Source organism: Thermobia domestica, chromosome 7 (assembly GCF_964235325.1).
Source record: "Thermobia domestica chromosome 7, izTheDome1.hap1.1, whole genome shotgun sequence".
NCBI classification, from domain to species: Eukaryota; Metazoa; Arthropoda; class Insecta; order Zygentoma; family Lepismatidae; genus Thermobia; species Thermobia domestica.
In genome coordinates this window covers 25,071,123-25,647,838 of record NC_137460.1, presented here as the reverse complement: position 1 = coordinate 25,647,838, position 576,716 = coordinate 25,071,123, and the positions used below count along the sequence as shown (strand labels likewise).

At 36.8% G+C, this 576,716-nt stretch overlaps 2 protein-coding genes across 2 annotated transcripts; both read right to left on the bottom strand.

Moving 5' to 3' along the window:
• Positions 1–188,002: 188,002 nt before the first annotated feature.
• On the bottom strand, positions 188,003–567,621 carry LOC145689926 (ATP-dependent DNA helicase DDX31). The gene is made up of 13 exons (XM_081764280.1): positions 567,452–567,621; positions 510,123–510,431; positions 508,831–508,980; positions 506,460–506,576; positions 497,035–497,255; positions 493,048–493,300; positions 490,272–490,463; positions 482,821–482,880; positions 460,845–461,035; positions 444,626–444,698; positions 431,277–431,379; positions 380,570–380,735; positions 188,003–188,210 (listed from the first exon to the last, which is right to left on the bottom strand). The coding sequence occupies exons 1-13, from the start codon at positions 567,521–567,523 to the stop codon at positions 188,069–188,071; spliced, it is 2,049 nt and encodes a 682-aa protein (XP_081620406.1). The 5' UTR covers positions 567,524–567,621; the 3' UTR covers positions 188,003–188,068.
• On the bottom strand, positions 533,467–545,077 carry LOC145689925 (uncharacterized). Its single transcript, XM_081764279.1, has 3 exons — positions 544,552–545,077; positions 534,382–541,014; positions 533,467–533,708 (listed from the first exon to the last, which is right to left on the bottom strand). The coding sequence occupies exon 2, from the start codon at positions 540,736–540,738 to the stop codon at positions 536,023–536,025; it is 4,716 nt and encodes a 1,571-aa protein (XP_081620405.1). The 5' UTR covers positions 540,739–541,014; positions 544,552–545,077; the 3' UTR covers positions 533,467–533,708; positions 534,382–536,022.
• Positions 567,622–576,716: the final 9,095 nt, after the last annotated feature.

Here is a 576,716-nt window from a genome sequence, read left to right as displayed (position 1 = left end):
CTTCAGTTTAACAAGGAATCCGAATTACTTGAGCTTCCACTGGAAATTAAACGCCCTGAGGTTTATAATATATATATATATATATATATATATATATATATATATATATATATATATATATATATATATATATATATTAATACGTTTAAAACATTAGTGTGCGTGATACTGGGTTGTTGTATTACGAGTACTGGTAGGTCCTCAGATTTGGCTTCATGAGACAATTATGGATGTACCTGAATTAGGAAAAAGCGATCATCAAAAGATGTTCAAACTACTCATATAACTAAAAATGCACCTGGTCGGACATAGTCCTTCATAACCTGTTACTAGGGCTGCGCAATATTTCAATATACTGCAATGATAACGTTTATGTATATTTAGTTATAAGGCAACCAGGACAACAGTCCGGTACCTTAAGATAACAAAGTTTAAGGCCAGACTTGTTCAAACTTGTTTTCTTTATGCTGTTAAAGATACAATAAATGAGGAAGCCATAAGTGATTGAAGTGTATTTTTAATTTCTGTGAAATGAAAGGTAAGTACTAAGGAAATACAAAGTCTAAAAGGAATAGAAATAGTTTAATTTATTGAAATAATTATCGTGGTAAGTTTTGGTGGATATTAAAGTAGTTTTAAACGAACTAGGACCGCAATTTTTAAATTTAATTATATATGTGTGTTACAATATCAACCAATTTGATATTTTTAGATAATTTTATATTTGATATTTTCCAGATACATTGGTATTCAATATCCAAATTAGAATATTGCACAGTCCTGTCTGTTATAAAAGCAACCAAATACATTACAAGGAAGCGCGAGAGGTTTAAAAGGAGTCACATACGACCAGTAGGTCACCAGGTATGCATTAGTGGACTACGTAACTTCTTTAGACTAGGTGCAAGGAACTGTACGCGCTTGTGAGTGTAAAATATCTTCGACATGAGTGGACTCTTGTTTCATAAGTGCATTCTGTACTCTGTCACCTCCACACATAGATCTCATTTGTCAACAAACCAATAAAACTGAAAAAAAAAAAAGAAGAAACGACTCTTGAGTGTTTTATCGAAATACAGCCGACACGTTAAATGTTTCTTGCAGTTATCTATAAAAGAAGAAATATAAAAAACCCGGAACATAAAATCGCTTTGCCTTCGATAATCGAACAGTGCATGCTTTTGTGATAAAACAGCTCGTTAGGTTAAAAGGTTCAGTAATTTGGTAGATCTCGTCGTACCTTTTTTAACAGGAAAACAGGAAAGACAAGAGCAAATGGAGGGAGGAGACTTCTTAAAAGTGTTTGTCGCTATCGTTTGCTTAAGAGCAAGACCTGGCAACAGTTGATGAATGTCTTGTGGTTTAGCAACGATTGTCCATTTCCAGATTCTTCGGTACTGTTTGCATTTATCGACTTCCCTTCTATTTTTCTTTAAAAAAAATTATCAAGTCTATCTATCTCCTCTTAACCACATTCCATTTTGCGTGAGACTCTTCTTTTCTTCTTTTTCTTACACTTTCGTTGCACCGTTGTCACCTAAAAGTGAAGCTGCTACCTGCACGGCATTCCATCATTCTCAGAGATAGTGCAGTGCTTGTATAGCAAAGTTTAGCTATTAAGTTGGCGTTGCGTAGCCATTAGGTAGACATGGAAGAGATGTTGCAGGACAGCACAGTGACTGTACATGGAAAAAGAAAACGTTTTTTTTTAAAGGTCTCTTGACAACCTGCGATAGAATTTACTGGACAAAGGCAAATAAAACAAGATTGAACTTCTTACAAAGAAGTGTAAATTCAGAAACTTCCTGAAAGCACACAATTTCGCTTTTAATTGACAATAGATTTCTTACAAAATCGTTAACCGTTTCAACTAAGGTTGTTAGATTGAATCTTTGTTCGTAGTTTGAGGTAAATTTAGTACAAAGGGATTTTTTTCGATAAAACGGGAAAACTCCAGGGAAATTTTCGCGTTGACTGACTGATCAATATAAATGCTTAAATTTTCATTTTTCTTTCAGAAATAAACTTATAAAACAGCAATTAGTTATGTGTATGTGTGTGTGTGAAAAAATGAAATTTTTGAGTCCTACGTCCCACGGTTATGCCGATTAGACTAAAGGAGACGGTGATGATGAGAGATGAATGAAATGGTGGAATGAAGAAAGTGGGAGGAAACGGGAGAACCCCGAGAAAACCCACGCACACGGTGTTTGTCCACCACAAAGTTCACTTGGGGGAAACAGGGTTTGAACCCGAGACCCCAAGTACCAGAGGTGAACGCTCTACCACTGAGCCATCGCGGCCCCGTGTGTGTGAGTGTATCTGTTCAAAGTAGCATAATTTGCACCCATTGTTGATTACGTGTATTTTTTGTTTAAAAAAGTGAAGAAAAAGGAAAAAAGAAGAAATAAAAAGCAAACAAATAAAACAAATCTAGTTAGCAGTTCTTTTAATATAGCTAAATTAATCTTTCATATAACTTCTGTCATAGGAATTGAACACTTAACAAACTAGGAAAAAATAATTAGAAAAGGGAAAATTTTGTGTCAGTCGAGGGAAATTTTTTTAAGGAAACGTACGAACACTCGATTGAACTGGAAGCTAGTCCAGAGACCAGTATATTTGTGTAATTGGGAACACAAATTTGAAACTGAATATTTCTGCAAGTTATCACCACCGTTGGTTCTAACACTAGTAACTACTAGCTCTACCATTTCTACTAACCAAACATACACTGAACCAATTAAATGAAAATTATACAAAACAGTGGTTATATGTAGATGCTTACCTCATTATTAATATATTTTGGAGTGCCGACTTACAATAGAGATCCATATATTTATGAAATTCATAGACATTTGTAACAATATTTTAAAACACCACTGTGTAAATATGTTATGATCTTACCTGTGGGATGCGTATATACGTAGAAATATGTTGAAACATGGATTCCTCCATAAGGTAGCTATTAAGCACGGTTTATAAAGGGAAGTGAGCTGAAGTTCAGTATCTGAAGAAGTGTGCTAACTCATGGTGCGCAACTATAGAAGTGTTCGAGAGTTAAGGAATCTACATATCTGTGAAACTTATGTAAGCAATGTATTATGTTATTTTAGAACATCATAGAAGCAATCAAAATATATCGGGAGTCACCTCTAACATCCATTATTAACGTACAAATACATAATCCAACGCGTAAGATAAAAATACTTATCTTAGATGTTGAATTTGGCTCTATGTATTTGTACGGTATCAGTATTATGGATATTATAGGTAAGATCCCGATATATTTTCATTGTTTTCACATTTTTTAAATGCCAGATATAGTGTTTTTGCGCTATCCTCGTTTATGTGCATACTCACCGACACTGACGCGCCTCCTCCCTATGGACGCACTCCAAGCTACCGCGCCCGCAGGCCCTCTTGCTGCACTTTTATTCTGGTTCGGTTAGATAGCATTCCTTCTTTTTAGTGGAGGCCTAGCACAAATTAGTGTTTTTCCAATAGTTTTTATGGTATATATACACTTAAGCCCTCTTAAAGTGAATCTATTCCGAGGAATGCAAGTTCATACACCAAAAATTATTGTTTAAAGTATAAACTGTCAATTTAGTAAGTATGCAATGAATTTATGTATGTATTCTTATTGTAAAGCTGCACCAATTTTGGAGCTCCTCACTGTGTTAAGAACAGCCGTATTTACCAGAACCGTTTCGTTCAAATCTGAGCATCATTTTCGAGATCTAAACACATTTTCGAGATTATGGACATCATGTTATATGTGGACTAGTGTTCATATGTTTAGTCCATAATTTAGTCCACTGACATTCTATGTCTATTATTGACTTTTTATTAGACTAAACATTCATTACACTGGTACTGGTATAGTGAGTACATGGGCGGCGATTAGGGGGGCAAAGGGGGGCAGTTGCCCCCCACTTTTTTGAAATGGCCCATTAATAGATATATAGTTTCATTTGGAAATATAAAGTTTTTGTATAGGTTAATGGTTTATAGAACAAAAATGGTGCCATAAAATATTTGCGACGTGAGTACTTATTGGTTGTCTTCCAATGATTAAGAAAGCTACAGGAATTGCATTTTAATTGCCACGAAAAATATCCCAAAATTTAACCTATTGGAGTGTCACAACTCGACCGTACTTTGATTTCTTCTTTGAAGGGTTCGATATGCTAGTCAGCCGCTTTGGAACTAATTGACAATATTTCGAAAAAAAAAAATTGACTAGTTATTCTTTAATTGCACAAAAATCGACAGTTCCTAAAATGTCTTTTCTTTCTAATAGTAAGGAATATTTTGATTTGATTTTTTAAAGTTTAACATCCCGTTCAGCAGCGAGGCTAGATATGAGACGTGGACCCATTGATTAAAGTAGAATCCGAACCACATGAGCTCCCGCCGGGAATCGAACCCAGTTCTCCCGTCAAAGAAGTGTACGCTAACCGCTTAGCCACGAAGGAGCTCAGTAAGAAATATTAATTAAAAAGAGAGTAATAAGAAACAACTTCTACCTTTTCCATTGTTTTGCAGTGTAATATACGAGTTCAGGGTGTACATATACAATTTTTTATATACAATTAAATTTCATGGAATTTGACATAATTTTAGGTTTTAGGATTATTTTGTATAACTGGAATGTGGAGTGATAATAAGTATTGTTGAGTCTTTATGTATTCCAAGGAAGTGACAGCTGTACCTAATTGCAACGAACATGTTTCGGGAAGCTGCTAAAATGGTTTGGGTACAAAACCTCGCGGCCAGAACCTCGCGGACCAAAACCTCGCCTAGCCAAAATCTCGCCTCCCAAAACCTCGCGGCCCAAAATCTCGTCGGGCCGAAACCTCGCCTGGCCAAAACCTCGCGGGACAAAATCTCGCCTGGCCAAAACCTCGCCGCCCAAAACGTCGCGGGCCAAAATCTCGCGAGGCCAAAACCTCGCCTGGCCAAAACCTCGCCACCCAAAACCTCGCGGGCCAAAATCTCGCCGGGCCAAAACCTCGTCTTCCAAAACCTCGCGCCCCAAAATATCGCCATACCCAAAATCTCGCCTGACCAAAATGTAAATGTTCCAAGAGATGATAAGGATGACGGTATAAAAGACGCTGTTTCAGAAGAAGTGTCACGGGTATTTGACCAAGTCTCGCGATACCATATGAAAATTCTATTTCTGTATTCAATGTGAAGGTAGGGCGACAGGATGTTTTTAAACTGGTTATAGGGAAAGAAAGTCTGCTTAAGGAAAGTAATGACAACTAACGGGGTTAGTTTCGTGAACTTTGGAACATCCAAAAACTTAAAATTTTCACAAAAATCTAATAATATTTATGAAAGTATGAAATAATATATGAGTTTTTACGACGTCCCTTGATTATGTCCTGTAGGTTAAAGGAGACGTAGATGACCAGGATGAAGGAAATGATTGAATAAAGAAAGTGGGAGGAAACGGGAATAACCCGAGAAAGCCCACGCACACAATGTTTTGTATCTTCTTCTTCTTCTTCTTCTTCTTCTTCTTCTTCTTCTTCTTATTATTATTATTATTATTATTATTATTATTATTATTATTATTATTATTATTATTATTATTATTATTATTTGTAATGTGGAATTGCATAAAGAAATTCATTGGGTAAATTTTAAAGAAAAGTTTCATTCGCGGCGAGGTTTTGGCCACACGATGTTTTGGATGGCGAGGTTTTGGCAACGCGAGGTTTCGGCCCGGCGAGATTTTTTCCCGCGAGGTTTTGGGTGGCGAGGTTTTGGCCACGCGAGGTTTTGGCCCGGCGAGATTTTGTCCCGCGAGGTTTTGGGCGGCGAGGTTTTGGGCGGCGAGGTTTTGGCCACGCGAGGTGTTGGCCCGGCGAGATTTTGGCCCGCGAGGTTTAGGCCGGCGAGATTTTGGGCGGTGATGTTTCGGCCGCGAGATTTTGTCCGTATCCCTGCTAAAATAGTTCTTCAAATGTCATGGCATATGCTTGTAGTACTTTGTATTTACTGTCTTTCTAAGAGTAATAACACGTATAATAGTATGCGTGGAATTAAAAATATAAGTTGTTCATTAATTCCCATTTCAATATAACTTTTGTAAAACAAGCCTCATTATTCATTAGTATGATTATTTGATTAATATTATCCTTTCCATTTCTGTTATTAAATAGCCCCTAATCTGATCACACAATTCTCCAGACAGAATTTTAAGATGTTCGTAAGCAAGGAATTAAATCTCTTCTTACACCTTCGTTGTTTAAGAAAACAAGGGGCTAGTATCTACTTGAGTTGCTCTTGTCAATTTAATTAATAAAATACGAAACACATATACGGTATTTTAACTGAAAAAGACAGTATCCTAATAGATATACAACCTTTCGTCAAAGTGTTAGAAGCAACCAGGAAAACTAACATTGATATACAAATATTCAGATTATGTCTTGCCCCCCCCCCCCCCACGTTTAATGTCCAACCGCCACCACTGAGTGAGTATATAGGCCCAATCGATTATTTTAAAGAATTTTGTTCTGCTTTCTCCGAAAATGCTCTCCAAACTCTACAATTACCATTACGTTTCTATCAAATGTTGATATTATACATTTCAAAAAACTCATTATAGTGTTCGTTTCTATTTAAACTGATTTTAAGTTTCATCTCCACGCATTTCCACCTCCTTTCTTTCTTAACCTCAATTGAGCTTTAATATTCAGAAACAGACTGAGGTCCCAGTCACCTATAGGACTGACTTTTGTTACAAATAATTGTTTGTAATATAGTTACTTTGATGCAAAGCAAAAGTTTTTTCCTTATATATATATATATAGGGCCTATATATATAAGGGTTCAAAAAATGCATGGGGAATGCTCTCATATACATTCAATCTATCTATAAACTAAGCAAATAAGAGGTTTGCTTTTAGTAAGAGTCATTCCTCACTAGCCTGTTGTTAAACTTTCCGCTATATCCGTCAATTGGTTTCCTTCTCATAGTGGATTAAAGAAACAAACTTGTGTTTACCGGTATTTAGACAAATGGAAAGAAATGAGTTTTCCTGTGGTTGTTAAACACTTCTGTTAACAGGTTTAAGAGGTTTAACACTGAAAGAGATCAAAGCCGAGTTGGATGAAGTTCACGGCATATCTACTCCAGTGTTGGGGCTGTATACAATTGGGTAAATGAGTTTAAACGTGGCCGTGCATCCACAAATGATGAACATCGTTCGGGACGTCTACTGGAAGTGATTTCCTCCGTAATGATCGACAAAATCCACGATGTAATTTTAATGATAGACGAATCGAAGTACGTGAAATAGTTGAGGCCACAGGCATATCACAAGGTACAGTGTTTTCAATTTTGCACGAATAACTGCGCTTGAAAAACATTTCCAGAAGAAAGGTGCCGCGTTTCCTCTCACTGGGGGATAAACGCAATCGTGTGATCGATTCGAAGGCTGGTTTTTCACTTTTTTTTTTTTTTTTTTTTTTTTTTTTTGTCCCAATCTCGACGAATTTGCGTCGATACATAACAGCGAATGAGATATGGATACAGTATTACACTTCAAAAACAAAGGAACGCTCGAAACAATGTTTTTTTTTTTTTTAAGCGATTCAGCTCCGAAGAAAGAGAAGACAGTGAAATCGGCCGACAAGGTGATGGCCATAATTTTTTGGGATACACGCAGAATCATCCACATCGATTACTTAGAAAAAGGGACAAACGATAAATGAGAGAAGAAATCAAGAAAAAAATGGTCCTCATTTGGCAAAGAAGAAAATTATCTTCTATCTCTTCCACCATTGATGGCGAAAATTATGGAATTAGAACGCGAATTATTACAACATCCACCGTATTCACCAGTTTTGTCCCCCAGTGACTTTTTTTTTTTTTAATTCCAAACTTGAAAACACGGCTCGTCGGAAAATGATTCACGTCGAACAAGGAAGTCATTGCTGAAATAGATGCCTAATTTGAAGACCTTCCGAAATCCTATTGTTTGGACAGAAAAAATTGGAGAAACGCTGGGAAAAATGTGTCGCGTTAAAAGGAGATTAAAATGAAAACAAGAAACTACCCAAAACGATTTGTTTCTTATCTTTGTCTTAAGACTCTCGTCTTTAAATGAAATCATTTCTTAGTCTAAAAGAATAAATATCTGTAGCATAGCGTTCTTCAGACGTGGGACGTATATAATATGGTTAAGAACCTGAAGGGCTCCAATTACCCAGAATAGATAGAGTTGTCGCTAATGGCGATACGGTTTCTGGCGTGGGAATATGTAGAAGGCTAAGGAAGATATTCAGGCGGCAACAGAGACAAAACATCCTCTCTACAGCCACGCCGCAGGATCGAATGCGCGAACGGATATTATTGGAATCGAGATGCCGAGAGGTATTCAAAAGGAAGAAATAAAATTTTAAAAAAAGCAAAGAAATCAAGATGAGAAGGTGGGAAATGACTGCAGGGATCTGTCTCAATTGCTTGGGAACTGTTAGTTCTTTTCCCGTTCGAATGATAAGGCTTCCAACAGCAGACACAGACATTTTCATTTTGTCAGTATTATTGGCTTTCATTTGAGTTCATTATTATTGTGGTGTTTGCTTTGGTGTTGATTTATATTTATTCATCACATTATTATTATTATTATTATTATTATTATTATTATTATTATTATTATTATTATTATTATTATTATTATTATTATTATTATTAATTAGATTAGCTTTTATTGATCGACTTTCGTTTCCCTCTCTTTCAAAATTATATATGTTAGAGATGGAAGATCCGCAAGCTATCCAACCCGTGACCTATTAGACTTGCTGACCTGGGCAGGAACCCTGAACTGGGGGGACCAAGAGATAGCAAATATAATTCTCTTCCCTTCCTCTCTCTCTCTTTCTCTCTTTTCTCTTCTCATTAAATTGATAATTTTCTTTTTATTCCTTGTGTGTCTTCATGTGTCAAAATATTACGCTGAAAGATAACTACAAGGTTTATCAGAGTAAAAGTCATGAAAATCAAGAGAATGAAAGAAAACTAAGTAGATGATGAAGAATCGTCAAAATTTAATCGAGTGAACATGTAAAAACTAGTAGTGTAGAATATGAGAGATACTGCTGAAATAAAACAGTGTTGTGTTAAAGCGTTACGTATAATCTGTATTCTTTGTCAGTTTGGGAAAACGAATAAACTTGAAGTTACATTTGAATCGCTGATTTAAGAAACATCATAAGTCAGCCATATGCCGAAAATGAGTTTATATACAGCTTTCATTCTTGAAGGATAGCTACACCGTTGGATTGTGAAATGTCAGAAGTCATGCTAAGAGTTCGTTCAGTATTGAGCTGCAACAAGTGCTCCTGAGTTGAGAAACGTCACAAATAATTGGGAATTGACTTACGGCATTATTGACATTATTGACTTATGACGTTTCTCAAATCAGCGATTCATTTGATGCAGTCAGGACATGATACCTTGATTAAGAAACATCACACCGGGATTCAAACACGTAAATATTGGACCTCAAGTGGTGGACGTTGCTAATCCACTACGAAATTCTCCATACAGCTGATGTTTCGAACCCATAAATATTCGAGCTCGATTAGAGAATGTTATTAATCTAATATAAATTCTATAGTAATGCTATAGATATGATATTTTTAGAACACGTGAATATTGGACCTCGAGTAGTGGAGATCATGAATCCATTATAAAATGCTTTGCTTTAGCTTTAAAATTCGAGTCAAATGTTGAGAACTGAATTGGATTCCATTCATTATCGTAATTTTGAACCATTCTTTTAATACTAACTAACTAACTCTATGGCCTATGGAACTCGGAGGTTCAATGCCGCGTTCACAAAAGCTCTCCACTGACTTCTGTCCTTAGCCAACTGGATCTAGTTTCTACTTTGTATTCCTATCTCTGTGAGATCCATCTTAATATTGTCCTCCCATCTGCACCTAGGTCTTCCTAATGGTCGTTTTCCGATTGGTCTTCCAGTCAAGACTTTGAAAGCATTTCTACTTTCTTCCATCCTAGCTACATGACCTGCCCATCTGAACCTCCTAGACTTGATGACCCTAACAATGTTATTCTTTTAATACTGTACAGCGGAAGTGTCAAAATAGATCAAGCACGAACCTAAAAATTTTTGTTGGGAAGGGTCCAAAGTTTTTTTATTTATTTATTTAAAGTTTCATGAGGTCCATGTCATTACCAAGTATTTGTTTTTCAACCCCAACCTGTTTAATTATTTATTTTTTAATATTGTAGAATCACTCCACAGTATTAGGGGGGTCCAATACTACGAGAGAGCTCCTTCGTGGCTAAGCGGTTAGCGTACGCGCCTTTGGCATGGGAGACCCGGGTTCAATTCCCGGCGGGAGCTCATGTGGTTCGGATTCCACGTTTATCAGTAGGTCCACGTCTCATATAGCCTCACTGTTGAACGGGACGTAAAACTCAAAGTCAACTCAACTCAACTCAACTCCAATACTACGAGGTATCACGTCATAGTATAGAAGCGGTATTTTTCTGTACCCGCAAAGAAGATAAGTAATTGTTAGGTGTTGCTACCTATATATATTTTCAGAAAAAAATGTGTGAGCTAAATTGTCTTTATAAGAAAAGAAAGATTAGAAGCAGAGCCGTAACTTGCAGGGGGCAACTGCCCCTACAGGAAAGATTCCCGCCGTTCGAGGGGGGCCCATTTTAAGACAAAACTTTATTACTCCATATACGTACGATACGAACTTGGAATTATAAATGAAGCATCAAATAGATTCACTGTATTACATAAACAAAGCAGCACACAAAAGGTAAATAAAACAAAAATGAGTCGTGGGCTCATTTCACTAAAAAAAAAGTTTACTATTAGAAGTCCTAGAAATAATATTTATTCGTATGGCTTTGAGATTTTTTGTCAATATTGTCCCCTTAATTTACCATGTATGGAACGGGCTCAGGGGCATGCGGGAGGACCCACAGGCTCTGGGGGACCAACAAAGAGTAAGAGAAAGATGGAAAGAAGGGACTTATTTTCGAGTTTTGAGGGAGGGCCCAAAACAACTTTTTCTATTGAGCCTCGGTGGTTCAGTGATAGAGCGTTTATTTCTGGATCGTGGGGTCTCAAGTTCGATCCCCACCTCGAAAGTAAGTTAGTGGTGGACAACATGATGTCCATATGTTTTCACGGGGTACACCCGTTCCCTCCCACTTTCTCATTCCACTAACTTTTCCATAATCATTCATTTACTTTAGTAATCGTCTCCCTTAGCCTAAAGGGCATTAATCGTTGGACGAAATATTTTATTTGATTTGTACAAATGTCTGTCGTTTACGAAGTTTTGAAGGAATCCAGATCCGGTGGCCTCTGAGTGGGTGACCCCCTGGAATCATACATCCAAAACAACCGATATTAATGAGCAATCCATAGTTTTTGGGGTCGCTGAAGTGAATAGTGACGCTCTAAACTCTGTTTAAATCCAAGTTCAGCCACCATCGGCATGGAGGTGGGAAGAGGTTTAAAAAAAAAATTGTCGAAAATGATTGAGATTAGTGCCGAAATCAAAGTCTTCCGGGTCGAAAAAGCGGTTGACTTTTAAACCATAGTTAACACTCATCTCAGGCTGGGTTTTTAAATCATATCAATTTGATTAGAGGGAGTATTCAAAAGGGAGAGAAGAATGTTTTCATATTTATATTTTATATAAACCTATTCTTTCCGTGCGAAGAACGGGCATTTCACCAACCGTACTTTGAAAATGTGAAAAAACTGAAGCCATTCGAAATAAATAGTTCTTTCTTGCTTAACTATTCCATGTTATTTCGCGTCGCCGCTGCAAATATTTTAATCACGTTCAACCCTAGCCATAGGAGCTAAATACACTGTTCTGATTGGCTGGAGTTATCCGTTTCTCGCCACGTAGCATATACATAGCACAAATCAAACTCCAGCTGATGTTGGTCCTCATGGCGGAGCGCGCTAGCGTACGAACTAGAAAGAAAAATCTCTTTTGGTGTGGGTTCAAACCAGGCCCAAGAATTTTTTTTTTTTAATTTTAATAACACTTTGATCATTAAAATAAGACAAAATAATAATCATTTGGCCTTGTATGTAATATACAGAATGTCCAATATACAATGCAACATGGAGTTTGGGATACTAGAACTTTTGAACCTGAAGTGATACACGAATAATGGTAATACCAAAATTAAGCATTGTTCATGCATATATTTTTAAACTAGAAAGCAACGCCAGATGTAACCGAAGGTGCAAATCAATTTTTATTTTATTTTTTATTTATTTATTTATTTTATTTTTTTTTTTTTTTTTTTTTTTTTTTGCAAAACATGTAAATTGACCCATAACTCATACGTATGGATGTTATGTCGTTAATTTTCAGTTTGTTTAGTTGGAATAGCTTGGAAAGTATGAAGCAGAAAAAAGAATTTTCCATTTCCACCGATAACTAATCGGATGAGGCCTCTGTAAGGGGAAACTAGGGAATTCGTAATTTTTATAAATTAACACTTTGAATTGACAACCCTGCAGATGTTTCAGTGAATCAAAAGGTGTGTTAAGGATCTGTCTACATTATGCAATTCCTGAAAACGATGAAAAACAAACTTTGTAATTATCGTGATAAAATTTTTACTTACATGCACCCGACAACACTGCTATTCATTTCTATGGGGCTATTTAGAGCAAGAGGTATACAAGAACAATTCTCAAACTATTCAAGACCTGGAAACGAACATTCGCAGTGCCATTGAGAACAGTAACACTTCTAATCTTTGTAAAGTTGCTGCTAACCTGTTGAAACGTGTGAACCAGTGTTTGAATCAAAACAGGAGACACTCCTTCCAGCATCCGCTGTAGAGCTGGTAACTCATTTCTCATAGTAGCAATGTTGGCGGGTGCATGTAAGTAAACGTTTTATTATGATAATTTCAAAGTTTGTTTTTCATTGTTTTCAGAAATTCCATAATGTAGACAGATCCTTAACACACCTTTTGATGCACTGAAACATCAGCAAAGTTGCCAATCCAGAGTGTTAATTTATGAAAACTATGATTTCCCTAGTTTACCCTTACAGAGGACCCATCCGATTAGTTATCGGTGGAAATGAAACATTCTATTTTCTGGTTCATAGTTTCCAAGCTACTCCAACTAAACAAACTGAAAATTAACGACAGAACATCCATACGTATCAGTTATGAGTCAATTTACATGTTTTGCAAAAAAATTGATTTACACCTTCGGTTACATCTGGCAACACTGTGTGGTTCCTAGTGTACTTCAATCGTTGCTTCCTAGTTTAAAAATATATGCATGAACAAGGCTTCATTTTGGTATAACCATTATTCGTGTATCACTTCAGGTTCAAAAGTTCTAGTATCCCAAACTCCGGGTTGCATTGTATATTGGGCGGTAATTTCGTCACCGGAAACTTCGTCACCGGAAAGTTCGTCACGGTAATTTCGTCACCGGTAATTTCGTCACCAAAATATTGCCATATAGGTAATTTCGTCACCGAAAATTTTGTCACGATAATTTCATCACGGGTTTCTTTTAGAGCATAATACAAGTACAAAGAATGAACTCGAAAAAGTTTTTGAAGTTGTTTTTTTTAATCTTCAACTGAAGCAAAACTATGCAGCATAATCAAAATAGATTATTATTATTAAATAGAGAGTAACATATTTTAGATATCGTATTTGAGACAAGAGATAAAAGTTTCCAGTAATTCTATCACAGAAATATTATCATATAGGAAATTTTGTAACGGTTATTTTTTCACCTTTCTTGAACTAAATAGAGGCAAACAAATGATCAAAACAGTTTACGTTATCTTAATCAAACTTGGAAAACAATTCAGTTCGTGTTGAACTCTACAAAATTGAAGTTTCGGGTACTCGACGCAGGAGCAAGCACCAGTAGAAGAAAATAATGCCAGCTTCAGCAAATGTTGAAAGCACAGGCAACATGGGAACTAATGGGTTTATATATCACTATTTACAAATATTAAGTTTCGCCAATATCAAAATTTTAGAACAGAAAATAGCAAACAAATATAGGAAGATATGTCAATCCGTTCATTTTCCCGCAAACTGGACGAAAATTTGCATCGTACTTGTACCATTCTCTGAGCCCAAACTCTTGGACCTTCCTCCACGTTAACTATCATGTGAAACGAGTGATCGTTTTTAGGAGCTATTGAAAGAAGAATACTATATTTCAACTCTGAGTAAACATTGACAAATTGTTATTGCATATATGTGGAGAAAACAAATTTATTTAAAGGAAGAAAAACGTAAGAATATGTCTGGGAGTTTCCTTTAAATACCTTATGGAGCTATTGAGAAGTGAAACGTGGATGGTGGACTGAAACTTTCCAATGGCTCCTAAAAAAAAAAGCCCTATATGTTACGGTATTTGAGCAGTACGGTACGCCCTAATGCAGAGTTAGACACAAAATTCATATGAAGAACTGTTTCGTGCGGTGATATATCAATGTAGTGAATTTAGTGAATATGCGGACCCTGTAACTGTGGTTATGGATTTCGAGATAGCGGAAATGCAGGCTGTAAAAGCAACTTTTGAAAACAACTCGTGTCCACCATCCATGTTTCATTTCTCAATAGTTGAAATATTTCACTCAGAGTTGAAATATAATATTCTTCTTTCAATAGTTCCTTGAGTAAACATTGGCAAATTGTTATTGGATATATATGTAAAGAAAACACATTTATATAAAGGAAGAAAAACGTATATATTTCTGGAAGTTTAATTTAAATATAGCCTTATGGAGCTATTGAGAAGTGGAACATAGATGACTAGCAGCGTTCACCCCGCTTCGCTGCGGTCACCCCGGAACGCAATAAACTTTGTTACTTAGATAATTTTTACTTTTTCGCTTTCAAGTGATATGATAAAAACCATAGAAGATTGCAGTAAATCTTAACATTATATCGCCTGTCATTTATGTTAACCCGCCCCGCTTCGCTGCGGTCATCCCGGTGCTGGCATATTGTAAAAGTGTCTGTAAAAATAAGCAAATCAATTAAAAAATTTTAAACAGAAGATTCAAGCTATTTTCCGCTGTATATCGCCTGTCATTTATGTTAACCCGCCGAGTGACACGGTCATGCGGGTTGCATATAAATACGTTTATTTTTACCTATGATGAACTAATAACAAAGGATTTGTACGTTATGGACACCTGAATGGTCAATTATCTCAAGACACTGGTAATTAAAAATTAAAGTGATATGATAAAAACCATCTAGGGTCCAAATCCTAATAACCCCCCAAAAATGAAAGAAATTGGTTCAGCCGTATTAGCGTGATGAGCGGACAAAAAATTGTACGTTCTCTTTTATATATATAGATGGAAGGGAACTTTTCAATGGCTCCTAAAAAAAAAAAAAAAAAAACGTATATATTATTTGAGGTGAGACTTCCTTTACTAGGTGTACGCCCTAATACAGAGCAAGACATAAAATTCATATAAAGAACTGTTTCGTGAGGTGGTACATCAGTGAAGTGAATTTAGTGAATATCCGGACCCTGTAACTGTGATTATTGGATTTCGAGATAGCGGAAATGCAGGCTGTAAAAGCAACTTTTGGAAATTCAACTCGTGTACACCGTTGCTTTTTTTCACCTGACTCAGTCAACATGAAGGAAGGTCGAAAAGCTTGGGTTCACAGAACGGTAGAAGAGCAATGAAAATTTTCGTCTATTTTGCGAGAAAATGAACTGATTGGCATTTCTTCCCATAGCACATGTGCATCGATTAATACAAGAGTCTTTGGAGGAAGAGAGGGAACTTCTGGACTGTTCTTATAGTACTTACGTGTCCGGCACATATCGCCGTGTTAAAGCTCGATCTGGAAATATTCGTTTACACAATGTGCCCCTCTATATCCTCCAGACACCTGGAATGTTCACTAAGCCACCCTGAACAACAATCCTACAGTGTAGGACAAATAATATTTGTGAATCGTGGAACCAGAAGTTTCATCAACTGGTAGGAATATCCCACCCAACTATTTGGAGGTTTATTCGTGGAATTCAACAAGATGAAGCAACGGTTTCAACTATGCTTCATCAAGATGCTGTGGGCCAACCACAAAAAAAAAAAAAAAAAAAAAAAAAAAAAAAGTTTCAGACTTTGCAGAAACGGCTCCAGTCTTTGTGTTTAGCGTACAATGCTGGAACTAAAAGTTTGACAGATTTTTTGCTTGGTGTTTCATTTAATGTGATGCACAGTAGAAAATGAACATGTAAAATGCTTATGGTATTATAACGACTTACATTTTGTTTACTATTTTCTGTTTGGAAATTTTGATATTGGCAAAACATAAAATGTGTAAATAGTAATATACAAACTCATTAGGGGCCATTTTGCCTGTGCTTTTAACATTTACTGAAGCTGGCATTATGATCTTCTACTGGTGTTTGTTCTTGCGTCGAGTATCCGAAACTTCGATTTTGCAGAGTACAATACCAACTGAATTGCTTTCCAAGTTTGATTAAGATCAGGTAAGCTTTTTGGTCACTTAGTTTGTCTCTACTTAGTTTAAGAAATATGAAAAGATAACCGTGACAAACTTTCCATGCTAATTAATATTTCTGTGATAGAATTATTGAAAATTTTCTCTCTTATCTCAGACATAATATTTAAAATAATATGTAACTATTGTAACTATTTATTTAATAATCTATGCAATTTCAAAAACTTTTTCGAGTTTATTCATTGTGTCATGTTCTATAAGACACTGGGCATTTTCGGTTACAAAATTACCGGTGGCGAAATTACTACGTCAAAATTTTCGGTGACGAAATTACCTACATGCTAATATTTTGGTGACGAAATTACCGTGACGAAAATTCCGGTGGCGAAATTTCCGGTGACGAAATTACCTAAGTTCGTATAATACATAAAAATTTATTTACTTAGGTTATGAAGCAGCTGAGCAAGCGTCAGCGAGCGAAGGGGGTTAGAAGTCCCGCAGGGCTTGTTTTGTTTCACCTCGACCCCATGATAATACCACGTAACATTACGTCACACCGGGTGGTATAGCTTCGATGTAATATAAACTCACCCGCTTTCTTGTGACCAACTTAAAATAGTTGTCTAGGGTAGTGCGTGAAAAAAATCGTAGCTGCTGATCTTTTTAAATCTAAATTGAGGTTTTATATCTTTAGATGCAGAGCTACGTCCAAGTCATCTATATCACTGAGTTTTGTTATAAATAATTGTTTTCTGATACAGTAATTTTAATGTAAAAATTGGTGAAAATGATTAGTGATTTGTATGGAAGATGTGCCTCGTCCCATATTGTCCTTATCTAAATTAATACTTGTAGAAATAAATAAATAAATAAAACTTGAAACTAATCTTGCCTTGCCAGGTCATAAATGAAGTATTCTTAAATCACTACATCATCTGCAAGTTTTATTGGCACTTTGTAACATTTCTTAGCCTGCCACCCAAGTTGATTCCGATCAAACTACATACAGTTTTATATAGATTATATAAGTTACATTAAAGTTTTAATCGCTCCTGACGGAATTAAAGTATGTAAATAGATGTGCCTTTGTGCTGTTACTTATTTAAAAAAAAAAAGGAACAAAAAATAAGGAAATCATTAGCTTTTAGTCCTTCATTTTAAAAGGAAAAAACTTGATTTTAAATCAAAACACAATCAAACTAAATAGCAGGAACTAACGAAACAATTTGCCTACGGAAAATCTTTTTTTTCTCTCTCTCTCTCTTTCTCTAAACTCCGGTCGAGTCGAGTGACATGATGATTGTGACATCCAATCACCAGAGGGCGATAATTGGTGATGTTCGTTCGAAATACTTCCATTAGAGCGCTTTTACAAAAAGCATGTCGACTCCTGCCACTGATGTGAGAGGAGGGGGCATTCAGCACTTAATGGAAAGGGTATATATATGTGATAGGTGAAGGGGAGAAGCATCAATAGGTAGGTGTGTGTGTATATACATATATATATATATGTATGCATATATATATGTGTGTGTGATAAAATTCACACACTAGTCACGATTTTGGGTAATTTAATCTGAACCTTTTGCTGATGGTGATTACAACACAACACAAAACTCGATGGAAAGTTGAACACATACACACACACACACACAACTTAACATATATGCTACGCACAGAGTAACCAAACAGGTCACTCGTCGCGACGATGAGCTTGGATGGATTGAAACAAACACACATATGCAAGCACATTCATGCAGGGACAACTTTTTTTTATTGTTATTATTATTTTTATTGTTATTTTTTTATATTTATTTAACAGACAATTTTGAGCTGACGAGAGAGGGAGCAGTGATTCGGATTTATCACAAACGCTTTTGAAAAGTGACAAAACTAGTCCTTTCGCGTACAAAGGCAGTGTTTCCATACCTGAAATAGTTCTTTGGTTAACAACCGAATCATAATATAACAGATTGACAATTCGCCGCTTTTTTTATATACCGCTTTCAGATTTCAAGTAAATTTGGGGTAGTAAATCGTTATAATGATGATATAATAATAATAATAATAATAATAATAATAATAATAATAATAATAATAATAATAATAATAATAATAATAATAATAATTCCTATTATTATTATTATTATTATTATTATTATTATTATTATTATTATTATTATTATTATTATTATTATTATTATTATTATTATAGGCTGCGGCCCTCTACTTTACTAGTAAAGACAGTTATGGCCCTCAGGCTCATTATAATTGGACACCACTGATCTATACTCTTTCTCAAATAAAAAAAAAAAACAATCTAGTTCCATCTTTTTTTAAAAAAAAAAATATAGATGGAAGTATTTTACAACTACTTATTGGTTTTTCGGATGCAGAATAATACCTGTTCAATACTACATAGACGTGTGGCTTGTAGCATTGGACCTCACCCCCCCCCCACTTGGATCCCTCCCAACAACAATTTCTTCGTGTAATGACCATAGACATGTAAAGAATAGATCGGCAGTATGGACAAAATAACTAAACCGAAAATTTTGTAGTTCAACTTAAGATTGAATAATTTTAAGGAGACGTCATGCTCTGAGTAAGTAAAGTAGTCAATCATGCAGTGGCAGTTCTAGTTCTGGACAAGAGTAACTAGGCTCCCCAGTTTTCTGAGTGACAAAAACAATTTAAGCTATTATTTATACAGGTTGTTTCAAAACAACACCGACAACGTTTGGGAGGTGATTCCTCACACCAAGATAAGACAAAAAGTATAGACCAACTTGGGTGCACAAATGCTTCCTTTCGGACTTATAGGCTGTCGAAAACATGAAAAAATGAACTTTAAAGGTTCATAGCTCCAAAACTATGGGACCTACCGTAGTCGGGTCAAGACTTCACTTAGGAACTAATATGTACCCTACTCAAAAATAAATGTTTCAAAAATCTTAAGGTACTCACGCAACAGCTTTTAAAGATGGACTTCGGCATTTAATTTGAAGTACTCACCAACTAGATCTATAAAAACTGTTGTGGAAGTATCGCAGGATTCTGAAACTTGGATATTTCGATAGGGCACATACTACTTCCTAAGTGAAGTCTTCACTCGACTAGGGTAGGTCCCATAGCTTTGAAGCTATGGGCTTTTAAAGTTCACTTTTTCATGTTTTCGGCAGCCTATAACTCCGAAAGGAACCATTTGTGCACCCACATTGGTCTATACTTTTTGTCTTATCTTGGTGTCAGGAATCACCTCCCAAACGTTGTCGGTGTTGTTTTGAAGCACCCTGTATATTTTTTTAAAGTTTATTGCAAAGTATGTATCATAATCTGGGCTCTGGGTGACTCCCCCAGAGTTTTACCTTCTAGATCCACCTCTACAATCATCATCACGTGTACAAGAAATATTTACGGGTAATGAAATCCAATTCTTTTCATATATTAGCATATTCTTTTTGTACAGTTATATCCATGCACTTGAAAGCATCTTAGTGAAAAAGAACTCAGCAATACCACCTTTCTGACATTCAAAATAATTGGATACATTAAAAAAATGTATTCTTTATCTCAAATATGCAGAAATTAATTTGAACGTAAAACAATAGGAACAATGCAAATTTAGGAAATTTGTCACAAAGGCATGTACTACTAGGGGAAAACGAAATCTTTAATTTTAACGTCACACGATTATGCTCTTTAGGCCAAAGGAGATGAACTTTTTTAAGGCAAGTGAATAATTGTGAAAGAATTGATGGAATTAGAATTATGAGAATATGGGAAAACCCCGAGAAAATCCACCGTTATAGTGTTACTCACAACAAGCTCACGTGGCTGGGATCAAACCAGGGAACCGTTGCACCAGAGGTGAGCGCTCTACCACTGAGCCACTGCTCTGGAACAGGGCTGTAACTTATGGGGGGAGGAGGGCAACTGCCCCCAGGTAAACTCTCCGCCTTTCCATACAGGCCCATTTTAAGACCAAATTTTCTTACTCCATATACGATACGAACATGAAATAAATGAAGCATCAAATAGGTTCATCATATTACATAAACAAAGCAGCACACAAAAGGTAAATAAAACAAAAATGAGTCATGGGTCCATTTCAGTAAAAAGTGTCTACTATTAGGGGCCCTAGAAATATTATTTATTCGTATGGCTTTGAGATTTGTCGATATTGTCCCCTTAATTAATTTGTCATGTATGGAACGGGCCCAGAGGCGTAACTAACAGCCCCGCAGACCTTACCGTGCGGAAGGGCCCTCAAGCTCCGGGGGCCCATAAAGAGTAAGAGAAAGATGGAAAGAGGAGACCCAACAATTAAAAAACAACTTTTTAGGGGCCCAAATACGCGTATTAATGCTTATCCCCCCAGAAAAAAATTAAGTTACGGAGCTGTTCTGGAATGTATTCCAGTACACAAATGCAAGAAAATATTTTGGGAGGGTGAATTGCAAACCAAAGGCAATTCTCCTTAGAGTTCGCCGGTGGCAGTGGAAGTAATAACATCGTTTTCGTGTTGTTGTGCTGAAAAGAAGAGGGATAACTGGAAATTTTACACTTTACACTATATATACATTTACACAACTCTCTACAAATACACATATACACATCATACTTTTTTTATTTTCATAATTTCTTACTTTCCCCCAATTTTTCTACCCTGATCATTTGAGCAACTAGTCCTCTTTCACCGCTTGAACTCTCTTCCCGATTATGATGCTTGCACATCCCTAATATTAACAATTTCATTCTATCTTGATTTTGAACTTATTTATACTCAATTCTGACTCAATTACATTATAATTCTATATTATGTGAATTACGTAAATTCATAATTCAAACAATTCGACCTTACGGCTGGTCACCAAATGCAAATGACAGTTAACGACATCCATATTTTTTTTCAAATATATAATTTAATTTTCAAATTATATAATTCAATTTTCATACGTTTTATAGCACACAGGAATATCATGTCTGGTGCACCAAATTAACACCGATAACGGTGATGAAGACAAGACAATTCTCCTTCGTCGCTTTTTATTCTTGTAGATTACACTAGATTGTACTATATCTGTAATACTATTTAATTTCTGTTTCATAATTAATCTATTAAAGAATAATTATTTGTGTTTATTAAATTACTTTTCAAAATATATGTATCGTTGTGCCATATTATTAATATGTAATAGCAATAGTAACTAACTCATGAAGGTTATTTTGTGTACATTCGTAGGATCTTCCCAAGCGAGTGAATTAGATAAAAAGAAATGTATTCCTCATATCTTGAACTTCCTATAAGAAATATAGGAAATAACGAAAGTAAAGAAGCTAGTATTGGAGTCATTTCCTAGAGTTTGCAACACTGTGCCAGATTATGGTTTTACCATGTGCGTAAAAAAAGCAGCTGAAGTGTGATACAATTCAAGTCGAAAGAATGTGGATAAGTTCATACACGTGTATCTTTAATACACTACCACTTCTGGAAATTTTCTTAGAGCTTTGTTGACAAGGTGTGGTCCACACCATGATATCTAAGTCTTCTTCTTCTTCTTCTTCGTTTCATCTGACAAGAAAACACAATAACAAAAAAAAGCAAACACTGTAATAGTGTGTAGGAAAGTGTTTAAAAAGCTTTTAAGACTTCACATTGATATAATTGTATTATTATTTGCTACTATTTATATCAATAATCTACCTTCTCAGTGGGAGTTCATGATTCGGATATTCCCGTTCCATGTCAAGATTACATGGAATCGCGGCACAAGTCCTAAACGGCACTAGTCATAAATGGCATAAGACCTAAACGGCACAAGACCTAAAAATCACTTCGCGGCACAAGCCCTAAACTGCATTAGACCTAAACGGCACTAGACCTAAAAATCTCTTGTGGCGCTACCATCGCGTCCGTTCCAAGAATACTATCAAACTGTTAGTCAAAGTTTTAGATATATTGTTTCATATTACAGAACCAGATTCTAGCTTCGTTCTTACAAGTAATTTGTATAAGCAGAGGCGTAAATAAGGGCCCCGCAGACCCCGCATTGCGGAGGCCCCAAATCGTGAAGTGGGACGTAGAGAAGGGCCTTACTCCACGTTGTCTGCGGGAGGGCCATCAAGCCTTTAGTTACGCCACTATGTATAAGTACATATAATATCGTTCTGAAATCTATCTATATATATAAAAGAGAACGCACAAATCCTTTGTTACCTCATCACGCTAATACGGCTGAACCAATTTCTTTTATTTTTGGGGGGTTATTAGGATTTGGACCCTAGATGGTTTTTATCATATCACTTTAATTTTTAATTACCAGTGTCTTGAGATAATTGACCATTCAAGTGTCCATAACGTACAAATCCTTTGTTAGCTCATCATAGCTAAATCTAACCGTATTTATATGCAACCCACATGACCGTGTCACTCGGCGGGTTAACATAAATGACAGGCGATATAATGTTAACATTCTTCTATGGTTTTTATCATATCACTTGAAAGCGAAAAAGTAAAAATTATCTAAGTAACAAAGTTTATTGCGTTCCAGGGTGACCGCAGCGAAGCGGGGTGAACGCTGCTAGTAATAAATAAATAAAATCTATTGTATATTGAATTTTCATTTTTTTTTCAGTGGAAGGTTTATATGCCAAGCTTCATTTTACTAGTTTCAGAGATTTGCGATATACACTGCTCTTTTTAAAAAAATCTTATCTCACTCTTTTTACGATACGTATTTCCAAAAATTCTTTCTTATATCCTGCTTTCGTAAGAAAATGATTTTTTAAAATTAAAATTTAACGATTTTACTTGTAATAGTATGCCCAGAAAATCACTTACCTTATTCTTTTATATAAAAGTACAGAAGATAAACACAGTCAAACAAATGAAATGAACTTCATGAAACATTTCCGATTTCTTATGACTAACTCATTCGTACATTTTCCACAAGGTGTGGTTTTAAATTCACATACTGTCAAGACCTAGGTGTCAAAAAGGTGAAAACCTGAAAATATAATAATAATAATAATAATAATAATAATAATAATAATAATAATAATAATAATAATAATAATAATAATAATAATAATAATATATCTACTTATGTACGTGTGTAATATGTGGATTGAAGCTTTCGTAGGCTAATCTGGAAATAAACTTTTGATTTGCTTTTAATATGTAAAAAGCCTGATCCCCTAGAAAAGTTTGCAGGATACACCCCTAAATGACTAGCGGTATGTATTGGTTTCTGCAAACGTATTGTGTTGCATATAACATGAGTAATTTAGCGTTATTTGTTCATTTTTCTTGCTTATACATATAAACTCTATCAAAGCATATTGTGAAATATATATAAGTGTATTGCATAATAAATATTCTTTGTTCAATTTTAAATTTATTGCGTTCTTAATATATGCAGTCGGTATTTAATGTTTTTAATGGGGTTTTGTCCTACTTAGTAAACTTTGGTGAGCTTTTGTCCTACCTGTGGAAAGTTAGAATGGGCTTTTTCCTACTCTTAATAAAATACACTCCACAGAGTATACAGTATATTGCAATTCTGAATGCGTGTTTAGTTTCAGAAAAGTCTGGTAAAATATGCTTTTTAAACATTTTTATTTCTCTTTTTAGAAATTTGTCGTGGGATTCTGGTGTATCTATTTGAAAGAAACGAATTTCTTAATCAATTATATAAATGAAATAAGTTATATAATGTAATTCATGTATAGCTGCAGAACAGATAATTATAATTTTAGTAGTACAAACATAGCTGTTACCATTGGAATTAGCTACGTTCGTAACATTACTGCCAACTAGTTACTGCATTGTCACAATTTCGTGTGGTGGTAGCGAATTTCAGTTCTAAGGCTAGTTAATGAAAAAGACACAAGACCTAAACAGCATAAGACCTAAATGGCACAAGACCTAAAAATCACTTCGCGACACTAGTCCTAAATGGCACAAGACCTAAAATTTAGGTCTAGTACCTATAATTTTAGGTCTTATGCCGTTTACGTCTTGTGCCGTTTAGGACTTAAGAATGTAACCCGGTTCCACGCTCACTCTCTGAACAGAGCGCTCAACCCTGTTCAACCAAAACTTACTCAGTAATCTAGAGATTCGATAGAAAATATTTTGAAAGCGATATTCAGAATACACTTGCTTTAAGAAATATAACAATTTCTAGAATATTTAGAATTGCAATTATTATTAGACTTCCAGCTGACAGCCTAATACCGAGCATTACTCTTCGTTTCGTTATTTATATACGGGTATTTCACTCACATTTCGACTTTGTTCAAGTGTAGGGATCCAGAAGTTGTCTATTAATGTAAGATAGTGTTCGTAAGATGGGTAGATTCCAGTTCTCTCGTACGCTAAGTATTTGATGAATTTAGGTTGGACTTCTTTTTTCAAGTTGGTGTCGGTATTGCTGTTGCCAGATCATACCAGCATAACTTCTCCAGTTTTGATCAGACATAGGGGTAATACATTCTTGTTAGTGTAACAGTAATATTGTTAAATTCTTTTCCAGTTCTAATTATGAACCCTAACATCTTAAGAGATTCGTTAACTATGTTCTCGACATGGTTATTAAATGTCAGTTTCGTATTAAATGTAACTCCAAGATCTTTGACTGAATTTAATCTATTTAATAAGATCTCTAGTTCATTGAAAAACTAAACTCTATTTGATCTTTTCGATAAAACGATAAAATGCTACATTTATTTATGTTTACATTAAGTTTATTAAGAGAACACCAGTTAGCAATATTTTCTAAGACATATTGTAAATTGAGACAATCAACAAGTTCAACTGAATGGATCTGATATCGACACCAAATTTTCGTGTCTTCACACTTAAATCTCGTGTTGACAACTCTGACCTGTTGTATTGTAGAAAAGCAAGGACAAATGTATTATTGAAGTCAATCATTCTGAAGAATATGCTCTTCTTATAACAGAATATGCAGCGAACACAAAAAAAAATTGAGATATGTAATATAAGCTACAATATGTTTAAGAAGACGATTGTAGATTTATTTTGTAATACACTTACATTGTAATTGTGCTTATCCTGTTGCGTTGTTGTTCACAAACAAATATGATATATTGCATAAACCTTATCCTCACCGTCCGAAGAAAGGGTATTTCTGCTAGTATTTTGTAAATAAATATTTTAATAGTGACCTTACAAAATATGAATTTACAAAGTAATTTATTTTGAAAAATCAAGCAACCATGCTTGAGAATGAGTTTATTTCGATTTTTTCGAAAGCCCCTTTTATATAAGCTATTCGTATATATCCATAAATAAATATTTCAGTAATAAATGCAGCAGGACTTGTGTAGATTTTTATTTACGAAATTGGTGCAAGAGAATCTAGTGCAGTGGTACGTATCTCCTATTTTTCATTGATATCATATAGTATATATTCCCGACGAAACGAGACAGAATTGTTCATGCTGAGTAAGACAGTGTCTTTCCAATACTTTTCTTGTAAGGACGTATCTTCGCCCTTACTGGTTTGCTGTAAATAAGGTAAAAAAAAATTAAATATATTTTATACATATTTATATGTTTAATTAGTAAGACTATATATTTATAATCTATTAGGTCTGGCCAGACACACACACACATATATATATATATATATATATATATATATATATATATATATATATATATATATATATATATATACATATATAATTGTAGAGGATAACTTGTGTATAGAATTGTGTTCATAGTTTGTGCTTAATTTTTTTTTTTTCCTAACGTACTTTTTTCCTTTAGCTTTTAAATATTTGGTGGCTGCAAATTTTAGAATGGAATTACTAGAATCTCGGAGGGTTTGCCTACCCAAGCTGTTCTTTTTCTTTAGCGAAAATATAAACCTAATAAAAAAAAAAAGAGAAAGTAACGCGTCCACCGACCATATAAAAGAAGACCCTCAGTCGTAATTTTTTAGAAGATGGTCAGGAGGGCTAAGTGATGTCCTTTTGAAATTCTGTCTTCTGGTAGGGAACTATCTAAGTGATGATAGTTGCAGAGAGAAGTAATTTTCTCTGGGCCTAAGTGATGGCCGTAGAATATGTTGAAATAAATTCATGTAGGGAACTATCTAAGTGATGATAGTTGCAGAGAGAAGTAATTTTCTCTGGGCCTAAGTGATGGCCGTAGAATATGTTGAAATAAATTCATGTAGGGAAGGCCTGAGTGATGGTCTATACAGAAGCGTTGATTTAACTGAGTTCTGAGATTCAAATGGCTAATATATTGAAGTATTAGATATTTTTTTTATTTAGGCCAGAGGAGACCAAAGTGATGGTGTTCTCTTTAAGGAAGTTAACCTTCTATGTTCACAAGTGGGTGTCATAGATGAAAGGTTAATCTATTTTTTTTACTGATGGAAAGTTGTAGTCAGGCTTTCTTGATAGAAGTAGGACATCGGTCGAAGCTTGTTCGAAGTGACGGACAGCGGGTTTCCGAGTAGAGTAAATTTGGAAATCTGTGAGCATCGATTAAGATATTTTCTAATCAAAAAGATACAAAGGTTAATAATTAGAAGGCTGAGAGAACTTCGATGACAGAATTTTGATTATTTGTACATATGTATATTTGCACTTTTATTCTAAAAATAAATTAATATCAATTCTACAAGTGTTATATATTATATATATATGTCTCAGAGCAAAAACCTACCACCTTAGTTTGATAGATAAAAAATAGATTTCAGCTAAAACTTTCGGTTGTAGGAGAAGAAGAGGATTAAGACAATTTATTTTATTATTAAAGGTAAGATAAGAGCAATGCTTTATGAGAGAAGCATTATACTTAATTATGTAGTGGCCTGTTACATGCTATGCATTTGAGGTTATGGAGAAGAACAGGTAAAACCATAAACATAAATGGGGGCTCGTAGCCGGAATTGAACAGCAGACATAGAATTGTATAGATATTTGAAAAGCTCTTATCGTAACCTTTATGCTACTGAGATCTGGTAGGTTTAAAAGAGGAAAGATGGAAAATTCAATAAGTTTAGACAAACTCAAGAGTGCTTTGGGTTTAGCACCGGAAACTGAAACTAGCGTTGACAGTCTATTAGAAGAAATAAGAAAATTTAAAACTAGAAATCATGAAAGTAGAAGTGAAGAACAGTGTAATTGCGGGAAAGTAGAAAATCTTATAGATATTAAGTTATCTACTCCGACATTTTCTGGTACAAAAAATGAATGCCCGTTTGAGTTTTTGGATGCGGTAGATGAATTTGTAAAACAGAAAAAAATAAGTGAAAAGGACGTTCTGGATCAGGTTCTTCCGAAAATATTGTTAGAGGAAACGGGACGCTGGTACAAATTCCGTAGACCTTTCGATAACTACGCGAGTTTTAAACACAGTTTTCTGCAGGAACATTTTTCTTTTGAGTACAATCAGGAAATAGAGACACAGATTGTTAAGAAAATACAAAATCCCGATGAATCTTTGGCAAAATTCATCAGAGATATGGCAACACTGTTCTCACGCCTAAGAAATCCGCCGACAGAGAAAGAGCAAATAACTAAGATAATATCCAAATCGCATCCCAAATTCAGACAATTTCTTCATGGAAAGGAATTTGAGTCTTTGAAGAAATTAGAGATGGAATCTTTACAGATTCAGTCTTATTTATTAGGAGAGTACAATTATTTGCAGCAGGCTAAAACAGTGAATATCACGGCTTCTCATTCAGTGGCGGCAATTACAGAGAGAGAGGAAACAGACTCTTTGAATACGTCCCAAGTTGCTGTCTCAGCGTTGGATCCGGCAAAATTTAATAGAAACAAAAAAGAGCACGTTCAAAATAATAGCGTACGGGAAGAGAAAAAGAGAATTCAATGTTACTTTTGCCGTAAATTTAATCACAAAAGTTTTGAATGCTCTGAAAAGAAAAAGCAGGAAAGATCGAAAAGCACAGTTTCAGCTTCTGTGTTGGACGGGAAGAATCCTGTTAAGAAAGAAATCCAATCCTATTTGTATGGTTATTTCTATCGGGCTAAGAAATTTTTATATCTGGACAGTGGTAGTTTTATCTCATTAGTTAGCAAGTCTGTTGCTAACCAATGGAGGAGGAGAGGGGCTACTTTTGAGAAAACAGAGCTAGAAATTTCTCTTGCGAGCGGCCACACGAAGAGTATAGGCATCATAACACCTTCTTTCTGCGTGAAAAAGGGTAGATTTAGACATAGCTTCTACGTTCTTCAGGACATAAATATTCCGATCATATGTGGGGCAGATCTGATAAAGAAAATGGGGATTTCATTACATTTGAGAGAGGGTGGTTGGAGGTTCCAAAATGAGCATAAGATCACTCCGTTTGCCCAACCCAATGAAGCTGACGACCTCGACAATACAAACACTTGTAGGTCAACAACTAGAAATAGAAGAATGAAGGCAAGCAACGCCAAGGGGTCTGTTTTCCCCAGTAACCTCACCCGGGAAGAAGAAAAGGAGAGGTCATTCACACAAGGCTATACAAAAAAGGTCCGAGGATCAGGTCGGAAGAGCACCAAAAACAAAGTGGCAACTATTGCAAAAAACGGGGACACGAACCGTCTTCCAAGAAGACGGTAGTTCGTAAACAATTGAGGGAACCTCTGGTTAGATGTCGTATTCTTGGGTTCGAAGAAGTTATGTACCTAGACGTTGGGAGCAGTATTTCTTGTATTAGCCCTCAGATAGCTGAAAAGTGGAAGAAGAGAGGGGGAAAGATAAAAAAGAAATTGAAGTCGGCTTGGGACTGTGCTAATTTAACGCAAAGTAAGAAACATGAAGCCTCAAAGAAATTTTACAACAAGGGTCGAAAACAACATCATTTCAAAACAGGACAAAAGGCCTGGGTCAAGGCAGTGCGTCTGTCTTGTGCACCTAAAAACATTTCTGCCGCGATGTTACCAAAATATTTAGGTCCCTATTTATTGGAGAAACAGTTAGCCATGAACACATTTTTAGCCAAAAACATATTTACAGGCAAGATCATAAAAGTTAATACCGACCAAATGAAACCGTTTTGGAAACCACCGTCTTTCAGCGAACATCTTCCGGAGCAGAGAGAAGATTTTATTATGAGAACGCCGGAAATGAAGGGGAGGGGGAAGAAAGACCCAAAAATAAAACTTCCTTTTTCGGAGAGGAAAAAATAGCCGATGAGGAAGGTTATATACATATAATTCCTATTGTACGAACTTGACAAACAAAATAAGAAAAAATTAGAGAAGCTTTAGTTTTGTATTAGACAATCTAGTGTGAAGACCTATAGTACACTCTTAGAGATGAACTCAATTTTCAAAAAACCACTTCCGAAGCAGAGATCGGTCTATGCTTCTTGTAGACCTAGAGAAGACAACCCGTACGAACTAGCCTTGCTTCTGCACGTCGATAATGAAAAGGCAGAAAGGGGTAGGAAAAGGAAATTTAACCAAATTTCTGAACGAAAAGGCTACGATCCAAAGAACTGCACCCTTGCAGAGCTGAGATTAATTAAAAAAGAAGAAATCATGGAGGTACATTCCATGCCAGGAACATCCTCCAAGAGTCAACCGTGGGTTGATGATGATGACCAGGATGTGCTGTCTATATTCGCAGATGACATCAATTTTGATGGACTTCCACCGACTCCCGGGAAATTCTTAGAGGAGGAAAGACCCTCGGAAGACAAGTAAAGTGCTGCGAGAAAACTCCACTTCTAATCCAGAACTTAGTTTCAGTGTTTAGTGAAAACTGTGGTGTTTTTTTTTCTTTTTCTTTTTCTTTAAAAAAAAAAACAGTTCGAGACTTTTAGACTAGGCTAAAATAAGCCTTAAAGTTGAAATTAATATCTTGTGTGTGTTTTGTGATATTAAAAAAAATTAAAAAATGGGTATAGTGAAAAAATCTTAAGAAAGACAGTTAGAGACAGTGGACTTTCAAAGAATAAGTGATATATTCATTTTTTTTTTTTTTTTGTTTGTCCGGGGCTATGTAAGGACGTATCTTCGCCCTTACTGGTTTGCTGTAAATAAGGTAAAAAAAAATTAAATATATTTTATACATATTTATATGTTTAATTAGTAAGACTATATATTTATAATCTATTAGGTCTGGCCAGACACACACACATATATATATATATATATATATATATATATATATATATATATATATATATATATATATATATATATATATATATATATATATATACATATATAATTGTAGAGGATAACTTGTGTATAGAATTGTGTTCATAGTTTGTGCTTAATTTTTTTTTTTTTCCTAACGTACTTTTTTCCTTTAGCTTTTAAATATTTGGTGGCTGCAAATTTTAGAATGGAATTACTAGAATCTCGGAGGGTTTGCCTACCCAAGCTGTTCTTTTTCTTTAGCGAAAATATAAACCTAATAAAAAAAAAAAGAGAAAGTAACGCGTCCACCGACCATATAAAAGAAGACCCTCAGTCGTAATTTTTTAGAAGATGGTCAGGAGGGCTAAGTGATGTCCTTTTGAAATTCTGTCTTCTGGTAGGGAACTATCTAAGTGATGATAGTTGCAGAGAGAAGTAATTTTCTCTGGGCCTAAGTGATGGCCGTAGAATATGTTGAAATAAATTCATGTAGGGAACTATCTAAGTGATGATAGTTGCAGAGAGAAGTAATTTTCTCTGGGCCTAAGTGATGGCCGTAGAATATGTTGAAATAAATTCATGTAGGGAAGGCCTGAGTGATGGTCTATACAGAAGCGTTGATTTAACTGAGTTCTGAGATTCAAATGGCTAATATATTGAAGTATTAGATATTTTTTTTATTTAGGCCAGAGGAGACCAAAGTGATGGTGTTCTCTTTAAGGAAGTTAACCTTCTATGTTCACAAGTGGGTGTCATAGATGAAAGGTTAATCTATTTTTTTTACTGATGGAAAGTTGTAGTCAGGCTTTCTTGATAGAAGTAGGACATCGGTCGAAGCTTGTTCGAAGTGACGGACAGCGGGTTTCCGAGTAGAGTAAATTTGGAAATCTGTGAGCATCGATTAAGATATTTTCTAATCAAAAAGATACAAAGGTTAATAATTAGAAGGCTGAGAGAACTTCGATGACAGAATTTTGATTATTTGTACATATGTATATTTGCACTTTTATTCTAAAAATAAATTAATATCAATTCTACAAGTGTTATATATTATATATATATGTCTCAGAGCAAAAACCTACCACCTTAGTTTGATAGATAAAAAATAGATTTCAGCTAAAACTTTCGGTTGTAGGAGAAGAAGAGGATTAAGACAATTTATTTTATTATTAAAGGTAAGATAAGAGTAATGCTTTATGAGAGAAGCATTATACTTAATTATGTAGTGGCCTGTTACATGCTATGCATTTGAGGTTATGGAGAAGAACAGGTAAAACCACTAACATTCTAGACGAGACAACACTTTCCTATCTTTACGAGACGACGAGGTCATCTCGAAAACTCGTCTCGTGGTCAACACACATACCATAAAAAAAAGTTCGGCTCCGTGTTTAAAGTGTTGTTCCAATTCTGTCCGACTTAATATTGGATTTTAGGCTGGGAGGAAACCTGTAAGTATGGAAACTTCCGCTTTATCCCCGTTCTGATAGTAATCATAATTTAATAAATAATGTAGATAAATCTACAAAAACAAACTATGTTCATTACGTAATAATTTCCATTACGATGTAAATCTTCCAGCATCATCTTTTGCTTTTAATGCTACCAACAAATATAGTTAATTACAGCATCCGCGTGCATCGAACTCAGTATATCAAGAATGCTTTGTATGATTTTGGCAGCAGTGCCGCAGCAAAAGGAAAAACCATTCATAAATATTCAAATAGAGCACTAAATACTTAATCACGTCTAAAAGTATTAAATAGACCTGCATACTTAACGTTTCGTAAGTTGAAATGTTGCGGTTATAAAGGTAGGAAAAGGATACGGTTTAAAAATTAATCATTCCACCGTTTGTAGCCCTTGTATACATAAATTACTGCAAAACTATTTTGCACACATCACACCTTCAGTAACGATAATTACTAAGAAAAAGACCCGTTCATCAAAATTCAAAATGAGACCAACAGGGGGATGATTCATACTGTATAATTGCTTATAATTGTAGAATAAGACGACATCTACATATATATGTATATAGATATACACAAAGCATAGAAAAGGATCTGAGAAGATTTTCATGCAAACAATACCCTGTTTAATTCGTTCAGAACCAAGGTTTGCAACTTACTAGTTTTGTCACTCAGTTTGGTTGCTTTTGATTAATTTTAAGTGATATTTTCTCAATTAATAGCCTATTGAAAACGAAAGTGGTAGTCAATTTCTACCGCTTCCGGTTTTAGTTCAGAGATTACAGATAAGATGGAATCTATCTTGGGATGGTGAGTTAATTGCAGAAAGTCGCTTCTCACTGTCTATTACATTGAGAAAAATACATTATTTGGACAGCAGTATATTGTACAAATATACGGAATCCATAGACTCTATGTTTACTATGGAAATCTCTATTAAAGTTCTGCACGGGCTGGGGCCAAGCCCGCAGGCCTAAGCCTGACCCGGCCCGAAGGGCGGTTTCGGTCCTATAAAGCATATATCAGTTCGGGCCAGGGCCGGACTCGGACTGTAAATTTTTAAATATACCTATACAACCATATTTCCCGGGCCTTTTCGGGTCTAACTTTGTAAATATATTGTACAATGATATATCTATATTGAACTATTCTTTCTGCAGAACTTTAAAGCACAACTGCAAAATTAAACCCCTAATTGCTGTAAATAAAAATATAATTTTGCGTTAATTATTAAGTTTCTGTAATTCGGGCTCATTTGATTATCACACGAGCTCGGTTCGGGCTCGGATCTAAATGCTATAACGTATTTCGGAGTCGAGTCGAGCCTCACATTGTAAATTCACAGGTCGGAACGGGTCCGAGCTAAAAATTCCGGGCCGTGCAGACCTCTAATCTCTATGGAGCATATATTATCGATATCCTACATACGCACTGCCTTTTTTCTACTTAGATGTTATATCATGCTGCTGCAGGTTGTCTGACATCTAATACAGTCTTCCAAATATTACATATGTATACGTATGTTACATAGTCAACTATATATTATATACGTCCCCCTATATGTGGGGGTCCTTACTGCCTTCATAAATTTCTTTGTTTAATACGGAAAGTACGTATAGATGGAATACTTATACGGAAAGTACGTATAGATGGAACACTTATACGGAAAGTACGTATAGATGGAACACTTATACGGAAAGTACGTATAGATGGAACGCTTATATGGAAAGTACATATAGATGGAACACTTATACGGAAAGTACGTATAGATGGAACACTTATACGGAAAGTACGTATAGATGGAACACTTATACGGAAAGTACGTATAGATGGAACACTTATACGGAAAGTACGTATAGATGGAACACTTATACGTAAAGAGTTATAAGACATCCGTTTTCAATTATGTGTTTGCTGCATAAAGTTACATATAGTCGTACGTTAAGTCCACAAATTACAGGATTTACGCATGTAACCTACACTTTTACGTATGCCACATACGTATTTTTCCCTCTGTGCACCGTCTATTTATAATGATCAACGTTAAAACCCGAGTTGATTTCGGGGCCCGCGGTGGCTCAGTGGTAGAGCGTTCACCTCTGGTGCATAGGGTCCCGGGTTCAAACCCTGCTTCCGCCAATGAACTTTGTAGTGGACAAACACCATGTGCGTGGGTTTCCTCGAGATTCTCCCGTTTCCTCCCACTTTCTTCATTCCACCATTTAATTCATTTATCATAATCATTGTCTCCTTTAGCCTAACCGGCATAACGTGGGACGTTAAACTCAAAGATTTCATTTAATGTTTTCCGAGATGATTTCTATCTCTTCCAGTTGAAGGATTACCTGTATCTCGATTCCTCAATTTTGACACTGTACACCCTGGCCAAAATTTTGATGGTGATTCATCAAGTACCGGTAGATCTTAAGGTTTTGTCTCTCCAGGATTGACACATGGACAGAACAGAGTAAATATGAAAGAAGTTTTAGCTAATCCAAAAACCTCTTAAAAATTGAGGGTAAAAACTAGTACGGTCGAATGATAAGAAATATGTGCATATGGAAATACATATCAGTGTGGTCCCGATATCAGACAATTACAAACAAAGATTAAATAATTTCGCGTCAATTAAATTACAGCGAAAAAGAAGAATAGAAAGTTGGTCAAAGCGTGACAAGTGGTCTGTTAGGAAATGCCAGAGCCAAAAATTTGTACGAATTTATAATAACTTATAGAAAACTCTCTCGCCCATTTTCTAAGAAATAAGTCATCTTCGTTAACAGCTGAACTCGTGCTCCACAACAAATTCAAACGTGTCTTTCTTCGTTGAGTAAATGTGTATATAGAATACAGTAAGCCTATTGTGCTTCATTCAGTGTTGTAGGCTCAACCGTATTTTTTTTTCAGTTTTGTGTTCTCTTCAATCAATATCTTCTTCTTTCTCACCTCAACCATAGGTTAGTGGGCAACATGGGAATTTTAAAACTTTTCTCTCCCTTGGGAGAGCTGTTTTATACTTTGATAAGGTCTCCTTTTCGTAACTACATCTAGATATTATATCCTTGGTCTTCCTCGTCCTGGTTTTTCTTCTGCCGTTCCCTCTATCAACACGGTGATCCAATCGGAGTGCCGAATAAAATGGCCAACCATGCTGTTTCTTCTTTTTCCTATTATCTTCATAATCTGTCGTCCTTCAGTAGCTTCCTTTAGTACGTCTTCATTTTTTTCCTTTCTTCCCCATGATATGCGCAGCATTCTGCGGCAACACCACATTTCAAATGCTTTCAGCTTGGATATTTAAACTTTTTATAATGTCCACGTCTCTGATTCGTAAAGCACCACGATCTGTACCAGTCTTATTCGATTAATATATACACCGTAAATAAGTGTATTATTTGTACAATAGTCTAGTGTGCTTTATTCAAATACAACATTTCATTTAACTGAATGTCACTGAAGCAACTTCTGGTCGAGCTTCTGATTTTGATAAGTTAAATTTATTGAACTATACTACTTTAAATCTTTTCCAACCATTATAGAGACATGGTACTATACAATTTACGAGTATGAAATGGTGATTTTCATTTTAACCAAATTTTCTTGTTATGCGATCTGGGCCCGGTCTCATGGTGATCTGTTACCAGTGAGTCTAATGTACCAGAATAGGTTGCCTGATGTCCCTTAAACTTATATATGTGTTGAACGATTTCATCAGGACATCGCAACAAAAGAAAACCGTTAGAGGAAAATGAAATCGTTCAACATTCATTTCGTTGAGATGTTGGGTGATTACTGCTGGATTGCCTAAAGAGATGCTTCGCAGACGGACAATACCTACTCCCGAGACTGCTTTGGGCTACGGAGACACTGATCCTGTCTAAGGTCGCTTTGGGCGAGGACACCACCCTATCAACCGAGGTAATGTAGTACACGCAGCGGAGCCCTCTTTATCCATACTGAAAACACTTAATTTAAAGTAATTAGAATCTTAGATAAAATTTTTAATTGAGACTTTGTACAATCATTATAAACAACATTTTGTAGTAGAAGATAAAGGGCTAAAATCAAATATACTTTATTAACTCTACATACAAGATGTTATAATATAATAAATTATAACTTTAATATGCCCATGGTACACCTACATTAACACACGTGTCATTTACAGTGAGTTATTGCGTCGCTTTTCCAAAAAAAAAAAAAAAAAAAAAAAAAGTAGTAGAATAGAATAGACCCTAGATATATTATAAAAATATATCCCATGTTATAATGTATCTCTCAATCCATACGAGCTGTACCCATACCTGCTTCCTCTTGAGTCAATCTCCTATTAGTATTAACTATGAGACGAGATGACAAATAACGTTTCTCGTCTCGTCTCATAAATTTTGTACAAGTCTCGTCTCGTCTCGTCTCGAATCTCGGAAAAGCTTTTCTCATCTCTCGTTTTGTAAATGTATGTGTACAAAATTTGTAACATGGTTTTCTCTTTCATCTAGAACCTAACCAGAATCACTCCGCGTCACGAAAGGATCACGAAGTGGTGTGATATAATATTTCTGTACCTGAGAGCATGAAGTGCATAAGTCACAAATCCTTGTTTTTTTTTGTTTTTTTTTTTCAGAAAACAGCAAAAACACTTACTTAAGCACTAAATACACATTGGACATACCACATTATATACTTGGTTAATTATGTCATCAACCCGTATAGATCGAAATAAAGCCAACCATTCTTTGCAGACCTCCTAAAGATATACAAAACTGGTTTTTAACTCATTTTTCGCTAAAATTGGACTTAGGCACTTCATGCTCTCAGGTACAGATTTAATGGAAAATCAAAGTTTCACAATCTCGGAGCTTTCCGATGACTTTCCACAAATTTCCAGATCTGTGTTATACGAGTAATGACACAGAGGTTTGGCTACAGGAAGTACTGTGGCCCAAGGCACAGGCAGGAGATTTTAATGCTGATGAAATTTCTAAGCTAGTGCAGAGACATGATAAATGCTTGAATGTTTATGGAAAATATGTTGAAATGTAGAGCAAAGAAGTAGTTTTCAGATGCATATAATAAATTCTTCTGGTATACTTGGGTGTTCGTTTTTGAACCAATCGGAGATTACTTTTCGAATGACCCTCGTATAAGCCTTCCTAGTTAGATTTCCAACGCCTCCAATTTAGTGAGAACTTTTCTAGACGAATTAGCAACACTGTAACTTAAGTTTTCTTTTCGCTATTTTTCTCTTTACGGATAGTAGAAAGGAAAAAACAAGAAAAAAAGGGAGAAGGCATACAACTATAATGAAAGATGATAGCCATAATTTATTTTGTAGAATATTTGCATACCATTTTTAGCACTTTGGTAAATAAGTAGATAATTTTACTTGGTAATTTGAGGGATATAGCGGCAACCCTGCTTTATGTATACGTATCTTTTTTTCCCCTCCGTTTTCTTTCATGTTCAAGTAGTGTGCGCACCTTCTTTCTATAGAAGATGGAAGTGATTGATATTATCACTATAATATGAAAGCAAATTTATTTGCGTTATAAATGCAAGTAGCAAATATTACCCTAAGAATAATTAAGATAATTAGAGGCTACGTAACTCTTATAAACCTGTAATTAGGACAGAAACAAATTTCATGTAAAAAAAAACTGACAGACAAGCTGAAAAAAGTTTTAAAAAACTTAAATGCACAATGAATTTTCCGTTATATATGTTCATATCATAGGCTAATGTGGTGATTATTTATTCCTTGGTTCTTTTTTCTTTCTTTTCTCCCGTTTTCTGCATGGAATCGTTTTTGGTTCACCCCTCCTCCAACGCCACTGAATGTGTATAGCTACTACCCAAATAGAAGGAAAAAAATCTATGAATATTCAATTTTCAGGACCATATAGTACCAAGCTTCTTAAAGCCTATATCGTGTAATAAGAAGAGAATATATATAATTCTCGGAAGTAATGTTTATCTAAATGTATGCATTGTAAGAAAAGCAAAGGAGGTCAATTTGAAATTAACCACCATTAATTGCACTCGACTTGTGATGTGGAGGGTGCAATTATATGTCACTTACAATATTTTATGGCTCATGTATCCCATACACCATGATACAAATAGCAATGAGACCGTGATGGCTCAGTGGTAGAGCGTTCACTTGAGGTGTATGGGATCCCTGGTTCGACCCCAGCTCGCGCCATGTGAACTTTGTGATGGACAAACACCGTGTGCGTGGGTTTCCTCGGGGTTCTCCCACTTTCTTCATTCCACTATTTCATTCATTTCTCATCATTACCGTTTCCTTCAGCCTAGCTGGCATACCGCGGGGCATATAACTCAAATATGTCATTGAATTTTTTTTTTCATTTCATCATCACTGTCTCCCTTAGTCTTGGCGCAGAAGAGTGGGAAGTTAATCTCGAAATTAAAGTGAAATAAAATCTATAAGTGTTACGTCCCATGGTTATGCCGGTTAGGCTAAAGGAGATGGTGATGATGAGAAATGAATGAAATGGTGGAATGAAGAAAGTGCGGGGAAACGGGAAAATCCCGAGAAAACTAATGCACACGGTGTTTGTCCACCACAAAGATCACTTGGTGAGAGGTGGGATCGGACCAAGTACTCTATGCACTAGCACTGACCCACCGCGGACCCGAAGTTAATCTTGAATAATAATAATAATAATAATAATAATAATAATAATAATAATAATAATAATAATAATAATAATAATAATAATAATAATAACTAAAAGAGAGATACAAATGCTAGTTGCGTTTCGTTTCATTTATAAATCATCATCATCATAGATATTCTTCCCTTATTGGCAGGTCACTTGCCGCAGCTGAGAAGCTTCCATGTTCCAAGGTCCTCCGCTAACCTCTTCGTCTTCGCGTATGATCTTTCTGTGTTTATATCATTAATTAGCTGTAGTCTCCTTCTCTCCCTCCCTCTCTTTCCTGCCACCATACCCTCTAGGACGTCCTTCATGATACAATTTCTTCTTAGGCAATGTCCTAACCAGTTTCTCTTCCTCTTCTCGATAATATATAGAAATGTTCTTTTCTCTGTCACCATTTCTAACATCCTATCATTCGTTTTCTGCTCCACCCAACTAATTTACAAAAAAAAAGTTATAAATTCATAAATTGATTGTACAAACCCAATGAAGAGCATTTATCAACGTTTAAAAGATACGCAAGCCATTAAACAATGCACTCCAATAATAAAATATAGTTTAAGAAGTTGTTATACGACACTCTTAATGGACCTCTTGTGACGCGGAAAGATTCTAATAAATTCTAGACGATTTTGTTTTTAATCAGGACGTAAATTTTGTACATACATTTATAAAATGAGACGAGAAAAAGTCGAGATGGATCGATCTTTTCGATAATTGAGACATGGCGAGATGAGAAAACTTTATTTATTTATTTATTTATTTGTCTCGCCTCGTTTCGTGTGTAACGCTAATAACACACACGTCCACACACAAAAAAATAATAAAAAAATAAAAATAAATAAATAAATAAATAAATAAATAAAAGGTATGTGCACCTGACCTCAGGTTATAGATTGTAGTTATTTTGTTAAACAGAATCCAAATTTCGAAACCCCAGGACGATCTACTGTGTCAATTTTTTTGTTACGGGCGAAAAACTTGAGCAGTTTTGGAAAGGGAGGATACACGTAACACAGCTATATATATAAAAAGAAAGTTATGTATAGCGGACCTCAGAGAATGGATTTATTTTGTTACACAGAATCCAAATTTTGAAACCCTAGGACGATTGATAATGTCAATTTTGCTTTATGAGCAAGAAACGTGTGTCTCCCCAAGGGCGCCCATCAGGAGGGGCAAGGTGGGGCGCTTGCCCCTCTAGAGGAAATTCTACTTCGGAATATCGAAAACCGAATAGAATTTTTAGAATAGTTACAGCAAAATTTGAAACTATATTTGAAATGTCGCTTCTTCTTGTCCCCCCCCCTTGGAAACCACAACATGGGCGCCCTTGTGTCTCCCTATCCAAAATTGATCAAGTTTTTCACCCATAACAACAACAAAAAAATTGACACAGTAAATCGTCCTGCAGTTTCGAAATTTGGTTTCTGCCTAACAGAATACATCGAATACATATGCCGGAGACCGGTGCACAGAACTTTTGTGTGCGGCTCTGTAATAGATATTTTTAGTTCCGAGGGGAATCACTCCATTGACACTCCTGAAACCGTCACTAACACTCACCGTATCAAGTACAAACTAATTTCCTAGGAAGAAACGCATCATAAACTTTTCACAGCGAAGATCTCTCTCTCTCTCTTGCTGAGTCACCTCAATTTATCTCTAACACTTCAGAAAAAAAATGAAATGAAATCTTTAAGTTTAACGTCCTACGGTTAGGCTAAAGGAGACAGGGATAATAAGAAATGAAGAAACGGGAGAATTCCGAGAAAACCCACGAGCACGGTGTTTGTCCAGCACAAAGTCCACACGGCGCGAGTTGGTATCGAACCAGGGACCCCAAGCACCGGCGTTCTACCACTGAACCACAGCGCCCCCCTTCTAAGACTACAGAGTAAATGATGGATTTTCTCCGTAAGATCGTGAGATACTTTCATCTAATTCACGTTAGATTCTAATTACTGCAACATGGAACATGATGGGACTTCCTTCCAGCCGAAAACTCCAGAGAAGGAAGTTGGTTGTTCACAGAGAGAAAAATCTATCATTGTATTATTTTTTGCGAATATATATATTTACTATTTTTTCGTGTTAAAAAGTACTTTTCCCTGAACAGATGCCAATGTTAAGATGTCATTTTCCCATGTTTTTCTTGTGTGCTATCAGCCATAGTACCTGTTGTCATTCCCCTGTTGTGACAATCACTTCAACAACTATTGACAACCCATTCTAACAAGTCTTACTTCCTCCGTCTCCAACAAGGGCCAAAACATTTTCTTCACATTAACGGTCGATTTCAGTTGACAATCATTTTCCGGGATTTAATTGTGTTTTCCTATCTATAATTACGAAAACAATTGAACCCTATATCATAAGACATAATTACTATATAAAAGTCACAACGTACAAAGATTATATTTCCTGTACACAATCACAGCATAATTCGTGATTAATTAAGAGAGATGTTATAACAGTTTGCTTGCTGCAAAGGTTAAAAAGAAAATATTGCAATATCTCAAAAAGTGTATAATCAAACATTTATTTTCTTTAATTAAATATTAATCCCTTAAAGCTTAATTCAAACATAATGTAATATTTCTAATACTTAAACGAATATAACATTTCTGAAATGAAACGAAAGCTTTACTTTAACGTCACATGGTTATGCCATTTAGGCTAAAGAATATATCATCATCATCATCATCATCATCATCATCATAGGTATTCTGCCATTATTGGCAGGTCACTTGCCGCAGCTTGAGAAGCTTCAATGCTCCACGGTCTTCCAATAACTTCTTTGTCTTCATGTATGATTTTTCTGTTTTGATATCGTCCATTAATTGTCTCCTTCGCCCCTCCCTTTTTTTCCTGCCACCATACCGTCTAGAACGTCCCTCATGATACAGTTTCTTTTTAGCCAATGCCCCAAACACTTTCTCTTCCTCTTCTTACTAATATCTAAAAATTGTTATTTTCTCCCCCACCATTTCTAACACCCTCTTATTCGTTTTCTGCTCAACCAAGTTAATTCTTTCCATTCTTCACCATAACCACCAGTTGTGTTTCATCGTTTTTGCGTTGACTAATAAAGGCGAATAATTCTGGCGGAATTGATGGAATGAGAATGTAGAAGGAAACGCGTGAACTCAGAGAAAATCTATGGAAAGGATATTGCACGGCACAACTTTACGTGTCCTGGAACCAAACCAAGGATCTATGGCAAAAGACTTGAGTGTTCATAATTAAGCAAGATATTTTCGTTTAATAAATTAAAATCTGAAATTTTTCAAAGTACTTAACATGAATTTACTTACACCTGAAACAGTAGTGTCATTTCAAGGTTTACTTAGGGGGAAGAGGAAGGCTCTCCAATTCAAGTACATCTTCATGTTTATCATTAACATATTATTGACTAAAATGTATACGTTGTCCCCAGTTGAAGGCTCAAATAGTGCTAAAGCTTTAAAGAAAATATTGCAATTTCTACAACACGTATAGTCAAACATGATTTTCTTAATACTTAATTTGGAAATTATTTTCGTAATACTTAATTTAGAGAGTATTTTCTTAATACTTAATTTAGAGATTTTCTTAATACTTAATTTGGAGATTATTTTCTTAATACTTTATTTAGAGATTATTTTCTTAATACTTAATTTAGAGATTATTTTCTTAATGCTTAATAATGCTTAATTATGCTTATGCTTAATGCTTATTAATGCTTAATTAATTTATATATCATTATCTTAATACTTAATTTATATTTTATTTTCTTAATATTTGAATTAGAGATTATTTTCTTAAAGCTTAATTTAAACACAATGTATTTTTTTTTATTATTTCATCAAATGAAAGTTTTCAGAAGATTTGTTAAATAGCACTATTTTAAATTGTTTCATCAAACTAAATTTCAATAAGTTTTCTACAATACTGGATTACTTAAAAAAAAAAAAAAAACTTGCTTAAAGACTTGACAACAACATACTTAGCTTTTCAGAATTATAAGCAAACATTTTATATCTTCCAATAACTAATGAAACAATAACATTTGAGTGTTTAATATACTAAACAATTTTACAATACCATCTCATTGAAGTCCACTCGAGTGGAATATCTTGGAGAGGGCATGGGTGTGAGAGTAAGAATATGGAAAATGCAGTTGGAATGAAGAAAATAAGCAAGACTTTATAAAAAAATAGGATGTGAACATAAAATAAGAACAATGTTATGAGGAAAGAAAATATCAATAGCCGAAGAAATGAACATAATTTAGTAATAATTCGAAAATTTAGGTTCAGAAGTATTAAGAAAATACAAAGCGAAGGTTGACTGAGGTAAAGATAGGTCTGAGTGGTTGGATGCTAAAGAAAGTTATAATGATGATATAAGTAATCTCTTATAATGCAATATAATGAAAGTGGAATGTCATGAGGAGGCACGATGGCTTAGTCGTAGAACACGTGCGAGGAGATCTAGGTTCGATTCCAGACCCTAGGGATTTGTGATGGATAAAGACAACACCGTGTTCGTGGGTTTTCTCGGAGTTTTCCCTCCCATTCCGTTCTCATTCCTCAATTATTTTCATTATTCACTCTCATTAAACATTCGTCTCCTTTAACTTACAACCGATAAAGCTAACCGCATATTGACCAGAGGATAAGACAACCAGGCTGAAGCAGTGGAAAGAGGGAGGCCTGAGTGCGTTGATCATATGTCTCAATCAAATGTTGGAGAAGCCCTTGTCTAGCACATATGTAGCACGAGGTTTCGTTCCATTGTTCACAGTTTCCTGCCTGTACTGCGGCTCGCCTCGGCTGACCTGCCCTCTGTCAATACGCGGATAGCTTAAACTAGTACATAGTCCGCTTAAACGCGGAACATAAAACTGTAAGATAAGCATTCTATAGTAAGAGAAATGTGTGGAATTTGATTACTGTGTAGATAACTGAAGAGGTAGGCAACCTTGGAAAAAACAGAAGAAATCACAGACAGAGAAGAGATGAGTATAATTGGCGATATTAATGTTGTGAGGAAAGGACAGAGCGGTAATGTAGTAAATGGTTTGAGAAAGAAATGAAAGAGGAATAGGACTGGCAGTGGCGGATCTAGAAGATAAAAACTGGGGTTAGGCAGCCAGAACCCAGACTATGACATCTATGTCATGAGTTTACTATAAACTTCCAAAAATATATAAATAATTCCTTAAATTATTTTTGTAATTCAAAAAAAGTGGAGGCCTAGGCCACCCAGATCAGGGCTAGTTCCGCCACTGGAGAACTGGTCAATATTTCGAAGACAGAATTCAAATGAAAATATCTATTTCAAACAGAGAAGAGAGACATGGAAAATCCTCAACAGACAGCCATGACTTGAAAATAGTAAATGGTAGATTTACTCATAGTAACAGAAATAAGTATAACTTAAGTTTGTACATAAGGAAACACAGTATATTTTACGTTTATTTTTATACCTGTTTAACTTCCTAGGTACTAATTACATACGATGTACATTTTTATACCTTTAAAATAGTATATACGCATCTTTACTGTAAAGCTGTGTGAATTGTTATATACAGAGAAGAGAAACGATTTAATAACAATGCAAGTAAAACATTTTGTTACGTAACAAGAGAAGCAAAACAAGGTGTTTCATACGTTAAAGAAAAAAGTCGTCTTCACACAATAAAGCAATCCTTTATAATAGGAGTGGAAATCACCAATTTGCACAATAGTCCGTGAGAAAGTATGACAAAATAAAGTAAAAAGTTAAGACAACAACGAACTTCTTTTATAGTCCAAGGCCGCTAAATTACCACAGACACTATAGTTTTGTTATTTGCTTAGTTTCATATATACATACACACACACACACGACAATTACTATAGGTATATACATATATATTACGTCATTCTAACACCCTTTTTCACCTTTGAATACCTGTTGAGAAGAATTAAGGGTTTTCGCTAGTCTTCCCACAACTTTTATGACTTTTAGTAAATAATTTTACAAGTGAATAAAGAATATTGAACATTCAGAAAGAAGAACAGATCATTTTAGTAAGTAACTAGATAAGAGAATAAAGAATATCACAATTAGAAAGTAAGATAGATAACTTTAGTAAACAACTTAAGAGAATAAAGAATGTTTAGAAAATAAGTCAAATAACTTTAACTTTAGAAAAGAATAAAAATATCAAACAGTAGAAAGAAGATTAAGTAATTTTAGTAAATAAGTTTATAAGAGAATAGAGAATATCGAACAATTTGAAAGTCAGATTACTTTAGTAAATAACTTTGTAACAAAATAAAGAATGTCGAACGTTTAAAAAAGCCAGATAATTTAAGTAAATATCATTATAAAACAAAAATGATTCCAGCATTTTTGAAAGAAGGCAGATCACTTTATAAATAATTATGTAAGAGGGTAAAGGATATTAAACATTTAGAAATAAGATCAAATAATTTTAGCAAATAAGTTTGTAGGAGAATAGATAATATTGAATATCTAGAAAGAAGGTCATATAATTTTAGTAAACATGTTAATAAGAGAATAAAAAATATCGAACATTTAGAAAGAAGGTCATATAATTTTAGTAAACATGTTAATAAGAGAATAAAAAATATCGAACATTTAGAAAGAAGGTCAGATAATTTTAGTAAACATGTTAATAAGAGAATAAAAAATATCGAACATTTAGAAAGAAGGTCAGATAATTTTAGTAAACATGTTAATAAGAGAATAAAAAATATCGAACATTTAGAAAGAAGGTCAGATAATTTTAGTAAACATGTTAATAAGAGAATAAAAAATATCGAACATTTAGAAAGAAGGTCAGATAATTTTAGTAAACATGTTAATAAGAGAATAAAAAATATCGAACATTTAGAAAGAAGGTCAGATAATTTTAGTAAACATGTTAATAAGAGAATAAAAAATATCGAACATTTAGAAATAAGGTCAGATAATTTTAGTAAATAAGTTTATAAGAAGATACAGAATATCGAACGAATATGGAGAATACAGAATTTAGAAAGTAAAACAGATAATTTTAGTAAACAACTTTACAAGAGAATAAGGAATATTACAAACCAAGTCAAATAGCTTTGGTAAACAATTTCATAAGAGAACAAAGAACATCGAACATTTATAAAGTAAGACAGATAATTTTTAGTAGATAATTTTAGAAGTGAATAAAGAATATCAAACGTTTATAAAGAAAGGTAGTTAATTTTCCATCCAGATTCCATAATATCTTGCTAAAAAGAAAAAAAAAAGATGAATGCTGAAACTCATACCTTGAGCACGCCACTGTTCCAAGTAATAATAATAATAATAATAATAATATTAATAATAATAATAATAATAATAATAATAATAATAATAATAATAATAATAATAATAATAATAATACTTAGAAATCATACCTTCCTATCATACTATTACAATTATAAGAATTATGACTTGTTAAACGTCTTAAGTGTGTTGTCGGAGCTGCACAGCCTTTGGGGGAACGGACAGAATGGCAGGAGGACAAAATGGCAGGGGACATAATGGCAGGAAATAATGGCAGGAGGACAAAATGGCAGAGGACGAAATGGCAGGCGGACAAAATGGCAGGCGGACGAAATGGCAGAGGACGAAATGACAGGAGGACAGAATGGCAGGAAGTTAATTTGAATTGTCTGGTTTTAAACTATTTTGTTTCTTACTTGGTAAATGAAGATTTCAACATAAATTTTCGATTTATTCATTATGTTCCAAAATTCGAACTGCTAATATTTCAATTCTAATTGACAGTCATCTACAAACACCTTACTATTGCAAGCTTTCTATTCATACCAGCAGTGTCTTAATGAAAGAAATTAGTTTTAATCGTTTTCTTTTTATATATATTATTTAAGATATTTTCGGGTATTACTAGAAGGATGCAGCTTTTATCTTTATTTCTCACTGTGATCTGTATTAAAAATTATGTTTGTAATCATAAAAAAAAACTAGTGGAAAAAAGTGAAATAGATTTGAGGACAATAAAAGTGTATTTGTTTAAATAGTTAACTTCTCGTTCTCTCTCTCTCTCTCTCCCTCTCTCTGTTTTTCTCACTCTCGCATTGGTTCAAGCAGGCCAATCAAAAAGTAAGCAACAAAAATAAATTTCCTCAAATACAATTTTAATTGCCTCCAAGTCCCTTTCACTTTCCTTCCGACTAACTTCTTTGTTTACAAAATAAATATTCATCTTCACGGAAAATGGGAAATTTGGAAAATAAATACGGCAACTTGTTTCTGATTGGCTAAAAGGGAGACAAATTAAAATTAATCATTTCAGAAGAAAATAGGGAAAGGATTTTTGGTTTCCCCTCAGTTTGGTAACGGTTAGTTTGTCTTGTCTTGTCTTGTCTTCTTTCACCAACTATCGGTGTTTTAAATATAAGCATCAGCATTATTTGCCTAGTATGCTAAAAATGTATGAAAATTGAAATGTTTTTCTTGAAATTGTAACTATTTTTGCAAATGGCGTAAGCCGCCATTTGCATTTTTTCTGGTCGACTTCAAAGTCGTTTTTCCTGTTATATATAGTATTAAAATGTTTTTAAGTATAAAATGTTCGTCAGTTACGTTATGATATATATAGAGGCAATAAGTCAAATCCAGGTAGTAATTGTATAGTCTTAGTTAGGTGTATAATGTCATAATCGGGAAGGAGTTCCAACGGGAAGAAGAGGGCCAGTTACCCAGTTGTTCGGGGTGAAAATATTGGAAAAAGTGAAATATAGATGAAATGATTGTGTGTAAAATGTTTGAAAGTGTGTATAGATGTTTTCGTGTTTAGATGTAATGAGTGTAAATGATATATAATGAATATTTTTCACTTTGACCACTTCCTCTTCGGCAGCTCACTTTCTGCGATGTTCACTCTATCACTATCACCGCGGAACTCTCAACGGTTAGTTTGGGTAACTGTTATGGAGATATTAGCGTCTAACAAAGGAGGTGAAAAGATTTTTTTATTTCGGATATTCGTACAAAAGACAATTAGTATTGAAGAATAGTATACGATGCAGGTGTGCTGATAGAGGCAAGTATAAGTGTCAAGCTGTATTAATAACATATTTGGATAAGACTTATCCAAATTCTGCTTGTGAACACTCGCATCATTATTTTCTGGTGACTGACTCTAGTATTTTTAAGTCTATTAAATATGCATAGGGACAAATTCAAGGGAAGCTCGGGGCAAAAATCATCGGAGGAAACAAATTGTAGAGTACTCACGAGAAACACTAGAACTTTCGGTAGACACAGGATCTCCCGTTTTCAAAATATAGGGTATGATTAATTGTATATATGACATATGATTAATTGTATATATGTCATATGCAGGGGTGTAGCCAGCAGGTTTTATGTAGGAGGGGCCGTCGTTCTTCAGGGGGGGCAGCTACAAAGCCAAAAGAAATCATGTTGCAGCTAGTGTTTTTGAGGCCTGAAAAAAAGGAAAATTTCGGTTTCCTTGGGGAAACTAAAAAACACTGGTTTCTAGCTTCTTCTTCTTCTTCTTCTTCTTCTTCTTCTTCTTCTTATTATTATTATTATTATTATTATTATTATTATTATTATTATTATTATTATTATTATTATTATTATTTGCTTTTTCTCCTTAAATGATATTCCAGGTAGTTTTTATTATGTTTAAACAATAATTACTGTCCCGGACCAAACATACCTTTGTGCATAACTATTTTAATTTAAGCCCTTGTACACAGGCCCTCAATCTAAATAAAGCTGATTTTCTTTAAAATTTCACTTATTTTCTTTAAAACTTCCTGAAAAATATATTTATTTATTATTCGTGACTAAAAGAAGAAACATACTTATTTTATTAACATCTATGTCTCATTTCCTGTTCTAGGGGCCGTCCACATATTACGTAACGCTATTTTTGACCAATTTTTACCCTCCTCCCTCCTGCTTGTCACATTTCGTAACGCAAGGCCGAACTCCTCCCCTTTGTTACGTAACATTTTTTTTATTTTTGTTTTTTTCATTATTTTGATTATTTTAGGGGTTATTACAATAAAAAACTATTTTTAATGGTAGAATTTTTATTACAAAATCCTTATATTATTGTGAATATATTTGTAGCGTTTTTCGCCAACAAATCAAAGTATTAGAAAATGGTAGACTCGTAATAATATTTTATCCCCATAAGGTTGTTTAATTAACCAATCCTAATTCTTCAATACTACTGTCGTTTCCCCAAAGAGATCGTGCCTATCATTTTAGGTCACTGGTGATTGGCAAGGAGAAAGTACTGCGGAAGATACAGTTAAAACAGGATTTAAAGCAATAACATCGACCTCTTCTTCCGAGATCCATGATGCTTCGTGCATTTGGGGTTCGCCAGTGTCAACGATGCAAAGTTCTGTTCCTCCTCGACCATAGATTCGAAGTGGCTGAACACGTGAAGGAGCAGGACATCTCGTTTGTGAACAAGCTTTCGAGCATCTTTTTTGGACTTCGGACTTCAGTTTACCACTTTACAAATTCTTTTTTTCCTAAATCAGTTCGAGAATGCGAATAAACTCGATTTCTTCAGAAATATTCAAATCCAAAAATAATAATAAAAAAGTAGTACGACATTAATATATAACGAATAAGGTTTTCAATATCCTTAGGTCTGCAAATCGTGCATCGTTCCGTCGCGGAAAATATTACTTCACGAAAAAATCTTTCTTCTATTTCACATGCGAAACTTCTTCGAAGAAAAGAGTGGGTAATGATTCGAATCAGAAGTTTTAAATAATATTCTCAGAAATAGCGATACAAGTGGGAACGCGAAGGAATTTTAAAGCGGTGGTTACAATCACTAACAACTAACTCCAGAAAAGCGTGTGGTGTGAATGCAACGCTGCGATAGCCACAAAACGGAGTTTTATTGTATTGTAATACACACCGGGTTCTTCACCAGTCATGCTGTTGTCTAGTGCGTCTTTGAATCCCTTCTGTATGATTCAATTTATATAGGCTATAGTTCGCAACTTTTCAAAATAATGGAAATATTTATCTATCTATATATCTATATATATACACGGTGAACGGTAACTACGTGGACGAACTTGGACAGGTGATAGTACAGCTAAACAGAAGGAAAGAGGTCCTAGTGAACATGGGGGAAATTCTGTTCTGAGTGGTGAAAGCGTGGTAACATGAACTTCAGAGGCCAACAGCTTAGAAACAACACATCGTAGAGAGTGTGGTTAAAAACGTCACTTAGAAAGTCGTACCTATTCTATTGAAAAATGCATATTTGGAAACGCAGCTACGTGTGCGCGCGCACGGGATTAACTACGTGTGGCACTTCTTTCTTTTACAGCATGTCCGGGAAACCCTCCGTTCCTTTGGGGAATCACGTGCGCATGCATAGCTATTAGTACCATTGTTTTATGGTAGTATTTATAGTACCTTGTTGAAACGTTTGTCTTCAAAGTGTCAAATATGATTAGCAGTAAATTGTTTAATCTGCTGCAAAAATAAATAAATAAACCATACTGTTGGTATAAGGAGGAGATACCATACTATTTTGCGATTTGTATGGTAAAATAGTATTTTTCCATACTATTTTACTGTAAATTATTAATTATATAAACTTTGTTATTTTTAAGTGACTGAAGAGAGGTAATCTTACAATGATGTTTTAAAAGCTGGTCATTTGGGAGCGCATGCCCCGATACCCTCCTCCCCGTGGCTACACCGCTGGTCATATGCAATTTGATAAGGTAATAGCATGAACACAAGAAAAAGCATTTATCAACGTTTAAAGATACGCAAGTCATTACACAATTTACTTCAATAATAAATATGATTTTTAATGTTGTTATATCAATATTTCGTGGACTCGTTGTAACCTGGAAGAATTCTGATAAATTCTACATGAATCTAAGACGGAAATCAGGACACATTTTGTACATAAATTTACAAAACTAGACGAGAAAATTTTGATTTGAGACAGGATATTTACAAACATTTACGGCACGAGATGAGAAAACCTGAATTCTCAACTCGTCTTGAGGGCAACGCTATAAGCAAGCAAGTTAGAAATCAAATATGCACGATCATGGTTCTTTTAAGCTGCACTAAGCTGTAAATATACCCAATATCGCATTGGGGGTGAACGGGGAGCGATTAAAGTGGAATGACTGATAATTTAAGGTTCCTCATAACTCCAGTGAAATTCAGGAAAAAATCTCTGAATTACGAAAAAAAGAAAACATACAAAATACATTTTCAGGGTAACTCTTGCAGCCATTACGTTATTATAAGATTAATGCTACTTCTGAAACTGATTTGATTGAAGTGTGTATTTGGATAACGGAACCACTTTCATAAGTTTTTGAAAGTATCAAGTTTGAGAAGAACGAAATTTCTCTTCCACTGTTGTTATCTCATTGCTCATAGATACCAGTGATGAAATAATTGGTCGAAAATCACACGGCCGCTTCTTACATCAATTCATGAAGAAAATTAGTTCCAATATTAGGTACGTAAGTTCAGTATTAACAAAAAACAAAAAAAAAAAAGCAGCCTTTTGCAACCATGCGTAGCACATTTTAATACTTACACTTGAAATAAAAATATGACTGGATAAAGACGATTGCCTTTGTCTTTGAATTTCATATGTGAATAACAATATAGGGCTTTTCAGATAGAGGAGGGGGAGGAGCAGGTTTTATTAAACAAGATCGTACATCTGATATGTTTTAACTATACGAAACTTGTACCTGCAGGATAAACTCAGTCTTCTGAAGTCAAACAACAAATACCATTAAGATGTTCAAGAGAATAACGTATCAGCATTATTACATACTACAGGCACAAAGATACCACTAGGCTCCCAAGTTTCAAAATTATATTCTGTGTGAAAGCAGTTAGTAGATTTAATTCTTTGTCACATGATAGCGAGACCCTGAGAGAAATTCAGAGGGAGTCCACGGGAAAATTCTTTCGTCATAAATAAACGTTGTACAACTTAGAATTATTATAAAACCAAGATATCAATTGGAAGATGGTTACAAAGAAATAAATTTAAGAAAAAAGTTAAGACATGGATAACTGATATTTACCCTCTTTTATGCTCTTGATTCAATTTAGCTGTATTTATATGCTTTTGACATTTGTGGTAGAAATGAATAAATAGAGAACCGTTACCTACTAACAAATACAATAGGTAAAACCTAAAAATGCGAGCCCTAGGAGTTATAACTTTTGCCAAATTAACTTCCTACCATTCTGTCCTTCTGCCATTTCGTCCGCTACCATTTTGTCCTCCTGCCTTTATTTCCTGCCATTATGTCCCCTGCCATTTTGTCCTCCTGCCATTCTGTCCTAAATTCCAGCCTTTGGCAACAGTGCCATCACTACAACATGTGCTCTGTCGAACTATCAGAAGCCAGCTTTTGTTAACTGTGCTAGAAATGAGTGAACATATTTACATCAAAACAGACCGACGGATTGTTATCCAAAACCACCTTTCCAGCATGTAGCCATCAAACATGAAGAACCGTTAAAATATGAAATTCGAGTTTTCTTTTTTCCTTTTTATGTTCTTTCTTTCTTTTCTTTTTCTTTATTTTATTTTTACAATAGCCTCACTTTCTTCTCTTCTAGCATCACTCGAAAGTGAAAAAAAGTGCATATTAGATTATAGCAAATACGGTATTCTCTATCTACTTATTTTTTTTTTAATTTGTGGTACGAACATTGAAATAACGTGTAATTTGAGACCCTGTATGTACAAGATGTGATCAAAAAGTACAGTGAATATACTGTAGTTGCACAGTGCCATCTATCGATGTAGTGTCCATTTCAACTATTAAGCCTGGTAGCCTAAACCTTTGGTACGGTCAGTGTCGAGTTTGAACGTGTTATGACATGTTAGTTGGCTTCCAGAGCAGAAGAATGAGGACATGTTAAAAGTGTCTGTCACGCGTCAACATTAAGTTTTGCTCTAAGCAAAAAAAAAAAAAAAAAAAAAAAAAGCCAAAGAAGCTCACAAAATGTCAAAATCAGTGTATGGCGATGTAGCGGTGGCATTGAAAACTGTTTACAAGTGGTATGAATGTTTCAAAATAGGCAAAGAGTCGGTTCAAAATGAGCAATGATCCAGAAGGTCCGTCGACGTCAAGCACGGATGAAAACGTGTAAAAAGTGGTACAAATGATTTGTTCAAACAGGCAAATGACTATTCGAGAGCTTTCCAAAATGTTAAACATCTCGTATGGGTCCGTGAAAAGCATTTTAACCGCCGATTAAATGGGCAAATGGCTTCCTTCTTCACCACGAAAACGTGCCGTGGCACCCTTTGCTTTTGATTCGCGAGTGTTTTGCCGAAGAAATATTCCTGTCTGTCTGTCCACATTCGCTGTGCTCTTCAGATACAGCACCATGCAATTTTTGTCTCTTCCCCCCAAAATTAAAACCATGCTTAAAGGAAAACGTTTTTGATGACACCATTCCTGGCATTGAGAGGGCTACGACAGAACAGCTGAACGCCCTTCCAAAAGAAGTCTTCCAGAAATGCTTCCAGTCATGCATTCAAAGTTGGGATAAGTCCATTGCTAGCCAAGGACAGTAATTTGGAGGAGATAAAATCAAATTCCATGTAAGTTTATTACTTTGTTTCTAATAAAATTCCATATAAGCTTATTACTTTGTTTCTATTTATAATAAAATTCCATATAAGCTTATTACTCTGTTTCTATTAAAATTCCATATAAGCTTATTACTTTGTTTCCAATAAAATTCCATGTAAGCTTATTACCTTGTTTCTATTAAAATTCCATATAAGCTTATTACTTTGTTTCTAATAAAATTCCATATAAGCTTATTACCTTGTTTCTAATAAAATTCCATATAAGCTTATTACTTTGTTTCTAATAAAATTCCATGTAAGCTTATTACTTTGTTTCTAATAAAATTCCATGTAAGTTTATTACTTTGTTTCTAATAAAATTGTTCACAGTATGTTTTTGACCATACCTCGTATATGTAAATTTCTTTTCGATTCAGGATTAATTATTACAACTAAAATTTCGCAAGAAAATGTGCTGTATGCTATACTTTTTTTTCCTACACTCTCACATCAATTTATTTATTTTAATTGTAGACGCATTTTGTTTATTTTTTAAAAAGGAATTAAAACATTTATTTCCATTCCGGTTAATATAGTATATCTTTTGTTCTCACGTTATTAACCAGTATAATTATCCAGCGGAGAACAAAGATCATAATTTCCCGTTGTAAACTGCTATGGATGTTTCTATTATCAAAGACTCATGGGAATTCTTCCTGTAAATTAGGTGAGGAAAAGTGATTTTTTCCCCTTTAATACACACACACTCACATAAAGACTGCACGAATTAATAATAAAGATAGCTCTTTATGATCTAATTATGAAAAAATATATATACTTGCAACATCTTAACCATGTTACGTAATAAAGTTAACAAATATTTTCACTCACTTTTCTTTACTCACTTACTAACGGGTATTTTGTTCATGATACATTTGCTTTGGTAATTCAAAGTAGAATTAAAACAATCTCTGAGCAAATCACAACATATTACTAAAATTCAAAGTAGAATTAAAACAATCTCTGAGCAAACGACAACATATTACTAAAATTCAAAGTAGAATTAAAACAATCTCTGAGCAAACCACCACATATTACTAAAATAATTCATGTATGACAGTTTCAACTTCAATATGTCCTGGTTTCATTATGTAGATCAAGCTAAGGGGTAAGAATAGTTAGTGAAACTGTTAAACACGGTGAATTATTTGACCAAAAACGTAGTTCTTTGCTCAGAGATTGGTTTAATTGCACTTTACGGTACCTTGGTAGCTTGTTGCATTTCCAAACTATGCTATGCAAAAAAGAAAAAAAAAGGGAGGGCTGTATCGATCCGTCCGTTCGTCTATCGACAGGTATCAGCAGAGATAGTAAGAGACAGACAACTTGTTATAGCCTATATATACAAGGTATGTTCAAAAAGAAACGAAACTTTTGCTATATCGTCTTCTGTATTTCTCCTTGTACACTATTTTAAGTACAATGTCCCCTCTCAAAGTTATCTCTTCTACTGGCAATACACTGTTCCCAACGTTTCTTCTATTTTTGGAAAACCTTCTGGAATGGTGCGCAAATCTCTTGACGCATTGTTCTGAATCTCTTCTATGATTTTGAAACAATGTCCTTTCAAACATTCTTTTATATCAGCTTTTTTTTTTTTTTTTTTTTGTTAAACAGATCAGTGAGTAAGTACAAAAACAATTAACAAAACTCCTCCACTTCATGGATTCCAATAGCATCAATCTAATTTGATAGCTTTAACGTAATTATTAGGAAATGTCATCACTAGGTATGCAAATGATTTAATTTTTACAGTGGAGTTTGGAAATCTAAAAATTGAAAAGATCTTTCTTTCAGGTTAAGTCCCAGGTTTATGCCTGTTAGGCTAAGGAAAACGGGTAATTAAGTCAAATGGATGATGACGGAAGAATTAGTGGGATTGGAATGCGGGAGGAAATAGTAGTACCTCGAGCAAACCTACGGGCGCGATGTTGTCCATTAAAAACTTGCTTGGCCGGGGATTGAACCAGGTTCTCAGTGCATCAAAGGTAAAGCGCTCTATCACTGAGCCACCGTGCCCTCCCCCCGCCCCAAAACCTGCGTATAATGAACAAGGTAAGTGCAGGGTACTCGTTTAGAAAAACGTGACTGTGTTTCGTAAGTGTATAAAACGAATTTAATTGCATCTATTAACTACCTTTGACCCATACAGCGCTGCAGTGATGGAACAGGTCAGGAAGTTCGTAACTCGTGACCCGGAAGCAGTGGCGCAGCAGCTGCCCCCGCAACCCCCGCAGTGCGGGGGGACAAGGTTTCGGGGGTCCCGAAGTCTTGCGATGAATAAAGATTTAAAGAAGTAGAACTTCAACGTTACTTCTATCGGCTTTACAACTAGGGCCCCTTCTCTATACTTTGCGGAGGGGGGGCCGGCGCAAAAGTGTGCTACGCCACTGTCCGGAAGACGACCCAGAATCAGTCAGAAACATATATGTTTTTCTTATCAAAGTTTAATCAAGTAAACCTGTAAAACTTGTCGTTTAAAATAAAATCCCGCTGATCCCAAACAATGTTAAGTCTTCTTGTATATCAATGTTCAAACACCATGTATTTGAACATTTCAGTATGGGAAACGAATAAACATGAAATTATATTTTAAATATTCAAGGTATGGTATCTTAGATAAGAAATGCCACACTACGAGACAAACAAATAGGGATGCGCACGAGGCGAGTCGAGACAGGATTTTCCTGACAAAATTCGAGTCGAGACACGGCTCTTCCAATAGAAAAATATATATTTTTCGAGTCGAGACATCACTTTTACAGCACATTTTCGAGACGAGACAGCCACAAATCTTGTCTCGTACACATTCCTACAAACAAATGAAAGTTCGTACTGGAGTAGTGAACATTAACCAACTTCAAATTCTGCAGGAATGCTGTAGAGATGATGTTTAGGCTGCTTTTGTGTCGCTGGGTCTGTTTGGGTCACCAGATCTGTCTAAGTATCTGGATCTGCCCGAATCACCAGATGTGTCTGTCTGGGTCACCGTGTCTATCCGCATCACTAGGTATGTCGAAGTCTCCGTAACTCGTCATACATTTGTACTTTTCTTAATAAAATTATACTTGTTAAGCAGAGATATACTTAACATAGACTAAAGATTTGACCTTACTCGTCATCTATACTATTTCTTTTCCAATAAAAACAATCTAATTTTATCATTTTTCGTGAGAATATAGGTGTCAGTACTTAAAAATTATTTATCGTTTTTTTTTTTTCGGCTGTGGAATAACACCCGTTCGATACTACATAAAAATAGTGTTTTGTATTATTGAACCCTCCCGAAATCTAGGACCCCTCCCAACAAAAATTTCTGGGTACGCGCCTGGTCCTCGATGTTTCTGTGTACATATCGCTGTTCTAAAAGGTTAATGGAAATAGTATAAAATAAGATAGAAAGACTGATGATTTAAAAAAAAAAAAAAGTGGCTAACTCTGTCCTTTGGTATACGTGGTCCCGAGGTCGATTTTCGGTAGAAAAAAAAAAAACACATTATTACTTTATTCTAAAGGGAATAATTGTGGGACATTTAAAAAAAAATTTAAAAAATCGTTTTATGTCACACTAATATACGACAGTATATTTAATTCTCCAGCAGGTGTTTTCCAATTCCTGTTATAATTTGTCCACTTTTTTTAAAAAACTTTCTTTTTATGATTTGGTTGATAGATATTCATCAACCTAAAAGAGAAACAAAAAGTACAACAGAAAAAGTGAATTTGTGAAGTATCATTGAAACAAAAACTCTCCGTCACCGGTCGCTTCTTTCCTGTAGAAAGTAGTGATCTGGTCTTTTCATTAAATTATATATATGTGTCTTCCTTCTGTGTATAATTATTATATATAGAGAAAGACTGAATAAAACTCACATTTTCCATGAGTGTGTACGAATCGCTGATTTGCCTCCTCCCTTATTTCCGCTTTCTTTCTCCCTCCATCTTCGGAACTTTCAAGAGATCACCACGAACAATAGAGGGCAGAAGGAAAAAGCAGGAGAAAGAGATTAAAAAAAAAAAAATTGCTGGGTAACCCTGAATTGATATTTCTATTGTCTGTTTTAGTTCTCTAATTGTTATCTTTTGGAAAGCAAAGGTACAAAAAATGAAGTTGCATTGTCAACTAATTACTGTTCTTAAGCAGAGAGGTCGCCCAAGAATACCTTCTGGAGTGGAGTAGTATAACTGCGGTAAAGCTGAAGAAAAGAGAATGTCTGCAGAGTACAGGCCAAAAAATGATGTAGGAAAAACTAAAGAAATTTCTACAACTTTAATAGTGTTTAGCGCCTAAAACAAAAATGTTCAAAGGTGAGACAAACAGGGTGGTCCAAAAGTTGGTATACAAAAAATGAAATGAAATATTTGAATTTAACGTCCCATGATTATGACCTTTAAGTTAAGGGAGACCGATGATTAAGGCAAGTGAATGGTGATCGAAGAATTGGTGGAATGAGAAAGTGAGAGGAAACGGAAGTACCACGAGAAAACCCATGGACACGATGTTGTCTATCACAAACTTACTTTCCCGGGGATTGAACAAGGGACCCCAGGTACCAGAGGCAAGCACTCTACCATTTTTTAAAATACTGATTTACCGAACGTTCCACTTTGGGCACATTTTTGTCCAAACCACTCGTTGAAGGGCGTGCGGATGGCTTCATGTCTTCAATGGTCTCCCTCCGTTCTTGAACTCACTGAACCAGTGGGAAACTTGAGCCCTTGACAGGGCGTCGTCTTTGTAACTCTCCTTGACAAAGATAAACGTCTAGGAAATGGGTTTGCCTAAGTGAAAGCAAAATTTAATGCGAACGCTGCATTTGTTACGATTTCAGTTCATGCTCAAGATAGAAAATCAGACGTGAATTGGGCATTGCTGTTGTGAAACAAGCCCTATTCCCGAATCCCTCGAAGTGAACCAGACGGTGCAGTCTTTAAAAACACACACACACACACATCCGTCAAAAAAAAACTAAAAATAGTGTATGACGTTCCTTGAAAGACGACCTTGGAATTCAACTTTACCATATCCATGTCTTCCAAGCTTTAACACTGGCACACAAACATGTTAAAGTGGAATTTTGTGAGATTTCAGTGTAACTGCAGAACATGCAGGAAGATATTTTGAGTGTAATAGCATGCAGCGATGAAGAATGTTTCACGCAGGTGGTTTGTCGACTGACGTAACACAATTTTGGGGAACATTGAAAATCCTCGATTTATTTGGGACTCCCCAAAGATGATTGTTTGTTATGTTGTAGCTGCTGCTGGAGTAATTGGGTCCTACTTTTTTTTATATACCCCAACAGTGACGTCAGATGTGTACTTAATGATGTTGCAGCAGTACGCCATTGATGAACTATCACTACAAATATGACTTGCAAGATATTCTAACAGGATGGCACACCACCGCATAGAGATCCAACAAAAGGACAATCAGTGTGCCAATCAAAAAACTGTTTACAGGGGGACAAACTGCACATCCGAAAAGTTAACATGGAAATTTCAAAATATTCTTCAACTATGATCATTCAATAAATTCTGGAAATATGCTTATTTTAGGATTACGTACCCCTCAGAAACATCTTCACGTACTCTCAGCGGTACACGTACCCCCGGTTGAATAACACTGACCTAAAGGATCGGATATGGAAATTGATATCATCAATACCTCGCAATATAGTGTATAGACTTGAAACCCAACTTCTAATATCTAGTTGACTTCTAATATCTTCTAATGTGTTGACTGTCATTCTAGTTGACTTCTAATATTCTAATATCTAATATCCAACTTCTAATATCTAGTTGACTGTCATTTAAATTCTTTATTAGATTTGATGAATGGTAAATTTCCATCATTTGAATAGTAACATGGAGACTCGGTGGCTCAGTGGTAGCGCTTACCTTGGATGCATGGAGTCCCTAGTTCGCTTCCCGGCCAGGTAGGTTTGTGGTGGACAACAACTTGTCCGTGGTTTTTTTTTTCGGGATACTCCCGTTTTCTCCCACTTTCTCATTCCACTAATTCTTCTATCGTCATTCACTTGCCTTAATCATCCGTCTCCCTTAGCCTAACAGTCATAATCATGGGACGTTAAACTGATTTTTTAAAAAAAAAAAAATTGAAGTAGTAATAATTTTGACTTACTCTGTATATCCATCTATTATCTTGTTGAGAAGAGAATAATTTCCATACCTGTTTTCGTAATCAATTTTCTTTTTCTTATGATTTTTTTTTTTTTTTTTATAATGCTACATTATTTTTCTCGTGGTAGTTTCATTTTCCAGTGATTTTTTTTTTCATCGTCGTTCCTCCGTTGACTCGCTTTCGAGGTCAGAGGTTAAACATTAAACCAGAAAGAAAGAAAGCAGCGGTCAAATCGTCACCACATCCGGTGATTATGGAAGTCTTTTATTCTTTCTTCGCAACTCTTGTCTCCGTAGCAAATTCTTGTTGTTTCATGTGAAATATCGCTCTGTGACAAAGCGTTTACCACAGTTCCATTCAACTAAACTCTGCAGACAGAACTCGCTTCTGCAGAGTATTCACAGAATCATAATAATTGTCGTTGTAATGATAGTAATAATAATAACGAGTAAAAAGGGAGATTTCAAGGAAAGAATGGGGGAAGAAAAATGGAGGGTAAATTAGGCTTGCGTAATTTTCAGCTTGAGTGACTCCATATCCTTATCGAGTAGTTTGCCATTATGTTCTTTTGTGAATAAGTTGAAAAGACAGACTTGTGCCAACGAGGAATTAGATTTAGACGACTTTTTGAACCAAAAAGAAGTAAAGGTTCAGAGAGAACTGACAGTTTCTGGAGTGAGATCTTTAAGTGTTGATCATGAGGCTCATTCGGTAGCGGTATGCGTCAACACAACATAAGTCTGCGTTTTAGTTTGCGATAACAGGCATAGCAATTATAATTGATTTTTACTTGTTTTGCGTTAGAGTTAGTCTTCTCAAATTTTGGAAATGGTGGTACGGATAGGGATGGTACCCACACTAAGCTGTAGATCCATGTCTCATATAGCCTTAATGCTTAAACGGGATGCTGAACTATAATCCAAGCAGGGCCGCGGCGGCTCAGTGGTAGAACGTTCACTTCTGGTGCATGGGATCTTTGGTTCGATCCCAGCTCACGTCAAGTGAACTTTATTATGGACAAGCACAGTATACGTGGGTTTTCTCGGGGTTCTTACGTTTCCTCCCACTTTATTCTACCATTTCATTCATTTCTCCTAATCACCGTCGCCTTTAGCGTACCTGCATAATCGTGGGGACATAAACGTAAAGCTTTCATTTCATTTCCTTCGGTAATTGAATCTTAGAACCATTTTTACACTAAGGGCTGTGTAGTAACTATTCACTCACACGGGGACGTGTGACTTCTATAAATCAGTTGACTAACAACTAAAACATGTCGCTGCTACCCTTCGATCCTTGTGCACTAAGTAAAGAAAGAGAAAAAGCGATGTATAATATCTCAATTTGATAAATGGGTGTTGAAAGAAATATTAAGGTGTGTTTTTCCGAATCGAATAAACACTTTAGAATAATCAAATAGGCTGTAAATCAAAACTCAACAAGTTCTACTGTCTTGTTCTCCCATCTACTCCTTCTACGCCGTCACAAGATTTTGAAAATGAAATAAAAATATAAAAAGGACCGAAAAAGGACGTATATACATTTCTTTGCACTCCGTTGGTTAAGGAAGGAAACTTGTTCTACGCTGACCCTTACAAAGATCGTTCATAACTCTTGTCAAACGGTTTGTGGATCGAGAGTGGGTGCGTGGGGATGAGGGGGAGACATTTATAATCATGGACGTCATCGGAATCTTCTTGACTGTATTAGGCGAGCCGTTAAACTTAGGAATTTCCAAAAGGTTATTCATATGGTTCACCAGTTCTCGTTTGTGCATGACCAAAGTTCTGATTTTCCCTTCAATAACCTTTTTTTTTTTTTTTTTTTTTTTTTAATGTTGATTTTTTCGGTGTTTCTCCTACGTGGTCCTATCGACCTAAACCAATATATTGATCTGACTGTGTTTGAGATCAATACGTTCTACCAGATATATCCGAATTCACGAGCTTGTCTTTTGGGTTCAAGTGAGTGGAAGCTCAATAACTGAACGCGAGCTCGTGTGTGAATGAGTCCTTTAAATAGATAGCGAGCTCCCGTGAAGTTAGGAGCTCGAGCGAGTAGGAGTGCCACTAAGAATAGTATACGCGAGTTTCTCAAAGAGTAGAGAGCCTGTGCTCCAGAGAGTGCGAGCCTGAGATAGTTTGAGCCTGATGGAAATTAGTTGGTGCGAACTTCATTGAGGAATAGTGAGAAGAGATGGCGTGAGCCAATGAAAACTTAACTCATGGCCCACTGACCCACACCTACCGTAACCCACGACTCTCCGTGGCCCACTCTGATCCACGACCCACCACGAGCAATCACCCACCCCGTGACCCGCTCTAACCCACAGCTCACCATGAATCATTCTGACCTACCATAACCCACTGATCCATCATTCACTAAAATCCATCATCAACAACTCTGACCCATGATGCAAGCCCTCCTCTCCACTGACTAAAGAGTTTACACTTGTAATAAAAGAAGGCTGTGAGATTATCACTGAATCAGATTTCAAATTACTGTGGTCAATTGCTCAAGCACAGCTCTGTTACAATACCGGTATATCTGATCTTTACATATAAAATAGTAAAGTGTTTGTCATTGACCATATTACGATGAATGTCAATGTAATTATCATATATAATTATTACCTTGTTGAATTATAGATACTTTTCAGTGGAAAATAGGACGAAATTTGAAAGTCTCAAATCAAAGTGAAGTAGGCCAACGTAAAGGAAAAAAAGCAGTGTAAAACTCGACTGTGTCTCGAAAGCCAACTAGTAAGTCCTATTGCTATTATTATAATTACAAATATCAATATCCAAAAGTGCCTGAAGTTGTTTTTATAACTCATCTCAGATAAGTAAATAGAAATAAATGAAAAAGGAAGAAAAATTGAGGCCTTGAAAGTAAAACGTAGACAAATTCAATAGTGTTTAGAAGATGCTGTCTACAATGTACTGAACAGAGTGGGTAGGTGGGTCAGAGTTGGTCACGTCCGGTTAACCTACGACCTACTGACCCACTCCAACTCTGATAGTGAGCTTGATCTCCTAGTGAATACAAGCCAAAAGAGATTAGTGTGAGGGCGAGATTAAACAGCGACCAAGTAGTGTTACCCAGAAGATGGAGCGAGACGAGAAGTAAGGTTTTGTCGAATCGTCTCGTCTTGTAAACTTTACATATAAAACTACGTGAACTGCATAAATTAAAGGGGTACTTCCGATTGACATGGAAAGTTGAAATTTTGCATGATCAAGTAAGGATAGGAGATTTATGGGATCGTGTCCGGAGTAATATCGGCCACGCCTCAAGAAAAACCGCAAATATTCGCCAGTGTACCTTACAATTGCAATGAGGTTTTGGATTTTTGAAGCGAAATTGCAGAATACAAATTAAGTGTTAGTGAGCATACAAATTAAGTGTTAGCGGTAACACCCAAAAATCCCATGTTGAATACTACAGCCGATTTCTTCCGACAAACAGCGGAGAGATTTCTTGGTCGACCTAAGGAATCAATAAATGACCTTTCCCACAAAAACTGCCTATAGGGTCCGATGCTTCTCTTTCTTACTCAAAAGCGATCCTGTTTCTTCCAATTTATTCACTAGCGACCATATGTATATTATGTTGCTATCTGGGGCAGAACGTGAGGCAAATTTGTTTCTAAATTACCTTTGCAAAGCAACAACAAATTCCGTTTACCAAAAACTTTTAACGATAAACTCATGTTTCTCCAAAGAGTATATTATTCTCATTGTGTTCTAATTATACTCACACAGTAGCACAGAATTGTACAGCGCAATTCCCAATACAACGGCCCAGTTTCCTATTTCTTATTCTTATTGACCAATTGTAAGGTACACTGGCGAATATTTGCGGTTTTTCTTGAGGCGTGATTACCCCGGATGAATTTAAACCAGTAAACATGGTCCCATAAATCTCCTATCCTTCCTTGATCGTTTGGCAAAAACAACATGAAAATCGGACTTCTGTCAGAAATTCTAGGCCCAAATGAAATCCGTGAGTTTTAAAAAAAATCACCATGTATTTACGTCACCTCTACTACAAGAAGCATACGACGAACCACCAGCACCACATACTATCACTTGGCAAGGGAGCAGCAGCGCCCCCACCGCCCGGAGCGCCTATGTAACGAAGAGGATTCAACGGACAGTCAGTAGTCTGCTATTGGTCAACCTTCCTCTAGCTTGCCTGGAGCTCTAGGAGAAACCAAACATAAAAGCCTCTAGTTTGCTGCAGGGATCTAGGCTTCTCTTCCTCCCACCTTAGCTTGCACGGAGCTCTGTCGGAATCCCAACCTCAGTTGCTTAGCTTGCTTCGGGGCTCTGTAACTCTTAACCCTCTCACGTTTTGCTTCGGATCATTGGGGTTTTCTACAGCACTCTACTTAGCTTGCCTGGAGCTCTGTAGATATCCTGCTTCAAGGCTGCAAGGTCTTAGGCTGCCTTTTCTACCACGCATTAGAGGAAGTTATAATATTTCTGTAAATACTGTTGTATTATTAGAGGATTTTTATAATAAAAAACGATAATGGGAGTCTATTCTGGACTTTAATTTTCCGGACTTAGCTCTTCCTACCCTACAAAGGGAAAAACTTTTACAATATTTTCCTTTTACATGTAGATTTGATATCTACAATAATCTGACCTAGTGTCATTTGAAAAAATACAACTTTTACGCTGAGTTTGAAGCACTGTTAACCTTCTGGTACCAGAAAGTACGCCAAACAACATCCTCTGGCGATATTTGCATGGAACAAACTTTCAGTGTTTATTGTTCGTTAGTTTAAAGGTTACATGCTACTTAATTTTATTATACATAGTTTTACGTCATATAACTTATATGTATATACATCATAACGTTAATACAGGAAGGATGAATTGCAGAAAAGCCAAATGAGAATTGAATTTCTTAATTGGATCATTTTTTTTTTTAAAGGCAATGAACCCAATACCCATTATTTCGTTTATAAAAATAAAATTATCCACTGATATACATCCATCCACTGCTTGAGAGAATATTAGCATACTATCAACCTTGTTAATCATATCTATATATATATATATACACACATTTTTATACACCTTCTTTGTTTTAAATTCTGTATATAATAATTCCATAGTTTTTATTATCACCTCTGCGTGCGGATTGTGTATTTTAATTCCAAGCAATTCCGCAGACAGCTAAACGTCAATTAATTCGCCTCAGTGGCATTTACGGTCCCCTGTTAGAGAACCCCGAGATACGAGCAATAATAGTAAAAGAAATAAATCCTTTCGTGAGAAACAAAATATTATTATTTGAAAAAAAAAAAAAATAAGGAGAGACGCGAATAAGAAAGAAGAAGAAAGCTCTGGAACCTTGAAATCTGCTGGAATTAAAAATATTTAGCGGAGCAAAACGATGTTATTTACGATAAGGAGCTTTTATATGTTAAAGAGTAAAGATTTTCCCCCTTAAATGTATGTATTAAAGCACACTTATTCAATGTGCATGTTACGTGTGTAAGTTTTTTTTTTTTCAGTCTTTTTAACAACGTAGCGGAACATGTCTGTTAGTTTTAAGGGGGAAATTAAATGTGTATCATATGTGAAGATTTATAGACATACATAATTTATATGCTGACTATAACACATACGCAATAATTTGGAAGTGATTATTGCACAAATGTGGTAGTTGTGGTGGGGGTTGTGAAGGAGGGATAAAGGATTATGACACGGGAAAGCGGGATTCGTACAACGAACTCATTTACAGAGTTCTTGAGCTGCCTGTTTCACAAAGTTTATACCTTTAACAAGTACTGTTTTGTAAGTTGTAAAGTACAAAAAAGTGCAGTGAAATGAAATCTTTCAGTTTTACATCCCACGATTATACTGGCTCGGCTATATGAGATGGTGGTGATGAGAAATGAATGAAATGATGGAATGAATAAAGTGAGAGAAAACGGGGATAACCCCGAGAAAACCGCCAAACTATATGTTTGTCCACCACAAAATTTGAGCTGGGATCGAATCAGGGACCCCATGCACCAGAAGTGAACGCTCTACCACTGAGCCAGCTTGGTCCCATGATTAAGGCAAGTGAATGATGGGAAATTTGGTGGAATGAGAATGTGGGAGGAAATGGGAGTACTTCGAGAAAATCCACGGACACGTTCTTGTCCATCACAAATTTACTTATCCAGGAATCGAACCAGGAATACTACACATCAGAGTTAACAGCTCTACCACTGAGCCACCATTCCCCACAACTATTGGACAAGGTCATATGTCGCATTTATTTTTTCTTGTATGATAGTTTGAAGTGCCTGAGTAATAAAAATGAATGAACTTGGATGAACATTAAGTTTTCTAACAATATCATGTGACTGATATTAGTAAATATGTTTTCAACTGGTACTGGTATTGGGGCCGCAGTGCATTGGTGTTCACCTCTGGTGGACGGGTTCCTTGGTTCGATCCCAGCTCTCGCCAAGTGGTGGACAAACAGTGTGTGGGTTTTCTCCGGGTTTTCATAATCTCCTTTAGCCTAGCCGGCATAATCGTGGAACGTAAAACAAAGATTTCATTTCATTTTTTAGTTCTGGTACAAAATTCCAACTTCACCTACAATGATACGGAAAGAAATTACATTTTATTTTTGTTCTTACCTTTCTGTCTTACAATACCTTGCGACTCACTAAGAAAAGAAAAGAAATTTTGTATATATCTTCGAATTAACTAACTTTTGGCTTTATAATTGATCATGTTGTTCTGACATTTTAACGTCATAGAGAACCAAATATGCATAATAAAAAACATCATTGACTCGTCTTAAGTGTAACCAACTAGTATTCACGATCACTTGTTACTCATAAACCATGTGTCAATTTGCAACTAGACTATACGTACGGTACATCGTTGTGTTTATGCAACTAGAAACGAAAAGATATTGTGCTATTAACACGCAGGAATGCAGAAAGCATAACACATACAGACCAAGAAATTATGTGTACAGTAAAGACATGAACAAACATATGTATCTATAAATGTATAGTTAAACATTGGTTGTTAGAAGAGAATGGAAGTCTTTTCTGAGAACAAGTATACAAACGATTTGAGGTAGTTTGTGCTGAATATTTTGTCAATAATGTTACACACGATATTACAAAGTGTGTGAACATTGTTCATGCGTTTGTGTTTAGTGTTTTGACATTTTTGTTTACGAAACACAAATTTATATACTGTATATTCTTTTAACACAATGTCTATGAAAACGTATCATACATAGAGCCTACTACATACATACATACATACATACATACATACATACATACAGAGTGTCCCAGTTGAGTTGAGTTGACTTTGAGTTTAACGCCCTGTTCCTAGCAGCGAGGCTATATGAGACGTGGACCTACTGATTAGCGTGGAATCCGAACTACATGAGCTCCCGCCGGGAATCGAATCCGAGTCTTCCACGCCAAAGGCATGTACTCTAACCGCTTAGCCTCGAAGGAGCTCACCTAGCTCCGAGAGTGGAATTCCCCTCTCTCCAAGGACACAGTGGCGTATCTAGAATGTAAAAACTGGGAGAGCCAGCCAGAACACAGACTATGATAGATATATCATGAGTTTACTATAAACTTTCAAAAAAATGTAAATAATTGCTATAATTATCTTCGTTACTGAAAAAAACTTTGGGACCTAGTCCCCCCGGCCCCGAGCTAGATCCGCCACTGCATTGATTGCCACATTTTTTCTTAAAATAACGTTTCGAAATATGAATTTTTCGAAAACAGAAAACGGAAACTTTTTCGAAAAAACGAAAACTGAAATTTCCGAAAATTAAAAAAAAAAAAATCGAAAATGGCCATCCCTACTCCCCACCTGAGACACCGTCTAAAACAATCACTGGTTGGAGATGAAAGGATGAAGCGAAAAGTGTGATACGAAAATACCAGAAGGCGCATCAAATGCAGCAATGCTTGGTCTAAAGAGCCCCCTGTTATGGAGCTCCGAGGGGATCACCCAAAAAATTTTAATGGCAAAGTATGTAATTTGATACATTATTGACAAAATAATCGAAAACACAAACAACTTTTGCAGGAAAAAGTTTTTCGTACGGGGGGTGTCGTTTACAAAAGTGACTACCATTTAAGTGTGATTTTTATTTGATTGTGCAAGAACTTACAGTCAAATGGTTGCTGTGACACAAGAAACATCTCACAGGAATTCCGCAGGAAGTCCTGTTTAAGGGTGGATAAAGGAACACCTGGAATATCACAGAATATCCACGGGACATGTAATGGCAAAAACAGAAAAATCCGATGGAATCAAAATATCCTGGAAGTTACATCCCTGGGACGACTTCCAAAGGATATCTCTGTTCTATGTGGGTTACTAGATTCGTAACCACCATATGACCATAGATTTAATTAACTGCGATCTAGTTTCTTAAAGTCTTTAAAAACTCGAAAATTAGATAAAAATACGTTTGTAGCTATATACGACATCGTGACAGCAAAAGCATATAATCCAATTGAATATGCACCATTTGGTATGTTATCAAATCAAAATATGGCGGATGTGGTCACTTACAAAGAGTAGTTGCGCTAATAACGTTTCCAATTGGTGTGCTTGTATAGAAGCTTAAAGACATAGTGGTTGAGGTGGTGTCCACTATTTCATCAGTTGCTATTACGTCACAGTTATCACATATAAAGATGGGAGATTTTGGGGTTCCATAATATAGTGCAGGGCAAAGTGATTCAAAGAACCTTCTGAATAGGGTTGCATTCTTTTGGAAGAAAGTGCTAATACAAGTATTTTGAGCGAAGCTACTATTTCAAGGCAGTATTCTTTCCAAAGAAAGTGAAAACGTTTCGAGCGAGACTACTATTCGAAGGCAGTGTTCTTTCCAAAGAAAGTGAAAACGTTTTGAACGAGAGTACTATTCCAAGGCAGTATTCTTTTCAAGGAAAGTGGAAACGTTTCGAACGAGGTTTCTATTTCAAGGCAGTATGCTTTTCAAAGAAAGTGAAAACGTTTCGAACGAGGCTACTATTCGAAGGCAGTATTCTTTTCAAAGAAAGTGAAAACGTTTTTAACGAGAGTACTATTCCAAGGCAGTATTCTTTTCAAAGAAAGTGAAAACGTTTCGTACGAGAGTACTATTCGAAGGCAGTATTCTTTCCAAAGAAAGTGAAAACGTTTCGAGCGAGACTACTATTCGAAAGCAGTATTCTTTCCAAAGAAAGTGAAAACGTTTCGAGCGAGACTACTATTCGAAGGCAGTGTTCTTTCCAAAGGAAGTGAAAACGTTTTGAACGAGAGTACTATTCCAAGGCAGTATTTTTTTCAAAGAAAGTGGAAACGTTTCGAACGAGGTTTCTATTTCAAGGCAGTATTCTTTTCAAAGAAAGTGAAAACGTTTCGAACGAGGCTACTATTCGAAGGCAGTATTCTTTCCAAAGAAAGTGAAAACGTTTCGAGCGAGACTACTATTCGAAGGCAGTGTTCTTTCCAAAGAAAGTGAAAACGTTTTGAACGAGAGTACTATTCCAAGGCAGTATTTTTTCAAAGAAAGTGGAAACGTTTCGAACGAGGTTTCTATTTCAAGGCAGTATGCTTTTTAAAGAAAGTGAAAACGTTTCGAACGAGGCTACCATTCCAAGGCAGTATTCTTTTCAAAGAAAGTGGAAACGTTTCGTACGAAAGTACTATTCCAAGGCAGTATTCTTTTCAAAGAAAGTGGAAACGTTTCGTACGAGAGTACTAGTCCAAGGCAGTATTCTTTTCAAAGAAAGTGAAAACATCTCGAACGAGGGTACTATACTAAGTAGAATTTCTTTGAAGGGAAGTGGAAATGTTTTGAAAGAGACTAGTATACAGCATATATATTTCAACTTAACATACCCATAACAATATTGAATTCGACCTACTAAAGGTTAATACATATATTAATTAATGAAATTGAAAAAAGTAAGTTTTCTTATCTACAATACAATCGAACAACTAAAACCAAATAACAGGAAAAGTTTTCTTGCTGACAAAAATAATGAAAACAAAGAAAAAAAATGATAACCGGAGCTTCAATTAAAAACTGTTATTAGGTATTATTACAAAGACAAGCAAAACAGCTATTATATCATTTGATTTTCTTGATATACTGTATGTATGCATCAGGAAATAATCCGAGTAATTTCTTTACATGTTTAAAAAAAAAATGAGGAAGCGATATAGCAAAATGTTAAAAGACAGCTTCAATTAGCGTTGACTGAGAAAGTTTAATCGCTAGTTTCCGCTTCTTTAGCATGAAAAGAAAGTCGTATCTGCATTTTCTCCTCCTTTGTAGAAACCCCCTCCTCCCACAGCACTACACGCGTTATCTTTTTCCAAATACATTTGTAGACGAGGAATCGTATTTCCATTATCTTTCATTTTGTGTAATCAAAACTAACGAAGCTCATCTATTTTCACCTTATTACAAGTAGCATGTGCGTTAATGTTTCGGGAAATCAAACAATAGAGTGAGTTGAGTTGATTTTGAGTTTAACGTCCCTTTCAACAGCGAGACGGGAACTACTGATTAACGTGGAATCCGAACAACGTGAGCTCCCGCCGGGAATTGAACCCGGCTCTCCCGCGTACGTTAAGCACTTAGCTACGGAGGAGCTCTCAAACAATAGGTATCTATCTATCCATGTAAATAAAACTGAAAGTGGCTATGTTTGTGACTTAATAACTTCAACTACCCGACCGATTTTGATCAAATTTCCAACATAGATGAGGTTCGAGCCTGGGATGGTTTTTATCATTTTACTTAGACGGCAAAATGTATGGGAGGAGGAGATATTTAAGGATGATCAAAAATGACCGATATTAGTGTCGAATCCATATGTTTCCAGGTCTTTGAGATGAACAGTGACACTTCCGATGCGGTTTAAATCCAAATTCAGCCCCGCAACTTGGAGGAAGGGAAAAGGAGAGATATATAAAAATGATTAAAAATGACTTCGCGCTTCAGTAGTAGTAAAAGGTGACTGACTGACTGAACATATTACTAATTGACGAAGGTAATTGACGCTAGTTATGTATCCGGGCCTTAAAGGCAGAGGAGAGTAAGTCAATTTTTTTTTTTTTTCTGAAAATGAGTTATTGCCAGATTTGAAACGCGTGTTCTGATATCTCTTATTCTTAGAAAGCTTGTAGTTGTATTATGAATACTTTATCAAATAGCAACAATAAAATTGGATCTGAGTCCGGAGGCACTTAAAGGCAAAAAGAAGTAAGTCACTGTTTTCTGTCTCTCCTGAAAATTTAATAAAAATGACTTACTAACTTCACATATATATTCAATGGCGGATCCAGGATATGATGAAGGGAGGGTCTAAACCATAGTTTGTCATTTTATCCAGTGTAAAGCAGGATTGAAATCTATTTTATCCCGTGTATACCTGAGCGTCAAAGGGGGGATAATGTCCCTATAGCCCCCTAGACCGCTTGGATCCGCGCCTCTCTATATATAAGTTTACATTTTTTACATACCTGTCAACGGTTTGTATGGGGCACGATGCCTTAGTAGTAGGGACCTCTGGTGTTTGGGATTCCTGGTTTGATACCCAGCAAGTACCGTAAGTTTGTGAAGGACAACATTGTGTTCGTGAGTTTTTAGGCGTACTTCAGTTTCCTCCCACTTTCTCATTCTACTAATTATTCCATCATCATTCACTTGCTTAAATGATACGTCTTCATTTGCTTAACAAGCACAAACAAGCACAATCGTGGGGTGTTAAACTGATTTTTTTATTTTTTTTTTATTTTTTTAAATTTCATTATGCTCTTTGTGTTTTGGGGTTGCTGTAATGCATTGGGACCGTGAAGAGTGATCAACAAGGGGAGACAAACTACTGTCAGAAATAACCTGTAAAATTATGGATAAAGCACCAGATGCAATGCCCCTTTACAAGTTAACTTTAACAAACTTACACTTTGTTTTAGTCATGGGAAGAAGGGCGAAATGCATTACATAGGTTTTACGAAGGAAGGCACAAGGTAAACAAAGTTCGGAACCACTGCTTTATTGGTCACATTCTGGAAGTTCCTACGGTAGTTACATCAGGGCCGCGCCGTGGAAAATCAGCGCCCGGGGCGAGAGTATACGACGGCGCCCCAATACGTATATTTCAAACAATTTTTCGTATCTTTTTTCCTTTTGTCTCCCGAATTTTTCGCCCCTCTTACTTCGGCGCCCTAGACCGTCGCCTCGTTCGCCCCCCCCCTTACGGCACGGCCTTGAGTTACATCACTAATATAAAAGTATTGTAACCTACACTTAAAATAGAGAAAAACAAAACTTTTCATTTCTACAGATCGAACTTTTTTTAAAAATTATTATTTTTTTTTTTTTTTTTACTTTTGGTCTTGTATTCTTCAATTATGCTGCTAACAAATTCAGTAGGATGCGTACGTACTCGTTAATTATTCTTCAGTTGCTTTGTATCGGAATAATCAACGAGAAATTTGCTACAATACAGCCTTTTCTTTTATTTTTTCTGTTTTTTTTCAAAGGTTTGATTAGTAGGGTAGATATTGTACTAGCAATATTTGGTAATTAGTTCTTTGATTTAAAAATAAAACCATTAAAAATGGAGGAAAATCCACTTTATTGGAGGAAACTCAATAATTCTGTTTTTTAAGTTATTAAACTATCGCATTTGTCCGATATGACGGTGTTAAGAGACAATCATATTATTACCGAAGATATAGCATAACACCTATGTCTCACACCCTCAGTTTTTTCTTCATTCCAGAGAAATTATTGGCATTCTATATAGGATATATATATATATATATATATATATATATATATATATATATATATATATATATATATATATACTTTTCTCTTGTTAATTTTACAGAACTAAAGAGGAAAAAATCTAGGAACTCATTACAGAACACAACTACTTATTTACTGATAACCAATTTTTGAAAATACGTTTTAACTTTTTTTCTTTTTTGAAAGGGGATTTGGAGATATCTACATTACTTTTTATAAAATATAAACTCGATCATAATCTTTTTTTTTTTAATAAGAAAACAAAATATATTTTTTTTTAGTTGGAAGAAAAAAAGATAGAAAATATTGAGAAATTTTCTAAATATGAACTCTGATTGATGAAGAGGGTTTGATTGTAGAGTGGGATGAGTGTACGGGGAAAGAGGGTGGAAAGATGATTTTCTCTTCGTCCTCCATATTCACTCACTCTCACATACTGTACGCACACGCTTGCATAATGTCTATGCCAGTGTTGCAAATTCAAAAGAAAAGCATTACAATTCCATCATAATAGAATTCGTTGCTCAAATTACTATAATTGGATGGAAACTAACTTTATTTTTATTCATTTACTAGTAGAATATACGCGTTCTTCGAACGGGAAGAATACGTTTCATTTTGGATATAAAAAAGTGAATTTCGATGTAAAGGACATCGAAAGTGTCACTGTTCATCTCAGCGACCCCGAAAACTATGAATTCGGTACTAATATAGGCCATTTTCGATCATTTTTAAATGTCTGCATTCTTCCCCTCTCCTACGTTACACCGTCAAAGTGAAATGATAAAAACCATCCCGAATCTCATCTATATTGAAAATTTAAACGAGATCGATCGGGTGGTTGAAGACGTACGAAGTCACAAAGCAATGATATTTTTTTTTTATAAAATAAATTCGTGGTATTTCTTTTATTATTTGCTTTGATTTATCCCTGAAAGCTTTTTTAATTTCGACGACGAATTGAAGGGTACTAAAAGAAACAGTGCACGCGATTTTTCTTATTTAAAAATAATCCCTTTTCGACTAACAGATAAGAATCAAACTATCAAAGAGCTATTAGCCATAATAAAATCTATTAGCATTGTTAGTGTTGCTCCGAGACAAAATGGGAAGAGAAATAAAGTTTTCTTGTTTCGTCTTGCAAATTTTATACACGACTGGTTTGTACAAGAATTATTTATTATTCGAATAATTCATTAGTTCAAAAATTATTCATTAATCCAACAATTATTTCTTCTCTAAACAACTACACTTTAGTCAAACAATTATTTGTTAATTAAACAATTATTCATTATTCGAACAATCTTCATTATTTGAACAATTACTCGTGAATAGTTTTTCAAGCGATTACTTGTTATTCGAACAATTTTTTATTAATCAAACAATTGTTGACTAATCAAACAATTATTTATTAAGTGAACAATTATTCATTATTGGACAAATTTTTATTACTTGAACAATTTCTTGTTATTACTCTTTCTTCGAGCAATTACTTGTTTTTCGAGAAATTATTTATTAATCGAACAATTATACCCTATATATTATTCGAACAATTTTCATTAATTCAACAATTACTCGTTATTATTCTTTCTTTAAGTAATTACTGGTTCTTCGAACCATTATTTATTAATCAAACAATTATATATTATTCGAACAATTATTCATTAATCGACCATTTTTCATTACTTGAACAATTACTCGTTACTCTTTCTTCAAGCAATTACTCATTCTTTGAATTATTTATTAATCAAACAATCATTCATTATTCGAACAATTCACTAGTTGAACAATTATTCATTAATCGGACAATTATTCCTTCTTTAAACAACTATTCGTTAGTCGAACGATAATTTATTAATAGAACAACTTAGATTAATCGGACAATTAGTGTATCATTATTCGAACAACTTTCTTCATTTGAACAATTACTTGTTATTATTCTTTTTCAAGCAATTACTCGTTCTACCAACAATTATTTATTAATCGAACAATTATTCATTATTCTAACCATTATTTGAGAATATTCGAATTCTAACGACACTGAAATGTATGGTACAGAAATTGGCTGACAAGATAGAGGGAAAATTAAAAGAAAACTCATAGATCTACCGAAACACAAAACCAAGGGGGAAACGTTAAAGTGAACATTGGCAACACTGTATCTACCTCGCATATATTACTCTTTTCAAATTATTCTTTAGATTAATACTTGTCGTAGCTAAGGGAGGGAGGAAAAAATCTAATTTCTTTTTGGCGATGTGGAAAATTATTTCGGGAAATGAAAGTTTTTTTTTTTTATCCATCAGACTCTTGGTTGTTCATATGTGGGTGTAAGAGAAGAGTAACTGCTGGGGGAGAGACGAGAGGATTAATGGAAGACGAATTCGAAATGCAGATAGAAATATCATCATTCATATCAAGAAGGGAATGGTGATCAACAGATACCAATCGGAATAATAATAATAGTCAAATATCTTATTTGTATTTTTTTTTTAAAAAAAAAAACCTCTCGCTTTGTTAACGAAGATGAAATTGTATGCTGCTTACGTGAGGGGTTCTTGTTTTACTTTTTACTTTTTAAAAAAGCGTATGATATGAGAGTCTCAAATAAAAACTCTAATTTCTAATTTGAAAGCATGTTCCATCGAGCCGTATACTTAATGAAATGGTAATTCCGACTCCTTTTTATTTATTTAAATTAACAGAAAAGAATAAAAGCTTCATTTTCTGCCAAAAAGTAAGAATTAAGTTTACTGCTTTCGAGGTGTTAATAATTATAACTGTAGGCTGAATTAAAATCTATACCATGTCCCATCATCATACAGTCATTGCGAAAAATCTGAGCACACTGATTTTTAAATGTTTTCCACACACACACACACACACAAAGCGTATATCCATACAAAATTTTTAGCTAGACTCCTTCCGTAAAATAAACATCACTGCTCATACGAAGAAACTAAAACATATGGTCCTGTTTCCACTGAGACAAATTCGTTGAGTATGTTTGCGTTCAACGAAATCCCAATCATTAGCCTTCATAAGAGTTTTACAAATTCCAGGCATTTGATTAATTAATTTGTCCAACTTTTGCCAAGCTATACGACCGTTCCAAAGACTTTCAGTATTCGTTGGCATCTATATACGAACTGTTCTGTCAAGTTCATCTTACAACAACTCAATGCGTAACAAATCCGGTGACTATTCCACTTGTTGGTGGCATTATTACTTCATTGCACATAATTATTACATATCTTGGAAGAATGTTTTGAGATGGTAATCCTGTTGCAGTACAAGTTACTGCTCGAAATCCGCGTCCCTGATAGAATTCCATGCCTTACTCAGTGGCGTAACTGAGGGGCCCGCAGTGCCTGCATTGCGGGAGAAGGGGGGCACAGACTTTGGGGGCCCCCGCGAAGCAAAGGCCAAGAACTATAGGCTACAAGAGGTGGGCTGAATACGGAATATCCATTTCAATGAACAACATTATTTACTTTAGAAAAGAAAAATATGCTCTGGGTTATAATTCATCATTTCTAGCAACATCAGTTTAAAAAATCATCTTAGCTCTCGAAGGTTAAGGGAAAATAATTTTTGCCTTTTTCGGTGAGTATTAATTTTAATTGTAATTTTATTATATTCCATGAATAACCATTGTCTTCTACAGGGACATAATATATGGAAAATTAATGTGTAAGGGAAGCGGGGCAAAAAAAAAAAAAAAAAAATAATAATAATAATAATAATCCTGCGGGGAGGCCCGACATTTTTGCGTTACGCTACTGGCCTTATTTAAACGTTATGGAACATGTGTTTATCCATTATTCCATTAATTCGAACCAAATTATCAATTTGATTGTCTGTAAAGCATCCCCAAACAGTGACGCTACCTTTCCCGTGCCTTGCTGTAGGTATTAAACGGTCGGGATAAAAGCGCTCTTCGGGATGACGACATACAAACTTTTAAAGTGCTGCCAAAATGTCTTGAGCCGTGGCAAAAATGTGATCTAAAGCTCACACCCACGCGTTGAGCCAATAATGATTCAGCTGTTGCTGAGCAGCGCTTGGAATGGAAGACTAGGTGTCAAGTCAGTGCGATATATCTATATCATTGAAAGGTGAAAAATTGGAATTTAGATTCGTCGGTCCAGAGTGTTCTCTTTCATTGTTCATCATTCCAGTATTTATTTTAATTTTTAAGCCCAAAAGTATTTTGTAATGTTTCTTGTTTTGTGTAATGGTTTCTTTACCGCAATCCTACCCCCAAGACCATATACCTGAAGGCGCTGGGCTACCGTCCTATTTGATACCAATTGGAAATGGCTCTTCCATAGTTCTATTGATTCTTCCAGAGCGGTTAACGTCCTATTCCGTTTGCCTGTTTTTCCAGTGAACTTGTCCTTAAGATAAGTTATTTTTGAACGATCAGTGCGACTGCGTGTACACAATATTTACATGACTTTGTGACTATCTTTCAAGAATCCAACGCACTGCTCCAGCCGATCATTGAGCGATTTTTTCGCAGAGAATGCCTCTTTTCTCTCAAAATAATAACTTGAACACCTGTTTCGAGTTTTAGTTGACAGTTTCTTTTCTGCATTGAGTAGTATTTACATGTTCTTCACACTTTTCAACTGGTTCACGTGAATGAAAACAGTAAAGATCGTATGTTACAAATTTGCCGATACAACGACATTATTGAATAGAGTAAACACAACTTTTCGTTGAAGTATAGAGACCACTACTGACAAGGGTTCATACACACACCCTTAAGTGTGATTGAAATGATGCATCATCAAATAAAGCCTGACGTTAGTTGTCTGTTCATTGGCTAGTTTTGTTTGTTGCCAAGTAGCTTTCCTCAATGAATTTGTCTCGGTGTCAACAAAGTTTTGTATTCCTACATAAACAACGTTGTTTATTCGGAAAATTCTGATTTGGAAAATTCTAAAAAAAAAAGAAAAAGAAAGAAAGAAAAGTAAAGTAAAGAAAGAAAGAAAGAAAGAAAAAAGAAAAGAAAGAAAAATTAATAGTGTGCCCAAGCTTCTGACAATAACTGTACGAATATTTACGGTCATTATATACAAAAATTTACCTGAAAGGGTAAATTGAAAAGATCGAAGAGTGGTTTAATTCCCTTCTCTCCTAGGTTGGGAACTCGTGCAAGTTTTACGAGTGTTGCACTCTTTGTCGCCGAGTGGATCACGTAGATGCTTTCTTTGCTTGTGATCTCGGGTTCATTCCAGGTGAAGATATTTGACGCGGTAATAAACGTAAGTGGTTCAGAATCACAGTTCCGTTTTTCAAGGCATTTCTTTCATCAATCCATTCTGCTGGGAGACGAAATATCTCAAAAACTACTTTATGAATCACCATCAATTTTGGCCAGGATATACGAAAGGGTTTCGTTGATGGAGACAATATTAAACTGAAAGTGCTAGAAATCAACCATTACTATCAAATAAGTACTGTTTTAACATTGATCATTATAAAGAAGGGCTGTGATGGCTCAGTGGTAGAACGTTCACCTCTGGTGCATGGGGTCCCTGGTTCGATCCTAGCTCGCGCCAGGTGAACTTAGCGGTGGACAAACACCGTGTGCGTGGGTTTCCTCGGGGCTCTCCCGTTTCCTCCCACTTTCTTCATACCACCATTTCATTCATTTCTCATCATCACCATCTCCTAGCCTAGCCGGGATTAACTGAGGAACGTAAAACTCAAATAAACTCACTCAGTTTGAAAACAAAGTGATACCGTACATTTTGCCCATTTTGTACATACATTTTGCATATTTTGTACATACATCTGGGACATACTTGGACAACACAGTGCCTACATGGGGTAAATATGTGTCATCTGGAGGTGTTCAAAAAATGTCGGTAATGTGTACTGTATCTAAAAGTAGTTTCTGTAATTTTTGGAGCGTAGGTAGCAGGGGTCCCTATGGTATGGTATGTAAATAATGAGGGAGGAAAAAATAGTTTTGTTATTGGAATGGTTTCAATTATAACACAGTTCGATTCGAAATAAGCCTATATCAATTTAAGCTTTCAAGTTCAATAATATATACTATCCAGACCTGTATCCACGGGGGAAGGGGTCTAGGAGGTGCCAGGCCTCCATAAATTTCATAAATTTTTGCTGCCTCCTAAAATGTTCACGGTAGGCTTACAAATGGACTATTATACGTTGATAAACTACAATATGATTGAATCAACCCCCTATCTTCTACTGCCACCCAGGCCCGTATCCAGGGGCGTCTAGGGGGCCGGCCCTCCTAAATTTTCGCTGGCTCCCCCTAAAATTTTCACGTTAGGCTTGTAAATTAACCATAATATGGTGATGAACTATAATATGGTTAGATCGTCCCCCTAACTTCGGCCGGGCCTCCCTACGGTTTTGGGATGGCTACCGGCCTGATACTATCTACCTACTTGTGAGAAGCATTCAATTTGGTAAACAGTAAAAGTACAAGTGAAGTAATAATGTGTTTGAAACAACTCGTGTTTTGCTCTTCCTTTATTGAATTAGCAACTGCGACAACATTTTCTGCACGAACATTTTATTTTCGCTCATTTAGTCCGTCATGAAACTCCACCAAGTGTGTAGAAGGGTTCTTCAGGATGCAGTTGTACAAGGATTTGATGTTCTCTCGTCTTCCTGTACAATATAAAGATATTAATTGCAACTTCCTCAGGTACAAGATACTTAAATCTATATATTTTTCAGTTTCGATCGGCTACAGGAATAAAGGAAGCCCCGTAATAATGGGAATAAAATTTAATTCAAACTTTCAACTCATGACTTGTCGAAAACAGTTTTTTTTTTTTTTTTAATGTCTTTCCGCAGTGATTTAGTTGGATAAAAATGTTTACCGAAACGACTATAACGCACACGGCTCACGACCCAATTTGTTACTGAAGTACAGGATATATGACAAGTGTTTTCGCAATGGCATTAAGGTGTGTTCCGGTCCAACTAAATCACTGCCTGTTCATGTTTTCAGTACATGCTACGTAATTTATCTTATCAATACATATTACAACAGTATGTTGTATATTTTTTACTTGTAAATTATTATTTACTTGTAAATTTGGGCCATAATGCATTTTAAATAGGTACTAGGCTGAATCGGCTATTAGAAGAAGAGAAAGAAAAAGAAATAATATAGTTATAAGATTAATATAAAAAGATTATTCAAATGTTTTTATGTAATCAAAAATCTCGATGTCGTCGTCATGACAACATATAATAAATAGAATTATTCAGTTAATTAAGCAGACATCTTAAAATTTGTGTGGTAGTAAAATGTACACTTCTCTTATATGTTTATTAAACTAAGTGTGCAAAAAGATAAATTGATGTATTTTAATGGCTCAATGACTAAAGGAACCGTTATAATATTCTATTTATAAAGCTTTATGGAATTTATCAGGGTAATTTTCCGTATTTTCCACGTAGACCCCAAAATAAAGGAACTTTATAGTACTAATGATCAAAAATAGACGACCACAGTTGGAATTGTTACCAATCCTGGCAAGAATGAATATTTCGTCACACTTCATTTAAAATATTCGTATTATAATAAAGTTTGAATTTAATTCAGATTTTAATTGCAGGATCTGTAGCTTTGTCTCCGTTGAAAGAGTCCTTTTTCTGTTTTTTTCTTTTTTCTTTTTCTTTCTTTTTTTAGAGAAGTGGGAGTTTTTTTAAACCAGTTTAAAAATAACTAGCATCAATTACCCGCTTCATAGGGCCGCGGCGACTCAGTGGTAGAGTGTTCACCTTTGGTGCATGGAGTCCTTGGTTCGATCACAGCTCGCGCCAAGTGAGCTTTGTGGTGTACAAATACCGTGTGCGTGGGTTTCCTCGGGGTTCTCCCCTTTCCTTGCACTTTCCTCATTCCACCATTTCATTCATTTCTCATCATCACCGTCTCCTTTAGCCTAGCCAGCGTAACCGTGGAACGTAAAGCTTAAAGACTTCATTACTTGTTTCGCTGGGTTAAAATAATAATAAAAAAATGGAATGTGTTCCATTAGTCAGTCACTTTTTACTATTACTGAAGCGTTCTCTGATCATTCATTTCGCTCATTCTATGGAAAATATATCTCCTCCTTCCTTCCCCCCAAGTTGCGAAGCTGAATTTGGATTAAAACGGCATCGGAAGTGTGACTGTTCATCTCAGCGACCCCGAAAACTATGGATTCGACATTAATATAGGTCATTTTCGACCATTTATATATATATGAATGTCCCCTCCCCTCCCCTCCCCTAAGTTGCACCATCAAAGTGAAATGATAAAAACTATCCCAGGTCCGAACCTAATCTATGTTGAAAATTTAATAGAGGTCGGCCAAGTGGTTCAAGAGTTATTAAGTCATAAACATAGTTATATAACTTATATTCAATTGTAACTTGCGAAGTATCAAAAACATTCTATATTAGTACCATCTACAGGTGAAACATATAACTGCTTTCAGCGACGATGAGAGAAGGGGTGAAACAAAGCAGGTATGAATTTAGAAAAGGCCATACGCACATACAGTCTAGTGATCTATTCTATTAATGAATTTGGATGACGGTGATGCAGAGCGATGAAGAGAGGAATTGTAAATTTAGAAAGACAAGGGCTTTACAAGAAGATGCAATAAAATGTCATCCTCGAATCAGAACAGCGCTCTGACGGAAATGAGAATCTGAATATTTACTACAGAACAATCTCCACAAGGTTAAAGACATAATCGTGAAGACAAATTGCGTAAGATTAAAAACAAAAATTATTCTGACCTTGTCAACAACTAAAACGAGAGTCATTTGTTTACGAAAACTAGAGACAAAAACGGAACGAAAACAGCAGAAATTTATTTTTTTTTTTTTCTCGCAACTGTGGAAAGATCTTGAGTCAAGTATAAAGGTAATGAGTACAAACAGTGGCGACGTCAAAAAGGGGCAAGTGCCCCTTTGATATAAAACTATTTATTCTTTTCCGTACATAAAAAAATGTATTTGCCCATCTGCTTGCCTCCAAAAAAGTAAAGATGGCGTCGTAATTGAATTCAAGACCAAGGTGCAAGAAGGAGGCAGTTTCAATTGTATATTTGGTTCAGAATTGAAAAAAAAAAAGTTAAAATTAATACTTGTACTTTAACCTCGAAACTTTTTGAAAAGAAAGGTTTTACTCCTATAATAGCACTCCTCTTTGCAAAACGTTTAGAGGCTAAAATGAAATAAGTTAAGTTTTAATTTCGTTAAAAAAAAAAAAAATCCTGAACTAAATATATTGTACAATTGGAGCTGTCCCCTTCTTGCACCGAGGTTTTTAAACTTTAATTGAAACCAGGCGATCGTCGAATCCGGTTATTCTGAAAGCAAAATGTAAATGGGTTTTGAAGTAAAATAATTTCATCAACCAATAAGTGTGTTTCAAACTATTTGGATCTGTATTATAAGGAGGAAGCATGAGTTCAGTTTTTTGTGGTACTTATAAATGTTTGATCGTTTGGAAGCAACGGGCGAATTACTTTCAGTGGGAAACAAAGACCAAGAGAATCGTGGATCAAACTGTTCAAGTCAGAATGGATAAGGTATTGTTAATTTTAAAAATCAAACTACATGATTGCGACTTACTAATTCATTACTCGTATTAAATAGTCTACTTATTCATTGATTTCTGTTGATGAATATCTGTAATTTTATGAGTTTATAAGGATTCAAAAGAAGTAAGCGTATAATTCTGCATAAACATACAATTATACATACACATTAATTAAATAGATTGTATTTATTTTATTTTTGAAGAATGTAAACACATTAGAGACAGGCACTTACCCATAAACTTTAGTTGGTGTAGGCAAGGGCGCCCATCAGGGGGGCAAGAAGGGACGCTCGCCATACCTTAGAGGAAATTGTACTTCAGAATATCGAAAATCCAATAGAATTTTTACATTAGTTACAGCAAAATTTGAAACTATTTTTTAAACTCGCTTATACTAGCCCCCCCCCCTCCTGGGAAACGACAACATGGGCGCCCTTGGGTGTAGGAAAGTCCAAAGTCGAAAGATTGGAGAGGATTTGGACTAGATGGAGATTTCTGGTTACAAAAGTTAATTACATCTTCAACAATAGATAGTATTTAACAAAATGTGATGTAACTGTACATTGTTATCTGAAATGAAATTTAGGTCCCTACGTACTAAAATGACTTGGTCGTGTTCGTAGGTTTCCGTAATAATATGTCCTTCGACTGACACAACATTTTTGCTTTTCTTATCAGATTGTCTCTAATTTGTTGTCTGTCCAATTCCTATGACAGAAGTTACGTGATAAGATTAACTTAGACAGGCCCGTATCTACGGCGTCTACGGGGCGGTCCCCTAAATTTTTGCTGGGCCCCCTAAAATTTCTACAGTAGGCTTGCAAATTAACTATAATATGGTGATGAACTATAATATGGTTGGATCGCCCCGCCCCCTATATTTTTGGGCTGGCTGAATTTAGATTTATTAAAGGAAGTGCAAACCATATTTTTTGTTCATTTACTTACATTTTTTTACTTTTCCTTCACTCTTTCTTTTTTTTAGACAAATTACCCACCCACCCAAATTATGCTACTTTGAACACACACAAAACTATTGCTATTTTTATTGATTTATTCCTGAAGAACAAAGAAAAATTTAACCATTTATATTGGTCAATCAGTCATCGCGAGAATTTCCCTGGATCGTTTTATTGAAAAATTCCCTTTTTTTTCTTTTTTTTCTAAGTTTACCTACGAAATTTCCCTAGGTTAGGGAAATTTCAATCAAACTACGAATACTGGTCTGAATGTCCATGCGATTTGATAACTTCAGTGTACCCGTTTTGGTATTAAATTCACTCTCGTGCCTATATAGGTAACGTACGCATCTTTAGCGCGCAGTAGGTTCGGATCCAATGCCCGGCGAAAGTTCATGTGGTTTGGATCCAGAGTTGTTATAGGTTCATACATCGTATAGGCTTGTCCGTGAAAGAGACACTAAACTGAAATCCAACCAACCAATCAAATCAAAATTTGTTGTTCCCAGACGTCGTTTGTTGATTGTTATAGGTTTACTTGCACGAATCTTATTCTTCAAAACACTATAGTATATTCAATCGAATATATATATATATATATATATATATATATATATATATATATATATATATATTCGATTGAATATGCTATATATCTAAGTGCGGCGAATTATTACCGAGCCAACTTCCAACGTGTTATTGCAGCGTTTCCCAACCGGTGTGCCGCGGCACACTGGTGTGCCGCGAATGGGCCGCTGGTGTGCCGCGAGAAAATCGAAACAAATTATTAATTCTATACGAACCAAATTGCAAGACAGGGGAAAACGTATATTTATATTTCACATTACTATGAACCTCTACTGTAAATCTACAATTTTAAATTTCATACTGTGTTACTTTTCTGTACATTTTTAATGTTGAAAAACGTATTTATCATTGTCATGACCATTATTACTTCTTTATTGTTGCAGACTATTTAGTAACTTGAAATTTTAACATATTCAATAAATTCAACAAAGCAAGCATGCATACAAATTACCTACATTTGTGTTTTAAAAGTATAGGAGATTTGTTTATTTGTTCGTTATTTAGTGATCTTCCCTTTTAGTTAGAGGTTAGATACAGTTTTCGAAAGAGAAAGTGGATTTTTAAAAACCCGATTCCTATATTTCATTGCTATTGTTTTCTATTTTAAAATTAGAATGAAAAATAAGTATAATGATTTAGCACGGGGGAAAATCAGTGATCGAGCTTTCTTCTCTGTAAGAAGGAAATTAGTAATCACATTAAAATACCACGGTAATTATATATATATATATATATATATATATATATATATATATATATATATATATATATATATATATATATATATATATATATATATATATATATATATATATATATATATATATATATATATATGGGTGTGCCTCGAGAATTCAAGTTACACCTGTAGTGTGCCGCAAGTTGAAAAAGGTTGGGAAACGCTGTGTTATTGTAAAGCATTATTCTGTGCATGTCTATACATAGACTATTCTTACGTAAAACTCTTCATGTCCTATTAACGCCATTCACTCAAAATGTATTATATATAAAAGAATTACGAACCAAAAATAAAAGGGGAAAAAAAATGATTCCATTATGCTTTCCTCCCCCACGGACGCCCTTTAGGCAAGAAAACAAAAATCAAAATGGTTGCTTTCAAAACTGATGTTGCTTTTTTTCTTTCTTTCGTTTTGTTTCAATGGATTTTTTAAAAAGTTTTTTTTAGTTTTTAAAGTCATTAGTTGATAATGGAAGTGTCCCTTTCTCGCACTACGAGAGACGAGAGAGGCATTAACAATATGATGGATGACATGTCTCTTATCGTTCCGTAAAAACAAAATTGATGATGTCTATTACCAGTTTGCTATTGTTAATACAGAAATACTAGCAGTCACTTGCCGCAGCTATAAACAATGTAAAGACCAATCTAATAGAATTTATAGTGAGTGAGGACAGACCAAAAGGTAAATTTGTTCAGGATAATTTTCGTGCTTTATATCGCTTGCTTTACCTTATTATTATTTTTTCTTTCTTTTGCCTTGATCTTAAAGCGAAAGATCGGGAGGGATTTTCTTTTTTTCTAACTTCTTAGCACTGTGTATGTAGACTATATTGCAACATTAACGTCACAAAATTGCACTGTCATATACCAATTTCAAGCAATCTCTTTAGTTGCTAATGTTGGTATATATTGTAGCCTGATTACAAATAAGAAAAGAAGCACTCACTTACCCTTAAAGAGGTCATATTCTTGCAGCAGTATATAGGAAGTTTTAATACTTTGACTTCGAATAAAAATCCCAAATAAAGAAAGAAAAAGTTTCAGATTTGTTTGATTAAATTACAGGAACATATCGAGTATCATTGCATCAACACTGTTCATAAGAAAGTTATGGTTCATAGTTCATTCTCTTCAGCATGAAACAAGCTTTCCAGAGGTGCTATGTATGGGGTATTGCGACCCATAACGTTCTTGAACAGGGAAAATTGGGAGAATGTCGAGAACATCATTTCAAATGCAGCTGAACGCCAATATACACTGGAATATCTAACAAATCTAGAGATAAAGCATAATGCAATAATACTAACTAATTAACTAACTAACTCTATGGCCTATGGAACCCGGAGGTTCAATGCCAAGTTCACAAAAGCTCTCCACTGACTTCTATCCTTAGCTAACTGCATCCAGTTTCCACTTTGTACTCCTATTTCTGCGAGATCCATCTTAATATTGTCTTCCCATCTGCGCCTAGGTCTTCCTAATGGTTGGTCTACGATTGGACTTCGAGTTAAGACTTTGAAAGCGTTCCTACTTTCTTCCATTCTGGCTACATGACGTGTTCAACTAAGCATCTTAGATTTGATGACCCTAATAATGTTTAGTAAACCATATAAACTATGCAGTTTCTCATTATGAAGTTTCTGCCATTCCCTATTCCCGTTCCTTCTGGGTTCGAATATTCATCTCAGGATCTTGTTCTCAAATAATAATAATAATAATAATAATAATAATAATAATAATAATAATAATAATAATAATAATAATAATAATAATAATAATAATAATAATAATAATAATAGGTTGAAATAACTGACTAGAATTTATCATTAAAATGATGCCGTAGTGCAAAGTTATATGCAATTTCAGAATTAAATTAATCTATGGTTGTATGTGACATTTCGTTGTATGGTTTAGGAAGCCTGTAGAACAAAGAACGTTGAACTATTGAAAGTCTAGATCGTACTGTATAACTAAAGTCATCAGAATAGATTGTAATTAATTTCTTGATTGCGTCATTGTCATCCAAAGTGTTTACTCTGAAAATTGCTGGAAAAGTTAAGCAAATATTTCTCATTTCTGCACACCGAAAATTACCCTGAGATACGATCTTGTGTACGATTACATCAAAAAGCCACTATTTTAAATTGTTCTTCTTTGGTTTCTTCCGAGTTTGGTTCATTATCAAATGAAATATCTTTCGATTGCGGGATTCAATTTCTTACATTTATATGGTCTAAATTTTACCTTCAAACGTCCGACAGAATTAATGGTTCTAACTTAGAGAAATGTAATCTGCCCGTTTACTTCTGCCATAGGTTTTATTGTCACGAATCCTACACAGGACTCCCTTGTGGTTATGTGGATAACGTACTCGCCTTTGGTGTCCGAGACCCCGGTTCGATTGGCGGAAACTCACGTAGATCGGAATCCATGTTAAGCTGTATTCCCAGTAGTGATGAGCAAATGCAAGACCAAGACCAAGACCCGGGTGGTCTTGGTCTTGGTCTTGGTCTTGCACATGCGGTCTTGGTCTTGGTCTTGCACTGGAACCCTCGGTCTTGGTCTTGGTCTTGGTCTTGCTTGCAAGAGTCTTGCAAGTTTTGCTTTTAAGAAATCTATGATTTTCATAAGTCAATTTTACTCTGGATATAAGGGATAATAAATCCTACATTGCATCAATGGTGAGGGAAATACAGTGTATGTTTCTAAATGTAATATATTTTACCTTCGTGTAAGTGTGATGATACTGTACAACACAGGCGATGGCCTTTACTTTTTTTTTTTTTCAATGGGTAATCACGCTTTACTACTTATAAGATAAATCACAACATTTCGTAATATTTTTATATGTTTTAACAGATCCAATACTCCACTGGTTCCCAAACTGGGGAGGCTACCCCTGACAGTGAGACGCATGAAAGAAAACCAAGACGGCACAAATACCATAAATTGCAAAATTATTTTTATACTCTAAAGGCGTCAGTTTTTTTTTATTTACAACCACGATCAGCTCATCTTTGTATTGAACAAACTCTCAATTAAATATTGAAATTTTGTTTTACTGATTCTAATATGTACTGTATGGGACAGAAACAAGGACATTACGCAAAAACAATGAAACAATTAGACTTTCGAAATGTGGGCATGGAGAAAAAGAAGCGAATCAGCTGGGTTGAACGGAAAACGAATGCGAAGGTTTTAGAAATATTAGCAGTAGGGGAGAAAAGAAGAATTTTAGATGTAATTAAGAGGAGGACATTGGCTGAGGAGGAACTGTATTATGAGAGACGTGCTAGAGGGAGGGGGCGAAGGAGATTGTAGTTGAAGAAAGATATTAAGACAGAAAATTGCTACGTTAATACGAAGAGACTAGCTGAGGACCACAGTGATCGAAGCTTCTCAGCTGCAGCAAGTGACCTGCCAATAATGGCAAAATAGTTATTACTATGTCGACGATATGTTTTGCAATATTGACCAAAAAAGAGAGAAAAAATTAAAATAATAGTAATTAAACCTTTTAATATTTTAGAATATGAAATGAAATTAAATTTGTGAGTTTTACGTCCCACGATTATGCCGGCTAGGCTAAAGGAGACAGTGATGATGAAAAATAAATGAAAATGGTGGAAAGAAGAAAGTGGGAGGAAACGGGAGAACCCCGAGGAACCCATGCACACGTTGTTTGCCCACCACAAAGTTTACTTGGCGGGGGCTGGGATCGAACGCGGGACCCCAAACACCAGAGCTGAACGCTCTACCACTGAGCCACCGCGGCCCCAATATTTTAGAATAATTTGAGTGAAAACTGAAAACGACCCAACTGTCTATGTCTTTTGTGTAAATTCAATTTATATAAATACTTTTGACCTACATTAGAAATACATAATAACGGCATCAAACTTCGTTATGTGAAATAAGTACGAAATCACTCTCAGTTGTGAATATAGATTATTTATTGTTGTATAATGTTATATCGTTGAATCCTAGATATGCCGTATACCTAAGGGGGCTATAAGTTATATTGATAAACAATTATTCAACGTATAAGCATCCACCTATGAAATCAAACTTGCGGTCACATGCACTAAGTTTCTGTCAATGTCATGAAAATGTTATTTCAATATTAATTTTATAAGTACGCATTAAAAATTTCCAACGGATGCTTGAACCTCAGAGCCAAGGCCATACCCATGTAGTCGGCACCTATGGTGTACGGAATTGCCGATGTTCAATACTACATTTCTTTAGTTTTGGAAGAAGAACACCACTAATATGTTTTGAAATGAAATGAAATATCTAGTTTAACGTCCCACGATTATTACACTGAGGCTAAGGGAAACAGTGATGATGAGAAATGGTGGAATGAAGAAAGCAGTGGCGGCTGGTACTGTATGTTGCATGGTTGTGCAACCGGATATTTTTTTAATACTGAAAGTATTTTTAAGTGTTAAAGTAGTGTATCAATAAAAAATAAACCTTTGGTCTTGAACGCAAAACAGTATTGATGCATTTCTGAAAAAAAGTCAATTAAAAAACGGAAAGAAAGAGAGAGATTTACCTTTCCAGTGGCAGCGAACGTTGCCACTGGAAGCAGTAACATTGAGCATATGACAGCGAGCTCCTATCTCTTAACATGGGGAAGTGGATTTATTCTTGCAATGCTCCTATCTTCCCGTATTGGACCCTTACGGTTGCATTTTCTTCCGCAACTGGTCAGCTTCTGTAATAGTTACGAATTCCTCCGCTTAGCAGCGCTTGACTCAATTGATAGGGTGAGGAAGATACAGACGCGTGGAAGAAAGAAGTTATTCACAAAACATAAGCTCGCAAAGAACAAATATAAGTCTGGTGGTAGCAGGGACAGATCCAGGCTGAAAGTTTGGGGGGGTGGTCGTTCGAAGTCAATAGATTTTACTTAACATTTATAGTACAAAGGTGAAAATTCTTGGGATAAGATTTATTTTTAAAAAAATCCTATTCTGGGGGGGGGCGGGGGTAAATCGAGTCTCCAAGAAGAAAATGTCTTACTACTGGTCTAATTCCTAGCTCTGTGTCTTTCGTGCACATGATTCCGTGTTAGATTTCCGGCGGAGAGCATAAATTAATATCAAATCATTCACTTCCAATACTCATCTGTCTTCTTTACCCTAATTTGCTGGAATGTTAAACTATTTTTTTTTTTTTTATTTTCAAAGGAAAACATCTTAGATTTCCTGCTTCTTTACAGACAAAAAAATACGTGGTTCCTGAAAATAGACTTTTTGTTCCGTATATTTATACAAAGAAATGCTAACAAAATGCATATTGTCGGAGGAGAGTGGTGTTTCGGGACCCTAAAGAAAATAAAGCGGAAAATATTTGCGGTAGCGATGCTTTCTATTCAGAGAAACTTGGCGAGCAGCATTTGAGATTTCAATAAAGTCATAAAAAAATTTGAAGTCCGAAAGATCGAAGAAAGACCTTCCATTCTAAAATAATGCATAGTTTATATAATTAAATAATTTTGTTTAACTGCGTGCATGCAATTTTCTTGCTTTTTTTCTTCTTCTTTTCGGATTAACGCCATCATTCATGGCTTACAGCACATACTATATATTCGATTTATCTCGTGTTCAATAACATGAGTGTAGAAGTTTTGTATATAAATAGTGTATAAACGTACATTGATAGTGGTTGTTTGAAAAAAAAAAGAAATAGCTTATACATTAAATTAATATTAGAGAAATAATTTAATCAATAATATACAAATATAACTTAAAAGACTTTCCTCTTCATATTTCCTGAATATTTCTTGGATAAGACTCAAGAATGCTGGGGGAGGGGAACACTTGCGCGTACCTACATACCTTTGATATTGCAACATTGCAACCGGTGCTTGTACAGGCTACGAGCCGCTACTGGAAGAAAGTACGAGGAAACGGGAAAACCCACGCACAGGGTGTGTTTGTTCACCAAAAAAGCTCACATAGCGTAAGCTGCGATCGAACCAGGGCTCCATGTACCAGAGGTGAACGCTCTACCACTGAGCCACCGTAGCCATAACATTTTCTAGTTTATTTTTGCTTATCCACTTCTTATGGACACAACTATTATTCGTATGATTTCCCAAAATCAATCATGGGCCGTCGTGAATGATCAAATGATGACCAAAGTAAATCAGACACTGAAGTTATTATATCTTGTAACAATTCATAGAATTATGCTTTCGGTCGTCTCGTGAACAACCGATTCAAAAAACGACATACTGTAGCTATATGTTACAGGAGCAGATCGACTCACATGGATTGCATAAACTTCTGGGAACACATTCACTCCGGCTGTATTTTTACTGGAGCCAAGAAGTTCACGTGAAAGATGTAATGATTTCCCCCCTTCCTTTTTACATTCTATAAAAAATTAAGTAGTACCATACTTGTGCAAGACTCTTGCGCAAGAGTCTTGGTCTTGGTCTTGGTCTTGCAGGTATGGTCTTGGTCTTGGTCTTGCACCCCTTGGTCTTGGTCTTGGTCTTGCATGCAAGACTCTTGCAAAAACTGCAAGACCAAGACTCTTGCGCTCATCACTAATTCCAAGGCCTCATAGTCTGTTGCTGTATGGGATGCTTAACTCAAATCCACTCCAATTCGTTCACATTCCAACTTGTTTCAGGTGCCGACTGACCCTTGTATCTTAATAATCTTGTATGAAGGGATTGCCGACCCTTGTACCTTAATAATCTCTGTGAGATTGATTTGATTTTCAGTTTTAGTGTCCCGTTCAGCATCGTGGAATACGAACCACATGAGCTCCCGCTGAGAATCGAACCCGAGTCTCCCACACCAAACGCGCGTATGTTAACCGCTTATCCACTAGAAAGCTCTTTGTGTGGACATGAAACTATCCAAATAACAATAGAAAAGACACTAAATTTTTGTATTACCAATAGACTAAATTTCCCTTCTTTAAACAAATGTATTTAAAAGATCTCTAAATCCATATGTTTAAATCTAATTTTGTTTAATTTGATCTCTATAAAGGTTATGAAATATTTTTTTTTTTTAATATCGCGACCCCTCCGAAAGGTTCAGGTCCCCATTTGTCGAGATTGATGCCCCCCTTATGGGTGGGTAGTCCTGATGATATGCCTAGGTTTAATATTGTCTACACAGCCGAAGACAAACAAATTGTACGATATATCAATTCTGAAAATGCATGTGGAGAATTTCTAAGCAAACAAATCCTTATCTCAAGTGCTTGAACTCACCTTGAATAAATTTAACTGTGGCGTTAACAGCCGACAGCGCAATAACCCAATAACGTGCTTGAGACAGTTTGTATTGTATGCAGAATGTTAATAAATATCATAGATTTGATTGTTATAATATGATCAGCTGGTAATCCTTAGCTTATGAGTCGACTTTGTATAAATCTTCACGATTGTGATATAAGCCAGAGACAATACCGTGGCAAACAACGCCAAAATCGAGTCGTGACAAACAACACATAATCGCTGATATAGACTACATCTACATTATGGCTGATGAGTACACTTACACCATGGAGGAACGGATCGTAATCAGCACGAGGACTCACCAACTACCTCATACACGAAAATCAATTAGAGATATTCAGCATTATATCATTGGAAGGTTTCAGAAACTTTCCCCTCCAAAACCAACAATTTCACGGTGGAGACACCGTTCACCAAAAAGGTCCATTCGTAAGCGGTCGGCGGAATTCGGTGTTCCATACTCGGCATTACAAAAAAAAAAAAAAAAAAAAAAAAAAAAAAAACCGAAGGATTTGCAGCAAAAGACATTTAAACCTTCGTTTGTAAAGGAATTGAGTGATAGTGACATACACAAACGTCACCAGGCTTGTGGGCGAATGCTTGATATCTTTAAAACTCTACTTTGAAGGGGTAAAGTGTTTCCCTCGGACGAGTGTGCAACATATCGCAGAGCAAAATCCAGAAATGTTTATTTCTGGAGTAAAGAAAACTCACATTTTTATGAAGAACTTGGACACAACCCACCACATACCGTGGTCTGGACTGTAATGTATGCAATTCACTTGATAAGTCCATATTTCTTTGAGAGTGCTGTGAATCAGCTTGTGTGTGATTGGTTTATTTTATATATGCAAGATCGGCGACTACTCGATCGTGTATCGTTATAGCAGGTTGGAGCACCTGCCCATTATGCTATTGCTGTTAGAGAATATCTAGGGATGGGCACGAGCGAGTTCGAGCGAGTTTTCATTGAAAATCGACTCGACTCGAAACAGACATCTTTGATCTCGACTCGAAAAATTTCCTCCAACTCGACTCGAAACTCGACTCGAATTTGAGTCGAGTTTTGAGTCGAGTCGAGTCAAATCGAGCCAAATGCTGTGTGTAGTTTTAAGTACTTTCTTCAAGTATCCTACATAGACAACATAATTATTATTAATGATACTACTACTACTACTACTACTACTACTACTACTATTATTATTATTATTATTATTATTATTATTATTATTATTATTATTATTATTATTATTATTATTATTATTATTATTATTATTATTATTATTAAAAGGTTGCTGCCACACGTTACGACATTACGAGACAGTTGGCGAACTTAAGATTGCTGCTTGACGTGCATTTACTGATATCATGCCAGCATTGTTCAGGAGAATTGTATTTTGTTATAAAAACGATGGTGTACACACAGCCACTCTGGAATAAATAGTAAAGAATAGTCACATTATCTCAAAGTTGTTCTCTGCCATGATCCCATAATTAATACATGTGACCATCTATGAATATGTTGGACACGCGATGGAAGTAATGGGACTTTGTGATCACTCTGTACAATCTTCTCTCGTATCGTCCCATTTTGTAAATTTATGTACAAAATGTATGCTTGATGTTTGTTTTCAATTTTATCTAGAAGTTATCAGAATCTTCCATGTCAAGAGAGGTCCACGAAGGGTGTGATATAACAACATACAACTTACGTTTCTTATTGGAGTATGTTGTGTAACGACTTAAATATCTTTAAACATTTATAAACGTTCTTCATTATGTTCGTACAATCAATGTATCAATTTATATTTTCTACACTATAAATCATGTTAACACTAAAACAGTGTTTGAGATCTAAGATTTGAGTGAGATAGTGTTGTCCACTATACTCTTGAAATTTCTCGTCTCAACAAGTAAATGAGACGAGAATTGCCCTATTGCTTTTCTCGGCTCGGCTCTTATCTAGTTCTCGAGACAAGAAGAGAAGTTTCTCGTCACGTGCGCAACATTAATACCCAGTAAAGAGTGTGGTTAAACGTAGAGTAAGTGGCCATTAAAAAGCACAAATGTTATCTAACTGAGTACAGCCAGGGCGAAGCTGGTGGGGTCGCGATTCAGCGCAAGGGTTGCTCCCGAAGAGAGCAGGTGCGTCAGTGGCGATGGGTATACACGGGTAAACGATGGTAGTGATAACACGTAGGTTTTTCACAATGATACGAGTTCACAGTGGCGTATTTACGATTTTGTTTCGGGGGGAAGGGGCTTTGCTAACTTTATCCCTGGAAATGTGAAAATTCAGGAAGATTTTGATTTCCTTTAATATAGTAAGTAAGATTTCGGGGGCGCTTAAGCACGGAAGCCCCCTTTAAATACGCCACTGCGAGTTTCAATAACATATGTAGTGGTTTCACCTTAATAACGCTACATGTGTAAATCCTAAAGCAGGATTAATAGCATTGTAGATATTAATGCAAGAGTGGTGAAATTTTGAATAATAGTCCTCCAATTTAAGGGAAATGCGGCCAAGAAAGTTAATGAGATTCTTCAAAATCCTTTCTTTCTGCTGCTTTGTACTAAAGTTTCATGTTAGAAAATACCGCTAGGGTGCAGCTCACTAAACATTATTTTCACAAATCCCTTACGAAACGAATATGAAATAAATATATCCTGAGAATGACCTTGTAGCTTTACATGTATATGTACGAATAGGGTGTAATTGTTCCAAATACATGTAATTACTCTTAGCCTATTTGTTCTAGCCTTTCTTTGAATTTTCAACCAGTGCTTTGATGAGATTTTCACACTGAATCAAGTTAGCTGTTAATATAAAATTACGAGCTTACGTCATATTGACGTTAAGAGGCACGATTTATCACATTAAAATTGAGCCAATTATTTCGTGTTGTTTGAAGTTATTACAACTAAATTGTAAAATAAATGTTAGTTTACGTATACACACGCTTCAAGGTTCACTTAAGAAAGCAAAAACATTTATGGGAACAGATTACAAAAGTGATTTTGTGCTGTTTTAACACGATTTCGGTTCGTGGAAAACAAAAGTGAATTTATATGATATGGAAGGTTTGTGTTTTGTATATGCTATAAAAGTGTTATTGCTGCTATGATACAAAGCCCTCACTTGTCTTACTGTCATTTGGTCGCAATCTTTGAAAATCAACAAAATTCATTGATTCTATTTAGTAATGGAAGATCTTTTCACACATTTATTTTTGTATTCGTTTTATTGTATGATGAATTACTTAAATAAAATCTTGAATATAGTCGTCTGAGATTCAACACTGCGTCTCCAATTTTGGCGAATTTGAGTTTTTGATACCATTAGAATCAGTATAGGATGCCGCACAATCTAGTTAAGTTGCACATCTATATCACGACAAATGACTCTGTTATTCCTTCAAAGTAATACCGCGTATATTAAGGCTGAAGCTAAATCATGTGATTTTTACAAAGCTAATGTTGGTTCCTTAAAAAAAAAAAAAAAAAAAAAAAAAAAAAAAAGCTTATGTAGTGTTTTTGTTAGTTTTCTAAACAGACAGCTAGTAGTCTATTTTAAGAAGTCCGAGAGTCCATTGCGATTGCGTAAACGCAACGCAAACTTCTTGTTTTCATTTGTGATAATTGGCATAGCGGTCATAATTGCTTACTATACTTTCGTATTGCAACCCGCAAACTTTTCGAAGACCGATACAAAATGAAGCTTCTGGTGCTCATGAATGAAAAAGTCTGAAAGCGATAACGAATAAAGGTAGGCGAGGAGCATAAAGTGTCAGGTTGAAACAATAGCATGATTTTAGATTTTGTTTATGGGAGTTTAAGGGTCTCTATGTTATGCTTCATATTTTTCATTAGTAGGCCTCGTATTATGGTATTGGAAAAAAATGTATAAAAATCATGGGGAGAAATTGCGCCCTTGTAGCCTTATAAGCACAGAGGGGGTGATATTCGAAGTCAATGTAGCATTTATTACATCCAATTCACTATCACTAACATTCAAAAATTTCTTGCGGTCTCTATCTTTGAAATTTCAATATTGAATTTAAAATTTCTTTCGAATGATTTCAATATCAATTAGCAAAGCTGAATCAATACATTAAAAAAAACCCAATCTTTCAGTTGAACATTCCACAATTACGAGCTTTAGGTCAAAGTAGGCGGAGGAACGATACATAATCGCCATAGACTTTATAGAAGAAGAAGCGAGAGACAGAGGCGCTGTAGTCGTTCATTAAAGCGTAATTCTTCAGTGACTCGATAAGCATCACATTTGAGCCCATTAGAGCCTCCTTTCCAAGCCAGTGACATTACAGAGGAAGTGTATAACATAAAATATCTCACTAAATTTTTGCTAAAAGCCCCCGTTGCGCACTTATTCACTCTCATTCCTTTATAATTCGTATCTCGAGGTCGGCATCTTAAGTCTATAACGCAGAGACAATAGTATCACGAAAAAAATCTTTTTAATACGTAGGCTTTTAAAATATCTTTTTACTTTTTTTTAATTCTTAATTTCCTATTCGTGCTCTTATAATGAACAAAATATTACTGTCTTTATCGTAATATCCGGTGTCTGTGAATTCACACACACACACACAATAAGATGAGCCTACAGCAGAGTTGCCAGAGTATCAAACGCAAAAAATTTTCACAACCAAAAGAGAACTATTTTGAATGATATTATAGTACATCAACAAGCAGCTAGATAGCTTTAATAGTACAAAGATTCATTGTCGCAGAAACAAAACCTCGTCATATAAGAATGGCATTGAATCGAGAGATGCCTTCTAGACATCGACGGGAGGTCCGTTTTGGGATATGAAAAGCCCAGTGTTAGTTTCCTGGCTATCCTAGTTTAGTCAGTAAACATTCAGATGTCCGCTTATGTATATCTTAAAAATGAAACTTCTTGAGGGTTTCCTGTGGAACATTTCTGGGCTATTTGTGGGGATAAGCACAGGAACACTATTGGCGTTCAAATATTGTCCCGTGACGGGCACATCCCATTGAAATCCAACAGAAACCGCATGGGTGTTTCCACTATTCTCAAAGTTTCTACCTTGACAGGTAGATCCCATTAAAATCCAAGAGAAACCCCATGGATATTTCCATTATCTTTAAAGTTTCTACCTTGACAGGCAGATCCCATTAAAATCCAAGAAAAACCCCATCGATATTTCCATTATCCTTAAAGTTTCTACTGTGACAGGCACATTCCATTGAAATTGAAGAGAAACCCCATGGGTGTTTCCATTATCCTTAAAGTTCCTACTCTGACAGGCAGATCCCATTAAAATCCAAGAGAAACCCCATGGATATTTTCATTATCTTTAAAGTTTCTATTGTGACAGGCACATTCCATTGAAATTGAAGAGAAACCCCATGGGTGTTTCCATTATCCTTAAAGTTCCTACTCTGACAGGCAGATCCCATTAAAATTCAAGAGAAACCCCATGGATATTTCCATTATCTTTAAAGTTTCTATTGTGACAGGCACATTCCATTGAAATTGAAGAGAAACCCCATGGATATTTCCATTATCCTTAAAGTTTCTACTGTGACAGGCACATCCCATTGAAATTCAAGAGAAACCCCATGGGTGTTTCCATTATCCTTAAAGTTTCTACTATGAGCCTGAATGATCTGGGTTAAGTATAGGATCTATGGGAACACCCGTGGACATGTTATGCTACGTGGGCAGGGTTCTGCTTCTTATAAGCTTTCCACATTCTTTTCAATGTACTCGAAAATCTTTCGCCAGAAGCTTTCGTACTAAAAGTTTAAGCAGTCTACAAATAAATGTCCAGGCGTCTAACACCTCTCGATTTAAATTGCCTGTAACATTTTCCCATATGTCTGTATTATGGAATTCAGTGAGAAACACTTTGTCTCTATAATCTTGTTCATTAACACATGTGACTCCTTTTGTTTCAAGTATTTTCCTCCAAATATCGTTTGAAATTTACTGTGTTAGTCCCTGATGTTGCATCTTCCGTGTTCATAGAAGAGAGTGAAACAGACAAAAATATGATAAAACCCTATAAAAAATTATAGTGTAGATGACAAGGGGTTGTGCACGAAAGAGTAAGGAGAGAGTTTATCATTAATACAGCTTCAACTAGAGATGGCCATTTTGAAATCCAGGCTCACTACACCTTAAACTCACTATCCTAAATGTCACTTATGTGAGGTTCACATTCGTTCACGCTTTCGTGTTCACGATCGCTAATCTCACTGAGGCTCGCTATCCATTTATAAGGTTCGTGGGTGATGCTTAATTGAGCACGAGAGCCAGCTTCTTGACATTGGACATCTCTGGATTCAACTTCCTTCTTATTTGAATGACAAGGAGGAAATATTCCAGTAATCCCATTTTTCTATTTTCGTGGTTTTTGCCCAAAATATACCTCAAGTTTACCAACTGCAAAAAAATACGAGTGAATAACGTGATGGCTTCTTAGAAGATGGAAGTCGAAAAGTTGCGTTGAGTTGATTTTGGATTTAACGTTCCGTTCAGCAGCGAGGCTATATGAGACGTGGACCTACAGATTAAGTGGAATCCGAACCACATGACCCCCCTCCGGGAATCAAACCCGGGTCTCCCATGCAAAAGGCGCATACACTAACCGTTTAGCCACAGAGGAGTTCTGGAAGTCGAAAATTACCCATACCACAGACAAGCACTATAATTAATATAATTTTTCTCTGTTGTAAAATTTGGAAAATAGCACTCAGCAGGTTCTTCCTATGCAATATTAAATTCTAACACTTTCGCCTCGAAGATAACTCTTTAAAATAAACAAGAAATCTTCCCATGATCATAACCTTTAAGCTAAAGGAGACGGAGAAATCGGTGAATGGAATGTGGGCGGAAGTGAGAGTACCTCGAGAAAATCCACGTACATGAGATTGTCCAACACAAATTCATGTGGTCTGCGATCGAACCAGGGGCCCTCACACCAGAGGTGAGCACTTTACCACTAAGCAACTACCAACGAGGCTCTATTCGCAAAATTTGGAATGACGAACGGCAGCATGTTGGGATCTTTCTCAATTAGATCCTTTCATCAGGTTTCGCAATTTACAGGTCGGATGGAGTCGGGGAACAATAATTCATTTGAGAAATTCGAATTTTCACTCGGTTCTAGTGAAAGTATTCCCTAAGACGATTTACCATACAAACACAGCTAATCAATAATGTAATGTATTTGTTGGTGTTTTTAAATTCGCTCAGATTTGAGTTACCAAATGAAATCGTTTCTCAAATTCGCTTTCGAAGATTTCAAATGATCATATGCAATCATAAGGAGCCCACGGATTCAGTGAAATGTCTGTGGTTGACCTTTTGTTCTACGTTGAATATAGTATAGGCAAGGGTGCCGATCCTGGGGAGTCCAAGGTGCCCGGACCCCCCAAAGCTCATGTGTGCCCCCATTATTTTCATGAATATACAATATTTAGCATAATTTGAATTCAATGTCTTAAAATCCTCATATATGCCTTCTGCAACCAAACACACATCTGAGTCCCCCCTCTACAAGTTACAGAGAAATTGGCACCTTTGAGTATGAGAAGGGCTTTCTTGCACTATCCCACTTATTTCACCTTTTTCTATCACGAAGAATGTAAAGGTGGTTTGATTTGTGTGTGTAATATAACAATGAATAGACTCATTAAAATTATGTAGTTACAAGGTACTTGATTTTTAGCTTTTAGGCAAAGCATAGTGTCTTGTATTGGAATGAATCGCAAAATTCTCATATACCTGGCAACACTGGTCCACAGTATCAGAAAATAAAGAGGAAGCAATTTACGCTTACAAAGGTGCAAAAAGATTTTCTGAAAAAAGAAGAAGACGATAAATTCTCGTAAGTAAGGGTTTTAATAATAATTTATGCGAGACAATAAACGTAAGAAATATACTTATTGTTGTTTGCTCATGTTCGGAATTACAAAACGCTCCAAGCACCATTTTAAGCGTATGCTTAATGAGTTATTATTATGATAAGTTTAAAGTATATGTACACAATAGCGTGGAGTAATTGTCTGATGATAATAAAGATAGTTTAAAAAATGCAAAGAAAATTTCTGGCTTAGTAACATGTTACTGTTCGCTTTACTTAAGCTGAAATTTAAACTTCAGAAGTCGTCAAATAAAATACTTAATCATAGGCATGGGTTATTCAGCTTTTGTTCTTACTTTCGCTTCTGTTATTGTTTAAGATAACGGTTATAAACTTATTGTTGAAGCCAGTGTTTGCTAACCTATGACTTCAAGGGGGGATAAGAGATGGCGCTGTAAACACTAAGTATTGAGGAGCTTTGCTCTCAGTTTTTATTCAATTTTTACTATCTACATTTCAATAATGTTGACAATTTTGTTATTTGTTACAATTTTAATATACTGTGATTCAATTTCAATATATTCATGCGCCGCTTATCCTTCCTTATTACATTAAATTTGTCTTTATTAGATCATGTGTTAATAACAATAATATTCTTCATCTGCTTCCTTTAATAATAATAAAAAGGACATGGTTTTGTTAACAAATATAATATAATTATGTTTAAGATATAACAATATACAGTCCATAGATGGCCATTTTGCACTGTGCTCGCTTGCGCTCACTTGGGTTCACACCAGTGTTGCCACAGTCCTAGCTCTGGAGTGGGCTGAAAAATAGTACCAAATTGAAACAAAAAGGGCTGAATTCATTTTTTTAAAAAGTAAAATATTTTTGCCCACGTATGATCATCCCTCATCTAACTTTAGATCTATACATAAAGTTTATTACAACGCGTCGATATAGATCTCTAAAACGCACACATGATCGGGAATTTTTATATTCGTCAATATTGCGTCACTAGTAAACAACTTAGCCAGGTAAGCCGGCAACTACGTCAATGTTTTTTTTCGTGCTATACCATGCCGTTGGGGGGAGGACGGTCCCGGGCGCCGAAGTAAGGGGACGCAAAATTCGGAAGGAAGAAACGCGCGTAATTTTCGCCCTCGCATAATTTTCGCATCCGAATTTTGAGGGGCATTTTCTGTATATTTTGTTTTCTTCGCGTGATTTGCGCACGCGGAAACTTTTTGTGAAACAGCATTTTTCCAGGAATCAATTACGGTAGTTAATGAACAATTGGCAACCCAGCAAAGCCATTGTTATAAGGCAAGAAACCACACGACTTCTTAATCAATTTTTTAATGTTATTTTTCTACAAATTTAGAATTAGTTGTTTGTTGTCAATTCTTGCTACAAACAAAATGTGTACCGGTATTTTCGTGTTATTTTGACTGGGGAAAATATTAGATGATGTTCACTGATGTGGCTTATTTTTTCCCCGCATAATTTACGCACCCTTGTTTCAAAACAACTTTTTTTCGTCTAAAAAGTGCAAAAATTACGCGAGTAAATACGGTATATATAATTGAAGGAAGCAAAACCAGGGTTTATTTTTAAAAATTTTATTACGCTTAGCGCCAACCATAGTCTATCGACCTCAGTCGTACTGTATGTATGGGGACGCTGTTGTATATTCTCGCCTAGGCGCTGATTTTCCACGGTACGGCACTGGTGCTATTATTGTTTTGATGTAGAATCTTTTCAACGACACATAAATTATAGACTTACTTCAGCACCCGCTGGTCTTTTTCAGAATATGCAACACTTGATTCAACATTTGTGTACTTAAAAAAGAAAAAAGATTTCAAGCTAAAATTTCCACCACACTGCTTCTTAAACGTCTCCTTCCTTCGCGGCGCGGATGCGGCCATTTAGCGTAATTTGTTTCCCGGTATAGTTCGAATTACGAATTTTCCACATAAAGTTTGTAGCGTTATGCGGTGCAACGTCATAGAATGAATGTTCACCAGCATTTCTTAAGAGTCCAACACAGTATGAGTAATGAACTTTTGAAAATGTGACAATATTTGTTAAATGGTGCTGAATTGGATAGAATTGTACCAATTTTTTCTCAAAAGGGGCTGAAAATGCCAGTGTGGTACCAACGGGCCGGTGAATGACAAAAAGGGCTGAATCTGGTACAATTGTACCAAGTGTGGCAACACTGGTTCACACTCAATTCTCTCAACTGGGCTCGCGTTCACTCGGACTCGCACACACTTATTTCATTAAGGTTCGGACACACTCAGGCTTGCGCTCAATTATTGAGCCCGAGCCCGGTTGAGTGCGAGTGCCGAGCTCGTGAGCGCCGGGCTCGCGAGTTTGGACACCGTTCCTACAGACTAGTCTTCTATGTTCCCCCCTCCATCGGGTCATATCAATTCTCCTGCTGGGAACGCGTGAAACCACATGTACACTTGTTACCACATTTTACCCGTAATCTATCAGCTAGTGATGAGTTTTCTGTCGGTTTGTCTCCCATAGGATACACGAATCGAATGACACTATGTATCTCAACTTTTGTGCAAATGTCCCAGTTCCTGCGTCATGATTTGACTAGCCTAGTCTCCGGAAGAAACAACGTGCTGAGCTCTGGTGGTTGTCAGATGCATTACACTTCGACACCTACTACGTATAAAAATTATAACTATGCACATGCAAAATACTGGGTTGTACAACTAAATACGCTTTACTTTTTGGTTCTTCCTTATAACGGGTGTTCTAAAAAATGGCTCCCACGAATTACAGAGAGCTATTGTAAAGTCAAAATAAAACCTACATGTAGCTTTATATATAATTATATACATTTCGGGTCCTAGTCTAAACTACCACTAGGTGGCAATGTCGCAGGTAAGGAACAAGAGAGAACATATATACCAATCCATCAAATAGTTACATCGATTCTTTCGAAATGATAGTTAAAGTCAATACATGTTGACACTAGCATAACGATCGATGTAACTCCTCGATGGATTCGTAGAGTAATGCTAATGGTTCCAAAATTTTGTATTCACTTTAGCTTAAGAAGGAGGACCTGGGGGGTAAACATAATGTACCATTTTATCTTCATTTTAACCTGAAGAATAATGCTCTGTTGTCCGTGGGCACCATTTTTAGAACACCCGGTGTATATATATAATTTAAATGTAACTACTGAAAAATAAATAAGCATATTGATTTGATTTTAAGTTTAGCGTCCCTTTCAGAAGCTAGTCTATAGGAAACGTAGATCTTACGCTTAACGTGGGATCCGAATCACATGAGTTCCCGAAGGGAATCGAGCCCGGATGGGTATATTTAATATGGAGGATCACTTATTTAGGGCTATAGCATGAGCATTATATAGTATTATGGTGGGTTAGAACTCACAAGCTCAATACTAATGCGCAAAAAGTGCCCCTCAGAAACAGACTAAGGTTCACTTATAATAAGATATTGATTTAGCAAAAGCCTTTGACTAAGTGGAAAATGATATTTTCGTGAGAGGAATAAAGATGGTTGGAACGTAATTTAAAAAATCGAAAATTCCTTTTTAAAAAAAAAAAAAAATCTAGTAGATAAACTAAAAGGTTAAATATAAAGGAAATAACAAAGAAAGTAGTAACCGAAAAGAAAATTTGAAGTTCAAAATTTATTGAGAAGGGGACGGTATTTTGGTACAGAAAGTTATTAAAATTACACTTTCGATAATTGGAAAAGAAGCAATATAAAGTGAGAATTGAAAATTGAAGCAAGTTTACTGCTACCAGAAATCTAACACAGGACTCCGGAGCTGAAAGCGACGTGGTAAAGACAAAACCAGAAATAAAAAAGGAATAAACACGAAAACATAATCTCGTTCTTTGTTATGGGGAAAAAAGAAAAAATGTTTAAATTAAATGAGATTTCCTACCATCTGGTTCCATTTGAGTCAGTATATTTGATAAATGCAAGAATAAATTGAACTCAATTTAACATTTAGAAGCCAAAGCAACACTTGATAACAATGGAACAATATACATATACACACCAGTAGCTGACTTTACACACACAAAACAAATTGTTTTTCTGTTAACGCTAGGAGGTAGGAAAAGCTACTAAAAACCATCTTAGCGTCCATTAGATCAACACTTCTTTTCTATAGATAACATTTTACTTCATAAAAATAAAGAACTACGCTTTATAATATAGTAACGCAAACTTCATATGTTATAGAACTCGACAACTGTCTTCACAGAGTTGCCAACGGAGAAAGGGAAATTAGTACTAAATGAAGTACATGAAACCCTTAATGTTCGTTATATAGAGGTCTATGTAAAGCTGATCTTACTGATTTTTCTCAATTCGAAATGCGCGTCGCCGTCCACGTTGGTCTAATGGCTAGGGCGAACATCAGGGCTGGATTATAACCCATCTGGAGACTGGGCCTAGAAAAAATATGTGGCTCCTGCTGACTTCACCATATATAGCTATTTCTGTGAAAGTACAGTAGGAAAGTTAAGGGAATGTTTCATATTTTTGGTCATATTTTATTTTATGATGATGATTGTATCTTCGTGATACTTTTTAGATAGCCGCTGTCCACCTGGAGGTCCGGGGGGGCTATAGCCCTCCTAAGCCACCCTTAATCCAGCCCTGGGGAGCATCGACCGCACTCCAATGGTTCAGGTATCATTTTAAATTATACGTCTCGATTTAATTCGAGTCAATTCTTTGGGTTTAGCGTTTCTTTCAGCAGAAAGGCTATATGAGATGTGGAATTCAAATCACATGATCTCGCACTGAGAATCGAACCAGAATCTTCTATGTCAAAGGCGCGTATGCTAACCGCTTAGCCACGAAAGACCCAATTATAGATCTCGTCCTAGTACAGTATATTGCTTCGTTGCTTTCACAAAACGTAAATGTCAAGCAATTAATTTAAACTGCAGGCTTCGCTACTAATAATGGACAGCAAATACCAATTAATTCATCGGAATGGGCGCTGATGAAGAATCTGAATGCCAAGACTTAAAAAGTTTACAGGTGAAATATATTACTCTATATAGAGGAAGATTACTCATAAGTTGCCGCACTGTGCCGGTGTTCATTTTTCCTACAATTAATTCAGTTTTGAGTAGGATTAGGAATTAGCCTAGATTTCTGGGCTTTCGGCATCTGTAACCATGTTGGCCCGTCACACATATGAGGGATGGCATCACATTGCTCGGGGAATTGGAAAGGAAGGAAGGAAGCGGACTGGGACTGTTGTGTTAGGTACTATCACAGCATTTAGTTGAAGTGAATGAGGAAAAACCAAGGATAAACCTCGCTCAGGATTGCTGGCCTGAAAAAGTTGTTACACTTTTTCGACCGAATATTTATTCAGTTTTGAATATAAATTATTTTCTCTGTTTGACTCATGTTGCACCATCTTGTTGCTCAGGACCGGATTAAGGAGGGGAGGTTACGGGGACTGTAGCTCCGGGCCTCAAAGTGGACAACGGCGTCTAGTCTGATCAAAATCTCAACTGGTTATCTAAAAAAAAAAAAAAAAAAAAAATCATAAAGATACAATCATCATCATAAAATAAAATAATAGGGATGCTCACGAGACAAGATTTGTGGCTGTCTCGTCTCGAAAATGTGCTGTAAAAGTGATATCTCGACTCGAAAAATGTATATTTCACTATTGGAAGATCCGTGTCTCGACTCGAATTTTGTCAGGAAAATCCTGTCTCGACTCGCCTCGTGCGCATCCCTATAAAATAAGACCAAAAATATTAAAGTTATTCCCTTAACTTTTCTACTGTACTTTCACAGAAATGTATTAAATGCAGTCAGCAGGGGGGCACATATTTTTCTAGCTTCGGGTGTCCAGATGGGTTAATCCAGTTGTGTTTCTGTTGAACATAAATTTTGAAGATGTCATTGAAGAATTTAAGATCATGTTGTTGTTTTTTTTCATTCAATAGAAAAATGTCGTTATAAAATCTCTTGTACAGCTTACATTGTGAAACATATACTCTAATACATTTACATTTCCTTGATTACATCCATAGTTTACAAGTACGTGTATCCATGTATGCATCTTCTTTAAATATGTGCATAAACGTGTTTATTACATGTTAGTATATATATATATATATGGTTTGTTTGCTTTCCTCTGTCTAATCCGTCCCCAAGCTGCACCGACATTACCAAAATCCTCTGTCTGTTACTGAGAGTAGTAGCCAATGAAATGAAATGAAATGTTTCAGTTTGACATCCCACGTTTATACCCGTTAAGCTAAGGGAGACGATGATTATGTAAAGTGAATGATGATGGAAGAATTGGTGGAATAAGAATGTGGAGGAAACGGGAGTACTCCGAGAAAACCCACGGACACGATGTTGTCCACCACAAGCTTAGTTGGCCGGGAATCGAACCAGAGAACCCACACATCAGAGGTAAGCGCTCTAAGTGCCCCCTAAGAGAGTAATTAGTCAATGAACTTATTTACATATAGGCCCTATATATAGCAGGTTCGTCCAACTAAAATGATAAAGAAAGAAAGAATAGACCTATAGGCTTACGCGTCTATTGGATGAACATGTGAAGGATTATGTATCATGTAGTCCTCAATGAGAGAATCATTGCACACACACTATACATAATTGAACATGTATGTGGATTCATTTTAAAACCACAAATTGTTATGCTCCTACACTCTCATTTCAGTTATGAAACGAACCATCCTAGTAAAGATAGTCATCAACAACATAAAGTTTTAAGATGATATGAGATTATTTTGGCCTCCTAAAATAAACACACACACACACACTGAGTTATTATAAAATGACACTCAAATTGTTCATCAGGAAGAATAAATGTTGTATAATCGGGACAATAATAACAATATTAACGCATTGGTGAACATTAATCGCACATCAATCTATTTTTTTAAAGCAGCTTGGTTCATCAAAACTCCTTTATATGTATACCTTATAAAGGCGTGCACCCAGAAATGTTTGTTGGAAGAAGTTTGGAGGCTGCAATAATACAACACACTACGTTTATGTAGTATGGGACAGATGTTATTCTACAGTTGAAAAAAAAAAAAAAAGATAAGTAGTTTTTACATACTGCTACCCATATTCTTACGAAAAATTATAAAACTAAATTGCTTTTCTCAGAAATGAAACAGTACAGATGATGGGTAAGATCAAACCTTTAGTCTATATCAAGCATTTCTCTGCTAAACAAATATGGTTTTATTTAGAAAGTGTACGTACATATACATATGTTGAGTTAGCAATTTTGGGGGAAGGGGAGTCCGTAGGAATGTGCACGAGACAAGATTTGTGGCTATCTCGTCTCGAAAATGTGCTGTAAAAGTGATGTCTCGACTCGAAAAATGTATATTTCTCTATTGAAAGAGCAGTGTCTCGACTCGAATTTTGTCAGGAAAATCCTGTCTCGACTCGTCTCGTGCGCATCCTTAGGAGTCCGGACTCAGTGGATCCCTTACGTACATAGCATCAATCAAGCAGATAAAAGACGATGAGGGTAAAGTGATGCAGTGCCAGAAGTTGATCCAGGACAGGTTGAGAGGTTATTTTAAGAAGCTACTAAATGAGAAGAACCAGAGGAAAATATATAAGAATGGAGTGACAACCGAAAAAGAAGTGGAAAAAAATAAAGCAGGATAGAAGTGGAAAACGTATTTAGGAAAATGATAAATGGGGAAGCAGCGGATGCCGATCAGATCTCCATAGAGATTTGGAGAAGTTTGGGTAAAGAAGGAATACTCATTTCATAGGATCTCATGAAAAAGTTGCGGAAGCAGAAGATAAAGAATGAATGGAGGAAAGATGTATTAGACCAATTTATAAAGGTGAAGATGATGTGCAAGATTGTGGAAATTACATGAGAATTGAATTAATGTCTCATACGATAAAGATCTGGGAAAGAATATTTGACTGTTTGAGATGTACAGTTTGCGCTAATGCTAGGAAGAGGAACAACTGACACAATCATTGCATTGAGATAGTTAATAGAACGTTAAAGGGAAGTGCAAGCGGAGTTGCACGTGCTTTACATAAACTTGGAAAAGACGTATGACAGCGCGCCGAAAGAACTATGGCAAAGCATGAGAGAGAAGGAGGCTTCTGAAAAACATACATGGCTGGTAAGGAACGTGTACGAGGAAGTACAGGCCTAAGTGAAGAGTAGTTTGGGTATGACAAGGTTTCCTTGTGGATATTGGTCTGCATCAGGAATCAGCTCTCAGCTCATTTGATCAATTGGGTAATGAATATGTTGGCGAGGGAAGTAAAAATTAGAGCCCCATGGAATATGCTGTTCGCGGACAACATCGTTATATTCGAAGAGAGATAAGAAACAGGATGGATGGAGAAAGATATTAGAATACTGAGAGGTATGAAAATAAGTAGAACAAAGACAGACTATATGGCACTCAACAAAGAAAACGGGAGTAGCCTGCAAGGAGAGAGGCTACTACCTAACTCGAAATTCAAGCCCCTTGGATCGTACCTCAACCAAAATGTTGGATTACAGACAGAAACTCAACATAGAATACAATCTGGCTGGCTAAGCTGGAGAAGAATGAGCGGGATGCTGTGTGACAAGAAAGTAAGTTGCAGGTTAAAAGGCCGAATGTATAAAACGGTAATAAGACCAGCAACGATGCATAGTGAAACTTGAACAATCACAAGGGCTTAGAAAAAAAAAAAAAAAAAAAAAAGAAGAAGGAAGTGGCAGAGATAAGAATGTTAAGCTGGGTGTATGGTGTGGCGTGAAAGAATAGAATAAGAAATGATTATATAAGAGGCACCGATATGATGGGACCATTGAAAAAATATTTCCAGAAAGGAGTCTGAGATGGCTGGCACATGTAGAAGAAAGAAACGACGACTATGCTGGAAAGCGAATTGGAAAATCTGGAAGTACTAGATAAAAGGAAGAGGGAAAGATCCTAGATGATATTGAAGGACAAGATACAAGATGCTTTGAGGGATAGAGGATGCAGAATACAGGACATCCAAGATAGACAGAGTAGAGTAAAAGGATTAAAGATGGGAACGCTGATCCCATTTAAACAAGGCGGAAAGAACACAAGAAAAAGAAGACTTATTAAGTAGAGTCTAAGGATGATTGACGCATAGCATAGTTATGAAGTTTAAAAAGCACTATACTAACCGCTTGCTTACACGAGAGCGATCTAGAGGCGGATATAGAAGGTAAAAGGTGGGGCGGGGCAGATCCAGGCCCGACTTCTGGGGGGGGCGGTGGGTTGTCATACTGCTACTTTTAAGGGCTCCTAACTTTGGGATGGGTTTTATTTATATATATAAAATAAGAAAGCTTCCTCTTCTGGGGGGGGGGGGCGATCAACCCGATCGCCCCTCACTGGATCCGCCCCTGGCTGGGGAGCAGCCAGACCCCAGACGATATATATTTCAATTATTTTTGTCACAAAAAACTGGGCTTGCGCCAAGCGAACTTTGTGGTGGACAAACATCGTGTACGTGGGTTTCCTTGGAATTCTCCTGTTTCCTCCCACTTTCTACCTTCCACCATTTCATTTATTCTTCATCATCACCGTCTTTCTCTACCCTAGCCGACTTAATCGTGGATCGTAAAATTTAAAGATTTCATTTCTTTTCATTTCAGCAGAAAAACTTCAACGGAAAGTTTCAAGGGCAACGTTTTGCTATAAACTTCCAAAAATACTTTAATAATAGCTTCAATTATTTCTGTTACTCAAAAAAAAAAAAAAAAAACTGGGCGACTTGGCCCCCCGGCCCCGGGCTGGATCCGCCATTGCATGAGAGTACACCAGTTTAATTAACAGTGATAAATAAAAATACAAAATCTAGTACGAAATTACTGAAAGTGGTAACCCTGCTATCTTGCACCTGTACTGCAATAAAGCAGTTCGCCCTCTCTATTCTTTTTTTTTTTTCCTTTCCTCAAATTTTAAAGGTCTATTGTTATCAAAATATTATGATGTCTGGATGTCCAACTTAGTACTGAAAACTCCAGGCTTTTTTTAAAATTTTAATTTCTTATAAGCTATTTAGAGATAAGTGAAGAATATATGCACGTTTTGTATAATATTTCTTCAAGCATAACGCAATATTTCATTAGGCTTAGAAGTTATTAAAATAAATTCTGTCCCTTATCGTTCATACAAAAAAGGGTAAAAAAAAAAAAATATATTAAGATGTATCCATATTTTTAAAGTTCTTTGTATGAACACAGAAGCACTTAGCAGCTCATAAATTTGTCTCTGATAAAAACCATTTGCCAACGGGTGCACCAGCTGAACATTTATTTAATGGAGAAGTAACACTAGAATGAAGTCATTTAAGTGTATATAAAATTCAGATAAATATTCACTCTCCCTCTTTTTTTCAAAGTATTAAGATGATATGGTTTTATGTCGCTACCTGGTGTGTTTTGCGTTGAACATGATATTCAGAGTTTCTTCTTAAGAGTCTTCATCCCGGCGAAATTAAAATACCGCTAATTTTACAGTAATTATGTGATATCTTCAAATAGATAAAAAAAAAAATAATTGAAATATGGAACAAGAGCGCCCTAGACAATATTATTTTGCGTGAGGTACCGTTATCACAAGTCACCTAGTGGCTTTCCGTTTTCAGCTGTTTAGAAACGCGAAAATAAATGCCGATTTTCAAAATGGCTCGAAATCGAAAGCAGATAAGTGAGTCGTGATAACGGTTTCTTATGTAAAATAATTTTGTCTACGGCGCTCTTGTTCCACATTTCGATTATCTTTTATCTATTTGAAGATATCACATAATTACTGTAAAATTAGCGGTATTTTAATTTCGCCGGGATGAAGACTCTTAACAGAAGGATCACTGCTATATTGGGTATGAATTGTATAAAAGATGTCTATTAGGTCTGTTGGATTTGACTTCGAATCTAGATAGAGTCATAACTTACATAACATAGAGCAATGTTTTTTGAAGAGTGACACGGCAGTTCAGTGGTAGAGTGCTTACCTCGGATACGTGGGATCCATGGTTCGATACTCGGCCTCGGCCAAATAAGATTCCGGTGGTTTGTTTGGTTTAATTTCAGTTTAGCGTCCATTTCAACACTGACAAGGGAACATCTTATATTGATAGTAGCATTGCCCAATCAAACAATGCACAATCGGTAAGAAGTAAAGAAATGTGAGAAATCCAAAGTTTTACGGACCGACTCCCAAAAACACAGGAGATACAGAGGAAAGAAGGATCTATGTAGAATCATGTGAAGATACCAATACAAAAGATACACTGACACAGAAAGAACTTCAAAATGATTAAAGTGATCAAAATGACATTTACATAACAGTATAGTAAGCAAACATTGTACCCACAGACATGCTTAAGAGTCTTCATCCCGGCGAAATTAAAATACCGCTAATTTTACAGTAATTATGTGATATCTTCAAATAGATAAAAGATAACCGAAATGTGGAACAAGAGCGCCCTAGACAATATTATTTTACATGAGAAACCGTTATCACGACTCACTTGTCTGCTTTCGATTTCGAGCCATTTTGAAAATTGGCATTTATTTTCGCGTTTCTAAACAGCTGGAAACGGAAAGCCGCTTGGTGACTTGTAATAACGGTACCTCACGCAAAATAATATTGTCTAGGGCGCTCTTGTTCCATATTTCAATTATTTTTTTTTTTATCTATTTGAAGATATCACATAATTACTGTAAAATTAGCGGTATTTTAATTTCGCCGGGATGAAGACTCTTAATAACATCATATGTAATGCAGTGTTGCCAACTGAGCACAAAATGAAGTCTTGTTAAATGGCACGGGACACAAATTATAACATCTAGCAAATCTAATAATGAGTACAACAATACCTGTGACTTCCTGATGTACAGTGTGGCCAATGTTTGAAGATAGGCCTATATGAATTACTATATGAAGTTTTGTGTGTTGTATTTGATACTATTCTGATACTTGGGCAAAACTGATTCGACACTGTGCTTCGTCCTTTATTTTCGTACTTCAGTGATTATATTCTTGTTTGTAGTCTCATATTTTGGTTACAACTAGTTTGAATCGTGTACTGTATGTACTCTTCTACATCCAAGATTCACAAAGGAATTCATATTATCTATCCTCAAACTTTGGCAACACTGTACATCAAGATTTCACAGGTATGATTCTACTCATAATTAGATATGCTAGATGTTATAATTTGTTCCGTGCCATTTAACAAAACTTCTTTTTGTACTCAGTTGGCAGCACTACATTAGATATGATGTTATGGCAACACTGCATGTCTGTGGGTACAATGTTTGCTTACTATTCTGTTGTGTTCTGTTTTACTATTCTATTCTATTTTGACTACTTTAATCGCTTTGAAGTTATTTCTGTGTCAGTGTATCTTTTGCACTGCTATCTTCACATGATTCCAGATCCTTCTTTCCTCTGTATCTCCTGTGTTTCTGTGTGTCGGCCCGTAAAACTTTGGATTTCTCACATTTCTTCACTTCTCTATTGATTGTGCATTGTTTGATTGGCCAATATAAGATATTTCCTTGTGAGGCCATATGAGACGTCGACTTACAGCTTAAAGTGGATTAAACCACATGAGCTTCCGCCGGGAATCGAACTCGGATCTCCCAAGCTAAAGGCGCGTACGCTAACCGCTTAGCCATGAGGAAGCTCAAAATTTGTTGTGAACAATATCATGTTCGTGGGATTTTGTCGTAATACTTCCGTTTCCTCCCACATTATCATTCCGTCAATTTTTCAATTTATCATTCACTTGCCTTAATAATTCGTCTCCCTTAGCCTAAAGGGCATAATCGAAAGGACGTTAAACTGAAAGATTTCATTTTGTTTCAATATTTTTCGGGTTGTTAGTACAAGAACTTTATGTACAGTAGTTTTGCACACGAGACGACACATAAGGTTATCTCTCTCATAAATTTTGTAGAAATCTCGACTCATTTCTTGAAGAATTCTTCTTAGTCTCTCCTCTCGATTCTCGAAAAGCCTTATTTACCTTGTTTCTAAAATTTTCTCGTTTCGATTTGTGTATTTACTGTATGTGTAAAATTTAAAATTTTGACAGTGCATAGGATTTGTGACGTAAGGTACCACTAAGGAAGGAGTTTATTAAGTTCGACGAAGAAGAAAGGGGAAAAGGGGGTGCCAATTGTTATGACAAAAAATGTTCATATCTCCGAATCTCAGAAGAATAAAGACATGAACTTTACTATTTAGGTCTTTCATTCTAAATAATTAAAGATTTGTTTAAGCATTTTTTTTCATTTTTTCAAGATATTTTCCCTAGAAGAAAAGAAAAAGAGACGGTAAGAAAAAGACTGATGGCTGCAATTGTTGAAATAAGATGCCATATATTGAAATACCTTAAAGTTATAGATAAAGATATGAAAATTGGTATTCACTACAGTATTTAGGTTTTTAATTTAAAATAATTGAAGACATGTTGTACTGTTATTTATATATATATATATATATATATATATATATATATATATATATATATATATATATATATATATATATATATATATCGGGTGTTCTAAAGATGGTGTCCACGGACCACCTCCATGTTCAAGGCCTAGTAGGAGCGAACGCGAACCGCGGCGGCCTGCCGTAGAAAATATGGGGGAGGCGATGGCGGCTTAACGTGGCGGTACCATTACGAAATTACACGAATGCCGCAATTTTACCGCCATGGCGCTAATAAAGTGGAATCCGAAGTTTCTCCTTGTCTGAACTGCTAGTTCCGGCTTGAAACCACCAGTACCGCCATCCATTAAACCGCCACATGGCCGCTTCGTAACCACTAGTACCGCTATAAACCCGCCACATGAGCTCTTCTCTGCCGCCCTGAATCCTCTACTCTCAGTTTTACCAACAACGTATTGCAAAGGCATTTATACCCTGAAAGTTCTATACCAATGCATGGCTAAAACACAAAATAACTATCGCTTTGGCGTACTTGTATGTTAGTTTAACACCAAAGATATGGCCTTCCGAGCATACAAGGGTTTCGAAATGTAGGTGTGAATAAGTATGGAGAGAATTAGTTTGGTCAAGCGTAAAACGAATGAGAGGATGTTAAAAATAGAAAAGAACAATAAAAGTTGGCGCGTGCTTTTTTTTTTCTTTCTATGCTTGCACTTGAAACGCATGCTTTCATATAATGCACCTTTTGTTGTACTCGCAAGGTTAGACTCTTCGCGGAGCGTCATAGAGTCACTAGCCGTTCATTCGCTATTGACTTGACTTGTAAAACACTTGCGTCAAGCTTGAATGGAACACTGAATGCAAGGTTGCCTTATGTAACTTCGTTACTGGAATCCAGCTTGCGGCATGTTTGCACGTTTTCTAACCAAGCTGGATGCAAGCTTGGCCGACTTGCAATTCAAGCTTACAGCAAGCGGTTTGCACGTTGTTTCTGCTACTAGGGTTATATACGTCACAAAATTCAATTTTCAAGGAATAGATGACATTTAAATGGATTAGAAGAATTAATCATTAAATTAAAACCATCAAAATTCAATAATTCCTCGTATAAATCACTGAGCTAAGAAACAAAGTTACTGTAGATATTCAACACTGTTAATAGCTATATTAACGTGTTCAATAAGTTAATTTTATCTTAACTTCCTGTGAATTTGTGATGGTAAGATTTAGGCAAAGATCGCTCACTGTGTGTCTCCATTTTATTCCCATTAATTTTTGCGGTTAAATGCTGCCTTTTATACATCTTCTATCATCTCTGTCGGCACACATTGTTCACTTTTTCTTCTTTTTTCTTGCCCCGTCTGAAGAAAACACATTTTCTCACAAGAATCGTGGATGTTTAGGCTTTAATATAAAAGAGTAATTTCCAATTATATGCTGAACAAAGAAATACACCTGGAGAGATAATTTGTCGTTTCTCCCCTTATTTTCTGGCCATGAAGACGCTTTTCTCCGTATACACCCTCCTGGTGGCAAAAATGTGTAACTAAATTCTCTTCGCTGTCAGGTGCGAAAAAACAGAAAGGAATGATGCGCTCGTCCGACCGTTTTATTACTCGGGACCTGAGCGGAACGAGAAGATACTCTCGCTGCAGATGCAGAAAACGAAACATTAGGGAGACTCATTAATGTTTGTATCCAGAGTAAACTTTAAAAAAAAGGGACATTCTATGAACAAAGAAGTAGGAGGGAATGTATTAAAAGACACAATTAATTTTTACACACATCAGCCCCTTTGTCAATACGATTTTGCTCACCTTGTCTTCCATCGGCTTGAGAAAGGACTTCTCTAACTTCTAACGTTAACTCGTAAAAAGTGTTTAAGAGTCTTCATCCCGGTGAAATTAAAATACCGCTAATTTTACAGTAATTATGTGATATCTTCAAATAGATAAATGCTAATCGAAATGTGGAAGAAGAGCGCCCTAGACAAAATTATTTTACATAAGAAACCGTTATCACGACTCACTTATCTGCTTTCGATTTCGAGCCATTTTGAAAATCGGCATTTATTTTCGCGTTTCTAAACAGCTGAAAACGGAAAGCCACTAGGTGACTTGTGATAACGGTACCTCACGCAAAATAATATTGTCTAGGGCGCTCTTGTTCCACATTTCAATTATATTTTATCTATTTGAAGATATCTCATAATTACTGTAAAATTAGCGGTATTTTAATTTCGCCGGGATGAAGACTCTTTAAGTGTATTTGGATGAGAAAGCTTTAACCAGTTCTCTCCCACGCAATTACTTGATGAAACTGTGATTTAAAAGAAAGAATAAAAAAGACAGGAAAAAACTGCATATGATAAATATTTTTCTTGGATACGTACCGATATGTAAAGTGACACATAAGTAATTATGGGGCCACGGTAGCTCAGTGGTAGAGCGTTCACCTCCGGTGCTTGGGGTCCCTGGTTCGATCCCAGCTCGCGCCGTGTGGACTCTGTGGTGGACAAACACAGTGCTCGTGGGTTTTCTCGGGGTTCTCCCGTTTCCTCCCACTTTCTTCATTTCACTCATCTCTCATCATCACCGTCTCCTTTAGCCTAATCAGCATAACCGTGGGTCGTAAAACTAAAGATTTCATTTCATTTTCATTTCACATATGTAATTAAGATAACTACACGGCATTCTTGGACTATTCTAAAAGATACCAACTGAACCTGCGCTCTCTACACAACGTATCACTCACACAAGAGCATGAGCTCCTTCGTGGCTAAGCGGTTAGCGTACGCGCCTTCGGCGTGGGAGACCCAACTTGGATTCCCGGCTGGAACTCATGTGGTTTGGATTCCATGTTAATCAGTAGGTCCCGTCTCATAGAGCGTCGCTGCTGAAAGCGACGTTAAACTCAAAATCAACTCAACTCAACTCACATATGAGCATGAATCTCCTTGTCATTAATCACAACATCTATGCATGTTCCTTTACAGACACAAGTAAAGGATGTCTTGATAAAAATCGGCAAGGGGTACCACCAAAGGAGAGATTTTTTCCGATTTTTTTTTCTTCAATATCTCGCAAAGTTTGCAAGATTGAGCTTACTTCCAGTTGAAGTTTCTACTTCATGTATGATCAGTGTTTTCTTTCTTCTTGCATGCAGTATGTAATAAGCAAATATATTACATACACAATTAATTATAATGTCAGTGATATATGGTGTTCATTGGGAAAAACACTTAAAAACAATAAAAATTCATCTTAGATTGGAGCAATGGTTATCCTTCGTCTTTAATTATCATTTGGCCATGAAACAAACGTCTGAGAGATTACAACTCCTCTGTACAAAAGTGTGGTGTTGGAATGTATAACTCATGGGGTATGCTGCTTTTTAAAAATTTCAACACTTCCAGTGTATCCCTAAAAAATATAATAAAGAAATAACAGCCATGTATTTTAAATATTCAATTAGAACTTGAGAATCTACACAAAATTTGCAATCGACAAGCGAAAACGGCACGTTTCTAGCACTTGTGATTTTCGAGATCTCATTGTCGAAAGGATTGGAGACAAACATGTAAACTTTTCTTTGGAGACAAACATATAAACCTAGAATTTTAATATATAGATGTAAGTAGCTGTGTGTACGGTCTCCTTTACATCTCTCTCTCGATTATGGTCCGTGGCTACGGGAGGTGGTGATGATAGTGAGCCAAATGGTGGAATAAAGGTGAAAGGAAACGGGATACAGTGTTTCTCCACCACAAAGCCCACTTAACGCGAGCTAGGATCAAACAAGGGATATTACGCACTAGAAGTGAGAACTCTATCATTGAGCCTCCTTCTGCCTTGAGTAATTGACGCCTAGTATTGCCTAAGACGACAAATACAACATACTAGTGTTACATTATACTCAAGTATAATGTATCATAGTCCGTAAAAATTTTGGAACTCCCTGTATATATACACTTCAGTTTATCCTTAGCTTCGAAAATACAATCTAGAATTATTTTATATCAATTATTATATTTAAGGTTTAGTTTTAATTGTAATATTCAATCAAAATAATATCGTAGATAAGTAATGTCTGTTAAAATTTACATATAACCTGATATTTTAGTAATATTATATATTTTGTCCTTATTATCATGTTATGTGGGTTCAAAAGTGTATATTCTGTAAGTTCTCATAGGTCTTGTATTATTTTCAAGGAAATTTTAACGTAGGGAATCTTCACAAGGAAACTCAAAATTTTAATTCTGAAATTTGTTCAAAAATTATAATTGAAAATTCAGCCATGATGTCTTTTGGCACATCCCTTTGTTTAGGTCGTAATTATTTTTAATTGGAGTAGAGAAATCTCAGCTTCGTTTGAGGCTCATTCCAGATATCATCATTGGTTCGGTTTCTTTTGATGTGTCGAGATTTAAGATGCTATTCTTTTGTTGCGTCATCAGAGAGCCAACTAGAGCTCGTCTCCTTGTCTTTCTACAAAAGTTGTATCGAAGATAGGACAAGTATTTCAGTTACTCGTCCATAAATTGTGAAATTTTGGAAATCATCACCAAAGAAAAGTTAATTTAGCGGAAATTGTGTGATTAGTGGTAGACTAAATTGAACTAAGCGATTGTTTTTGGTGTTGAAACGCTCAATGGACGGTGGAGCAGAGTACTGAAGCAAAATTTCCTTGGGGAAGCCGAGTGGCGGTGGTAGCCATGACGAGCTGAACTTGGTGTTTTTTTTTTTTTTTTTTTTTTTTTTTTTTTGAACGCACCGTTAAGATTTTCAACACGAAAATTGGTGCAATCCACAAATAAGTAAGTAATCATCTTCATTATGATTTGGTGAAACTAAAGGAAAAAGAAACGAAAATTTGTTGTTTTGGGAGTGTTTGAACATCGAAATCTTATTTGGATAAAGTGATGATTTGTAGGTGTTTAGTGATCATGTCCGATATTAACATGCAGTTTTAAACTAAAGTAAAGTTTCCCCAGTGACAGCAATCACACTTTTCTGTCATGTGAGCCCGGATATTACTCGAATTAGTCGGTAAAAGAATCACAAACAAAATGACTTGATTATCGCAATAGATGGGTTTGCGCTCCTTGTGAGTGCAAATCTCATCCCAACCTTATGTATTAATTTTTCAGTAATGTAATTCTAAAAGAAACAAATTTTACTCGGAACTACAATTGGTTTTAAGAACAAAAAATACTGCTCATAAAGTAAAAATTTTAAAATATAAAACCTCTTTTGACTTGGTAATTAGAAATCCGAAGAAAACATGTACGATTCCCAGTTATGTATTATTATTTTTTTTTTTCAATAACCTGGTACAGATATATTTTGAACGTACATCCCGATAACTTCTGACGACAGATTTTCTTTCGAAAACTCGCGGAAGTTATACTATCCTACGAATAGGAATACGACTTAAAAACATTTAATATTTTCTTTAATTTATCTTTATTTTATTTTGTCTGAAATCAATAATTTTATGCTGTTTAGCTTGAGTAGTAAAGTTTGACATCCTTCTACGTCTTTCTGTTTCAGATGTGATATGGGCTATGAATCCAATGTGAATGTTTTAAGAGTGATATATTTTCATGTTTTAGGTTAAGGTAATTTAGGTTAGAATAGTGTAGGTTAGGATAGGTGTAGGTTAAGGTTACTGTATGTGCCACTATTTTGATTATGTGTTCCTGTATGTTTTGAAAAGTAAAATGTTAGGGAGAAAAGACACAGAAAGTGACAATGTTTCCGTGCACAGAGGCAGGTGACCAAACGTGTATAAATCCTGTCGCCGGAGTCACTATTTGTTTTTCAGAGACACAAAACAACAAAATAAGAAACATTTAATATGAGAAGTTCTAGCCCATTCACTACAGTATGAAACCTTAGTATAAATTGAACGGATGAAGTGTATTGATGTCAACTTGAAGTTGAGATACCAAGTATTATGATTCTCTCAGATGTCAACATATCTCATTAGTTTTATCAATAGTACTATTCATGGAAAATTATTCAGTAAGAAATTCAGTATGAAATGAAACATTGTGTCTATATTGTCAGAGTTTTCCTGTTGAACTGAAAAATTGAATAGTGTAGAAACATTGAAAGAGATGATTTTTTTTTTTTTTTTTTTTTTTTTTTAATCTTCATATTGCTCAAGATGAAGTTGTAGCATGTGTGTAAACAAAACAAAAGGTTTAATAAAATGTAGAAATTGTAATCTGAACGTTTTCTATCGAGTAGAATTGGGAATTTGAAAATATGCAGTAATATCGAATAACATTTATAGTGAAAAATTTAGATGTGTAGTCAAGGTGCAAAATGCATGAGCAGTATTAAATGTAGTTTAATCTTCCAGTGGAAGATGAGATTTTACAAGTTTCGAGTGAAAAGGTTCTTGGTGTGACTGACATAAGAGACGACCGAATACTGTGATTTTTTTAAAAATCTTCAGTCTTCTTTTTTTTCAAAATTCTCAGTTTGGATGATTTTTTTTCTTTCCTTTGCGCCAAAAGAAATTCTGTTTTGAATGTTGTGATTTTTTTTCTAGTAGGGTATTCAAACACGAACATCAGGTTTTCCGTAGTCCTCATTGTCAGCATAACTTAGGGATCGACATCCTGTGTCGGTAATTTGTGGTTTGCAACCTTTTTCACGAGGGGTTGCGAATGACGGACTGCAGGCCTGGATGCCGAGCTGTGAGTTGTGATTGAAGAGGCTCGGGAATTATCTTCTTTGGACAAATTTGAGTTCCATTTTCCGGTGACCACGTTTGGTGAATGGGTCGGTGATTGTTGGTAGCATGCCTGCTCCGGGCCCAGTAGGTTCGCGGCCACCAGTCAGTTTCACATTTACACAGTCCATGGTCCGAAGGAAAGTGAACATCATTAATTATTATTAATTATTAATAGTACTTACCTTTTTATGAGAGAGTTACACTAGTTCATAGGCTGTTTTTCATAGACCAAGTAGACGAACAGTATGCTGTCTCTCGCCAACATTATTTAATATCTTTCTAGAACAGATAGTGAAAAACAGTATACATAATTAAGACGACATTTTGGAAGGAGGTAGAATGATTAGATGTATATCGTTTGCAAATGATGTGGCAGTTGTTGCGGAATCAAAAGAAACTCAATAAGATGTTAGGAAATTTGAGGAAGGGCTGTGAAGAATATGGAATGTAAATAAATATTAGAAAGACAAAAGCCATGGTGATTGGAACGAAGTGGTCGTGTCAAATATAGAAAGTAGGAGGGGAGAAAATAGAACAGGTGACTAGTTGTCGATACCTGAGTAGTAATAATCTGAAGTGCGAACGTGAAATAAAAGCAAGGATAGGAATGGCGAAAGAAGCTTTTAGGAGGAAGTAAACTCTGTTTCGTGGAACCTTGAATAAAGTGTTGAGAAAATGACTCATAAAATGTTTTGTGTGGAGTATTGTAGTGTAATGAGCAGAAACATGGACATTGGGCGAAAATGATGAAAAATAACTGCAGGGTTTCGAAATGTAGATGTGGATAAGAATGGAGAGAATTAGAATTGGTTTGATCAAGTGGAGAACGAATCAGAGTGCAGGATGTTAGAAATGGTGGAGGAGAAATGGACAATTTTAAATATTATTGAGAAGAGGAAGAGAAACTGGTTGAGACATTGGCTAAGAAGGTAAGGGAAGTGCTAGAGGGTATGGTGGTAGGAAAGAGAGGGAGGGGAAGAAGGAGACTGCAATTAATGGACGATATTAAAGCAGAAAAATGTGGAGCATTGAAGCGAATCAGATGTAGCACTTGCCTTGCTAATAATGGCCGAATGGTTATGATGATGATGATTTGGTCTATGATTTGTCATCTTTCAAAACTAGACACTGTTCTCATTTTTTTTTTTTTTTTTTTTTTGAGCAATTGTTTGTCATAAAAGTCCAGAACTATATAGATCAAGTAATAAATTTATAATGAAAACACTCAATATAGCATGATACTCTACTTATCGCAAAAATTAGTGTTTATTCTTTTACACAAATTAGTAAATGGTAAATCAAATTTCAACTCTCTACTTCCCACAGCTCCTCACTTAATTCACTTTCATTTTTTTAATTTATTGAGAACCGTAAAGACAATGAAAATATTAGAAAATAGAAAATGAAATAGGTAACACAAAATGCTGTCATATAAACTAATAACCGTCTCTAAATCTCTTACTATAAACCAGAAATTTAGGTGCGCAGGTTATGACGTCATATTTGTTGAACATCCAAATTTATACTGTAATGTCCCACGTGGTGTTGTGTATAAATAATTCTACATGCCAGTGTTTACAAACACCATCACATGGTTTAGCAAGAGGATTCTATACATCAGATGTATCCACTATCACCTGCAGACGACGGACTTCTGGTTCCTCCCACGGAGCAGACGATGACATCGGAGCAGCAGCGCCACCGTCACCCAAGGACCCCTATAAATTGGATGGACAACGGCAAATCTGTACCCGGGCGCCCCCATACATATATTCCAAGCAATTTTTCCTATCTTTTCCCCTTTTTCTCCCGAATTTTTCGCCTCCATTACTTTGGCGCCCGGGGCCGTCGCCCCGCTAGCCCCCTTCACGGCACGGCCCTGATAAAGTAGACTTAGTTTTATTGGTAAATCAGCATATACGAGGATGATTCAGAAAGTAATGCCTCCAAGGAGATAACTTTATTTGTGTTTAACAGATAGTACCGATACAGGGATCTATGAAAATTCGGTGTAGGAAATTTCGGTGTAAGAAAATACGGTGTACGGAAAACTCGGTGTGGGAAAATTTAGATGTAAGGTAGATTCGGTGTAATACATATTGAATATTACCACTTACGATAATTTACGACACTTCAAATTGTGAAAACGAAAACCATAAAATGTAACGAATAAAATATTATTTCAAGAAAAGCAATTTCATTTTTTTTTTTTTTTTTTTTTTTTTTTTTGCCTTGAGTCCAATATCTCTTTCATGTCTTTTGCGGGGTATTACTATAAACTACTTTTCATCACACAATGAAGCTGACACTTATTGTCAGAAATAAAACAATTACAACTATAAGTTCCGAGAATAGTTATAGGAACAACTAAAAACACCACTGTGCCTCACGTTCTGCCCCAGACAGGAACATAATATGGTCGTTAGTGAATAAATTGCAGGAAACAGGATCGCTTCTGAGGAACGACTGACCTCACGAAGCGAATTTTATTCATTCTTAAGAAAAAATCAACAATATAAAAGCATAGTTATTTGATAGTAGAGTGCGAATTTCTTATATGCAAGTTCATCGTGGATTTGATAGTTATGCGCTCAGGGACAAGCCCCCCCCCCCCAAAAAAAAAATAATAATACATGAACAAACTTTTCTCCAAGTACAGATAATCTAAATTCTTTATTGAGTTCAACACAAGGGCGCACAAACTTATGATGATAATTATGTTCATGAGCATTCTGATAATTTACCAGTACTGTCATCGAACTACTTTACACATTAGCAATATTATTTCATCATAATATTTTCTCGCTTACTGTCGTTTTCTTTAGCCCATGGAACATACTCGTAAATTGTTTATATTAGTCCATGTGAACAATTACAAAAATTGGCTGAAGTGTTTTGAGCACATGAGTTAACATTTAGACCAACTAATAAACAGGTGTAGTCTCACAGTAATGATAAACTAGTTATAGTGTCTTATTACTGAATAAAATAAAATGAAATTTCTACTTTTATGTTCCACGAATATGTCCTGTAGGCAAAGGAAGACGGATGATTAATGAGAGGAAATGATTATAAAAGAATTGGTGGAATGGTCGTGTGGGAGGAAGCGTCTGAATCACGAGAAAACCCACGGCCACTTTGTTGTCCACCACAAATTCATATGGCTTGAATTCGAACCAGGTACCCCTCACACTAGAGGTGAGCGCTCCACTATTGATCCACTGTATCCTTTGATAATGAATGTTTGTGATATGTCATGACGAGTAATGAACACAATATTCTGTTCCAGTGAATGAAATAATATAAGAGAAATCAATCTACTGGACGAAACTTATCAAAGGCTGAACTAGCTTCAAACATTTGCTTCTATGGCTTTTTTTTTTTTTTTAACTTGTGGACCTCAGAATACAAAACGCCATACTTTCACGATATAATCTTTTGCAAATGTACCGCCATATACCAAATATTAATTATCTCAGAGCTGAGGACAGGCTTGTAGCCACCCCAAAAATGTAGGGGGGGGAGGGATAATCCAGCCATTTTATATTTCATCACCATATTATAGTTTATTTGCAAGCCTACCTTGAAAATTTTAGGGGCAGTACAAATTTGGGGGGGGGATGCTTCACATGGGCATGGGTCTATCTGAAGGGGAGAAAGAATATAAATAAACTCATGTTTGTATACTTAGAACACTATTTCGTGTGAGGTTATTGAAAAGAGAAATCTGAAGTTTTAAAGTAACAACATACGTAACACTTAATGAATTTCTGTCAATATTCCTCTTGTTCAGGCTGAAAAAATCCTGGACGATAGCTAGTCAAGGTGATTGGAAATAGGAGACTGGCTCATAAATAAGTTAAATCAAAAATAAAATTATGAAAACCCATGTATGAAATTGTATTATTGTGATGCCTAGGTTTGAGAACCGGTGCCAAGGTCACAAGTAAAATTCTGGAGCACTTATCTTGTTTATGATGGTCTTTCGACAGCCTAACCATCTGTCTGCATCTATTCGCTACAGCTATCTTCAACTTCAAACCACTGCGGTGACCACAAAAGCATTTCAATTCTAGAAATATAGTAAGAAAGTAAAGAGCTATATAATACGATTCTTGTAGCATAACATGTTGGTCTAGATATTCTCAATTTGCACATGAACTGATATAATGCTTAGACTGTAATGTTTTGGGGGTAATACAATAGCAAAGTAATCCTGCTTAAGTGTACAATCCGCGGCAGAAAACCTGCAACATGAGGATGTGAGTTTATTGTGAAACTGCACCTAACAGCACAGGGAATGAACATAACGTCTAAGTGGAACGAATCACGCCAGGACAAACCTCGGCCTCCTCCCGTGCACACTTATTTTGGAGCAAAAATTTCGTCATTTCACAATAAACTTATATGCTCATGTTGCAGGTTTTTTGCCGCGGATTGTACAAGTATCTAAAATATTTGTAAAAAATGAAAATGAAATCTTTGAGTTTTACGTCCCACGGTTATGCCGGTTAGGCTAAAGGAGACAGTGATGATGAGTAATGAATGAAATGGTGGAATGAAGAAAGTGAGAGGAAACGGGAGAACCCCGAGAAAACCCACGCACACGGTGTTTGTCCACCACAAAGTTCACTTGGCGCGGGCTGGGATCGAACCCGGGACCCCAAGCACCAGAGGTGAACGCTCTACCACTGAGCCATAAAACATTTGTAATGATAGAACCGTAGAAATGATCATGAATGTATTTCAAGCTAGGAAATAGGTCTTATTAACACGTTACGTTTATCTACAGTAAGTGTATATGACTTATTTTGCTATTTTTCTTTCACTATTCTACTAAATTTATCTGTAGTTTGCAGTAAGAAACCGTAATATGAAAAGATTCCCTGAAGCTTCCAATGTAACTCACAGAACGATACGGACCTGTGACGTCACGTCAAAAACCCTTGTCTGTGCTGTCGTGACGTAAGCAGCTCATTTGTCCATTGTTTGAAGCGTTGTATCTCCGTAACGAAGAAATATTTTTCTGAGATTTTTGGTAGGTAGTAGTTTGAAGATTAGTTCTGCACGGTGGTGTCTTTAAGTTACAACCTTTGGTCCATTGTGGTGGCTGCTGGCGATATCATTGCCGAATTGTTGCTTCCACCTCCGCGTTTCAACTGTAGCGTTGGCTCGAAGTACCCGGCTATTTGAGGCGATCGCAAAGCGTATTTATTGCTCATGCGTACGCTTGGAATACGCTGACCATGTATTTAAATGTAGATGGCTAATCATAAACGCGAAAGCAATAAAAACGCGGAGAAAACGTCGGCTCGAGCGTATTTGGTGCATTTCAGAACAATAGACCGCCTGCTGTTTAAAAGATTTCAAAAGGAAGGGCAAAAATTAAAGACGTGTTGCCAGGCAAAGGGATTGTAGCAAGAAACAGCTGCTTGGAAGATGGTTTGTGAAGAGTATTGGAACTCTGCTATTACACACCTAGACCTGGCAAAAAGACCTGGAAACCCTGACTGGCTCACAGTATGATTTACAACTCTGGTGAAAGTAAAATTACTGAATAGCCACCTTGGCCGCGTTCGCTACAGGGGGTAACGCTTTCTCAAATAGCCTAAGTCTTAGACCCCGGCTATTTGTAGCGATCGCAAAGCGCATTTATTGCTCATGCGTAAGCTTGAAATACGCTGACCATGTATTTAAATCTGAGCGGCTAAACATGAACGCGAAAGCAATAAAATTGCTGAGAAAACGCCGGCTCCAGCGTATTTGGTGCGGGTCGGAACAATAGACCGCCTGCTGTTTAAAAGATTTCAAAAGGAAGGACAGAAAGGAAAGACGTGTTGCCAGGCAAGGGGATTGTAGCAAGAAACAGCTGCTTGGAAGATGCTTTGTGCAGAGATTGGAACTCTGCTGTTATAAAGTATATGTGTGTATAACAAAAGAAAATTCACAAAAATAGAAGGAAATTCCGAAAATTAGCTAATCACAGAAAAATCTATGTAACACAATAGGGTGATTTCTCGTGATACACTTGATTGACACTTAGCTGGTGCCATGGTAATCTATAAGCAAAATATTTGGCTTTAGGCAAAAGATGACACAACGAAATAACTTGAATTTGAGCCCCTATCTCCGAAGCTCGAACTCCACCCCCAAACAGACAACCACAAGTGTAATCACAAAGAGAAATTTTCAGTTGTGTTTGAAAACGTGTCCTGTGTACATATCCAGTCATGGTTAGTGTGTTTAACACAGAGGCGTTTATAATCGAAATACAAAATAGGCCATGCCTATATGATTTAAGAGATCCGAACTACATGAATCGTGACTTAAAAATAAAAATGTGGAGAGAAGTGGTTGCGATATTTGTTCCAGACTGGGAGGGAATGGAACGGAATTCTCAGAATGAAGAAAGTAAGAATATTCTTATTTTATGATTTCATTTAATACTGTTAAGTAGAGCTACATCGAGCCAAATTGTATGTTCACTATGAATAATAATAATAATAATAATAATAATAATAATAATAATAATAATAATAATAATAATAATAATAATAATAATAATAATAATAATAATAATAAATACTTTGTTAAAGTTGTGCCAACTTCCAATATACCTAATATATACCAAACCTTAAGGCGCAATAGCTCGAAAGGGCCAGGGTCGGCTATGCGTCATTTTATGGGGTGGATATGTTAGATGATGGAACAATTGCCCTTAGATGGTCTAAGCCATAAATGTGTGCACAGTAGAAAGGCGGAAAATGCCACCTCTAATAGTTTGGTACTTAGGTATATCGAAAATGTTTTAAACAGCAAAGACCATAATTTTAAATTGGGATTCAATACATCTTATTCTCTTTCCAGTCTTTGAAATGACCGAAAAACTACGTTGCCTAATTATTTCGAAACTTAGTTTTGTAAAACAAACACATAATGTTTCAGTTTCCAGACATTTCTTTCCATGCAGCTTAGAAATATTCCTGGGAAAGATATGTTTATTTTATTTTATTTATTTATTTTAACTGTAACTGCTCGTGTTTTATCAACTTTGTTCTGAAACTGAAAATAAGGTGCTAAAATTGGTAGAGAGTAGGAATTTCAGAAGAAGCCAAAATCATGAGAGGAAAAATTAAAAGATTAAACCAGAGAATTGGTTAAAAATATCATGATGTAAATTTTATAGTTGGTGGCTTGGAATTTAGCGGTCCTTTCAGCACCGAAGCTATACAAGATGTGAACCTACAGTTTAAGGTGGAATCTAAACTACCTTTATGCGCTGAAACTTTTCAATGATCTCCCACAGGATTCGAATCCGGAACCCCATTCTCCAAAGGCACGTGCATAGCTAGTAAAGTATAAAGTAATGCAAATGTTGGAATTTATTGGTTGGGGTCTAATACTTGTTTTCGATACAGAGGATATCTTTAAAAACAAATGCCTCTTGCTCCGTCTCTTTTGACTATATTAGCGAGGCTACATCAGACGTGAACTACAGCTCAACGTGGGACCCTAACCACATAACCTCCTGCCTAGAATCGAATCCAGGTCTACCACTTCTGGCGCGGGAAGTGAAAAGAAAAGACCTGGAAACCCTGACTGGCTCATAGTATGATTTACAACTTTGGTGAAACTAAAATTACCGTGTAGCCACTTAGGCCGCGTTCACTGTGGGGGGTAACGCTTTGTCGACTAGCCTAGTACTTAAGGTGATGCTTAAGTTTGGGGAAGAGCCAAATTCGAAGGGCACAAGAGCTTGACTATAGGCAGGATGAGGCAGAATGTCAACAACCTTTTCCTAGCAAATGGGACAACTTTGATTTTTTTGGCAGACGAGAGGACGTGTGGCGGTACTCCATTGACTGACGCTTCTTTTCCGAGTCGTAACGGTTTATCCACGACTTGTCGCCGGCGATTAATGTTCTTGGGCGTACAGCCTTCCCCAGTCATGGATTGCTTCCTTCCACTGGATGCCATGGATTGCTCCATTACTCCGAAACGGGAAGAGATAGGAAAATGAAACAAGTGACATTCTATAGCTTAAGCATCAATGCATTAATGATAAACAGTTCAGAATGTTTTCAGCACTATTGGCCAAGTAGTGGGCTTGGAGGCATTACTTTCTGAATGACCCTCGTAGAACTCGATTAGGAGATAAATTACTTATCGTGCTGACAAAATATAATTTGCAGCTTACTTTTGTAGTTAGAAGATAATGTAGCACTTGCTCGTGTTGTTGGAAGATAATTTACAACTTACTTGATGGCGTTATTGAAGAATCAAATAAACCTTATTTGTGTTTGCAAGGCGATATTTTACCGTAGAACTATAGGAATAACAAAAGATAATGTTATTGAAACGTTAAAGTTAAAGTAAAGTGAAGATAAAATAAATTACGTTAAAAACGAGGATTCAACTTCAAAAGAGGCATTGCTTGTGTTAAGGTCACGAAGTGCAGCCGGCATTTTGTTTGTACAAGTCATGGGAAATGGAGAGAGAGAGAGAGAGAGGGATCTTTTCATATATATTTTTTTCATAATTATTTCCTCTCCCCCGTTAAGTGTTCGGAAAAAGATGTCGGCCAACTTTTCTAACTTATTACCATTCACAGCAGCCGCTAATATTCTCAGACCACTGAACAATACGAACACAATCATCCATCACACATTTTAGCGGAAAATGTATTATAAGCTGAAAGGAGAGAGAGAGAAGATAAAGGGGAGAGGAGGGTATGGTTTTATTGTTTATCCCTCAGTAGTTACAAAGAGGGCGCTGTGTTCCCCTCCCTGTATGTACTGTATGTAACTTCTACTGTATATGCTTTTGAACTATCTTCGCTATTCAACACCATTGCTGCTGAAAAAAGAAAGATACAAATAAATAATAGCCATAACATGTATGGGTGCTGAATGACTGAAGGATTTTAATTATGCCCTCTAGCGGTGCGGGGAGAAAACAGAAGAACCAGGGATCCATGTTTGCCAGACTGTGAAATCGAACACAATATTAGCTCATTAGTATCATATGTCCACAATCTTAACAAATTATCTTTTATCACGAGAATGCATCGAGAAGAGCTTCTTGCTAAACGGAAGTTAGCGATAATTAACACTCGCGCAATAACGTTACACACCGAGGACTCTGCTAACAATAGCGTTACACTTGAAAAAAAGCGAAAAAAAACGCTTATACAAAAAGTCTCCCACTCTTTTGTGATGTGACGAGAAAACAAAAGTGAAACGAATTTGTTATTTTTAACAACAACAAAAATATTTTGCCTCATTCTTCTCGTCCGTTTGTTTTTAATTTTTTGGCCTTGGTGTGTACACGGTACATCTCTCGTCATTTTTGTTTTCGACATTGAATTCGTTTGTAAAATACAAAATAAACGTAAACAAAAAAACAGGAGTAATGAATGGTTACAAGAAACAACAGTATTAAAAGAAATTACAAAAGTGGAATAATGGTTGTAATTAGTAATTCTGTGCAAACTGTATGTACACAAATAATTGTGCAAGAGTCATTACATCTTAAATAAGTAACAATATTTTACGATAATGTTAAAAAAAAGTGCAAAATGTCTAACAATTGCGGATCTAATTGTAGAAAATGGACGTTTCGTTAACCAGTGGAGGGCAATAAAATTATTGCGTAAATTGGATGATTATTACTATTTACGTACACTATCTTTTTCTCTGTCTTCTATCCTATTAAATAACACAATTCAGTCATGTATTTCTACAACTAAATTGCTTTTTTAAAATTTAATATCTTTGACAGGATTTCTGGTAAAAATGGTTAGATCTTCCAGACGTCCCGGTTTAGCCGGGATAGTCTCAGATCCCGCCAGGAATTGTTCCAAACTCTAAATGGTCCGGGGAGTTGCGGTGGCTCAGTGGTACAGCGTTCACCTCCGGTGCTTGGGGTCCCTGGTTCGATCCCAGCTCGCGCCGTGTGAACTTTGTGGCAAACAAACACCGTGTCCGTTGCTTATTTAAATTTATGGCAGATTGTATTTCTCTCAAAATTCTAGCCCAGTTTGATGTAATACATGGCCGACTTCCTATTTAAAACAATCAATTGAGATACAAGATGGCCGACTTCAAGATGGCGACCATGACAAGCCAACTCTCCAATAGACGTCTACTTCCTCCCAGTGTCTAATAATGTTTTTTTTTTTTTTTTTTTTTTGTTTTCTATCTCTTTATCCGTTTTACAAATACACTGAAATTTTCAGATTGAAACACATTGTTCTGCCTTACTCTGATCAATCAGAGTTTTGTTCACTTTGCCTGTCTTTATGGACGAAAGCACTTTAAATTTTGCTTATGATCGTTTCTCGATATTCCCCACTTCGTTGCCAAGTTTGGTCACCAAAATCTATTTCAAAGTCCCAAGGTTTGCTTGTTAGCCCAAAGGGCATAATCCTGGGACGTTACACTGAAAGATGCCATTTCATTTTCATTTCCTTGTACTATGTATGAAATGGAAGAAATTGAATTGAAAACACTTCTTTTACATTGTAAGTGCAGAAATTACCTACTTTAATTTCATATCTTGCAACAAAATAATGAACAAATACAGTAATATTAAATATATCTAAGTAATATGATGTTTAGATTATTGCTTTTCACTTGTTGTAAGTGGACCTGCGATCAAACTGTGCTCAATATCATATTGTGCAAGAAAATGTATAATATTATTTTTCTTTGCCCTGTAAATCATGGAAATAAATATCAATGCATATAGTAGCAAATTGTAATGTGACTGTTTGCACATCTGGAAAGTGTAATTAAAATCGGTGAGTGGAGAAATGAGAATATTCCAAAAAATAAAAATAAATAAAAAATAAAAAAAGTTGAAATAGTCATTTTATACTGTGTTAGTAGATACATCTACTGAGCGTAAGTGAGACAATATTTTTATCCAGCAACATTGCTAGATTGTGGATTAAAATTTTTGCTGAGTGATTGAAAGAGACAGACAGACCATTTTCAGATTCAATCGGTCTAGCTCCCTGATTCCCTGATGCGTGTTTATCGTTCGTAGGCAAAAAAAAAAAAAAAAAAATGTATTTTCTTTCTGTCATTATAACTTAAAATGTATAGATTGTTATAACCTTAACCTCACTGTGCGCTGTCCTTAATTTTCTCATTGTGTTGTTAGTTGCTCAAAGTATTTAATTAATGGAGCTAGGGAAATAACTGTCTTCTTAAGATGATATTTATGAACAGGCACGCTCGGAGGAATTTATTTCGGGAGGGGTCCAAGCAGTGTTTCTTTCAGTGAAAATGTTCGGAGGGGGGGGCACACTTAGTATTCGAAGGGACATATATTATTTTCACACCGTACTTTTTTATTTGTTATTATACTATAGACGTATTATATTAATCTCCTCCGGGAAGCACCCTCAGAGCTCCGAGGTGGCAGTGTCACATAAAAAATATATCTGGAAGAAACACTGGGTCCAAGTCTTTTGGAGGGATTCAAATTCAATATGAATATAAATTACATTAACATTCGGAAAATCACCCTTAAAATTACACTAAATTTACAGAAAAATAGGAATTTCGGAAGAGGGGATCCGGACCTCCCTGCGTATGTCCTTGCCAGGGAGCCTTCGAGGAAAAGAGGTAAGCGTACTTTAAAATAATATACAAGGTACTATAAAATCCGAATGAAATAACTACACAGAATTTCGTAGACATCAGGCGGGAAACTTCCTAAACTTTTAGAACAAAGAAACGCGATTTTCTGAAAGCTAAAATTAAGGAACTTTGAAGATAATCGAAAAAATAAAAACATTCGGGACATGTATAAGGGGATCAACGAATTTAAGAAAGGCTATCAATCTCGTGCTTATATATTAAAAAAGCTGACGGAGCAATTCTCACTGATACGGATAGCATCTTAACAAGATGGAAAGATTTATTTGACGATTTGCTGAACACGCAGCCAAAAACTAATGTGCGTGGAGTAAAGGAGATACACACCACAGAACCGTATATTACATAACCCAACCGAATAGAAGTAGTAACCGCTATAAAGAAATTAAAGAAACACAAATCTCTGGGCGTAGACGAAATTCCGAATGAGTTAATTTTAGCTGGAGGCGAAAAATTGTGGAACAAGGTACACAAACTCATTCTTCTTATCTGGAACAAGGAAGAATTGCCACAAGAGTGGAAAGAATCAATTATTGTTCTAATTCAGAAGAAAGGCGACAAAACTGACTGTAATAATTATACTAGCCAACAAAATTTTACTTTTATTTTTTCTGTAACTGGCATGAGAATAGCTAATGTTTGTGTTTTCTGGTATGCTGATAACGAAAATGCTAACGAAAATCCAAGATTAGCTCTCGTTTTGAAGTTATGATAATTATACGTTATTGCCTGCGTAAGCTTATGCATGTATTTACCTTGTTGTTATCCCTCGGATGAAGGTCACTGAAGGTGCAACCGCTTTGCCTGTCGTTTGTAGTTTTCTCCTGGTGATTCCCTAATTAGTCCAACAGTAATCGGCTATCATTAATGCATACCACTTTCCCTGCTATCTCATTTTCATGTCCGAAATTTGTTGGTGGAAACGTTCTCCGCGCTCGTCGTTTACAGCACCATAGTTATCAGAAAAGAAATCCAAGTGGGAATCTAAGAAATGTAAGTTTAAGGACATGTTGCACCCGAGTCTATAGTAGCAGTGCAGAAAATTTGCCACAATCAGTTCTTTAATCGGATAAAATTGTTCAAAGAATATCGTCCAATAATATCAGTGGTAGTATCTAAAAATTGCCCGTGAAAGTCGGGTTGCCACATAATGAAAAGCAGGACACATTGATTCAAAACCAGGACAGACTTAAGAAATGAGAGGGTCAGAGAAAACATAATGGTATGTCACATTTTCTAAGTTTCGAGTATAGAAAGAAGATTGACCATTCGCACGCAATTCAATGTGATGACACAACAAACAAGTTTCCCCTTCCACCTGTAGGTTAATTTCGGGAATTAAACCACCTGCATACTGTTCTATATTTCAATCTCAACCCATTCTACTTAATAAGTCAATTTCACCTGAAGTAGTGTCAGGGGCGGATCCAGGACCAACTTCTAAGGGGGGGCGGTGGGTTGTCATACTGCTACTTTTAACGGCTCCAAACTTTGAGATGGGTTTTATTTATATGTATAAAATAAGAAAGTGTCCTCTCCTGGGGGGAGGCTATTGCCCCGATCGCCCCCGTGGATCCGCTCCTGAGTAGTGTTTACCATTATGTTTGCTCGAGTCACTCAAATCATCAAACTCATAGATTTATCCAGCAAAATTGTAAAAATAATACATTATCAATATATGGAACGATTAACGCACAGTTGTACGTACAAATTAAATGTAGTATTCTCACTCACAGCATTTACTGTACTTATTTGTACTTTCCTGATGAGCCAATCTTTTTCAGCAAGTACTTTCTGTACAAAAGATTTGAAGTTTGACTTCGCACAAACCAACCATTTAACACTATCAACATTCAGCGTATGGTGTCCCTTTGCATAGGCGCCGAGGGTGCTCAGGTGTCGGTACTAACGTCAAATATTTTTCTTCTTACCGTTTTTTAGTAGATCCAATAGGGCAGTGGTTCCCAAATTCTTCCTGAGAGGCGAGAAATACTATCAAGAGCTGCTGAAATAAAATGAACGATGAAATTATTTTTAACTGTCAAAAGCTAACAAAAAATAAAAAAGAAAGAAAAACAAAGAAAGAAAAAGAAAGAGCACGATTTCCTAGAACAAAATTCCTAAACATTACGATTTTGTGTGAAGACACTTATGTGACGAATGGGGAGGATTGCGTGCTACAGTGAAATTTAGAGCTGTGCCGGTGGTAGTTCACTACCAGAAGGGCCACCCCTACCGAATTGGTCTAAATGGAGTAGCCAGACGAAGAGTGTTCTGGGAGAATGCAGCAGTTTCCCAGTAGCCAAGTTGGCGGAAATCATAGTGATTGGTACGGCAACTTGGACATTAGTCCCAGGCGTAGTCAGAGTGACTTTAACAGCTGGGATACTGCGGGGTGGAAGGCAACGGGAAACCACCACTCTATTTTCCCTAGTTTGCTGGCAGCAAAAAGAGAATATATGAACAATGGTCTTTCGCAGGTCAAAATGTAGTTCCGGAGGTAAAATATCCCCCCATTCGGATCTCCGGGAGGGGGATGGCTTGGGAAGGACTATTAAACGAGAAAGTAATAATGGGGGGAAGACAGACAGAGAAAGAAAGACAAGGAAGAGCAAAAGGTTTAGGATAGGGACATGGAACGTACGTACTATGTTACAGGGAGGAAAATTAGAAAATCTTAAAGAAGAAATGAAACAAAATAATTTAGATTTGGTAGGCATTTGTGAAGTTAGATGGGAAGGTAATGGGGTATTGAACAGCGAAGGATATAGAATGTTTTACTCAGGTAATGAAAAGGGCGGTCATAATGGCGTAGGAATAATTCTTGGAAAGCGCTTAAAGGAGAAGCTAGTGAAAGTAGAATTTATTGATGATAGAGTTATGATGTTAAGACTTAAAGAAAAAACGAAGGATCTAGTGGTGATACAGACATATGCACCGACGACTTCGCATGCAACTGAAGAAGTAGAGGAAAATTATGAGAAAATAGAAGAAATTATAGATAGGGAGAAGAAGGGTGCATGCATAATTCTAATGGGAGATTTCAATGCAGTTGTGAGAGAAAAACAGGAAGGTAGTATTGCAGGGAAATATGGTTTAGGCGAAATAAATGAAAGGGGAGAGGGACTGGTGAATTTCTGTAGACAGAATTCACTAGTAATTGGGAACACTTGGTTCAATCAGCACAAGAGAAGAAGATATACATGGAAATCACCAATAGACGGCGGAAGATATCAGATAGACTATGTTATGATTCAGGACAGGTATCGGAATAGCTTAAAGAACGCGAAGACCCTTCCCGGGGCTGATATTTTCTCTGATCATAATCTTGTGCTGCCGAAGTAGATATTCAACTGAAAAATGCAGGCAGAAGAAAAGTAGGTAACAAAGTGATGAATACTGAAAAGTTGAAAAATGAGGAAATAACAAATCTTTTGGTTAAAAAATTCGAAGAAAAATGTTCAAACGAGGAAAGAATAGGTGCAGGTAGTAACGTACGGTGGGAACATACTAAACGTTGCTTACAGCAGGCTGCAGAAGAAGCAGTATGTTACCGCGAACACACAACTGCTAAGAAACCATGGGTTATAGAGTAGATGTTGCAGAAAATGAGGGAGAGGAAGATGTGGAAACAGGTTGATACAGAAGAGGGCAGAAAGATGTACAGAAAGTGAAATAATGAATTACGAAGAGAAACAGACAGAGCGAGGGAAGAGTTTTACAAAAGAAAATGCGAGGACATAGAAGAATTAGAAAGAGTTGGGAAATATGAGGAAATGTACAAGGAGGTGAAATCTATGGAATTTCGGAGGAAACAAGGGGTATTATGATGGCAGTAGAAAATAAGAATGGGAAGGTAGTCAGCGAGAGAAATGAGGTCATAGGAAGGTGGAAGGAATACGTTGAAGACTTATATGAGAATAGGGATACACCGTGTAGCCTAAATGTTGAAGTAGAATATGAAGTAGGCGATTATGATAAAGGATTTAGTATTCTTAGGGATGAGTTTGTAAAGGCTATATCCGAGATTAGAATGGAAAGGCAACCGGAATAGATAACATACCAATCGAATTCATTAAAAATGTAGGAGACAAGGGAAAGAAAGAATTGTTCCGACTATGCAATGAAATATATGAAGCAGGAGAATGGCCAAGAGACTTTCTGAAAACGATCATGATACCGATGGCTAAGAAATCGATCCCAAAGAGATGTGAGGATTATAGAACTATTAGTCTCATATCTCATGCAGCTAAAATTCTGCTCCGAATACTGAACAGAAGGTTATATGAAAGAACAAATAAAGAAGTTGAGGAGGAGCAGTTCGGGTTCAGAAGAGGCAAGGGCACAAGAGATGCAATTGGATTATTAAGGGCGATCGGTGAAAGATTTATAGAAAAAGGGAAAGAGATGTATGTTATATTTATTGATATAAAAAAGGTTTTTGACCGCGTGAATTGGGAATTGTTGTTGGGAGTTCTAACGAAGATAGGGTTGGAATGGAAAGATAGAAGACTCATATGAAACTTATACATGAACCAACAAGTAAGTGTTAGGATAGGGGAAGAACTGACGGAAGAGAGTGCATTTGGAAGGGGAGTTCGACAAGGATGCTGCCTCTCGCCAACACTATTTAATGTCTATCTAGAAGAGATAGTGAAAAAGAGCCTACATGATGATGATGGCATTTCGGTAGGAGGTAGAATGATTAGATGCATAAGATTTGCAGACGATATGGAGCTTGTTGCAGAATCTGAAAAGAAAATCAATAAAATGTTAGAAAAAATGAGAAAGGGCTTTGAAGAATATGGGATGAATATAAATGTTAGAAAGACAACAGCCATGGTGATTTGAACGAAGGGGTCTGTGCCAAATATAAAAGTAGGAGGGGAGCAAATAGAACAAGTGAACAGTTATTGATATCTAGATAGTATTCTTAGTAATAACATGAAGTGCGAACGTGAAATAAAAGCAAGGATAGGAATGGCAAAAGAAGCCTTTAGGAGGAAGAAAAGTATGTTTTGTGGGACCTTGAATAAAGAGTTGAGAAAAAGATTCATAAAATGCTTCGAGTGGAGTGTTGTACTGTATAGGGTGGAAACGTGGACATTACGTAAAGGTGATAAAAATCAACTGGAAGCCTTCGAAATGTGGGTGTGGAGAAGAATGGAAAGAATTAGTTGGGTCGAGCGGAAAACGAATGAGAGAGTGTTAGAAATGGTGAGTGAGAAAAGAACACTTTTAGATATTATTAGGAAGAGGAAGAGAAACTGGTTGGGACATTGCCTAAGAAGAGATTGTATCATGAGGGACGTCCTAGAAGGTATGGTGGCGGGAAAGGGAGGGAGGGGCCGAAGGAGACTACAATTGATGGATGATAGAAGATCATACGCGAAGACGAAGAAGTGAGCGGATAACCGTGGAGCATGAAGCTTCTCAGCTGCGACAAGTGACCTGCCAATAAATGCAAAATACCTATGATGATGATGATTAGCAATATTGGCCAAAATAAGGAGATAGAACATTATTAAAATAATAATGATTACAGTCAAAGCTGTAGGACATTTGAGAATAATTTGAGTGTAAAAAGAAAATGGTGCAACTGACCTGTAATTTACGTAAAGATTTTACATTTTTAAAACCATAAATTAGCAACACCAAGTTCTTTAAGGAAATGATTATACAAATTTACACTCAATGAATTATTATCGTTGTAGTGTTACCACATCGCTCGATCCTCGATATGCCATAAAGCTTAACAGTCTAAAATAGGTATTGCTAAATGATTTTTCAACACATCTAGAACTAAGCTGGGATCATATGCGGGGTATAGTTTCTTTTTAGTATTCACCGCATAAAAGTGTAATTTCAAAGTTAATTCCAACGCAAAAATTTAATGGGTGCTTCAGCACCAGAACACCCACGTAGTTGGCGACTATGCTCCTTTGTCCACTGTGCACCGACAATATATTACCAATATTTCTACCTGTACATTATAGGCAGGAATGGGTAGCAGATTATATCATTTGCAGATAAAAAATACGAACATTTTTACAAATTATTTTCAAAGAAATAAGTACGAACGTCAGGACAAACCTTATAAATACGGACATCTGCTAACCCTACGTGAAAGTTTAATAAAATCTCCTAGTAAGTGACGATGGCGGTCACGTATGATTTTATAAGCTCCATACAAATTGAGAAGAATGACATGAATAGTGGTTTGTGTCGAGCTACAGTTTACTGTGGAATCCGAACCCACCGTCTTCGGGTGCGTTTTCAGTGCTTTTCTACCGGAAATCGAACCACGATTATGCGTTCAGTGCTCCCCTACTGGGATCAAGCTCGAGTGCTAGCCACTAACACTATCTGGAGGGCTCAGTTCTAGTTGTATACACAGTATTTCTGTTACTAACTCTTAACCATTCCACCATACACAGAAGAAATTGGCATACACACAATTTTACTTATAATGGCTCTGCGTTACTCTGGTTATGTTAAATTTTGACATATGCCTGGTTGTGCTACTTCAACTCCATCAGATTTTGGAGTGAATTCTTAAAATGGTAGTGGTTAAATGTATTACCTGACCTGGTTGTTATGGGTTGAGATACACCAAAGAACAAGTGTAAGAACATCAAAAACAGACAATACTTTGGCGAATGTAGGTATAAATTTTGTCTGAATTTTCGTGCTCGCAAAATTATTTATGTGAAATATTAGAGACAATATAGCACATTGTTCGTTACTTGGTGTAAATGTGAAATATACTGCGTAAATCTGCTCATAGTCTAAAATAACAGCTAATACAAATTTTAATCTCACCCATCCACAATGACATCCAGCTGTGATATTTGCGCAAGTCAATGAACATGCTAAAAATTACAGTATAGCTGTGTCTATCTGATACACGGGATTCTGAGGTGGTTCTGATACGTAAGCTAAGTCCTTGTTCTTAGTAAATAAAAGATTTGGCGGATAGCTGACGGATAATACAATTATGGAAATTAGTGGGTATTCACTATGCAAGTTGAGGTGTTACTAACAACACAGAATACACTGTGGTGTTGTTTCTACTGTTACCCATGAGACGAGACGAGACTACAAATAAGGTTTTCTAGTCTCGCTTCGTCCCGTATTTTTTATGGAAGTCTCGTCTCATCTCGATTCTTGAAAAATTCTTTCTCGTCCCGTGTCGATTCTCAGCAAGTTTCTGTCTGTTTCGAAAGTCTTTCGTTTCGTCTCCTTTCATATATGTATATGAAGTAGGCTCACGACTATTGGACCCAATTTGCAGAAGGGCAGGCCAGATGAGAAAAAAAAAAGCCAAGTAGGACAGTGTTCTATAATTACTCACTTCTTGCCTCGCCGATACCATTAAAAACACTTTTTATTTCGAACTCCGCTGTTAATGACATTTGTACTCAGGGGCGTAAAAAGGGCTCCGTAGACCCCGCATTGCGGGGGGGAGGGCTCAAGCCATCAAGGGCCCCCAAATCGTGATGTTGGACGTGGAGAAGGGGCCCCACTCCACGCTGTCTGCGGGGAGGCCCTCAAACCTTTAGTTACACCACTGTTTGTACTGTACCTTAAAAAATATTACACAAAAGGAAGTCCTAATAATAATTTGTACACATTTTAAGATCATGTTTACTTAATCATGTCATCTCAACTTAATCATGTCTAACGGCGGACTATCATAAGTCATACGTACCACCTAGCAGCGTCTCGTGTATCACACGTTGTGAAAACATGGTGTACGCATATGCATACTACATACAACTACGTACATATACACAATTTTAAAATAAACAAAACATTACTGTTGATATATGATTATAGAAATGTGAAAAGGTAAGCCTAAAAGAGTAAAAGAGAAAAGGTACAGTTCTTAGTTTTTGAAAGTATTCTTGATAGATGGCTGTTTCTCCTTGGCGCAGCCAACTTTTATGAAAGCGTTAAGGTCGAGTAATTCGTTTAATAAAATATTCTGTATTTTATTACCGAGTTTCTCTCTTTTGTATTTTTTGTTTAACTAGTCCGGATAGTCTACTGTACTTGACTTTTCGAGATAGTGCAAGCCGTAGACTCTTGTACATTAATTTAGTAAAATAAGACCAGTGGCGGCTCGTGTCTAAATCCAGCATGACTCGTTAATTACAAAATGAAGTGATTAATTTCCTTGACATTTAATATCATATAATATTCTTATGAACTGCAGGATATCCCCGTATTCTATTCGCTTGAGTAGCAAAAAATTAATGTATAAATTCGAGTACTTTTACTTTCACACATACCAATAGCCATAAAACATGTTAACTGTATACTTCGTTAATATCATTCGAAATCTTATGTATGACTTTGGAGATACATATGTCAAGGAAGATATATATATATATATATATATAGTGCCGGATCCAAGGGGGCTATAGGGGCTATAGCCCCCCTTGACGCCCAAGTATACACGGGATAAAATGAGCTTCAATCCTGCTTTACACTGGATAAAACGGGAAAATATGGTTTAGCCCCTCCCTTGATCATATCCTGGATCCGCCCCTGTATATATATATATATATATATATATATATATATATATATATATATATATATATATATATATATATCTGTGCATTCGTCTATTTTCATGCCTGACAGAGTAGGAAGCCAGAACATGATTTTCGCAAAATCTACTTCAGTGTAACTATTTAAATTGGGTTGAACAGAGGCCCAAACAATTCGAAACATTAATGAAAGTTAGGGTTAAACTGACGTGAGACCAAGTGAGCGAACAAAGAATGAAAGATTGATTCCGAAAGCTGATCCAAGAAGCAGATCTTCAAAAAACGATCTCGAGAGTTTGCACATAAATTAAGTGCTGATCATTCGGGTGAGGTATGGCATTTGGAGAAACTAGAATAGGTGAAAAAAGACGGACAAATTAAATAAGGACCAAAGAAATCGACACTTTGAATCTGCTCTATACTGATACTTCTGTGTTGCGAAGGCGACCCATTTTTCGAACATATTCACACAGTCAAGGGAAAATAAATCTTGTACGGCAACTCACATATTCTATCAATGTTTAAATGAAGTCATATTTCCTATGACCATTCGACTTTCATGTACGGTTACCATGTTTCAAATACGGAAGGTCAACGGGAGGTCATTGAACAAATTATTTTTGTGATACATTTTCCGCAACATGTAACTTTCTTTTCTGTCTCAGATACAATACTACCATAGTAATGTGTATATGTTATGTATTTCAATTTACACAAACATATTTATATCAATTTTACGATATTATTGTTCAATTTACTTTTCTCTCTTCTGTCCACTGAACATTCATCTCAGTTCTATAACTATTTTTGAACCTGTATTTAAAATTCTGGTATAGTTATAACAAATGTCTGAAAAAGTTTTTTCTGACTTAGACGACAGTTCTGAAAAGCCAGACTCATAATAATACACAATAATATGATTTGATACATTGGCTTATAGATGTTTTGGTCGTAAACTAGCAAGGTTTCATACTCTTATTTCCTGTGGCCATGGCTACCTGTCACTCGAGAGTTTTCAAGTACTGACTATAACCTTAATATACCAACACAGGGGCGTATTCACACGGGAGGTCCACCGAGTCGTGCTCCCTTTCCCCCAATACTTCGTAACTGGACATATATTTGTACACTTTCTTAATAAAACTGTATTTGTTTAGCGGAGGAATGATTTATGTACACAAAGAATTTAGCTTATATCATCTGTGCTCTTTCTTTTCATGTAAAAACAATCGTTTTATTTTTCTTTTCTGAGAATCTAGGTGGCAACTGGCAGAACTTCAAAATTACGTACTGTTTTTACTTTTTTTTTTTTTTGGTTGTAGAATAACACTTGTTCTGTTACATATACTTAGTGTCTTCTAGTGTTGGAATCCTCCCCGAAACTTCGGAACCTTCTAAAAAAGTCTGGGTGCGTGCCTGTTTCAACACAAACACTAAGAACATTTTCTTAATATTCAAGCGACGATGTAATTCCACTCCACTCTCACTAAAAACTTATATGTACTCATGGCACAGATGTAATGTATGACATGTAACGACTACTGCAGAACTTAAGAAATGACTATTGATATCAGGCAGTAAATTGAAGATTAAGTAATGTACTTAATCATACTAGAGAGGTAAAAGAAACCGCGTACGTACACAAGCAAAACAATTAACTATTTTTTTCTGTTGCTTGAATATCCGAAATAGAGTGCAGCATTTCGTGTTACATCTAGTCTACAAAACAATTTTTGATTAAAAAATAAACAAAATATTTCGAGAATCGAGACCAGAGCTGTCATGTTTCTCATCTCATCTTGTCTAGAATTTGAAAATGCACTTCTCGTGTCGTGCTCAACACTAGTTGTTTCTTTTTCTGCGTTCCTCCCTTTATTATCTAGTTATTAAACACCGCTACAGTATTATTTTCAACCGCTCAAAACCGTCTTTCTGTCAAACCGGTTATACTGGACATGTGTTAACCGCAACACCGGACTCGATGTTGAAATAACGGTTTGTGTTCACCGCAACAACGGACTCTCAGTGTTGAAACATCAATCTGAAGTGGTAGTCACGCCAGAATACTGGCTTGTGTTACCCACAACACCATACCCTTAATGTTGAAATAACGGCTTGTGTTAACCGCACCAACGGACCCTTTGTATTGAAATAACAAGCAAAAGTGGTAGTCATTCCAGAACACTGTATTGTGTTAACCGCAACACCAGACCCTTAATGTTGAAATAACGGCCTGTGTTAACAGCAACAACGAACTCTTGTGTTGAAATAACAATCTAAAGTTTCAATCGTGCATTAACACTGGCTTGTGTTAACCGCAACACCAGACCCTTAATGTTGAAATAACGGCTTGTGTTAACCGCAGCACCAGACCAGTAATCCTGGAACCATTGGTCTGGGTTTAAATTGAGTTATTTCAACACCATCCTCTTTGGCTGTGTGGTTTTCAACTTACCATATATATTATTAAAAAAAAAAAAAAAAAAAACAGACCATCCTTCTCCGTTTTACTGGTTCAGTCTTTCCAAGCCATTTAATTATGTTATGTGAATGTACTCTCGGCAACAACATAAAGACAACACAGTGAAAATGTTGCAAAAGAACTGCCAATCCTACTCCTGTCTTACTGGATACATGGCCCAAACTCCATTAATTATGTTTGGTAAATGTTCTGTAACCTATTTTCGGTCAGAACACTAAGTTAAAACAAGAAAAAAGGATATAAAATGTCCTTTCTTCCAGTACTAGTTGAACAAATTGAGTTAACATTTCCAAAACGAAATGTTCTGATATTAAATTAATTAAAAAAAAAAAAAAAAAAAACGACTTTTAAACACTTTGACCAAACATGTAATAGCATATAATCGGCATGTAAGAAGCTTTCTTCGTGATCATTCTGGATTATATATGAACACTTCCAGCACTTGGTTTATTACAAAGATATCATTCCCCAACAGCACGTTGACCATCTGGCTCTCTTGAAGGAAGCAGCTGGACACACCACCTCTCACCTCACAACAACAATGACACTTTATTGCTTTGCCATTTATTCTTTCATTTTTAAAATGTGCTTAGTTGACAGATGGGGAACACCAGACTCCATTAACTCAAAAAAGGGGTAATTATCTTTTTCACTTCCCAAGCCTTCAAAAAGGAGATTACAAATGACAATTATTATTTTTACACTTAAGTAATCTTTTATGCTTTCAATGGCTGCCGACTGTGGTGGGACATTAACAGCATTCTTCAGCCCCAACCATACCATACGCCTTCTGCCTCCAGGCTATATAAGCTTTCCTATTTAAGTACAGTATGTAAAACACGTCAATTGTCATTCTCTGAGAGACAAATGTTACATATATTATAAATATCCCTTCCTACTCTTTGGCGAAGACCAAATTAACAGAAGCGTCGAAATTTAGAGAGCAGACTATTAAATTTTTAGTCCCTTTTCTTCTTATTTAAAAAAGAAAATGTAAATGGCATGAAACTAATTTGGAAACCAAACGATTTCAGTTTGAAATAATGAATGTCAGTGTGGTCCCACGCCCTAAACCTGCACGAGGAAAATATTGAAGTTAGGGACGCCGGATTCGCGGAGGAGGGTGTCGGTTGCTTCTACTTACTATGGAAACAATACTTCAACTTCTTTTACATTTCCAAATTAGGTTATGCATAAGTATCGGAAATCTTATAAAACGGCTATGGGCGTCTCTCTGTCAACAGGTATCAAAGTAAAAGCGTAAGAAATATTGAGACACAGCTCTTTAGAATCGATTTAATGTCTCAAGAATAGGTTCCATGTTCTCACTTAAGGCTTGCTATACACTATGAGATAAGTCCTTGAAAATATCTTAGGATTTATCTGAGAAAAAATGTTGGGACATATCTCGTAGGAAATCCTACCCTTTTGTGCCATACACATGACTACACTACACATCCTACTTATATTAATACCAGGCGCCATATTGTTAAATTGCACACCTCTAAAAAAAAAAAAAAAAAAAAAAAAAAAAAAATCAGAAGATAAATTAGCAAAACATACCTCATCACAGGCCCGTATCCAGGGGAGTCTAGGGGGGCCGCCCCCTCTAAATTTTTGCTGCACCCTAAAATTTTCACGGTAGCCTTGCAAATGAACTATAATATGGTGATGAACTATCATATGGTTAGATCGGCCCCCCCTAACTTCAGCCGGCACCCCTCTCTACATTTTTGGGCTGGCTACGGGCCTGCCTCATCAGTCCCTATACCACTCTTCATTTTGGCGGGTATTTTTGCTCTTTCACCCACATACGGCTGGCGGGAAGAAAACAAATTTATTTTCACTTTCTCTCCCCTGATGTCGCTTAAATTGAAATCTTACGAATTATTGTTCCGAAGTAGAGCGTGTTCTAAACACGAGAAATCTCAGGATCATTCAGAACATAGGAAGTGACATGCGATCTGATGCCATATACGTTGAGATTTTGACTCTAGTACAATTCGTAAGAGATTTCCTAGGATCTATCCTATAGTGTATAGTTGGCCTAACTGTCTACATTATAATTCATATTATTTTTATATCAACAGAGAGAATTTAATCAAAATATAGGATATCCGGAGTTGGACTGGCAATTTTTAAAAAGTCTTATCATCTTAGTACGGTGAGGAGTAGCTAGAAATGAAAACTTTTCAAGTCAAACTCACAAAGTGTTTCTGGAAGCGGTTACAGCTCAGTCTAGTAACTTCAGACAAGCTCTGTCTGTTGTATGGAGGATGTCCTGCCTGTATACAATCTTTCTTTACGTGGTCTTCACTATCTGAGGGATGGAAGCAATAGCATTCTGAACACGGTCCTTCAGCTCTTATAGATTCATTTCAGTCTATCCTCCAGCCATTAATTAATTTAAAAAAAAAAAAAAACTGGATGCTCTTTGACGTCACAGTTTGCAGACAGTAGTGATACGCAAACAAAGTTCAGTCGGCGGTTTTGCATATACCCTACTCGTGAATTTATGACTAATCGAACTCTGCCAACCTTGTTTTATACCATTCCACTTACTTAGTTCCCTCCCTTCTCTTAACTCAATCTATTCTCTTTCTTCTGGCCTACTCCTACGTCATATATACAACGGCTTGTTGGAATGTAGATAATCTATATTTGTGCTAGAATCAAGGATGTTATAAAATAGAGGATCTGCGCATGTGTATTTTCATCCTATTAACTCAATGAAGCCAAAAAAAAAAAAAAAAAAAAAACCTAGCATCGCCACGTTTGATTGGCTACCTTCGTTTACGCCGTGAATTTTGGTTCAAAACATTGCGATCTTATTAAGCGAAGTGGGCAGACTGGCGGTGGCGAAACCGTGACTTATAGCTTCACGATTTTGTTGTATAGGCAGATCAACTATATTATAAAATCCTTGAATTTCACTCTAGGTTGTAAATAACGTAATCGGAGAAATGTCAAGATTTTGAGCGTGCTTAAGAACATCATTATCTCTTCAAAGAGAAGGGTCAATTTCAGGTATTAACCCCGTTTCTGTTTAAAAGACACTAGCGCTGCCACCGTTAGTTGTACATACAGTATACGAAAATTTGCTGAACCAAATTCATAAATGTACTTATTTCTTTTACAATGCTTTGTTAACCTGCATAAAGGTAATAATTTGCTGAAATGCAAACAACTACTGCAGTTCCAATGATAATATAGATACATTATATAGTATTTTCATTCAGATGTGTATTGTTTTGAGTACTGTATGAAATATATTAAGATGAATACAAAAATATAAGAAAACAAAGTATTTCATTACAAAAGGGAGCCAATCAAATTTGTCCTTTAATATACAACTAGCTGAACCTGCGCTTTCTACACAGCACATCATTCACATATGAACATGAATCTCCTTATCATTCCTCACAACACACAACAACAACGTTGTACATCACATAGTATGATACAAGACTATTTTACATGGTATATTACAATAAATGGACTGCTTGGATGCCAAGAACTAGTAGAGATAGGTACACTCATGTCCAAAATGATTGTCGCATATCTATAACTGTCTTCTTGTAAGAATATAATTTGATAATGATTTTGCGGGGTACTTTTAATACCGATACTGTGTGTATAATCGGGAAATGTATATTTGTGGTAAATTTCATAGGAAAAGAATTATAAATACGAAAATTAGAATGAGTAAAACAAAATGTTGCTAAATGTAGAAGACAGTTTTCTTTTTGTTTTATTGTTCTTATTTTCTGCTCTTTTGACGTGAAATTCGCCAGATACATGTAAATAATGAAATGAAATCTTTGAGTTTTACGTCCCACGATTATGCCGGTTAGGCTAAAGGAGACGGTGATAATGAGTAATGAATGAAATGGTGGAATGAAGAAAGTGGGAAGAAACGGGAGAACCCCGAGAAAACCCACGCACACGGTGTTTGTCCACCACAAAGTTCACTTGGCGGGGGCTAGGTTCGAACCCGGGACCCCAAGCGCCAGAGGTGAACGCTCTACCACTGAGCCACCACGGCCCCCAGAAACATGTCTTTGCCGATTATACATATACTAACATTATAAGAAATACCGGATGAATTCGTTATCAAATTATATTGCTACAACAACATATTTATAGACATGCGACAATAATTTTGGACATGAGTGTACATGTCCCTTTACACACACAAGTGTAGGATATATTGATAAAATTCGAAAAGGCGTATCATAAATGGGATATATATTTTTTTTATTATGGTTTCAATATCTCGCACCGATTGCAAGATTTGAGCCTACTTCCGCTTGGAGTTTCTAATTCATGTATAATCAGTGTTTTCTTTCTTCTTGCATGCAGTATGTAATAAGCAAATGCATTACACACACAATTAATTATAATGTCAGTGATATATAGTATTCATTGGGTAAAACACTCCAAACAATAAAGATTCATCTTACTGTTAGAGTGAAGAAATGGTTATCCTTCGTTTTTCACTAGCATTTGCCATGAAACAAACGCCTGAGGAATATACAATCACTGTATACAAATATGCGGTGTTGGAATGTATAACACATAGGACATGATGCTTTACTTTTTTTAAAAAAAAAAAGCTTCAACACTCCCAGTTACTCCTAAAAATGTAATTAAAAAATAACGGCAATCTTTTAAAATATTCAATTAGAACTGGACAAGGTATACAAAATTTGGAATCAATCAGCGAAAGCAGCGCGTTTGGTTTTAGAGTCTCATTGTCGAAAGTATTGGAAACAAGCATATAAACTTTTCTTGACTACAAACCTATAAACCTAGCATTTTAATCTATCGATAATTCTACTTGTTTGAGTCACGTGACAATAAGACTGCTCAAGTCGCTACATGCAAGCACTAATATTTTTATTTATTGTATGCACAAGAATATACAGGGTGTTAATGAGCTATACCGACAAACTATAAGAGGTGAATCCTTACATCAAAATAAGAGAAAAAGTTCATATGCACCTGTGGGGAAAAGTGCATAGTTTCAGAGCTACGGCTGTCCAAAATATCGAAAAAGCCAAATTTCAACAGGCCCTATTTCCAATTTCAGAAACTGTGGATGGTGGTCCTTATCAGCGTAAAGGAAATTACGCATACTCAATCCAAAAATTCATATTTCATTAATTTTCAGTGGGTGTGCAGAGTATTCCATGTAGGGTGAAATTCACAGACATACCATCAACTGAATTTTGAGATATACTCTGACTTTATGATTGGCCCAAAGTAGGCAAACTATAAGCCTTGAATAGCAGTGAACACAGAATCCTTCGGCGCGGAAGTATTAATTATCGTCAGCAGCACGGTTTCTCGTGCTCGGGGAAACACATGTTACAATGTTTTCTTTCATGCTTATAAGTGAAGAAAAAGTGAAATATGCCGTGACGAAATACATTGCATCACACATTATTCCGATCAGAAAAGAAGATGGAGCTGTCGGTTCCTAACACTTCCGACTTCCCTTCTAAGCACTGGATGTCCATTGTTGTCGAAACTTACCTTCTGCCTACTTTGGAACCTCCTTGAAATCAGGGTATATCTGAAAATTCTATTGAGAGCACATCTGAGAATTAAACCCTGTAAGGAATAGCCTGTATACCTATAGCAAATTGACGAAATATTCACATTTGGATTGTGCTGTGCATGCTTGGCTTCCTTTGTGCTAATAAAGATCACCACCAAAAGTTTCTGGAATTCGAAATGGGGCCTCTTGAAACTTGGCTTTTTCGCGATTTTGGACAGCCGTAGCTCTGAAACTATGCACTTTTCGCCATAGGTTCATATGAACTTATTCTCTATTTTGATGTGAGAAATCACCTCTTACAGTTTGTCGCTATAGTTCGTTAACACCCTGTATAGTTTTCCTTATGCATAAATGTTCTTTGGTTGTAATGTGCAACATAAATCCGTCATCAGAAGGTGACTCTGAAGTTTGGTTGCTGGTTGCAGATGTGCATCGTTCGCTCTTAGTGCGTGCGTACTTTTATAGATTATTTCATGCTCATAATAATTTATAAACGTGTTTTAAAAGTAAAATAATTAAGTGTAAGCTTAAGACAAGTTGTTTTCTTTCTTTTTCACGCATCAGAGCGTACAGTGCACCGAGTTTGCACAAGTCTAGTCATTATGGAAAAAAAAAAATGCAATCAGTATTGCCAGTTACATAAAAATTCTCGTATACATGCTGATAACTTTCGACTTTGTACAAGCATGAGTCACCTAGTACGATTCTTCAACTTATTCGCTGGGTCTACCAGTGGCGGATCTAGTCGAGGACGGGGGAGCCTAGGCCCTCAGTATTTTGAGTAACAAAAATAATTGAAACTATTATTTGCATACGAGCTATTTACATCCGTATTTTTTTTAAAATTTATAGTAAGCGTAAGCGTTCTCTATAGGAAAAGTTTTGAAACATTATACAGGGTGTTTCAAAACAACACCGACAATGTTTGGAAGGTGATTTCTGACACCAAGATAAAACAAAAAGTATAGACCAACCTGGATGCACAAATGCTTCCTATTTCCTTTCTGAATTATAGGCTCCCGAAAACATGAAAAAATGAACTTTAAAGGCCCATTGCTCCAAAAACAATGGGACCTATCGTAGTCGGGTCAAGACTTTACTTAGGAAGTAATATGTGCCCTATTCAAAAACCCATGTTTCAGAATCCTAAGGAATGTATTAGAATTCTAAGATACTCACGCAACAATTTTTATAGAGGGAGTTTGGCTACGGGCATATAATTTGAAGTGCTCGCCAACTAGCTCTATAAAAATTGTTGCGCAAATATAGCAGGGTTCTGAAACATGGATATTTGGATAAGATACATACTAGTTCCTAAGTGAAGTCGTGAACCGACTGCGGTAGGTCCCATTGGTTTTTTTTTTTAACTATGGACCGTTAAAATTCATTTTTTTTATGTTTTTGGCAGCCTATAACTCCGAAAGGAAGCATTTTTGCACCCAGGTTGGTCTATACTTTTTGTTTTATCTTGGTGTCAGGAATCACTTTCCAACCGTTGTCGGTGTTGTTTTGAAACACCCTGTATATGGTTTCAATTACAATTTTTTCTGTTATGCAACGTGTAAAACAATACTTAGGTCCACAATGTCAATGTCCAACCTAGCCATAATATCATCGGGAGAGAGTTAAGTTAGAAACTTCTGCAGGATCCATGAAAAATTATAACTTGTTATATAGGGTCTACGTATCATAGTTTGGGTTCTGACTGGCCACCTCAGTTACTTTCTAGGTCTGTCACTGGGGCCTACTGGGATTAGATTTTAGCTAAATAATTCATGTCAATCTTGATTGTATATTTGGGTGAAAAAATATATGTATACATATATTCTATGTTAATATTCTAGTAAAAACATGAAAATGTTGTGGGTGAAAAATCTCCCCTTCCCTCGAGCAAAATCTGAAGTGACGTTGCCGATGTGGATTCAAGTGAAAACCAATCACTGAGAAAGGCTTGATACATTTTCAGCTTTAGGAGTTAATCGTTACTGAGCACAAGATATCAGGTTTATTGGAAGGAAACACAACACACATTGTTTCAGGAGTAGTATGGAAATTAGATTTTGAGTTTCATTATATGGTTAACTAGTTGAATATACCCATGCTTCGCACGGGAGCTGTATTTGGAAGTCAACGCCTGTGGGAGTATCACCATTGATTTCAGTGCCCGCGAAAACTATGAATTTGACACTAATATCGGTCATTTTGGGATATTTTTTACGTCTCGGTACCCCTCCCCCCACTGACTCCCGGCCCGCATACAATTTTAACTAAATTTGAAAGTCATCGCTAATGCAAGTGTCTCCATTGATTTCAGCGACCGCGAAAACTATGGATTTGACACTAATATCGGTCATTTTGGATTACTTTTATATGTCTCGGTATCTCAACCCCCCACCGGTGACCTCCGGCCCGAAGCCGAATAGCGCGAATTTGGAAGTTAATGCGATTGGAGTTTCACAATTGATTTCAGCGACCGCGAAAACTATGAATTCAACATTAATATCAGTCATTTTCTACTACTTTTCCATGTCCCGGTAAACTCCCCCCTGAGACCCCCCGTGATTCGAATTTTGCCAAAAACGTTAACTCTGGTCTGGAGCCTTGACCAAGGTATTCGTGACTAAAATTTGGTAACTCTCGGTCAATTTGTCTGGTTCCCAAGCCGGTTCCGGTAAACGCTCCCTCCCCCTGAGGCTCCGCTGGTTCGAAATTTATTTTTTAAAAAAAAACGCTTCGTCTTGATCTGGGGATTGGACCAAGGAACTCCTGACCAAATTTTGGTAACTCTCGGTCCCCAGGCCGCACACAGACAGACAAACTCACAAACAAACTCTTTATTTTATTTATATTAGATTAGAGGAATTTAGGTTCTAGAGTGAGAGATGCGGTAGAACACCTGCCAACTGAACACCTCTGATTCGATTCCCGGTAGGGGTGAAATTATTTTTCGCTATTCAGAAGACCTATAAATCTAGAGTATACGATGCATTTTTTTTTTTTTTAACCATGAAGCTCTGAAGAAAACATAGAATTAATTCTGAGACAGAGAGTACCAATCAGCGGTAGCAAAAATGTTCAATTCTAACCTAAACCAAGTGTGTCATCGTGTCCTATGCGTTCGTTCAGAGTGTAGTCAGTTAAAAAAGGTTTGGAAGCACTATGTTACATGATTTTGATTGAAACATTCTTTTAGAAAATCTCATTTTGACTTCGTTTTCATAAAGTTCGGCGTCCTTTTTCGAAATCGGGGTTAATATGGGACGTGAATCTGCAGCTTAAGGTGAAATCCGAAGCAGGTAGTACGTTCATTTTTTTTAAAAATCAAAAGATCCAATATATTCCAATCAAAAAAATTTCTTGCGAATATGCCTTATATCTGGAGAACTACATAAAAACCTATAATGTAGCCAAGCCCAAACTATCACTTAATTCAGTATGATGTGCTTATTCCGTAGAAAATACGAAAACTGGATTCCGGGGACGTTCGAAAATTTTGTGGCCCCTGATTCAGAAACTAATTATTGATCAAGATCGCAATCATTTGATGCATTTTCTTTTATCATTCCTAAAATTCTTGGCCAAGATCGCAATCTTTTGATTCACTTTTTTGATCATTCCTAAAATTTTTGTTAACGTTCTTCCATGGGGAATGGAACCCGAGGCGATAGCCACTAGACCATAGGATCCGGTATAATATTCAGATTTTGCATTGGCAATACTGTGTTTGCTGCAATGATGCAACACACAAGATGATATCCATTCGTTTATTCATTTTTCTTCCTTTTACCCCCTCCCCCCCACACGCACACTGCGTTACTTAAAGATCACGGTATCTGTTGAGCAAACTTAAGCTTTAAGTTTCCCCTCCCCTTCTGTAGACTAATGGTTTGTCTCCCACAATCTGTTATCTTATGATGGTTTTTAAAAGTTGTTCTTATTATTTTTCCTAAGCCATTAAGAAAAAGGGCTACTTGAAATGTTTAGAACCATTTGTTATGTGCAACAACGCACCCGTGAAGATTCAAGCTAGTGCTAATTGCATTGAGATATAATTTCACTAATTACACTTCCTGTCCTGGTGAGAAAATTCTTGTGGAAAACCACCACATAATATAACGGGAGAGGGGGGGGGGGGTAAAGGTAGACTTAATATTACATTTTTAGTATTTTTATTGTTATTTGTAATGGTTGAATGTTAGGGGGAACATTTTAAGGCAAGGTGTTACGCATTCACCACAGGTTATTATGGAGGTTAGTCGGAAGGGTTAAAAAAAATAATTACTACAAATTGTATTTGCAGCACTTATTGTAGAACTTAAGCCAGGTGTCGTATCCGAGGCAGGAGTGTTTTCTTTGTGTACAGCTTTATTTGTAAATATGATCGTACTGTACAGTCAGCAACAAAAGTTCTTTCAGTTTCTTGAAATTAGTTTCGTAAATAATTTTAAAATGGAAGGAGAAATACCTCAGTTATTCCCAAAATAAATTTTACCAATAGCTTCATTCTTTGTTTACATCGTTAGGCAGTGTTACGTCTCTCTAAATTATTATAACAAATTGTTATGAATGAAGCTTCAGGATAACAGTTCCATAGCATGTATACTCCATCAAAAATGTCTTTCCAGTCGGAAAATATGTACAGTCATGTTTAAAAAAATCAGGCCCTAACGTCTCTTTGAGAAACCCTGTATTCTTATCCAACAATGGAATTGAAGGAAATAAATATGTATATTCTTTTGAGCCAATTGAGATTTTTATTTAAAGCGAAAATATTGGAATACCTTACGTGCGGTTTGCCAGAATATCTAAAGCAAAATGGGCTTCCAAAATTTTTTGAACAAGACTGTATATACGTATATATCTTAGGTCGTGCATGAGAAGATACACTACAACAGTTGGCAACGATATTAATAGAGGGACTAAATCTAAGCAACTATAGAGCAAAAGTTAGACTAATATCACAGTAGTGGACTAGCAAAGGATCCTTTTCCCTTAGGATTGTGTCTAAAATACAAGATGGTTCAAAAACGTGAAAACACCCAATAAAATTGGAACGATATGGAAACTATGACATCAAAACCATTGGGTGTGATACAGCAGAGGATGAAAACACCCGAAAGCCACCATATTGGACCATATTGGGCAGCTTGTGGTATCATTCTCTTGCAGCGCGTGCTCCCAGGCATTCAGCGTGGACAATAACAGTAAGACGAGAAACTTGAATTTGCGGTAGGGTTGTTAACTCGAATCTCTAATTAGCGCCCTCAACGTGATGGCGCGAAAAGAACACAATGCTGAGGAAATAATACATGGGCCACCAACTGGAAGACAGAAATATGATTCGATGAGACATCATTTTCCTTAATGTCAACAGTAACTCAGGTTTATACCTAGATATAGGTTTATAGTTGATACCGAAAGAGGTGTATGCTCCGAAATGCCTACTTCTACCGATAAACATTACCGAGGCTATTTGCTGATGTAGGTTTCAAGTTCGAGGGTTTCCGTTGGTCCTATTATTACGCACAAAGAAGGTTAGTGGTTTTAGATGACCAAGTGCATCGTATGGTATTGATAAAGATACGCACTTTAATTATTGTACACCATGAGACGAGACAAGACGAGAAATAACGTTGATACCAAACGAGAAGACGACAAATCTACCAAATTTCATAAATCTACCATCGTGACGACTGTTTTTAATGTTTTTCTTTCTTTTCTTTTCTTTTCTTTTCTTTTCTTTCTTTCTTTTTTTTTTTTTTTTTTTTTTTGTTGTTAATGAAAGGATAGTGGAGCATTGAAGTAGTAAAGATGCTGATTTAAAAAAAAAAAAAAAATGAAAAATGAAGTGAAGGAGATAAAAGTGTTATTCGATGTGTCTAGGATTTTGCAAAATCCTCCAGGATACCGGAGGTGAGCCACAGAAGAGTCACGTAACCAGAACCACATCAGCGGAGGACATATGCAGTAAGTAGTGTATGAAAGATGTAGAATGTAATGCGTTTTATCAAAACTGTCGCATTGTAATTGTACCAATACTACCCACTCCTCATCGATAAGGAAAATCACGGTCTGTTCTGGCAACACTGACCGTAGGAATCCTTGGCAGAAAACTACTAGGGGGTCATTCCATACCAGTCTTCTCAAAATGTTGCGTACAGCAACCCAATAGTGCGAAATGGTAGGCTAGCTAACTGTCAACGTTGAACCTGCGTTGGAATTGACCACTTCGCCAAGCATTTGCTTACCAAATTAATTCTCACAGTAATTTCTACGAAAGAGGTAAATTTCTATTGGAAATAAGAGATCGGAACTATTAAATAAATAATGGCAAATTGTTCGTTGACCAATGTAATCTTGAAACCACGTTGCGTCAATGATTTTCCGACTTTATTGTTGCAATTCCCAACCATACCGACTACTAGGCTACGTGGGGTTTACCAAGTGAGCTAGTAGGGTGGGGCATTGAGATTGGTATCAGACCCAGCAGTGCCCATCGCCTCCAAGTACTTGAGAGCAATGTCCCCAAATTTCACAATTCTTACCCCGTCCCCTCCAAAAGTGTGCGAGAATGCTTGCCAAGGTTGGTTTCTCCCAAAAATATAATGAGTTTCTACACTGATTTGCACGTCATACATATAGAAGGCTAATTCACTTGGTACCCTGTCCTCCTCCCTTAAAAAAAAAAGAATCAGTCTATATCTGCTTATGTGTCCCGTTACAATGTTGTTCTTTCAATCAAAACAGAACACATTATCTGCTACGACAATCAATTAATTTAAAATGTTATTCATGCTAGATTCTGCTTGATGGTTGAAGTTTTCTAAGACATTATTATGACATAATTAAAGTACGATTCTGTTATTTTCAATGAAGAAAAATGTCCCCTAAAAAAATTCATAGGCACATTGCTCCCTAAAACTCGGTTGTGAGGCATCCTTGATCAGATCCACTGAAGACGAGTTAATACATGAAATACATTTCTTTCAATAACAATTTTACGTAAATTTTCCAAAACGTGGCTCTTCTAAAATAAAACTGCGCCTTATTTTCAACATGTGTATCTATATTATTACTTTCTACTATTCTTTACGAAATGAGATTTTTTGTGATGGTTAATGATTTTTTTGAGGAAGGTTAGCGGCTACTGTTATATACAAGAACAGAACAGCTTGTATAACTTGGTTGATGATTGATGTCTGCTGAACCATCAAAACAGTAGCCTGAAAAGAAAAAAAATTGAAAGAAACATGTCAACTTTTTGATGAGGTTATAGCGTTAGAAGGATATCGTTAAAAAATATTCTTCCTTAATGAGAACAATAACCATTTTAATTCTTTTCTTTTTTCTTTCTTTAGTCTGTTTTAGAAAGATCAGAAGAAAGAGCATCATCACTCAAAGACATTTATCACTCAAAACTTAAAAGAAACAATACTGGGCTTTTCCACCGTTCCAACTTTGTAATAAAACTAACAACAATAGTAATACCAATTGACATGACAACTACAATAACAACAACACGTAATTAAGGCCTGAAGTCGTGATACAGGAACAGAAAGTATTTCTTTTGTTAGTTGTTAGTTCCGCGAACACTTCAATCGTATAAACACCAAATCAACTTAACAAGAATTTAACAAGAATTGCTCGTTCAGTTGTATGCCGTGCTGCCGCCATCTTTAATTTTATGCATACAATATTGTCTATCACAAAACAAAAAGAAATATTTTTTACACTTTTCTCTCTCTTGTGATTGACTAGGACGGTGGAACATAAATAATAATTCATGAGGATTTGTTTTTCTTACTTATTTGTATGGTAAGATATTACTTTAGACAAGTCATTCGCTTCAATGACTGTTTTCTTTAACAAGTAACAGTCGTATTAGAAAATTAAGTTGACTACATTTCTTCAACTTTATTATTTGTAATTACCTTAACCGTGCTATTACTCCAGTGTCAGCGCCAGTGGCTTACGCAAGCGGACTTTGGGGTTTAAATTCCCTCCCTAGAGCAAGGTATTATGGAAAATTAAACATTTTCTATATTAAGATATAGAAAAAAAAATCACGTGTGTCCAAAAAGAAAATGAAACCGAGCGTTTGAACGTCCTCTTAACGAAATTCTACGTACGCCGCCGGTCAGCACCAAAGTTATATATCAGGAGAACAACTGATTGTAATAGAATTCGAAGCACTGCATTGGTCACATTTACGTCCGAAGCAAGCACAGGGAAGGAGTGGATCAGTGGTAGAGTGTACCATCTCTAGGTGCATGGTGTCCTTGTTTCGATCCCAGCTCGTGCCATTTCATTCATTTCTCATCATCGCCGTCTCCAGGGGCGCACCGGGTCTTGATCCTCCCCAAAACTTCGTAACTCATCATATATTTGTAAATTTTTTTCAATTAAACAATATTTATTTAACAAGGAAATGATTGATGTAGCATGAAAATTTGATTTTACATTTCATCTGTACTCTTTCCAGTCCAGATAAAAGCAGTCTAGATCTATCATTTTTTTCCCCTGAAAATATAGGTTACCAGATTTTACAATTACTTATTGTCTTTTTCGGGAGCAGAATAGTACCCGTTCAGTATTACATTGATGTAGTGGCTTGTAGTGTTGGACCCCTTCCAACAAAAAGTTTTGGGTGCACGCGTGATCGTCCCAATAGGCATGCATGGCACGACAGTGGGACGTAAAACTGAAAAATTCATTTCGGATGTTTGTACATCTACCGGGAGCCAAACCAGAGACCATATACTTTAGTCATTTGACCAATAGGCCTAAATACCACGTTAGTGGATCGTTACACTATCCTGAAACAAGACCAAGCACCTGTAATATCATAGCTACCTTACTTAACTGATTGTTCTGTCAGGAAATACCGTTCCATGGAGTAAACTTTCTTTCTAATAGACTGCATAATTAAAACCCTTTAAAACCTATTAGCCCATTAAGAACTTATGCGTCAAGAAAAGAGGGAACAAAAAATCCAGAAATACCAGCAAAATGGTCTGCAGAGGAGAAAGCAGTTGACATAATAGAAGGTGTAAGTTGACACCAGCGCCTACTTTAAATGCGAAATTACAAAGAAAGAAAGAGAGAGAGAGAAAAGAAAATAGGGACTTCCTAATTGCCGATAATTACTGTCGCCTTTTGGCTAGCACTTAGCACCCAAATTAAACCCCTCCATCCTTCGTTTAAAAGTTTCTAAAAGCTTTTCTTAATGGAATATAATTTATCAGCGGCAAAAGAAACAGTAATTTAATTATAAGACTCGTTTTCAGAGGGTGTTAATTTTCTCGTAACATCTCCCACCGCTATTTTAAAAGGCTTGTTAATACGAGCTATAAGCTGGAGGGACCGCAAAAGGTATTTTCAATAACGCTTGCTACTTTTTTATTATTTTTATTTTAATATTGTTATTAACTTGTTAGCTCTTTCCATTTTCTCGTATTAAGTTGAACCTTTCTGATCTAATTTCCTTAATTTGAAATGTAAAAGTGTGCTAATTATCACATAATATCTTGTTTGCGGATGAAGAAAAAAACCCTTTGAAATATTCTCTTTCCCCGTTTAAATTTGATAATTTTCTAATGATTGGATATTGGATATTAATATAGTCTATACTACTGGCGGTTCTTGAGGGAAGTCAATCATATCGGCAAAAATTAAAATTTTATAGCTTGAAACTAAGGAAAGAAAAGCTTTTTAATAATCGAATTCTTTAAACATTACATTATTCGTTAGATTCCTTTAGTTTGAGATGATAAAAATTCAATTTTTAATAATATGACTTTCCTAGCGAACTGGTCTAATGGTTAATGATCTAGTGTACCTAAGGTTGCCAAGCGTTCGGTATTTTACCGCACAGTTCGGTTTTTGACTTCCTTGTCCGATGTCCGGTACAACCTCAAAATCGGACGTTAAATGACCGGTAAATTTTCCCCCTTACTAATTCTATTCTCTGTTCTATTCAGATCGTTTTGGAGTGACGAAAGAAATCGTTTGTCGATGAATGGTTAAAGCAGAGCTTATAATTCGCTTTGATATCGACCTGTCGCGGGCGGAATTTGCTGAAGAGTTGAAGGCAGAAAAATTTACTGAACTTATCAAAACTGCTGAAGATAAACAAAAGTACATTTTGAAAATCACAGCTAGCACTGCTTCGTCTCCAGCAACATTTTCCAATTAAATAATGCATCCAGATCCAGTAAAAGTATGTAAGGGTTAGGAGACATACCAGTCAGGGGCGCCCGAAGATTTTCTAGAGGGGTTCTCATCTCCATGGTTGCTGTATTACGTCTGGTATTTCTGGTATTTAATATACGTGGTTTGCTATATTACGTATACATTTTCGTGAGCCAGAGGGGAGCCCGGGCCCCACCGTGCCCCCACCTTCAGGCCTGCCCATGATACCAGTTCCAGCGAAGCTAGTAAGACTTATTTTTCAAGTATATTTTGTGCATCTAATAGTTATATTGCCAATTATGCTTGCTTCTTTGTTGTTTTAAATACGATCTATTATTGATAGTAGACCACAAAAATTACATGTGCCAACTCAACCAAAACTGGAATAGGTCAGTTTGCAAAGTAAGTAAAGTTATTAAATTCAAACTCCGAATCGCTCAATTTTATGTGAGGTAACCACTTTCAGGATGTTGAATTTTTTTTTGACGAGCAATGATGTCACAATGTTAAGAACATACGTACGCCAGGAGGGTGTCCGTTTTTTTTTTTTTTTTTCATTTTTCAAAAGTTGGCAACCCTGAGTGTGCCTTTGATGTGCGAGGTCCCGGTTCGATTCCTGGTGGGAGAGCACAAATATTTAATTCACTTTCATTAATCACCCGCCTCCTTTAGCCTAAAGAGCATAAGCGTGGGACGTTAAACTGAAATTTTATTTCACTTAAATTTTCATTTGTTGCTGATATGTAATTAATACATGAAAGCATACTGCAGAAAAAGAATAATATTATTGTTATCAAAGAGCATCGAGTGATTCTCAGCCCATTAGAAAGCACTGATGCATTTTGTCAATAATAATAAATACTCTTTCAGATGTCTATTGATAGTTAAAGAATTTCAAAAGTCTTATTACCTTACTGTGAAGTCCTGTGGGCACCCTTGGGCACAATGTTGTCTAACACAGACTCATGTGCTGCCCTGGGATCTAACGACCGGCCCCTAGCACGGCATGACCCATTGTAATCTCAAGAACTGTTATAATTCTTTATCCTAACAACAATAGATGGTAATGTATGTTCCCGAGTTATTTAAACACACTTCATTCAAAAGTTTTTTTTATTGTAAAGTTAAGTGGTTGATTTGGCTTTTAGCGTCCCGTTCAGCACCGAGGCTAGATGAGACTTTGACCGACAACTTCAAGTGGAATCCGAACCACATGAGATCCCACCTAGTTTCGCCCATGAGACGAGACGAAAAATAAGGTTGTCTCATCTAGATTTTCGAAGAATTATTTATCGTCTCGTTCTGTCAATTTAAGTACAAAGTTTATGCTAAGACTTGTCTTAATTTCATCCAGAATCCTTCTGCGTCACGAGAGGTTCACGAAGGGTCTGATATAACAACATTGAAACTATACTTGTTATTGGGGTATATTGTGTATTGTCATGAGTATCTTTAAACGTTGATAAATGGTCTTCATTATGTTCTTATTGTCACTTCATCAATTTTTAAATTTTTATACAATGAATCGTGTACCACTAAAATAATATTTAAGGTCTAAGACTTGAGTGAACCACTACTGTCGAAATTTCTCATCTCGAAAACAAGTCGAGAATTGTCATGTTCCTCGTTTCGAATTTAGGGGTTCACGATGGCTCAATAAGAGGCAAAGCGCTTACCTCTGGTGCGTGAGGTCCTTGGTTCTATCCCCGAACTAGGACATTTATGGTGGACAACATCATGTCTGTGCGTTTTCTTGGGATATTCCCATTTCCTCCCACTTTCTCATTCCACTAATTCTTCCAGCATCATTTACTTGCCTTAATCATCCGTCTCCCTTAGCCTGACAGGCATAAACGTAGGACGTTAAATTGAAACATGAACGTTTCGAATTTAAAAGTGTGACTCTCGATTCGCAAGCAACACTACTATCACCAAAAATCGAAAGCAAGTCTCCCGCACCAAAGGTCCGCACGCTACCCATATAGTCAAGAAGGAGTCCATAATTAAGTGAGAATTGAGTATACATATTTGAACCGGGGATTTGTATAAAAGTAACCAAGAAAGTTCTGTCGTTTTTGTGGAGGTCCGTGTTCCATTGGCCCTCACACCGTGAATTGAATGTAAAAGGAGACAATGCGAAAGTCAGTTGTTGGTGTGCGTATGTCCAACATCTACCTGGTTGTGGCAGTTCAGTTACACCGCGAATTTGCGTAAGGACAAAGTAAACATGGGACCTCCACAGAGCGTCATAAGAACTGTATACTGTACGAGTTCAAACTCGGGTCAAATGCCGCTGCAGCGGGGCGGAAGATATGCCAGGCCTTTGGTGAGGGTGTCGTGACTACGCGGCATTTGGCCCGAGTGCAACGGTGGTTTAAGAATTTTAAGGACGGTGACTCGAAGACGCACCACGTGCCGGAAGACCAACACATGTCCAAAATGAAGATCTTCAGGCAGCAATTGAGGCGAACAGTGGCCAGACATGTGAGGAACTCAAACTACAATTCAGTGTGAGTGGAGAAACCATTCGGCAGCACCTCCATCAACTTGGGAAGCACTACATACAAATTGGGTCGATGAGTCCCACATGATTTAACTCCGGGACAGAAGGCAACGCGAGCAGACACCTGTGTTTCTTTGCTGTCTCGTCTGAGGAAAGAGACATTTCTGGGCAGGGTGTTGACATGTGATAAGAAGTGGGTCCTGTACGAAGCTCCACTGCGTCGTCATCATTGGTTGGCATCCCATGAACCGGTTCCAAAACAACCGAAACCAGCACTGAATCAGAAGAATATCCTTCTGTGTGTTTGGTGGACTGCTCGCGGCATCGTGCATCAGGAACTGCTATCAGCTTCTCAGAGCATCAATACAACTGTTTACTGTCAGCAGTTGAGCCGTTCAAGAAAAACTCAATACTCTGCAGCCAGCACTTCGGAATCGTAAAGGGGTTCTCCTGTTACAGGACAACGCTAAGCCCCAGTGGCTAGGATGACCCGGGACACCATTCTACGCCTTAGATGGGTAACATTATTGCATCCGCCCTACTTTCCGGACATTGCACCGTTCGCTTATCACCTGTTCAAATTCCTTGGGCAATCACCTTATGGATCCCTAGTAGATGTGCTAAATGCACTTGATACTTTCTTCGCTTCACGCCCACTAAGCGATGGAATCCATGGCCTTCCAGAACGTTGGCAGAAGGTCGTTGATGCTGATGGGGACTCTTTTTGATCTTCCAGGTGCGTCTTAAGTGACACACTGATGTTCGAAGGTGGTGGGCAGGCCCGTATTTATATATTGTACACCCCTGTGCCCTAAATAATTTGCCGCCCCTCCTCTCCGAAAACGACCAATATTAGAGTTGAATTTATAGTTTCTGGGGTCACTGAGATGAATAGTGACACTTTTAATCCAATTCAACTTCAAGGTCATACTCCACTCCCCATGGAGGGAGAGAGGTTTTGAAAGTAATCGAAAACGACATATATTAGTGTTGAATTCATAGTTTTCGAGGTCGCTGAGTTTAACGATATCGATTTTCATTATATTCAAGTTCATCCTCAACCCTTTGTGTGGGGGTGGGAGTGGATGACTTGAAAAATAATCAGATAAGCTAGCTAAGTAGTAACTACCGTAATTAGAGCGGATTAAACACATTAACATATTTTCTCACGCTTGTACGGGGTTTCTGCGGGTTGCTAGTTTTAAATATCACTTTATTGTGAACCTTTAAAAAATCCTGAGGGCCGCGGTGGCTCAGAGGTAGGGCGTTCACCTCTGGTGCATGGGGTCCTTGGTTCGATCCCAGACTGCGCAATATGAGCTTTGTGGTGGACAAACACCGTGTATGTGGCTTTTCCCAGGGTTTTGCAGCTTTCATACACTTTCTTTATTCCACCATTTCATTCATCCTCATAATCACCGTCTCCTTTAACCTCGCTGGCATAATCGTGGGACATAAAACTTAAAGATTTCATTTCATTTCATTTTTAAAAAATCCAAAATTTTGCCGCCCCCTAAAATCTACCGCCATGTGCTCGAGCACAGAATAGCACTTACCTAAATACGAGCCTGGTGGCGGGTGAAAAAGCGACAGAATTTTCTTGGTTACCTTCATAGCTTTATAGCTGAAAGAACTTACCCCTGTTAAATACACTAATAAATAAAAATATGCTTTGTGCAATGGTCCTTGAATGATTTTTTTCCACCTACTCAGATTCGTGATAGAGAATGGACGGAAGGATTTGTTATAATAATGTATCAAGTACTACTTTATCAGACCAGTTTGATTACATTCTACACATACCTGTCATTCAGTGTTCCTGTGACTTTCAAATGCTTGTTTTGCGTGTGTCCATGATGACACTAGGAAATTCAATATAAAAAACAGATATTGAGTTGTAGTATTTATCCGATAGATACATTTTATAAAGCAGCTATAATCTGCCTTTATCGTGGGAACTTCCTTCAGCGGAACTTAACAATGAATATTACACATTGTGGATACGACGCCTTCATAGCTAAAGTCCGACTTAAATTGTGAAACAGGAATTGTGAAAATAAATAAATAAATAAAAAAAAAAAAAAAAAAAAAGCGGGGAATTTACTTTGATGTCCATGTTTCCGAATTGTTGTAGTTTATAATAAGAATATATATATTTCGCGTGCGAAACATGAAATGATTGTAACACATGAGTTCCATACTGTATGATCAGATATATCTACTGTTCATTATTCACCCTTTCGGGAAATTTTGTGACATTGCTTGATCTGTTAATGGCGAATTCTTTTATTACGAAAGGTATGACGAATATGATATCAGATTTTAATAACATGCACTGACAAAAGAAAAAAAAAGCCTAACTACAGTTGCGGTTGACAAATTCCTGCTCTTCCCTACCCACTCGTCTATGAACGTTCCCTCAAAAACATGGAAACTTCATATCGCTTCAAGATAGTGCAATTTTCTTATTCATATTTTAATAAGATATAATAAATTTATATTTTAACATAATAACTTGCAGAAAACGAAACCCGATATCCCTCGGCTTTGCCTACGCCACTAACGTCAGACACGGTCTTAATAATCTGGTGACTTGAAACCCTCTAATCATGTTTCTTTGAGCTAGAGCCGATTTAACTAGGGATGGCCGGAACCGGTTCCTCGTGGAACCGGTTTTCGGCTCTGAACGGATCCGGTTCCGGAACCGGGTTTTTCGGATCCAAGTCTGGAGCCGGTTCTGAATAACCGGATCTCCAAGAACTGGTTCCTTCGGAACCGGAACTTCGTGGCCATCCCTAAATTTAATATCTACAGTGACGCTTTAGAACCAAAACGGTGATAGAAAGCGAGAAGCGCTTTTCTACAAACGATTAAGCGTTTCAAGAATACATTTCGTCTCTGCCCTTAATTCTTTACTAAGCCGGAAGTGATAGAAATTCACTACAACTTCCGGTTTCAATATTGATCTACATAGAGCATAAAGGACCAGAGATAGCGAAAAGTGGATTTATTGGAATCGATTTAGCGTTCTAACAATGAGTACTATATTCCCTCTTAACCCTCTATTCAAACCGGAGGTGGCAGAAATGAACCACTTCCGGTTTTAACGTTGATCGCTTTAGAGTAAGAACGGTAATAGATAATAGGTAATAGATAACAAGATGTCGTTTTCTGCAATCAATTAAGAATATATTCCATCTTCACTCCAATCTCTCTACTAAAATCGGAAGTGGAAGAAATCTACTATCACTTCCGGTTTTATTATAAAGCAAACTCCTTCCCTAATGTACACATGACACAGCTGCATGTTTGGTTTATAAATTAGCGCAGGATCCTTTTTCTGCATTATAATTCCAACATATCAATTATTTTTCTTTGATTTGTGAAGTGTCCATGTTGCTGGTTCCAATAGACTTTACTCTATGCAAGGTCTTAATCATTAATGTAGGTGGCATAAGCCCCTCAATCCTAAAAGAAAAAAAAATAGATTACATTATATAGTGCATTATTTTGTGTTCCTTACGAGTCAAGAATTGAGGCTATCTCGTCTCGAAAATTGTCGAGAAATTGATACCTCGTCTCGATAAATACATCTGTTTCTATTGGAAGAGCTCGTCTCGAAAATACTATCTCGTCTCGTCTCGTAGCCAAGCTGTATAAATTTTGATACTTCCTCTCGCTTCCAAAATTGGTCGTAACTACGCTATTGTATCTTAATAGGCTAAATACAGTATTATCTTTGTTGTTACCTATAAATTGGGGTTCCTGTAGTCTAATGGTTACAACGTTGGACTTATGTCTGCGTGGTCCCCTTGTTCGATTCCCGACCAGTACATTCCAATTTTTCGGCGTCCACCCAGCGTCATGAGGCAAACAGGAGAGCCACGTGAACAAAAGACGTGACGGATATTAGATCCAGAGAGCTCCTGATATGCCTGTTAGAGCAACGCAACGCTCTGACCAAGGGACGTCGTTCAGCCAGTAGCTAATAGATGGCGTTGGAGCGGCTTCAGTCCAGAAAGAGCTGTCACGCCAGTGGTTATTCAGTTACCTACAAAGTTAATAGTCCCTTCAATTTGAAGAATACCTACCTACTTGTTTCTGCAATCTATCTAAACGCAACATTGTTTTGTCACACCTTCTCCATTGATATGATCATCCCAAAGAATGAAAACATGCGGGAGTTGTTCACGCTCTGTTCCATATGAAGCTACCTTCCTTATAAAAGTGGACACATTACCGAATAGTGAAATGTACTTATTATATTTAATGGTTCTGAAGATAAACGGTCAAGTTAAAACAGTAAAATAAAGGCTTAGAGATAGCTAGGGTAAAGTGAAGGCAAGCTCGGAGACCAGCGGCATTCATGTAATTTAGGGGATACAAATTTGAAATTGAAGATTTCTGCATGTTATTATAACCATTCTTCTAAAACTTATAACCTATTAATAACTACTAGTAATTAAAGTAGACTAAATCAAATTAAGGTGCCGCAGTGGCTTAGTGATGGAGCGTTCATCTCCAGTGCGTGGGTCCCTGGTTCGATTTCAGAAGGTTTTCTTGAAAGGGTCTTTCCTAGTAACATAGTGAAATCGGCCATTGATCCAAATTGGGTCGCTATTGACCCAAACGATTACCCATGACCTAAAACTACCCCCCAAAAATTTTGACCCCTACCCCCTTCCCATACCGGATTATCGTATTATACATGCTCAAAATTGAATATTTTTAAATTTTGGTGAGGGTAGTCGAAAAATTTTGAAAGTTTCACAGATTGTAGATACTATCTAGATGTAGGCCTACATGTGCACTTTTTCAAAACCATCGATGTGTATTTTCTTTATTTTCTTGCGTGTTGAAAATATAAAAAAAAAATGTAGAAAAAACTTTTGGGGGACACGTCGCTGATTTTTTGGTTAAAAAATTTGTTAAACCCTTAGATACAACATATATCTTTTCCGGGGTCTGAAAGTGATGGCAACATTGTCAAAAAGAAATAAAACTGAAAACAAACGTGTTTTTCGCGCAGTTTTCTCACTGAGGGCCCCTTTAAACAATCCTTTGCCAGAGTTCACAATTTTCCTTTCTCTTGCGTCCCTTCCGATTCTGTCGTTCTTCGGTTGCTTCGATTGTATCAGTTTCGAAATAGAAACAACAAATATATATATCCGTAACAGTGTTTCCACTGCAACCGACTCTTGCACAACGAAGTTACAGACACACCTCGCGTCGACTCCTCGTATCTATCAGTGCTTGCTTTACTGGTCACACACATACAGTGGCGCTCTCTATCGGTAGCGCTCTGTACAGCGAGCTGTGTAACTTTGTTGTGCAAGAGCCGGTTGAAGTGTAAGCAATGTTACGGAGATATATTTGGTGTTTCTATTCCGAAATGGACACAATCGAAGCAGCCGAAGAACGACAGAAGCGGAAGGGACGTAAGAGAAATGAAAATTGTGAGCTTTGGGAAAGGATTGTTTAAAGGGGCCCTAAATTGGTGTGAAAACTGTGCGGAAAGCACGTTTGTTTTCAGTTTTATTTCTTTTAGACAATGTTGCCATCACTTTCAGGCCCCGAAAAACTATATATGGTGTACCTAAGGGTATAATAATTTTTTTAACCAAAAAATCAGCGACGTGTCCTCCACTCCCAACATTTTCCCCACAATTTTTTGAAATTTTCAACACGCAAAAAAATAAGAAAATACGCATCGATGGTTTTGAAGAAAATGCACATTTACATTTAGATAGTATCTACAATCTGTGAAACTTTCAAAATTTCTCGACCACCCTCACCAAAATTTTAAAATATTCAATTTTGAGCATGTAGGATACGATAATTCGGTTGGGGAGGGGTAGGGGTCAAAAAAATTTTGAGATAGTTTTAGGACAAGGGTAACCTTCTAAATCAAGAGCCGATTTCACTATCTTACTAGGAAAGACCCTTTAAGCTTTTTCATACATCGATTTTCGCTTTTCCGATAAATCGATTTGGACACCACAAATAAGCACCATAAGCATTATCACTGTAAGCATTGGTCATTTCAACAGTTTTCTGAGGAAACAGGTTACCAGTCAAAGCGTATATATATATATATATATATATATATATATATATATATATATATATATATATATATATATATATATATATATAATAGGGTGGTCCAAACACAAAACTAGCAGTAGTCGGGCGTTCACAAGGCTTATTTGATTCCTGCTGATCTATATAAAGAACGAACGAAATTTCAGTACAATTAAGTCATATTTATAGATCGCTCCATTTTGTCTTTTTTTTTTTTTCAGTTGTCAAAACTTTAAGAAAAAAAAATGTCACTATTTGTATTCTCAATTTACAAAAACGCTTTCTCCAGTGGAGCGGGAAAATTTGTATGATGGCTTTCAAACCAATCGGAGAATAAAATGCTTCTGTTTCTCATCTTTTGTTAAGGCTTCATTATACTTTTGGATGAGTCTTATACATCTTTCAGCTACATCATTCACCACAGCCATTTGTTTTGATAATTCCAAAAGTTCTTCGAAGGAAGGATTATCTCACCAATGTTGTGGAGTTTGTTTCAGAACAGACTGAGACTTCTCTTTGCCTTTTTTCACATTAGGACATCACATATCGATTGTGTTTCCTTTTTTTTCTAGATCCTTCAAATTAAGTTGTTTGTGTTTCTTTATCAGCTTAAATCGTCGTGGAATATTCGGTAACGTTGGCTATTGCAGGCTTTGGACCATCTTTTCCTTTTTTTCTTCTGATCCTGAGTTATCAAAAAATGCTAATCCTGAAAAATGTTCAAACAGAAAACAGAGATGTCTTGAAAATGATGCATATGCATTACTGGAAATAGATTCGTCTAGGTAAACTTTCAGAAGTCACAAAAAGTTAATACCGTTGAGAAGGGCTCGGTTGGCAAGTGGAGCTTTATAAACTATTACTTCTCCTGTCGCCATCTAGTGATCATATTGAAAGCTACGAACTTATATCTATCCAGCTATTAACACAGCGATTGCGTTAAGTTACACTGTAGTATTGACACCTATAATGTAGTCTACAGAAATATAATGGGGAGTATACCCATTACCCATTTAATATTTTTATAGTGAGGCATACATTTACCTTAAATTTACGAATGAACGAGTATATATGGAGGTGGGCATATGCTATATTTTTGTGAAAATGGTCCAGTGTATACCTGCCAAAAATTCTAGCATAGATTTAGAATTAGATCATTCATAATACTACATGAACAAAAACGTTCAAAATGGAGCGACCAGTAAATATTGAGCAATGGAGCTGAAATTTAGCAGGTAAGTAGCGTATGACTAGAGGAACAAAATAAGCTATGTCTAGGATTATTTTGATTTTCGACCACCCTAATATATATATATATATATATATATATATATATATATATATAAAAGAAAGACCACTGTGGAGGCCTTTTGTCTTGGTGAGGAAATGGGATAAAAAATATTTTCAAACAAACAAAATGTTTTGATTAATAACACAAGATTAAATAGACCCTTCTACAAGATGTAATCTTTAACAATAAAATTTAGCTGTATGATTAAAAAAAAAAAGACTAGGTATTGTCTCTTTTAATTTCGTTATTCATTTCAAAATAAGAAATGAAAAAAAAATAGGAAGAACTTGTTTCTTTAATTAAGAGGGATACAGAAATAATGATAATGAATACAGCGTATCAAATCGTTAACTAACACTAAATGAAGTTACTTTGTCAGTGCGTGAGCATGCACCTGCTACTAACCCTAAACAGAATGTCCCTCACGTTGTAGTACAATGGATCACAGTATTGCCAGATGTCCTTCCTCCCCTTTAGTTCCTAGTCGTGTTGTCAATATAAAAGTAAATACATATGTATGTAGTTGGTATGAAAATTAGATATATCGTGTTAAATGAAGAAAATAGACAAAATTGTACTCTAGCAAACAATGAAAGGCACAGATTAATGCCTAGGCTAGGTGTGCTGGAGCGGCATATTTGGTTTCCTACATGAGTAGGCCTACCTATATATTATTTGAGTAGGTATACCTATGCTAGGTTTATGATAGTGGTCAAGAAAAGTTGAAAGGTTTGTGGCCAATCCTTTCGATAATGAGATCTCGAAAACGACAAGTGCTACAAACGTTTCATTCACACTGGTCGATTCCAAATTTTGTGTAAATTTGCCAGTTCCCATTTAATTTTTTTTAAAAAAGTATATTTTTCTGTGCCACATTTTAGGTATCCTTTTGACCCTAATAGTTTAATATTGCCACTAGTAGTTAAGGTTGATACCCTTGTGGAAAGGCAACCAGTAGAGGAGCTACGTATAGCGGGTTGAAGGACATTTCAGGCATTTTGCTATAATCTGAAGAACAAAACCTATTGCAAGCTGGCAACTTCGGAGGCTTGTGGACCCACAAGGAGGCGTACTAGGATATGGAATTATCCAAGTTTGTCACAAACTCACCCCAACATTCTATATATTAAAATACTACATTTATATGTTTGTCTATAATAATTCACTCCCTTTGACAGTCTTTCTGTCCTTTACTTGTGTCCGTAAAGAGACTTGCACAGATATAGTGAGAAATGAGAAGGAGATTCACGCTCATATTACAACTAAGCACTGTGCAAATAGCGCAGGTTCAGGTAGTAATACAGAAAAAGATTATTTACTGTCCTAGAAATTTTCCGTGTGGGCGTTTCTGCATTACGACTTATTGCTTGTTCTGCCCCGTAAGCCTTCAACTCGCTGTACGCTATAAGTTGAAATCGTTATTAATTAGAACCTCTACACTAACGCCATCTATTGGTGTCAAGCAAGCAGGCAGTACAGGTAGTGACATCTATCGGGGTGACTATGCATAGCGTTGCATACCGACTGAGACATTCTACTTTTCGAATGATGATAATATTTTTTCCCGTTTTCGAGTAATCCTGCCGTTACAGAAATTGCGTGAGTTAATAATGAAAATTTGACCCATGACCTAACGACCCCCTTTGATGCATGGCCCACTCCGAGTACGTACCACCCCATACGTTACAAATTTTCAACTTATTTTTACTTTCCTAAACGATGTCAACTGATTCCTATAGATTTTTTTCTTTTAATGTTGATTAAGTGGTGTAACTGGAATTGCTGTATGAGTCATGAGTTTTGATAATTTTTAACCCTTTGATGGCCAGCGAAACACAAAATATCGACAATTTGGCAATAGTAAAGTTTTCTCGGAAAAATACTATAGCAAGAATGGGAAACAATGAAAAGCATAGTTGTAGATATACAAATCTAAAATAATTCAATTGAATGATTACAAGCACTAAACAGTAACCTATGAATTAAAATTCAATGCAACACTAGCTATATTTAAAATTCACTACATAAGACATTTAGTTACTACACCTGTTTAATGAAGAAAAAACAGTTGTGAACATGCCTGTACTTCAATATTATTACAGACACATATTGTGGCATTTCTTTTTGTACGTAGCGCCTTCATTTCCTCGTTTTAAGTTCCAACAATAGTCTGCTAACATATCCCCACTTTTCCCCATACTTTTCTTCTAACACAGCAGAAAAACATAAAAGTGAAAACAATGGCTAAAAACAAAAATAAGTGTTATATAGGAGGGAAACTAACAAGGCAACAAAGAGCGAAAGGGTCCAATTTTACCTGCAAATTCTAGTTACTAATTTAAAACTTAATTTATCTCTTTTCAGTTTCTTTACAGGTCAGTAGCAGTGTTCAAGGTTTAAAAATCCTATGGGATGGCGTCGAACCGACTGATACATTTCAAACTTGAATATTGCGCAGGCATAATAGCTTATATTGGTTGGCGGGGTGGGAACCAAAAGAGAGAGAGAGAAAAAAAAAAGAACGCTACGTTATATGGTCAGTCACAATGAAACATTGGAGCACAGAACAACGTGTTACGTCAGTTCGTTGTTAATTACGAAACTTAATCTGTGGTTGGTCGACAAGGTAATATTCCGTCTCGTACGTTGGTGAAGAAGTTTGAAGAGACAGGTAGTGTGTTGAATGTAAAACATGGAGCTCCAAGAACAATGCCAATTCCTGAGAATGTGGAGATACCAACATTAAAGTTTTGTCTAAAAAACGTTGCTCTTCTGGCACAGACTTAGTTTCGTAATTTATACAAGCTAAGGTAACACCAAGGTTCGTATATACTATAGAACTGATTATAGGTCAATAACGTGGCGTTCTTTTCTCTTTCGGTTTCTACCCCGCCAACCAATATAAGTTATTACGCCTGCGTAGTATTCAAGTTTGAAACGTGTCAGTCGGTTCGGCTCCAAAATAATAAGAAAAGAAAAATAAGGTATGATTTTAAACAATAAGGTATCATGATAGAAAGACGTTAGCCTGCCTCATCCTATATAGCTCGAGTCATTAAAAAGAAAAAATACCTTTTTTTCAACACAAATTATTTGATGAAACCTTTCTAGAATCTACATGGTCTGTTCTACATTTGAGCTGAATTTCAGTCATTTCCCCCAAAGTCTGTTCACATCATTGCAACCAGATAGGCCCTTTTATAATTTAATCAACATAAACTATGGTGGACCGGATTGCTAGTGCTCGGGGGCCGGTGTTAGCCCATGGGCCGTAGTTTGGAGACCCCTGTATAGTAGTAGAGTAATACAAAACTAATGCAACAGTAGAATATGATCGGTGAGCTCCGACAGAAACAAAACATTTGTCATGTCTTATTTTCATGAGCGTGTAGTATCTTAAGAGTGTAAGTACTTATGAGATATCAGCATATAATGAGATGATCTTTCTTGCTTTTGTTTCTCTATTATTTTACACGCACACACACACGCTCACCAACACTCTCGTGCTTCTAATAACTTTTATCTTTCGAAGTCATTAAAGATCAAACGTTAATTACAAGAAACCTGCTACCATTCGGGCGGTATACAAAAGACAATGCTGGTTGCGTTGCTTGCTGCCTTATGAAAAGTGTAGGTGCGATAGAGAAAAGAATAAAATAAAATAAGGATACTCTAGCGGCAGATAAAAGTAACAATGGGGGAGGAGGGATGAATGTTATTTATGTTGCTTTTTCAGAACTCGTTCAACTTTGACCTTAGAGAACAAAAAATGAAGCCAGAATACAGAATAGAAGTATTATAGTTTGATTCGCAAAGAGTCGAGCATAAAAAAAAAAAAAAGGCTGGAAGGATACTCACACAATTTCGTTCTTCCAGAGACTCTATTTCTCTCTTACGGATGGCGACTTTGCCCGAAAGGCATTGTGGGTAACAACAATCGGTAACTTCATTTCTAATATCCTTTTGTTGGTATTGTTTCATTATTAAATCTGACCAGATGAATCAAAACACTGTCTCACCCTGCTCCCCTGTTTTGCCTTCATCCTCGACCGGCGCAGATTCTTACATCCATTAACCCCCCTTAAGGGAAATTCCTTCTGTTGTAACGTGGCGTTCCAAGGCTGTTAATTACGAACTGTTAGTGTAATTATATTGTTTTTCTTAGCCTTCAGCAATGTCTCTTGCACTGTTGAATACTCTAAAGGTGTATACCCCCCCCCCAACCCTTACAAAAAAGACCGGGCATTGTTCTCAATCTATTCCTTACTAACAAAAAAAAATCTTATATTGAACTTCAAGCTTGCCATAATAATTGGTAATAAAGCGTATCAAATTAAGCCCCACCTATCACAATATCTCCCACTCCTTCTTTTTAAACTTCATTTTATTTGAGGGGATTGCGGAAGGGAGAGGGAGAACAAGAGGACCTGAAAACGAATAAGAAAAAGGTCATGGGTTTCAGAAACCTTCCAGCGGACTACTGTGGCAGGTGCCGGAGAAACGATTGTCAACTGTTTACAGTGAACAAAAAGCCTATTAAGGGAACCAGCGTGGAAATGGGAATCGTTAGAGGGTGTTTGATAAAGGTGTTCACTAATGACTTCTTGAGCTTCACTTGTTCAGCAGTGTTTACAACTGCACAAGCGTGTTGTCACGAAGCAGTGGTTCGAGCTGAACGGAACATATGTTATATGTCTAACTGAATAATACTAGACTGTTAAAAACATTACTGTTCTTTTCAGATTCCTAGCCCTTACATTTATTTGTACTATTACACAGGGCTCGGTTAACCCATCTGGAGGCTCGGGGCTAGAAAAAATATGGGCCCCTGCTCACTTCGCCTAATACATTTCTGTGAAAATACAGTAGGAAAGTTAAGAGTCCCTATCACTGCGAAATTAAAATATCGCTAATTTTACAGTAATTATGTGATATCTTCAAATAGATAAAAGATAATCGAAAAGTGGATCAAGACCTCCCTAGACGATGTTATACTGCATGAGGTACCGTTATCACGAGTCACCTAGTAGCTTTTCGTTTGCAGTTATTTAGAAACGCGAAAATAAATGCCGATTTTCTAAATGGCTGGAAATCGAAAGCAGATAAATGAGTCATGATAACGGTATCTCACGCAAAATTATATTGTCTAGGGAGGTCTTGTTCCACTTTTCGATTATCTTTTATCTATTTGAAGATATAACATATTTACTGTAAAATTAGCGGTATTTTAATTTCGCAGTGATGAGGCCTCTTAAGGGAATATGATTCATATTTTTTGTCATGTTTTATCTTATGATAATGATTGTACTTTGTATGATTCTTTTTAGACAACCAGTTGAGGTTTTGATCAGAGTGGAGGTCCCTGTACACCTAGCGACTCGGAGCTACAGCCCCCAATCTTCCCTTAGTCTGACCCTGCTGTTGTACTACTTTGCGTTGCAGAGGGCTCCAAATATTCCTTATCAAGGGGTAGCTAAATAGGTAAAAGCCCACAATTTCTGATCTACAGCCACGCATCCTATTTTCTTATGTGTACTAACTTCTAATTTCTTATCCCCTTTCATTGTCACTCGTACGAATCCCCAGCATTCATTAACGGGTATCAGGGGCGCACAATTTCCTAACTTTCAGCTACGAAATATTTCCTAACTAACGGGAAGTAAATACTTACCTCATGAGCGCAAAAATTTTAAAAATTTTTACCTACTCCAAAACCTTACAACGGGTAATAATAAACATATGCATTTGCATGGGCTGGCAAGGAGCAGCAAAATCTGTCAGCTATATTATTTAAAATAAATACTTCTTATTGGAGCCAGACTTCATAACGATAGTAGTTAAATTTACTAAGCTGACCTATTTCTATTTTACACTCATAAATCATGTTTAGGTCGCATTAGTTTAAGGTCACATGGACAGTGCTAAAACAGCAAATAGTCACACAAATCTCAGCATGGATTGCTTGATTGTTGTCAAACACAAGAATCAACTCTCGAGCAGCAGCGAACACCTGTTCCATTTAGTTAGTTATCATACTTTTGATATGAAAACTAGTTGTCTTTGTCACGAACAAGTTCCTTATCATTGAAGGTGGAATTTTTTTTTTTAATTAACAAATGTAGAAGGAATATCAAGAAATAAAGGTAAAAGAGCTAGTTGCACTGGAATTGCAATCTGATACATTGAGATTGAAGCTTGATATTCAATTCTATAAAAAGGATTATCATCTTTCATCTGCGGGTGTGTTTGCTTTATCTTTCACTAATATAATAGATTAGTATTTAAAAAAATAGGCACAACGAGATTGTATTTGTAGTGTTTAGGTTTTTCTGAGTGCCAGTGCACTTTCTTTTCCCTTCGTTGTTCATGAGGGAGTCTTCTTCTTTCTCACCTCAACCATAGGTTGGTGGGCAACATGGGAATTTTAAAACTTTTCTCTCCTTTGGGAGCTGTTTCATTCTTTGATAAGGTCTCCTTTTCGTAACTGCATCTAGATATTTTATCTTTGCTCTTCCTGTTTCTTGTTTTCCTTTTGCCTTCTCCTGTATCAACACGGTGATCCAGTCGGAGTGCCGAATAAGATGGCCAAGCATGTTGTTTCTTCTTTTTCCTATTGTCTTCATGATCTGTTGTCCTTCATTAGCTTCCTTTAATACGTCTTCGTTCTTTTTCCTTTCGGTTCATGACATGCGCAGCATTTTGCGCCAAAACCACATTTCAAATACTTCCAGCTGGGATATTTCATCTTTTCTCAATGTTCACGTTTCTGATTCGTAAAGCGCCACGCTCCATACCAGAGTCTTAATAAATCGTTTTACAACGTTCAACGATACATTTCTTGATGTTAGCAGTTCTCTTTTCCTATTGGATGCTGTGCTATTCTGGAACTTACGTCTTTTTCACTTCTTCCGTCCGAGGATTGCACTTTATCACTTTAGTTTTCTTCTTATATAAATAAGAAGAAAACTAAAGTGATAAAGTGCAATCCTCGGACGGAAGATGTAAAAAAAACCTAAGTTCCATGGTCGTTCAAGTTTGAAAGTGCTTCCTGCAAGTCCTTTCCGTTCTCCGCTATCAGTGCTATGTCATCAGTGAACCTTATTGTGCTGAAAACCTGGCAATTTACTTTTACGCCTTCCTCGTTTTTATCAAAGAATTTCCTCATAACCTCTTCTACAAAGGCGTTGAACAGGAGAGGTGAAAGTCCACATCCTTGACTTACTCCTTTACTTTTCTTGCTTCCTTCTGATCTCTTCCTATAACAGCGGTCTGGTTCCTGTAAAGCTGATATATTATTCTTCTGGCTCTGTAATTCACCTTCAGGTTCTTCAACGTTCTGAACATGTTATTATTTCAATCTACGTTGTCAAAGGCTTTTTCTATATCTACCAATGCTATTACAATTGATTTGTTTATTGTGATGTGCAGTTCCATGATTAACCGTAGACTTAATATTGCTTCCCTTGTTCTCCTTTTATTCCCGAATCCAAACTGGTCCTCCGATAGCCGTTCTTCGATTATCCCTTCCAATCGTTGTGTGATGATTTTCACAGTATTTTTGATGCATGGGAAAGCAAACTTATCGTTCTGTGTTCTTCGCATTTCCGTGCGCCTCTTCTCTTCGGGATAGGGACAAATATGCTTTTCTCGAAGTTTCTTCGTATTTTTCCCTAGATGTACATTTCATTTATAAGATTAAATAGTTCCTTTTTTGTTGCTATTCCGAGATTCTTAATCACTTCCGTTCGTATTTGGTCTATTCCTGGGGCTTTACCATGTTGCATTTGCTCCAAAGCATTGTCAAATTCGCACTGTAAAATTGATGGTCCTAGTTCATTTTTATCGACGTCTTCTTCCTTCTCTATCACTTCTTCGTTCATTCTGTCTCCTTTGTAGAGTTCTTCATGATGGGATAGCATAGCTACTTAAAATCATGGCTTTTAAGATGTGTTCTTTCTGGAAAAAGAGGGCGGAAAAATGCCTAGGGCCGGCTCTGTTGGAAGGCTCCAAGAAAAGTATCATTTCTCGCCGTGCAAGTCACGCTGTAGTCACGGATTGTCATTGCTGTATTGATCTAATATTTCTTTATAGTTTAGCATACACTCCTTTTAAATCAGGGATTGAAGGTTTATTTTTGAAAACCGTCAAGGGTACACCTACAAAGAATACTCGCAATAAAACATTGCCTTTAAGTTTCGATTCGTTGTTACAATAAATAATAATAATAATAAACGTAGTTACAGAATGTAGTTTCTATTGTAAGGATCCGCATACCCACACATACTACAAACTCTATGTGTATACTACAAACACTTGTTTTCTACAAATAAACAGTGGCAGATGACATAAGAAGACCATGTAACTAGAAAGATACGAAGTGGACTCGAGGAACTACGAAGATCGGCTACCCCTCTCTAGTCCCCCCTCCAAGAAAATGGCTATAAAAGAGGACCCCAGAAACAGGAAATCATTAGTGCCAGTGCTGATCTCCTCACCTACAATACATTCTTCCGAGCGCGCCATGGGCTACGGAAACTTCATTTAATATCAAACTCCTGAGGCTGCCATGAGTTACGAAGTTTAAACTTTTAAAACCATCTCCTGAGGCTGCTATGAGCAACGGAAATATCCTTTAATACCAAACTTCCGGGGCTGCCATGAGCTACGGAGTTTAAACCGATCTTGTCTGAGGCCGCTGTGGGCTAAGACAAATATGATTCTTTCGAGGCCAGATTGTGAGCAGAGGGGTTTCCAGTTTTCCACGCTGGAAACACCCAAAATAGACTTAAAGAAAGATTTACAGAAATTTTGTAAAAACTTTTATAAGACATAAATAACGAGTACGTTATTTAAAGACTCTATCAACCGGAATATTGCAGTATACATAGTTGGCAATATTTGCTCCTTTTACACGTACTCCTTTTTGGATGTTTATTTTCATGACTTCAAAGTTTATTACAAGAAACAGGTATACACTATATGTGAGCATATACGTACTACAGACACAGAAAGAGGGGAGAGGAGGATAAAGGATAAATGGAAGAAGACCAAACCGTCTACTGTTCTTGCATTGTTAACGTCGTTTCTGTTTTCACCAATTCTTTTATACATAGTCTGTCCCACTCACCGTTCATTGCACAGGCTCGAATACAATTTACCTTCTGATGGGGGAAGAAAAAATTAGCCTACTGAAGTATCCAGCTGTTGTAAGAAGAAAAAGCCTTGTATGTGTGTGTGTGTGTGTGTGACAATATCATTAATTCGCTAACACGCTGCATTGTCTCACATAATTGAAAACCATTGTCCTGAAATATCCGGGGGCCGCATACCGACGTCATGCCTTGCACTATATTTCCATTCTTCTTCAGTCCGTATAACTGACAAGAAAAAGGGTTCTTGTTATTTATTTATTTATTTATATCCCTCCCCCCGTCTAGGTCGTCGCAACGTTTCTTAATACGCAATTCATTCTATCGACTACTTACAGTACATAGATGTCTTTTTATTTTCTTTTTAATCCACTGTGATTGCTTCAAGAAATTCATTTAAATGGACTTGTATTATTTACAAATACATACATACGTTATAATACAGAACAGATCCATCACACAAAGACCTGTGTTACATACGTACAACATATATAGGCTTATAGTAGTTCTTTGTTCTGAGCTTTTATTAACGCCATCTCCTGGTAGAAAAGCAAATGACCACCATTTTCACAAGTAAATTATCATGGAAGGAAAAACTTATTAAAGATTTATAATGTAGTGACTGCATCATCATCGTCATTAGGACAACTTCTTGCAGATAGAATAATAATAATAACAATATTTTCATTTCTTCTTCTTTTTATTGTATTTACCATTATTTCTGTTGTTTTCATACTTACACGATACAGCTGGTTGTTGATAGCTTCTTTTGCTCCGACTGTTTTGTTTAGGAAGGCTTACTTACGTTCATATATAGGAAATAAACGAAATGATATATCATCATTTTGTGAGAAGTACAGCTGTGATAATAAATTGTATAGCGGGATTTCTTGATTCAATTTCTACATCTCATCTCAGTTAGATTGAGTGGTATTCAATTCCCTTTATTACTATTCAAATATTCGAGCTTTTTGGGAGCCAGAAGTTAAATAATGAAGTACAAGTTAAAATTAGTTAAGTGAAGGCAGAAGTTTGCTCTTGTGGGTATAATAATTTGAAGAAACAGTTAGACTGCTATTCATCTAATGTATGTATTGACAAATAAATAAATAAATATGTAGGTGTTTTGGGTATTTCAAAATACCTGGCACACTGTTTAGGGACTGGTTTAAATTACAAGAATGTAACCAAACGTCTGTCAGTCATCTCTAACTGGATTCTTCGGGCGTCATATTTGGCTGCTTCTATGACTAATAAACCACACGGAGAGTTCAAGAAAGAGATCGGTAAACCCTCATTGATAAAGACAGTTGTGGTAGGCAAACAACGGCAACGGATGTTTTGCTACTCATGAATCCATAACTACTTACACATACATATCCAACACCTGTCTTTCATTCACCAAGCTTCTTTCCCTTCTTTGCGTTATCTGCTGTCGTTTCTAAGTTCGTGAATCTCGGCGAACACGTATCCCATCATTTTCAAGGGCGCACTTTTTGGGATTAAAAAAAGTGCCCCAGGATCCTCCGCAGGGTCCCAGACAGGATCCAAGTCAAAAGTTTCAAATGGCAAGGGGGTAGCATAGCACAGCGTTTGCAAGCTGTTGTCAAATGAAAGAAGATGGAGCAAGTCTCGAATCTTTATGCTAATCCTGTGCAAAATGGCTGCGGGTCAAAATGTAAACAAAAACTTAATTGAAAAGTCTATGGACACCCTTATAAATCGGAAATGGTGAGACAAATGTGAAAACAGGAAAGCACATGTGGAACTAAGTTTTAAATAGCAAGGGGGCTTAAGTGGCATATCGTTTGAAAGCTGTTATCAAATGAAAGAAGATGGAGCAAGTCTCGACTATCTACGGTAATCCTGTGCAAAATGGCGGCGGGTCAAAGTGTAAACACAAACTTAATTGAAAAGTCTTGAATCCAAGATGGCCGCTTAAAACCTATGTCATTCATAACAATACAAATCTAAATCTTTATTTTTCTCTATTATGTATTTAGAAACAATAGGAAGACTAAAAAACAATTGAATTTCGATTAACTTCAACTATTATTTCATTCCATAATAACATATATGTTTTGTTCCTAAAGCACAATCGTCTCAGTTCTCTCGATATCATTTACGTGAATATAACGAATATGCGATGAACACAACTCTGACTTCCTATTCATACTGCTAAACAAAAGTTGAATACCTTTGGGTATTTTTCTAATTTTATCATACGTAGTTCATACATAAAGGACTTACTGCACCAGTCAGGTTAGGGGCTCTATAGTAACGTATTCGTGATGGTTACATTTGTATGCCATTCGTTGGTTTGATCGTAATATTTCAAGCAACACCAAATATACAAAAAACGTTCATTTAGAAGATTAGCGAAAAGTACCAAACCATGTGAAAATTATTTCAGTACATCGAGCTGCTTCAAACTTTGTTGGTTTGGTCAAATATTCCAAGAAATAGCATATCTATATACAAACTCATTTTTCACGCTGGCAGCCATATTGGATTACAGATGATAATCTTTGATATTTTATGTATATCTAATATTGACCATATTGTCCAGTAGTTTGAGCTGGATATGCGTTCGATACATAGTGCGGCATTTTGAACTCAAAACGTCGCGTTTTTGAACATTTAGCATCTTTTCGTCACCTTCTGATCATACCAAATTTGGTTTTCCTAGCTTCAGCAGTTAGGCATGCGTATCCTTTCGACATAGATTTTAAGCGACCATCTTGGATTCAAGGTGGCCATAGATTTTTCAATTAAGCTTCCGATTACATTTTGACCCGCTGTCATTTTGCAGAGGGTTGTCGTAGAGAGTCGGGACTTACCCCATCTTCTTTCATTTGACAACAGCTTTCAAACGATGTGCTACTTAACCCCCCTGGCAACTTGAAACTTTTTAGTTAGGCTTCACCTGGGACCCTAGGACAAGACGTTTCAACTTAAAAAAGTTATACTTTAAAAATAATGGCACACGTGCTTTCTTGTTTTCACATTTGTCTCACCATTTCCGATTTATAGGGGTGGCCATGGACTTTTCAATTAAGTTTTTGTTTACATTTTGATCCGCCGCCATATTGCACATGGTTGTCGTAGAGAGTCGAGATTTGCGCCATCTTCTTTCATTTCAAAATAGCTTTTAAATGATGTGCTACTTAACCCCATTGCCATTTGAAACTTTTGAGTTGAACCCCATCTGGGACCCTGCGGAGGATCCTGAGCAAAATTTTTTATCCTAAAAATGTGCCTTTTGAAAATGATGGGGTACGTGTTCGCCAAGCTCCCATTTACCCAAGCGTTTCCGGATAAATGACTCGGTTCAAACTATTCTGCCAGTTTTGTAGCTTTTACATTATAAAATATCTTGTAACTCACGATATTCTGCCCGGTGGGGTAACTTTGGGATTCATCTAGTTATAACATATCAAATGCAAACATAATTGTCTCGTTCGGATCTCAGCGGAGCCACTTCGTGACCCTTCCTTGTGAGTACGGCTAACTAGGATATCTTTGACCATCCCTCCTACAGTCGAGATCTCGCGCCAAGCAACTTCCACCTGTTCCAAAGACAACGCCTCGATTGAGCAGCTGAGTTGTAGACGGTTGTGGAATTTTCGTTTCAGACCTTGGCAGTAGAATTCTTTTACACAGGGAAAGAAAAACTTATGTCGCGTCACGACAACTGCCTAAAACAGGGATGGCGCGTACGCCTAAATGTATGTTATGTGTCACCATCTTCACAATAATAAAATTATTTTCTTCTGATGTTCATCTTTCATCTTAGTCAATCGTAACTTACTTCCTGAATATACCTCATAATAGGAACAATATTTTACCATAATTTCGTTATGAATACATGCAGATCAAAAATAATTTTATTGATGTGTTTGTGGACGCACGCGCTACGAGGAATTCGTTTTACATCCTATGTTCCCTCTTAAGAATATTGACCCAAATTTAATATTGCGGCTTTTCAAGATGGCCACTAAGTTCCTGTGTATCTTATCAATGTTTCTTCCCATCTAGAAGGAAGTCTCCACACTTTTGGACCAGCCTGTATAGTTTATGACCCGTGCATATCTCTATCTGAGAGAACCCGTGACCCGAAGCACCAAACGTACTATGAACACAAAATTTTTACTCCGGAAATGTACCAGATTTATTTTATTTGTAATGTTAATACATTAATGTAAGGCAAAGCACATACACCAATCTAATTGTTATCTCCAGTGCCCATGTCATTATTTTAATGGCGAAAGGATATTGCGTCAGATACACACATTCTTATCAACATGTCAATTGTACGTAAAACTTTTATACAGTCATAATGTTACCATTTCAATTCATGAACAGAATAAAAAAAAAAGCACAGTAAAATCCCAGAAGCATTTATTAGAACATGATAAGATCATGACAATGGTTATGTGTAACAAAATGATGAATATCTTTCTTTCTAGCATTTGGTATGGGAAAAACATTTCATCATAATGTGACCTGGCAATATCATCATCCTGTGTAATTCAAAACGTAATAATATTTTTCAGATTGCAACATTAAGGAAGTTCCTTACATGTTACACACGCAATGATACGTGATATTGTATTATTAGGATATTTAGTTGCGTCTTTATAGTAATGTTTTGTACTGCTTTATAGAGAGTGATCGTATAGTTGTACATAACATGAACACAGTTATTTAGCAACAGACGTCTGGTATTACTTGTAGTAATGCTTACAACAGATATCAACTCTTATTGGACAATTATTTTGATTATATTTCTGTTATGTCTTTAAACAAGGTCAAAATGTGGGTTTGTTCGTCTTATAATAACAATATCTGCTTGCAATTAATTGACATTGTCAATCTTGAATATAGTCTGACCATTTTCAACATTACCCACCGACGCGCTTTGCAATCGGACACATGCTAAAATTATCGTCTCAGCACAGTAACGCACAGCGTATTTCTCTTACGGAACGCTGATCCCAAATTAGGTATATCAAAGATAAGCATTTTCCGTGTAGATTAAGAGTATCCCGACACGTTGATATAACACTTCACCATCACGTTTCTTTGTGAAAATAGTATCATGAGCCTCTTACACTGTTATTTTCTTGGAGTCTGCTGTTCATTTTTACTAGGTATATTTACAGAGAGGAATATGTTTTGTAACCCAACATAAAGTGTGACCGCTGGAGCGATAGAGAGAAGAGGCAAGTGTGTAAGCACTGAAGTATAAGGCGCCAAAGGCAAAGCGTCGGGTGCTATTCGCAGTCACTATATAGGTAAAAATACACACACTACATATACGAACTTAATTTTCCTTACAATACTACCGCAATAAAGTTCCTCTTCAATGCTCTTTCTCTGTTGATATAGAACTTACATATTTGACGTCTGCACAGATATTTTTCATAAACATTACTCTGTCTTCGTGAATTAATGTTTCACCTGGTTTTCCGCCAGCGCAGCGTACACTGGTAATCTGATAGATACGTACTTTTTTTTTTTTTTTTTTTTTTTTTTTACCTATACACCTGCAAACATGTTATCGACATAGTACATTATCGGCTTGTCTTATAACACTGTATTTACCAGTTCGTAAAATAAACTAATGAAGATTCAACTTAATGCGACAGTGTAAATTACTTTTAAAAATTTTACTAAAGTTTGTTGAATTTTTACCTTCCTTCAAGCATCGACGCTATATGAAACGTGAACCTACAGTTTAAAGTGAAATCCGAAGAACCGTAATGGGTTGAATGCTCTTCGGCGAGGAATCGAATCTAGGACCAAAGCAGCAAAGGCGCGAGCGCTAGCCACTAAACCAGCGGGAAGTTTTTTTTATTATTATTAAAACAGGAATTAAAGCAAGAATAAGCATAGTGGCTCAGTGATAGAGTTCTCGCTTTGGTGGTAGAGCATTTGTTTCTAGATGGGAGATTCCACGCCATAGGAGTTTGTGGATGGACAACATCATATTTGTGTGTGTTTTCCCGTTTTCTTCCACATTCATAAAATTTTCCATAATCATTCACTTCTATTGTTTATCCATCACTAGCCTACAGGACACCATGGATCGTAAAACTGACTTTTTTCCCTTTAACTCTCGAATTCTGTTGTAGTTATTTCCAACACGGTGTTAATCATCTTCAATCATATTGTTGATGTTTAATATTTCGTCTTGAAGCTTTTGGTTATGATTAATTTAAAATGATCTGCTCTAATTGGTAGAATTCGTTGTTGAGCTTATTAATACAATTATTTTGGAATATTTGTGATATTCTCTGAATATTATTTCATAGATTGACTCCCGTTCTGCTTCAAGGCCTTCCAGCTCTTTGTAGAAATTATCTTAAATGATCTTATATTTTTGTTTCAGTTTCGTATTTTTGAAGGTGGAAGGCTGGAATCACGTGTAATAGACTTGGTAGCTTACGTAGATGCGGTTGCATACTGTTTACATTTAGAAAGTGATTATGAGACTATATTGACGATAAGTTGTATTTAGTATTGCTAGTATTTATATTGACAATATGACATATTGGATGCATAAAGGTAACCAAGAAAGTTCTGTCGCTTTTTCACCCACCACATTCAAACATCGATATGGCACCTAAGACGTACCTGAAAGATTAAAAATAGTCCCCATCAGCATCGATGATCTTCTACCAACATTCTGGAAGCCCATGGGTTCCATCGCGTTAGAACTTGATGGGCCGTGAAGCAAAGAAGGTCTATCAATGCATTTTGCACCTCTACTAGGGATCTGAACTGGAGTCCTTCTAAAGTGATTATCTAAGGAATGGAACAGGTGATAGTCGGTCGGTGCAATGACCGGAGAGTATAGCGGATGCAATAGTGTTTCCCATCCAAGGCGTAGAATGGTGTACCGGGTCAACCTAGCCACGTGGGGTTTAGTGTTGTCCTGGAACAGAAGGACCTCTTTGCGATTCAGAAGTGCTGGCTCCAAAGTTTTGAGTTTTTCTTGAACACGGCTCAACTGCTGACAGTATACAGTTGCACTGATGCTCTGACCAGCTGGTAGCAGTTCCCGATACGCGATGCCGCGAGCAGAATACCGAACACAGAGTGGACTTCTTCTGGTGCAGTGCTGGTTTCGGCAGTTTCGGAACCAGTTCGTGCGATACTAACCAATGATGACGGCGCCGTGGAGCTTCGTACAGGACCTACTTTTCATCACATGTCAACACCCTGTCCAGAAATGTCCTTCAGACGAGACAGCAAAGAAATACAGGTGTCTGCTCGCGTTGCCTTCTGGCCTGGAGTCAATTCGTGTGGGGCTCATCGCCCCAACTTGTAGTGCTTCCCAAGTTGATGGAGGACTGCCGAATGGTTTATCCACTCACACTGAATTGTAGCCCCTGTTCCTCACATGTCTGGCCAGTTCGCCTCAATTGCTGCTTGAAGATCTTCATTTTGTACATGTGTTGGTCTTCCGGCACGTGGTGCGTCTTCGAGTGTTTCATCACCGTCCTTTAACTTGTTAAACTACCGCTGCACTGTCCGCGTAGTCACGACACCCTCACCAAAAGCTTGGCATATCTTCCGCCCCGCTGCAGCGGCGTTTGATCCCAGTTTGAACTCGTACAGCATACATGCCCTTATGACGCTTTGTGGAGGTCCCATTTTCACTCTGTCCTTAGGCAAATTCACGGTGTAACTGAACTGCCACAAGCATGTATTATGTTGGATATACCCACACCAACAACTGACCTTCGCTGTATCTCAATTCAAGGTGTGAGGGCCAATTGAACACAGACCTCCACAAAAAGCGACGGAACTTTCTTGGTTACTTTTATAATACAGAAGCATGTATAGGAGACAAATAATCTGATCAGGTGATACTGAAAAAGGAGTTGTGATGTAGAAGACACAGACTCTTTTTTTTGGGGGGGTGGCGTTGCCTTACGATGAAACTTGAAGAAATAATTGTCCTTCTTAAGAATTTGTTACAATTACCAAAGAGAAATTCTCTAGAAAAATCCCTCCCTGAACAGAATTCCCCGTCTCGAAAGATTAGACAGAACAGGAATTCCCGTTCTGCCTAAAGATCATTTAAAATATTTTCTACAAAGTGCTGCAAGACCTTTAGGCAGAACAGAACAGGAAGACACCATTTCATAAATTGTCGGATGCAGTCATAATTTATTTCTACCACAAATCAAATTACAGAATTATCCTCTTGGATATTTGTAGGCCTATCTGCAGCAATCAGTAATTGCTTTTTTAAGGCATGTAGTTAAATGAATTACTTAACAATGTTTTTCGTGTAGTTTAAGCATCGTTTGCACATTAGAGATTTCTAATTGTGATGTTGCGTGAGTATATTTTGACGAAAGCTGAAATAATATTAAGAAGAAAAAATGCAACTATAATGTATTCATTTGCTTATGACATATACAGGAGCATTGGGTACGAATTTGTTGGTACACTTGTGCAAATAACACCGTCAATAGATTGATAACGTCATGGAAGCCATTCGGAAACGGAGAAATAAATGCTACTCGTTTAGCTTTTATTATACTCCTATTTGCTCTGAAGAAAGAAAAAAAATACACACTGAACAACTATCTGCTGTATGTAAACAAACATATGAATACAAGGAATTGTAAGGGACGACATGGTGAGACGATTTCTTATTTGAAACGGAATACATACGGGGAATTGATACACTGGCACAAACATTCATTTTGAAGCTGGAGATGAAACTTCCTGACCAATAAATTTCTGACTTCTGCTACGTTTTACGAATGAGGCATCGTAAAGTTTTGATTATCAGCAGGAAATTATTAAGATACGATGATGAAATTTTGTTGATTTTTATGTGCATGAAATTAAGGAAATTAGCTCCTGTATATATATACAGTGTGCCAAAAGTGACCAAAGTGAAAGATGGATAAGATTGAGGAAACTACTCTTTCACCTCATGAATGACGTCATCTGTGTTGTCAAAATGATGATCACGCAACGAATTCTTCATTAGGGGAAACAAGAAAAAGTCACTGGGGATCGAGGTCGCGAGAATAAGACGGATTCTACAATACCTGGAAGCCACACACTCTTGCTTTGTCGAAGCAACCTGCGATGAATGAGCTGATGCTTCTGAAAAGGTTCAGCAAACGAGGGACCAGCCTTAGACATGTAAAGTTCGTCAGAGGGAAATTTTCCACACACTACCACAATTGAGACCAGTTTCATTCACAATCGTTTAGCTGGTTACACGTCTGTCTTCGAGGATTAAACACTCCATTTTCTTCACAGTGGCCTCATCGTCCGTCAGAGATGGTCTTCCAGGTTTTGGGTTGTCTGTGAGGGACATAATGACCAGTTTGGAATTCCCTTCTACACTTTACAATGGTGTCAGAAGACGTAACACCATGCTTATTAGTTGGTGAGTACTTGTGGCCTTCAGCAGTTAGTCATCGAAGTAGGAAAAACGAATATAATGCAACAATAAGCTGTTTTCTTTTTCTAAATTCAGAGCTGAAGAAGAATGCAACTAGTGCTTCTAAAAATAACTGCTTTTCCTAGAAATAATTTGCAATAAACTGTAATTTCAAAGCTCCGTCGGCAAATGATTACACACTTTAATTTCTTTTACTGTACTGAACTAGGATAAAAATAGCCTCCTTATGCACTCTGCAAGTCTTATTTTATTAATTGATGGTTCTATTTTTCTTTTCATATGTTGTCTTCCTCTTAAAGAAAGATCATTTTAGAAGAAAAAAACGAAAAAGTCTCAGTACTCTATTATTATATAACGTGTTTTCAAGAACTAACCATTTGCTTTTGAGTTGAGTTGATTTTGAGTTCAACGGCCCGTTCAGCAGCAAGGCTATATGAGACGTGGGCCTACTGATTAACGTGGAATCCGAACTACATGAGCTCCCGCCGGGACCGTTTGCTTTTGTACAATTAAGAAACAAGAGAAGAGAATCTATGTCTAATTGAAGAAAAAGATTTTTTCTTCCTCAGAAGCGATATTTTTTAAAGGTTGCTGGAGGTTCGAGATACATCTCATGTCCAAAAAACACATATTTCCAAACTCTGACTATTCTAGGTACTTCGAAATGTGGGTGTGGAGGAGAATGGAGAGAATTAACTAGGTTGAGCGGTAAACGAATGAGAGGGTGTTAGAAATGGTGGGGAAGAAAAACACAATTTTAGGTATTATTAAGAGGAAGAGAAACTGGTTGGAACATTGGCTAAGAAGGTATTGTATGATGAGGAAGGTGATAGAGGGTATGGTGGCAGGAAAGAGAGACAGGGATCAAAGGAGACTACATGATAGATGATATCAAAACAGAAAAGTCGTTCGTGAAGAGGAAGAAGTTAGCGGAAGACCGCGGAGCATGGAAGCTTCTCGGTTTCGGCAGTGACCTGCCAATAATGGCAGAATACCTATGATGATGATGATGATGATGATGATGATGATGATGATGATGATGATGATGATGATGATGATGATGATGATGAATGTAAGAATATGTTAACATTTATTTCGTAGTCTACACATTTCAGTTTCTCTTTTACTTATATATTTAAAATTTTCACATTTCTTTGAAAGCTTATTACTTTTTATTTCATTCTTAAATTTTGCGTTTTGATGTCCCCTTTCTTCAAAGGAGCTGAGGCGTTGCGCTGATGTTAACCCCGCCACTGGTTGGGATGGAGGAAAAGTTACAAAGTCACCAATTAATATTCAATACTTCATAACAAAAATAAATTTTAATAACCTTCAATCATTAAAAATTACGTGTACACGTCTATATAAATTAAACTTCTTGAGTTTTCTTCTTTTTCTTCAAGGGTGCCAAACCGCTGGAGAATTCGGACAACACATCTGGCAGTTTTCTCTTCATGGGACGCCCTGACTCTGGTTGATGTAATCTGTTCGGTTTCTTCAATTTCTTCAGGCTGTAAAAAGGAAAACAGGACAATTAAACAACCATTCTAAAAAGAAAGAAAAAAACAATAAAAATGAAATGTTCATTTGTTCTCGTTAAGGAAAGAGACTGGACTCTATATCTACAGTACATACTAATAGACAAAGCAGTGATGGTGTCACCGTGGACTCCAGTAGAAGCAAAAGCTTCACAGTTGCGCCGCAATGTCGCTGCTGATGGTACCGCTGATACTAAATGACTTCGAATTAAGAATTCCTGTTTCATTTCAATAGAGACGCTACTGTAGGTATATCTTAACAACAATGAAGAGTTATGTATGTAATACAGTAATTTACATACACAGACTTTTACACAACTTAAATTGCGGATTTTTGTGTTTGCTTTCTTTGAAAGAGTGGATTGTTTCAAACAGGGTTTCTTAACCTGTGAACTGCGGAACAAAAGTTGTCCCGGTAATCCGCTCTTGTTGTCCTCTTCAATTGAACACGATTATACAAGTATACCATTTAAGGTTCTTCCCTACGGTCATCCCCACTTTCATGATTTTTACTGTGTAAATAACCTAAATACAATGAAGAATACGAAAAAAGCATAAAGTGAGCCAGCTAACATCTACAAAATGGTATTATAAGAACTAAAAAATGTTTTCAAGACGTTTTATATAATGTATACATTTGGGTACCCAACAATTATTATGTCGTAAGCTACGCACCCAAATTTATAGTCTTATAAGAAGAGGTTTAACGACGGTTATTAGTTTATTTAACAGCATTTTGTGGATATTACGTGCCTCAATTTCGATTTTTTAAGAATATTTTTAATTGTCCTTTGGAAATTAATATATTTGCGGTTATAACGGTTATTAATATTTTTAATAGCGTTTTGTAGATATTACCTGGTTTACTTTCTACATTTTTTTTTTAATATTCTTGATTGCTTTTAGTTTTACAGAAGAAAGTGCAAGGACACAAGAATTAGAAAGAGTTGAGAAATAGGAGGAAATGTACAAGGAGGTGATATTTAAGGAACTTCGGGGAAAACAAGGGGTATTACGATGATAATAGAAAATAACAAAAGGAAGATAGCGAGAGAAATGAACTCTTAGGGAGATGGAAAGAATATAAGACGAGGATGATAAAGGATTTTAGTATTCTTCAGACAGTTTTGAAAGCACTTTTTAAGTCGCAATTAAATCGTCACAATAGTTTTAATATGCCCTTTTTAATCTGCAAGTATATTGTTACAATAATTTTAAATCTGCACTTTTTAAGTTGCAATTAAATCGTCACAATAGTTTTAATATACACTTTTTAATCCGCAAGTACATTGTCACAATAATTTTAAATCTGCACTTCTTACGTTGCAATTAAATCGTCACAATAGTTTTAATATGCACTTTTTAATCCGCAAGTACATTGTCACAATAATTTTAAATCTGCACTTTTTAAGTTGCAATTAAATTGTCACAATAATTTTAATATGCACTTTTTAATCCGCAAGTAAATTGTCACAATAATTTTAAATCTGCACCTTTTAAGTTGCAATTAAATCGTCACAATAGTTTTAAATCTGCAAATTGACCACACTAGCGTGATCTTATGGCTTCAGGCAGGAAGCTAGCGAATGTAGCGACACCTATTAGGTTAAATGTATACTATTAGGAATCAGAGTTACACAGAGACTGAAATGTTTTTGTATTATAAATAGAAACTCTGTGAGACAGACAATTTCAAATTGACAAGGTAAAGCTTTCATTGTGAAATGTTTAAATCTGTTTATTTAACTTTCTTCTTCTCTTTTCTCCCACGAATTTCCAGAAAAGAAAACCCACAGAAAAATGGTTTTCCCAGTGTGGGAGCAGATGATTTCCTTCCTTCTTTTTTTCCTTTTTTACTTCTATGGTAATACGTTATGACATCTTTGTAATACAACGGACGACTGAAGTAACATAAGCGCGTGCACATGCAATAATACATTCAATGGAAACGACAGATTTATGAATGAAAGAACAACTAAAACAAGCACAATTATCTTCTTTTTCTCTTTATTCTTTTTCCTTCTTGAAGAGTTTCATTAGTGGGAAGAGAAGCAAATGAAATTGGTTATCTGTTTGTCCGGCAAACAAAGGAAAGGAAATGACCATTGACGTTTTGTCATCTTGCAAACACACGAAAAAAATTACCATGCATGTAAACACTGAAAAGAGAAAATAATACTTTTTTTTTGTCAAAATACAGGAAGTGTTTTCTGAGATGGTATATTTTCTTCCTTCATGCAAATGAAAAAAAAAAAAGGACACCCACACTAATACCTCTCACAACTGAGTTGAGTTGAGTTGATTTTGAGTTTAACGTCCCGTTCAGGAGCGAGGCTATATGAGACGTGGACCTACTGATTAACGTGGAATCCGAACCACATGAGCTCCCGCCGGGAATCAAACCCGGGCCTCCCACGCCAAAGGCGCGTGCGCTAACCGCTTAGCCACGGAGAAGCTCCCTCTCACAACTGAGACAAGGTTCTAAATCATATCAGTAGCTCAGGCGAAGCGAATGGCGAAGTGGTAGAGCGTCGTATTCAAGAGGTCGTGGATTCGAATCCCGCTGCCGACCATCCTGACGGGCTTCCCTCAGTCCTACAAGATAAATGCCGAGATGGTACTTATTAAAACAGGTCCTGGCCGATACTTTCCCAAATCCTTTCCATTCTATTGTTATCCAGTATAAAATGGCCTCTGAGCTGTATCTGGTGATTCAAATTAACAGCTTCTGTGCACTTTTCCTCAAGGCTTCTGGAAAGAGTTTCGAGAAGATGTGAATAATATGAAATGAAAATAAACGTTGAAAGGACAAGAGCAATGGTATATCAAGTCGCTCTGTATGATATAAGGGGTAGGAAGAATTGGTAGTTCGTTTTTCGATATCCTGGTAAGTGTTGTTAATGGAAATATGAAGACAAATGAAACCAAGAATAGGAATGGTGAAAGAAGTACATACAATGGTTACTTTACCCAGGACAGGTCCTACGCAATTTGCCGCCTCGTGCAATAGCATAACTTTCCGTTCCTCCCCTTTCTACAAAAATAACAAATCTCAAAAGTCACAATTTTAAGTATGCTCCCTATCATGAACAACTGCGGAATGGGAAGAAAAAAGCACTGGCACTCAGAAATTTTTAAACACTATAAATACAATCTCCTTGTGTCCTTGTTTTTTTTCCTTGAAATTATAATCTATTATGTTAATGAAAGATAAAGTAAACATTCCCGCAGAGGAAAGATGGTAATACTTCTTATAGAATTGAATATCGAGCTTCAATTTCAATATATCAGTTTGCAATTCTAGTGCAACTAGCTCTTTTATCTTTGTTTCTGGATTTTCCTTCTGCATGCGTTAAAAGATGTTTTTTTTTTATTTTTAAAAAAAGCTTGTTTCCAGCTTTAATGATAAATAACTTGTTTGTGACAAAGACAACACTAGTTTTCATATCAAAACTGTGATAACTAACTAAATGAAACAGGTGTTAGTTATTGGTCGAGAATTGAGTTATTGTATTTGACAACAATCAGGCAATTCATGCTGGGATTTGTTTGACCATTTGCTTTAACACTGTCCATGTAACCTTAAACTAATGCGACCTAAAGATGATTTATGAATGTAGAATTCAAATAGAAGGTCAGCTTATGGTACAGCCGGCCCTGACTTTACTCATATGACGTTTTGCACCAATCACTTCTTTGATTTATCTTCAGTGAAGTTTTCGGGTTACCTCTAGCTTCGTGTGGAGATATATATATATTTTTTTCATCCTTAGCAATCGTCATTTTAATCCTACTCGGACTACAGCTAATCCTGATATAATATAAAACAGAAATGCAGCAGATGTCTTTAGGACTTGACTAGAACAGTCAGAAAGAAAAGAGTGTGCTTAAATTATTCTGCCCAGAATATACAATAAGGTGACTGGCTCCAAAGGCACGCCAGAAATGAATTATGGTTGGTTAGCGCTTTTATTTTATTTTTGCTCGGATTAAACGGACAATCACTCGGATTATCAGGATACATCCAATATCATTGTTTCCTCCTCTACAATTCTCAACACTTCTTCATTGGTTTCTCTGTTTGACGCAGCTATTTATATCCAATTCTCTCCACAATTGCATTTCAAATACCCCCATTCGTTTTTCGTTATGCTTCTGCTTCGTAGAATATATAAAGGTTTAAGACTTTTGGGACACACTTTGTATTGCGTAACTGATGTTACGAGATGTAACATACTCTGTAAAGGTTGAGTTAATTCTTGGAGTACAATGAAAGCAAGAATTAGTAGAGAATAGGGATGGCCACATTTTTTCGAAAAATACTTTTTCGAAAAATTCATTTTTCGAAAAATACTTTCTCGAAAAATGAATTTTTCGAAAAACGAATTTTTTTCGAAAAACGAAAAATTTTTCGAACAAACGAAAAACGGAATTTTTTTCGAAAAAACGAAAAACGAATTTTTTTTCGAAAAAACAAAAACTAAATTTTTTTCGAAAAAACGAAAAACGAAATTTTTTTCGAAAAAGAAAATTTTTCGAAAAAACGAAAAATGAAATTTCCGAAAATCGAAAAACAGATTTTTCGAAAAAGGCCATCCCTAGTAGAGAACTTAATTTTTGCAGGTGTATATCGTTTATCTTTAACCACTACTATACTCACAAGTAAGAGCAACAGAAAAGATACCCATTCTTAGTGGAGGTAGATCTACGAGGAGAAGTCAAAAAGTAAAGGGACTTCTGAGAAAAGGTACATTTATTCTAATGATAGAAAACTGAAACATACATTATTTTTCTACATAATCTCCCTGCACTTCAACGCATTTTCCCCAAGGATCCACCAGTTATTTGATTCCGTCAAAAAAAAAAAAAAAAAGTTTTTCGGTTGCATCTGTAACCAATTTTGCACCGCATCAATGACTTATGCATCTGTTGCAAATCATCCTCTCTGAACGCTTCCTTCAATGATCCAAACATACGAAAATCGCTTGGAGCCAGGCGAATCGCTTCTCAATTTCGTCTACTGTGATTCGTCTGTTTTCCATCACCATACCCTCAACGACTTTCAAATTGTACTCAGTCGCTGACGTCGATGGCTTGTCCGATCTTTCCTTCTTAAATAAAGAAGTATTTCCCTGTTTGAAACGCTCTATCCATTCGTAGATCTTGCTTCGCGATAAACAGCTGTCACCATACTTCGACGAATACTTTCCTTAGGTTTAACACTTTCCGCAAACAAAAAGCGAATTCCCTCATTTCTTCCTTTGTGCATATCGCCAACGGAGCTGCCATGTTTAACGGTCTGTTATACTTCAACGACTAACGCGGGAATAACAGTGACACGTTGCATAGAATTGTTGCAGACGACACTAATTCAGCGCTGGATACTAGCAGCGTTGCCAAATCCTAGTGCGAGAAATTGCGAGACTCTTTACTTTTTGATTTCTCCTCGTACAATTTAATGTGTAATCCGTAACATACAAGTTCCAATAAGGAATAAAGCCAAGATCTCCAGCGTCAAAGGCGTTTATTCTACACTCACGGAGATTCTCCCGTCATAAATAGAGATTACTGACATTTGCGTCTACCGCCGGGACCCGACTCCATTGTTACACATCCAGATACAACGTCACGAAAAAAAAAAAAAAGAAAAAGAAAAAGAAAAACTGAAAGAAAGAACAGGACGTGGGATATTTCATTAACATTAAAAATTAACAAATAGTTTGCGAGGACATGAGCTGAGGCAATTAACTGTGAGTCTTGCATTAGCAGAATTCACTAAAGTATTAAGATGATAACGCTGTTAAGAGAATCATGAATGGCTTTGAATTAAAGCAGCCTAATTTACTTACCTATCATATTCGTTTCAAAACCAAGGTACTTATGTTCAGAAGCGTGCCGCAAAGTGTAGATATTGCTTAAGCTACGAGTCTGAATTAGAAAAAAAAAAAAAAATCCTTCCATTAACGACACCTTTTAAGCTAATCCCAACAGTTACCATTCGCGTAGGGATAGCGAAATTTCTAAATAAACAAACCAAAAAAGATATATACACAGAATTCGCGCTGTTTCCTTAATTCTGAATCGTTTCCGGAACGAAGATTGAAATCACACACAAATGAAAACAAGCTTTTTATCAACGGCGTTCAAAAAAGGGGACAGGACGAAAGGCTAAAGCTGTTATGTATTAACGCATGGAAGATAGTAGGAATATACATACATACAAACGTGTGTCCACATAAAATTGTGGACAACACAAGAGGGGAGAGTAGCAAGTAGCGAAAGAGCCTAACAGACAACCGAAAGCAACTTTCATATAGATGGCAGTATCATGCAAGCAGAACGATGGATGCTCGCAGCAACAACTCATACACCTCACGACTAATTCAGAGCAGCCAACTAACGGGGAACAGAATGAATGGAACAATTTCTGTAATAATTAGAGACAAAATAAAAGAGTAGAGACACTGGTGTAGATCTACTTTTCAGGAAGGCCAGCTCGGCATCCAAGATCAATTTTACTAACGGCGATTTATATATAAATTATTTTCGTTCTTCAATTATTTTTTTATTGCGAAAAACAATCGGGTAATCCTGCACTAGCGTCGTGAATGAAAATCTAATGATTTCGGAATTGTCACATATTGTAAACACTCTAATAATGAAATTGTGGCTCTCACTTAAGTTATTAAGATCTTTTCATAAAGAAAAAATGTTACCAGTCCTCAAAATTAAATATTAAATCTGCGACCAACGTCTTCGAAAAAAGTGAAATGATACATCCCACGCTATGTCGGCTAGGCTAAAGGAGACAATGATGATAAGAAATGAATGAAGTGGTGGAATGAAGAAAGTGGGACGAAATGGGAGAACCCCGAGAAAACCCACGTACGCGTCCACCACAAAGTTCACTTGGCGCGAGCTGGGATCGAACCAAGGACCCCATGAACCAAAGGTGAACGTTCTACCACTGAGCCACCGCGGCCCCGCCATCATGTTTAAATAGATGGCTACTAGGTATTGTGAATTTTATTTCTTGCTACTATAAACGACCTGGAAAACGAGTCTAAAGTAAAAATTAAACTTCCTATTAATTTGTACCGAATAGCTATTTTAACTTAATAACTAATGAGCCCTTTCTGCTCGTCTAGTGGCGACTTTGGTTACATAGTCCCGGGTTCGATTTCCGGTGGATCAGAACCACAGTAAGACGTTCAATGCCCCACTGGAAATAAAAGGATAAAGGGAGCGGCTGAATCCACTTCTACTGACGCTGAATCTTTACCACATAACCGTTTATGACTATCTCTTACCTCCTACACAATGCTTTCATTACGATGCCTTTCTGTTTCTTAATCTCCAACTTAAATATCACGCCCTTTCATGCTAACTAGGGCTTTGAAACTTTAATATCGCGTACTTCCATACTAACTAGAGCTCTGAAACTTTAATATCACTGATTTCCATACTAACTAGAGCTCTGAAACGTTAATATTACGCACTTCCATACTAACTAGAGCCCTGAAACTTTAATATCACATGCTTTCATACTAACTAGAGCTCTTAAACTTTGATGTTACACACTTCAATAATAACTAGAGCTCTAATACTTTTATATCACGAACTTTCATACTAAGTAGATCTCTGAAACTTTAATATTACGCACTTCCATACTAACTAGAGCTCCATAAGTTTAATATCACGTACTTCCATACTAACCAGAGCTCTGAAGCTTTCAATTCACGCATTTCATACTACCTAGAGCTCCGAAACTTTGTACAGGTACGTGAACCCAACAACAACACATTATTTTCATATAATGTTCGCTCTACCTTATCCATCTACTGTAAAATTAAGCAAAGTTATTAGAAATTTATTTAGATTATGTACATAGACAGATCGCGACTGTTAATTAAATAGTACTTTAATAGAAAGCAAAGATGTTCAGTGTTCGTTTGAGATCTTTATGTGGCACCTTTAACGCAAAAGATAGGAACTACAGTGTTCACTTTGAAAAAAAAAAAAAAAAAAAAAAATGGAATGAACTGTTCTAATTCTTGAAAAAAAATGTTCTTCGAAACTAAAATATGTAAAATAATGTAATATTTTTTTAAGTTTAGGACTCACTGCAGAATACTGAATAAGATTAAAGCTGCATAATACTTTTGTGGTCCCACGTAGCATAATTGCTAACGCTCTCGCCTTCAGTGCGAGCAGTCCTGGGTTCGATTCCTAATGGGGACACTCGATCGAAAAAGTGTAAAAGTGTTTTCAGGTTAGTCATCGTGAGAAAGGTTTTGCTGAGTTTTCCTCATTCATACTAGGCACTAAGATCGTATCTAACATACAGGTCTCAGGCCGCTTCCTTCCTTCCCCAATCCTTTCTTCCGTCCTTTTTCCTAGGATAGTGTGATCACCGAGGAACGTCATCCTTCATACGTAACAGGCTAATATGGCCACAGATGCCGAAAGCGCAGAAATCTAAATCCTAATCCTGTACAATACTTTTATAAATATTGTACTAAAAAGATCTGTGTGGGGGAAAGTGGGGGAGGGGGGGAGTAAACTGAAGAAACAAGCCTCAGACTAAAAGCATTGGGCATGATTTAATATTCAATCCAAAAAAAAAAAAAAAAAAAAAAAAAAACTTTTGCCATCAATCTTATCCAGAGCGCCCAATGCTTTCAATCTAAGACACATTTCTTTATTTTTTTTTTTTTACCACACTCAAAGATTTATCTAATCTTTTCTTTCTAGTAAGCATTGTTTTTACAACCGGAGTACAGTCTAGGCTTGAGCTCCAGTGGGCCTGCTAATCCTCTCTTAGGTTCTGTGTCACGCAACCTCGGCGATGAAAATCGACATAAAATGTTAATCAATCTAAAAAAAAAAAAGTATTCGTTAGAGATTTGTAAATTAATAACGAGCTTTTCTAAGAAAGCAAGATATTAGACTATATTAAATTTATTTGACCCTGACACTACACGTTCGCTATTAGTGTAATAATACGAAATCTTTAAAGAAAAAAAAGTAGTGTCTTGTATGCGAAGGATAAAAAGGACTATTACAGTATATATGTTACTGACAAATTTCACTTTATATTGCTGCATATACATGTTTCGCTCCTTTTAACCGCAATCGCGTTCCTGGGTAATTCCAACTGGGTGTGAGAAAAGTGCAAATGCCTATTAAAAATAAGAATTGGTTATAAGAGACCACTTGAGTGATAGGTTATTGCTTTAAATGATCACTTAAATTTATGTCATGGTTACACGAGTAAAGGTATTAACGCTGTCTCTATGAATTTATATATATATATATATATATATATATATATATATATATATATATATATATATATATATATATATATATATATATGAAAGTGACTATGTTTGTAAGTTCGTACCTTTTGAACCACGCGACCGATCTCGATCAAATTTGCCACATAGATGAGGTTCGGGCCTGGAATGTTTTTTATCATTTCACTTTGACGGTACAACATAAGGGAGGGGACATTTAGGTCTACGTATAGGTTCCAGAGTCGTAATGGATTATAGAGCTTCATGAAAGGACTGTAACGTGATATGGTTTAAGCACCCGTCAATCTTTAATCATAGTTTGGGAAGTATTTGGCTAGCACTGTGAGCCCAGCAGAATCATACATCTTTGATCTTAGTGTTATAATGTTGATGGCTGTAAATGACGTCAGAGGCGAATGGTCATTGTTGCTGTCCATACAGAAATTGAACTTCAAGATCGAAGATGTACGATTCTGCTGGGCTCACGATGCTAGTCAAATGTTTCCGAAATGACGATTAAACATTGACAGGTCCTTCACCCATATAACATTACAGGAAATTAAGCAGATAATTCGTCCCTATCAGATATATTTCAATGTCAAAGTGCTATACAACGAAGGGGCAGCCGGAACTGCCGCCGGTGTGGTGGGGAACGGTTCACTCGCTAACTGCAGTGCGTTTAAGCCTCAGTCGAAGTTCGGAGGGCGTAGGTACACAGGGGGTGGATTCTGGGGGTTCGGACCCTCTCCCCGAAACTACACTTTTCTGTAAATTAGTCTAGTTTTAGGAGTGATCTTAAACATTTTTATATACAATAAATATAAATTATTATATTTATATTGAATAGAATTTATATTTATATTGAATTTGGACCCTAGACAGGGGTAAGTTAATCATGGATCTTATGAGAAAGGAGATCTTAAAAAAAAAAGAGAAAAATAAACATTCCTTGAAGATGATCTGCAAAACGTTAGTTGGCAATACTGGCGTACTGCGAGAACGGAAAAGGCCTAGTCGAATTTTGACTCCAGTTCTCCTCCAGCTCTATTGGCCGTCCACATACAGACAGAGTATATAACATCTGTGCATAAACACACAGGAAATTCTCTCTTACAATTAGCACTCCGACAGCACACACCGCGACTAATGTACTGATGTAAATCAGGGCTCGAGACGAAAAGAGGAGAGAGGGTTGTCCATCAGACTATGTATCTCCCCACGACACATATAAACAACCGACTCAACTTCAGAGTTACATACAGGGAGTTTTTTTTTTTTTTTTTTTTTCATAAAGCAAGTACCATCACTCACTCAGTGAAATCAACATTCTAGATCAGACAAATCCACCATTTTAATTTTTTTCTGAGTCAAAGAGAAAGAGAAAAATTGACGGGGAGGGGGTACGAAATGTAGAGGCTTAAAAATGCATTACTCTCTTTTTTTATTCACCCTGGCGTCGTACAAACGCTGTGCAGCAATTAGCAAATCGTGTGACATCTGCAAAAAAATAATACAGAGGTCCCCAGACTTAAAATTCCATTGCTTACTCCCTAACGACTCACTGAAAATATATATATATATATAGTATATACATACATACACACACATATTTACACATGTACACACTGAACAGACCGGAGAACATGAGGTATTACAACTACCATTTTTTTCCCCTCACAAACCGTACGTACATACATGTTTTATCCGACAGTAACGCATACTGGAACTTCATTACGGAACATCAAATGCAGTGTGCATATGGAAAAAGCACCCAAATGTAGGAACATGCATGAGATTCATTTTGTGTCACCTGCGGAAGTGACGAATGTTTGACATGAAAACCAAGGTTATTTACGTAGAGTTCTGTTTCTTTTTTCTTTATTTTTTATTTGTTTGTATGTTGCAAATAACTTTTTTTTTTTACTTATTAAAATCTTTATTATGTATAAACGTATCGGATGCAATGATAACCCTGATACACGCACAAATAAATATTCAAACACGCTGCAAGATGTATAAATATATTACAAATACAATATGGAAATATAAAAGAATGTAGGAAAAAACCATATTCACGAAGAAATTAACCTCTTCGCGGATATAGCATCAAATGATGCCACATATTTATGGGGAAAATAATCCGAATTTTTCTTTTCACGAAGAAGAGTGCGAACTGAAGATAAGTAAAAACAAGTGCTTCAGAATATTTTTTTTTTTACTTACCTTCAGTTCGCATTCTTCTTGGTGAAAAAAAAAAAATCGGATTATTTTCCCGATAAATATGTGGCATCATTTAATGCCATATCCGTGAAGAGGTTAAATATCGACTGAAAGCACGGAATTCGTGTTATTATTCAGTTCAGAATCTTATGTCGTCGCTAATTCTGTAGAGGAATTTGAAGCTTAAAATATGTAAAATTATAATCATGCCTGTTATTCTCTATGGTTGCGAAATATGGTCTTTTAATCTCAGAGAAGAACGTATTATATTATACGTATTATATATTATATGTTCTTCCCTGAGACTAAGCGACCATATTTCGCAACAATACAGAACAACAGGCATGATTATATATATATATATATATATATATATATATATATATATATATATATATATATATATATATATATATATATATATAGGGGTGAATCCAGGATATGATCAAGGGAGGGGCTAAACCATATTTTGCCGTTTTATCCAGTGTAAAGCAGGATTGAAGCCCATTTTATCCAGTATATACCTGAGCGTCAAGGAGGAGCTATAGCCCCCCTTGGATCCACCACTGTATATATATATATATATATTGAGGGGTTAGGGAAGCTGGAGCAACGATGTGTCAAGTGTATCGATATTCGAGAAGAATACGTTGAAGAGCCAGAAACTTTCGTGCTAACGTCCTTCTGGATCGGGCCGAGAATTATCAGCCCCATACTAAATATATCTTTAATGTGCTTTCGAAGTATCTTGTGTCCTTACGTTTTGTGAGACTTCTCATGGACTATACGAATACGTTCCTCTCTGTACCAATAAAACAACCTCTGAAAGTATTAGATAATACACTATGACCAACTGATACACACCAAGCTCGCAGCCACGGAGAACTCAACTGCTGGTAGAAAAAAGTTTGTCCCACGTCCAAGTGGGCTCGCTACTGCACGTGGTACGTCTGTCGTAACACGAGATAGGCACGAATGGGACTAGAGCCCTTTCCTGGTTTCAGGAAGCTACAGATTGGGTTGGACTTTTGCCGAACTGTGGTCGAACCGTGGGATATGATATCTGGTGGTATTAGGAGTCCCCTGCACCGATGGGGGAAGTAAAATTGTCTTAAAGGCGTAATTAGGGCGAGATTCGGGAGATTACGCAATGGGCGTACACTATCACATTATTCCTCTTTGGAGCTACCTACCCGGCTTAGAATGGGTTGGAGCAATGGAGTGAGCCCAACAAATCGTTTTAACAAATGATTAACTGGTAGAGGACATTACATTAGTCTTCTGCCAATCAGGCATACCATGAATATCCACTCGACCCTTAGATGAGTGACAGTGGGGTTATAATGTACACGAAGTGGGAACGCCTGGGGTCAACCCGAAGAGGTGCTATGAGCGTGCATATTATCTCAAATTCTAGCTGGTAAGAGGACAATAGTGTTCCGAGAATCAGACGTATCGTCGTTATCGACTCTATCTTTGGATAAGTGGCAATGGGGTTACAATGCATAAGGTGCCCAACATAGAAGAACCTGGGGTCAAGCCATGGGAAGTGCTCTGCGCTTATCATCTCAAAGTCTAACAAGTAGGACGACAATAGCCTTCTGAGAATCACGAGTATCGTGGTTATCGACTCTATCTTTGGATGGGTGGCAATGGGGTTACAACGCATAAGGTGCCCAACATAGAAGAACCTAGCGTCAAGCCATAGCAAGTGCTCTGCGCTTATCATCTCAAAGTCTAACAAGTAGGACGACAATAGCCTTCTGAGAATCACGAGTATCCTGGTTATCCAGTTTATCCTCGGATGGGTGACATTGGGGTCGCAGGGCATATTGCTCCCATCGTAGAAAGTTTCGGGTCAACCAACTGGATATGCTCTGAGTTCGCTTATCATCTCAAATTCTAACTGGTAGGTGGACAATAAACAGTCTTCCGACATCAATCATATCATGATTATCCAAGTGATAAGTTGTAAGGGTATACACTGTAGTAAAGCCTGGGGCATTACTCTGAGCATTATCATTTCAAATTCGCACTCATATCACAGTGATCTCTCTTTCCTATCTGAATGTGTGAGAAATATAATATAATCACTTTTAGATCCACAGGAAATGTCCAATTTTTTAAAGGAGTAATTAACACTAATGGTATCTAAATTTGGGTACAGGGGTTTCGAATGAAAGTATTTTACGAAGAGGTGGGGTGGTATTTTTCCAGTTATATATCGAAGATTTTTTTTTTTTTTTTTTTTTTTTTTGCAGAGTGCTATATGGAATAAGGAAAATATTTCTCTGGCGAGGAAGATTGATTAGGCTTTAATCGGGACGTCAGAAACGAGGATATTTGTCCCCGTCACTATTAAAATACATGTCATAAATAAAAGTTTAAAAATCCAACATATCAAAATATAACAAAATGTTGCTGCAAAAAAAGAGACGTAAAAATGTAGGACAGATAAAATAATAAATATATGAGAATAGGAAATATATAATAACAACAATAAATATACAGCAATAATACTAAATAGTAATAATAGTAACAATACAGAAACTATATAAAATAACAATAAAGACTAATAATTTAACAATAACTATTAAAAAACAATAATCAACGTTTGAGGCGAACATTTCCACGTGAGCCAAGTATCGTCCACTCAGTATCCATCAGGTTATCTTCCACACAAGATCAGATTTCAAAGAAACTGGAGGTGGCTTACGAACAGATGTAGATTTTGTTCTTTTCAGAGAAAGGACCGTATCATTCAGATGGCGTATATGTTGGCTAAATTTTAGGCCGGCCATAAGGTGAGCGACGAAGAGGTGGATCTCGCCAAAGACAACCTGAAACAGCATTAACAGAACCACCTTTACGTTGGGTGTTGGGAACAGAGGAAAATCATATTGACGAAGAAATTAAATGTCGACTAAAAGCAGGGAATTCGTGTTACTATTCGGTTCAAAATCTCTTGTCATCGCGAATTCTGTCGAGGAATTTGAAGCTTAAAATATACAAAACGGTAATCATGCCTGTTGTTCTGTATGGCTGCGAAACATGGTCACTTACTCTGAGGGAAGAACATAGACTGAAAGTATTTGAGAACAAGATCCAGAGACGAATATTCGGACCTAAGAGGAACGGGAATGGGGAATGGCGGAAACTTCATAACAAAGAACTACATAATTTATATGGTTTACCCAACATTGTTAGGGTCGTCAAGTCTAGGAGGCTTAGGTGGGCGGGTCATGTAGCAAGGATGAAAGAAAGTAGAAACGCTTTCAAAGTCTTGACTGGAAGACCAATCGGAAAACGACCATTAGGAAGACCTAGGCGCAGATGGGAGGACAATATTAAGATGATCTCGCAGAGATTGGAATACAAAGTAGAAACTGGATGCAGTTAGCTAAGGATAGAAGTCAGTGGAGAGCTTTTGTGAACACGGCATTGAACCTCCGGGTTCCATAGGATATAGAGTTAGTTAGTTAGTTGTGGGAGTTCGCTAGTCGATGCAACCGAGGGTCTGAATTTCTGGACTTTTGTCTGGAACAAGTCTGGCAAGGAAGAAGTTATTCTTTGACGCAAGCCGGGAAATTGTTTGACGAGAGGATTCGAACTCTGCGCAGTCAAATTAAACTCAACAGAGGTGGAACTCAATTCTTCCCCTTAATGTGATTTCTCAAGTATGTTTCTGGCACACCATTCAGTCGTGGTAGCTGAAATTCATATTGTATATGGAGAAGCAGAGTCAATCCTTCGAAGAGAGAAGAATAAAAAATTAAAACTCTTGCGCCTCATAATGTTATCAGTACTACCTGAACCTTCTCCATGACAAATTTAACACGTTTTTGTATGTCATGCCATACTCACACGATCTGTTAAAAAGTCACAAGGGAGAATAAAAAAAAAAAAAAGAGAATTGAAAATTATTCATGGACACATAAGCGTGAATATATTTTCCAATAATATTTTCGCATAATATGAAATCAGAAAAAGCAAAATGCAAATCAGCATGAATTGAAAATAATACATACAAATTTACAATTTCATTTCTAATTTTTCAATATTTCAATCACAATTATATTAACGATATATATATATATATATATATATATATATATATATATATATATATATATATATATATATATATATATATATATATATATATATATATATTAAAAAGTGAAACATGTATATATAACATTGTTAAAATTGCATTGCTTATTGAACAAATTTTAAAATTTAATTTCGTCACCTCGCAATTACTTGTGTCCGTATTTGTATTGTTTGAAAAACGATCCGATCGGAAATTATGTATATGAATGTGTGTGTACCTCCCCTGTATCCTATTTGATATTCAACAAATAACCCTGTTACATGCTGGCTTTAAGCTAGCAACCAATGTTGGTGGAAAGAGATAATGCAGGAATACGCCTGACCGCTTATCTTCATATCTCACTTAATTAACACCGTTTTTGAACTCTCTTTTTTTTTTGTTTTTGTTTATTTATTTCTTTGTTTGAATCGGTTGAGTGTCAAAGCATCACGTCACACATAGCTTAAAAATTATTTAAAAAAAACTAAAAAATCTATTGATCAAACATACATACAAAAGAGAAACAGTTTATAATGGCATAAATATCATATCTGCCTTTTCACCTGGAAATGGTAAATAAAAACAATGCTCTTTCATATTCATTTTTTTTTTTGTATTTCCACTTTTTTGGGGACAATTTTGCAAACTTTTTTTTTTCATCGGAACATTAATCAAACGCCAAAACCATTCGTATGAATAGAAAATAAGTGTGGACGCATCGAGAGAATTAAAGAAAAAAAAAAAAAACAACATAAATTTTCAAATAGAAAAAAAAAGGCAAGGGATCGTGATGTGATATGGTATTCTCTTATTGATGGAATTAATGTTCAGCTCGCTTCATTGTTTTTTAATGTTCAGTAAATATACGATTGTAATAAATACAAGGAAAAAAAAAAAACAAGAATGCGAATATTAATGACAAAATTGGTTTTGAAATAATAAAAAAAAGTGAAAGACCAGTTCACGGTGTAAATGTAACAAATTATCTTCGTGAGTTGAAGCGTTAGTTCCTGTTATTAACAAATGAATGCTCTAATAGAATGTGAAATTTATTATTGTTTCTGCAAACGAAGCGTTAGGTTTTGCTAGTTTCTATACCCGAAGATACTTTACCAATGTCGTTATTTCCCCCATTTTTTTTTTTTGAAGAATATTATGATCAATTATGTTCGGTGTTAAAATATGTGTGTGCTCTATTCTCTTTGCAAATATGAGATTTAAAACTTTAAAAAAAAAGTATATACTGACATCGACAATACGTTTCTGATATGTATTTCGTAACTTAAAATTCATATTCTACACGTTCACGTCAGATAATTTATACAAAGAACCATATTACGTAAAAAAGTATAAATGATTAAAAACAATGCTCCAAGAGCATTGCTAGAATGAACTTAAAAAGAATGGAAAGATGGAGCGGGAAGGATAATTGTGATTATTCCTACATGTAAATCTTTTTATGCGCATCTTCTGTTTTTCCCAAAAATTCGCAAAATGCCATCTCCTTATGACTTGCGGCTCCCGAGATATGGCTCCTTAAATCTCCCGAAATTCGAACTTTTTTGGCCAATATCTGGGGAACGGTGAACAGTTGGCCAGTGACCACCGGTTACTATTTGGTACCAAAATGTTCACAATCCTCTTAGGTATTCATCAACACCAATATGATCTCTCTATGACTTACTACTACTTAAATCTCCCGAAATTGGATTTTTTTTTTTTTGGCCAAAATCCGGAGAGCGGTAAGAGTAACGCGAAAATTTCCATCACTTTGTCGAATAGTTTTGGATGCTCTATCGAAGGAAAAAAAAATCAGTAATAAACTGAAAAACACGTGATTTTCGTTTCACATTGAGATATTACGGTAGACTTCCAAACTGTGCAAACTAAATAATGAAATTGATCGTAGTAGATAAAGATGTAATACAGGAAGACGGACAGAGACGAAACTTATTCCTACGTCGCGACGCTGGGAATGAGGCTACCAGGCTACGGACACAAAAGGAAACAATTCTGGCACATACTTCTAGATTGAACATTTGTGGCTTGGATAGACACTGTGCAAACAAAACAAATTATGTAGGATGAAGATCAGACATTGAAATATATGGATTTGCACGAATCTCTTATTATGTTATTATGATTATATGAGGATTAGGTGGAGCACGATTGGTAACATAAACCCATATGAGTCAATCCATTCTAAGTGATCAAGCATGTGCCGCTCGACCATCTCCAATAAATCTAATTTTTTCATGAATGTTTATCCTATATCAGGGTACTTCAAAACCACAATTAATTATTTTTTTACAACATCCCATGGCGACACAGGGGCTGGCGCCATTTTGCGGTTTTGCGATTTTAGGCGTTTATGTTGTTTTGAATATCTCAGCATGCATTTGTCCTAATAAATTGAAAATTGCTGAACGTCTCCAACTCGTGCAGAGCTAAAACTTTGATCTCTTAACATTTTTGCCTAAAGCCAATTAGTCTAGGCTCTGTCCATAAGAGCTGTGGAAAAGTCGGGGATGACAGCAGATCTCTTCAGAACCTGTTAGAGGGTGATCAATTAATGAAAAAAATCGAAGGTAACACTTCTGCAACCGGGGCCTTCATTGTGAAATTCAATATTCAAAATGGCGCCCGCGCGCAAATATCAAATTATATTTGAACTAAAATATCTTCTCACAGAAACAAGTTAGAAACTTCGCTTTTGTACCAAATTAAAGATAATTGATAGTAGAAGTAAGAAAACTAAGTATATTGTTTACATGTTGCCGCTATATTTAAAATTAACGGTTATTTGGGACAAAAATTAATTTTTCTCGTTTTTTTTTTTTCATTTCATGACAAATAACTATGAAGTTATTAAATATATGAAAACGCAGCCCAAACTAATTAGAGGAGCATATTCTTAGCTTTCTATCGTTACCAACATCTTTAGTAGATCTTAAAAAATGACGAAGCTATTTAAATTTAAGTGGCGCAGGGTGTAGCTTTTTTTTGACTGTTTAATAAATTACCGGAAAAGCATTCGCTGCGCGTAAAACTTTCAAAGCTATACTTTTCAACAAATTAAAATAGTCCATTCATTTTACCGATAAATTAAAGGTAATAGGTTGCTGTGTCGTAGAAAGTGAAAAAATAATGTTATTGCATTTGTCAAATATTATTAATATGTTTGTTCATATAATATGTAGCTAATGTTGCAGATTCTAATGTGGACAGTGGAATAATAAAAATCCATAGTTGGCACCAATATCCTAGACAATTACTATAGAAAACCTGTTGGCATCTCCCTATCCCGAGACACCTCTTCCTTTGCATCCGTATTAGACGTAAATGCCTGCATCATTTGCCAAAATCGTAACAAATCTTCAGGTAAAACAATGTCGTCTTTCCGAGGGAGAGAAGATGTTATAGCTGCGGCTGAAATTCGCAAGGATGGTGTTCTGAAAAGACTTAATGATCTTCAGCGAGGTGCAGAATTTGTGTATCATTGTAATGACGCATTCTATATGTTATATTCAAACAAGAATGTGTTGTTACGGAAGAAAAAGGAAAGAGAACGTAGTGAAACTGAGGAGCTGGATCAACGTTCAATAAAATCTCAATCTGAGCCAATGGCAAAGAAAATGAGAGTAGATATTCCAGTTCGACAATCACCATCTTCAAACAAGAAAGCAAGAAATGTTTTATGTGTGGTATGTGGGAAAGAGAAACACAACGGAATTAAACAAAAGTACAAAATATGTGAATGAAATCGTGCAACTACATTTTTATCCGCAATCATGTCCTTTAAAGATGACGGATTTACTAGAACTTGTGACTTGGAGGATGAATTACCTGTTTTCGGTGCAGATCTCTATTATCATAAGGCCTGTCTTGAGCACTACCTTCTGAAGTTCAATAAATATTATCAGAAATCAGATAGCACAACTACCGAGTCTAAGAAATCTAATAAAAGTGGGGTGCTTAAAAGAGTGGCGCCAATTATCGAGAAACTATTGGATGAGGGTGTGGATTGACATTATCGAAAATTCGAGACATTAATGGAAACAGTGAACTGACTTTTAATAACAACGAAGTTAAACTTTGGAGGAAAAGTAAGGTGTTCGAAGCCTTCGAAAAGAAATAAACCGATTCTGGGTTTCAACTCAAGAAGTAACTGACAAACTGAGATCGATTCACATACGAGTGCAGCGAAAGAAGTACGAACGGCTCTCCTTCACACAGATTTCGGTATTGAAGGAGAATTTGGGGACAGTCAGCAACTTCATAAGTCCTGGCCAAGAACTAGAATTCCTCAACCTCTTTTGGATTTCCTAGCAGAAGTGCTACAAGTGGTCAAGCTGAACATCATATCTGGGACGCAAGCGAAGATCTACATATCACTGACGAAGACAGTGAAAATGATCTTGAAGAATTTTCCGACCAACAAAATCTAAATTTTAAGAATCTATTGAAGTCAATCTTCCAGACTTTATTCTATAATATATATATCGTCGTAGGAAAGCAACCCCCATGCATTTGATGGTGGCACATTCAATTCATGAGAAATGAAAAGTCAGACAACTCATCTCAACTATGAATAAATTAGGTGTGTCAGTTGGCTATCAAGATATCAAGCAAACACGAAGCAACCTTGCACAATATACACTAAAGACCTGTTCCTCCACCTTGTCTTTTTCAAGCCACTTTCAGGGTGATATTTTCACGGTAGGAGCTATGGACAATTTCGACCTTGAAGAGGCTATTCTGTCAGGAGTCCGTGATAGCCACGATACAGTCATGGTGTTTTTCCGGGAAATGCCAACAAAAGTTCCATCGAAACCGAAATTGTCGAAGTCGGTATTAGCAAGACCTCCAGTCATCTTCGATCCTTGCTTCCATCTCAGCAATTGAAGAAATAAGAAAGGAAGGTACAACCTATATCGATTCAAACACGTTGACAATTTCTTCCGAACTGTATGATTTGAACATCGATAATCTGCGTCAGAAGGAGTTTACTCAAGACATAATGCATGCTGCATACGAGCTAGAAATTAAAGAATCCACTCTAACGCGGGGTACTGTGAGTGCGATAATAACGGATTCAGATGTTTCTAAGAAACAAGTTGGCTTTCTTCCAGTACTGCCGTATCCAGTAACGGAATATAATAGTGTATAGACAGTAATGAAGAAAACTTCCAGAGCCTACTTATACACTTAACCCAATCTTCAATGCCTGTAGTATGTGACGAAGGGGTGTGTCACATTGCTGCCGAAATTCAACTTAGGAGCAATGAATTTTCAAACATTGTCCTCATGCTAGGATCGTTCCACATTACCTTCTTGTCTGCACAGGAAAGTACATATCTGGCAGTGGTTTGGAGTCTCTTTTCGTAGAAAATTTTTGGGTCCAAAGTAACCGAGAGTATTCTAAAGGGAACTATCTACGTTAGGGCAGTGAGAGATATGTTTATGATTGCAGATGTGTTTATGCTAAAGGGAAGGCTTTTATGGAAGAAGAAAGTGAATATTATACGTCTGTCATCCAGCAGTTCGTTGACACTATGACTGTTATGAAAGAAAGACAAGCTTAACGTGCTCCTATCAGTTCATAGAATTGGTCATTAATTCAGATGAAATATCGAAGCTTTGGAAAACTTTTCAGAGAAACTCAGCTCAATCTCAGAGCAGTGCCGCTACCTTGAACAGTTTTTACATCTTTTATTTTGCTGAAAAGCCTTATAAGAGCTGACCGAGAAGGATACTGGCCGCTGCATCTGTATACTGTACAGCAGTTGCTTCCGGTATTCATGGCATTCAATCGAATCAATTTCCTGTAATACGCGTCCCTCTATCTTTGAAAAAATTAGAAATTTGGAGACTCAACACCCGGAAATAAATGCTCAGTTCATGAATGGTCACTTCGTAGTCGAAAGAACGAACAATGTATTTAGCGCAGTTGGTGCTGATATGATACTTGAACAGATTATAAATAGATCTACGAAATCATCGGAAGGAATTATGGGTAAGACGCGCAGAAAGAATTATATTACGGAGTGGGAACTGTCGTACCACGAAGTTCTTTCGACATATCAAATCTTCAGTCAGATTCTTGGTATATCACAAACAGACCATGAGTTCCTTAGTAATGTACTTGATGAAGTTCGTAACTCTGTTAACAGAATGGTAGAATTTTATGGAGCGCAGGGATATCTCGTACAAAGTTCACAGTCCTGTGAAGTTGTACCATTTCATGTCGCATGAAGTTGTACCAGATTCTAATGCAGAAGAAATCCTGAATTACCTGATACGTAGCCATGAAGCTTATGTGGCATTCCGAAACGAGCAATTTTTGTACAAAACAACTCCGTTGTCGAAGACCATTTACAGACAAAAACTTCCACTGTTTCGTTAAGCAAATAAAGTAGTCTACTTGTCTACTTTGCAAAAGTTGTTGCAACCATCTGAGTACGCTTTTGAAGGACATTCATCAATGAATATAGCAATTATTGCTGATGTTATGAACCAACTTCGTAAAACTCGAGTGAAAGGTTTACAAACATTTGCTGATCTGTTTGATGTATTCTTCAGGAGCTGCAGCAATGTTTAAACACGCACCCGCAGGGATTTTATGTGACTATCTAATCACCTCGGTCAAAAATGTGGAAAGACAGCAAAGGGTAACCACCTCACCTATACTACTAACTAATTTGTCATGTGCACATTCCTACTGGTGCAAATGGAGAGATTTTGGGCTTTCTCGGAAAACAAAATTGAAACTCAAGATGTCTTAAAAGACTACATCTGCACAAAAGCAGTTTATAGTCTTTGAAATGTATCTGAGTAAATTACTGCTTGAAAATTGTGCAACTCCTGCTATATATGTCACTGCCTCTTCAATTGTTCAAAAAATTACATGAGTGTTTTATGTTGAGCGTCACTAATTTTACACTATGCTCTGAAAAGAAATAAGTAAATATTCTCTAAAGCACAGCTAAAGTCATATATTCGTAAAAATTTTGAAACTGTAGAAAACTTAGTTAAATATTACTAGCTCTCACAAGCACCATGATATTACCAACAAATTAAAGGAAATTCTCATGACATTAAAGTCTACAAAATAAAAAATATAATAATTACATTTGCTACATATTATATGAACGAACATGTTAATAATAATATTTGACAAATGCAATAACATTATTATTTCACTTCCTACGACACAGCAACCTATTACCTTTAATTTATCGGTAAAATGAATGGACTATTTTAATTTGTTGAAAAGTAACAGCTTTGAAAGTTTTGCGCGCAGCGAGTGTTTTTCCGGTAATTTATTAAACAGTCCAAAAAACGCTACACCCTGCGCCACTTAAATTTAAATAGCTTCGTCATTTTTTTAAGATCTACTAAAGATGTTGGTAACGATAGAAAGCTAAGAATATGCTCCTCTAATTAGTTTGGGCTGCGTTTTCATATATTTAATAACTTCATAGTTATTTGTCATGAAATGAAAAAAAAAAAAAAAAAAAAACGAGAAAAATTAATTTTTGTCCCAAATAACCGTTAATTTTAAATATAGCGGCAACATGTAAACAATATACTTAGTTTTCTTACTTCTACTATCAATTATCTTTAATTTGGTACAAAAGCGAAGTTTCTAACTTGTTTCTGTGAGAAGATATTTTAGTTCAAATATAATTTGATATTTGCGCGCGGGCGCCATTTTGAATATTGAATTTCACAATGAAGGCCCCGGTTGCGGAAGTGTTACCTTCGATTTTTTTCATTAATTGATCACCCTCTAACAGGTTCTGAAGAGATCTGCTGTCATCCCCGACTTTTCTACAGCTCTTATGGACAGAGCCTGGATTAAATTGAAGGGGGTGAAATCAGGGTCTGCAGTAGCAACATTTTTGGACACTGAAGACATGTTTGAAAAGAAGAAACAACTAACGCAGAGGTCTGAATTTATGTGTGCATGTATTTCGGGGTCATAAGTTAACAGACAAAAGCTTAGAGACCTGTAGCTGCTCACAAAGACCTGAAAAAAAAAAATCGTGAAGTTGGGGAATTATCCCAAATTAGTATATTTCATTGTCCAATATCTCCAATGGGCCTGGATAGAAAAAATCTGAAATTTTGGGAATAGTTAGTCCTTTAGTATACCATAACACAACAAAGAGTGTTTTGTGTTTCTGAGCAGAAAGGGGTCAAAGTATTAAGTAATGACCATATTCTAGGAGGTGTTTTGTTCATAAAATCTTTTTTGGACATGAAAACATGTTTGGGAGGAGGAAACAACTTTAGGTAGAGGTGAGTGAATGTAGTCCGGAGTCATAAGTTAATACACAAAAGTGTAGAGACCTGTAGCTGCTCCCATACACCTGAAAAAAAAAAATCGTGAAGTTGGGGAATTATGCCAAATTAGCATATTTCACTGTCCAATATCTCCAATGGACCTGGATAGACAAATCTGAAATTTTGGGAGCAGCTGGTGTTAAGGTATACTAAAGGACTAACCATTAACAAAATTTAAGATTTTTTAAAATCCAGGCTCATTGTAGATATTGGACAGTGAAATATGCTAATTTGGCATAATTCCCCAACTTTACGATTTTTTTCAGACCCTTGGGAGCAGCTACAGGTCTGTAAATTTTTGTATATTAACTCATGACCCCGGACTACACGCACACACAAACTCAGACCTCTACATCAATTGTTTCCTCTTCCCAAACATGTTTTCAATGTCCAAAAATGTTGCTACTGTAGGCCCTGATTTCACCCCCCTCAAATAGTTTTTGGCAAAATTTTTAATAGATCAAAGTTTTAGCTCTGCATTAGTTGGAGACGTCCAGTAATTTTCAATTTGTTAGAATAGGACAAATACATGCTGAGATATTCAAAACAATGTAAACGCCTAAAATCGCAAAAAAACGCAAAATGGCGGCAGTCGCCATGGGATTCTGTTAAAAATAATTAATTGTGGTTTTGAAGTACCCTGATATAGGATAAACATTCATGAAAAAATTATTTTTTAAAAAAAGTCGAGTGGCATTTTTTCTTTTCTCGATCACTTTGCATGGATTGAGCCATATATGGAAATATAGAAGTTTAGTACAATAAATTTCTCCCGTGTAAATAGTGTGTTAATGTTTGTACAGATGCTTAAGCCAAACTCAGAACTCAAGAACGTATCCTTATGAACGTTGAGAAACTCAATTGTGAACGTATGCCAAGAACAATCAATGACACAGTTACAGTTAATACATGCTCTATAATATTCAATAGGGGTTATATCAAAAAGCCATTTCTTCCTGTCTCCTACAGTTTTTGTCATATGAAGATTGATTGTCAAACCGGAAATGGTAGCAGATTTCTACAATTTCCAGCGACACTAGAGATATAAAGTCTGAGGTAGAATATACTCTACGGAAGCTTGATCGTTTGCAGAAAACTGCTTTTTGTTATCTGACGTTTAAATGAATGAAAAAAAAATGTGTATAACGAAAATCCACGAAGAAGTTTTAGAAACTGAGCCGAGACAAGGACAATATTAGAGGTAACTGAAAAGAGGGAAAAAAAAAAAAAACGGTTAGAACATCGTTTGGGAAGAAAATGTATTTTAAGAAATGTAATATAAGTATGGTGGAGAAGAAAAATGAGAGGCGAGGAGAGGAAACTGCAATAGGAGGAATACTAGAGGAGAAAAGAACAATACAGAAAACTGAACAGAGGAAAGGAAAATGGTTTAGAACATAGCTGAAAAAAAGATTTTCGAAGGGACCAGATAGGAAATATGGTAAAAAGAAAATGAAGGGAAAATATTACAATAGTACGAATAGTAGGGAAGGGAAGAACAATATTAGAGGTTATTAGAAGGGGAAGTGTAACTAGTTAGAAAATTGTTTGGAATAAAATGTATTCTAAGGGAGTGATAAAAAGTATGGTGGAAGAAAATGAAGAATTAGGAGAGGAAAACTGCAATAGTAGTAATATTAAGAGAGAAAAGAAAAATATTGGAGGTAACTGAAAAGAGAATGGTTAGGATATTGTTTGAAAAGAAACTGCATTGTAAGGGCCATGACAGAAATATGATGGAAGGAAAACAAGTGAAGGGCAAGGCTAATGTAACGTAACTGCTATATCAAGATGAAAGAGTTAGCTAACGATCATAATGCATTCTTATTTTGCGTCAAGTGAGTTCAGTAATGACAGAATACATACAATTATTATTATAGGTATAGTAAATACACTCCCCTGTTCGACATTCTGCACCCACCCACATAACTATAAATGCCACTTCTCTCGTGTGTCTTAGGCACCTCTGTAAATTGGACAACTTTCTACAGAACTAAGATAATCACCTCAGAAGACGTCCATTGTATTTGCTTAGTGATTCGTTCTCTAAATGGTCCAAAATCACAATCGACCAGCCACCTACATGCAAACTTCTTTATAAAACCTAGAATGCTATGTAATTGCAACATGCACACTCAGTCAAGAAAAGAATGACAAATGGATGGATTACGTGAACGCTGACTCTCGAAATGGAGTTCAAACGTTCAAGAGAGCAAACGAGATCAATGATATTTATCAATATACAAGGTGATTGTAATCACAAGGTAAACGGAAAGAGAAATGAAGAACAACAATCCTTTGTTAGAAATTAACATAGAACTATACTCATATCTGAATTTCTTCTTTCTCTTTTGTAAGAACATTAAACTGTTGAGGTTTTAATGTCACACGAAATGTCATTTGTGAACTAGTTTCAATCAAGGTAGAAAAGGATTATTCTAATATAATGCAGTTACTGCTGAATTTTTCAAACGAAAACGTGGTTGAAATCCAAGTGTTTTGCAGATGCGTGGTGTGAAGCTCTTTGGTACTTTATTTTATCTGCTCATTGGTTGTTCACTTTATAAACTCATTAATATTTCATTCTATTAGCTCGTTGGTACTTCATTCATACACTCGTTAGTGCTTTATTTTATCAGCTCATTAATGCTTCATTTTGTCATTATTAATGCTTCAATTAATCAGTTCATTGGTATTTTATCAATTCGTTAATTGCTTAATTTTATCAGTTCATTGGCGCTTCATTTTATCTGCTCATTGGTTCTTCACTTTATAAACTCATTAATGCTTCATTATAGTATTATAGCTCGTTGGTACTTCATTTATACACTCATTAATGGTACTTAATTTTATCAGTTTATTGGCGCTTCATTTTATCAGCTCGTTAATGCTTCATTTTATATCATTATTAGTGCTTCAATTTATCAGCTCATTGGTATTTTATCAAATCATTAATGCTGCATTTATCAGTTCAATGGTGCTCCACTTTATAAGCTCACTAGTGCTTCATTTCATCAGCTTACTGGTGCTAATTGGTGTTTTATTTAATCAATTCACTGATGGTTTATTTTATTAGCTCACTGGTACTTCACTTTATATTATCAAATTAATCAGGAATTATGTTAATACTAGAAAAGGATTGAATAAAATCACTGTCAGATTAAAAGAATGTGAAGATCTCACCAGAGCCGTAGCTAGAGGGGGGCGAGCGGGGCGGTCGCCCCGGGCGCAGATAGCAAGGGGGCGCCGAACGAGCAAGAAGAAAGTAAAGGTGTCGGAAAAGAGTAAACGACACGGCGCCCCTTAAAAGAATTGGCGCCCTATTAAATCAATATTGTTGTCAGTTTGCAAAGAAGTACATTTGTTGAAAATTTTCTTGCTCGCTCCGCTCGCAATCCATCATTTTCAATGAGTCACAACAAGTTTTTACTTATTACTTGAACGTAGTTATTATATACGATTTGTTAATGACGATATGATATAAGTACAGGGTGTTGAGTAATGAATAGTGTACGCAGGAGGGCTTTCAAAATCGGGAAAGGTCAAAGTCTCAAATATCTGTTCAGCGTTGTGATGGTGATGAGTTTGCTTAGTTAATCACGCGTTTCTACCCAATTTGATTAATCACGATGATCAGAATGAAGGTATGAAAATGAGAGGAGTGAAGAGACATACGGAAATTTCTGTTTGCGCAGGAATATTAAAATTAAGGTAAATAAGGGGAATAATAACATACTCGAGATCAGAGTAGGGGCTAAAAGAGTCAGAACTTAAGCCAATGTATTTCGTCTTTTTCAAAGACTAGTTTTTTTTATTCCGTTGACATATGAAATGCCTCCAATTTGAAGGAATTTATTGGCATTATCTCTCCATCAACTAGTTGAATCACCAGGGTATGTTTTATGTCCATACGTATTCAGTTATGCTATGTTTTATTTATCAACATAGCTACAAAACATAAACCTGAATTTCCGTTATATTTCATATATTTTTTTTTTTTTTAATATAAAAGAACTAACAAACTCAATGGCCTATAGAAACCGGAGATTCAATGCTGTGTTCATAAAACCTCTCCAATGACTTTCGTTCTTACCCAACTGAATCCATTTTCTACTCTGTATTCCTATTTCTGCGAAATTCATCTTAATATTGTCTTGCGTCTAGGACTTCCCGATGGACGTTTTCCGATTGAATTTCCAGTTAAAACTGAAAACGTTCCTATTTTCTTTCATTCTTGCTACACTACCTGGCGACCCTAACAATGTTTGGTAAAGGGTGTAAATTATGCAGTTTCTCGTTATGAAGTTTTCGCTATGCCCGATTGCCGTTCCTCTTGGGTCCGAATATTCGTCTTAGGATTTTATTCTCAAATACTTTCAGTTTGCGTTCTTCTCTTCAAGTAATTATGTTTCGCAACAATACAGAGCAACAGGCATGATTTTCGTTCTATATACTTTGAGCTTCAAATCCCTCGACAGAATTAGCGACGAGAAAATATTTTGAAATGAATAATAACACAAATTCTATGCTTTCAGTCGACTTTAATTTGTTCGTGGATATGATTTTGGTCTGCTAACATTGATCCTAGGTACTTGAAGGTATCCACTTTATCGAAAATATTATTTGATACTTTGACGCATCCATAATTTGCCGTATTACGATCCCAGTGAACTTCCGTGTATTTAATTCCTTCTGCATTTATTCTAAAACTGCAAGAATTTAATAATGTCTCTGCATATATTTCTGTTGTTCTCCTGTAGCCTGCTTTAGGCTCTGGTTGCTATCTTTGATTTTCCTTCTAGCGTATTCCAGAAAAAAGTTGAATAATAATGTTGGCAACGCATCTCCTTGTTTGAGACCATTCTCGACGAGGAAACTCGTGGACAAGAATTTTCCTACTTATACTTTAGGTCAGGATTCCTTTAAACACATTAATTAATCTAACTAGCATTTTCGGTATTCCAAATTCTGCAAGAATATTGTATAATATTTATCTTTTAATGGAAACGTAAGTCTTTCTAAAATCAATAAAAATTGATGTACCGGGGTATTGTATTCCCATTTCTTTTCGGGTATTTTTCGAATGGTAAATATCTGGTCCATATTGATTGGTTTTGTCTAAATCCACACTGACAATCTTCAATAATTTCATCCGAATATAGGATCAATCTTGCTAATAAAATGTTTGAGAGGATTTTAAAGGATGTTGACACAAGACAAATGCCTCGATAATTATTACAGTCCGCTTGTTGCATTTTTTGTGAATTGGAACAATGATTTATTCTTTCCACTCTTGTGCCAATTCTCCCTTGTTCCAGATAAGGATAATAAGTTTGTGTATCTTGTTCCACATTTTCCCCCTCTAGTTAAAATTAACTTAGGCGGAATTTTGTCTACACCCGGAGATTTGTGTTTCTTTAATTTCTTTATAGCAATTTCTACTTCTGTTCGGCTGGGCTCTGAAATTCATAGTTCTGCTGTGCATTTCCCTTTCCTCACGAACATTAAGGCACGTTGTCACGTTAGAAGAACTTGTAGCTGTCATAAAAAGAATCTTGAAACCCGATCTTTTTATTTACTCTTTACACATTACAACTCCTTGAAAGCAAGAAAGAGATCACCTCCATGCAGCACTGCACTCTAGTGGGCAAACATCGAACCTCCTCATTAAAAACGTGTATTTTGGCGCACTCCGCCTCCCTGTCCAAAAGAATCCGTTGTTTCGGAAGCGGCGAAACTCTTTTTTCTTTTATGTCAGCGGGAGGGCGATAGTAGGTAGCAGGCAAGACATCCCAGAAAGTTGCACATTGTTCAACTCCGTGCAAGATGGAAAAAAATGTGTGTCCCTTTCAAGACTAGGTTGACATGGTAAAATATGGCAGTGTTTCAAGATCTTTTTAATGACAGCTACAAGTTCTTCTAACGTGTCAACACGGTCTTAGTTTTTGGCTGCGTGTTCAGCAAATCGTCGAAGAAATCTTTGCATCTATTCAAGATGGTAGCTGTATCTGTAAGAATTGTTCCGTCATCTCTCTTTATATACGCGCGAGGTTGATACCCTTTCTTAAATTCGTTAATCTCCTTATACATGTCTCGATTTTTTCTTTTACTATTATCTTCAAGTCCATTAATTTAAGCTCTCAAAACATCGCGTCTCTCTCTTCTAAGCATTTGAGATTCCCGTCTAATGTCAGTGAAATTTAGTTTAGTTATATCGTTCGGATTTTGTAGCCAACGCAGTTTCGGCTATTTTCCCATCTCCGTTAGCTTGGTGCAAGGTGCATTCCTGATCGAACCATGATATATTCCTACGTATTTCCGCGTGCTCCAATTTTTCTCTTGCCGAAATTTTAATGCTATCCCAAATTTGAACCCAGTATTCTCAATATTAGTGCTCTCATAATCTTCTACATAAGAGAATCTATTACACTTCAATCTGGTAATCCTCTCTTGCCTAGTTCTCTTCTAATTTCTTTAAACTAAACCTCTCTTTATTCAAAAATAATTTCTCTCTCTTGTTATCGCTGCTACCAGATAGTGATCAGTGTCACACTTAGGCCCTCTGAACGAGCGAACATCAATTATACTGGACTGATTTCTTCTATTTAGTGAAACTGTGTTCTTCCGTCTGGCGAGGTCTATGTGTATTTATGAACGTCGTGATGTGATAATTTTGAGCTCTTCTCGATAAGATTTTTGGATATTCCAAAGTTCACGAAACTAAACGCCGTTGCATTACTTTTGTTATGCAGATTTTCTTTCCCTATAACCGGTTTGAAAATATCCAGTCGCCCTATCTTTGCATTAAAATTCTCTAACAGAATTTTCATATAGTATCGCGGGACTTGGTAGAATACCCATGACACTTCTCAAAAGTGTCTTTTATATCGTCATCCTTATCTTCTGTTGGGACATGTACATTTAAAATAATATCACACCACCGACCCTTAAGAGTAATAAAGGAAAGTCTATCATTAATAAATTCATCTCGTTTAATTGCTGATATTAAAATAATCGAAATTAAGTGGTCACATACAGAATAAATTTACAAAAGTTTGTAATTATTACTGGAAGTTAATGCTGTCATTCGAACATTTTAAAAGCACATAGTTTCTAATGTATTAAAATTTCATTTCTTATCGATAGTATGAAACGTTACAAATAGTTATACTATAAATTTCCATAATTGATCTCCAAGTGGATCTGTATACCAACCAGAGGTAGTTTTCTCAAGTTTAACAAAAAGTCCAAAATCCACCTCTTGGAAACAGCTCTTATTAGTTAAAAAAAAAAAAGTCTCTTCTGGATGTTGTTGCAATTTAATTGTCTATCCAAGCAGCTTGATAAAAAATCAACATAGCGTAACAACGAAAGCCGCTTCTGTTTGACCTATATGCAAAAAAAGCTTAGAGGTGCCGATAGGGGCGCCGAATTCTACTTCGCCCCGGGTGCCGGAATCTCTAGCTACGGCTCTGGATCTCACACGTTTGATCATTAGGATACAATACTTAGAATGCCTCTAAACAACAATGTTTTTATAATTCTAGCAATTTCCTCTGCACCTTGTTCCTCTTGAATTTTCATAACACTGAAATCGTAAATTAATAGTAAAACCTGTAAGATCATCTGAAAATTTCCGCAGTTCAAAACATTGCAGTAAAAGAACAAATCAAATAAGAAAAGCAAGATATGCAACTTTTGAAACAGTTGTGCGAATGATAACTCTTACAGACTTGAGTTTAATGTTTTAATTAAAACTATTTATTATTTTATTAAAAGCAAATCACTTTTAATCAGTTTTATATATATATATATATATATATATATATATATATATATTAAAAAAGTGATTTGCTTTGGCCAGATATTAGTTCTAATTAAGGCGAATACGTTTCACAGCTAGAAAGCTATTTTAATTTTTTTTTTCAGTACTGGGGTTATATGAGACGTGACACTGGAATACGATTCACATGAGCTTCCATAGAAGATAGATTCCTTCCACTGGCCTCCTATGGCGACGAGGGAGTTCAGTGAGATGGTAAGCATAGTCGTAAGTTCAATTCTCGACAGAGAGAAAACTTCTGGCGATACAATACTTATTAGTAGGTATCGAATTCTTGAATAGAAAGCCACAAATAGAGGCGATGGTAACCATCTTTTGACCATCTATCTCGGAAATAAATGATATCTGGTTGGCATAAACTTATCGGGGTTGTCGTCAAGAATTTTATATAGGAACAGCATGCACAATAGATGCAAATGAAAGTAACCCCTTCTTTTTTCTTTTTTTGAAATTGGAAATTTCACCATCTTATTTTCCACCGATTTCAATCCCAAACTATAAGAGTAATTCTTACATTTCAAACAAAATACATGCGATTTTTCATGAAAATAGAAAATTTTAACCAACATACAAAAATAAAAATCCAGAAATATTCTCTAAAGATGGTGTCACTTTATCCTTCATCGATTTCAATCTTAAGCAATAGGTTCCATTGGGATTTAAAAAAAAAAAACAAACAAAAAAAAAAGAAACCACAAACCATTTATAATGGGAATCGGAAATTCCTACAAAAATTGCTTTCCTTACGATGGAGGTGAATTCACTCGCTTGTGCTGACTGATTTTTAATCCTAAACAATAGGTCCCATGATGGAACTGTCAAAGAGAACATATTCCATGCTTCGTGAAAATAAAATGTTTTCTTTTAAAAGAAGTGTTGTCGTTAAACCCTTTCTTTTCAAATATGGGGGAATTAACTCCTCTTATTTCTGACTAATTCCAATCTTAAGTAATACATGTGTCTTAAGTTCCAAACGAAACGCAAGCTGGGTTTTATGAAAAAAAAAAAAAAAAAAAAAAAAATGCAATTGAGAATAAAATCCTGATACGAATATTCGAATTCAAGAGGGAACGGAAATGGTGACTTGCGGAAACTTCATAACGAGGAACTGCATAATTTATACCGTTCACCAAACATTATTAGAGCCATCAAGCCTAGGAGACTCAGATCAGCAGGTCTTGTAGCCAGAATGGAAGAAAGTAGGAACGCTTTGAAAGCTTTGACTGAAAATCAAATCAGAAAACGACCATCAGAAAGACCTAGGTGCAGATGGGAGGACAATATTAGGATTGATCTTCCAGAAATAGGAATTGAGAGTAAAAACTGGCTCCAGATTCTAAGGACAGAAGTAAGTGGAGAGCTTTTGTGAACGCGGCATTTGAAGGTCCGGGTTCGATAGGCCACAGGGCTACTTAGTTAGTATATGGGAAATTAATTTGGATTGATATTATCTTCTTATTCTTGACGAATTTCACCCCCACCCCCCAAGAGATAGACTTATTTGAAAGCCTTAAAGACTGTACACGCCAAGTTTATTTAAAATCATATATATATTTTAATTACAATGCAACAGGCAGCCAGATGAACAGACACAGATATGCATGTTGAGTCTGCCAATGAAGCTCTCTTAATCAAGTACATATTACTTTAAAATTTGGCATATTAAAGAACTGAAGAAATGAGCGTGAGAAGGGAAGAATCCCGAGAAAAACACACGATGTTGTCCAACATACATACACATGGCCTGGACTCAAACTAAGGATCTGTTGCATCAAAAGTGAGCGCTCTACTAGCGACTACCGTACAGCCTGGGATTATAAACAGGTATATTAAGTACTATGTTCAGAGGCAGTAAATTTATTTGTGGCCGTAACGATATTTCACTTATAACTAACTAACTCTATGGCCTATGAAACACAGAGGTTCAATACCGCATTCACAAAAGCTCTCCATTGACTTCTATCCTTAGTCAATTGGATCCACTTTCTACTTTGTATTCCTATTTCTGCGAAAACCATCCTAATATTGTCCTCCCATCTGCGCCTAGGTCCTCCTAATGGTCGTTTTCCGATTGGACTTCCAGTTAAGACTTTGAAAATGTTCCTACTTTCTTCCATCCTGGGTACATGGCCTGCTCACCTGAGCTTCCTAGAGTTGACCCTAACAATGTTTGGTAAACCATATAAATTATGGAGTTCCTCGTTATGAAGTTTCCGCCATTCACCATTCCTGTTCCTCCTCGGTCGGCATATTCGTCTCAGGATCTTGTTCTCAAATACTTTCAGTCTATGTTTTTCCCTCAGAGTAAGCGACCATGTTTTCCAACCATACGGAACAACAGGCATGATTATAATTTTATATATTTTAAGCTTCAAATTCCTCGACAGAAATGAATAATAACGCGAGTTTCCTGTTTTAGTCGACACTTAATTTGTTCGTGAAAATTTTAGAAATATTAAAATATTTTGGATGTAGAATGTTAGCACTCTTAATATTCTAATAATAATTTTGGAGGTACTATCGTGCTTGACTAGTGCATCTTCCCTCACTTCCCCTTCTCCTTAAAAAAAAAAAAAGAAAAGAAAAATGATTTGTTGGAGTGAGAAACTGATGGAAGAACTCTAGTTGAAAATTGATGATGTTATGGTCAATATTTACAAGGCATAACGAAAAAAGAAAAAAAAATATTCTCTGGATCCACAAGAGAAGGTTAAAACCTCCAACAGATGATAAGACTGTGGCTACTGGACGTGATTTCTGTCGCTACTGTTTGGTCGGGAAACCTCCATCAAAAGAAAGAAGAAGAAGAAAAAACACCATTCCATGAAGTCACGAAGTATTTCCCCAAAAACAAACTAAAGTGAACAAATCAGCCGTCTAAAACATAATAGGCCTAATAACAATATACAAACACGACAAACAGGACAAATTGACCATGACTCCTGAGACACGGTTCACCTGCACAGTGTGATCTTCAACTGTGAAAACGAGCCAAGTTGCAGAAAGGGAAACGCTATATAATATACATTAATGACTAGTTATCCCGGAACAAGGTACCACAAAAATTCAAACAATTACAGGGTAAATGTCAAGAAAAATCCACAACGTTTCGATTACCAGATTCTCCAATTGCATCTACAACTACTGGATACAAATTGGCCACAAGTATGGTCATTTCAAAAATGTTATAAAGGGAGTGCAAACAAGATCTTTTTTCTTTTCCTTTTTGTAGGTTATTTTTCTTTTAAAACTCGTATTAGCATACCTACATGAGATGTGGTTAAAAACCGAACTTCGCCGCAATGGAACTTATCCGAATATTATTTATACAACTAGAAAAACACACGTTTTACATACAGTTTTTATCCCTACTATGTCATTGTTCGCGGAATTTTTCAAAAGAATAGAAAGAAAAAAAATGATCTACTTCGGAATGTTTCGATATGATTGGTTGATGCTCTAACTTTTTTTATTTCTCGTGGCAAGATTAAAAAAAAAGAAAGAAAATTCACCTTGAAATGAGGTGGGTTTGACATGTTCAGTGTGGTTACAGCATTCCAATCGATTTGAAATGAAGCTGCACAGTAGCAGAAAATGTGGTATGGTTTTACCAATGGTTATTTGAGCACGTTTGCTAATGTTTGCTCTTGTTCTATTACCATGACGCCAGTCATATATTTTTTTTTTTTTGGTCGTTTCCACTGCTTCAAATACAAACTTAAAAAGCAAAACAAAATCGTTATGGTTATCATTCTTGTATGTCACATCACAGGACTTGATAAAAGATGTAACACGTAAAAATAAATAAATAAATAAATAAAGAGGCTATTTTATCATTAGTATCTACAGTATATGTCACGATACAGGATTTGATCAAGGATATCGAAATTTAAAGAATGTCTCACTTACAGAAGCTGTTATTGCTGCTATATGTCACAAGACAGGGCTTGATCAAGGATGCCTAAATTAAGATGCTACACTTTAAAATACCATTATGTTATCAATGCTGTGCCACAACATACGTAGATCTTACTCAACGATGCCGAAATAAAAAAAAAAAAAACATTATGTTGTGAATAATCTATACTATTATATAAAAGAGTAGAAGTGGATGACTCATTATCGTCCAGCCCATATACTACTGTACTATAAGTATCAACGTGAAATTTGAAGAGAATACTCCTTTTGCCACGAAGGTAACGGATAAGGAAAGATTTTAGCTTGTTATGTTTAGTACTTCATTTAGATATCTCGGTAATTGTAGAATTTTCTTCAATGAAATTGTAATTCTTTTCCCATTCCAGGAATCATTAATTGACCATCGACGTTTTCATTCAAGTATTTCATCCTTTTTGCCGAGGTATTTGGGAAAGAATCCCACTACAAAAATCACTAAAAAGCACTAAAAAAGCGTAGGAAAAATAAAAAAATCTACCCATTTAAGGGGAAAAGAGTATCAGTGTAATTACTCTCATTACAGGCAATACTGTGAAATCCCGACAAAAGTAGAATAAAGGGGGGAAAATAGTACCAGTGTAATTGCTCTTATTACAGGCAACACTGTTTGTCTGCTATACTGCTGGGGTATTCCAAGGGGGATAAAAGGGGATTTAATATTTCTCTCAATAACAGTGTCTCAAGAACACTGTATCTGACGAATATCTGGCGTTAGACAGATGAAAACTCGGTATATGAATATTTTGTTAAAAAATAAGGAAACGTGTTTCAGCGTTTTTGAAAATTCTGCTTCTATTTATTTATTTATTTATTTATTTATTTATGGTTACATATAGATCACAACAGGTATATTACCTAATGATAGTGACCTAGTCAGTTTGTATATAGTTAGAGCATGCATGAATTCACTTACATAATTGCAAATACACATTTATAGATATGGCCATTTTAATTAATGAATCTTCAATAGGATTGCACAATAGTTCTTAGAGAACGGTCATTTATAGTAAATATGTCAAGTTCAGGATTACTTCCAGCATAGGAGTTAAAAATATAACACATTCTCCTAATAAGTGACATGTATAGCGTATTTGTTCTAGCAGTAGGTAAATGAAAAGTAATATTTCTAGGGCGTGTGCGTTTACATGGAACATGTAATTCTAACTGGGATAGTAAATACTCAGAGTCTATATTATTTTGCAATAATTTCATTAAGAACATCAAGAGTTGGGTGGTACGTCTTTCTTCGAGGGATGAGATATCGTGCTTACGAAGGAGGTCGGTATATTTTTCGAATTTTGGATATAGACCGGTTTCCTTATAAGTTAAGTACCTCACAAAACGAGATTGAATCGCTTCAAGACGTGCTTTGTTTTTCTGACTGTTAGGATCCCATATGATTCAAAAGTTTGGATCTAACGTAACTATTGAATAGGGTTTTAAGAACCTTAGTATTTGAAAAGTCAAAGCGAAATCTGATTACGAAGCCGAGGTTTCTGTAGGCTTCACTAACAATGCGATTGATGTGCTTGTTGAAGGAAAAGTTGGAGCTAATAGTGACCCCTGAATCAGTTACAGTGTCCACTCTTTGTACAGGAGTGTTGTTTATACTGTAATTAAATTTCAGATTATTAGTTTTCTTAGTGAATGTAATAACGTTACATTCTAAGGGGAGAAAAACTTGGATCAATACAATAATATCCAAATTTCCCTTTCTTTATTGAGAAATGCCCAATGTGAGAACTAACGAAACTGAAGATGTGAAATTCAGCATAAATAAAAATAAGAGAACACCTGCTTCAGTAGCGTACTCAAAATCTACCCAAACTAAAAGTGGTTGAAGTTTACTAGTACTTCCGGTTTCAATACATATTTTCATTTTCAAAAAGAGTAGAAATAGCAAGTAATGGCTTTTAGATATGAATTCTGCGTCCGAAGAACAGATTCTATCTTTGATCGTATTTCTCCATTGCAACCAGTAATTAAAGATGTTCAAGTTTGATTATTGACTTCGCATAATTTGGAAGTACATCGTACTTCCATACTGTAAAACGAATCTCCTTGTTACATTTAATGGTATTTATTTGCTATATCATTATTTTATATTGTGTAATTGTTAATTGTAAAGTCTAGAACTTTGAATAGTTGATCTGTACGAGTGGCTCCACGTCTGTTTATGGTCGAAGGAGAGCTGCGGTTATTACATTGATGTTTATAAGAGCAGAGAAAGGTTATCGTTGTAATCTGGTTCTGCAAGTGGAAGTGGGGTACATCTGGAGCTACATAACGACCTGAATGTTTTAGATAGGAATTATGGAATACTCTTTCTAGTGGGATTGGATATTACTTTAATAATGAACGATACACTTCTACCCGTTTAAGGGAATGCCATATTTCTAAGGTGCAGGAGGGGATCAGGGGGGAGATCGGGACAATCCAGAAGAGGAAACTTTCTTATTTTATATAAATAAAACCCATCCCAGAGTTTGGAGCTCATAAAAGTAGCAGTATTACAACTCCCCCCCCAAAAAGCCCGTCCTGGATCCGCCCCTATGAAGGTGTGATATTCGGTATATATGTTCTTAACTAAATACAAGAGAATATGTATGTTTGAAAATTCCACTCCAAAGGGGGAATGAGGGGATATTTCTATAATATTAAAATTTCCCTGTCTTTGTTCACAAAGCGCCGGGATTTGCTTAAGCTAGAGATGTGAAAAACGGTATATAAACTCTTAAATACAGATAATGGGATCAGTTATTCAGGATTTTTGAGAAATGTGCTCTTTAGGAGGGAAAAGGTGGTCAGTGCCCATTGTGAGAATTTGTTTTAGTTGGAGATATCAAAATCGATATAGAGGGTGCCCGGGAAATAAGGACGAATTTGAATTTCGCACCATTTTGTCATATGACGGTTTGCAGTCGTGGTTTTACCATGTTTGTTATCATCTAAACCTTCCGATTAGTAGCCTGTGTGGTGAGCATTGTCGGTTTGTGTTTATTTCGGCATGGAGCGTTTGACAACAAAGCAACGCATCCAAGTGATTAAAAGTTATTACAAAAACAAGGAAAGTCCCACGGCAACCGTTCGAGATTTGTGTGGCACTAAATGAAATGGAAATTGAAAATGACGATTTTTGGTTTCAGCAAGATGGTGCGACCTGTCACACATCCCGTGAAACAATTGGTCTGCTGAATGAAAAGTTTCCTCAAAAAATTATCTCTTTGCGAGGAAATCGGGAATGGCCCGCCAGATTATGCGATCTTACTCCTTGTGACTTTTTTTTTTTTTTTTTTTTTTGGGGGGGGATTTGTGAAATCTAAAGTGTACGTGAACAAACCACAGACAATACAACAACTGAAGGATGAAATTAAGAGGGTTATTAAGGGCATCACACCAGATGTTTGTGAACGCGTCATCGCAAATTTCAATGAACGCATTGCTCATTGCCGTGAAGCCTTGGGTGGTCATATGCCGGATACAATTTTTCATATATAAATGGGAGAAAATTCCTAATGTGTATGTATACATAAGTGGGAGAAGTTACTCAATGTGTTTATATTTTTTTCAATATATTTTATACTAGTTTTATAGCACTTTAATATTCGTCCCTATTTCCCGGACATCTTCTATAATTGCATAAATAATACGTATTTCAACGTCGGCGAAGATTCCGCTTCAAACAGGATAAGGGGAACAATTTCTATAATATTAAGAATTTTCATTATTTAGGTCTCTTCAGAAAATGCTTCGTGTATGAATTCGCTTGAAATTTGTGATGTAAACTCTCAATTTAAAAGGGGAAAAGGGAAACAAGTATTTCAGTGTTCTTGAAAGTTCCGCTCTTGGAAAGGAAGGGGTGGGGGCAATATTTACAGTTATATGGAAGAGTAAAAGCGATTCAATGAAAATTCAGGCCATATATAGAGTGTTCCGGGTAAATTTAACAACTGGTTTCATTGCATGTAGATATGAGTTGTCGGAAGGCAGCCTATTGCCAGCGTTCTCACATATTACTTCTCTTTGGTTTCAGATACAGCTGTGAAGCTAAACAGAACCGCAATGGACGAGTGGAAGTCACCAGAATACTGGAAAGAGTTACCTGCATCATGATGATCCGTGCCAGCCAACCACATTCTGCAATCAAGATAGCTGCTCAGTGCTTCTTGAACACTGTCAAAGCGATACGAAGTAAAATGCAGAAGTGCAACAGTGACTCCGCTCCTTGCTATACTGCTGGAAAGACCCTGAAGTTGTTATATGACTTCACAAGTCCCGACATCTGGCCCCCGAACTACCCTGATTGTAATCCTATGGTTTATTAAGTATGGGGCGTGGTGCAGGAACATACCAACCGCACTGCCTGCAATACAAAGATTCAGCTCATCGACAGGATTCAGGCGGCATTTGCAGCTCTTCCTAGGGACACCGTGAAGGCTGCATGCTCCAAATTCAGAAGACGTTTAGAGGCAGTTGTGGCCTCAAAGGGTAGTGTTTTAAGTGATTTTGCTTTCTCTTGTTTTCCAGCTACTGTATAATTTTCACGAGTTCAGTACAATTTATTTTGAGAACGATATTAATTGTTTTTTTCCTATCGTCCAAAAGTGTGAAATTTATTCCGAACACCCTGTATATCCAGAAACGTGAGATTGAACAGAAAACTTCTTTTGTTGCAAAAGCAATGAATAAGAAAGAATTTTTTTGAAACACGTATGCTAAGCGAGATAAAGAGGATTCAAATATTTTGCCGAGAATAGAGTACCACATAAATCTAGTTAGGAAGATGAAACTCGGCATATAAACTGCTCATGACAAATAAACGTACAAGAGACTCAGTATTTTCCAAAATTCCGGTTTTAAGAGAGAGAGTCGCAATTTCTATATTTTGCCGCCACAATGGAATAGACGCTGTCTGTTGTTTGCGATTGTATAACGGAAAACTGCTTGCTTAATCGTTTGAAATGAATCTTCGAACACAATTAGTTCCTGCCACAAGTATTTTTTAAAAATCATGTCACATTACTTAACGAGCATTTCGTGAGGGGACGGAAAGGTTCAAAATTTATTGCAAAAATAGAGTAACTTACGGGTTTTTATAATTACGGAAGTTGTTCGCTGGGTATATCAGACCATTTTCGATTCAGTGCTGCCACTTGGCGTATTATGCTAGAACTATGGGTTTGTTGGTGGGAGCAATGTTGTGTCTGACTTTGTAGGTCCGTGAGTGTTATCAAATGGCGCCGAAAATTACTCGGTATTGGGAGAGTTACGTAATGGTCTTTTTCCATGCTAACTTTTCGTAGGTACGCATTGTGAAACAGTGTCGGGAGAATGGGTTAACACTAGGGGGACTACTGCGAAGCTATTGCGGTTTATTAGACATAACAGAATCCCCCTGCGAAACAATCACCCCACGAAAGTCACTAGGAGAAGGGCTGCAAGCCAAGTAATACTCGTAATGCTAAGGGGAATCCGTTTAATAGCTACCCATTCTTATAGCTATTTATCGGAGATATTCCACAATTATATGGAATGAACACGAACCAGGTGATGATCCATATGAACAAAGTTTCGAATCTACCGCCAGAACATCACTACGTTTTTTATCAGGAAATGACAAAGGAATTAGGAATTCGTGTCACTTTGTTTGAAGATATTACTGTGAAAAGACCAGATTTCAGTCCAATAGATTTTTGTGCATTTGGACTGTTGAAACGACGTCGTCAATATCGCTACCCATGCACCTTGAATGGTCTATGGAAAGGTAGGACAGAATTCTCATACCTGTCTTACGCATGAGTTTGCTGCAATGGAAACTGCGATGCCGCGTGATAGTCCACAATGGTTGGAGTCCAAAAGAACATAATAGGTGGTGGAGGCACGGTATCTCTTAAGGTGAGTCTCGGTCAAAAATGATCGGATATAAAGCGAACAACCTTCTGCACATTTTCATTGAAATGCGTATCCTACGGAAAAAGGAAGTTTAAATATTTTCCATTAAACCTATTGTTGCAGTGCGAAGAATGGGTATTTTGCTAGTCTTGTTCATACACCGGGGTATATTAACTTTTCAGTTTATATAATAAGGATTTTTCTTTTGTAATTTCACTCCAGTTATATTTGAGCGATTTTTTATTTCTCCGCCATTTTAGGCGTAACGAGGAAAATACAAAAGATGAATCCTTATTTTGCCTAAAATGGCGGACAGAAGTATAATAATTTATCTGCCATAACTGTATGAGATCATTGGTTAAACGGAACCATGTCTCACATCCTAACAGATTTTACGTGTATAAAGCTAAAATACTACATCGATTAATATGATCAGTACTTACTAGGATCCGAACCCATGGTCTTAACGACGTTATATGTAAACATATGTGTTACCTATCCAGTATACAAATAAACTCCTGCCATATAAATCGTACAGACCTCGATTATAAATGAACACACGACCTAGATGAGAATCTTGAATTGATGGACTAACATAATGATACCATAGTTTCCTTTTCCAACTTAATAGCGGATATTACCTTATTTGCAGTTCATTAATGATTTCCGCTGGCCCAAACTTAGAATACATTAATAACACAAAACAACATTCAATCGAATATGATAAGAAAGTGCTGCATTACGAATGTACATAATTAAGTATAATCACTTAATTTATTTTCAATATTGTCTTATCAGTTACATATAGTGTATGTCATTAATATGGAGCATTTTATACGCTAAAACTATTCAATAGAATGCATTTGACTAAGAAACGTGTACAGTTTGTGATTTTTTTCCCCCAGCTTGCGTGTTGCAAATGAGAATTTTCACAACTATTGCTACTAATCGCAAAAAGAGTTAATGTGAATGTTTATGGAAGATCTTCCATTCGCAAAAAATCTAATATTCGATTCATTACTTATGAAGAAAATAAAAGTTTCGGGCTCCATAAATAAAACCATATTTTGTACTGTGTAACGAAAAATTGTCGATCAACATGTAAAAAATTGCATATCTCTGTCTGCCGATACTGTAACATATATGTTAACAAAGTGAGTACATTATATACTTTCAACGAATTTAAAAAGTTCGTTACAGAATTCTCTATGTCTCTGCGTGTGTGTCCGTCTGTCTGTTATTTGCCATTTTTTCAATTTGAGCCCTCCATTCGATAGAGCATCAAAAATTATCTGAGAAAGTGATGGAATTTTTCGCGTCACTCTTACCGTTTCCGAGATATTGGCCAAAAATAGTTTCGATTTCGTGAGATTTATGAAGCCATATTTACGGAACCGTAAATCATAGAGAGATGAATATTGATGTTGATCAATACCTAAAAGGATAGTGAACATTCTTGAAAAAAGAAAAAAAAAAAAAGTAACCAGTGGTCACTGGCCAACTGGCTACTTGCTAATTTGCCACCGTTCCCCAGATATTGGCCAAAAAAGTTCGAATTTCGGGAGATTTAAGAAGCCATATCTCGGGAACCGTAAGTCACAAAGAGACGATATTTTGAGAAGAATGTTTGCGAGAAAGAAAAGATGCGGATAAAAAGATTTACTTTCACATGTAGGAACAATCACAGTTATCCTTCCAGATCCATCTTCCATTCTTTTTAAGTTCGTTCTGGCAATGCTCTTGGAGCATTTTTAACTGGTTTGATTAAGAAATATACAAACAACTAAAATGAAGACTAAAGACAAAAATGACATTACCTCAACATTTATTAGCCTTTAAACGCCGAAGGACGCAACAGCTGCATCAAGCACTTAAACCTTAATAGCTCAGCCCCTAATTAAGCCAGGAAGATAATTTTGGTATCAATATGTTCCTGAAGGATAAAACTTGCTGCCGATATGCGCTTTAGGTATGTGAGGGAGGGTAAAGTTCGTGTTTTTTGTTTTTGCATCAGGACTTTTGGCGGGTATTCCCTCCTTGGGGTACAGTCGTAAAAATTGGTATGTAAGGCAATGAAGTAGTCCACTATACGCTAATAGCCTGCAAAAGTTCTTGTTGCTTATATGGGATGAATAGGAAGGGGGGACAAAGTTGGCCAATTTTTTGAGTCTCCAGTTTTTTGACGTAAATTACATTTATTTTCTGGACGGTTTCTTCTCTGTCTTCTACGAATAGGGCGGGAATTGTACAAGTTGTCATGGGAATTTGTGAACAATAAGCTTTCCAACGGCTGAATTATGACTCTATGGAAATTAGGAAGGACACCAGGGCCGACAATGTGAAGGATTGCAACAGCCCTTCGAAAATGATATATAGGGCTTTTTATAGGAATTTTACGGCCGCGGTGGCTCAGTGGTAGAGCGTTGACCTCTGGTGTATGGGATCCTTGGTTCGATCCCAGCTCGTGCCAAGCGGGCTTTGTGGTGGACAAATACCGTGTGAGTGGGTTTTCTCGGGGTTCTTCCATTTCCTCCAACTTTCTTTATTCCACCATTTCATTCATTTCTCATCACCACAGTCTTCTTTAGCCTAGCCGGGATAATCATGGGACGTAAAACTTGAAGATTTCATTTTATAGGAATTTTGTTCTTTTTTTTTTTTTTATCTCGCTGCAGCAATGGTTACCATTTTTTATTTTATTGTTACAAGTGCACTGCCTACACATTAGCTTCATTTTGTCAGCTTAGATTGAATGTAAGGGTTTATAAGATCATGCCTTTAATTTATTCTTACAGTTATTTACTTTATTTTACTTTTTATTATAAGATGTTTTCAGTTTCAATCACTTCTCGATTAAATGTTAGGACGGGGACGTTGTAGTAAGTATTAACTATAAGCACCTGTGTCATTGCCAGGTCTTAATTTAGAACCTCGATCAAAGTGAAAGTGCATTATCAGGATATTTATCCTTTACTGTTATGTAAGCCTGCACATCCAACATGTAAATGAGGTTGCATATAGGCAAGGCGTTTGTAAAAACCTATTTACTTCCGAAATTATTTCGAGCCGAAAATCGAAAAAAAAGAGGCTTCGTATGCGCTTAGACCTGATGAAGATCTACACGCGTACAAAATTCCATGGATCTAATAGATTCTTTTCTATGCTTAAAGCTAATGAAACAAACAAACAAACAAACAAACACAAACACTTGGAGCGAAGCGATAGACCTTTATTGATTATTCATAAATTTTTTTAGTGCTTCAATTGTTTCCGTGAAAAAAAAAACACGATATGCAAATGGTTGAATTTGGCATATCAGCAAAATGCATAATCGCTTTGAAAAAAAAAATTGTGTTCGCAGAACAAAAATGAAGAGGGCATTGTCCTATGTCTAATCCTGAAAATTCTATTTCCCATTGTTTACAATTAGAATTCGCGCGCTAAAGGCTTTTCCAAGGTTAAGTCTATGGGTATCCCGCTTATCGGTGATTATTCCTCAATGATATGTCCGATCGGAAAATACGCCCTAATAACACTCAGCGCGCACTCTCGAATCACCAGGTCAAATTTGGTTAATAACGGTTCAGGTATCTCGGAGAAATATCTAGACAAATGAACGCTTAAGATGAGCAAAGAGGAAGTTCACGCCAATTATTATTATTATTATTATTATTGACAAATATCTATCTTCACGATCTATCTATCTATATCTACGGCCGGTAGCCAGCCCAAAAATGTAGTGGGGCCCGACTGAAGTTAGGAGGGCCAGCAAAAATTTAGGGAGGGGCGTCCCCCTAGACCCCCGGTGGATACGGGCCCGTATATCTATCTGTTTTACGATATTGTGATTCGACTAAAGTATCTTTTAAAAAAAACTGTGGAAAGCTATTTTTTTACGTTAGACACACCACCTAAAAGTCTCGAACCAGCACTGACCCACGTTCTCATCTATTAAAATAATGTTTAATTAACTAATGTTGCCTATATACAGGGTGGATAATTTATCTTGATCTTCTGCTATAACGGAGAAACCAAAAGAGAGAGATAGAGAGAGAAAGCAGGAGCGTCATTTCAGATTTTGCTTGGGGGGGGACAACCCCTTGATGTAAGTAAAATTTCGCGTTATTCACTGATTTACTACAATTCTATTGATAAAATCTATATAAATCTCAAACTCACAATTGCCCCCTGCCCCCTAAATGACGCCCCTGAGAGAAAGGCAAAACTCTACACGAAGCAATTATAGGGAGGGAGACATCTTTGCATGTATTAAACAGAAACACCCAACAAACAGTGTTAGCAACACAATATAAAGTTATGCTTTATTCAAACGACACTACGCCAGATTATTACATATTCCAAATCAACATATCAAACGAAAACTTAAAGTATCATGTTTTATTATTCAGTGTTACATACTAAGGATGTTATAGTATCACGAACATCCAAAGTTTGGAAGTCTCTACCACACATACAGCATAACAGACATGACCAGGATAATGCACATCGAAAGTACCTCAGCGTTGGATACCATGGTCATAATATAACTTGCTTCGAATGAATAGGAACGAAGTTACCAGCGCTTGAAAATTTCTTTTAAAAGGCTTTCTTTCGAAAAAAAAAATCTTAGGTATGTATCATATATAGTTACATGTATGGTTTGCAATGAACGTACAAGTTATTTTGCCGTTTACAGCACTTTGATATCTCAAACCACTCCGGAGATATGATAAACATTGATAAAATTCACAACACTGTTGAAAATAGGGTATTTATGAAAAATATTTAAATTGTTGTTGTTTTCTTTCTCTTTTATAGCATTTTTTTTATAGCAATAGCTTTTAGTAGTTGTAATTACAAGTTCTAGCAATTACATGATCTAAGCAGTGTTGCAAACTTCAGCAATATTTATCATATCTCCAGAACGGTTTGAGATATGAAAGTGCTGTTAACGGCAAAATAATTTGTACGTTCATTGCAAACCATACATGTAACTGGATATGCTACTTATCTAAGCATTTTTTTTTCCGAAACAAAGCCATTTAGAAAAATTAAATTTTCAAGACCTGGTAACTTCGTTTCTATTCGTTCGAAAAAAGTCATACCATGAACATGGTATGTAACGTTAAGGTACTTTCCATGTGCATTAACTTGTTCATCTCCGTTGTATTGTATGTGTGATAGAAGTTTCCAAACTTTGGATGCTGTAATACTAGCCCTATAACATCGGGCTACGCAACACTGAATCATAAAATTGGTATTTTAAGTTTTCGTTTGACATGCTAATCTGACATAGTGCCATTTGAAAAAAAAAAAAAACTTTACATTGGGTTAGCAACATTGTTTGTTGGGTGTTTAATACATGCAAAGATATCCTCTCCTTATAGCTGCTTTGTGCAAAGTTTCGCTTTTCCTTCTCTCTTTTGGTTTCTCTGTGATAATGGATGATCAAGATAAATTGGCCACCCTGTATAATATATACATAATCTAAATACATTATAATAACTTAGTTAATTTTATACGAAAACGATAGAATACAATGCAAATTATGTGAAAATTTTGTATTGACAATGCGCTTAATTATCTGCAGAAGCTATCAGTATTCTTAGTCTATTTAACTTGCAAGATTTGATTCTACAAACAGAAAAGGAACCTAATAAAGGTATAATAATAATAATAATAATAATAATAATAATAATAATAATAATAATAATAATAATACCACAACTTAGTTTAATAACAATTAAATGAGATATTTACGAAAACATCTAGACACACTACTATAGAGGTAATAAACAGCAACTCACTCGTAGCTACATGGTTAGCAATAGTTTTACCCATGAGACGAGAAATACGGTTGTCTCGTCTCGTAAATTTTGTTGGAATTTGTAACGTCTCGATTTGCGAGGTTTCTAGATCACAGAAATCCGAGCACCAAAAGAGAAGCATGTAAAACCGCAGTCCCCTCTTTCTGCCGGAATTCTCTTCGAAGTATTGATAACTCTTAAGAACAAAAAAATAATTTTCGTTTCTTTGAACAAAGAATTAACTTACACTTTTTCGTGATACACCAAATCTCCTTTCGCCTTGAGATCAACCTTCTTATCAGTCAATATCTCACGAATAAAGCCTTGTCTCGTATGATTCTTACAGCGGTAAGTCATCATCATCATCATCATAGGTATTCTGTCATTATTGGCAAGTGACTTGCTGCAACTAAGAAGCTTCCATGCTCCACGGCCTTCCGCCAACTACTTCGTGTTCACGTATGATTTCTTTGTTTTAATATCGTCCATTAATTGTAGTCTCCTTCGCCCTCTCCCTCTCTTTCCTGCCACCATATCATCTAGCACGTCCCTCATGATACAGTTTCTTCTTAGTCAATGTCCCAACAAGTTTCTCTTCCTCTTCTTAATAATATTTAAAATTGTTCCTTTCTCCCCACCATTTGAAACACTCTCTCAATTTATTTTCCGCTCGGCCCAACTTATTCTTTCCATCCTTCTCCACACCCACATTTCGAAACCTTCTAGTCGTTTTTCATCATTTTTGCGTAATGTCCAAGTTTCTGATCCATACAGTACAATATTATTCAAGTCTCCCCCTTTCTGTTACAATTCTCTTGGAAATATTGCAAGCTCTCAAGGGGGAAAAAATAAGAATAATTTCCGTATCCTCGAAAAAAGAACTAACTTAGACCCTACGCTTTTTCGTGATAGCTAGGCGATTCTCATAGCTAGGTGTATGTTTGCAAAAACATTGTGAAGACTGACTGTGCATACCTAACCGACCTCCAGGAAAATTTTCTGTACTTCATTCTGTAACTATAAGGTGGGAGACAGAAAGCCAAATATGCCACTCAAGCTCACTCAGTGTAAGTGCCACTCAGGGCTACACAACATTTGTGGATTACACCATCAAGAAACAGCTGATTTTCATTTTAATTTGACAACAACGAACGTTACACATTGTCTATAAAAATGAAGGTGTAATTGCGAACAATCAAAACGAAGCCATAACAGAAAGCTTTCTACTAGATATGTAGCAAAAACCGACAGAGAGGCGTGAAAAGTTATCCCAGTCACTAATTTTGAATGCGAGAACTCTTTTGACCGTTCCTTAATTCGTTTTAGTCGCTAAATATCGGCGCTTTACGCAACAGCGAACACGCTTATTCTATTTGACGATCATCGTATGTTGGTGAATTGTGCATTGCGCAGGATCTGATATGAGTGGTGGACGATGAAGAGCAGGGTTGCCAATACGAATGGAACTCCATGAATTGAACATTACGATCTTTCGGCTTGAAAAAAATTACATAATTTCAATAGCGGTTACCATCTATCTTTGGGATATTTACAAAATCAATATATTGAAACTTCTTAGTATCCTATTCTACTTGTTCTAATTATACTACGTCTGTAGAAGTTTCTATTCTCTCGCCATTACATCATAAGAATTTGAATAAAGCGAGGGCGAATATCTGAGGTTGAAAATATTATACTTAAAAAAAAAAAAAAAAAAAAAAATCGAGAAACCTGTACCAACATGATCCTTTTCTAGTAAATGTTAATACAATATTTTCCCAATTAGACAAAATTTCTTTTCGGTTCTGAAAGGAAGACGCTCACAGAAAGAAATAATAAATAACTGTTGCGTATTTCAATGACGAGGTTGAAAGGGGGGTTACACGTTCTGGAGGAACAAAAATTAGGATAATCTTTAAAAAAAAAAAAAAAAAAAAACTCAAGGAAACCCACATTACCCTACCGCGTTGTGGGTTGCATAACATTCAGTCTATGATGAACAGACACTCTTGCTAGAAATATACATAAATATGACTCCATTCTATGTAAAAATCTGGTGACAGACACAATTATTTTATATATTAGTAAAGACGGAATCTATGAGGAAGCTCCTACGTTTTGCTAGGCACATCAACACCATTGAATTCAAATAACTGAAGAAATGGCTTCGTTGGTTTCAAATCAGTGTTCGAAGTGGGGAAAAAAAGCAGAAGCGGTATGTTTTATTATGATTTTGACTCGATATACCGGCTATCTAAATGTTTCAATACATTGGGGGTATGTTGCCTAAAATATTGCATTTCTATTTACATACAGACTGAAAACCACTGGAGAGTTTCTCTTTAGTTATGGGGGGAGGAAGCATGGAGAGACTTTGATTCTCCACCTACAAGTTTCTGAAAAAAAAAATTCCCTTATGACGTATTATAGAGAATTATACACGAAAATAATCAAAAACCGAGTTTTTATATTAACACTTTGCTACGGGAAAACTCCCAGACCTCCACCCGACTGAGGGATATTCCAAACTCCCAAAATATCGGTCCTACACAGCAAACAACCCCTAAATCCACCCATGCTCACATATAAGAAAGAAACAATTCAATATGGCACATCAAAGTATAAACTAAATGAACAACTTTGAAGACACTTCATTCGAAAAACAAAAGGTAGGGAAATAATAATAAAAATGTCGTTGTTGTCAACTTAGAAATTATTTCTACACAAATAATAAAATCTTTTTACGTTCAAAGCTAGCCGTCACTTACTGTGTACAAAAATTGATTTAGTAAACCATCTACTCTCCAGTGACGATATGTCTTGATCACTGAAAAGCCAGAGGTGGTATGCCTTCATCACTGGAAAACCAGAGGCGGTATGGCCATACCACCGCATACCGTCTTACTTCGACGACTGTTCCAAATCGAATTCTTTTCAGCACCGAGGCTTGTATAAAACACGGACTTAACAGCTTGGCGTAGAATCCCAACCAGATAGCGACGAGAGAGACTTTACTGTACATTTGAAGAAACTGCCATAATTAGCTACAGCAAATGAGTACCTTCAAAACTTTTTGAGACCATTTCTTATGGAGAAATGCTGTTTCTAACTAATGCATTCAGAAATTACTAATTCTAATTTTTTTCTAATTCTAAATTCCCTACTCTAATTCTAATTCTAAATTTAACTTCTCTACTCTAATTCTAAATTTTTCCCTACATAAATTAATATAGTATGAGTGACACAATGCGTCAACAGAATATCGATGCTGAAAGACCTGAAAGATGCTGTTGCTGCGAGACAAGAACCATCACCAAACGCCCAGAAATTTTTGTTGGGAGGGGTTCAGAGTTTACGCGGAGATCCAATACTATGTGATACTACATGTATAGTATTGAACTTGTGTTATTATACACCTGAAAAAAACGATAAATTATTAAGTACTGTCACTTATATTTTTACAAAAGAAAATGATGGAACTAGACTGTTTTTATAAGAAAAGAAGCACAAATGTGAAGTCAAATTTTAATGCTATAGCAATCATTCTATGCTTACAAGTATAATTTCATTAAGAGTTGGGGGAAGGGGGAGGTCCTGACTCGGTGGCCCTGTGTGGTTGCGCTTCTGACCCACCACAACAACCACATTCTTCAGTATTGAATAGGAATGGCCACATTTTCCGGAAAAACGGAAAATATTTTTTTGGGGGGAAAAAACGGAAACGGAAAATTTTACGGAAAATCGGAAGACGGAAAATTTTCCGGAAACCGGAAAACCTCTTTTTCCGGAAATGGCCATCCCTAGTATTGAACGGTGAGACAGTACACTTCTTATGTTAACTAAAGAAGAGTTTAAGATACATCATTGCTTTTCTAAAATTTACAAACCAACAATGTGCTCAAGAACTTAGAAAGCAGGTCTTTGAAACGTTGTTTGGCAGCTAGTAAAAGTAAAGAAATACTGTATACAGTGAAACCTCTGAATAACGGACACCAATGGGATATGAATTTTTGTCCGTTATTGAGAGGTGTCCGTTACAGAGAGGTTACAGAACTTTAATTTCTCACAACAGTAATTATGTGCTGTAACATACAGTAAATACATTGTGTTTGAACGTAATTATGTAAAATTCAATATGGAAATACTCTATTTAGTACGTATTTGAATTACTGGGAGGGATGAAGGAGAAATTCTTTTTTGTTAAATAATATTATTTCTTATGCATATGTTTATTGACCCAGCCCCAATCACAAAGAATATCCTCTTAGAGAAAGTTGTAAAGGAAGCCGGGAAAACTCCGATCCAGACTTGTTCCAGTATCATAAGTAAAAGAAGAGTGTTGCTTTCCCAAAAATGTAAAAGAGGAGGTTGCTTTTCCAAAAATGTAAGAGAGGAAACATTGCTCGCTGAAAATGTTCTTGTAAAACAAACAATGTTTTGTTATCTATTGAATTGTCGGGAAAGATGCAAGGCCCAGAGGCAAAAGGACTAGATTTGTTAGGGAAGGGAAGATAGTTCACATAGAATTCTTGGCCATACGACTGACCCTGCATGAAGATATTGATGGTTTTCTAGGACTTCCACCAGAAAGCAATTTATTGCGGGTAGAAAAAAGAAGAATTTCAAGTTCAGCTTGAAGCTGTTCTGTTTGATGGTTCACCGGTCTAGACTCATGATAGATACGCTTGTGAGGAATAACATATCGCAGAACCAAGAATAATTCCTGTCCGTTATGAAGAGGTTATTGAAACGTCTGTGGGAAAAAAGGACTGTCCGCTTCCGTATCTGAGAGTGTCCGCAAAAGGGAGGGTTCTGTTCCATAAAGGAACATATATTTTTGTCGGGACAAAATAATGTGTTCGTATTATAGAGATGTCCGTTATTGAGAGGTGTCCGTTAAAGGAGGTTTTACTGTAGTATAAATAATAATAGAAAGTTCTTGAAAATGATTATGCGCTTTCTGAGACAAATTGTCACTTCCAGGACAGTAATACACTTGATTTTTTTTTTATCCGGCAAATGTACGCTTCAAAACCTGCTTATCTTTAAGTAAGTAAATGTATAACTGTTCCTCCGCATTATAGTGTCGAACACTTATTTCCAGCACATGTGATTCCGTGTTCATTCCTGGTGGAGGCTCTGTCCTGGGAAGAACTGAGTAGGGTCTACTGTTTAAAGTCATATAATAGCTCATGACGACTAAGGCCCGGATTTATATGCATTTAAAAAAAAACAATATATATATGCATACAAATATGGATTAACAAATTAAAATATACACTCAAGAAACAGCTTATTCATTTCAGATTCACTTGTGTACTGTGTGCAAAATAAATTTCTACAGTAATAGGAAAGAATACAGTTAAGGTTAAAGAAGACGGTGATGATGAGAATGTATGAAGTGGTGGAGTGAAGAAAGTGGGAGGAAACGGGAAAACGGAACTGTAACCTAATAATGTGTTTAAATGTTCTATTACGGCATTAGATATGGATTTTCACTGTGTTGAACGAATGTTGTGGAAATGGAAGTTCAGAGTAATAATGTAGGTCGATGTATACATCCCCTTTATAATAAAATTACATATTTCATTTAAAAAATATATTCCTTGCTTTTGCAAAATACATTTGTATTATACACAAATTTTATATTGTTAAATTTAAATCAGTGTGTTAAATATTAAAATTATTCCAGATGTATAAAAAGTCCGGGGCCATAGAACAACATGTTACAAGTACATAACGGAAAATACGGTAAAAAGTGGAAAGCTGTCGTAAATAGGTACTTTTACTGTAAAATGTTGGAATTTTTACAATCACATTAGCTATTTGGGCACCACACTGATAAAGGTTAAATGAAAAAGCAGCTCTTTTCAGTTTAGCAGGCACTTCTAACGGAATGAAAAAAAAAAAAAAAAAAACTTGAAAACGCGCACATTGTTGTGTGGGGAAACCTAGAACATCTCGAACCCGTTTCGCAACAATGCCGTATTGTTGGTCTGGTGAGGGCCCAAGGGAACAGTTTGCTCAACTTACAACTTTCTTTTTATCCACCATTTTACATTGGAAACCACTTATTTCCCACAATTTTCCTCTCTTTCCATTTTTTGGTATATTTAACCGCAACGGAGTTGACTTATAGACCCAAACTTTTGATACACGTTGTATAGGTTGTCAGAAAATTTAATTTTCACGAAGTATGGGTCAGATAAATGGAATTTAAAAAGAAATCAGTAAAATCAAACCACTTAAATTCCAATGTATTTCTGAGAAAACGCTTCCCCTATATAAATCAATCAGTTAAAAATCAAAGATGGCGAAGGTTTACAACACTCTTAAGAAAAGCTTTGAATGGCCGATAAGGTTTCATTGACAACGAGCGGCATCTCCATGAAACGTGGGAATTCCCCTCCCTTCTTTTAAACCACTATTATTGGATGGGAAGGTATAAAAGACAAAGCATACAAGGTGAGTTAAAAAAAGATACGGTGAATTTTTTTAGCAGCAATTGCTGACGCTGTAACCATTTGATGTAATTTGTCCGATAGCCTGATCCATTGTGACAGGCAGCGTGAAGTTTTAACACGTTCTGACTTGTCAGTCTGTCGTGCATCATGGATTAAGTTCTGTTTCAAGTTGCAAAAAAGTGCCAAAGAAACTCACGAAATGTTGAAATTGGTGTATGGATAATGCTGTAACTCTTAAGACTGTTTACAAGTGGTATGAGAGATTTAAAAGCTGAAATGAGTCGGTAAAAGATGTTCAACGTTTGTGAAGTCCATTACGCTCAAAAACAAAAGAAAACGTGCAAAAACTGGCAAAAATTCTTCGTTCAAACTATTCAACAGCTTACCGAAGAACTTGGCATCTCATACGGGTCCGCGCAAAGCATTCTAACGGATATTTTGCAAATGAGACGAGTGAGTGCAAAATCTGTTCTCACATCTTGCTTTTGATTCCCGAGTTTTAAGTGGAAAAGTTGTTTTTGTCTGTCGACATCCGCCTTACTTACCAGATTTAGCACCATGTGACGTCTGTCTCTTCTCAAAAATTAAAACCGTGTTTAAAGGAAAATGTTTTGGCACCATTCCTGACATTGAGAGGACCACGACAGAGCAACTGAACGCCCTTCCAAAAGAAGCCTTCCAGAAATTCTTCCAGTCATGGATTCAACGTTAGCAAGTGCATTGCTAGCAAAGCACGGTACTTTGAAGGACATTAAATCAAATTCCATGTTAGCTTATTATTTTGTTTGTACTAAAATTATTCATCGTATTTTTTGATCACGCCTCGTATTCATTGATTAATTTGTTGAAGTTAACGTTTCTTTTCAATATCGAGGCTATACACGACGTGGACTTACAGTTTACCATGGGATCCGAAACACATGTGCTCCCACTGGGAACAGAGTTCGTCCGCGCCGAAGGTGTGTCTGTTAAACATACGACCAGACTACTTCGAACCCAGAAGTTATCTTTAAATGCAAATTAAAAGAAAAGAACTGCCAAGCTCCAAAATCAGAGAAAAGTTTTAGTAAGTAGGATGTAGTGTTCTATCGGCAGATACAAAGTACAGGGTGGGCCAAAAGTCACAAAGGGAATACAAATGTGAATAACCACTTCATTTATCATTAGTTTCCACTGATATTTCACAGACTAAAGACTAAGAGTGTGAGATTGTTTACACTTATGTGTGGGATATAATGTCAGGTAGGAATATAATGACAGCCTTACAGATACGGGCCCTGTGAAACACATGATTCATGACAGGATCAAGCCTTCTGGTTTAAGTGCCCGTATTTCTGCACGAATATCGTCCTTGAGCAGCTGTATTGTTTTATGGTTTGTTCACATCACCTTTAGATAGCTTCAAAGAAAATAATCAAACGATGTGGGGTCAGGTAAACGGGTAGGCCAGTTTATGTCAGTTTCTCAGAATGACGCGATGGCCTATATCTGTAAGGCCCATAATGGCGGACACCTACCTGAGATTATATTCCACACATAAGTGTAAATAATCTCAAATCCTTGGTCTTTAAGTCTGTGAAATATTAACGGAAACTAATGATAAATAAAAATGTTATTCACAGTTATAACTTTTCGTGACTTTTGGCCCACCCTGTATACTCTCGAACAAAGAAAGAAAACTAAAGGTAGGTCTAATCAACTAACACAATTATTTCCAGTGACGTCAGAGTTTGCGCTTCCCCTTCGCAATAAACCACACGAAGAGGGGAAGAACTTGGCAGGTAGTGTTACCCCAACAGGAGACATCATAAGATTTTATCATCTCGTCTTAAAATTTTTGTCCAGTGCTTGTCTTGCCTCGGTTCTCGAAGAACTCTTTTTCGTCTCGTCTCGATTTTCCGAAAGTTTTTGCTGTCTCATTTTGTAAATTTATGTACAAATCGTATTCCCTGATTTTTCTTCTTATTTTCATAAAAAAAGTTAGCAGATTCTTTCCGCGTCACGAGGGGTTCATGAATGATGTGATACAACATTTAAATCATTTACTATTGGAGTAAACAATATATAACTCATCTATCTTTAAATGCTGAAGAATGCTTTTTATTGTGTTCGCAGAATAGCTTTATCACTTTATAGTTTTTATATTACGAATCGTGTAACACTAAAACAGTGTTAGGGGGCGCGGTGACTCAGTGGTAGAGCGTTCACCTCTGGTGCTTGGGGGTCCCTGGTTCGATCCCAGCTCGCGCCGTGTGGACTTTGTGGTGGACAAACATCGTGCTCGTGGGTTTTCTCGCGGTTCTCCCGTTTCTTCCCACTTTCATCATTCCACCATTTCACTCATCTCTCATCATCACAGTCTTCTTTAGCCTAACCGGCATAAGCTTGGGACGTAAAACTTGAAAGATTTCATTTCATTTCATTTCTAAAACAGGGTTTGAGATCTAAAACTTGGTTAAGCTAGTGTTGCTCAAGAAATTTCTCGTCGCGTCTTGTAATGTTTCTCCTGTCGTCTCGAACTTAAAAGGTGCCTCAAGTCTCGTTTTCGACACGAGAAGAGAAAATTCTCGTCTCTTGGGCGATACAAGAAGAGAAACTTCTCGTCTCTTGGGCGATACGAGAAGAGAAACTTCTTGTCTCTTGGGCGATACAAGAAGAGAAACTTCTTGTCCCTTGGGCGATACGAGAAGAGAAACTTCTTGTTTCTTGGGCGATACGAGAAGAGAAACTTCTCGTCTCTTGGGCGATACGCGAAGAGAAACTTCTCGTCTCTTGGGCGATATGAGAAGAGAAACATCTCGTCTCTTGGGCGATGCGAGAAGAGAAACTTCTCGTCTCTTGGGCGATACGAGAAGAGAAACTTTTCGTCTCTTGGGCGATACGAGAAGAGAAACTTTTCGTCTCTTGGGCGATACGAGAAGAGAAACTTTTCGTCTCTTGGGCGATACGAGAAGAGAAACTTCTCGTCTCTTGGGCGACACAAAAACACAACCGTCCTAAGAAACCAACGAAGCCCACGGTGAAAATTAAATCTTTCAGTTTAATGTCTCACGGTTATGACCATCAGGCTAAGGGAGACGGGTGATTAAGACACATGAATGATGAAGGAATAATTGATGGAATGAGATTGTGAGAGGAAACGGGGGATACCCCGAGAAAACCTACGGACACGAGGTTGTCCACCACAAACTAACTTGGACGAGGATCAAACCAGGGACCCCAAGCACCACGGATAAGCGCTCTACCACTGAGCCACTATGCACAGTAAGACCCGGTGGAACAGTGGGAGAGCGTTCTCCCACTGATTTCACGCCGGAAAGTACGTATAGACGGTACACTTATACGGAAAGTATAATAAAACATGCGTTTTCAGTTATACGTCTGCTGTACGTTAAGTCCGAAACTACAGAAATTACATATGTAACCTACCTTTTTAAGTACGCCACCTACAATTTTTTTTCTCAGTGCATGCCGATGAGGCCTGTACTTACACTTTAATGGTAGCGACCATGTGACTATTTCTCCCAGCGACCCCGAAAACTATGGATTTGACACTAATGTCGGTAGGTTTTGATTATTTTTAAATGCCAGCCCTTTCCGTCCCCAACCCTTGAAGTTTAGGGGTTTCTTACCCCTACTGAGGGCTGTACTTAATTTGAAAGACACTGGGCGTGTCATTATTCATCTTAGTGACCACGAAAACTATACCTTCGGTGCAAATATAGCTCGTTTTTCATTAGTTTTAATTGAAACTCTTTCCACACCCACTAGCGGCGCTAGGAAGTCTTACCCCAACAGCATTTCTTCACAGATGGTAAGTCATACGACACCAAGTTCGGTTGAAATTGCTTCCGACATTCGAAACTTATGATGGAACATACATATACGTAAATATACATACACACATATATATATTGGGTATTCTAAAAATGGCGCTCACGGACAATTGCGCCACTCTACAGGTCAAAAGAAAGCGAAAGTGCTATATAATGGTATACTATCCAGGGCTTTCTTCCGTCCTATGGGGAATTAAGATCACTAAACAAATTTTGATAAATGCAGAAAAACAGTTACAAATTCCGCATAATTTTATCGACATATTAGTTTTAGGACACATGCAATACCAAGCTAATGGAATTCACACAAACACAATAAAAAAAATAAAATGGCTGTCCATGGGTGTCCTTGCAAAATTTATGCATGTCTTTCTCAATAGATGTCCAGGATTGATTGAATTGATTTTGAGTTAAACATCCCGTTCACCAGCGATGCTTTATAAGACGTGGACCTAATCATTAACGTGGACTCCGAACCACTTGAGCTGCCGCCAGGAATCGAACCCGGGTACCCCGCGCCAAAGGCGCATACGCTAACCGCTTAGCCACCAAGGAGTTCAATAGATGTCCAGAATACAACTTTTTAACAACTATTAGTAATTTCAAACTACAGCAATAATATATGTTAATTTGTTAAATTGCAATTTATTTCATTACGATTTTGAGTGTTGACATTCTGACTTCATAATCGTTATCAGCGACCTTAAAAATATGATGAAACTAAACACCGTGACAAACATATTGGAATTTGACGGCTGCACTCCAAGTTCCCTTTAAATGCTGCTAGCAAATGAAAGTCCAGCGGTATTGCCACGTTTATTTTGTACACATCCACGTCTAACCTCTGCCACCTGATCGCTCTGTAGTTCTTCTGCTTAGTCATAGCCACACCCCTTAGCACTTGGCAACATCGCGTCAGAGCTTGCGTTTTATTCGTTTAGCTGAAATGCCAAGATGTTTGTCACAGGCCTTAGTTTTCAACGTATTTGGAGAAGTTTTAAAAAGGATTTGCCCACCATAATGAATCCGCCATGTTGAATTTTTGATTTTTGACCGGATAATCACTATCAGCAACCTCAAAAATATGATAAAACTAGTTTTCAACTTATTTGGAGATTTTTTAGAAAAATGTTTGCCCACCATGTTGATTTTTTTTTGTATCTGAGCTCATAATCGTTATCAGTGACCTCAAATACCTATATATTCGTACCACCATGCAAATCGAACAACGTTTTTATATTTTAACCAGCTGGATAATCAGTGAAAAATCTGTACCTGTGCTATACACGGGAGTTCGGTATGGAAGTATTGGGGAACGAAATTCGAGTGATATTGATGTGGAAACCCTGACGCGCGTAATGCAGGATGAGACAGAGAGAGAGAGAGAGAGAGAGAGAGAGAGAGAGAGACAGGGAGACTTCCTATAGTAAACCGTTGGATGGTGGGATTTTGTGTGAGAGGCAGTTGTGCAGGGAGAAAATGGGGGATTGGAGGGAGAAAATGGTATACAATCAAACAACTCTTTGGCTATTAGCATTCATAGCCAAACGTTGCAGCAACAGCGCGAAAGTGTGAAACATCGACCAACGACGAGAGAGAGAGAGAGAGAGAGGGAGGGGGTACTGACAGTCAGTCCCTGCTGATCACATTGCCTCACTCCATTTCATTTACATCCCATTGGCGTGGATAGATGTGGGAGTGAGGGGAATCCACATCTCTCTCTCTCTGTCTCTATTTTTTATATTTCAAACTAAAGCTGAATTTTGTGCTGAAAAAAATTCTTGTTTTCAATTTTTATTAGTGTTACCAACCACGCAGCTGTATTCTTCGATTCGATGATGATGATGATGATGATGATGACTTTCACAGCGACGGTCGTTCGCAGTCAACAGGAGATCAATCAACTTGACACGCACATGCAGCTTTCTCACGCATTCAATTACAGAACAACGAAAAATAAATGAAGCTTGTTTGGATGACAAGATGAAATAATCATCCGACACTATTTTGCGCACTTTGTACTTATTTAAGTTTCATGTACTGTAGACATGGAAGTGTGTTTGTGTTAGTGTGTGTAGTATAACGTGTGCTAGTCGCAAACAAATATAGAAAGCACGCACTTAATATTTAATCATCTCTCGGGGTTCTTTTCCTTCATGAATGAAAGATAGCCCACACAATAATAGAATGTTACGTTTTCATTTCGCGGGAAATAACTCACTTCATATAATCGAACATAAAACCTTCACTGGTGTTGTTAGAGCACTTACAAGCCTTCTGGTCACGTGACTTTTCAGCCAGAAAATATTGAAGAAAAACGTTTTCTCGTGACATTTCCTATCACTAGAGTTCGCGATACTTAACTTGACTCAATGTTCGCGAAAAATGGCAACGCTGCCTTCTATGCGATGTAGCTGAATTATAAATTGGAGGTTTAATGGAGCGGGTCTATTTGTGTCCGTTACAATAAAGGATATTGGCCTAAATTTGCCACAAATGAAACGACTACTGACTTAAAAACTAAAACTTTAAATGTATAAAAGAAAAACGAAATACAAAGACGTTCAGTCCAAAATAGAATCTAAGACGAGGATTAATTGGTTAGATTGGAAGTTAACGTCCTTTTCATCACCGAGACTATATGCGACATGAACGTACAGTTACAGTGGAATCTAAACCATCGTAATGCGTCCGAATTTCAATGTTTTCTTATTGGGAATCGTACCCGGGGTCCTGTGTATCAAAGGCGTGCGCTAGCCACTACACCAGCGGGGAAGGCGAATATGAGGGCTGGATTGGGCTATTTTTTTTGGCTCTTGAACAGTAGGCCCCGTTCTTCATAACCTTGGTGCTGGATAAGTCACAAAACAGAAAAAAAATCAAATTCAAATAAAAGCAGATTGAGACGTATAAAGTGGGTGGAACAGGTTGGTCGTAAGAGTAATCCCAGTATACAGAGACATGAATCTACAGGAAGAGACCTTTGGGTAGACCAGGAAGAAGGTAGAATAATCTTCTAGGTAATGTCAATGTGTAACAGCAATATTGAATTGACTAGAAACGTTTACCACAAAATGGGATCCAAAGAAGTTGCCCCTGCCGCAACAAAGCTTAGAATTAATTGCTTCAACAACTAACATAATCTATATACAACAGCCGTTTGAAATTTATCGGATTAGGATGGATACACTTGTTGTACCAGAACCTACTCGTTCGTAACTGGCCAACGAATGATGTAGGGCCGCACTTTTCAAATAAGAGAAATGGCAGTGAGAAACATGTTGAGCAAAGGAGGGGTGAAGAGGAGAGGAGAATGGAGTAAACAGGATCGGTAGTGTACACGTAGCTATGAGTCTACGTAGTATGTCTGCACGCTAACGATGTTCTTCGTTTGACTCTTACCATGATGTTTTACAACCATCCTGTTCTTTCCCCTCCCCGCGAACTGTGACGTCGCAGAGAATTCAGTTGGAAATGATTGCGGTGGATCTATCCATCAGGCACGTAGTCAGGATTTCGTGAAGGGGGGGGGGATCCGTGACATGAAATACTGTGGTCATCATACCAGGGGCTCGATCATTCTAAACTATTTTACTGGAACATATATTGGTTCGTTTAGCCAGGGTTTCGTAACGGGGGGGAGGGGCGTGACATGAAATGCTGAAGGGCCAGGACGTCGATCAATCTAAACTAGTTTACTATCAACATATACTGGTTTGTTAGGACAATAAAATGAGGATATGTTGGCAAGTATTTTAATAACAAACTATGAAGAAATCTCAAGTAAACTAGTAATAATTAAAAAAAAAAGTATTGAAGAAGGTTTTACAATATTTACGTCCTTCCTCTGTTTATTCAAATATAACAATTTTCCTTTCATTATGACCTCAATTATTATAAAAAGTATATATTCACTATTATAAAAAGTGCATACTCAATAATGCCTTGTAAATAATTTAGAAAATTAGCGTTTCTTTCTCTGTTGAATCAAATACTAACAGAACTTTCTTTCCACACAAATTTTTGTTTTTATTATTTCGTCAACTACTGTCGGTTCCAAATGACAGTTTTAAGGATGAGTAGAAAATTGTTTTTGAAATAACATGTTTGATACTGCAAGGATGCGGTGAAGAAAAATTATGTTAAAAAATGTTCATGCTGTTACACAACGGCACTATACTTTCGGAAGCCTGACTAGTAGCAGAAATTCTGAGAATTCCGAAACTTTTCTAGAAATTTCAAATTCCCTGACTCTTCCATGATATCTCGCTCACCTCGCCACCATGTATTACTAGTAATACAGATCTCCTCATAAGAAAGAGTAACCAAAAGCTTCCTGTAGTTTCTTTTTTAAAATTTTTAATGCTGATCCTTCTTTTTCTCAATTCATTTTGTTTCATCCTTCCTTATTTTTTTCATTTCTAGTCTAGAAGGGGGGATCCGGACCCCCGGACCCCTTCCTTTGGCTACGTGCCTGCATGCACCCAATCTCGCTTGCTGGAGAAGTTATTTTCTGAATTTGACTTTTCCTTTCGCTTCTTTTCCACAATTGAAAGAATTTACTTAAAATAGCATGTCCTAAAGTAACGAAGAAACGAGCTCCTATATAGTACACGGTTTCCCATACATGATTCTCCGTACTCGCTTTCATTGCAGGAGATCAGAGTTCGATTCCCGGCAGGAGTTGATATCCTTCAGATTATAAGTTACACTGTAGGTGCATATCTTATGTACGTGGGTATTTTCAAAAGTTTCCGGCCTGACACAAATATCGCTCCACTAATAATAATAAGCCGTTCATGGTATATAGCGCCATCTATAGAAGATATAACTTATCAGTTTCAATTATATAGCTGCGTTAATTTTTTGGAAGAGTAATTTATCAGTCACTGTTCGTTGAGCTCAGGGAGTAATCTACACCCCCCAACACCCCCCTAACACCCCTCCAAATTTCTTTACACACACCCCTGGATGGAAAAGGAATACTCCCCCAAATCCAATTGTATCAATCAGTATCATATAGGTTATTTATTACATCAAGTTAAAAAAGGTTTAGCGTTTAGGAAAGAAGGCAATATTCTTATTTGTTTATTTCACTTCAAAATATGAAACGACCTCGTTCTCATGTACGGGCTTCAAGAACCACATGACCTCATTGTTTCGGGCGGTGTTTCGATCAAAACAATTGACAAAACAGACCCGCTTTATACCTACCCTCCTGGGCTCCGCGGTCGTTTCCGAGAAAAGAGATTGATGTACAGATGCAGATGACTGAAATTGGCAACGTCTTGAGAGGTCATTCACCTACCTCCTCCTCAACAAGGAAAAATGGGACAATATAGTAATAAGCCTAAACCAGATTCAGTTGGTAAGTACTACTCTGTAACAGGCTCGCAACCAGAGGGGGCTATGGAGAGCCCGGCTCTCTCTTAATTTTTCATGTCCCCTCCAGACCTCAATACAACATGCACAATTTAGATATTTGAAAATAAAATTTTTAATGACTTGGCCCCTCCTAACATATTCGTGGCTCCCCAAAGCTCTGTGGTTGGTTTTGAGCCTGCTCTGTAAGTGGTGTATCAACGGACGGACGTTAGAAGGGTGTAGCCAAAACGTTTTTAGAAATGAGGAGATCGATCGAATTAAGAATTATATATATATTTTAGACTGAGTCTAGTGTTATGCAGGAACGCATTTGGCGCTAGCTTAATTTTTGTAAAGTATATTTTTGTTCACGTAAATTGATTGAGTGGAACAGAGCTAATAACGAGTCACTTTTTTAACTAAAATTTACTTTTTTTTTAAAGTTGGTCACTAAAAGTTACTTTTTTTTCAAATTTGTCACTAAAAGATACTTTTTTGAGAGGAACGATAATGTCTGAGACGAAGAAATTCGGAAATAGGCCAGAACTGGTTCCACTTACTCAGGAGCTTTTTACATGTGCTAAGTCTGCTTACCACATAACTACAAAGCTTACTCTGAAAACCTAAGAAAGGAGGAAGCTCAAAAAGAAGAAGGAAAGAAGAAACAAAACAAAGAGAGAGAGGTGATGGAGAAATTGACAAAACAAAAAAGGGGCATGATGAAATTTTGGTCACTTTTTCGTGTGCTTTGCCCATTTTTGGTCACTTTTCAAGTATTTACAAGAGACCAGACCACTATGAGCCCTGGGATTTTTAAAATTAGGGTATATTAAAGAAGACAAAACAGAAAGATACAAAATATTTGTAAATTGAAAAACTGGATTTCTGGAAAACAACTAAATCAATGAATAATTTTCCTATGAAAGATATTCAGAGCCAATAACGCAGCCAGGAAGGGGCAGGAACGGACATTAAGAGATCAAATAATATTACAACAATTAACGTTAACAACAGCGTTAGAATATTAAAATAATGAAATTGGAACTATGTACGGTATAAATTACTAAACGAATGTGATTTCATCATGGGACGAGGGAATTTTTCCTAATTAATATTTTTGAAAAAAATCACCCACTAAAACTTGCTGGGGTGAAAAGAGAACCCTTCCTTTTAGGGACACCCCTCATTTACGGGCAAATAATGGTGTTCCACCGATGTCCATTTTGAGAGGTTTCACTGTATTACTTAGTTTCATAATAATAATAAATGCTGAAATGTGTGAACTTACTTTATTGAACCTACCAGTGCGAAGAGCTATTATTATTATTATTATTATTATTATTATTATTATTATTATTAGTAGTAGTAGTAGTAGTAGTAGTAGTGTTGCAATAGTTGCGTAATAAAATATATTGTTTTCTTGTTTGAGTTTGTTTAAAAATTATATCACTATTCTGAAAACACCCCCCCCCCTTTATTTTGAACACCCCCCAAGTAAAAATTTCTGGCGTACTTACTGGTTGAGCTCCTATACTGCATGACTTCGCTCTAAACCTGAATGACACTATTTTCAACAAAGGTCGATAGTTTGGCGCAGCAGTGTCTTTCTAAGAAATCAAAATTAAGTTATGTATATACTGTTTCCCCTCCACTATCACTTTAAAAGAGAACATATATCAAATCCAATAACATTAATTGCCTGGGAAAAGTTCACAAAGAACATGGCCCGCTATAAACAATACCAACTCCCCCTCCACTCATTCTTTTACATGCCATGTCTCCATTTGCCGATACAGGCCTCCGAGTACTATGAAATACTTTTCTTCCGTGGTGGAATTGAAAAGGATTACTAATTGACGCTACTTTACAAGAATATAAACCAAAAAAAGGTTCGTAGAAAACACGTCATAAAATTACTTTTTGCGGGTTGCTCGGACCTTGGTACGCCGCTGGTGAAATGGGAATTACAATTATTATAACACGAAGTCTATATTTTGGAGTCCTTAAGGTTATTACAGACATGAATGTTTGTATTTGAGCTTTTCATTTAAAATAATTAAACCAACGTTTCAGCATTTTTTTTTTTATTTGACCTAGAAGTAGGGTGACCAGACATACTCTTTTTAAGAGTATTATACTCTTTTCGAGGTTCATATACTCTATACTCTTTTTTCTTCCCAAAAATATCGAATTATACTCTTTTGTGGTATTTTCAATTTCATTTAACGTTTAATGCATTTTCCCATTGAAAATCGCATTTTTTTCCTGTTGAAACTTGGACGTAGACAACACTGTTTAGTACTTCGTAGTAGCAGACCCGCTGCGTTGTACTGCGTTTCTCGTCCTCGTTGCATTGTAGGGTTGCCAGATTTTCATTTTGCAATATATATATATATATATATATATATATATATATATATATATATATATATATATATATATATATATATATATATATACCTAAACTGTTTTTATAAGTTAGTACTAAAACTATAGTAAAGACGGCAAAATTAAAGTGATAGATTTATCCAAACTTTCAACGTTTTAATCATTAAATTGTTAATTAAATTGATTGAGTACCTGGAAGGAATGATATATATTTTCGGAATTTATATCTGGTATTCCTCCAGTTCGTGGCACGGGGTTTTGTTTTCCCTTCAAAGTGAGTCAGTTCTTGGTAGTGGGAATCGCGCAGGGATTATTATTCTAATTAACGTGCGTACGTACACTCAATCAATTACTCGAGGATTTGAAGGATTTATTTTATTAACAATGTCGCGAGGAAAATGTCAGTATAATCAAGCGTTTGAAATAAAATATTCTTGCATTAAGAGGGCCCGCAGTAACTATGTTTACAAAGCATGGTGCACGGTATGTAAAAAGGAGTTCTCTATAAAAATAAAGGGAAATATGATATAGAACAACATATAAAATCTAAGTCGCACACTCAATGCTCATCTACTTCCGAAGCAGGTAAGTTGGATAGTTTTTTCACCACAGAATCTTCAGAAGAGCTAGATTTAATTCGATTAGAACTTGTATGGTAATACCATAATGTTAAACATAACCACTCTTTTAGAAGCATGGACTGCACTAGTAAACTTTTGAAATCAAAAGTGAATAAAAAATTTGAATGTGCGAGAACGAAAACGAAGGCTTTGTTAACAAATGCGGTGGGAGTGTGGTCAGAAAATATTTTAAGTAATAGTGTTAAAAAGGCTCCTTTCCTTGTTGTTGCTTGTGATGCTTCCAAACGTAAAGCAACCAAACTCATGCCTGTTTTAGTGCGACACTGTGAAGTAGGTACTGATATTAATGTTAAAACATGTCTTCTAAAAATTCCTAGTATATCAAATGAAACCTCGGAAACTGTGTCGAACGTATTAATGGGTACTTTATGTCAGTTTTGTTTGGAAAATGAGGTAATCGGTTTTGTAGCTGATAATGCACCAGTAAATTTTGGAAGCATAAAAAATAAAACAACAGGAAACGTGCATAACGAACTAGAGTGCAGGTTGAAGAAAAATGTTTTTCCTATCGGGTGTGGGGCTCATATCCTTCACAATGGAATTTCTGTGGCGTGTTCGAGAGTAATACCGATCGATGTTGAGAATTTGGTTTTTAAAATATACAACCATTTCAGTATTTTTTACTGTAAGGACAGAAAATTTGAAAAAAACTTTTGTGAGTTCATTGGCTGTCATTATGAGGGTCTTTTGTATCACTCAAAGACGAGATTCTTGTCTCTGCTTCCGTGTGTAGAAAAAATTATACGTCAGTATGAAGCACTTAAGGGGTACTTTTTGAGTGATGAAAATGCTCCAATAGCTATAGTCAATTTCTTTCGATACGAAACAAGTGAGCTGTGGCTGTATTTCCTGCATGCTCTGCTAATCTTGTTCACTGAAACAATTACAAAAATTGAAAGGGAGGATATAGCAACGACTGAAGTTTCTGTTGAATATTTTGAACTTCTGAGGAAATACAAAGATAGAATTGAACAAAACTTTTTCCGTTTTCTGCTAGAAATTGACTTACGAAACTTGTAAAAGAAGGAAATATAAAAGAGGAATATGCCTACTCAGTGTCAAGAAGGTTTTACTTTGAAGTGATGACATAGATGTGGTAACAACGTTTTTTCGGATAAGTAAACAAGATGAAACATTTACTACTTGACACAGCAGTCACCTATGAAGAATTTCAGGAGTCGTTTGCATATTTCTATGAGCAGGTAAAACATGTAGACTAGGGTGGAACGAAAAAAAAAAAGTTTTGATTTTTAATTTGTAATAGCATGGAAAAGTTGCCTTTTGGTGTAGATAAGATAAAAATGAAATATGAAAAATATTGGAGCACGTCTTGAGGTGCCGCAAGGACGATAAAGTTTCATAAAATTGCAATTTTTGCTACATTTTAATTTTTTTAAAAAAGATGTTGTCATATTTTTTTTTTATTTCAAATACTGTCAAATAAGCAACTTTATGTCAAAAAGACACACACATATATATTTTGTCTTTTTGGATTAAGTCTTGAGGTGCCGCAAGACCAATAAAATTTTGTAAAAACACACTTTAGGAGCTAAATTTAGTGACATTTTGCCAATAGGAGTTGGCAACAGTGTTTCCGTATGGTGAAAAACTCAGATTAGGCGTCAGTAGCTTTATAATAATAATAATAAATTTTATTGTCGAATCAGCTACATAGCCATAGACAACGTCAAATTATAACTTACTACAATAATGTACAGCAATAGTGATTGTTCATTATCTACAATAACTGCTAAAGTACTAAAGTTCACCACAATAACATATCTTAAATATTATTACCTTACAAAAATTAAATATTATCGTATTCAAAAAATTCATCTATTGAATAAAATGGTGTTTTTACTAACCAAGAATATAATCTATTTTTGAAGCTACCCATAGGTAGTTGTGTCAGTTCTATAGGTAATTTATTATACAACCTCACACTCATGGCTTCATAGCTATTTTGTGATTTTGTTAATCTCCAGTTAAATTGGCGTCTATTGTGTAACAGAACAACGTAATATTTGTTAGTTTATGTGCTACTTTATTGCTGTGAGTTAAAATGGCTTAGTCTAAACAAGTGAATACAAGACCACTGTCGGAATGTCCTATTTTTTGAAGATTTAGTGATTTGTGTGAAGTTGTACTGCCTATTTACGAAGATGTAATGAAGTGCTACTGTTTTATTAGACATAACTTCAAAGTTGCATCAGAGAAGTATCCTACTGTAAATGAAATATGTGAGACTTTAGTTCCTAAAATAGAACAAATATGGTCAAGAGCTTCTATTCCCACTGTTTCTAACCTTAGAATTTCACAATTGATAAAAGTTAGTCATGCTATTTGGTCTAGGAATTAATTCGTGCGGTTGGTACGCACACATTGAAGCTGTAGTATGTGAAGAGCATGAGATAAGTGGGAGGTGCTTTTAATACCCATCTCATTCTCTCACTACAGGAATGTACAACAGATGCAAATGATACGTAAATGTTGTAAATAATTAATAAAAATTTAGATTAGCCAAAAAAAAAATAAAAATATAATTTAGTGTCGGTAGAGCCAAATTACAAATAAAGTTAGAATTTACATTCCTGTAAACATGAGTTCTATATTAACGTCCCATTGCCCCGTTAGGGACAGTAATGCTGCTTGAAGCTCTGACTTAGGTCAGATATTATCTTAATATTAAGAAAATGTGAATTTATCATCAATTTGCATTAGTTAAATCTGGCAGACACAACATATCCTGAAATGCCTGAAAAGTAAAAAAAAAAATTATACAAGTTATTTTGTACTCACCCTGCGGCTAAGTATTCAATTAAAAACTCCACACACTTTATAGAAATGCACCCATATTTATTTTTAATTTCACTACTGAACACACAACACCACCACACGCAATATATAGATATATACACACTAGATATTCAATATATATATAAAGATATATATTGTTAAACAATCACTTTGATAACTGCCTTAAATGATTTTTTTTTGTAAAAAAAAAATAATAATAGAGATCTCTCTCTCAATTCAAATGTTCACTGTCACTATACCGTTTTAACAAGATTTTTCTTTTCTCGTCACTGTTAACACACTTCACTACAGATGATTCTCCTGGAGAGGTCCTATTATCCTTCTTCTTAGGGAGTCACAGTCTTTAGATCTTGTCTTCTATTGAGAATAAAATTTCAGTTTCAGAGAAACTGCTGATAAAACACACTGGTATCTTTAACTCAGTCTTATACCTTGTGTTTAAATAAATAACATTGCACTGATGTCAATTGAAGTTCAGCAATGCAAACATAGTTTTTTACTTTTGTTATGCTAAACTGATATTCGTTAACTTGTCAGACATTTTCAGCTGTAATTTTACGTCAAAGATTATTCACTTTAGCATAAAATAAAATGTAGTTCTTCAGAATAATTATCTCTATATAACAGATATCCAAATAACAATTAGCTCTATTATTACTGCTGAAGTGATGTATGTATGAAGATATGAGTTCAACTCTCAGTTTCTCACAAAGAATAATTGTCTGACTTTGGCGACAGTCGATCTTCAACTAACTATGTTTTACTCTCATTTCCTTTTGTGGCACACACTAAAGCTATCTTTTACCAAAACTCGCCTCCTTCGCGGCTTTCAAAAGTTTTTTTTTTCTTTCTTTATTGTCAGAGGATAGCGGGACTTTCTTTCACAAAGGGTTGCTTGTGAGAGGCCTGACAGGTGTATCCCTCTAGCGGTTACTGTTTCTTTTTCGAATGTAAACAACCTCTCTCAGTGACCGATATCCTTCTCTGTTTACATTTATATTTAATGATATTACTGATTAACGAATTACAATTGACATGTAACAAAAGTTGAAAACCAATATTTAAATATCCTATTTTACATTTATACACTTGGGTGGAGTTGTCATTGTCAAAAAGCAGAAAAAATACCAAATAACTTGTTGGTGGTAGACAATTGTCTTCTGCTACCTTCCATCACACTCCAAGGCATGCCGGAAGTGCCAGAATCAACACACTGAGTAAAAAAAAATTAAGCAAAGAATAGCAACTGCCAAAATAGCTATTCTATAAAGAAAATACGGTAAGGATCGCGATTCTATATACTAATTTAACTTTATCGGATCTGTCCAAGAATTGTTATAGGTTGGAAATTTATATTCAAAAATATATTTCATATATCAGTACCTTCTGGTAACCCTGGAACAATATGAAAATTGAATTGATGAAGGTTCGCTGACTAGGCACCCAGATCCATTGAACCACCCCCACCGAAGAGGTAGCGGTTCCCTTAAAAGTGTGAAAATCGCGGTCAGTGAAACAATTTCTCACGTATTGTATTCGAAAATTCGTATCTAGGTGTGTATAGTTTAACAAAAGATTGCTCAGCGACTTTCTGTCGCCAATTTTGTTTTGTCCATCCTTAGAATTTCTTTCCTTTTCTTATAATATATTTCTATAATAGTTATAACACATTGAAAGAATCTTGTTTATAGTATTTTCTAGTTACTATAGGTTGGCAATATTTGGTACCCTAAAGGTCACTAACCTCTATCTCCCTGAAGTTTCAAAAATCATACAGAACTTTCCAACAAATATACAAAGAAAAGCAGTTTTCTGTTATGCCACTAAACTTAATGAAATTTTAAATAAAATAAAATAATATCAGAATGATTGCTTGAAATATAATGTATAAAGAATAACTAAACTAATTAAATATATATATTAAATCTGAATATAAAATTTAGATTGCATATGCAAATTTTATGAATAATAAAAATAAAATAAATAAAAATATCTTTGTTAAGCTTGCTCATAACAATTCCCCCTTTTGAGAAGGTTGGGATATACTTGTGAAAAGATATCACAACGTTCTCACTTATGCGAATTTAACATGAATAGAATTACCTAGAGTGAATACTATATATGACACTTTTGATTAAAATTAATAAAATACAACTATCCTAGCAAATTTATGCGTATTTGTCTACCTATCTATCTATAGACTTGTATGAAAAACTATATTACTAACAATACTATATATATATATAGAAATATTCTTTAACCTAATGTGATTATATGTGTGAATATAATAATATAAATACTAATTAATTAATATCTATGTATCCCATGATACGTTGGAGTTCCCATCTTGAGAATTTATGTTTCTGCATTCTCCTTTCCAGGTGTATTTTCTCGCATGTTATATTTTTTTAATAGAAAAGCATTTCTCTTAATTATCTCCTTGCCAGTGTTGAGGTCTGCAAGTGTATAGACATTGGTGTCTGTCTTGTGGACTACTTTCCAGGGGCCACTATATAAAACCATTAACTTTTTGGACACCCCTGCCAAGGCATCTGATTTTGGAAAGAGACGAACTAGTACAAGGTCTCCAATATTATACTCTACAAGCCGATGATGCTTGTCGAAATATGCTTTTCTTGCTTCCGCCTTTTTCTTCAAGTTTTTCTGCGCAATTTCCACGTAATACTTGGTTTCAGCAGATCTGTCCACTTCCGGTACCTCAAACAGACGAGCTATATCACTTGTTTGTGAGATGTTTAGATGTAGCTCATAGGGAGAAAATCCCGTACTTAAATGTTTTGCTGTATTTAAGCACCTTTCCACTTTAGTAAGTAATCTCGGCCACTCTTTTTGGTTATGAGAGCAATATTTACGTAACATACGGACTGTAGACTTTACAGCTGTTTCCGCAATTTCTCCCTGAGGAAAGTAAGCACTACTCATAACATGCTTAATTCCTAATTCTTTCATTGCATTTTTCCACTGTATGGACTGGAACTGGGTCCCTCTATCCGTGATTAGCATTTCTGCATTTGGGCATAGTTTGAGAAAATCTCTCAATTTTTGTAATGCAATGGATGTAGTTGCTCTCTTACAAGCATAAAGACCTACTAATTTTGAAAACACATCTAAAAATACTAATATGTATTGATAACCACCATATCCTTTAGTGATTGGACCGCAGAAATCAGCACTCAGAAAGACGCCTGGCTTCTCTGCTATAACTGAATGCATAGGACCTCTATAATAACAAGTAGGAGGGTTTGCCTTCTGGCATATGGAGCATGAGCCACAATATTTCCTAATTACAGTGCGCATCTTTGGCCAAAAGAAACTCTCTGTCAACTGAGGCACAAGTTTGCTAGCTGAAAGATGTCCACTTTGTTCGTGATAATAATTTAATAAAGGTTTGACTAAGACTTCCGGGATACATATGCGTATGCCCATGTTATCTCTTTTACATAGCCTACCATTCAATATTTCATATCGGTGGCTTTTCTCACAAACTTTACCATTCTTGTCTCCATTTTCTACTTGTCTTTTAATGGGACCTAGAAATGAATCTGAAGTTTGTAGTTCAGGTAACATGCTAATTAAACTTCTCATTTCACATGGAATCTCTTCTAAGATACCCATTAACGATTCTTTCAAAACTGGTTTGGCTTCAATGTCAAATTCAACATTACTATGTGGTGGATATCTTGAATGATAATCAGCCATATTATCTTGGGACCTTACATGTTGAAAACTGAAGTCTAAATTCGCTAATGAGAGTGCCCATCTTAAAATTCTCTGATTGGTGAGTCTACATAGTAAAATAAACCTTAAGGCCTCGTGGTCTGAGCGTATTATGAATTTATTTCCTATCAAATAGTGTTTAAATTTTGCTACCCCATCAACCAGTGCCAAAAGTTCCTTCTCCGTCGTCGTATAGTGTTTCTGAGGGCCAGAAAATATTCTCGAGGACATTCCTATCACTCTTTTCTCTCCATCATCATCTATTTGATACAACAAATTGGAACTCGCTCGATCGGAGGCATCTACTTCTAAAATAAATTCTTTGTTAGGTAGTGGCTTTTTAAGCACTACTTTCTCTTGAAATATTTCTTTAATTTTATTTAGAGCTTTCTGATGCTGTGAACTCCATTTAAACTTAACATTTTTCTTTAGCAACTCATAAAGAGGATACAAGACATCCGAATATTTCGCACTGAAACATCTGTAAAATCCTAAATAACCTAACAGCTTACGTAACTCTTTTACATTCTTAGGTGGTCTAAAATCAACTACTTTCTTAATTTTATTCTCATCCTTGCCAATTCCTTCTTGAGACAATTCAAAACCAAGTATCTTAATTTTTGGTTGCGCGAACTCACATTTTTTTAGCCGGAGTGTAACTCCTCCTTCTTTCAATAAAGTCAACACCTGCTCCAAATGAGACAGGTGCTCTTCGAAACTAGTAGATGCTATAATTGTATCATCAACATACGTATTACAGAATGATTTGACATCATTTCCAAGAATTTGATCAAGTGCTCTGATGCACGATGACAGACTGGTTTTCGTTCCAAATGGTAGTTTCATGAAACAGTATGATATACCTTCATATACGAAACCTAAAAATTGTTGGTCTTTTTCCCTGACCTTCACGTTTACAAAGAATTCAACTATATCGAGTTTACTGAAATAATTCTTATTACTAAGTGATTGCAAGATGTCAAGAGGGACCAATGGTTTGTCGGTCTGTCCTTTTATAACTTGCGAAAGCCTCCTCCCATCCACACATAGACGAATCTGTCCATTTGGTTTCTCTACAACAACAAGTGGATGACTATAGCTACTAGGTGATTTTTTTATTATCTTCCACGCGAGCCATCTGTGAATTTCATTTCGAATTTGATTCTGAAATTTCATGGGAAAATTGTACATTTTTGACCTAATGGGTGTGGGATCAATTATTTCAATACAATGTTCATACCCTTTGATTGTTCCAGGTCTCTCGTCAAATATATCACGATGTTTAATTAACAAAGAAGCTAACATGGCCTTCTGATCATTATTAAGTTCTACATAAGCGTTTACATGTTCGTGGATTTCTTCTACAGTGGTTTTCGTATCCACCTGTAACCATTCTGAGGGTGACAATACTCTTTCTTGCAGTTCCTTGATTGTGGGAAACTTTCTAAGCTTCAACTGTGGCTTGGGGTCAGTCTCATTTAGCTGCTCCCTTGAATTGCCATAAACCATTTGCTGCAATTCATCATGCCTCTCTAATTCACTAAAATTCTCTACCGTGATTGCATTATCAGCATCACAATTTATTGTCTCCTCTATATATCTTAATACTAAATCTTGATTATCTACTTCCACGTCTCGAAAATTTATTTCTACAGTGTGTGGCTTATGTAATACTAATAATCCTCTAGAATAATCTAACACAGCATGTGCTTCTACAAAGAACTGAGATCCAAGGATTAAATCACGATTAAGGTTTTTCACTATGATCCCTACTGTGTGAAATAGTTTCCCATTAATGTACAATGCTAATAGTGTTTGCCCCAATATGACAGCTACCTTTCTACCAAACGCAGAAGTAACTTTCATATTATTACTTTTCAAAAAAGGTGGTGCGGGATTACTGTCCTTAACTGTATTCCAAAGATTTTCACTCAATGCTGAGATGGATGACCCACTGTCTAGCAATGCATTGATTGACTGCGCATAAATTATCACATTAATTTCAGGTAAATGTATAATATTGTTTCGAGTCACCGGCTCGTCTCGAATATCAAGCAATTCATCAAATATCCCATTTGCTTGTTCAAATACTGGTTTACTAATTAACACACTTTTACCATCTTTTAATACTAACTTAACTGAGTTATTTTCTATGTCACTACTTTGATCAAAATATTTCTTTTCTATTATTTTTGTACAAGTGACACAATTTTCTTTTTCTTCTAATGATCTACATTCTAAAATCTTCAATGAAGTTTCTTTTTCATTGTGTATCATACTACCATTATTACTGTTTTGACTGTCATCGAGCACGCACTGGGGTTGGACCACTAGTTGGATACTGGGTTCGTTATTTCGGATGTCAAGTATCAACTCTTCCTCAGTGCATGCTGGAAATTCTCATTGTTCATTGCGATTGTTTTCCCTTGCACTGGTTGTATTTCCTTGTGCTGTGTAAGTGTTGGAAGTTTGTCTGCTGTCATATGTTTCTAATACTTGAATTTGTTCTGTGTCATCATATGTGTTCCTGTTATTATTATTATTACTACGGCTGTAAAAATTCCTTGAATTTACACCCCGTGTACCTCTCTGTGGTCTCGTGTTTTGATGAGGCGCGTTTTGAGAATTGTGTCTGTTTATTCTGGTGGATTGATTTTCAGTATTTCGGCCACGCCCCCTTGAGGTCTCTTCATTTGCATTTGAATTTCTTTCAGTTCTTTCTACGCGACCTCTTGCATTTCTAGAATAAGGACCACGGTTTTGTCTGTGAACACGATTATTCCGTTGTGGCTGAGTGGTCTCGTGTTGTTCACGTGTGACCTCTAGCATATTAATGCTCCTCCTCTGAGGGACATTAATCCTATCCTGGTATGAATACTGAACTTCCGTCACAAGCGTGAGTAATTCTGAAATAGTTTCTGGTTTTGCGGCTATTATAATCCTGAAAAGAGAAGGCGAAAGTTGGCGCGGAAGAACCTTTAACAGGATTTTCTCTTCAAGGGGAGGGTCTAAGACCGCATTTAAGTGTAGCAAGTGGAGCAAGTACTCCGATGCGCTTTTGTGTACTTTTGGATTGAATTGACTTGTCAATATGTTTGCTCTTAAAGCAGCTAATCTCTCTTGGTTCAAATATGTGGCTTTAAATGCTGTTATAAAGTCTGAATATGTAACAATCTTGCTTCTCATGACTTTAAACCATTGCAAGGCACTACCTTTTAAGGTGCGTGAGATGAAGGACAGACGTGCTTCAGTGTTGACACCAGTTAGTTCAAAATAATTATCTAGGTCAACAAGGAAGCTATAAGTCTGGGCTTCATCTTCCAATCCTTGAAAACACGGTAACTTTAAATCTCTATGTAAAAAGGAATTCATAGCCGTTGCCAAGGCAACCTGACTATCCATCTGAGTTAATGACTGTGCAGGTGGTGAGGTTATTGGTTGGAACGTATTATCACCTACTGCCCTTGAACATGATGGCAATTCCTGTTCTAATTGAAAGGTTACACTGTCAGACCTATTGCCATTGCCTGTATTTTCATTATTGAGATGCATTCCCCTACATTCTTCACCTTGTGTCCTATCTTGTAACCTGCTTATTGAATTACATAATTCTTGCACTTTCTTGTTGGTAACAGTATCTAATGCAATAAGTTTTCCTTCTAAATTTTGCACTTTTTCTATTACATCTTGTTTGAACACAGTATTGGCCTCACTAATTTTTTTCTCTATGTCTTCTTGCAAAATGACCTGTCCTGCGATTACATTTTCTAACTTATCTTCAAATTCTGATCTTGTGTGAACTATTTCATTTTGAATAGTGTCATTTTTCTCTTCTAATGTGACTAGTTTTGAGCCTATTTCTGTCCTAACACTTACAATTGAATTTTCAGTGGCCTCAATCCTATCGTTTACCTTTCCTAATGCACCATCTACTTGATTTACTGTTTTCTCAAGATCATTATGTAACTGTTGCTTTGTATTTTCGAGAGCTTTAGATAGTCTTTCTTCTAAATCCTTGTGAACATTTTCAAAATCCCTACGCGCATTTCTAATTTCTGTATTTGTATTCTCTAATTTTTCTTCAACCTGCAAAAGTTTACTTTCTATTTCTTTTTGGCAAGCGTTCGTTTGATCTAACTTATGATTTGTACTATCAATTTTCTGTTCTATTTCCTTCTGTGAAGCAACTATCGTTAATTTTATAAATTCCATTAGATTTCTCATTTCCTCACTATTTACTCCTAATGGTGGTACTACAGGATTACTTGGCCTAGCTTTCTCTTTATCTCCTGTCTCTTCTTGACTACGTTCTACTTTATCACCTTCTGATTGCCTAACTTCTAATGTTTCTCTCCTATCACCTGTTGATACTTCACCTATTTCTTGGACATTTATTATGTCTTCCTCTGAAGGACTCAACCTTTGTGCATAATCTAAGAATACCAGATTTTCATCCATCTTTCTCTTTTGTGACCGAGTCAATACCATTAACTTTCTCTAAAAATTCTCAAAATTATCTCTAAAATTCGATTTGTGAAATCCTAAAAAAAAATTATCTCCCCCTTTATTGTTTACATCTAAAACATAACTTTTGTATTAATGAGTTTCATACTTAATTATGTAACAATTCTTGGACCAGATATGGGAAAATATATTCGCGAATAGTTAATTTTGACTTGTGATGATAAATTCTCATTTGCAATAAATGACAGATGCAGCATTTAGTCTAGCAACACGCTGGAGAGTTTTTATGTAACACAATGACCAGCGTGATCAAGCCCCACGCTGGGCGCCAAATTATTGTGAAGAGCATGAGATAAGTGGGAGGTGCTTTTAATACCCATCTCATTCTCTCACTACAGGAATGTACAACAGATGCAAATGATACGTAAATGTTGTAAATAATTAATAAAAATTTAGATTAGCCAAAAAAAAAATAAAAATATAATTTAGTGTCGGTAGAGCCAAATTACAAATAAAGTTAGAATTTACATTCCTGTAAACATGAGTTCTATATTAACGTCCCATTGCCCCGTTAGGGACAGTAATGCTGCTTGAAGCTCTGACTTAGGTCAGATATTATCTTAATATTAAGAAAATGTGAATTTATCATCAATTTGCATTAGTTAAATCTGGCAGACACAACATATCCTGAAATGCCTGAAAAGTAAAAAAAAAAATTATACAAGTTATTTTGTACTCACCCTGCGGCTAAGTATTCAATTAAAAACTCCACACACTTTATAGAAATGCACCCATATTTATTTTTAATTTCACTACTGAACACACAACACCACCACACGCAATATATAGATATATACACACTAGATATTCAATATATATATAAAGATATATATTGTTAAACAATCACTTTGATAACTGCCTTAAATGATTTTTTTTTGTAAAAAAAAAATAATAATAGAGATCTCTCTCTCAATTCAAATGTTCACTGTCACTATACCGTTTTAACAAGATTTTTCTTTTCTCGTCACTGTTAACACACTTCACTACAGATGATTCTCCTGGAGAGGTCCTATTATCCTTCTTCTTAGGGAGTCACAGTCTTTAGATCTTGTCTTCTATTGAGAATAAAATTTCAGTTTCAGAGAAACTGCTGATAAAACACACTGGTATCTTTAACTCAGTCTTATACCTTGTGTTTAAATAAATAACATTGCACTGATGTCAATTGAAGTTCAGCAATGCAAACATAGTTTTTTACTTTTGTTATGCTAAACTGATATTCGTTAACTTGTCAGACATTTTCAGCTGTAATTTTACGTCAAAGATTATTCACTTTAGCATAAAATAAAATGTAGTTCTTCAGAATAATTATCTCTATATAACAGATATCCAAATAACAATTAGCTCTATTATTACTGCTGAAGTGATGTATGTATGAAGATATGAGTTCAACTCTCAGTTTCTCACAAAGAATAATTGTCTGACTTTGGCGACAGTCGATCTTCAACTAACTATGTTTTACTCTCATTTCCTTTTGTGGCACACACTAAAGCTATCTTTTACCAAAACTCGCCTCCTTCGCGGCTTTCAAAAGTTTTTTTTTTCTTTCTTTATTGTCAGAGGATAGCGGGACTTTCTTTCACAAAGGGTTGCTTGTGAGAGGCCTGACAGGTGTATCCCTCTAGCGGTTACTGTTTCTTTTTCGAATGTAAACAACCTCTCTCAGTGACCGATATCCTTCTCTGTTTACATTTATATTTAATGATATTACTGATTAACGAATTACAATTGACATGTAACAAAAGTTGAAAACCAATATTTAAATATCCTATTTTACATTTATACACTTGGGTGGAGTTGTCATTGTCAAAAAGCAGAAAAAATACCAAATAACTTGTTGGTGGTAGACAATTGTCTTCTGCTACCTTCCATCACACTCCAAGGCATGCCGGAAGTGCCAGAATCAACACACTGAGTAAAAAAAAATTAAGCAAAGAATAGCAACTGCCAAAATAGCTATTCTATAAAGAAAATACGGTAAGGATCGCGATTCTATATACTAATTTAACTTTATCGGATCTGTCCAAGAATTGTTATAGGTTGGAAATTTATATTCAAAAATATATTTCATATATCAGTACCTTCTGGTAACCCTGGAACAATATGAAAATTGAATTGATGAAGGTTCGCTGACTAGGCACCCAGATCCATTGAACCACCCCCACCGAAGAGGTAGCGGTTCCCTTAAAAGTGTGAAAATCGCGGTCAGTGAAACAATTTCTCACGTATTGTATTCGAAAATTCGTATCTAGGTGTGTATAGTTTAACAAAAGATTGCTCAGCGACTTTCTGTCGCCAATTTTGTTTTGTCCATCCTTAGAATTTCTTTCCTTTTCTTATAATATATTTCTATAATAGTTATAACACATTGAAAGAATCTTGTTTATAGTATTTTCTAGTTACTATAGGTTGGCAATATTTGGTACCCTAAAGGTCACTAACCTCTATCTCCCTGAAGTTTCAAAAATCATACAGAACTTTCCAACAAATATACAAAGAAAAGCAGTTTTCTGTTATGCCACTAAACTTAATGAAATTTTAAATAAAATAAAATAATATCAGAATGATTGCTTGAAATATAATGTATAAAGAATAACTAAACTAATTAAATATATATATTAAATCTGAATATAAAATTTAGATTGCATATGCAAATTTTATGAATAATAAAAATAAAATAAATAAAAATATCTTTGTTAAGCTTGCTCATAACAAGTACAAACACAAAGTACATAAATACCTTAAGAAAAATATTGTCCATCGCTAGCCACCACTTTCGCCCATCTGTCAGGCAATGTACGGATTCCGTGGCGAAAGAAGTCCTCATCCTTGGAAGCGATCCAGTCAGAGACCCATGTTTCGATATCTTCTGAAGAAGTAAACCGCTGTCCAATCAAATCGTTGTTCATGCAATCGAACAAGTAGTAGTCCGAAGGAGCAACGTCTGGTGAATACGGCGGGTGGGGTAAAACTTCCCATCCGACATTTTCTAAATAGGTTTTGACCGGTTTTGCGACATGTGGGCGAGCGTTATCATGTTGAACAATAAGTTTATCATGTCTGTTTTCCCATTCTGGTCGTGTTCTGGCCAGAGCTTGCTTCAAACGCATTAATTGTCGTCGATAACGTTCTCCATTCATAGTTTCACCCGGTTGCAGCAGCTCATAGTACACCACACCTTTCATATCCCACCATATGCACAGCATAACCTTTGCACAGTGAATATCTCGTTTTGGTTGTGATGGACCTGGTTCACCTGGTTTCACCCAGGCCTTTTTTCGTTTAGGGTTCTCGTAATGGATCCACTTCTCATCACCCGTAATAATTCGATGCAGAAACCCCTTTCTGCTCTGTCGTTGAAGCAGCAATTCGCAAATGGTTTTTCGTCTTTCAACGTCTCTGTCTTTCAATTCATGTGGAACCCAATGTGACATCTTTTGAATCATTCCCATGGCTTTCAAGCGTTTGGAGACTGTTGTTTGATCAACGCCTACTGCTGCAAGTTGTTCCTGCGTTTGACACGAATCTTGCTCGAGCAATGCTGTCAATTCTTCGTCTTGAAATTTTTTTGGCTGTCCAGCTCGCTCTTGGTCTGCCAAGCCGAAATCACCACTTCTAAACCGTGCAAACCACTTCTGACACGTTCGCTCAGCTAGAGCATGGTCACCATACACATCCACCAAAATACGATGACTTTCAGTCGCACTTTTCTGCATGTTAAAGTAATGCAGCAGGACACCCCGCAAAAACACTTTATCAGGCACAAATTGCGCCATGTTCACTTAACTACAAACTGGTGTTGTTGACGTTTTAATCCACTGCCCTATACTACGAACGATACGCGATGACAGGGGTTTGCAACACATGTGTGGATACACGGAACTGTGGGACGCTCCGTTCGTTGCGCCATCTCTTTTCCACCCGCACGAATTAATTCCTAGACCAAATAAATATAGGAATTTATTAAGGTCTAAAAGTAGAAAAGGGTCAGATAAGTTTGACTCGAATCTCGCAAAATTTAGAGAAGCTAAACGTTTATTTGATATTGCTGCCTGCAAGTGTCAAAACTTTGATACTTGTAGTTCTATAGAAGAAATAAAAGCCGCGTTTTAGAACAAGACTTTCACAAAGATCAACGCTCTACCAAGAGAATGGTTATGAGTAATGTTGATAGAGCCATCACAAGCGCTTTGAAGAAGAAAGAAACAAGAAAAAGTAAAGAAATACAGAAAACAGTTAAGTTTAATTAAGAACGGAGACAAAGTAGTAGTGTAACAGAAACGGTTACTGACAACATTGACAGCACTGAAGACCAAATAGACCTGACTTTTGAAGAGCAGCTACCGCCCTTTTAAACTCAAAAAATATAAAAAGATAAGCACTCAAATTCGTATGAAATTGACACCTGTAGCTTCCATTTGTGACCGTACCGAAATATCAGATAGAGCTGCTGCAGCTATAACTAGTGCTGCTTTACAGGACTTGGGTTTAATCACAGGGGAAGACAAAACCAAAGTAATAGACAGGATGAAAATTAGACGAGCAAGATTAATAAAATCAAAGAAATGTCATCAATGATAGTCTTTATCAGATAATTGAAAATGAGGATTGTTTTTTGATGAAAGAAAAGACAAACCAATTGTTCAAGGAAAGAAAGGAACTAACTTATATAAAAACGTATTTCAGAAGAGCATGTTACACTAACAGAGGAACCAAGCTCAAAGTTTTAGGTCACGTAAGACCTAAATCTGGCACTGGAAAGGACATAGACGACAGTATACTGGAGTTGTCTGAGGAGAGAGAACACAACGAACAACTTTTGAACTGTACCGTTATTAGGTGTGATGGAACCGTTGTAAATACTGAACATAGTAACGATGTGATTTCTTCGATGGAAAATAAAATAGGAACATCTTTATAATGGTTTGTTTCTTCCACGGAAATGAGCTGCATTTGCGACATCTTTTCTATCATTTAGATGGTAAAACGAAGGGAAGGGACCCAATGAATTTAAAGGCGAAATAGGTCATCAGCTGCAAAACTGTATTAATCTTGCTGTGTTACTTTCTTGCCGATTAAAAATAACCTTTCTCTTTTGGAGAACATAAATGATTTCAAGTACGGATCGAAAGTATTTGTTGGATATCTGTATCGCTGTATCAAGTGGAAATTGTTCGCTAGATTTATGTTTAAGAAACCCTGGGAGATTTGTTCACTCCAGGTGGCTTACATTAACAAACCGTATACTTAGATTGTATGTGGCAACTGAGAACCTTAAGACTCTAGTTGAATACATTGTAAAAGTATATGCACCTATATGGTTTAACATTAAGTTGAAACCTTCATGTACTTATAGTTCCAAACATTTATTTAAGCTTATCTCATATTCACGCTATCTCTCTGATGATTTCAAGAACGTTCTAGATCCAGTTATTCAAAGAAATGGGTACTTTGCTGCTGCAGAAAATCTCCTTTTGTCCATGCTATGTGATGAGTGCAAAAATGTAAGAGAACTAGGTTTACGACGTTCCAAAAGCAAGAACAGAAAATAGAGGCGGATTCAGGAAGTTTACAGTTCCACAGATAAACTTTGACGCAAAGGTTTTATCGACATGATATCAAGGACTGAAAATGACGTAACTTAACCCCCTTGGTAAAACATGTTCCCAGTACTTCTCTCAAAGACTTTACACGGAGACATCTGAAGCTCAACCAAATAGTCAAGTGGACCTGCTTATCGACTTTCCCCGACCTGAGAACATGCCAAAATTTGATTTTTAAAAGAAGTTTAATGTGTCAATGAAGCAGAAACAAACATTTTGCAGTTGTAACATTTGTAATCATTGTGGGTATTTTAAACGATAAAAAATGAACTTTCATTGTCTTTAAAAGTGTATTATGATATTTTGTTACGTGTATTCTAATAAAAATATATGTAATTGATTGAAACGAGCATTTATTTCAATCTCATTTACTACTATTTGTTACAGTAAAAATAGTTCCCAAAAACTTCAAAATCAGCAAAAATACAAACCTTTTCACAATAATGTTTTTAAATTATATTTTGTAATTAATATTTTTTTCTAATTTTAATACTTATATATGAATTTACAACTAACTATCTTTTGTAGCATTATATGTACGAGAAAACAATAAAATATAATTTGCCAAAGTTTATAATTTTTCAATTTTTAATTTCTTTTTACAAACTTTAAGCTCTTTGCGGCACCTCAAGATGTTGCAGTGTAACAACCAAATTTCTTCTTCTTCTTTTTGAACCTAAAAGGCAACTTTTCCGCACTATTACAAAACTTAAAAAAATAAAAATTAAAAAAAAGGCCATTTTCGTTCCACCCTAATGTAGACAGTTCGTTGGAATTCAGTGATAATGATATTTTTGACACTTGCTGTGCAATATCCAAATGTGTTAAGGAACACCTTGAACAATGGAGAGAGAAAAGAGAGACAATGATGGGCAAATGGAAAATAGTGTACAAAGATTTAGCGCGGGCTGGGTCAAATTTAAGAGTGATTGTGCCACTCGTGCAACTCTTATTTACTTTACCGGGCACTAATGTTGATTGTGAGAGGCTCTTCATTGCTATTAACACTTACTGGAGGGAAGAAAAAAGTCAACTCACAGTGTCGATACTACAAGTGATGAAAGTGAAGTTCAATGTAAGCATGACCTATGAAGAGTTCAGACTGGCAATAAAGAATGACATTAGCTTACTCCAGAAAGTAAGATCGTCGCATAAGTATGAATGATGGTAAGTAAAACTGTTTTAAGTATTTAACTCATTTTCATGCGCATTGGATAAAATACTGTAATTCATCTTGTCTTCATGCTTACTGTCAATTTTTTTCGATATACTCTTTTGGATTTTAAAAAATCTGGTCACCCTACCTAGAAGGGATAATATACTAATATCTCGGAAGACCTTAGGTTTAGAGAAATGAAATTGATATTAAACTTTTCAATTAAAACAAACCAATCCGTGTTTTATCCCTTTAATTTTAAGTTTACTCTAGACGAAATGAAAAAGGATGGACCACCAAGATGTCCGTACAAGGTGTTTGAATTTTGTGCGAGATTTCAGAAGAACTCTCGTATAAAAAACACACAGAAGGAGGATTGGGTTGGATCTGAGTTTAGCGTCCCTTTTAGCACAGAAGCTATATGAGGCATGGGATCCGAACCACATGAGCCCCTTACAAGAACTGAACAGGAGTCCCCCACCCCAAACGCATGTATGCTACCCGCATAGCCATGAGAGAACTCTCATAGAAAGAGGAAAGCTAAATAATGACTGCAGGTAATACGTGAGTGCATTTGCTAATTTGTCTATATGGCTTGCTTGGGGATTTTATCCAGCACAGAATACAGGGTTAGAAAGACACATTTTTTCTCAGCAATATAAAAAGAAAAAGTAAAAATAAATACAGGAAAGAGTTGAGTAATTTTCAAACTACTATGCACCTCTCTTGGATACCATTCATAACGCCACTGTAAACAAAGACTCGAATCACGGAACATTAAACTAATTCGAAGCCTTAGACATAACATACACTACAAGAGGTCTCGGCGGGACAAGAAAGAATTTTACAGAAGGGGAAAAGAGAGGCTTCAGAACTATTGCTTCGGTTCTCTCCTCTCTGTCTCAGTCCCACATTTCCAGAGTTTATAGTGAAGGCCTCGTATATAAAAAAAAAAGTGTCGGCATCATTACAGATCCTAATGAAACAAACACGGTGTGAAATTAATATTAAAAGGTGACTTTGTTTCTGTGTACCGACAGAGCTAACAAAAAGGGGCACGCAACTTGGCCGTTAGTCTTTTGTTTGTAGATGCCGCTAGTCAAAGCCCTTATACACTTTTTTCCCACTCTTTTTCTGATCATTTCCTCTAAAACAAATAACATTTTTTTTTTCTAAATTCACCCTCTCTTTTCATTCTAACAGGTTATGCGAAGGGACATCAACGCTGGCAACGTGTGACCACGACACGCACTTCCAACAATGTTCACCCACTACTTCCTTGGGTTCTGGCGACATTATATATATATGAGCGAAGTCGTAGACATAACACGTAGCAAGTTCAAGCAATGAAGGGTGGCTAAATGGCGACTGGCAAGCACTTTCAGTTTTATGGGGTCAACCAAGGCATAAGACTAAAGTCTGATCACAGGCTATAAAAGTCGCACGTGGCTCGCACCGGAATGCGAATGTCGAGGTCGCGAAAAGAAAAAGAAAGAAGAACTAATCTACATATCTGGAGCTGTCATAACAGAGATTTCTTAATCCATTCAATTAATGAAGGTTATTCCCCATATATATATATATATATATATATATATATATATATATATATATATATATATATATATATATATATATATATATATATATATATATAAAATCATCGCGTTACACCGTCACCCCTATAAATTGACAAGTATCCACAACTTATCTACTACGCTTATCTCTTTTTCTGGACGCATAATTATCTTTAGTAGAGCAATCTTCTTCCATCTCTTGTTTTCCTTCTACCATACTTTTCTAGTAGATCTCTAATGAAAGAAATGGTTCTCAAATCATATCTAATTCTTTTTTCTTTTTATAACTACATCTTTTATTACTCTCTTACCTCGTTTTGTTCTACCTAATTTTTTATCATAAATCTTCTCCATGCCCAAATTTAAACGCTTTTAGTCGATTGGCATGCTTATGTACTCTGTTGTTCATATTTCTGTCCCAAGACAGAAAAACATGGAAAACTTGATGGACCTTTTTTCTACATACAAAGGTTGACGAACCTTTTTTTTTTTTATAAACTATTTGTTCAAAGACCCATAAAGCTTTTTCTTCTTAAGAGTCTTCATCCCGGCGAAATTAAAATACCGTTAATTTTACAGTCATTATGTGATATCTTCAAATAGATAAAAGATAATCGAAATGTGGAACAAGAGCGCCCTAGACAATATTATTTTACATGAGATACCGTTATCACGACTCACTTATCTGCTTTCGATTTCGAGCCATTTTGAAAATCGGCATTTATTTTCGCGTTTCTAAACAGCTGAAAACGGAAAGCCACTAGGTGACTTGTGATAACGGTACCTCACGCAAAATAATATTGTTTAGGGCGCTTTTGTGCCATATTTAAATTATCTTTTATCTATTTGAAGATATCACATAATTACTGTAAAATTAGCGGTATTTTAATTTCGCCGGGATGAAGACTCTTAAAGGATTCTTTACCTATTTTCACCTCTACTTATATTTTTCGTACACTCAATATGAGCATTGAAGATCAGATTAAAACAAAGCATACATCGATTTGTTTAAAGTAACTGAAATGATTACTCATTTAAGTTGAATCGGAATGAATATATTGGGGATAATATACAATGTAAACTTTATAAACTTGATTGTAATGAACTATATGAGAAAATGTACAACGATAATACTGGAGCCAGGTGGATGATGATTAAAGAAAAAACTCCCTGAGGCGGGTACAGTTCCCACTAAACTCCCATCACACTGTCGCCACATTCTCTAAACGATTTCTGTAATTTTTACACCGAGTATATGAAGGTATTTGAGAGACACTTACGTGCTTACTCACATTCCTTCGTTACTGATGTCAGACAATGCTGAATGCTAGTTTTAATATACGCCACAACATTAAGAAAAGGAGGCTACTATTTAAAAAAAAATGCTAATAGTGGCAGTGGTTCCAACCAGAGATGGCGTGGGTCAATGCAAACTTGACCATGACCTACTGACCCACCATCCACTGTGACCTACGACCCACCATAATCCACTGTGATCCACCACCCACTAAAGCCCATCATCATCAACTCTGATCCAAGATCTACGCCCTCCTCTCCACTGACTAAAGAGTTTAAACTCGAGATTAAAAAAAAAAAAAAAAAAAAAAAAAAAAAAAAAAAAGCTGTGAAACTATCACTAATCGGAGTTTGAATTTCTACGGTCAATCGCTCAAGCACCGCTCTGTTAACAATATACAGGTGGATCTGACCTTAACGATATAAAATAGTAAAGTGTTTGTCATGAACAATATTACGATTAATTTTAATTTAATTATCATACGGTATATAATTATTTCCTTGTTGAATTACAGGTTCTTTTCAGTGGAAAATGGAATGAAATTTGAAAATCTCAGATCAAAGGAAAGTACGCCAACGTCCAGGAAAAAAAAAAAAAATGTAAAATTCGACTGTCTCTTGAAAGCCAAGTAGTAAGTCCTATTATTATTATTACAATTATAAATATCAATATCTAAAAGTGCCTGGAGGTCTTTTTTCTCTTAGATATTTTCATCTCAGGTAAGTAAATAGAAACAAATGAAAATAAAAGGGAAGAAAAATGGAGGCATTGTAAATAAGATCAGTGTTCAGAAGATGCTGTCTACAATGCACTGAGCAGTGGGTACGTGTCATAGTGGGTGACGCCCTGTTGACTCACGACCCACTTACAAATCTTGACCCACGACCCACTGATCCAACCATGCTAAAAAAAAAAAAAAAGTGTTTATGGCGTTTAAAGGTAGTGCTTCGAGTTTCTTTAAACCGCTGAGAGGGCCACGGTGTTGTCACGTCTCTGTACCTATTTCCATCAGTTTAGGCACAAAGGGTGCGAGTCACAATTCAGTGCCCGCGCTAGAGTTTCTGCTTAACTACATCCCTTTATCTTCGTTTCATTCTCCTAGTCCACATGCCATCTATTATGCTTCACAGTTTCGCTGTTCCGAAAAGAAGGAAAATTTACTTTTTGATCTGTTCTCGTATAATTTCCTAAAGGAAGGGGAAAAAAAGTTATGAAACTATCTTTCGACTGTGTAAATAAACGAAACACAAGAAAATATTTTTTCTTTTTAAATTCGTTTAATCTTCGTTCAATATACTGTATATTTACGTATCTATACAATTCACACAATCTCGGCGGCTTTCTTTTATAGCCACAAAGTGTTAAACAATTTATTCTCCATTTGATACACTTGTAAACAAGAAGCGATGTATAGGGGAAAACGTGTATCTACGTAGTGTAAATAGCCTTCTTCGGCATTAATATTCAGAATGTACACACACGCATAAACGCTGAAGAAAAAAAAAATACAGTAGGCAAATGGGACTAAACCCTTGTAATGAGGGGAGGGGGGGTCTCTTTCTCTCCCGCGGTTCCACTTCTCCTCAGAAAGCATAATTCAAAGTGTCAGACACTCTTTTGTAAACGTTCCGCGGCTTCCTCTCGATTAACATGTATCCAGCCACTTTAATAGGGACGTCTATATGTATATATACACACATATACACACGAACACTAATACACTTTCAACTTGCGCACTTTTAACCCAACAGAAGCTAATACAGTGATTTGTCCCACTAATGGGTTTGCTCATCATGCAATCTAAACATAATTCATCCCTTTCAAATGGCGTGCTTTTCTTTATTATTTTTATTTCCTACTGTTTTATATTTGTTCATAAGTTATTTGTATTTTTCTTTTCTTTCTTTTTTTTTTTAAATAAATCGGCTGAGTTTTCTGTTCTTTTAATCTCGTCTAAACGCTAGTCTGGTCACACCTTTGGTTAATAGTTCAGGTGATTTGTGTACTTGATTACACTGTTCTTCTTAATTACCGTGGACATTTATTAGTGGCGGTTATCTCTTTGTATATATAGTCCTTAAAAGTATTTAAAATTGCTAAATAATAATAATAATAATAATAATAATAATAATAATAATAATAATAATAATAATAATAATAATAATAATAATAAACTGTATAGCCTATGGAACCCGAAGGTTCAATATCGTGTTCACGAAAGCTCTCCACTGACTTCTATCCTTAGTCAAATAATATAAAGGTAACCAAGAAAGTTCGGTCGCTTTTTGCGGAGGTCTCTGTTCAATTCGCCCTCACACCGTGAGTTGAATGCGAATGGAGATAAGGCGAAGGTCAGTTCTTGGTGTGGGTGTATCCAACATACTACCTGCTTATGGCAGTTCAGTTAAGGTCTGTGAAGTTGGCCTACCCAAATTAGCTTACCCACTTTTATCTACATGAGCCGTTAGTTCCTCGTTAGTTCCCGTTAGTTCTTACAAAAGTATCGTTAGTTCCGCGATTCTAAAGAAATTATACACGAAAGCCAATGGGTAGGCCAATTTCACATATGAAGTTGGCGTACCCAACAGGCTTTCCCACATTTTCCCCGTTAAATCGTTAGTTCCCGTTAGTTCTTACAAAAGTTCCGTTAGTTCCGCGAATTTAAAGAAATTATACGCAGAAAACAATGGGTAGGCCAACTTCACATGTGAAGTTGGCGTACCCAACAACCTTTCCCACAGTTTTCGACGTAAATCGTTAGTTCCTCGTTAGTTCTTACAAAAAGTCCCATTAGTTCCACGATTTTATACAATCTAGAGCATAAAAAAATGTATGGGTAGGCTAACTTCACATGTGAAGTTGGCGTACCCAACAACCTTCCCCAAATTTTTCGACATGAATCGTTAGTTCCTCGTTAGTTCCCGTTAGTTCTTACAAAAGTTCCGTAAGTTCCACGATTTTATACAATCTAGAGCATAAACAAAAATGTGTGGGTAGGCTAACTTCACATGTGAAGTTGGCGTATTCAACGAGCTTTCCCAAATTTTTCGACATGAATCGTTAGTTCCTCGTTAGTTCCCGTTAGTTCTTACAAAAGTTCCGTTAGTTCCGCGATTTTATACAATCTAGAGCATAAACAAAAGTGTGTGGGTAGGCTAACTTCACATGTGAAGTTGGCGTACCCAACAAGCTTTCCCACATTTTTCGACATGAATGGTTAGTTCCTCGTTAGTTCCCGTTAGTTCTTACAAAAGTTCCGTTATTTCCGCGATTTTATACAATCTAGAGCATAAACAAAAATGTGTGGGTAGGCTAACTTCACATGTGAAGTTGGCGTACCCAACAACCTTCCCCAAATTTTTCGACATGAATCGTTAGTTCCTCGTTAGTTCCCGTTAGTTCTTACAAAAGTTCCATTAGTTCCACGATTTTATACAATCTAGAGCATAAGAAATGTATGGGTAGGCTAACTTCACATGTGAAGTTAGCCTCCTCACACACTTTTGTTTATGCTGTAATTTGTATAAAATCGTGGAACTAACGGAACTTTTGTAAGAACTAACGGGAACTAACGAGGAACTAACCATTCGTGTCGAAAAATGTGGGAAAGCTTGTTGGGTACGCCAACTTTACATGTGAAGTTAGCCTACCCACACATTTTTGTTTATGCTGTAATTTGTACAAAATCGCGGAACTAACGGAACTTCTGTAAGAACTAACGGGAACTAACGAGGAACTAACGATTGATGTCGAAAAATGTGAGAAAGTTTGTTGGGTACGCCAACTTCACATGTGAAGTTAGCCTACCCACACATTTTTGTTTATGCTGTAACTTGTATAAAATCGTGGAACTAACGGAACTTTTGTAAGAACTAACGGGAACTAACGATTCATATCGAAAAATTTGGGGAAGGTTGTTGGGTACGCCAACTTCACATGTGAAGTTAGCCTACCCATACATTTTTTATGCTCTAGATTGTATAAAATCGTGGAACTAATGGAACTTTTGTAAGAACTAACGGGAACTAACGAGGAACTAACGATTCATGTCGAAAAATGTGGGAAAGCTCGTTGGGTACGCCAACTTCACATGTGAAGTTAGCCTACCCACACATTTTTGTTTATGCTGTAACTTGTATAAAATCGTGGAACTAACGGAACTTTTGTAAGAACTAACGGGAACTAACGAGGAACTAACGATTCATGTCGAAAAATTTGGGGAAGGTTGTTGGGTACGCCAACTTCAAATGTGAAGTTAGCCTACCCATACATTTTTTTATGCTCTAGATTGTATAAAATCGTGGAATTAATGGGACTTTTGTAAGAACTAACGGGAACTAACGAGGAACCAACGATTTATGTCGAAAACTGTTGGAAAGGTTGTTGGGTACGCCAACTTCACATGTGAAGTTGACCTACCCATTGTTTTCTGCGTATAATTTCTTTAAATTCGCGGAACTAACGGAACTTTTGTAAGAACTAACGGGAACTAACGAGGAACTAACGATTTAACGGGGAAAATGTGGGAAAGCTCGTTGGGTACGCCAACTTCACATGTGAAGTTGGCCTACCCATTGGCTTTCGTGTATAATTTCTTTAGAATCGCGGAACTAACGATACTTTTGTAAGAACTAACGGGAACTAACGAGGAACTAACGGCTCATGTAGATAAAGTGGGTAAGCTAATTTGGGTAGGCCAACTTCACAAACCTGTTCAGTTACATTGTGAACTTGCGTAAGGACAGAGTGAACATGGGACCTCCACAGAGCGTCATAAGGGCGTGCACGCTGTACGAGTTTCAACTGGGGTCAAACACCACTGCAGCGGGGCGGAAGATATGCCAGGCCTTTGGTGAGGGTGTCGTGAATACGCGGACAGTACAGCAGTGGTTTAACAAGTTTAAGGATGGTGACGAAACACTCGAAGACACATCACGTAACGGAAGACTAACACATGTACAAAATGAAGATCTTCAGGCAGCAATTAAGGCGAACAGTGGCCAGACATGTGAAGAACTGGGACTACAATGTGAGTAGAGAAACCATTCGGCAGCACCTCCATCAACTTGGGAAGCACTACAAGTTGGGGCGATCCAGCCACACTATCTCGTGATAAAAATGCGATCAGTACACGATTCGATTTCTGTCATTTTTGATACACTTTGCTTTCAAAATTGTTTACTTGCTGCTGAATGTACTAATTTTCATCTGTGTTTGTCTTCTCCAGTACCAGTCTGCTCCAGACATATGTTGCAACTGCAGCATTTTTGGCAGTTAGGATTATTTCCTCACGCCAAATGTCAGACCGCTCTCTCCGGGATATATATATATATATATATATATATATATATATATATATATCGTATCTGAAATTATTAAACGAATCATCAGGTTGCAGTTTTCTGCAGCTAATGTCACTATCATTGCACAAGAGAACATTCATTTATTGCACATAAACAAATTTCGAGGTGGATATCTTTATTGTTTTCCTTTAAAATGCAATATCACATACCATTTTGTACGAACAACAACTTCCGATGTTGTATGCGTGCTACTTCTCGTAAACGCATTTAATTTCCCAGCCAATTTGTATTTCAATCATAGTACATCCCTGCAGCAGCAAATGCAGCAATTCTCGATTTCTGATAGTTGAGCAAACGTTCAGCACGATGGGTTAACTTTCACCCTCTAAATCTGACCACCATTAGTAATACTTGCTGCTGTATCACAACCCGTCTTTTATACGTCAAACCCATTTCCCGGCAGAACGTCATATTTTTCTACTGTTGCTCCTGTCATCTGTGATTTCTTTGTTATCATTACGGGTACAATGGGTGCAATTCCAAGCAATTTGATTTTGGACTTTCGCACAGCTAGATTGTGTGTGTATTTCGCCCAGTGTGCGGCGCCGTCATCATTGGTTAGCATCCCATGAACCGGTTCCAAAACAGCCGGAACCATCACTGAACCAGAAAAAAGGTCCTCGTGTGTGTTTGGTGGACTGCTCCGGCATCGTGTATCGGAAACTGCTACCCGCAGGTCGAAATACCAATGCAACTGTGTACTATCATCAGTTGAGCCGTGTTCAAGAAAAACTCAAAACTCTGGAGCCAGCACTTCTGAATTGCAAAGGGGTCCTCCTGTTACAGGACAACGCTAAGTTCTACGTGACTAGGATGACCCGGGACACCATTTTACGCCTTAGATGGGAAACAATATTGCATCTGCCATACTCCCCGGACATTGCACCGTCCGATTATCACCTGTTCCATTCCTTGGACAGTCACTTTAGATGACACTAGTTCAAATCCCTAGTAGAGGTGCAAAATGTACTTGATACCTTCGCTTCACTGCCCACCAAGTTCTACTGCGATGGAATCCATGGCCTTCCAGAACGTTGGCAGGTCATTAATGGTGATGAGGACTATGATTGATCTCCCAGATACGTCTTAGGTGACATATCGATGTTCGAAGGTGGTGGGTGAAAAAGCGACAGAATTTTCTTGGTTACCCTTATACAAATACCAGCGAAGTTTAGTACCTGAAAAAGATAAGTACAAACTCTACTATCATCGAGAAATTACAACAGATGTAACGGTACTTGCAAACAGACCCGATATTACTATTATCAATAAAATAGACCAAGAAGTAACTTTTAATGTTGTAGCAATACCATTGAGTCATAACATACGTACAACATTCAGAACGAAAGTAACCAAATAGAAAGACCTGGCAAATGAAATCAAAAAGTTAAGGAGATGTCAGAAAGTTACAGCAAGACCAATCATTATCTCAGTGTCTCTAAAAGTACGGTGACGCACCGAAACAGATAAACGCAAAACATCTCTTTAAAAAAAAAAAAAAAAATAGTAATACGAGACACCTGTTTATTTGGTCAGGAAGTTTTTTGGAGAAGAATAATTCTTCAAATAATTTGGATTTGCCAGAGACGGCCGTCAGATTATCAAGCTGAAACCGGTTTAAATCGAAGTACACAAATAATAATAATAATAATAATAATAATAATAATAATAATAATAATAATAATAATAATAATAATAATAATAATAATAATAATAATAATAATAATACAGTTTTGTACCCAGAAACAGAGGGCTTGGGCTTAGGGTTTTATGCAAGAACTTCAAGATTAGGTAATAAGTACGAAACCCGACAGAAAATAATCCTGAAAAAACCAACACACGAGGTCAAATATATCCAGGAACAACACACAATATCACAAATGGATTTGACCCTCTCTGCTGATCTAGTGGCTAGCGCACCAGTGTTTGTAAGTGGTCCTGCGTACAATTCCCTGTGGAAGACTACTGAAATGTAAACGTATTACGAATAGTTCAGATTTCTTCTTAAACTGTAGACCCACGTTTCGCAAGATCCATCGACCCTACCGCTCCTTTCCTTGCGCAACAGTATGGTCGAAGGATCCTGTACGTTTCGTATAGTCTCGGTGACGATAATATTGTAAAAAAAAAAAAAAAAAAAAAAAAAAAAAAAAAAAAAAATCCAGCCTTTTGCTTTGGAAAGATAGCAAAAAAATATGAAGTGCCCCGATATTTTGCTTTGGAGAGGTAACAAAAAACATGAAGTATTCCCACATTTTGCTTTAGAGAGGTAGCACAAAACATGAAGCGTCCGAATATTTTGCTTTGAAAAGGTAGCAAAATCAAGAAGCGTCCGGACATTTTGCTTCGGAAAAATAGCATAAAATACGAAGCGCCCCAACATTTTTCTTTGGAAAGGTAGCAAAAAATAGGAAGTGTCCCGATATTTTGCTTTGGAAAGGCAGCAAAAAGATATTAAGCGGCCCAATATTTTGCTTTGGAAAGGTGAGAACTCTAGTGAAAACTAAAATCTGTGGTGACGACTTATATCAAGCACTCTAAAGACAGAATTGAGCAAAGTAAATATTAAACACGCGGTTACTACTTAAGTTGCCCAAGCCAGTATAATGCTACTAGTAGCAAGCAAGCTCCTTCGTGGCTAAGTGGTTAGCGTACGCGCCTTTGGCGTGGGAGACCCGGGTTCGATTCCCGGCGGGAGTTCATGTGGTTCGGATTCCATGCTAATCAGTGAGTCCACGTCTCATATAGCCTCGCTGCTGAACGGGACGTTAAACTCAAAATTAACTCAACTCAACTAGTAGCACACAGAATAATACGAAACTTCCTCAATGATCAGGACACACAATAAACAAGAACCGGTATTGACTAACCCCGACCACAACACCAGACGGAATCTGAGATAGAAATAACGATAATAATAATTTCTACTAGGAGCTAACAGAGCACTTTGTCTAGTCCAAAATTTACTACATTCAGAAATAAAGGTATATAAAATGGTATTAATGACGAAAATGTATTCACCTACAAGAACACATGGCGGCATGTGAACATAGAGAAATTCATAAATATTTCCAGAATATTCTATGCATTCATGCATTAACGATAATCTGCGCAAGGAATGTGATATAAATAGTGGTTGTGCTGTCTGGGAAATTATTTATATAGGAAATTTTCAAATACACACCGTGAATATTCCCATTTCTCACAATCTCTGAAAGCCGTAAAACCACAATATAAGACAAACATATCATTGAAGCTGATGTAATTTTTGAGTATAACCTCTATTAAAGGAGAACTTCTGATGAACAACAGCAGGAAATGAACCTAGAGTTGAGGTCAGCTAAAAGGTCTGGTCATCTCGTACATGGTGATTTAAAGGAAAACCGCAACCAATATTATCTTAATTTTCTTGTTTGGGAGAGAAGTGAACGTGTAATCCAAGAGTTACTAAGTGTTGCTATTATCCTGGGTAACTGCACACAAATACCACAGATTTAATCCATTTATGCTGCAGGTATGATTACCAGAAGAAATGATGTGACGTACTCACGTAATTGGACATGTTAACTTTTTTTTTTTTTTTTTTGTATATGGCTGTGAAACATGCTTCTGTTTGTGAAAAGAAAACTACCAAACACAAACGAAGATCCACACAAAGAAAATAAACCACAAATGTATAATCTTAGTACCGAGTTTCCCTTTACTGATTATGAAACAACAGTTGGTGTTGTCTCCCTTGTATGTTAGAAGATGGGTACAAAAGCACCCTTGCGTACCTATGTTATATACTAGATGAGTGCTAATTTTCGTCCAGTAACATATAACTTTTTTCTCAAATATAAGGCTTTTTTCTTTTTTCTTCTTTTCTTTTTTGGAGGGCTAAAATATTGAAGGGATTTAATAATCACATAATACGGTTTTGGGCAAGTGGCAAAAAATACTGCTAGATTTACTTTAAGCTTTTTTTTTTTTTTTTAATTACCGTATTGTTCCTGGCTTTCCTCTTAGTACTTTATATTTCTGATCAATGCACCCCATAACAAAAATAATATCACTACATCTCCACAATGTAAAGTTTTGTTTTCGATTGTTTATCAGTTCACAACACTAGTACATATAAATTCAAGCATAATATTTTTCAGGATGAACAGACATACAACCAGTAACTCAATCTGCAATGACATCGTACATACGCCCAAGTCTCTGCTTTTACAGCCAATAAAGAGCCGTTGGTTTGATAGTTGTGTGAATATTTTTTTTTTTTTTTTTTTTTTTTAGTGATCTGATGGTCTTCTACAATAGAAGGTGCTTATATCCAGTGGAGCTATTCAGCTGGTTCGCACCGGTTCCCTAAAACCGGTTGTTAAAATATTTCCAGTTCGCAGAACCGTTTGTTATACACAGAGATAACAATAAATTTCACACAGTTTTACCCAGGAACTGAAAATTTTAGTTTAACTACTTTTGTTTTTAGAAATTCTTACTGCTACAGGATTAAACATGTGATCTCTCACAACAAGCTAAAGCGTTTATTTCTTAATCTCAAATAATCAGAAACCAAGAATCAGAACTGTCATCACATGAATGTTGTGGTGAGGGTTATTTATATTTGAAACGCATACATACTGTTATCAATTGCTTTGACAGCCATCTATCTTGGATAATTCTTTTCCAAGATATTCGCGCTGCTACCTAGTTTCGTGACATTACCTTGTATTAGGATGCTGTGTAGGTCGCTACTAGTAAAAAAAAAAAAAATGCTTTTGTCTTACCTTGTACGGTTTATTTCTTAAGAGTGTTCCAACTATTTATCTGCTCTCTCTCTCTCTCTCTCTCTCTCTCTCTCTCTATATATATATATATATATATATATATATATATATATATATATATATATATATATATATATATATATATATACAGGGTGGGCCATTTTAATTAACCCACGGAAATATCTGAAAAATGATAAAACATAGAAGAAATTTTTGAAGTACACGTTATATATTGCTAAGGGGGAAAACCAATTCCGCCAAAAGTACACCTCCCCGCCCCCCGTAAATGGGGGTAACAGGGAGTAACTTTGAAATGTCAAATGGGAACATGGGTCGAGTAATACCTCGTTCGAAAGGTCTTGGAAAACCAAGTAACACTGTACCAAAAGATGTTTCATATTGTGCACCAGTTTCAAAATGGCCGCCATGATATGGTTCGGAAACTCCAGTACCCATGGTATGAAAACCATGGAAGGTAAATGAATGGAACAAAATTGAAATATGTAAATATCATAGGGCATATCGAATGATGTAATCCCTGTGATCCCAGTGACCTCCCTGAAGGGGTCTTGTGGGCTAACTTCAAAATTTCAATGTCCGACCGGACAACGGTTCGGGCGTACGCTTGACCTACCCAATGGTGTTTGGAAGGCAGACTTCATGCATAGAGAATTGGTGCACTAAGTTAACGCGGATGGCCACAGTTACATTTTGATTAACTATTAGCATTCGTGTTATATTGTGAGCTTGAGGGACGAAACGGTGTGTACATATATCCCCGAAATGCTTTCTGAATAACCAGCACGCATTGCATAAAAGTTTCTCTTTTTTTAGTCACTACAGCGTCATCCTTACAAACAAATGTTTCAACCACACCATACCTATTTGTAAGGTTAGCCTTAATTTACGAATTAAAGTATAGTTTTCGTTTAACCTATCACTTTACTTTCCACCCCACTCACATACAGAGCGCAGGGAGAGATTATTTTGCAGGACTTGGATTTCTCTCTATACATTATGGCAATTTTACTCTAATATTTTTATCTCTGTTGTATTATTCTCGAGCCTTGGAACGCCTCCCTGGTTTTCCTATTTAATTTTCGTTATTTTCATTTATGTCTAACCGTATTCATACTATGGGCACTAGACGTTTTCTTAGACACAGTCACCATGTCTTTGCGATCATTTTGAAAACGGTGTCTCATGACGAAAATTTTCTTACAGAAGCTGTTTAATATTAATTTGTCTATGTAACGTGATGTTACTCGCTTCAAGCTGCTATTTGAAATTTTCAAGTTGGCCCCGGATACCTTTCAGTTGGCCCTTGGAGTCACCCCGAAAACACCTCTAGATGTACCTTACGTCAGTTAGCTACTCCAGTTTTTCTTTTGTTGATTTATCTCCAATCGCTTTCATACTACGGGTACTAAACCTTTTCTCTGACACGGATACTATGTTTCGGCGGCCTTTTGAGAACACTGCCATTTCACATCAATCGTTTTCTCCTGCAATATGTTAGATTTTGCAAGATTTATCGAACGAGGTACCACTCGACTCATGTTACTATTTGAAATTTTGAAGTTAGCCCCCAAGACCCCTTTAGGGAGGCCACTGGGATCACAGGGACCACACCGTTCGATATGCCCTATGATATTTACGTATTTCAATTTTGTTCCATTCATTAACCTTCCATGGTTTTCACACTACGGGTACTGGAGTTTCCGAACTATATTACGCGGCCATTTTGAAACCGGTGCACAATATGGAACATCTTTTGGTACAGCGTTACTTAGTTTTCCAAGACCTTTCGAACGAGGTATTACTCGACCCATGTTCCCATTTGACATTTCAAACTTACCCCCCGTTACCCCCATTTACGGGGGGCGGGGAGGGGTACTTTTGGCGGAATTGGTTTTCCCCCTTAGCAATATATAACGTGTACTTGAAACATTTCTTCTATGTTTTATCATTTTTCAGATATTTCCGTGGATTAATTAAAATGGCCCATCCTGTATATATATATATATATATATATATATATATATATATATATATATATATATATATATATATATATATATATATATATATATATATATATATATATATATATATAGCCGGTTGTTAAAAAATCAGAATTACATCACTATTTATAACTGCATAGTACGTAAACGAATTCTCAAAATCGACATTAATTATATTAAGATGGCATTTGTATTCGACTAAATACGATATATACTATTTTAAACCTAACTAAACGATATCTACTATTTGAACCAAGAGCGTGCGTAGTCCATATTTAAAAATAGCTGACGCTCATTCTACAAAAAATTTCACATTCAGGAAACTGCGAACTATTGTGAAATAAATACCTTGTTATAACATTGAAATATACAATGATACACATAATATGATCGGTTTAACGTTTTTATAATGCTTTTGAAATGCTTGCTTTTTTACATCCTAATCTTAGAACTTAAATTTCACGCATTCCCGTAATATCGAAAGGTCTGAACAGATATACAAGGTGTTTCAAAACAACACCGACAACGTTTGGGAGGTGATTCCTGACACCAAGATAACACAAAAAGTACAAACGAATCTGGGTGCACAAATGCTTCCTTTCGGAGTTATAGGCTACCGAAAACATGAAAAAATGAACTTTAAAGGTCCATAGCTCCAATACTATGGGAAGTACCGTAGTCGGGTCAAGACTTCACTTAGAAATTAACATGTGCCCTATCCAAAAATCCACGTTTCAGAATCCTGCGGTACTTCCGCAACAATTTTTACAAAGCTATTTGGCGAATACTTCAAATTATATGACCATAGCCAATTCGCCTCTATAAAAATTGTTGTGTGAGTATCTGAGGATTCTGGAACATGTAATTCTGGATAGCGCACATATTAGTTCCTAAGTGAAGTCTTGACCCGACTACGGCAGGCCCCATAATGTTGAAGCTATGGATGGACCTTTAAAGCTCAGTTTTTCATGTTTTCGGCAGCCAATAACTCCGAAAGGAAGCATTTGTGCACCAAGGTTACTCTATACTTTTTGTCTTATTTTGGTGTCAGGAATCATCTCCCAAATGTTGTGTTGTTTTGAAACACCCTTTATAAACCTAATAATAATACAATATTTTTACATAATTGCGCTGTAGTTTCCCGTTTACCTGTAAAATTAATTATTAGAATTCCAAACTATGCTATGCACAAGTGTTGGAAGTCTTCTATGTACGACGGCTTTGTCCGTTCGTCTATCTGTCTGTTGACAGGTATCAGAACAAAAACGGTAAGAGACATCGAGAAGCGCTTTTTTTGCAACGGTAAGAGACATCGAGAAGCGCTTTTTTTGCAACGGTAAGAGACATCGAGAAGCGCTTTTTTGCAACGGTAAGATACATCGAGAAGCGCTTTTTTGCAACGGTAAGAGACATCGATAAGCGCTTTTTTGCAACGGTAAGAGACATCGAGAAGCGCTTTTTTGCAACGGTAAGAGACATCGAGAAGCGCTTTTTTGCAACGGTAAGAGACATCGAGAAGCGCTTTTTTGCAACGGTAAGAGACATCGAGAAGCGCTTTCTTTGCAACGGTAAGAGACATCGAGAAGCGCTTTTTTGCAACGGTAAGAGACATCGAGAAGCGCTTTTTTGCAACGGTAAGAGACATCGAGAAGCGCTTTTTTGCAACGGTAAGAGACACCGATAAGCGCTTTTTTGCAACGGTAAGAGACATCGAGAAGCGCTTTTTTGCAACGGTAAGAGACATCGAGAAGCGCTTTTTTGCAACGGTAAGAGACATCGAGAAGCGCTTTTTTGCAATGGTAAGAGACATCGAGAAGCGCTTTTTTGCAACGGTAAGAGACATCGAGAAGCGCTTTCTTTGCAACGGTAAGAGACATCGAGAAGCGCTTTTTTGCAACGGTAAGAGACATCGAGAAGCGCTTTTTTGCAACGGTAAGAGACATCGAGAAGCGCTTTTTTTGCAACGGTAAGAGACATCGAGAAGCGCTTTTTTGCAACGGTAAGAGACATCGAGAAGCGCTTTCTTGCAATTGATTCAGTGTCCCAAGAATAGATTCTATCTCCTCCGCTAATCCCGTATTCAAACTGGAAATGGCTTAAATTAGTCATTTCCCATTTTAATGTTGATCGCCATTGAACGAAAACGGTAACTGATAATTTTTTTTTTTTTTTTTTTTTACGGACGATTCAGCATCTACAGAAATATAATATGACTAACCAAACATGCATAAAATCGTTAGTGGCTCAAATTTACTATTACTTCCGATTCCAATACTGATTTCCATACAGCGAAAACGGTAAGAGATATGAAGATGCCGTTTTTTGCAATCAATCCAGCTTCCGAAGAATAGAATAGGTTCCGTCTCTTCATTAATCCTCTACTCAAAACGGAAGTGATCAAATTAACCATTTCCAGTTTCAATATTTATCGCTATAGATCAAAAAAAGATAACAGATATCGACACACGATTTTCTACAATCGATTCAGAGTCTCAAGAGTATTGAGAGCCCGCAACATTCTACCCAAAACTGAAGTAGTTGAAATTAACTACTACGTCCGGTCTCAGTACTGATTTATGTACCGCAGAAACGGTGAGAGATATCGTGATGTGGGTTTCTGCAATCGATTCAGTGGCCCAAAAATAGATTCCATCTCTTCCCTTAATCAGAGGTAAAAATGGATCTGAAAAGGTAGGGGGGACGCATGACGTCATGTCCGCCCCCCGTGCCTATCTTTGCCCATTGTAATATTCTCGTAAGTGGAGACACGTCTTAGATATTGCTTTGGAGGCATGGGAACGGCGTCCGCCCGCGTTCTCCCTGCCCTTAACCCTTTATTTAAACCTGAAGTGGTTCAAATTAACGATATCTTGTTTCAACCTTTACCACCACAGAATAAAAAGAGTAAGGGATAACGAGTCAAGGCCGTACCCACGGGAACTTCGCAACTCAATGTACATTTGTACAGTTTTTCAATAATTATCTTGTTTCTTGTTCTTTTGTATTCTTGTTTAACAAAGAAATGATGTAGCATGAAAATTTGATATTACAATTTTGATCTTACAACTCATCTGTACTCTCTCTCTCTATATATATATTTTAAAATCTAGTACTATCATTTTTCTGAAAATATAGGTATTCAATTTTCCTTCCAAAAGCTTGGAATCTTCTGAAAAAAAAATTCTAGGTGTATGCCTGTAGCGAGTAACGGCTTTCCGATATGGATTCAGTGTCTGAGGAACCTGTTCAGTATTTGATTTTATTACTCTTTTGCAAACAGTAGTTATATACTATGCACTATTTCAAGTTTGGGTATTGAATTCGCTTAGTTTGGAAATCTGTAGTTTGACACTGTGAAACGAAACTCACTTATCTAGTAATAATTATAGAGCCTGGTGCTTATACAACCCATAACAGCACGGAAGTTTGACCGGTTGCAGACGGCTAGGCGTTCTATTTACTTTAAAAAAATGAATATTTTTCGTTTCGTTATAAGAGGAGAGCGTAGCCTTCCACAATGCAATTAAAATATTGAATAAAACCGTTAATAATAATAATTAAAACCGTGCTTTTATAAAATCACTAAAAAGAATACACATACACAGTCCGTTCAATACGTTTCGGGATTACCTCGAAATAATGTAGTTAAGGATGCCAAGAACAATAATACCCCTTTAGTTTCCTACATACATCTCTTCCCTCACCACACTAGCGGAAGAACCAAATGAGATACTTGTCCATGGAATGTTGTTCAGCACCGATGTCAAATTCATTTCAATCGATGCTACATCTCAAAACGCTCCCCCCCTGAGGAAAGATTTGAGATTAGGAGAGAGCAAGAAGCCCAATGCGGTCAAATAAGGTGAATATGGAGTGTGTCCAAGGACTGTGTCTTTCTTTTAGCCAAAAAAAAAAAAAGGACGCTGAAGCAAAATGGAATGCATTTATCCTTATAAATTCTTCACCGTTCTTGCTTCAGTGTAACGTCCCACGATTATGACTATTAGACTAAAGGAGACGGATGATTAAGGCAAGTGAATGATGGTGGAAGAATTAGTGGAATGAGAATGTGGGAGGAAACGGGAGTAGCCTGAAAAAATCACCACGGATACGATGTGGTTCACCACAAACTTACTTAACATGGGATCAAACCAAGGACCACACACATCAGAGATAAGCGCTCTATTATCTCCTATCAAATTTACGTCATTAGCATACGCCATAGCCTAATCGAATGCTATTCAGATCTAGGCCGTGATCCGCCATCTTTGATTTTCCGTTTAGCATATTCCAGAACAAAATTGATCAATAATAGCGATAACGCATCTCCTTGTTTCAGGCCATTTTCGACATCGTGTCCGTGGCTTTTCTCGGGTAGGTTTCTGTTTCCTCCCATATTATCATTCCACTAATTATTCCATTATCATTCACTTGCCTTAATCATCACCTCCCTTAGTCTAATGGTCGGTGGACAAGTATTATCTTACGCAGACTTTAGGTAAATTTAAACACACCTTTATTAATCTAGCATTAAAAGCATTGTTTTTAAAAGCTTTTTTTTTTGTGGATTATTAAGGATCTTCACTACGGCAAAATTAATCTACCGCTAATTTTATAGAGTTTTTCTGTAATATATTCAAAACAAATAAAAAAATATTCGAAAAGTAGAAACGTAGTGAACTAGACAATACGATTTAGCATATGATACAACTCATCTATCTGCTTTCGATTTGCAACTGTAGATAGATTTAGCATTATTTGCGGGTTCTGTAAATAGCGGCATTCCGAAAGCAGATAGGTGAATTGTGATAAAGGCATTGTCTAGTTCACCACGTTTCTGCTTTGCAAATAGTTTTTATTTGTTTTGAAGATATTACAGAAAAACTCTAAAGTTATCGGTAGTTTAATTTCGCTGTAGTGAAAACCCTTAATCACACCCAGGAATCAATTGCTCCCCTTCGCCCCATATGGAGGATGCACATCACTGCCAACGTTCGATATGATCACATGAAGTGAAAGTGAGGGAAATTTCTAAAAGAAAATCCTTCTGTCTTCACGAAGCATCATCCTGTTGTCTAACATAACATAAGAATTACGTTGTTGATTTTTCTGCTTTCATCCTTCCGGGCAGCAGTGACGTACCACCATTTTGGGACGCTTTAGTGACTTCAAATTACAGCCTTCATCAGTTGAACAAAACGAAATTAGGTTTTTACGGAATTCTTTTGCCTTTTGTCTATAAAACATCGGTAGCACGCCTCGTGATCGTATATTGTTCCAACGGCTGTCCATTTCTTTCTTTTGTCTGAATGAAATGTGTCACGCCCGTTTCCCATATATAGTTGAAAATAAAAATAAAAATAAATAAAAGAATGAAAATCACTAAAAATTTTTAATGTTTTCTTTTCTTCTGCTTTTGAATTCATATATGTACACGCATCGTTCATCATTATCTTTTGTTAAAATGGCTGTTTCTCTTGTCGTTTTGGTTGTTCATGTCATAATTTCTTTTTTAGTTTTTTTTTAAGAAAAAAAAACTAAAATCAAGCAGGTTGTTTTTTGTCCTGAAATAATCACAATTCAAAGAGGCATTTAATAGTTAGGATGAACAGGGGAAAATGGCCAATTTCCTGCCCAACGTTGTTCAGCAGCAAACGAACGGGCGGACATTTTGCTCTAGCGGATGTTTTCCAGTGGACATTTCATGGTCCCGTAACGATAGCTGTCCTCTGGGTCATTTCTGTTTAACAATAATCTCTGAATGTAAATGTGTGTTTGAATTCGCATGTAACATTTGACTATATAATTGGTTGTATTCTGAGCTCTTTTTTTTTTTCCTTCTTTCTTTCTTCAATATTACTAGTGTTTACCGGTTTTCAGTTCAGTTGGGAAATGTATTTATCGCCTCATTTGTTCGTACCTTGAATGTATACTGAGAGTTAAATTTATTGCTTGTTTTCCATATCGACTGACACTTCCAAAATACGATCGTCTCTGACTATTAGAAGCTCTAATAACAATGATTTATAATTTTATGACGTGCAAAACGCGAACTGAGATCTTATAATTTAACGTCCACGATTATCCTGTTTATTATCATTATTAAGTATTTTGCTTTTTGTCAGGTTCTGGGACTAATGAGGATTTATTATTTTTTTTCTTAATTTTCAGTTTGAGCCTAGAAATGTTTCTTCCATATTTCTCGATTTTCAGCTTCCTCTTTTAACTTCCAATATTTTCTTCTATTTTTCAGATCATTAATCATTTGTGTTCCTCTTCTTCCAATTCCTCGCTTTACTTCCATCTGTCCTTCTTCGCAAGATGTACCCAAACCAATTGGCCTTTCTACGAAGGATGGTGGCTAGAAGCGTCCTCTTCTCTCCTATTCGTTTTAAAACATCTTCGTTTGTTACTCTGTCTTTCCATTTTATCTTCTCCATCTTCCTCCAACACCACATTTCGAAGCTCTCGAAATATTCCTTCTGTTACTTCCGTAATGTTCAAGTTCTTGAACAATAAAGTCCAATACTCCATATACAGCACTTGACCAATTTCTTCCTTAGTCCAATATTAAAGTTGCTAGTTAAGAGTGGCCTATTGTTGTTGAATGCTTCTTTGGCTAAGACAATTCTCGACCTGATCTGTTTAGATTAATAAAAATAGATGATTAATAAAAGGGCATTATTATAATTATAAAAGAGTTGGCGGTATCAATGTGGGAGGAAACGGTAGAATCCACGGACACGATCAGTGATGTTATGACAAGTATAACAAGCTAAGTAGTGGTATATGCTTGACAGTTTTAAAAACAGCTATACTCAACTGAGTACATATTCGTTTTTCCGAAAATTTAGTGTGAACATGCGCTGAAGCAGTGTTGCCTGATCTGAAGAATAAAAGCTAGCGAGATTGTGCTCATGCCCGTAGCCAGCCCAAAAATGTAGGGTGGCGGGCGATTCAACCATATAATAGTTCATTTGCAAGCCTACCGTGAAAATTTTAGGGAGGGGGCAGTAAAAATTTAGGGGGCCCAGCCGCCCCGTGGCCTCCTGTGGATACGGGCCTGGTTGTGCTCCAAAAATAGCGAATTACAACTATTTGTAGCCCATACTTAAAAATGTTAGATATCTGGGTTGGCAATGGTTGGGCGCCGACCAGTTTTGGATTGTTGGTAGTAGTGTTTTAGGGCAAATTCCATTATTGTATCAGCTGCACTAGAACTGCAGCGTGCAATGAAATGCGCAAGCGTTGATAGTATAAAATTAGCGCTTTTTCTGATTTTCAAGGAAACATGTTTGCTTAAATTAGTTTTGTGGGCTCTGAAATACACTTTGCAACCTTTACAGTATGCTTATTCACTGTTATTCGTCACTTCTTTAATTCAGTTGCTAAATTCTTTATCTGGGAGCCAGAAATTTTCGAATGTTTATTGTAACTCCACTTACGCATTATGCTACTATGGACCATACAGGAACACAGTTAAATTTGCGATGTTCGTGTTTACACAGCTCTCCTAACTATTAGGCCCAGACATTAGTTTAGACAGCAACATGGTCAGTGACACTGCAATAGCGCAAACTTAAAGAGTCTTTATCCCGGCGAAATTAAAATACCGCTAATTTTACATAATTATGTGATATCTTCAAATAGATAAAAGATAATTGAAATGTGAAACAAGAACGCCCTAGACAATATTATTTTGCCTGAGCTACCGTTATCACAACTCACCTAGAGGCTTTATGTTTTCAGCTGTTTAGAAACGCGAAAATAAATGCCGATTTTCAAAATGGCTCGAAATCGAAAGCAGATAAGTGAGTCGTGATAACGGTTTCTCATGTAAAATGATATTGTCTAGGGCGCTCTTGTTCCACATTTCAATTATCTTTTATCTATTTGAAGATATCACATAATTAAAATTAGCGGTATTTTAATTTCGCCGGGATGAAGACTCTTAACAAAAAACCTAGTATTGCCAGATTTGGAGATTAAAAACTACTAAAACCAGAACTACACTAGTATCAAACATGTTAGTTTTAGTAAAACTATTGTAAATACAATACTCAAAAAATATTTTTATTGTATTATATAAAACTAATAATTCGTGATTTCATATATAAAAATAAAAAAAGGTAGCGTATTCTTAAGAGCTATAGCCTACAGATAATTAATAGTAGCCCAAACAGTAGCGTGTCGCCCAATATAAAATTTTGGTAGCGAGGGCACTTGGAAAGTCGCCCAACCTGGCAACAATGCTTTGGAGTTTAAAACTATTAGGTGAGTATATGCCGTGTTACATACCTGGACACGATCCAACACACTTTGTTTGGGATCAAACCCACGATCCTTCGCTCCCGTGGTGAGACCTGCAGCACTGTGGCTATTAATATCTACCTCTTAATAGGGTCGATTTGTTAGTTTTATAAAACGCATAAAAAAAATTAAACAAAGTACAATTTAACGTGCAATGGTTACACACATATCCTGCAGACTAAATGAGACAGATGGTTAATTAAAGTAAATAATTAGGACCGAATTCGTGGAATGAGAATGTAGGACAAACCAGAGAAAATTCACGGACATGACGCTCTTCTCCAGAAACTCAATGAGCCTAGAATCGAACCAGGGACCTGTCGCACTAGAGATGAGTGGTATGCCACTGAGTCATCACCCTAATCCCTTAAAAGTTTCTTCGTGGCTAAGCAGATAGCGTATGCGCCGTTTTTTCGTGGGAAACTCGGCTTTGATTTCCGGCGCGAGCTCATGTCGTTCGGATCCCGCGTTAATCTATAGGTGTATGTATCATATAGCTTCGCTGCTGAAAGAGATGCTAACGTCAAAATCAAATCAAACTGTGCTCCTTTAATGATGAGGATATAAACAGGGAAATGCTATCTGAAGGGTAAGGGGAGAAAACAAGGAATGTCCATATATGTGCTTTTTCGGGTGCTTTGCCCTATCTGTCAGTGACTCTTGCTACTATTTGACTGTATATGCCATGCATGAGTAGATGTATAAATGTCCATGTAAAATGGCAAAAGATTTAACTAACTCTATTCTTCTTACGCGGTTTTCAATATTAAAACGTCGTTTTCTCGAAAATGCAGTTTTGTGACATTCCTTCTTTTTTCCCCTTACCCTTCAGTTTAGTAATATCACACTTTTTCTGCTTTCTTCATAATATATATAAATGAAAGTGACCACGTCTGTGACTTCGTACCAATCTCGATCAAATTTTCAACATAGATGAGATTCGGCCCTGGTATGGTTTTTATCATATCACTTTGACGGTGGTGGTAGCATGCTTCCTCTGCTTTTAGGGATTTCTGGTTAGATCCCAGGCCAAGTGAGTTTCTGATGGTCAACATCGTGTCCGTGGGTTTTCTCAGAGTTCTCCCCTTTCCTCTCACATTATCATTCCACCATGTATTTTTCTTTACCATTCACTGTTGTCCAGGGCCGTATTAACTCATTTGGAGGCCCGGGGCTAGAAAAAATATGTGACCCCTGCTGACGACTTCGCTTAATATATTTCTGTGAAAGTACAGTAGGAAAGTTAAGGGAATACACGCAGTTCTACGGGATCAACTATGCCATACATTAGATGATATTATACTTAATGGAACTTTCCAAATGCATACACATGTTACCCTATGATATCAATGTAATAAATAAAAAATGAATACGTCAAAAATTTCTTTTCCTAGATTTTGTCCTAGCGAAGTCCTCTATTCACACCCTGGAAGTCAAGAGAACTGGTCACCGCACAAATGTGTTTTAAATAAACCGCGTATTATTGTGGTCAACAATTCTACTCGACTTCACGCATACAGAGTTTATAAACAGACGGAAGTTGTTGACACACAAAGAAGTCTATTATGTATCTGCCGGATTGGAAATGAATATTTTATAATTTCATAAGACAGCAAAACACTTATATTCAACGAGAAAATATGAATCTCGATTCTGATGCACTATATTCGATCTTCTTTTCTAGAACTGATTTATGCAAATTTATTTTTTCTAGAACTGATTTATGCAAATTGATTAAGACGGTGGATGTTACAAACGAAGAAATTTGTTTCGTATTTTTTCTTTTTACATAACCAGTTGAGATTTTGATTAGAGTGAAGTCACCCGTTTACCTGAAGGGCCGGGTTTACAGCCTCCCTAAGCCTCTGTTAATCTGGCCCTGCCTTTATCAAACATTAGCCTTGTTTAGCCTAAAGGCCACAACATGGTGGAAAGACTACAAGGTGGTTGCATGCGCATGTCGCCTGGCGCGCTGTCGTGGCTGTGACGTCATCTGGTTTGCAAGAGACAAAGGGAAAAGGCACAGCTTTAAGTGACAAGTGGACATTCTTTGTTACTTTGTTCTTTTAAATGATATCGAGACTGCCTAACTCTGCAGTGTATGGCTGTACTAATTATTACAGAAAAATTAATGGAACTAAAAATACTTTAGATTTCCTCAAAAAAAAAAAAAAAAAAAAGGGGGGGGGGAATGTCTTCAGAAATGGATTTTAGCTTGCAGGCGACAGGACAAAATAAACCTAAAATATGGTAAGTTTTACATGAAAGTAATAAATAAATGCAATGTTAAATGAAATTATTAAAAAAAAGTGATTTCATTATGTAGTTTTAGTATTAATAGTAGGAGGGCTACAGTAGCTTGTGCTGATTCTGCATACAAAAATCCAATAGTACGATTTAAAAAGACGAACTTTGAGGCAAGACCCGGATTCGAAATCATGAGGGAGGGGAATCGACAGAGGTTATCATTTCTATAATCATTTCCTTCTACATAAGATATTGAGACAAAATTATCCCCACAAAGGTAGGCATGTAACTCGAGAAGGGAGGCACGATGATCTAGGAGGCTTACTTCCCTCGAGTTACGCAAATGGAGAGCATTGAACGTGTTAAAGTAGTTCAGGTCCCATTTCATTCTGGAGGTTTACATTTCCTGTAGCCTTGGTACGAAAACGGGACGTTACACTTCAAATTAACTAACGAATGGAAGGTTCGTAATAACGATTAACGGATTCAAAGATATATAACAATGTATTAGATCCATCTACCATGTCAGGGCGACATTGTCGGGACATTTTTACACTCAGATTTTGAAATTTTTGTTCATTTTAATCATAACTTTGGATAATTACATATACATATTTAGGGGCCCCCTCCAGAATCACAAAATCAAGAATGACTGCAGTAAAAAATTTAAAAATAATCAAAGAAGCACGGTGGCTCAGTGGCAGAAGGCTAACCTCTGGTGCAAGGGATACTGGTCCGCTTCTCGGTCAAATGAGTTTGTGGTGGACAACATCGTGTCCGTGAGTTTCTCGCGGTACTCCCACATTCTCATTCCACCAAATTTCACATAACCATTCACTTTCATTTATCTTTTGTCTTCTTTAGTCCACGGGACAGAAAAGAGAAAACTTATCAAGAAAATTAAGAAAATTATGCAATTTTATGGTCTATATGTTTTCTAGTCTAGCTGTAACACCCCTACATCGTCTTCACCTACGCCTAGTACTTTGTTTCTTGCTTGAAATAGTCAAGTTGCAATTTCTTTGTTTGAGGTGCTTTGTATATACATATTTATTTCTATATATTTTTAGAACACAATAGTATATGTAACATTTTATTTCGTACAAATGTTTAATAATACAGTTTGTTATGGCGTAAATTTTGACACTAATATTCAGAGAACTGTCAGTTTCAGCAAATCTTTTGTTTAAATACAAATTCTATAAATAAGCGATCAGCGACTTCACATAAGATGATTTGTTTATAAATCAAAAATAAAAACGATGTTTAAAATATTAAATACGTGCGTCCCTGCTCGATAAAGTTTTTAACCTCCCCTGAGATTCTGACAAAGCTTATGTGGGAGCAACCTCTTAAAAAAACTGTCCAAGCATAACGAAAATATACGTACGTGCATTTCTGTTTACGAAAACCATGAATTCTTCGTTGAGATATTCTCAAAATTTATATGGGGTCATCAGTAAAGAATTTTTTTGAAGCAAAATAATAATAACATTAAATCAAAACCGATCAATGTGTTACGAAAATATACTTGAGCATACATAAATATATAATAATGAAATGTATTAACGATACACTGTGTTATAGATTATTCAGGCCTATACATACTCGAGTGTTATTGCTTCAGATGTTTAAAAAAGAAAAGAAAGAACGAAAAAAAGAAAAGAAAGAAAAAGGAGAAAATGTAGTGAGTAATATTGGCTTGTTCAAGCTTCAAAGTTGTTTAATAAATTTATGTTTCTTTCGCTATTGTAAATATCTTCCTTTGAATTCACTTAGCATTGATTACATTACGTTTATGTTGTTACTAGCAGCGTTCACCCCGCTTCGCTGCGGTCACCCCGGAACGCAATAAACTTTGTTACTTAGATAATTTTTACTTTTTCGCTTTCAAGTGATATGATAAAAACCATAGAAGATTGCAGTAAATCTTAACATTATATCGCCTGTCATTTATGTTAACCCGCCCCGCTTCGCTGCGGTCATCCCGGTGCTGGCATATTGTAAAAGTGTCTGTAAAAATAAGCAAATCAATTAAAAAATTTTAAACAGAAGATTCAAGCTATTTTCCGCTGACCCCGCTTCGCTGCGGTCACCCCGGAACGCAATAAACTTTGTTACTTAGATAATTTTTACTTTTTCGCTTTCAAGTGATATGATAAAAACCATAGAAGATTGCAGTAAATCTTAACATTATATCGCCTGTCATTTATGTTAACCCGCCCCGCTTCGCTGCGGTCATTATGTTAACCCGCCCCGCTTCGCTGCGGTCATCCCGGTGCTGGCATATTGTAAAAGTGTCTGTAAAAATAAGCAAATCAATTAAAAAATTTTAAACAGAAGATTCAAGCTATTTTCCGCTGTATATCGCCTGTCATTTATGTTAACCCGCCGAGTTAACGGTCATGCGGGTTGCATATAAATACGTGGACACCTGAATGGTCAATTATCTCAAGACATTGTTAATTAAAAATTAAAGTGATATGATAAAAACCATCTAGGGTCCAAATCCTAATGACCCCCCAAAAATGAAAGAAATCGGTTCAGCCGTATTAGCGTGATGAGGGAACAAAGGATTTTGTACGTTCTCTTTTATATAATAGACTAGCAGCGTTCACCCCGCTTCGCTGCGGTCACCCCGGAACGCAATAAACTTTGTTACTTAGATAATTTTTACTTTTTCGCTTTCAAGTGATATGATAAAAACCATAGAAGATTGCAGTAAATCTTAACATTATATCGCCTGTCATTTATGTTAACCCGCCCCGCTTCGCTGCGGTCATCCCGGTGCTGGCATATTGTAAAAGTGTCTGTAAAAATAAGCAAATCAATTAAAAAATTTTAAACAGAAGATTCAAGCTATTTTCCGCTGTATATCGCCTGTCATTTATGTTAACCCGCCGAATTAACGGTCATGCGGGTTGCATATAAATACGTTTATTTTTACCTATGATGAACTAATAACAAAGGATTTGTGGAATCCTGAATGGTCAATTATCTCAAGACACTGTTAATTAAAAATTAAAGTGATATGATAAAAACCATCTAGGGTCCAAATCCTAATAACCCCCCAAAAATGAAAGAAATCGGTTCAGCCGTATTAGCGTGATGAGGGAACAAAGGATTTTGTACGTTCTCTTTTATATAATAGATTTGTATTAAAATCTTTACTTCGTTGAAGATCACTATAAATAGAAGAGAAGTTTGCGTGTAAGATACCAGCGAGCAAGCGTTTGTTAAAAATTCATCTGACTCTCGCTGGCCACGTCTGCGACCAAAATGACGTCATGCGCCAGAGCGACAAGAATGTAGCACTGCATTGCATCCACCTTGTAGTCTTTCCACCAAGGGCCACAACTGTGGGACGCAAAACTACAAATATGCTTGTTTTATTATTATTATTTTGAATAGAAGTAGAGTACTGTATTCATGGAGATTTTGCTGGAAAAGTCGGATATTCTCTTCCAATTCTTGAACGGACATCAATTTCCCCCGCATAATTTCTTGTCGTTCGGAAGAACTATTATCAATGGCTGAAAACTTTCTCAGTTTTACCACAATATTACTCCTCCTGTGTGCAGCAATATCGGAAACTACAATCTATTACACCTATCTTCATCACTCTCTTAACGGAAAGGCCGTGTGAAAATCAGGAGCAAAAGTGTTCAACAATTTCCCATCAACGTTTCAATTTTCTCTTCGCCTCGGATCTTCTTCCCTTCTAATTTCTCGTTAATCATCATAATGCACAAAATGGACTTTTGAGAACGATTCGCTTCTCTTTTAGATCTTCTTATTCCAATTACAAAATAATATCTTGTTGCTGAAATTGAATTTTAAGCAGAACATTTATTGCTTTTTAATCCAGATATCTAAGAAAGTTGGATGTCTGAAAAAAAGTATACTCAATGTAAAATATGAAAGTTCCTGGATGAAACATTGCTCCAAAGTCTCTACTGATATATATATATATATATATATATATATATATATATATATATATATATATATATATATATATATATATATATATACCTCTTAAACAATGGAAACATTGCCTTCCCACTGGTCTAGTAGCTAGCACGCGTATCTTTGGTGCAGGTAGTCCCGAGTTTGATTCCCACTGGGGGGAGAGATTTGAAATCTGAATGCACCAGTGCTTCGGATTTTATCCTAAGCTGTAGATCCACGTCGCATATAGCCTTGGTTTATAAACTTCAACAAACCATTGTCGGACTCTCTTCTACGCTAATTTCTGGCGTTTCAGCTCACAAAACGCTACAGCCAATCCAGACAGCTTCTATTTGGGTATATATGGCCAGGACATTAGCCTCCATCACAGTTGTTTCCAGCTTTCTAAACCAGAGTTCGTTACCTCTTAGTCTTGCAAATACAAAATCTAGGTTTTGGTCAACAAAGCAGACACTAGGATCTGGTGGACCCTGAAGTAGCTACTTGGATGATTATACATAAGATTTTGAAAGTAATTACAAAGATGGCTCATAAATCTTGCGATATGCTAGTACGTAACATAACTGCATTTATATCGGTACATGAAAGCAGGTTAACATTCTAGTCTGCAGCCACCTTGCCGCCTGTTTCAGGGCGATACCACGTCTTGAACTGAAGGGTAAAGAAGTCAGCCACTGTCGTTTCACTGATTTGTATAACACTTTGGTTTCAGGAAGTGCGTCATGGACTGAAACACGTAGTAATCCGAAGGGGCAAGGTCAGGACTATATGCTGACTTTACCCACGCCAGGGGCGGATCCAGGGGGAGGCGATCGGGGCGATCGCCCCCCCTCATAGAAGAGGAAACTTTTTTATTTTATATATAAATAAAATATATAGTTTATTTTTTGACGCTCTTAAAAGTAGCTCTAAGTAGCAGTATTACAACCCACCGCCCCCCCCCCAGAAGTCCGTCCTGGATCCGCCCCTGACCCACGCTAAGCGTTCGTTTAACTTTCGAAAGTGGAATTTCATTTTGAAAACTCCATGCTGTCCACTGCTGTTTTGTTCGAAAGTGAAGTTTCATTTTGAAAACTCCATGCTGTCCACTGCTGTTTTGTTCGAAAGTGAAGTTTCATTTTGAAAACTCCATGATGTCCACTGCTGTTTTGTTCGAAAGTGAAGTTTCATTTTGAAAACTCCATGCTGTCGACTGCTGTTTTGTCTCAGGATCATAGTTGTAAATTCACATTTTGTCACTTGCGACGATATTATAACGTCTTCCCTTGCGAAAATCTTTTAAGCATATAGCGGCACCACTCCATGCTGTCATCTCTTTACTCAGGCGTAACCACATGTGAGAGCCAGCGACTGTAACGCTTGCAAAAACCGAGATAATCTTTTATCATGGAGTGATTCAATATTCAAGGTTCACTGAATTTCCTCGTATATAAAATGGCAATCCTCTTTCACGAGATTTCTTACTGCTCCGACATTTTCATCCGTGGTGCTAGGGCGCCTAGGGCGAGGCTTATCTGTAAGGCTTTGTCTGCCGCGTTCAAATTCTCAAAAATCAAAAAACAGTTGCGCGAGAAGTTGCAGAGTCCCCGAAACTCTATCTAAACGATCATATGGCGTTGCTCTTACCATCGTAAAAGATCAATGCACGAAAATCCTGCCGCTCGAGCTCCATTGTTGCTGACGGACAGGCTCCAATTAACCTACACTTGCAGCCATTTAATTTTCAAACAAACAATCCTGGAGCCTTGCAGTTATACCTTTCACTATAACTGCAACTAGATAACTTTTAAAGGTGATAGGTTTTAGTTAGTATGGTAACACTATTTGAATTTTAGTATCTAACAACTTTCGGCATACCCCATTATACTTCGACTTGATCCAGCAAATGAAAAAACTGAATGCATCCATGATGAAAACAAGCTCCGCACTTATGACAAAACTGTGGAACATCAAGATGTTCATGGCGCTTGTTGACGATAATACAATTGGCTTTATCTACTTTAGAAACAAAAAACGCAATTGATATTAATTCCCTATCAGAAATAATAGTTTTAAGAAATTATTAATAAAATGCTTAAAATCGCCTACATAAGTCTAAAGAATGTGGATAGAAAGTGGAAGAACTGTAAAAATGTAAATGTGGGAGGAAGCAAGAGAAATAACGCTGAGAAAACTTATGACGTGAAGTTGTCCATCAAACTTAAATGATCTCGGACTGAACCATGGACTCCTCGTCCCAGAGGTCTGTGAGCTAGATGCATGCAAACAAGTTCTCCCCTTTTTCTCCACAGTTACAACATAAAACGAAACGCAAAAGTAACTTGTTAAAAAAAATGTTGTAATTTATCTTCTTTCATTAATTAAATATTAATGTGTTACTTACTTTCGTACGTGTACTTCTACTGTAAAAACCATAACAGATACGTTGAATCTATCCTCACGAAGTTCAATACAAGAAAAAGTTTAAAAATTTCTGTCCGCTTCATACATACAGGGATTTAGGAAGGAATCTGCAATATTCTGGGAAATGATAATATGAGTATTTTTAAGCAAGAAAGGTCACACGAATATGAATCCGGTTTTGAACGGTTGCCAGGACAGAATAGAAAGAACATACGAACATGCCCAGGAGAACAAAGGGTCATTACGAAATAAAGAAATAAGAATACATGTTTCATAAAGCTCAGGATAAATCACGATGTAACGCTGATTTACAACAATAGGGCTGGAAATACATAGTTAACAACTATGATACGGTACCTGACGAGTACAGTGAGGTTGGTGGAAGAATTTTTGAAAACTGTTATGAAGTGTGTCAGACTGTCCATTACAGGTCATCAGGAACGCTGTGACAAGAGTAGGCCCCAGTGGCGTATTTAAGGGGGGCTTCCGGGCTTAAGTCCCCCCGGAATTTAAGAAACTATTTTAAAGTAAATGGAATATCTTACAGAATTTTCACATTTCCAGAAGTAAAGGTGGCAAAGTCCCCCCCCCCGCAACAAAATCGTAAATACGCCACTGCTAGGCCCATATATTAGGTAATTGCTATTCGTGCTTCTAGGCAGGTCTGTATGTTCTTTCTGCCATATCTCGACGGCATCTTTTCATTCGAAATTCAACTCATGTTCGCACGTCCTTTCTTCTTAGGACGCAGTCCTTTCTTGCTTAGGAAACGCATCATCTGTATTATAATTTCCCACAGTACCGCAGATTATTCCCTAAACACCCTATATATGTATACATACTACCCTTTAAATAAATCAAAAATTGAAAAGAAGTCTATTAATATACTCACAAACACCAACAAAGAAAAAAATGAGCGAAATTGAACGTTTCATCGCTGAACTGATGCGTTACGCTAATCATTGCGTGAAAGATATATCCAACGAACTGTAACTTGTTACACGCAAAACAGAATTAGGCAATTGAAGAGACAAATTGATGTTCTTTTCATTACATTTTTTTTGTTTGTTCTTGCTGAAGCAAATAATAACAATAATAACAAAAGTTACATTACAGAATCTAAACTTCCATGAAGTTACAGCATATCTAGCTAAATTCGTAATATAAAAATGGGAAGCAATTGTTTATAAGCAATTACATGAGCGTGGAAATAAAAACTCGTATTGAAATCCAGTGGCGCAGTACACCAATGACCCTGTTCATACTTTTTTTTTCTTTACTATTATTCTTTTGCCGTTAACATTACATGTATATACATGAACATAACAGAACGACTCTTGAAATGAAAGCAAAGTTAAGCAATGGAACGCCATAATAATAGGATATTTCCTGTGTGTAATTCCAACCACATGACAGAAGATTCAATGACACTGTTTCTGTCTCTTTTTCTCGTTATTATTATTTTCTTTCTTTTCATTTTTTTTTCGACAAATGTTATGCTCTGCCATGTGAAGTTTGTACAACGTTAGGGTGTGTTAAACGTCTTCGATTGACCTCTTGCTAACATGAGAGCTGAGGGGTGCATTGGCGCTTATGAATCACAAGAACGGTTTCCTTTTTTCGCAGATCATGAGAAACAACATACGCCAACTGACAAGAACGGTTCCTATGAACGGTTACAAACGCCGGAAAACAACAGCTTTTCACAAAACATGTTGCTGGTCTACAATATATATATATGAATCTCAAGTATATGTACTATAAAAGGCTACAGGGGACAAAACTTCTCTTTTGCACGTGGTTCCGCTTAGTGAAATAATAACAATATATATTTTTTTCTTTAATCTACTAATGGTTACCGCCATATTGTGAAGCTTTACTTATTGCGTATTTGGTATTCGTGTGAGGATGAAAGAAAAGTCACTTACCAAAAAGAAAAACTCGGCAAGTGCTCATAAATAATTAACTCTATGGACTATGGAACCTGGAGGTTCAATGTCGCGTTCACAAAAGCTCTTCATTGACTTCTGTTCTTAGCCAACTGGATTTAGTTTCTACTTTGTATTCCTATTTCTGCGAGGTCCATCTTAATATTGTCTTCCCATCTGTGCATAGGTTACCCTAATGGCCGTTTCCCGATTGGATTTCCAGTTGAAAGCGTTCCTACTGTCTTACATTCAGGCGACATGACCTGCCCACATGAGCCTCCTAGACTTGATGATCTTAACAATGTTTGGTAAATGGTATAACTTATGCAGTTTCTCGTTATGAAGTTTCCGCCATTCCCCATTGCCGTTCCTCTTGGACTCGAATATTCGTCTCAGGATCTTGTTCTTAAATATTTGTCTCAATTCGTCTCAGGATCTGCGGCAAGTGCTCAAATGTCCTATAATCGTTGAATCCACTAACAACCAAAACAAAATGAAATGTATTTCAGTTTAAAGTTGATTGATGTGTACAGTTCATTTGACGTTGACATTACTCATATGCGGAAGTAATAAATTTCCTTTTAAATGGACAAACATTCTAATTGTTTTATTTCATTGGTTTTTCAAGTCAATTGAAATGTTTCATAGTTTATGAAAATTAGAATTTTGTTACACACAGTTTTAGCACACATGAGTCACAAGTTTGGAATACTGACCTAAGTCACGCACGCACCCAGAAATTTTTGTTGGGAAGGATCCAATCTTTGGGTGGGTGGGTAGGGGGTCCAATACTAGAAGCCTCTCTGTAAAGCCTGTGACAAACATCTTGGCATTTCAGCTAAACGAATAAAACGCAAGCTCTGGCGCGACGTTGCCAAGTGGTAAAGGGGTGTGGCTTTGGCTATGCAGACAAACTACAGCGCGATCAGGTGACAGGGGATAGACGTGGATGTGTACAAAATAAACGTGGCAATACCGCTGGCCTCTCATTTGCTAGCAGAATTTAAAGGGAACTTGGAGTGCCGCCTTCAAATGCCAAGATTTTTGTCACGCCGTTTAGTACTGAACAGGTATTATTCTGAATCCGAAAAGACGATAAGTAACTGTAAAATACTTCACCTATATTTTCAGAAAAAAAAGAAAGAACTAATTGTTTTTATGTGAGCACAGATGAAGTATAAGATCAAATTTTCATGTTACATTAATCACTTCCCTGTTAAACAAGTATCGTTTTATTGAGAAAGTCTTATGTTGAGTTAGGAAGCTTTTTGGGGGGAGGATATCTGGACCCAGTGTACCTCCCTCCGTGGGAGTACCTCCTTTGTGGCGTTCACGATATAACTATATCACGTGATCGAAGAGGTTCAAACCGCCGAAGGTGTGCGCTAGTACCAAAGTTGCCCGAACTCATGAGTTCGGAACTGAGGCATACTTGACCTCACCCTCACGAAGTGAGGGTGAGTTTTAAATCATGATGTAAGCGTAAGTTCGAGAGAGCATGAGGTCGGACGGATATTGTGAGCATGAGTTTGAGTCAGATTAGACTTTTGGCTAGCACGGATATATGTAGATAGTGGTAGTTTTTGTTCTGAACACTCGTGAGCAGTGTTACGTTCCGTGTGTGATTTGACAGACGCCAAGATCAAGGCGCTGCAAAGTCTACTAAGGAAACTTTTCCTTTACAATTTTGAACTGGGTCATAACTAGGGATGGCCACATAGTTCCGGTTCCGGCGGAACAGTTCTCGGAGATCCGGTTTTCAGAACCAGTTCCGGGCCTGGATCCGAAGAACCGGTTCCAGACCTGGATGCGAAAAACCGGTTCAGGAAACGGATCCGTTCGGACTCGGAAACCGGTTCTGGCCATCCCTAGTCATAACTCTGCGGAAACAACCTGAAATATACTCTCCAAAAGGGAAGAAAGAATGGTTGATCAGAGCACAGCAACAAGAGATATCAAGAAATTTTGTCCGGCTTGCAAGAACCTCGCCGATCATCTACTGTAAGGTCAAGTAGGCAAACTTTAATTTGGAGGTCGTGAACTAGATCACGGAGGCAAATTCGACGACCTTTACTCGGAGGTTATCGAGCTTAATATCATCTCACTGTCCACTGCGGTTCATCATCTTCATGACCCTCAGCAAAAGCATCTGAAGCTGCAGCAGAATTATGCTGCACAAACTACGTGGATAGATGTGCGCACGAAAGTCATGGGAAATCCTTCCTACCTGCTTCTTGAAGAGAATAATAACGTAAATGAGAGGTGGTTATATTTTTCGGAAAACCTTCCCCAATGGTTTAGTGTGGTGCTCCCGATTCGATTCCCAGTGGGCTAGCACAAATATATATATATATCATATCTTTTTTTTTTTTTTTCAAAATCATAGTGTGCACAAGTAATAACTAAACAAGCACAATGAGCCGGAACCTGTTGCCAAACACGAGCGCTTCAAATACAAGATGATACTAGAAAGTTTTCCTTGTAACTTGACACACAACGCAAGTAAATTGACCGAAATATTGTTAAAGTTTTGATTCATCTTTGTAGTTACAATTTAAATTAAAGTAATAATAAATTTACTGTATGTAGATATAGTAAAGCTTACTTTTATAAAGCAAAGTATATTTAAATAGGCCTTAACAAATTAGTAAATAAAACAACAACATCCCAGTTCATTTCAAAGGAAGAATACGTTTCCATACAGATCAATAGGCTGAAAAGAAAAAAAAATGGCGTGGGTATTCAATAGATTTTAGGTCCCATGATTAATTCTATAAAGATTACAGTAGAGAGATGATAAAGGCAAAGAAATGATAATGAAATTTTGAAAAAAAAAAAAAAAAAGTCAACTTCGAGAAAATCCACGAGCACAATACTGTCCCACCACAACCTTAACCTCACATTTTTTTTTTGTTTTTCGATAAGAGCTAGAAACTTTTCGCACTAGAGATAAACCTTCTACCGCTGAACCACAATTCTTTAGCAATTTGTCTACAGAACTTAATTATTTCACAACCCGAGCTTCGTTGCTGATTTAATTAACACAAGTATATTTTATCCAGTTTAGTTCCATTAAATCACAGGGTGTCAAATACGACCAACGATATTTTCTTCCATTCACCCTGTATCCGATAACTTTATTTATTTCTTCTTTCGAGAAAGGAAAGGGGAATGCCATCTCACTCCTCCTGTCAACGTTTTGATCATGTTCATGAGAGAAAAAATACAAGCCGAATGATTTCAAGAGACAGAACATAGATGGAGTTACTTCCAAACCCACCTTTTACGAAGATGCAATATCTTCAAGGATTTTCTTGCATATTATAGGAAGACGCTATCAGTTGTATCAACTAGAGATTGATGAATTACATGAGTAAACTTTCTAAGTGTGAATGGATTTGATTTGATTTTTAATTTAACGTCCCTTCCAGCAGCGAGGCTAATATGAGACGGGACCTACTGATTAATGTGGAATCCGAAGAACATGAGCTCCCGCCGGGAAACTAACTATAAATGGAGTTTATGTATATACAGTAAAACCTGTCTTCAACGGACCCTTTATTAAACGGAAAACTGTCTTAAACGGAAATATTTCACGATCCCATGAATTTTGGAGAACAAAACGTGTAAAACTCCCTTCATTAAGAGGAAACTGTGTTACGCGGACAACGGAAAGAAAAATACACAATTAACGGAAAATTCTGAGTTCCGGACTACATCGTTTAGAAGATGTTTAGACATTCTGCGAGACATATACATTACACTGTTTGCGATAAAATGTTCGTTCTTTTGTTAAATATTTCTGGACAGTGTTGACCTTAACCCAACCACTACTCATATTCACTCCCACAAATTGTCCTTAATCCCCGCACCCTAATCAAGATTCATACGGAATGTCGGAAAGAAGAAAACGAGATAGAGGAAGAAGAGGAATACGATACCGAGTTCCAAGAAGAGTGTAGAATAAATACATATCAAGATTCTCTCAGAAGTTTAAAGGAACTGCAAAAATTTGCCTTACGAAAAAATGATTCTGATTCACTTAGTATAATTTCTCAGGCTAAAGTGAATGCGGAAAGTCAAGCAGTCAAGTAGCAATGTACACAGAAAACCCTGCTTGGCTATTAGAAAAATAAAGAAAACGTATGCATAGCATATTTTGTATTCATTTTAATTTTTTGTGTGTATTTATTCGTAGAAGAAAGAAGTACTGTAATCGAACAATGTACGTACAGCAATATATTTTCTCAGTATGCCCCTTTATAAGCATGTATTTTTTTTTCTTTTAAAGAAAGGAAAGGTCTACCTCCACTAAGCGGAAACCTGACTTTAACGGAAATTTTTGCAAGTCCTGCTCGATTCCGCTAAAGACAGGTTTCACTGAATAAATAAATAAAGCAGCAATACTCCTCAGAACATGCCTGAATGAGAATAGAAAGTTGCGTACCTGGATTTAGTTTCATTTTCAATAGCCTCTTCAGCACTAAGATTCTAAAGTCTTTCCAGCCTTAGAACAAAGTAGGCGTAAACAAAGCGAAATGAATTACTCCGCGGCTCACACGTGCTTCGGTAGCGAAAGACGTGAAGAGCAAGATCATCTGCTTACTTACTGTCGTCGCATAATTTCCAGACTATAAGGCTACAGCGGACTGACACTGACTACTGCTATGTTGAAGATTTGTATTTTCTTAAATACTTATATAAACGAGTTTGTCTCTATTCCTGTTGTCCTCTTTTGTTTTATAACACGAGACGAAAATGGATTATTGTCACACATCGTCGCCATGAAACTCTGCATTCTACAATAATTTTAAATGAGTGGGGAAGGCGCGTGAACGCATACGCATGCTCAGTAAATACTGTATGTCCAGATACGGGTGAGGTTGAAGTAAAGGTACATCTGTTGTTAAATATTATATATATATTGCGTTTATTATCACAAAATATAGGATAAATTCAGATATTTTTATTTGAAATTATTATTGTAGTAGGGATTATATTGCGGTAGGATACTAGTGCACTGAGACCAACAGTCAATCACTGGTCATCGACAAACTGGTAGTCAGGTGGGTTTGTTTACATCTACTTTTTTCTAAGGCTGGAAAGAGAATAACTATACGGAAGAACTCAAATTTCCAAAGATAATCTACATGCGAGTCCCTCCCTCACACAAAACACGAAAACACTAAGTACCATAGTTAGGCGGGGAAAAAATCAAATGTACTGTTCTTAAGTTCAGAGCTGAATATTCTTTGGATTGAGATCTGGATGTTTGGTTCTCAGTGCCAACTAGTGTTCGTACTTTGCAGAAAATCTCCCTAATCCGGGAAATTTCGTAGGTAATTTGGGAAAAAGGTATTTTTTCGATAAATTTCAGGTCGCTGACTGACTGACCAATATAAATACTTAAATTTTTTTTCTTTGTTCTTCAGATATATATATAAGAGGATACAATAACAATTGTTATGTGTGTGTGTGTGTCTGTTCAAAGGAATATAATTTACACCCATTGTTGGCTGCCTGTCTTTGTGTGTATCTTTTTTTTTTTTTGTAAAAAAAAAGTGAAAGTAAAAAAACAAATGTGGGTTGAGATTTCCTTTAAGGTTGGTGTAAAGGGACAATCGTTGCCGGTAGATGTCACTACAATCTTCATATCTTTCCCATGTATTTTTTACCTTTCACGAAAATTCACCATTTCTTTTACAAATTTCAACCTACACACTTCAAATTTTTAGAGAAGGAACTTCATAACCTATCGAAGGTAACAATCCGTGTCGATTTTTTATTTGGACATTTCTTCATTTTTGAAACAGTTATATTGTTAAAGGTTTGGATATCCATTTCAACAATAAAACCATTTCAACAATGAAGAAAATTCTAAATAAAAAATCGGCAGGGATTGTTGCCTTCGATAGGTTATGAAGTTCCTTCTCTAAAAATTTGAAGTGTCTAGGTTGAAATTTGTAAAAGAAATCGTGAATTTTCGTGAAAGGTAAAAAAAATACATGGAAGAGATACGAAGATTCTAGTGACATCTATCGGCAAAACATGTCTCTTTAAACCAATCTTAGTATAGTTAAATTAATCTTACCACATAACTTCTGTCATATCTATTGGACATTCAAGAAACTAGGGAAAATGTGAAAAGGGAAAATGTTGTGTCAGTCGAAGGAAAATTTTCTTAACGAACCTACGAACACTTAATTTCGGTCCAGTTAGGTATATTCAATTTTCTGATTCGAGTTGAGTTGAGTTGATTTTAGTTTAGCGTCCCTTTCAGCAGCGAGGCTATATGAGACGTGGACCTACTGATTAACGTGGAATCCGAACCACATGAGCTCCCGCCGGGAATCGAACCCGGGTCTCCCACGCCAAAGGCGCGTACGCTAACCGCTTAGCCACGGAGGAGCTCTTTTCTGATTCGAGTCTGGATATGTGGCTTTCGAATCTACATCTGGATGTGTATATTTTGGTTTTTAGTTATTGATGTCTAGTTCTCTCAGATTCAGATGTAGATGTTCGATTCTTGAATTTGATGTACTGTCCGGTTTTTAGCTCCAGTACCGGATACTGGTTTCACTTGCGGATATTCGTTTTTCAGATTATAATATTTGGTTATCAGATCTAGATCCGAGTATTCATTTTATATTACAAGTTCTAGACATACGTTTAGGATTCAGGTCCAGATATAGAGCAATCCATATATAGGAGTTGGACAAAAAATCTAAAACGTTTGCAAAAGTGTGAAAATCATATCTAGTATGGTGTGGGGCCTCCTTTTGGGTCCAAAACAGCTTGGATCCGACGTGGAATGGACGTATAGCCTACAGCTCCTGAATCTTGGTGTGTGGAAATTTGTACCATTGTTCCTCCAAAACATGCTCCAGTTCCTTAAGGGATGCTGGCGGAGGGTAATGAGACCGAACATGCTTTTCTAACTCAGACCACAATGGCTCAATGATGTTCAGATCTGGTGATTGTGGGACCCATGGAAGGTGTGATAGCTCCTGGTCATGCTTCTCAAACCATGATTTTACCGTTGCAGCGTGACAGGGTACCAAATCATCTTGGTAGATGCCATCAACGTCAGGGAACAATATTTGGGCCATGGGTAAAACCTGGTCCCCCAAAATGGCCTTATACGCCTCAGCATTCATCATTCCATGCAGGGCTATGATGGGATCTGCGGAAAACCACGATATCACTGCACATACTGTAACAGAACCACCCCCATGCTTTACAGTTGGGAGCAGAGAGTCTGTATCATAGGCCTGCGACGGTGTTCTCCATGTGTAAACACGACCGGTTGTTGGAAACAAGGTGTAGGTCGATTCATTGGACCGCATCACGTGTTTCAACTGCTCATGAATCCACGCCTTGTGTTCCTTGCACCACTGGATACGCCTCTTCGCATTTACCGCTGTGACCAGGAGTTTGGCGATAGCGGCCCTGCCATGAATTTTCCTGCGATGAAACCGGGTTCTGTAGGCCGAAATTGAGTTCAGACGTAATTTTCATTGCAGTGGCCTTCTTTTTTAGCTGCTACAATCCGTTTTAATGCCCTCCGGTCCCTACCTGACAGGATTGTCTTTCGGCCACTGTTGTGCTTTGCAGACGTCGTTTACTCATGAATTGTGTATGCCCTCGTGACATTGGACACAGTGCCTTTCGATAGCCCCACAATGTTCGCCACTGTTGCCACTGAAGCTCCAACCAGACGGGCACCAACGATTATGCCACTTTGGAAGTTTGTCAGGTCCCCCATTTTACCGCACCACTTTCACACCACGACACTCACAGGTGAAGGGGTTACTGCTGACGGAAGAGGAAGGTCCACATCTCACATTGAAAAAAAAAAAAAAAAAAAGATCGGCAACCGCAACACGCGTTGTACAGTGGAGGGCCAAACTTACGTGTGCAGTATGAAGTGTTTTTAGAATTTTTGTCTAGCCCTTGTGCACACACACACACACATATCGGTCTCAGTTACGCATACTCGATCTTCATATTCTAGAAGCTTGTTTCTCAATATATTTGTTTTATCGTGGTATTCTTTCCACCTCTTGGAGGTGATAGTATGGTGGGGAACAGCCTGAACTATGAGGGCTGCTCTTGTATGGTAATATCTACATCCACAATTGTACTGGATTCAAGCCTCGATCGTGGTTCGAAATCTACGCTAAGGCCGGCCGTAAATTGACCAGAGTACAGGGCAGCCGAACTAAGGTTCAGTGCTGTGAGCAATGCAACAAAGCCTCGTACCACATATTTATTCGAGTACGTACTAGACAAAGACATCTCCAGTTTTACTCGAGTACGTACTAAACAAAGACACCTCCAACGTTTTACTCGAGTACGTACTAGCAGACACAGACATCTCCTACGTTTTGCTCAAGTACGTACTAGACAAAGACAACTTCAACGTTTTACTCGAGTAAGTACTAGACAAAGACACCTCCTACGCTTCAGTCCAGCACGTACTAGACAATAACCTCTCCAAAGTTTCACTTAAGTACGTGCTAGAAAAAGGCTTCTCCAACGTTCGAGTACGTACTAGACAAAGAGCCCTACAATGCTTCACTCGGGCACGTACTAGAAAATGACCTCTTTAAAGTTTCACTTAAGTACGTACTAGACAAAGGCCTAGACAAAGGTCTCTCCAATGTTTTACTCGAGTACGTAGCAGACAAAGACATCTCCAACGTTTTACTCGAGTACGTAGTAGACAAAGACCTCTCCAACGTTTTACTCGAGTACTTACTAGACAAATAGCCCTCCGACGCTTCACTCAAGCATGTACTAAACAATGACCTGTCCAAAGTTTTACTTAACAAACGTACTAGACAAAGCCCTCTCCAACGTTTTACTCGAATGCGTACTAGACAAAAATCTCCAACTTTTTATTCGAGTACATAACAGATAAAGACTTCTTCAACGTTTTAGTCGAGTACGTAGTAGACAAAGAGCCTTTCAACACTTCAGTTGAGCACCTACTAGACAATGACCTCTCCGAAGTTTCACTCGAGTACGTACTAGACAAAGACCTCTTCAATGCTTCACTTAAGTATGTATGTACTAAACAACGACCTCTTCAACGTTTAACTTCAGTACGTACTAGACAAAGACCTCTATAACGTGTAACTCCAATACGTACTACAGAAAGATCTCTTCAAGGTTTCACTCAAGTACGTACTAGACAAAGGCCTCTCCAAGACACAGCCAATGTACTCAGAGATCTCTCTCAGCATCCTCTCTCTGTCTCGATTTGGCTGGCTCTACTTTGTTCAATATTAGTCCTACCTTATATAATAGGTCCGTCCTTCATAACCTCGATGTTGGATACATTTGGTTACTTCCTCCGTAGAATTCAGCAAGGAACTATTGCAAGGAACAAAGAGTAAAATGAAATGAAATGAAATGAAATCTTTGAGTTTTACGTCCCATGCTTATGCCGGTTAGGATAAAGGAGACGGTGATTATGAGAAATGAGTGAAATGGTGGAATGAAGAAAGTGGGAGGAAACGGGAGAACCCCGAGAAAACCCACGAGCACGGTGTTTGTCCACCACAAAGTCTATACGGCGCGAGCTGGGAACGAACCAGGGACCCCAAGCACCGGAGGTGAACGCTCTACCACTGAGCCACCGCGTCTCCCCAAAGAGTAAAAGATAGCAAGTGAAGATATAAATTTTCTTAGCGCAGACAACAAGAACAAAAAACAAAGGACTATGCAGAACCGTGAGATGATAAGCTTTGTTGTCTCCCAAACAAATCTCATCCGGTGAGGAGAAGGAAAAGAAAAAGCCATCAACCTTGAAACATTATTCACACAATACACATTTAGCCATGTTAATAACAGATCACACCTCACGAATTCATTGTCCGTCATACGTTTATCGCCTGACTACCAACCAACACCATTTTGTGGATTTATTTCCTTTTATTGTTATTCACACCTTCGACTCACATTGCATTGCACCAAAATTAAATAACCTGCTTTTCACAACTTGATTTTCTCAACCAGCATACTTCTGTCCTTGAACAAATCTTTATTGCTATTATTATTATTGTTAGCAAATGCTCCTGCGTCTTAATGCGGATATTTTGTGTCTCCTGCTGCGTCTTGGTATAGCGTTTCTCCAAGTTCTATCACTTTTAATAAAATAAAAATCCTGGTCTGCAAATAACTATTCTGCACCTACTATAACCTCGTTATCACTGTTAAATTTCTATACTTTCAGAACTTTCTTTTTAGTCTAGGAAAGAGATAATAATCAATCAGAGGCGCAAGGTCAGGCGAGTAAGGTGGGTGGTCAATGTACTGAAGCCCTAGGTCCTTCAGAAAATTCATTGTTCTTCCAGCCTTACGAACAGAAGCACTGTCCTGCAGAAACAACACCCCTAAACTTTCCCCGGCGCTCTTCTTGAACAGGGTCCCTTACTTAGGCAGAAGACTGCAGTAATACTGTGATGTTATGGTTTGCCCCTTTGGAAGGTAGTTTTATAACAAAACAATATCCTTATCCCAGAATATTGAGGCAGATCTCTGTGCTTTGAATTTCTTTGGCCTTGGAGATCCTGGGTGGTGTTGCTCACACGACTGCTGTTTGGTATCAAGAACTTTTATCGTAAGTAACAAGCTGATTTTAAAAAAAAAATCGTCCTTAGAGTTCGCAGAATATCGCAAAATCAACTGAGAAGATGTCACTCGTTTGCGTTTCTCATTGACATTCAAAACGTTTGGGGACCCACTTCGCGAAAAGCTTACTCATATCTGTGTGATACGGATTATTGGTCAGATAAATTCTCTGGATATGTGTAAGATCTCAGCTATAGTTTAAAACGAAATTCGTCTGTTACTCAGAATTAGGTTATGAAGCTGATCTATCTTTTCTAGAGTTGACACTGGCACTGGTCTTCCACACATTTCACCATTTCTGTTGAAAAATCAACACACTTAAAGTTTAAGCACCATTTCTTCACAGTGGAGTACGAAGGACAATATACACCCAATGTGTCTAGCATGCAATCACGGATATCCTTCCGCGATTTCTGTAGCAGGAAGAACAGCGTGATACCTTGTAACTCCTTGCTGAATTCCACATTTGTCTGCGCCATGGTTTAACCAATAACCTATAAAGAAAAGGCTGCTAGTGCTACGGTTATCCTAACTGGCACTTAAACTTACAAAAGATCAATGTTTCAAGTGCAATGAATGATTTCAGGATGACATGTGCGGAAGTAGGTCGGGCCGAGACCTTATCAACCTCCTTCCACCGTAAGTTCAAACGTTAAGAGCGGAAAGTAGACTTTTGACAACTCCATGGGTTCCATGATTTATTTATTTTGGTTGGTTGGAAGAATTTTCATTTTATTGAGTAGACCTAGAGTGTAGTGGATCAGAAAATAAGAGTACTGTCAGTAGCAGTGAGAAAACGAGTGTTCTCGGGATTTTAAATTGACTTACCTTAAAGCCTTGTAAATGGCGTGAAATGTGTGTATTTTCTTTCTCGCACAGTTCTTAAGACTTTTCGATGGTAATTTACTATGAGATACTCACTTCAGAAGTTATTTTCCAATCTGTATTTTTATATTTTGTCACAGGCCGGTAGCCAGCCTAAAAGAGTAGGGAGGGGCAGTAGAAGTTAGGGTTCCGATCCAACCATATTATAGTTGATCACCACATTACAGTTCATTTGCAGGCCTACCGTGAAAATTTTCCGGGGGGGGAAGCAAAAATTTACGGGTGCACGACCACTCCTAGACCCCCCTTGGATACGGGCCTGTTTTGTCAAAACGAACATATTGAGAATTTTAAAGTGACTTATTTTTAAAGCATTACAACTTGCATTGTTTGGTCATAACCTTGAATATTACAATATGCAATAATATTCATTGACTAATTTCAAACAACAAATAAATAAATACACATATAAAAGATTAATTTTTACCGACATCTGAAAAATGAACGGTAAGTTAAGAGATTAAGAAAGAGCGAAGAGAAACGGATGGAAGCGTTCGAAAGGTGGGTTTGTAGCACGTGCATAGCCAACACCAAGGTTACTAGAAGGAAAGGTTGGGCTATACGTACAGACGCTTAGCTCCTCGTTTTCCGTGACGTCACCAGCGAGGAGCAGCAAGTAGGTACTATGGTATAGAGGTGTACGAAGTAGCCAGAATGTCTTTTTTCTTTCTTTATGTATAACATTTTCGCTGTCACAACATTCTCCTACACACAAACTACAAATAAATAAATAAATAATAAATAAGCCAGGAATAAATAGAACATCTTCCTAACGCAATTTATATTATAGAAAATTAACGATGTACCTGTGTTGCATGATCATTTATTTATTTTTTGATGAGATAGATAATTGTTGAATTATAATTACATTTTAAAAGTATTTATATCTGAAATGTTACTGTGAATGTATTTAAGCAAAGTTGCAGATAAATATGCGTTTTACCAGGGCAATCTCTGAAATTTCCGGTGCCTGGAGTTAAAGTAATTGCGGAACCAACGATAAGGTGAGTTCCACCCCCGGCATAAATAGATTACTTTGTGATTACTGATAGGAATATCTCAATACATGCTTAAAACCACGGATAATAATAAAATTAATAATAATAATAATAATAATAATAATAATAATAATAATAATAATAATAATAATAATAATAATAATAATAATAGATCGTCGATGCATTCAGTTGCGGAAGCCCTTTGATGCCTAGCAATTAGGGATGGTATCGAGACGAGACGAGACTTTGTACAGTCTCGGTCTCGTCTCGGTTGATAAATAACGGTCTCGGTCTCGTCTCGAGTAAAAAATCACAGTCTCGGTCCCGGTCTCGTCTCGGTCAACAGATGCTTGTCTCGATCTCGGTCTCGAGTACCAAATCTCGGTCTCGTCTCGAAAGTCTCGAAATAAATAGTGTCAAATTAAAATAGTGAAAGTATTATTCTCGTACAGTCTGTCGTTTCCGTTTATTTTTTCCTTTCATTTTGACTTAGAATTATGGTATGGTGTACCTCTTCATAGCTAATTTGCTAGAGCTAATGCTTTCCATGCGTGTATTCCAGGTTCAATGATCAGTGGGTATATCACCCTAAACCGTAATAGAACCCATATTTCATTTTCAACAATAGACTTTGTCTCATATAGCCTCAGAACTGCGTATACAATTAAACTCTATTAAATTAACTCCAGTACTATGCAGTAGTTTATTTCCTTCCTTTGAATCAGAATTGTTCAATACCTCCTAACGGATAACGCAACACATAGCAGCACGAATGTATTTAATTGTACCGAAATTGAAACTTTACAATTTCTCAATTATTATTCAGTACATTGTGCTTTGACTGTCATTTTAAAAACAAAATATAACGTTCATTATCTTAACAAATAGGGTAAATTATAACTACAATATACGTATTTTGTTTGAAATTGATGAAATGCTTAATTACCGTTTCACATCTCCGTGTTTAATTTGCACTTTATAACACGAACGTCCTGAACCTTGTGGTGGGAGCTACTACACTCATCTTTGCTATGTGAGGTCTCGAGTTGGATCACAAAACAAGTTAGATTCAAAGTCCAATGTTTCGCATAGTTCGCGTCTCATTTTAAGTGCATTCTCTTCTTATACTAGTTCATAAGATCGTAATGCATTACGTAAGCACATATCCAATGCCGTAACATAGATTAATCTTATTCTTGAGCTCTCAACGGTGCATGAAATCTTTATTCGAGAAAACTAATCTTGCGTTTATTACGTTGAAATTTTATATTGATTGAAAATTAGTTGCAAAACATATATTATATTATATTAGTATATAGGTAATTCGAGTTATCTGTATCTATTTTTTCTTATTCGCCAAAACAAGCGATTCTTAACTTTCTAGTTTTCTTTTGTATTCATTTTTGTAGTTTTGCTGCAACATGATGGATTGAATAGTCAAAAATACTTTTTTCGCTCTATGTGTTTTTCATTAAATTTTGGATCCATTTTTACCCTACCTTACCTAGTAAAAGTTATATATTTAGTCTTAGTTGAGGAACCAGTTTTTCGCTTCTGTAAAATTACGAAATTATGACTTGGTTTAGTTTACCTCCGAGGTCCAGATATAATAAAATCATCACCATCATCATAATCAACCATTATCAATCCATTGCTGGATCAAGGTCTTTCCAAGTTTTCTCCACAACTATCTAACGGGCAATTCTTTTCCAGGTTACTTCTCCAGTGGCTCTTGATTTCGTAGCACCTTCATGTATGCGGAGGTTTTCTAGACTGTTTTTGTCTCGTGGTATCCAGTCTAGAATTGTTTTCGTCCGTCGATCATAATTTCTTCTTGCAATACGTCCAGCACACTTTCCAGCTCATATTAAATTATTTCATTAGCACCATCAGTATTCATTTCTATATATTTGGGCTACAAATAGTTCGAATTCGCTACTTTCGGAGTACAGACACGCTACTTTTTAATCATCGGATCTGACAACACTGACTGAATGATTTAAATCAACACAATGTGAGTACCCCCATTTGGTCTAGCGGCTAGAACTCTTGATTTCGGTTCGCGTGGCCCCGAGTTCGATTTCCGGTAGGGGTAAAGTTGAACGACCGAAGTGGTTCGGATTCCACTATAATCATTAGCTCCACGTCTACTTTAGCTGACCTAGCATAACTGTGGGACGTTAAACTAAACCAAAAACAAAACAAAAGTGAACACTGTGTATTACTAACTGTAAGTTCTTGAATAATTGCATATAGCTATATGGTATGGATCGAGTTTGAGGTGGTCGGTGCTCAAACTAAAGCAAGTGAAATGTAATTAGGGTGCAATTAGAACTTTTAATTAAGCACGATCTTAATCTAAAGTGTACACCAGGCGTAAGGCTTAAGGGGAACAACTAGTGTTATTGAAAATGTATCAGTTACATTTAATCTCAGTTATAATTTGCATTTACATGTATTGCTGGAACGAAGATTTAGACATTAACATTATAAGTAGCCCAAAGACTATGAAAAACATCGTCTCTTGAAAGCATTCTTGCACCATAAAACAAACTACGAGTAATTTTAAAATATTTTGCAGTTTATCTACGTTATTTGCTCAAAATTAGAATAATATTTAGCTATCTATTTAAGTGGGCAACACTACTTAAAATAATGTAACTGCGACTTGTTGTAATTAAAACAAACCAAAAACTGTTGTAATGTTATAGAAGCAAAGGAAAGCAATAATCATTATAAAAATTTAATAAAAATGCGTCATTTTAAGCAGTATAACAATCATTACCAATGTGTTTGGTATCTCGGAAACGATTTGAAATAACAATTGTTGTAAATGGTGTTATAAGCATTTAAGTCTTTTGGAAGCATCTGCATGATGAGACATGATATGTCAGCGCGTTTTCAAAGTAAAGTCTTTAGAAACATTTAAATTTTCCGTTTCTTGTAACTTTGTTCCTTCATTCATTCGAAATATATTATACCACGATCACAGTATTTGACGCTAAGGTACAGTTGATGCGCATTTCACCGTCCATGCCATTTGAGTTATTAGAGATTTTCAAGCTACATAAATAAAGTATGGGCTATTGTGGTTTTGTTAAATAACTAAATATGTATTACTTTACGTAGCACAATTTGAGAAAATACAACTTTATTTTGCTTTAGCAACATTGCTTGTTTATCTAGTGATATTGCAGAGTATCAAGAAGAATTTCCCAACTTGGTGCAAAATTTCAGCATTTTTAATATATATATATCAATCAGATCCTAAGGGAGGGCTATAGAGACTATAGCCCCCCTTAACTCTCAGGTATGCACTGGATAAAATGGGCTTCAATCTTACTTTCTTTACACTGGATAAAGCGGCAAACCATGGTTTAGCCCCTCCCTTGATCATATACTGTGTCCGCGGCTATATATATATATATATATATATATATATATATATATATACAGGATGGCCCATTTTAATCTTTCCACGGGGATATCTCGAAAACGGTTGAACATAATGAACCGAACAAAAACTCAAATAGGAAATGTAGGGGGTGCGGTGGCTCAGTGGTAGAGCGTTCACCTCTGGTGCTTGAGGTCCCGTGTTCGATTCCAGCCCCCGCCAAGTGAACTTTGTGGTGGACAAACACCGTGTGCGTAGGTTTTCTCGGGGTTCTCCCGTTTCCTCCCACTTTCCTCATTCCACCATTTCACTCATCTCTCATCATCACCGTCTCCTTTAGCCTAACCGGCATAACCGTGGGACGTAAAACTTAAAGATTTCATTTCATTTCAGTCCAAATAGGAAATGCCATAGGGCACACCGAATGGTGTTGTCGCGGCGCCTCCGGGGGCCGCCTTTCATGGGGTACCAGGGCCAAACTTTAAAATTTTAAATGGAAACATGGGGCGAGTAATACCTCGTTCCATAGATCTTTAAAAAGTAAAAAGTATTGTGGTAAAAGATTTTTAACATCGTTCACCGTTTTCAAAATGGCCGCCAAGACATGGTGCCTGTATCAGATAAAACATCCAGACCCCTAATATGAAAATAGTTGGATATAAATGAACAGAATAAAACTCGTATAGGAAAGCAGAGGGTATTTATCATTCCACGGCTCGAATATAATGCAACGGAGGAAAAGATTATTAAAGTATAATTGACATGATGCAAAAGAGGAAATGATAGAAAATGTTCTTTCCGATCTCTGTCCGTAAGTAAGTGAAGCGGGAATGAATGGTAAAATCTCAAATGAAAACCTCACTTTTTATTTGCAATAGATATGGTTTGTCTGAAACACGTGTGTATACAAATTACTGGTACTATAATGAATAAAAATAAAGTGAAATAAGGTGAATAAAAATAAGGTGAAATTCAAGTTTAACAACATTTTATCCGCCCCTTCGCCTCTGATAATTTAACGCATTGCGTGCAAGATTTTTGGGACATATCTGCATCAGTATGTACCGTTTCGTTACTAAGGATCACATGAAAGATCTTTTGCCACAACGCTTTTTAGTTTTTCAAGATCTATCGAACGAGGTACCACTCACCTCTTGCTTCCATTTAAAATTAAAGTTGGTCCCCGGGAACTCGTGCAGGGCGGAACTGGCTGGCACCGCGACCATATATATATATATATATATATATATATATATATATATATATATATATATATATAGAGAGAGAGAGAGAGAGAGAGAGAGAGAGAGAGGGTAAGAGAGAATTCTATTCGCATCAGCAGTGGATTTTGTTTCGGGAGAGGCTTGAGGAACGAGTGAGAAACATTTGCGTTGTACGTGCAATGCAAAAAATTATCACAAATTTATTTCGGGAGGGGTCTGAGCCCGATAACCACCCCTTAAATACGCCACTGCACATCAGTCAACCGTTCTCATATTATCTAACACAGCAACGAAACAAATTTTGAGTGAAGAAGGCAATTTTAGTATTTATCAATATCAATATTCGAGACGAGACCGAGACTTTCGAGATTGACCTAAGTCTCGTCTCGGTCTCGTCTCGATTTATAGAGGTCTGTCTCGGTCTCGGTCTCGTCTCGGTATTTAAAAGTCCGTCTCGGTCTCGTCTCGGTATATAAAAGTCCGTCTCGGTCTCGGTCTCGTCTCGATAATTCGAGACGAGACCGAGAAGAGTCGGTACCATCCCTACTAGCAATTTATTTTGTTCAATATACGCCACTCAGGCTTAAAGTTAAAAATTGCCAATTCATATCTTCTCCACATGATTATTAAAACGGAACCCATCCGTGTTAAACGTCATATCGACTATCCATCACAGATAATATTTAATGTAACCATTGTTGACGCTATAATTGCACTTCGTGACATTAATAGTACACAGTCCGAAAAAATGTATTTGGTTTATATCTAAATATTTGTATGCTAACTAGTGTTACGAATCGAGACGAGACGAGAAATTAGGTTTTCTCGTCTTGTAGAATCGATTTTCGAAAAAAAGCTCTTTTCGTCTCGCCTAGTAGTTTCTCTAGCCTCTTGTATAAATTTGTGTACAAAATTTGTCCTGACTTCCTAAAGTCACGAGAGATCCACGAAGGATGAGATATAACAACATTTAAACCACATTTATTATTGGAATATATTGTGTAATGACTTGTGTATCTTTGAATGATCTTCATTGTGTTCTTGCAATCACTTTATCAATTTAGTTTTTTTTTTTTTTTTTTTTTTTAACGATGAACTATGCAACACTAAACCAGTGTTTAAGGTTTAATACTTGGGTGATCTCGTGTTGCCAATGAGACTCATGAAGTATCTCATCTTGCCTCGAAAACGAGACGAGAACTCGCATATTTTTAAATTTAAACGAATTTAACACGTTAACTACCGGCCAAAATTAGCTGGTAGGGCACCAGGCGCCATTGATGCAGTATTATGTAACTCTCACTGAAATATTCACTGGTTACTATAATCCTCCTCCCATAAAGTTAGTAAGCAAAAAAACTTTTTCACAGGCCATTAGTTCCGGTATACTGTTGTGCGCCGTATTGGTTCCAAAGCACGGATAAGTAGCTTTAGTTGTGAGCCAACGGCTGGGAATAGAGTCATAAACTCAATATTACAATTTTGGTCCCATCGGACCAATGCGGCGCAGTAGGAAAGTTCATTGTTGGGCCCATCGGCCCAACACGGCAGCCAACAAGATTCTTCTCGTCACGAATTGCAGACGAGAAAAGACATTTCTCGCCTCGGTCTTATCTCGAGGACAACACTAATCTCAAGCATGAATTAGAAATAGTTAACCTGCTAGTTTTCCTCGACGGTCAAACTCTTCCATTCTGTGGTGCAAGGCGTGGGGTAACAGCCCCACCTGTTCTACCCACACGACGTCCCGGAGTTTTACTCTGATTTCTAACTCAAATAAACATCTAGAGGACCAATAAGCAGAAAAAATATCGAAAAATAATTTTAAATTATGAACTTCATGCATACATAAAAATTTTTGAAAATGAATAAGGAAAACAAACTTACTTCATTTTACTTTGAAATCGGGAAATCGGCTCCCCCTAGAAAATTTTCTTCGGGTGCCTATGATCCTGATTGAGGACCTTTGTCTTTTCTTCACTATTTTGGCATGGAGGGATTAAAACTATCAGTTAAATATAAATAGTGCAAATCAAAGGCGTGTACATGCATAAAGAAATCGATTGATTGTACAATTGATAATAATTTAGAACAACTTTTAGCTCTAAAAGAAACCGATGAAATATAAGTGTCACTGTTAGTGAAAATAGTTTGAAAAATCTATCGGTAAATATCGGTGTTTATTTGCCAATGCCGATACCGATACTCCCAAAAGTGGCTGATATTACCGATACCGATATATCGGTACATCCCTAATTCTATAAAGTGGAACACTTGGAGATGAAAGACAAATACACGTAAAAAATACATATGTACACACGTACTCAAATTCACACTATCTTGCAATATTGCATGTCTGTACAGCCAAGCCCACGTAAAGAAATCTTCCGAGATATTGACCCTTTCTCTATTAAATAATATTCGTTTACGTACACCACTAGAAAAGAAAGCAACACAATTCAACATAGCAAAAACCCAAAATAAATAAAGAATTGTTTGTGGTCTTACTAGCAAATCTTCGCGCGCTAAGCAGACGACAAGCTCTAAGTTCCTCGCTGGTGACGTCACTGTGAAGAGAGCGTGAAAGTAGAGGTTCGGGACATAGGTTAAGAGCACCCCCTGAGCCAACACATTGTCGGCAGCCTACACAGAAAAAGTAAGTGGCAGCCTGTTTGTCGTTGCTATCTTGACACTACAACACAGACGTATTGACATATTTAGTCGAATACTCACCAGTGACGAAATGTGGGTCCAGTGTGATACTATTTCAGCCATTGATTTTGTCAGCCAAGGAACATTTGCGAAGTGTCCCCTCGGGGTTCGTCTAAAATTTATTTAAATACAAAGTTCTCCGCGGCCCAACATGTAATATCTCGTAAATGGTACAAGCTACAGTAAAACTCACTACACCAATGGATTTCCGAGAAAATTTTATATGAATTTGATGTATCACATGCACCTATTCCCATTTGAAAAACCGAAAGTTGAATTCAATATGGCGGATCCAAGATGGCGGCCGGTGTAGATAACACGTGTCAGAGAAGCAGTACTTGATCCAATTTGTTTTCCATATGCCCACATTCATGTTCAATTACATCTAAAGAAACTAAAAGCAATTTTGTGACTGAGCGTTATAGTAGTGTATGATTGAATTCCCGGTATATGAAGGCTCATAAATATGCAAATTACCCATATGGGCCGCTAAAATTAGTACAATACACATTGAACCATGGAGAACTTTGCATTCAAATCAGTTTTACCTGAATCCAGCGGGGACACTTCGCGAATGTACCTTGTGAGACAAGAAAAGACTACGTTTGTCTTTTTGCAAATTTAAGGTGAGTGTACGTTAGGAGGTAGGTATACGCCGTAGACTCTCGTATATAACTCCATTACATCCGTGACGATAGCACATGAATAAGAATATTTCAGAGATACAAGTGACTTTTAATATATAGTTATAAAAATTATATATATCTTCGACATACTCCAAGCACGTGAACATTCCTAACCACACGGACCACTGATTTTTATTACGGGCACCAAGTTGAGAACACATATATTACAGCAGATTGCGATTGCTCCTGTGAATGTGTGTTTTGTGTCCTTATACATAACTGAAAATATGATAGTATTAATGTTAGTAACGAACTATAACCGAGGCTTGAAGCCAACAGTGTAGGTCGTTCCCCACCACACCCAATCGCACTTGGAAGATGGTATTCCAGAGGATAAAGGTTACGTTGCAGCAAAGATTGTAGCAGAGATCCATAATCCATCATATCCTTTGAATTTGCGTCAATTCGACTGCCAATGGTAGCAAAATAAATATATATAATAACGATGATCAATTCCTTTTCAACACATCTCTTACTCCATCAACTTGGCAGTCTAAGGACAACCACTTCGGTTTCTTAATAGTCACACTTTCTTCGTAAATAACGTTAAGTCTACTGAAAAAAAAAAAAGGACTAAACAAGCACTGACCGTAAACATGAAGATTCAATGTTTCAATAATAATCACTAAGAAGATTGTATTACAGCTATTATCCAAACCACAAACGAGGAATAAAAAGCAGCAGCCATCATCTCCTCTAGAGCCAGACACGTCATCGAGAGGGTGTGCGGCGGCGTCTGGAGACATCATCCATGAATGATGATCGAGAGAATGGCCCAACACGGTTTGATGCACTGTGAAAAGCCAACAAAGCTCTACGGAAAATGGAGTCCATCAAGAGAGCTCACAATGGGGGCACAAGATTTATGTTTATGAACTCCTGATTATCGTGTTAAACCGTAGCCAAGAATGAGAAAAGGTTTCAACTCTTCAAACGCTCCATTACCTAGCAACGCCTCCCAAATTTTAACACTATGCCAAAACGGTTTTTCTTCTCTGCAATATATACGATTATATATCTTATTCCCTTATCATAACAAACGCTTCTACAAAAAGTGATACGAACGATTTAGATTTTTCGCTCTCGGGCTTTTTTGCTTTCTTTTCAAATTTGCTGTCTACTTACTCTAATAGCTACTCAATTTGCTTGTACAGTATAAGCAATAGCGAAGTAATAAGAGAGAGATTCTCGAGTTCCTCAGTATCTTGGTATGTAAAAGAAAATACACAAGTAGGAGGGTGGAACGGAACACGAACGACGAAATATTAGCAAGAGTTGATGAAAGACAAATAAACTGAAGATAATTAAGAAGAAGAAGAAATGAAAGTGCTTAAGCTTCAATTACGAAGAAACTGTATTTAAAATGAAAGGTAGAAAGCAGGTAAAAGGAAGAAAGAACAATACAGCAACTAAAACTTCTAGTATTAAAATTAGATAAAAGGTGTGATAACAGGTAAAAGGGGGAAATACTGCGATTCAAACTGTCGTACTAAAAAAAAAAAAAAAGAAAGAAAGAAAAAAAAAGAAAAAAACTTATAAAAGTATGATAACAGTAAAAGGGGGAGGAAGAATACTGTAACTGAAACTGTCGTATTAAAAATTATATAAGAGAGGTGATAACAGGTAAAAGGGCAGATACTGAAACTGAAACTGTCGTATTAAAATGAGATAAAAAGTATGATAACGGGTGAAAGACGAAATGGAAAATACCACAATTCAGTTGATTTGAGTTGATTTTAGTTTAGCGTCCCTTCCAGCAGCGAGGCTATGTGAGACGTGGACGTACTGATTAACGTGGAATCCGAACCAAATGAGCTCCCGCCGGGAATCGAACCCGGGTCTCCCACGCCAAAGGCGCGTACGCTAACCGCTTAGCCACGAAGGAGCTCAATACCACACTTTGAAACTGTCGTACAAATAAATCAGAGAAAAGGTACGATAACAGGTGAAAAGGGGAAAGGAGAATACTGTTACTGAAACTGTCGTATTAATGAGACACAAACTAACGAGGAAAAAACAAAATACTACATTTGAAACTGATACTACAACTATTGAAAATTACATAAAAGATATGATAACGGGTAAAAGGGATAGAGGAGACTATTCCAATTGAACATGAAATGAAGCAAATACTAAGAGACGCAAGAACATACCCATCACTTACACTTTTAATACATGGATAGAACTGACAGTTGATTTATTTTTGAGGCGTTTAATTCCCTTCCCCCGCAACAATAACCTATATCTTATTTTTTTTTCCTCTATGCAGATTCAACACAGAAAGCGCAAAAGGTACGTACACTCATGTCCAAAATTATTGTCGCATGTCTATAAATACGTTGTTGTAGGAATTTAATTTGATAACGAATTCACCCAGTATTTCTTATAATGTTAGTATGTGTAAAATCTGCAAAGACATGTATGTGGTAAATTTCATGTCAAAAGAGCAGTAAATAAGAACAATATAAGGAAAAAAACTTTTCTTGTCCATTTAGCAACATTTTGTTTTACTCATTCTAATTTTCGTATTTATAATCCTTTTTCCTATGAAATTTACTACAAATATATATATCCCGATTATACACATAGTATCAGTATTAAAAGTACCCTGCAAAATGATTATCACATTATGTTCTTACACGAAGACAGTTATAGATATGCGACAATTATTTTGGACATGAGTGTACATCTCTATCATTTGCAGTTTTAGAAAACAGATAGGACAGATATGGCATACATTCTTCGAACACTGGATTTATAATAAAAGAACAATTTCTCGCTACATATTACTCAGAATGGGGACATACTCAAATCTCACTTCCGGTATTTATCGAGTGATAAAGATGGAAACAGAAAATATTTTTGGGACCCTGAATTCGTACATACATACATACATATATATAGTGTCTCAAAAGTCCCCTAACATTGGGTAACTGTTATCATCAGAGTTACAACAAAATGTAAGAAGGAAAACAGTCGCAATTATGTTTTTAATCTTAAGATTTTTTTTTTTTTTTAATCGGACGAGTCGTGTGGGCTGTACACTCTTTATGCGCTCAATGTTAAATGAAAATGCAACGTTGCCATTCATCTGAAACCACAACATAAATGAATGAACTCACTATCTGTTATGCTAACATGTGAATGATCAGACCCATTTCAAACATGCCTCCACTCATCATACTCCTACAAAATTTGTCCACCTCCCGTCCCGTCCTTCCCTTGCCAGCCCCAGGTAAATGGCAACGTTGCATTTTAATTTAACATTGGGCGCATAAAGAGTATACAGCCCAAACGGTTAGTCCAATTTTAAAAAATCCTTGACTTTAGATTGAAAGCATTATATTTGGAGACGGTTTCCCCTCTCTTACATTTTATTGTAACTCTGATAATGACAGAGTTACCCTGTCAGGGGACTTTTCAGACACTCTGTGTATACACAGGGTGACTGGTAGTTTGATTCATTCCTAGGAAGGGAATATTCTACAAGTACTTCTGAATATTTTCACCTATATGAACCAGGGGGTCGCAAATCAATAGTTTCTGAGTAATTTGCACATATGTGATTTGCTTGAAATTTGCCTTCAAACGAGAGGTACAAGAGAAAATTTTACCTTCACCCACTTCCACATATTGTAGAGCGATGAAATTTTACATGCCGCACCTTCTCGAGAAAAGTGACACAAGCCAAAAAAAAAAAAATCTAAAAGTCCAAGTTTGTATCCCTCGCGAGAAAAGTGACATAACACGAAATTTGACGTTTTTGTTCTAATACACTGTGATTTTGGTATAATTTTAAAGCTATATTTACAACACTTTTACACGTAAAAGAAAAAAAAAACATTGTGGTTATAAAATAACTTTAAAACAAGTTACGAGTTACGTCATTTTTCTCGCGAGGGATACGAACTTGGACCTTTAGCTTTTTAGACTTGTGTCACTTTTCTCGAGAGGTTGTGATGTGTAGTCCTGCATACCTATGTACGTCATGTTGTAATGTACAGCTCGTGACTCTGAGCCGTTGCTGTGTTATAGGTCCGGACGTGAAATAAGGTGTAGTGGTCCAAAATCCATTGCTGCACCTCAGAAAGCAGCGTGGCAACATCGCAGAAGTGCTTGCCCCTAGGAAATGACTGCATGATTGGAAAGAGGTGGAATGAAGATAGTGTGCAGTCAAGAGAAAACGCGAACTATGACCGATTTCATGCCCAGGGCCGTGCATCCAGTGATGCCAGTTGGCGGGAAATTTCCCGTAAAACGGGAAATTCTGAGCACTGCCGGGAATGCGGGAATTTTTCTTTAAAATAGGCTGAAAGCGGGAAATTCTGACATTCTCAACTTTTCTGGTATGTTTTATCGTTCATTCGTTTTTTTCTTCTTTTGCTCTTCTCTCTCACACATGAACAATTCCTTCACTGACTTATCTCAATGTTGACCAACCAAGCAGGCATATAGCCAGCACAAACGAGTAGTAAAGACAAAATCAAACAAAAAGGGTCTGGTACTATGGACTCCTGCTACGAACTGACCGTGAGTAAATATCTGATCTTTCTGCTGTGCTATCCTTCACCTCGCACATGTGAGATTGGTTTATTGTTTCCAAAACAAATTGGGTACAGTTGTCTGGTGGTTCTGTGTTTTGGCACGCACACTGGTGTCACTGCTATGTTTCAATAATGAAAGGAAATATCAAACCCATCCGATACATATGATAGGAAAAAGCAGGAATCGGGAATCGATACCAAAGCTAGGTATAAGACCTGTAACGTCGAGCTCTTTTGTAGTAAAAGTGAGCTTCAGTATCACACATGTAATGCAATAGCAAAATACCTTGTCTATTGCTACAGCTTTTTTCTTTTCTTTTCCTAGCAAGAAACAAGTAATGTGCAGCAAAACAAAAATTTTGTTAAGACCAGAAAATTGTATTGTGTTTCTTTGCCGAACACAACATTCCTTCCAAACCATAAAGAAAAACATGGTGTTCCTTAAAAAAAAAAGTTCACAGTGTTCTTGAATTTTTTTTAATATTGTGCCAACATCTTTGTGATATTATCATGCATAACTGTAAATAGTGGCTTCTACGTTACGAGAATGAGTTCAACTGCACGTTATAGGCCCACTAAAGTGATATTTTTCAAACTTATTTATCACTAGGTGTTATAAATTGTATCTATTTTAGTTGGCGGGAAATTTTGCGTCTAATCGGGAAATTTCATGGCTTCGGACGGGAAATTCACTGTTACAAAGCTGGCATCACTGCGTGCATCAGTCTGACCAGCATTCAAGCAGTGAACGGATGTGTTGTTTTCCAGAAGGTGGACACCATTTTTCAGCATGCCACACTCTGGTATTTCACAGAATCCCGAAACGCATGCAGCAGTGAGGCATAGTATATCCTGGTAACTGTGGTACCCTTTGCCTGGAAAGCAAGTAGTAATACCCCATGCTGATCCCAAATAAACGTGATTATCACTTTGGTCGCTCAGAGTTGAAACAGACTTCCTTTGGTGGTGGTGCTTCGACACGCTACCATTCAACGGTGCAGAGTTACGAGCTGTACATTACGACATGATCTACATAGGTATGCAGGATTACACAGGTCAAGGTAAAATATCCTCCCACACCTCTCGTTAGAAGGGGGGCCGCGGTGGTTGTGGTAGAGCGTTTACCTCTGGCACATGGGGTCCCTGGTTCGATCCCAGCTCGTGCCAAGTAAACTTTGTGGTGGACAAACACCATGTGCGTGGTTTTCCTCGCGGTTCTTCTGTTTCCTCCCACTTTCTTCATTCCACCATTTCATTCATTTCTCATCATCATCGTCTCCTTTAGCCTAACCGGCATAACCCTGGGACGTAAAACTCAAAAATTTCATATAATTTCTTTTCTTGTTGGAAGGCAAATTTCAAGCAAATCACATATGTTCAAATGTCTCAGAAACTATTGATTTGCGACCCCCAGTTCATATAGGTAGAAATGTTCGAAAGTACTTGTAATATATATATATATATATATATATATATATATATATATATATATAGCTCTCGTATACTTTTTTTTATCAGATAAATGACGACAGAAGGACGCACAGACATTGCTGTTGTACACAATTTCCCATACTTAATGTAAAATACACTTAACGGATAATATCTGTTAGCTAACTTTCGCAATTCGTAACTTAAAGTAGTAAGAAAACGAAATGTGAAAAATAATTAATAAAGCAGTGCTAAAAGAGTATGTACGAGAACAAGATAAGCATCGTAGAAGGAAAGGGAACAACGCAAGCGTCACTTAAAATATATTGGGTGCCATTTCATTTAGTTGGGTTTTCATACATACTATAATGTACTATATATGTTTTCTTGAAGGAGTTAGCGGGATCCAAGTCAAGTGTCTTTTAACACGCACGGCACATCGCATCCCAAAACACAATTGTTGCGATGTTATCATCAAGTTTTGCTCATTAGGCGCAAAGAGGCGGAACGTAAAAAGCATCCAACCCTTTTCGACGCGGAATTCTGGGCATTTCTTCCGTGCATATATCCTCTGCCATAAGAAGTGGAATGTTCACGATAATAAAAGTGATTTTTATGGTGTGAATTCGCATTTTCTTTTAAAAAGAAAACATAGCACTATAACATCATTTTCTTTTTTTGTGTACATAAGTGTAATTACTATTTAAATGTAGTATATTCTATGCAAGTGTGTAGTTGCTGCAGTGTGGCCAGATCTTCAAACTCAAATACGTGTAACAAAATTGTTTGCAGCCCAAAACCAATGCGCGTATATCAAGAGGTCAAGATACGAAATAATAGATAATTATTGCCTTATCGCACACTTGTAACATACACACACAATTCAGTAATAAGTATATTAGTAATTATAAACTATTCTGCAAATAGTCATTAATTTTAATGAACTTCAGTGTTAGACTAAGCACAAGCCGTTGTCACGTGTGTAGTTACATTTGCCCTCATTTTGACTGCTGGGTGTTATTACCCACCTAAAAGAAAGTTAATTCCTTTTGGTCACGTGATCTGGTTTATAGTCGTTTAATCGCCATATTGAATTCAAGATGGCGGATTATGATCTTCTTTCAATGCTCATAACTCGGCCATTTATGGACCAATTTTGATCATCTTTCTTCCTTTGGAAAGATAAAATCATACTCTACAATTTTGTATTCTTGCACTTTTCGCGAAATCTGTACCGTTTTCCCGAAAAATCGGAGAGAGTAGAATTAAAGATAAAATTTTATTCTATTTTCGTAATTTTGTCGAAAATGTCTAATAGTTCAACATTTTAATAAGACAAAAAAGCACAATAAGCTTTAAAACGGTATACAACATGCTGGATTTAGTTTAAAACTAGGCTATATAAAAGGAAAAACTAATAGTATGTGTGATTTTAATTGTTGTTACAAAAATAGCTTTTCTGCTGTTTTTACCTTCTAGCAGTATATCTGTACTGCAGGCACTAGCCCATCTAACGTATGAAGTTTTATGTCTCCTAAGTCTTGTTGTGGGGTTAGTAAACATCTATACGAGTATAAGAAACGGCCACATGATCCAGATCATGGTCGTTTGATTGCCATATTTAAAAATGGACGCCTAATTACTAGAATTTTTGTCTAACTATATCTCTGTACCCAGTGGTCCGAATTTACAGCCTGTTGCTCATTTTACTCCTTTGTAAAGTAAATCTCATAGTTCTAAATTATAGTGTATTTTTTTAAAAAAAATGAACAATGACGTATTTTCAGATACAAGTTTTAAAAAAATGAATTCAAAGAGCTAAAAATACTTTTACAAATAGAAGAAGTAGAAAAAAATATGTACTTTTAAACAAATGTGTAACGTGGGTTCCTGTCACCACGGCATGGCGCGTCCTCAGGTTGCGGATCGAGGAGAAGGCCTCTAGATATAGAGGTTAGCTGCGAATATACTGAATAAGCAGTCGCGGACAGACGACTAGGAGTGGTCCTCCAGCTTGGGGGTTTGGGTAAGGCTAACACCCTCATCCTGTAAAAAAAGGTACTTGTTCAGAAACATTCACAAAAGCCTCGGACAAGGACTGATAACTTGGCACGACATCAGCAAAAGAAAATGGACATGAGATTTGGAACATGGAATATTAGAAGTCTTTATAGGGCAGGCGCGTTAAAATCTGTAACGAGTGAGTTAGAGAAAGACAGGATGGACTTAGTAGGAGTTCAGGAAGTTAGGTGGGAAGGAAATGGATCTGAGAATTCCGGAAATTTTACGTTCTTTTACGGGGAAGGAAATAAAAATCACCAGTTAGGAACAGGGTTTTTCGTTCACAAACGAATATTATCTGCAATTAAACGGGTTGAATTTGTTACTGACAGACTTTCTTTTATTACTCTTAAGGGACGGTGGTGTGATATTATTGTTTTAAATGTACATGCTCCAACTGAAGATAAGGGTGACGATATAAAAGATAGTTTTTACGAAGAAGTGGCACGGATATTTGACCAACTCCCGCGATACCATATGAAGATTCTATTAGGGGATTTCAATGCGAAGGTAGGACGAGAGGATATTTTCAAACCGATTATAGGGAACGAAAGTTTGCATAAGGAAAGTAATGACAACGGTGTTAGACTCGTGAACTTTGCAACATCCAAAAACCTAATCGTGAAGAGTACAAAATTCCCACATCGCGACGTTCATAAATACACTTGGACATCACCAGACGGAAAAACACATAATCAAATTGATCACGTTTTAGTAGATAGAAGAAGACAATCTAGCATAATTGACGTCCGGTCGTTTAGAGGGGCTGATTGTGACACTGATCACTACCTGGTAGCAGCGATAATACGGGAGAGATTATCGTTGAATAAAGGTAATACTCAATGTCCGAAAACGGAGAGATATAATTTAAAGAAATTAGAAGAGAGCCAGGTAAGAGAGGAATATCAGATTGAAGTTTCGAATAGATTCTCGGTTTTAGAAGACTCGGAGTGCACTAGTGTTGAGGATACTTGGAGTGAAATTAGAGATAGCATTAAAAGTTCAGCAATAGAAAAATTGGGACACGCGGAAATACGTAGGAACAAACCATGGTTCGACCAAGAATGCATTAAACTAGCAGAGAAGAGAAAACAGGCAAAATTACGGTGGCTACAAAATCCGAATGAAATAACTACACAAAATTTCGCAGATATCAGGCGGGAAACTTCCAAAACTTTTAGAACAAAGAAACGGGATTTTTTGAAAGCTAAAATTAAAGAACTTGAAGATAATAGTAAAAATAAAAATATTCGGGACATGTATAAGGGGATCAGCGAATTTAAGAAAGGCTATCAACCTCGTGCTTATATATTAAAGAAATCTGACGGGACAGTTCTCACTGATACGGATAGCCTCTTAAATAGATGGAAAGATTTCTTTGACGATTTCCTGAACACGCAGCCAAAAACTAATGTGCGTGGAGAAAAGGAGATACACACCGCAGAACCCTATATTCCAGAACCCAATCGAATAGAAGTGGAAGCCGCTATAAAGAAATTAAAGAAACACATATCTCCGGGTGTAGATGAAATTCCGGCTGAGTTAATTTTAGCTGGAGGCGAAAAATTGTGGAACAAGGTACACAAACTCATTCTCCTTATCTGGAACAAGGAAGAATTGCCACAAGAGTGGAAAGAGTCAATCATTGTTCCAATTCACAAGAAAGGCGACAAAACTGACTGTAATAATTATCGAGGCATTTCTCTTCTGTCAACATCCTATAAAATCCTTTCAAATATTCTGTTAGCAAGATTGACCCCATACGCAGATGAAATTATTGGAAATTATCAGTGCGGATTTAGACGAAATCGATCAACTATCGACCAAATATTTACCATTCGCCAAATACTCGAAAAGAAGTGGGAATACAATACCCCGGTACATCAACTATTTATTGATTTTAGGAAGGCTTACGACTCGGTTAGGAGAGAAACATTATACAACGTTCTTACAGAGCTTGGAATACCGAGAAAGCTAATTAGATTAATTAAGATATGTTTAAGTGAATCCCAAAGTAAAGTCCGGGTAGGAAAATTTTTGTCCACGAGCTTCCACGTCGAAAATGGCCTGAAACAAGGAGATGCGTTGTCGCCATTATTATTTAACTTTGTGCTGGAATACGCTATAAGGAAAATCAAAGATAGCAACCAGGGCCTAGAGTTGAACGGCATTCACCAGGTTATGGCATATGCTGATGATGTAAATTTAATAGGGGATGATAGGAGAACAGTAGAAATAAATGCAGAGATCTTATTAAACGCTTGCAGGGACATGGGTTTAGAAGTAAATGGAGAGAAAACTAAATACATGGAAGTGCGTCGGGACCGTAATACGGCAAATTGTGGAGGCGTTAAAATATTAAATAATACTTTTGATAAAATGGATACTTTCAAATATTTAGGATCAATATTAACAGACGAAAATCATATTCACGAAGAAATTAAATGTCGACTAAAAGCAGGAATTCGTGTTACTATTCGGTTCAAAATCTCTTGTCGTCGCGAATTCTGTCGAGGAATTTGAAGCTTAAAATATATAAAACGATAATCATGCCTGTTGTTCTGTATGGTTGCGAAACATGGTCGCTTACTCTGAGGGAAGAACATAGACTGAAAGTATTTGAGAACAGGATCCTGAGAAAAAATATTCGGACCCAAGAGGAACGAGAATGGGGAATGGCGGAAGCTTCATAACGAGGAACTACATAGTTTATACGGTTTACCCAACATTGTTAGGGTCGTCAAGTCTAGGAGGCTTAGGTGGGCAGGTCATGTAGCTAGAATGGAAGAAAGTAGAAACGCTTTCAAAGTCTTGACTGGTAGACCCATAGGAAAACGACCATTAGGAAGACCTAGGCGCAGATGGGAGGATAATATTAAGATGGATCTCGCAGAGATAGGAATACAAAGTAGAAACTGGATCCAATTAGCTAAGGATAGAAGTCAGTGGAGAGCTTTTGTGAACGCGGCACTGAACCTCCGTGTTCCATAGGCCATAGAGTTAGTTACTTTTAAACAAATACGTCGTAGTGGATAATACTGATGATATAAATTAATAACATTGTGCCAAAAATTTAAATGAATATTGCAAAATTTCAGAGGCGACATAAAGATTAAAACAACAACATTCTTTATAAGGGTTTCTGCATTGGTCCAAACTACTAATTTTACATTTACGAGAGTCACAGTACAATATTTCCAATTTTCTATATGGACATACAGTTTCTCTGAAGCACATTTGGCAATTACATTGCTTAGGAAAGTCTTTAGATTCCGATGGGTCATTGTCACCTGCGGAATTAAAATACCGTCTTCCTATATGTAACCATAGTCCAACGGATTGAGTTTCTCAGACGGTTCCAAAGCACGAATTAATTTATAACATTGCAAGTAACTTCTTTTTATGTGAAGACTGATAGATCTTGAAGTAGGGGCCAAATCTTAAAAGTTCGCAATATTTTGTGATGGAACTGATGGAAACGTAATTTACTCATTGCACCTAAGTTTGAGTCAAGTGCACGAACCCAAATTTTTTGTTCTCCTTTAATGGCCCTTTGCCAAAATCTCTTTAAGAGGTCTTCCGCACATGATTCTGCTGCTTGTAATGTCGCAGCCGGTAAAAAGAATGAATAGCATGTAAAGATGTTAAATCAGCAAGCAGTACTCTGCTTTCAAATTAGTACAGTGGAATGTACCGCGATGATTTTCTTACTCCAAAGAAATCCTTGCAATCCTAAACTTTTCCACTTCTGTAGGTAGTGATGGAGGGCATCAAGAAAAAACCATCAGCATCAAAAAAAAAAAAAAAAAATCACGTTTCTTACTTTTGAAGTCAGAGTCATGCGAAAAATATGGGTTAGGATCCTATCATCAGCTTCTTCATGATCAGATTCCAAATTAAGTTCATTCTCATCCATCTCATTCTTTATAGAAACACATGTTGGCTGGCCATGTTTTACTACACCACCAAGACAAATCGGAACAGATGAAGTAACATGATTTTTTTTTTTTTGGATATCCAATCAACAAAGTATGACTGCAACAATTCTTTGCTTCTAGATGAGGCCCAGTGAGCGTCAGTACCTACAGGAAGCGGTGTGCAAGGGCTCCATATTCTACAGGTTGTTTACGTGATCGCTTGGACCTTTCAAGCGCTTTTTCAATTTTCTTCTTATAAACGTCGAAAACAATGTTGATGCACTTACTTGTCTGAGAGGCTTGGCAGATAGCTTTGCAAAAGCTTCTTACAAACTCTTCATATTTTTTTAAGTTTGAAGATTTTGTTGGAACCTTCATTGCAACCGCCATAAGGTCTATAACTGTTGCTTTACCAGTTGATTGAGGAATTTCGGATTTGGCGGTGTTTCTAGCTTTTTTCTAGTTCATAATCAAGCTGTGATTTTTCGGGTTTTGTCAGAAATCAATTTCTCGTCAAAAATAAAGATGTAGAAATTAATTTAAAAATTACGAAACTTTCAAGATTTGGACCCTACTTCAAGATCTATCAGTCTTCATATAAAAGCAAGCTACTTGCAATGCTATAAATGAATTCATGCTTTGGAACCGCCTGAGAAACTCAATTCGTTGGATTATGGTTACATAAAGGAAGACGGTATTTTAATTCCGCAGGTAACAATGACCCGTCGAAGCCTGAAGATTTTCCTAAGCAATGTAACTGTCAGAAATGCTTCAGAGAAACTGTATGTCCATATAGAAAATTGGAAATATTGTGCTGTGACTTTTGTAAATGTAAAATTAGTAGTTTGGAATAATGCAGAAACCCTTATAAGAATTTCGTTGTTTAAGTCTTGATCTCGACTATGAAAATTTGCAATATTCATTTAAATTTTTGGCACTATATTATTAATTTATATGAGTATTATCAACTACGACGTACAACGTACTACGACAACTGTTTAAAACTACATATATTTTCTACTTCTTCTATTTGTAGAAATATTTATAGCTCTTTGAATGCACATTAAAAAAAAAAAAAAAAAACTGTATCTGAAAATACGTCATGGTCCATTTTTCAAATTACACTATAATTTAGAACTATGATATTTACATTACAAAGGAGTAAAATCAGCAACCAGGCTGTAAATTCGGACCACTGGGTATAGAGATATACTTAGACAAAAAAATAAATAAATAAATAAATAAAAATAAATAAATAAATAAATAAATAAATAAAAATACTAATTTGGTGTCCATTTTCAAATATGGCAACCAAACGATTACGATCTGGATCATGTGATGGTTTTTATATTCATATAGGTATTTAACATACCCCACAACAAGACTTAGTGGACCCGCACGTTAGATAGGCTAGTGCCTGCAGTACAGATATACTGCTATAAGGTAAAAACGGCGGAAAAACTATTTTCTGTAACAACAAACTCATACATACTATTAGTTTTCCTTTAATATATAGTCTAGTTTTAAACTAAATCCAGCATCCGTAAGTGTATACCGTTTTAAAGCTTATTAAATTTTGCTTATTTATATGTCTTATTAAAATGTTGAATTATTAGCCATTTTCGAGAAAATACGAAAATATAAAATTTTATGTTCAATCCTACTCTTTCGAATTTTTCGAAAAAACGGCGCAGATTTCGCGAAAAGTGCAAGAATACAAAATTGTAGAGTATAATTTTATCTTTCCAAAGGAAGAAAGATGATCAAAATCGGTCCATAAATGGCCGAGTTATGAGCGTTGAAAGAGAGTCAGGATCCGCCATCTTGAATCCAATATGGCGATTAAAGGACCATGAACCAGATCGCTCTCTTTTTTACGTGGGTAATAACACCCAGCAGTCAAAATGAGGGCACATATAACTGCACACGTGACACAGGCTAGCGGCCGCACTATGTGTGAATTATTTTGAAATTGTGATAATTAACTACAATGATGTTTGCCAAGGTGCAAGAATGTATCGTAAAGTAATGCTTCGTTACAATTTTATTTCTATTATAGTTACTGATATTGTAGAGATAACCTTACTCTATTAATGTAATCTTTTTTTTTTTTTTCATACTGACTGATTAGAACCATTAATCTGAAGCTAAGAGAAACAGTAGTCATTAAGTTTCCGGTAAAAAGAAAGTTGTCCACCTAAGGAAAACTACAATCGTTTGAACTGATTATGAGGACACTATAATGAACATCAACAGTGTGTGGCGTTGGTTGAAGAAGTTTATAAACGAAGGAACAGAAACTCCAGATAAAACCAAGCAGCCGGCCGACATCATCAGTCACAGATGCAAATCGATACCATGCTGATGAACAAATTCCGGGAGACAGACACATTACAGTACAGAATGTTGCAGATGCGTTGAACGCCTCGTATGGCTCTGCCCAACAAATAATTACTGACTTGATGTATCAACAGAATCATCACAGATTCAATCACATGGATGGTATTAAAACAGTTTTAAAATCACGAGTCAAGAAGCAAACCCCTGAATTTTTTCAAAATGGTTTTGATGTCTGGGTTTGACGCTGGCGCAAGTGTGTTCAAAACTCATGGGGACTATGTTGAACAATAGTTTTCTGTACAGTACAGTTTAGGGTAAGATCTGTCATACCTTTTGTGTAAAATAAGAAGAGAAATTCTGACCAAAGCATATACTATTTAATAAATAATATCGTTTCGGCCAAGTATTTTTGCCTTCATCAGACACATTATCTTGATATCTTGATTATCTTGATAATGTGTCTAATGAAGGGAAAGACACTGCCTAAACTGTAACAATATTATTTATTAAATTGTATATCCTTTGGTTTGAATTTTTCTTCTTATTTTATACAAGAAGTTTCAAAACTAGAATGAGTGGCATTTAAATATCTTTTGCTTAGGGATGCGCACGAGACGAATCGAGACAACTCTTCCAATAGAGAAATATACATTTTTCGAGTCGAGACATCACTTTCACAGCACATTTTCGAGACGAGACAGTCTCAAATCTTGTCTCGTGTGCATCCCTGCTTTTTCCGAGAGTAAAAAAAAAAAAAAAAAAATATTTTCTGTAAACCTCAAAAATTGATACTGAAGTACTAATATAACCGCAATCCAGCTGTTCACTCTGATATTAGCAAGACAGCAGTGTAGAGCAGTGGTTCCCAACCTTTTTTGAACTGATGACAATTTACTGAAAGTCCAGGACATCGCGACACATTTGTTTGATACTTTTGTTAATAATAATAATAATAATAATAATGTAACCCTATAAGTTTTTATATTGTAATGACTATGTAGTGCTGAGTGTTAATGCTACCACTGCAGACAGTGACTGGTACAGTCTGTTTAAAGTTGATTTTAACTAAATGGCGTGAAAAACATCTTGGCATTTGAAGGCGGCGCTCCAAGTTCCCTTTAAATGCTGCTAGCAAATGAGAGACCAGCGGTATTGCCACGTTTATTTCGTACACATCGACGTCTATATCCCCTGTTACCTGATCGCACTGTAGTTTGTCTGCTTAGCCATAGCCACACCCCTTTACCACTCGGGAACTTCGCGCCAGAGCTTGCGTTTTATTCGTTTAGCTGAAATGCCAAGATGTTTGTCATAGGCTTTATTATTAAATTCTTCATGATTTTTAAGTTCTAAAAATTTCGCGACACAACGGCTGAGAACCGCTGACTACAGAGAATGGTTCCTGATATTTAGCCCAAAATTGTGAAACGCTCTCAAACTTTAAGTTTTTGTTTAACTGTATAACATTGCCCAAAAAAGGGACATACGTCAATCAATACATGACACGTTAGAGCAGCGTTTCCCAACCGGTGTGCCGCGGCACAGTGGTGTGCCGCGAATGAGTCGCTGGTGTGCCGCGAGGAAATCGGAACAAAATTATTAATTCTATAGCAATCAAATTGCTAGACATACAGAAAAAGGTATATTTGTATTTCAAATTACTAGGCTACTATGAATCTAAAATTTAAAGTTTCATACTGTGTTACTTTTCTGTAGAACATTTTTCTGTACATTTCTAATTTTGAAAAAAATGTATTTGTTATCATTGTTATGACCATTATTGCTTCTTTATTGTTGCAGATTATTTCGTAACTTGAAATTTTAAAATATTATTCAATCCTTCCGGCAAAGTAAACATGCATACGAATTACCTATATTTGTGTTTTAAAAGTAAAAGAGATTCGTTTGTTCGTTCGTTATTTAGTGATCCTCCTTCTTAATGAAAGGTTGGATACAGTTTTCGAAAAAAAAAAGTGTATTTTTAACAACTTGAGCCCTATATCTGATTGTAATTGTTTTCTATTTTTTAATTAAAATGAAAAATAAGCATAATGATTTACCACGGGGAAAAAACAGTGGTCTAGCTTTCTTCTCTGTGAGAAGGATGTCAGAAGGAAGGAATTAGAAAAAAATACTACAGTATTTTATATTTTCAAATAATAATAATAATAATAATAATAATAATAATAATAATAATAATAATAATAATAATAATAATAATATGTGTGCCGCGAGAATTCAAGTTACCCTGAAGTGTGCCGCAAGTTGAAAAAGGTTGGGAAACGCTACGTTAGAGGGTTAATTCTCATTCGTAGTTTTCTAGAAAATTGAATTTTCATGGCGTTAGAAAGCATGATGTTCGTTGCTCATAATAATGAATAGCTGTTATTTTGGAGGCAGCACATGATTTATTTACTGTATATGTACACTCATGTCCAAAATTATTGTCGCATATCTATAACTGTCTTCTTGTAAGAATATAATTTGATAACGATTTCGCAGAGTACTTTTAATGCTGATACTATGTGTATAATCGGGAAATGTATATTTGTGATAAATTTCATAGGAAAAGAATTATAAATACGAAAATTAAAATGAGTAAAACAAAATGTTGCTAAGTGGGGAAGAAAGTTTTATTTTCGTTTTATTGTTCTTATTTACTGCTCTTTTGATATGACATTTGCTACACACATGTCTTTCCCGATTATACACATACTAACATTATTAAAAATACCGGGTGAATTCGTTATCAAATTATATTCCTACAACAACATATTTATAGACATGCGGCAATAATTTTGAACATGAGTGTACAACTAGCAGTGTCAAGTCATAGTGGCGTATCCTGCGAATCTGAACGTGTTTACCGCAGATTATCTATACATGTATTATAAAACTGGACGTGACTATGTTTGTGATTCTTAATCTCTTGAACCATCCGACCGATCTTGATTCAATTTTTCACGTAGATGGGGTTCTGGCCTGGGAGTGTTTTTATCTATTAACTTTCACAATAGACCCTAGATCTTAGGGGAGGGGGAGTTATACAAAATAAATAAAACTTAACTTTTGAACCACCCAACCGTTCTCGATCAAATTTTCAACATAGATGAGGTTCGAGCCTGGGATTATTTTTATCATATCAGTTTGACGGTGCAACTTAGGGGAGGGGAAGGGAGGAGATATTTAAAAACGGCCAAAAAGGACCAATATTAGTGTCGAATTTATAGTTTTCGGGTTCGCTGAGATGAACAGTAACATTTCTAATTCCGTTTAAAACCAAATTCTGTACTACAAATTGGGGGACGGGGAGGAAGGAAATATATAAAAATGATCGAAAATGATCAATATTAGTGTCGAATCATGGTTTTCGAGGTCGCTGAGATGAACAGTGACACTTCCGATGCTGTGCAGCACAATAGAAAAAAATGAAATTTTTGAGTTTTACGTCCTACGGATATGCCGGTTAGGCTAAAGGAGACGGTGATGGTGAGAGATGGATGAAATGGTGGAATGAAGAGTGGGAGGAAACGGGAGAACCCCGAGAAAACCCACGCAGTAGTAATAACGGCACCCTACCGCACTTTGGACTTTGACCCCGACCTTTGTGACGTCATAGGTCAAAGGTCAATGACCTTGGCCCGGGGTCAATGACCGAGGGGTACCTAGGACCACCCCCTCTAAATTTTGGCAGGGGTACAATGGCCCACCCCTTAAATTTTGGCAGGGGTACATAGGACCACCCCCCTTAAATTTTGGAAATTGCCAAATCTAAAAATTGGGTATGGTAGCCTAGGACCACAGTATGTACCCCTATCAGTATTGGGGGTCTATGTCGTTCCCTTTCATGGGTAAAAAATTGCCAAAAAGTCAAATTTCGGGGGTTTTTGACCTAATTTATCCCCTTTGATGAGGTGTTATTACCCTATATGGTTATATGGGCGTGTATAGGGGTCCATTACCTTTTATAAGACATGGGTATATTAATGCACCCCTTGAAAAATTTGGGAGGGGTACCTTGGCCCACCACTTAAATTTTGGAAATTGACCAATTTCAACATTGGGTATTATAGTACAGGACCCTAATATGTATTATGATAAATTTGGGTGGTCCACCTCATTTCCTTCTAGGGGTACAAAATTGCCAAAAATATAAACGTAAGCAATACGTTGTACCACGTGTTTGGTTTTTGGTCGATTTTATCCCCTTTGATGAGGTGTTATTATCCTATATAGTTATATGGTCATGTATAGGGGTCCATTCCCTTTCATAAGATATGGGTATATTGGTGCATCCCTTTAAAAATTTGGGAGGGGTACCTTGGCCCACCCCTTAAATTTTTGGAAATTGCCCAATTTCAACATTTGGTATTATAGTACTGGACCCTAACATGTATTATGATAAATTTGGGTGGTCCACCTCGTTCCCTTTTAGGGGTACAAAATTGCCAAAATTTTAGTACAACCACGTGTTTGGTATTTGGTACATTTTATTCCCCTTTGATGAGGTCCTATTACCTTATATGGTTATATGGTCATGTATAGGGGTCCATTATCTATCATAAGACATGGGTACATTGGTGCACCCCGGAAGGGGTACCTTAGCCCACCCCTTAAATTTTGAAAAATTGCCCAATTTAAACATTTGGTATTATAGTACAGGACCTCAATATGTATCATGATAAATTTGGATGGTCCACATCGTTCCCTTTTAGGGTACAAAAAATTGCCAAAATATAAACGTTGTACCACGTGTTTGGTTTTTGGTCCATTTTATCCCCTTGGATGAGATTCTATGATTACAAGGGTCCATTTCCTATCATAAGACATGGGTATATTGTTGCACCCTTCTTAAATTTTGGCAATCGGGGTACACTGAAATTGTCCAATTGAAGCATAGTACACGACCTCAATATGTTTCGGTGGTCCTATTGTCAAATTTTTAAGTACAACCACGTGTTTGGTTATTGACTCAATTTATTCTATTTGATAAGGTATGGACGGGTATCCCCTTTCAATTTGGTAGGACCCTTCGGGTCTAGTACAGTCACGTGATCAATGATTTGGTTTTGATGCGCGACGAGGTCCCTGGTCAATGTTCTCTAGGAATTAGGTGGAATCTTTGAACAAGATTCATGGCATTTAAATTTTTTTCAACTTTCAAATTAAAAAAAAATCAAAACAAAAATTGAAACAAAAACTTTTAAACGAAAATCTTGAAACTAAAAAATTTTCAAAACAAAAATTTGAAACGAAAAATTTTCAAAAATTTTCAAACAAAAAAAATTCAAACTAAAAGTTTTCAAACAAAAATTTTCAAACGAAAAATTTTAACCAAAAATTTTGAAACGAAAATTTTTTTTCAAACTAAAGAATTTTGAAAACAAAAAAAGTTTGAAGCAATATTTTTTTGAAACGAAAAAATTTTGAAACAAAAAATTTTCAAACAAAATTTTTGAAACGAAAATTTCAAAACAAATTTCAAACGAAAAATTTTCAATTAGAATTTAAATCAAACAATGATCAACTTTCACGGTTAACCGTTAAACTTTATCCGGTTTTTAACTATTCGATTAACAAATAAACGGTTTTCAACTATTCGATTAACAAATAAACGGTTTTTCAACTATTCAATAAACAGATGAACGGATTTTTCCTTTTCACACCAGTGAGTGCAAGAATTTACAAACTAAAACAAAAAAAAATTGTACTCGCTTTAAATACGCATCATTTTTGAAACAAGGTGTTAGTGTTCATCATGGATACACAGTGGAAACATCCATTTACCTGTATTCTCGCAGGGCCTAGTGGGTGTGGAAAAACGTATTTTGTGAAGCGATTACTGTCACATCTCCCAACCATGATCAATGCAAAATTTCGTAAGATATACTGGTATTATGCAGAATGGCAAGACGTGTATTCAACAATGCCGGTTCCAGTAGAATTTCACGAAGGACTTCCACGAATGAAAGATTTTCAGACTCAAGATGGACCACATTTGATTATTATTGATGACCATATGCGAGAAGTGAATAGTGATATTGTTGATATGTTCACAAAAGGATCACATCATCGAAATATTAGTGTGATTTTTATAACACAAAATGTATTTCATCAAAGTAAAGCAAATAGAAATATGAGTTTAAATTGTTCGTATTTGGTGTTGTTTAAAAATCCACGTGACAAGTCACAAATCAAGCATATGAGTTATCAAATCATGCCTGAGCATCCACTGTTTCTACAAGAAAGTTATGCAGACGCAACAAGAAATCCACATGGCTATTTACTGATGGATCTTAAACAAGATACACCCGATGAAATGCGATTTCGTACAAATATTTTTCCCGACGATTTGCATCATTATGTTTACGTACCAACAAAACATGTTTAAATTATTGTGCATGTGAAAAGAATGACTTAGTCTGTCACGATGTCTCCTACAGTGAAACACGCTGATCTGCTACGTGCTCTGCACAAAGCTAAACCAAGATTGCGTAAAGCTATTATTGCCAATGCAGACGCTTCATTAATTCATAGTATTTGTGAATGTTGTTATAATGTCTTAAAAGGCAATGTTCCACTGACAAGTGCGCAGAAGTCAAGATTAAAGCTTTACAAGAACACGCTCCGCTATCTCGTAGACAATACAAAATCATTGGATAAAAAGAAGAAACATTTAGCCGTACAACAAGGAGGATTCTTACCTGCATTACTTGCACCTATTGTAGGAAGTGTGTTATCCAGTATTTTGTTTAAACAATAAACATCATGGAACATAGCAAGAAGATGGTTTTAGTCCCACCAGAAATGCTTCAACGAATGCATGCATCATCATCCCGTGTGAGTGAAAATCGAGAATCTAATCTCGATCGTGAAATGCAATCTATATTGAATACATCGTATCCAAGTGATGAAGAAAAATGGAATCAGTACAATAGAATATTACAGAAATATCTTTATGTGATACGTAAACAAGAAGAACCAATACCACTTACAATTACATCAATGAAACCTAATGGTGACGTCCCGAATGTTGACGATAGCACGAAACAAGAAATTTTAGCCGCAATACCACAAATGTATCGTAAGAAAGCCGAACTACTATTCCGTCGTTTAAAACAAGATGACGCAATTACAAGGGATCATAAAGGAACAGTGTACATCAACGACAATAAACTACATGGAACCAATATTGTAGATTTAATGTGCGATGTGACTCGACCGAGGAAACATTCTAATCCTCAAGGCTGGGAATTGTTTTGCAACTACCTTGCATCGTCAAACACACCTCAAGAATTGATTGGTAATCCACGGAGATTAAACTATATTGTCAAGCATAATAGTACAACAGCATCTGAAGGATCTGCACCACCAAAACCGGCACCTGAATTATTTTTTTCCGGAGAAGAAGAAGAAGAAGAAGAAGAAGATGATGATGTTTTAGAAGTCCGACCAAAAAGAAAACGTATCATTCCACAATGGTCAACGTACAAACCATGAACAAAAAGTTGAAATCCATTTATTACAATCCAGCACACCCTGCATCGTTTTCTACTGCAAAGAAATTATGGCAAGCCACAGGAAAATCTATACCTCTAGCCAAAATAAAACTTTGGTTAAACAAACAACCTACCTACACGTTACATCGTCCTGTACGTCGTCGTTTCCGTAGAGATTTTTATCTTGTTAACAATATTGATGATCAATGGGAATGTGATTTAAATGATTTACAATCACTTCAAAACTATAATGACAATTACCGCTATATTCTTACAGTGATTGATGTGTTTAGTCGGTACGGGTGGGCTGTACCACTAAAATCAAAAAGTGCCGAGGATATAGTGAATGCATTTGAAATGATTTTCCAGGAAAGGAAACCAATTGTGCTACGTAGTGATCAAGGAACTGAATTTACCAACAAGACAGTACAAAAGTTTCTCAGGAAACACAACGTGCAACACGTTACAACAAAGGATCCAGATATTAAAGCCAGCATCGCAGAAAGATTTAATCAGACATTGAAACATCGTATGTGGAAATACTTTACCAAATATCAAACATACAATTACATCAAAGTATTGCCTTTACTTGTAAAAGCATACAATGAAAGTCGGCATTCCAGTATTAAAATGGCACCTGCAAACGTTTCTCAGGACAATTTACTGGAGGTGTGGCATAACTTATACGATAAAAAGCTACAACGTTCAAAACAAGATACGGATTTATCTGTTGGTGATACTGTTCGTATAAGTAAAACAAAACGTATCTTTGACAAGGGTTACCTCGAGAACTGGACTTGGGAAATATTCAGAGTAAAAGCCATTGTACCAAGAAACCCACCAGTGTATCGACTAGAGGATTTAAATCATCAACTCATCGATGGTGTTTTCTACAGAGAAGAATTACAACCAGTACCGCTCCCTTCGACGTTCCTCATCGATAAAATATTACGTACAAGATCACAGAAAGGAGTATCTCGTCCAGTGGAAAGGATATCCTTCCTCATTCAATTCGTGGATCCCTGCAACTTCATTGAAGAAGAAGAAGAAGAATGGAACCTGATCAAGATTTTTACGTTACACTTCCCAGTAATAGTTCCATGGATTATTTTCCAGAAAATACATTGACTTCATATATTACGAAATTACAACGACGTGTAGAGTTTCGCCAGAAATGGGATGTGGCAATTGTAGAGATTCATTATCCACATTCTTTGCTGAACATTAACAGTAAAAACAATAAAATATATTACAAATCATCAAGTAGTAATGATCAAGAACCGTGGAAGATTGTAACGATCCCTGTACGCTATTATAACAATATACGGGATCTTATTCATGCAATTAATATACATCATAAAGAAACCAATTTATTTATATCTCATGACGCTACTAATAATATATGCCTCATAAGACATCCCAAAAAGGAAATCCATACTTCTGTACAAATCTCACCAAGTGTTAGTTTAATGCTTGGATTTGAACCAAAAAGTGATTTAAAAGATATGGAAAAGGGACAATATACACCGGATGTACGATTAGGCTTACCATCACAAATGTACGTCTATTGTGACATTATTGAATCTGTCATTGTTGGAGATACAATGGTACCCTTGCTACGAATTGTCAACATGGATCCTGTGAATCATACTTTTGGAAGTCATGCAGTACAAATCTTTAATCCTGCACATTATGTTCCGGTGGAAAAAATGAATTTTGAGCAAATACAAATCGATATAAGGGATAGCACAGGTCATCCTATGCCATTCACCTTTGGAACGGTGTCTACAAAACTACATTTCCGTCGTCGTCGTCATGACTGATCCGTATTTGCAATACTACCAAAAACAAGCGTTATCCGGTATCGGCAACGTCTATGTGGGAAGTCCCTATCAAGCAGGACATGGCATTGAAAGTTTCCTTGGTGGCTTATTTCGTTCAGTGTTACCACTTGTGAAGCAAGGAGCTAAAACTGTGGGAAAAGAATTATTAAAATCAGGCGCCAATATGATTAATGATGTTGTGATCTCGAATCAACCGCTGGAAGAATCGTTTCATCAACGGATGCAAGAGGCAAAATCAAATTTACAAGAAAAAGCTAAAAATAAATTGAAAACTATGCTGGGAAGTGGATATCATAAACGAAAATGGGATGAATGCTCTCAGTTTGAGGTTGACCTTCCAACGATCAACAACATCATCAATCCTACAAAGAGACGTAAATTATCACATAAGAAGAAGAAGAGATCATTGGCATCGTCACCAGATATTTTTGATTAATTCAACGATGGCTTTCTTACATCATCAATCCTGTGAATGTGTAAAAAGTGAATTGGACATTTTTTCAACATTACCCACGCAAACCAGTGTTCTGGACAATCGTATTATTGGCTACAAACCAATTAGTTCAATAGCTGAAAATTCACCAATAGAATTTGTAGTGAGTGGTAGCAGTGATGAATATATTGATTTGCCACAAACCTTATTGTACATCCAAGCACAAATTGTGAAACCAGATGGTTCATCCTTCACCGAAACGGATAAAGCAATAATTGCACCTGTCAATGATTTTCTAAATGCTATGTTTAGTGAAGTACAAATCTACTTGAACAATAAACTGATCTCATTTCCGTCACATAATCATCCATATCGTTCGTACCTGGAAAAACTGCTCAATTATAGTGATGGAGCTAAAAATACACATTTACAAACAGCAATGTGGTTTCAAGATACGGCTGGTCATATGAACGCAACCACCAGGGAGAACAAAGGATTTCAACAACGCTATGAACTGACAAAACAAAGTATGAAATTCGATATGATTGGACATCTTCATTGTGACATTTTTAATCAAGATAAATTTTTAATTCATGGAGTGGAATTACGTGTGAAACTTATTCCTGCAAAACCAAACTTTTGTCTCATGGCCGGTGAAAGTGGTGTCAATGCAAAAATCAATATTCTAGATGCATCGTTGCAGGTGAAAAAAGTCAGCATCAGCCCTAGTGTCAAATTGGCACACAATAAAATTTTACAATCTACACCGGCAAAGTATCCTCTGACAAGGGTTCAAATGAAATCATTTACCATCCCGAAGGATATACAATCCAAAACTATTGATAACCTGTTTATGGGAACATTGCCAAATCGTATTATTGTAGGATTTACATCAAATGAAGCATCCAGTGGAACTATTACCACCAATCCATTTGAATTTCAACATCTAAACATTAATTTCTTTACATTGTACGTGGATGGAAAAGCTGTACCTTCAAAACCGTTGCAACCCAACTTTGAAGAAAATCTCTACATTTCATCGTACCACACATTGTTCTCAGGTTCTGGCATACATTTTACCAATACTGGAAATACAATTTCAAGAGCTGACTACAAGAATGGATATACACTGTTTGTATTTGACCTAACTCCCGATTCTTCTGCTGGAGATTGTCACTATTGGAATTTACAACGACATGGAGCCATCCGATTGGAAGTTCATTTCCAAGAGAAATTAGCAGCACCTGCAAACTGTATTGTGTATGGGGAGTTTTCCTCACTCCTAGAGATCGACCACCAGCGCAACATTATCCTGGACTTTTAAATTACAAGGTACGTATACGTTATGTCTCATTTCCATTCACGTTAAATACATTACAATTAGCTAGTGCTTTAAACGGTAGTCCATTGTTCAGAAATCATTTTACCGGGGTATTTGCAAGCGATGAGTTGCCCTCACGGATTTCTCTTCCTCTGGCAATCATTGTAAATACAGATCCATCTACAAAACTAGGAAGTCATTGGATTGCAATTTATATTGATAATCGCAGTGTTGGAGAATATTTTGACAGCTATGGCCTTCCTCCTTATGTATCACAACATGTTGCATTCTTAAAACTCCATTGTATGTACTATAAATATAATAATAGCCAAATGCAAAGTCTTGGTTCATCCGTATGTGGCTATTATGCTTATTTTTATTTGTGCTGTAAAGCCCAAGGAAAATCTCTGCGTGAAATTCAATATTTGTTTACAACAGTACCCACGGTTAATGATCGTAGACTGCTGCAATATACATTCCAGGTAATTTTATCATATTTATCATTGTAAGTGTATTTGTTTTTATCATCATCTATTTTTATACTAATCATCTTTTTCCTCGTTCTTTTTACAGAATTCACAATACGAAGCTTTGCAAACGGGTGCTATGCTGCAAAACATGGAAACAAATCATTACAATCAAGAAGAGGAGGCGGTCTAATGAAGAATCCCAGCTCAATATACAAACATTGTCAATAAGAAAGAAAAAGAAGAAACCAGAAAAAAATGAATAAAATACAATTTATGCTTATCTATGTGTTTTTATTGTCCATTCCACATACAACGTTATCAGATTTTCCTAAAGAACTGTGCGATATAAGATGAGAACCCTGTGCAAAGTTTCCACCTAATTCCTAGAGAACATTGACCAGGGACCTCGTCGCGCATCAAAACCAAATCATTGATCACGTGACCGTACTAGACCCGAAGGGTCCTACCAAATTGAAATGGGATACCTGTCCCTACCTTATAACCTTATCAAATAGAATAAATTGAGTCAGTAACCGAACACGTGGTTGTACTTAAAAATTTGACAATAGGACCACCGAAACATATTGAGGTCGTGTACTATGCTTCAATTGGACAATTTCAGTGTACCCCCATTGCTAAAATTTAAGAAGGGTGCAACAATATACCCATGTCTTATGATAGGAAATGGACCCTTGTAATCATAGAATCTCATCCAAGGGGATAAAATGGACCAAAAACCAAACACGTGGTACAACGTTTATATTTTGGCAATTTTTTGTACCCTAAAAGGGAACGATGTGGACCATCCAAATTTATCATGATACATATTGAGGTCCTGTACTATAATACCAAATGTTTAAATTGGGCAATTTTTCAAAATTTAAGGGGTGGGCCAAGGTACCCCTCCCGGGGTGCACCAATGTACCCATGTCTTATGATAGATAATGGACCCCTATACATGACCATATAACCATATAAGGTAATAGGACCTCATCAAAGGGGAATAAAATGTACCAAATACCAAACACGTGGTTGTACTAAAATTTTGGCAATTTTGTACCCCTAAAAGGGAACGAGGTGGACCACCCAAATTTATCATAATACATGTTAGGGTCCAGTACTATAATACCAAATGTTGAAATTGGGCAATTTCCAAAAATTTAAGGGGTGGGCCAAGGTACCCCTCCCAAATTTTTAAAGGGATGCACCAATATACCCATATCTTATGAAAGGGAATGGACCCCTATACATGACCATATAACTATATAGGATAATAACACCTCATCAAAGGGGATAAAATCGACCAAAAACCAAACACGTGGTACAACGTATTGCTTACGTTTATATTTTTGGCAATTTTGTACCCCTAGAAGGAAATGAGGTGGACCACCCAAATTTATCATAATACATATTAGGGTCCTGTACTATAATACCCAATGTTGAAATTGGTCAATTTCCAAAATTTAAGTGGTGGGCCAAGGTACCCCTCCCAAATTTTTCAAGGGGTGCATTAATATACCCATGTCTTATAAAAGGTAATGGACCCCTATACACGCCCATATAACCATATAGGGTAATAACACCTCATCAAAGGGGATAAATTAGGTCAAAAACCCCCGAAATTTGACTTTTTGGCAATTTTTTACCCATGAAAGGGAACGACATAGACCCCCAATACTGATAGGGGTACATACTGTGGTCCTAGGCTACCATACCCAATTTTTAGATTTGGCAATTTCCAAAATTTAAGGGGGGTGGTCCTATGTACCCCTGCCAAAATTTAAGGGGTGGGCCATTGTACCCCTGCCAAAATTTAGAGGGGGTGGTCCTAGGTACCCCTCGGTCATTGACCCCGGGCCAAGGTCATTGACCTTTGACCTATGACGTCACAAAGGTCGGGGTCAAAGTCCAAAGTGCGGTAGGGTGCCGTTATTACTACTCACGCACGCGGTGTTTGTCCACCACAAAGTTCACTTGGCGGGAGCAGGGTTTGAACCCGAGACCCCTAGCACCAGAGGTGAACGCTCTACCACTGAGCCACCGCGGCCCCCCTGCAGCACAATAGAGTGGGTATATTATATATATATATATATATATATATATATATATATATATATATATATATATATATATATATATATATATAGATAGATAGATAGATAGATAGATAGCCGAAAATGGCCTATATTAGTGTCGAATTAATGTTTTGGGATTGCTGAGATGAACGGTGACACTTCTGATGCCTTTTAAATCCAAATTCAGCTCCGCAAATTGGGGGAGGGAGGAATGAGATAGTGTCGAATCCGTCATTTTCGGGGTCCTTGAGATGAACAGTAACACTCCCGATGCCATTTAAGTCTAAATTAAGCCAAGCAACATGGGGGAGCAGGAGGGGAGAGAAATGTGAAAATGATAGAAAATGACTTATATCAGAGAACGCTTTAGTAATAGCAAAACGTGACTGACTAACAGAACACATTCTTACATTCTTATTTTTTCTTAACCCAGAGAACCGGGTAATTGATGCTAGTATAGGATAAAACGTTTAAATGCAACCGTTATTTCTCGATAGCCTACATATTATGTATTTTGACATTTTACAACACATGCATAAATACTGTCGTTGCAATCATGTATCTACTATACGCTGTAAATTAATCATTTTACCTGAAGATATTGAGACCGAACTCAGAAAATAAATTCCGTAACAGTGAAGCAATACTAACCCTAAGTACAAAGGAACTTATTCGACAAAACACGAGCCTTTTTGTGGGCAGATGTATAACGTGGGTGACTTCAGTTCGCACAGAACTGACCCCAAAGGAGGTATCCAAGCATTATAGTGTTTTTCAGATGTAAAGCATCACGGGCAGTAGCCAATGCTGTGCGATATTCCGCGCGGTGTTGCCGGATTTCGGACTCCCCTTTCCCTTCTCGCTCTTCCTCTAGTTGAGATTATTACACATACATTGGCAACATTATTCACAATGTAAATATACTATTCCAGCAAACTCAAAGATTTTGGCTGTTTATCCTAGAAGTATATATAGCAACTGAATAACCTACCTATTAACTTATTCCAGTGGAACTGCTAAACGTTCGTCTTCAACACTACTTTCACTATCGTCTATGTCAATTAATATTTCGCCATTGTCTGAATCTGACTCTTGTAAATTTTTTATTATGAGTTCCAAAAATTGTAAACACAAAAAATAATTCTTCGAGCTTCACTTCGTAGCACTTTTTTTTTTTTTAAAAGAAAATTCCGCACTTGTACTCGGTTTCCTTAAAGACATTGTCAACTATAATTTTGGAGAACAAATGAACTACCACGAAAGAAAGCAACCTAGACACTGATGAATTCTGTTTATGCTAGAAGAAGAGAAGTTGCGTTCCTACACACACAATCAGCTCCTTTGCTTCCATGTAATAACATACTCTTATACTTGATGTAGGTCTCACAACAACAATCCATCTGATTCGTAAGCAACACGATATGGTCGAGTTTGTTTTGGGTTACAATAATTTATGACACCACTCAGACGCCTGGTGCTTTTGCGTCCCTGCTAGAGGAGTAAAGAAGGAGTACGTAATTGGCCACACATACGTAAGGTATTGAAACGAAGAAAAAAAAATCATACTGCGTTTCTTCTGTCGAATAAGGAAGAATCTTGCATGAAGGCAATTTCAAAACAATATTACGAATGTCCCATACCTTCTGTTCTTCCACATGAGCTCCCGCCGGGAATCGAATATATATATATATATATATATATATATATATATATATATATATATATATATATATATATATATATATATATGAATCAAATTGCGGAGGCTTGTTATTTAATTCGATCGCTTACTATTCTCAAGGGTGTAGAAACGGGGGAAAAGCGGGCCTTGACTTTCCAAACTATTTCCAGCCCCGAAATGAGGTTCATCTAGTATATGTTTAGTAAACTTATTTAATAATTAATGCAAATTAGGAACGTTTATAATAAAATAAGATTTTTAAAAAAAGAAAAAAGAAAACATCATCAATACAGTTTCTGTACCTAATTACAAGGACGCTGATTTCTCTGTAAATTGGGGGGGGGGGGTGCATTCAGATGCAGAAAGCATATATGATGATTTTAAGACAAATTGCATTCAAATTATGCCTAATATTGTACATTTACAAATAAAATGAGGGGCCCTGGCTCCCTCAGTCCCCCCAGGATCTCTCACTACTATATTATTGCATAATAATATCTGAGTTGATATTTTTTCGAGTTTTTTCCTTTTAGTATTTTAACCTACATAAACACAAAGTCGGATAAACAGACTGCTAGAAACAGCATTTGTTTTCTTATGAATAGCTTATTGATTTATCTCTTACAATCCGCTTTTCAACTTCAGTACTGTTAAGATCCGTCTTTTGTTAAGGTAGCATCGAGGAAACATAATATGTGTATAGTATACATGGTGAGTTAAAATGCTTTCATATTCTGAAAGAGGTCATTTGTTCTGTTTTTAATGTATGAAACGCTTTCCTCCCCCTGAAAGTAATGTTCCCCTAGAACAACCTGTTGGTTACACCCCTGATTATCCTTTAATAAAAGTTGAGTTCCATTTCCAAATCGAAGAAAAATCCACTGGAAATTAGACGGGACTCAACGCTCGTTTTACTAATTGTTTTATATGGAAACCTTTCAAAGCGTGTATCATGACAACCAGTTATCATAAAAAGATGTAGTTTTCACGTATGTGTTCGTAATTCTTTTCTCTACTTCGTAAAGTGAGCAGTTAATGTGCTAATACAATATTTCTAATAAGCGCCTCTGCTATTGTCAAGATTCGCAGTAGCGCGAGAAGTCAGCGTGCAGAACTGCTTGTCGCGAATTGTCAACACCGCTCAAAGCCAATTGGACGCCGCGTAAAGCCAACTCAAGGCCATGCCGCTTCTCATCTGAAATATGTTGTAGATACAAACTCGAATAGCGGTTAGAATTGCACATTTAGTAGTACAGCCTGTATCATAACAATGTTACCCATACGATGAGACGAGAAAAGTTTTTTCTCGTCCCGTAAAGTTTGTAGAAGGTTCGTCTCCTCTGGATTCTTGGAAAGCTTTTTTGGTTTCGTTTTTTTAAATTTACGTATGTACAAAATGTATGCTCTGCTTTCCCCCCTAATTTTATCTAAGAGCTAGAATACTTGTGAGCTATCCCGTGTTTAAGCAGTTACCGTACATGCCTTTGGCGTGAGACCCGGGTTTGAATTCAATTGAATTGATTTTAGTTTAGCGTCCCTTTCAGCAGCGAGGCTATATGAGACGTGGACCTACTGATTAACGTGGAATCCGAACCACATGAGCTCCCGCCGGGAAGACCCGGGTTTGATTCCCAGAGGGAGTTCATGTGGTTCGGATTCCACCTTAAACTGTAGATCCACTTCTTATATAGCCTCGCTGCTGAAATGGATGCTGACCCGGGTTTGATTCCCAGAGGGAGTTCATGTGGTTCGGATTCCACCTTAAACTGTAGATCCACTTCTTATATAGCCTCGCTGCTGAAATGGATGCTAAAACTAAAAGTCAAATCAAATCAATCAGAATCCTTCCGTGGCACGAAAGGCTCACAAATGTTGTAATATTACAATTAACCTATATTTGGAGCATATTGTGTAATGCTTTGTGTAGACCCCTATCTTTACGCGATGATAATTGGTCTTCATTATGTTTGAGCTCCTTCGTGGTTAAGCGATTAGCGTACGCGCCTTTGGCGTGGGAGACCCGGGTTCGATTCCCGGCGCGAGCTCATGTGGTTAGAATTCCACGTTAATCAGTACGTCCATGTCTCACATAGCCTCGTTGCTGAAAGGGACGTTAAACTCAAAATCCTTCCTTCCTTTTTCATTTATGTTCGTTTATCAAAGTACCGGTATAGTCCTTATACTAAGAATCATGAAACACTAAAGTAGTATTTTCTAAGGCATGAGACATCTGGGTGATGAAATGATCAGTCTGGTCAGCTGGATCTGGGTCTCGCTTCTTAGACCCAGTCAGACCTGGTGTCTCAGAAGCAGCCGAAATATCTTCTTTGTTGGGAAATTGAAAGAAAATATTAAACAACAAAAGGACGACGTTAAATTGACAAGGAATAGTGATTCAATATAGTGATTCAATATGTGAAAGAGACAGGACATGAAATAGACTGGGAATGTACAGAAGAGCTCGAAAGAGAGAGATGAAGCATTGGAAGAAAATGGAAAGAATACGAAAGGAAGAGAGCGAAGAACTTACGAACTGTAATACTGGACTAAACATATATGATGTATGGAGAAATATATTGGATAAAGCAAGGAATTAAAAATAGATAATACAGGTGTATTGAATTGCAGATAGTCAATTAAAAGTTTAACGGTTCTCGAAAGTGAAAGCTGTTCATTAAAATAACACAGGTGTACCAGTTAAAAGGTACAGCTTTCTACTGAAAGTTGTATCATTAAAGTTGCAAAAATGTAATCAATTAAAATTGTTAAAAATGAAAGGAAGGATCTTATTGGTTCTTGGATATCACGTCCTCTTATTTTCTGATATATATAAGCTGTAGGCTTAGAAATTGTATTTCATAATGTGTCTGATGAAGGCAAAGATACTTTGCCGAAACTGTAATGCTATTATTTATTAGACAGTATATGCTTTGGTCAAAATTTGTCTTTTATTTGATACAAGATAGCATATATTAAAATCTTTATATATAATTTCACATTTATTTGCCTACACAAAAATAATTAATTTTTGTCAGTAGTGTTAATTAACAAAAGACTGTTTGGACTCACTGGTATATTTAATACTCTAAATGACTAGTTTCACAAGTCGATTAAACTTCGATGATCCTTCATAAAAGATCCATGTGTGTCTTATCTTTTCTAAAATTCCGATGAATTCGAGCACTGATAAATCTTGTAGTTATATTCCAGTGCAATGCTCGACACACACACACACTCACACACACAGACAGAGAGAGAGAGAGAGAGAGAGAGCGTAATGCTCGACGCAAATGACAAACGAGAAAGAAAATTATATTTAGTGAAAAGGCAATGAGTGTGGAATAATGTTTGCTAGAGCTGCATTAGAAATCTCACATATATTCTCCATAAGTATAATTATCTTTCGTCTTTGTATCACCGGTCATGCTCATGGGTCTGACTACCTCTAGGTCTTCCGGGTTACGGGTTACGATGTTTATGACCCATTCCATCCCTGAGGTGAACTAGTGTTAGCCACGATACTCGAGAAATTTATCATCTCGCCTTGATTCTCGCCTCGAATATGAAAATGTACCCTTCTCATCTCCTGCGCAACATTACTACTATGGTATGGTATGACTATAACCTCGGTAGTCATACTTCAATCACTTTACATAGCAAGAGCACCTTCGTGGCTAAACAGTTAGCGTACGCGCCTTTGTCGTGGGAGACCCGGGTTCGATTCCCTGCGGGAGCTCATGTTCGAATTTCACGTTAATCAGTAGGTTCCGTGTCTTATAGCCTCGCTGCTGAAAGGGACGTTAAACTCAAAAGCAACTCAACTCACTGTATACAGCAGAATAGTAACCAGTTCCTATTGTACTTCGAACTGTCCAACATTACTTTCTGGATGAGACTTTCGTATATTTGGCAACACTGAACTGTTGGAAAGATGGTATTGTTAAGGTTTGCGGAACATGAAAACAGCAGTTCAACACTTTACATTGTTGTCTTTCTCTGAATCTTCACGTCTTCTTATTAGCTTAAAAAGAAAAAAAGAAAAGAAAAGAAAAATATGCTCGGATGGATCTTATTGACTAAAACATACAAGAAACATAAAAGGTTGTAAAATAATTTTCTCGTGCATGTAATATGATTTTTTTCTTTCTTTCTCTTTCACACATAAAATTGTTTATCCGACGTTTGTACCTGTACGCACGGTCTTCCTGATCATATTTTATGTACCGCGGTAATAATCTTCATCTATATTTCTCTGAAATTTTCTGTCCTCCCCTTCCGTTATCCTCACAGGCGGAGTTTCAATATGCGAATCATCATATCAGACACTTCATACCTAATGCTAACCTTCTCTCTCAGATTCTAATTTACACGAGTGTTACCAACTTAGTAGAAAAATAGTAAGTTTAAGAGTGTTTATCACTCTTATCCCCAGGTTTCACTTTTTAAACTTCTAAATTATGTTATACATTAGTATCGGAAGCATGAGTGCCCGGATCGGGGGGCAAGAAGGGTTTCAGCGCAACTGCCCTCACTGCAATTTCCAGAGGGGTTCGGTTCTTGGAAATATACTGACCTGCTAAGACATATCTAGTATGATGTCGACCCCCTCTGGCCTTAAGAACTGCTGCAACTTGGCGAGGTAATGACTCTATCAGCTTCTAGATGTTGTCTCAAGGTATTGCAAGCCATGTACTCCACAGTGGCCGCCACAGACCTCGTACCACTCTGCGCTTGTCTGTGACCTGTGGGCTGGATACGTGTCTTGCTGGAAAATGTTAGTCCCGTTCGCATGAACCATGGTCATGAATGGGTGTACATGGCCCTCCAGGATGTCCCCATGCCGGTAGGCATTCAGGGACCCTCTTACGCGGACTAATAGTCCCACTGATGCTCAACTAAAGACACCCCAGGCCATAACAGCACCGTACCAACGTGACATGTGGGATACATGGCTTCATGCTATTATCGCCAGATTCGGATTCTCCACATTGGCGATGCAAGCAGCATCACAACTCATTACCCATTCCATTCTATTGTTTATGCGGCTCTTGAAGCCAGGCGATGCAGGGAATGTTGAGCTGTTCGTGCACTGACACTTCGGATCGAACAATTATTCAGCTGGAATATGATTTGCTACAGGATCTGCCCCCTGTTGGTCCATACGATACGACTCGGCCCGTACAATCCACATTTATTGAGGGTGCACTTAACCTGTGTACTGTGTCCAGTTCCCGAATGTTTTCCCTACATTTGCATGATCTCGACACATGCTTGCAAACTGTGGTACGCAAGAACCCCACTTGATGCGCAATTTCTGGAATGGAGTGCCCCACTCATAAAGACCAACAATCTGCCATGAAGACCAACAATCTGCCATCGGTTGAACACGTCTAAGTCCCATGATTTTTCCATTCCGCTTGTCACGACTACCGCACCTTGCAGTCACAGGTACTGCCGATTTATACCTCTCATTTACGGACAAATCATGTTCCATCTCTGTCAGTTATTCAGAAGTTTCACTGTACTAATATATGAACTATGCGCAGAAGATTTAGTCTGCAATTTGCTTGCAACGCCAGTTTTTGGAAATGAGGTTTCCAGGCACGATATTTTATACCGTTAAGTTGACCAGCTCCTGGGGAACCGAAGATAACCAGCGTTTTAGATAACCAAAGAAAGTTTTGACGGTATACATAGCTCCCTGGCCACGAGCAAAATTAAATAAATATTAATAATATTTCGCTTCATTTTGCCACCTTCATGACAGGATTTTTTTAAAATAACGTTATTTATATTTTAAAAATGTAAATATTTATTATGGAAAAACTACTAATTTTACTACGTGGTTAAAACACTGACTGTCAAAGAGGGAGTGAAAGAAGGTCAATTTTCTATTTGAATGTTTCAACATCCCAAGGGTAAATTTCGTTTCTGACAAGTGGTTACATCTACTATGAGTACTTTCGATTTCAGTATTGGATTGAATACGAATTAAACTGATTCAGCGTGCCAAGAAGAGGATCCAACTCCGACCTCACCCATCCATTGCGACTGGGAGTGGTAGCTCCATCACTCCCGGTTCAAATATTGAATAGCCACAATTTGGAAGTTCACAATATAAAATGAAATTTGCTTGTTTTCAGTCTTCGTTTGAATGTGCGGAAAGAGTCAAGGGAAGGAATATAAATGGTTCTCAAATTGTAACACGAAGAGCACAAGTGATTCTCGAGGTCTGCCATTGTGATCCTCTTAGATTGAACATTAGTCAAAAAAAAAAAAGGACAGAAAAAGACAAGGTAACCAAAAATGTTCTTACAGTTTTTGATGCCCCATTAATCATGCGCTAACAGAAAAAAAAAAAAAAACGAAATTACGTACGTGCCTGCCAAGTGATCGGGAGTTAGTTTGACCATCGATCTTCAGAAACGTTGCGCATACACAGCAGTCATAGTTTATGCAGTATCAAAGAGAAATGAAGGTATCGAAACAACCTGTTTGCGTGTGTTTGCTGTATGACTTTAAAGTGGGTGTGTCAGCTGCCGCATATGCCAGGTATTTGGGGAGAATGCCGCGAACGAAAACACCGCCAGGCATTGGTTCCATATATTTCGTTCCGGAGATGTGAGCCTTTCGGATGAACCTTGCAGTGAACGATCACACATGTTGGGTGCCGAGGTTCTGAAGGCAGCCATTGAGGATGGCAATGATCAAACGTCTGATGAACTTGCAGAAGGGTTTCATGTTTCCGCTGAAACAATCAGACTGGAACTGTATGGGATAGGGAAATCATACAAGTTAAGCAAGTGGATACCCTACACATTGTCGGCAGCTAACAAGCAACAACGAATGACACAGTCCTTGATCTCTTGGGCACCTAAACACATCCGTCTTTGATTGTTTACTCACTGGTAACGACAAATATGTACTCTATAACACTTCCAAGCGTACCAGACATCGGTTGTAGCCACGTGACTATGTTCCTCACACCTCAAGATCATCTCTGCACTCACGAAAGATTATGCTCTCTGTATAGTGGAACTGTCGGCAAGTGGTGCATTACGAGCTCTTTGCAACTGGTCAGACTATCACTGGTGACGTCTACTCTCAGCAGTTGCAAAGGGTGCACCATGCATTACGGCAAAGAAGACGCATTGGTGAATCGCGATGGTGTGCTGTTCCTGCACAATGCCAAGCCACATGTAGCAAAGAGGATCCGGGAGACCCTTCAGCAACTTGGCTGGGAGACACTATGACATGCACCATATCCACCAGACCTTGCGCCAACAGATTACCACCTGTTTCATTCCTTTAACACCCACCTCCGTGGGATATCCTTCGCAACTGAGGGGGACCTGTGGAACGCACTCATGGAGTTCTTTGCATCCACGACCGCCGAATATTATCTCCACGGTATTGTGTAACTGCAGGAACGTTGGTAAAAGTGTTGTACGCTGATCGAGATTACTTCGAAACCTAAAGATATGTACCGTCCATTATATTACTCTTTGTTTATCACTGTTCTACAACGACAAGAACTGTTTTGGTTAATTGTAAAATACAAGAGAAGTATACGTACATTATAGTTGAATATCTCAAACAGGTATGATATAATTATACATATTCCAGTAGCTTAAACAGATGTACCAGCATATATAATCATGTTTTACTGCGTACAATATTTTTCATCTCTTTCTCTCCCTGCGATCTATTCCTCTTTGTCTTTGATATTGAACGCAAGTGAATAACACAAACAGTATTCTATGGTTTTGCGACCAAAATCTGACGAAGAAAAAAAAATTCCTTTGCAGAGTTCGCATTTGAGAAACCTCGTCTAATCTAGATTCTAGGATACGAAGAGAACATTTATACAAGTTATCAACGTTGTACACCTGAGAGTTTGGTAGATCTGGCAAACGATTAAAAAAAAAAAAAATTATTCATGGTCTCCCATTCCCCTCTTATAATACGCAATTCCCGAAACCTCGTCTTATTTACACCTAGAGTGGGAGGAAAGCATTTATAAAAAATGTCAAGGTTCTACGTCTAATAGTTTTTGAGTTTGGCGAATATCAAAAAAAATATTTAAGCTTCCATTCTCCGTTAGGACACGAATTTCGCAAAAGTTTTCGTTATTTCCACAACATTTCAAGGTTCTATGCATAACACAAGGGAGGATCAGAAACTAAGGTTACAAGGACTATATTTCTGCAGTTTTATCTGCTCTAGAAGGATGAGGAGTGTGCGGTAATTCTAATACATGGAGTTGGTAACTGTACAAGGTTGCAGCCATCCACCACCTACGACGCTAAGGCCTGTGACAAAACATCTTGGCATTTCAGCTAAACGAATAAAACGCAAGCTTTGGCGTGACATTGCCAAGTGGTAAAGGGGTGTGGCTATGGGTAAGCAGACAAACTACAGCGCGATCAGGTGACAGGGGATAGACGTGGATGTGTGCAAAATAAACGTGGCAATACCGCTGGCCTCTCATTTGCTAGCAGCATTAAAAGGGAACTTGGAGCGCCGCCTTCAAATGCCAAGATGTTTGTCACGCCGTTTAGTTGTAGGTAAACACAAATGGCGACTCGTTTGGAAAAGTGGTCTCACGTAGAAGTCCCCTCAGTTATTTGATTTCTGTGAGCGAAACATGTAACCACGGCTGACATTCACCGGCAGCTGGCAAATGTTTACGGGAAGACTGTAATGTCTCGTCAGCATGTCGCAGAATGGTGTCAAAAGTTTGCGGCTGGTAGAGAAAGCGTCACCGACGAGAAGCGTAGTGGCCGACAACAGCACGGCATCAACAGATTTGAACACAGGTCGCGTGAAGGAGCTGATTAGGAACAACAAACAGGAGGATCACGTTACGGCATCTGATGGCAAAAGTGGGAATGTCGTTTGAAAGTACCCAGGAGGCTGTCGCTTCGCTTCAGACAAGGAGATGAAACACTTCGTGCCAACGTGGCTAAACACGCAAGGACAGGATTTTTACCAGGAAAGAATCTTCAAACTCATCCCACGATGCGATAAGTGCCTCAACCGATATGGAGACTATGTCGAAAACTTACCTAATGTATGTACTATGTGTTGGCTATATTGGTTGCATGAAATAATACATACACGTTTCACTGCAGGTTTTGTAACTTTACTTTCTGATCACCCCTCGTACGTTCAGAGATTGATGATAAACGAATCAGTAAGTCAGTCAGTCAGTAGACTTGAGTCTTCAATTATTTAAAAAGGAATATGTTTCTTTTCTCTATTAATACCAACAGAAAAGGAAAATAATTTTCACGGAGTATAATCCAGTCTTTGTTAGTTAGCAATACTGACTCAGAATTTCTGACAATCTCTCTTTTTTCTTTGCATGCATATAAGTTTAATGTATTCATACATCCAATGATTGCAGGCAACATAAGAAAGATGAATAAATAGGCGGTGTTTTTCATCACACGGCTGCAATCATACGGTTTAAAAGTGTAAAACGGATATTTCGGTCAAAAACCTTTTTCCTCCTCCTGTACTCAGCTACTTCAAACAAACATAACAAACAGAGCTGTAAAGATTATTCAGAATTATTGTACAGGAAGTAATTCTCGTATCCTTCGCTTAAGCAACTCAAAGTATCTTTGCATCTGTTTATTAAAGAATGGACTTGTATGGAAATGCCAAGTTGTTATACACAAAGATTGTTTTCAAAGATGTATTTTTGCCAACTTTTTTGTCACGAAAGGAGCGAAGTATTATCTTTACAAGAGAAACTTCTAAAATAAGAATTTTCCGAGATGTCTTGTCACTTTTTTTTAAAAAAATCACATATTCAACTGACGTTTACGATAGCGATGCCATCGTGGGAATCTCATTTTAACTTCTTCTATTGTGTCGTGTTAACACATCTTAAAATTTCTGCATATTTACACTATGTATGTTTGATGGCCTGCTTTTAACGCCATTTTCCTTCCTGTCTTTTCTTCCTCAGTCAAAATATCTAAACACGCACAATAAGTAGAACCGAACAATTATTTTCTTTAAGAAATAACGGCATATACGAGGGTTATACAATGTTTTAAGTAAAGTCCTATTTGGAACTTAAAATAAGTAACCAGTGTAAGTCCCTTTTGTAATTTAAAACAAAAAAAAGTAACTAGTGTAAGACCCTTTTGGAATTTAAAACAAAATAAGTAACTAGTGTAAGTCCCTTTTGGAATTTAAAACAAAACAAATAACCAGTGTAAGTCCCTTTTGGAATTTAAAACAAAATAAGTAACTAGTGTAAGTCCCTTTCGGAATTTAAAACAAAACAAGTAACCAGTGTAAGTCCCTTTTGTAATTTAAAACAAAATAAGTAACTAGTGTAAGTCCCTTTTGGAATTTAAAACAAAACTAATAAACAGTGTTATAGCAAATAACAGCGTCACTTGTACACCACGTGAAGGAGTTTGGTTTTTATTGCGTGACATTTTGTCAATTAATATTGAAACAGGAAGTGGTAGTAGATTTCTGTAACTTCCGGTTTTAGTAGAGAGTTAAGGATGGTGATGAAATGTAGCCTTTGGACGCGTAATCGATTGCAGGAAACCGATTCATGTTATCAGTAATCTTTTTTGCTCTATGGTGATCAACATTAAAACCGGAAATGGCTGATTTCTACAACTTCCGGCTTGAATATCAACTCAAAAAACGAACTCGATTCCTAACTTTTGACCCTTCTACATCCTGGCCAAAATTGATGGTTGTCCACGAAGTAGTTCTTTTGTCTCCCGGGCGCAGGAGCGGATTCAGTAGGACGATCCGGGCAATCTCCCCCCCCCCCCAGAAGAGGAATCTTTCTTATTTTATATATACTGTAAATAAAACCCATCCCAGAGTTGGGAGCTCTTAAAAGTAGCTCTAAGTAGCAGTATTACAATCCACCGCCCCAGAAGTCCATCCTGGATCCGCCCCTGCCCGGGCGGATGGACAAACGGACGAACAGGTAAATATATAAAGTAGTTTGGACAGACACATGGGCGGACAGAGTAAATATATAAAGGAGTTTGGACGGACACATGGACAGACAGGATAAATATATAAAGTAGTTTGGACGGACACATGAACATACACGGTAAATATATAAAGGAGTTTGGACGGACACATGGACAGACAGGATAAATATATAAAGTAGTTTGGACGGACACATAAACAGACACGGTAAATATATAAAGGAGTTTGGATGGACACATGGACAGACGGTAAATTTATAAACGAGTTTGGGCGGAAAAAGGACAGACAGGGTAAATATATAAAGTAGTTTGGACGGACACATGAACAGACACGGTAAATATATAAAGGAGTTTGGACGGACACATGGACAGACAGGATAAATATATAAAGTAGTTTGGACGGACACATGAACAGACACGGTAAATATATAAAGGAGTTTGGACGGACACATGGACAGACAGGATAAATATATAAAGTAGTTTGGACGGACACATGAACAGACACGGTAAATATATAAAGGAGTTTGGATGGACACATGGACAGACGGTAAATTTATAAAAGAATTTGGGCGGAAAAAGGACAGACAGGGTAAATATGTAAAGGAGCTTGAATGGACACATTGACAGACAGGTAAATATATAAAAGGGTTTTGGCAAAACAAACTCCTTTAAAAACATTTATTTCCTGAAATTTTATGACATTCTCCATTTTTCTACGTAATTTCCTTCCTCGTTTAAACATTTTTGCAAACGAAATGAGTTTTCGGATAGCCTCCTCACAAAGATCTGCTGCCTGATGATTAGATTAGGGTCTACCAGTTACTTACGGCCATTTTGACTTCTTCAGCAATCTAAACGATTGATGTCTACGAAGGTTTTCAGACGGCCGAAGAAGTAGTAGTCGCTAGGCACAAGATCTGGACTGTATGATGGATGACTGAATTCATCTCAGCCTAAAAATCTGATCAGGTCTTGATTTTGAGCTGCAACATCGTTCCCCCGACATTGCTTGCACAATTTGATCAATTGCTGTACTTTCCTGTCACTCACTAGATTGTTGCATACATCTCTCTCTCTCTCTCTCACACACACACACACACACACATATATATATATATATATATATATATATATATATATATATATATATATATATATATATATAGGGTGTCCGGTGAGGAAAGTCAAAGATTTTGGGAGGTGATAGGGGAGGTCATTCTAAGCAAAAATACTTATGTGAATATAGGGTCTAATCCCCCCTCGTTTCGGAGATAGGGGTGGGGGTAACGTTTTTGCCTCTTGTACTTGCCGATTTTCGTTTCCAACATTCTAGCACACCCTGTACTTGGGGATATGTTACATATTATATCTCATTTGAAAGCTAATGAAACAGGGTTGCAGATGGTATAAAGACTGTCCCAGTACTGCATACAAGAGGGAAATAACGGAGGGAAATTTTTCGAATTTCCCTATAAAAGTCCCTTTTTAAAAAACAATTTTGCACTGTTCTTGAGCGGAAACACTGTCGTTAGAGAAACAGTATCTGATTAGGCGAAAATGGTACTGTATACCAAAGATCCAGGTGAGGTGTCAAGTTTTTAGCTTCATTAGAAACCGTAAAAAGGACATCCTTCCTAACTCCTTACTTTAATACCATAAGAATGTTCCAACTTTCCATAGATAACAATGGTTACGAATATTAATAAACGAATGTTTTTATGTAAAATTGGAAATACAATACTCCCTAACATACGAGAGCTCTACATTTCTTTGCGAGAACACTAATTACAGTTCTGAAGAACAGAGGCAGTGAGACAAAAACTCACTTGAATTAAAGTTTTCGCATAACATACTACACCAGAATATCCATTGCAACAGGATTGTCGAAATCATAAATAAATACTTCTAATAAGAAACAATAAGTACTTCTAACAGATAGAGACGTAATCATACTAGCTTCAACCTTCAACGTAATTATTTTGCACGTGCAGCAAATGTTTAAAGATATCACCATGCTCCTCAATGCTCTTTGCAGTGCGCATCAGTACATGCAGTATTGCCCGATGGATGTATTCTCGGCGCTCTTTACGGTATTGAATGACTGTAGAATGGTCTGAATGAACTCTTCTCGTGAGTTGGTCTTTCGTCTGTATACAACGTCCTTCAACCATCCCCACAACCAAAAGGTGTAAGATCCTGGAAGCGGGACGGCCAGTGAATAATCGACCTCCGCACTCCGCGACCCATCCACCGATGAGGAAACTTAGAGTCAAGATATTGGTGTCGTATGAGAGGAAGCCTTGTCGTGCTGGAAGTACATGGAAGCCCAAGTTTGAAGTCACATCTTCCAGTAGTACTAGTAATTCATGGAAATGGGACGGCCAGTGAATAATCGACCTCCGCACTCCGCGACCCATCCACCGATGAGGAAACTTAGAGTCAAGATATTGGTGTCGTATGAGAGGAAGCCTTGTCGTGCTGGAAGTACATGGAAGCCCAAGTTTGAAGTCACATCTTCCAGTAGTACTAGTAATTCATGGCGCATAAAATGAAAATAATAGTCACCGGTCAAACGCTGGGGCAGAAAAAAGGGATCTGATCACAGATAATCCCCGCCCAAACATTTACAGAAAATCGTTCCTGATATTATCTTACTGTGATTGCCTAGGATTTTCGATACTCTAACGATGCCAGTTGCAGGTGTTGTTTGTCCCATTCCTGGTGAAAGTGTCTTAATAGGTGAACATGATTGGCAAAACATTAGGATGCTCCTGTACCTATTGGGAGAAACCAACGCGTATTTCACTGTCTCCTGGACGGAGATGTTGCACTCTTTGGACATGGAACGGATAAAGCCCTTCTCCTCGCAGTACGTCATATACATACGTACGTAGAAGTTCAAGTTGATTAGAAAGTCTCCTAATGCTGGTGGTTGGACTTCGCTGTACACCCTGAACAACGTTGTCTTCTTGTTGAGGAGTGTATTTTGAGGCTCGTTCAGATGTTAGCTTCACACTGGGAAGCTCAGCTGTTTCCCGCGGTTTAGTATACACGTGTGTAAAGACCCATGCAGCAGGGACTCTGCAGCGAGGAAATCTTCGCTTGTATTCTTCCTCCGCACCTTTGGTATTACCATCACAAAACCCGTAGACATACATCATATCTGCATATTCAACGTGGGTGTATTGGGAAGGCATTCTACTACAACACCGTCGAACTTCTTTCACAGTCTACACACAAACACTTTGCACTTCCTCACGGTATCGAAACACCTGCTATCACTTGCACATACGAGACACAAAATAACTAATAAAGGGCCCTTTCAAGTTAAAGAGTTGCGGTGCACCGCTTATAGTAGAAAAAAGTACAAAAACATTTCGGGGAAATCGGGCATAACAGTGACACGTGAGTTGGGTGTACGTAAGACAAGCAAAATGTTCGTGTACATTAAAGTAATTATTTATGATTTCGACAACCCTATGACAAGTTCTGGTGTAGTATGTTCTACGAAAACTTAAATTCAAGTGAGTTTTGTTTCACTGTCATTTGTTGTTTAGAAGTGTAATTAGTGTTCCCGCATAGAAATGTAGAGCTCTCGTATGTTAGGGAATAGTATTGTATTTCCAATTTTGCACAAAAATATTCGTTTATTAATATTCATAACCATTGTCATCTATGGAAAGTTGGAACATTGTTATGTTATTAAAGTGAGGAGTTAAGAAGGACTTTTTTTGGAAGGGGGGACTTCTAATGAAACTAAAAACTTGACATCTCACCTGTATCTTTGGTATACAGTACCATTCTCGTCTAATCAGAAACTGTTTTTCTAACAACAGTGTTTCCACTCAAGAACAGTACAAAATTGTTTTAAAAAAGGCAATTTTATAAGAAAATTCGAAAATTTCCCTCCGTTACTTCTCTCTTGTATGCAGTACTGGGACAATCTGTATACCATCTGCAAGCCTGTTTCATTAGCTTTCAAACGAGATATAATATGTAACATAACCCCAAGAATAGGGTGTGCTAGAATGTTTCAAACGAAAATCGGCAAGCGCAAAAGACAAAAAGTTATCCCCACCCCTATCTTCGAAACGAGGGGGGATAGACCCTATGTTCACATAAGCATTTTTGCTTAGAATGACCTCCCCTATCACCTCCCAAAATCTTTGACTTTCCTCACCGGACACCCTATATATATAGCGATGACTATTCTTAGATGCCATGTTTCTTACTTTTAGAAATAGGATGATGGAATGTGTTTAACAGTCGGCGGACCCCTCCATTTTCTTAGACATGTTGACCTCTCACTACGAAGCGTATAAATAACGCCATTAATGCAAATAGCGTCCGATTGTACGCAAGGGGTGCGGGGAGTCTGAGCGCGCACATTCTCAAGGGTGCACAAATTTCCAAACGATATTCACGAAACCCTCGTATATTTTAAATAAGTCTTGTATGTCTTGAATCACCCGACCGATCTCGGTCAAATTCTCAATATAGATGAGGTTCGGGCCTAGGATGTTTTTTTATCATTTCACTTTGACGGCGTAACTTAGGGAAGGGGGAAAGAAATTTTTTTAAAAATCGTCGAAAATGACCGATATTAGTGTCAAATCCATAGTTTTCTAGGTAGTTGAGATGAAAAGTAACACTTCCGATGTAGTTTAAATCCAAATTCAAACCATTATGTTCAAAATGAAACATATTTTCCCGTGCGAATAACGGGTATTCTGCTAGTACCTTATAAGAAAAAGACTATTCACGTCTACTGTAAATGTTTAGATATCCTAAGTGAGGAACAGGATGGAAAATTAGAAGGAAACATGCTATAAATATGCACAACTTTTAATTGACCAATCCCTGCAAGTACATAACGAAACAATCTCTATTAGTAACACGCGTGCTGTGAAGTTATTTTCTGATTCGAACTTCCACGTGGAAAACAAAAACTAATTTTCTGCATGTTGATTCATTATCAACTTTCGATTAGTCACGATTTTTAATCAAGAGACGCTACGAACAACTTACATAAATAAGTTATTATAAGCTTTCCTCCACAGAACACAGGAAATTTATAATGAGAAATAAGTCAAGCCAAGAACTGTAAGTTGTTACATTTTATATGTTTAAAAATCACATTGCGTGCACAAAACGCAGTTTATCTAGTAATCTAATTTCTTTCTGCCTAATACTGCCACTGTATATTTTTTAAATTTGCCTCATTTTAAAAGGAAAGGATTAAGATATATCTTCTGCAAAAATGGAAGATATATTTATTATGACATGATAAAAAGTTAAATGATATAGATCATTTTTTTTTTTTTCATACTAACTTCCTGCTTTTAGAGTTTTCCGAAGACTAAAACTCAAGGACACTGTACTTCTCAGAATTTCTTCACAAAAATTCTCACTTTATCTTTTCAAACGAAGTGAAATACATTGCACAATGGACACGCTATGCAGCGTATAGGAGATGATGATAAAAAAAATTATTTAAATGAAATTTTAATTAAAACACTAAACAACTTGTTCAGTGACAAACATTCAACCATGTGCAGTCAACATATTCAGCCAAAAATTTACGACACGGAATGTTAAGTCCCCAACCATGTCAACTATCGGAGCAATAAAACGAGTCAAGGATTAAATGAACTTTAACCCACAGATTTGCCTTTCAGGCTAAAGGAGACGAATGACCAGCGACGCAACTAGGCTAGTTGACGCCCAGGGCAAGAACTCGCCTTGGAGCCCTGCCCTGACCAACGAAACTAAAACCTCCCCGACCACACCCGATATTGGCATCACACAGTAATTCTCCTATTCCATTTTTCCTTCAAATGGTAAAGCTTGATTTTAAAACTGCAGTACATAATTTAATTTTTAGTACAAGATAAAACACCAAACTAATTAGTATTTAATTGCCAAATAATCTAAGAGTAGCATGCTTGATATATTCTTATAGTTTTATCATAATAACTGCAAATCATTACAATGTTTTTGGAATTATATCGGAATATGCACATATGTAGAATGAATCAACAGTCTGTTGCTTTAGAACAGAATATTTAATTATGACAAACACTCTAGTTTTCATCTCAAGTATTATACTCGGACATTTTGCAAAGCTCTTAAATCGGTGTAAGTTAAATGAAAACACAAAAACCTGGAACTAACATTTAACTTTGCGGTCTCTTTTGGCTGTAAAGAGTTTTACAATGTCCTCAAAAGATGGCTTTGAAGCTAACTTATGCTCTATGAAAATGATCCTGAGGTGGTTGTTGTTCTGTTAGGTTCCTGGAGTAATTTTTAATGATCTTTAGTTTGCTAAAACTCGTTTCCTTGCATTATAGTGAAAACAAATATTTGTCCAGTTTTGCGGGGCGCTCGGGGCACAAGCTCCGTTTGCCTTCCTAGTTACGTCACTGCGAATGAGTAATGAAAGTGAATTGCACTTGTATGGGGTCGAACCAGGAATCCCGCGCACTCTGCCACTGAGCCACCGTTGTCCCCCACAGTCAACGATGTCAATTTGCTGTGCGATTCTGCAGAAGTTACGATTATTACCAAAATCGAGAATCAAACCAAGATTTGTTATTTCTCGAAATATCATCTGCTGTACAGTCCGCAGCAAAAAAGCCTCCAACATGAGCATGTAAGTTTATTGTGAAACTACACCTAACAGCCCAGGTAATCAACATAACGTCTAAGTGGCACGAATCACGCTAGGAGAAACCTCGGCGTCCTACCCTGCACACTCATTTTGGAGCAAAAGACTTCGTCGTTTCACAATAAACTGACATGCTTATATAGCAGGTTTTTTGCTGCGGACTGTACAAGGATATGTATCCACTTGAACCGAATGGGAATTCGAATCTCCTAGCATGTGTAAGTGATCTGCAATCATTCCACTGCTTCTAACCTATGAGTTACGAAAACTGACGAAAAGATGTGAATGCGAATTATCACAACATGCTGAAGGATTATTGCAAATAGTGCGTTGTTTGCATTGGAACAAATACAGCTTTGAGGTCCTGAAACGCTTATAAAAGAAGTGTTTGGAAAACAAAACTTTTTTCGAGTTACGAGATTATACGTGAAAATACAAATGGATTAATACTATCAGCTGTTGACAAGTTTCATGATTTAGTGTCAAAGATTGTCATCAGATTCTGATCAAATTTACACGGAATCTAAGAGACCTTATACTCTTTGAAAGAAGAAGAATCAAAATTAGTATATCTATGTTAAAGTTATGCGTGAATATACATACAATGTAGTCGGTTAACTGAGGTATTAACATTGTCATCCGTTGAGGAGTTTTACGGCCTAGCTCGGAAGACTGTTATTCTCATCTCGTAAAGTTTTGTAGAAATCTCGGCTCGTCTCAATTCTAGAAGAATTTTTTCTCGTCACGTCTCGCCTCTCGAAAATCTTTACTTGTCTCGTTTCATTTTGTAAATTTGTGTCACAAAATTCTGCACTAATTTTATTCTTAATTTTATCTAGAACAGGGTTTCTCAACCTCTCCCATCGGGGTACCATCAAAGCATATTACTAATCAATACTACCATATGTCGTACGGGTGTCGTCCCATGTGCGACATTCCTACTTGCGACAGGAACTGTTAACTGTCCTATGAGCGACCGATTCGATCTGTTAACTGCTCTATGAGTCACCGATTCGTTCATACCAAGATAATAGAAGGAGATAAGGTTCCCTCTTCTTTAATTTCTTTCGCGCTAGTGTGATTTAGAACCAAACAAAATATACTATGAAAAATTTACGTTCCTAGACTCTCATTTCTTCCAGCCGTTTCACAATTATAATGAGCATTAATTGTAACAATTAACAATTTTTAAAAAAACCTTAATGAGATACCTACAGGAAAAACTTCAGTCCCTTCCCTTACTTTACATACCTTTACAAATAAACAACATGTGGACATAAACAATTTCTTAACAAACATCCTTAATAATTAATCAGATATAAAAATGAAACGAAATCTTTGAGTCCCACGGTTATGCCAATTAGGCTAAAGGAGACGGTGATCATGAGAAATGAATGAAATGGTGGAATGAAGAAAGTGGAAGCAAACGGGAGAAACCCGAGCAAAAGCGTCATTTAGGGAGGGACATGAGGGGCAATTGCCCCCCCCCCAAGAGTTTGAGGAACACATGTACTCCGTGAAAATCTTATGTCGGTGGTGTTCTTGTCCCCCCTAAGCTAAGTCTGAAATGACGCCCCTGAACCCGAGAAAACCCACGAGCATGTTGTTTGTTCACCACAAAGTGCACACGCCGGGAGCTGGAATCGAACCAGGGACCCCACGCACTAGAGGTAAACGCTCTACAACTGAGCCACCGCGCCCACCTAATCAGATATAAACTTCCAGTTCATTAGTCTTCCTTCTACTTTTTAAATTCTTCTTGCTTAATAATAAATTTCAGACGTAACTTTACCCATACAGTCATAAGTATAAAGCGGTCTTTAATAAGCATTGCATGCAAGCATTAATAACTTTTAAAGAATATTTTTCCTTAACTACCCGTCACACTTTATCCAGGCTTAGGACTGGCAACGTATTGGTCATAGCGTTGGCGTGTTTAAAAGTTGTGGAAAGCAGGATTTGTCAGAATAAATAGTCTCTCTAATACACATACACATGAGCAACTGTCTCTGTCATGCTTAGGAACTTATACTGAACAGTCCTCTGTCGAAAACACCTCTACATACACATATACCTATCCTATGCCACCTCCTTTCCTTGTCAAAATTATTAACTTATAGTAAGCAGTTTTTATCTAAAATGTATCTTGAACATACTGTACACTGTACAGTCAACTGCGCTCCCTATCACACTTAGAAAACCACGGTAGGTAGTCTTTGTCAAAATTATATGATATATACACACAGTTGTCCCAGTCACACTCATTAACATATGCTGACCAGTTCTGTCAAAATTATCACATACACACGGACAAAATATTACTGGAGCTTTTTGCACATACGCAAGTGACCGCAGACACTTCTTCACATCCAGTGTACGCTCGTATTCATCAAGAATGGAAGATATCCTATGGTCTAACAGTACATATGCCCTTTTCCTTCTTTTCCCCTCCAAATTCAGAACCCTTCTATCGTGCAAAAGATCGTTTTGCTGAGCTTCGTTCTTCAGAGCAGTTATTAGATGTATGAGGCTCGGATATGGTTTTCCTAGCAAAGCATTAAGCTTATGATTCCAGCCCTCCACTGCATTATTTGTTCTATGCCTCTTTCGATAACAGTTCCACATTTCAACGGTAATATGAGCATTCTCCAACCACGTATCAACAAAGTAGTCATAGAACTCCTGAAGCTTACCATTCATCGGGGAGCTTTCTTGAATAGAAAGCCGACCGTCATCAACATGTGCAGGTGGCAAATATGCCAAACCAGCACACATTCTTATGTGAAGTCTGACTTCGGCGTCTACCTTGTACTCCCTTACCAATCCGATATCTTGCACTTTTCTCCAAATGCACTGATTAAAATGGTAATTACAACCATTGACATCCACTGCCGGAAATACTGCCCTCAAACTTGAAACAGCTCTTGCTTCGAAGTCCATTACCACGAATTTTGGTTTCCACGAGGGTATAGAAGTACACAAATGCTCAAACAATTTACTGTATGTTTCTTTCCTCCTATTGGGTAAAAGAGCATACACTACAGGGATGACATTGGTCTCCTGCAGCGTGCTACCTACATCTACATGAATCGTATAAATTTGTGAAAATAATTTGCAACAGCTTCTAAATGTTCCATCCATGAAAAACGTGGTTCCTATCGACATAGCCTCCGTTCCTCTCGTCGTCGCAAAAGCTAAAATTCTATTATCCCTGCCATGATCAAAGAGAAGGAAACTTGAACTGTCACTCATTTTAGTAACAGTTTCTGGAATATAAATATCCTGTACGTTCTTTGGATCTCCTGTTAAACCTTGTGTAGTTTGTCTCAAGCGATAAAGGGTACTTTTAACTGAAGAGAACAACGGAAGTTCAGTAACAAAATCATATCCACGACCCATGGGACCCATTTCTTCACGATATATTGCTGACACAGACTGAGTATCATCTCGAGCACGTTTTTTCATATTTAACACACTCTTTCGAACCTCAATTGCAGCAACATCCGTCTTACAAATGTGGCTTGATGCCCTTAACACTACACCATCTTTCTCTAAAATACGACCACCACATTTCTCCGTTTTTTCTTTTAGGCATAACCAATTGATTGAATTGTCCTGGTTTATCCGATGAATGCGGTACTGATGACCACTGTAAATGGCAGACGGTTTTCCCTTCACAGTCTGCACAATTTCGATTTCCGCCATTTCTATTTTTTAAAAAAAGAAAGAACTAGGTAAGAAGAAGGAAATAACAAATCTGCAAGTATTAATTATAAATATATATCAGTAGCAAGAATACTAATCACTGGCGCAAATTCTGGGGGTATGAGGGGGACATGTCCTCTCCAATCTTGGAACTTGGGGGACTATCCTCCCAATAATCAGATTTGAAATGTATTTTGAGGGGTGAAGAAATGTGATGAATTGTGTCCGATTGAAACAAGGAAAGTGAGATGAAATTGATGTCCTCCCAGAGTAAGCCTCAAATCTGCCCGCCTACTAATCCTCCATAGAATTATTTTCAGCTTCATAAATGTTTTGAACATCACTTAAAAAAAAAAAAGTCTAACCCCCCCCCCAATGTTGAAGACAGATTTGCGCCCCTGATACTAATTATGTAATATTTAGAATCCACGCTTTAGTTGTAACATTATATATATAAATTTTTCTGCTAGCGGGTATGTTTCTCACTTCTTAAGTCATCCCTATGCAATTGAGAATGCACTGACCTATCGGTAAATATTTGTCCCAGAATGGGTCAACCTCGTATAGGTAGGCCTAGGAACCCTACTTGTGATTGTGATAGTTTATAGTTTGAAACCTGTTGGCCTATATATGGCTGCAAGAATGGAAAATAAACGATTTCACAAAAAGTTTAACCCTGAACAAATTCCGAAGACCCTGATTCTAATATTTGTGTTTGTTCTGTCAAAAAATATTTTCAAAAATTCTCTCTTCCTTGTTCTACGAGTCCACAATAAATTATTCTTAAAGGAATGTTATTTTGTTCAGTACCGAAACTTCAAAGGTCCCTGCAAAAAATCTCGCCCGCCCCCGCAAAAATTCTCCTCAGGGCTCCTTAGGTCTATAAACAATTCCTTATATTTCTTTCTAACACTGACATTCGATGTCTACCAATGAGTTACACAATGAATATACCTAGTACAAGTAACTAATAACACAACATTACATTGCTGTATTACCACTTCTCGTAAAAAAAAAAAAAAAAAAAAAAAAAAAAAAAAAAAAAGCTCCACTTGAATTTAATACGTGAGAATGTTCTTATTACATTAACAATCTTTTATACGTTCTTCCTAATATTATACTTTTTAATTAATTTTTATAAGTATACTGACTATATCAAGGGAAAAACTAACTAAATAATTAGGGTAGCTCCACCTCTGTCTATGATTCTAATGTAATTAAAAATTGCATGTTAAAATGATACGGAACATACGTTTAGCTTGGATATATTTGTGGCATAAGAAAGAAATCGAAAACAGGGTACTCACCACTTGAAGATATCAAAGAAATCTAAAAACACTTTATCCGAAGAAATTATTACACAAGTTCAAATCTCGCGCAGGACTCAACAGTTCACCCAGCTATAAGGGATTCTATCACATTGCTATACGATAAGCTTTTATGTATAAGTCAAAACAAGAGAGGAAGGCAAATTAAGCAATTAGTTTATGTTTTGGTAGCTTACAACAGGGAGGGAAGGTAATTTAAAGAGTTTGTTTACCTTTTGGATTGTTTAGAGTCAACCGCATTGTAATTGGTGGTCTTGGTTGGGAATAGCCAATAAGATAAAATTGATCACCGCATTGTAATTGGTGGTCTTGGTTGGGAATAGCCAATAAGATAAAATTGATCTCAAAAGCTGTCTTTTATTGTTAAAATGTTTTACTTTTTTTTTTTTTTTTTTTTTTTTGTAGTCTTAGGAAGTCTAAAAAGTAGATAATTGGCGAAACTGTTACAGGTTTAAGCTTTCCAAAATAAAATATATTGCTTTGCTTAGTGAGTAATTAGATTTGAATTAAATTAAATACAGAAAGCAGAGCTTTTGAAGAAAGGGGATATTACAATTGGATTTTCAATAATTAATTACATAGGAACATACTTTTCATGGAAATATCCCTGTTGTCTTCTCCTTATTTGATACACTTTATGTCCAATCTAACTCAAAATTAACGTGTTTTATTTGAACTCACAGTAAAGGGAAAATATATCTGACGAACAGTGTCACTGGCACGTAGATTTTTCATAACAAAGTTGTTCGGACGCTAATAACGCCAGAGGCAAACATGTTTTACGAGAGGGAATCATATCATCTTCCACCATCTCAATGTAAATGAATCGGTCGCTCATAGGACAGATAACAGTTCCTGTCGCTAATAGGACTGTCGCTTCTGGGAGTAATTCTGTCGTACGTGCCACCAACAGCGATTTGCGTACCACCAGTGGTACGCGTACCATAGGTTGAGAACCCTCTGATCTAGAAGTTATCAGAATCCTTTCGAGTCACGACAAGTTCATGAAAGGTGTGATATAACAACATTTAAGGTCAAGGGCGCCCATCAGGGGCGCCCCCTTTTTTTTTTTTTTTTTTTTTAGAGGAAATTGTGCTTCGGAAGATCGAAAACCCAATAGATATTTTAGAAGTTACCGCAAAATTTGAGACTACATTTCAAATGTCACTTATACTTGTTCCCCCTTGGAAACCACAACATGGGCACCCTTGTTTAAAGTATATTTATTAATGAAGTATAATGTGTAACGACTGGCGTACCTTTAATCACTGATAAATACTTTTCATTGTGTTCGTACAATTACTTTATCAATGTAAAGTAGTTTGAGATCTAAGAATTAGGAGAATTAGTGTTATTCACGCAAGACTCGTGGAACTTATCGTCTCATCTCTTTCAAAACGAGACGAGACCGAGCGGTTCTTCCGTACAATATGCGAGATCACTACCCACAACTCATCACCAACAGACCCAACTACATCTTTCCTTGCGAGAAAACAGTAGGAAGAAGAGTACGTATCAAATGACAACACAAACCGGGACACGTTCTTTTCTCTATTATTGCGTACACATAGTTTCATAAACATATTTTGAAAGTACACATAATAAGGAGTGTCTTACCTGGCTGTGCGTTCCCATTGGCGACGTCCAATTCCACCAATGGTGGTAGGCGGATCCCGAAGCGCGTGACACTTTGCGTGGTGGCCGAGGTGAATGCTCTTGAAATTGAATATCTGTCGGACTTCTTTCGGGTAGCTGGCGTAGAAACGGACAAACGACACGTACGCTGAAAGAAAAGGAAATTAATATACATATACTAACAGTCAGAAATGAAGGAAACAAAAATCGTCATCAAAACAATGATTAGAGGATCAGTTTCATTTTCTCCTTCCGTGTAGTGCATATGCACTACATGCACATGGTCTTTGGTTCGACTTCCAGTAAGCTTGTAGAATTTTTGGTATCATGTGGCATTGTGAAACAGTTGAGAACTTGCCTGAAAGCAGCGAGGTAGCGAACTTCAGTACGGACTACTAAACAGGGTTCAAATCACTTTTTTTTGTTTGTTTTTTTAATGACAGAAGGATACTGCCATATATTTAATGTCATACAACATATGGAGAAGGCATAGAAATTGAACAAGTTCTGTCGTTAGTAGCAACGTAAAACTATTTTATTAATAGATATGAAATTAATAAGATTATCTGTAACAAACTGAAACGTCAGGTAGAACTTAATGTAAGGAACTTGCTGCAGTTTTTTCGCTACAAGGTGGGGACATTTATAGCTACATGAGGTCGAGTCCGTTCCTACTCTGCAGCAAAATATTTGGTACGGAAGTCTCTTAAGCATGGTCCATTAATAACCATAAGAAATATAGTTACAAACCCTGGTACTCCTGTTTACATTCGATTTGGAAGTTTAATAACGTGTTATTATTCATTACAGTAGAACTTCTATTACACTCTGCGATATATTGGTATTATTTTTGTGTGTGTGTTTTCACAAACAACTTTCAGAGCACAAACAATCAAACAAATCGCGTTATTGTGTTTCTAGCAGTTATGTAAGAATATTTAACTTAACTTTTAATAGAGGGCAGTGGCGTATCAGAGGATCTGCAGAAGGTTGTAACCCCCTCCAAATAGATATTTGAACGGTGCGGAATTTTTGGCCTGGATGCGGTCCCTGAATTTATAGTGCGAGGCCCGACCAGAGTCCGAAAGGTCTTATTCTTCAGACCCGAGCCTTGCGATAATCAAATTAGTCCGAAATAAACCAGAATTACAGAAAATTAATAAATAACGCAAAATTGTTTTTATATACAGCAGTTAGACGTTTAATTTTGCAGGTTTGCTTTACAGGTTCTCCCGAAAGAACGGTTCTCCCGATAAATATCGTTGTACATTTACAAAGTTAGGCCCGAAAAGGCCCGAGAAATATAGTTCTATATTTAAAAATTTATAGTCTGAGCCCAGCCCGAAGTGATCTATGCTTTGTAGGCCCGAGTTCGGCCCGCGGGCTCAACCCGAGCCTGTGCAGACCTCTACCTCCAAATACGTCTTTCATATACTGGAACCATCCTGGAGAGAGGCTAGTTCACCACTTCGAAATATGCAGAAGGTATGAAGGAGTAAAGTCCAGAGAGAACGAAGAAGAAAACCAAGTTTCATATATATGGCTATTTATTAGGATCACGTAAGAGAGATTTATGTGACTGTAATGTCAGTACGTTGGTTTATGTGCGTACGACGAATATCCGTTACTTCACAAGATAGTCTGTCTTGAAGGAGAGATTTTTTTTTTTTTTAAATTTTTGTACGTCGCGAAAGATAGATAGATGGAGCCACTATCTCGATCGAGTTCGGTAATGGCGTCAATATGTTAACATCTTCACGGGTAACGATGGCAATCCATATCTTATTTTATACTATCGAAACAAATGTGTATGATGCTAGAAGTTAACCATTGCACTGTTATATGCCAGCAAACACCCTACAGCGACTGACATCTACCGGACTGAGTTGAAACTTCTAGGCTTGATCCTCTTTATTGGCTTTAGCGAAGTTTAATTTTATTTATTGAATTCAAAGGTAGACGTGTATGGCATTTCTAACCGAAGCTTGAAGAAATGATTGCATGAGGCATTGGGCCAGAATTGCATTATGAGTATGGGAGCATCCCGGATGAAATTCCCGGCTGTTATACATACTTTTCAGAATTTCCCAGAAAGATGCATCGTAAAAAAAAAAAAAAAAAAAAAAATCAGTTTAACGTCACACGATTATGCACTTTAGGCTAAGGAGAACGATTATTAAGGCAAGTGAATGATGATGGAAGAATTGGTGAAATGAGAAACTGGAAGGAAACGGAAGCACTCCGAGAAAACCCATGCACACGATGCTGTCTACCAGAATCTTACTTGATCGGGAATCGAACCAGGTACCCCCACACACCAGAGGTAAGCACTGTACCATTGAGCCACCGTGCCATACAATGCCACAAGATCATACAAGATAGCTAAAGGCGGTAAAAGTGCAAGTACTGTTTTCATTTTTACGTAAAGAAGTAAAACTATAACTGCGCTGACGCGTTCCAGCGAAATGAACGAATTACAGAGAGACGGAATATCGGGATCTTGTATTTGGAATCAACCTGGTGGAGACAAATATTTATGAGCAGAAAAAGACAGCGTCAGCGAAAGAATTGAATACACTGTATATATATATATATAAAAAAAAAAAACATAGGTAAATTTACAAAAAACGGTGGCAATCTGTTTGCCACCCCTCTTTTTAAATCAATTTACACCTATAAAGTAAAATTGCTAATATGAAATGGTGTAAAACTACATTTTTATCAAGAAAAATATCATACGTTCTTACAAATTTACTGTACATTTGTAAATTAACCCAGCAAATTTTGTAATTTAATCTAAGGAAATGTATATCAACTTACAAAATAAAGGGTAAATGATTTTACATTGATGTTTGGCAATTTAATTTTTAAAAAAATTCAGTGTACGTATTCTAAGAAACACAATAGGAAGAAATTACTATTATTAGACTTGCGACATATCCCCTCCTTCCCCCATCAAATATTTCTGCCTACGCCTATGGTAGAGGGACATGGATACTCATCGACAAAAAGATTGTAAGAAGTGGAAGCGAACAAAACTCCATTAAATGTATAGAAGTATTCTCTCCTCTCTGATGGCTACTTGTTCCGATGGATGCTTCGCTCTTTCTCTTACCCTCCAACCGATTCCATCATACATGTATGGAGGGAGCCACATACACACACACTTTCGATTTCCAATATACACATGACTCCACTACATTAAACTGCACTTTCCGTCGAGGGGCCAGTTTAACAAAAAGTGGTATGTAGCTCGTTTCACAGAAACAAACCACTGAAACTTCATCAACGTTCACGGAAGTACAACACGTACGTACTCTCATTTTAATAAGACAATTAACAAATGCTATTTATGAAGTTTATTGGCAAGAGTTAATATCATTAACATAATTGAATATTTGAACAGACAAGCTGGATGGACAACTGATATTTCAATAATGACTGACAGACTTCAAGTATTTTATTAACAGACTTCAAAAAAAGAAAGAAAAAAAAAAGGGAGGAGATTGTCAATTCAACACGTTTACATGTATGCTCTAGTCATGTTCACCCGTAACTTCAATATAGGTGCACAGATTTTGACTTTTCTTTAAGTTTGAAAGAGTATACCATCTTCCCGATAGCTCCATATAAATTTCTTTAGAATCTGGTAGAAATCTTTACAGCCAGATTATGAAACACCTCAATGGATGCTGGGTTAACTGCGGCAAGTAACATGTTTATAGTCAACCATACATTCTTTACCGTGATTATGGTTGCATAACGGCACAGGGGTTGTGCTGCAAACTTTCGGAACACTTTAATAGTATCTTATACTGCCTCTGTTGTTTGTAATATTTTAAACAAGTGGGTTACGAGTGTGAAGTCAATTCAGATTTTTTTTTAAAGAAAAAACTTTTTATAATTAAGGATTGTCGCACAGATGACACGGTGTGATAACTGAAGTCAGGCATGTTGGAGCTATGGACTAAAAACAAGAGAATTTAGTTTCACATTATGAAATTACAGAAGTTTTTCGAGTTATGCGAATTCAATATTTTCACTACTCCAGCTCGAACATTCATTTCCTTGACTCCTGATGTAATACTTATTAATCAGAGTACAATGTCTTGAACACTTCAAATATTATTAATAATATTAATTAATCGTTTTCTGATACTAAGTAATAATGGAGTGGTTTTAGAACATAGATTATGAAAAATGTAACAAAGTACTATTTGGGCTCAGTGGCATCTTTTACGTTCTACACGATCAGGTTCTCTTATTAAAATTTGATGATTCGTCATTTAAAAAAAAAAAAAAAACGTAAATTCTCTTTTCCGTGATTTTCACGTGTTTACATTCCGTTAAACCTTGTAGTACTATATCCCGTTACTATATCTTTCAATCCACTGCTTTGACACACAAAAACACACACAACAAGCGAGAAAGACAATTATAGTACTAGTAAGTAAGCAGATTAGTTAGAAGACAGGGAGAGGGCGAGAAAGATATTTATTAGAATAACATTACCAGCGTTACACACATTTCCCATGTGTATGATGATTCGTCGTCTTTAGGCCATACCGGGTCACTGGATAATGGGTTCATCCGGATCACTGACTAGTGGGTTACGGACTCACCAGGAAAAAGTGTGCGGAAAAGCCTTGTTCTATGTAATTGCATATCCAAGCTTTCTCTTTCACCTAGGGCCTTGGACATGGAGCATAAAAATAGACGTAAAAGCAATAACCATCTAGGGTGTATATACGAAACGGACTTCTGGGAAAAATAGCTCTCTTATGCTATTTAGAGCAGAAATAGTTTTTTTTTTTTTTAATGTTGCTGAACTCCCACTCTTCAAGAATCTAGAATCATACCATGAGTAGGAGTCCAGCGACTAGATACAATCCGGGGGTCACGCTGACTCAGTGGTAGAGAGTTCACCTCTGGTGCATGGGGTCCTTGGTTCGATCCCAGCTGGCCCCAAGTGGACTTTGTGGTGGACAAATACCGTGTGCGTGGGTTTTCTAGGAGTTTTCCCGTTTTCTCCCACTCTTTTCATTCCACCATTTCATTCAGTTTTCATCATCACTGTCTCCTTTAGCCTAACCGGCATAATCGTGGGACATAAAACATTTCATTTTCGTTTTATTTTAGATACAACCAGAAGTATCTGCACTGCTCTCTCTCAGCAAGTTTGTACCATTTTATGCCTTAGACATTTTTCTTGGTTTTACTCCTATTTTTATTCTCTACGATTAAGTCTATAGGGGAGCCGAAATTTCGATAGTGCAAGGATTATTTTTGCATTGAAATTAAGAGAACGATAATCAGTAATATTCCTGTGTGGCTCCACATACTAACTATAGTACTTTTCGACATGCCTTTTACAACAAAAATAAACATTGATTTCTTATTGAGCTATCCTCTTGTGTACAAGGATGTGGATTATCTCTCGGTAACGAATGTCTTTCATATTGAAATTAAAAAAAAAAAAAAAAATCAATTTTGAGCAACGATTCTCTTCCTGCAGTTTCGAAACCTATTTACACACAATAACATTTCCTGAAAATGATATTAAAATCCTAGTTGACATTCATATATACGGATACAGATCATCCAAAAAGAAAGAAAGCAAAAAAAAAAAAAAAAAATATCTGCTTACCCACAATAAATAATGATGTGTAACCTTATAAAAGGCAAAAAGTTATTGGATTGGCGCGTCACGCGCTATGTGTCACATCGGACACAAAACCCTAATATCCCATGCTTTCATGGAGAAAAGCCCCCAGAGCTCTGTTTAGCGTATTAAATATAATGCTATCAATCTGAATCGTTGTCTGAAGCGAGGGCCGTGGCGACAGATGTAATATTCAGTTACTCCACCCCGGCCGGAACAATCGATTAATCCAATTCGTCTGACACGAGATACATCATCAACGTCTAATGGGAGGGGGAAATGGAGGAGGACACGGAACAAAACATCAGCCACAAAATAATTATCTCAGACAAACAAATGAAAAATATCGTCATATCATCATCTATTTCCACACCCGTAGCTACAATTATATTTGGTATATACAGATGTAAGGTACTGAATATCTATTTCTACAGGCTAATTTTTTATTCCATTAATCTATTTATGAGTTTAGTTTTACGGCCACTGCTTACGTACAGTGGCTGAAGAGTCTGGAATGAATTAGAGATGTGGAAGACCACATTATCCTTATGCAACACATGTCCTCTACTATTCTTAACACACTTGCACACACGTTTCACCACCTTTCTTTGACTCCTCTCCAACACGTCAAGAGCTACAGCCGTTGTTGCAGTTGTTATTTTCTCTCAGAAATTGCCCAGATTCCAAACTTACACAATGTATGATGCATTTCAAAATCCAAAACATGGTAAATTCGATGAGGCTGCAGTCAGGCAAACATGATGGACACTGCACACACACTCCCTCAAACCAGTTGAATGGAATTTCTGGATTGATACAAATTCGCGCCGAACAACAAACAGCCTGATTGTACGATATGTCTTCAAGAACGAACTAAAGCTGGTCGTGTTGCAATATTTGGCGCAGTATCGGAATTTTCGTTAACCTTCATACGAAGCTTATATCGTACATATGAGCAAGTGCGGACGTACAGCTAAACATGGAGGCAGGCATACTTCAAACTGAACTTTGAGGATTCAACCTTCAGATAACCGAGTTTTATAAACATGTGATGAGTGCCTTCTCCGCTGGTTTAGTGGCTACTGCAATCTTAGGTGCACAAGTCCTGGTTTCGATTACCAGTGAGAGCATCTTGAAATTTGAACGCATTACGGTGGTTCGAATTATACCTTAAACTGCACGTTCACATCTTAGAAAATCTTGGTGCTGAAGAGGGAGGTAAATTCCACCTAACCAACTGATTAGCATGTCTCACTGCTTATCAGGGTGTCTTACTAAAATTCCAAACTGAAATTTCGTGACTTCTTCGTGACATTTTCTTTCCCAAGCCGTATAATTTAGTCACATTCTCAAGAGCGAATTTGGGTGCGAATTGGGCCGAATTTTCATGCATGCAGTACAGGCGTGCTTTGCTTGCTATTTGGTAGCGTCTAAAGCCGACCATAGATATTTTGGGTGGTGAATTTTGACGTTTCAAGGAACAACATTTTGCAGTCTATACTTACAGATTTTGTACAGATAAAAATCGTGACCCAAAAGCTGAATTTCGTGACTTTTTCTTGACTTTCATGACCGTTTTCTGATTTTGTGACCTCTTCATGACTTGTGACCGATAGCACCCGGTATTTCTCTCACTTCTAGGATTGAGTTGCTTCATTATAATAAAAAAAAATGTAGAAAGATTACTTGGTGATAGCTGTTTTGCAATCAGGCTTTTCAAAACAAAAAAGTCGAAATGACGCGTAAAGCAGAAGTGCTGCTAGTAGAGATAAACAATATTTCTTATTTCATAGATTAAGGTTTAGTCTGGACGTAGCAACAGTAGGACCACTAGAAGACTAATGTCACTTATACGACAATTCTATAAAAAATTTGAAGCCTGTACATTACATTGTAACTTACGGTAGTTACTATCGGTGGTATTAGTAACCCAAGTAGTTATCTACACATGTTGTTAAAAAAACTTCACGGTAAACTTGTATCATAGCTCTCCTTTACGTCATATTTACTCTTCAACTCTCTTGGTTAATATAAACTTATGCCATATAACTTAGCCTTCCAAATACTGTATATGTATCCAAAATATAATCATTTAAAGACATCAGTGATTGAGCGCTCACCTCTGGTACGAGGAGTTCCTAATTCTATTTCCAACCGCGGACATCTGTCCGTGGGTTTTCCCGGGGTTCTCCTATGTTCTTCCACATTCGCCTTTTACCAGTACCTTTCATAATAATTCACCTTTTCTAAATCATCCACCTCCTTGAGCCCAAAGGACATAATCGTGAATTAGTCCTAGAAGCGACAGTCCTTTTAGCGACAGGAACTATTATCTGTCCTATGAGCGACCGATTCATTTGCATTGAGATGATGGAAGATGATTTGGTTTTCTTTGGTAAAATGTGTTTGCCTCTGGCATTATTAGCGTTCGAACAATCTCCCTATGAAAAATTATGCGTCAGTGATACTGTTTGTCAAATATATTTTTTATTCTACTGTGAGTACAAATAAAACTTATCTTAATTTTGTGTTTGATATAACATAAAATATATCAAATAACTTAACGAAACAACAGGAATTTTTCCATGAAAAAGTATATTCTTATGTAATGAACTATTGACAATCCACTTGTGATGTCCCCTTTCTTCAAAAACTCTGGTTTCTGTACTTGATTGAATTCAAATCTAATTACTCACTACGAAAAGCAATATATTTGATTTTGGAAAACTTAAACGTGTAACAATTTCGCCAACTATCTACTTTTTAGATTTCCTAAGACTATGAATAAAATGAAAAAACATTCCAATAATAAAAGATAGCTTTTAAGATCCCTTACATCTCATTAGCTATTCCCAGCCAATCACATCAATTACACTGCAGTGCATTCTAAACAATCCAAAAGGTAAACCAACTCTTTAAATTACATTCCCCTCTATTGTAAGCTACGAAAACATAAACTAATTGCCTAATTCGCCTTCCCCCCTTATTTCGACTTATACATAAAACTTGTCGTATAGCAATCTGATAGAATCCCTCATAGCTTGATGAATGGCTGGAAGAAATGAGATTTCTCGGAACGTAAATTTTTCATAGTACATTTTGTTAGGTTCTAAATCACACTAGCGTGAAACAAGTTAAAGAAGAGGGAACCTTATCTTCTTCTATTATCCTGGTATGAACGAATCGCTGACTTATAGGCTAGTTAAAAGATCGAATCGGTCGCTCATAGGACAGTTAACAGTTCCTGTCACACATGAGACTGTCGCAAGTAGGATGGCACTCATAATCGTGAGACGTAAAATCAGGAATTTCACTTTAACAGCGTGTATGCATGTTAACTTTCGAAAAAGAAAGACAAGCTATGTCTAAGTGAAAAGGTGGTATGATTTTTATTTACCACGGAGTTTGGTTTATCAAAAATTCCTTTATATAGGCCTATTTACGCTGTCTTCCCGTCTCTGTTTTTGAGAAACATAAAATCTAAACAACTATTTGAGGTGATCAAAAGTCGAGTTCGTTGATGAAGGCATAGATGCCGACTTTTTAAGTTCCTCAATGGATATTCAGGCTTCGGCACTAATGTATCATATTCTTTTTTAATTTTTAGTAGACCCAATACACCAATGGCTCCCAAATTCTGCCTGAGTGGCGAGAAAGACTAACACCACCTACTGAAATAAAACGAACCCTGAAATTATTTTTAAATTGCAAAGACATTTTTTTAATCTTAATTTATTTTAGCACGATTTCCTAAACTTTATATTGAACAAAATTCCTAAACATTAAGATTGTGTTTATGAATTTCAAACGTGTTTAGCAATATTAGCCAAAATAAGGGATTCATTCCCGTTCTGCCTAAAAGACCCTCCAGCACTTTGTAAGAAATATTTTCAATGATCTTATCTTTTGGCAGAACGGGAATTCCCGTTCTACCTAATCTTTGGAGACAGGAAATTTTACGCGGTGGGAGGAATTTTTAAGGAATGCAGCACCGAAATGCTTGACATCTTGGGTGTTTTTATGAGGATCGGAACTCGACTGTACTAACGAGGACGGGAACAAAATGCAAGCGGTTAAAATTCAAGGGACAGAATCATATGAGTATATATTGGATGTACCAGTGCACAATCTACATGATTTTTTCTTCAATTTTCATATATTGTAAAATGTTACCTGTTTTTTTTAATTTTCTGAAATAATTAAAAAAAAAAGAATACTGAAAATCCAATAACTAACTAAACTAACTCTATGGCCTATGGAACCCGGAGGTTCAGTGCCGCGTTCACAAAAGCTCTCCACTGACTTCTATCCTTAGCTAATTGCATCCAGTTTCTACTTTGTATTCCTATCTCTGCGAGATCCATCTTAATATTGTCCTCCCATCTGCGCCTAGGTCTTCCTAATGGTCGTTTTCCTATGGGTCTACCAGTCAAGACTTTGAAAGCGTTTCTACTTTCTTCCATTCTAGCTACATGACCTGCCCACCTAAGCCTCCTAGACTTGACGACCCTAACAATGTTGGGTAAACCGTATAAACTATGTAGTTCCTCGTTATGAAGCTTCCGCCATTCCCCATTCTCGTTCCTCTTGGGTCCGAATATTCTTCTCAGGATCCTGTTCTCAAATACTTTCAGTCTATGTTCTTCCCTCAAAGTAAGCGACCATGTTTCACAACCATACAGAACAACAGGCATGATTATCGTTTTATATATTTTAAGCTTCAAATTCCTCGACAGAATTCGCGACGACAAGAGATTTTGAACCGAATAGTAACACGAATTCCCTGCTTTTAGTCGACATTTAATTTCTTCGTGAATATGATTTTCGTCTGTTAATATCCAATAAAACATAAAAATATTATATTAAAACGGCAGATTAGCTTTAATTACTTTCACACCACATGAAAATTCTGGATACCGGTACTTTTATTTATTACAATTTAATACACTTGAAATACGTTCAGCATATTACTGTAATACCAATCAGTTTAATTACGAAAAGTAACTGAGATCTAATTTGATTTTTTGAAAAACAAATTTCATCCTTATGAGGTAACATATAATAGTCTTTATTTCGAGTATTGTAAAAATATTTATTTAATTCTAAAATACTGATGAAGATTTTTTCCTTAGCAAAGATCAAAAACTTACTACTGTATAACTATCTTACGTCTTTTACTGGGTTTTCAGTATTTAAAAAAATGTTATTTGTATTTCAATAAAGTGAAGAATTACAGATAACGTTTTAGATGCATGACACTTGAAGAAAAAATCATCCTTTTATTAGACTGCGCCTATGATGTTGTCCCTTGAATTTTGTAAGATTTATCAGAATTTTTCTTGGGTTCTGTGCTCTTGGATTTTGTCCCAGTAATTCTAACAGATTTTGTAAGAAGAATAACTATATCTTCAAGTTTCATCATAAATTTTAGATGTTATTCTACTTGTTGTTCTCGAAAAAATGACCAGGAAACAGTTCTGTTATTACCAGTGTTTTTCGTATCTACTGTAGTCAAGATGAATGCAATTTTTTTACGTATCTGCAGGGGCATGGAAAATTGATTGACTATGTTGTAAGAAAGCCGTTTGACATTATAACTGAAACGAATACAAAAAGAATTTACTTCGGTCTAACCAAATCATTTCACAACAAAAATTCATTCGGATTTCCAGCAATTTTTTTCCAGCAGCCTAACTCGGGAAAATACCACAAGCTGTCGCTCAAATCTGATTGTCACATAGCACATCTTATAGAGCATCATGATGAGCAAAATTTAAGGTGCTATGGACCAGAAGGATAGGAGTCACGGGGCTACAAAATTTGAATATCCAAAAAAATTACATCATGGAATTATGTACGTTTAAAGTAAATATATTGAAAACCGTTAAAACAATCAAAACAAAAGTTGAACAATATAATGAGAACAAAATACCCTATCGAAAGCCATAAATAGTGTTGCCATAGGTGAAGCAGTGTTGCCAACTCAGTATAAATATGTTTTGTTTGAAATAGCAACATACACAAGTGTGCAGAGATTAAAAATGCACTATTATCACTAAACATAACAGTGAAGCGTAGTGGTAGAGTGTTGCACACTGTTGAAGCGACGTGTGCTGAAAACGTTCGATGGAGAAGTCTGGTGGCAACAGATGGTAATAAAGGAATCTGGATTTCATACTATGAATTTAGTTCTAATGAAGAACACCGATAGTATAACATAGCAAAATGTTAACAGTGTCACAAAATACTGATGCATTTGAAAAGGGAAATTGAGTGATGTCATTTTTACGTCCCGTGTCAGCTCCGGAGCTATATAGAACGGGACCTATAGTGTAAAGTGGGATCCGAACCACTATGAAAGACAAAGATAACAATGAGATGTAAGTTGAAAAATACAACAAAAACATGTCTGAGACGGGATTGGAACCTGCGATCCCTAATATGTCGGTTGTCTAGCCTTTTAGACCACACGGCTATCCTTGCCGACTAAAAACGAAATGAGGTAGTAATAAAATAATTATATTTACAATGTAAATATGGTAATATTAGTGTACAAATATAAGAATATGGTATGTAGGACAGGAAGTGAAAGGATATGTCACTTAACACGAAAGACAAACCAAGAAAGTACTCTTCCAAATATTGATAAGATAATCTGGAAAACCAGTTTACAGAATTAGAAAACATGTGTTTCTTTCCTCGCATGTATCATTTTGTTTTCGCAAGTTGTCTGCTTATTCACCAGGGCTACAGAAGTATAATGCAAAACCCTCATTTTCTTTCTAATGCATTCCTTTATTACCATATGTCGCCACATATCAGACTTCTCTATCGAATATTTTCAGCACACATAGCTCGAACAGTGTGCAACTCTCTACCACTACACTTCACTGTTATATTTAGTGATAATAGTGTATTTTAAATCTGTGAACACTTGTGTATGTTGCTATTTCAAACAAAATATTTTTATGTTGAGTTGGTAACACTGCTCCACATATAGCAACACTGTTTGTGGTTTGTGATAGGGCATTTTGTTCTCATTACATTGTGCAACTTTTGTTTCGATTGCTTTAAGGGTTTTCAATATATTCACTTTAAACGTACATAATTCCATGATATATATATATATATATATATATATATATATATATATATATATATTTAGATATTCAAATTTTGAAGCACCGTAGCTTCTATCCTTCTGGTTCGTAGCACCTTAAATTTTGTTCATTTTCATTTCTCATTATGCTCTATCAGATGTGCTATGTAGCAATTAGATTTGAGCGATAACTTGTGGAACCTTCTCGTGTAAGGTTCGCAGCATTTAAAACGTACTACAGTTTACATCCTCAATATATATTTGGTCATATACAGATAGATGGTGATCAGAAAAATGGAAACACCTGTAGTTGGCAACACGTCAGATGTATGGGTTGCCAGTGGTGTCGTGGCGCCCGCAGCGCCGGACCGCTGGTGGTGGTGTGTTAGGTCGGTCTCCATACTACGTCAGGCGCAGTGGAACAGCAGTGTCCAGTGGCTGCAGCAGACGGAGGTAGTGTAAAATGGGAGACCTCTCAGATGTCCAAAGAGGGCAAATTGTTGGTGCGCGGTTATGTGGAGTGAGTGTGACGGCAGTGGCTACTGTGTTAGGTGTGTCGCGTGGGACAGTGTCAAAGGTGATGACGGCCTACACAACACACGGGAAAGCCACATCGGGGAAGCGGAACAGTGGGCGGAAGAAAATCATGAGTGACAGGTCACGCCGGGTATTAAAGCGCATTGTCACGTAGAACCGTCGTGTCACTGCGGAGCAAGTGACGGAGGAACTCAATCAGCACCTCCCCACCTTGTTTCGACAATCACAGTCCGCCGCGAATTACATGACATGAACTTACGGGATCGTGTTGCACGGGCCAAACCGCTCATCAGGGACCATAACGCTTTCGCACGCCGCAAATGGTGCCGCGACCATGCAACTTGGACCGCTGAGGACTGGAAACGTGTGATATGGTCGGATGAGTCATCCTTCACCCTATTACCAACCACGAGCCGTGTTTATGTGTGGAGAACGCCCAAAGAAGCTTATGATCTGTAGTGTCTCCGCCCAACTGTGAAACATGGCAGCGGCTCGGTGATGCTGTGGGCCGCAATATTATGGTTTTCATTGGATCCTGTGGTCACACTTAGAGGACGAATCACTGCCAACGATTATGTCGCAATTTTAGGAGACCACTTAGATCCTATGGTCCGGATGTTGTTCCCGGACAATGACACCATCTTCCAGGATGATAATGCATCCATTCACACAGCTGGCGTTGTTGCAGCGTGGCTTGAGGAACATCGGGATGAAGTTCAACACCTCCCCTGGCCCGCCCAATCCCCAAAACTCAGCATAATTGAACATCTGTGGCCCGTCTTGGAAACACGACTCCGGCGACGATTTCCACCTACATCCTCTCTCACAGAACTGGCCGATGCCCTGCACGAGGAATGGTGTAAAATTCCACTTGCTACCATTCACAACCTCTATGCCTCCATCCCACGTCGCATCAAGGCTGTTCTGAAGGCGAAAGGTGGCCCAACACCATATTAATCTGGTAAGTTGCAATTTCGTTCAGGTGTTTCTATTTTTCTGATCACCATCTGTATTAAGCAAACAATGCAAGAGGATGCATAAGGCGGTCCTTCCGAAATAATCTTATTCTTCTACATCACAACTCCGTTTTAGGCATCACCTTATCAGAGATCTGAAATTAACCTCATACGAGTGAGAATTTATTACAAATGAAAGTGTAATTTTGAAATTAACCCACACTCAAAAATTCAATGGGTGGTTAAGCCCCGGAGAACCAACGTAGTCGGTACCTTTGGGTGAAAGTGACCGATCCAGCTTGAGGCAAAGATATGGACAGTCAAAAGTTGGTTCCCCATGTATTCCTATAAGAGTAGTTATGGATATTATCCTTGCTTTATAGACTATTCCTTAATGCTGCTGAGATTACCGGGTTAGTATAATGCCCAGGATGCAAAATACTAATTTGTATGTGTAATACAATCCTAAAATGATACTAAACGAGTCTCTACTCAAGAATCTAAGAAGTGAAGTTTGTATAAATAAAAATGAAAATGATTATGTTTGTGACTTAATAATTCTTGAACCAAGAGACCGACCTCGATCAAATTTTCAACATAGATGAGGCTCGAACGTGGGATGGTTCTTATCATTTCACTCTGATGATACAATTTGGAGGAGGGAGAGATATAAATAAAAAATATATCGACACTGAGATGAACAGTGACACTTCCAATGCCGTTTAAATCCAAATTCAGCACACAATAGTAAAAATCTAATATTTTATTTTTGTTTATATCAATTACTTTTTATTTTACGATTTTTCATTATATTTTATTTGTTTCTATCGATTTATTTTATTATTATTATTATTTTAACCGAGCGAAGCGGATACTTGACGCTAGTATTTTATATTTTCAAATATGCATTCTTCTTGAAGTAAAATGCTGCATCTAACATTAAGCTCACGCTTGGTGGAGTAGAACTTGTTAAAGGTCTTCACTACAGCGAAATTAAACTACCGCTAATTTTAGAGTTTTTCTGTAATATCTTCAAAACAAATAAAAATATTCGAAAAGCAGAAACGTAGTGAACTAGATAAAACGATTTTGCATATGATACCGTTATCACAATTCATCTATCTGCTTTGGATTTGTAACTGTAGATAGATTTAGCATTTTTTTTTTTTTTTTTTTTTTTTGCGGGTTCTGTAAATAGCGGCATACCAAAAGCAGATAAGTGAATTATGGTAAAGGTGTCACATGCAAAAGTGTACTGTCTAGTTCACTACGTTTCTGATTTTTGAATATTTTTATTTGTTTTGAAGATATTACAGAAAAACTCCAAAATTAGCGGTAGTTTAATTTCGCTGTAATGAAGACCCTTAAGGAGTTTGGATTACCAAACACCAAACCAAAGTCTTCCACGTGGTGTGCACTACGACATTGCTGTGTGCTTATTTACTAATTATTGATTCCTATTGTTTATGTAATATTTCCGATTTGATTCCTGTTTTCCCCATTTCTGAACAAATTAAGGACTACGTGCTTCTCTTGTATAGTTCCTATATCCAAGTAATCCTTACATGTATAAATTTCTGCTATTGCAATAACAACGAAACAATATCATGTACGAGAGTGGGAGAAGTGTTTTAAGTGTGCATTGGGAATGGAATGAGGGAGGGAGGGGATGTCTCCATGTGCTTTTAAGCTGAAATGGATGTTGTTGATTCGGAAGAAGAGGGAGGAAGTGGCTGGAAATGAATCAGGGTCTTTGAAGCAGAATTGGTCTCGTTGCTTCGGTTATGATTGCATTTTCATTTCCCTTGTGGGGGGAATGGAAAATGGAGGGGAGACAAACAGAGGAAAAAACTGCCTCTTGTGTTGTATACTACTGGTAAAGCGAAGACAGTGTTGCTACCATCTACTAGAATTATCAGAGAGATTCTGTAGCGGCTTGTTAATGTAAGCTCTGTCGTTCAATTATGTGAATATCTACTACTTATCACCAAGAATTGACAAATATTTCTTTGTTGTTGTTCTCTTCAGGTCAGCGATCTTGTGGTTAGTTTGACACAGCTTTCCACTCTTCTCTATCCTGAACCAGAGTTTTTATCATTTCATGTATTTTCTCTTCCTTACATCTTGTACTATAGTCTGAGAGCTTTCTACTCTTCCCTACCCTGAGCCAGACTTTTCGTTTCCTTATATATTTTTTCTTCCTTATATCTTGTATTATTGTTTGAGAGCTTTCTACTCTTCCCTTCCCTGAACCAGACTTTTCGTTTCCTTACACTTTTTCTTCCTTACATCTTGTATTATTGTTTGACGGAGCTTTCCACTCTTCCCTATCCTGAGCCAGACTTTTCGTTTCTTTATACTTTTTCTTCCTTATATCTTGTATTATTGTTTGAGAGCTTTCTACTCCTCCCTATCCTGAGCCAAGACTTTTTGCTTCCTTATACTTTTTCTTCCTTACATCTTGTATTATTGTTTGACGGAGCTTTCCACTCTTCCCTATCCTGAGCCAGACTTTTCGTTTCTTTATACTTTTTCTTCCTTATATCTTGTATTATTGTTTGAGAGTTTTCTAATCCTCCCTATCCTGAGCCAGACTTTTCGTTTCCTTATACATTTTCTTTCTTACATCTTGTATTGTTGTTTGATGCAGGTTTCCATTCTGAATCAGACTTTTCATTTCCGTGTACTTTTTTTCTTCCATATGTCTTGTATTATTTGGTTCGTATATTTCAATTGTGTTCTCCTTTTTAGTCCTTTAACCTTATCACATTTTAGGCCGCCTGGTCTCTGGGTTTTATTCCCTTTTTAGAACACGTGGTCTCTGAGAGGTGCCTAGCTACACCTTGGTCGCAAGAGCCTTAGTTCCTGTCGCCCTAAGACGCTTCGTTATTGATTTTCTACAAATTACCCAGCAAATCTCCTAGATATTTAGAGAAACTTATATTTTATCTGTAATATTTATTACTACTGTATATAAGAATAAACTTTCATATGAAATTTGTTTGGGAAAAGTCCAAAATGCCCATGTACTACTTTTAGCTCTACCCTAAGACAGAATTTTACAATATACTTCTAGAAGACCTTTCTTCAGTTCTTTGTTGGTTTCTCGCTATTTTTCTTTTTTTCGAACACCATCTTCGCCTAAGCCATTCTGCATTTTACATCTTGTTTCCACCTATAATCGATTATTTTATCCCTAAGTAACAGAACTCCCTCACCTCTTCCACATGATGATCTTTTATTTTCATTATCATTTCCCTTCTTTTTTTTGCACATTTTATTTCCTTGGCGTAGCCGGGTCAAGAATTCACTTCGGAATTAGTATATGCCCTATCCAAATATACAAGTTTCAAAATCCTGCGATACTTCCGCAACAATTTTTATGGAGATAGTTGGTGAATACTTCAAATTATATGCACGTAGCGAAACTTCCTCTATAAAAATTGTTGCGTGAGTACCTTAAGATTCTGAAACATGTAGTTTTGCATAGCACACATATTAGTTCCTACGTGAAGTATTGATCTGACTACGATAGGTCCCATTGTATTGGAGCTATGGACCTTTGAATTTATTTCTTCATGTTTTCGGCAGCCTATAAATTCCGAAAGGAAGCATTTGTGCACCCAGGTTCGTCTATATTTTTTGTCTTATTTTGGTGTTAGGAATCACCTCAAAAACGTTGTCGGTGTTGTTTTGAAATACCCTGTATATTTCTGAATATTTAAACACAAAAACAAGGTCAATGGAAGAGCAAAATACATGTTACTACTCTACACAAAATGTTTTATCACTGTTACTAATATTAAAGTAATTAGAAGTAATAATTCATAAAAGCATTATTCAGTTCATCGTATTGCACGACGGTGAAAGTTGCTCGCTGACATGCAGGGAAGAACTAAGTTTTCCTTTGTTTCCTTGTTTTCTTGCAACAAAAGAAACGGCATTGCAAAAGGAAACCGAAAGTGAAGAGTGACTCTGAGGCGATATTTCTGATGTGGATTAACGCGATCTTTGTGATGATAACAATATGAATGATTTGTCAGGGACTAAATTATAAGACACTTGCATCACGCGCAGTGGCGGATCTAGCCTAGGGCTGAGGGGGGGCAAGGTCTCCAGTTTTTTGAGTGACAAAAAAGTTATTTTTCTATATTTTTGAAAGAAAACTCTTGATATACTTATAGTCTGGAGTTTGGTAAACCTCCCCAGTTTTTACCTTCTAGATTCGCCTTTGATCATGTGTGTTGAATTTGGTCGTGATAATGAAGAATGGTATAGATACACATTCTATGCTCTTTGCAGTGGCGCAGACATACTTGAAAACTATGTTTGTGATAAGTACAGACATAGGCCCTTACAAAAAAATAAATAAATAAATAAAATAAAATAAATAAAAACATAATGTCAATCTATGTAGAAGTTCTATAGTGTTTAGGACCTTTCAAACACTAATAAGTTAATGTTATTTTATTCATTTTATGATACAGCAGCTTATGTCTAATAACTTTCATTTCCTATTCTAACGTTTAGTTAAGAGGCCCTATCACTGCGAAATTAAAATACCGCTAATTTTACAGTAATTGTGTGATATCTTCCAGTAGATAAAAGATAATCGAAAAGTGGAACAAGACCTCCCTAGACAACATTATGTTACGTGAGATATTGCTATCACGACTCACTTATCTGCTTTCGATTTCCAACCATTTAGAAAATCGGCATTTATTTTCGCGTTTCTAAATAACTGCAAACGGAAAGCTACTAGGTGACTCGTGATAACGGTAACTCATGCAAAATAACATTGTCTAGGGAGGTCTTGTTCCACTTTTCAATTATCTTATATCTTTTTGAAGATATCACGTAATTACTGTAAAATTAGCGGCATTTTAATTTCGCAATGATAGAGCCTCTTAAGTGATTTTTTAATTTTAATTTTAGTAAACCTAATGTTTGTTGGTCTACTCAACGGCTTCTTTTTTGTACATAGTTTGCTCTCAAGGAAGATACGAAAAGTAGCGTTATATATTTTGAAAATTTTAATTCTAAGGTATTTTATTTAAATGTATAGAAGTATATCCTGAACTTAATTTGTATTTCATATTTATAGTAGAAGTTTAGTTTATTTGTGTTTTGTGACGATTTAGTAATGTTGTAAATACTATGAAAACTTAGTATTGATGTCATTCAACTTTTATCACAAAATATTAATTGCTATAATATATTTTATATTTAAAACATGTTACTATGTCAACTAAATTATTTTTAAGACTGCTACTACATGGAAATATGTTTCATTATATATCCCTGTGGATACCTAGCTATTCTAAGATTAGTGGATGACTTTGAAAACTTAATAGTATTGATTTTTTTTTTTTTCAGATGAAAAGCGTGGGGGAAATCCTTGACTGTCGTTACCCAACCGTGTGGGAAATACCAGTCAACAAAGTATGTTCATATTTTCAATTGTAGCTTATCAATGAAATAAGAGAGATACTTCAAAATTGGATACAATAAACTAGACAAAATTATCTATAGGATCAACTTATTGCATTATGTTGCGTGCTTTATAGTACGAGCTAGGTAATAACCATTTTTGCTTAGGCGCCACTCACAACATCCTTCTCAACATCTGAACTACCTGTGATTGTGCTTATTCCAGGGCCGTAACTTGTGAGGGGACAGAGGGGCCACTGCTCCCCTCCAGGGAAGTTCCAAACCGTTCGAGGAAGGCCCATTTTAAGACAAAATTTTCTCACTCCGTATACGATACGAACATGAAATTATAAATAAAGCATCAAACAGGTTCACTACATTACATAAAAAAAACAGCACACAAAAGGTAAATAAAACAAAAATGAGTCGTGGACCTATTTCAGTAAAAAAAAAAAAAAAAAAAGTCTACTATTGGGGGCCCTAGAAATAATATTCGTATGGCTGAGGTTTGTCAATATTGTCCTCCTAATTAATTTGTGAGTATGGAACGGGTCCAGAGGCGTAACTAACGGCCCCGCATACCTTAACGTGCGTGAGGGGCCACAGGCTCCGGGGGGGGCATAAAGAGTAAGAGAAAGATGGAAAGAGGGGGCCCAAGAATTAGAAACACAACTTTTCTAGGGGGCCCAAATACGCGTATTAATTCTTGCCTCCCCCTTAGAGAAAATTTAAGTTACGGTGCTGGCTCTTTCAATGACCATTCTGCAGTGACTGTGCGTCCAGGGCCGTTCTTATAAACGAGCACATCGCACATATGCTCACAGGCGGAGCATTCGTACAAGGAAAAAGGAGAAAATAATGATAAAACATCTTTAACTTAAAAAAAAAACTATGAAAAATACATTTATATCATCACAATTACTTTTGTGTTAAGAGTAATAGCCAGCAGCAACAAAGCGGATGCATAAGCAATTGATAACGGAAAGGCTCTCACACGAGGGTTAAGGTATAAACCCTCCCGAACCAAAACTGGCATGTTACTGCTACTATTTGCTGTTGTTATTGTAAAAGCTTAAAAGTCATGATAAGCACGTGAAGGGGGAGGGCTTTTTGTAGTTTAACGTCCCACGAATATACTCCGAATCTAAGAGAGACGGTGATGGTGCAATAAACAAAACTGTGGAATAAAGAAAATAGAAGGAAACGGGGGGGGGGGGGGAATCCGAAGAAAACCCACTTACACGGTGTTTGTCTAGCACTAACCCCACTTGGCGCGAGCTTGGATCGAATCAGGGATCCCACGCGCCAGAGGTGACGCTGTATTACTGAATCACTGCGGTCCGTGGATGGGGAACGTTTCCAGTGCGCCCAGGACGCTGTTAATGACGAATTCGAGCCTGTGTGCGCAATGTCATCTTCTGGTGACCTCAAAACAAATTGTTAATCAGTACTATGTTAAATCCATCATAACTTTTGCTCATCTATAGTACCGAAGATATAACGTCGTTGGCTCCTCGCAAAAAGTTGTAGTGACGTTTATGGGAAGTGACCAGCTTGGTTACTCGTGGCTGGCTGAGCGCAGTAGATGGTTGGTGGTGATTGGTTATGCTCTTAACACACCCGCAATGACGAGCAGGTCCAAGCGCGGGAAGCCAACGACGTTATACCTTCTGGACTATAGCGTAAGCTGATTTTTCGAATGCGTCTTCCACATTCTCCTATGAAGTTCAGTTATCAACATCTCACACTTCTAACTCCTAAAAAAAGTTACTTCAAACTAGATGCTTGTGATGATAGAATCTGATTCCCCCATTCTCAGAAAATGCGACAAAACAGATATTACAGAGTAGACCGAGCAGTAGTGAAAGGGAAGCAAAAATATTGACGGTGGTGTCGATATTCAGTAGTTTCCTGACTGTACTGCGCCTCAACTGGAGTGAATTTGGAGTGTGGCTTACTGTTTTCTAAAATTCCGAGTAGAAAAACTGCTTTGTCATCATAGATCTGTCAACTGGGAATGACAAAAAATTACTTTCGTCCCATGTTATTGTACTTTTTTTTTTCAGAGCTTTGTACCAACGCGTTCGCACATGAAATAAAAGCAAGGACAGGAATGGCGAAAGAAGCCCTTAGGAGAAAGAAAAGTCTGTTTCGTGGGACCTTGAATAAAAGAGTTGAAAAAAATACTCATCAAATGCTTCGAGTGGAGTATTGTACAGTACTGTACGGGACAGAAATATGGACATTACGCAAAGTGAATAAAAACAGCTGGAATGCAGAAAATTAGTTGGGTCGAGCGGAAAACGAATAAGAGGGTGCTGGAAATGGTGGAGGAAAGAAGAACAATTTTAGATATTATTGAGAAAACAGAGAAACTGGTTGAGACACTTGCTAAGAAGGAACTATATCATGAGTATGGTGGCAGGAAAGAGAGGGAGAGGGCGAAGGAGGCTACAACTGACGGACGATATCGAAACAGAAAAATTGTACGTGAAGACGAAGAGGTTAGAGGAAGACAGTGTAGCATGAAAGCTACTCAGTTGCGGCAAGTAACCTGCCAATTATACAAGAATACCTATAATAATGATTTGCAGCAATATTCAGAATCCTTATAGGTCTGGGATTAAGTTCTGGCAAGCGAAAGCAAGTTGAACAGTTTAGGGGCGGGTCCAGGGGGGCAATCCCCCCACAGAAGAGGAAACTTTCTGATTTTATATATAAATAAAACCCATCCCAGAGTTTGGAGATCTTAAAAGTAGCTCTAAGTAGCAGTATTACAACCCACCGCCCCTCCCAGAAGCCCGTCCTGGATCCGCACCTGGAGTTTAAGATAATCACATTTATTATTTTTATTTTCATAGATAATAGTGTCAGGCACTTTCCTTTATGAGTTTCTCCAAAAAACACATTTATAAGCACTTTTAACTATCTATTAATACAATACTGAAAGCAGTTACTCAAATGCTGCTAGTCACACTTATACAAATGTCAAAATATTACCTTTCGGTCCGATAATGAACTTATTAAATGACAACTAATTGTAATTTTTAGGGATATAATGCAAAATAGGGATAACAACAGGTTGTGACTTTAGGAATTGACTGCGATAAAGACGACAAAATACTGACCCACTTCTAGGATACAGTGAAAAAACAGATGAGGGCATCAGGGATTGACTGAGATAGGAAAACAAACAGTACATAGAGACTCTAAGGACTAATTGGGAACACTGGGGCCTTGAAGTGAATTGAAAATAGGAAAGACAAAACTGGTTCAAATTCAGGGAGAGACTGAGAGATGACATATTTCAGTTTAACGTACCACAATTATGTCTCTTTAGGTTAAGAGAGATTATGATTAAAGGAAATGAATAATAATGGAAAAATTGGTAGAATGAATACGTGAGAGGAAACGAGATTACACCGAAAAAAAAAACACGGACACGGTGCTGTCCACAAACTTACTTGGCCGGGGATAGAACTAGGGACTCCACGCACCAGAGGGAGAGCCTGAGGACAGGGAAAACAACAATTAAGAGGCCTCATCCCGGCGAAATTAAAATACCGCTAATTTTACAGTAATTATGTGATATCTTCAAATAGATAAAAGATAATCGAAATGTGGAACAAGAGCGTCTTAGACAATATAATTTTACATGAGATACCATTATCACGACTCACTTATCTGCTTTCGATTTCGAGCCATTTAGAAAATCGGCATTTATTTTCACGTTTCTAAACAGTTGAAAACGGAAAGTCATTAGGTGACTTTTGATAACGGTACCTCACGCAAAATAATATTTTCTAGCGAGCTCTTGTTCCACATTTCAATTATCTTTTATTTATTTGAAGATATCACATAATTACTGTAAAATTAGCGGTATTTTAATTTCGCGGGGATGAGGCCTCTTAAGGCTTAAGGGATATGACGGAAGAAAAGTTCAACACAGATCACTAGTCACGTACACGTACTATTTCTTGTTACCTCTGATGTCTACACGCTAGCCATCAATGTATGTAGTCCTGGATTCGAGGCCCTACGAGGGTGATAGTTTTCTACATTGATCTAGTGTCGTGAGGAAGGTGAGGAGTTATATAAGTGAAAAACTACATTTTGGGTCAAAGAAGCCAGAAAGATTCAGAACGATGAAAATTCATTACCGAGCTGAAGGTACGCCATCTGGCTCGACCAAGTCCTTTATATAACTGCACAGTCTACTATATTCCACATCACCCGAATTGGCGCATGGCATCAGCCAATAAGCTCGCAGTGCGCTGTTACTAAACCTTCAGGGAGGAATCTAATCATTCAAAACTGATTTTGTTCGTAATTGTAGACGATTTTGAATGATTAGATTCGTCACTTGAAGGTTTGGTAACAGCGCACTGCAAGCATAATGGCTGACGCCGTATGCCAATTCGGGTGACGCGGAGTATAGACATAGAGTATGTATTTTCTCAATATTTCTGGTACATAGGATGGCAACGATGAATGAGATGCTGCTTTTAGTGTGTGTGGAGGGGGGAAAGAAACGAAGGAGTGAGAATTTGTGGGTAAATGAAGATGTGTTGTGGGGAATGTTGGTTTCAATCCGGGCGGAAACCATAGCTTTCCCCTGGGTACACCACCTACGGCTTGTTTTGAGTAACAAGATTGAATCTATTAATCCCTCGCTTCATTATTGTAATTGGTCTACTTCGTTGGCTCTAATGAGAGATAATAATATGGTTAGATATCAGAATCTTATTACGTACTAACTTGGTCTTCTTTTTTTCCCTCTTCTAACGAGGAAACGAGAAATTCCTTGTGGGGATGAGAAAGAATGCTCTACCAGAAGGAAGGGTTCGTAGTCTGATTGGAGGCGTTGCGTTAGTTTTTAGAGAGTTGGTTAAAGCAGACACGCCTCCCTGGAGGGGCTCGAGTCCCTACGCTATCTTGTGTCTACACTATAAGAGAAATATCCTGCAAAACCTCGTTCCTGCTGTACTGTATAATAATTATAAAAAGAAACGCTGTTTTTGCACCTTTTTTTGGGGGAGGAGAGGGGATGTACAAAACGAATATATGAGAAGTGAAAGATGCAAGCGCGTGCATGGAAGATTACTAATTGAGCTTATACCGTTGCCAGGTTAAAGTTACATGTTTGGGAATAACATTAAAAGGATAGTAATTCGTTTCAATTAAGGAGCTGTCAGTTTCGCTTGCGTGAAATCCCGCGGTATTCCGTTTCACAGTTGAATTTTCATGCGTGCTGAGTAAGCAACGGAGCCCCTTATTTTACAGGATATAACATTTTCTGCATACATTACCTTCAAAACTACATTTCTTTCTTTCCCTTTTGCCCTTTTCCTCCTTCTCCTGGGGAAAAACTATTTGAGCATCATGTAAACCAGTGCTTCTCAAACTTTTTGCTCTGACGGTACACTTTACTGAATGCTTATCATATTGTGACATACATAGGATAGAATACGTTGGGTTAGAATTTGTGATAAGACACAAAAACAGGTTTTCAGTGTTCTGAAAAATCAAAACCGTTTTTTGAAAGAAAAAAAAAACTTTTCTACCAATAAACTGGTTCGATTTTCTTCTTCATTAAAATGAGTACTATAAGAACAAACCCGGCTTCGGCGAAAATCACACTGGCTTGAGTTTTTTTTTTTTTTTTTTTAAAAAAACTCAAAACGGAAATTGGTTTCCATAAAAAAAATCGACTCGGTTTTGGAAAAAATCGAAATGTCGATTTTTGTACAAACCGGTTTCCGGTTTTTTTATATTAAAAAAACGGTTTTGCTCAACTCTAGTTAGAACAGAGCGTTGTTGCATCCGTTGACTGATACAGTTTGTGTCAAACTTAACTTATGAAGCCTAATTACTGCGAAACTAAAATACCGCTAATTTTACAGTAATTATGCGATATCTTCAAATAGATAGAAGATAATCGAAAAGTGGAACAAGACCTCGCTAGACAATATTATTTTAAATGGGATACCGTTATCACATGGCATTTAGAAAATCGGCATTTATTTTCGCATTTACAAGTGGGTACAAACGGAAGGCTACTAGGTGACTCGTGATAACGGTATCTCATGCAAAATAATATTGTCTAGGGCGCTCTTGTTCCACATTTCGATTATCCTTTATATATTTGACGATATTACATAATTACTGTAAAATCAGCGGTATTTTAATTTCGCAGTGATTAGGCCTCTTCACTTATTACAGGTTCTATGCCAAAAATAAAATGTCTACGAAGATTAGGTTCGTAAATCTTTCGAATAGCATAAAACTTAAATTTTAAAATTTCGCAACATATTCCTGACATCGCTTGGGGCAGCCTGCTGTGAACGGTGCGGGATTTAACGTTTCTCATCTTGACAGTAGGACAACACATTTATTGCACACAGCAATAAACCCAACTAAACATGGTTAAATCAGTATCTTGGATTCTCAAAATAGATTTCACGTTTTGAACGCAATGTGTTGGAGATGTTCTCCACCACAATTAAGGCATTGTGCAATGTCTCAGGCACACTTGCTATGGCTCAATGTAGTGTGTCTCGTGTAGCATATGACTGTATCCTCTGTAACATATGCTATCTTCTGACAAATCTAATCCCTTCTCTCGGGGAAATGTCAGAAAACGGTGAAATCCGGTATAACTATTATAAATAGAAAGTCCATATACCAAATTTCATGCCCCTATCTTTCAGAGATTCGGACATTTTACTATAATGTTTGCCCCCTATCCCTTTCCTTCCGCGTTGAATTTCCAAAATTCCTACCTGATTGGTACCTTACGTCATAATTACTATGTACTGTCAAAAATTCCAGTGTCTAGTTTAAGAGATTTGGCTTGGGCGTTAATCAGTCAGTCACTCAGGACTTACATGTATAGACCAAGCTTCAGCTAGCTGGGGACTTCGTTCCCAGACCCCCGCGTTTGCTCGGTCTACGACTTCGCACCTTCCGTCCTTCGCACGGCAAGAATGTTTATGGCATTTTTCTTAGAAAAAAATTAACTCCTTTCCCCCTTAGAATACGCATTTCAATCAAAATAAAATAACAAAAATCCATGTCAGCTAACTAAACTTCAAAATTCATTTCAAATGATGTAGTCGTTTTCCCGGATGACAACGACTGACAACCTCGAAGTTATGCTGAGGAAAAAAATAGAAGTTGTTCCCTTCCCTTATTAAAAGCGGAACTTCCGGAAATATGCTAAATGCCCACTTTTTTTTTTTTTTTTTTTAATAAGAAGTTTATATACCAAGTTTCATATCCTTAATATGTTTTTAACCTTAAAGGACTTCGAGATATAGGCAAGTTATTATAACAATTGCAACTTCCATCTTTGTTTTTCCTTCCCAAATCTTTTTTTTTTCTTTCTAAGGGAAACATCAAAAAGTACTTAGCTTCCCTTTTCATATTTTATAAATTTTGATAATTTTGTAAAACGTGAGATATTCAAGAGCAAAAATGGAGATTTTCTGCCTCCCGAGATGAGACTCTGTAATGTTTCAGATTGGCTTCACTGTAATAGTGTCCAATTTCACAGTGTTCGGGGGGGGGGGGGAAGTCACAGAGACGAATAGTGACAATCACGATACCGTTTAACCCCAAATTCAGCCTCTCTTCTGGGTGGGGGTGACGAGTGAAGGGATGAGGTGGGAAGGGGTGACATTACGGATTTTTCACATAACACTTTCTATGAAATACATATATCCTAAGAGGAAGAAGAAGAGATTTCAAAATCTATCCACAAACCTATTCTGTCCATGCGATGAACAAGCATTTCGGCAAGTTCTACATAAAATAATACTTTGCTATGCATGTTCTCATGCGGAGAAAAGAGACACACAAAGAGAAAGAGAGAGAGAGATCTGATGATTACTCTCTTTCACAATTATCCTACATAAAACCTTCTTCAATGCAATCACACAACCGCTTTTATTATTTCCTTGCTTAAATTTTATAGCTATTAAAAATCGTCGGGCTCGCATAATGCTAACGAGTTGCATTAAGACAGAAGAAGGGAGAACTCTGCACGGGAAACTCAATGATATCTTTGGCGATCATAAAACACGCCGTAAAGGACTTCATTCCGCCGTGAAAGGATAAAAGAAGGTATAAAAATATTAAAAAAAAATAAAATAGAAAAAATAAAAAGCAAACCATCCAGCACGGATTTGCAAATACGACGCCAAAGTTCATGTCATTAAAAAACATAAAAAAGAAGGTTTCAGGCAAAAACATGAGTCAGAGGGCGATGTTCAACCCTTGATAGTTTTAACACAGAAGTTTCTCAAAAGTACCGACAACAATTTGAACGTTAACTTTCAACGAGGTTGCGAAAAATTTTCAGCTTGTTTATCTACACTTCTTGAGTTGATTTCTCTCTGAACGGTATAATCTCTTCATTATTTGCAACGTTGCCATATTTTATTTCCTGGGTTGGTCGATCCTTTTTCCCTTCACCTCTCACTTAACAATATATATATATATATATATATATATATATATATATATATATATATATATATATATATATATATATATATATATATATATATATATATATAATCTTTGGGCATAAAGAAATACTGTTACGATCAACACGACAGATATGAATTACAAACATTTATGGGAACTCAAAACTAACAACCCACTTTTACTAAAGAAAACCTTATAATATTTTCCCAGTTTACACTTGCTTTTCCATAATTACTCACGCCTCAATAACTCTGTTATATATAAAACGCTACTAATTATCACCATAGGTATTGTCCTATAACAAGCCATTTCCCCAAACTGAAAAGCCTCCACGCATTCAGGCCACTCCGCTAAACACAGAAGCTTCCACGCAATCAAAGTCATTCCCCCAAACTGAGAAGCTTAAATGCATTCAGGCCATTTCCCCAAACTAAAATGCTTCCCTGCATTCAAGGCCATTTCCCCATACTGAGAAGCTTCCATGCATTCAAGCTCATTTCCCCAACCTGAGAAGCTTCCATGCATTCAAGGCCATTTCCCCATACTGAGAAGCTTCCATGCATTCAAGGCCATTTCCCCATACTGAGAAGCTTCCACGCAATCAAAGTCATTCCCCCAAACTGAGAAGCTTAAATGCATTCAGGCCATTTCCCCAAACTAAAATGCTTCCCTGCATTCAAGGCCATTTCCCCATACTGAGAAGCTTCCATGCATTCAAGCTCATTTCCCCAACCTGAGAAGCTTCCATGCATTCAAGGCCATTTCCCCATACTGAGAAGCTTCCATGCATTCAAGGCCATTTCCCCATACTGAGAAGCTTCCATGCATTCAAGGTTATTTCCAGAAAATGAGAAGTTTTCACGCGCTCAAGATTATTTCCAGAAAATGAGAAGTTTCCACGCGCTCAAGCTATTTCCCCAAACTGAGAAGCTTCCATGCAATTTAAGGCCATTTCCCCATACTGAGAAGCTTCCATGAATTCAAGATTATTTCCAGAAAATGAGAAGTTTCCACGCACTCAAGGCTATTTCCCCAAACTGAGAAGCTTCCATGCATTCAAGTCCATTTCCTCAAATTGAGAGGCTTCCATGCATTCAGACCATTTCCCCAAACTGAGAAGTTTCCATGCATTCAGATCATTTTCCCCCAAACCGAGAAGCTTTCATGAATTCAGGCCATTTCCCCAAACTAAGAAGCTTAAATGCATTCAGGCCATTTTCCCAAACTAAGAAGCTTAAATGCATTCAGGCCATTTCCCCAAACTGAGAAGATTCCACACATTCAGGCTAATTTCCCAAACTGAGAAGCTTCCATGCATTGAAGTCCATTTCCCCAAACTGAGAGGCTTCCATGTATTCAAGCTCATTTCCCCAAACTGTGAGAAGTTTCCATGCATTCAGATCATTTTCCCCCAAACCGAGAAGCTTTCATGAATTCAGGCCATTTCCCCAAACTAAGAAGCTTAAACGCATTCAGGCCATTTCCCCAAACTGAGAAGATTCCAAACATTCAGGCTAATTTCCCAAACTGAGAAGTTTCCACGCACTCAAGGCTATTTCCCCAAACTGAGAAGCTTCCATGCATTCAAGTCCATTTCCTCAAACTGAGAGTCTTCTATGCATTCAAGGCCACTTCCCCAAATTCTTCCATGAATTATGCCCCACAGCTAACGTCTTCATAGCAACTATCTATTTCAATACTGTCCACCAATTGTAGCCTATTTCGCTTCCTCCCTCTTTTTTCTTCCCATCTATCTTCTATCACCTATCTCCCTCTGGACACAATTCCCTATTAAACTACGTCCTAACCATTTTCTAACCTTTTAATTTTTACATAAAAAGCTGCATGTTCGTTTGTTTGTGCTTTATAGAAATCAATATCGTTAGCTTGGCATAGTGCTAGGTAACTGTAGGAAGGAGTTCCTAGCTTAGAATATCTAAAATGCGTATTCTAAGGGAGGGAGGTTCAATATTTAACAGAGAATCTTAAAAGCCCTCAAATAAGAAAACCCAAACATCTTTACTGTGTTCAGGGTTGCATACCTTTCGGACTGTCAGAACAGACACATTTGCTAGTTACATCTAAAAATGTTATTTCCTTCTATGCTATTTTTACATCTCCTAGTTAGCTATATTATTATCTTCCCTTTACTACTATTTTCGTATTTCCTAGTTGCATCTAATATTTCTTCCTTACCTACTATTCCTACATCAGCTAGTTACCTCTAGTACTGTTTTCTTCTTCATTACAATTCCCAACTTTTCTTCACTCGTTGACTCACTTAATGGTGAGGGGACAGTATCTCATGGCACAGCTCTAAACTCTGATGCGAGAGGTCCCTGGGTTCTCCCATTCCCTTTCATATTATCATACCACGAATTCTTTCGTTTTTGTTACTCATCCGTTTTCCTTTAACCTACAGAGCAAAACAATGAGACTCCATTTCACTTTTCTCTTCTTCTCCAAACCCGCATTTCGAAACCTAATAATTTTTTGGTCGCTTTTGTATAGATATGGAAAGTTTTAGTAGGAGCACGCAGTGGGACTTACACGACTGTACCACTACTAGACATAAGTTCGTCTGTTACTCTCGGACTACATTACTGTTCGACTTCTTGAATTTTTTCTATATTTATAGACAAAGTTTATGCCTTGGTTTATTTTCTTAATTGCATTGATAAGCTGTCCGAATCCTACCACGCCCGAGAGATGCACGAAAGATAACAAACATTTATTTAGATCATATTTATTATTGAAGTATAGCTATTGTGTAATGAGTTGCATGTATCTTTAAACTTCGATAAATGCCCTTCATTGTGTTTGTACTATCAATTCGTCAATTTATAATTTTTATACCGTGAATTATGTAACCACTAAAACAATGTTAAAAGGTTTAAGAATTGAATGATCTAATATTGGCCACGTGAGTCGAGAAATCACTCATCTCGTCTCGAATTTAAAATGTACTTCTCGTATTGACTCTCATCTAGTATTAAAAAAAGCGTAATTTGAGTAGTTGTGTTCTGAAGGAAATGGACCGAAATTCTTAAACAAAGAAACGAAATGAAATGAAATCTTTGAGTTTTACGTCCCACGTTTATGCTGGCTAGGTGAAAGGAATCGATGATGATGAGAAATGAATAAAATGGTGGAATGAAGGAAGTGGGAGGAAACGGGAGAACCCACGCACACGGTGTTTGTCTACCACAAAGTTCACTTGGCGCGAGCTGGGACTGAACCAGAGATCCCATGTACCAGAGGTGAACGCTCTGCCACTGAGCCACCGCGGTCAAATTCTTAAACAAGACACAATTGAAAACACAAAAGCCAACAGATTTTGAGCATTCATTACACTTGCCGCGCAATTGATCAAACCATCCGGCGATGATTAGCTATCAATTCTTAAGGCGTAAATGATTTCCCATTGTTTAGAAGAACTTCATTATCTGATGGCATTAGTAAGCATCAACATTAATGTTACTTTCCAAACTATTAATTTGCATCTATGTTCATCCTTAGACACACGAATTACTATTAACGTTCTAATACGGCCCAACAAACCTATGAGCCACAAGTTCCAACAAATGAAGTCGAATGCGCTCATCAACCGTGGGGTCATTTCTTTATTTTACGGAAGCTTTGTTGTAGGCCGCGATTGTATGTTGATGATATGGAAATGTATTAAGTTTATGATTTTATGCTGTCATCCGATGAAGAAACATAAAACTTTTCATTGAACATGACGTAAAAGTTTTGGTACAGTCTACCACAAAGTCACGCTCTTCTCCTTTAATGAAAGGAACATTGTGTTATCATAAAAAAGGGTGAGGGATACTGTAAAAGAATTCTTCGCTTTTGCCCGTCCCCAAATTTCACAACCTCCTGCCAAGAAAATACATGGAAAATACGGTATTTTTGATTCATTGTGTTTTCAACTTTTTTGATATATCTTTCTTTGATTTTTATTTCTTCATATCTTGAGATCAATTCTAGATTGCGCGGGAGGAACTGTATAAGTAAAAAAAAAAAAAAGTTTTCAGGAGGCGTTTTTTTTTTATTTCACCAAGTATACGTATAAATCACTTATACAAACACTACCAATGCGCGATTATTCAACTCAACGCTTAGAATTGAATTATACCAAGTTAACTGGAAGTGGAGCATGACACATAGATCTCCAATTTTGACTTACCTCATTTTGGCCAATTTCTGACTTACACTGTTTCTCTCGCACAGTCTAGAATTATCAGTGCCGAAATGATAAAATTAATGGGATGTGATGACACAAACAAACGCAAGGCACGCTACGAAGCGCACGCAGAACTACTCGTGAGATAACAAGCATTAAAAAGTCAAATGAAGTTTCTGGTGGACAATATCATGTTCGTATGTTTTCTCTTGGTACTCCCGTTTCCTTCCACATTCTCATTCCACCAATTCTTAAAATCATTATTCACTTGCCTTAATCATCCGTGTCCCTTAGCTTAAAGGGGCCCATAGACGATCCACGGTTTGTGCAAACATCATGTTTGTGCAACACTGTGTTTGCGCAAACATTCGGCCATACACGGTTTAACTGTTTGCACAAACTTAAGTTCAATTTTGAGTTTGATCGCGTAAACATGTCCACTGAAGCAGCTCGTTTAGCGATAGTAATTGCTTGTGCTTTGGAAGAGGAATGACCTGCGAAACCAAAACGGAAGAAAATGTGGATGAAATAGTGGTTCAAGAAACGGTCTAAATTTAGTCATCAAAATTTACCTAGGTAATAACCGAACTTGAGATAAATTCGAGACTGTGGACTATAAAAATTATTTACGAATGGATTCAACTACATGTGGTAAAATACTGGAAAATTGATTTTATTCCTCACTGACTCTCTATCCGCGTTCTAATCTATTTTCTTCATTTTATCCACCAATTTCTCATTAACGCATTTTTGAGATTCCTGTTTTTATAATCTTCACTCTTTACCTACCACAGTTCAGGTAAATTTCGATGAAGTTCAATAAATTCTCTCCAGAATTATTGATTCCTACTCATTGACGCTATAGCTCAAGAAATAAGCGTCTGTACACTAGGCCTTTTACTCGGAAATAAAGCTCGTGTTTGCACAAACATGCCCATACACGGTCCACGTGATTGCGCAAACATCATGTTCGTGTAAAAAATTTTCGAACGAGTTCGATGTGGAAAAGGTGTGCACAAACGTTTGCGCAAACAGTTCATACAGCACCATACACAGTCAAACTGTTTGCACAAACAACCTTGTTTGCACAAACCGTGGACCGTGTATGGGCCCTATAAAGGGCATAATCGTGGGACGAGATTTTAATTTCAGTTTCTGATACCGATGATAATGATGCTAGGCAGAGTCATTAAACCAATATAGACAATATATTGGAAGCCTTGTTTGCTTTTCTTGCAGTAACGTGAAAAGCAACAAGTTGGGGACATGGCAGTGACGTAATGGAGCGTATACCCTCCTAGTATTTTTTATAGTTCAGCGTACACTCACCTTAAATTTACAAAAGAATGAGCGTATACGGGGGCTAGATGTACGATATATTTTTGAAAACGTTCTGACGTATCATCATCATAGGTATTCTGCCATCACTGGCAGGCCACTTGCCGCAACTGAGAAGCTTCCATGCTCCACGGTCTTCTGCTAACCTCTTTGTCTTCACGTACGATTTTTCTGTTTTGATATCGTCCACTAATTGTACTTTCCTTCGCCCAGTCCCTCTCCTTCTTGCACCCATACCCTCTAGCACGTCCCTCATGATACACTTCCTTCTTAGCCCATGTTCCTACCAGTTTATCTTCCTCTTTTTACTAATATCTAAAATTAATGTTTTCTCCCTTCCCCACCATTTCTAACACCCTCTCATTCGTTTTCAGCTCGATCCAGTTAATTATCTCCATTCTTCTCCACACCCACATTTCGAAAGCTTCCCAGTCGGTTTAGCTACCAAAAATTCTAGCATTACAACACTGGAAAGGGGAAACCAAATATCAAACTTTTGAGTGATTATGGCTTTATTGCACACATATACAGCATTAACTTCGTACGGTATAAAATACTCTTGACTTCCAAGTGTCAAAAAGTCAAAATTCCATTCCATTCCATTTAGCTATGCGAGCTTACACACTAAACAATGGCTGTATTAATTTAACACAATGGCTCCATGCTACCCGAATTGTGTTTAATTTTGACACAAGTCTGGCGCTACTTCTACTTCAAAGAGTTAAATTGGTAGTCGATAAATCACCAACCTGATATGATGATGAATTATTTTAGTAACACATACAGTTGACAAACTATTGCAAAAACATTTTCTTATTAAACGGACAGACTTCTATGAATGACATTTAAATCATTTATAAGTTGTTACGAAACTAATATAGTCGGCGACGAAGAGGAACACAATGAACACAGGAACAACAGATGGTAGCACTTCTACTAATGTAAATGTTATTTTAAAATTCATACGCTCACAAAACTATTTTCGTGAAACAGTACAGGAAATATAACACGATATGGTAAAGACGGGGCAAACGGACATGCTAAGCAGTTTTATGTTGCTTGTATGAATACGAATGACCGAAGAGAACTCAAGATTTTTCTTACAAACCAGTAAACTTTCTGCAAAGTAAAGGTATAACAAAGAAATCAGTTTGTCAATTAGTCAAGGAAAAATTGAACAATTAGTATACAAGGGTGTAAGATGTCCATATGCCCCATGGGGTGGGTCAAACGGACAGTTACAGTTACAGTTTGGAAACCACTAACACTGTTACAATGAATGCGTACAAAGTATGCATCACGACTATTTGCATCGCATTCTACGTGGAACCAGAAAAAAAACTGTACACATTACCCAGTCTTCTCCCTCGACATATCATTTCCACGAGTTAAATTTCTAGCTGTAGCATAGAACAATGATTGCGCTAAAAGCGCACGAAGTGTTTTGTGACGTTGTACGAAACCATGCTCCTAATCTTTACCAGCCATTTTTGCATCATTATTGAATATGTGTTTTTATTTGTTCTCAACAGCAAAGTTGTACGCCAACTTTCGTAATTCGCGTAGTTAACCTAAATCCCATTTCATCCAAGGCAAGTAGATGCTTTTCCTATTCATTTTGTGCTGTACTGAGAATGAGTATGATTTCCAAACTTTCGCATTATGTGCGATGACGTAACGCGTCGTCGTAGTGTATTACGAGGGACACTGTAAGTTGTCACTGCAGTTGACAGAGCCATCTTGTCTTCACGTATGGCTCTAACAGCAGGGGCTATGGACTCATTTTACTATTTGCATCTGTCAGTTGTGCGAGATCGATAACATACCATCTTTGGAAAAAATGGTAGTACTAATAAGAAATATACATACACAGAAATATTGTTTTTCTACTTCATACTAACCATTTAGGTCACTGTCCGTTTGCCCCGCTAATTGCGTGTCCGTCTGCCCCGCACACACATTGGTTTGAAATATTTCTGATCCTACTCAATAGGTGGCACGCAACATTCATTTACTTTAGTGGTGCGTGTGACTATCCATCTATTGTCTACTGCTCCTTCCGCGAATGTTTAGCAGCTTTCCTTCGTTGCCAAATATTTAATTTCTGAAGTCGAGTTTTTAGAAATCACGTTTTGGGACACTTGCCTCTGTGCAATTGTTGCCAATATCTTCGCAATAGTGCTGTATACACACGATATTCAGTGAATTCTACTCCTGCGATGTGAAGCACGAACTATAACCAAACACCACGCACGACTAGACTCACTGTTGCCAGGTTAGCATGCTTCCTATTACTATATTTCTTAACTCCTGTCGGTCTGCCCCCACCGTCCATCTGCCCCGTCTTTACCATATTTGTTACTTCATATAAATGTCAAATGTACTACGTAAACTTTGCTCATACCATTTTTTCTTTTCAATTCAAATTCTCAATGTTAATTACTAGAGATTTAAGATATTGTTGAAAGGCAACGTACACGCTTAAAATTACAGTATAGGTATATCTAACTGGGACACAGAATGTTGAAGCGACTGTGATACACTCGTTAAGTCACTGTTCTTAGTAAATGAAAGGTTTCGCTAATCACTGATGAATAATACAGTAGAAATAGAAAAATCATCGTGATGCTGTTCCTATTTCCATATTCTTTCATTCATTCGCCTAGTTTGTAACACCGCCGCCATGGTATTTTCACACCACTGTTTCCATGTCAAATTGGTAACATCAGACCTGTGTTAACCGTTAATTGGAACACCAGACTATTGGTGTTGAAATATCAAGTTAAAGTGGTAGTCATACTGGAACCACCGGCTTGTGTTAACCGCAACACCGGACCCTCTGTGTTGAAATAACAAGCTAAAGAGGTAGTCATGCTGGAACCACTGGCTTGTGTTAACTACAACACCGGACCATTGGTGTTAAAATAACGGCTTGTGTTAACCGCAACGCCGGACCCTGTGTTGAAATAACGAGCTAAAATGGTAGTCATGCTGGAACCACTGGTTTATGTTAACCACAACACCGGGCCATTGGTGTTAAAATAACGGCTTGTGTTAACTGCAACACCGGCCCCTTCGCGTTGAAATAACAAGCTAAAATTAAAATGATAGTCATGCTAGAACCTCTGGCTTGTGTTAAAATTGAGATGTTTTAATACTATCATTTTTTACTGTTTACCAAACTAGTAAAGCAGTGATATGGGAAAATAGTTGGTTCCATTAACGTATAGTTTAAAATAGTAACAAATCTGGAAACCCTGCATACACGAACTGCATAATTATGGTTTTCTTATATGAATATTTATTTGCACACGCCAATCAATATTTCTCCGACAATAGCCACTGTGAGTTCTTATAAAAAGAGCTGACTTGTGACCAAAATTACGCAAATATTTGAATACGAATTGTTGACTAATCGCTCTTATAAGTGGCAGATTCATTAAAAGGCGTATATTATTCTCCAACGTACGACTTAAAAACCTCTTTTCTAACCATGGGCAGCAAACACATATAACCTGAAAAGTGCAATTTACATTCTTTTCACTCGTTCTATAAAACCAACAACGCTGTTATATACCTGCTTCTTGACTAATTTCCTCACTTCATCAAGGATCCACTTAACCGCAATCAAGAGTTGCAGGTTTTATGACCATGAAATTAAATGGTAATTTTTCGTGTTTGCTCGCCGTCAGGGATGGTTTTTCAAAAGATACAATCATGGAACGTTTAATATGAAGCGTAGGTACCCACTCACTTGAACTTTTAGTGAACTCTTTAAACGATGTTATTTAGCTGAAACCCCTCCCTCTTTCGCTCAATTAGCAAAAATATCTCCCCAAACCTCTTCTTCCTTTAACTGGCTCCATTACGACATGTCATTAGGATTAAGAGAATAAGAGAAAAAAAACTGGTTAAAAAATATCCCTCAAGCCAAAACCTCTGTTGTCACTCACAACAACAGTAGCATTTCCACAGCACATGAAAGACTTAAAAATTATAATTAGTAATTATTCGGTACTTGGAACTATGTAAAAATGTTAAATTACCAATTGCTGCAAGTAAAAATTTTCCTCCACATCATGAACCGCAAAATCTACACGCCATTATATAATTGGCGAACAACGTTCAGTAAAAGCAGAGTTATTACTATGATATTTACCTTTGTACTTTTCCATCTTCATAGCATATATCTGTGCTCACATATTTCAAGGGTAATTACCTTTATTTTTATATTTTAAAACAAAACATTTCTTTAGTTCCAATGTTAAATAAATTTCATTCTTATCTGTAGAAAAAACATTTACGTATTTGGTTTTAGTATTAAATAAACTTAACTTTTATCTTTAAAACGAAACAATATTTCTTTACTTTCAATGTTTAAGAAACTCCACTCCTATCTTTAAAACGAAATAATATTTCTTTACTTTCAATGTTTAAGAAACTCCACTCCTATCTTTAAAACGAAATAATATTTCTTTACTCTCAATGTTTAATAAATTTCACACTTATCTTTAAAATTAACGGGGTTGAATACCTGTGCCATCTTTTGTTTCTTAGCTCATTGATTTTTACGGGAAATCATTTTCTGTTTCCTTTGAAAGAAACTGGAATTTTAATAGTCTGATATTATTGATTTCTTTTTCAAATCTATTGACCCGATGCAAAAGTTCGCCCCGTTTTGATGACAAAACTTAAAAAAACGTTCCCATTTTAAACAGAAGAGTTAATTAATAAAGTAGGTGCCGTGTGCTGTTCATATGATCTTTCTCCATCTCTCCGGTAGCTGCATAATCTCGCACTTATAGAAGTTCTGAGGTATGTGGCAAAAGAACTCATCCCGATTATTTGCTACGTATTCCAAAGAAAAGGTTTTTTTTTATAGCATTTAAGCTGTTTTTAAGCGATAAAAATAAATAATACAGAGTGTCCCAAAAGAAATAAAACACAAACTTTGATCGAGTACATATTTTTTTGAAGTAAGAATGATAGAAACATGACTTCTGGGACAAAAGATTTCGTTGTCTATGGAGATATTTTGAGAAGAAAACCAATGAGACAAATCGTAATGTTAAATTTTAATAATTACTTAAATGACCGGAAATGAAATTCAAAAAAACTTGCAAATTGCTTATAATGAATTGCGAGGAACAGAAAAAGAATTACGGTAGTTTGTGGTGGACAACGGTTTTTCCGGAGCACTCCCGTATTCTTCTATCCTCATCTACTTGCCTCAATCATCCGTCTCCTTAGTCTAAAGGGCAGAATCGTGGGACGTTAAACTGGAAGATATTTCATTTTCACTATTACTATTATTAGTACTATTGTATGTGTTTCCACAATTATCACGTACACAACGAATATACGATAATTTTGTTCTCTGAGGTTGGCAACTCTGGTGCCGGTGTTGAAATGCAGCTCATCTGTGAGGTATGCAATGTTGACCAATCAAATAAATGGAAAGCATTAGGGATGCGCACGAGACGAGTCGAGACAGGATTTTTCTGACAAAATTCGAGTCGAGACACGACTCTTCCAATAGAGAAATATTCTGTAAGACCACTTTTATAGCACATTTTCAAGACGAGACAGCCACAAATCTTGTCTCGTGCGCATCCCTAGAAAACATGATTAACGTTGTTATGTATTCCAAGATTGTAACGTGCTTCCAATATGATCCAGTTGTATTGGTACATATCGAACGTTTTCAGGCGTCAAACGCATCTTAATGAACAAATGCCATTAAGTTGTGTGAGAAACTTCAAAAAATATTTACAATGTGCACTATACGCTTCACAAGATGATCTCTTTTATTAGATGCAAAGGAAGAATTTACTGAATATGAACATTAAAAAGAAAAAAAGAAAAACAGTATTCGATCTTGGTATTCATTACTAGACATCGGATTTTTATGCAAATGCATATTTCGTTTGTTTATGTGCATATCTGTTAAACTTGGCAGGGGTTTCTAACAACAACAATACAGCCCGAATTTGAAGTTTTATAGTGCATATAAATGCATATTTCAAAGGTTAGAGCATATATTAATGCTTAAGGGAATATACAGCATATTCTAAAAGCTTTTATTTGAGATACATGCTTATAGCATGGAATAAATCCAATTTTAGTTTGTATTTTCCAATGCATTTGCAAGTTTGCAACAGAACGGATTTCTGCATGGGAGGATGGAAGGATGCCTAGTTTCTGGAGGACCAGTAATGTTAGCAACCAAACAGCTGAGCAAAGACGCTTACAACTGCGAAGACGTTAAGAGAAACATTGATCGATTGTAATGTGTCAGCATCAATTCAGATACAAGATACGCGAGGAACGCTGCTCATTGAATGCTTAAGAGTCTACATCCCGGCAAAATTAAAATACAGCTAATTTTACAGTAATTATGTGATATCTTCAAATAGATAAAAGATAATCGAAATGTGAAACAAGAGCGCTCTAGACAATATTATTTTACATGAAGAACCGTTATCACGATTCACTTATCTGCTTTCGATTTCGAGCCATTTTGAAAATCGGCATTTATTTTCGCGTTTCTAAACAGCTGAAAACGGAAAGCCACTAGGTGACTTGTGGTAACGGTACCTCACGCAAAATAATAATGTCTAGGGCGCTCTTGTTCCATATTTCAATTATCTTTTATCTATTTGAAGATATGACATAATTACTGTAAAATTAGCGGTATTTTAATTTCGCCGGGATGAAGACTCTTTAACTCTAGTTGAGAAGTTCTGCACCAACTCCAGTCAGTTTCTGGTAAATTTGGGCACTCTATGGAAAATAAATTGAGAGATGTTATTTTGCCGGAAACTCCGACTACAAAACAATTGACATCTATTGACGTTAACACGTCATTTTCTGGCTACAAATGTCACAAACGGACACCAAACAATGAAGAGAAGCATCTTGGATATACTGTAAGACTAATTATGGAAAGTAGTAGTTCGAGATCGTGTTCTCTCCTAGTTTGTGTGGGTTTTAAAAAGTTAGGAATATATAAACTGTAACTGTTATAAAAAAATAAATTCTGAAGAGTAGTCCCTTGAAAAGTAAAGTACACTTTCGATGTTATATTTCAACTACAAAACTTTATCACAACTTTGTTGCACGTTTGAAAATGATCTATTTTATTGCATTATTCGTGCATATGAGTTGCATATTTGAAGACAAAAATGAAATGAAATCTTTGAGTTTTACGTCCCACGCTTATGCCGGTTAGGCTAAAGGAAACGGTGATGATGAGTAATGAATGAAATGGTGGAATGAAGAAAGTGGGAAGAAACGGGAGTACCCCCAGAAAACCCACGCACACGGTGTTTGTACACCACAAAGTTCACTTGGTGGGGGCTGGGATCGAACCGCATATTTGAAGACATTTAACAGCATAGTTTCATGCATATTTCATGAATTTTAAGTGCATAAACATTCGATGTCTATTCATATATTTTCTTTGCACTTTTATATTTATGATTCTATACTTACTATATAGTACTACATGATACTATATGATACTATATGTTACTCCCGGCCTGGTCCAACCTACTTTTTTACTTTTGCTGATTTTAAAAGCACGAGAAGTTAAATGCTGTGTTGCAATTTAGCGCTCACCCGCAAAGTTCCCCAATTAATTACTGCTGTATGGCTTTTGTTTATAGGCGTGACGTGGCAACAGCCGTGAGATTTCAAGAACATGAAGTCATTAGCAACCAATGATAAGCGCGCTGTCTTCTACTTTAGACTCTAATGCTACGTGATTGAAGCACGATTCACACAACGACACGACACGACGATAAGTCTATGATTTGTAATGTTCGTTCTCCTTCGTTTTGATGTTTTGATTATTGATACCATCAAAGTTATACTTATTAATTAGTGCTATTTAATTGCTAGTGCTATTATTGCTGATTATAAAAAGTCATACTTATTAATCAGGGCTATTTAATTCCTGGTTATTGATACATGCAGTCATTAATTAGTGTTATTTAATTGTTAGTACTATTATTGCTGATTATAAAAAGTAATATTTATTAATCAATGCTATTTAATTGCTGATTATTGATACTTTTAAAGTCATACTTATTAGTGTTATTTAATTGCTAGTGCTATTATTACTGATTATAAAATGTCATATTTATTAATCAGTGCTATTTAATTGCTGATTATTGATACTTTTAAAGTCATACTTATTAGTGTTATTTAATTCCTAGTGCTATTATTACTAATTATAAAATATTTATTTATTAATCAGTGCTATTTAATTGCTGGTTATTGATACTTTCAAAGTCATACTTATTAATTAGTGTTATTTAATTGTTAGTACTATTATTGCTGATTATAAAAAGTCATATTTATTAATCAGTGCTATTTAATTGCTGGTTATTGATACTTTCAAAGTCATACTTATTAATTAGTGTTATTTAATTCCTAGTGCTATATTACTGATTATAAAATGTCATTTATTAATCAGTGCTATTTAATTGCTGGTTATTGGTACTTTCAAAGTCATACTTATTATTAGTGTTATTTAATTGTTAGTACTATTATTGCTGATTATAAAAAGTCATATTTATTAATCAGTGCTATTTAATTGCTGGTTATTGATACTTTCAAAGTCATACTTATTAATTAGTGTTATTTAATTCCTAGTGCTATATTACTGATTATAAAATGTCATTTATTAATCAGTGCTATTTAATTGCTGGTTATTGATACTTTCAAAGTCATACTTATTAATTAGTGTTATTTAATTGTTAGTACTATTATAACTGATTATAAAAAGGCATATTTATTAATCAGTGCTATTTAATTGCTGGTTATTGATACTTTCAAAGTCATACTTATTAATTAGTGTTATTTAATTCCTAGTGCTATATTACTGATTATAAAATGTCATTTATTAATCAGTGCTATTTAATTGCTGGTTATTGATACTTTCAAAGTCATACTTATTAATTAGTGTTATTTAATTGTTAGTACTATTATAACTGATTATAAAAAGGCATATTTATTAATCAGTGCTATTTAATTGCTGGTTATTGATACTTTCAAAGTCATACTTATTAATTAGTGTTATTTAATTCCTAGTGCTATTATTACTGATTATAAAAAGTCATATTTATTCATCAGTGCTATTTAACTGCTGGTTATTGATACTTTTAAAGTCATACTTATTAATTCCTAGTGCTATTATTGCAGATTATAAAAAGTCATACTTATTAATCAATGTTATTTAATTGCTGGTTAGTCATACTTATTACTTAGTGTTTAATTACTCATTAATTAGTCATACGTATTGATTAGTGCTATTTAAGTGCTTAATGAAGAACAATGCATTTATTTATTTGTAAATTAACGACATAAAGATACAATGAATATATTAACAAGTTATTGCCATCTTGCTTCCAATTTTCTGTATTTTATTTTGTCACTACTGTTTGTCTTCAATAATTATACTGAAACGCAGTACTTCAAAATCAACAAATTCTTTATCATTCTATTCTCAAATGATGTTCAGGGCATCACGTATTGGGATTCATCGGAGTGTGGGTGGATCTCTGCTTTGTTTCTTTAAACGACGAAGCTAACTCCAGTTAGAAAAAAAAAAAAAAACAGACATCATACAACTTCCAGTCGAACTAACCAAAGCACAAAGAAACCTGTAATTCGAATAAACCGAAAATATGCTTGGGTTGGTCTAATTCGATGAGGATAGGTCTGGATGGTTATATGTCAACAACAACTTTTAATGTTTCTCTTGCCTTCGTTACGCAACTGTAGTTCAAACTGTAATATTTATCTCTGAAGCAACAACTAAAATTTCATTGTGTCCACCGGCCCATACTTATCTTCCATTTATATTGTCTTTCATTTATGGTAGTGTATATATGTTCGACTACATTATCCCAACCAACAACTCATCTTCTTTCATATCATTTGGAACCTTTTGAGACAAAAGTCTGTAACGGTATACATGCACGTGGAACTACAAAAATGTTTGTTAATCAAGTTATCCTTTCGACTGCTACATTCTCAAATACCTACCTCCGTTATTCATTTTTTTTCTTTTTACATAATAATGAAAAGGAAATAGGAATTGGCTGCTGCAGAACAAGCCCTTCAGTTTGGAAAACTAAAAGAAATATCAAACCATTTCCGGCTTAGGAAAATCATGGGACACTGATTTTACTGTCGATGGCACATTAGTCACGGGGTCGTAATTCAACAAGAGGGGGCGGGAGTCCACAATTATATATCTCAATTTGCTTCCTTTTTGTAAGTGGATTGCTATTTGCTGACCCAATGGGGGTACTAGTCGGCTTGGTGGGGTGGATGTCCAAAACACGCCCGTGTGTCTGTCTCTCTTTCAGGAAAAAAGAATATAAGTGAAGAGAAAAGGACACAGAGACTAGCTTTAAGCTTCCTTTGTTGCTTACGAACCAACTTCCTAACTAGTTCCAGTACACTCCTGACTTCCGCTCTCTCCGCCACACACATACATACCAAAACCCTGCCGCTCGGTACTTATCCTACCAACCAAACCGAACCAAATTAGAAAATTAAGGCTTTTGGCTTTTAATTTTCTGCAGAAAACTCTCGTCCTCTCTGTATATACATGGTTCGTATCGTTTAATTTCGCTATAAAAGCAAAGAGTTAGGGTTCGTTCCAGTGAGAGACCGGCCGAGGGAGTGGAAACGCTTTCCATACTAACTAGTAGTATCTCCTCCCTAATCACTGTTGCCAGTCTAACAGAAATGCTCTTCCAGTTATAAAAGGTTAACTTCATTATTATTATTTTAAAGCACGTTATAATAAATATGAAAGAGAGAAGGGGGTAGAATCCTCGAAGCGTACAATGCGTCTTGCGTTCCCTTTTAGTTCTCTCTACCAATTACTTCAGAAGTTTGTCTTCCGTTATAGCTAGGCAAGACTATGTTCTGCAACAGTGGATAGTCAACTTCAAGTCTGTTTTCTTCACAAACAAGAAGTATTTCTTCCTATACTCTCCGTTGAAACTCGAACTCTACGAGATGGACATGGGCAAGCAACAACTAATCAGATTCGGACAATGTCGTGAAGAAGTGAGCTGTTGCCGTTGTTTCTCTTGACGTCACAAGCAGAGAAGGGGAGGGGAGTGGGTTGCTTATCAGGAATAGAAACCTTAGACAGAGAAAATAAAGCAGAAAATTAAAAAAAAAAAAATGCAATGAGTATATCATTCACCATTACACCTATCTTCGGTTCTCTAATCTAATTTAAGAGCATACTAAAAAACTATTCTGTTTACAACGTCCTAACAGCCAAGAGAAAGAATTTAAAAGTGTCTTTTAATATCAAACAACAATCAACAATCAACAGAATCCTTGCTAATCAAGCTATAGAAAGTGCTCATTTACTGACGGAAAGACCCATGATAACGAACAATATTATTAAACGAGTGTAGTCAACCACACAATGAACAGACATTGACATTATTTTGATGAACGTACTCCTGCACTAGGGTGTATCGTGAGAATTTTTTTTTTTTTCGAAATGTTAAGGTGGTAGTGCGGAAAAGTGGCCATTTGTGACGAAAAACACGCGTTCATTTATTTATTTATTTATTTATTTGGTGGTTGTTTAGGTGGTTCACATCGACCCTAAAATTTTGATAATGATTTGGGTTATGCAGTACGCACGGCAAAAATTTCATTGTTTTGCTATTTTCAGTATTTTTACTGCATTGTGGCCGTTTATTGTTTTGTTTATGACAAATGTATTAAATTCGTATCTGAGGAGTGGTTTCCTATGTTTTTGCTCATAAATTGTCAATTTTAGGCTAAAAATGTGTTTTTCTATTGATGTTTACCAGTTGGTTTTGAGTTTGAGTTTTATTCGAAAGTTTTCCAATATAAAAGACTAATTAAATGATATAGCTTACTAATTAATAACAGTTTCTTAATTACTGTCCACGTTTCGCTAATTTTCATGCCTTATTGTGCACTGAAACCTAAAAGAAAATCTTGGCCTGTCTCTCATAAAAATGATGTTTTCCAACATTAATTTTGGGGTAGGTGAATGGATGGACCTCGCAATCCAGCCACCCCCTCGTAGTGAGCTCTGGGCTATTTTCAAAGCATAATAAACTATTAAAATAAGCGAAGTGCTGGACAGTAATTGAGGAGCTAGTAGAAATTTAAAAATAGGAAAATTTTCGAATAAGACTCAAAAACACTTGGAAAAGATCAATAGAAAAAAGCCAGTTTTAGCCTCAAATTGGCAATTTTTGACTAAAAGCATAAGTAATCAGCATAAGAAACCATCCCTGAGGTATGGCAGAAAAAAATACATAAAACAGCCAAATAATGTAAATTTTGTGAAATTGTCATGCGTGCTGCATAACCAAATCACTATCAAAATTTCAAGGTCGATGTGCGCCACTTAAACGACCTCAAAAAAAAAAAAAAAAAAAAAAGCATCTTTTTGGTCACAAATGGCCATTTTCCCGCACTACCACCTTAACATTTCGGAAAATTTTTTGCTCTCTCTTCGATACACCCTATTCTGAACCTAATCCATAATGTTAGTGTTATACAGCAATTTTTGTTAACAATAGAATACGGTCTCAACAGTTCAGTAAAAGAAAATGAAAACACCTATTAAGAAGTTTAAATTAGATAACAATAACAATAACAACAATAATAATAATAATAATAATAATAATAATAATAATAATAATAATAATAATAATAATAATAATAATAATAATAATAATAATAATAATAATGTTCTAATGGATCGCAATCTCTCTATATAAAAGAACTCCTGGCTCACTGATTAACATCACGGATAAACTGCTTAAGCAAGGAACTTAAAATTTGGACAGTGCATAGGATTTGTGAAATAAGGTACCACTACGGAAATTTGACGAGAAAAGGAGTGGGGAAATTCGGGTGGTAATTAGTACATTAAAAAAGTCTAAATCTCAAAATCTCTGAAGGAGAGAGACATGAAATTTGATATATTTATGTTCACAAAAAAAAAAAAAAAAAAAAAAATACACTGCCTTCCAGAGACTGTCAAAAAAAGTTGGTCCTAGATTTTACGTCCCTTTAGTCCGTTTACAAGAGAAGTCTATTTCCCCTTCATTTTGTTATGAAACAGCATGCGTATTCTTTAATAGAAACAGACCATCTGGACATTGCTACCAAGTGCATACAAGAGGGATGAAAAAAAAAAAAACTATTATAATACATGACAAAAAGGAGATAAAAGTCAATAACTTGCATACTGTATGACGCCAAATTCAAGGCTGTAGTGTTGAGGGTACACCATCAACAGAAACAAACAGAGGAGAATCAGAGTCATGCGTTCTTGGTGCAGTGGATAGCGTCATGAAACTGTGTGTCATTGCTCAGTTTGGTATAGGTTGAATCCTGTCTACAAAAAATACTTTATTTTTTATGTAGAGAAGCTGCATTTTATTAACAAGGAGCGTCTACGTATGAATGTAAGAAATTTTAGTACATTTAATATTAAACAAATTTTTAACTCTACCCTTTTGTTTCTAATTTATACTCTTGAATAGAAAGCAATGTGGAAACATGTTCATCACAAAAACTAATTCTTTAATGTTTCGTGCATGAGGAATCATTGTAGAAGAAAACAAATGACCATTACATTATATCATATTACCAGAAGTGTTCGTTCTGAGCACGAGAAGAATGACTTGTAATAAATGTAAAGCCGGAAGTTTGAATATTGTAGATATTCTCTCCTTTTTTCTCTTAAGTCTTTCGCTGCGAAAGTCGACTTTAGTCGATCTGAGAACTTTTGACTTTCGTTGCGGAAATCGACTTTAGTTCACAATGTCTATTTTTTGTTTATACTTCGCTACGATAGTCGATTTTAGTCACTCATTGTATACAGAATATGTGGTAGTGATAATGCGTTGCATTGCGCTGCCAACTGGTGGCGATTTCTTGGAACACTGCAGTTAAGCACGAATTAATACGAAAGCTTTGCGTCGTTCTGTTGTGATGTTGTATTTCTGGCTAAGTACAACAGGAAACAATGCCGGACAGCAGTAAGACAATCAGAAGGTCAGTTGCATAGCCATGTACAGATTTAATGTATTTCAGATATAACGTTTTAGCACTAATGTTACACAATATTGTATAATTTTGCACTTTGTGAATTTCAAACATTTACAAGAAGTTAGTTTGATCATTTATTCGAAAATATAATGACTGACTTTAACATGCTCAGCCATTTATACTATTTATGTATTTGTAATAGACTTTTGGTGTCTTTAAAACATATTTTACGGGAAAAAAATCATTTTTTGGCTGCTTAATTACCCCTTTTGTAGGAACCACCCGAAAATTTAATTCAGCAGCGGAAGGGTTAAAATTGGAAATTTTTGAAAACGCTGAATCATGTATTTTTAAGGAGCATATTGTGTACTAAAAAGCCTACACCCAACTTAAACAAATTTTCATATTGGTTATTCTCTGATTAAAGAAAGAAAGTCACAAGTTTTGTCGATAGATGTCACTACAGTCTTCGTATATACAATCTATATATATAAAAGAGAACGTACAAATTCTTTGTTAGCTCATCACGCTAATACGGCTGAACCAATTTCTTTCATTTTTGGGGGGTTATTAAGATTTGGACCCTAGATGGTTTTTATCATATCACTTTAATTTTCAATTACCAGTGTCTTGAGATAATTGACCATTCAAGTGTCCATAACGTAGAAATCCTTTGTTAGCTCATCATAGCTAAATCTAACCGTATTTATATGCAACCCACATGACCGTGTCACTCGGCGGGTTAACATAAATGACAGGCGATATAATGTTAACATTTACTGCAATCTTCTATGGTTTTTATCATATCACTTGAAAGCGAAAAAGTAAAAATTATCTAAGTAACAAAGTTTATTGCGTTCCGGGGTGACCCCAGCGAAGCGGGGTGAACGCTGCTAGTATATCATGTATTTTTTACCTTTCACGAAAATTCATGATTTTTCTTACAAATTTCAACCTAGAGATTTCAAATTTTCCGAGAAGGAACTTCATAACCTATCGAAGACAACAATCCGTGCCGACTTTTTATTTAGAATTTTCTTTATTGTTGAAATGGCTTGTTTGTTGAAAGGGATGAAAAAATGAAATGAAATCTTTGAGTTTTACGTCCCACGTTTACGCCGGTTAGGCTAAAGGAGACGGTGATGATGAGTAATGAATGAAATGGTGGAATGAGGGAAGTGGGAGGCAACGGGAGAACCCCGAGAAAACCCACGCACACGTGTTTGTCCACCAAAGTTCACTTGGCGGAATCGAACCCGGAACCCCAAGTACCAGAGGCGAACGCTCTACCACTGAGCCACCGCGGCCCCGTTGAAAGGGATATCCAAACCTTTAACAATATATCTCTTTCAACAATGACGATGATTCAAAATAAGAAATCGGGATGGATTGTTGCCTTCGATAGGTTATGAAGTTCCTTCTCCAAAAATTTGAAGCCTCAAGGTTAAAATCTGTAAGAGAAATTGTAAATTTTTGTGAAAGGTAAAAAAAAAAAAAAAAAAACCCATGAGAGAGATACGAAGACTGTTGTGACATCTATTGGCAAAACTTGTCCCTTTACACCAACCTTAAATACTTTTAAAAGTCCCCCATTTTCTTTCTTAAAAGCGGAGTTCTCGCATTTCATATCTTTATTTTGAATGAATCTTGTGATTAGACATCTTCTGAATAAAGAAAGCGGAATTCGGACATTATAGAAATGATCTCCTTTCTACCCTTAGGAGCTGAATTTTTAGAAACACTGGAACATTTGAAACAAAAGGCTCGAGGAAAGAATTTATAAAATGGCATATATAAACATAAAAGAAATAAGATCAGGAAATCAATAGTTACGTTTTATTTTTAAAAATTGCGCTCTGAATATATGGTGAAAATTCTACAGAAAAAATTAATTATGACGAACTGTGTCGTGAAATAATGCCCTAAAAACAGCTAAATTCCAAAATTATTTAATCTTCTGATAGTTCATGTAGTAAAGAAAAAAAGTATTATTTGAACAATCGATCTACTTATTCATTCGGCTAGCGTTTTCTATTTATTATGTTTATTCCTTATTCTGAATCACTAACAATGATTGATAAAGGTATAAAGAGAAATTCTTTCGTTTTTTAAGGAGATTTTTAAGCAAAGGACAGAAATCTTTGGAAATAAGAGTTCCCTCTATTACCTCCTCAGTTCCTTTCTATGAAAAAAATCCCTACATTGTAGGGTTTCTCCCTCAATAGGGCAACACTTACCTTATGAAAACAATGCGAAACAAAAGAAATGAAGACGTATGACGTCATCACCAGCACCAACCTCAAAACACAACACGACCACTAAAGATATACCACATTGACTTGATCCCTAATCTTCCGTTGCAAGCGCTGCTATCGGCTGAAGGAATTCCAATCCCTTTCTCTCGATTAGCAACAGCTGAACCCTTATTGGCTCAACGCGTGGGTGTGAGCTTTAGTTCGCATTTTTGCCACGGCTCAAGACATGTTGGCAGCACAATAGTCGTTTCAACACACAGCTAATTCTGTTCGGTACTTGTGGAGCTACTTTTAGGAGGTTATTTGTAATAAACAACCTTTTTCGAATTATTATTCTTTAAAAACCAGGAAGTACTACTATACGTTTAAAAGCCACCCGGACGCACTGTCCAGAAAGAAAGATATCTGTCAAGGGAAAAGTGAACGTTTGGTAAAACTAGGCATATTACAACTCGTTTTATTATCCATCCCCTACGGTGAAACATTGCGCGTGAGGACAATACCTTCAAAACATTTGCAATAATATTTTGAAAAATATATATCTTTTATTTTATTGAACAATTTGTTCATAAACTACAAAAGACTAGACAGTGACTTTTAGAACACTCTGTAACATATAAAGCATAAAAACTAAAAGAGTCGACTTACCTTTACAAGCCAAATCGTGAAGAGACTTGTCGTTCGCCACAGCTTCTTCAAATTTCATTTGCAGTGCAGTTGCTGCTGCTTCTATTGAAACGTTTGAGCCACGCTGTAAACAGAAAACAAAATACATTACACTGTTACGGATCTGCTTTTTTACAGGTAATTGCGTAAACAACAGAGTAAGGTTCCCGGTTTCCCGGTATTTCATCTTCAGTCACCGAGGAAATCCTGACCCGTAATATCCTCACACTTTCTCTCCCCCCAGTGGCGGATCTAGAAAGTAAAAACTTGGGGGGGAAGCCAGTACTCAGGCTGTAATAGGTATATATAAACTTTTAAAAATATATAAATAATAGCTTAAATTATTTTGTTATTGAAACAGCTGGGGGGCCTAGGTCCCCAGCCTTGACCTAGATCCGCCACTGTCTCTCCCCGTGATTCCCGATGATTCCTCTGTAAAGTTACATTCCAGGGTTTTCCTTTTTGTACTTTTATGTATTCCCATTACGAATAGAAGCTTTATCTAATTTATTTATTTATCATTATTACCTATTACAGAGCTATTGTCTCCCTCCTCCTATTTAAAATAGGTCTTACAATTCAGTTTAACATAACTGACAATACTACAACGTAAAGTTAGAAAGAATAAGAAAAAAGAAAAAAGTACATTAAAAAGAAATTATTAAAATGCTATATATCCTATTTAAAAATTACAAACATCTCACAAAGTACATTATACAATAAAGAACAAGCAAAATTGTCACGTTATTTGTTTATATAAAAGAAAGTTTGATTCGCTGACTGATCAACGTTTAAGCCAATCTGCTCACACTAAAAACTGAAATTTGGATACCACTAAGGGTGGATTTTTCAAAATTCTACTTGGAAGGCGGCTGAGGAAATGGGGTTTGCAATTATTATGTATTATAGACGCTCATGCGCAGGTGTAGGAGGAGGGAATAGAATGTGACCTTGATGTTCTACACATCGGGAAGTTTAGCAATAATGCAGACTTGAACCGGCGAACAAGGCAGTTTCTCTATTAAATGATAAAAGAAACGTACGGGCACAACGCACACATTCGGCCGACATTTTTGTCTGTCTTCTCTCATGCTCCCCCGTCCCAGGAAGGAAAGTCATTACTGATCAGATAGGTTCACAACCTTAAAATGACAGGTCAAACAATACGAAAAAGAGATGGTAATTGAAAAAGTATTAAAACGCCCAAGAATGTAAGGCTGTACGACTTGCAATCGATCTAGCTGAAAAGTTGACTATTTTTGAGCTGGAATCATATTCAAAAAGCGAACTATTCTTTGGTTTGTACTCTAATTTCCATTTGTTCTGACGATTTGTTGCAATAAATGAAGAAATCAAAATTTCACTTTGTTTTTATAATAATTTAAAAAAGGAGTTTGACCGTTCCACCCTATATATGCATGGTGAAATTATATATTAAGATTATATTTACAGGGTGGGCGGGAATTAACTCCCTATTGAAAATTGTTTATACTTACAGTTCAACCAATTTCCATCTAACAAAAAGCATTTTGTTCTTCACAATGGTAGAATTGCTATGCATTGCTAAAATTTCACATAAGCACCTCAGAGTCCTCGAAAACTATGGATTCGACACTAATATCCGTCATTTTTTATCATTTTTATGCATCTCTCCCCTCCCCTCCCTTAAGTTGCACCGTCACATTGAAATCATAAAAACCATCTCAGGCCCGAACCTCTTCTATGTCGAAAATTTGATCAAGATCGGTCGGGTGGTTCAAGGGGTATGATGTCACAAACATAGAGACTTTCTTTTTATTTATTTATTTTTATTTTTATTTATTTAACAATCACCAGATACAGTTCAGAGGCCATTTAACACTGGATATCCAACAACAACAATAACAATAGAAAGAATTTGAGAAGGTATCGGCCAGGGCCTGTTTAGTAGGTACCATCCCAGCATTTGCCTGGTAGGACTGAGGGAAACCCTGGAAAACTTCAGTCAGAATGGTCGGAAGCGGGATTCGAACCGTTTAAGGCAATGAGAAGCCAACGCTCTACCACTTGAGCTACTTCGATCGGTTCATATAGATAACAGGATACCATAAAAGTCATCCTTCCCCTTTGAAATCAACCATATTGGCATCTATGATAACTGTAACTAATAAAAAGTTCCAATAAAATGTTTCAGAAAAAAAAACTGCGTACAAATTGTAATCCGCAAAAGAAAAACAAGAAGCAAGTGCAAGGTATATAATCTATTACGTAAGCTATCTCCAGTATCTGTTATGGTGTGATCAGTATTAAGAAAAGCGTATTATCCAGACCACCGTTTCGGAATAAAGGTAATCAATCACTAAAGAAACGCTTTTTACACTCCACCGTTGTGGATGTTAATGCTTCATTGAATTTTCGAAGCGAATACATCCTTTCTATGAGTTGAATGTAAGTCTTTCCCTCTCTCTCTGTCTCTCTTCCCAAACCATCAACCCTATTCTTGACTGACTGACTGCCCAGGAGCCGTTGATTTGAGTCTCTTGTCAAGACGAGAGATCGTAAACAATTTTTCACCAAATTAAATGCCTGTCAACCGGTCAAGATATTAATGTCCACTCGTGTATTTTAAACACAATAACCTCACAGAAAAGGTGTGGCTTTTCGTGTAAATTGTGCATTTTCAGTTCCAATTCTTCAGCCTCGGAAAATCGTCAGCTGTGTTTGAATTAAAGGTATTCTTCTTTCCACATATTCTCATTGTAACGTATATGCAGATAAGAGTTTAATATGATATTCACTCAGAAAAACAAGAACGAAAAAAACTTTTAATACGATGAAAAATCATTTTTCAACACGCACTGTTGACTTTTGTTACTGCAAGTTTCAACACAAAACACTTTCATGATATATTTAAATAAATATTCTGATCGATGACTGGCTTCTAAGTTTACGCTTTAGAAAAAAGGAAACAATACTATATATTTCTATATTGTAACTTGAGGCAGGGTGCCTCGTAAGTAGTTTGACAAATTCATGTGAATACATACTCGACATACACTAGTAGAGAATGAAAAATGATGAGCACAAAGAAATTATGGTTCTATATGAATAAACTATAGTTTATACCATGTACATGACCATGCGCAGAAGGTTCTACACCTATGAACAAAACGTACAGAATGTGTCAAATAAAATGTCAGTACTTTGTATTCCCTCCTCCAGCTTCAATACAGAATGCAGTCCCAAGAATCCCGGATATCAATCTGATGAAATGGCGTTCCACACTTCTTTCAACTGTTGAAGAAATTAGTGAAGATTTTTCCTGCTGGAGTTCTACACTGGAAAAGACGCAGTTCAATCAATCACCACATAATATTTAAAAGAGAACAGGTTATGTGACCGTGCAGGTCAGGATAGAATACGGATGACTTCGAGAACGCATAGGGTAACACAAGCGATGTGTGAACGGGCAATGTACTATTTAAAGAGTAATTTTTCCTGATGGTGCAGAAATCCAAACTGAATAGCATTGATGATGTTCTGCGTTACACTGGCCAATGTTCCCTGTAAAAACATCAGACGATAGAGATCACTGTAGGCTATAGGTTTCCACATGATGATGGTCCTATTTGTCAATATTGTGTATACTGTGGAAGGTGCTGCACACCGGCAAACGACAATGACCAGCGCAGCGGCAACACCTGTCCTTATCATAAAATAATGAAGTGCTATACATCTCTCCGATTGCTTCTTCCCGAACACAACAAAGACAGGCTGGTCATTACCGAGTTAAAATCTGGCAAACATCAATAATCTTAGTTCTGAGTCCAGCAAACAATTGCAGATGGTCACAGTTGACACCCTCGGTGAGACATTAGTTCTACTCTGTTATGCGGTCGTCGAGAGGATATCGCCAAGGTCAGTTCAGTTGATATGGGTGTCTAGGCGTGTATCCATGCACCATGGCCATCCAGAGCATGGCTGATGGGCGTGTTCGTCTTCTTCGGACTAGTGGCGTTAACATTTATGCACAGTGAACACTTTCTGTACAAAGTGTACGATTCTGGGCAACGACCACACCCAGCCGCTAGCAGGCCTACGATACGTCTTCGCTCTAACTCTTAACTGCACAAACTGATCTCACCTACACCGTCCTTCTTTATCTCCAACACTCCAAACTGATGCACAGTACAGTACAGAAAACACTCGAACCCTTCTTTGGTACGTCGAGCCCTCTACTAGCAACCTACTCGATGTTTCTACGTCACTACTTCTGAGCTTTCAGTTATGATTTTCTACCAGTCTAAATACAAATAAGAAGTTGTGTATTCTGTTTCATATATTCCACGCTTCAAGCACTGCAGTTCACTTGTGGCAAACTACATTGAAATTGGGCAATGGACAAGTAGCATCGTATTTCTAGTCGGACAAATAATGTTTTCGGATCTTATGACAAGGCCATGTGGATGTGAGACGACGACCACATGTACCAATGGATCCATTTATCAACAAGGTATAGTAGTACATGGTGGTGGTTCCTCTGAAATAACGTGGGATGTACGCTACTGAAAAGAAGAGACTCGTACTGAGATTATACCCTATCCTGAAAGGTGCTACGTACACGAATTTCTTCGAGGGCCACGGTGGCTCAGTGGTAGAGCGTTCACCTCTGATGCATGGGATTCTAGGTTTGATCTCAGCTCGCACCAAGTGAATTTTGTGGTTAACAAACACCGTGTGCATGGGTTTTCTCATGGTTCTCCCGTTTCCTCCCACTTTATTCATTCCACCATTTCATTCATTTCTCATCATCACCTTCTCCTTTAGCCTAGCCGGCATAACCGTGGGAGGTAAAAAGAGGAAAGACGAATTTCCTGGAGGATCTACTACACCTCTACACTGTAAAAAAAAAAAAAAAAAAAAAAAAAAAAATAAGGTGTTGAAACAACACAAAATGACTACCACTTTAGCGTGTTACTTGTGTGTTAATTCAGCACCAAGACATCGCCTTCCGAGCATATCAGAAATAACTAGTTACTACCTGAGAGAATTTGCATTGGTATTTATCGTTTAATATGAGCAAAGCTTTGCAAAATATCTTTGGCACTTATGCCAAGTAACGAATGATGTTCTATGTTTTCTGTAATCGGTCACAATAATATTGTTGTAAACCTGTGAATCGTCTGACAACAGTTACATAGGTAACAGTTCTGCCATCTTATGTTCCTATATGCTAAGACACAAGAATAACAAATAAAGAAAACAGATGGAGCACAGCTATCTGTGTAACTGTTGTCAGATGATTCACAGGTTTACAACAATATTATTGTGACCGATTACAGAAAACATAGAATGTCATTAGTTACTTGCCATAAATGCGAAATATGTTTCGCAAAGCTTTGCTCATACCAAACAATAAAAAACAATGCAAATACTTACAGCCAGTAAATAGGTATTTCCGGTATGCTCTGAAGGCTAATACGCTAAAGTGGTAGTCATTTTGTGTTATTTCAACACCTCATTTTTTGCTGTGTAGCTACAGCTATATTCATAGTTGTGATGGCTTGTACTAGGACGATAATGCTATTTCTGATAAACCACGAGTAGAACTATAGTCGTTCGAGGAACACTGAAGAATTTCAGGCTCTACTTGAATCGCCAGATTAAAATCCCACATAGCGTGTACAGAACATTGTGCTAACCTCATTAAATACTATGCATTAGCCTGAAATGCAAGTGACTTATATACCAATTGAACGTATTAGTATTGAAATTCTTACGCACCATCTCCGAAACCTCAGAAACTACTACTTGTTGTTCGGGGTCGAAGAGGAACAATATCTTATCAGATACGTTCTCTAGTTATTTGGCACTTTTCACAAAGAACTGAAAGAATGCAGCTGTAAGTATTCACACAGAACTGTAAAATTCTCCGTTTGCAAAAATAAGGAATTGCCTCCCTCAAATTTCGCGGGTCTCTATACAAATAATATAAATCTTTCTCACTATTTTTTTTTTTTTTAATTGATAAACTGGTGCCTTCCTTCTATTGAAACCTGGAAGTGGTTCCTGTGTGAATTTGGATGAATCTGCAGTCTACTGGTCTAACTACTGCCAATAGAACTTCGTGTAAAATTCAGCTTGTCTAATACGGCTTCCAGCTGGTCACTTTCCTGAAACTCACATTGACATTTCGAGATCCTCAGTTTTTATATGGCGGAAGATTGAATATTCGTCATGGTCATAAACACGGAAATTTTCAGCTCTCGATGTCTAAAACCGAAATCTTGATGTTAGCGATAAATTGTCAGTTAGAATGAGAGAATTATGTGTATCATCGTTATATAGTATGAAATGCTAAACACTGTGTATAAAGTGATGCATATATAATTTCCACACTTGTGATTTGATAAGCTGTTACACAATAAGCATACACAACATAAATGACATTCTATTATTCTTCCGTATTGAATGAACCAAAACAACTTGAAATAAATCGTTTGTGAATACTCATTGAAATTTTGGTCTACGATTTATACATTATAAATTAGTGATTTAAAGTTGGTCCCACCGTAGCTTTATGGCATATTTAGGCCAAAAGTGATATAAAAGCATACTTTTGGTGAGTTTCACTTCTTGCTTAGAAATATATTTGCCAGTATTGGGAATAAGGTTATTTGGAACTTCTTTCTTAGAAATATTTGGCCTTGTGTAACAGAATTTGAGCTGTACAGTGAAAGAGGGTCAAAGTGGCGTAGAGACAACCACTTTAAAAAAAGAAACTGTCACCTCAGCATCTTTGTTTCTCTCCTTCTTCTCCCCGACAAAGATACCTGAAGTCCAGCTTTTTGCGTAAATACTGGTTATCCATAATGTGTACGAGCGGAGATATGAGCATGTGCGGGAGAATTCTTACACTCTCGGACCAATCCCTTAAAATCATCACAGGTACACATAAACCGTTCTTTTTTCTTCTACGGATATTTTTCGAGTTCAGAAGTATTCATAGTTGGCCATTTTGCACTGGGATTGCGCTCACTTGTCTTAACTGGGCATGCGCTCAATCGCACTCGCGATCACTTCTTTCAACTGGGCTTGGGCTTACTTGGGCTCGCACTCGCTTCTCTCAACTGGTCTAACGCTCACTTATTTGATTGGACTTGGGCTCAATCATTGAGCCCGAGCCCGGTTGAGCGCAAATGATGAGCTCGCGAATTTGAACACCTATGGTAGTATTTGGTGTTCTTTGGAGGGATTTTTGTCATAGAACCTGGCATCACTGAGTATAGTTTCAAGATGCTTAAAGTCAAGTATTTCAGTAGTGTGAAATTGCGTGATGTTCAGCAGTATCGTTATTTTAGCATTTGCTTGGAGGGGGACCGGAATATAAGTAGAGTTTGACACATTTTTTCTAGTATATTATTGTAGTATTGTGTGTGTGATGAAATGTGTGTGATTGAAACATGCATATATGTAAGTCAGGGGGCATTTGCTCCCACTTCTGCAAACAACAAAAAGTCTGTTTTTAAGGCCATAAATGCGTACGTATTTTCAAAGTTTTTAGGTCATAGAAATCCCAGTCCTATTGATGACGTATAGGTTCAAAAGTCATGCTACTTTTCTTGTTGGGATTGCAATGCTAGATCGTGGTACGAAATGCCGTTGTTCTGATTATCACTCTCTTGAGTCAACACTTGGCATGTGCGCACATATTCTGATGTGGACCAAAGTTGTAATGAGAAGTGTGTTAAACTCTGACCTTTGTCATCCTCCAGTTGGTAATTGGGATTCCTTTATTAGATTAGTATATGAAAAGATGGTAGTATGGGACGGGGTTGGAAAATGGGACACGTACGTATGTCTGGAAGTACTACCACATTCTGTTGGTGGCGCTGTCATACTATTTAGAAGGCCCTAGAAAGCATCGCGCGCCTGTTGGTTCAGAAGCGTTGTTTTTGCAAGTCACCAGTAATTTGTGCACGAGTAGAAACTTTTGTAGAGGAGGACTGCAACACAAATATCCTTATTAATAGGTAAGTTGTAATAAATAATTCGTGTGTGTTTCTGTAGTGCATAGTCTAGAGTTAAATATAGTAGTAACGTGAATCCGATAATTTAATGCGTAGGTTAGTGATAGTGTGTTAAAATATTGTACGCGTGAGGTGGTATTATGGAACACACAGGTAGGAGGTGTCCCATATTATAAACCCTTATTTCATTTCACAGGTTGCCACGCTTATGTGTCTGTGGATATGCCGAGGGCAGAGTTGGGACCAGCGTCTAAGGGAGTACGAAGGGATCGCAGCAGTAAAAGCTTTTAAAAAAACAACAAAGGATGTTAGGCAGGCTGCAAACCACTTCAAAGTCTGAAATCTACTTTACACCGCTTAGTGTCTACTTCATTCCCCGGACGAAGTGGTATCTTCAATGAAGTTGGGACGAAAGCCCATACTACCTCCACAAGTAGAACAAGAAATGGTGCAAAATATTTTGCAAATGGAAAATATACTTTATGGTATGACGCGAAACAATGTGCGAAGATTGATTACCAGGTTGCAGAGGCAAACAACATTCCAAATCCCTTTTCTAATGAAATGGCTGAATGTGAATGGTTTGATCACTTCATAAATCCTTACCGTAATGTGCTTTCCATAAAGAAAACCTACTGGTATTTTCCATTATCGAGCAAGTAGCTTTACCAGAAAAAATGTAAACATGTTTTTGGCAACCTTGACGAAGAGTATGGGAAGAAGTCATTTCCACCAGGCAATATTTCGCGTTGATGAAACCGGATTAAGTGAGGTGCAAAGAAAGATTCCACAAATTGTTGGGCTGAAAGGAAAGCGTCAGATTAGTGCTCTTTCTGCTGTTGAGAGAGGTGCCCTTGTGACGGTCATTATCTGCATAAGCGCAGGAGGTACTTTCATTCCTCCCAAAACCTGGTGAAGTGTGGATTCGGTGTGTTGTGTGCAGCAGATGGGTACATGTGGAATGCTCTGCAGGCGACAAAGATGTGTTCGTACATGTTTTTTGCAAATGAGACTTTAGTGTACGTTCCTCCATTCACAATCTTTCATGAAATGCTTTTTCCTCCTGACAAAATGAAAAAACATTTCTCTGCTTGACCTGTAGTTAAACATCGGGATATAGTTCCATAAAGTTGCTATGTGCTGTTGCATTGTGTTTTATTTCGTCCACTGGAAGCATTTGGTTACAAATATTGTACATACGTTTATGCTTTAGTTACAAGTATGATCTGTCTCATAACCTCTTTTTGCAGAATTTACATTTTGAAGCATGTTTAGTTTTTTTTTTTTTTTTTTTAATTGTATATTCCTGGTATTTTGTGATTTTTGAAGTGGAACTTTTCTCCTATGACGCTCAGACATGTAACAATAGGACCTTACTCAAATCAATACATTATTCCCAGTGGCGTATTTAGGGGAGAGCTCCGGGCTTAAGCCCCCTCCCCGAAATCTTACTTACTATAGTAAAGTATATGAAATATCTTGCAGAATTTTCACATTTTCAGGCAAAGCCCCCCCCCCGAAAGTTAGCAAAGCCCTCCCCGAAACAAAATCGTAAATACGCCACTGATTATCCCTTAATACTTCCGTTTTCGGCCGAGTAATAGAAGACTGTCCCATACTATCATTGTATTAATTTTAATAGCTTATCGTATGAAATTAATTCAATCGATTAAAATGTAAGTAAAAATGGGATTTACCAAAAGTTTAGCTGAAGCAAAAACGAAAAATAATGTTATAAGAGGTCAAAGATCACAAAACTTAAGTTTCTTATTCCAGTCTCACTCACTCACAAGTATCAACTTATTCGAGCTACGAAGCAATACGTTGACCATTGTATGAGTTTAAACCAAAGAATTACATTCTTATTAACTCAGAGGAATGAAAAAGTGTAAACTTTGGTCGTAGCAAGTCGCTAGATACTATGCCGCCATGCTTAGTTTCATGTAAGCTGAAGTGAAGCTTGTAACTTTTACTAAACACATACACCATTACACTCAACATTTTACTTAAAGACACTAAATTCAAGTATTATACAGGAACTCGATTAATGTTTTATTTATCAAGTAGTTTAAATAAGAAGGTACGATATCAATGGGTACTTGGTAGAACATGCAACGTCTCGCTAAAGTATAAACTATCTAGTCCCCAAAATAGCATCCCCCATCACGGCGAAATTAAAATACCGCTAACTTTACAGTAATTACGTGATATCTTCAAACAGATAAAAGATAATCGAAAAGTGGAACAAGAGCTCCCTAGACAATATTATTTTGCATGAGGTACCGTTGTCACGAGTCACTTAGTAGCTTTCCGTTTGCAGCTATTTAGAAATGCGAAAATAAATGCTGATTTTCCAAATTGCTGGAAATTGAAAGCAGATAAGTGAGTCGTGATAACGGTATCTCATATAAAATAATATTGTCTAGGGAGCTCTTGTTCCACTTTTCGATTATCTTTTATCTATTTGAAGATATCACGTAATTACTGTAAAAATTAGTGATATTTTAATTTCGCATTGATTAGGCTTCTAAAGCATTTGCAGCAAAGTTAAATACAGTTGAAATATTTATTTATATGAAAAATAAAAGCTGTATTTTCCTGTTCACAAGTCATATTTTATATATATATATATATATATATATATATATCTTGTAAATACGAAAATACAGTATTATATTATATATATATATATATATATATATATATATATATATATATATATAGTCTTCGCTAGCATTTAGAGGTTACTTTCTAGCTTCAGACTCGACAATGACAAAACATTACTCTCTACACAACATATCATACAAATGAAAAATGTTCGTACATTAATTACTGTACTATGAACTTTGACGAGATCAAATGCAGACCTTCCGTTTGACAAATTGCTGTACTAATATCAAACACATGCAAAGAGATCATTTGCAACCTAGGATAATGGTTTATTATCTAATCGAGATAAACAACTCATGTATGTTTGACATTATATATTAATACTAGATGTTCGGACTTTCCCGGTGACTGAATGATTTCCAACCACATATTCCCGTTTCAAAATGCTTGATCGCATCATTTCTCAAAGATCTGCATCTAGGTGTTATAATGTATATGTGGAAAAATTGCAAAAGTAGTGTGAAATCAGTAATGAAATGAAACTAATACATGCATTGGTAATACTTATTTTAATTTTGCTAACTAGACAGAAACAAGTGCAAAATGAAAGAATTTGCAATGTTTGTTGCCTGCTTGCTTACATTCGAAAATGGATAGTGATGACGCTGAATATGAACTGTTTTGTTGATAATTATTAAGACCAGGGCTGTAGTAAAGGTAAATAATACAATATCCTCCCTCATATTGTAAGCATCCCATATTAGCAAACAAAACCACGTGCTTCGGTATAAGCAACAGCAAGCAGCCGACGGATGCTGTCACCGAAGATACACAAAGAGATACGAAGAGGATCCCTTCAACCCCTTCACTGGCTCCGCCTTCCAAGACTGACTATATAAACGGACACCTCGAGGCAGTGATGCCAACCCGTGGAAAAAATCACATTTTGTGGAATTTTTTTACATTAATTTTTCGGGAAGAGATAAAGGGGTTATTTTCCGAAATTGATCACATTTATGGGATTTTTTTATAATCCACGCCAACAAAATTCTATAATGGACCATTAATAACTGTAAAATCAGTGTTAACCATCAAATTTTGGCTCGACGTAGTCTCTTACTTGGAAAGTGCTTGTGCTTTGTGGAGTGGTCCATGTATGATTCTCAAGAATTAAGAAACAAAAGAACACATATTGTACTGCATTTCTGACAACAAACTATATTACTTATTTACGATTAAGGAGAAAACTTATTCATAGATTATTTTTATAAACATGGAAGATCATTACTTAAATATTTAAAAAGTGAGTAATATACAGTTGTTCATTACTTTTCATTTTCCATGTTTTCTTTCTTTATTACGTGTGAAATTCAACGGCAAAATTTGATTTTTTGTCTCTAGAGATGGGATTTTATAATGTTTGAGGTTGGTATCATTGCCTCGAGGCAGAAAGCATAAGTTGTTAACTGTCATATCCTACCTACCTCTCCAAGCTGCAATGGGCAGGATATACTACCCCTCCTCTGAGCTGCAACGGGCAGGAGGTATTCTCATCTATCTCCGAGCTGCAATGGGCAGGAGATATTAACCCTACCTCTGAGCTGCAACGGAGAAGAGGTATTCTCACCTATCTCCGAGCTGCAATCCCTATCTCTGAGCTGCAAAGGGCAGGAGGTATTCTTACCTATCTCCGAGCTGCAATGAGCAGGAGATATTAACCCTACTTCTGAGCTGCAACAGGCAGGAGATCCAATTGTACAGGAAAGAACTTTTAGAAACTTATTTATTTATAATCTTGTGTACGAACTGTATAAACATCTTTTATAATTTAAAAAAGTGAGGGAAACCCCGTGAACAGTTACTCTACCGAATATTTGAATAAGGATGTAATCACGTAATATAAGCAACATGAACACGGTGTATAAACTACAGACAGTTGTTACCGTTTACCTTTAGGAGAGTACAATATTCAACTAGCTTTACGGCTAACCCGCATGAAGCATACTATTAACCCCTTGCGTACCAGTGACGTCCATGTAGATGTCATGAAAATGTATCCCTTATTAAGGATCATATTAATCCTGGAGATGATGAAATTTTTTAGTAGATGCAAGACAAGACTTAGTTCTACTATTTCTCCTTAGATGACAGCACCGTACTGACAGAAAAGACAAAAAAAAGTGTTGTTTCAGTATATGGTAGGCGTAATGGAGCATTCAACTACAACACACACGTGTTTGTTTTGACGATAAACAATTAGCAACTTTGAGATCGGAAAAAAAATCTTTTTTCTCTTTGATCTCCGGTCAGTGTTGCCAACCTGAAGCAGCATAAAATAACTTCAGAACATCCGAATTTTCCTTTTTCAGTCCAAATGCAAATAATTGTTTTTATCAGTAATGTGAATGTTCTCCTAACGTGCGCACAATAACCACGCCCTTTATAACGGTCTAGACAGTCTTTTACCAGTAAATGAAACCAGTATTACAGCACGCACATAGGAAAATGACACCTGGAATCCAAGGGGTTAACAAGCCGTAACCATATTTACATTTGAACATTAATATTTGTGTAACTGCAAGTTGGTTAGGCAAACTAAAAAAAAAAAAAAAAGTAAACAATCAGGACTTTTAATTAATCACGATTTCAATCTATAATGTACAGTGAGTCGAGGGGATGGGGGCAAACAACTAATAATAATAATATACTTACATTCCGCAGTAAACTTGGGGAACAATGCGGAGCTGACTGTTGCAAACAATTGTCTAATGTTTCCTCTTGTAACCTTTAAAAATAAACAGATTACAAATATTGTTAGCGAATCACCTCGTAATGCAAATATCCTAGTTACTATATGTTACTGACTATAATAGTTTTTAAAATCTTAACATATTAAAATTTGAACAGAGAAGCGTTTGAATTTCAATGTACACTCATGTCCAAAATTATTGTCGCATGTCTATAAATATGTTATTCTAGGATTATAATTTGATAACGAATTCGCCCGGTATTTCTTACAATGTTAGTATGTGTATAATCGGCAAAGACATGTATGTGGAAAATTTCATGTCAAAAGAGCAGGAAATAATAACAATAAAACGAAAATAAAACTTTCTTGTTCATTTAGCAACATTTTGTTTTCTCATTCTAATTTTCGTATTTATAATTCTTTTCCTATGAAATTTACCACAAATATTCATTTCCCGATTATACACATAGTATCAGTATTAAAAGTACCCTGCAAAATCATTATCAAATTATATTCTTACAAGAAGACAGTTATAGATATGCGACAATCATTTTCGACATGAGTGTACTTCTTCTATTACTCAATTGAAATAATCATTTAACATTATAAATGGTGATGATCATATCGATTGTTGTTAATTTACCAATGAGACACACACGTGCATCTAAAATGCCCTTAAAACAAATATTTATTTACCAAAAAACGTTACATAAAACTTACATACAGTTTAAAAATCAAATTCATCCCATTATCGGTTTTCTACTAAAAACTTTTTTCAAGTTCTGGTACGAGGCTACTTGACATGACCAGACAGTGGATTCTGACATTTATTTTTCTAGATCCGGTTACTTCTCAGTTTTTAACAGCACTCGGGCCCTTCCCCTTGTGTTAAAGGGTCCTGGATTCGATTCCAGGTGAAAATCCTTGAAATTTAAACCATTACGGTGATTCGGATTCCACCTTAAACTGTATGTCCACGTCTCATATAGCCTCAAAAAGGGACGCTAAATTCAAACCAAATGAATAGCACTCGATGGGACCTGATAACATAGACAAATAAAAGCAGTTTCACATTGATTCAGTTACTGTTGACATATTTAAAAATAACAGCATTTTCATTTGTTATTATAACGCAAAGTGCAAGATGGCATTTTGAAAAGTGATTGTATTCCAGTACAAGGTCCCCATTGTACTGATAAAGACAGTAGAAACAACAGAAAATGTTTAGGTAAATTATTGATAAGTGCTATTTATTATATTATTATTATTAAATTTTATCTAGTTACATCTATTCCTCCTTAAGTCATAATTTTACTTTAGATCTGTGACCTTACTTCTTGATTACATTATAGTTTTAATTTTTTTTTCTTCTCTTTTTATTTTTGGAACCTGTTCTCCAAAAAAGTATTCTTATTCATTCTTCTTTTATTTGTGTTATTGCGTTTTAGAATACGTGGTCCTTGTGCGTAAATATATTTGTCACTGTCCACACCATGAAGGGATGGATAACTTTATCGCTCAGGAAACAATTCAATCATCATCATAGGTATTTTGCATTATTGGCAGGTCACTTGCCACAGCTGAGAAGCTTCTATGCTCCACAGTTTCCAGCTAACCTCTTCGTCTTCAAGCACGATTTTTCTGTCTTGATATCGTCCATTAATTGTAGTCTCCTTAGCCCCCTCCCCCTCCTTGCCACCATACCCTTTAGCACGTCCCTCATGATGCAGTTCCTTCTTAGCCGGTCCCAACCAGTTTCTCTTCTTCTTCTTCTTAATATCTAAAATTGTTCTTTTCTCCCTCAACATTTCCAACACCCTCTCATTCATTTTCCGCTGGACCCAGCTAATTCCCTGCATTCTTCTCCACACCAATATTTAGAAAGCTTCCAGTCGTTTGTCATCATTTTTGCGTAATTTCCATGTTTCTGGCCCATACAGCACAATACTCTACACTAAGCATTTTATGAGGCTTTTTCTCAACTCTTTATTCAAGATCCCACACAATAATATTTTCTTCCTCCTAAAGGCTTCCTTCGCCATTCCTATCGTTGCTTTTATTTCACCTTCACACTTCATATCTTCACTAATAATATTACCTAGGTATCGAAAACTAGGCACCTGTTCTATTTTCTGCCCTCCTATTCTTATATTTGACATCGACCGCTTCGTTCCCATCACCATGGCTTTTGTCCTTCTCTCATTTATTTTCACCTCATATTCTTCACAGTCCTTCCTCAAGTTTTCTAACATCTTATTGATTTTCTCATCAGATTCCGCAACAAGCGTTATATTATCTGCAAACCGTATATTCAATCAATCAATCACAATTCCCTGTACGGGATTGAGATAATGGATTACAGTGTGCATTCCATAGGTCTCCTTTTCCCAACCACGGCCCTTGTTAGCCGAATACCTGATGCGTTATTCCGGATTCGGTTGCCGGTGTAGGTGCTTCCTTCGTACTCAAGGAGTAGTTGTTCGTATTCCACTTTTAACAATCGGTATTAAAACTCTAAATCAACCAATCATTTTTCCAATAACTAGATTGGATGCACAACTCATATAGTGTACCTGGATCATGCTAATAAACACATCCTGAGAGATACCGCCACAGATAAAGGTCTGATGGGGTGAGATCAGGGGCCCGTGCAGTTTGGCACGATAGAAGTACGCAAATGCTTGATGAGAACTACTCTCATTGCTGTTGTCAGAATTATCATGCAGATGTAGTAATGAGATTGCCGTAGGAATAACCGCATTGCCGATCTATACGACTATAACTGCAAATTTTCGGGATACTCCGTACTTCAGAAACTACCAGTGCTTTCCTATCATGGCCATCAAGAACTCCTGATCATACTTCAAACAATTTTTGCTTGGTCGGAAGGAACAAGTATTTGTTCGGCGCTACACCGTGCGTGATGTGAAAGGAACCTTTCACACGCATATTAGAAACGCTGCTTTCCATAATTGGACGGACGTAGATGCGTCTTGCTTGCCTTTGAGTCGTGGTGTGAAATGAATGACAAAAATCTGAATGAGTAATAGAAGCAGAAGGATCAAAGATAAATGAAAATTCAATATAAAAGATAAATCACTTTGATAATGACCATAAATAATAAATCGAAAAATCAAATGCGTACGAACCCGTTCACTGCGAGATTTGCACCAATAATGAATGGTCAAAGAAGAAAGAAAAAAAGACGTACTTCAAATGTCTTTCATGTAATTGAGTGTCGTGTGTAATGAAAAGACAAGTGAATAATTCATTTTCATTCACCCGCGTTAAAAGAGAAAAGAAAGAAAACACTTTGAGGCCACGGAGCTAATCTGAGCTGCTCTCTATACGCTGATTTCCACTTACGAGCCCATTATCTTGGTTGACCCCTTAACATTCATCCACTTGACACGCCCACTGGCATTGTTGGGACAAGCACAGGTCTCCCTCCCATCTTCCTCTCGACAAGCGATCAAAAAGTCCTCGTCTAAGCGGAAACCAGCGCACTGTTTCGACTATGTCTTTCTCTTTCGTTTGGGGTTGCTCAATGTACTTGAATCGATTCACTGATTCCGTGACTTTCCCGCATTTGTCACTGTTCCTTTTTTTTTCTGTTCTATTTAAAATGGTGAGGGTTTGGTGAGAAGAGGGGACAGGGTGAGGTTTTCCTATACATTTGTTAAGTCCTTCAACTAACAATTACAAAAGTAGAACAGAAGAGTTATCCAGATTAATGTTCGAGATTTGCGTTATGTGGCATTTTATATTTTTTTTACTTCGTCTTAAATGAAAATCTATTTTATTTTAGGTTTTTGTTGCTACATAATTTTATTGAACTGTGTTTTCTGTTTGAATTACACTTTAATTTCGATGTTACATCTATTTCAACCGACCTACTTTATTATAGGTTTTACATGTCTGCTTACTGACCGAAAGTATCGACAAATAACTGAATAATGCCTGATGAAAGCGTTGTATGGACGTTCATGGGCACTAGAAGAAAAATAGATATTGTAAACCTTTAAAATGTGGTGCTAGAGAAGAACATTAAAAAATAGGTAACAAATAATGTGTGAATAAGGTATCATATAAAGGAATGTTGGAAGTGGTACGAGAAAAAAGGTGTATAGATATACTGACGACTATGTCAAAAGAGAAGAGATAGGATGGTTCGACTCGTGAAACATGAAGGAAAAATGAAATGAAATCTTTGAGTTTTACGTTCCACGATTACATCGTGTGGGCTAAACGAGACAGTGATGATGAGAAATGAACGAAATGGTGGAATGAAGAAAGAACCACGAGGAAAGAAACGGGAGAACCACGAGGGAACCCTGGACACTGTGTTTGTCCTCCACAAAGCCCACTTGGCGCGAGCTGGAATCGAACCAGGGCCCCCACGCACCAGAGGTGAATACTCTATCACTAAACTGCCGCTGCCCATGAAACATGAAGGAATCACGCTAATGGTTATGGAGCGAATAACAGAAGGAAAATACCAGATAAAGACCACGATGAAGAAATACATGGACCAACTAAGAGAAAATGTATTTTCTTAAAAAAAGAAAGTAAAAGAAAATGAAATGTTTCAGTTTAACGTCCCACGTTTATGTCTTTTAAGTTAAGGGAGACGATGATTAAGGCAAGTGAATGATGACGGACGTATTGGTGGAATGTGAATATGGGACAAAACGGGAGTACCCCGAGAAAACCACAGGCGAATTGCGGCTCACCAAAAACTTACTTGGCCGGGAGATCTAATCAGGGACCCACGCACCACTGGTAAGCGCTCTACAACTGAGCCACTGTGAATCCAAGGAAATGAAAAGTCTGACTCAAAGAAGAGTGGTGGACTGCGTCAAATAGATATACCAGTATTGCTGATGTCAACCGGCAGAGAAGTGATGTCGACCGACTTGGCTCGATTCAACTGAGCCAACAGTTCGAGCCGGCTCGGTTGGAATAAGCCATCGGCTCGGTTCGGCTTAGCTCAGGTGAGCCATCGGCTCGGCTTGGTTCGGTCCAACTGTGCCGAGGGCTCGAGCTCGCTCGGTTCAGCTCGGTGGTGACTGAGCCGTAAGCCGTTGACAACACTAACCCAGAGAAGTCAATGATACACAAATATTTGGCAATTTAGTGAAAACACCTGAAAGAGCAGCAGACAACATTAGTAGTGCGCTGGATCACTTTTCGCCCTCAGAATCTCTGATGCTACAGAATACAGTCACAGAGGAAGTGGAACATCGCACCATTCCGTGTACAATGCATCATTCAGTCTAGTGGGAGAGGATCAAGTTGATGCGCTGGATTCGTCTCCAAAACGAACTACAGATGTTCAATTATGTTCTTTGGCGGGTCAGGGAAGGTGTTTAACTTCATCTTAATGATCCTCAAACTATACAGCAACGGTTCCAGCTATGAAAATGGGCGCATTATGTTCCTGGAATATGACTACTTGACCGAAACCAACATCTGGACCATCTCCTAAAATGGTGACATTATTACGAGCAGTGATGCGACTGGCTAACGTTATTAACAATATTAAGCAACTAAACAAGCAATATTAAGCAACGGAGAAAACGTTCAAGGTCTAAAAGATAAAGAGTGCAAAATATTTTCGAGTGGTCGATTTTTCAAAGCAAACATCTCCGTCCGTATATGGGTAAAATGCTTGCTGCGATTTTGGCAACATTCAAACTTTAAAGCGTATAAAACACTTCAAGTCGTGGATTCTTCAATACAATTAACTGTCTCTGAACACGTTCCGTATGCTTCGTGTGGCTTTAGAAATATTCAAACATCTATCTATTAAAATGCTACAGTAACATTTAAGAGCAACCGAGCTCTAACCTATAACCTTAGCATTCAAACCTTTGATTTACGGTTATTTGTGATTTCACGTTTATAACAAAGACAAATATTTTTAAAAGAGTGCACTTTAAATAAATTACTTAAAGAAATATTTTTCACGAAGTTTATCCTTTTAAATTATTTTTCAAAGGCCTTTGCCTTTAGTAAGCCTTCTCCGAAATAAATGCAAATGAATTGTGCTGCCATCTTTGGAGCTCTTTTAAAATACGCATATATGTTTGCGGCCCATCCTTTCGACAATGAGATCTCGGAAACTACAGGCTCTAGAAAGATGACGTTTTCACTGACCGATTGCAAATTTTATGTAGATTGTCCAGTTCTAATTGAATATTTAAAAAACATGGGCACTATTTCTTTATTACATTTTTACGGGTACATTGGAAGTGTTGAAATTTAAAAAAAAAATAAAACATCACATCCTAATCATTATACATTCTAACACCACATTGTTGTATATAGGGGTTGTATATGTCTCCGGCATTTGTTTCATAGCCAAATAATAATGGAAAAGGAAGGATAACCATTTCTCCAGTCTAAGATGAACCTTTTTTGGGAGTGTTTTGCCCAATGAACACCATATATAACTGACATTATATTAATTTTGTATGTAATGTATTTGCTTATTACATACTGCATGCAAGAAGAAAGAAAACACTGGTCATACATGAATTAGAAACTCCAACCGGAAGTAGGCTCAAATCTTGCAAACGGTGCGAGATATTCAGAAAACTAATCGAAAAATCTCCCCTTTATGATACCCCTTGGCTATTTTGTAATCAATACGTCTTTAACTTGTGTCTGTAAAGAGACATGTACATATGTTGTAAGGAATGATAAGGAGATTCATGTTCATATGTGAATGTTGCGCTGTGTAGAGAGTGCAGTTTCAGCTAGTTAACTGAGATCAGGAAGAAACACATCAAAACTCTTAGTTTTGTACTCTTTGTGGAACTCTGTAAACGAAACATAAAATAAAACTAAATTAGGTATGCCTTAATTGCAAATTTGGAGCGAAGCAATTAATCTTTATTGATTATTCTTAGAATTTTTAGTGCATCAATTATTTTCGCGAAAGAACACAACATGCAAATAGTTTAACTTGGCATTATCAGTAAAAAGCATAATTGCTTTGAAAAACTTTGTTTGCAGAACAAAATGAAAAGGGATTCACCCTATTTCTAATGCTGAAAATTCTATTTTCTATTATTTACAATGAGAATTTGCGCGCCAAATGATTTCTCAAGGTTAAGTCTATGAATATTCCGTTTTTCGGTGATTATTCCTCAAATGGTAAGGCCGATTGGGACATACGACCCCTGACGACACTCAACGCGCGCTCTCGAATTACCATGTCAAATTTGGTGAAGTACCGTTTAGGCATTTCGGAGGAGTATCCGAATCAACGAACGCCTAATTTGAGTAAAGAGAAGCTTCGCTCTCATTTTTTTTTTTTTTTTTAATTTGTATCACCTGATTTTACAATCATATGCACTAGAGGACTGGAAGAGATTGCTGTATACATGACTATTAGTTACAAACATATAAGAAAAAATCCCTAGAATATATTAAGTGGATAGACTACTAAATATTTTTCAAAAGCTAATAATTTTTCTTTTGCCGGCTTTTCGTAAGTGAAAAGAGATAATGACTTACCACAATAATAGATAATGTTATACTACACCCGAAAATAGGAATCGGAAGAATTTTCAGTGTTGCCATACATAGAAATTACAGTGTGACCACAATTTGAATTACCCTAAAATCTAGGTTAAGGCAACGACTAGAAAAATGAACTCAACGCTAATTGATGACTTATCATACTGTCTGTGTTCCTTGTTAACTACTTTTTAAATAATATTTGTATTTATTTTGTAATACCTTATTTATTTTGTAATAACTTGTGTAAGTTATTACAAAATAAATACACATATTATTTAAAAAGTAGTTAACAAGAAACATAGACAACATGATAAGTCATCAATTACCGTTGAGTTCATTTTTCTAGTCGCTGCCTTAACCTAGATTTTTGGATAATTCAAATTGTGGTCACACTGTAGTTTCTATGGATGGTAACACTGAAAATTCTTCCGATTCGTATTTTCGGGGGTAGTATAACATTATCTATTATTATAGTAAGTTATATTTCATTATCTCTTTTCACTTACGAAAAACGGACAAAAGAAAATTTGTTAGCTTTTGAAAAATATTTAGTAGTCTGCCGCCTTAAAACCTAATTCAATACACAACGGCCACCGCAACTCCTTGTAATACGTCTGTCGATAGACCACCAGCGACTGCTCTTGGTTTATCACGAATCATGACAACTTCATTAGTGTCCTCGTATCAGAAGGTCATTACCTGTTTTTTAAGGTTGCGTTTTCGCTACCATTACCATTGATTTTTTTTTCCTTAATGACACTAAGCGGAGAGTTAATTGCGGTCTTTATTGGGAAATTTCATTTGCATTTAATCAGTAATTAACGAGTAGCTACCGCAATTAGGAGGAAGCCGGCATTCGCGCGTGTTTATCAGAACAAAATGGTAATCGAGAATAATGCACGTAAAGTATGAATATCGTTCTGAAAACAAAATACCATATCAATACTGTCAGCTTTTCTATTTCAATACATTTGCAATCAGGAAAATTTCATATTCGTATGCAGAGTTCCCAATTAGGATGGTGGTTTTTATATGTTTTTTGATATAATACAATGACTTTTGTATCCTGAAATCATGGTAAATGTAATATTCTGGTGTTTTTTTGCTTTGTTTTAGGTCAAAAAGTACATGAATTATATACTGATGTTTGTGAAAACTGTTGCACCAAAACACTGTGAAACGAATTTTACGAGGGATGATCGAACAAAAATGTTACAAAGCATAGATTTTTTGTCATTCATTGTAACTTAAGGGGGCAGACTACTAAATATTTTTGAAAAACTAATAATTTTTCTTTTGCCCGTTTTTCGTAAGTGGAAAGAGGTAATAAAATGTAATTTACTACAACAATAGATAATGTTATTCTACACCTGAAAATACGAATCGGAAGAATTTTCAGTGTTGCCATCCATAGAAATTACAGTGTGACCAGAATTTGAATTACTCAAAAATCTAGGTAAAGGCAGCGACTAGAAAAATGAACTCAACAGTAATTGATGACTTATCATGCTGTCTACCTTTCTTGTTTACTACTTTTTAAATAACATTTCTATTTATTTTATAAAACTTACATAAATTATTACAAAATAAATAAGTTATTACAAAATAAGTAGAAACATTTTTTTAAAAAGTAGTAAACAAGAAAGGTAGACAGCATGATAAGTCATCAATTACCGTTGAGTTCATTTTTCTAGTCGCTGCCTTTACCTAGATTTTTGAGTAATTCAAATTCTGGTCACACTGTAATTTCTATGGATGGCAACACTGAAAATTCTTCCGATTCGTATTTTCAGGTGTAGAATAACATTATCTATTATTGTAGTAAATTACATTTTATTACCTCTTTCCACTTACGAAAAACGGGCAAAAGAAAAATCATTAGCTTTTCAAAAATATTTAGTAGTCTGCCGCCTTAACGAAAATTTGTTTGTAGGTTAATAACATGCTAATCTTGTTGCAGGTTTAAGGACTTCCGATTCTGACCATGTATATCCGAGAAATGGACATTTAAAATGGTGACTCGTTTAGAAAATTGATTAAAAGTAGAAGTGAGGTCAGTGTTAACGGTTCCTGTGGGCCAAAAATACTACACCTGCTAATATTCATAGCCAGATTTTGGGGGTGTATGGTTAGGGCTTAATTTCAAGGCAACATGTAGCAAAAAGGTGCCTTTGAAGCAATACATTGATAATGGCAACCTCTGGGCACAGCGGCAGACTCAATACCTCAATCACTGAGGTGAACTGTGCTCATGTAGATGACTGCATTCGTGGGGACAGAAAACATTATGCTCAATATCAGCTGAGCTAAGACGACCATATGATGTCGTTCAGAACACTGTGATTAATGTCCTTAAGTACAGGAAAGTGTACATGAAATAACTGCCGAGAGCACTATCCGCGAATCATAAGACAATCAGAATGACGACGTCACTGAATATCCTGCAGCGTTACGCAGCAGAAAGGAACGATTTTCTTCACCGCATAGTGCCTAGTGATGAAACAATATTACATTTGCTCACTCCGTCAACGGAGCAGGCGTCCATGGAATGGAAGTATCTTCTCCACGGAAGAAGAAATTCAAAGTGGTTGCAAAGTTTTATGCACTGTATTCTGAAACATATCAGGTGTGCTGTTGATCGATTATCTTGAACAAGGAGAAACATGAATCCTTAAAAGTATTGCAGGATAACTTCTGAAGTTGCGGGACGACATAAGACGAAAACGTCCTGGATTCCTAGATGATAACGTGAGACATCACTCATCACAAATTATTGTTGACTGTATACAGTGTTTACGCTGGGAACGATTAGATCACCCCTACAGCCCTGACCTAGGGCCCAATGACTTTCACCTTTTCCCTGCTCTAAACAGAACATGGATGGCCACCATTCTCTGACAAGTGATGATGCAGGGTGTCTACTAAAATTCCAAAATGAAATTTTGTGACTTTTTCGTGACCTTTTCTTCACCAAATCATAAAATTTCTTAACATTTTCAAGAGCAAATTCGGTTGTGAATTAGGTCGAATTTTCATCCATGCGATAGAAACGTACTTTGCTTGCGATTTGGTAGCATCTATAGCCGACCATTTTTGGTGGTGAATTTTGATGTTTTATAGAATGAAATTTTCCAATCTGTACTTACATTGGAAAAAAATCGTGACCCAAAAGCTAAATTTCGTGACTTTCATGAACCTTTTCTGATTTCGTAACTTTTTCGTGCCATTCGTGACTTTCGTGACCGATAGACACCCTGTGATGTCAAAACCGCTGGCTCACGGTAACTACGAGAGCTTGGCGCGGATTTCTTTGTAATCGGTATGGAAACCCTCCGTTCTGTGCAGTCGTTGTGATGAATTTGACCAAAAAAGATCACTGCATCGAGGGCAAGTGTTGAGTGCCCTCTACTATCAAGGATGTTGATCTTCCAGGTGTCTCAATCATAATCCATAATATGCTTTGTAACCTATTTTCCGATCATCCCTTATATTCATACTATAAGTTCGCAACACGATTATACAGAAGTGATTACAACTGCAAAACTGTACAACATAAATCATACGACGTAAAGCCTCCATGTGCTACAACTGAAACCTTAATACGAATCAAACAGGCGTTGGATGCGTTCCCGAGGAATCGCTTGCTATATTGCTTATAGCTATATGCGGACAAGAAGACACAGATATTGACTGCTGGAAGACCGTAACGAATAACATTCCAACCAAACATAACCTATCATATCAACAAACATCATGCATATACAAGTTGGAACAGAGGGTGGGCCTATCACAGAGAACTTAAAACTCGCTCATCGTACACTAATATCATAGGAAAACAAAATCTGTTACAACGGTAGCCACATTTACTTCCTAAAGGAAAGCAGAAAGATCTATTTATTTACCATCTTAATAGGAAACTTGATCCTTTATGTTCTGGACTAGCCTCAATGTTCGGTGGTACACTGGATGTTCCAATGCGGAGAATATTCTCAAAGTGGGCATCAGTTAGGGAAAAAATTCGGTTCAGTTTAAAAGATTACGTAAGAAATACATTTTCAATAACGGGTCAGGCGGGCCGGATGAAAGGGTAAATGGACCGGAATTGGCTCAGTGCTCGGTTGTTGCACATGACATCAATACATGGTCGATGGGCGTTTTATCAGGTGATCATGCACGCCAGGGAAGCAACGGCATTCGCTGGTCAACGAAAAAGGTTTGTACATTTCAGTATACATACGCACGACTACTGTCTTGCTGAAATATGGCGCCGGAGCTGTCTGAAGGAAGGATATGACCATGAATGGGCATCTGTAATTTCCCTGTATATCGGTCACTGGTGGAGATACCATCAATACGAAGCTGCGAGATCGTGAATTATACCCTTTGGTACCCGTACATCGTCACATTGGCCATTTGAGAATGCACACTGTCAGAACGCACTCACCATGACAGCGTCTAACGTGTATGCGGCCTTCACTTTTGGGCAGATCGAAGCGCAGATCGTCCAAAAAGCAACAATCTGCTACTCAACAGACCACTGACGATGTTTACGCACCCATCGTACCCTAAAGCTTTTGAAGTGTTCGGTCAAATGAAAGTCGAGGCAAAGGCATATGTTACACCATTCCAACGTTAAGTTGTAGAGCCACGTGTCATATAGCCTCAGTGCTGAACGAGGCGCTAAACTCCAATTCAAGTAACCATCCAATTTAAGCAGACGCAATCGAATCCGTAATGAAGACAAGACCACACCCGTTACAGTGCTCCAGAGCCAAGCTAAAAATGTGAACAATGCTGTACGGTCCGTCAGATTCTGTGATCTGTCATCTCGTGATGTGAGCCAATGCGTGATCCAATGCCAAGTGGTCACTGCTTACGGTTTTCTTCTGTCCATTACGTCTATAGGCGCTTTGAATGTACGCAACAACTTCCCGGTACAAGAAGCAGTCTTCCCGTAAACTAACACGGTCCAGCCTCTTACAAGGTACATTCGCGAAATATCCCCTTGGGATTTGTGTAAAATTGATTCAAATGCAAAGCTCTCCGCGGCCCAATGTGTATTGTAATAATTTTAGCGGTCCATACCGGTAATTTGCATATTTATGGGCCTTCATATATCCGGAATTCAATCATACACTACGATAACGCTCGGACACAAAATTGCTTTTAGTTTCTTTAGATGTCACTGGATATGAATGTGGGCATATACAAAACAAACTGGATCAAGTACTACTTCTCTGATACATGTTACCCACCCCCGCCACCATCTCGGATCCGTCATATTGGATTCAACTTTCGGTTTTTCAAATGGGAATAGGTGTAAGTAATATATCAAATTCATATACAATTTTCTCGGAAATTCACTGGTGTAGTGAATTTTACCGTGGCTTTTATCGATTGGAACAAGGATGTTATAAATAGAGGATCTGCCCATATGTATCGTCATCCTATTAAAGCAATGAAGCCAAAAAATAACCGAGCATCTCCGCGGCCCGTCTGATTGGCTACTCGCGTTTCCACCATCGTCTGATTGGCAACTTTCGTTTCCGTCATGATTGTTGGCTCAAAACATTGCGATCCTATTGGGCGGAGTGGGCAGAGTAAGGGTGACGAAACTGTGAAGTATGGCTTCAAGATTTTGTTGTAAGGGCAGATCCTCTATTTTATACGATCCTTGGTTTGGAAGGTATTGTATGTTAAATCCCTCCTGGCACTTTGCGAGTAGACATTGCAGAGTAATATCAGTTACGCTTACGTTTTTGATTGTGACAAATCAAAACAATTTCTAACTGCAAAATACTGTAGGTATAAACAAACTCTTTACAACAATGGTTCATAATCTCATTACATTTCTGTAAGTGATTGTTATTACTTCCATATTATACTATAACAAGGAAGTATTGTATTACGTTTAAAATGACCGATGTAAATCCAGATACGATGAGCAGGTTTGAGTGAAGATTTACCATTTCAGCATTGACGTCTGTGTGTCTGTATGTATGTATGTTCAGAGAATATTTCGTCAGCAATAAATCACGTAAAAGATTACATATACACACGGGATCCTGCACAACTTTCTATTTGGTTCAATATTTGTGAAGTGCCTGACATTTAACATGCAATATTTTACAAACGGTACAAGTTACGCTAAAACTAACTACACCAATGAATTTCCGAGATCATTTGCACCTATTTCTATTTGAAAAAACGAAAGTTGAATCCAATATGACGGATTCAAGATGGCGGCGTGGCGGGTAACGTGTCAGAGATGTAATAGTAATAATTGATCCAATTTGTTTTGTATATGCACACATTCATGTCCAGTTACATCTAAAGAAATCAAAAGTAATTTTGTGTCGGAGCGTTATAGTAGTGTATAATTGAATTTCGGATATATGAAAGCCCATAAATATGCAAATTACCAGTATGGGCCGCTAAAATTAATACAATACACGTTAGACCGCGGAAAAATTTGCATTTGAATCAATTTTACACTGTAACGGACCAAATTTTGGCCTCGCTCCGTTACAGACATTTTAGCGCTTCACTAAATAGTGTCATTTCATCTCCCGTAATAGTTATTTACATAAGAAGAAAAATTTAACTTGGAGAATTATTGTTTATTTCCAAAGATGTTTTATGTTCAGAAAGGCCATAAATCTATATCATTCTAGAAGAGATTTCGTTTATTTTAACATTTAAAATTAGACTTATTATTTAATCTATTTCCTTAAAATTATGAATATCTATATAAATCTGATTATTGTAATATTCTACAATATAATTATGTCCGTTTTCGACTGTTGTAAATATATTTATGATGTTAGGTTTATAATCCAACATATTAGAAGAGAAGAAAAGAATATATATACTGTTGTTGATTGAAAATTGTAAGATAAGAAAAAAAAAAAAGATCTAATTATATAACGACGAACTGAACATAGTGAAAAACGTTAAATTTGTGTAGTTCACTGATTGATAAATCTTGAGAAAGTTTGTATATTCCTGTTAATGATTATTATTGATCAGTGTCCTGTGTATTTCTTGTGATATGAATAAGATGGAAGCTATGTCTGAATAAATAAGTTTGGGGTCTCCTCAACTACTTCATCTCACCTTACGATGTGCTAAGTGATCATCTAATACGTACTTATATATGCATGCGTTCGTCTGTAAATTAAACAAATGCAATTAAGTTAATAAAATGCATATAATATGATCTATTTGTGATGACGTCGAAACTGTATTTTGTTTTGTTAGTTGAGGCTTGAAGTAGTGTACCGTAAATTTGTATATTGTCTGATATGTATGAGATGGCTGATATGAATATAGAGTCGACAAGTGGTTGTATATATGGATTCCACCTATAAAGAATATTTTGAGTTCGAGCCAAATGTATGCCGAACTGAATCAGATGGAAGTTGGTGTTAGAATCCCGAATAATAGTAATCACAATGTTGACCTAATCTTAAGGATCGCCGCTATATATATACACAGATAATTTTAAAGGTGAATGTACGCTTCGTTGCAAGTCTACTCCTATATAGTTTACGTCATTTACAATCTATTCTTTAAGAAACGCTGTATAGTATAACATATAAAACCGCCATAATTGCCTTCAGGGGTTCCAATCCAGAGCGAACCAGGAAACGCGATATCCGAAATCAACTTCTATATTTTTTGAATTCTTATAACACGAATCCCGAGGGGACACTACACGAATGTACCTTGTTAGACAGACCGATATTAATCCCATTGTTGATTGATTGATAATTGAAGTTTAATGTACCTCTTCATTATCGAGTTTATTCTATTAATATATGATACGACACTCTGCTTGAAAAAATGAAACGAAATCTTTAAGTTTAACGTCCCGCGGTTATGCCGGTTAGATAATAATGTAAAATGAGTGAAATGGTGGAATGAAGAAAGTAGGAGGAAACGGGAGAACCCCGAGCACGGTGTTTGTCCACCACAAAGTCCACACGGCGCCAGCTGGGAACGAACCAGGGACCCCAAGCACCGGAGGTGAACGCTCTACCACTGAGCCACCGCGCCCCCCAACACTGTGCTTCAAGTAGGACGCGAACCACTACTTGTGTTTGAATTCTATGCGAATATCCTCAGTGGGAATTCAACTCGGGACCACGTGCACAAAAAGCACCAGCGTAAGTTATCAACTACAGTGGCGACTCGTGCATACACGAATGAGGCCATTAGGTAAGACTTCTTCCCTTAGTTTGTTGTGATAATTGTATTTTTTTTTTTTTTTACCGATATTACTTTCATCCTTAGTCGACGCCGTTGGCCATGAATGGGCTTTTAACACCATGGGTTTCGCCTTATGGAAACTTCGAAATCTCTTAAATATATCATCTGAAAATCTGGGATTCACACTATCTGAGTGTGAGCAAAATCCGCAATAATGACTCCTCTGAATCCTAGCACGTTAAACACAATTCAAAGTGACATGGTGGAACATTTGTAAGAGTGTATTCAAATGATAGCAGAAATGTGAAACATGTTTTACATGAAGGTTACACGTGATTCATCAGTTTTCCATTTCTTTACGTATTTCATATATACAAACTACAGTTACTCCACATGAATTAAAAAATAAATCTAATTATATCATAAAAATGAATGACTTACCTGATCCGTTTGTTTCGTAATTCACGTACGAAATCAGCTTCTGCTGGCGCTAGGAATAGCAGGGAAAATCCATATGACCCAACTCGAGCAGTTCGTCCTACACGATGCACATAGTCCGTTGGTGTTGATGGTGCAGAATACTGCACAATCCAATCTACCTGCGGGAGATCGAGACCTCGTGCAGCTACGTCCTACAAAACCAAAAAAGGGTCGTTCAATTTTTTACCAAAATGTCAGTGAAGATGCTCACTAATTTGTTTACAACGAATGCCAATTAAAAACCCTTTAAACTAAACCAATACAAACACTAAAATTTGAGAAAAATGAGTAAGATCCAACTGCGATTAAAATAACCAATATAGGTGACAAAGAAGAGAAATGAACATTCTCTGTTCCCAACCAATAACATAACAGAGAATGTTTTCAAGGCAGTTCTGATATTTTTTAACTTTATTTTATTTTTTAATGGGAGATTTTGGTTCTGGATATCATTTCTAACCAACCTCTTGTAATAGAAACTTGATCTGAAAGAAAAAAATTCATTCACCAGGACAATGCCCTCTCAGTATCTCCGCAACTCCAGTGACCCGAACTGCTACTCTCATCATATTCTCCAGATTTGGCTCCTTCCAACATTTTCCTCTTTAGAGACCTAAGAACTTACATCGGTGGAAGAAGATTTGCATCTGATCAGAAGATCACGCTTGGCACAGACGCCTATTTTGCAGCGTTTGGCAGTCTTTTATTTTTTTTTTTATTTTTTCTTTTGGAAAGCAAAAAATTGTTGAAAGAACGTTGGATAAACTGTACTGCTATCGAATTAAAAATAGGCTATATTGTAAAATAAATTCTTTTTTAGAGCGAAGGCAATTCTTTCATTTCAAACTCACGGATTTACGAAACGCCCTTCGTGGGCATTTAGGAACCGTATCCCTTGTTTATTTGAAAATGTGTCTGAAACGACTTTTGATATATTCTGGCTCTTTCCTTTTCTGCGGTTATTTCTGTTAGGCGCTTTGTCCATTGGGGTAACTGATCACTTTTGGTTTGGAAAAAACTGGGGGGCAGCCAGAACCAGGTATATCGTGAGTTTACTATAAACTTTCAAAAGTATATAAATAATAGCTTTCTCTCTGAAAAAACTGGAGAGCCTGGGTCCCTCGGCCCCCGGGTTAGATCCGCCACTAGAAGTACTCATAAAATTCGAACAGGCTATTCATTTATTTACCTAGCGGGCACTGTTCAAGTCAATCATTAATGAAGCAAAAAAAGGATTTGAAATTCACTTGAAACTGTTGATTTGAATTGGTCACCAATCGCAATGCAAAACAGCATGTCCGACGTACAGTCGTTAATGGGGTTCACTAATGTACCATTGAGTTCATATTCTAACCGACGTACTGCGTGGTAAATTCAATTGCAATTGATAAATTTTCCAGATAATGCTGGAAGATACATGGACATCAAGTTCTCCATTGGCATTCCATTTCAAGAATAATTAGAGGCGAAAATAAATAAGATTTTGAACTAATTGGAATTGGAAACTTCTCGTTTCCAACGGACAATACACAATTGAAAATGAGAGAGAGTGAGAGAAAAAAAATTCAAAGAAGTCTGTCTTTGTATCCAGGAATTTTCTTCTCATTTCGAAGAAGATCGGATTTCAATCGTTCAAAAAATCTCCTAACTTCCAAACCCAATCAACTAGTTTTAATGAATAAATGAAAAAAGTGTGAATTGAGGTCATCGGCCCCTCTTCATCACCACTTGAACCAAACCACGAAATAAAGGCATAACATTAACCAGTACCACTGCTCTAAGAAAACGGAATTAGTTGGTGATATTCGAATAGTATATCTGAGGTACTTCAAGGGGGTAATTGAGGTGCTGCTACACGTCTCCCGTAGCGACATTTGAAAAATCGTTCTCCTTGTCCTCAAGATTTAACCTCCTCCACCCATTCAACCTGGAAAATTAAAGCATTTTAAGAACTCTAACAACACTGGAAAACATTTATTTTTTTTCTTTCTTCCCAAGTTCTTCATAAACTTCTTCTGCTTCCCATCACATCATTTAAGAGTTTGATGGTATTTAATTTGAAAAAAAGCCAATTCCTTCCTGTGTGCTGCATCTAGCAAAAATCCCCTATGGTCATGCATTCGTTACGGGATATCGGAGGTCATTTTTCTAAAAAAGTAGTTTCTCTTCTAATCGCCGAAGGGTAACCATTCTGGAGCAGCGGAGTGCTTTCGTTTTCCATCTCCTGCGAGGACCAACAGTGGAAACTATTTGTTTTCGCAGAGAAACATCACGGCAGAGCATGAATTGCAGGGGGTTTCAAAATCGCTATATCGCCACCCTGCGGAGATTTGACAATGTTAATTTACCTCTTAGAGCTTGATGCGAGCCAGGTTTAACTAATTGCCTCCGGTCTTAATGCAAAAAAGGGCTTCTATTATTTACAATTACGTGGCCGATAATTACTATTTACAACTCCTATGATAATTTCATAGCCATAATGTGTAACGTTAAGTAGTTCAAGTCTCCCAATTGGTAAACCTTAAAAGCGAAACACGGCAAAGTTAGAGAGTTTCTGAAAACGCGAAAGTTTTTCGCCGCTAATGATGGGGTCAAATACATGAACTTATGGGCCAATGGATCATCGACGTCTTGTGGAGGCATCGGCACAACAAAATAATAATAATTAACTGTGGCTAAAGTTTTCCAGTATGTGGTAAAGTACCTAAGGTCACAACAAGGAGGAACATGGAATGGCGGTAAACTCTAGCAAAGAAAAACCACATGGTGATCTAAACATGTCTACACTTCAATCCAAACACTTTTGTTTCCAGCTTGTATAATTTTGTCCTTTTATCGAGTCCCTGCTATTTGTGTTGTCAGTGTAATCAGCTTGCAGATGAACTCTGTACATTGTGGTACCACGCTATCTTAATGCAGGCTTTCCCAACCGGTGTTTCGCACAGCCCCATGTGGTGTATCGCGAAATTTTAGAATTTAAAAATAAATTTAATTCCATCTAGAACGTTTATATCCCATATGATGTATTGTGAAATTTTAGAATCTAAAAATAAATTTCATGCAACATAGAAGGCCTATAAGTTTGGACTTTATACGATGCCCATGGGAAGTATCCCGAAATTTTAGAATTTAAAAATAAATTTCATTCCATCTAGAACGCCTATAACCGATGTGATGTACCGTGAAATTTTAGAATTTAAAACTAAATTTCATGCCATCTAGAAGGCCTACAAGTCTTGACTTTATACCTAGGTAGATACCCATGGGATGTATCCCGAAATTTTAGAATTTAAAAATAAATTTCATGCCATCTAGAAGGCCTGTAAGTCTAGACTTGATACACCTCATTTTACTACGATTATGCTAGTGGCTCATACAAGATTAATGTTAGTGCGTTCCTCTGTCCGTTACTCAACTCAATATCTCTTAAACGAAAGCTATTTTTTTTTTACAATAGGCAACAGTTAGAGCGATTATTTCGTCCAAGTTTGCTAACGGAGTGAATGCATTAGATCCATTAGGAAGGGTAACGGTAACTTTAACGGTGGCTATTAATATCTCATGTTCTATACATGGAAACATAAGGCCAGGTTAGATTTTTTAGGTTAAAAGGTAAAATGTTTCTCATGTTAAGTGTTTTGAAGGTTAACATATTTTTGAGTTAAATATCAAAAAATGTTTTTGAGGTTAAAATCTCACATACTTAGGAGTATAAGAGAGTACATAAATGAAATTAAATCTTTGAGTTTTACGTCCCACGATTATGCCGGTTAGGCTAAAGGAGACGGTGATGATGAGAGATGAATGAAATAGTGGAATGAAGAAAGTGGGAGGAAACGAAAGAACCCCAGGAAAACCCAAAAGCACGGTGTTTGTCCACCACAAAGTCCACACAGCGCGAGCTGGGACTGAACCAGGGACCCCAAGCACCAGAGGTGAACGCTCTACCACTGAGCCACCGCGCTCCCTATGCTGAATAGGTTACAGGAGACGGTGATGATGAGAAATGAATGCAATGGTAGAATGAATAAAATAGAAGGAAACAGGAAAACTCCAGGAAAACCCACGCACACATTGTTTATCCACCAGAAAGCCTACATGGTGCGAGCTTGGATCGAACCAGGGACCCTACACACACCAGAGATGAACGCTTTCCCACTGAAAGAGAGGGTATATAAAGCTTATTGTATTATTGTTTGGCATCAGTTTAACCTCATTAATCTCATATATATAATTTGTTGATTGTATCTCAAAAAATATTGCTGAGGATATAAAATGAAATATCAGCTTGATTAAGCCCTTTTAGACTAAGGGAGATTATGATTAAGACAAGTTAATGATGGAGGAATTGGCTGAATGAGAAAGAGAGAGGAAACGGAAGTACTCAGGGAAAACCCACAAACATTAAGTTGTCCATCACAAACTTCTTTGGCTGAGGATCGAACCAGAGAGCCCATGCATCAGAGGTAAGCGCTCTACCACTGATATGCGATTGTACGAACACAATGAAAACCATCTATCAAAGCAATAAAAATGGTTTAAATGTTCTTATATTGCACCCTTCATGGGCCTCTCGTAACACGGAAAGATTCCGATAACATCTAGATGATATTACAAAAAAAAAACAAAAAAAAAAACAAAAAAAATAGGCATAAATTTCCAGGGGCGGATCCAGGACCGACTTTTGGAGGGGGGCGTTGGGTTGTCATACTGCTACTTTTAAGGGCTCCAAACTTTGAGTGGGTTTTATTTAGGGATGGGCAAAACCGGTTTTTTATAAAAACCGAAAACCGGTTTCTATAAAAACCGAAACCCGAAAAACCGACATTTTGGTTTTCTCCAAAACCGGTTTCGGTGAAAACTTTTCGAAAACACGTAAGACTATTTCTGTGGAAATGGATTCGGTTTCCGGAGAACAACGAAAGACCATTCTGGTCAGAAATAGAACAAATTAAAAAAAAAAAAAAACGGAATCGGTTTTGAAGAAAACCGAAACCGGATCAGGTGAGAAACCGAACCGGTTTTCGAGAAAACCGATAACCGGTTTCGGAGAAAACCGAAAAACCGGTTTTTGTGCCCACCATTATTTTATTTATATATATAAAATAAGAAACTTTCCTTTTCTGGGGGGGCGATCGTCCCCCCTGGATTCGCCCCTGTAAATTTTACACATAAATTTACAAAACACGACAAAAAAACAGCGGACACAAGGAAACCTCACTTCTCGTCTCGTCTCGTCTCGTCTCGTGGGCAATTATTTTCGGGACTCAGTGTCGGATTTATTTTTGTTGGGGCCTTAAGCTATTGAAAGGGCCCTTTATACGTCAAGGTTTCTTTTTCAGCTACAAAATTGTCGCCGATTTTTAGGGTTGAATATATGCTATATGCTAATTTACGGACCAAAGGGATATGGAAACAAGGGCCCATTACATGCAGAGCTGAGAACATGGGCTCCATTATAAGCGAGGCGGGATAACAGGGGCATCATTGAAAGGTGGGCTGAGAAATAGAACCCTATTATTTGGTTCATAAAAGGCTAGTACATAACAATACAAAACACCACTTTTGTATGTGCGTTTTATCTTATTTGTTTTTTTTTTTTCTTTCTTGTTATTTGGAAATTACATTACAAGCAGCTTTTTCTTATATTTTTGGGGCCCTAAAGCGAATGGGGTCCTAAGCTATGGCTTGTTTAGCTTATACGAAAGTCTGGCACAGGCAATACTATTGAAAACCACCCGTTATCTTCATCACTTGCGGCTGAAACACGTAGCTAATCTCTCAAGTGTCAATTAATAAACCCTGCACATCCATTGTCAACTCTTTACCATTGAAATATCGATCAACTTTGGAATGTCTTTATTTGATTACTACAAAACACACGCTGTTTTCGATTCTCTTCAAACGAAAGAACTTCCATCGACACAGCAATTGATACTTAGATAGGGTATATACGACAAGTTTTGTATCTATACACTTTGAGAGAAAATAGTTCTTTCAAGGGAGAGAGAGAGAAACCTATGCTTTAAATTTCACCAAAATACACCTTTAGAAAACCTCTGTAGGGGGTGGCGTCTCGCATGTTCGCGTAATTTTCTCCCCAGAACTGTGCACACAATAGCTACTTGGGGGGAAAAAGTGGGTTTCCGCAAAAGGGGGAGGTAGCTTTTGAAGCAAGAAGTCCGCAACGTTGGTGTTAATTAAGGCGCTGTCAGTCACTGGGAACGAATGACAAAAGCCTAGAAGTATCTCAGTCCACCGCATGTGGCGCTCAAGTCGACCCGAGTGAAAACCGGCGCATTAAACCGAGTAATGAGTTTTATTACTGGCCCTCCTCAAAGTACTCCCTTCTGCCTCACGCTCTTTCTCTCTCCTATTCGTACTTCAGTTTACATGCATCTCTGAAATTACACAAGCCAATTAAAGCAGTAATAGGTGTCATTTACGAAACATCGTTTCTCCAATAAATTCCAACGGAGTTTCCATTCTTCTCTTCTAATTGTTGCCTTCCTCTTCGATTTCTATTGTTGTCTTACAAGAATGGACCACAGGATGGATGGAGAAAGCCTACCAACACAAAAGGATACGGATTGTGTGTATTTGAGGTTCATTTATAGAATCTTCTTTGGCCTTTAAAAGGATTTCTCTGTCTGGATTTTCTGACTTATATTTCGTCTGTCCTGGTATGAAAGAGAAATTCCTCAATAGATCAAAAGTTCATTTAATACCACATTCCAGTTTGACTACCTATATAGAAATTGATCTACAACTGAATGTGTTGGAAAAGGCAAAATACACACTGACAAGTGGAAACTGTAACCCATAGAATCAACGGAAATATCATAATCAATCAGGGAAGGATCTTGAGAGAAGTCACATCGGTAAAATAAATAAATAAATAAATAAATAAATAAATAAATAAATAAATAAAGCTTTATCGCTACGAACTTAAGAGGACAAACTTTGTTTATATATTATCAATAATATTCTAATAGTGTAAATGGCATAGGCGCAAATCTGTCTTCAACATTGGGGGGACGGATAAGACGTTCCCATATATACATATATGTAAGGCATGTTCAAAATATTTATGAAGTTAAAAAACAATGCTGTGAAGGATCAGGGGAGCAGAATTGTCTTCAGTGGCGTATTTAGGAGGCTATTGGGATCAAGTTCCCCCTAAATAAATTTGTTAGTTTTTCGCATTCCACGTACAACAATAATCCTTCCTACCTTTTCTAAGAATGTCATTGACTTTCCATTTTCTTATGCTCTTTGTTCAGAAATAATACTGTATTTGTCAAATTTCGTTCTATGTAAGAACTACGTCTTTAATTGTTCTTTCATTCATCCTTTCTACTTTTCTGTTTCTTTTTCTTGACGTTACTACTTTCATTTCGCCTATCATACTTTATCGACCGTTGTCAGTTGTGATTCAAGTTGGCCATCATCAATAACACCAAAGCTAAGAGGAATTTATAAGCGAAATTGTTGTTCCACACTAACTTGCGCTGATATCAACATGACAGGACTTTAGTTATTATAACAAAGGAAAAATTATATCGTTTAGTTATTTTTAAAAGAATGAAGTGTTTGAATTAAAGAAAATCAAAACGGGGGAATAATTAACCCGAGAAATTAGGAAGGCCAAGAGGATGCTTCCTTTTTATTGTATGAATAGAATAAAGGGTTAGATTCACTCCTAAATTTTTGTATCATATCATATAGGATTTATCGATCTGCAATTCTTGCAATTATAACTTCAATTTATGCATAAATTAAAATATATTTAATTCTCAAACTCAGGTGGGCAATTGCTCACTCCCTTCCTTGTGTTGGGCATAGCCCCTCGAAACAAAATCCTAAATACGCCATTGGTTGTCTTCAACATTGGGAGGTGGGCAGATTTGAGGCTTATTCTAGAGAAGGGAGATGAAACTCATATTACGGTAGATGAATCTGATCAACTGTTGTAGAGTATATTATATATTAGGCGATGTAGATTAAGTAGTAGTACTATCAGTATTACAAATCACTGCCGTGAACACATTCTGAAATCTGAATACATGCATATTTATAATTGGTATGTTTCTAATTAGGCATCTACAAAAATCCACGTTAAAATTGTTTTATAATAATATAATAATATAAAAAATGACTTCCCAAAAACTATGAAGAAAGAATATCAATTATGTATGACGTAACAATACTCTTTAAGAAAAATGATTATAATCTCAATAACATTACAGGAATCGTTACAGAAATCTGACGCATGTCATACTCTTCACTTAACAGATGTAACCTTAAGATTACGGAGAAAAATATTCCAGCAATTGAATTCTATTCTTTGCTTACGAAACATCCTCTCTCAAAAGAAAAATTGGGACACGCAGAAATACGTAGGAACAAACCATGGTTCGAACTAGCAGAGAAGAGAAAACTCAAAACTACGTTGGCTACAAAATCCGAATGAAATAACTACACAAAATTACGTAGACATCAGACGGGAAACTTCCAAAACTCTTAGAACAAAGAAACGAGATATTTTGAGAGCTAAAATTTAGGAACTTAAAGATAATAGTAAAAATAAAAACATTCGGGACATGTATAAAGGGATCAACGAATTTAAGAAAGGCTATCAACCTCGTGCTCATTAAAGAAAGCTGATGGAACAGGTCTCACTTACAGATAGCATTTTAAATAGATGGAAAGATTTCTTTGACGATTTGCTTAACGCGCAGACAAAAACTAATGTGCGTGGAGAAAGGGAAATACACACCGCAGTACCGTATATTCCAGAACCCAACCGAATAGAAGTAGAAATCGCTATAAAGAAATTAAAGAAACACAAATCCCCGGGTGTAAACGAAATTCCGGCTGAGTTAATTTTAGCTGGAGGCAAAAAATTGTGGAACAAGATACACAAACTCATTATCCTTATCTACAACAAGAAATTGCCACAAGAGTGGAAAGAATCAATAATTCTTCCAATCCACAAGAAAGGCGACATACCTGACTGTAATAATTATGGAAGCATCTCTCTTCTGTCAACATCCTATAAAATCCTTTCAAACATTCTATTACCAAGATTGATTCCATACGCAGATGAAATTATTGGAGATTACCAGTGTGGATTTAGACGAAATCGACCAACTATCGACCAAATATTTACCACTCGCCAAATACTCGAAAACAAGTGGAAATACAGTAGCCCGGTACATCAACTATTTATTGATTTTAGAAAGGCTTACAACTCGGTTAGGAGAGAAACATTGTACAACGTTCTTACAGAATTTGGAATACCGAAAGAGCTAATTAGATCAATTAAGGAATATTTAAATGAATCCCAAAGTAAAGCACGGGTAGGAAAATTTTTGGCCACGAGCTTTCACGTCAAGAATGGTCTGAAACAAGGAGATGCGTTGTCGCCATTATTATTCAACTTTGTCCTGGCATACGCTATAAGGAAAATCAAAGATAGCAACAGGGCCTAGAGCTGAACGGTGTTCACCAGGTTATGCGTACGCTGGTGATGTAAATTTAATAGGGGATGATAGGAGAAAAATAGAAAGAAATGCAGAGGTCTTATTAAACGTTCGCATGGACAAGGGTTTAGAAGTAAATGTAGAGAAAACTAAATACATGGAAGTGCGTCGGGACCGTAATACGGTAAATTATGGATGCGTTAAAATATTAAATAATACTTTTGATAAAGTGGATACTTTCAAATATCTAGGATCAATATTAACAGAGGAAAATCATATTCACGAAGAAATTAAATGTCGACTAAAAACAGGAAATTCGTGTTATTAATCAGTTCAAAATCTCTTGTCGTCGTGAATTCTGTCGAGGAATTTGAAGCTTAAAATATTTAAACCGATAATCATACCCGTTGTTCTGTATGGTTTCGAAACATGGTCGCTTACTGAGTGAAGAGCATAGACTGAAAGTATTTGAGAATAAGATCCCGAGAGAAATATTTGGACCCAAGAGGAAAGGGAATGGGGAATGGCGGAAACTTCATAACGAGGAATTACGTAAATTATATGGCTTACCAAACATTATTAGGGTCATCAAGTCTAGGAGGCTTAGGTGGGCAGGACATGTAGCCAGGGTGGAAGAAAGTAGGAACGCTTTCAAGGCGTTAGCGGTAGAAAGAGCTAGCCGCAGATGGGAAGACAATATTAGATGGATCTCGCAGAGATAGGAATCCAAACTAGAAACTGGATCCACTTGAGTAAGGATAGAAGTCAGTGGAGAGCTTTTGTGAACGCGGCATTGATCCTCCGGGTTCCATAGGCTATAGAGTTAATTAGCTTACGAAGCATGAGTAGATGCCTAGGCTGATACTACAAATAGATTAAATGCGAATTTACTGAAAAGATGAGTTCTACTTGACATTGGATAGTCTATATACTCTGTGTGTGCTAGGGCCTAGGGGAGAGGATGAGATAAGATTTCATATCAGGTTACGTCACGCACAGGCGCAGGCCTTCATTATCATTAAAAATGGAAAAGCCAAGAGAAACAAATTTCATCTCACTTTCCTTTGTGGCAGTCGGACACAAATCATCACACTTATCTGCAAAAAGCACTTTTCAAATCGGATTATTGGGAGAGCCTCCAGTTCCAATGTGGGGGGGGGGGGGCATGTCTCCATTCCCTCGGAATTTGTGCCCGTACGTATAGCTGAGACAACTTTCCAGCATGAAGAGAGGGCCATATCCTCCTCCGGCATTTATTGCAATTTGTGCCCAAGTTGCGATTTGATTTGATTTGATTTTGAGTTTAACGTCCCGTTCAGCAGCGAGGCTATATGAGACGTGGACCTACTGATTAACGTGGAATCCGAACCACATGAGCTCCCGCCGGGAATCGAACCCGGGCCTCCCACGCCAAAAGCGCGTACGCTAACAGCTTAGCCACGGAGGAGCTCGGCCCAAGTTGCGAAGGTGGAATTAACACATATTGATGAGACTACTAAGCGCACTACAACACGAAGTTCAGTTTGAAATACTAAAGAATACGATTCTTTTTAAAAAATGGAAAAGCCAAGAGAAATCAATTTCATCTTACATTTCTTTGTGGGAGTCGGACACAAATCATCACACTTATCTTAAAAAGCACTTTTTAAGTCAGATTATTGGGGGGGGGACAGTCCACCCCAGGTCCAACATTGGGGGGACATGTCCTTCTCGTCCCCCTCGGGATTTGCGCCAGTGGTAAATGGTGATGCATAAAAATTATACTCAACTAGCAGAACACCCATTCATCGCACGGGGAGAATACGTTTCATTTTGTCATAAAGGACATCAAAACTATCACTAATCAACTCAGGGACACCAAAAACTATGAATTCGACACTAATATCGGTCATTTTCAATTATGCTTACATGTCACCACGCCCCTTAGGAGTACGAATGGGAGTTGAATTTGGATTTAAACGGCATCGGAAGTGTCACTATTCACCTCAGCGTCCCAGAAAACTACGGATTCGGAACTAATCTCTGCCATTTTCAATCATTTTTATATCCCCTCCTCTAAGTTGCAGGGCTGAATTTTGATTTAAATGGCATCGGAAGTGTCACTGTTCATCTCAGCGACCCCGAAAACTACGGATTCGACACTAAAATCGGTCATATTCGATCATTTTTAAATACTCCCCTAAGTTGCACCGTCAAAGTGAAATGATAAAAACCATCCCAGGCCCGTACCTCATCTATGTTGAAAATTTGATCAAAATCAGCCGGGTGGTTCAAGAGTTATTAGATCACAAACAGTCACTTTCATGTATATATAGATTTTCCTACTGAGAAAACTGACTTACGTGATATACTGCGAGGAGGTAAGTGCTTACGAGTAATTTTAATACGCGCGACTGCTGATTTCGATTACATGGTCCCGAAATTTAGAAGAAAGAAGAGAATAAATAATAATAACTCCACAAAAAGAAACAAATACCAGCATGGCGGTGGTTCATACAATTGAATTCGAGTTATTTTCATGAGGGCAGAGGGAGTCTTGCCTAAGATGTTAAGAGTCTGTAAAAGCGGCAACCTATAGCTTAACGTGGAAACCAAACTGCATGAGCTCCCGCCGGGAATCGAATCCAGGTCTGCTGCGCCGAATTTTGACCCTGCTGCAAGTAACATACATTGTTGTTTTAATTGATTGCAAACATGTGAAGCAATGGTGGAATGGGTCATGGCGGGCCACGACTTTTGTCCGGGTCACAGACCCGGTCTGACCCCTGACCCGGTGAGTCAGAAGTAGCAGAAATATCAGCTCTGACCACTACTGCAGAATTTTATAGCTGATAAAACTGCTTAACATATATTTTTTGCTGGAAAGTCGGTCCAAATTTATATATATTGTTGTTTTTGTTTGAAACATTTTAGTTGAAATTATGTTACATGTTATCCCTCGTTTGAAAGCTAATGAAACAGGCTTGCAGATAGTGTACAAATTGCGTACAAGACGGAAGTAACGGAGGGAAATTTTTCGAATTTTCCTATAAAATTCCCTTTTTAAAACAATTTTCCACTGTTTTTAAGTGGAAATACTGTCGGTATAGGAACAGTATCTGATCAGTCGAAAAAGATCCTGTATACCAGATCCAGGTGAGGTGTCAAATGTTTAGCTTTATTAGAAGCCGTAAAAAAAGCATTTTTCCTAACTCCTTACTCTAATAATATAACAATGTTCGAACTTCCCATAGATGACAGTGGTTACGAATATTAATAAACGAATGTTTTTATGCAAAATTGGAGATACAATACTATTCTCTAACATACGACAGCTCTACATTTATATGCGGGAACACTAATTACAGTTCTGAACAACAGATGGTAGTGAAACTTGAATTAAAGTTTTCGTACAACATACTACACCATACTACAACATGCTACTTGTACGTGTCTTATTGACTGAGAATCCGCCCTCTACTGACACATTCCCGTGGGATAATATTAAACATACTTTTACAACATGTCACAAATCGGAATATTCTTGTTTCTTGGACATTATCTTCGCAAAGAAGTCATCTAACCTGATGCTGCCTATCTTGTCTTCGTATTCGCAGAAGTCAACTGCAAGAGACCCATGGATTTTAGCACAGAAAGACATGAATTAACAATTTGCTTTCTTAAGTACAGAATGAGATATTCTGTTACGCTCATGCAGAGTTTGTAAGATGTGTATCATTCTACTCTGAGCAAGTTCTGGATTGTTTTTTTGTCGCCTGGGATCGAAATATGACAGTGCACGCACTAGTTTGTACTTCAAAGCAGTGGCGTACGGAAGGGGGGGGGCAGAGGGGCCGTCTCAAAGAGGTCCGACAATGTACTTTGGTACTTTGATTTTCGTAATTTTTTATATATTTTTATGTTTATATATTTTTTGTTTGTAATTACTGTATATATACCTATAACAGCACTTTCTCCCCCCCCCAAAACACACATCCTGGCTACGCTACTGCTTCAAAGGGCTCCTTTGCACAATCTTTGTGCCCAGCAAAAAGTTTCGACAGTCAAGCCTGAAAGCTGGTTTATCTTTATCTGATACTTTCAGTTCTTTCTGTCTTAAAGCCAACGCCCACCTTTCTTATTTCTAGTGAATTTTCATTTGCAGTCAAATCCACAGCAAGAAGCTTCACTGCACTGTCAGCAAGTTTCATAATGCTTTGTTTGACACAACGACTCATTAGATTCCTTAGGAGAGATAGAAGTTCTGAATACAGGAAACAAATAAATGGCTCAGGACTCTAGATTTTCCTTCAAAATGGTTCACACTTTGCTGTGACAGTTTTGAAGAAACATAATTTACACTTTATGAATTGTCTTGCACGTTTACGTTCCCTGAGTTTCCATGACATTTGCCGCAAAACGCATGATCATGGCATGTTTTCATTTCCTTGACTTTCCCTCATTTTCCAGAATGCAGGAACCCTGCACATATATTACACTCACAGATTTTAGTCTTGGACAAAATCCCGGAATCCAAAAGTATTCACATTTTGATCCTCAAATCTAGGTATCGAACAATAATATCTTAGAATGTACTGAGGAAAAATGACTAGTTGCACCATTCAATGTACGCTGTAATATACCAAAACTGTGTTGTAATATGACTAGTATCGTAGGAGTTACAGCATAAAAATGAATGACTGAAATACCAAATTTCGAATCATTTGAAAATGTAGCTACTTTGTAGTATATCAGATTAAACAGAAGGTCGTAAAGTAAGCAGAATTGGATATCACGTGTAGCTATTTACGCAATATTATTCAATGTGCAATGTTATGAAAATATCATGTATCAATAACAATGTAATAGGCCTATATTATCATACATGCGTAGTTTCTCTTGGTTGCCAAGAGATGGCAGTCCTATGAAGAACTCCAATTGCATGCTGGGACACAACAACGAATGAAAGAAAAGAAATGTATTTCAGTTCTCAGTGTTTACTCCTTTACGGATCATAGTAAATTTTTCGAAAATGCCTCCCTCAAATTCAATACACTTAGCAGTTCGTGTAAGGATACGTATTGTAGCCTGTCTCAGATAAGCCCGACGCTCTGAGATGGTAGCAAAGGCCTGATAACTTTGGGCAACACGTTCTTTACATGTACGAAATCTACTCCCGTGCAAGATCTCCTTTACCCAACCCCATACATAGAAGTCCGTAAGTTTTAAGTCTGGTGATCGTGGTGGCCACCGGACGTACTATAGCCAACATGGCCGATCCATCGATTGGGGAAGGTTGTGTTGAGATGATGTGTAATCATACGAGTATACTGACAGGGTGACACTGTGTGATATTTCAAAGTTGGAGCATATATTAGTGCTTAAGAGCATGTTTAGCATATTCTAAAAGTTTTTATTTCAGATGTATGCTTATAGCACGGAATAAATCCAGTTTTAGTTTGTGTTTTCAATACATGCAACAGAATGGCTTTTACATGGGAAGAAGAATGCCTAGTTTATGGAAGACTGGTAATGTTAACAACCGATCAGCAGAGCAAACACGTTTACAATTGCCAAGACGTTAAAAGAAATCTGATAATGATAAAGACATTGCAATATCGTGTCAACATCAATTCAGAAACAAAAAATGAAATCTTTGAGTTTTACGTCCCATGGTTATGCCGGTTAGGCTAAAGGAGACGGTGATGATGAGTAATGAATGAAATGGTGGAATGAAGAAAGTGGGAGGAAACGAGAGAACCGCGAGGAAACCCACGCACACGGTGTTTGTCCACCACAAAGGTCACTTGGCGGCGGCTTCAGTATCAAGATTAACGATTAATGGTGTTCAGTTAATGTTTAGCTCTACTTGATGCAGTTCAGCACGAGCTCATAGATCCTTCTCTCTGCTAGATGCATAAATTTGCTTCTCTCTATCAGTCCAGTAGCAATTATTGATGTTAGGAGGTCATTTTCAGGATACAAATGTCACGAACTGGCAACAAAAAATGAAGAGAAGAATCCAGTGATACTGTAAGGCTAATTACAAGGAGTAAATCTTTAAAAACTTTTTTTTTTTTTTTTTTTTTTTTTTTTTGTACAGCAGAAACATAGAAAAGAGGCTTGTACTACTTCGTGTAAAGTAAATGCACTCTAAAATACAAATGTGAAGAAAAACTAAGAGATCGTGTTTTCATATCACTATGTTTATTTTAATCTCATAATTTGTGTATGCTTTAATAATTTAGGAGCATATAAACTGTAACTGTCAGAAAAATAAATTCTGAAGAGAAGTCCCTGAAAGATAAAGTACACTTTCGATGTTATATTTCACCTACAAAGCTTCGTCACAATTTTGGGGCATGTTCGAAAGTGCTCTTTTATTGCATTGTTAGTGCATATTTTAACACATTTAACAGCAAAGATGCATACCGGTACATATTTCATTACTTTTAAGTGCATAAAAATTCAATGTCTAGTTATGTGTCTCGGATCCAACCTCGGATCAAAAGTAACCGCTCTACCACTAACCCACAGTGCCTCCAACCAGATGCGTTAAGAGTTGAAAAAATTTTAATCTGAAGCGGGCATACCACGCGATAGCCGCGTTACACAATTCCACTGATCATTTCGCAGTAAACTCTCAGGGCGAGCAAGTAACGTGTCAATGAAAATCTTTTTTTTTTTTTTTAAGTTATATGTAAACTGTTATTTAATTGAAGATCTTTGCCTTTCTCGTATACAAATAAACTTTATTTCAACCTACGAAACCACAAATATAAAGAGGAGAACCTTTCCCCGAACTCGAAGAGAACATTCTTACCCTTGGTACATAAAATATATATTGAAGTGTAGTCAACTTTCCCCACCCGCTGGAAGGCTTATTTCCAACGTGAAATCGAGTTTCATTTGTTAAAGGTAATGTTCAATCTCGAACTCGCCTACCTGGTTGCGGATTGTCCATTGTTCCTCAGACAGTTTGATTGAGTTCCCCTGTCTGGCCGCAGGGGATTCAGCTGAAAGATGAGCACTTTTTTTTTTTTTTTTTTTTTAATATCACTGTTACTGAAAAAGTTGATCTCACTAATATTGCAAGGATATCTATTGTCCTGTCACCGGAATGCTCAATTTTCCATCTTCCATTCGATAAAAGAAGCCTCATTCACTTCTGTATTGAATGTGCATGAGAATACGACATGTTGGTATTCATACACTTTTAAATCAACAAAAGAAAATATACGGGATATATAGCAGACTTGATTTATTAATGACGAAAATTGTACTTCCCATCTTCTCGGTTGAAAAAAAAAAAAAAAAAAGAAAAGAAAAGAAAAGACGAAACGAAACTAGCCAACACTTTGTTCATAAGATTAATGAGGTACGTAATAACATATATGGAATAGTGATAGTTAAATAACTAAAGCGTCTTTTCTTTTCGAAAATATATTATTAAATAAGAAAACTCCTTTTTTTAGTTGATACTACCCCATGCTGAGCCGAATTTAAGCTCCACTTTTTGAGAATAAATAACTTCGTAATTGACGCTGTAACAAGATGTGTATTTATAAACCGGCCATTTTTCGATTATTTTTTAAGTACAGTACTTCCTTTATTTACAAAATAGAAAAACTTCAACTCATTTACGAATACAGTGCAGTCCCGATAACCCGCAGTCCGGACAACTCGACCGCACCCTGGCAGGGCGAAGAAACTAGGGATGGTCAGAACCGGTTCCTGGTGGAACCGGTTTTCGGGTCTGAACGGATCTGGTCCTAGAAGATCCGGTTCGGGAACCGATTTTTCGGATCCAGGTCTGGAACCGGTTCTTCAGATCCAGGTCTGGAACCGGTTCCCAAGATCCGGTTCTGGAACCGGGTTTTCGGACCCAGGTCTGGAACCGGTTCTGAAAACCGGATCTCCAAGAACCGTTTCCTCGAGCAACCGGTTCAGCTGGAACCGAAACTTTGCGACCATCCCTACGCTAAACCCGAGCTGCTGGCAGGCTGTGAACAGTGTGCTAGATGAAATAGTGGAAGCGACAGGCAGGCGCCCAGGCGGCGGCCGCTTATCTCATTTGGCTAAATAAACTGGGTAACTAGCAAACTCATTGGCTAAACAGGCAAACTGGCCAACTCATTTGGCTAAACACCCACTGGTGGACCAAATTTTTTTTTCTGGGGGCACAAGCGGGTCTGGGCGGGGAGGGCACAAGGGCATGATTTTCTTTGCATTCTTTTGAAGGTGAACTTTGTGCCTCCTTTACGGGTCTTTGGGGGCTTTCGGATCCAGGTCTGGAACCGGTTCCTAAGATCCGGTTCTAAAACCGGGTTTTCAGATCCAGATCTGGAACCGGTTCCTGAGATCCGGTTCTGGAACCGGGTTTTTGGATCCAGGTCTGGAACCGATTCAGAAAAGCGGATCTTTGAGAACCGGTTCCTCGCGGAACCGGAACTTTGTGGCCATCCCTAGAAGAAACCCCGCGCGCAGATCCCTTCAAGGTCATTGCCGGGTATTTTTCTGAGATCTATCTTATCAGGCAAATTACTGTATAGTGTGTATTCATTAATTTTCATTTTCATATATACGCGTAGTAAAGACTCTATGCCTCCATAAAGTACGTACTTTTCCTTTGTTTCAGGGTAATTGGCCAGTTTATTCTCCGTTGTATTCTCAAGCAACCAATACATACAAGTACAGTGCTGTAATTTCTGAGAAAACAATCGTACTTATTTTTTTAACCCCATCCGCGATAACCAGGCATTTTCACAGACTCGGTCATCCTTCGGTTTTCTGAGGAAACAATCGTATTTATTACTTTTAACCCCATTCGCGATAACCAGGCATTTTCACAGACTCGGTCATCTTTCGGTCCACTTTAGGCTGAGTTTTTTTTCGGTACTCTACTGTATCTCTTGTTACCGAAACGAAGGGAAATTTATATAGCGATATTTGTTTTTCAATTTTTAATTTTGCTTCTCGTTGTACAAACTTTCAAACTTTACTTTTAGTCTGGCAGTCTGTCGATAGGTTTCACAACAAACAAACAAACAAACACAGACAAAAGCACGACGTTGAACTCATTTCAGTGCTCCAAGTATAGTAGATAGCATAAATTTTCACTCTCTGCTACGAGTGGAAGTGGTTGAAGTTTAATACTGTTAAATTACCTTAATAAGGTAATAGATAGACCAAAAGTAGCACACGGAATTCGGTTTCCTTCAACAACATTTATTATAAAATCCCTTTTATATACAAATATAACATAAAATCACTATAATTCTGGTCCGAAAACCCAAACAAAGTTATCTATGTAATTTGGGTAAATAGCTGTCTCAAGGCCCAGCTAGCGAAGGGAAGGATACCACAGAGTTTCAGACAAGCTAAGTGGTAGTGGCTTAGGAATTCTCAGTGCTCCAGGTAAGCAAAGTGCGGTTGAGGTCCCGCAGAGTTCCAGGCAAGCTAGGAGGTTGCGGTTACGACCTCTCAGAGCTCCAGGAAAGCTAAGAGAGCAGGGATGACCATTCGAAACTGATGCCGATGTAGGTCTTACAGCTTGTTTTATACCATCTTCTGGACAGCGGTGGCGCTAGCGTTCCTCTTCTGTCACATGACCTGATGATGAGGAGGATTCCTGTTGTCTGCTTGCTTGTAGCAGTTGTAGTAAGAGAGCCCGTGGTTTAATTTACAAACAAGAAGTACGTGTTGGTATCTTTACCAATATAAGCCACAAGTAGGATATTAACAATATTTATCTCCATAGAGTAAAAAAAGAGAAAGAGCAAGCGAGAAATGATGACTCTGATATGTATTCAGTATCTCAAGAACAAGTTTCGTCTTGAACTTTATTCCTCTATTCAAAACGGAAGTGGTGGAAAGCGATCACTTTTGGTTTCAATATCATCCGTTAATAAGAAAAAGAAATAGATACCAAGCAGTAGTTCTTGGTGGATTCAATTACGTAAAAATACATCTTCTATTTTTACTCCTCCATTGCAACCCTCCGCTTCCAATATTGATCCCATAGAGTGAACACGGTAATAAGGTGTGACTGGCAAAAGAAACAAGCACAACACTATCTATTACCAGTTCTTAAGACTTCCAAACTATGGTACACGTAAGTGTCGGAAGTCTTATAGAACGGCTGTCCGTCTGTCGACAGGTATCAAAGCAAAAACAGTAAGAGATATAGCCATGTGGTGTTTCGGAATCAATTCAGCGTCCCAAGAATAGATTACATATCTTTCGTTAACTCTCTATCTCTATTCAAACCGGAAGCAGTTAAAATTAAGTCATTTTTGATTTTGACGTTTATCACCTTAGAACGAAAACGATAACAGGTAGCGAGAAGCCATTTTTTTTTTTTTTTTTTGCAAACGATTCAACGTCTCCATGCAACGTACTATGTCTATCCTGAACAATCTATCAAAACCGGAAGTGGTTTAAATTTAATATTGCTCCCGGTTTCAACACTGATTTTCACACAGCAAAATCGGTAAGACATATCGAGATGCGGTTTTCTGCAATCGATTCGTCGCCCCAAAAATAAATACCATCTTGTTCATTAACCCTCTATTCAAACCAGAAGTGATTCAAATTAGCCATTTCCGATTTCACTACTTATCGCCATAGAACAAAAATTGGTAACAGCGGCAAGCGGCTTGCTGCAATCGTTTGAGCGTTTCAAGAGAGCATGTTTTCACAACCCACAACATTCTACCATAACCGGAAGTGGTTAAATATAATACTACTACTTCCACTTTCATGACTGATTTCCGTAGGGCAAAAACGATAAGAAATATCGAGATGAACTTTTTTTGGTAATCGATTCAGCTTTCCAAGAGTAGATTCTATCTTCTCCCTTAACCATTTATCCAATCCGGAAGTGGTTTAAATTAACGATTTACTGTTTCAACCTTTATTGCCATAGAAGCCAAAAACAATAAGTACTGCATATTGAGTAATGACTTTTTGATAAGGATTCAGTGTCCGAGGAACAGGTTCTATCTTTGATCTTATTAATCTATTTGAATTAGTAGTTATAGATGTACTGCTTTGAGTATCGTATTTCCATAGTTTGGAACCCTATCGTATTTCACACTATGAAACGAAATTCAATTGTTCTCTCTCTTCTTCCCTTTCCAACTATGGCGATCAGTGTTGAAAACAGAAATCGTGTAACTATCAGATTCATGTTACTTGTTTTACTTTAGTAATTCAAAATTGAAGTAGCACAACGCCTCTGAGCAAAACACATACCGCCTTATGCAGAGTCGTTTTGACGTATGATTAAAATCATACTAAAGGCCTGACTACCGCAGGAAACATATGTTAGTCGGACTCTTTAGTATGGCTCTAATCACGCGTCAAAACGACTCTGCATAAGGCCCAATGTGTTTATTAAAATATCGATATGTAGCAGTTTCATCAACTAACTAAACCTCTGGCTTCAGACTAGAGACCTGCACGGGCCGAATTTTTCGACCCGAGTCCAACCCAGCCCGAATGTACCTAGACCCGGCCCAGCCCAACTTCTCAGCATCGGAGTCACTCCACTAACTATCTGGTACATTGCTTTAGTAATTCAAAACAGAAATAACACAAAGCCTAAGAGACGAAGCACAATGTTTTAATTCAAATATTGATGTGTAACAGTTTCGGTTTGGTTAGTTGGCGAAACTATTATACATCGATATTTTAATAAAAACATTGAGCTTTGTTCAAAGGCTTCGTGTTATGTCTATTCAGAAATCGTGTATTTACAACACTTCCGATCTGAATAAAGGTAGAAGTCTATAAGAAACTAATTCCTGAGACGATGAATCGATCTCAAAAAGTCACTTCTCGGTAGCTTTTGACCGTTTTTGCTCTATGGAGATCAATAAATTGTAATAATTTTTTTCTGTTCCGGTCTAAGGAAGGTAGTAAATAGCGAAAATTTGTAATCTCGTCAATTCAGCGTCCCGTTTTTGGTCTATGGAAAACAACGCTGAAATCGGAAATGGTTAATTTCTACAACTTCCGGTTTGAGAAGAAGGTTATTGGAGGAGATAGGGCCTATTTTTGGGACTGTGAATCGATTCCGAAAAACCGCTTCTAACTATCTCTTGCTGTTTTTGCTCTGATACCTGTTCACATACCGACAGACGGACATAGGCGTCCAGTAAGGCCTCCCGCACACAGAATAGTGTGGAAGTCTGAAAGAAGGCTCCAAGATTGAATACGAACATTATCAACTGTAATAGCGATTCCTATATATCGCGTAAGCCCTGGTGTTACAGTCCATGAAAGGCTATGACCATTCAGATGGCGCACGTTCAATAGGAGAATAAAGTGATTAGCGCATCGGCCAACGTCACTACTTCTAACTTTGTAGCCCGAAGTACGATACTTTTAAATTCAAAGCAGTCTTCTAATTGCCTCTTGCAGATAGTCACTTACATTTAACAATTATAATTTAAATCAATTGTACTTACCGTACACAGAAGTACACCAGATTCAGCTTCTCTGAATGTTCGGAAAACATCTGTTCTGTCCTGCAGAAAAAAAAATGAAAATACAATTAGAAATCACTTACTAAAATAAATTTGTTACAGTGCATTTCTATACATTTGGCAGTTCAAGGCCATCTCGTTACGAACTGCTTTATGCTCTATGTTTCATTATTTCTATTTATATTCTCTCACAGTTATTTCAACTGTCCGATCCATGCAGGAGCAGGCTCTTACAATCAGAGAAAGAAAAGAGGTAACAGGTAGATGGACGGGACGAAACAGAGGAATAAAACAAATGTTGGCAGTGTACGAAATGAAATATTTCAGTTTAACGTCGCACGATTATGCAAATTAGGTTGAGAGAGACGGGTGATTAAGGCAAGCGAATAACAGAATAATTGGTGGAATGAAGTGTGGGAGGAAACGAGAGTACTATGAGAAAACCCATAGACACGATGTTGTCCTCCACAAATTTACTTGGTCGAAGATCAAACCAAGGACCTCACGCGCCAAAGGTAATCGCTCTACAATTGAGCCGCCGTGTCCCCTTTGGCAGTGTGCGAGTAGTAATGGATGGTGTATCTGCAAAACCATCGGCTACCCCATCAATGTTCTTGTTTGCATGTCACCACTTAACTGCTCCTTGTTCTCTCTGTATGGTTTGTTAAGAATGGGAGCAAAAACTGTGACGTTACAGAGCATCCAGTTAAAAATTGTATATAATATCAGGACAGATGGCTAACACAAGCTCATTTATGCTTCTTTCATTATTTCATATGGCTGACAATCTCCTATTGTGTACAAAAACATCCGGTTGCATTTGTGTGGATCCGCGAACTACTGTAGTACATTGGTTTTCTGATTTTATGAGAGAAACAGTGTAACTGACATATAACTATACATGTTACACATGCCTGGATGTAGACCAACCTGGATGCAGAAATCCATAATTTCGGAGTTATAGGCTGCCGAAAACATGAAAAAATCAATTTTAAAGGTCCATAGCTCCAATACTATGAGACTTACTGCAGTCGAGTAAGACTTCACTTAGAAATCAATGTACGCTATCCAAAAATACACGTTTCAGAATCCTATGGTACTCATGTAACAATTTTAATAGAGGTAGTTTGACTAAGGGCATAGAATTTAAAGTATTCACTAACAGAAATAAGTATATTTGTGACAGAAATAAGGCGCTACACACTCTAACCATTCAAGCGTAACCAACATCTTATCCACTGGTATATAATGGTATACGTATACATGCATTTAAAGTTAATTTGAGGGTTGTTTCGGTTGAAACAATATCCTTATTGCCTACTGGGTCCACCACAGTTCTTCTGCATTAGTGAAAGATTTACAAACCGCATGCCACAACAAAAGAACCCAGATCCAACAACTCATTACAAGACAAAACGTTTATCAAACAACAGGCGCTAGCCGATGAGTTGGCAGGCGGCAAAACAGATTTCTTATTTCTACCGCATAGTGAAGCTGCATGGGCCACGCTGCTCTGAGCGATCAAAAAGGTAATAAATTGAAACTGGTAAAAAGGAAAATACCGCAGGGTGAAGAAGATCTGTGAATCAGGTCAGTAAATTTAAGAACTACCTCTGCACTTTCCAAGTCATCCACCTGCTGCTCACACTAGGAAAACCAAAAGTCCCCTATCTGTAGCTACCCTAATTGCATACTAAAATATAGTTATTGGTAATAGACACAGATGCAGGAATAGGTTTTTATGTATAATCCCTCAATAAATCAAACCTTTACAGTGTACCACAAATATACTCAATTCACAGGATATGCAGATACGAATATGTACGTACCTGATAAAATAACTCTTATCTAGATCACTGGCACAAACGTCATGACATATGCTATTATCAACATTCATTTTATTATTATTTTATTTATTTTATTTTATTTATTTAACAATTACCAGATACAGCTCAGAGGCCATTTTACACTGGATATCCAACAACAATAATAACAATGGAAAGGATTTGGAAAGGTATCGGCCAGGGCCTGTTTAGTAGGTACCATCCCGGCATTTGCCTGGTATGACTGAGGGAAACCCTGGAAAACCTCAGTCAAGATGGTCGGCAGCGGGATTCGAACCCACTCCCTCCCGAATGCCAAGCCAACGCTCTACCACTTGAGCTACTTCGCTCGATTATTATTCCTTTTTATTAAGAATTTCGTTTTACCAAAAATCCTTTGTATATATATATTCTATGTGTGTGTCCGTCTGACCGGGAGTCAAAGAAATTTCTAGAACAATTAGAAGGATCATCATCAATTTTGGCTGGGATGTAGAGGTTCAGAAGCTAGGAATCAAGTTTCTTGATGGAGGTGATTCTCAAACCGGAAATAGTATAAATCAACCATTTCCGGTTTTTAATGTTGATCACTATAGCAATTTGAGCCACAAACGACATAAAAGGTTCAATAGTGTTTAGGATTTAGATTTCTGGTCTTTTCGGCACATATGGCCATGTTAGCCCGTCACGTTGGAGGGATGACGTCCCTCGGCGAGCACACTATCCGGGAAAAGGGAAGGAAGGAAGGAAACGGCTTGGGACCTATAAGTAGGGCCACGAGTTTTTCGCACTAAGAATTTGAAAGTTTCGCGTTTCGTTTTTACATATTTCGCGTTTTGTCGCATTTTCCAAGTAAAGTTTCACATTTTGTAGCTCTTGTGGAAAAGATATCCCGTGACATTTTTACAATTGTTCCTTTTATTCATAATCACTACAGAAATAAACCATTAATTACCTAAAAACAAAATACACTTAATATTTCACTTGACATTGTAAATTTCACTTTTAGAAAATTATATTTTTTAAAAAAATCAAACTGAAGGAAAATCAGTAACTAAACTTACTATGAGTAGGAAAGTTTTGATGCCATCTGAAAACACATAGTTACATTACATGGTCTGAAGGCACAAGTTACATTTAAGTATTAAACATAAGCATGTTACATGTTTCCACATTTCCCCTTCTTCATTGTTGAACGTTCGCATTTATCACCAGTCCATACTTGGAAAAAACTCTTACAATTGGCATTGCTTGTTGAAAGCCACACATATGTAAGCCACAATCAATCATCACTTCGGAACTTCCCATCCAGCGCGATGCTGATAGCTAACGCGCAACATGTTCTCTATAGCCATGTCCGAATCACTGAAAATGCACCCTTCATGCCACGTTCTATCGTTGTGTCAGCGGAAAACTAGCGTTTTTAAATTAATGAAAAAGTATTTTTAAAATTTCGCGTTATTTCGCGTATTGTTAGAAATTTCGCGCAAAACTGCCAATTTCGCGTTTTATCGCGCAATGGAAACCAATTAAAATACACACAGAATATCATAAAACGTCAAGAAACTGAAAATTACTTAATTCTGACACATTTCGTTTTAGCGCGCATTGCGAAAAACTCGTGCCTCTACCTATAAGTTAGGCACCACCCCGGCATTTGCCCGGTGTGAATGAGGAAAACCCAAGAAAAACCTCACTGAAGATGGCTGGTCTGAAAAAGCTTTTTACACTTTCTCGACCGAGTGCCCCCACCGGGAATCGAACCCGAAACCGCTCGCACCGAAGGCGAGAGCGTTAGCGACTACGCTACGCAGGACCACAGGATCACTAGTGTTGTCCACGAGTAAGAAGAGACGAGAAATAAGCTTTTCTCATCTAATTTCGTAATTGTTTTTCGAAATTCTCGTCTCGTTTCGATTCTCGGAAAGCTTTTCCCGCCTCGTCTCGATTTTTTCAGCTCTGTTTTGCAAATTTGTGTACAAAACTTATGTCCTGATTTTCTTTTTAATTTCATCTAGGAGTGATTAGAATCCTTCGGCGTCATGGAAGGTCCACCAACGGTGTGATATAACAACATTTAAAAACGAGACGAGAATTATAATATATCTCATCTCGTCTCATACGTAACACTGGGAATTACTGTTAAAAATTCTTTTCTTTTTAGTCTGACATTCCTCGTTATGCACTGAGAATAAGGGAGACGGTGATCACAGAGGTGCCCATCCCCCCCAAAGGTGATGTCGCACTCCCCTCCAAAACTAATCCTCAAAACTCAAGTCCTCTAAAAACAATTGCCCAGTGTAGCAGTAGTTTTTATAGTACTAGTAATTGTTATTTTTGTTGTTGTTTTTATTTCCTGTAGTAGTAGTATAGAATGCTTGTAGTAGTAGTAGTAGTAGTAGGGGCAGTAGTAATTATAAAAATGACATTACTTTTATTAGTAGTCTTGGTAGTGTACAATACTAAATATGTTCTATAAGGATATTGAAGGGTATAAAATCATCTACACACTGTGTATGGCACAGGTATTCTTTTTTTACAATTAGTAGTATTATTTTTTTCTTTAAAAAATATTGATATAATTCCCTTGTACATGAAAAGTAAGACGCAAGTTACAAGTTATTGAGTTTGATACCAAAAGAAAATGTTATCCTCGAAATTAGCCTACAAAAAGAAGTGATATCCAACAAAAAACATTCCTGTAAAAGAGCCAAGTACGAGTGGCCTTAAAAAGAATTGAAATCACAAAAATAGGCGCCAAGTTCTGGTGGACAAAAGTTACACTCACTGGCTCACTTCAAATTTAGATTTGAAACTTGGCTGTTGTCTGTATGGTCACCACTAGCTCACAATTATGTCAAACTACTTTATAATTTTCAACAGACAACATAGGCAAGTTTCAAATCTAAATTTGAAAGTGATTCCTTGAGTGTTTGTAACTGTTGTTCACCAGAACTTGGCGCCATCCTTTCATATAGCAACTTGCGTGGTACTTCATTCATAGAGTTTCTAAGCAGGGGGTAGGGGGATTCATTCTCGAGATTAAAAAAAAAATCGCATCGTGTTCCAATGTTTCTGACGACAGCAAAATTACTTATTCGACATTAGAGTAAAATTCTTCCCCAATTTTTTTTATTACCCCCAATTTTTTTCTCGATGGCACAACTTGCGCCATTCATCCCTTTTGTGGGCGGCCCTTCTCTCTTAAAACGAACCAACCTTTCCTTTCATACGGCTACTTGCGCGGCACTTCATTCATCGAGTATCGAAGCAGGGGGTAAGGGGGTTTACCCCGGAAAATTTTTGAAAATTAGCTTCTCAAAATCGTGTTTTAATGCTATTCCGACAGTAAAATTGCTAGTTCGAAAGTAGAGTAAAATCCCCCCCAAAATTTTTCTCAATGGCTCAACTTGCGCCATACATCTCCCCTGTGGGCGGCCCTGACGGTGATGATGAAATGAATGATAATGGTGGAATGACAAACGTGGGAGGGAAAGGGAGAACCCCGAGAAAACTCACATACAGAGAGTTTGTTCACCACAAAGTCCGCTTAGCGGGGACTAATAAAACTGTAGAAGTAATACCGAATAAGGTTCAGATCAGTCAGTCAATCCCAAGACCAAAACCTGTGTACTTTCCCCTCAGAAATGGCACCTTTACACCTAGTAATGCTATTCTGTTTTTTAACAACCGAAGACCATTCTATTTCGTACACATTGCTTCGAAGGCGCATATCTCCGGAACTAATAAAGAAACGGAGTCATTCAAAAACAGGTAGGTAGCACACGTAATAGACATTATATACCAGGGCTCATAGTTGTCTGGTCTCTTGTAAATAGTTGACAAGTGACCAAAAGCACATGAAAAAGTGACCAAAACGTGACAAAATATCATCGTGCCCCTTTTTTTCTTTGTCAATTTCTCCATTACCTCTCTGTTTGTTTGTTGTTTTGTTTCATCTTTTGTGGCCCCGCGTAGCGTAGTCGCTAACGCTCTCGCCTTGGGTGCGAGCGGTCTCGGGTTCGATTCCCGGTGGGGTTACTCGGTCGAAAAAATGTAACACGCTTTTTCAGGCCAGCCATCCTGAATGAGGTTTTCCTGGGTTTTCCTCATTCACACCAGGCAAATGTCGGGATGGTAGCTAACTTATAGGTCCTAGGCCGCTTCCTTCCTTTCCCGATCCTTTCTTCCTTCCATTTCCCCGGGTAGTGTGCTCACCGAGGGACGTCATCGTGAAGGGCTAAATGGCCTTAGATGCCGAAAGCCCAGAAATCTAAATCCTAATTGTTTCATCTTTTCTTCTTTACTTCTTCTTTTTGAGCTTCTTCGTTTCTTAGGTTTTCTAAGTATTCTTTGTAGTTATGGTAAGAAGACTTAGCAGATGTAAGAAGCTTCTAAGTAAGTGGAACCAGTTCTGGCCTATTTCCGAATAGAGTTCTCAAAGCCATGAAATATTCAAATTCATCACCTACTCTTAAGAACAACATACAAGAAGCATAACACAAGACGAACATGATGAACCACACAAACCCACACACACAACGTTGAGCGCAGCGTTAACTATTACGAGAGAAAACTAAAAGACTATTATGATAGAAGAAAGAATACACACAGAAGGGTTCTCAACCCCACCTTGAGAGCTTAAGCATCCACCAACCATCCACTGTGCTTTAGAAAGAATAAAAAGCTGAAGTGAGAATAAAGCTGACTGTTTCACATGTGGCAGCAAGTACTGAAGCTTTCAGAAGAGTAAGAGTAACAAGTTTCTACCTTTTTCCATTTATTTTTATATTTTTCTTAGAAAACTGCCAATGCAAAACATAAATCACACGAAAAAGTCACTTTCCCTCCCAAAAAAGTAACTTTTAGTGACAAATTTGAAAAAAAAAAAGTAACTTTTAGTGTCCAACTTGAAAAGAGTAACTTTTAGTTAAAAAAGTAACTCGCTATTAGCCCTGAGATATGTATCACATTCACTTGCAGATCCCAGTATTTCGAGCAAAATCCTGGAATTCATATTCAAATTTGTGTCTGCCCATTGAATTGAAACAATTGAAAGTTGCTTGCTTTCACGACAATGCAAGCGAGCGGAAAAATTACAGAAGTGTTTTCACAAATTTGCTTGGCTTCTTTCTTTCACTCTTGGCTAGGTCAGTGGTTCTCAACCTTTTTTGACTCACGATACAGTTTACTGAAAATCCAGGATATTGTGACACGTTTGATATTTTTATTATAAATAATAATAATAATATTTATTATAATAGTGAAGATTTTTAAAATGAACCTATATAGCACTGACTATTATCGCTACCGCTAGAGGTGCTGACGATGCGATTTTTAACTAATTATTATTAAATTCTACATGATTTTTTTCGCGACTCTAAAATTTCGCGACATAACTTACAGGACTGCGTGACACACCAGTGTATCCCGATACATCAGTTGAGAATCACTGAGCAAGATCAAACATGTGTGTGTGTGTGTGTGTTTATATCTGAGTATAACAAACGGTTCTACGAACTTGAAATATTTTAACAATCGGTTCTAGCAAAACCGACTAAATAGCACCACTGCCCACACCCCAACATTCAACATTTTTTCTGTACTTACCCTCTGAGTCATGCTTCCATGGAGCTTGAAAAATTCAACATCTACTTCCTCCATATCTTCCGACTCTTCGTTCACGTTCTTCTTAACGAAATGTTTTTCTTTCACGCGGAGAATACGGGACAGCAGTTCTGTATGATAATCAACCATATCTTGGGTGGCACAAAATATTAACATCTTTCGATGTTCCGTAAACTGGAAAAAAATAAAAATTACAAGAAATAGTTTGTGGATTTAAACTAAATACTCAACATCACATATCGTCATTGATAGTGAAATATGTCGTATGTCAAAAAAAAAGTCCTGTCCGTTTTTCTTCATTTTGTAACAAAATCGCCGGCAGCAGCTTAGTGATAGACGTCACACCAATAGCCAGAGAGTTATTTGCAGATTGCCAAACACACAAACATGTTTCATTGCTCTTCTAAACACTTGACATAGAACATATTACACTATCTACGACGACGATATAAAGAAAAAAATCTATGGCGCTATTTTTTGAGTCAACCTAGGCCGGACCTACATGCAACTCAACAAAGCTATGAATGAAAATTGACTGACATTTAGGTAAAAGTTTTAACTTCAGTTGAAGAATTTCAAGATGACGTCAATATACATAGGGCTCAAAACAAAATAAAACCCATTGTTTCCTTGAGGAAACAGCGTTATAGATGAAAGCACGTCTAATAGATCAGAGGTATTTAACATGGGGTACGGAACAACTTCTTAGGGGTACGTCAAATTTAAAATAATAAGTTTTATTCTGTAACATATTTTCTGCAAAAAAAAAAAAAAAAAAAAAAAAACTAACGATCATCCCACTAGTAAAAAGTGTCCATGCGTGGATAAATTTCTAATTGCGCTGTTAAAACTAATTTCAGGATCAGCAATTATAAATGTAGTGAACCGTGTCACCTTTTACTAGTGGTCGGTCGTTAGTTCTTTATAGTATGGTTTTCTTCTTTATAGTAAAACTAGGTAATTTATAATTAATAAGTAATAAATTCTACAATTTGTTTTTGATATAGGTACCTACGTACAATTTGAAAACCCTTTTAAGATCAGCCATTTTTTAACGTTTTCGTAGACTTTCATTTAATAAATTATAGCTCAAAGACTATTTACTCGATTGATATGGTTAAGACCTTGTTGCTTTAGAAGACGGATGTGGCAATTTTATAGCTCTAGTTTCATTGCAGTGTTTCCAACTGGAGAGAAATATAGGGGTGAAAATTTACAAAACATTCCCTAACCGAATTGTAAGATGTTTTAGAGCTGGCACCAGTGTTGCCACATGAATCCAATTCATCTCAAAAAACTCTTTTGTCTGTCGACAACGCACAGTGAAAGCGTGAAGCTGCTGGCTGCCATACAAAGACTGAAAGAAAAAAATTCTCTCACATCATACACACAAAATGCTGATACTTTTCTACTTCAGAAGCTCCGACCGGGATTTCATGCAGTTCGGATTCCACGTTAATCAGTAGGTCCCGTCTCATATAGCCTCACTGCTGAAAGGGACGTTAAACTCCGCCTCAACTCAACTCCGCCTCAGAAGCAAAATTCAAAGGTTATGCAGGTGTTGCAACTTCCCTAATTAACCTATTGAAATTTTGTATGGTGCTTTCATATACTGGTACGTTTGTTTCAATGAGCAAACAAGAGGAAAATTACAGTGAAAAATGGGATTTTTTTTCGATGTTTCAACCTAAAATCGGGAATTAATTTTTTTTCATGGATGGAAACACTGCCGCAAATCATCATAAAATAAACTTCGGTATACTATTAATATATCCTCGAAATATTATGTCGATACCTAATTAAAAAAAAAAAAAAAGCACGTAATTTTAAAAATATCTCATTCTACCTAAGAAAATTACAATTTTTTTTCCACTTAGAGAACAAGGTCTACTGTAAACCACAACTATACTTCCCCTAATTATCCAATTGAAATTTTCTGTGGTGCGTTGTGTAGGCCAGGGATTAGGCTTTCAGTTGCTGGTACGCTTGTTTGAATGTAGCCAATAAGAGGGAAATTATAGAGGGAAAAATGAGATTTTAAAAAATCCCCTAAAATTGGATATTAAAATTTTCTGTGGCTGGAAACATTGCTACTACAAAAACGCATCTTAAAATAAACTTTGGTATACCACTAATAGATTCTAGGAGTATGTCGATATCTAATTGTAAGAAACGAAGTTTGTAATAAAAAAAAATAATTATGGTAAACAGAAAAGTAAAGAAAATGAAAGATTAGAACCTCACCCAATTGTAACGATCTATACTTGCTTTTGTTCAGTAGGGACTGATGTTTGACTGACGTAAGTTGACTTGTGTTCGTACTTATAAGTACGGATTTATAAATTTCGAAAATATTGAATTTTTTGATCGAAAAATGAGAAAATAATAATTTTCCTAGTTGGCAATACTGACTGTGAGGAGTTCAAACTGGTCTAAAAAATTAGGTATCCATGTGAAGTATATACCTGACGAGTCCTAAGTAGATTTCTCTAAAGCAAAGGAAGGTATATTGGAAAAATTAAAATCGAAAAGTTTTCTTTTTTCTTTCTTTCTTTCTTTCTTTCTTTCTTTGGGCTCAAGTTTGAGAGAGAAATTCGACACTCAGGGGAAAAAAATAACATTAGGATAAACTTTGGTCCAAGCATATTTGGAATAGAAAAAATCTTCTCGATATCTCAATCAAATTATAAAAAACTAGCATAATATATTTTTTATTTACTTTTACGTCATCTCAACTTTTCATACAATTTTGACTTACCTTGCACTTCCAAATGATGAAGGACGCCAACGTCACAAGCCTCAATTTCGCCGGAACCAAAATATAATATTGAGAAAGGTTTTCTGGGACTATCAATGCGTCATTCTCCATGTCTTTAGTATGTGCAGCATCTAGAAACACAGGTTTCACCAAACTTACTCCAGCTAATGTTTCAACTTGGGTTGTTAATGTGGCCGACAGCATTACGGTCTGGCGGTGTTTCGTTTGTTGTTTATTAAGAGCGTCAATTATGCTGTAAAATAAAAAGAAATAATAAAAAATAACGTTATAATAATGTTCTGAAGGTACTAAATATTATGGACCATTGGACCAATACAGATGGATAGAAAACTCTGAAACGCCCTGTAGTTACGGTCTCTACATGGAAGTACATGGAAGGAATATCCATGTAAACTGACACACACTTTTTTTTTTTTTTTTTTTTTTTTACAAAATTTGTACGAAACGATGATAAATTCTTTTATGCTAACTCGAAATACATTTCCCCTCTTTCTTGTTTCTTAAGAATTAGGAACCGTCTTTTGCTATCCTTTCGTTTTGATTTCCTGATGGTTTAAGATAGTTGGAAGACCTGGTTTTAGGAAACACATTACAGAATGAATTGAGAGTGGTATTCGTCAGGGAGAGATCGATAGTGCTGGTAGAAGTTTCCGCGGGCCGAGCTCGGGCCTACAAAGCATATATTACGTTGGACTCAGGCCGGGCTCGGGCCGTAACAACCACATTTCTCCGGCCTTTTCGGGTCTAACTTTGTAAATATACTATAGAACGATATTTATTGCAGCATTCTTTCTGAAGAACTATTAAAGTACAACTGCAAAATTAAACCTCTAATTGCTGTAAATAAAAATACAATTTTGCGTTAATTATTAAGTTTTGCAATTCGGGCTTATTTCGGGCTCATTTGATTATCGTACGAGCTCGGGCCGGACTCGGGTCTAAATGCTAAAACATATTTCGAACTCGGGTCGGGCCTCACTTTATAAACTCACGGGCCGGGCTGGGCCCGGGTAAAAAATTCCGGTCCGTGCAGAACTCTAAGTGCTGGTGGGAACGATATTCTAGTAAAAGATTCTCACATGTGTGTGAAGAAGAAGAAGAAGAAGAAGAAAGTGGTGCCACGATCCAAGTCAGGGACAATTACCAGAGATCCAACTATAGGAAAGTCTGTTACAGGGTCCACCCAAAGGCCCAGCGGTCTCCAAGCCCAAGAAGTTTATCCAGAAAGCCTTTACCAGTTTTCCGTACCGAAAAGAAGTCTGCTTGAGCCCTATAACGAAGCGATTGCTATCAAGGTCAGGAAACATCCAAATATTCGTCAAGGTACATTCTGTAAACCAGGCACTGTGCTCAAGTTTATGTAAAATGCCTCTTTTCTCTCCGGAACTCGCTCGTAGCTCTATGGGTAGCGCACCGTATGGTATCTCACGTCTTCATTGTGAGAGAACTGAGTTTGATTCCCAGCGGAAGCTCATATGGTTTGGATCTCACGTTACACTGTAAGTTCACGTATCATATATCCTCGCTGTTGAATGCGATGCTACAAATCAACTCAACAACCAACCAACCGATCTTTTCTTCTCCCTATTTTTCCTTCTATTTAAGTCTGGCTCATATCCCCAATAACCCCTTGATTATTGAGCAACGTCGAGTGGACATTCCGTTTCTGACAATATTAAACTTCCATTGATCGCTTTTCCGAACTGATACACTGATTGTAATACGGAAGAGGGTTATGAAACAGTAACAGTTTCTTGTATACAGATAGTTACCAAAATAATGGAAACACTTAGTTTGTAACATGTGAGATATATATATGGCGGAAACACTGGAAATGTGGGTGCAGCGCCTGGCTATTACGTGTGGCTATCTATAGCTCGTATCCCATGCATGCAAGCGAATTTTTTAAAATTCTGTTTTCTTTAAAGGTAGAGTTATTATCTCAGCCAAGTTCGATAATGTACTCGATCCATTAACGTATTAAAGAATAACGGCGACTTTAACGGTGGCTATCCATAACCTATATCCCATTTATGTAAGCAAATTTTTTAATTCAGTTGTTTGCAATAGACAGGTAGAGCGATTATCTCAGCTAAGTTCAAAGTGGAGTCAATCCGTTAAGGTATTAACGAATAACGGCTACTTCAACGGTGGCTACTATAGCCTATACCTCATACATATAAGCTAATTTTTGAATTCTGTTTTTGCAATAGATAGCTAGAGCAATTATCTCAGCCGAGTTTGTTAATGAAGTCCATCCATTAACATATTAACGGATAACGGTGGTTATCTATCTACAGCCTATATTCCATGGATGTAAGCAAATTTTTTAATTGTTTTTCAACAGATAGCTAGAGCGATTATCTCGGCTGAGTTCAAAGTGGAGTAAATCTCGTAAGGTATTAACGAATAACGGCTACTTTAACGATGGCCACCATAGCCCATATTCCATGCACGTAAGAGAATTTTTGAATCCCGTTTTCGCGATAGATAGCTACAACGATTACCTCGGGCGAGTTCGTTAATGGGATCAATTCGTTAACAATTCAGAGGATAACGGCGAATTTAACGGTGGCTCTCTATATCCTATATCACATACAGGTAAGTGACTTTTTTTTAATTCTGCTTTTTCCACAATAGATAGCTATAGTTTATTATCTCGGCGATTGTTAGAGGAGTTAATCCGATAACGTATTAACGGTGGCTATCCAAATCCCATACCTACATTTCGCGTGATCCTCTCTACTGTCTTTACCAAAGTTTATATTTTTTATATATTCCAAATTTGACACCATTTTTCTCGTAACTCCATAGATGGGTTGCTGAAAAATAGACTGGATTCAATATAATCAAAGTAGTAAAAAAAAAAAAAAAAAAGCGCAATTAGAAACGTATCCAAGGTTTTGCCATTTTCACAAACGATAGTTTAAAAGATCGCAATTTTGAGGTCATTTTTTTGCGTGATCTCATGGGCAGATATGTTTGAAAATAATCTGATTGCATTCAGCGGCCTCTACTTAATATAAAAAGCACAATTAGAAACGCATTCAACCATAACCACTTTCACCATTGGTATAAGTTCTACCTCAAAGTTCCCTAATTTAAGATTATCTTTCTTATGACCCCATGGATTTAAGAACCTCAAATTAATATAAAAAGCGCAGTTAGTAATTTATCTGAGCATGGCACTCTTTACTACAGTGACCGCGAAGAGTCGTGAACCTCGACCTAAATCTACCAATTTCACTACTCAATGAAACGCAAGGGTGTGTCCCGGTCGTCAATCCCTATCCGTGAAATTTTGCCAGTGTCATCTCCTGAGGGTGAAATGTTGTCGGATTGCCACTAAGTTTCTTTTTATTTATTTTTTGTTCTTGTCGTGGTTTTATATATTTGCTGTTATTATAGTTACTGTTTAATTCAAATACAGTAATTGTTAGTGTTCGTGTTACAGTTCTTTAAGTGCTGTTTTTTCATTCGTTTGCCATGTTCTGTAAGTTTCGCAACGTTGTTGGTGCCCTTCTGCTGATTCAGTTTTTTCTCAAGTTTGCGTTCGGAGATCATCTCCACGAATCGAACCGAAATTTTCCGATGCATAACACCTAAGGCAAAGCAGTTCCTATGATTCGTGTATAGTTCAGGCTTTACGAGTCATCACGGTCACTCAGGGGTGGATCCAGGGGGGCGATCAGAGCGAGCGCCCCCCCTCCAGAAGAGGAAACTTTCTTATTTTACATATAAATAAAAACCCATCCCAGAGTTTGGAGCTCTTAACAGTAGTTCTAAGTAGCAGTATTACAACCCCCCCCCCCAGAAGTCCGTCCTGGATCCGCCCCTGCGGTCACTATAGTGGCATTCGCGTTAGGTTCTTTATATGCAAAGTTCGGCTTCAATGGGTATGAAATTCGACACATTGCTTTATAATTTCGTTCTTATTCATAACTGGAATTAATAACCATTACCTACCTTGCAATATCCTTTTCGTAGCCCATATCGAGCATTCTGTCAGCTTCATCCAGTATCAACCACTGAATCTGATCCAGTTTCAAGGACTTTGTGTGACTAATATGATCAATCAGTCTGCCTGGAGTTGAGACCAGCACGTTGATTCCTTTCCTCAAACGAGCCTTCTCGGATTTCCTTTTCTCACCACCTACGAAACAACCTGGTACTACCCACGTGAAAGACTGAAAAAAAAATTAAAAAATACAAACAACATAAAGTAAAACTTCTTAATTTCACCTCCTAACTTCCGAATTCATTTCATTTTAGTAAGACTTGCATTTACTTCATAAGATATGAATCTCTTAGTTTTACGTCCCACGGATATGCCGGTTAGGCTAAAGGAGACGGTTTTGATGAGTAATGAATGAAATGGTGGAAAGAAGAAAGTGGGAGGAAACGGGAGAACCCCGAGAAAACCCACGCATACGGTGTTTGTTCACCACAAAGTTCACTTGGCCGAGGCTGGGATCGAACCCGGGACCCCAAGCACCAGAGGTGAACGATTTACCACTGAGCCACCGCGGTCCCATTCATAAGATATGAATTACTATCACTTTTTATTCTATAAATTGACCACTTGCCAATCTTGCAACTTGACTACATTGGACTACAATTACGAGTCTTCTTCATCCCGGCGAAATTAAAATACCGCTAATTTTACAGTAATTATGTGATATCTTCAAACAGATAAAAGATAATTGAAATATGGAACAAGAGCGCCCTAGACAATATTATTTTGCATGAGGTACCGTTACCACAAGTCACCTAGTAGCTTTCCGTTTTCAGCTGTTTAGAAACGCGAAAATAAATGCCGATTTTCAAAATGGCTCGAAATCGCAAGCAGATAAGTGAGTCGTGATAACGGTTTCTCATGTAAAATAATATTGTCTAGGGCGCTCTTGTTCCACATTTCAATTATCTTTTATCTATTTGAAGATATCACATAATTACTGTAAAATTAGCAGTATTTTAATTTCGCCGGGATGAAGACTCTTAATGTTACTATACTATTAACGATGTTGAACACGACTTGCGTGTGACGATCACATTTCTTAGAAATTCTCTCAGAACATCTTTTATTTTTGTTACATTTCGGAAGATCAACAAAACCAGAAAAGAAGGGATCAAAATGTGTAATGACTTATGTATCTTTGAAAGTTAATAAGTGATCTGTTCGTACAATCACTTCGTGAATTTATAGTTTTTACTATGAACCATGTACTGAAACAGTGTTTGAGATCCAAAGACTTGAGTGTACTAATGTTTTCCACGAGACTCAAGAAATGTCATGTTTCACGCCTCGTTTTTAGTTTGTAAAAGCATTCCCCATCTACCCGTTTCGTATTTCTCTTCTCGTGAGTAAAACTATAACTAATAGATAGCGTTGATTTCAATGTGGAGACAAGATATAGAAAACGCTCCCCTTCCAACCTTAAAACAAAATTTCAAGAACGCTGGACACGTGCCCGCTTCTAAAATGAAAAGTAAATTAAATATTTTAGTTTAACATCCCACGATTATGTCCTTTAGGCTAAGGGAGGCTAATGATTACAGCATGTGAATGATGAAGGCAGAATCAGTGGAATAAAATGTGGGAGGAAACGAGAGAACCCCGAGAAAACCCACGGTTGCGATGTTGCCCACCATAAATTTACCTGGCTGGGGATTAGAGATAAGCGCTGTTCCCCCCTCATATTTGTAATCTAGGCTTGATCGAGTGTGGTCAAATGCTCAATTAGTCCCAACCTTGGATACCTAATATTGATATAGACTAACACGTCTTGGTTACAATGACACTCATTTGCAACTGTTGTAATGCTAATTTCCCAATATGGAAAGGCTCAAGCCAATTGAGTAGCTCCAATTAAGTCAAGCTTGTCAGAATACACAAAATATATCATGCGTATGAAACGTAATCTGTATCTTGACAAAGCAATTAGTATTACTAACGTTCATCACATGTAATCACATTGCGAGCAGTTCTCAATTCAACCACTTTTATTTAAATACAAATGGTGGTAATTAATTACACAGCAACTACAAATCACATCTAAGTATTCACTACATATCATACAACAACCATGAACATAACTCAAGACTACTAAAATAATTCTATGAAAGTAACTCAACAAATCTTCATATTACATCCCTATATAAAATCAATAGGTATCTAATTACTAATTTAAACAACTTGGCCTATTAGTTTTATAACAACAAAACTATTTTTAGGTACTTTTCCTGTCGCTATAACCGAGTTCAACTGCACATCTGAAATGTTCAAGATTGAACTACGACTGAAAAATGCCAAAACTGCTCAAACCGATTTTTCGTGATGCCAAGTTCGAACTTCGGGGAAAAATGAAATCTATAAGTTTTACGTCCCACAGTTATGCCGGCTAGAATAAAGGAGATGGCGATAATGAGAAAAATGATGGAATGAAGAAAGTGGGACGAAACGGGAGAACCCGAGAAAACCTACGCACACGGTGTTTGTCCATCACAAAGCTCATTTGGCGCGAGCTGGGATCGAAGCAAGGACCCCATACACCAGAGGAAGTTTGAACTTTGAGTTTCCTTCCAACTGTACCCACCTTTGTTCACCACGCCAAAATAAATACATATATATAAATATTCCTATGTTTAGCCTCCTACCAAGAATGGCCAAACCGATAATTTGTACATTCTAGGCTGGTATTCTCTCCAAGATATATTGCTTTTTGATTTACATTTTTTAAATTTAAAATTGCGTATCTTACTTCAAATAAACACATCATCCATACATTAATTTGTTCCTTAATTATCTCACACTAAGGTGAGATTTTTTTTCAACCATTTCACAATTATCTTCGAATAGTCTTAGTATTTATTAAATGTTATACTAGGATATCTTAATAAAACGAGGAAATGTCAGATTTAGCCCATGAAAGACCAAGATTATTTTTTAAAAAACACACACAATGAGCAGCAGTTTGATTATACCCAGTGGTGTCATTTAAATCATTAAACAACCGGTTTTATGATTAGTATTTAACAACTGGTTCCATGATCAGTATATTAAATTGATTTAGTAGTAATATTATTACTACATGATTATATTATTATTACTATTACTTATTCCAATGACACTAATAATATTGGCTACGATAGAGTCATACAGCATTTTTATATTGATATTTTGCATATAGGTTTTCAAAAATAGTACTACAGAATTGATTTTTTTCATAAGCATTGGACCTAGAGGTAAAGAGAGACTTTTACAACCGGTTCCAGGTGCCTGAGAAATTTTTAACAACTAGTTTGGGCGAACCGGCTGAATGACACCATTGGTTATACCAATTAATAAAAAGTGACCACCGGCATAACAGTTCATGGTGTAATTGAACCTGTTCTAACGCCATCTGTTAGTGACTATGTCCAGCTTAGCGACGAAACGAACACGTGATCAGTACGTTGCGCCTCTGTTTTTAACAGGAGATTCGGGAGCTTTCTCAACAGTGATCGTCATGTCTTTTATTCGCGCAACTCCCCAGTGTTCTCACGATACTCGATGGATGCCGATAGTTGGGAAACCTCGGCCGAGACCACGTGGACATGAGTCCAACGCTCTAACCACTACACTTACGGGGCCTTATACTAATAATATGCTAATAAAAAGCTGAAAAACCCAGGTGGATGTATAGAAAATCCTGATGTAAACAAGCTTGACGAGCTTGGTATATACATACTAAATATTATAGTTTACCTGGCCCTTGGTCCTCGAGTCATGGGTCATTAAAGTTGAAGTTTGAACCTTGTCAAATTTTCGTAAAAAGGAGAAAATCTAATTGCTATGTAGAACAAAAATACATGGAACAACTCTATTTTTTTTTTTAAAAAAAAAAAAGGTAATTCGGGGCATTACAAAGTAAATGACGAAGTGTTTGATAAGCTAAGTCATAAATGGAGTGTGTACACACACAAATAAAGATTTACTCTAAAAAATCTTAATACCTTGTTTTCAGCTATTGCTTTTTACATTTACAATGTGTATATTGTTTCCTAATCGAATTTGGAAGGGAAGGAGTTATCAAAGGATTACTCAAAGAAATGTCCTTAGTCTCCCCGTTAAGTGCTCCAGTTCGGAGCACGCAATGAAAAAACAACTTATCTATTCCAGGATTTGAACTAGGGATGCGCACGAGTCGAGATCTCGAAAATATGTTTCTGTCTCGACTCGAAAATATGAAATTCGAGTCGAGACAAAATATACGAGTTAAAATATACGCACACATCAGCCAGAACATTATGACTACCTACCCAATTGTCAGTATGTCCACCTTTGACACGGATAACAACGGCGACGCGTCTTGGCATGGACGCAATGATCCTTGATAGGTGGCTGGAGAGAGTTGGCACCACATTGCACACACACACAATAATTATAACTATAACTATGCTAAATTACTATAGACTGTCAATTGCTCATTCAGTGAATTTATGAAGTCCACTTTATCGCAATAGTTTTATACGAACTAGATATGGGCTACGGATAATAGTTTTATACAAACTAGATAATCAAATATTATTATTATATTTGAAGTACAATCAAATATCACGATATTAATTATTAGTTTTAATTAACTGAACTGAGTCTGGACTCGTCTCGAATTTTACAAAGTGTGTCTCGACTCGAACCTCGATTCAAATTCGAGTCGAGATTCGAGACATGTCTCCACTCGTGCGCATCCCTAATTTGAACACAAAACCGGATATGTAACAAATTATTCATCGAAACCGTTTGAACTACTTCCTTTGTGCAAAGTAGTATTCTGTTGCACATTAGGTTTTGTTCACAGTTGGATACGACTGAGTTTGCTACGAATAATTGAAAGTTACATGTATAAACGTACTTTTTGCACACATCAAATTTTCTTTTACGTCACCATAACTGATATAAAACAGGTTGAATCTGTGAAATGATAGGAATTAGAATATTCGTTAATAATAATAATAATAATAATAATAATAATAATAATAATAATAATAATAATAATAATAATAATAATAATATAATTACACTGTAATAACAATTGGCTTAAAGTTAACATTTGATGAAAAGAATTAATTAACTCAATTAATGATAGTCATACGGACCTTAGTATCTCGTCTGACTTTCATGAAAGATTTTTAACTAGCTAATAGTTTTTGTGCAATATCAAATGCACTAACTGATTGGCATAGGTAAGTAGTTACCGCATTAGATTTTTACCCAAAAGTCCCGGATTCGAATTCCAATAGGTCTGAACTTTTTAATATGTTTTAATTTTAATTTCTATTTATACTCACAGTGTGATAAACATCATCATCTCCAACGAAGATGAAAGAGATGTTCGAATATCGGGGAATAGGAATATGAAATCTTTAAGTTTTACGTCCCACGCTTATGCCGGTTAGGCTAAAGGAGACGGTGATGATGAGAGATGAGTGAAATGGTGAAATGAAGAAAGTGGGAGGAAATGGAAGAACCCCAGAAAACCCACGAGCACGGTGTTTGTCCACCACAAAGTCCACACGGCGTGAGCTGGGATCGAACTACGGACCCCAAGCACCGGAGGTGAACGCTCTACCACTGAGTCACCGCGCCCCCCTGGGAATAGGAATAGGTCAATGGATGGAGACAAGACTTTTTTCGCAATAGGGATGCTTACTAATTTAGAATTTATTTTATGTAATTGTAATCTGGTACATATTCAAATACCCATGCCGTATTTTCGTCATTGATAAGTGCGCACAATCACAAAAGCACAATATTCATTTTATACCTATAATATTGTACGTTACGATATGTATCCTTTAGTGTGGCTCTGGTTTCATGAGTTGCCATTAGAGATGCAAGGGCTCGGAAAAAAACCGGCTTTTTTGGAAAAAAACTCGGTTTTTTCTGCTTTGCTTCGGAAATTTTGGGCTTTTTTCAAAATAATGCTTTAAATTGATAAAACAGATTTTGTATCGCTTCTCTATAACACAAAAAATTATTTAATTAGTGGTTGATGCTGATAATAATATAAAACATCGAAAATAAACTATGAATTTCGAAAAAATATTTCAAACATTTTTTCTTCAACATATTTACATTATGAATTCCACAGGATTAACCAATGTATATAATAAGAATTTTTTAACCTCCTATATACAAAAGATAGCAGAGTTGGAAAGAACTGTGGTTGTTTTTGAAAATACCAAAAACCCGTTTTTTGGGGGATGTTTAAACCAGGATTTTTTGGCTTAGATTTTTTGCTTTATGTATTTATATTACATATTCACAGAAATACGTTTGTTTCGCCTTGATGTTATTATGCAACAGCGGGGTTATGCCGCAAGAACTCCCATAAGCTTAAAGAAGTGCGGTCAGTAAATTTCTTAAGTTGAGAATCTCCCGCCCTAGCCATTGGGAAAATCCCGTCATTACTTGAAATGTAAGACAATAACGGGAAAATCCTGTTATTGCTTTGCATGTAAAATTTAAAGGTCAACGTACCATAATCAGTACGCTAAAACTGAGTTATTAAATTACAAATTTAGTACCGGTACGTAGATATCATTGAAAGTCCAATCCAAGCTAATGTTGGAAGCTACGTAGGCAATCGATAAATTTTGCCAATTTCTATCAATATATTTAAGCAATATTGGCTTCTTTATAAAACAACACGCATTTAGGCATGCAGAAATATACAATTTGGTTTGTTTCGTATATTTAAGCTTAACATCCTTACGAAATACCGAGGTTATCAAGGAGAAGACTTTCGCTTAAACTGACATCCGAACCGCTACTTGGGTTACGCATGAAAGAAGGTTTGTGGTTCGACCAAGAATTGAACATGGGACACCTTGATTAAAAGGTGAAAGGGAAATAAAACTATTGCAGGTGGTTTGATATCTGGAAACGTTACCATGAAGTTCACACGATTCGCATTTTTCATTCTTTTTATTTTTGTGGTTTAAACCAGTTATTAAAAAAAAAGTTGGTGTAAACCAGCCAACCCTAAAAGTAAACACTTCTTTTTAAAGAATACACAAATAACCAGCAAAATAGTATGTAGTATTTTTACTTCAAAATATTCCATACCCTCTTTTTGAAACAAAATAAAATTAAAATAAAACATAAGAGAAATTCTTAGATTCATATGATACACTTAAAGGCTGCACATCTAGAGATTTTGGTTCTGTATATTCTTGAAATTCTACAGTTAAGTTTTATAGAACCACCATCACAGTTTACCCAATCCTCAAGTTTTCTGAATTTTTAACAAGAGGGATTCAACATATCATTACGGAACCCCCCCCCCCCCCAAAAAAAAAAAAAGACTACGGATTTTATTTATTTATTTATATATATTTAAGTTAAGCTAAATATAACTGCACAACAAACATGACTGAGTGATTAGCTTTTGCGCTTCTATCGGGAAGTCCGGGATTCAACCAGCATTCGACCATTCTGACAAAGCTTTTCTTCATTCCATCTGTGAATGTAGAAATAGTGCGTGTACTGTGAGTTGGGCGACTTCCCTTTTTATTGTTTTTAAATCGTTATTATTACTAATTACCAGCAGTGACGGTTTTGCGAAGGTTAGGGGGGCGGTCTTTCGGACTGAAGCCCGTTCCCCAAAGTTACGGAATGTCTGCAACAAACGAAATATCTATTATTTATGCCTTTACTCATAAACTTTAAGCTCCCGTCAAATAAAAATTACGAATGTTTAAAAAAACTAAACATTAGTAAGAAACCCTTCCCAAAATACTTTTCTAAATCCGCCACTGATTCTCAGTATAAAATGATTTTTAAAGTTGTATCCGGAAGATTATGGCTAAACATATAAACGAAACGAAATATTAGTTATGCCTGTACTCATAAACTTCAAGCACTTCCCAAATAAAGTTAGGACTTTTTAGGAAACGAAACAATCAGAAAAACCCTCCTAAAGTACTTTTCTAAATCCGCTACTGATTATTTGTATAAATTGGTATTCAAGGTTGTGTCCGGAAAATTATTGCTAAGTCACTTCACAGCTACAGTATAACAGAAATGTGGAAGTGCGGTTTGACGGATATATTGAAAAATGTACGCTTTGACGGATAAATAGAAAAACGGACAAGTTTAACTTTTGCGCTAGAAGCTAGAGTACTAAAAGCTCTTAGAAATGAAATACGGATGACAAACTAGAGAAGAAAAAAGATGTCGATAACTCAAAAGTTAAAATAAAGTTAAATAGCCTCTAAAATTACCCTCAAATACTACATTCTTCATGTTAGCTTTAAGTCGTAAAACATGTGCTCCATCCATCTTGATGGTGAATTTCAGAGCGAAATATCACATTCAGGTCATGGAATTCTTATCTAACTATAGAATATACTATAAGAAAGCTATTTAGATAAAAAAATCATGAAGTTGAAAAAAGCCAAAATTTCCAAAATTCTCGTTTTTTTCCCAAAAAAAGCCGGCTTTTTATGTGAAAAAAACCATCGATTCAAAAAAGCCGGCTTTTTTGCATCTCTAGTTGCCATACTTCGTATACTTAAAACAGCACCTTAACATTCTGCCTGCTAAGTTTTACAAAAATCCTTTAAAAAAAAAACTCAAGATAGCCGGCCGTGGGACTCGAACCCAGGATTTACTAACTGTTAAGGAAGAGTGGTAACATTTTGTCTATGACTCCTACATATTCACTGTTGCTACACAGAAAATAAAAATCATGAAAGTATGCCTTTTAGCCAATAGAACATAAACATGGATTGTTATATTAAGGTTTTTTCTTTCTTTTGCAGGTCCTCAGCTGAGAAAGATTCGACGCGCACTGCAAGAACTGAACCGTAATATGTGATAATCTAATCATAGAAAAATGAAATGAATCATGCCCTTTAGGATAAAGAAAACAAGTGGTTAATGAAATGAATATGAAATCAATTGTGGAATGATAATGTGGGAGAAAAAGAAAAACCACGAGAAAGCTCACCGACACAATGTTGTCCAACACAAACTCATATGACCGGGATGGAATCATGGACCCCCCCCCCTTCCTCACAAGAAGTTAGCGCTCTGCCACTGAGCGCCCGCCTTCCTTTAATGAAAATTTCTGATACAAAAAAATGTATAAATGTGAAAAGAATAGATGTGAAAGATATGACGCGTTCCTGGTAGTAAGGACCCCAAGTTGAGTTCGCCCTTATTAACCGTAACGTCTCATATTTGTCAGTAACTGCGATCCAGATTTCAACAACATATGTAAACAATGACATTGAAGAATCTAATATTTTTGCATAAACTATGTTTCTTACATATTACACAATTAATTATTACTCTTATTAGGGTGTTATTAGGCTCTTATAAGAGTAGATTTTAATGCACTTACCTTGACTAATTTGAGAAACCATTCATATGTCTGTAAGGCCAATTCTCTGGTTGGTACAATGACAAGAGCGAATAATCCATCTGACCTAGAGATTTTAGGCCTAATCTCTTGAAGTTTCTGAAAATAAAGTATTTGAAACATCAGTTCATTCTCCAAATATATCAATTTAAAAATTAAACGTATAAGGAGACGCAAGGCCCTAAAATAAACTTGTTTTGTGAGAAAAATGAAGTTTTTCCCCACGGCTTTTTGCCTGTTTTATTCTTTTTTTAATGTGTCAATTTTAGCCGACAGATAACAGTATGATCCACCTTTCATTAACTACTAGGCTGTAACACGAAACATTTAATTCCTGTATACCGAAAAAAAAAAAATCCTGAAACAAGAATCGATGTGTATCGGTCATTTGATAGGGATGAAAAAAGGGCAAATCGGTGGAACGAACTCTTTGTACAGTAATTAGATTAAAGTTCAAAGACAAAAATGTTTTAGTTCACAATAACTATTCTGAAAATGTAGTAGATTTCGTGGAACAAATTTATCATTAAAAATTTATGAATATACTGAAACTTCACTATAACGATTATGACCGCAACGACTTGTGAAACCTCGGCTCTACACGAATCATAAAACTGCTTTCCCTCACGTGTTATGCATCGGAAGAATTCGTTGGAATTCGTGGAGCTGCCTTCCGAACGTACACTTGAGAAAAAGTAAAACAGCAGAAGTACACCAACTACGTTGCTAAACTTAGAAGGCAAACGAACGAAAAAAAAACAGCATTTAAAAAGCTATAATACGGTCACTACCTGTTATTCGAATGAAACTGTAACAATATTAATAGCAAAAATATAAAATAATAACAATACGACACTTAGCGGCAATCTGATAAAACTATACCTTCAGGAGATGTTCTCCGTATAGCACGAGAGACGACAATGGCAAAATTTCATGATTGGAGGTTGATGACCGGGACAGAACTTCGCGTTCCATTAGGTGGTGAAATCTGTAAACCTAGGTCAAGCTTCACGACTCCTCGCGATCACTATATATAACAACTACTGAGGCTGTTAAAATTCGAGGGAGAGAAAATTTAAAATGATATTTACAAGCTTCTTATTTGAAACATTTTGACAACAATAAAGAAAAAAGGCATTCTGAGAAAAATGAAGTTTTAGTTACACTAACATCATAACACAAAACAGTCGCTCGTTTATGGCTTTGATTTTGTAAACTGAACTCATATTAGATTCTAACAGAATATCTGAAGCTGAGTATAAAATGGTTTTCTGGCAGAAAACGAGGTGCAAGAGCGAAATTTTATACCAAAATAAAAAAAGTTTTTTATCTGTTTCTTTGTTTATCTTATTTTTTTTTATTGTCTGCCAGTTTGAGTTTCTGAAATCAGTAAATATATATATACAGTAGCGTAGCCAGGATGTGTGTTTGGGGGGGGGGCAAGTGCTGTTATAAGTACATATAGAGAAATTACAAACAAAAAATATATAAACATAAAAATACATAAAAAATTACAAACATCAAAGTACACTGTCGGACCTCTTTGGGGGGCCCCTTTCCCCTGGCCCCCCTTCCCTACGCCACTGTATATATATATATATATATATATATATATATATATATATATATATATATATATATATATATATATATATATATATATATCAAGATGCATCCTATAACTTCTAAGTTTAGTGCACGTGGTCCTGGGTTCGATTTCCAGTATGAGAACACAACCACTCCGAGATAAAGGAGCAAAGCAAGCAATAGAAACATGTAGATTCATAAACGTCACAAAAAAAAAAAAAAAGGTGAAGACCCAACCATCGTCGGGTAAGGTAATGCTGAGTATTTTCTGTGACTGCTAAGGTGTGGTGATAACAGATTATGTTCGTAAAAGGCAAACCATCACAGGAGCACAGTACCGAGATCTCCTGACGAGGTGGTAATGAAAACTTTACAACCACCCCTCGTACTTAAGCAGTTTTACGAAAATGGGACCTTTCGAAAAAAAAAAAGTCAAATTGTCAATCTCTTCTTCGTTCCTATTTATTGGAAATACGTCATATCATAATGATACTATTCGACCCTAAAGTATTTTGGTTGTGCATTGCCTCATCCGTCTTGGTTATGTTATTACATGTTGTACATTCTTCCAGTATAGTAAATACGAGTCTTACTTAGAATATTTCTAAAATCCAAGACAACTGACGGCAAACTTAAGAGTAAGGGAAAGCTTTTTAAGAGTGTAACTGAATTTAAAATTTTGGGATGAGACAACAACTATAGTACATCCTGAACCTAGCAATTAAAATGTAGCATCTATATGAGTGGTATTCCAACTATCACTTACCTGGACAATTGGAACTGCATAAGCCAATGTCTTTCCACTTCCTGTCTGTGATTTTATAAGACTATCGCTTCCTTTTAATAAGACAGGAATAGCTTTCCTCTGGATTGTCGTCAACTGTTCCAAATGCATGTTCTCTTTCAGATTGGATACCTACAAAATGTAAGCATACAAGTTGTCTGTTAAAATAAGTTTAAAGCAGTAGCATCATTCTGCCAGAGAGTAGAAAGATGCTCCACCGACAAAAGAATTTCGAGTTTCTATTATCATATTAGTCTACAATCGATTAAAAAGAATAGACCTCTCAAACTCAGGGGGGCAATTGCCCCATGCACCCCAAAATGACATCTCTAGTTTATAGTTTTCGAAGTTTAAAACAGTGATGGCCAATTAAAACGCACTGAGCCAGGACAAAATAAGAACCATTCTTGGGAGCCATTTTCCTTATTTCACTGAGGTGATGGATAGCTGAACGAGCGAAAATCATACATTTTCTGGATCTTCGTTCTTTTTGAGGAGAGGGAAATAACTTGCATCTTATTTCGTATGTCTAGGCGAAGCACGATTTTCTTATTTAAGGGCAACATTAACAAGGTAAATTTCCAAAACTTGCATATGATAATAAACACATCATACTGAGTTAACTGATAGTTTGGGTTTGGATACACTATATGTGGTTCTCCAGATACAGGCCCGCAACCAGAGGGGAGCTAGGAGGGGCCTGCCCCCCTAAACTTTTGTATCTATAGTGATCGCGAGGACTCGTGAAGCTTGACCAATTTTACTACCAAAACAACGCGAGGATATGTCCCGGACGTCAACCCCCATCCATGAAATTTTGCCAGTATGGTTTGTCGCGCTATACCGAGAACATCTCCCGGTACAGTGTTCTCGAATTGCCGCTAAGTTTAGTTTTGTTGTTATTGTTGTGGTCGTTACTTTATATTGTTACAATTTAATTCGAATAATTATTAATGTACGTATTATAGTTCTTTAAGTGCTCTTTTTTGTCGCTCGTTTGCCATGTCCTTTAAGTTTGGCAACATTGTTGGTGCACTTTGGCTGTTTTACTTTTTCTCAAGTGTGAATTCAGAAGGCAGCTCCATGAATCGTCCCGAATTCTTCCGATGTATCACACGTGAGAGAAAGCAGTTTTATGATTTGTGTATTGCCCCGGCTTCACGAGTCATCATCATCACTTTAGTCTGGAAATATAATGGCTTTGAACGGAAAATCTGTCGTTACGACACAAATATACACAAAGTTAAAAGTGAGTTAGTTGAGTGTTAACTTACCATGAACGGATGTAAAGGAAGATCCTCGAATGTTTTTGAGGAAAAGACGATCTCTGAAACTCTTTCCACCTGGGCATCTTCCACCACAGGGATGTCAGGATTCTTCGTAAATAACGAAGAAACAAACGTTTTCTTCTTCTTTTCTTGATTCTCAGAGTCTTTCGTTTTCTTGGATTTTCCACGTCCACTAGATCGTTCCTTCTCTACCTCTTTCTCCTCATCATCACTGTCATTATTCTCTTCACTTTCATTGTCTATTCCACTATCATCAACATCCTTTCTTTCTCCTCTCCTCTTTTTCTTCTTTACCTTCAGAAAGACAAAAAGAAGTAACAGTTAAAAGAAAAGCATATTCAAACTTCAATTATCTATATTAATATATATTAAGTTCTGGACGTAACCTAGATAATTGGAGAAACCGTCAACAAGGTTATGCTCTGGGATTTAAAAAAAAAAAAAAAAAGTTTCGTTTGACAGTTGTTAAGCTACCGTAGACTTCCAAACTATGTGAATTCAATAATAAACCAGTTGAGAATGCTTCAAGAGCATTGCCAGAACGAACTTAAAAAGAATGGAGAGATGAGGCGGGAAGGATAAATGTGATTGTTCTTACATGTAAAAGTAAATATTGTTTATCCGTACCTTCTGTTTCTCGCAAAATATAATCTCTCTATGACTTACGGTTCCCGAAACATGGCTTCTTAAATCTCCTGAAATCGGCACTATTTTTTTAGCCAATAAGTTGGGAACGGTAAGTCATAGAGAGATGATGATGGTGTTGGTCAATAAAGAAGAGGATGGTAAACATTTTGGTACCGACATTAATTGGTGGGTACTGGCCAACTGGCCAATCGCCAAACAAGTGGCCACCGGTTACGATTTGGTACCAAAATATTCACCGTATGGTTCCAGAGATATGGCTCGTTAAATCTCCAGGAATCGGCCATATCTCGGGAACGGTAAGAGTGACGCGAGAGATTCTATTCCTTTCTCAGATAGTTTTTCATGCTCTATCGAATGGAGGACTCAAGATTGAAACAATCGTAAATAACAGACAGACGGGCAGACATACAGAATTCAGTAACGAATTTTTTAAGTTCGTTGAACAGATCTAAAGGGGGTTTCAAAATTCATGCAAGAAGTCATCATCATCATAGGTATTCTGTCCTTACTGGAAGGTCACTTGCAGCAGCTGAGAAGCTTCCATGCTCCACGGTCCTCCGCTAACCTCTTCGTATTCACGTATGATCTTTCTGTTTTTATATCATCCATTAATTGTAGTCTCCTTCGCCCCCTCCCTCTCTTTCCCGCCATCCTTCTCCACACCCACATTTCGAAGGCTTCCAGTCGTTTTTCATCACTTTTACGTAATGTCCACGATTCCGCCCCATACAGTACAACACTCCACACGAAGCATTTTATGAGTCTTTTTCTCAATTCTTTATTCAAGGTCCCACAAAACAGACTTTTCTTTCTCCTAAAGGCTTCTTTCGCCATTCCTATCCTTGCTTTTATTTCACGTTCGCACTTCATGTCATTACTAAGAATACCTAGATATCAAAAACTATTCACTTGTTCTATTTCCTCCCCTAACACTTTTATATTTGACACAGACCTCTTCGTTCCAATCACCATGTTTTTTTTTTTCTAACATTTATTTTCATCCCATATTCTTCAAAGCCCATCCTCAGGTTTTCTTAACATTTCTAACATGCAAGTAATTTTGATTTTTAAAAAAACAAACAGATTTACAATTAAAAAGTGTAAATGTTTCATTAATTCATAAAGTATACAGTATAGGGTTATGTATGGAATAATATATAGGGTAAATGTCCTCCACAGCTTTGCTGGCATATACGCACTATTTTGTTGACCGTTTTGCATAAATGTGGCTGAATTTCGTTGAAAGAGGGCTCATTTTGCTTCTTCCAGCCGTGGGTGGCCGTGGCACGCACCGAACACTGACATGTTGTGGATGCATTTGTTTCTCAACAATCACTCGTGGATTTTCCGAACCCCAAATGCTACAAATTTGTCGATCAACAAAGCTATCAAGATGAAAATGAGCTTCATCGTTGATGATAATTTTGTTCGAAAAACTAGCAATCACTTGTTGTTCCAGAACCCATTCAACGACCTCTCTTCGTTGTGCGTGATCAACAGGCTTTGGTCCTGGAGCAATTGAAGTTGGAAAGCATGAAGACGAAAATCACTCAATATCGCTGAGCCCAATAGGCCCGTCTGTCCGTAAAGGGAGTCATCCATAATTGTGACGAATCTAATTGAAATTGAAACCAAGATTTTGGTTGTCTTTAAAGATGATGAAAAGTCGCCAGAGCTGAGGTCGCTAGCTTGTGGTGTTAAAATATTTTTTAAAAGTGAATTCGGGTCCAACGGGCCCGTCCGTCGTTATAGGGTTTAAGAAAAAACATTTGTCAATATCTCTTACCGTTTTAGATTTATTAACATCAGTACTAAAATCGGAAGCACTAGGAAATTTAAACTTCTCTGTTTTAATAATGTTTTGAGTGATGATGTTATCTTTTCTTGAGAAGTTGAATCGATTCCAATAAATCGTTTGTCGCTATTTATTGTAGTTTCTTGCTCAATGGCGATCAACATTAAAATCGGAAATAGTTGGTTTCTACTACTTCCTACTTGAAAAAGGAATAGGAGAGGATATATAGTGCGTTCACTCAGCAAGAGTGGAGTTCGGCAATTTCTTTCAAGTTCCCATTTCTTCCAACAGCATCCCTTCCTTCCCCCATCTCTCCATGTACAGTCATGTCCAAAATGATTTTCGCACATCTATAACTGTCTTGTTGTGGGAATATAATTTGATAATGATTTTGCAGGGTATTTTAATACTGTTACTATGTGTATAACCGGGAAATTTATATTTGTGGAAAATTTCATAGAAAAAGAATTATAAATACGAAAACTAGAATGAGTAAAACAAAATGTTGCTAAATGGACAAGAAAAGTTTTTTCTTATATTGTTCTCATTTACTGCTCTTCTGACATGAAATTTACCACATACATGTCTTTGCCGATTATACACATCTAACATTATAAGAAATACCGGCAGAAATCGTTATCAAATTATTTTTCCTAGAACAACATATTTATAGACATGCGACAATAATTTTGGACATGACTGTACATTCTTAGCAATACTATGGATAATATGAAACTGATGTCAGACAATGAAAGAGCAAGGAAGATAGTCTTGGGAACCGGAACACACACACACACACACACACACACACACATATATATATATATATATATATATATATATATATATATATATATATATATATATATATATATATATGAGGGTCACTACGAAAGTTTTGAAATACGCATTGTTTTGGCACGGTATTTCAATTCCAACAATTGCGTTCGATAGTGGTATCCAGAGCGAAGAAGCGAAGCAATTTTCAACTCGCCTCGCTTATCGGCGTGGCCGTATCGCCTTCACTTGTTTGTTGATGTGTTCAGCTGTCTAGAATGGAGCTCGAAAGGGGAACATTTTCGGACAATGATCCTTTACGAATTCAAAAGTAGTTTGAACGAGACATAAAGCCTTGACCGTTTGCAGGGGGCATTTGGGGACCTTGCTCCTTCCCGTGCTACAATTTTTCGGTGGTTTGGTGAATTCAGAAGAGGTCGGACATCGCTTAAAGATAAAGAGAGAGCTGGACGTCCAGCAACAGCTGTGTCAGATGAAAAAATTGCCGCTATGGAACAAACGATTCGAGAAAATTCTCGAACAACTTTCAAGGACATTGAATCTACAGTGAACATTGGATCGCCAGCAGTAACAAAAATTCTTCATGATCATCTTCGGCTCACGAAGATTTCATCTCGTTGGGTGCCTCACACTTTGACTGAACAGCAGAAGCGCATGCATGAGGAATGGTGTGAAGAAATGCTTGCAAGATTTGATGGAGGCAATTCTCGACGCGTCTCTGACATTGTTACTGGTTATGAGACTTGGTTCTATCAATTTGACCCTGAAAATAAACGCCAGTCTACAGTTTGGATCTTTCCAGACGAAAACCCACCCACGAAAGTGAATCGATCGCGAAGTGTGGGGAAGAAGATGGTCGCAACTTTCTTCTCCAAATCTGGCCATGTTGCAACTGTTCCACTTGAAGAACAAAGGACTGTTACTGCTCAGTAGTACACCCTGTTTGCCTAACAAAAGTGTTACAGAAGCTTCGGAACGGCGTCCAAGAACTGGATTGCATAGGATCCTGCTTCATCATGACAACGCGTCCCCACACGCGGCCATCATCATAATTCAGTTTTTAGAATCTACGGAGGTCAAACTTATGACTCATCCGCCGTATAGCCCTGACCTGGCCCCGTGTGATGTTTCTCTGTTCCCCAGGATCAAAGATCGCATGCGTGGGAAGAGATTTTGCAGCTCTGAAGAAGCTGTAGTGACTTACGAAAATTAACTTTCAACACTTGAAGAAAAAGACTGGCAACACTGCTTCCAAAAGTGGTTTTCGAGGATGCAGAAGTGTGTACAGTGTAATGGTGAATACTCTGAGAAAATGTAAATATTAAATTGATTTACGTATGTAAGTTATTTCACATCTCAAAACTTTCGTAGTGACCCTAGTATATACAGGGGTAGACAAAAAATCTAAAAACACTTCATACAGAACACGTAAGTTTGGCCTTCCTCAGTACAACACGTGTTGCGGTTGCTGATCCTTATTTGTTTTTAATGTGTCATGTGGACCTTCCGTCAGCAGTAGCCAGTTCACCTGTCAGTGTCATGGTGTGAAAGTGGTGCGGTAAAATGGCCGACCTGACAGACTTCCAAAGAGGCATGATCGTTGGTGCCCGTCCGGTTGGAGCTTCAGTGGCAACAGTGGCGAACACTGTGGGGGTATCGACAGGCACTGTGTTCAATGTCATGAAGACATACACAATTCATGGGCAAACGACGTCTGTAAAGCACAACAGTGGTCGAAAGACAATCCTGTCAGATAGGGACCGGAGGGCATTAAAACAGATTGTAGCAGCTAAAAAGAAGACCACTGCAATAAAAATTACGTCTGAACTCAATTTCGGCCTACAGAACCCGGTTTAATCGCAAACAGTGCGACGGGAACTTCATAAAATGAAAATTCATGGCAGGGCCGCTATCACCAAACCCCTGGTCACAGCAGTAAATGCGAAGAGGCGTATTCAGTGGTGCAAGAACCACACACAAGGCGTGGACTCATGAGCAGTGGAAAACACGTAATGTGGTCCGATGAATTGACCTTCACCTTGTTTCCAACAACCGATCGTGTTTACGTATGGAGAACACCGTCGCAAGCCTATGATACAGACTGTCTGCTCCCAACTGTAAAGCATGGGCATAGTTCTGTTACAGTATGGGCAGTGATATCGTGATTTTGTGCCGGTCCCATCATAGCCCTACATGGAATGATGAATGTTAAGGCGTATGAGGACATTTTGGGGGACCAGGTTCTATCCATGGCCCAAATATTGTTCCCTGATGGTGATGGCATCTACCAAGATGATTTGTCACCCTGTCACGCTGCAAAAACGGTAAAATCATGGTTTGAGGAGCATGACCAGGAGCTATCACACCTCCCCTGGGTCCCAAAATCACCAGATCTGAACATCATTGAGCCATTGCGGTCTGAGTTAGAAAGGCGTGTTCGGTCTCATTACCCTCCACCAGCATCCCTTACGGAACTGGAGCATGTTTTGGACTAACATTGGTATGAAATTTCACACACCACGATTCAGAAGCTGTATACGTCCATTCCACGTCGGATCCAAGCTGTTTTAGACGCAAAAGGAGGCCCCACACCATACTAGGTATGATTTTCACACTTTTGCAAACGTCTTAGATTTTTTTTTTTTTTTTTTTTTTTTGTCCCGATACGGGACAGAAACGCATACTCTTTCTTATGGTACCGCTGCAGATGCATCAGACATTAAACCATTTTGTCAATCTTTTGCCCTACGTTAGTTGATGGGAACCCACTTTGGCTAAATTTTTCGGAACTGCAGATGTTCTTTGATAATGGAATGTACGGAGCCATAGCTAATTCCGACCCGAACTGCTGAACACGAATTTCTGTGATTCCTCGGTTTTCCCTGATAAGACCATCAATCCGCGCAATTACATCAAGGGTAATAACTTAATGGGCCTGTCCTGGCCGCGAATCGCTTTGCAGTGATGTGAGTCCTTCTGGGAATCTCTTACGCCACTCCTGCACACTTGTCAGTAATATGCAGAGTTCGCCATACCCAGCAGATTTGCGACGATGAGTTTCGCGTATTCCAACACCTCACATTGAAAACTGCGTTAAACTTCCCAATTTGTTATTCAGTATTGAAACCAGATGCAGTATATTTGTCATTTCCTGTTGCAATACAGAAATAAGGTTTTTTTTCTCTATACGAACCAATAATATTGAAACCGGAAGTTGAACTAGTTTTGAAACGCATAAGTGTGGAGGTAAAAGCTATTCTTAGGAGCTACATCGAATTAAAAAAAAAAAAAAGTTCTTGCTATACGAGGTAGTACCAAAAAGTTTTGAAACTAGTTTTGTAACATGCTAACAAATGATAGCGCAAGACCGGACGCACACGCACAGGGCGAGCCGACGTTAATAGGTTTGTGCACCAAGAGACATCGTCCTATGTACATTGGGAGCTATGCAGCTAGTCTTATTGTGACCACATGGGTTATCACGTCTCCGATTTCACTATGGACAGCAAGTTAGTACAACGAGCAAACATAAAATTCTGTGTGAAAGAGGGTAAATTCGACATAGAGACACTTGTCATGATTCCGCAAGCATACGGCGATGCTGCAATAAGTCGTTCGACGTGTTTTGAGTGGCACACGCGCTTCGATTGCGGAAGAACGCCCATGTCCCTTGGGTGTACTGGTACGACCCTGAGACAAAACAACAGTCTTTACAGTGGCAGAACATATTATCCCTACGACCGAAAAAGGCGAGGCAGATGCGTAGCTCGACCAAGTGCATGCTCATTGTCTTTTTCGAAATTCGTGGCATTGTGCATCACGAATTCGTCCCCACAGGCCAGACCGTCAATAGCGAGTTCTACTGCAAAGTATTAAGACATCTGAGGGAGGTCATCCGTCGAAAGCGTCCAGATCTATGGCGCTCGAAAAACTGGCTGCTCCACGACGACAATACACCCTGTTACTGTGCTCTCCTCGCACTTGAGTTTCTCACCAGAAACAAGATGATCACACTTCCGCACCCAATCTACTCGCTAGATTTGGTTCCTGCGGAATTCGTCATCTTCCGAAACTGAAGATCCAGCTCAAAGGTCGTGTTTGGACACCAGAACGCAAATCGCAGAAGGTGCTTGACAGGCTTCGAGAAGACTTCCAGGACACATTCCAGCAGTGGCAGAAACGCTGTATTGCTGTACAAGATGACTATTTTGAAGGTGACAATGTGTAAACGCAGATAAATACAGTACTTCCCTGTAAACAAAACTAGCCTCGAAACTTTTTGATACCACGTCGTACAATGTTTTGCTCTATGAAGGCCAACTTTAAAACCGGAAATGGTTTTCTACCTCTTCTGGCTTGAATAGACCGTTAAGGGACGAGCTGGAACATATTCTTGGAAACACTGGAACCATAAAAAGAAAATATTTCTTGCCCTCTTTTGCCGTTTTGGCCATGATATCTGCAAACAGACAGAGGGAGGGACGGACAGCCGTTCAATAAGATTTTCCACAGTCAGAGGCGCATTCAAGTGGGTCCACCGGGTCTGGAAACTCCCTCCCAAAACTTCCTAACTCAACATACATGTGTACACTTTCTCAATGAAACTATACTTGTTTAACAGGAAAATGATTGATGTAGCACGAAAATTTGATCTTACACTTCATCTGTACTTTTTCTCATATAAAAACAATCTAGTTTTATCACAGGGTGTCTACTAAAATTTCAAAATGAAATTTCGTGGCCTTTTCTTTCCCAAACCATAAAATTTAGTAACATTTTTAAGAGCAAATTTGGGTGCCAATTAAGCCGAATTTTCATGTATGCGATAGAAGCGTACTTTGCTTGCGATTTGGTAGCGTCTAAAAGCCGACCATAGACATTTTTGGTGGTGAATTTTGACGTTTTATAAAACAAAATTTTCCAGTCCATACATATATTTGTACAGATGAAAAAAATCGTGACCTAAAAGCTAAATTTCGTGACTTTTTCTTGACTTTCATGACCGTTTTTTGATTTAGTGACTTTTTCATGACTTTTGTGACCGATAGACACCCTGTATCACCTTTTTTCTGAAAATACAGAAGGAAGTATTTTAGAACACTTATCATAATTTCGGGTGAAGAAAAATACCCGTTCAATACTACGTAGGGGCTTGTAGTATTGGACCCCCTCCCCCCCCCCCAAAAGCTTTGACCCCCTACCGAAAAAAAAATTATGGGTGCGCGCCACGCCTGGCCACACTTTTATAGACAGAACAGTTGAAAAGTCTCATACTATAGCACCATATTAAAAACTCGTCCCTTTTCTGATATTTTTTTTTTTTCGAGGCACCGATGTTTCATAAGAATGGACAAAATAATAGATTCGTGCACCGATCTACAAAGCCTGACATATTCATGATACAATGAATATAGGCAAAAATGATCGTTCTGTTGTTTCTCTATTGTTAACCCAAAATCTGCAGTTCACACGCGGAGTTTAAGTGATTATTTAAATGAAGGAATTCCATTACGTAAAAAAGCCAAGCGTAATATATGTTATGAACACAATAGAGCTTTCGGGTGCATTTAGATATTCCAGCTTGCAGTGAGAGCAACAGAGCAAACCGTGAAAAGCACATTTTGTGCCCTTCATTAGAAGTCACCCACTGAATGTTAATTTAGCTAACAAACAAAAAACATTTTGCTGCCTAATAAAAGTATATATTCTTTTTTCAAATCCTGAAAAATGCGAACAAAAGGCAAAACTAGTTTCAAAACAACAAAACACATGAATAACTTTGAAACAAGCAAACAACACACAACGTCATATTACAAAGGCTCTCTTTTTGTATGGAAATTCCGCCGTCTTCCTTTGGGAAATTGCAGCCAGTTGTCCTAACACTTTTCAATAACACACTACATTACCATATTCACGTCCCAGTACCGGTACGACAACCATTAGCAAAGAGTGCCCACGCTAATGTCAACAAAAATTAGGGCATAGTGAGGAAAGAGAGGGGAAAAAAGTCACATGTCACTTTGGCGCTCTGTGCATACATGCAAGCAAGTAGTTAGGAGAACAACACGAAAATTAACCTTTTCTTTTATAACATTCATATGCATCAAACAGCACCGCCTGCGATTTCATAAAAGTCAAGTCACCTCACCTCATGGTTGACACAACAGATGTCAAGTCTTTTGTTTGGCTTATAGACAGAAAATTTATAGCTTACAAGGGACATTGGAAATCATAAAGACACGCAAATAATCTTCACTAACATTCTAAAATTAGATTCATTTCTTTCTTTTTCTAATCATATACTGTGCGTTCTTGATTTATTCCATTAACGCCGAGAACGCGACACATCGCAAGTGCTGTAGAAGTTGACCGAGGAGCAATCTGAATACAATAAAGAAAAAAAAAAGAAAGATAACATTAACCCTTTATGTGTATGATTAAGAAGCCTAATCACTGCAAAATTAAAATACCACCAATTTTACAGTAATTATGTGATATATTCAAACAGATAAAAGACAATCGAAATGTGCAACGAGAGCGCACTAGACAATATTATTTTGCATGAGTCTGCGTTATCACGAGTCACCTAGTAGCTTTCCGTTTGCAACCATTTAGAAACGGGAAAATAAATGCCGATTTTCTAAATGGCTGGAAATCGAAAGCAGATAAGTGAGTTGTGATAACGGTATCACATGTAAAATAATATTGTCTTGCGCGCTCTTGTTCCACTTTTCGATTATCTTTTATCTATTTGAAGATATACATAATTACTGTAAAATTAGCGGTATTTTAATTTCGCCGCTATGGGGCCTCTTAAGTAGGGCCTACTACCAGTCGAAAAGCAAAATGAGCATATGTCTCCTAAAAATCCACTTTCGTTTGATTTCTTTACGCCATTTTACTTCGAATAAAAATTACCAGATCATAGGAAAAGTTGCTATAAAAAAAACTAAAAAATTACAATCAAAGTTTTCAACAATTAAGAGATGCATTAGCGTCTTTATACGGGAACTTTCATTCGCAGGAATGGAACAAAATGACTTGCGTCTCCAGAAAGGTTAAGGTACAAATTGTACATATCTTGTAGTGTCTTAAGACGGGTTACCCAATTAAAGGGTTAAAAATGTAATGTATATAATTAAATGTCTTTCTTAACAAAAAAAATTTTTTTTTTTTAACCATCTTATATGCAGTTAATCCGTACGCTCAACAAGGTTTGCATTGAAATTAGATTCGAAATCGTTCCAACACTGCAATTGCATTCGAAAGAGCACCAGCACTTAAATCATTGCGAAATCTATCATATCTCAAAGGTATACTTCGACAAGGAGCCGGAAATGCATCGTTCGTCACATTCCCACACGTTACGTGTAGCACTCGTCGATAATAACGGGGTAGCTCTGTCGGTTAACAGTGAAATGAAAACATGAATTTTGATTTTCATTCAATTTTAATTATCGCCACAATCATGAATATTAGCTTTAGTTCAGTTCAATACATTGTCCGTAATGTTCTGCATTTCAATAAGATGTCTGCAAGATAGGTCCAACGTCAGCTTACTGCTGAACAGAAAAATCGCAGCGACGACGCCTCTGAAGAACTTTTGCATCGTTTCAACGCCGAGGGTGATGCTCCCCGCAGTGGCGTAGCAGCTGCCCCCGCAACCCCCGCACTGCGAGGGGGCCCCGAGGTATAGGGGGCCCCGAAGTCTTGCTATGAATAAAGATTTAAAGAAGTAGAACTTCAATCTTACTTCTATCGGCTTTACAACTAGGGCCCCTTCTCTGTACTTTGCGGGGGGCCCGCAAAATTGTGCTACGCCACTGGCTCTCCGTGATGTCACCAGACCTTTCCCCAGTGACTTTCATGTGACTTCCTCCACACGAAGAAGCGATAGGAGGCAAGCATTTCAACAGTGACGAAGAGGTGAAAAATGCAGTGCGCGAGTTCGTGCATTTTTTCAATACATTCTTCCAACGTGATATCCATGCATTTCCGAAGCCGTAGACTATTTGCATTCAACGTCAAGGGGGACAACATTGAAAAATAAGAGGTACGATTTCCTTTTGACTGTTACATTCTAAAATGTATTGCAGTTTTAGGGTTTTTCATTTGATCCTCCCTCGTACTAGTTGGTCCACTGGGCTGGCAGGAATGATATTCCTCGGCGAGCAAACTATCCGGGGAAGGGCGAAAGGAAAGCAGCAACCTTTGACCTGTATGTAAAGTATCATCCTAGCACTTGCCTGAAAACCTAGGAAACACCTCAGTCAGGATGCCTAGTCTGAAAAAAAAAACTGTTACGTCTTTCGACCGAGCGTCCCCACCGGGAATCGAACCCCGAACCCGACGCACGAAAGGCAAATACCCACGGGCACAATGTTATTCACCATAAACTCATGCAGTCTTAGACGAAGGACCCCTTCCATCAGAGGTAAGCACTCTATCACTTTCATTTCTAAATTCAACTAATAACAGTTTCTTATTTAACTCTTCCTTACACTCTGAATTCCTACCACACTTGAGACGGAAACGAACAGAAGAATATTCAGGACAGTCAAAAACAAACGTCCATGCTATTCAATGGGTCTCGAACTCCTGATCATCAGCCTAAGCTTAGACAAGTGGTTCTCAACCGATGTGTCGCGACACACTGGTATGTCACGCAGTCTCCAAAGGTGTGTCGCGAAATTTCAGAATTTAAAGCTCATGAAGAATTTAATAATAAGTAGTTAAAATCGAGACAAACTGTACCAGTCAACACCTCCAGCGGTAGCAATAATGATTAGTACTATATAGAGTCATTATAACAACTACTTGGGTTCACTATAATAATAGTTATATTATTATTATTATTATTATTTATAATAAAAATATCAAACTATTGTATCGCGATGTCCTAAACGTTCAGTAAACTGGGTCGTCAGACAAAAAAGGTTGAGAACCACTGCTTTAGACTAGGTTTGAAGAAAAGAAATGAAATGAAGTATCTAGTGTTACGTTCAACGGTTATGCCCTTAAGGCTAAAGAAGACAGGTAATTCATAAAACTGAGTAAGTATGAAAGAGCTGGTGGAATGAGAATATAGTAGAAAACGGGAGAACCTCGGGAAAACTCACAGACACGATGTTGTCCACCACAAACTCACTAGCCTGCGATCGACCCCTCGCATTAGAGGGGAGCACTCTATCACTGAGCCACCATGTTCCTGCTGTAGATCAACCATGAGAACTTCGACTAACGGCAGAAATTGAAACTAAACTTAAAACAGTATATCATCATCATCATCATCATCGTCATCATAGGTATTCTGCCCTTACTGGCAGGTCACTTGCCGCAGCTGAGAAGCTTCCATGCTCCACGGTCCTCGGCTAACCTCTTCGTCTTCACGTATGATCTTTCTGTTTTAATATCATCCATTAATTGTAGTCTCCTTCACCCCCTCCCTCTCTTTCCCGTCACCATACCCTCTAGGACGTCTCTCATGATACAATCTCTTCTTAGGCAATGCCCCAACCAGTTTCTCTTCCTCTTCCTAGTAATATCTAAAAGTGTCCTTTCTCCCCCACCATTTCTAATACCCTCTCATTCGTCATTCGCTCGACCCAACTAATTTTCTCCATTCATCTCCACACCCACATTTCGAAGGCTTCCAACCGTTTTTCATCACTTTTATGTAATATCTATGTTTTCTCTCCATACAGTAAAATACTCCACACCCAGCATTTTATAAGTCTTTTTCTCAACTCTTTATTTAAGGTCCCACAAAACAAACTTTTCTTCCTCCTAAAGGCTTCTTTCGACATTTCTATTCTTGTTTTTATTTCACGTTCGCACTTCATGTCATGACTAAGAATACTACCCAGACATCGAAAACTATTCACTTTTCTATTTTCTCCCCTCCTACTTTTAAATTTGACACAGACTGCTTTGTTGCAATCACCATGGATTTTGTCTTGTGTGAAAGTATAACAAGGCATTAGATAATCAAATGCAAAAGATATTAGATAGACATGACATGTTCTAAATAAACTACTGTTTATAGTTACTAATGGAATTTTCAGTCAGCTTATAAATTCTAATTATTTCAGTGCCACAGCCATCAAATCATTGCAGAAAAGAGTTATTCCTGTGACTGAATCATTCTGTGATACACATTACTTATGTATTTTAAAGTCCACGCAGTTTATCAAGTTAATTATCAAAGTTGTATATAATAATAAGAAGAAGAAGTATCACAATTAGTGAAATATCAAGGTCTGAGGAACGAACAAAGTTAACACAGAATTTTGTAAATTGTTTTATCTGACAAAAGTTTTTTTGGATTTTTTTTCCTGTTTCGTAATTCCATTAGTGTAGTTAGATATCTATACTAAAGGTAGGACACTATCTTTCTATAAAAATGGGTTGGCCTAGGAAACATGCGTGGCAAAATACATAAGTAACGATATTTGCATTTAATCGGTCTATGCAACATGGAAATACACGTGATCATACACATGGTATTAAGGACTATAAAAGCTATGAGGGATTTCATGGCCTAACGCCAAAGATTTTCATTAGATCCTGATAAAATTTGTAAGAGAAAGTGTACTACAGAAAAAGTAATCAAAATCAGTACATCTGCGTTGAAGTTATACATGAGCATGCCAGGGCTCATAGTGGTCTCCCGTCTCTTGTAAATAGTTGAAAAGTGACCAAAAGCACACGAAATGTGACCAAAATCTCATCATGCCCCTTTTTTCCTTTATCAATTTCACCATCACCTCTCTCTGTTTGTTGGTTTGTTTCACCTTTTCTTCTTTACTTCTTTTTGAGCTTCCTCCTTTCTTAGGTTTCCTAAGTATGTTTTGTAGTTACGGTAAGCAGACTTAGCAGATGTAAGAAGCTTCTGAGTAAGTGGAACCAGTTCTGGCCTATTTCCGAATTTCTTCATCCCAGACATTATATTTAACTTAGCATTGAGAGTTCTCAAAGCCATGAAATATTCAAATTCATCACCTACTCTTATTAAGAAGAACATACAAGAAGCATAACACAAGACGAACATGATGAACCCACCCCCCACATACACACACAACGCTGAGCGGAGCGTTAACTATTACGAGAGAAAATTAAAAGACTATTATGATAGAAGAAAGAATACACACAGAAGGGTTCTCAACCCCGCATCCACCAACCATCCACTGTGCTTGAGAAAGAATAAGAGCTGAAGTGAGAATAAAGCTGACTGTTTCACATGTGGCAGCAAGTACTGAAGCTTTCAGAACAGTAATGAGTAACAAGTTTCTGCCTTTTCCCATTTATTTTTACATTTTTCTTAGAAAACTGCCAATGCAAAACATAAATCACACGAAAAAGTCACTTTACTTCCCAAAAAAGGAACTTTTAGTGACAAATTTGAAAGAAAGTAACTTTTAGTGGCCAACTTGAAAAAAAGTAACCTTCAGTTAAAAAAAAAAAAAGTGACTCGCTATGAGCCCTGGAATGCGCACAATTAAGTCGATTAATTACGATATTAACACTATCAAGCATTGAAGAGTTCCATGGTCTGGCTCCGATGACTATTGTTAGATCTTCCTGAAATTTATGTGGTACAACCGAAGACACGAACATTTAAAAAAAAATCAAAATGGGTTCACTTATGTCAAAGTTATGCTTGAACATATCCAAACATATATGTATACAGGGTAGGCGAAAAGTAGTTCCCTATTTTGAATTGTGAATTCCTATTAATGTCATGTATAGATAGGAATGAAAGTTTTCTTGTTTCACAGGTTAAAATATGACATTTTTTTTTTCAGATTCTTTGAAGCCGCAGATATACCAAGACTATTAAACATTGAAGAGAGTGCTAAAATTACAGCAAGATTTGAAGTGTCGCAGTCTGTAATTCAGGACCAACGGTGGTGGAGGGATCAACATGAGTAGCAAGTTGATCTGGATGGTTGATAACTAAAATTTGCCACAGAAAATTAATGACTATACCGGAAGCGTCGTAGACATTAAGAGATAAGGTAGGCGCTCCCCCTCTATTTCGCCATCAGAGGAAAAGGTGGCCACAGTGAGGGACATGTTCGAGCGAAGCCCTTCAAAACCAACAAGACAGAGTGCATGAGATTACATGCTATTCTGTGCATGTATTTCTCAAGAAAGAGTTACATTACAGAACATGAAAGCCACATTATGTCCCAAAGTTATATCCAGATGATTGCAATAGGTACGTTTAATTTTGTGAAATGATGCTCGCATAGTATGAAGATCATCCACACCTTTTTGAAAAAATTCTGTGGAGCGATGAAGTTGTGTTTCAATTAGGGGAGGGGGTCGTTAATCATCATAACAGCCATTATTGGGTAGGAGGTGGTCACAAAGAAACCACTGAAAAAAATGCAGGGCAAGCCGAAAGTGACAGTGTGTTGTGGATTATTGGACCGCATCTGTTGAGATACACTATCAACGCTGAAAGAGGCCTGGAAATGTTAGAAATTTTTTTATGGTCTACAATTTCTGAATGGAACAAGTCATATAAACTGTTATTTATGCAAGATGAAGCTCCGCCTCATTAAGGGTTGATATTTTTAAAACAAAATGTATAAAACAAGTGTTTAAAACATGTTTTAAACCAGGGCTGTTGTTTCATTCAGTTAGTTTTAAACACATTGTTGTACGAGGGTGGTTGAACATGTTTAAAACAACTAAAATATCAGATTGAAGAAGCTAATTTAATTTTGCAACAAACACAACCCATCCTCCGCACGATTTTACATGAATTAAATTACAAGCAGAGATATCCTAACTACACAATATATAAAACTACACGAACTGACATAAAATATTGGCATGATTGTAGCTTTTTGGGACTAATCAACAGAAAAATTGCCAAAAGTGAATATTCTCTTCTTTTTTAGGGGATCTACAGGGAGCATGAAGAAATTCTCCATGTTATTTAAATGGGCTTCTTTTTTTTCACTTATAATCTCATGTTTTAGGTATTTGGAATTGGAATAAAAACTTAAAATTCGGTATGTTTGTACGTTGTAGTTAACACTGCCTAAGTAAAATACTAAAAATAAAAATGTTCAACTTTGGAGTGGTTTAATGGGGAATTGAAAACTCTTCTCCATGTTATGTATATGGGACACCTTTTACACACCAAAAAAAAAAAAAAAATGAAATGAAATGAAATCTTTGAGTTTTACGTCCCACGCTTATGCCGGTTAGGCTAAAGGAGACGGTGATGATGAGTAATGAATGGAATGCTGGAATGAAGAAAGTGGGAGGAAACGGGAGAACACCGGGGAAACCCACGCACACGGTGTTTGTCCACCACAAAGTTCACTTGGCGGGAACTGGGATCGAACCCAGGACCCCAAGCACCAGAGGTGAAGGCTCTACCAGTGAGCCACCGCGACCCGACTTTTACACACCAAAATTATTGGGCACTTCCTGTACGGCTACAATAATTAAATTTTATATGATCGTAGTTTTTGGGAGGCTAACCAACGGAAACATTGTCAAAAGTGAAAATTTTTAAGTTTTAGGAAATCTAAAGGGGCGATGAAAAAATTCCCCATGTTATTTAAATGGGTCTTTATTTTTACCTATAATCTCATATTTTTAGGTACTTTAAATTGGAATAAAAACTTAAAATTTGGTATGCTTATACGTTTTCTTAGCGTTAACTAAGCAAATCGCTAAAAATAAAAATTTCCAACTGCAGAGTGGTTTTATGGAAAACTGATTTTCTTCATATTATTATACGGCAGTGTTGGGCAAAATCAATTGAAATCAATTGCAATTGATCAATCAATTGAAAGTAATTGCTCTGAAAATCAATTGCAATTGATTTCAATTACAATTGATTTCAATTTGTAATTGACAATTAATTTCAATTGCAATTGAATTCAATCATAAAATTTGCAATTAAATTTTCGTCAATTGTTAATTGTTAATTGGTCACCAGGCAATTGAAACTTTTAATTGTTAATTGTCAATTGCAAAGGGTGCAATTGAAACATTCAATTGTTAATTGCAATTGACAATTGAAACTTGTAATTGTTAATTGTAATTGTTAATTGCAATTGAAATCAGCAATTAAAACTGAAGATAAGAAGATGTGTGTATATTGTATTGTCAACTCGTTACTGTTTTACATATTTCAAATAAGGTACTTATAAGAAATGCTGGATACCTACCATCCTTTTTCCCCCTGCAGGCACGTAGCCAAGGGGTGGGTCCGGGGGGTCCGGACTTCCCCCCCTTCGAGACCAGAAATAAAAAAATAAGGAAGGATGAAACAAAAAGAGACAAGAAATAGGAAGAATCATCGTTAAAAATAAAGATAAAATATAAATATAAAAATATAAAGATAAAAATAAAGCTAAAAATAAAAATAATTCTTTATCATCGCTTCCCTGTAGTATCTAACATGTTATTTCAGGAACGGTTTTCTACTGCTCCTTTAACTTGTCATTTGGAACAGACAGTAATTGACTGAATAATGAAAACAAAAAGTTATTTGGAAAACAAGTCCTGTTAACATTTGATTCAACAGAGAAAGGAACGCAGTTATAAAATATTTTACAAGACATTATTGGATACGTACTTTTTTTAAATAGTTGAGGTCATAATGAAAGGAATATTATTATATTTGGATGAACAGAAGAAGGAACGTAGATATTGTATTTTTTTTTTAAATATTTTATAAATATTCTTTTATTCGAGATTTCTTCATAGTTTGTTACTAAAATACTGTACTTACTAACATGCATGGGCACCGATCCTGGGGGCCCTACCCCCCAAAGCTCATGTGGGGCCCCCTTGTTATATTTATGAATATACAATATGTTGGCATAATTTGAATGCAACTTGTCGTAAAATCCTCGTATATGCCTTCTGCATCTGAATGGACCCCCCCAAATTTACAGAGAAATCGGCGCCCTTGCTAACATGTCCTAATTTTAAAGTCTTAACAAACCAATATATGTTGCTAGTAAAATAGTTTAAATTAATCAAGCACCTGGTGTGATAACCACAGTATTTCATATCAAACTCCCCCCCCCCATCACGAAATCCTGACTAAACGAACCAATATATGTTACCAGTAAAATAGTTTAGAATAATCGAACTCTGGTGTGATAACCACAGTATTTCATGTCTCGGACCCCCCTATTACGAAATCCTGGCTACGTGCCTGCCCCCTGGGAAGAAAGCCGTGAAACTAAGTATTTTTTTAAATATATTATGTTTATGGTTCTATCCCCCTCGAAAGAACTCTATATGCCCGTCATGCATACAATAGGAATGAGCACGACCGAGTTCGAGCGAGGTTTCTTTAAAACTCGACTCGACTCGAAGCAGACATCTTTGAGTTCGACTCGACATCTCGGCTCGAAAAATTTCCCCCAACTCGACTCGAATTCGGATCGAGTTTCCAGTCAAGTCGAGCCAATTCGAGCTAAATCCTTTGTGTAGTTCCAAGTACTACTATCTTCAAGTATCCTACATAGACAATATAATTATCAATGATACTACTACTACTACTATAACTAATTATTATTATAACACCATGTACCTGTATAAACATGGAATATAGGCGGTTTGTATCAGAATACTAAAAATTAGTTAACTGTCGATCTCGGTAGTCAAGAAATCTTCAGGAGGCAAGGACATCGGTCACGAGGTTCTTGGCTTGAGTTCAGGAGGAGCAAGTATTCGGGCTCGAGCCAAAAATTGTTAGAAGTTATGGGACTCCAGCCAAACATGTTTAAAACTGCTCGACCCGGGTTTAGGGTTGTCAACGACTCAAGCGGCTCGCTCACAGCTCATTCACTTATCGAGGCGAACCGAGAAGTGAGCCGAGCCAACAGCTCATCCAACAGAGCCAGCTCGAGCCGAAGGCTCACACGAGCCGAACCAAACCGAGCTGATTGCTTACCCCAACCGAGCCGGTTCGAGCCATTGGCTCAGTTAAGCTAACTCGAACCCAGCCTATGGACTCGTTTCAACGGAACTGGTTCGAGCCATTGGCTCCAATCGAGCCGAGTCGATAACTCGCCTTTACCGAGCCGGTTCAAGCCATTGGCTCAATTGAGCCCAGTCGATGGGTAATCCCAACCAAGCCAGCTCAAGCTGTACGCTCAGTTGAACCGAGCCGGGCTGGTTGACATCACTATTCCGGTTGGGCTTCTACTTTGGCTAAAAAATTGGACCGTGCAGTTCTCAGCTTTGATGGTAAGAACTACAAAAAATTATATGAAATCTTTAGTTTTACCTCCCACGCTTATGCCGGTTAGGCTAAAGGAGACGGTGATGATGGGAAATGAATGAAATGAAGAAAGTGGGAGGAAACGGAAGAACCCCGAGAAAATCCATAAGCACGGTGTTTGTCCACCACAAAGTCCAAACTGCGCGAGCTGGGATCGAACCAGGGACCTCAAGCACCGGAGGTGAACGTTCTACCACTGACCCACCGCGCCCCCTGGTAAGAAATACAGTATATACTTATATTGGTGCTCACGGCGTCATTAACTTGTTCCACCACCAACGAATTTCGAGATACTTTGTTTTGCATCTTTTGTGTCGCTTTGTGCGCCTATTCCCACATTTTGTGCATCACCGGAAGTGGGTCAAAATGGGCCTACAAATATGACGGAACAAATTATTGCTCTACCGCCACCAATGAATTTCGAGGTCGTTTCCTTCACATCGTTTTGTGCCGTTTTGTGCGTCTACTTCCGTTTTGTGCGTCACCAGAAGTGGGTCAAAATGGGCTTCCAAGATGGGACGAAAATGACCAAGAGTTCCGCTACTATCAAATTTCAAGGTCGTTAATTTCACACCGCGTACCCTTTTGTGCGCCTATTTCGACGTTTTGTGCGTCACTGGAAGACGGTCAAAATGGGCCTCGTAGGTGGGACGAAAATGACCCACTTCTCCGCCACTACCGAATTTCGAGGTACTTCCTTTTGCATCGACTACTGAATTTTCGTGCTGTTTCGTGCCCCCATTTTCACGTTTTGTGCGTCACCAGAAGTGGGTCAAAATGGGCTTCCAAGATGGGACGAAAATGACCAAGAGTTCCGCTACTATCGAATTTCGAGGTCGTTAATTTCACACCGCGTACCCTTTTGTGCGCTTATTTCGACGTTTTGTGCGTCACTGGAAGACGGTCAAAATGGGCCTCGAAGGTGGGACGAAAATGACCCACTTCTCCGCCACTACCGAATTTCGAGGTCCTTCCTTTTGCATTGACTACTGAATTTTCGTGCTGTTTCTTGCCCCCATTTCCACGTTTTGTGCGTCACCAGAAGTGGGTCAAAATGGGCTTCCAAGATGGGACGAAAACGACCCACTGTTCCGCCACTATCGAATTTCAAGGTCGTTAATTTCACACCGCGTACCCTTCTGTGCGCTTATTTCGACGTTTTGTGCGTCACTGGAAGACGGTCAAAATGGGCCTCGAAGGTGGGACGAAAATGACCCACTTCTCCGCCACTACCGAATTTCGAGGTCCTTCCTTTTGATCGAACAAGTGAATTTTCGTGCTGTTTCGTGCCCCCATTTCCACGTTTTGTGTGTTACCAGAAGTGGGTCAAAATGGGCTTCCAAGATGGGACGAAAATGACCCACTGTTCCGCCACTATCGAATTTCGAGGTCGTTAATTTCACACCGCGAGTAGAATTGAGGCTGGATAGACGGCCGAGTCAGCAAAAAATTATCTTGTTTTCCTAGAAATCGATATCATTTCCTGGAATTGGGAGGCAAGTTTCGACAAGCCTTTAGTTGCTATGTTCATAGCCTTTTACGGGTAGTACAGAAGCGCGTGGGAAAATTTTGGTTTATTTGAATCCCCGTTACCCCCTACTCCTCTTTAGTTGCTATGTTCATAGCCTTTTACGGTTACCACAGAAGCCCCGTGGGAAAATGCTGGTTTGCTGTTGCTATGCTCATAGTCTTGGACACCTGCTAGATGTAGAAAACAAGATAAAACATGAATTTTCGTGTTCTTGTCGTTTATTGGTTAATAATTTGAATCCCCAAACCCCTCACCCCTCCTGCGAAGAGCGTAAGCGGAACGTATGTGCTTGTGTAGATCATTCTGTTAGCAGCTGTTGCAAAGGAAGAAACGTCAAAAATTTTAAAGATGTCATCGTCAATGAGTTTATTAGATAAACTTAATAAGCCATCAATGGTACCCTTTACAAAAATGCGAGATTTGGAGATTGGAGTACCATTTCGTATTGTAAACTGTGAGATAATTACAACGGTATATGGTAGGAAGGCCTGTGTGACATTTGAAGGAGGTGAAAAAGTGATTTTACCTGGACGTTGTACTGAAAAATTGGAAGCAGATAATGGTGCATTATTAACGTATTTACAAAGTGGAAATGTCTGTTTAATATATAAAGGAATGAAGATTAATGTATCTGGACGTAACATGCACGATCTTGAATTTACTGAACTGGTTTACTCATCGTAAGTGTATGGTGCCATGTACAAACAAGATGAAACATGAATTTTCCTCTTCGCCCCTCCTCTTCATGCATGCGCAGTCATCTGTATGCATAGTGTCGTTATTCTGTACTGACCAGCGACTGGAGTAACATGTCTTTGAGTGCTTGTGCGTCAACTATGGATATCAAAAAAGAGTACTTGTTAAATGTTGAATATGGACTTAATTCAATGAAAACCAAATTAATTTGCATTGGACTGGATAGTGATACATTTGAACCAGTGATTCGTGTTGGCAAAGGACTTGTGTTTGGAGTGGAGTTAAATTTGGCAGAGTGGGAGAAACTTGTACATTTAACCCCATTTGTTAAGGACTATTTAAATTCTCAAGTGGAAATTACATTTATAAAATCTCTTGGTCGAAAAAACGAACTGGTGGTACGAAAACTAATGGGTGAAAAATTAGTGATGTTAGAGAAGAAAGGAACACTTCATGCTCCTCGAAACACTGTGTACTTATCTTCAAGTGATTGGCTTTATTTCTTGAAAATATTACCGTGTATTGAACATGCTGTGAAAAACAGTAAAGTTTGTAGTGTTGTGCTACGTGAATATTTTGACTTGTGTACAGATACTATTCGTAATCATGTACAATTACAGTGTCTTACATGCAGAGGACTTGCCGGAATCCATACCTGTGTAGATGAACAGAGTATTATTAATGGTATGAACATCAGTTTTCCAAGTGTCTCTCTTGATAAGAACAGTGATGTGAACATTGATGGTGAACGATTAAAATTGGAAATGAAAGTATTTTGCAAACAAAAACTTATAGATTCAATAATGGCTGATTTATTTGATAGTGTATCGACACAGCCATGGTGGGGGGAAACCGAAACTCAACCTTCGGAGGGTATCAATGAAGTGAACGACTCTTCATAAAGAAGGAGAAATTGATTTGTTTTTTCATGTATACGAAACAACGTAATATCAAATGTAATAAAAATATATATATAGTGGAAAGTGAAATGTTTTATTTGTGTGTGTGTGTGTGTGTTTTGTGTTCGTTTCATACACCTCAATATGTTAGGATTTTAAAATTTTTTATAAGAAAAAAATCCTAACATATTTTTTCCTCGTATATTATAAGTGATACGTATAATAATAATAATAATAATCATAACGAATTCAAATTCTTGAAATGAATGTTAAAATAGAAATTAGTATTTGAAATTATTATTATTATACAACTTTGTCTTAAGTATGATAGGACTTTTTTTTAATTTTTAAAAAAAGGAACTCAAATAATTAATATTAAAATTTTAAAAACAAAAGTCCTATCATAATAATAATAATAATATTGAATTCACATACTTGATTTAATTTACGAAAGAATAACTGATTAAGTATTTGAATTCATTATTATTATTATGTAGTTATATGATTACATCATTGAATTAAAAATCAGTTTTAGAATCTTTTTTTTTAAATCACTATGAAATTCTTTAATTCAATGACTTAAAAACATGTTTTATGATATGTGTATTTAATTACATAGCTGACATAAAACATATTTATTTATTAGGAAACGGAGAAAATAAGAAATAAAACATTTGTTTTCAAAGAGAAAAAATAATACAAAGTGTTTATTGTTGATGAAACTATTTACACAATTAAAACGCCGGTAAGTATAGTACATTTTAAAAAGAACGTTAGATTTTGTTTCCATTGTCCATGTGTTGATAACTTTACAACTGCCATATACTGTTCACTGATGATACTACTGCTGTTGATGTTGGTGATGAAACGTAGATAGAGGTCAATCTGAACATTGAAGATGATGTCCATACACACGATGACGATCTTTTACTCTCTGAAATGAAAAAATGAAAAAAACAAACTTAAAATTTATTTTATCTATAATCATGAACAAATAATAATACATACAAACACATTATAATAAAGAAGAAGAAGAAATGGCTACCTGCAATAATATGAAAAGAAAAGCAATCAAAACAAACGAAGAAGAAGAAGAATGAAGACATGATTACCTGTAAAAGTAAATACAGCAAACGACGATCATTTTTTTCTGGAGTTGATGAGAAAGTGTAATGAAATTCATTTAATGACTTTCCTTTAGCTTTGAAGCATAGGAAAAGATATGAATAATGTCCACATAGGGATGATTTTACACTTTGAATTTGTTTATTATTAAATGTATAAGAAGTGGAATTTCTACGTAGAAATTGAATATGATGCATTACATATGGAGGAAATCCAAATGTATCGAAGTAGTGGGCACGGCCATCAGTATGAATATATACGGAAATCCAGTGTGTGCCAAGTTTGTTCGAGGGATCTGTATTTATGATGATAGCTGCAGGTAGTGGAACATGTGCTGGTAATTCATTGGCTGCATATACGCCAACGAAATGATTGTGAAATAAAGAATTTGTTTGCAAAGCATTTAATAAATCTAGTGTAGAGGACATCATGTATAAAAATGCAGACATGTACATATATGATATGATATTTAAATAACGTACCTTTAAAAATCCATGATGATGTTCCTCTGATGATCCACTTCTAAGAGAGATTGGAATTCTCCATACACAATGCAGGAGATAGGTGCTGGTAGAGGCTTCGTAAAATGAACTTCCAGACGAACACACCCATGACGTATAAGATTCCAATGCTGCACAGCGCTGGCTTCTCCATCTTGAGTAATGTCGAAAACAAAGATAGTGTATCCTTGAGGAAAGTCAAGGCGAGGAATATTGTTGCCATGATTTGAAAAGTGAATGCCTGATCCACAGAATAAGGTATGATATGAGGAAACATAGAGGTTGTTTTCGAAAATTGGTTGTAATGGTTTTGAAGGTACAGGTTTTCCATCAATGTATAGAGAGAAGAAATTGATGTCAAAATGTTTGAAATGAAATGGATTTGAAGTTATTGTTCCTGTATAGGCATCATTTTGTGTAAACGCCACAATCACTCGAGTTGGTAATACTCCCATAAATAAATTATCTATTGTTTTTGATTGAAGATCCTTTGGAATGACGAACGACTTCATTTGCACTCTTGTGAGAGGATATTTGGCTGTTGTTGATTGTAGAAGCTTGTTATGTGCTAGTTTTATTGTAGGACTAACATTAATCTTTTTAATATGTAAAGCAGCGTCTAAAATGTTCACTTTAGCTTCAACAGACGCATCACTAGCGATGAGACAAAAGTTTGGCTTTGCAGGAATTAACTTGAGACGTAATTCTACTCCTTGGATTAAAAATTTATCTTGATTAAAAATATCACAATGAAGATGTCCAAGCATGTCGAATTTTGCACTTTTTTTTTGTTAATTCATAACGTTGTTGAAATCCTTTATTACCACTAGATGTTGCATCCATATGTCCAGCAGTATCTTGAAACCAGAATGCACATTGAAGATGAGTATTTTTAGCAGAATCATCATAATTTAACAGTTTTTCAATGTATGATCGATATGGATGATTATGAGATGGAAATGAAATCAGTTTGTTATTTAAATACACTTCCACTTCACTGAACATAGAATTTAAAAAGTCATTAATAGGAGCCACAGCTTTATCACTTTCACCAAATGCTGATCCATCAGGCTTAACGATTTGAGCTTCGATGTAAAGAAGAGTATGTGGTAGATCTATGTATTCATCACTTGTTCCTGGGATGACAAACTCTATAGGAGCATTATCAGCTAGTGAACTGATTGGTTTGTATGTAACAACATGATTATCCAATATACTGGTTTGCGTTGGTTTTGTAGAAAAAATATCTAGTTCACTTTTTACACAGTCGCAGGATTGATGATGTAAGAAAGCCATAATGGTGATGATTTAATCAAAGATATCGTGTGATAACTTCCTCTTCTTATAAGACTGATTTTTCTTTGTTTTCTGTGTACGTTTCCTCTTGCCCTTCTCCTTCTTCTTCTTGCGCTTGATGATGTGTAATGGTGAAGGGTTAAAGATGGAATGATGTGTAATTCTTCTTCTTTTCCTTCGTTGATATCCAGATCCTGTATTACAAAGGAAGTTTTTCCACATCCACTTGGTCCGGCAACAATACATGAAAAGGGATGTTTCCACGTCGTGTCCATGTTAAAGAATATGATCATTCTTTCTTCATACGTATATTTATAAAGGGCCTTATTACATTTCTCTTCTTCTTTTGTTGGAAGTAGTGTAGCCATATGGAAGAGTATCATATGAATTTGGAATTCTACGTCGTTTAATATAATTTATCTTATAAATTTTTGTTTCGGGCATGCTGACGATAGTATGGTCTTTCCTGCGGCAAATTTTTTTCTCATTGGTAATTTTGACTTCCGTGGGACGAGATTCTTCTTCTTCTTCTTCTGCATCCTCTTCATTATCTACTATCATTTTCTTCATTACATCAAAATTTAGGTGTTTTGAAGATTCATAGTTTAATGAAAAGCCCCGTATCTTGCATACTTGAAACTCCTTCTTCGTGCTGGGATCAAAAATACGTAAGCTGTAATTCTTCGGGCCCGCCGATACATATTCTGAAATATAGGCTTCTTTACCATATTCGAGGACTTCATTTGTTAAATCGCCTAAAAAGTCACCAGTTGGAATTGTACTTTCACCAGGTTTTTGCGTATAAATGACGGAATCAGTATCAAAATATAATACTCTTTCTTGTAGTTGATCTAAATATTTGTACAATTCTAATCTTGCTTGTGCTGTTGTGTATGCGGCTATGACAACATTTACTGTTGGTAGTGAAACAGGAACGTCATCGTTGTATTGCCAATATACATATAACATGTCATCATTTACTGGGAATATTTGATGAACATCTATATCATGAGATGTTAATTTTTCATATAATTCCTTGGGTTCATTAATAATGCTGACATGACCCATGTTCTCACGTTGACCAAATTTTCCCCAAAATGAATTTAGCATTAATTTAGCTAAACTTCTAAGTGCTGGATTATGTTTAATTTTGTTCTCATCTAGACGTATTCCTTCCTTTTCATAAAATTGCTGAATGTACTTCTTCTTTAATTCATCTGTTTCACACCATGCTGGCCATCCACTTGCTTCTGTTTTTGCTTTCAGGAAGGTGTTTATGTATTCTGCAAATAAGCCACCACTTTTTGTTTTTTCATCATATTGAACAACGTCATATGCCCATATTTCATGAATATCTATTATTTTGTATCCTTTTTCTAATGCCTTTCTTACTTCATCTGCTACCCATGTTCCATGTAGCACTCGGTCTTCATCGTTGTGATTACAAGGTGCTTGATTTAATTCATCACAACATGTACGGCAGAGTGGAAACATCAATCTATCATTTGATTTATAAGGGAGGACAGGATGAAACAGTTGTTTTGGAGGCAAAATACTGAGCTTAACTAATCCTTCTACTTCTTCAATGGTGGGAATATTTGAATCTCCAGGCAGATAGATAGTAGGATGACGAATTGGAAACTTCTTAGTCTTAGAGATAAAAGGATAAAGGGAAATAACATCTTTGTATTTTATGGTCTCTCCTTCAGATTCTTCTGCTTTATGATACAAACGTATGGCATTCACACGTCCTCCATAAAAAGCGTCACGAGGTTTTAATGGTGTTTTCTTTGTATACGGATGATTACTAACATACTTCTTCATCTCTTCATTTCCTGCCAATTGTTTTTTAAATTCACAACCCCATATTTCATGCACTTCACAGCCAAAATCTTTTAATTTTTGGATTTTCTTCTTTGTTGCTTCATATCGAAATTCCATGGTATCTGTAGCATTGTTATAGATGGGTTTATCTCTGTCGTTAGGGTAGCAGTAGATACAACCATGTGTGAAATCGCCTTCATACTCCCAGACGTGTATTTTTCCTGTGTTGGGATCTGTCCATACACCATCTACTTTCATTGATGCTATTCGTTTTTCCTTACTACGTGCAGCATTGGTAATTTGGATGTTTCTGGTTTTTTCTTCCCAAGCTATCCATTGTACTGCTTCAACTGATTGTACATCTCTCCATCGATATCCGTTCTTTGGTATGATACCAATTGTATTTTCCTTTAAGAAATTTCTACGATATACCAAATTACATGCACTGGCAATTGTAATACATTCAAGTAAGGGATTGACATTAGTTTCAGATTCAAATGTATTCATAAATGAAATACAGGCTTGACGTAATACCTCGACATCCTGTACACAATACTTGATGAGTTCTTCTTTCATTTTAAAGGTGTCGTTTTGATGTTCGGTATACCATTGGAGAAACTTGCGTCTTTCGTCTACTTTCATAGTATCTGCTCCGTAATATTTAATGTCTGGAAGCGGCCCTTCATAGGTTTGGTTCTCACGTCGATTAAAGAAGTGTGGGAAATATCCTTTGCACGATTGAAGCCCAAATGCACCACTTAATTTACTTAAGGGCATAGGAAGAAAGCTTAGTGAATCGATGAAGGTTACGTTTCCTATTTTAAGAGAGAGAATTTTTGCTCCATTCATGATTACTTCTGGAGTCCAATTCATCTTCTCAACCATGGTCTTAATGATGAAATGTGCGTCATATCCCTTTGAGTTATGGGCAACACAGATTACTGATTTAATGTTTGGTCGACGTTGTTGAAGATGTTTTAGAAAATCTTCTATTACATTTTCTCCGTCAAAAATATTTTCTCGCTTTCCACAAATGACACAATCATTCTTGATGTTGTTATCTTCATAACACTGGTAACATACATGTTGACTAACCAAGACATTAGGTATGTGTTCATATATGTTTGCGTCCTCATCTTCTATTTTCGTATCTTGTGTGCATTCAATATCATAAAACAGAATCATAGCTTTCTTCTCCATGATGATTTTTTCATTGGCTTTTTTCGATTTTCTTCTTTCATTCACTTTCATGTAACATTCATGATTGGGTGGTACTATAGCATAGCAAATGTTGCAATAAGTTTCTCCACATACGTGAGAACCTTTCTCTTTTACTACATAAATTTTCAAACACTGGGCACAACATTTCACAATGGAACATAAAGGCTTTCCATTTTGATACGGCGCTGACTTGTGATAGTCATAGCATGACTGTCCATAAAATTCTCGATTACAATCATTGCATGTAATATGGATTTCTTTAAAATCACATGGTGGCTTCTGATGACAACGAAAACATACAGCTGTACAATGTTTCAAATGTGCATGCTTGTTTTCATATTTCTTATGACAACTTTCACAATAATAACTACAGCTAAAACATGATGTCAAGCTTTCAATGACGTTGAAGTGGTTATCTATAAACAGTAAATTTAAAGCAGTTCTCTCGTTATCACTTGGTGGTGCTTCAAACATAACATCACTTCCTGAAAAACCCCTATACACTGTGATTTTATAATCCTTTAAATATTCCTGAAATTTACGAATTTCAGGAATTCCGCCACCATGGCTAAGATCTACATCGGCAGCTTCACACAGATTTTCTGCTTCTTTTTCTATGATATATTTACTTTGATGTTTTACATATCTATTGTATTCAGTTTGATTTCTCCCCTTGTATTTTTTCAGTCCTATGGCAACGATGATTGCATGTGCTAAACATCTTGTGCCTTTATTCTTAATTGTGATAATACCACGTTTTGCCTTTACATATTCTGCAGTATTCATAACATGTTGTTTTAATCCACCTTGTCCTCTTGGCATACGTACATGATGAAAATTCACAATGCAATCTTCATTTATAAGAAAAGCCGCATTACTTTGCAGTACTTTCTCATAACTTATCCATAGAACTTCTGCTGAGAGATTTCTTGCTTCTCTGAATGACAACCAAAAAGGGCGGTGTCCTTCTCTCTCATTTGTAATTGTTATTCCTACGTAATCATGCTGGTCCACATTACGTAGCAAATAATCTATTAGTGCCCGTAGACTTGCTTCAATTGCCGTAAAAGGGTTTTCATCTGCACGCACGGGGGCTAGACGGAATCGTAGCATTCTACCCTCCATATTGTATCTTCTGTATTGTCTTCTTCGTTCTTCTATTATATGAAATCTATTGTGTCCATCATTACGGTTGTTATTTCCGAATCCTACTTGTATATTTGAATTTCGTTGTGCTTGAAATACGGCTAGCAATTCGTCCATTCTTTTTTCTATGTCGTCTAAATCGACTTCCATTTCTTCGTGTTCTGCACTAGCCTCTGCTAATATTTCCATAATTGAGGGATATATTACTTCTTCTTCTTCTTTTCTGGGATCGGGAAACAAATTGTTAATCCAATTTTCTAGTTCATTCGTGTAAAACTTATCATCTTCTTCTTCTATCTTCATCTCTTCCTTATTGTAATCCTCTCCTATTATTTGGGAAAACGTGAGATTTAGCAGTTCTTCTTCATTTCTCCTTTCTTCGACGTCTTCTTCTGTTCCTTCTTGTAACCACTTTATAATTTCTTTAATACGGCCTGATGCTTCTTCTGTTATCGATCTATTGCTAGCACTGTTCAATATTTGTAATAGTTCTTCTTCATCATATTCTTCTTCTTTTTCTACTGGAATTTGAATTTCAATAGTTTCTCTTTCTTCTTCTTCTTCTGTTGCTGCTTCTTCTATTCTTTCTTCTATTTTCATTTGTTCTTCTCCGGCTTCTTCTTCTTGCATTTTTTCATGATGATCTATTTCCATTTCTTCTTTTGCGTCTTCTTCTTCTTCTTCTTCTTGCATTTCTTCTTCTTCTTCTTCTTCTATCCCGATTATGGCATTTATTTCACTTAAAAGAACTTGCGTTTCGTTATTTACGTCCACTACCTCTTCTTCTTCTTCAATGTCATTAATGAAGACCGTAATCTCCTTCAGTAAATCTTGCGTACTCTCTTTTGCCATTTTTCTTCCTCAGATGTATATATACGTAATGCAATATATGTAAATGGTATATGTAATAGTATATGAATATGAATATGATATATAATAGGATATATAAATCTTATTTAAATGGAATATATATATATGTATATAAATATTTTGAAAGGGTATATAAGCGTTTAAAAGAATATACGAGTAAGTAAAATGTGATATATATAAGTAATTAAAAAGGAATAATAATAATAATATCAACGGGAATAGGGAAAAGGATTACACTTATCTTTATTTGTATGCAACCTAAAATAAAAAAGAAATGAATTTTGTTACTTATAAATCAATATATATTAGATATATAAATATATACTATATAAGACAGAACTTTATAATGTCAATGAAATAATCTCTCATCATACCTTTTAAATATTTTTAACTTTTCTTCCTATTCCATGGGATGAAGAGTGAAACAAATGTATGCTCACAATCTCTTTCAAATGTATTGACTAATGAAGATATGTAGATTACACGGTCTTTTATACTTATTCTGTTTTAGAATTTTATCGTTAATTTTAGTGAACGCGAAATCCGTATTTCCTCCTCCTCCTCCTCTCTACACTTCTTTCTTTTATACTGTCATTAATTTTAGCGACCACAAATTCAATGCTATCTTCTTTACAACTTAACGAAAAGATGCTATTGACTTTCCCCGGAAAACCGTTTCTACATGTGTCTTACTTGTCTTATTCATATGCTCCCCTTTTTACGTGTAAGAATACCACCCCCTGGGAGCCCACAACTTTTTACCCCTTAGATGTTGTGTTACTGATTTCAAAGTGACTTTATTGAATACAACACCTTCGAAAACTATAGAATCGATACTAATGTTGTTTATTTTACGTGTATGAATATCACCCCCGGGAGCTCAACACTTTTTACCCCTTAGATGTCACGTTACTGATTTCAAAGTGTCTTTATTGAATACAACATCTTCGAAAACTATGGAATCGAAACTAATACTGTTTATTTTAAATTATTTTTTACGTGTATGAATATCATCCCCCGTGAGCTCATCACTTTTTTACCCCTTAGATGTCATGTTACTATTTTCAAAGTGTCTTTATTGAATACAACACCTTCGAAAACTATGGAATCGGTACTAATATTGTTTATTTTAAAATATTTTACGTGTATGAATATTACCCCCTAGGGAGACCCCGTGAGCTCACCACTTTTTTTTTTTTTACCCCTTAGATGTCATGTTACTATTTTCAAAGTGTCTTTATTGAATACACCACCTTCGAAAACTATGGAATCGGTACTAATATTGTTTATTTTAAAATATTTTACGTGTATGAATATTACCCCCAGGGAGCCCCTCGACAAGTAAACTTTATGTTAGATAATATTATTACATGAGTACTGTACTTTGAACTAAGGGGACTCGGTGAATCAGTGGTAAAGCGTTCACTTGTGATGCGATAGGGGACCTTGGTGATTTAGTGTCAACGTCTCATATAGCCTCGATGCTGAAAGGGACGCTATGACAATATAGATGAAAGAATTTTTACAAGTACTAGGGGGTCTCGGTGAATCATTGGTAAAGCGTTCACTTGTGATGCGATAGGGGTCCTTGGTGATTTAGTGTCCACGTCTCATATAGCCTCGCTGCTGAAAGGGACGCTATGACAATATAGATGAAAGTATTTTACAAGTACTTATTGTCTTTTCGAGTGCAAAATAATATGCGTTCAATACTACACAGAGGCTTGTAGTGTTTGAGCCCCGTCGCCCAAAGCTTGGACCTCTCCCAACAAAAAATTTCTTAATGCACGCCTGTGTACATAGCTAGTATACGAATTCTATAACGGGATTCTGAGCATTTTAGAAGAAATTGATGATAATAATAGGGAATATTTTAACTACTTTCGTCCTTTTAAAGTAATATCACATACAGCTTAGACTATAATATGGAGAAAACTGTATAAAGTTCAACTTCCTAGATCAACTTAAAGAAATGGAGAAATGTTCTCTTATTTGAGAATAGACAATTGTTTTAACTTGAAGATTTGTGCCCCATGTTGAAATCGTGGGGTTCTGTGGATCAGTGGTAAAGCGTTCACCTCCGGTGATTGGGGTCCCTGGTTCGATCCTAACTCTCGCCGTGTGAACTTTGTGGTGCATATAGCCTCGCTGCTGAACGGAACGTTAAACTCAAAAATCAATCAAGATCATATGACATAGGTAACGACATCCGAGATGAATAAGCAACACTAGTTTTGTAAAGTTTTAGATCTCAAACACTGTTTTAATATTACCTAAAACACATACACACATACATATCTTCGCTTCGTGTTGTCTGAAACCATGACCTAAGATAATGTTGACGCGACAGCTGGAGAACAACATTGAAATACAAAACATGTTCTGTTATCTTATTTTTCTGCTCTTTGCAAGTAGACATTGCAGATACAGAAACTCTCTCAGTTCGTTGACTTGTGTATGTGTATTTAACGTTAGATTTCACTCTTATTAACATTAGAAAATTATGAAATTAACTTCAGTGCCTCAGTGGTAGAGTGTTTACCTCTGGTGCATGAGGTCCCGTGTTCAAATCATGTCTTTTTTTCTATATACTTGTCATTAATTTTAGCGACCACAAATTCCCTGCTTCCTTTACAACTTAACGAAAAGATGCTATTGACTGTCCCCCGAAAACCGTCCTTATCATTTCATTTTTACGTTCCAGAGGGCACGGTGGCTCAGTGGTAGAGCGTTCACCTCAAGTGCTTGGGTCCCTGATTCGATTCCAGTTCGTGCCCTATGAACATTGTGGTGGACAAACATCGTATGCGTGGATTTCCCTTCGGAGTTCATCAGTTTCCTTCCACTTTCTTCATTACATCATTTCATTCATTTTTTCATTATCACCTCTCCTTCATTAGCCTAGTAGACGTAACCGTAGGACGTAAAAACTCGGTGGACAAACACCGTGTACGTGAATTTAATGCAACATTTCATTCATTCATTTCTCATTACCATCGTCCCGGCGGGAGCTCATGTGATTCGGATTCCACGTTAATCAGTAGGTCCACGTCTCATATAGCCTCGCTGCTGAAAGGGACGCTAAACTAAAATCAACTCAACTCATCAACTCATCATCACCGCCTGCATTAGCATAGCCGTCATAACTGTAAGACGTAAAACTTAGTGGTTCAGATTCCACGATAATCAGTAGGTCCACGTCTCATATAGCCTTGCTGTTGAAAGGGACGCTGAACTAAAATCAACTCAACTCATCACCATCGTCTCCATTAGCATAGCCGACATAGAAAGACAGACAGACCTTGATGGCTTTATTGTTGGACGTAAATCTCTTCATTGTTTAAAAGATTTCATTTACAAACAGAAAGACAGACGTATACATCATATTATCAAAATTAAAATACCAAGTCTACAGACACTTCTTGCGACAATTGCAATGCGAACCAGAAAACATTCAAGAATTTCATCTTATCATTTTTCTTAGAAGCATCATAGAAGTTCGCTTATGTGTTTTTAACTAGGGCAGTCTTGTTATCTCGTTGTAGTACGTATCATCAAAACATTTGACAATGGCATCTTATCTGTTGCTTTTGAAACTAAACCATTTTAAGATGTAGTTCAATGTACTAGCAAAACAGAGGAAGAAAGAGACTAACAAAACAGACATTCACATATGTGTCTGTGTGTTTTTTTTTTTTTAAATGTTAGAACATGAACGGAACTTTGAATAAATACACTTGTTCTTTCAACTGCCTTTATAACTAAATGAAGAAAGAACATATATATTTTACTTACCTATTTTAATAAGAACGAGCGGTATCACAAAACACACATACACTTCAGTTTTAGGTTGAAAACACAATCAATTGATAGGATTTAATCCTAAGAACTTAAAGCACAAAACACTCACTACAGTTTAAGCTGAAAACACAATCAATTGGTAGGTTTCAATCGTGGTAACTGAAAGGACTCTGATGAAGATCCGGTAGACGTTCAAGAGTCTTTGCGGGAGGTGGGGCGGGGCTTGGGAATTCAAATTAGCTAACCAATACAAGGCGACTAGAAAAGGCGTGTTTTTTCATGAACCTATAGCTGATGGTAACCCTAAAAGGCATGTTTCATCTTGTTTCTAGCAACATGATGTTCTCAAAGGCTATGAACATAACAACTAAACAGGAAGTGATATCGATTTACTTAGCATAGCAGATACCATCATGTGAATATTCATATAACACACTTCACACCCTACGTTTTAAACAATATGATATGCTATGAGAAGTTTTCATTATTAGAATTTGCTCAATCAATGGAATCCATTCGCAGGAGGTGTGGGGAAAGGAGTGTATAGGTATGTGTTTCGTTATGAGACTTATATCTGGTTTCATGTCTCACGTCTTTAAAAAATTGTGAAATACAATATTTACCTTAGCAACTAAGCCAATTTCGTGAGAGGATTTGATCATTTGACTATCACGTCTTCTACAGACACTTTGTGGGAATAGGGCCAAGGGGCTAATCAACACGATTTTGCATGAGTATGTGTTTCGTTATGAGACTCATATAGTGTGTCTCATCTCACGCTTTTAAAAAAAAAAATCATGACATATAATATTTACCTTAGCAACTAAGACCAATTTCATACAATCTGCTGAGAAGCTTCGATCATTTGAATATCATGTTTTCAGTTCATATTCTACAGTCATCTCGTGGGAATAGGATCAAGGGGCTAAATCGCTTATGCTCTTTGGCTTTCCAGGAGGAGTAGGGGGTAACGGGGATTCAAATAAACCAAAATTTTCCCACGCGCTTCTGTACTACCCGTAAAAGGCTATGAACATAGCAACTAAAGGCTTGTCGAAACTTGCCTCCCAATTCCAGGAAATGATATCGATTTCTAGGAAAACAAGATAATTTTTTGCTGACTCGGCCGTCTATCCAGCCTCAATTCTACTCCGCGTGCCCTTTTGTGCGCCTATTTCGACGTTTTGTGCGTCACTGGAAGACGGTCAAAATGGGCCTCGAAGGTGGGACGAAAATGACCCACTTCTTCGCCACTACCGAATTTCGAGGTCCTTCCTTTTGATCGAACAACTGAATTTTCGTGCTGTTTCGTGCCCCCATTTCCACGTTTTGTGTGTCACCAGAAGTGGGTCAAAATGGGCTTCCAAGATGGGACGAAAATGACCCACTGTTCCGCCACTATCGAATTTCGAGGTCGTTAATTTCACACCGCGTACCCTTTAGTGCGCCTATTTCGACGTTTTGTGCGTCACTAGAAGTGTGTCAAGATGAGCCTCCAAGGTGTGACGAAAATGACCCACTGTTCCGACACTATCGAATTTCCAGATCGTTACTTTCGCATCGTTTAGTGCCTTTTTTAAGTTTTCTGCGCCTATTTCTCGTCTTGTGCATCATCCGAGGTGAGTTAAACGGGGCTTTAAAGTGGGAGTTAAATGGCTCACTGTTCCGCCACTATCGAATTTCGGGGTTGGTTCTTTCGCATCGTTTAGTGTGTATTTTGTACAGTTCTGTTTGCTTACTTCCACGTTTTGAGCATCACCAGAAATGCGTCAAAATGGTCGATCAATGTGTGAGGAAATAGAGCCATTGTTCCGCCACTATCGAATTTGGAGGTCGTTTCTTTCGCATCGTATAGTGCCTGCTTTGTACTGTTTTGTGCTCCTATTTCCACTTTAGTGCAACAACGAAAATGGGTCAAAATGGCCTACAAGTATAGCGGAATAACTTAATGCTGTTCCGTCACCATCAAATGTCGAGGTCGTTTTCTTCACTTTTTTTTTTTTCATGATTTGTGTCGCTTTGTGCATCAGTGGGAGAGGATCAAAATGGACCTTGAAAGTGGAATGGATATGTCTTTTTCTGCCATATTTGTAGGTCGTCTTTGACCTACTTTCGTTGGCCTACAAAACGTGAAAATATGCGCAGTAACGGTAAAAACATGCACTAAACAATGCGAAAAAGCGACCTTGAAATTCGATACTGGTGGGAGAGTGGATCATTTTTCTTCCCACATTGAATGCCCATTTTGACCCACTACCATTGATTCGCAAAACGTGGAAATAGGTTTACAAAATGGTAGAAAACACGCACAAGATGATGTGAAGGAAACGACCTCGAAATCGTTCCTAACGGAACAGCATTAACTTGTTCCACCATATTTGTAGGATAACATTGACCCATTTCCGGTGACGCAGAAAACGAGGAAATAGGCGCACAAAACGACACAAAAATTTACATGTAATTAAGATAAATTTCCATTTAAGTTTGTAAGCTTAATTATATGGAAAATTTTATACATTTTTCCTTTACGTTGGTCTACTTTACGTTGATTTGGGACTTTTAAATTTTATTCAGTTTTCCATTGAAAAGTATCTATAATTCAACAAGGAAATAATTATTAATTATAATTATTATGTATATAATTGAATTCATTGTAATTTGTTCCATAACAAACACTTTACCATTTCGTACTAGCTGTTATGCCCGTTCTTCGCATGGATGAGATAAAATATCAATGTAATCGAACTGAACAACGGGAGAACAATTAAGAAACATTTCTAAAATTGGATATATTTTGTGTGAATATATATCCAACAACGTACATGTGTTTTCATTGGGAAGGCCGATGGGGGTTGAATTTGAACGTATACACTATCGGGGGTGTCACTATACGTCTGAGCAACCCCAATAAATATGGATTCGACACAAATTCTACTACTTTTACATGTCCCGGTGAACCACCCCTCAGACCCCCTTGGTTCGTATTGTGAAAAAATCTCCTCTGGCCCCCACCAACCCCCAACCAATACCGCGAAAACTATGAATGTGACACTAGCATCTGCCATTTTCTACTACTTTTTACATATGCCAGTAAAAGTCCCTATAATCCTCTGGTTCCAATTAAAAAAAAAACAATGCCTCTGGCCCACAGCCGATGGGGGCTGCATTTGGAAGTCAACGCCTGTGGAAGTATCACCATTCATCTCAGCGACAGCGAAAACTATGGATTTGACACTAATATCGGTCACTTTCCATTATTTTTACATGTCTCGCAATTCCCCACCCCCGGTGACTCCCGGCCCGCATACAATGGTGGCTAAATTTGAAAATAATCGCTAATGAAAGTATCACCATTGATCTCAGCCACCGCGAAAACTACGGATTTGACATCGGTCATTGTGGATTATTTTTACATGTCTCGTGATCCCCTTTATAATGCCCCCCTTTCTTAGCTGATGGGGGCTAAATATGAAAGTAAACGTGGTCTTGAGTTTCACCATTGAGCTCAGCTATCCCGAAAACTATGGATTTGACATTAATATCGGTCATTTTCGATTATTTTTACATGTCTCGGAACTCCCCCCTCTGGTGACCCAAGGCCCGCATACAACGGTGGATGAATTTGAAAGTAATCGCTAATGGTAGTGTCGTCATTGATATCAGCAACCGCGAAAACTATGGATTTGACACTAATATCGGTCATTTTGGATTACTTTTACGTTTCGGTATCCCCCCCGTTGACCCACGGCCCGCAGCTGTAGCGTTTTGGAAGGAAGGAGGACGTTTTCCTGCAGTCTCCTAGCAGGCGGATAATTTATCGTCGATGTTAGAATATGGGACGCGTGTCTTGTTCGTTTGACTTAGTTATTAGTGTCTGCTAATTTTTGCATTAGTTATATCTGGAAGGAGTTGATTCAATATACAAGAATAAAAGTGCAAGTTGTGTTGTGTTTCGTGATTTTCTTTCTTTTTGATAAGAAAGGAAGAAAAATAGTGATACGAAAAGTTGCAAACGGAAGGTTGGTGTTTGACCATGTGCATTGGTGCTGTCTGAGTAAATTGTAGAGGTTAGATTATGCTCTGTGATTATCCAGTGTCTAAATGGTGCTCGAAGTATTGAGTGAAATTTGTATTTGTTCATATTTCCATACTTTTAAGTCAGACAAGTTTGTTTCGTGTTCAGGTGTGCAGGGGCATTTGATGAATTCAATTAGTAACGTAGAAATCTGTATAGTTGACCTAAGTCTTGGTCAATAAGTCGCTATTTCTTTCCTCGCCAAAATCTATCGTATTTTATCGAGAGTGTTAAATGGTGTATTTCTATGTGGGTTCCTTTCGGCAGGAAGATTAGATGTGCTAGTGAGTAAAATAAATCTGTTCTTGGCTGTTGCCTTAAAAATAGCATGTTATGCATGCATTAATACTCGTAATATCCAGAATCCGAGGTGGTTTTTCCTTTGTTGGTGGAATGATAAAGTGGGATATTTCGAGTGAGAACAGAGGTTCGCTCCCCATTGCACGTTGGAACGCATAGTCTTGCAATATAATAATATTCCCTGCAATCGTAGCAACGACCACTCTCTGGGTTCAATTGTCTGACGGATTGGTGGAATGATAATGTGGAAAAAGAGGGAGAGCATTTCAATTTGCTGAAACAAGACCTAAGTTTGGTCATAGTGGTTTTAGCGAATCTGGAAACAGAGCGTGACTTTCGATCTTTGAATGGAAATTAGTTTGGCTGAATGGGGGAATGAGAATGTTGAATATTGAGGTGAGAGTAGTGGTGAATGTCGTTTGGTAAGAGACACTATACCTTATCCTGGGTTTGTCTCGTAGTATCACTGATTTCTTTGGTGACTCTCGATGTTTTGTGGTCCGAGAGAGAGCCGACTGAATCAGTGATAGAACTAGTTACATTCGGACGTTTTCGGTTTTCAGACCTAAGCATTGGTCTTTGAGTTACTTTTTCGATCACTGCCTAAGCACGTTTATTCTTGTAATTTGATAAAGAACAGACGACAAGCAGACTGAGAGCGAGGTAGTAAATACCAAAGAAAGGTAAAAAAAAAAAAGAAGAATATAAGAGGTGAGTGTTCATTAATATATATTATAGTTGATTGTCCTTTGTTTGTGTTCTATGTTTGTGGGTCGTCATTTTTGATTCCAAAATAGTCGATTAATAGATTATTTCTTTGGACCGCGTTAATAATTACGTGAATTTCGATTGATAATTCAGCATTGTATTTTTGGTAAGCGGGCTAAAACCCGATGCATATAGTAATTGTTTATAATCTGCTTTATTTTCAGCATATATTAATGCGATTAGTATTGAAATTGAGCCAAATAGTTTTTGAACAATTTTTGAGATTTATCCTGTTGCTTGCTATTGTAGGCGAATGGTGCGGTGAGGCACGGCACTCCAAATTTGCTGAAAGATTTTGACATACTTGTTAATTTAATTATTATTGTTGTTTTCAACATAAATCTAACGGATCTCTCGATATTGGAGATTTCCCCCCCCCCCACAAAAGGATTTTTCTTGATCGTTTTTCTAGATTGTTTTTTTTTCTCCTGAGAACTTTGATTTAAGATTCTGAAATTCGATTTAAGGAATTTATTCTCTCTACTCTGGTCAAGTAAATTGAAATTGATAAAAAGAAAAAGGAATTATAAATATTATTTACGAAATTCATATTGAGATTAAATTGTTATTGTTCCTGGATAGGCTTATTATTCCGATAAGAGTTGAACTATAATATGATCAATGACTGAATATTATCGTTGAATCTATATTACGAACAGACGTCGAAGGAATAAAGAATTGTTTGTTGCTCAACATATTTTTACCCGAAATAATATTGTATATTATTATAATAAATTATATACACTTGAATTGTTGTTGTTGTTATTATTTAAATATATATATATTTACATATATTTATGACTGGTAATTGGTATTTATATTTACTTATTGTTGATTATGCTGAATTATCCATCTGTACCTGCCGTATGACTCGGAATTGCGTTCTTCTTCGTAGACCCCTCTGAGGTCGGACTTGGGTAGTGTTGATTGGTCAACATTGCATGAGCTTTGGTATCCATGAATGTTGTCCTTTTAACATCGGCTCTTGTCCTGATAGCGGATGGGAACGCTACAAAATGGTTAATACGTCAGTTCGCAGCCGGAAAGGTTGCGAGCTCCCACGAAGGACAGCGGCGCTACGATCGCGATAAGGCACGTCACCTACCGCGCAAGCGACCTTGAATTGACCAAACAGAAAAGGAATGTATTTCTCTCTCTCTCACTCACCACAATCGTAGATTCACATTATTTTTTTTTTTTTTAAAAAAAAGAAGCAAACGAGGAAAGGTTACTAATTCTTGTTAGTTTTTACAAACCAGAGAAAAGTTAATCATCGATATTACATAATTATAAACATTTTCTTTCTTCTTTTTTTACATAGTTTTTCCATTATTTCTCGCCTCCAACTCATAGTAACGGGATCGTTACACAGCCGATCACGGTGAATTTGGAAGTTAATGCGATCGGAGTTTCACCATGGATCTCAGCGACCGCGAAAACTATGAAATCGACACTGATATCGTTCTACTTTTACATGTCCCGATAAACGCCCCCCTGAGACCCCCTGGTTCGAATTTTGTTGAAAACGTTTTGCCTTGGTATGGGACCTGGACCAAGGTATCTTTGACCAAAATTTGGTAACTCTCGGTCGACTTTTCTGGTCCCCAGGCCGGTCCCGGTAAGCGTCCCCTGGAGAGCCCCTAGTAAGGAATTAAAAAAAAACTCTTCGTCTTGGTCTGGGGCCTAGACCAAGCTACCCGTGACCAAATTTTGAAAAGTTTGGGTCCACTCGTACCGTCCACAGGCCGCACAAAGATAGACAGACAGACACACGAAAAAACTCTATTTTATTTATATTAGAAAGGTCAGATCCGCCGTTATTTTATTAGTGCGGTGCTTGAGCGTTTGATCGTAGAAATTCAAACTCCGATGAGTGATAATTTTATAGGCTTCTTTTATTACAAGTTTAAACTCTTTAGTCAGTAGAGAAGAGGTCGTGAATCATGGGTCAGAGTTGATGACAATGGGTTTTGGTGGGTCTGTGGGTCACAGTGGGTAAGAGTGGTTCATGGTGGGTGGTGGGTCAGAGTGGGTCACGGTGGGTCGTGGGTCACGACGGGTGGTGAGTCAATTGGTCGTTGGCTAAAGTTTTCATTGCCCCACGCCCTCTCTGAACTACTGTGTTGAAAATTAATCAGTGAAAATCAATTGCAATTGATCAATCAATTGAAAGTAATTGCTGTGGAAATCAATTGCAATTGAATCAATTGCCAATTAATTTCAATTGCAATTGAATTACAGAATTCAATTGCAATTACTTTCCACTGCAATTACTTTCAATCAATTGATCAATTGCAATTGATTCTCCTTTTTCAATGGCCAACTGCAATTAACAATTAACCATTACTTATTTCAATTGTTAATTGCAATTAACAATTAAATTTACAGATTAATTGTTAATTGTTAATTCAATTGAAATTTGCCCAACACTGTTATACGGGACATCTACACCCCAAAATGTTTAGGCACTTCCGGTAGGATTAGAATGATGAAACTTGGCATGGTTGTAGCCTTCCGGGACTAACCCTCAATAAAATTGCTAAAAGTGAATATTTTTAAGTTTTAAGGGGTCTAAAGGAGGATGAAGAAATTCCCACGTTATTTAAATGGGTGTTTTCTTGCGATACAAAATCTCATATTTTAGATAGTTGAAATAAAAAAAAAAAAACTTGAAATTTGATGAAACTGTGGGTTTGAGAGGTACGAGGCCATAAGCCGAGTAAACGCGAGGGTCAGGGGTTGAAGCCCTCAGCTGGGCCAAATTCAGGAAATGTAATTAAAGAGCAAATGCACGAAATTCACTCTTGATGCAAAGGCTGATACATAACAGATGCGAGGCCGTAGACCTAGCAAATGCGAAGTTCCCGGGGCGGAGTCCCAGCTAGCTTAAGGTAGTATTTTTATTCTGCAAAACAATGTGGGTATAATTAAACCAACAGAAATTCATGTGAAGTATTTGAACATTTCTCAAATTCCAAGAATAATGGTTTCACAAATTCTAAATTTGTGCATTTTTTCGTCACCATTTTTTCCATACTAATGAACAGTTCTCACATCCTAAGCTATAAAAAATACTTTGACAAATACAACTCAAAGAAAAGAGCAATGGCTAGCCTACAAGGAGATATGACATATTTTAACCACATCTCTATCTGCAACATGGATAACTAACAATAATTAGTGTCTACGGGATAAAAGAACAATTTTAACCTTTTGATGCCCGCCAGGATTTTAACAAAATCTTAGATTCTCACGTTGGGAGCTCTGATGACCCCCATAATTATCACAGTCATTATTCATACACCGTTAGTAAGGTTATAGACCACAGATTCCAACCAGGTAACATTCATGCAATTTCTGCCATATCTGTAGAAAAGAAACAAAGAAAATTGACTTTGCGGGGCCCTGGCAACCCTTACAATCGCCCTACGCTGACCAAATGATGTTAATGTGTAGGCCAGACACTTGCGACAATAATATAAAAATTCGTAGCCGCTGCTGCAATACAAAGCGTAATGAATTCGTTTTATGTAGGAAATATTCTCAAAAAATGTTATGCGCAGAAAAAAAAATCATTGAATGTGACATTCGATCCCCTCCCCAACCATAGTACCACGTTCATATGCAAATCATTTTTGCTGCACACATCATGTAGAATAAACGGAGGTGAAAAGCCCAGTGGGGGGAAATGCCCACCCCCTGAAAAACAAAGAAGGGGATATGAAGTGGCAACAATGATACGATTGTGTGAAAGTGCAATTCTATGGAAGACGAAGGTGACACCAAACGACATTGTGTGAAGAAATTGAAGGCGTACAGGCTAATTTAAATGTGGTAATCACATAATTTTTACTTGGAATGTTTTTTGAATGTTTCAAATTTATGGAGAAACAATTACTACATTAATGCATTGGGAACTTCAATGCATGTGTGTTGTACAAAGTAGGGTTCTGCTGTTCTGACGCAATAGCGGCCTGCCACCATTCCATGCAGTGTTGCGAGTTTAATGAACGAAACTATCATGTTTGCAATCGGGGTGACCTGCCCATGCGTTGTCGAGGTCAATGGCCCGTGGGTGTTTTACCGCACATACAGGGTGCTTTCACAAAGTTTCAAGATTGGTCTCAGAATAGCAAATGTATTACACATTTTTGTACAGCGAACAAAAAGTATTCGAAATATGACCCTTGAGCATCAACACACTGCTGCTAGAGTGTTTTCCATTTTTATATGCTCCCTGAAAGTCTTCGCGCGCAAGGCTGTGAAGGGATCTCGTCGGAGCCACCTGGACTGCTGCAATCGTGTCGAATCGCTTACTTTTGAGGTCTTTCTTGATTCGGGGGAACAAAAAGATAGCTGGGACCGAGGTCGAAGGTGGATGCGGTAGTGTGGCAACGCTGAATCGAGCCAAAACTTGTACGGCGGCGAGCGACCTGTGAGAGATCGTATTATCGTGGTAAAGAACCCAATCTGTTCGGGTATCTATTCGGACTCGATCCTTAAAGCAGCGGAACACACCAGCGTAAAACGGACCTGTGACAATCTGTCCGGCAGGGACAAACTCTATGTGGATCACCCTTTGGCAGAAAAGAAAACAATGGCCATGCTTACCACGCGTGACTTGCTCATGCGAGCTTTCCTGGGCTTTGGAAATAACGGAGTGTGCCACTCTGCACTTTGTTGTTTCGTTCTTATGCTAGTAAACACAGTTGTACTCTTTAAAGCTGCGTAATTGCAATGAAAGTTCAATAAATATAACGTAGTTTTTTATTTGCGTTAACATCAAAAAGTAGTTCCAGTTCATTCTGAACAAAATATTGTTGCTTTCTGTACGTTAAATTTACAGATAGGAATAGAAGTGAAGAACAAAGAACATGATTAACAACGTTTTTCTTTTTATTGTTTTTTGCATAGAATACGTACAAAGACTATATTTGTGAACGGTGTTGCCTGCGATCGAAGGGAGTAAGGGAGAGTAGTAGCACCAGTTTTCTTCGTTTTCCGAAACATAATTTCCATATATAGGATGATTCCAAAATACCTATGCATACTTCTAAATCATCCGGAAAAAATTAAGTGCTTCGGGCGAAAATCAGTGCAACCGTACAAAGCTGATAAAGATAGCTATTGCGGAATCTGTGATGGACATTATTATAAACATACTAGATCTATGTCTACATGTGCGTGGATCAAGTGTATGAAAAATCGGGCGTTTCACCCCAGCTTACTCTATACGAACAAGAATTTTGCTTCTAGACTAATTCAGTGAAAGATGTCTTATATAGAATCGTCCAGAAAATAAATGTAGAGTAGCCAAATTTGCCCCCTCCTCTCCTATAAGCAACAAGTACACATACAGGTTATTATCACGTAGAAGACTACTTAATTGCTTTACATACCAATTTTTATGGGTGTACCACAAAGGGAGAGGAATAGTCTCTCAAAACCCGATGAAAAAAAATAAAAAACGAACTTCGGCTGTAGTACCCCCTGTGCAATGAAGTTCTGATAATAATTCTACGGTAAATCTAAGTCTTGGCTCCAATTTCCCATATTTCTTTGAGAACTATTGTGGAAAGAAATAGGTCAGCCTACCATTATGTCACTTGCATAGTTGCTACACATAGACAGCGGTTAGATAAATAGCTAAAACTTACCTTCGGCTAAAACTCAAAAAGATAACTAAGAAATAGATCAGTTGCTTTTTCTATCCTCCAAAACAGCATGTTATCATTATTAAGTATTCTGCCTTTCGGCAAGTCCTGTAACTTTTTAAAATTTAAAATCCTAGAACTATTTCTTCCACATTTCTCGATCTTCAACTCAGGGGCGTCATTTAGGGAGGGACAGGGAGGGGCAATTGCCTCTCCCTTGAGTTTGAGATTTATATAGATTTTATCAATAAAATAGTAGTAAATCAATGAGAAACGCGAAATTTTACTTATATCAAGGGGTCTTGCCCCCCACCCCACCCAAAGCAAGATCTGAAATGACGCTCCTGCTTCAACTTCCTCTTTTAACTCACAATATTCAACGAACTTCGTTACTAAATCCTCTATGTCTGTGTGTGTGTTATTTGTGAATTTTTGAATTTTGAGCCCTTCATTCGATAGAACATCGAAAACCATCACGTCACTCTTAGCCAGGGTTTGAAAAAACCCAGGCTTTTTTGAAAAAGCCCAACCCACCTGGGCCCATATGGGTTTTTCCGGTTTAATCGGGGTTTTTCGAAATATTTCAATGTTTTTGGGGTAAAAGTGTTAAAATGTGATTTATATTTCAAGATTGTCATTGTCACAACTTGCAACAATTTTATACTCTCTGCTGTTTTGAAAAAATGGCCGCCATTTTAAAATTTTACATTCGATCGCCGAGAAAATCTATACAGCAAATTAAGCATATCTCGTGCTTCCTCCGTCAAAATTTCAACTTAAAAGACTGAAAATTGCGCTTCGTAGCGTGGATCCTCGCTGTTTTGGAAAAATGGCCGCCATTTTGATATTTTAGGTTGGTATGCTGCCAAAATCTAAACAGGAAACTTAGTGTCTCGTAGTTGTACTCTGAAAATTTTAACTTAAAAGGCCGAAAGTTGTACAATCCGCGGCAAAAAACCTGCAACATGAGCATATAAGTTTATTTTGAAATGACGAAGTCTTTTGCTCCAAAATAAGTGTGCACGGGAGGAGGCCGAGGTTTATGCTGGCGTGATTCGTTCCACTTAGAGGTTATGTTTATTCCCTGTCCTGTTAGGCGTAGTTTCACAATAAACTTACATCCTCATGTTGCAGGTTTTTTGCCGCGGATTGTACCATGTAGTGTGTGTGGTAGAGGCAGACAAACGAGTTGAGTTGATTTTGCGATTAACGTACCTTTCAGCAGCGAGGCTATATGAGACGGGACCTACTGATTAACCTGAAATACGAACCACATGAGCACCCTCCGGGAAGCAAACCCGGGTCCCACGCCGAAGACGCGTACACTAACCGCAAAGCCATGAAGGAGGTCGGCAGACAAACAAACAAATGTAGATCAAGTCATCCAGAAGCCTGACTGACGTTCGCTAAATATGAATACCAAAAGGGTCTATTAATTTAAAACAAAGATACAATTCATGTTGTATGAAATAAATAAAAGTTTTAAAATGTCTTATATGAAATTAACATCTTCCAGTGTAAAAAAACCTGCCATATTTTCTCCATGGGAATAAGGGACCTGAGATTCCCCCTGCCCCCCTCAACTTTCCAACAAAATGCAATGAACTGTACTCTGGTTATGAACAAAAGTATAATAGGCCACGGTGGCTCAGTCGTAGAGCGTTCATCTCTAGTGCATGGGGTTCCTAGTTCGATCCCAACTCGCGCCAAGTGAGCTTTGTAGTGGACAAACACCTTGTGCGTGGGTTTTCTCGGGATTCTCACGTTTCCCCCCACTTTCTCCATTCCATCATGTCATTCATTTCTCATCATCACCGTCACCTTGAGCATAGCAGGCATAACCGTGAGACTAAAACTAAAAGATTTCCTTTTATTTTTTTTTTCAATAATATAATAGGCGAAAGTTCACTAAACAGCAGCTGCTTTTCTCTGTTCGTACCTTGCAATTAATTGTACAGACTGAAGACGCCTAAAAACTTAAGATGTGCTATAAAAATGCTTTACAGAAAACAATATGCAAATTATTTAAATCAGTGGTACAATCTACCTACAATATTCTTCGCGCGTTTAGCAATATTTATTTACATGGCTGTATTTGCCAAAATTACGTTCGTCAGTTTAATCTGATGAAAAGCTGATTTTTCTCCTTGTGTCGTGTGTAATTGTCAGGACCAGATTTACATTTTACTAAGACCTGGACCAAAGCAAAATTCTGTGCCCCTAGCCTCTGAAGAAGATTATAATTCTTGCTAACTTATCTAATGTGTTGCTGGAGAAAAGGTTAAAAATGTAGAAGCCCTCAAAGTTATTTTTTTTTTTCTTTTTTAAATATGTTCCGGAGAGTATCCGAGTTTCCATCAAGTGCAATGGAAAAAGTAGCATTGCAAATTTCGCTCGCTATCAAGTCGAACAGGGTGGTGTAATAACATCCTCGAAACTGTTACATGCAACAGCGTACCGTTCATTCACTAATTACAGGATTCCAGCCAATGTCAGAACTTTCTGTTTTTCACTTTTCGAATAAGCTGATATTGATAGCAGAAATGAAACGGAGTTAAAATACGGGACATTTCCGCGGACGCAGGACACTCGGGCCCAAAAACGGGACGTATGGCAGGCTTAAGCGTAAAATAAATAGTTTTATTGTTGAAGTGTTCATTTCCAATCCTTCTGTGTTTAATTCGGGAATTCCACGAGCGTTCTTTCATGGCGTGTACATCAAAACTTCCACTAGTACGGAAATTTGAACTCACCACTTGAAATAGTAAGCGTTACACAGTCTTCGGAACCCCGACCATTAAGCTTCTTAAATTTGACAAGAATTTTTACGCTATTGCTGGTGTTGATTTTACAGGATGCTTATTTGAAGAGTAGCAACAAATGACTGAACTAAACTGTTATTGTTGGAAAACCAAATTTTAGTTGAAGAAACTTGTATTTTACATCAAAGATAAGAAATAATACTGATAGTTTTACTAATGTATTTACATATGTACTATTAGTACCGGCACCTATGACCTTAAACACGTCAAACGTATGAGTGATAACGTCCCTCGGTGTCGCCAAGTTTCGAGCACACTATTCACGGAAAATATTTTCTAAAGTACAAAATTGCGTATTTTACTTCAAATAGGCTATAAGCATAATCCATACATTAATTTGTTCTATAACTATGTCAAGCTAAGGTAAGTTTTTTTTTTTTAATTCATTTATTGCATTCAGAACTTTATAAAGGTCTTATGTTGAATGTTGTATACCTTAACGTGAAAGCCTCTAATTCACCCAAGGAAAGTCTAAAATCTGATTAAAATCACTTACAATGTGGTCACCTTAGTTGTACCAATAATATACTAACAAATAGATCAAAAACCTAGGTGGGTTTTAAAGTGGGTTTTTTCAGGTGGGTCCAACCCGAAAAAAACCACCGGGTTTTTTCGGGCTGGGCCCACTTGGGTAAACCCTGCTTTTAGCGTTCCCGAGATATCAACCAAAAAAGTTCCGATTTCGGGAGATTTAAGAAGCCATATCTCGGGAAAAATAAGTCATAGCGACATAATATTGGTGTTGATCAATATCTACGAGGATGGTGAACACTTTGGTATCAAACAGTAACCGACAATCACTGGCTAACTCCCATCCTTGGTCTTTAAGTCTGTGAAATATCAACGGAAACAAATAATAATAATAATAAAAAGTTATTCACAGTCACAACCTCTTAATAACTTTTGGCCCACCCTGTATCTATGTATAGCACCGAACTGAGGAAATTAAAATATATATTCTAAATTTGAAGACAGTTTAACTGTTTCCAAAATCTGATTTTAAAAAGATCAACTGAGTGACATAAAAGTAACTGGAAATAGAGGCCGTTATGTTATTATTTTGTGATTCATTCACCAGGTATAAGATTATTTATTATTCACTTTGATTCGAGTCGCATTCACCCAGCTGAATGGCTAATGAATACTCGAACCAACTGGAACCTGGACACAGTAACAATACACGTCTAATGCAAATATTCTAGCCAATAGTATATGCATAATTTTATCAAAGAGAGGAGAGGAATTCAAACCTCCAAATTCATGTCGTTTCAAGATCTTTGTCCTAGGGACGTGCATGGGCGGGACGACTCTGTTATTTCTTTGGGCCGGGCCGACACTGATCTCTCTTCAGGTCGGGCCGGGCTGGGGCCGATTAATTGCAATTCTTTAATAATTATTGACTTTCGTTAAACGATAATCGGAATAAAGCCAAACGTTGAAGAAGTGTGCCCGTGAAAGATGTTACAAAGAATGCAATAGCTATGTACAGTTTGTGTTGCTTAGCGACTCCACTTTTACTATAGAGGATTGCAGGCATTGCGCACGTAAATTGAGCTCTAACCTTGACCTTCACTGAACCCAAAATATGACAAGGGGTGGGAAAGTTTTGCCTGTCGCTAAACTATATTGCCATCTTCACTTTATGCTAAAAATCAATTAGGTTAGATTTTTGTTACAAGAAATGTTCTCTCGATGACAGGCAAAGTTCTAGGAGGCAAGCGTCAGGTTGTGAACCAGAGTTTAGAAAATGTTTCTGAGGGTTAGGTAAGTTTAATACTAAATTTTGAGAAAGATTGGGGCTCGAGCTAAATTTTTTAAAAATTTATCGGGCCGGGGTCGAGCCAAAAACTTCTAAAATTTAACGGGCTCGGGCCAAGAATTTTAGAAATCTTATCAAGCCCGGACTGGGCAGGGCCTAGGTACATTCGGGCTGAATTGGGCTCGGGTCGAAAAATTCGGCCCGTGCAGGTCTCTACTTTGATCACATATTTTAATTCGGGTTAAACACGGAAACCTCCCATTCGCGTGTGTCAGTGATATTATCCAATCAGCAGATCAGGAGCTGTTAAAGATAGAGAGGTGACGTCCAGGAAAAAATACGTTTAAACCGGCAACGCTAAATATTAGTGCTATGAAATTGTCATGTGCTAAATAAACAAATCATACTAAAAAAAAATCGCACCTAATCTGTGAGTTACATATTTACTGATTGCTCATTTCGTTGAAACACCGTCGCTGAAATGTTACGAAAAAGAAACAAGAATATGCTATATACATATATAAATGTCCGGAGCACGTTGGTTCGGTGGCACAACGCTTACCACTGATGATAGAAGTCCCTCGTTCGATCTCAGGCCAAGTGTATTTGTGGTGCACAACATCGTATCTGAGTTCTCTTATTTCCTCTCATATTCTCATTCTATCAATCCTATTCACCAATTAATCCTCTCCTTTAGCCTGAAGGGAATAAACGTGTGACGTAAAACTAAGGTTCCATTTCATTTTACGCAGACAAATATGTAACGCAGTATAACATAGTTATAAATTCAACAAAAACATTTTACCTTATAATACTGAAAACAGCAGATTCAATTTTCGTCCGGTAATGACAAGCACATACATTATTTATTTATCACCTAGCGGAATACCCGTTCTTCGCACGGGAAGAATACGTTTCATTTTGGACATAAAAGGGCTGAACTTGGATTTAAACGGCATCGGAAGTATCACTTTTCGTCTCAGCGACCCCAAAAACTGTGGATTCCACACTAATTTCTATCATTTTTAAATATCTTCCCCATTTCCCTAAGTTGCACTGTCAAAGTGAAATGATGAAAATCATTCTATGTCCGAACCATATTATGTGGTAAATTTGACCGAGATCGGTCCCGTGGTTCAAGAGTTATTAAGTTGTATTTATTCTTATATATCTCCTCCCCTAAGTTCTACCGTCAAAGTGAAATGACAAAAAAAAAAAAAATCCCACGCCCGAATTTCAACTATGTTGAAACCTTGATCGAGATCGGTCGGGTGGTTCAAAAAGTATGAAGTCACAACGATAGTCACTTTCATTTTTATACAGGGTGGCCCAAAAGTAAATACACACCCTTGCATTGATCAAATATAACATTCTAGCTTATAGGCTTATTTGCTTCGGCTGTTCCGGGCTTAAAATATAAGTAAAAATACATTAAGAACAAATAATAAAGAAACTAAATCTACCTCATGGATAATAAAAAGAAATTATATAATAGCAATGAGATGATCAGTACGGTAATGTATACCTACTTTTGAGCCACCCTGTATATACAGATTGATTAATATTTACTTCATAAATTAAAAAAAAAATTAGCAACAGGTTTTACAGAAAAAATATTGTGTAACTTAAATGTGTATGAAGCTCTGTGTGTTCCTATCATTTATAGGTAAATAAGTCCAACATGCCTGAAGTATTTAATAGCTATTATTTTGGCAGCTCTAGTTAGAATCATACGCAGAATTATGGAGAAATTCCAATAAGTGCATTGTGAAAAATAAAAAGTGAAAGTGCGCCAACAAATTATATCGTGTGAAAAATGAAAGAATGAAATATATTAATTAGCGGGTATTTATGACAAGTCAAAAGCAGTAGAAAATCTACGTTATTCGCAAGCAAAAGATTAGCACTGCTTGTAGGCTCAAGTGGGAACCGTACAGTACATTACAACATTCAAGTAAGATTTGAAAATGGTAAGCAGAGTTTCAGAGGGGTTCTGTGAAAGTTCAAAATTTAAGAGTACAATTTCTATTGCTCATAATATCGAGCATCAGAAATTGCTCACAATATATATTTTTATTGCCAGAAAAAAAAAACATTTTTGAAAATGAAATGTTTTAGTTTACCGCCCCAAGCTTATGCCCTTTAGGGGAAGAAGATGGATGATGTGCTTGTGAACTTATCATTTTTCATTGGGGGCCGCGGTGGCTCAGTGGTAGAGCGTTCACCTCTGGTGCTAGGGGTCCCGGGTTCGATCCCAGCCTCCACCAAGTGAACTTTGTGATGGACAAACACCGTGTGCGTGGGTTTTCTCGGGGTTCTCCCGTTTCCTCCCACTTTCTTCATTCCACCATTTCATTCATTACTCATCATCACCGTCTCCTTTAGCCTAACCGGCATAACCGTGGGACGTAAAGCTCAAAGATTTCATTTTATTTGTTAATTTTTCATTGCGCTCTCCCATCAAGAATCGAGTTAAGTTGATTTTGAGTTTAACGTCCCTCTCAGCAGCGAGGCTATATGAAACGTGGACCTACTGATTAAAGTAGAATTCTAACCACATGAGCTCCTGCCGAGAATCAAACCTGGGTCTCCCACGCCAAAGGCGCGTACGCTAACGGCTTAACCGCGAAGGAGCTCTCCACCGAGAATCGAATCCGGGACTACGTGCACCAAAGATACACGCGCTATCCGCTAGAAACAAGGAGCGAAAAGGAACGTTTTGTTTTGATACTTCTATATTATTTTTGTTGTTGATTTCAGTTTAGCGTCCCTTTCAGCAACGAGGCTATATGAGTCGTTGACCTACAGCTTAACGTGGGATCCAAACCACGTGAACTCCCGCCGGCAATCGAAACCGGGACTCCCACGCCGAAGCGTGTACGCTAACCGCTTAGCCACGAAGAAGCTCTTGATACTTTATAACGATTGATACCATAGTTTCCTGTGTATGCCGTAAGAAATCGGCACAGAGGAAGAGGGAAGTTCCTATTGAAAATTTCGTCCATTACTAAATGACACGTCGTCCAAGTGAATATTTGTAATCCTGAAACAGTTTACTTCCTTAAGTTGTTACACGCATGCTACTTTTAATATAAATAATTACAAACAATGTCACACTAAAACAATCCTACTTTCATTGTATTCGACTGACGCATATCCAATAATAAAAACCTGGTAAGTTAAGAAGAAAGAAGGGAAGTTCTCGTATTTTGTGTAATTGCCAATCGTTTGATTGAATTAAGTTAATCATAGATCAAGTGTTCTCGTGCAAATTACTTTATGTAAGAATATATAAATAAGTAACAAGAAATGAAATCTCTGAGCTTTACGTCCCACGATTATGCCGGCTAGGCTAAAGGAGACGGTGATGATAAGTAATGAATGAAAAGGTGGAATGAAGAAAGTGGGAGGAAACGAGAGAACTCCGAGGAAACCCACCCACACTGTGTTTCTCCACAACAAAGATTACTTGGTGGGAGCTGGGTTTGAACCCGGAACCCCATGCACCAGAGGTGAACGCTCTACTACTGAGCCACCACGACCCAAGTAACATGAAGTTTAGACAAGACGTAATATTGCTTGCTATTAGAAGAAATGTTTTAGAGTCTTCATCGTTGATCTAGTGGCTAACACGTGTCCTGGATTCCATTTCCCAGTGACAGAGCACGAAAAATTTAATTTCACAATCGTTCACTTTCATTAATCATCCGTCACTTTTAGCCTAAAGAACACATTTGTGGGACGTTAAACAAATTTAATTTCTTTATTTTATTTTCAAGTGTCTTAGCCGTTAAGATTTTGGTCCACCTAGTTTTCTTAATAGCTTTCGTTATAGCAAAGCGCCTTTAATACTCAATATAATGACATATTATTCTAAGGATAGAATTTAGTAGCTGTATCAAATCCATCTGTAGCCGGTACTGTGACTTATAGTAAGCCGTTGTAAACGACAATGTTTATGCGTATACCCACCATCGCTGATTCGCCTGCTCCACACGGACGCATCCCACCTCGCTGCCGCTCCTGCCTTGACTCGGTTAGCTAGAATTCATGCTTTTTACTGGCAACTTAGCAGGGTTGGCTGGTTTAAACCAAAAAACGAAAACTGTTCGTAAAACTTTGATAAACACACATCTGTGGGTTATCACGGTTCACTCCCGTATATTATTAGTATTATATTCAGACCTAAATTCCCCATTCGAAACTCAGAGATTATACTACAAAAGCAACTTTTTTTTATAAGTTTATGAGTGTTTCGTTTGTGATTTTTTTATAGTTTGTTATTATTGTTATGCAATTGCACTCAAAGGAAAATTCTAAACATTGTTTAGTTTTAATAATGTTTACTATTGACAAAATACATCGAAATGCCATAATTTTGAGGGAGTCATACAAACCCCACGAGAGGCATTTATTCAAATCAGAAGTATCTTTGGTATCTATGTATAAATAAGTCAGAGCCAAAGTGGACTCAAATAATTCGTATCCTTATTCACTTTTCTTATTGATATGCAAATTAAGTCGTTGTATTTGTTTAACCTGGACTAATAAAAGTCGTAATGAACTAACTTGGACTAAATTAGATCTTCTGTACTCTTCAGTATTTTAAAATTGCCCATATATAATTCTGTATAATGGTTTCACTTGTGCATCTTTTTGTCCTTCTGAAATGACTCTTGACAATTCTATTAACAAGTATGTAAAGATCAGTACAACGTATTCTTTCTTATCAGGAGTGAGGGAGTCGGCAGACGTATCGCGCTTGTGGCCAATCAGTCCCGGTTTCGAGTTCAAATAGAGGAAAATTTCTCTTGGATGTAAGCCGAGAAGCAGTTGGGGTTCCGCTTTAAGCTTATGTGACCCCTTCCAGCATAACCGGGTTGTTGTATAATAACACCAAGGCAAAACAAACTTATTTCTGTCCATATGTGATATAAATAAATAAACCAAATTATTTAAACCAAAAAACCGGATTTAAAAAAAAAATGTTTTTTTTTTTTTTTTTGTTTTTTCAATAAAAACCATGGCTTTTGGCAACCCTGCAACTTAGCACAAGTTGGTTCGTGTTTCATGTGCCTACTGTAGTTTGTATGCCATACGTCTATACTGTATTTACACTACTCACAATTACAAACAATGAATCGTAAATACTACTTAAGTAAGCCGGAATCACTACCAAGTGATCTGGGTGAGAAACTAAATAATAACCCTTACCCTAACATTATCTATTATCTTTTAAACATAACAATAGGTAACTTAAGTTGGGGAGCCCCAACTTAAAGTTGGCAAAACATGTACAATGCTAACCTGGGTAAAATAGTTTGGATATATGTTAAAATATCGCGAGACTACAAGGTATATTATTTTTGGAGCACCAGGAGGAACCCCCACATAAGAAAGTAAACTCCGTATGCGAAAATAAATATTTATCCCTGGACAAGAAATACCACAAAGTAGGATCTTCCCTTATTAATCAATTAACTTTCAATTCTGTATCAACAATATCCATAGAATATCCATCATTGACCACCATGGACAGGTTAAGCATGACGTATTTCCGGCTGTGATTGTGTTCAATTTTTCCGTTAGGTAGGTTTCAAAGTCGTGAGCCAATGTTTTGCATTGACTGATAAATATTATAACAGAAAAGAAAATTGTAATTTTTGTTTAAGTTTCTGAAAGAAGGAACTTCAAAGAAACACAGATGAAAAAAAAAAAAAGTGAAATTCATTTGCAAAAAATGAAATGAAATCTTTGAGTTTTACGTCCCACAGTTATGACGGTTAGGCTAAAGGAGACGGTGATTATGAGAAATGAATGATATGGTGCAATGAGGAAAGTGGAAGGAAACGGGAGATCCCGAGAAAACCCACGAGCACGGTGTTTGTCCACCAAAAAGTCCACACGGCGCGAGCTGGAATTGAACTAATGACCCCAAGCACCGGAGTTGAACGCTCTACCACTGACCCACCGCGCCCCCGAAAATATTTTACATGAAAATAAAGTGAAACATGAGCCGGTCTATGCTTTCTTTACCTAGGCCTAACAGATACATTGTTTGGAGCCAAAGATGTGAGTTTTGAATCACTGTACAGAAGTGACGAAATTACTAAAACCGTTCATTGCTGGCCAAATATCTACGCCAGCCTCTTCAGTTCTACCATGAAAGAAATACATGTATCTACAAGTTACGTTAGGTACTTTTTCTGACCGGTAAATTTTCAAAATTTTTATAAAAATGGAGAGTTTGTCCTACAGTATCTCACATTATTGGTTCCCCTATAGTAAGCAATGCAATTTTTAAAATTACTAGCTTAAATTGTATAGAAGCACCTCATGACAGATGACATTTCGTTATGTATTACAAATCTACCGACGGCAGAGAGTCGGTACTGTGATTAATAGAGTTGTAAATAACCTCGTTTATGCCCATACTCACCCTCGGACGCACCTCCCCGCTAACGCGCGGACCCCCTGCAGCGCTCCTGCCCTGTAAGAGCACTCGTGCTCCTTAGTGGCCACCTAGCACAAATTGGTTCGAGCTTTATGCACTGTAGTTTCTACGCCATACGTTATGTTAGGGTACTGCCCCCCTAGAATGACTTCAACACAGTTACAAATAACGAACCGTAATTACCACCAATTAAGCCAGAGACACTACCAAGTAACTTGGAGGAAAACTAAATAATCCGCAATTTTCAAAATTCGTAGAGAAGTGGAGGGTTGTACTAAGAAGGAGTTTTCCTATAGCAAAACATGCGAACTTTAAAACCACTAGTTTAAACTGTGTAGGAGCACCTCATAACTACTGACTTTCGTCTGAAAATTTTCCAATAGCCTCACGAAACTGAATGTGCACATAAAATGATATTGGGATAGTTTTGAAACTGGGGGGCCAAAACCAGACCAAATCGCCATATTTACAGGAGAAATGATTTGATGTTACGTAACCATAATTACCAAGTACTAACATAACGTAACATAACACAACATAAACTAATCTAGCCCAACCTTACCTAAATCAGCAAAAACACAAAAAAGGAAGAAAGTATAAATTTTAAGTAACGAATTCTGGCTCCCAAATCCAAAAATTCTAACCTAACCTAAACTGACCTAACATAGCCTAAAACATCAAAAAATATTGCAAGAAAGCACGAAATTCAAGCAAAATATTTTGGCTTCCAGTTCCAAAAATGCGCCATGATATTAATAATCGAACTGCCAGTACTAAGTACAGTAACACATTACTATTTTAGTATATTAATAAAATTAAAATAGGCCTTGCACTAAATGAATTTCACGTTATCAAGGTGTTTTTAGAGTTACAGGGAGACAAATAGTGATCTGTTATGGAAAACGGTACATGTTCTAAGCTATTAAACACTTGTTATTGAAAAATAAGTCTGTATATGAAAATAATAAAATCTGAAAATAGAAAACATGCGTTCGACAGCACAATGTGCATAGTGCAATTTGCAAACTGTTTATATTACGAAATATTATATATCGTACTTACTTTAGTCGTGTGTCTTGTTTGTTTTGACTCTGACACAACATTTAATGATATATCTTCTGGCTCTTCTATCATCTTTCACACTAAGTAAACACAGACAAAATTCACAATTAAACACCAACTTGCCTCCTGTGTTTCAAAACCATGTTTTGATACAAGGCCGTCACCTAGCGGGGAAAAGAAAAACGAGAGCGAACAATTGAATGTAGCTATGCGTTTCGTGTGCACTCGCTGCCTCGCCTGTGAAAACAAACCGTGTTACAGTAACATGTCCTGAAAATTAAGCAAAATAAGTACAGACGAATTCTAATAAATTATTTACAAGATTAAATTATATACACCATCTATTTGAAACTATTTTCTTATTGTTTTTTTTCAAACCGCATAATCGACAGATTGATTTTGTCAGACGTGATGTGTTTATATCTGTATGATCCTTGAAGCCTAGCAAAATAAAGTTAGTGAAATATACAACCACAGAGAAAATAACTTGTTATTTTCTCTGTGATACAACCTAGTTATTCTTGATGATTATTGTTATTTGTTTGATGTGTAGAGTGAAAATGAAATGAAATCTTTACTTCCCACGATTATGCCGGTTAGGCTAAAGGAAACGTTGAGGATGAGAAATGAATGAAATGGTGGAATGAAGAAAGTGGGAGGAAACGGGAGAACCCCGAGAAAACCCACGAGCACGGTGTTTGTTCACCACAAAGTCCAACGACGCGAGCTGTGATCGAACCAGGAACTCCAAGCACCGGAGATAAACGCTTTACCACTGAGCCACCGCGCCCCAACAAGTTCTGATCAAGAAAGATAAATGAATTTCTTTCGATTTTTCTTCAACACAGAAATTTCGGAGATAACGTTCATTGAACGAAGCTCTTTTTTTTTTTTTAAAAAAAAAAAGTTAATCCTTGTAATCTTCGGTGGGTTCCTTCACTTAAATCCTTTCCTCTACCATCTAAATTTTCGCATAATATAAACGGCTAAAAATATATGAATACCGCCCCGATTTTAATCATAGTCATAGCCAAGTAGGAGATGGAGGATTTGGCCTTCCAATTTTATAATTGCTTCTTAAATTTTTGTCAGATTTTTCAGCAAAAGATGCTATATTAAAATAAAGAATACTCATTTATCCAATTTAAACTGTATATGAGCCCTAATATTTAGCGTTGTTAACGTAACTGATTGTAATCACGTATCTGATTTCTTAGTACATAATAACGGTTTCAATTCCCAGTCGGAATACAAAATGTTTTGGATTTGATCGAATATCATATGCCAAGTGGAGAGTTACTCGTATTGAGCGGCAATTGGAATAACAATAACGTGATTAGTTGAGTTTGAGTTCTCGTTTGTTGAGTTCTTATGCAACACCATGGTTATGATGGACGGAACATCTTTAAACGTCAGCTACGAATCACAACCGGGATTTGAATCTGGTAACGCATGGATAGTAGTACCAGCTGGAGGCTGCATAGATTATGATACAAGATCACACCTCACAGTAGGGGTCTATAGGCCATTCCCCACCATACAACATCGCCTTCAACAGATATGAATGACAGGACCAAGGCCGCTTGCCCCGGCTAACGAAGACAGGGTATTTTTCTATGTGTTGACCACATAGCGGTCAACTGAAAGCAATTATTGTGGGCACATAATTCGTAGACTGCAACAGCAAATGAGGGAACGAGTTGGTTATTAACTACTAAGTTTGATTGAAGTGCACCAAGCGTAAAGAATGGTAGATAGGACAGATTACACTCAAGCACTTGGAGGATGGTCATCGCCAATGGCGTATTTAGGATTTTGTTTCGGGGGGCTGTGCTCAACACGGGGAAGCAGGGGAAAAATTGATCACCTGAATTTCAAAATTAAATATATTTTAATTTATGCATAAATTGAAGTTTAATGGCAAGAATTGTAGACTGGCGAATCTTATGTGATATGATACAAAAATTTAGTAGCAAATTTAACCTTTTATTCTATTTGCAGAAGAAAAAGGTAGCATCCTCTTGGTATACCTAATTTTCCGGGCTACTTATCCCCCTTCTCAGTAGCGTAGTCAGGATGTGTGTTTGGGGGGGGCAAGTGCTGTTATAGGTAAATATAGAAAAATTACAAACAAAAAATATATAAACATAATAATATATCAAAAATTACAAACATCAAAGTACCAAAGTAAATTGTCGGAACTCTTTGGGGCGCCCGGCCCCTCTGCTACCCTTCCCTACGCCACTGCCCCTTCTTGATTTTCTTTAATTCAAACATTTACCTTTCTTTATAATTAAACGATGTAAATATTCCTTTGCTATAATAACTAAAGTCACGTTATGTTGTTATCCGTGCAACTTGGCGTGGAACACCAGTTTCGCTTATCAGCTCCTCCTCTTCGTGTTACTGACGACGGCCGACTTGAATCACAACTTAAAATGATCGGAAGTATGACAGGAGAAACGAAAGAAAGTAACAACCAAGAAAAAGAAACAGAGGAGTAGAATGGATGAAAGAAAGAAAAAAAGAACATAGTTCTTACATGGAATGAAATTTGACAAGTACAGTATTATTTCTGAACAGCATAAGAATATGGAAAGTCAATGAAATTCTTAGAAACGGTAAGAAGGATTATTGTTGAATATACATGGAGAGCGAAAAATTCACAATTTATTTCGCGGGAGGGGCTTGAGCCCGATAGCCCTCCTAAATACGCCACTGGCTCACCGCTGTTTCAAACTATGCTTATTAAATATTAAAACTAGTCGGAGTAGATCTATTACTTCACGTTGCAATACAGGAATTTATTCTTGGGATTATGAAGCCATATCAAACCTACCATTTTTGCTATATAAAGATTAGGGATGCGCACGAGACGAGTCGAGCGAGACAGGATTTTCCTGACAAAATTCGAGTCGAGACACAGCTCTTCCAATAGAGAAATATACATTTTTCGAGTCTACACATCACTTTTACAGCACATTTTCGAGACGAGACAACCATAATTCTTCTCTCCCTTTCTATTTCTTCTCATTTTCTTTTCTATTCCCTTCTTATACATGTGTATGAATGTATACATTATAGACAATCACTTAAGTAGGTGCATTATTTTATCTATAGATAGTGAATCATAGGAATGTATTTTATGTTATATATAATCAAGATTGACGTATTTGTTTCTCCTTGTATAGTTTAACATGTCTTTAGCATGTCATTTGTTTGTTTTAGTGTTTATTTTATATGTAATAAGTTTCATTTTCATTTTTCATGTTTTATTTTCTGTATTGTTATGTATGTCGGTAACTCTTCAACGTGCCTAACTGTATGTCATTTTTATTCTCGTCGTAAAAAAAAAAAAAAAAAAAAAAAGAGAGAGAGAGAGATCCGACTGTAAAGAAAAATGTAAAAGGTTGAGTGGAAGAAAAGGTTATGCCTTAACTCCGCCATTTTAAATAAGAAATAAATAAATAAATAAATAAATAAATCTTGTCTCGTGCGCATCCCTAATAAAGATAAATATTCAAACCGGAAGTAGTAGCAGGCTTCTATAACTTCCGGTTGTGCTAGAAGATTAAAGCCGAAGGTAGAACATATCCTTTGAATGCTTGATCGACTGTACAAAACTATTGTAAAATACACACAAATGAATAATTTCGTACTTTTATATTGGAACGGTATAAAACGGAAATTGTAAATATCTTATTGGTTTAAGAGTCTTCATCCCGTCGAAATTAAAATACCGCTAATTTTACAGTAATTATGAGATATCTTCAAATAGATAAAAGATAATCAAATTGTGGAACAAGAGCTCCCTAGACAATATTATTTTACATGAGAAATCGTTATCACGACTTATTTATCTGCTTTCGATTTCGAGCCATTTTGAAAATCGGGATTTATTTTCTCGTTTCGAAACAACTGAAAACGGAAAGCCACTAGGTGACTTGTGATAATGGTATTTCACGCAAAATAATATTGTCTAGGGCGCTCTTGTTCCATATTTCAATTATCTTTTATCTATTTGAAGATATCACATAATTACTGTAAAATTAGCGGTATTTTAATTTCGCCGGGATGAAGACTCTTAAGGAAATAACAGAGGTATTGTAGACATCACAGCACAGATACAAGAAGTATTTATACATGTAAATAAACTTAAAGAAGTTTCATAAAAAGGTCTTAGGTCTTATCTAAGCTCTATGCTGCAACTATAAAGTTCTAGAAAATTCGGAGATCCCAGAAAACGAGGGATCTTGGAAGGATTAGCTCGGGAGTTATTACGTTCATTGAGTTTAGCGTCCCGTTCATCAGCGAGACTATATGATACGTGGACCTACTGATTAATGTGGAATCCAAACCATATGAACTCCCGCCGGAATCGAATCCAGGTCTTCCACGCCGATTAGCTCAGGAGCTGGAAACGAGACGAAGAGTGAGAAGTTAGTGCATCAAGAGGTTCATTCCAGAAGGTTTATCTAGTGAGTATTACCTTACTTTTGGAACGTTAGAATAGATACAATGACTAAGACGTTGTGCCATTACTATCAACTAGGCTTTGTAAGACAAAGTAATTCGAGTCCTATCAGACTGTAGTGCAATGTCAGAGGCATCTCAAATAATTCGAAACAATTATTTCGTTACTAATTTTGCGAAATTGTCAAATGACAACACTCAAGTATATATCTTTAACTGTGTTACAGATATATGACGAACTGCGCTCTGCCCCCAATGTTCATCAATGCTTAGCTTTAAGCTAAACTATATAGAAATTTGTAGCACACGTTACTACTTCTCCCAAACACTTGCCATTTTTGCTCTACAAAAATCTATACAGAAACTGGAAGCAATAGTAAATTTATACCATTTCCGTTTTAATAGAGAGTTGCGAGTGCTGAGTTGCGAGTGCTAGTTTACTTGAGATGCTGAATCAATCAATCAAAAAAAAGACACTTCTTACTATATACACTGAGAAAAAAATGTATGCGGCGTACTTAAAATCGCATGTTATTTGTAAATCCTGTAGTTTTTAGACTTAACGCACAGCAAACGTATAACTGAAAACGCATGTTTTATAATACTTTCTGTATAAGTGTTCCATCTGTACGTAAATTCCGTATGAAACAAATAGGCGGTTAGGATCTCATATACAAATGGACGTGTATAACATTTAGCTGACGAAGGTAACTTATAATATATGTATGTAATATAAGGAAGACTATTAGATATCAGACATCCTGCAACGGCATGATGTAACATCTAGGGGCAGTGCCTATGTAAACATACAGATAACGTACGCTCCGTACTGATTTCTGTAGTAAGCAAGAGGATTCCGTATATTTGTACAATATACCGCTGTCCGGAGAATGGACTTTTCTCAACGTAGGTATTACTGTATTTGTTCCGTGGTGATGAACGATAAAACCGGAAATATTTAATTTCTATCACTCCTGGTTTAAATAGAGTGCTAAGGAGTAGATGAAATCTATTCCTTGGACACTGAATGGATTAAAAAAAAAAAACTTTTGCTATCCCTTACCAGTATGCCCTTATACCTATTGAGAGACAGATGAACATAGCCGTTCTATAATCTTCCGATACTTTATTTAACATATTTGAACACCTAAAAATCATTTGGCGCCTTCATTGCCGTTTTCGCTCTGTGAGAATTAATGCTGGAACCAGTGTTTCTTTCAGAAACTATGTTGCTGGTGGGACACACTTAGAATTCTGGGGGGACACTGCTGATACTATTCTGTTTATTATTATATTATAGACGTATTATTTTGGTCTGCTCAGGGGAGAACCACCAGAGCTCCAGGGCGGGCAGTGCCCCCCAAAAAACAGGTCTGGAAGGAACACTACTTGGAACATGAATCTGTTGTAGATCTCAACCGCTTCCGATGGGAATAAATAATTCAAGTGAAAATGGAACCTATTATTACAGCAGGGGCGTACCCACGAGGGAGGTCCACCGGGTCCGGATTCTCCGAAAAGTTTGTAACTCGACTAACATTATTGTTGACTTTCTTAGCTGATTCATCTACAGAGCAAAAATGATAAAAGATACCAAATGCAGATTTTTTAAAATTGATTTAATGTTCTAAGAATATGTATTATCTTCTCTCTTAACGCATATTCAAACAGGAAGTGCTAGAAATCAACCATTTCCGGTTTTAAAATTAATCGCCATAGAATAAAATAGTTGAGGAAAAGATTCATAAAATGCTTTGTGTGAAATATTGTACTAAATGGGACAGAAACACAGACATTACTCAAAGGCGACGAAAAACGACTGGGTGCTTTTGAAACGTGGCTGTGGAGAAGAATGGAGAGAATTAGCTGAGGTTGAACGGAAAATGAATGAGAGGGGATATTGAAAATGGTGGAAATGAAGGATAATTTTGGATGTAATTGAAATTAACAAAAAGGAAACTGGTTGGGATATAAGTTGAAGAGGAACTGTATCATAAGGGACGTGCTAGAGGCTATGGTGGCAAGAAAGACAGGCAGGGGCGAAGGAGGTTACAGTTGATGAACGGTATCAAAAACAGGATAATCGTACGTGAAGACGAAGAGATTAGCTGAATACCGTGGTGCATGGAAGATTCTCAGCTGCAACAAGTGACCTATCAATAATGGTAGAATGCAATTGATGATGATGATGACCAGGAATTGAACCCAGGACACCCGGCTGGCAGGTAAAAATACCGAAACCAGAAACTAATTAGAAACTCAAATTTACCAAGTTGTTAAAGATTTCTAAAATTTAATACGGAAATACTAAGAGGAGACTCTTACTTTAATCCTTTGATAATGGTTCTAGTTAATTGCGGGACACGAAGGCTCAGTGGTAAAGTGTTCATCTCTAGCGCTGTGGCTCCCTGTTTCGATTCAAGGCCATGTCAGTTTGTGGCAGATAATATCGTGTCCTTGGGTTTTCTCGGGACTCTTTCTTTTCCTCCCGCATTCTCATTCAATACAATTTGATAATGTACCTACATTTTCATTAATTGTCCGCCTCCTTTGCATTAATTGCGGTAGGCGCACACCCAGATTTTTTTTGAATGTGTCCAAAGTTTCGGGGGGGGGGGAGTCCAATACCACAAGACATTGCATGTATGTAATATTGAACCGTTGTTATTTCTTGACCCGACAAGACTATAAGTAATTGTTAAGTACTAACATCTATATTATCAGCAAAAAACTGATAGAACTAAAGTGGTTTTATAAAGAAGAGTAAATCTAGGAAATTTTTAAATTTTACGTCCCACGATTATGCCGGCTAGACTAAAGGCGAAATGAAGGAAATGGTGGAATGAACAAAGTGAGAAGAAACGGGAAAATCCCCGAGAAAACCACTACACACGGTGTTTGTCCACCACAAAGTTTACTTGGCGCGAGCTGGGATCGAACCAAGGACCCTATGTACCAGAGGTGAAGGCTCTACCACTAAGCCACCGCAGCCCTATAGATAAAAAAAAGAGAGATTACAGATGAAATATAAGATCATCTATCATATAAGATCTTTAGGCTACAGTAATCATTTATCTGCTAAACAAATAAAAAAATATATTTTAAAGAGGTTCAAATGTATTTTAAGTTACGAAGTTTGCGGGGTTCCGGACCCGGTTGACTCTCCCATGATTGCGCCCCTGGCCTATACTTGCCGCGACTTTATCCTGATAGCCGAGATACGCAGCTTCAATTCAGGCGACTCCGCGCACATTACATAGTTCCTCCCGTTACACAAGTAAAACATTACTTAGGAGATCAATTCAAAGAGCTAATTGAGTTCAAGTATATAAAAATGTCAATACAGAAACAATATTTAAAATAAATGATACTACATTTATTAGTAAAGGGTTATGAAAATGACGCCACGACTCAGAATCGGAAAGAGAGAAGGAAAGAAAGAAGTGAAAAGCCGGCAGCTAAGATGCGAGTCTCTTGCAAGTGTTGCAAGATTATAAACTTGAAAAACCTTATAGCAAAAGCAGAGGACCAGTAAAATTACTTAATTGGTCAATGTTAGAAACCGTCCACAATGGATAGGAAATGGCTTAATATTTTTATATGATATATAAATTAAATAGAGTAACTACCCCGTAAGAAACTTCATTGCCTGCTGATAAATGAAACAAAAGAAATAACGGAACTCACATGTAACTTCTGCAATTTTTGTGCAGAGAGTAACACTGCTCTGCCAAATATCGTCTTTGCGCGTGCGTTAGAGTGAGTACGTGGGTGTACTGAAACTGAAACCATGAAGAGTGTTAAGCGCGAAGTTGAAAATATGAATGAATCCGAATTATCATCTTCTCAGTATTATCGCAAACACGAGGAAGGGAAACCTCATTAAAGTCAAGCAAAGTAAATCGCCAACAATTTGTACGCTCGACTAAGAGAAAAATATGCAGACACAACTATTGAAGAAATTGTTAATATGATTGTTGCCGGTTCGCTGTGGTTTACTCAGTGTCAGTGTAGAGTTGCTGTGATTTTAGAAAAAAAAAATCGTATTTTTAATTTATTGTGTGGGAGGGTGGCTGCTCGTATGTTTCTGTTTATGATTGATCTTTTCCAGGTAGATATATGAGAATAACTTCATCTCTTATCCTTTCTTACCTTAATCAATTGAAATGAATAAGCAAAATAGTTTTCATGCTCTCGGGTTTTAATTGTGAGGATTGCAAATACATGACGTGCGAATTTCCAATACATTTCTTACTATTGTCGTGTCTTCATGAATTATTAAAACAAATAGACCAAGAAACATATTTTTTGTAAGCGGCAGGAAAAGGACGAGAAGTCATCGCTCCGCGCATATCAGCTGAAACTCAGAACAGCGCCAGTTGAAACCCTGGCGATTGAGAGCCAAACCAAAACACACACACACACATACAATTGCTTCCCTGTGAAAAGGTTCGCGCGCCGACATGTATTAATGCGCTTGTGATGCGGCTCTCAAGTTAACATTGCGTTTAGTATACAGTGCACGTGCTTGGAACGTCAAATTAAAAAAAAAAGATTTAATTTCATTTCTAATTCAGAGCCATTCTATAATTACTATTGTTTCATTTACTGAATTTGATTTTGTAAAAGTTTATAAAATGGCAATTATAAGTACTAACAACAGAAAATCGTATTAAAAAAAAGACTAAGGCAAAAAAAAATAACTTTTCATCTACTTAGAAAAGGATTCAAATAAATGGAATCTTAATTTTCTGTAAGAGAGCCATAATTCTTGATTTTTTTTTTTTGTTTC

Coding starts and splice junctions, on each gene's coding strand:
- LOC145689925 (XM_081764279.1), bottom strand. CDS start 540,738: ATGGCAAAAGAGAGTACGCAAGATTTACTGAAGGAGATTACGGTCTTC.
- LOC145689926 (XM_081764280.1), bottom strand. CDS start 567,523: ATGATAGAAGAGCCAGAAGATATATCATTAAATGTTGTGTCAGAGTCA. Junction 490,464..493,047: donor TCATCATTTGGAAGTGCAAG/GTAAGTCAAAAT, acceptor ATTTTTTTCCAG/TTTACGGAACATCGAAAGAT. Junction 482,881..490,271: donor ATGGAAGCATGACTCAGAGG/GTAAGTACAGAA, acceptor TTTTTTCTGCAG/GACAGAACAGATGTTTTCCG.